The sequence below is a fragment of the Sander vitreus genome, chromosome 7 (genome assembly GCF_031162955.1).
Source record: "Sander vitreus isolate 19-12246 chromosome 7, sanVit1, whole genome shotgun sequence".
NCBI classification, from domain to species: Eukaryota; Metazoa; Chordata; class Actinopteri; order Perciformes; family Percidae; genus Sander; species Sander vitreus.
The window spans coordinates 12,034,947-12,570,004 of record NC_135861.1 but is presented as its reverse complement, the minus strand read 5'-3'; the positions used below and the strand labels follow the sequence as shown (position 1 = coordinate 12,570,004).

The 535,058-nt window shown below is 40.0% G+C and overlaps 30 protein-coding genes and 1 long non-coding RNA gene across 52 annotated transcripts; 17 read left to right on the top strand and 14 right to left on the bottom strand.

Annotated features, from left to right (window-relative positions):
• The first annotated feature begins 3,934 nt into the window (after window positions 1-3,934).
• Window positions 3,935-8,410, top strand: tprg1l (tumor protein p63 regulated 1-like). The gene is made up of 6 exons (XM_078254675.1): window positions 3,935-4,298; window positions 4,532-4,623; window positions 5,003-5,053; window positions 5,164-5,289; window positions 5,775-5,928; window positions 6,574-8,410. Exons 1-6 carry the CDS (start codon window positions 4,071-4,073, stop codon window positions 6,766-6,768), a joined length of 846 nt encoding a protein of 281 aa, XP_078110801.1. The 5' UTR covers window positions 3,935-4,070; the 3' UTR covers window positions 6,769-8,410.
• A 250-nt stretch (window positions 8,411-8,660) lies between these two features.
• wrap73 (WD repeat containing, antisense to TP73) lies at window positions 8,661-24,004 on the bottom strand. The gene is made up of 13 exons (XM_078254674.1): window positions 23,918-24,004; window positions 23,174-23,261; window positions 22,839-22,991; window positions 20,566-20,682; window positions 13,496-13,568; window positions 12,204-12,307; window positions 11,752-11,838; window positions 11,059-11,193; window positions 10,393-10,470; window positions 10,213-10,315; window positions 9,980-10,105; window positions 9,584-9,775; window positions 8,661-9,167 (listed from the first exon to the last, which is right to left on the bottom strand). The coding sequence occupies exons 2-13, from the start codon at window positions 23,240-23,242 to the stop codon at window positions 9,055-9,057; spliced, it is 1,350 nt and encodes a 449-aa protein (XP_078110800.1). The 5' UTR covers window positions 23,243-23,261; window positions 23,918-24,004; the 3' UTR covers window positions 8,661-9,054.
• A 7,620-nt stretch (window positions 24,005-31,624) lies between these two features.
• Window positions 31,625-50,080, top strand: tp73 (tumor protein p73). The gene is made up of 12 exons (XM_078254671.1): window positions 31,625-31,906; window positions 32,887-33,135; window positions 42,647-42,833; window positions 43,123-43,238; window positions 43,876-43,985; window positions 44,461-44,603; window positions 44,829-44,917; window positions 45,176-45,303; window positions 45,653-45,807; window positions 45,995-46,127; window positions 47,487-47,580; window positions 47,989-50,080. The coding sequence occupies exons 1-12, from the start codon at window positions 31,886-31,888 to the stop codon at window positions 48,388-48,390; spliced, it is 1,827 nt and encodes a 608-aa protein (XP_078110797.1). The 5' UTR covers window positions 31,625-31,885; the 3' UTR covers window positions 48,391-50,080.
• Window positions 50,081-51,079: 999 nt separating this feature from the next.
• rer1 (retention in endoplasmic reticulum sorting receptor 1) lies at window positions 51,080-61,405 on the top strand. 2 transcript variants are annotated; one of them, XM_078254673.1, is made up of 8 exons: window positions 51,080-51,187; window positions 53,266-53,347; window positions 54,929-55,033; window positions 55,480-55,576; window positions 56,301-56,379; window positions 57,834-57,969; window positions 59,412-59,466; window positions 60,889-61,405. In XM_078254673.1, exons 2-8 carry the CDS (start codon window positions 53,267-53,269, stop codon window positions 60,897-60,899), a joined length of 564 nt encoding a protein of 187 aa, XP_078110799.1. In that variant the 5' UTR covers window positions 51,080-51,187; window position 53,266; the 3' UTR covers window positions 60,900-61,405. The 2 variants fall into 2 exon arrangements, with proteins under 2 accessions (XP_078110799.1, XP_078110798.1); XM_078254672.1 differs by having other exon boundaries at window positions 59,412-61,405.
• Window positions 61,406-67,410: 6,005 nt separating this feature from the next.
• On the top strand, window positions 67,411-71,624 carry tas1r2.2 (taste receptor, type 1, member 2, tandem duplicate 2). The gene is given in 8 exon segments (XM_078253935.1): window positions 67,411-67,589; window positions 67,878-68,172; window positions 68,330-68,377; window positions 68,379-68,417; window positions 68,420-69,061; window positions 69,693-69,899; window positions 70,173-70,293; window positions 70,696-71,624. Coding segments are annotated over 8 exon segments (2,460 nt in total).
• An 11,196-nt stretch (window positions 71,625-82,820) lies between these two features.
• On the top strand, window positions 82,821-83,968 carry her3 (hairy-related 3). The gene is made up of 4 exons (XM_078254943.1): window positions 82,821-82,874; window positions 83,000-83,095; window positions 83,236-83,317; window positions 83,487-83,968. The coding sequence occupies exons 1-4, from the start codon at window positions 82,821-82,823 to the stop codon at window positions 83,966-83,968; spliced, it is 714 nt and encodes a 237-aa protein (XP_078111069.1).
• Window positions 83,969-88,051: 4,083 nt separating this feature from the next.
• gpr153 (G protein-coupled receptor 153) lies at window positions 88,052-124,689 on the bottom strand. Its single transcript, XM_078254670.1, has 6 exons — window positions 124,179-124,689; window positions 109,220-109,850; window positions 105,173-105,602; window positions 96,825-97,014; window positions 93,351-93,535; window positions 88,052-91,179 (listed from the first exon to the last, which is right to left on the bottom strand). Exons 2-6 carry the CDS (start codon window positions 109,591-109,593, stop codon window positions 90,340-90,342), a joined length of 2,019 nt encoding a protein of 672 aa, XP_078110796.1. The 5' UTR covers window positions 109,594-109,850; window positions 124,179-124,689; the 3' UTR covers window positions 88,052-90,339.
• Window positions 124,690-128,735: 4,046 nt separating this feature from the next.
• acot7 (acyl-CoA thioesterase 7) lies at window positions 128,736-200,032 on the bottom strand. Of its 4 annotated transcripts, none has more exons than XM_078254666.1 (10): window positions 199,703-200,032; window positions 189,598-189,715; window positions 187,090-187,246; window positions 176,186-176,277; window positions 175,456-175,570; window positions 174,627-174,641; window positions 174,370-174,456; window positions 158,271-158,387; window positions 148,068-148,252; window positions 128,736-129,237 (listed from the first exon to the last, which is right to left on the bottom strand). In XM_078254666.1, the coding sequence occupies exons 1-10, from the start codon at window positions 199,750-199,752 to the stop codon at window positions 129,139-129,141; spliced, it is 1,035 nt and encodes a 344-aa protein (XP_078110792.1). In that variant the 5' UTR covers window positions 199,753-200,032; the 3' UTR covers window positions 128,736-129,138. The 4 variants fall into 4 exon arrangements, with proteins under 4 accessions (XP_078110792.1, XP_078110789.1, XP_078110793.1 ...); XM_078254663.1 differs by lacking the exon at window positions 199,703-200,032 and adding an exon at window positions 191,836-192,023; XM_078254667.1 differs by lacking the exon at window positions 174,627-174,641 and having other exon boundaries at window positions 199,703-200,029.
• A 1,007-nt stretch (window positions 200,033-201,039) lies between these two features.
• Window positions 201,040-202,016, bottom strand: LOC144520720 (transcription factor HES-2-like). The gene is made up of 4 exons (XM_078254668.1): window positions 201,884-202,016; window positions 201,685-201,780; window positions 201,490-201,571; window positions 201,040-201,377 (listed from the first exon to the last, which is right to left on the bottom strand). Exons 1-4 carry the CDS (start codon window positions 201,971-201,973, stop codon window positions 201,040-201,042), a joined length of 606 nt encoding a protein of 201 aa, XP_078110794.1. The 5' UTR covers window positions 201,974-202,016.
• A 10,460-nt stretch (window positions 202,017-212,476) lies between these two features.
• LOC144520267 (transcription factor HES-2-like) lies at window positions 212,477-213,816 on the bottom strand. Its single transcript, XM_078253934.1, has 3 exons — window positions 213,696-213,816; window positions 213,404-213,587; window positions 212,477-213,295 (listed from the first exon to the last, which is right to left on the bottom strand). The coding sequence occupies exons 1-3, from the start codon at window positions 213,783-213,785 to the stop codon at window positions 212,958-212,960; spliced, it is 612 nt and encodes a 203-aa protein (XP_078110060.1). The 5' UTR covers window positions 213,786-213,816; the 3' UTR covers window positions 212,477-212,957.
• An 8,393-nt stretch (window positions 213,817-222,209) lies between these two features.
• On the top strand, window positions 222,210-223,902 carry LOC144520398 (uncharacterized). The gene is made up of 3 exons (XR_013502211.1): window positions 222,210-222,297; window positions 222,916-223,015; window positions 223,818-223,902. It is a non-coding gene; the product is annotated as an uncharacterized LOC144520398 (long non-coding RNA).
• Window positions 223,903-228,504: 4,602 nt separating this feature from the next.
• Window positions 228,505-278,498, top strand: espn (espin). Its single transcript, XM_078254662.1, has 13 exons — window positions 228,505-229,326; window positions 232,903-233,096; window positions 242,740-242,926; window positions 243,238-243,420; window positions 244,793-244,924; window positions 246,619-246,874; window positions 247,441-247,727; window positions 252,895-253,053; window positions 255,637-255,877; window positions 260,410-260,555; window positions 260,896-261,270; window positions 269,668-269,747; window positions 276,149-278,498. Exons 1-13 carry the CDS (start codon window positions 229,027-229,029, stop codon window positions 276,294-276,296), a joined length of 2,688 nt encoding a protein of 895 aa, XP_078110788.1. The 5' UTR covers window positions 228,505-229,026; the 3' UTR covers window positions 276,297-278,498.
• A 992-nt stretch (window positions 278,499-279,490) lies between these two features.
• Window positions 279,491-295,319, top strand: arhgef16 (Rho guanine nucleotide exchange factor (GEF) 16). Its single transcript, XM_078254656.1, has 15 exons — window positions 279,491-279,675; window positions 280,772-281,405; window positions 281,984-282,035; window positions 283,011-283,174; window positions 283,647-283,703; window positions 286,542-286,702; window positions 287,820-287,972; window positions 288,062-288,191; window positions 289,029-289,103; window positions 289,226-289,318; window positions 289,479-289,630; window positions 291,897-292,079; window positions 292,712-292,782; window positions 293,828-293,929; window positions 294,071-295,319. Exons 2-15 carry the CDS (start codon window positions 280,839-280,841, stop codon window positions 294,208-294,210), a joined length of 2,100 nt encoding a protein of 699 aa, XP_078110782.1. The 5' UTR covers window positions 279,491-279,675; window positions 280,772-280,838; the 3' UTR covers window positions 294,211-295,319.
• Window positions 294,988-299,936, bottom strand: ybx1 (Y box binding protein 1). Of its 4 annotated transcripts, none has more exons than XM_078254657.1 (8): window positions 299,665-299,936; window positions 297,766-297,829; window positions 297,486-297,519; window positions 297,308-297,397; window positions 296,865-297,218; window positions 296,405-296,502; window positions 295,763-296,049; window positions 294,988-295,336 (listed from the first exon to the last, which is right to left on the bottom strand). In XM_078254657.1, exons 1-7 carry the CDS (start codon window positions 299,768-299,770, stop codon window positions 295,809-295,811), a joined length of 987 nt encoding a protein of 328 aa, XP_078110783.1. In that variant the 5' UTR covers window positions 299,771-299,936; the 3' UTR covers window positions 294,988-295,336; window positions 295,763-295,808. The 4 variants fall into 4 exon arrangements, with proteins under 4 accessions (XP_078110783.1, XP_078110784.1, XP_078110786.1 ...); XM_078254658.1 differs by having other exon boundaries at window positions 296,417-296,502; XM_078254660.1 differs by having other exon boundaries at window positions 296,928-297,218.
• Window positions 299,937-302,069: 2,133 nt separating this feature from the next.
• On the bottom strand, window positions 302,070-319,521 carry ppih (peptidylprolyl isomerase H (cyclophilin H)). Its single transcript, XM_078254655.1, has 9 exons — window positions 319,333-319,521; window positions 307,913-307,977; window positions 307,768-307,791; window positions 306,572-306,616; window positions 304,469-304,511; window positions 304,170-304,262; window positions 303,852-303,939; window positions 303,706-303,746; window positions 302,070-302,477 (listed from the first exon to the last, which is right to left on the bottom strand). Exons 1-9 carry the CDS (start codon window positions 319,396-319,398, stop codon window positions 302,409-302,411), a joined length of 534 nt encoding a protein of 177 aa, XP_078110781.1. The 5' UTR covers window positions 319,399-319,521; the 3' UTR covers window positions 302,070-302,408.
• On the top strand, window positions 308,354-314,535 carry LOC144520714 (putative G-protein coupled receptor 160). The gene is made up of 3 exons (XM_078254654.1): window positions 308,354-308,444; window positions 309,208-309,487; window positions 311,538-314,535. The coding sequence occupies exon 3, from the start codon at window positions 311,589-311,591 to the stop codon at window positions 312,687-312,689; it is 1,101 nt and encodes a 366-aa protein (XP_078110780.1). The 5' UTR covers window positions 308,354-308,444; window positions 309,208-309,487; window positions 311,538-311,588; the 3' UTR covers window positions 312,690-314,535.
• A 791-nt stretch (window positions 319,522-320,312) lies between the features above and the next one.
• taf10 (TAF10 RNA polymerase II, TATA box binding protein (TBP)-associated factor) lies at window positions 320,313-325,098 on the bottom strand. Its single transcript, XM_078254653.1, has 5 exons — window positions 324,696-325,098; window positions 324,187-324,344; window positions 321,316-321,380; window positions 320,971-321,085; window positions 320,313-320,639 (listed from the first exon to the last, which is right to left on the bottom strand). Exons 1-5 carry the CDS (start codon window positions 324,826-324,828, stop codon window positions 320,550-320,552), a joined length of 561 nt encoding a protein of 186 aa, XP_078110779.1. The 5' UTR covers window positions 324,829-325,098; the 3' UTR covers window positions 320,313-320,549.
• A 1,854-nt stretch (window positions 325,099-326,952) lies between these two features.
• LOC144520712 (putative oxidoreductase YteT) lies at window positions 326,953-332,671 on the top strand. Of its 2 annotated transcripts, none has more exons than XM_078254652.1 (14): window positions 326,953-327,145; window positions 327,483-327,584; window positions 327,979-328,063; window positions 328,189-328,262; window positions 328,338-328,397; window positions 328,723-328,830; window positions 329,090-329,146; window positions 329,316-329,446; window positions 330,149-330,203; window positions 330,654-330,746; window positions 330,900-331,034; window positions 331,224-331,325; window positions 331,646-331,807; window positions 332,129-332,671. In XM_078254652.1, the coding sequence occupies exons 2-14, from the start codon at window positions 327,492-327,494 to the stop codon at window positions 332,255-332,257; spliced, it is 1,284 nt and encodes a 427-aa protein (XP_078110778.1). In that variant the 5' UTR covers window positions 326,953-327,145; window positions 327,483-327,491; the 3' UTR covers window positions 332,258-332,671. The 2 variants fall into 2 exon arrangements, with proteins under 2 accessions (XP_078110778.1, XP_078110776.1); XM_078254650.1 differs by having other exon boundaries at window positions 327,476-327,584.
• Window positions 332,672-333,070: 399 nt separating this feature from the next.
• LOC144520711 (outer dynein arm-docking complex subunit 1-like) lies at window positions 333,071-339,875 on the bottom strand. The gene is made up of 14 exons (XM_078254649.1): window positions 339,827-339,875; window positions 339,453-339,552; window positions 338,821-339,010; window positions 338,593-338,718; window positions 338,349-338,462; window positions 337,421-337,488; window positions 336,815-336,990; window positions 335,407-335,529; window positions 335,237-335,319; window positions 334,723-334,891; window positions 334,007-334,185; window positions 333,669-333,763; window positions 333,414-333,501; window positions 333,071-333,097 (listed from the first exon to the last, which is right to left on the bottom strand). The coding sequence occupies exons 1-14, from the start codon at window positions 339,873-339,875 to the stop codon at window positions 333,071-333,073; spliced, it is 1,587 nt and encodes a 528-aa protein (XP_078110775.1).
• A 7,580-nt stretch (window positions 339,876-347,455) lies between these two features.
• errfi1b (ERBB receptor feedback inhibitor 1b) lies at window positions 347,456-357,621 on the top strand. Its single transcript, XM_078254648.1, has 4 exons — window positions 347,456-347,626; window positions 353,575-353,727; window positions 354,426-354,508; window positions 355,530-357,621. The coding sequence occupies exons 2-4, from the start codon at window positions 353,681-353,683 to the stop codon at window positions 356,513-356,515; spliced, it is 1,116 nt and encodes a 371-aa protein (XP_078110774.1). The 5' UTR covers window positions 347,456-347,626; window positions 353,575-353,680; the 3' UTR covers window positions 356,516-357,621.
• Window positions 357,622-358,262: 641 nt separating this feature from the next.
• Window positions 358,263-368,118, bottom strand: emc1 (ER membrane protein complex subunit 1). Its single transcript, XM_078254647.1, has 22 exons — window positions 367,977-368,118; window positions 367,369-367,496; window positions 367,185-367,250; window positions 367,004-367,097; window positions 366,789-366,917; window positions 366,398-366,524; window positions 366,121-366,270; window positions 365,787-365,954; window positions 365,475-365,546; window positions 365,124-365,222; window positions 364,888-364,984; window positions 364,065-364,181; window positions 363,071-363,270; window positions 362,716-362,865; window positions 362,187-362,348; window positions 361,923-362,042; window positions 361,350-361,487; window positions 360,563-360,736; window positions 360,114-360,324; window positions 359,906-359,990; window positions 359,672-359,801; window positions 358,263-359,220 (listed from the first exon to the last, which is right to left on the bottom strand). The coding sequence occupies exons 1-22, from the start codon at window positions 368,066-368,068 to the stop codon at window positions 359,041-359,043; spliced, it is 2,889 nt and encodes a 962-aa protein (XP_078110773.1). The 5' UTR covers window positions 368,069-368,118; the 3' UTR covers window positions 358,263-359,040.
• A 1,661-nt stretch (window positions 368,119-369,779) lies between these two features.
• Window positions 369,780-434,303, top strand: ubr4 (ubiquitin protein ligase E3 component n-recognin 4). Of its 11 annotated transcripts, none has more exons than XM_078254636.1 (106): window positions 369,780-370,070; window positions 373,952-374,049; window positions 374,158-374,261; window positions 374,522-374,651; window positions 374,995-375,140; window positions 375,383-375,482; window positions 375,870-376,011; window positions 376,214-376,338; window positions 376,637-376,761; window positions 377,099-377,158; window positions 377,293-377,483; window positions 377,766-377,865; window positions 379,311-379,463; window positions 379,895-380,012; window positions 381,265-381,306; window positions 385,634-385,821; window positions 385,982-386,138; window positions 386,289-386,374; window positions 386,518-386,687; window positions 386,873-387,152; window positions 387,663-387,795; window positions 388,714-388,793; window positions 388,894-389,022; window positions 389,416-389,598; window positions 389,927-390,049; window positions 390,142-390,371; window positions 390,928-391,046; window positions 391,158-391,255; window positions 391,751-391,908; window positions 392,038-392,244; window positions 392,491-392,592; window positions 392,680-392,780; window positions 393,159-393,546; window positions 393,747-393,810; window positions 393,981-394,172; window positions 394,694-394,764; window positions 397,072-397,264; window positions 397,921-398,154; window positions 398,311-398,481; window positions 398,612-398,794; window positions 399,204-399,362; window positions 399,666-399,818; window positions 400,012-400,239; window positions 400,505-400,662; window positions 400,768-400,942; window positions 401,331-401,532; window positions 402,327-402,490; window positions 402,955-403,171; window positions 404,769-404,985; window positions 405,681-405,713; window positions 406,000-406,063; window positions 406,198-406,332; window positions 406,935-407,109; window positions 407,316-407,447; window positions 407,687-407,808; window positions 408,310-408,421; window positions 408,696-408,823; window positions 409,199-409,376; window positions 411,122-411,226; window positions 411,680-411,835; window positions 412,342-412,510; window positions 412,762-412,966; window positions 413,040-413,153; window positions 413,404-413,637; window positions 413,722-413,871; window positions 413,974-414,201; window positions 414,463-414,541; window positions 414,652-414,888; window positions 415,053-415,221; window positions 416,369-416,513; window positions 416,946-417,031; window positions 417,136-417,223; window positions 419,119-419,312; window positions 419,478-419,717; window positions 419,826-419,964; window positions 420,138-420,263; window positions 420,628-420,756; window positions 420,846-421,195; window positions 421,726-421,816; window positions 421,991-422,075; window positions 423,051-423,178; window positions 423,418-423,547; window positions 423,672-423,832; window positions 424,053-424,162; window positions 424,507-424,648; window positions 424,978-425,059; window positions 425,274-425,447; window positions 426,795-426,916; window positions 427,025-427,222; window positions 427,385-427,465; window positions 427,621-427,708; window positions 427,893-428,020; window positions 428,473-428,580; window positions 428,762-428,878; window positions 429,013-429,203; window positions 429,441-429,614; window positions 429,733-429,832; window positions 430,007-430,225; window positions 430,398-430,511; window positions 430,711-430,853; window positions 430,979-431,104; window positions 431,229-431,423; window positions 431,793-432,017; window positions 432,367-432,457; window positions 432,843-433,005; window positions 433,246-434,303. In XM_078254636.1, the coding sequence occupies exons 1-106, from the start codon at window positions 369,946-369,948 to the stop codon at window positions 433,308-433,310; spliced, it is 15,645 nt and encodes a 5,214-aa protein (XP_078110762.1). In that variant the 5' UTR covers window positions 369,780-369,945; the 3' UTR covers window positions 433,311-434,303. The 11 variants fall into 11 exon arrangements, with proteins under 11 accessions (XP_078110762.1, XP_078110763.1, XP_078110769.1 ...); XM_078254637.1 differs by having other exon boundaries at window positions 369,781-370,070; window positions 379,326-379,463; window positions 408,696-408,826; XM_078254643.1 differs by having other exon boundaries at window positions 369,781-370,070; window positions 397,072-397,219; window positions 408,696-408,826.
• Window positions 434,304-438,601: 4,298 nt separating this feature from the next.
• LOC144520266 (transcription factor HES-5-like) lies at window positions 438,602-439,309 on the top strand. The gene is made up of 2 exons (XM_078253933.1): window positions 438,602-438,766; window positions 438,881-439,309. Exons 1-2 carry the CDS (start codon window positions 438,602-438,604, stop codon window positions 439,307-439,309), a joined length of 594 nt encoding a protein of 197 aa, XP_078110059.1.
• Window positions 439,310-443,899: 4,590 nt separating this feature from the next.
• her12 (hairy-related 12) lies at window positions 443,900-444,504 on the top strand. The gene is made up of 2 exons (XM_078253932.1): window positions 443,900-443,968; window positions 444,082-444,504. The coding sequence occupies exons 1-2, from the start codon at window positions 443,900-443,902 to the stop codon at window positions 444,502-444,504; spliced, it is 492 nt and encodes a 163-aa protein (XP_078110058.1).
• Window positions 444,505-446,710: 2,206 nt separating this feature from the next.
• On the bottom strand, window positions 446,711-447,319 carry LOC144520264 (transcription factor HES-5-like). Its single transcript, XM_078253931.1, is given in 3 exon segments — window positions 446,711-446,776; window positions 446,778-447,149; window positions 447,263-447,319. Coding segments are annotated over 3 exon segments (495 nt in total).
• Window positions 447,320-450,054: 2,735 nt separating this feature from the next.
• tas1r1 (taste receptor, type 1, member 1) lies at window positions 450,055-453,641 on the bottom strand. The gene is made up of 6 exons (XM_078253860.1): window positions 453,451-453,641; window positions 452,958-453,279; window positions 452,071-452,838; window positions 451,759-451,977; window positions 451,277-451,397; window positions 450,055-450,980 (listed from the first exon to the last, which is right to left on the bottom strand). The coding sequence occupies exons 1-6, from the start codon at window positions 453,639-453,641 to the stop codon at window positions 450,055-450,057; spliced, it is 2,547 nt and encodes an 848-aa protein (XP_078109986.1).
• A 5,804-nt stretch (window positions 453,642-459,445) lies between these two features.
• On the top strand, window positions 459,446-470,120 carry rprd1b (regulation of nuclear pre-mRNA domain containing 1B). 2 transcript variants are annotated; one of them, XM_078254634.1, is made up of 7 exons: window positions 459,446-460,148; window positions 461,069-461,198; window positions 461,899-462,032; window positions 466,222-466,334; window positions 466,525-466,651; window positions 467,203-467,378; window positions 468,467-470,120. In XM_078254634.1, exons 1-7 carry the CDS (start codon window positions 459,998-460,000, stop codon window positions 468,614-468,616), a joined length of 981 nt encoding a protein of 326 aa, XP_078110760.1. In that variant the 5' UTR covers window positions 459,446-459,997; the 3' UTR covers window positions 468,617-470,120. The 2 variants fall into 2 exon arrangements, with proteins under 2 accessions (XP_078110760.1, XP_078110759.1); XM_078254633.1 differs by having other exon boundaries at window positions 461,069-461,201.
• Window positions 470,121-473,558: 3,438 nt separating this feature from the next.
• LOC144520190 (kelch-like protein 10) lies at window positions 473,559-479,268 on the top strand. Its single transcript, XM_078253859.1, has 4 exons — window positions 473,559-473,993; window positions 474,898-475,515; window positions 475,629-475,778; window positions 478,933-479,268. The coding sequence occupies exons 1-4, from the start codon at window positions 473,574-473,576 to the stop codon at window positions 479,266-479,268; spliced, it is 1,524 nt and encodes a 507-aa protein (XP_078109985.1). The 5' UTR covers window positions 473,559-473,573.
• Window positions 479,269-487,105: 7,837 nt separating this feature from the next.
• Window positions 487,106-489,728, top strand: LOC144520189 (kelch-like protein 10). Its single transcript, XM_078253858.1, is given in 6 exon segments — window positions 487,106-487,224; window positions 487,866-488,352; window positions 488,952-489,258; window positions 489,261-489,311; window positions 489,314-489,402; window positions 489,516-489,728. Coding segments are annotated over 6 exon segments (1,266 nt in total).
• A 1,974-nt stretch (window positions 489,729-491,702) lies between these two features.
• On the bottom strand, window positions 491,703-502,544 carry LOC144520706 (protein-glutamine gamma-glutamyltransferase 2-like). The gene is made up of 15 exons (XM_078254631.1): window positions 502,253-502,544; window positions 501,295-501,480; window positions 500,900-501,133; window positions 500,534-500,652; window positions 500,100-500,228; window positions 498,256-498,424; window positions 497,622-497,754; window positions 497,367-497,470; window positions 496,555-496,643; window positions 495,729-495,888; window positions 495,009-495,097; window positions 493,970-494,153; window positions 493,670-493,830; window positions 493,228-493,364; window positions 491,703-492,762 (listed from the first exon to the last, which is right to left on the bottom strand). Exons 1-15 carry the CDS (start codon window positions 502,260-502,262, stop codon window positions 492,615-492,617), a joined length of 2,052 nt encoding a protein of 683 aa, XP_078110757.1. The 5' UTR covers window positions 502,263-502,544; the 3' UTR covers window positions 491,703-492,614.
• Window positions 502,545-502,724: 180 nt separating this feature from the next.
• On the bottom strand, window positions 502,725-534,723 carry LOC144520705 (pleckstrin homology domain-containing family G member 4B-like). Of its 3 annotated transcripts, none has more exons than XM_078254628.1 (25): window positions 534,428-534,723; window positions 524,570-524,767; window positions 522,090-524,361; window positions 521,765-521,968; window positions 520,309-520,429; window positions 520,039-520,132; window positions 519,506-519,592; window positions 518,019-518,138; window positions 517,812-517,910; window positions 517,435-517,586; window positions 516,727-516,865; window positions 515,824-515,946; window positions 515,532-515,729; window positions 514,491-515,197; window positions 513,958-514,404; window positions 511,752-512,001; window positions 511,206-511,295; window positions 508,790-509,116; window positions 508,518-508,688; window positions 508,164-508,341; window positions 507,935-508,051; window positions 506,334-506,612; window positions 505,966-506,201; window positions 505,596-505,654; window positions 502,725-505,329 (listed from the first exon to the last, which is right to left on the bottom strand). In XM_078254628.1, exons 1-24 carry the CDS (start codon window positions 534,428-534,430, stop codon window positions 505,616-505,618), a joined length of 6,651 nt encoding a protein of 2,216 aa, XP_078110754.1. In that variant the 5' UTR covers window positions 534,431-534,723; the 3' UTR covers window positions 502,725-505,329; window positions 505,596-505,615. The 3 variants fall into 3 exon arrangements, with proteins under 3 accessions (XP_078110754.1, XP_078110756.1, XP_078110755.1); XM_078254630.1 differs by having other exon boundaries at window positions 516,748-516,865; XM_078254629.1 differs by having other exon boundaries at window positions 518,019-518,135.
• Window positions 534,724-535,058: the final 335 nt, after the last annotated feature.

Below are 535,058 nucleotides of genomic sequence, written 5' to 3'. Positions count from 1 at the left end.
CAAAATTGGTTCCTATTGCTATTACCTCCCTCACTACCTCACATACTACTGTACCTTCATTATATTCATATCATGTAATTTTGACATGTTAATATGCAATATTGATCAATATATACATATGCCTTATAGCTGTTGCTTCAGCGTGTCCACTTCGGTCTTTTGCAGCTCCAGTTCTCTCAGCTTAGCTGCCTGTACTGTGAAAAAGAAATTCAATGATAAGACATATTCTTTGCAAACATCATCTCTGTCGTTTGTGTATGAACTTATAACATGTTATTATTAAAAATAAAAACCTGTTACAAAGCAGAGGTTAATTTTGCTATTACTACCTTACCTTCCTTCTCTCTCTGTTAGTGTCTCATCTCCACCCTCTGTTCAGCCAACGAGGCACTCATCTCTCTCAGCACAGCATGGATGTCTTGTGTGCAGGTCTGTTGGTGGTCAGAGGCATTCGTTGGTTCTCTTCCCTGGGCTCTAGCTTGCTTTCCATGTGGAATAATTTCATTGTCAGACTCTGTCTGAAGCTGAGCCGTGGACAGAGAGCAGATCAGCAGCAACAGTAGAAAACACATTGTCATCTCCATCATTCTCTGCAGTCTATTCAGTTCTACTTTAGTTTCTGTGTTAATCTCAGCCTTAAATAGTGTTTTGTGCTGATCAATCATTACCAGAAATGTTCATCAGAAACACGTGCAGGAGATCTTTTGATAACAATTAATACTTGGAGCATGTCATCTAGAAAACACTGAAAACACAGCACGCAAACATGAATGATTTATCAGTAACTGTACTGTATGTTGGAATGTAACTCCCAATCCAACAACAACCAGTTTACTAAAATTCAAAAAGTGTATTTTAATATCTATTCTCACTGTGTAATTTTAAGAGTTGCAATTACATTTTAATTACTACAATGCGGAGTATCAAAATTTTAAATAAATTGTCTTAAATCACCTACAATAACAATAAAACAATAACACAAGAACATCCACTGGCACTGGTGGCTGTCATGTGTGCAGTTTATGTGATCTTCACTACTGGAAGGTTAGCTACTTAACCTTAGACAGACAAATAGTAATCAATGCATACTCTGTATATGTGAGCATTACACATAGCAGTATAAAAAACCCAACCATTGCAATAAAGTTAAAAAGCATTTTCGTGTGACTTAATGGAACCAACTTATATTGGTTAAGTATAAAAGATAATTTGCAATCTTGCACCACAACCTCTTAAACAGTTCGTAACACAAGCTTCCACCAGGGGAGCCTGTTGTGTTAAATTCCCCCCCGTTCATTTCCTTCCATCTGACTGGGGGTGGTAAGGGGATGTCCAAGATTTAAAAATATGTAGAACCCTAAACAATTCTCAGTTTACAAATTAGGACCTTGGATACTATGTGATAACCCAAAGCAACACACCCATTTCCCAGTCAGAACTTTAGCAATAATGTGCGTGTCTTGGTTAGGAGGTGCCCATGGACAGGACGGAGAAATTACACCACTCGCAACAAATTTGGCGGCCACCTCTTGTAAGTGCATCATAACGGGCTTAGCATCTCCTGTGTCTGTTTTATTTGGGTCAAATGAGTCCTGCCAAGGTCAGTCTCACCCTGACTAAACTCAGAGATGTCTCTGGTTGTACGCCCCTGGAGAGAAGCCCTTGTCCTTCACCCCAAACTGGCTCATAAGTGTGTCAACTGTCCTCACTGTCCTCACAATGCTCTACCTCATCCTACACCATGATGTCAGTGAATAGTGTGCCCACTTTCATGCCACCTTTAAAAGTAAGAGCATTATTAGATTGATGACTCGTACTGGCAGTATGCTCTGCTAAACTCTGCAAACCACTCTAAAACAGCGCAGTATTTAGAGAGGAAGGTGGAGGGTTTCAACACTTTGTGGCTTATTAGCTAAACAGGTAGCCTTCTCAGCTGTATTGCTGCCCTCTGGTGATAAGGTCCTGGAACCCTATCATGAACACACAAGCTGGTCTTAAACATGTCACTAAATACTGGAAATTCTACAGCTCCAAGAAAGATCCAAGGACCCAAAGACAACCCAACTGCCCATGTCCTATTTGTTTTAGGTGGGTTTACTGATGCTGTTTTAGTAATATGGACTACACATACAGTAGGTTAACATAATGAATAATCACAAGGTTGGCGGTTCGAGCCGCGGCCCCTCCTGTCCGCATGTCGAAGTGTCCTTGAGCAAGGCACTGAACCACAAATTGCTCATGATTGGCGGGCTAGCGCCTTGCAGCTCCGCCACCATCAGTGTATGAATGTGTGTGTGAATGAATGAAGACAAATTGTAAAGTGCTTTAAGGTAGGAAGGTGCTATATAAATGGAGTCCATTTACCATTTAATGTGTCAGTTTCATGACAACAATTCAGTTCAAGATTTTTGAATGTGGTAATGACCATGATTTGTTTTAATGGGGACACTGATTGCGATAAACAGCAAATATAGAAAAGGCCAAATCTGAAATTAAAATGCATGCTTGTTCACATACATAGAGTGCAATACAAGCTTATAATAAATGAGAAGACTCAAAGTGTGTTTTTGTGTGTGTGTGTGTGTGTGTGTGTGTGTGTGTGTGTGTGTGTGTGTGTTTGTTAATTTGTTTTATTAGGGATGTCTTATACATACTGATTGTAAGTTGTAACTCAATACGTTAATGTATTAGATATAAAAGCCAGGGGACACACACTTACTGCCACACTTCACTTAAAGAACAGCAAAGAGGCAGACTGCTAGCTTTGGGGACCACGTCATCAAAGGAGGAAGAGCTGAAATTAAAATATTTGAATACACAGGCAAAACTAAATTAAAAGGAAAATATTACATTCAATGAGAACTTGAGCTGAAGAAGACAAATCTGGTGGACATGAAAAGAAGCAACCAAGTTATTATGGAGAAAGAATTTGCTTAATGTTTACCTGACAAAGTTATTTTGTATCACTTTTTCACATTGTGAATGTTTTAACTATTTGAGTTTGAAAAATCAGCATTAGGATATGCTATGTTCATCTTATATTACATGTTTTCTTTTTGTCAATAAATCCCATGAAAGACTAAAATCAAGAAGTAATCGATTGAATTACCAAGCATTGTCTCTGTAGCCAAAGCCTGGCTTATTCTTCTGTGCTCCACTGTTGTCCAAAAACTACACATCACATGAAGGACACTAGGCAGCAGGACAAGCTGGTGAAAAGGGCCGGCTCAGTGCTGGGCAGGAGGCTGGACTCACTGGACTCACATCAGGCTCTACAACGCTTCAGCCAAAAGAGGGGGCTCATGACCAAGGCTGCTGGTTGCCTCTCTCCACATCCACTACCCTTACCTTACCCACTGGACTGTGCAACAATCCTTCAAAGGACTATGTGTGGTATTCATTATTGACATCTTTTATCTTTTTATCTTAGCAATAATCTTCATTGGCACCTTTTATATCTTTGTTTATTTGTTCCATTTTTATTTTATATATTGACTTTGCTAAGTGTTTGCCTTCCTATCTATCTATCTATCTATCTATCTATCTTTTCTTACATGTATCTTTGCTCACCTCATGAGAAAAGAATTATACATGGATAGAGTCGTCAAGAACGTTATTTATCTGCCAAATGTTAGCATTAAGATAACAAACAAACTATTATTGGATAACCCTTCAGTCCTAAAGCTTAAAGTGGATAGCAGCCAATAAAAACAATAAAGCAGACTGAGGGTGTGGTGTTCAAATATGGAGACATCATAATCACATAATAACGGGTTAATATGATGCGTGAAATCAAATTGACAGCCGACTTTATATTATTTAGTCATCAAAGAACTGATAATTATGAAAAGTGGGCTCATCCGCTCTAAACACCTGTTTCTGTAATGACCTCGGTTAAAGCATTATGTCCCTTTAAGAGGAAGGAAATCAAAGGGGGAAGTGAAGCAAGCAAGAGGACACTACTTCCTCGTAGCCCTAAATCAAAACAACATTCTTGCGCAATGGGCGAGTCTGCATCTTCGAAAGGGCATCGTCTAATCTAACACCTGGCGCACATTGTTTGTTGCACCATGCTTCAGCTGAACGACACGATGGAGCCGGACAGTCCGGGCGCTGCGATTCTCCACCCTGCAGAGACCGAGGAGGGGGTCGAGGTTGCCTTCACGCCACCGGAGGCCGGGCGAAGCCTCGGACACGGAGCCTCCGTGGCCTGCTGTCCCCCGTTACAAACGCTGACGCCTTTTCATGTGCATAACCCCACAATGCAAGCGAAAGTGAAGGACTATTTCGTGTTCAGGGTAAGTGAATCGGCAGCAAGCCCGCTCCGTTTTTAATAAGACTAAATGCGTAGCCTATGTCTCTTCAAATACACTCGTGCTCTTATAAATGGTCGTGTTTATTTACCACAATTACCTTAACTTACTACGCTTAAGTAGCAGTGCTTTACAGTGCATTGTCAAAGCTACATCAGCACATCACAGGGATGAATGGGTGATGCTGATGCATGACGGTTGTGTGATGCTGATCTCAGCCAGGTACCATTGAGCAGGCTGTGAGCGACATCAGGACTGTGGCACTCCCTTCTGAGGATGGAGAGGTGCTCAGCGTCTGGCTGCTAGCTGAGTAAGTATCCCAGCAGCATGCATCGGTTTAATTTATCATCAGCCTGGAATATGAGGCGACTGTTTGGATGAGCTGCTGTGTGCACTTCAGGGTTGAATATATTTAATACATACGGATACATCAGCAGATTTGTTAAAGCTTCAGACTAAATGTTTGTTAGCATTAGCGGTTTGATTTTAGGCTCTTGTTTTCCATCTAGTTGCACATCCATATAATTATGCCTTTAAAGAGTTCATCGTTTTTCCTCCTCATACTATACATTTAAAACAATTTAACCACACAACTCAGTAAACAACAATTTAGGCCTGGTTTCAAATTGTGCTTCATAACTGTCAAAAAGCAGATGGCATATTTGTTAGTTTTGTGTTTGTTCTTGCAGAATTGACCACTGGAACAATGAGAGGGAGAGGCTTGTGCTTATAACTGATAGGCAAGTCAAAATGTTGATTTTGGGTACCCATAAGTTTGAGGAAATATACCACATAACATACATTTGACATTGTTTGCTGCCACAATCTGACACCTTTTGTCCGTGCGCAGGTCACTGCTGGTGTGCAAGTACGACTTCATCAACCTGTTGTGTCAGCAGGTCGTCAGGATCTCTCTCAACGCTGTAGACACCATCTCAGTGGGCGAGTTCGAGTTCCCACCCAAATCCCTTAACAAGTACGCCAGCATGTTTTAGTCTGCCAACATTTACACTAAGTATGTTAAAGCCAGCGTTAAATATGGGACTCCAGACAGCCATGCATGTGGCATGAGAAATCATTCAAATATTGCAGCTGAGACTTTGTTGTTGCTTAGTTGTAAAAAGTAATAAGTTCTCTACAGACAGTTCATGTTCTGTATTGTTGGTTGTATTATTGTCATTTATGTTGTTAAGTAAGTAATAATTAGCTTGATTTATTTTTACATGTACAGTATATAAATATTTACAAAATTCTGTACAGGAAAGTAAAATAAATGAGATGAAAATAAAGAAATGGAATGGAAAATGAAAAAACGATATCCGATTTAAAAAAAAAAAAAAAAGGGCTTTCTCTGTAAACATCTGTGGCTCTGCTTGGTGGCATTGCTTTGGTGTGCTACTAGCACATGTAGCTGTCTGTCTAAAAGTCACACTGCTACTACACTGTTGTGTTTTCTTACAGGAGAGAAGGCTACGGGATTCGTGTTCAGTGGGACAAACGTCCTCGGGCCTCGTTCTTAAACCGCTGGAACCCCTGGTCTACAGACATGCCCTACGCCACCCTCACAGAGCACCCCATGGCCCACGCTGATGAGAAGGTGGCCTCTCTCTGCCAGGTATAATCCTTTAACTATAATTATAATAAGACTAAACATGCATTTTGAGTCATCGTCTAATATTCTTTTACATTTTAAAACCTTCTGAGGATTTAAATTTTGAAATGTAGAAAAGGTTTTGTGGTTGGCCTTTTGCTTATTTCACAAGACAAACAATGGGGACGACTGGTACAGCAGTTTGTTCATGCAAAATAGGCAGCAAGAAACACTCAAGCAGTCACAGTCCAACTGAAAACAAAAGACTGATTGCTGCCTGAAAAAGAAAAGTTATCCCTTGAGAGAAAGCCAGTTATTTATAGAACTTTAAACAGTGTATTCATAACTTTGTGTTATGTTTATGTCTTTTTGGCAAGGCAACAACAGTACATGGAGCAATATCCTGGGGATATGACTGCATTTTCTTCTTCAGAGCCATTAGCATTGCTACATAGAATAAATGGAGCAAGTTCATTTCAGCTGTAAAGTCTGAGTCCTATCCATTATTCCACACTTGAGAGCAGCTCCAGGATGTGTTGCTTGCATTCTAGACATTGAGTGTTTATATAGATATAAATTGTATACTATGCTGAAAAAACAAAAAAAAACATGATTAATTGGAAAAAGGGGTGTTTTGGTTTCATGTTCTTTTTTCTTTTATTTGCCAAGATGGACAACTTCAGGACCCAGCTGGTGCAGGCAGTGAAGAAAGCCTATAAGGAGCACCCCATTCCCGGTCGGGCTAACGGTGTCCTGATACTGGAGAGACCCCTGCTCATCGAGACCTATCTGGGCATCATGTCCTTCATCAACAATGAGGCCAAGTTGGGCTACTCCATAACCCGTGGCAAGATCGGCTTCTAAAATCCACAGTTTCTTTCAAATTACAACAGAGTTCAACCCATGTGTCTGTGTTACACTGCGCTGTCTGAGGGAAGCAGTCGCTTGCGTAATGCGCAACCTGTGTGTGTAAGTTGAGCCCATGAGATGTCCACACCTCCTTAAGTTGGTGTTACAGACAAGTGGTCAGTCTACCTATGTAGGTAAATGAAGCGCAGCACTGCATGGACGTCATTTTTTTTGTCCGTTTTTAGCACCCCCAGTCCCTTTCCTTCAAAGAGCCGCTCGCAGATCTGCCATACCCATGTGGGCCCGCAGGAGTGTATGCCCATGTGACATAAGTTGGAGAGAAAGGACACAGCACTTGCATCCATTCATCACCTCTGTACTTATTCTAGACTGAGCTTCTTCTACTCTCATGCGCCTTGTTTAACCACTGATTGAGAGACTGTCAAAACTAATGTAAAGTTTAGATTTTGGTAGAAGAACTTAAACATTAGGATTGTTATTTAAGGGTTAAGGATGTGCTTTGTTTGGGCTTGTTTCTGCAGCCAAACAGGCCACCCAGAGGAGAGCAGTGAAACATAAGCCAAAAATATGTTCCAGATTTGCTACAAATATATATATAATATGGTTTGAAATGAAGGATTGCATTATTCAGATCACATGGCCATAGGGTAGCTTCACAGAATATCAGCTGATGGATTGAGTTTAACAGTCATGTCACATGCTTATTGTAATAAATGATACTAATAGGGAAACTGTTCCAGGATCTGCACTGCTATACAGAAAAGCCCTGGGCTCAGGTATGTTACTTGTGGAAAATAACAGCTGGAATATTTCTTTAGCATCCATGAAACTTGTTCAGTGGAGATGATGAATTACATGTTGTGACCTCCCTCTCTTATTGGCCAATGTTGTGCTCTCCATGCTTACATTCGCCTATATATGTCTTTGCTCAGAGTAGGGAGCTCATGTACCACTTGGAGAGCTGCATTAGCTACTATAGCTAAAATGTTCTTGTATGTTACAGATGTTTAATGCAACATGAACTTGTAAACCATGTCTTAATGCTTGCTTGTAAGTTGCCTTAAATGTCCTGCATTTGTTTTAAGCACACATTTGCACTCAGCTGCATTAAACTGCAGTGGGAATAATGGTTGGGTTACAAAATGAAATCCATGCAGACATAGCTTGGAGTCAGTTCATTAACCACATACTGTATGTATCTTGTGAACAGGATTGAGGTGTTTTTTTCCCCCCTAAACTGCATCCTACAATACATTGTTTTGCTATCAAAAAGGTAACAGGCCATATTTTCATGCTCAACAATGCCAATGAATAATTGTGTCCCAAAATCCCTTTTTCTGGCTTTGTGCATGCTCCCTGCACGTTGAGGTTGCATGACAGATGTTTTTTAAGGAATATTCTAAATGGATTTGTAATACAAATTAGGTTTTATTTATCTGCTGTTATTTTTTGCAATAAACTCATGAAGGGTCCTAGAAAAAATATATTTCATTGCCAGTTATGAAGTATTTCATTTAATGATTTTAAAAGAGATGAACTTGTTATTACAAACATGTGAAGGCTTACTTTTTGTTCTGTTATATTTGTAGCACAGTGGCCACAATGGAGAATAATAAATGCCTACATGTTCTTGTCAGATGCTTGGCTTTGGTCATTGTTGAGAAGTGCATTTACATTATGTTCGTACTTTAAGGAATGGCAAACAAAGTGATTAAGTTACAGTGGCTGTACAATTCAAGCTTTGTAACAGGGACATCATACAGACAGATGATGTCTAAAGGCCAAGTAATACGGTCCTCATATATTTAGTACTGCCTGGGCTAAGTACACAAACTCGTGATAAACTGAAAGATTTAGATGCCACATTTTAATAACTTGCCTTAAGCTGCATTATTTATGACAAAATTTATTCAAAATAATTACACAATTTCAAAAAAGTAAAACATACAAAATAATTTAAAAAGTACAGTGAAATCTGTAAAACTTTGTAAACCTCTATCTTCTCACAGTGCTTGAAACTAGGTCTTCGGTATGCATTTGGTTATTAAAAAAAGTGATATTTATCCATTTTGTCTCTCAGGAGACAAGTTTTCCATACATTTTTAACTTAGGAACATCCCAGTTACCTGCACTGAGGGCTCTAAAAACTTGGCGAGCAGCTACAGTTACAGAATTTGAGGAGTGTTCCCACTAGTCTTCGTCATCACCTTAACACATTTCCGGCCAAGTGTGCATGATTAAATAATCCAGTTATTCTCGAGACCTGTGTTTTTGTATGTTTTACTTGTCCTCCTGGTCAGTGTCCATGTAGCACAAACACAGCTGGTCCTTCCCGAGCAGGATCAGAGTGTCTCCACTGCAGTGCCAGTTTAGTGACTGGACCTGGAAACCACCTGGCAGGATGGAGAGGGGCAAGTGTGATCACTACGTATCTACACATACACAAAATAAGTATAATATAAATAAATCACTGTGCATCTTAAGAATCCACATTCAACATTCAGTTTGTAAACCCTAAAAAAAGTTGTATTGACTCTGACTTTGTGCAATGATAATTGCAATTTAATTTTTTAGATGTCTATTTGGATTTTACTGGGATCAAGCCAATGTTGTTGGTCTTAAAAACTGAATCAGTGAACTCTTGCTGCCAACATGCAGAAGTTGGCTTGGGCAGCTTGGTTAGGGTAAGACATTAGAGAGAGAGAGACATCAGAGCACACTGGCCCTTTTCTACATTAGAGAACATCATAATGGAACCGTGTATTTCAGCTGCTTGGCAGTTTCCACTCTTAGTGTCTGAGTTTGTTACCTTCAGTGGGGACCTGGACAGAAACGCAGCCTGCCGGAGACCAGAGATAGAGTTTTGTGTTGCCTGTACATAGTGCCAGCCGGGGGCGTCGGGGGTCCCACTGAAAGCAACGGACGGCCGATGTCTGCTCAAGCACAGCCAGCAGGCTCATCTTCTGCATGTCCCACACCCAGACAACACTGGCCATGTTGTCTACGGTCAGAGAAACACAGATACACACTCAAAGCCGCTCTCAGTTTATAGAGCATTACAGCAAAAGTAACACTAAAGTTGATGTTTATGACCAAAATGGGAAACGTATATATATATATATATATATATATATATATATATATATATAACACAGTTCTCTTGGGTTCACACTTAAGGTACAGGTGAAAAGCTGTGAAGTCTTACCGTTTTTGGTGGCTAAATAGCGACTGTCTGAGCTGAATGCCAAAGTAGAGACACCAATCTTGGGGTTGGCTCGGTCTGGGTCTGGTTTGACTACAGGAACTTGGACTGGCGGTGGGCAGATCTCATCTGGTGTAGGCAACCACAACAAATGTGATTAGACAAAGTTGGTTACTTAACCTTAGTAGTTCGAATGAAATACTGCTTTTAGAATATTTTTTAAAAAGAGGACATACATTTGCTCTGGGTGTTGAATAGGGTGGTGCCGATTGTGATGTTGTGTAGCGATAGGTCATCACTGCCTACAGCTGGCCTTTTCTCCACTTCCTTATACACTACCTTGAAACACAACAAACAGTTAATACTTGAACTGCAATGCCTTCGAAGACTCATCATGAAGGATGGAAAATACTCACTGCTTTTGTGTTGTTGATGGTTGCTATGTGCTCAAACTGTGCGATTTTCTTCCACGTGATATGATTGAGGATGCGCACCTGACATGGAGGGTAATTAAGTCTTGTCATTTACTTTGTACTGATATTGATAATATAACAAATAATAGTCCAGATATAAACACGTTTGACACTTTACGTTTATACAATTTTTTATTTGCAGAAATGAATAAATCCATTTCTTAAAGAGGAACTCCACCGATTGTACACATCAAAGTCCGTTAACAGACTGCAGCACAACTGCATGTGAAAATAGTTCTATAAAGCCTTTTGTGCCTCACGATGGAGCTGCGCAAAGTCTGAAAGATTGCCTCAAGTGATGTCAATTGAGTCAGCATTGGTTGGGGCTGAAGATTAGAAGTTTGAAAACTCCTCATCTCTGCTTGAGGCTTGCGACTCCAGGCTACATTAGCTGCTACTAACACAACACCCCTGAATCGCTGACTGAACTGTCGCTGGCCGGTCGAGTTGCATTGTGGGTAATATAGGTGACAATATTAAGTGCAATGCCAAATCAGTGGAGTGCTCTTTTGAGCTTTACAGTGATTACTCATAGTTATTAGTCAAGCTTTAATGTAATATCGTATATCTCAATGTCATCAGCTATCATTTTTTAAGGGTTGTCCATACTTTTTCATCATAGCTGCCAATGGCCAGGAACTGGCTGCTGGGGCTCCAGGTCACAGACTTAACACCCAGCGACCACTCATAGGCACTGTAGGTTGACAGCAACCGGCCATCCAAAGAATACAGCAACACCTTGTACTGTGGAGGTGATACACACAGATGAATACGCACATATCTGAAGCTGCATGTGGGAGCTTTAGGGTATCTTGTATTTGACTTTTTTCATCAAACCAGTCCCTTTATACAGTATATGTTACTGTTTCATATCTCTTCAGATTCTTGTACTGCTGTGTAACGTGTGAATTTCCCCTCAAGAGATCAACAGCCTCATCTTATTTTACTTTCTATTTAAGCTGATGCAAGGACACGTGTACTTATTTATATATTATATGATATCAAATGACCAAACAGGCCTCAAAAGTCAAACTGTTAAAAATGTGGTTGTCTACTTTAATGATGGACCTTGAGTGCACTCCTACATTGGCGTTTTCATCTCTAAACTGACCATTCTTAGCCAGCAGCTTCAGTTTCTGTGTCTACGGGTGAAATATTAAACTGTAGATTGTTTTTTTTTAATCAAACCTTATGGTGATCCACTAGAGCAGAAAGATACAGTTCCTGCTCAACAGAGTTGCAGGGTAGTTAATTTAAGCTATTCTCTTTTAAAATCTTAAGTCTGTAAGACAAATGACTCACCTCCAGACAGCTATCCCACACTGCCAGCACACAGCCATTGGGAGACCACTCCAACCCTGCCAGGTCCTGTGTTTCAGTCTCGAAATGCTGTGACAGAGATAAATTAAATGAAATTAATTTACACTACACATTTACAGAAAATCGATAATTTTGATGTTGTCAAGCGATGAAAGTTTATACTCCATCTTGGTCAATGACATTTCAAATTATTAATATTTGAAGTATATGTGGCAGTGAAGCTTTTAAACTACGATGTAAATCATTACTGTAATGCAAATCATGTTTGAGATGCTTTACCAAACTCTATTCCTACCGTCACAGGCGGATACTCTACAACTTTAAGGTCACCTACATTTAGATGTCTTCTACTGTTGCTTAGCTTACCTACCAGTAAATGTCAAACATATAATCATGGTCATAAAACTCAAGTACAATTTTAAAGTCCTACTTACCCTGAGTAAATGCCAGTCGTCACACACAAATACACTGACATAGTCTTTGCAGTCACGGCGTTCAGCCAGGGCCATATAGCAGCCATCTCTGCTGAAATCTATGCCTGTGAGTGAAAGATTATGAGAGAAAGCTTTAATTACACCAGTTATGGCATATAATCACAAGTTTGATAAAGATCTTACAAGGACACCGTAATAGACAGTAAAACACTAACTAGAAATCAACCTAAAAGACATTTAGTAAAGTTTATTAAGTACAAGTTATCAAACAATCATAACAGTTTTATAATATAAAATCGAAAAATACATTGTCTACTTTTTGCGTGCAAAACAGCAGAAATTTGTCTTTGGTTTGCATGTTTAAAGACTGCTATTAAAAAGGGTACATTACAACACATCATATCACATCCAGACTGGACAGAGTCACATAAAAACTCAATACACAATAGAAGCTACATTAAAAAGGAGCACCAGGTACTCGATGGTGAGGACTAAATTAAGTTTAAATAAATAGATATGAAGTGCTGTCTGCTGAGTTAGCAAGATGGCTTCAACATGTGGCTGTCCTTACTGATATTTTATGGCAACAGGAACAAAGACATTTCTATAAATATGTTTCTTTGATTTAAGGGATGGCTGTGGTTGTGTAAGATTTTTCCACTTAAGCGTTGCCATATCTAGTTTTTGGCCACTTTATTCAGCACTCATAAAGGTTGATTCCTCAGGGAGGTTTAGTTACAGTAGCAGCAAAGAATAAATAAATACAATGACATGATAAAAAACATTTTCAACTTTGATCAAAGCCATCTTTATATATTGGCTGGAGAAAAAAAGCCAATTATCTATTCTGATAACTGAATATGTAATCTCGTGGTTCCCTGTTTACCTTATCCAATGTAATTATCTAATACTATGGCACCATCAGGTCAGCGGTATGTAACTATCATGGCCATTTTTGTAGGACGTTTCTGAGGATATACGGGTCGCAGAGGGACATAGTATTGCATGCGGGAAATGGGAAGAGTCATGGGCAATCATTTTTCCCCAAGCTGCTGACAGGCCTGTTATGAAGAGAATGCCCCATTTACTGAAGCGGGGCACAGCTGTCAGCAAAGAGGACCATAGTTTGGCCTCGTACCCAGGGTCACGCCACAAGGTAAAGAACGGCATGTGATTCATGGGGCATGCTGAGGCACTCAGACCACTGGCCCTGCCACCAGGTACTCCTGGTAATACATATACACTCATAAGCCACGTCAAAATAAATAAAACAATATCATTCTCATACTGACCCTTCTGACATGCTTTGGGATACTTGATGTAAGACACAGCTTTGGTGCACAGGGACCAGACGGTGACTCTCAGCTGTCAAGGCACCAGAGGAAAGAGGGGGAAAAAAATAATCACTGGGGATTATCTCACAAGTGAAAGTATGACATGCACACCATACTGCCTGGCAGCGTAAAGGGAAAATATACATACATACATAAGTTAGAGCCTGAGAAAAACTGGACTTTAGAGGCAGACACATATGTATTGATGATTGAGAGTTAAAAAAAAATATCTGGTGACAATATATCAACCAATATTAACTTTTTAACAGACACATAACACAAACAAACATTTTGATAAATTATCCTTTAACTATAAACTATAATACTATACAAAGAATTGTGACAAAGATGTGTACATAGTGTGGGACATTTTACAGTTAAAAATTAAGTTTTCAGTGATCTCTAGTGGACAATTTAGGAACAGTGTTGCCATTACACAAACATCTTTGAGATTTTTGTCTAAAACTTCTTGTTTCTTATCAGCCAACTTCCACAATGATAGTGACATCTGTGATAAGCTAATATGGGTACAGTATGGGCTATTCTGATAATTCAGTAGGGTTCTACACATGTAAAAAAGAAAACAACAACCTGGTTTTACAAGCCACTTTGAGAAAACGACATGACCATTTGGACCAGACTTGCTCTCTACAAGACTTTAGTCTATATGAGATCAATTACTTAATAATTTAAGTAAGATGATCTTAACTGAGGCTATGATCTAATAAGTGTTGTGTATGGCGACTGGGTGTCAACAGCAACCTAATAAGAGCTCAATCAACCAGGCCACTAGCATAATGAGGCCTCTAAGTGCTCCTTTGCACCCAAACACTTGTCCATCAGCCAGGCAGATCCAGACTACAGTCCAGGCTAGCATGGTCCATGATGCCCTTTAACGGCTGTGGACAGAGTGCCTTATGTCTTTGAAGAGGTCTATGATAAATCTCCGCGAGGAACATTAGACACTGACATGGTATCAGTCTATCACTATATGGATGGCCCTGGCCTATAGAGCCCTGAGTGTGTGGAGTGTATTTCCACAGGGAATAACCACATATGTTTAAGGTTTGCAGTCACTGACAGGGATCGGAAGGGATTATACAGATTAAATTAGGACTTGAGCAATTATTAAATTAACAGATCCAAACAACATCAACACATAGCAAGAAAAAAGGACCAGTCCATTTAGTACCCAAGATGTAATGTTAGACAAGTGTGGCAAATTAACAGTGAGTTGCATAGCCAGCACGTTGTGTACATTCCCACAAATGAGAAGCAGTGCCAAATAAGTCAAGTAAATAATAATAAAACTATCTGGCCACATGTCGGCATAACAAAAGAGACCACGCGTTAATGTTTAGTTTTAACAACAGTCACTCAAATACCAGCCAGTCTCACTTCAACAAGACTGATGCCAACACAAGCAGGTGGCACTCAGCCAACAATGCAGCATATTTGGACTCAAGGACCAGTATGATATGTGGTATCTTGCCCTTCAAAAAACAAAGGCGCACATGACATGTTTTTGGGACACTGTTGTGTGATCTGTACTACTGTACAGTTGCCTGGGTGTTAAGGTGTTCAGAGAAAGCTGCAACCCAACTAGGGATGTTCAATAAATCATGTTTCTATCGTCATCGCGATATCAACTAGAGCAATAAACACATTGCGAACACTTGTTCAGTTCAATGTTAAAAGAATGTTGGAAATCATTTTCATTCAGTTTCTATAATTCGACAAGCAATTTGTTTTTGTATTTTAGTAGTGTACTAAAAGCCACAGAAAGGCAGAATCTTTTCACATTTTAATATCCGTTTATTGCAAGTAATATCGTTATTGCGATATTCAACGTTATTGCATATTTTCCTCATATCGTACAGCCCTAAACCACACTGTTAACAGGAGTTACAGTCCACAAAAACATTGTAGTTAAATACAGATATATATGGCACATAATATACATCTGCATTCATTTTCTACAGGTCACTGAGTTGTTAACAGTTTTGAAGTTTGACATACAGTAGTTCAATAACCGGCGGCTGCTTTCCTGATGCTGCACAACAAAGTCATGTCTCGTTTGGTTCACTACTGTCTTAAACACAACCTATAACAGTAGTAGACTACTGTAATTACAATCCATATATCAAGGGCATGCAAGAACAACACTGCAACATTAAGGGTGTTAAATGCATGGTACTTATACCTTACTTTACAGCTTACAGTAAGCCAGTATTAAGTGGGTGGATAAAGCCCTGTCTGATCATGCTTTGAATGTTTAGGACATTAAAATGTTGAACTAGTTATGTACACGAGCCAAGAAGATTGTTAAACACATTCCCTTTCTCAAAGTCGCCTCAACAGAAAACTTATCCTATCCTACTAAATTTACAATTTTAGCCAGTATGTCATCCTTAAAACCGATGTCTGCACACACACTATACTATCATACTCTACTGTTGAATACTGAGTATTCTTCTGCAATTCAAGCTTGTAACAGAGAACAATATCTTGTACTTCTTTGCACCATCGCAGCTAGATATTCTGGAAAGAACCCTGTATACACACAAATAAATAGCAATAATAAATTATTCTTCAGAAAATATTTTCGCAATTAAAATTGAAGCCTTCCTTTAATGCTGTATTTTACATTTGAGAATGTGCAGAGCTAAAACTACTTAACTGACAAGGCTTTCATCATAGTGTCCAGACAGACATTTGAACTGGGTAAAGCCCGTCACCTAACTGGGCTGAAGTGTCGACCCTCCTGTTTGGTCAAGACATCCAGCTGTGTAGACCCTGTAATAACATCTCACTGCACACTTCCTGGACATCCCCTCAGACATGGTGCCATGGCAACCAAAATCAACATTGCTGAAACAGACTTACAATTCTTAGATGCCTTGAACCCACCACATAGGGGATGCACAGAGATCAAGACCCGAAAGGCAGTGTAACTTTAAACTGGGTGGAGGAAGGGTAGCATGAAGAAAATAGGTGGGAAATGCTTTTCCATGTGGGGTGGTATGCAATAGGATATTTAGTTGGTAAAGTTACACTTTAGTTTGAGTATTCTCACCAAAGGTGAGCAGCAGCTTGGGGATGGGGGCTAGGGACTTGAGGGTGGCGTGAAAAGTCAAAACTCCACTACAACAGCTGCTGCTTATCCATCAGAGATGCACAACTTCACGTCTGTAGCGGGGTTAGCATAACTGGTACTGGTGATCAGTACAGGCTGTAATTACAGACAAGTAGATTTTATTATTGTTTTGATCATTACATGTGCAAGGAATCCCCATTAGGAAATGGTTCCTATGGTTCCTTTACATACTGGTGGTTGTGAAGGTTTTCCAAAAAGGGATTATTTCATAATGTGTGAAGCCCTTTGAGACTGTAACTGTAATTAAGAGCTGCACCAATAAACTTTGCTTGACATGTTATGACAGATGTTTTTAAGACACTGCCAAATGGGACATTTGCAGCCAATTTGTACCATCACATCCACTTAGTATCTATTTGTAAGTATTCATAAAAAGAAAACCACAGAATTGGGGAACATTTCCAACAGGACAGCCTGTGGCCAACATGATAACTATGATCAGTTGTAGACTAAATTTACAGACTGGATCAGCCATTCTTGTTGCGCACCTATGTGGGTGAGAGAGAATGGGCGAGTGCATTTGATGGCATATAGGCCTATCTGTCAGCAGAGGATTAGACTGCCTGCATTCCACATCGGACGCCATCTCAAACCAATATAGCCTAATTCTCCTGTTACAGCCTCATGATTCTACCAAGGAACTGGAGCCTCTCGCAGCCCACACATAGGTATGGGTGAGCTATTGTCCCATGTTGAAGTGCAGCAGCTGCCTACGTTTGCAGTTTATCCGGTAGCGCCGTTGCCAACAATGCTACACGTTAGCAAGGCTCCAGCAGTACTGGCCAAGAATGCTAATGCTAATCCGATCCCAACAATGTAAAAACCATTAGAGAAGTCAAGCTTAATGATGTCCTTGGCTGGAGTTTTTCCACCCTCAGTTTATCACCCCTCAGCTGGTAAAGGTGGATTAACATGGATGTGTGAGTGGCATTTAGTAAGGTCCTAAGATAAATGATGGGAATTCAAATACGAGACAAGTTGCGTGAAGTCTCACAATACACAGGCTAGGTTTCAGCAATGAGACTTTCTATTAAATCTGTGACATGGCACGATCTCATATATGAAACCAGCAGTTTTGTATTATGTCTGCCTAAAACACATTGTAGTTCTACCTTTGAGCCTTTCTAGCTGTATAGAAAAGAGGTCCTTACCTGTAGTATGTAGAGCTGCAATCCTGTTAGCACTAGAGCCACAATATGCTTTATAATTCTCATACAGTTACAATGTCAGTGGTGAGCTAATAAATGATGGTGCACCTGCAAATCAGAAAGATCTAGAAATATTCTGTTTGGGTTTTAAAAGAAAACATACAGCCAGCTAAGCAGATTTACTGACAGACACAGACAAACACACAGTGGCACGATCCACACCATAGGCAGCTGTCCCTAAACAAGTTAATATAGCAGGCTGTTTATGAGTGGGGCTGAAATTCAAACCTGACACCAACACCCGTCTGGCACAGCCTTAATGAAATGTTGGGCTGGGGTGAAGGTAAGTTCAGTTAGCCCATTGGCAATGCGGTGTGCCTACTTTGCCTCGGTTAACTGAGTTTTTCAACCTCAACTACTAAAGTATGCTCAGTAACCATTAGCAGTACTTAACTTCCTGCTCATATTTAGCTGGGTGATAAGGGCATTGAGTAACACGTTTTTAAATTCACAACAGCACAGGTGAGAGGATGTTGTGACCATGAAAAAAGTACAAGAATAAGGAATAATAAGGCGATAATATTGTGTCAGGGCTTGCCATCTGCCTTCTCAGAGCTCTTGACCAGAAACATTGACTTGTGTGCGGTTAAATTAAGTATCATAGTCTGACCTTTGCATATCACTTTCCAGTGATAGAACCAGTACAGGATTACCCATCTCAAGAAACAAATGGCTGCCTCGAAGGTTGAAAAAAACAAACATCTAAAGAACACTGGTATAGGGCTGTAATTATTATAATTATTTTCATTATCGACTAATCTACGTATTTTCTCTATTAATCGCTTTCTCTGTAAAAAGGTCAGAAAAATATTTTCTAAAGCCCAAAATCATCAAACTGTTTGCTTTGACCGACATTCCGACTCCAAACTCACTATTGAACAAAGACATGCCTGACAGACCAGAATAGTCAATTATTTTTCCGTTGATTGACTAACCGTTTCAAGAAAGGAATGACGTAAGCAGTTCAAAGTGGTTATGATGAGTCATTTGACAGATACGTTTAAATAATAAATACTTTTGATATTGATCTTCGAACTTGCCTATTCGTGTGCTCAAACATAAGATAAGTACAAGTCACGCTCAGACTTTCTCAGACCTAAGCGATTCTGTTCTATGCAGATGCTATATCTTCTTAGGGAAAGAGCCTCAATTCCTTTCCATCCTATTCCTTTTTTTGTTGAAGATGCAGACAGACACAAAGCAGACATGCCACAGACACTTGCACTCCCTGCACCCTTCTCCAGACCAGACACAGTTGTGTGTTGGGCCACAACACCTGTCAAATGATTCCTGGAGTCAGGTTCAGCATGACAAGACGCAGCCCACCATGGTGCCCCCATCATATTCCACATGGCCCGAGGGTAGCTGCTATAGCTTCTCACCCCTTACAACACATGCTTACTATAAAAAGTGAATTTAAACCAAGAGTCAAGAGGCATAGAATAGAACTAAACACATCTTTATTAGTCTGGGTTTCATTCTGCAGACAGTTATAAACAAACAATCTCCTGAATCTTTTCCTTCATAAGCCTGTTTTTGGCAGGAGCAATGAGTGACAGTGCCTTTTACATGACATGGAAGTATTTAAAGTAATGAAATTAAGTATTTCTGGAGGTAAATATATTTAGGTGTACCCTTATACAGGAGGGTCAATATTATTGTATGAAAGAATTTCCACTAGTCACACCCGCTACTGAGGAATGACTCGAATATACTGAAAAAAAAACCGATGTGCCACATAATTCTAAAGGTCACCATTAACAAAACCCCAATATTTCCATCCATGCCTATATCGATTTACTGGCCGATATTAGCTTATCACAGATATATTGATGTAAAGAAACGCAGTAGAAAAAATTAAACGCTGTAATATCTGCATCAGCTGCAGTATCAGTCTCTGTATAAAACATTAATTCATTCATTCATTCATTGATTGCTGATACACTGACATGAGGGTCAGAAACGCTACCAGCCAAGTCAAGTTCAACCTCAAATACCCACTGCATAACCTTGTTTAATTTGGCCCTCATACTCATTAAACAGCTGCCACATACTAAGAAGTGTAATTTCCTCAAAACTTTGGTTTCGTTGTGTGAAAATAATCTCCAAAATGAGCTCATTTTCATCCTTTGCTTGTTTCAATGTGTGACCTGTGATTGTATGTCACTGCATTGAAACAACTACAGTTTTCACTAAATGTAAGAAACATGAACAAACAAAACCTATGGAGCTATGGCTGGCTGATTAAATCACTTAAAACCTCCTTAAAAATTGTACTGACTTTTTGTTTTAGACTGCCTGCTTTCATCTCACTGCATTTTAATTATTTTTTTTCCTTCACTGTTGTTAAACTGAGAACATCATTAATAGGACTGGCTGCCAAAGAAAATACCAGACCTACATCGGAAGGGTACATACACATTGCATCCATGTTCCAGAGGTACTTGAGACCCATGTATGACAGGACACTAACAGGAAGGGAGCTATGAAATCAGGCTGAATACATGCAGCAGGTGGGGGGCTGTAGGGGCGGTCAAGACAGGCTCTGGTGTCTGGCTATTTTCAGGTCCCCGTTCCTTGCGGGACAGCAACAGTTGAAACCAGACAAGCATAAACACACTTCTGTGGGCATGAACGAATGCACGCACCAACTTCACACTTACGTGGAACTCAGTGGTGTTGAGAATGTGACGTCCGTCTGGACTCCAGCGCGAGGAGACTAGTCCTATTGAGCCCTCATCAATCTTACAGTGCCAGTCCGGCTGCTCCAGAGACCACACCTGAAGAGAAAGCCAGAGTGACAGAAGGACAGCAATCAGCCATAACTGATGACATCCCTCACACACATCTTTTATCTCCCTAAATTTGATTTCAAACAGCAAGAAACACTTGAGCATCAGAAACCATGAAAGACTGGCGCTGGATACCGCTGCAAAGGTAAGCTACTTGCCCTGTGTTGCACATAAAACTGACATTACACTAGCATGCAGAACTTCTTCAACTGCAAAAACAAGGCTAATTATTACAAGCTGTCTGCTGATTAGGATGCAAGTTTAAAAAAAAAAAAAAGTATGGACATAAATTCAAAAGTAGCATGCATTTCCCTATTTTCCATTAACATGAATAAATCATCAACAGAAAATGTTTATATTTTTGAGCCTTCTCAAATAAAAAAGGAGCTGGTGTAATGAGTTTAAAAAGAGAAATAAACTGCATGGTTCATCAAATGACATGTCTTTGTATTCAGGAAAATATGTAAAAAGAATGATAAGTGACACTGTTAAAGAAAGGTTCATGATGCCTTTCTTGTTGTGTTTAATGGGGAATTTTATTTAAAACAGCAGCTTCTGGGTGTGGATTTCTGGTGTACATTACTTCATATCTTATATGTTGTCTACATGTTTAATCAATGTAAATGTTGAAACACTATTTACCAATAGGACTATTTAACTAGTGCACACACTAAAGTACCCTGTGAAATTCATTCAAATAAAAGTATATCCATGACGTTCCACTTCCGGGATTGCTCCGTTGCTGTCGGAAATTCCGCCGGATTTCACTCTTTTCAGCTGGATGTCCATTACCTTCTGTTTTGTTTGCTTTGGAATTTTAAACTCTGGTCGATTTCTGAGAACTGCTCCTCAGATCTCTGCAGGGTAAATCCAGACTGCTAGCTAGACTATCTGTCCAATCTGAGTTTTCTGTTGCACAACTAAAACAACCTTTGAACGTAAACGTTCCACCAAAACAAGTTCCTTCCCGAGGCTATTCTGCAGCGGCACCGTGGCTTTTCCTGGTGCTTATTAGTTTAATGAAATGCCAATAAACCAGAGCAGGTTTTTCTCCCATCCCAGAAGGTTGTGTTTTTTTTTTTGTTTTTTTTAAATAGAAAATGTAAATTGAAATTGTTCAAAAAACTAAATTAAAGAGACAAAAACAATAGATGTAAAAGCTTCTAGAGTGGATACATTGTGATTTTTAAAACCCAAATCTACAGTGCTGTAAAGTACTGTTAACATTAAATGGTGCTTTACAGAATAACACATAATCAACAGTTTAACCACTTCTGAAATAAGAACAACCCTCATGTAAAAGGACAGTATTTAAGTGAAACTAAAACTCGAAACACTACCAGTGAAGACAACAAATATTTGTTTGGACGAGGTAGTAGTATTATTTTCTCCGTATGAACAATGGCCTTTTAGTAGTTTATGCAATAAAGTCTGTGCAAACTAAATCCAAACAGCACCTAAGAAGGCCTCAGACAAAACTTTAGCTGAAAAAATGATTGATTTCACTGCCACAAAACAAATCACACAGATACATTCCAATCCTGTGGTCTAGGTTAAAGTGTCTTGATACTTTAAAATATATTTTAATAACATAGCTTTTCCATCCTCTCTCTTCATTGTCTCAAAAATGTTATTTTATTATCTCACATAGAACCATTCGCATAGGTCTAAACAAATGTTTTAAACCATTTAAAATGTCACTTTTGTTGTCAAAATGTGATTGTACGATAGAAATCTAGTTTTGCTTGGGCAAACTATATGATAAAGTTTTTTAAGACTGCGACAAACCATTTTAGTTGCTGATTTATTAGATTGCTTAGTTTATTGTTCAATCCAAGTGTCAAAAATGAATAGCAAATGGCTACCATAAGCTACTGGAGCCTAAGGAGATGACTTCATATTACTTACATTGTCTGACCAAAGGTCAAACTATTCCACTTATGGTGATACTCTATAGATAAAGACAAGATTACATTAAACATGCTCTGTCAGTGTCACATAAAAAACAATTAAATCATATCTCTACTAACAGTATAAATCTAGCAGAGTAGGATTGACTGCAACCTATCAGGTGACTGACCACCAGTATTTACACTACATGTTGAGTCACAGACTCACATTACTGTCCTCTTTTGATAGCCTACCTGTACCAGTCCTCTCTTGTACATAGCACAAAGGATAAAGAGAGAGTCAGATGACCAGTCCATGTGAGATATCTGGTCCAGGCAGGTGTAGAGCTGCAGGATCTGCAGGGTGCTCACATCTCGCACCACCAGCCTGTACTGCACACAGGTAGCCTGACAAGTAGGGTCAAAGAGACAAGTCAGAAAGACCTCTAACACACTGCACTGTTATCCATGTGTAAGTAGCAACCTAATCATGGGAATTACAATCAGAGTTAGAATGATTATGTCTACTGCACTACACTACAAAACTACACATTAACAAATATTATTTTGAAACCACTAAACCAACTTACCAAATATTTCCCATCTGGGGAAACTTTGCAGAGTTGGTTGGATTGCTTGAATACCTCAGAGAAATTCATCTGACAATCACAACAGTTCCTACACAAGGACAAAAAAAAAAAACAGTTATCACGAAATTTATAAAACTTAAAAACAAATCACAGTTGAGTTTCTTCAAACCTTTAACTGCATGAGAGATGGACAGTTTTGACTGACAGCCTACTCAAATCTGGTGTAGTTTCCAAATGCTAACACATGATGGCGCCATAAGTCCAGTAAATAAAAACGCTCAATACAGTTAGCATACACACATGATACACAGACAAAGAAACAGTTCTTCTCTCATGCAAGAAGAGTCACATGTGGAAAGCACTGCGCAGTGCGTAAAAACAGATTAAGTCCATTTCAAACAGAACCTCAGCAGAAAGAGCTGAGCTTCAGGTAGCCATGTTAGCTAACGTTAGCTGGTTCACATTTAACAAAAGTAACGTTAGCTAAAGTAAAATAAAGCCACACATAAACCAAGTCTAAATCGCGAATTCATTGCCATTTTATCGTCTTGCTATCCATATACTTTAAATAATGTAAAAGGCAATAGATGGAGAGAAGAACACTAGCTTACATGCTAACGGTAAAGTAGCTCTTAGTTGACACTGGACTCATTCAACACTAACGTTAGCATAAACCACTTACGCTACTAGCAATTTAGCAGGTAGCAAATCTTCACTATCTTCACCCTCAATAGTAAAACTTACCTTTAACGGCAATGGTGTTGGTTTCGTCGATTAGATAAGAGACGCGAAAGTAATTTAGAAAAGTTTGTTTCTTCGCATGATTGTCTTCGGGGCACAGACTGACTGTTGCTGCTAGTTTGTTTGTATGAGCCGATGACGGCAAACCGGTGCTGTCCAATCAGCATGCGGCTGCTGTGTTTTGCCTTCTGGGAAATGTAGTTCATTATTGTGTTTTCTTTTTTTTTGCTGCGTGTAGACCATATAGGCCCCTATGTCAACGTGTGCGTGTGTATGTGCGCGTGTGTACCAATTTAATATAGTCGTATGTAGGCGACAATAATTTGTTTGCATTATAGGCTAATAATCTTGGGATTTTGTTGGCAAAAAGATTTGGAATAGTTTTTATTATTTTTCCTAACCTCCTCGCGTTTTATTAACTTTCACCATTAATCGTTTCATAGTCTGTGAATTAGGCCTATGCTTTATTCACACCCTGTCTTTTAGTGCAATATAGCCTACAGGAAATGTAGGCTAATTACCTTTATATCCCCCACCAGCTGGAAAAGGTTTCCCGCTTATGTGCGCCCAAACCGCGCTACCGCCTCCCTTCTTCTCCCAGCGCAAAAAAACTCTTCACCTCCTCCTCGGTCTCCCTCAGCAAAGCTCACACTTCCCTGAACAGCATGCATATCAGTTTTCCTCCTGTTTCTTCGCAGTTAATTCTGTTTCTCCGAAAAGTCAATCATCTCCAACCGCTGTTATCATAGACTACTGTAAAGTCGGTCGATTTTTAGTTATTTTTGTTGTTGCTGTTTGTTTATGGAGGGTCACTCTCTTGGCATGTTCGATAATAAACAGGCAGGTGCTCGGCGCAACATAATTCTTGGGTATTTGGATTGGAGTAATAATAACCTTCAGGTACGTTGATTTATTTTAATGCCCTACAGTCGGAATAGTGATTTAAATAGGCTATTTGTCATATTTGTTTTTTGTTTATTAGCAGGCCTGCAGTTTGTCGGTATTTCTTGCTTTGCAAAATGTGACAAATTCATTGAAAAACGAGGTTGTTGACAAAAAAGCCCTAGCTGTCTTAACAATTTGCTAAGGCTGAATACAAGTGTCCTAATTTAAAATATTGTTTGTTATTTTGTTGATGTGATTTTACAGCTGTGGTTTGTGTAGCTAAGGGTCTGCGTTATGGAGGCTATTATCAGGACAGTAAGCTAAAATAGGTCAAAAATCTATTGTCTAAACAAAATTAAAAAAAGATGTAGCCTACTCCTTACAAAGAATTTCCATAGTATATGCACCATGCAATAAGTGTAATAAGCCTACTATCTCCATTTCGATTTTAATTTTTTTTGTATTAGGCTATATTTGTATGAAAAAAAAATCAAAAGCTCAGTATCATTCTTCTGTTTGTTAAATACCATTCATAAAAGGCTGACACAGATATATTAACTTAGCTATAATATTACTTTAGTTTTTGTATGTATGCTATTGGTTGTATTTCAAAAGGCTAAATAAATGCTAGATAACGAGCAACACAATTACTCATCAAAAACAACAACCTCGTCCTTTGAAACCTCATATAAAATATTTCACTGTGGAGGATCGAATCTAAAACAATTTTTAAATTAATTTCTTCTCAGTTGGGACTGTGTATTTTCTTACATAAATGGCCCTTGGGAAAGCAGTGTGTGTGTGTGTGTGTGTGTGTGTGTGTGTGTGTGTGTGTGTGTGTGTGTGTGTGTGTGTGTGTGTGTGTGTGTGTGTGTGTGTGTGTGTTGTCATGGGTGCCGTAACCCGGGAGGGGAGACACAAAGTAGCTCGACAGGTGAATATCAGTGAAGCGATATGTCAAACTTAAAAGATGGTGTGACATTAGGAACCAGCAGAGGCCGTGCTTTACAGAAATAACACAGGCGTGTAGGCTGCTTTGTGTATGTTAAAAGAGCAACAAAACAAAACAAAATAGTGTTAAAAAATTAAAAGAAAAATAGGCCTATATATTTCTTGTCAATGCATGGCATTTAATCAAATACTTTAACGCGTATCAATAATTGGATTTATAAGGCATATGATACAATAATATAAGTTGTTTCTCTAAGTGGAAACATGTATTATTTCCTCACCCTTATTGAGACAAGGCAAACCAAACGTTCTGAAAGGCATGTGTATGTAGGCTAGTCTATTATAGATCGGTAGGCTATACTTCGGTTATTATATAAATCTAAGCCTTGTAAAACAGAATTGTGATTATTTCAGGTACAGGGTAAGAGGTGCAGACTAAGTGAAAAAGTCGTCTGTGTCCAGGTGGAATCCCAATTAAGATGCTCAAAGCGCGGAGCGCTCTGAGGCCAACCCGCTGTCAACCTTCTGCTCGTCCAGCAGTGACGCTTTGTCAGATCCCCTGCGCGAACACTCGAGCTGCTCTGGGATCTGACGAGGCGGCACTGAGGGACGAGCTGGGAATGGAAGCTGGTTTCTGCGGCGGCAGCCACCTCGAGAACAGCGGGAACCGGCAGCCACACAGTTACGGCGGAGCTCCGCAGTCCTAAATGATATGCATAGGCCTATCTGCGAACGTGTGCGTGCTGCAGGCCTCTTTAACATGTAGGCTATAGGCCTATATATGTTCCATCTTAGTTTTTTTGTCATTCAATTGGAATAGGCTATGTGAGATGAATCAACACTTTATTAGACGAATTTATTAGACGAGTATCAGTTGTGTGACAGCCTAATAGCCACAAGATCAGCTTGAAGAACAAAACAGCCTTTGCTCAACATGACATCATGTTTACTGAGCTGCATATCTTCAATCGATTCAGACCAAAGTGAAAAGACCCCTGTTACATGAATGTAGAAATGAGGTAACTGTATAGAAATGGAAGTAGGCTATTTGCTATTTAAACGAAGGTCACTTTGACTCAACAATTCATTCACACATAGGATATACTGTATAGCCTGCCTGCAGCCAAATTACAGTCAATGATTCCAGAGGAAGGATTTGTATTTATGATGATCTGTTGCTGCGTGCATCTTTAAAGCCATGCATGCACCTTTGCCACACTTTTTCTTGTGCAGTCCTTCAGATAGGTTACTAAGGAGATATGACGCTGCTGTGGGTGCGCAACTGTGAATAGGCTACACTTTGGTACGAACAAATATGCTCGACAGAATTTTGTTTTGACTGTGATTATTGACACATCAAACTGGAGACTATACCTCCCTTAAGCTTTACGCGGTATAGCCTACGTGCAGTAGCCTACACTTGATTTTCTATGTATGGTTTTAACTTATGACAAACACGGATTTATTTGACAACTCCAATTCGGCTATTTTGACTCAAACCATCGCAAAGGCCCGGATGTCGCAGGTACATTTCTAAACTTTCACGATAATGTCTTTTTATCATCAGCTCTGTCAAAATAAGACACCAAGTTTTCTGTCACGTTGAAGTTGGGATTATTCTGCAAAGTGCGTAGACCTCAACCAGGCGACTTGATGCTATCTGCTATAGCTCCACTTGCTATTTGCTTCGGAAGCTCCATAATGCCTGAACATATTTTAAGGGTGCAGTGGAGGCTGTGATATTTTGAGACAGAAGCGGAGGTGATGCTCAGACAACCCCTCGGAGTGAGACGGTGATGAGGCAGGCAGGTCTGGGCACGCCCAGGCCTCCTGACACCCTGCCACCTCACTGGGACTACATTGGTGTGATCACACCTGGATGAATTGGTTTGCGTGTGTGTGTGTGTGTGTGTGTGTGTGTGTGTGTGTGTGTGTATGTGTCCTGATAAAAATGATCATCTAGTAGTTCCACTTGTTTAAAATTCTGTTTTACTACAGGCTGTTACTATTTAATTCATTCTATTTTTCATTCTAAATAATTTGATGTTTGTGTGATTCCTGTGTATGTGCTTTGCAGAGTGATCTGCCCCTCACCAGACTACCCATCCTCTAAGATGTCCCAGTCCGCAGTTACTGAAGAAGGAGGCACCTTTGAGCACCTGTGGAGTTCCCTGTGAGTGTCAACAACACCTACTTACGATTGTTTTACTTTCTGTCAAATTAACCCATTTTCCAAATTGCATAATGGTTTTATTAAAAATGTGAATTGCATCACTCATCATTTGAAACAGAAAAAAAGATTAAGGATTCCCTTTATCTAACCTTTTATTTGCCCTTCCTTTAAAACTATTCTTATAACTTAAAAAGTAATTATTGTTCGGTGGTCTGTTTCTTTGCACATCAGGTACATTGTCATGTGACACACTTGTGCTATGTTCATTTTTTGAAAGCTCATCCCTCTTAGATCAACTTGTATTCATGGTGTCGCGTGTTCACAGGGAGCCAGACAGCACCTACTTTGAGCTCCCCCCAGGCAGCCGGCCAGGTGAGCGCCCAGTGCCTTCTACCAGCATCACAGGGAGCCACCACAGCGCTGCCGAGGTCTCCATGGACGTCTACCAAATGAGGGACATCAACGACAACGTAATGGTAAGAACATTAGCTACTATTGCAGTTCAGTTTGTACCTTCGTGGTCACTCTTTTGCCTTTGCTTTCAAGAAGCTACAGCTTATTTCTGTTATCTGAAGGGCATTTTCCTCAGATCTGATGGTTTCTTTGCGAGCTCTCTCACTCACACACACACACATACATATACACACATATTACGTATAGCACATACACATTACACATACAGCACACACACACACACATTTTTGTTGTATCCTTTGACTTTTTCCCTCCAGCGTTGAGTAGATTCCCTCCTATGTGGTTTCCCTCTTCTCTGCAGCCTTTTCCCTCTCTCTATCTCCCTGCTGAGCGGCCTGTAGGGACTGTGGGGTGGTGTGTGTGTGTGTGTGTGTGTGTGTGTGTGTGTGTGTGTGTGTGTGTGTGTGTGTATGTGTGTGTGTGTGTGTGTATGTGTATATGTGTGTGTTGGGAGAAGGCTAATTAAAACCCCAAGCCAGGACCCCTTGCTGCTCCACTGAGCCATCTGTAGGCTGGAGGTTGTCTGTGCACATTAACAAGCACACATGTTTGCAGATACACCTGCACATTTTTGTTCCTAGATGGAAACTTCATTTCTGCAGAAAGTATGCCAACTTTTTATGAATGAAGACAAACATCCCAGTTTTTAGCTTGAACGCTATGACTTTCTCAAAATAAATTTAATAGCATGTTTTTGAGAATGTAATTTTTTTTTGCAGAATCACACTGATATGCACAGTTCATCTTGTCTCTGTCTTACAAACATTAATTCAGAAGTCACTCTCAAACGTGCTTTCCCTTCTGATCTGGAATATTGGGATCTAATCTTTAAGTGGACAAGCCTGAACCTGCCTGGCCGGTTAATGAATAGTCATGACAGAAATATAGGGGCGGAGCACTGTTGTTAGGCACCTATTCAAGGCAAGTTGAGAAGGCCCAGTTGGGCAAGGAAAACAAGTGGAGGAGAAGAGAGGCAGGATGTCTCCTGTATCCTCCATCATGTCACACGCCACAGAGGTGCCAGCTGGATGCGGAAAGCTTGACTCTCACAGCCACACTTGACCATAGCAGACTTTTAGTCCTCTGAGTGCCGGGTCACAAAGACATCGTAGCAACACCCCATCTTGTCTTTCAGGAGCCTTACGATGCTGTGTGGCATGGTAAGTGGACCAGAGAAAATTGTTTATGTTCTGGCATTTTCAGGCCTTTTTGTCAATGTTTGAAAAGTGTGTGTCTTACTGGTATGATAGTGGAGATAGTTTGTGTTATGGAGTTTAGAGGTTCTAGTATTATTTTGGTTCAGAGTCACTGTTTCCAAATGGGTGGTCATCAAACAGATGAGAGAGTGAATCTGTATATGCCTATGACTCATCATGCTGTTTAAGAGTGAGTTCATATTTGAAAATCAAGCCTGTCATCTTGTGTTTTTTTTATATATGCATATGTGGCACACATGGTTACTTGAATCTGAACTAGTGTGCTTATTATAATACAATTAGATATGTATGCTGGTACAATGGGGCTAGTTTGATTACCATTACATTACCAGGCGGGATTCATTTTTAAAGGTTGTCATGAAGGTGGACCTTTTGAGAATTAATGGCATATCCTGTTCCTGCACAATATTCCCAACAGGGGGCAACCTTCTTACACATCACTCCACGTTTTACCTCCTCTCATCCTTACCTCTGTTCAATGTAGCTGGCGTCATTTAGACGTGCTGCAGTTTTCAATGCCATGCCATTTATGTAGCCTGACTTCACTTTGGTCATGTTGTTTCCTTGTTTCAACAGGGCCATTATGACAACATGTGAGTCTGTGTTGTTAACTGATTAATGAGTAGCTGTAAACAAAGGCCATTAGCAGGGTGGTACTCTCCTTATATTCAGCCCATAATACTTCACTCATTTTGAAAAGTGAGGGTTGTTGTGGCTGGCTTATCTATGTTTCTAAATGTTGTGAGCCTTTAAAGCTCGGCTTTGAGTGGCAGATACCAGGATGGCTGCCCTTAGGGGACATGATACTGTTGAGATGGGAAGCTTAAACACTAACTCACACAGTGAACACACACACACTTGCTCACACATTGGCGGTGGAGGTTTTAGCTCTGTTTCAACTTGTTGCAGATCGAGTTTAGGTATTAAGACCAAGCACACCTGTGGATGCATGAGTCTGTTGGAGAGTGTGTGCGTGCGTTTGCATGTGTGTGTGTGTGTGTTTTTTATTGTTGATGCATACACCCGGGCTTACCTTGTGCCCGTAAAGCCCCTTTGACAATACTTGTTAGAGAAGGATTTCAAAGGTAGTAAACAGTCAGATATTGAAGGGAGGACATATTGACTACCGTATTTAATATATCTTTCACAATAAAACAAACATCAGGGCACATCAGCCCAAATACTAATTTTCACATTTTTCATTAAGTTGAACATATTTGTATCGCACCAAATTCTATAGCGGCCCTATTTTCCACATTAAAGACAATCAAGACATTAAAGACACTTGATTAAGGCTGCCAATAACAATTTGTTTCTTCATCGATTCATTTGACAATTAACTTCTTAATTCATCTACAGATTGTATTGTCTTCAAAGTATCAATAAATATTTTTTAAAAAGCCATGCATCTTCAAATTAATTTTTGAATCCAAACCAACACTCTCAAGAATTCTCACATTTGAAAACCAGTGAAAGTCAAGTTAGTTGTTTTGAACCCAACTGTTCCCTATATGATGTGTTGTGCTGCATGTACCTGAGTTAGAGTATAGATTCAAACATCCACGTATCAGTGCATTCTCATTTAACCTACACAGTTTGCATTAAGTCGAGGACAGTGACCTGTCCCTTTTTGTCCCTTTGTGTTAGTCGTCAGTGTTGTTAAAAACACAAAGCTGAGCTGAGGTGAAGTGATGCAGTTTGCTTCAGGTTGGGGTCTGACCCCTGAACTCTTTCTCATTCTTTAATGTGTTTTCCTTCCTGCCGCTCTCTCCTCTCCCCTCTCTCTCTCTCTCTCTCTCCTCTCTCTCCTCTCTCTCCCCCTCTCTCTGTTCCACTCTCCGTCAGACCAGACAGTGTTTACTTAGTGCAGGCCTTCACAATGTGTTTTGGAGCAAGTGTGTACATGCACCCCGGCATTGCTGTCTATGTCCGGGCTTGCCATAATTAGAACGTTGTACCACTTTTTTTTGGGTTCCCATCCCTCTTTCCCTCTCTCCGTTTCTCCCCTCTTCTCAGTCTATCATTTCTCTCTCTCCACACCAGTCCTCACCTTTCTCCCTGTCCTGGCTGTACATGCGAATGTGTGTGTGTGTGTGTGTGTGTGTGTGTGTGTGTGTGTGTGTGTGTGTGTGTGTTTGTGTGGTGTGTCCACTGATGCACACGACACTTGATCTCTCAGGTTAGGCTATGGTCCTGCTTCACTCTCTTTGCTTTGCTGTGTTTGGATGTTTCTGACTGAAGAGTTGACAAATGAGACTAAAGCACTAGAAGATGTACTACGTGAAAAAGAAGGTAAAAAATTATTTGTTTTCTTCTGCTCATAGGGGAATTTTGCGTGTATGAGTAGCTATTGCAGTGTGGGCATGCCATCAGTGTCATCTACTTAACACACGTATGTAAGTACAGGCAGCAGGGATAAATCTTGGGGTAATTTTTTTAAATCAATGATTTAGGTGGTTTGTGTTCTCATATTTTTACGTGTATGTTGGTTTGTTGACTCTGAATCAACTGGTTGGATAATAGATCAGTGTTGTTCAAAGAAAGTCTGATAGTGATGAGTATGGGCAGGAAGACTCAGTGCTGTAGTTGGCTGTTTGTGCTCTTTGACTTTTCTGTGTTTTTGTTCAAGTAGTGTAACAGGGAATCAACAAATGAACATGGATGATCCAAAAAATAGTAATTACAGCAGCCCCAAAGCAGTTTTCCCTCTACGGTAGCATCTAAGTTTGTGTTCAACTATACTGCATATGGGCCTCACAGAGTGCGTTAATTTTAATAAGTGTGTCAGCATACCCACGTCAGTTCAACAAATCTTCCCTCTTTCAAAACACAGCGGAGAGAACAAGAGGACAATGGCAGGCAATTAGGCAGATTAAACTTGTGTTTTACAACTTGTCTCATATAGCCCCAAGGAGGCTACTGGGAGGACCTCACTGCAACCGCCACTCACTTACACTCACACAAGCACATCAGTTTGTGTCTCTGCAATCGTCTTGATTTTGTCACCAAATCTTTATTTTTGTTATTTTTCATGTATAAATCACACAAAAAGTGCTCAGCGTTGATCTTGGACACCTACCTAGGCAGTTACACATGCACCCGTCCCACACACATGCAGCGTCACACTCACACTACTCCCTGTAATCCGACCTCCCTTTAAGCTTCCAAGCCCCTGTCTCTCCGGCACCTCGTATACCTGTGACCTCCCTCCTTCTCTCCTCCCTCCCTCCCACTTCGCCTCCCTCATCTCTTCCCTCTTCTTTTCTTCCCAGTCCCAATACAACTTGCTGAGCAGCAGCATGGAGAGCTTGGGGAGCCGCGCGACGTCCGCCAGCCCCTACAGCTCCGAGAACGCCTCCTCGTCGGCCGTGCCCACCCCCTCACCCTATTCCCAGCCCAACTCCACCTTTGAGGGCCTGTCGCCTGCCCCGGCCATCCCCTCCAACACCGACTACCCTGGACTGCACAACTTCCAGGTGTCCTTCCAGCAGTCTAGCACTGCCAAGTCTGCCACATGGACAGTGAGTACACATACTTTCTTGGCTTTGGCATGCAGTGTGTGTGTGTGTGTGTGTGTGTGTGTGTGTGTGTGTGTGTGTGTGTGTGCGTGCGGCTCTCCGTCTTTTCCTTTCTTTCTGTCTTACTGAGTAACTATTGTGCACATACATAAACATCCACACAAATACATTATTCCACACACACTCACTCAAGCCAGCACCATGTGCAGGCGTGTCACGTGCAAGAGAAAGTAGTCATTCAGTGATTCATCATGTCTTCTAATCACCTCTAGCAGTCCAATCTAATGTGATGAATGCAACAGGGAAAGTTTCATACATGGTCGAGAACGTTTTTGTCCTGTATGTGTTTGTTTGTCTTTTAGACAATTCAAGCACTTAATCTATTATAAGAAAACAATGTTTGTAAGAAAAATGTATCAATAGACAATTTATCATAAAGCACAAGGTTCAGTATTAATTTGAGAAGTTAATAACAGTTTCCTCTACAGTGTCACTCAATGTCTTTTATATGAGTTTATGTACAATGAGTGTAATGTAAGTCTAGGAATTGTGGCATCACTTATTGCTACACTATATAAGATCAATGCAGTAATATTACATTGTAAAAAATTATGTATTATTACAATAATAATACAAATATTTGGAAAGGCTAAATAGTATGTAGTATGTATGTCAGTTTTATTCCCTATATGATTCTGTGGTTATTCCATGGTGATTTTTGTATGAGTTGCTGAAAGTCAACATCTTTTGCATCATTTGTTTTGAACTTTTGGGACATGCTTCTTACTTACAGGGCTTCCACATGTTGAAAACAATATTATTTTATAGTTTTGCAACAGGGACAATATTATACATCTAGATTGTATTGCTAATTTAATAAAACATAAATGTAAAATATGATTTTTTTTTATGCTACTGCTCTTGCCACCAATACATGGTAGTAGCAGTAGCATCACTACTACTGAGAGGATACATTTTATGGGGTACAAGAATAAACATTAAAAATTCAGAAATTAGGGCAAGACATCACCAAACCACATAACTACCTTGTGATGTGATGGTGGTGAGAGGTGAAATAGGAGCTGTGTAATTTGTCATGACCCGATGAGAATTCTCCCGCTAGAGAGGTGTCACTGCCGACTGTCACACCGACTGTCTGACCTCCCTGAAACAAGAGGACCAAGAAACAAACTGCACTTCCTCCACTCAGTGTGTGTGTGTGCGTCTTCATGTGTCTGTGAGCGTTCAGGCCTGTGAATGTCTTTGTGATCGACTGAGGGGCTCCTCCGAGGCTGTGTGTGCTGAGAGTAACCATGCGTGGTGGGCTCCTTTACTGAGCCTTCATTGATGTAAGAGGATCTCCCTCTGGACATTAGAGCGGTGGTCTTTGACCTGCTGCTTTTCTTTCTCTGTCTCTTTCTTCCTCCGGTTTTAACACACACTCATGGCTGTCACCTCTGGCGCCTAAAGTTTCGTCCTTCCCCTTTCCTGAAATATGTCTATCATCTCCTTTCCCTCACTTCCATTCTCTGACTCAGGTCTTTCTCACGGCCAAACTACATCGACAGAAACCAAGAATTATTAGCTTGTTTTACCTGAGAAATTACTGCAAAGAAATGAAACCCAGAAATATGTCAGAAACCTGTTCCAACATGTTTGGTTAAACTACTCTGCCCTTTAAATTAAACCTGCCTTACTCTCCCTGACATCCCATTGGTTTACAGTTTGGAATATTCTTAATAACTTGATTAAGGAAATACATCAAATCAAAGCCTGATAATGCCCTATTTTTTTTACTTTGAAATGAAGGGAGCCTGCCAACAGTTCAGTTTCTTTACTCGCTACTCCATCCTGAAGTCCCATTTACCCCTTTTCAATGAAATAAACTTGTCCTGTCGACTTTGGTTTGCACGGATAATAGTTTGAAAATGATCCAAGTTTTATGAACGAAGAAGAAGGCTTTGAAGTCACCTGCCTGAACAATTCAAGTCATAGCAGGAGTTTTTCACTGGCACACGACTTAAGATACAGATGATGACGCAGCAGAAAAAGGATTGTGAGGAAGCCTGTGATTATTCAGGTTCCTCTGCTGCCATTAAACAGGAGGGATTAGAATGAGAGAGAGACTGGGTTATTGCGCATAGCTTTTATGAAGTTTACTGTAATGCTTTGTTTTTATCTTGCACACCTGATTATAAGATTGGCAAAGTATCAGATATATTTAAGTGTTATTATACCAAAGAGTTTTAATGTGTGAAATGATGCAGTATGATCATGTCTGATCCTGTACGATATGATACCATTGATCGCCTTACAGATGTTACATATACCTGTAGTAAAACAGTACATTTGTAATTGTTTCCTTTAAAAATTAAAGCATGCAGGAGTTCATCCATGATTCACAGAAGAAGAAAAAAACAAGTATACATCTACAGTATATAGTTTAAGGCTCACATCATGTTGGCGAGTCGTTTTAGAAGTGTATATTTTGAAAAGAAGAGATTACGCTCAAGCCTCTCGGAATGAATACGTTACTGCTAATGGGAGGGGATTTCCCAAAAAAGACACAAGGGGTGCATGGGGATTTGTGTGTGTCTAATGTGCATGCACATGTGGGTGTGTTTGCAAAAGTCAGTGCAAGGCCCATGTTTGAACATGCTTAACAAAAAGATGGCTATGTGGCCCAGACTGAGTCACCTTGTTTAAATGTTAACAGTCTCCGGGTTTCTTGCTGATTTCTTGTGGCCTCAGGCAGTGGGAATGCCGAATGCCATAGGGGCACATTGACTATAATCAGTTACCTTGCCACACTCATCCCCACCTCTCTGTCTACCACTAAGAGCAGGTGGCATGCGGTGCTTTGGAACATTATGAGAAATGCAGCTGCCTATTGCATTTCTTGTTAAATCCCCTCCTTTTGTCAACTGAATGATTGACGGGAGGTTTTTGGTTGCATATAACCATTAGAAAGGAGAAAAGAAACCAGGAGAAGTGATTGGAACAATCCTTTTTTCCCTCATCTATCATAATGTTTCCACATACAGTAAGTCTATTCAAGCCCATGTTAAGCTAGTCTGGTAATTCTCCAGGCCCCCTCCTGTCTCATCAAGACACTGTGCATTATTGATAATAGCTCTGAAACTCTGCTGCTTTCTTGCCTCTTGAAGATGATTCCTTGGCTACGACGCAGGCAAGCGTCACCATGGCTGGAAATGAGATCTAACACCTCAGCCTTGTCAAATAATAAGACCTCTTTCCGTATACTCAGACTTCAAGTTGTGTGTGTGTGTGTGTGTGTGTGTGTGTGTGTGTGTGTGTGTGTGTGTGTGTGTGTGTGTGTGTGTGTACAGTATGTGTCAGGAGTGGGAGGGGGTGTGATGCTGTGAGTGCGGGCTCGAGCATGCACTGCAAGGCGGCTTGTCAGAATCTGTTTTTCCCAGCTATTAGCCTCTCTCAGTTAGGACACAGGTCCCAACACGCCCTGCATAGAGCGTCTTTCCCTTCCTTTCCCAATGCATCATCTGCGTCCACATCACCATTGGCCTTCTAAGCATCCGATCTGGGAAAACACACTAAGGAAGATTTTTCACATACTTTACGGTGCTCAAATATGTTTCACAAATGTAGTTCATAATTGTTTGAGTTTGTGTGATTCAGATCGATTTGTACTACAAATGCAATGGATTTTTAAAGTTACCCTGTAGATGAAGGAGTTCTTAAAGAAAACATCCTCCAGGATTGATATAATTCCTGTTCGACTGTGTACATTGTCCAGTATCAACATTGGTCAGGAAATGTTCTGGACTGTGGGATGCCATCAATAATGTTAATTATTTGGTCTATTCTTCTGTGTGTCCCTTAACACATTGTAACACTGCATGTATGCCATCCTGTCTAGAAGACTTTTACAATCTTCATGAACTGTGCCAGTGTTGTAAATGCATCTTTGACCAATATGAACACAAAAAAAAAAAAAACTTGCCAGTGAAATTTCTAATTTATTGCTATGAGGCAAAACTGTTAGGTTTGCATGACTCATCAATTATTTCAGGGTTAGATCTTTAACTACAGAGAACCAAGTTTAAATAATAGCAGTCTCATTTTATCTTTCCTTATTTACTTCAAAAGTCTCATAGAGATAAAAAGTAATTTAATAGCAATTACCGTGACGAAAGTGTGGGAGAATCTCTAATTTTCTATATTGATTGGAATCCAATATAGTTACAGACATATAGAAATCCAGCTTATGCTGTGTAGATGTGTACGGCATGCATAATGTATGTTTGCTGTGTGTGTGTGTGTGTGTGTGTGTGTGTGTGTGTGTGTGTGTGTGTGTGTGTGTGTGTGTGTGTGTGTGTGTGTGTTTATATGTGTCAATGTATTCAATATTTGGACAGTTAAGCGAATTTGCAGCGGGCAAGCTGTTGCTTGTGACGGTCTGGCAATTATCACCTTGTCTTTAGGAGCCTGTCAGGACCTGCCTCTACTGGTCCACCGCATGGATGGATGGATGGATGGATGGATGGATGGATGGATGGATGGATGGATGGATGGATGGATGGATGGATGGATGGATGGATGGATGGATGGATGGATGGATGGATGGATGGATGGATGGATGGATGGATGAATGGATGGATGGACGGACGGACGACGGACGGACGGATGGATAGATGGACGGACGGACGGATGGATGGATGGATGGATCCATAAAGCTTAATACAGTAGTTCTTTGGAAAGCTTGTTTTTACAGGACATAGTCTGTTCAGTGTGGTTTACCTGATATTCCATAAAATAAAATAAAACATTTAATTGAAAATCTCCCTTAGAGATAGGGTGAGAAGCTCAGTCATCCGTGAGGAGCCAGTTGAGGTGGTTCGGGCATCTGGTAAGGATGCCCCCTGGGCGCCTCCCTAGGGAGGTGTTCCAGGCACGTCCGGCTGGGAGGAGGCCTCGGGGAAGACCCAGGACTAGGTAGAGGGATTATATCTCCAACCTGGCCTGGGAACGCCTCGGGATCCCCCAGTCGGAGCTGGTTAATGTGGCTCGGGAAAGGAAAGTTTGGGGTCCCCTGCTGGAGCTGCTACCCCTGCGACCCGATACCGGATAAGCAGATGAAGATGGATGGATGAAAATTGGTGCAAATTTAGACAGCTGGCCATCGTCATGTATTCCAATCTTTTTTTCCCCTCCCTTTCCGAATTTCTTCTACTCACTCACCTTGAAGATTTTGACAAAGTAAATAATCTCTTTAGCCTTTATTCGTGTTTGTTCTCTCTCTCCATCTATTTCTCCTTCCTCTCTATCCCTTCATCCTTCTCTATGTCCTGAAACGAAGCCCAGTTTATCCATCACTCAACATCTCTTGTCCGTACCAGAACTTACACATTAGATAATGTATTTTTACTCATGCTGCACTTCACATGACAATGACACCTGGAGCTGGATTTACAGATTAGTGTGTGTGTATGTGTATGTGTGTGCATGCCTATGTGTTGTTGGTGCATGTGCACACTGGTCTGTGTGGTGGACGAGTTGAGACGTCTCCCATGGCATCTGTAAAGTAATTTATTTTTTCATGAACTCTACGATGTTCAAAAACGATATCACCAAATGCTATTCCCCACTGATCCCACAACTTATCAAAACAACTCTTTTTTGTGTGGATAAAGAACTTTTTTTGCAATGGTCCCTTTCACAGTAATTTTGGGCCAAGAGGATTTTAGAGTGGAGGTGGAATTTCAAATCATGATTTACCTCCTGTCAGAATGATTAGATGCCTTCTAAAACATTCAACCTCATTTTCTATGTTACTCTTTTCAAATGCTAAAGGAGTTATTATTCTTTCTGTTGTGAGAATGCTGGAAAGCAACCCATTGGTCATCAGTTTTTGACATGTGAAAGTCCCTCAGTCTGTAACTAAAGAAGTCTGTCTGGCTTTTGCATCTCAGACAAATTATTTATTCATGGTATGGACGGGCTGTTGAGACTTGTCAGGTGAAGCTAGGAGGGAACAGGTACTGTAATGTTGCACAGGTATTTCCATTGGAAGGGCTCATGGCTAAGGGCGGCGTGTGTGTTTGTGTGTGTGTGTGTGTGTGTGTGTGTGTGTGTGTGTGTGGCTGTCTGGTGTCTGGGAGAGTCAAATCAGAGTCTGGGTCATCAGTGGGACATTTAAAGATTTAAATTTGAAGAATTTAACTGATCTCTATGCAATTGAAAAATCTTAAATCTCTTGAATCCTGGACATTACAAGTAGCGGTAAGGTAAGAGAGGCAAAGAGAAGCATCAATCCAGGAGTCCAGTCAAAAAAGTAATTTGTAATAAATATACAAGAATGATCTTAAGTGGGGAAGAGATAGGTTTGGAAATCAAAGGCAAGAAAAAGTCTTTTTTTTGAAATGTCAATGATGAGAAGACAAATATAGGGGAAAGCATGATGTGACTGGTCGGTTAAAGTGCTCGAGCACGATTTTGGGAAATGGCAAGGCTCTTCCTGCCTCCTGAAGGCCTACTTCTTTCAAACTCCAGTCCACACTGCCAGTTTGTAATACAGGCTTTCTGTAAAGTCTCAAGTCTCTTATTTTTTTAACTTTGGAAAGCCCCCTCCAGAGCCACAGAAGACTTAATAACTATTTTACCAGATTAAGTAGTCCTCCTTGTGATGAGTAAACTGAATTTTTGGTGGAGTGCCCCTTTAGGAAAGGTAAAGATAGTAGAAGATTGATGCTTCCAAAATAACATGTTAGCATATGTTGTGTATTTTCTGAAAATGATTGATAATTGATGAATGATACTTGTATACACGTTTTTTTGTTTATCTCTGCCTTTTCTCACCTATCAAATACCACAAGGCAAAATGCTATTCAAATTCCATATGCACATTGAGCTGTACTGTATTTCTGCCATAGGGTGCGCTGTTGTATATAGGCCCATTGTAGCAAGTCCACACAGGACAACTGTCTTCTCCGTTTTTTTCCCTGGAAGGTCTCAATTTTATTTCCACAGGGAGGATTTTTGAGATTTGTTGATTGTGTTGGGGCATGTTAAGGCTTCTCCATCCTTCTCGTCTTTGGATGCATCTGTACTTACAGTTACAGACATAGTACATAAGCATATGCATGTTTGTGTGTGTGTGTGTGTGTGTGTGTGTGTGTGTGTGTGTGTGTGTGTGTGTGTGTGTGTGTGTGTGTGTGTGTGTAAATGCTCGTAAACAGGAATCAGTGAAGACTTGGCTTTAGCACAGCACAGCATATTGCCATTGAACTTTACACTTTAACTGAGTAGCAAAAGTCTGCTGGATAATAATCATTTATTCATTCTAATAACACAGTAATTACCTTAACTACACAGACGTAAATGTACTGCTGACTGTTTTACAGTCCTCATGTATTTTCCCTTTCCTCTTCCTTTTATACTCCCCTTTTCTCAAATGACACACTTTGTTCTCCAGTCATAATTTTAAGTGACACTGTAACTACAGTGTCCTGTGGTCACAACCCACAATTCTATCAATATATTATCACCTAGCTATTTATTTGTCCACCTTCTTATTTTCAAATTATTCAAAATACTTTTTTGATAGATGACTTGGCTCAAAACCACGTGTTATTTCAATTTGAAATAACAATTCCACCTCCTGAGACATTGTTTTTGCCATGATGTCAGTGGTAGCACAGCCTTTGAGATTAACCCTCCCACCTTTTTTCCCCTCCTTAGGTTAATCCATAGCTACTTCTTGAGAGCATTCCCATGAAACAGAAAAGACACAAGCCTCAGTTTATGTGTCTTTCAGTTTATTTTGCAGTAGGTTGTTTGGAAAATATAAATGTGAAGGCATCAATTGATTTGATTTGCTCGATCGGGCTGATTCTTTATTTATGTTCATGTCCTAAAGTGTAAATTGGAAGTTCAAATTAAAAGAGAAAGAAACATTTCCTGCAGTTGGACATGCACAGTTTGTTGGACAAAGCATTAGAGGCAGACAGCTCTTTCATTGTATTGTTGTACGCCATATACAGTGGTGCAACTACCCAGTGTCAGAGGGGTATGCAGCGACAATTTTGGCACACCCCCTTTAATAATAAATAATAAAGGGCTTTAAATAATAAAGGTTTATTTTAAAGTATATCAGCGACGTTAACGGCTGCATGGTTGGCAACCAAATTGTGACAATTGGCAACCTAATCATCACCCCTGGTTGATTTGAGTGATGAGTGGCTTTCCATCTCTGTCTGCACTATTTCTTCCCCCAAAAAGGACACAGTGAATAGCTTGGTCAACAGAACTTCAAACCATACTGGTTTAGTTTTAGTGTGGTCTAACTAATAGAACTCCTACCTGATGTCATCACTGGTCTCATCTCTACTTGATGCCATCGCCGACCTCATGTCTGTCTCATTCACTCCTTGCCTGTGTTCTTCTCCACTAAGACATATTGTCACAACAAACATTATGTAATATATTTTTCATTAGTTTTTCCATATCAATAATATTAAGAAATGAATCTGTTGGTATCAAGTGGCTCCCCCTACACTTCCACCTAATGTTAGACCTACCTGTTGCCTTCCCCTGCCTTTCCTGATCTACCATCCTCACACCTACATGAAATGAACTCACTGTTAAATATAGCAGCCTAAATTCAATTCTTAAATCAGCCTAGTGATGGCATCAGATAAGACAACTATTATGTAGTAAGGTTGTGCTGCTGTTGAAATTACATTCACATTTTGTATTTTAAATATTTATATATTTTTTCATATTTATTTATTTTTCTTCTTGTCATTTATTGTGCATGCTACCTTATATTTACCAGTTGTTATTTGACCTTAAGAAAATTGAGATATGTCATGCATGGGATTGGTACCATAGGGTTTAACCAAAATCTAAATGTATGTATCAGCAACATTGGTTTGCATTAAGTTAGCAAACACTAGCCAGTCTGTTAACATGGATATTTGCAAGCCTCCAAGTTTGGTAGCAAATCTATGCATGATTCCATGGTAAACCAGAGTTATTGCATTAGTTATGTTTTCCAGATTCTTGTCATTTATTGTACATGCTACCTTATATTTATCAGTTTTCAGCTCAGCAACCTTGGTTTTGCATATTCTAAGCTAGCTGTAAACCCCCATTTGTAGCCCCAACAGCTAGCTGTTTTGCTTTGCTCTTTTTCCATAGATGGCAACTTACTACTCGTACGCTCGTACCTGCTCACTCAGCGCTCACAGCGCCCACCCCCTCCCCACTCCCCCTCCCCCCTATGACTTCTATGTCAACATTCTATGATGGAATCTTATGAGACAGGGCGCCTACTCTAGCCTGTTAGTCCTCTTAAATGTTATATAATAACATTGAGGCAATGCAGAAATGATTTAGAAACGCACAACAGCAGTTACATATAGAATATGCGCCGCATATAGTGCATACCCACTTTTTGCGCCACTGGCCATATATCAACCCAGACCACTGACTCAAGCTTCTCTTTTCTTGTGTGTGTTCTTTCCCCACCCAGTACTCTCCCTTGCTGAAAAAGCTCTACTGTCAGATTGCCAAGACCTGTCCAATCCAAATCAAGCTGTCCTCCTCTCCTCCTCATGGCAGCATTATCAGAGCCATGCCCGTCTACAAGAAGGCAGAGCACGTCACAGAAGTGGTCAAACGTTGCCCCAACCACGAACTAGGACGGGACTTCAATGATGGTATGATCAACAAGCCCTTTGACCCTAACTGACTGCACTTGGACATTTTATACTTTTACCCCAAAAAATACTTATAATATCCTCAAATAAGATTATTTTGTTGCTGGGTGAAACATTCTGGGTTATGAAGTCAATGACTGTGAAGAGGATAAGATACATCATTCATTAATCACAATATTTTGTGCATTTATCAATTAATAAACAAGACTGGCTAGTAGCCTATGTGTGACGCTTTGACTTAGATCAACCAACTGTGTCCTCACCCGTTCTTCCATCATTCTCTCCATAGGTCAAGCAGCCCCGGCAAGTCACTTGATCCGAGTGGAGGGGAATAACCTCTGTCAGTACTTGGATGATCCTGTCACTGGCCGGCAGAGTGTCTTCTTGCCGTATGAGTCTCCCCAGGTTGGTGGTTCATCAGCTACTGTGTATAATAGAGACACACAATGCTTTGTATTAGGTACCTTAGTAAACATCAGAAAATAAGGTCTACAGGGTTATGGGATATTTATTTTCATGAAGTATACTCATGAGGTGAATCCTTGTTGGTTTCCATTATACCAGTTAAAAAGGGGGGGTTGGCTGATAGTGAATAATAGCACACATAGAGAAAGCCTTGAAAAATGAAATGTGGTTGTGAGATGTAGATTTGTATTTTGTACATTCAGCCCAAATGTTGTTCAAGACACACAATGGATCTCGTCGAGCTTATACCAAAGAATAAGTCAATTTTGTCTATAAATAAAGATGCTGGGCATGTCTTAACAAGCACAAGAGTGAGAAATCATCATGTCTGTGATTGCACCTGAGGAAATTAATGAAAAGTAAGATTGTTTGTCTCACATCAAAGTGCACAACAACACTGCCCTCTGGTGGTGGATTGCCATATTTACTGGGAAACGGGAGGTTTGGCTTGTGTGCAGATGTGCAGATTGGAACCATATGAACCACATCAATTTCTTGATAAGTGTCAGAGACTAAACCAACAAGTAGACCAACAAAACATCCACTTATTGGTGGGATTCACTCTTTTGTGTTTCAGGTGGGGACTGAGTTTACCACCATCCTGTATAACTTCATGTGCAACAGCAGCTGTGTGGGCGGCATGAACAGGAGACCTATCCTCATCATCATCACTTTGGAAACCAGGGAGTAAGTCAACAATTCACAATTCATAGACAGTTCAAACCGGGTTCTTCTCTTTAATCTAACAAGAAATGATCAGCTCTTTGTCATGTGCTGTATTTTGATTCTTTCTGGTACTGGGTACTCAGATTTTATGAATTTACAAATGTTTTCTACATACCGGCAAAAGATACAGGACGAAACCCCTCAGACCAACCCACAGTTCAATGGGAAGGGCAGGACACACTACATTATACACATCAGTTTGTATGCACTTCTATTACTACATTTATTATTTAGTACCATTTACCACGATAATTTTTTAGCAGTATTATTGTAGCTATAGAGTATAGTGTGAGAATATTCAGATCCACCAAGCTGAAGTAAAACGGATATAGTGAAATAGTAACGACATACTTGGACTTAGAACTTTAGAGAACATACATTTTCTCAATAAACATCACTTGATGGTTATATTCTCTATCCCTAATCGTCTCTGCAGTGGTCAAGTGTTGGGTAGAAGGTCGTTTGAAGGTCGGATATGTGCGTGTCCTGGCCGAGACCGCAAAGCAGACGAGGACCACTTCAGGGAACAACAGGCCCTGAATGAGAGTGTGGCCAAAAATGGCAGTGCCAATAAGCGCAGTGAGTTGAATTAAAGTGAATGACACATTCATGTTAACCACACATTTAAATAGTTAAGTGACTTTTCATATGTTTTGATGCTTATATTCCTGTCTGGCTGTTGATTTACATTCAACAATAAACCACTGACCAAAATGGTGCAAGATAACTTGGTCCTCAAAAAGAATAAGATTGTGAAATGTGTTAGCAACCTTTTCATCATAATTCTGTTTCTTTCGTCTGCAGACTTCAAACAGAGTCCGCCAAATATTCCCAGTCCAAATATTAACATGAGGAAGAGGCGGCATGGAGAAGAAGAGATTTACTATATTCCTGTAAGTGCCTTTCACACACTTACCATTTTAGTGTTAACAGCGTAATATCGACATAAGATAGAGATGATTTAGACTTAATGATATTTTGGCCCTTTAAATTGTCGAAATCATTCATGTGGCAGTATGTGGAAATATTTATGCTGTGACTACAAAAGAGTCAAATAGCATTGTATCCAACACTGAAAACAAATGCACCGTTTTTTAAGACTCACCAGTCATTATCCCCTGTGTTATTGTATACGTTGTGTTTGTGTTTAGGTTCGTGGTCGGGAGAACTTTGAGCTGCTGATGAAGATTAAAGACAGTTTGGAGCTGGTGGAGCTTGTGCCGCAGCCACTGGTGGACTCCTACAGACAGCAAACACAGCAGCAGCTTCTGCAGAGACCGTAAGTCACTCCAACACTAATATATGCACAAGCACACGTACAGCTGCTAGTACAAATACATGCTGTAGGCAACATAGAGGTGTGTCTGAAAAGATTTGATCGATTTAAACACTTGCACATAAAAAGCTACATAAAAAACACACACACACACACACACACACACACACACACACACAGATGTCTTAATTAATTATTTTTTTTTAAAGATATAAACTCCAAATAGAATCACAAAAAGCCAAATTTAAAGGCTTGTTGACTTCATCACACTGTTGTGAAGTGTTTTCACATTCACTAACACACAGACACGCACATTCCTCTAACCTCAGCCATGTTCTCATCTTTTCTTTAGGAACCATATAGCATCCCCCTCCTCTTACTCTCCACTATCCAACATGAACAAGCTTCATGCCCACGGAGGCCTCAACAAAGTGCCCTCAGTCAACCAGCTGGTGGGGCAGCAGCCCCAGCAACATCACACTGCCCCCACCTCCATAGCTCATATGGGTGAGTATATATATGTGTGATTCAAATAAAATCTGATGTACTCAACTCACGTTTCAAACAAATTTGTTATAAAGTTTGATCGAAAAATATGAATGCCAAGAGAGCCTATTTATGCCATTACAGTTCTCAGTTCTTTGTGCTATTCTGCTGCTCGTTATTTCATTGAACAACCCTCCCTTTCTCACAGGCTCAAACATGCTCAACAGCCACCACATGCAGGGAAATGGTGATATGAATGGTGGCCACAGCAGTCAGACTATAGTGTCTGCCTCCCACTGCAGTCCGCCCCCTCCGTATAACCCTGACCCCAGCCTTGTCAGGTACCTCACCCTCCAATGACACTCCTTGTTTATCCTCCTGTAAAGGGCCAGCAGACAATCAGATGCACCTGTTGGGTTAAGCAAGTTTGTTTGGCTATGTTCGTACAAATTTGGCCAAACAGGTTTTTGGAAAAGTTCCTAATTTGCAGCAAAATGTGCTAGATCTAGATGGAACTGTGTTATGCAGTCAGTTTGATTTGATTATGGCTACTTTGTAAAGGCTTGCAATACATCACAAATCTCCTCGCAACCATGGCTGGTGCTATAATGAAGGTCCACTGGAGAATTGGCTGCATGGAAGTCATGTTTAGAAATAATTGGACAAAATCTGGAGAAAGTTAATTCAGTAATGTTTTAAGTAAAAGTGTGTATTGGTACGTTTGGTTCCAAACATTTGGCCACTTCGATATAAAAACTGCCCTGTCCCCAGTAGTATGAGATATGGCTAAAAGTGTATGTCAAAACAATGGGTGCTCTTGCCTAAGCTAGCTCCTAATCAGATGTTGACGAGCTCCCATTCAAAAACAGCACATTAATCATGTCTATTTACTCAGCTCATACAGCCAAGCTGCTCAAGAGTTGTAGACCTCCACTATGTCTGCCAGAGGATTTGTTAAGCCACCCAAAAGCCCAAACTGTGTGTCATACACTTAGATCTAAAATCATTCACACTGTCACTGTGTATACAGCCATCCTTTGCAATGCACTACAGCAAATTTTCTTCAAAAGAAATTTCCACTGTTTAGTTGTTGTTTAATTTAAAACAGTTTTTTTCCATGTTTTTTCTAAGATAATGTGTCAATGTAGTCGTTTTAATACTAAGATTTTGCTTTTGCAATTCTAACATTTTTGATACAACAGACTTTGTCCACCTTTTCGGTTTCTAGATTGTTGTTTATTGTACAGTTAAAATGCACAGTTAGCTTCTTTTTCCGATTACACTGTATGTTGCCAAAACGTTAACGTTTCGTGTATTTATAATAAAGGTTCTTCATCAAAGCAAGAATGGCCTTATGAATCATTAATATAAATGCATGTTTATGGTTTTACTTCCACTGCATCTATCAAGATGTATAGATTCTGTAAACTTGAGGCTAGATCTGTGCCCTACTTCTTTCACTCAGTTTTGAACTAAACTAATAATAGCTTGATCAGTGACGTAACATAACAGAATGAGGTGCTTTTCTATTCAGTTCTGTCTAAATATGAATGCTGTTAGGATATTCTTTATTCTACTCAAGCACAACTGCCCTTGTAATGAGTTTTAATAAAGTTGATTGTTATATTATAGTCCTACTTTTAGCTTTGTAGCTTTGGTCTAATGGCAGTCTAAGCAGCCCTGCTTTTCTCCCCTGACAGTTTTCTGACCAGTCTGGGCTGTCAGAACTTCATTGAGTACTTCACTTCGCAAGGCCTCCAGTCTGTCTACCATCTCCAGACTCTCTCCATGGAGGTAACCACTCCGTTCCTGCACTCACCATCTCACAGTGAAAATAACAAAACAATTCTGTTTAAAGGGCTTCATAGAAAACAAAGAAAAAGGGGGGGGAAACAGTAAAGGAATGAACAAACAACAGTGAACTTAAAACAGTAATAAAAAAAAAAAATTAAAAAAAAGTAGAAATGTCCCAGAGAAAGGTTTTTGAAAAGCCTTTGCCTTGACTTACTAAAGGTACCCTGTGGAGTTTTTGACCACTAATGATGATGTAGAGCAATGTTTTAAAGAGCAGGCCTCATTTTTTTTGTCTCTATAAGCAAACACATGAGGATGCACATGCACTCATGTCCTTTTCCTACTTTGATCATAGTTTTCTTCTACATTCTTATACTCCTCCATTGTTTAACTTTGTGCTGTCACCAGGATTTAGGTGCACTGAAGATACCGGAGCAGTTCCGCCTTGCCATCTGGCGAGGTCTGCAGGACATGAAACAAGTTGCTCCCCTCCAACTGCCTGCCTCCACTCATCACCATGACTATCACGGCCAGCCGCTTCTTCGCTCCAGCAGCAACATGACTGCCTCTGCAATGGCAGCCATTGGGGCTGCCAGTGGGGAACTGCAACGTCAGCGCGTCATGGAGGCTGTGCACTTTCGTGTCCGCCACACCATCACCATCCCTAACAGGTCAGGTGTCGTTGGGACGTCAGGGATGACAGGAGCTACTGATGAGTGGGCTGACTTTGGATTCGACATGCCCGACTGCAAGCTGTCACGTAGCAAGCACTCCATCAAGGAGGAGTTCATGGAAAGTGATGTTCATTGAGCCTGAAGAGAATGTTTTGGACTGTTTTACCAATATTATGGTCAGCATCAGCCTATTTAAGTAAAGGCATATGGATAGGGTCTTTAAATGTGTTTTTAGGTGTTGCTGTCAAATTTCAGTTAGTGATATTGCAGAGAATCAATATCCATTTTGATTGTGGGACATACCAGTGTGTTAATGCACTTTAATGTGCAGTCCTTATTTAGTGCTTGAACAATTTTTATACCCAGAAGATTGAACATGAGATGACACAAACGGACTTCATAAGTGTAAATAGCAAATACCACTGTGGTAATAGCATTGTCAAGGCAATGCTAGACACATATGGTCTTGACGACTTTTTGGAACTCTGCTAAGTGCATGTTAATAAATGTATTTTTTTTCTGGAAAACAGCATGTTTATTGGATGTCATGTGCAATAATACTTAGCACATTTTGCCCTTACTGCATCCAGTTACATTTATAGTGAATATAAAATGTAGCAATTTTACAATCACACAAATATCACAGACTTATCACCATTTCACAACTTGCTACTTTCAATTGTGTGTTTGAATACAAAAAAAATAGTTCGCAGCTGACTTATTTATTGTTCTGACAAGTTTACTTGTACAACTGTATATACTGTATCTTGTAAATGTTTTGGACTAGACGTGGTTGAAAAGGGGTATTTAGATTCAAAATGTATCTCCTGTTTGAACCAAATGTAAAGAATTGAATGGTAAATCTGGTAAAAACTCACAGCTATGGGAACACATAATCATGTATATTTTTAATGGCTATGATAATGTGATGACCTCTAGTTCAGTATACCCTTATCCTTTCATTGTTAAATTTTGTTTAATGGGATTTGGTATTAATAGTGTGTATTAATGAAAACTAATGGAAATCACTGTCAACACGTAATATTAGAAATTAGACATTGCATCCATTACTTTTTTTATCAAGTCATAAGAAATACTGTAATTCTTGTATAGACACACATTGCAAAATAGTTGAGAGACAAACAAAGAAACGATCAAATACAGTATTATATTTAAATAACAGGGATTTAATCAGAATTAAGAATAGCATCCCTGTTTACCGACATACTAGGCAAGACCTTAACATTTTGTAAGCCTTCTCTGTGTATATTTGAAAAACCTTGCAGGGCAAGGTCCTCATATATTGAGTATAGCTAGTTGTGTACCTAGGCTATGCATCTTCATGGCACTTGTTTGTGGATATTTAATAGCAACATTCCAGTTTTATTTTTAGATTGCCATCCAGCATGGTGCAATTCTGGTAAGGGTGTCAAATTTGTTTGTAGTTACTACTTCACTTTGTACCATGATAAGAATTTGTACCTGATTTGCATCCATTTGCTTTACAAAGGCCTTCTCACTTACCCACTAACCACAGACTGGTCAACAACAACAAAAAGAGCACTTTAATGCTGTAAAAGTAAAACAATTAAGGATTATTTGTGCTTATGATACGTATTATGCATTACCACAATGTGAATAGAAAAAGTGCTTGTTTTAATATCCCTGGTAAAAAATTTGTTAACAGTTTTGTAAAAATTACAAAAGTACATGTGTACCTATATAACTATTGCTGTTCATCTGTGTCCAAGTTCAGTGTTTTTCTCCCTTAAAATCATCAATATTAAAATAGTTGCCTTCCTTTAATGTAGAGATGGGCGGATGAAGCTCCGAAGCTTGTTTCACTGTGTGCATTGTACATTGTCTATGGTCAGCGCTTGTATCAAATGAAGAATACCACGTGACTGATGACGTCTTTGCCTTTAAACGTCACTCGTGTTTCGGAAAGCCCTTCATTTCATTTGACTGTTTTGAAAGTTTTACTGCTAAACTATGTAACTATGTTAAATATAATAACCTGTAAATATGATGATTTACACTAAAGACATAATCATAAGTAGCCTAGGCTATGATAACGAATATCATTATACAATCACATCACATTGAGATTCAAATGAAATGTTACATAAATATCAACCATGAAGTTAAAACACACATGTAAGGTTTTGGTGTCAGTAAAATGCATAGGCTTGTTGGATAGTGCGTTCATAAAATAATGAATTAATTAATGCATTCAATAATGAAATCAATAATTTACTGTAACATATTACACAATAGCCTACCATCTACATTTAATTCAGCACTTCTGATCCAAAGTATTACAGACTGAATAATAACACGCAGGCTTGTTGAACCTTTATTGCACACGAGACTTAACTAATTCAAATCAGAGATAGTGCTTCGGTTCGGCCTATCTTGAAGTGCTGCGTTTTGCAAACCAACAGATGCCACTGTGTTTGCTGTGTTTGGTTTGAAGCCCCAAAGCTTCAAATCCTTTTCGGCACAAATAGAAATAAAGCCCCAAAGTTACATTCAGCTTCATTCGCCCATCACTAACTTTAATGTATCTCTTTATCAAACTTAAAAAATGTTTAAGACTAATTACTGGCCTGAGTATTTAAATGGACATTTAAGTAAATCGCCAATGGGTAACGTCATAGCATAAATGTAGGCAGCATATATATTACTGTTCGTTCATCGGCCATGGGCGGAAGTCTTTAATCTTGAAATTGAATTTAATGTTTTCGGCATGGATGTATTAAGAGAACGGTTTTCGGGCATTCGGGGCATGGATGTATTCGGGGCTCTGCTATCCTGCCTGCCATCAACTCGAATCCTCGCGGAAGTACTGACGTGTTCACACCAGTTTGCACGAGAAGTGGCTAGTGTAGCTAGCTAGGTAGAGCCGGGTAGTGACACAGCGGCCGTATCAGGTAAGAAAGGACATTTTCAAGTAGGACTATTTTCAATGTAATTACAAACAAAACCAAGATACGCAGACATGTAACAGTTATTGAAACCAAGAAACACATTTCAAAACGACCGTATAATTCAGTGAGTACAGATGTGATTACTAGAGAATGGTTTCATTTGTAACTGGGCTAGCTGACTAGCTGTGGAATCGTTGGCAACGTAGTACCGTATCTCCGGAAGTGAGTTGTCAGATAATTGCATTCCTTGCTGGTATTTGTAGTTCAACGTTTTTCTGATGAACGTAAATTGCAATGGAAAGCGAGCGATTCATGGACCACATTTTGTTTTGCCATACTTTAATAGGCGCTACGCTGCAGTTGTGGGAAATGTAGTTACATAAATTAGTTTAAGGGCCGATAAAGGCCTTTAATAAGCTTTACTAAAACTACATAACCCATACACGCGGCTATTTGGGCCAAAGGGCAATGTACATTAGATGGCAAGCTAGTTAGCTATTTGTAAGGCTAATGCGAGGAACTTTAAAATAATACCACTGACGACACGTTTGTGACATGATCACTGCATGATTAGTTTCGATCGTATTCATGTTATGGTTTTCCCAGAAAGCTTGTTGTTAAAATATGACTTATTAGCTGCCCTCCTGACTGCCTAAGCCTGTTAGCTAGCTAGCTAGTTATGCAGCTAACGTTAGCTATAACCACGAACAGCTCTACGCGATCTTGCCTTTTTTAGCTAGCTAACGTTCATGTCAAAATGAGTCATTAAAAGGCCCTGTAATCGCTCCGGCAACACAGTGCAATTTGGTAATCAAATCTCTGAAACATAACCCTAAACTACAATGTTAGAGGTAGGCAATCAGCTAACCTTACCTAGAAAATACATGATCCACTCGTTACGATGTCAATGGATCTCTGAAAAGTCCAGAGTAAAAGCAGCCAAAATATGTCGCCGTTGGTTAGATGTAAGTTACACAAATCGTTACTTAGCTTTAACAGAGCGACTACTAGATTTTGTTTTTCAGTGCCATATACCATGTCCGTAATATACACGGAAATCATTCTGATCTCCTCATGCACTGCTCATGTGTACCTGTCAGACAGCTGCCAATCTGGACTCACTCACAGTTGTAAGAGTACACCACAGAGACCGTCACCAGATTCTGCTCTTCACAGCTTCAAACGGCTGGTTCTTTATAAAGCTGATCACACATTTCAGTTTCAGTGGGCACGTCGCCTTCTCAACTAGTCTTACTGGATGGGTTATTTGACAGTGCCTTCAGTAAAAATCAGTCACACTGTTTATTTAGAATAAGCAACACACCTACTGTACTGGTGTATACAGACAGAAATATCCATCCCTATTGTTTCATCTTTTCTTGAAAGCACTTTCAGCAGACCAGATGTTTATTATTATGCTTATTATTAGCACTAGATCTTTATTACCAACACTCCAACTTTATGGTATTAATGACCCGTAACTGCCATAATCCCTTCCAAATTTACAGGCACTCTTGGGATTATTGCTTGAAAAGGCCTCGCAGGAGTGTAGATTATTGTAACACCATAAAGTATAGTATATTTTCAAAGAATATAAAAAAAATTGATGAAAGTTATTAGTTTCATTTCTTCTTAATTTTCATTGTTGAAGCACACACTATTTGTTTCAGACGTTACAGTTCGAAGGTCTAGTGTACACATTTCCAATTTATGAGAGTCTTGTTCAAGTCGTATCCCAAATCCAGGGAAAATGGGTACTTAAAAAAAACTACATGTCACTCTTACCCCTATTTAGACGTCAAACATCACTAAAAGAGATGATAAACAACAAGTGAAGTGAATCGTGACGTGTGCCTTGTCTCTTCACAAAAACTATGTAGGCTGGAAACAGTTTCACTTTGCTGTCTTAGAAACTTGATTGGAATTCCAGCCAATGTACAGGAGTGGAAGATTCTAGACTTGTGCATGCTAGATAATGGTATTGCCCACTGCAGCTTATGAAGTCTGTTTCAGTCAGACTATCCAAGTAGCCTGTATTCATGCAGCACTAATCAAAATGTTGTTTTCATCTTCACGGGCAGAATGTCAGAAGGGGACAGTGTTGGGGAGTCAATCCATGGGAAATCATCTGTAGTCGCTGCCTTTTTCACACGGATTGGACAGGTAACGTGTCTATTACTCAGATCACACATGTATTATTTAGGAATTAGGGATTACATGATCTAATACTCTGTCCTAAACACTGAATTTCATATGTCATTACCATTAAGCAACCAGTATATTTACCTTGCTAAATGTTAACTGGGTGTCAATTAAACTGCTGGTGATTAAAGTAACTTGTATAGAATAAATTAGTTAGGCCAGTGGCATTTGATTTTCAGAAATCCTCTGCACTGGATGTTACAGGACCAGTGCTACTGTACCTGTTTTCCCCCAAAATATCACACTTGCAAACATAGGCTTATCTTTAGGTTTAACATGTCTCCTGCATGATTTGCAGATAAGCAGGACAGTATTCTGGTGTAGTACTTTTTAATGCTTCAGTTTATTTCCAATCACATTTTCTTCCTTTGTAGTTTTAAAAAATCACTCAGTAGTAGTACTCCTCAATCTTTATACTCAGCAATGGTCTGAAAAAGTGTTATCAGTGAATTCTGACTGTGTGGTAAGATAGCCATAACTTTGTCCAATTGTGTTGGTCAGTCAGCTAGAGAAAGACATGAGTTTATAAAGGATACTTACATTAAAATATAGTCCTATACAGTAAGTATAAATTAGGGCAATTGTAGTCATGGGATGCTCAGTTAAAGCAACATTGCGTAATATTTGTATTTTTTGCGATTTGGCACCCATACAGTTTCAAAGTGTAATTCACTTGTACACCGCTGTTGTAAATATAGACAGCTGTACACATGCATGTGTCACGATTGCGTTACTTATTATCAAAAACTAGGAAGTTGACAACTATGATAACACAACCAAACACTGCAAAACACAAGACATAGCAAGCCAGCTAAAATGACTTACGTTCAAAGTTCAACAGCAAGATGGCCAGTTCGCCGTCTGTCTTGCAACAATTTATTTCGCGAAACTCTTACCAACAACTAAAAACCAGTCCGAGTTGTCAGGCTGCAGCTCGGTCACTCTCATTTTCTCTTTTTAGCTTCCTCAGTGTTCTCTCTTTAATCTCCTAGCCTCTGTCATGATGTCTGTAGCAGCTGGTGAACCCGTTCCCGGTCGCCCAGCTCCGGTTCTGGCACAACACCGCTGTCGCCACATTCATTCATTCCTCCCCATGCCTGAAAACCTCCTCCGAGCGGTCCAACACTCTTGTGCTAGCGATGTAAACACCAACACTCCCCTGGTGCTTCGAGCTCCCAGTCGTGGCAGCACACCTAACTAGCTGACGGTAGCTATACAGTTAGCAGCACTTAGCGTTTAGCAGTACTTTGGCAACAAGTAAAGCCTTCTGTCCATCAGAAATCTCGGAGTGGGAATGACAGAGGTGCCATTTTCCCTTTTACAAGTCAGAGTAGCATCAAAATAAGTTTGAAGTTGTTATTTCAAGGTAAAAAAAAAGTTAGATAATGTTGCTTTAATGTCCAAATATACTGTGTCTGAAAGTAACAGTGTTTTTCAAAGGCTGCGCACTGTTTTATCTAAGGTTGTGTCTTAGATCGTCAGTGCTATTATCTACCTCTGATGGCTACATTTTGTTTCCTTTTTTTGTATTTTTTTTAACAGGTCTATCAGTCATGGCTAGACAAGTCAACACCATTCTATGCAGTGCGATGGGCAAGCACTCTACTACTTACTGCTGTCTACATGATCAGAGTGTACATACTACAGGTAATTGTTTGTCAGTTTTCCCCCCCATTTTTACTCTCTTGTTCTGTGAAAGTTAGCAAATGTAACCCATGAGCCATGTAATAAAAGCAACAACATTACAACATGATCACTTGCCCCTGCAATGTCCAAGTTTTTTGAGGCTGTCAGAGTTAAAGACATTCATTCACCTCTCCTAATTATTTAACTAGTAGTTTTGGGCTGTTGTATTGGATTGCATTATATTTAAGGCTCATTGGTTTTGTTTTTGTGCTGATTTTCACCAAAGGTGAAAGGTTGACTTAGGCAGCACTACAAGAGACAGTGACATTACATCTTTTTTGTTTTGTTTCTCACCTGTCTGTGTGATATGTGTGTTGTCATTTTTTACTAACAAAGGTGCATATTCATGTTTACTGGCTGCCCAGAAAGCTTTTTAATGTGGCGATGTTCCTTATGTTGCTTTTCAGGGTTGGTATATAGTAACATACGCTTTGGGAATCTACCATCTCAACCTGTTCATTGCTTTTCTATCGCCAAAAGTGGATCCTTCACTGCTTGATGAAGGCAAGTTGACTCAATTAAGTCTGATCAATTTTTTTGTAAGGTGTTCATGTTGTCTACTTGGCAGGTTACCTCTCTGGCTGATACCTGCCTGTTCATGTAGGGTTTTTAACTAGCCTTGCATTATGTTCAATATCAAAGAGTACTAAGAATGCTTTCCCATACACAACCCAGGTATGCATCACTTGTTAATTGTTACAAAAGCTTTATTAGTATACACTATATAGTCATCCAAACAAAACAGAATACTATTGCAGATCGATACATTTCAGGATGATGTTGAAATTCTTTTCATTCATTCAAGTGTTTTTTATTGGAAGTGTGTAACACTTTTTAACTCTTAACACGGAGATGGATGGAGCCAAACAAAATAAGAGCACTGCAAGGAAATAAAATGTCATAGTGCCAGCCACACTGTTGATTAGCAAGTGATCTCTCTGAAGTAGAGTGCAAACACATCAGTTACTGCTTAGTTCCAAAAACTATTCCTCTTTTGTGGCCTCAAATATCTTTTCCTCTATAAATTGTAGTTGTTATAGAGATTCAGACCAGTCTCGGTTCCACAGTAATTGGGTTTTTTTCAAGAAAATAAAATATAAACACAATTGTACTTCAAATAGTGTTTATGTTTTAACATAACACATTATTAGTCTCAATGCTGAGTCGTGATTGAAGATTTCACCTTTTTATTAACTATTAATCACCATGTAACCTATCTCTCCTGCAGATGAGGGCCCAGCCCTTCCTACCAAGCAGAACGAGGAGTTCCGCCCTTTCATCAGGAGGTTGCCTGAATTCAAATTCTGGTGAGTCCAGCTCATGGCCAGGCCATCTATAATTGTCATCCACAAAGTGATTGCAAATTATATTCTTTAGAATTACCCGTGTGGGCAAAAACTTAAGATTTTAATTGCATTAAAATGCATCAAAATATGCATTAAATATAATATATAAATTAATGGTCTTAAATGTTCTTTGGCAACTGAATATATTAGACGTGGGTTAATGCCCTTCAAGGCGGAGGACAGTTGCCTCCAAGGGAGGCCTCCCCGTTGTCCATTAATTCCTGATAATGGACACCTCGTCGGGGATTAACCCTTACTCAAATGACGTGTGTGACCGCAGTTTAAGTCATGCAGAGCTCATTTGTAAAAGATGAAACCAACGATATTGGAGTGAATTAATCTGTGTATTTGCTTGTGACCCTATGTGATCGTATATCCTCATCTCGACTTATTCTCTACTTCATCCCTGTCATCTATAGATCAAGCCTAAAGTATTACCCCTCTCCAGAGACATTACATATAAAAACTTATTGGACTCTTGTAAGCCTGGCTTGACAAACTTTCACCTTGACAGTTAACATCTTTGAGCAGTTTCAGCCATTATTTAAAAAAAAAAAAGCACCAAAGGAAAATCGGAAGCGCCAAAACGTCTGATTTTTAGCAGCCAGCCCCTCTCTCATCCACAGCTGCTATATTTTACACATGTGGCTGGCGCTGATTAGCCAGCTAAGCTGCATTGTTTTGACTGGACCTGAACGCTCCACTGTGAATCTAGCGTCACTCAAAATGTCCTGGGGTAGGACACCCCAGACAAAGGCCCATTCTGAGCCAGGAAAAACTCTGCAAGCTACTTCACGACGTTACTTAACTGCGTCTTTTGTTGTTGTTTTGATTGAGAGACCCCTAGCGGCAGAAAACTTAATATTGTGTGTTGCAGTCCACATTCCTCTAATTTCTACTATTTACAGTTTGTGTTACACCTTGCCTGACTTCCATGTGTTCATGCAAACTCTGTGTCCTCTTGTGTATTAAAGCAGGAAGAGAGAAAATTGGTTTTGCATAATTCATACAACTGGCATTTGCCTAGTGTATGAAAGGATAATCTCCCTTTTCCATATGGATTAAATAAATGTCTGTGTTGTTTTTAAAATTGTGAGATAACTAATAGTACTGGATAGTTCTCCTTAATTTTTAAGAAAATAAGATACATTAGAAAACATTAAGATATTGGGTTTAGTTAACAGCATTTTGTTTGTATTGAAGAGTTGTTTGTATAAATAGTTTTTCACTTATGCTCTCCTGCATTTTCCAATATGGATTTATTAATTGTATTAACTCATACAGTACATCTAGTCTAGGCAAACACAACACATTTTAAATTGCTGTGGGTTTGATTTGTGGATGTTGATTCATGCTTCCTCAGTGTCATAAATGTGGTTACATGGTTTTACCGGAGTATGTTATTTTCTTGCCAGGCATTCGGCGACAAAAGGCATCGTCATCGCCATGATTTGCACATTTTTTGAAGCCTTCAATGTGCCAGTGTTCTGGCCTATACTTGTAATGTACTTCATCATGCTCTTCTGCATCACCATGAAGAGGCAGATCAAGGTAAAAAGTATACATTGACTGATGCATGCACTGCATACATTGACACTGCAGCTGTACTAGAGTGTAATGCAAACATTGCAGTTTATCCAAAAAGTATTATTTGGATTACACAGGCAATGAATTGCTTGTGACAAATGCAAAAGTCGAGAAGCAAATCTTTACATAATGCACTATGAACGTGAGCTGTATAGAATGTCAGGAGCACCAGGCTATAATGCAGTACATAAAATAAAGTAGAGGTGACTCAGCAACCCTCTGACAAAGCTTTTACCAAAACTAAACACCATTCACAAAGGTCATGTGTTCTAAAAGGGATATTTTGTTTGACTGCATTATATTGTACAGGTGTTTCTGTTATGTTCAGCCTTGATATGCAGTGCATTTGTTTAATATTGACTATCTAAATACCGTTTTTTTCAACCTGGATCCTATTTTCCTATGTTTTTGTGTGTAAGTGACAGGAACAACAATCTTTAAAATTGGTCCAGTATTAAACGTGAACGCTGTAACCGGCAGCCACAGACCGGGCTGCAATGTAACCCTATGGGGCAAATGTGCATCGTCAATTTGGTCCACTAAAAGTGCTTTATTTTGCCACTGAAAGGCTCAGATTATTATTTTATACTTAGAAGTGTCTGACAACATTATGGAAAGAATCCTTACAGAGAGAGGCCTTTTAAAAACCTCTTTGAGACCTTTCTGTTTAACCAGAAACAGCTCTGAGGTCGCTAGCACTAAACCCACCAGACTCCATTAAAAAAAAAAAAGAATACTTTTAGCGTTTATAGAGCCAACATATTTTCACATGCAAATCAGTAACTGTGTTAATTTCAACCAAAACTAAAGTTGTGATGGTTAGAAAATTGGAAAGACGACCCAAAACGGCTTTTCATAGTTTTATTTTGTTTCTGTCGACTTTGAATTATGTGTATTTTATGATGATAAAATTACTGTTTATTTACATGGAGTCTGGTGGCTTTAGCGAACGCAATTTCGCGGATGTTTTCATGTTTTAAAAAAAAAAAAGGATCTAACTCTTTAACAGAAAGGTTGACCTCCTTAGAAATCCTTTCCATAATGTCGGCAGACACTTAGAATATTAATCTGAGCCTGGCAACGGCAAAACAAGCTGCACAATTGCCCTATTAACTTAAATTGTAGCTTGGTTCGCTGCTGCTGACTGCAGCGTTCTCGCTTAATACTGGACCAGTGTCAAAGATTGTTGTTCCCATCAGTCACTTATACACAAAAACATAGGAAAATATGGTTCAGGTTGAAAAAAACGGTACACTTTAAGCGCAAATTCTTTCTTCTTTTTTTTTGATAAAACAGCAATCACTGTGCTACTCCATCTCATGGGAATTGTTGATAAAAAAATGTTTAAGCAAATCCTTGAAATACATGTTGCTAATTCTCCTCTTTTTCTTCCCCACCTTCTCTAGCATATGGTCAAGTACAGATACCTACCCTTCACACATGGGAAGAGAACATACAAAGGCAAGGACGACACAGGGAAAACTTTTGCTAGTTAAAATCTCTCCCTTCCCCTCTTCGTTTTAAATTAATCGGTCACAGCTAGTGGGGAATGACAAGGGTCAGAGATTTATTTTCTTTTTGTAAGCTGGAAAGTAACATGAAAACATAACATGAAAAATACAACTTTTGATCCATGGTTCAGTGTTGAGGATATGAGCAGCATGGATCAAATAAGTCTAGTCTATTAAGGGGTAGGATTTTTTTTTCCTTTTTTTTTTTTTTTTGAGGACCCCGATCCTCATTTTAGGATTGGTCTGCATTTGTTCAGTAGTTTGGAGACTAAGTGCTGCCTTTTGCCTTTTTAACCCCATGGGGTAAGTATAAAGTCACCAAGAAAGATCCACACTGAAAAAAAGTTGCTGTGAAATTTGTGATTTTTTTTTGTTTATTTTTTCAATGATGGTGATTCCAGTACATCTCCTTCTCCCAAGTTAAATACATCTGCCAACTTTTGATGAATATATTGGCACCTACTTTTTGTAACAAGTTAAATATTGAAAGTCAATAGTGTAAAATTAACAACATGATTAGATGTGTAAGATGAAATCTGAAAGAAAACGCAACGGTCTCCGAGTTGAATCATTTCATTTTTTGTGATAAAAGTGTGCGACTGCTCTGGCTCACAAGTGTCTCAGGCAGTTGGCCTTTGTACTAAATGCAGACACTGTGAAATTAGTCGTATTTCACTTGAATATGCATTCATGACTATAAAAAATGAATCTCTTAAAATAATTGACACTCAGCCGAAATATTTTTTATCTATCTTGAATTGGCAACTAATGCAATTCTGTGTATTACCCGATTCTCACTAGCATAGCCAGTGGAGCAAGCATCAATATGAATGATTAACAGTGAATTTTCAGCCATCAACCACATCACTGAATGCATAATTCAACGCGAGTGTCACTAATCCCAACCTATTTAGTCTCCTGTAGCTTGTAGTCTACCTTTTTGAATCACTTCTTTTTACTTTTGCGCCTTTGTAGAGTTTAACAGATGGGATACTTTGTCGTTAAGCAACCCTATAAACCAAATTATTTAGCATTATTTAGGGGGCATTGAAATGGCAAGTCAATGAATTTATTTTATGTTGGTTCTTTTACACCATGATGTGCATAATTCTAATTATACTTGTCTTCAAAATGCACAACCAGTAATCAAGTCCAATTCATAACAAGGTCTAATCTGAAATAATAGTCATGCAATTACACGTTTATCCTGATGACCCCGATTTTCCCTTTGAAACATTTACCCATCTGGGTTTCAAAGCCTGGGGTCCATTCGATTTATGTAGACTAGCTGTTGTTATAATCTGTTTACTTTGAAAAACGTTATGATAAATATAGTCATTCCAAGCAAACTTTTGTTCTCTTTCTTTTGCAGAGGACACATAAGAAAACAGAGATTGAGAGCTTTTATTATAACAAATGGATGAAGTGGGTGGTGATCGTAACTTTCTTTTCTATAAACCTTTTTTTTTTTTTCCTCTCCATTTTTATCAGACTGCTGGGGATTATCTGTCATTACTAAACTTTGATCAGCACTGTAAGGGATCAATACATTTTCCTGTAAAAAGTTTGTGTTTCAAAGGGTTGTCTGGAGGATTTGTATGTGTGTATATATATATATTTTAAAATATGACATTTTTTTGAGATTATTTTTATTTTTTTCTTCCAACCACCATACTGTTTCCAAGTGTTTAAATCCATTTCAGTTGAAATTGATGAAAGCAGAACTGGTTAATTGGGTTCTAGATTCGATGAATTAAATGTTTGTCATGGATTGCATGTTATTGTTTTCTTGTGCTACAGTTATAAAACAAAAACTTGATTTTATTAACTTAAGTGTAATTTTTTTCACTCCAAATGCTATTAAAGAGGCTGTGTCCCTTCAAACAGTGCATATGTGTCTCAGTCTCAAATTTTGTAGATTCCTGGAAGAGAGTTAAAGGACAAACTATTAACACACTATACACTACACTTATATTATTTACAGAAGTACTCCATTAAATACAGTTTATAATTCTATCTAATCATCTTCCACACTTAATAAACTAGATTGGTAATAAGGAATTCAAGAAAAAGACAGTGAAACTAATATGAATACAATTTAAAAGAATAAATGTGCAACATATAAACGGACGGTATTCATTTGTGCTAGCTAATATTTTGAGGGGCCAGACAAAGAATGGTTCAAAAATCCTATGAAAAATCGAGGAAGGGATGAAGTGACCCTGCCCGGAGGAAGCCCGGGGCCCCCGTCTGGAGCCAGGCCCAGATGGAGGGCTCGCCAGCGAGCGCCTGGTGGCCGGGTTTGCCACGGAGCCCGGTCGGGCACAGCCCGAAAAAGCTACGTGGCGGACATCCCTCCATCCCATGGGCCCACCACCTGTGGGAGGAACCGCTGGGGTCGGGTGCGCTGCCACATGGGTGGCAGTGAAGGTCAGGGGCCTCGACGGACCAGACCCGGGCAGCAGAGGCTGGCTCTGGGGACGTGGAATGTCACCTCTCTGTGGGGGGAAGGAGCCGGAACTTGTGCGGGAGGTGGAGCGCTACCGGTTAGATCTGGTGGGGCTTACCTCTACGCACAGTCTTGGTTCTGGAACCATACTCCTGGATAGGGGTTGGACTCTTTTCTTCTCCGGAGTTGCCCAGGGTGTGAGGCGCCGGGCGGGTGTGGGGATACTCACAAGCCCCCCGGGCTGAGCGCCGCTACGTTGGAGTTTAACCCGGTGGACGAGAGGGTCGCTCCCCACGCCTGCGGGTTGTGGGGGGGGGGAAAAACTCTGACTGTTGTTTGTGCATATGCACCAAACAAGAGTTCAGAGTATTCGGCCTTCTTGGAGACCTTGAGTGGAGTCCTGCATGGGGCTCCAGTCGGGGACTCCATAGTTCTGCTGGGGGGACTTCAACGCGCACGTGGGTAATGATGGAGACACATGGAGAGGCGTGATTGGGAGGAACGGCCTCCCTGATCTAAACCAGAGTGGTTGTTTGTTGTTGGACTTCTGTGCTAGTCATGGATTGTCTATAACGAACACCATGTTCGAACATAGGGATGCTCATAAGTGTACTTGGTACCAGAGCACCCTAGGCCAAAGGTCAATGATCGATTTTATAATCGCTTTCATCTGATCTGAGGCCATATGTTTTGGACACTCGGGTGAAGAGAGGGGCAGAGCTGTCAACCGATCACCATCTGGTGGTGAGTTGGGTCAGGGGGTGGGGGAAGACTCTGACAGACCTGGTAAGCCCAAACGGGTAGTGCGGGTAAATTGGGAACGTCTGGAGGAGGCCCCTGTCCGACAGACTTTCAACTCACACCTCCGGGCGGAGCTTTTCGTGCATCCCTGTGGAGGCTGGGGGGCATTGAACCCGAGTGGACAATGTTCAAAGTTTCCATTGCTGAAGCTGCGGTGAGGAGCTGTGGTCTTAGGGTCTTAGGTGCCTCAAGGGGCGGTAACCCACGAACACCGTGGTGGACACCGGTGGTCAGGGAAGCCGTCCGACTGAAGAAGGAGTCTTTCCGGGATATGTTATCCCAGACGACTCCGGAGGCAGCTGCAAGGTACCGAAGGGCCTCGAAGGGCTGCAGCCTCTGCCGTGAAAGAGGCAAAGCAGCGTGTGTGGGAGAAGTTCGGAGAAGACATGGAGAAGGACTTTCGGTCGGCACCAAGGTACTTCTGAAAACCGTCGCCACCTCAGGAGGGGGGAAGGGAACCATCCAAGCTGTGTACAGTAAGGATGGGACGCTGTTGACCTCAACTGAGGAGGTAATAGGGCGGTGGAAGGAGCACTTTGAGGAACTCCTAACCGACTAATACGCCTCTATGGTAGAGGCAGAGCTGGAGGATGAGGGGGGATTGGCATCAATTTCCTGGTGGAGGCTGCTGAGGTAGTTAAACAACTCCACAGTGGCAAAGCCCCCAGGAATTGATGAGATCCGTCCCAGAAATGCTTAAAGCTCTGGGTGTGGAGGGGTTGTCTTGGTTGACACGCCTCTTCAACATTGCGTGGAAGTCTGGGACGGTGCCTAAGGAGTGGCAGACCGGGGTGGTGGTTCCCTTTAAAAAAGGGGGGACCAGAGGGTGTGTGCCACTACAGGGGTATCACACTTCTCAGCCTCCCGGTAAAGTCTACTCCAAGGTGCTGGAAAGGAGGGTTCGGTCGATAGTCGAATCTCAGGTTGAAGAGGAACAATGCGGATTCCGCCCTGGTCGTGGAACAACGGACCAGATCTTTACTCGCAAGGATCCTGGAGGGAGCCTGGGAGTATGCCCAACCAGTCTACATGTGTTTTGTGGATCTGGAGAAGGGCGTATGACCGGGTGCCCCGGGAGATACTGTGGGAGGTGCTGCGGGAGTACAGGGGTGAGGGGGTCCCTTCTCAGGGCCATCCAATCTCTGTACGACCAAAGCGAGAGCTGTGTCCGGGTTCTCGGCAGTAAGTCGGACTCGCTTTCAGGTGAGAGTTGGCCTCCGCCAGGGCTGCGCTTTGTCACCAATCCTGTTTGTAGTATTTATGGACAGGATATCGAGGCGTAGTCGGGGTGGAGAGGGGTTGCAGTTCGGTGGGCTGGGGATCTCATCGCTGCTTTTTTGCAGATGATGTGGTCCTGATGGCATCATCGGCCTGTGACCTTCAGCACTCACTGGATCGGTTCGCAGCCGAGTGTGAAGCGGCTGGGATGAGGATCAGCACCTCTAAATCGGAGGCCATGGTTCTCAGCAGGAAACCGATGGAGTGCCTTCTCCAGGTAGGGAATGAGTCCTTACCCCAAGTGAAGGAGTTCAAGTACCTTGGGGGTCTTGTTCGCGAGTGAGGGGACAATGGAGCGGGAGATTGGTCGGAGAATCGGCACAGCAGGTGCGGTATTACATTCAATTTATCGCACCGCTAGACGAAAAGAGAGCTGAGCCAGAAGGCAAAGCTCTCAATCTACCGGTCAGTTTTTTGTTCCTACCTCACCTATGGTCATGAAGGCTGGGTCATGACCGAAAGAACAAGATCCAGGGTACAAGCGGCCGAAATGGGTTTCTCAGGAGGGTAGCTGGCGTCTCCTTAGAGATAGGGTGAGAAGCTCAGTTATCCGTGAGGAGCTCGGAGTAGAGCCGCTGCTCCTTTGCGCCGAAAGGAGCCAGTTGAGGTGGTTCGGGCATCTGGTAAGGATGCCCCTGGGCGCCTCCCTAGGGAGGTGTTCCAGGCACGTCCCAGCTGGGAGGAGGCCTCGGGGAGACCCAGGACTAGGTGGAGGGATTATATCTCTAACCTGGCCTGGGAACGCTCGGATCCCCCAGTCGGAGCTGGTTAATGTGGCCCGGGAAAGGGAAGTTTGGGGTCCCCTGCTGAGCTGCTACCCCCGCGACCCGACCCCCGGATAAGCGGATGAAGATGGATGGATGGATAATATTTTGCTGTCTTAATATCTAACTTTCCATGTTGCTGTTTTCTGCATGCACTCATCACATCAGGGAGACAAGTACAACTTCTCCTTAATTGCTCTAAAACCACTCAATGGCACCATAAGCCTTACTTCTTAAAGGCATACTATGTAACTTTTCCCTCTTCGGTCCCCCTACAGGTTGTGTCATTGGAACTACAGCTCGCGCGTCCTGCCGCTTCAGTCCCCCCCTACAGGTTGGCTTATTGAACTACAACCGCACGAGCTGTAGTTCCAATGAGACAACCTGTAGGGGGACCGAAGAGGGGAAAGTTACATAGTATGTAACTACTGTATGTAACAATATGTAACTTTAAAACCTGTGCTGCTATCATAGACACTATATAAACTGGACCAACAGATCCCGTTGCTCTGGACGGAGACCAGTGAAGGATATTAGAAGCACTTTTCCGGTGAGCGCTGAGCGTTACTGCGCAGCCTCCAACTGAGAGAGACGATGTAAATGTGATGTGAGCAACCTGTCTGAAAGTTGTAAGTCTTCTGGTAGCTGTGCCAAGAGAAATCTCAATCATTCCCAATCTTGCAGAGATGGAGAGCGTAGGTATATGTAAGGAGATAACATAGGCACAGGCTAATTATTGCTAACTAAAATGCTAGATAACATTAGTAATTAAACTTAAACTGCTAATGTGAGTTGAAACTGCCTGCGAGCTTCTCCTGTACTATACGGTAATTACTCTACTATGTGACAGTAAGTTGCTTGGTTATGACACAGTCGTTAGCCTATTTTTACAAAAAACGCCTGCTACGGAGCCATAACGTGAGATACAAGGTAATGGAGCCTTTTATACATTGTCGTGTTTATTTAGAAATAAACAATGGACAAATAAAGTCTTTAAACGCTTCAGATGTAAAGTTATTTGCTGTCAAAGTGACGTCAAAATGAATGGCAGTCAACGGAATGCTAGCGGCGGGTGAGTGCTTGTTAGCGTCACAATGGCGCCATAGGATCTACGGGTTGTTGACAGACGCTTACCTCCTTGGCTGCTATGGAGGACTATAAACTTAAAAAAAAAAAAAAATAACACCAAATGTTCTAACAGAGGGAACAAAGTGTCTCCCATAAATGTTATATATATTTCTCATTTTTATACTTGGCACGTTGGCAAGTTTATTTGGCAGAAATGAGAAACATTAAAGTCATTAAACTTGCTTGCTCATAATGCTTGGTAAACCCTGTGTTGCATTCAGAACGTATTCAGACCCCTATGCTTTTTTCACATTATGTTGCAGCTATATGCTGAAATTGTTCCAATTCATCCCCCCCATTTTTTTTCTTTACCTTTATTTATTATTTAAGGTGCACTGAGAGGAAGCCTCTCTTTTGCAGGAACTTCCTAGTACAGCAAGCAACAAGCTGCCCAGTACAACCACGGTCTGATCTGCTGGCTGCTGAGCAGCTCCACCGCAGTGTTTTGGGTTAATGGCCTTGCTAGAGGACACCTCAGTGGTGGTAATGAGGGAGGGACAAGGGACTGCGTCGACGTGGCTACCTTGTGATTGACAAGGCGCTACCACAGCCGTCTGTTTTCATCTTAGAACTTTGACCCTTTCACAGTATGTTTTCAGTCAAGCTAATTGTAACATTGTGGTCGCCTAAAATGTCTAATTCAGCATTCAGTGGATGTACCTTGCTAACCAAGCTAGTGCTAACATTAGCTGGTAACTTAACATTTAGCTTAGCACTCCGCCAACTCCTCCCTTGGCTCCAAAAAACAAGATGATAATCCCCAGTGGGAAAATTACAATTACACTCTGTTTTGTTAGACAAACTACACACAGGCCTGAAATACAGACACATGCTTAGGTTCTATATATGCACAAATGGACAGATGTCACAGTGAGGGTGCTGCGACTGCTGGACGGGCACCCTGAGAAGTCGGGGGGTTCGGTGCCTTGTTCAAGACCACGTACGGGGACTTGAACTAGCGACCCTCCGGTTCCCAATCTAACTCCCTATGGACTGAGCTACTGCCACCCCAAACTTTTTTTTATTTGTCACATACAATCGTACAGTACAATGTAGTGAACTTCAATCTCAGCATTCAACCCATCCTAAGAATTAGGAACAGTGGAAAGCCACACAGTTTCCGGGGAGCAACTTGGGGTTTTAGTGTCATGCTCAAGAACGTGGCCGGAGAAGGCCCGGATCAAACCGCCAATCTTGTTGTTAAGGGGCGAACCTCTCTACCTCTGAGCCACAGCAACCCCCCCTACTTAGTAAGACTTCTACAATCCTGTTTTTACTTTGTCATTATGGGGTATTGACTTGAAAAAGTGAAGGTCTGAATACTTTCTGAATGCATTGTACATCACAAGGATGGTAGGGATAGTTGAGATGATTTTTGCATACTGATTTGTGTATTCTCATTCAACCATTTCTTACATCTCATGCACTCACAAGTTCACAGTACACTTCAGGTTGGTAAACGCCAACTACAACAATGAAACATTTTCTGGTTTCTCTGTGTCTCCTGGAAACATTTCTACATGCCTTGGCTCCATGTGTCCCAGTCTCAGAGTTTCAGCTGGAAGGAGATAATTTGTTAGGTGGACTTTTTGATATTCATTATGATGATGACCCTGTTTATCATGACAGACCAGAAGCCATCGACTGCTCCAGGTGAGTCTTAAAGTAAAGCTTCTGAAGTTGAAATTAATAAAGAATGGCCGGTGTAACAGATGACAGATTTTACATACAAAAGGGTTTGCCTCAAACTTCCGGTCAATGGATATAGCTAGTAGCACATTTCTCCCAAAACCAAGCTGAGTAATTGCTATATTATCTAAGTTTGTCGTTGGTGCATGAAATCTCCTAAGATATTCATGTCTGTACAGACTTCACAAACAGTAATCCTTGATCAGTGAAACTAATTCTCTCACACTCTCACTGCCCTTCCTCTGTCCACAGTAAATCCCTGATACCTTCAAGTTATCGGAGGTTTCAGTTGATGAGATTCTCTGTAGAGGAAATCAATAACTCGACCAACCTCCTGCCAAATGTATCTCTCGGCTATGAGATATTTGACTACTGCTCTGATACACAAGCTTTCCCAGGCATTTTCAACCTCATATCAGACAACTTGATCCAACCTGGGGGTGAACCACACAGGAATCGGTCCAAAATGATAGCAGTGGTCGGAGCTTCTACAAGCACACATTCCCTGACTGTAGCCCCACTCTTCATGATGGATCTCATTCCTATGGTTAAGTTGCAAACTATTGTATTTTAACATATTGTTACCAAATATATTAAGAAATAAGAACATTTTAATATAAATTACGAACAAATTAAAACAGCTTTGAAATTTTGAGAATTTATCATTGAAAATATTGACAATTTCTCTATTATTCTTTTAACAGGTCAGTTATTCCGCTTCTAGTTCTGTCTTGTCAAGAAAACAGAATTTCCCCGTCTTTCCTACGGACAGTGCATCCCAATAAAGACGGATAATAATAGAAGTGATTGTTAACATTCTTCAGCACTACAACTGGCGCTGGGTTGCGTTCCTTTACATTGATGATGATTATGGAAAAGATGGACAGGAATTGTTCATAAAGAGGATTAAGGACACTGAGATCTGCCTGGCGTACACCAAAGGCCTCAATCAATATACAGATTACTCCCAAATATTCGAACAGATAGAGGCACAGAGGATTGGTATCATTATTGTCTTTGCTGCAGAATGGACTGCTGAACGTCTCATTAAGTCAGCAATACAACTAAATGTCACCAACAAAGTGTGGCTAGCAGGGGATTCATGGTCCTTAAATAACAAGCTCCCCAAGGAGAAAGGAATAAAAAATACTGGAACTATAATTGGGGTTTCTGAGATAGCACTGACAATACCTGGTTTCAGTGATTTTATTTATTCTTCCAGAAGCCTGACTCATTGTGAAAATGCAGAACAAAATATGTTTTGTAATCAGGCGTGCAACTGCAGCAGCCTGAGTGTAGAAGATGTCATCGCTGCTGACCCATCTTTTAATGTTCCTGTTTATACTGCTGTATATGCCATCGCTCATGCCTTACACAATGCCTTGCAATGTGGAGCTAGCAGATGTAATCGCAATATTACAGTGTACCCACACTCGGTAAGCAAACCAATTTAAGAATGTATTTAATTTATTCTCACCATCTGATTGGACATTGATGTTAAGTTAATCTTACGGATGAGATTTGATAGTGAACAGTCATAACACAAAATACTAGTCTGTTTGTTATTATATATGAGAGATGTAAACAAGTCTTTAAATCTTCAGAATACAATCCAAACTGATTTTGTACGGCTTCCATGTTTAAATATCAGCAATGTTTCGGTCTCAAAGAGTTCTTTGGCTTCGTCTTTGTGAGATGTTTTAATGTCATTAGATCTCTCTGATTGTGAAACGTTTCTGTATCAGATTTAATTTACTGTGACCTATCAGCACAATGTGCATGTTTTGTCTGATTTCTGCCTTCAGTATTGTGTTGGTTAATCCTGCACCTGGATGTGCATGCTATATACTCTTATTACCTTGTAAACATTTCCTTGGTATCAAAATCTCAGACAAGAAATTTCAGAGATAGTAGAGATACATACAATCTAATAAAAACCTCTAAAGGGGGCATCACACTGAAGTTCCTCCCTCCACAGGAATATTTCTAAAAACCTATTTAATCAACACCTCATAATGTTCATTGTGAACACATGCAAATAATCTGAACTTTGTGTACCCACATCAGGTTCTAGCAGAGCTGAAGAAGTCAAACTTCACAATTTTAAACCAGAGTATTCCGTTTGATGAGAATGGTGACCCCAACTACGGATCCTTTTCTATAGTTTTCTGGAACCAAAGTGGTGATGCAGAGGTGATCGGCTTTAATCAGTTACACCCACCGTTCCATTTCTTCATCAATGACAGCAAAATCCAGTGGTACACAGAGGGAGAAGTAAGTTGTTTTTTTTCTACCAAGAGTTTATACGCTATGTGTTGATATGTTTATTTAGTATTAGCTGTGACAGGGGTAAAGACAATATCAGAAACATCAACAGATGGTTATTGTGCATGGTGTAATTCTAGGGATGTAATATTCAATGCTGATTACATATTACAAACTATGTTAAAACATGTAAAAAGCTGTATGGGCCTAAATACACTTAGGTCTGTTCTCTTTCCTGCGCTTACATTTTTTACTTTTCTGCTAAATAATTGTCTTGTACAGGTGCCTACTTTACAGTGTTCCCCAGAATGTCGTAGAGGATATGCAAAAAAGTATAATGGAATCCACAAATGCTGCTTCGATTGTGAAATGTGTCCAAATGGAACTTATGTCAACAGCACAGGTACATTATTATACATCAGAGGAAGAAAATGAGTAAAAGCAGTGTTGGGAGCTAATTTCAGACTGTTAAGCTTTTTTATGGCTAAGAGGGTTTAACGGTCATTTCATGTTCATTGGACATAGTTATATAGGCAACCATGTTCACTCTGAACAGTGCATACAACAAATAAACTAGAGCAATATATTATTTAGATTATTACAATTACCTCTATGGTATATCACTGTAAACTGTAAAGCAAGTTTGACATGAAGTAAAAGCTCATTTTAGGAGAACATACAGTATCACAGATGAAATGTCTAACACTGCTTCCTAAACTGTTTGATCTCTCTTCACCCATGGAGGATTTTTTCTAAAGTAAACTTTAACTTTATTGACAGTCTATCCTTCTCTCCTGTAAAACAGAGGATCCCTACAAGTGCATCAACTGTAAGGAGACAGAATGGTCAGCAGCAGGAAGTACATCATGCAATCTGCGGGTGGTGGAGTACATCCCATTCACAGACAGTGGGGCTATACTGATCATGGTCGGGGCCTCGGCCTTGGTGGGCCTCACATTAGCCATGTCTGTTCTCTTTGCTATCAACTACAACACACCTGTTGTCAGATCTGCTGGGGGACCAATGTGCTTCCTGATTTTAGGCTGCCTCAGCCTGTGTAGTCTTAGTATATTCTTTTACTTTGGTAAGCCAACAATTTCCTTTTGTATCTTAAGATTCTTACCGTTTCTCTTGTTCTACACTGTTTGTCTAGCATGTTTTGTTGTGCGCTCTTTTCAAATTGTTTGCATTTTCAAAATGGCCGCCAAGTTCCCCAAGCTCCACAGTTGGTGGATGAAATATCATGGACAATGGCTGGTCATCACTGTGGCATTTGTTACTCAGGCACTCTTTCTTCTTATTGGCTATACTTATTTCACCCCCAAGCCCTATGATGACATTTCTTGGTACCCAGACAAAATCATACTTGGTTGTGATATTAATCTCAAAGCATCCTCTGGTTCTGTGGGTTTACTCTTGTGTTTGTGCTCCCTTTGCTTTATTTTCTCCTACATGGGAAAAGACCTCCCAAAAAATTACAATGAGGCCAAAGCAATAACCTTCTGCCTGCTCCTACTGATCCTCACCTGGATCATGTTTGCCACTGTATACATTCTGTACCGTGGCAAGTACATCCAAACTCTTAACGCTCTGGCAGTTCTCTCCAGTCTCTATTCCTTTCTGTTGTGGTATTTCCTCCCAAAATGCTACATCATAATTTTTCAACCCCAAAAAAACACACAGGAGTACTTCCAAGGTCTCATTCAGAATTATACCAAAACAATCAGCCAGTAGCAGCTTCTAGTGTGCGTCTCTACAGGCAGAAAAATGGCCTCAGGCGTGAACAGGGCTGGACCTGGGGTAAAAAGTCAGCCCTGGACCTTTGAGACCCAGACCAGCCCAACACAATCAGCCGGACACCAACCGTCCTTGCACTCCCCTTCAACACATGTACATACCAACAGGGTTCAACATTAGCACCATTTACCAGCCAAATGCTGGTAAATGGTGCAAGTGGCTGGTAGATTTGCTTGACCCGCCAGCCAAAAAAAGTAAAATTTTAAAATTCACTAGCCATTTGGTTGGTGGACAAAAAGTTAATTTTGAACCCTGCATTCCAGCCCCTAATACTCTCACTTAGCTGAGTGGTAAGTAAAATAGTATGATAATGTACTCACTTTCAGCTAGCTGTCGGCAATTGGTAGAGTTAGTTTCGCTGCCGTTGGGAGCGGGACTTAAATGCTAAATGCATATGGTAGGATGGATGGAAGTGGGTCATAGTGGGATGTGATTTCCCAGTGTTCAGCTGAGAGACAAACGAGTGGGCCAATCATGTGATCTCTCTCCTCTCTCCTCTCTGTGGGCTGGTCGGTCAAAGACCAAGGATGTGAATGGCCAGTGTTCACATGAAAGACACACAAGTGGGCCAATGATTTGATCTCTCTTTTCTTTACGGGCCGATCAAAAACATAAAAGTATTCGACCGGAGTGCAGCCTATTCAGCCCGATTCAGCCCACACAAATAGACCAGCCCACCGGGAAATCTCCCGGTACTCCCGATGGCCAATCCATGCCTGAATACTTGCAATGCAGCATTTTGTAAAAACTCTTAATCCTCTTAAACTCTTACAATAACAATAAAGATATTCTAGTCTATTAAATAAATAGGAATGTATATTTGTCTTTTTGACTTTTTTTTTAAGGGTTGTCAGCTAATCTTTTTCAGATACAGATGTTTTTTTATGAGGAATCTATTGGCAACAACAACAACAACCTTGAAATATGTTAAAAACAATAGAAACAATAAAATAGTCTAACAAGAGGCACATGTAGTCTATCTTCAGAGATGGTTGCAACATACAGTCCTAAACAGAAGACTTTGCTAAATATTCTAAGTAGCCTTTATATGGCTGATATCTGTAGTCAGGGAAACCGAGGACAATTGTAAAATAAATTATATTTTCCTTCATAACTCACAGACTTCTAGAAATACACTAGTCCTCTTTTGATATAAGAAACATATGTGCACTAATTAATGAGAACCATAAAATCTTGTATTTTATCTGCTTTTATATTTTTAACTGTTTTTAACTGCTCTTTAATGTTTAGTTTCTTATACTGCACTGTAACTTTTATTCTTGTATTTTATTCTCGTTTTTATGTAAAGCACTTTGAATTGCCCGGTTGCTGAAATGTGCGATACAAATAAAGCTGCCTTGCCTTCCCTTGCCTTCCCTTCTTGCTAGACTTTTCTTTCCTTGCTTGACCAGCATTTTAATCATCCATGCTAAAATTCTAAATTAAGTACATGTAGCCTACATTGATAATTCAGTGATAATGTAATCCTACCTATTTTATAGCTTATGACAATGCAAGTACTTTATTTGTCTCCTTGTGGAAATTCATTTTTAAGTTGAATTTCAACCCATATGTATGTGTGTGATGATTTCTTTGTTGTTAACATATGGCATTTAGTGACAATCTACTTAAGTTAATTCTGTTAAGGCCCTGTAATTCAGATATGTCCATGTACATGTACATGTACAGTTAGTACTACAGTTGTGTAACAGTAAGGTGATTCAATAAAAACAAACAAATGGAATGTGTGTTTTTCTTTGTTCAAGTTTTTTTGAGGTTGCTGTAATGCCAATCTCACCACATGATGGCACCACTTCACAATGATGCTGTCTACAGGCCAGATTACAGTTCCACCATATACTTGTATGACTTCTTTTTCCTCTAATGTCAGTTTTCATCAAAGTCAAAGCCTGATAATGAACATACTGTTACATTTTTCACCCATTCAGTGCGATCATTAAGCCATATTCTCTATGGGGACATTGCCTTAAAAATTAGACTGTGATATTAGAAACTGGATGATGTGAATTAAGTTTAATGGTAAAATCAGCTCTAACAATACTAAGTAAAAAAAAAACGATTTGATTGAGATTAAAGTTAGAGTGGGGGTGGAGAGTGCAATATGTTTGCAAAATGATTTTTTTGTACAGATTTTTAACAGATTAAGAGTGTATTCATTCTGTGTACACCATTTTGTTGAAATATAAATTCAACATTTGATTCATACTGAAGTAATACACTGGAGTAATAAATAACGCTGTTCAGTATTGTATGCTATAGCATGTTTGTTTTTGTCCATGTCAGTTTATTTCTGTACCCTTATAGACAGTTTAAGTCTTAATGAAAGTATGAAGTGATGATTAACTTCCTTTCCAGGTTTGATGCATGTCGTTATCTGTGTTTATTGCCTCTGTTTCCACTGTTTGAATCGATTTTTTTCTCAGTTAATGTTTGTGTAAATTAAAAATGATCTCTGTGCCTGCATGCTGCACTTCCACCTCTATAATCACAGGTAATGCTGGCTGTGACAGGTAGGCTACCATTTGGTAGAAGCACCTTCATTCAGAAATAGTTTAATGAAAGCATATATCTGGAGCAGGTTACCTCAGTGGGAACCATTTATGGGTCCACCTGCAGTTACCAATTTTTCCTATTCACTGCCAACCTTCTTGCTCAGTCTTGGAACTACATTGGTTCGGACCCAAGTGATGCGTCAGCAACGCTGCTGACTGTCGACCAATTTCTGCCTCCATTTGAAAGTCAAAGTTTCACGCTGTGATGCTCAGTAAGGATGGGGTGCCCCACAAAGTGAAACGGAAAGAGCCTTGCCGCGGGGGGTATGGGGCCATTCCAGAGGGTAAATTGCCATTTTGTTGTGGCTATTCAGTTTTCTGGCAAGGAGAAGGGGAGGATGGACCGTGAAACTAGGAACGAATTGGTAAATAGTGCCACTTAGCATGGCATATGGCGCGTTTGGAGAGCTGAACGCTGACACCAACAAATTGACGATTTCATACCAATTTTAGAGTTACATTCGCCACACACGTTGTCACCCAGAATTTCAGCGTATTGATCCACACTAATCCTATCGGGAGATGTTCAAGATGTGTGTAGCCTGTTACAATGTCAGCCTGGTTAAAATAACCACATTTAAAGATGAGGGGTTGATATAGTTTAAAATTAAAATTAGTCTAAATATTGAAAACGACTATATCTAAATTGCCGAGACTTACACAAATGCAAAATGTTTGTATTCTATAACGACTAACATGCCTTGATTATTATTATTTATTTATTTTATTTGTTATTTTGTTCAAGTCGATGGAGGCAGCGTTTCTGCAGGGACGCATATTTCTGTTTTACAAAATATAGAGCGAGGATAATCGGAGGAACGCCCCATGGCTTTTCACTTGTACCTTTCAATTTTCCACTTTGGTCAGAGAAAGGGAAACCCCTGGGAAAAACTTGACCAGCAACGGGTCCTTCCTTTTGCGAAAAAAAAGAGCAAAAAACAAAATGCACTTTAAGTGAAGGCCATTTGCGTTTGGTGGCCATATGGGATTTCCCTTTAAAATTGTATTTTTTCAATGAATACACTACAAGTCCCTCGCCCCTCAGGGATGCTGCTGTTGAGAGATCTAGCTTCCCATTTGCCTAAACTTTAGCCATAGCCCAACTTCCGCAGTTAATTATGCTGAGAATGAGTCGCAATTTATTTGAAAGACCACTATACATTGTTGGTCCTGTCTGTGAGGATATCGATGTGATTATTAACAAAGTTAATAGTTAATGACCAAGTGAGTTTATGTTTGAGTGGACTTGAAAATCGACTCACTGTCAACACAGTCGGGCCCCTTTCAGCAATGACAATTAGTTGGAGTTCATTTTTAGTCCGTGTGCTGTTCAAAACTAACGGTGGGTTTGATCTACAGAGGCTGATGTTGTGCGTAAAGAGATGGATCTCATATTTGTAGCCTACTTCATACTCATTAACCCATCAAACTGAAACTAAAATGCCGTCACGCGGACTACATTTAGACAACTTTTTAAGTACACAGTAAACATTAATATTGCAAACAAGTAATTTAGGAAGATGACCGTGTCGATCTACCAGGAGTGTGAGTCTGAGGTCCTGAAGTAAGATAATACACCGAAAAAACTAAATAATTACCTCTGAGGTTTGTTTTTTGATTTGTTTTTTTTTATCTCAAACCAAACGCTTAATTTCCGCGTTGGTCATATGCCTGGTAACTGTTGTTTTACGCACGGTTAAATACAGTGCGCTTAAGGGTGCTTGGCTATTCTTATTCAAATCTTGCTCAAGTGGTTCAGAGTAAATGGCAGATGTTTTGCAATTCAAGGCGCATCCATACCCATGCGCTTTAGTGTTTAACAATGGCGCACCCCTTTTGTTAGGCACTTGTGTCTTTCAGTTTAGAGCTCGACAAAGGCTTCATCCTCCAGCGAGTTATAAAGTTACTTTCCAGTCAGTTCATTTCGGTCCTTGAGAAAACCTTAAGCGATGTTAATGTGCACCCCAGTTCTTTTCATGCGGTAACCCCGGCACAAACGGGCAAAGAGCGCCCATTGTATTCCCAAACCAAAGTAAGAAGTCTTTAAATAACCCGAGGACCAGTCTATAGAAATTCATGATGCCGTTTCTATTTGATGTTTGATCAGAGCTTCGTCAACAGGTCCGTCGCGTGGCTTTTCAGGAAATCCTGTATGTATTTCTAATATTTTTCCAGTGCACCTGACGATGTACCTGCTCTTTTTACTGCGACCTTGTTACTTACAATGAGCGTTTTGGTCACACCACTACTGCCTCGGGTCCATCTGAATGGAGGCGGTACATCGATTTGCTCCGCTCATGGTGCGCCAAATGTTGGGCCTGTATTTGCATATTTTAACAGCGCTCCTCTATGACATGCAGACATGGTAGCCTATTGCATACATTTACAATATACCGATGAAATGGATTACAAGATTGGTCATTTTTAAATGATGTTCCGCAAAATAAAATGACTTGCAGTTTACAACACAGGTATTACATGTTTAAATGCCTGATACCATCAGAATGCATAGCTAGTATAAACATGCATGTTGCTCAAACATAGTTTTCTTTGTAATCTCTTGTTATTCGTAAACATACAATCTACATAATGTAGCCTAAATGGAAGGTGTCGATCATCTTTGCATGTCTGCATATTATACCGTTTGTTATAGGCCTAACAATTGGCTTGCAAATGTCTCAGTTTCCCTCAAATAGTTTATTGCAGTAATTGCATAATTGCTTCACTAATTGTTGTTAACAAGTTCCCCAATAGTCCAATTATTACAGGAGCATTGTCAGGTCCCCGCCGGCAGGCATCCATGACAAAGGTCCGATAGGGTTAATGAATAACCTGGGGCTGAAAAGTGGAGCAAGAGCCCTTTTTAAAACAAACACTTAACTTGTCATTTAATGGCACTTGCATTATTATGTCTACTTGGGACACAAGTTTCTCGTTCGTCATTCTTATGGATAGATGATGACATTATACGACTTTTGAGAGAAGTGAGGTGCTATTAGAGGGAAACAGTTTTAAAGCCTGACTGCATTCCTTCACTGTAGACCCCAGAGAGCCAACACTAATTGAAATTATACCGAATAATCAGCGGTGAAATCTCTACTCTATGGCACAGAATGACAAGACAGGCGACTGTTGTGATGCCACGACTCCTAAAATTACCGCTTCACGGTCTTGTGTTAAAACCAAGCGTGAAAACGCAGATAACGTAGCGTCCAGAGAGGACAAAAGACACCTGAAAGCTCACTTACACCAGAGCACCTCGGGCAAATTTCATACCGATTAAATGCTTTAGTAAATAACACCACAATTGTGGCCCGCGAGTTGTCGGTACATGTAACGCAATTAGTGTCTTCTGACACGCCTGACATGCCTGTGCTTCGATTGCAGTCTGTTTTAATCATGACTTCATGGTCAATTAATCCAGTCTTAACTATTGAAGAAATCTATCGATTTTAGAACTAGGCCTATGTTATGCAATGTAATAAACAAAAATATCCTACTATTGTTTCAGCATACAGATTACGCAGTTTGAGCAACAGCATGGAAATAACGGCTATGGGGCCTTGGTGGCAATCAACATTTTAATCTGCCAATTTAAAGCTTTTAATGAAATAGTTCACATGTAACAGCATATTGTACAGGACGTCTACTTTATCTTGTCAAAACGGAATGAAGAGAACAGTATGTTGGTTAACTTTAGAAGTGGAGGGAATCTTTTGATGCCCACACGTTTGTGGTCACAAAGCAGACCAAAAGAAAAGATCAATGGCGCACTACTATAAACTGGCCTCTTTTCATGCGCGTTCTTCACAGACTGAATACAAATGCCCCTCCTTTACCCGGGTCATTTTAACACACGCATTGTAACTGTGTTTTTGGAAGGTGCTATAAATAAAGGTTATTATTGTGTACCGGATCAGGAAAGAAGACTTCGGCAATGGTTTTCTCAGCGTTTTCGCGTGTCTTTCCAAACGCACCATCTAAACTTACTTTCTGTCTTTATTTCTGGAAATACTCAAGCAAAAATCACACATCTATAGAGTGAATTATACAATGAACACATTTACCCTCACCATTAGTGCTAAAGCCGAGCATTCCTTAAGTGGGTGTCTAGCCTATAATGTTAGCTTTAATGCACCCCCATTTAGTATGTTTCAGATGGTCTGTGTGTGTGAGCACAAGATGCGCAGTGGACTGCAGTGAGCCTATAGTCAATACATTGTTTCAGCTCGTATAACTTTCCCAAGCCTTCGCCCCTTTCAGGGAGTAGTGTGGAAAATCGGGAGGCGAGAGACCGAGGACAAGGGGCGGCCCGCGATTCTCCTCGGTGCCTCACCGCGCCTGGTATGAAGACAAAAACTGGCGACGCACAATAGTCGAAGAATTCCTAAGTAACATATCGCAAAATGTTATGCTTTTCGTCATTACATGTTTGGTGTTTGATGTAGGCTATATAAACAAAAGCGTAACTGCCCATGTTGCCTGAAAAAAAGTAGGTTTAGCTGTTGTAGGCTAATAACATTTTGCAGGTGTAACACTTTCACTACAAGCGGCCACCAGAAAATCTAAATGTTGTGGGTGACACGCTGGGAATTACCACGGTGCTGCCTTCGACTGGTGGCGTGAAACTCACATTTAAAAGATTGAATAAAGGAGTCAATAGTACCCACACCGTGCTCACCGAGCAGAACCATTATGATTACCCATTATGTTTAAGATTTTTACGCTTCTCCTTAGCTTTTTGCCCCACACGTTGTTTCTTGAATATTTGCACTTAATGTATCCATTGCGCAGTAGGCTATACGCTACTGCATCTACCTAGATTTGTGGTCTGTGTATGTTTTGTGTTTAACCGACCTCGAAATAATCCCAATAGCTAGATAGTTATAAATAGACAGACAGAGTACTTTAGGCCTATCCCAACGGGAAGTACAGTTTTTATGCACTGTGATATCTGACTATTCCTCTGCAGTCTGCAGGGCCTGCATTGGTTATCAGACTTTTGTTAATTGACTAAAATTAACTGAAGAAGCAAATTCAGGAGTAATTCCAGGTGACGATTTGTTATAAATTACAAGCACGGATAAAAATTGCAAAACATTCAGTAATTTAAAATGCATATTTAAAACAGCATAACATTCTTCACTTCACGCCATCTGTGCTTCGGAGAAGCGCGGTCACGCCATCTACGCTTAAATATATATTGCGCGTCTACACGAGGTTGCGTGGTAGGCTCAAGGTGTATGCGCTTGGTGTCGGCAGACTTTTAAAAGATATTCATAATAAAATAAATAAAATAAAATTGTTTTCTGCAAACTCCACCAGATTCTTGTTCTACATCTCACAGACTACCACTGTGGTGATTTTCATGTTGCTTTACTGTTTTATTATTTATTAATTGCCTGCCAAAGTACTATACTCTATACCTGGCTATAAAGCAATATTTAATAAATTCATCAAAATTTCAAATCAAATTGTTTTCTGCAAACTCCACCAGATTCTTGTTCTTCATCTCACAAACTACCACTGTGGTGATTTTCATGTTGTTCTACTGTTTTATTATTTAATAATTGCCTGCCAAAGTCCTATATTGGAGGTGCCATAACAAGACTTTGGTCCATAGTTCCAGGCAATGACTGACATATTTGAGTACAGTGCATCACTTAATACACTCATACTGAAAATCAAACAATTTTACTGTATAATGTTGGAGATTTTTGGTTTTATTTAAAGTTAGAGGAAAGATACAACAACACTCCGTTGGAACATATTTGTGTCTCAGATGAAATGATTTAACCTTCTAAATAAGAATTTCTCTCAAGATCATCCAGATTCTCTTTCATCACACTGCCAACGACTTGAATTTGGGAAGTAGAATTTATATTTTCAATCACTATATAGCTGGTGTGATCCTCTTTGGGAAGAGAGAAGTGGTCAGAAGGAACAGTTTATCCAGGGTAAGTAGTCTTTTTTGTCGTGTCGACGTACAGATGTTTGATTGTTTCAATGTTAGCTGATAAAACATGTTTGTGTGACTGTGTGTACAATATGAAAAAGCAGATACAATTTAATAAATCAGTTTTTTTTAAATAAAAACATTTTAAAATGTAAATTTTTGGATGTGTTACAGACCAACTTTGACAACTACGAAGCAATAGTGTCTTTTGTGAACGTACACAATGTACACTGGAAGTTTCTGGTAAGTATTGACTTTGTTAGTATTTATTATGAATTTTTTTCATGAGGTTGGGAATGATTTGTGAATAATACTTAATGTGTTTCCTGTGTTTTCAGTACATCAGTACAGCAACAAGCTGCGTGTGTTTGGTTGATCCAGCACGCAGCTCCACAGAGCTGACAGACTCCAGCCATGCTGGAAAAAGATTGAAGTATGCAATTACAGTTTTTTTTTTCCTGACTAGATTTAATCCATTCCCTCATCAAGTTATGTCACAATATTAGTCAAGGTAGTAAAAGGAACATTAGTATAGACACAATGGTCAGTAACAGACTAACAATAATTGGCCGCTGGTCATAAAACACAGTTAAGTAAGTTAATAAGAGTGTCATTGTTTCTTTTTGTGAGTATGACAATGATCTGACTGTATCATGTGCTATAGCCTTGACAGTGACTGGATGCCAACCTCAGGGAATATGTTGTTAACATGTCTTAACCGTTTTGTGACACATAATGCTGTTGATTTTTTATATTTTATACACATTGTATGTGTGTGTCTAAGTGCATATAGAACATTATTAATCTCATAAATAATTTTCACACAGTGAGTACTTCAAAATGAGGAGGACCTCCCTTGGCAGGACTGACTGGGTTGACATTAAATGGAAAAGGAGGTGTTATGCAACACCCAGTGCAGCAAGATGGAAATAGCTGTGGGGTACTTGTCATCATGGTAAGATTAATATTGCAATATATTACCAGATTTTTGAATGATCTCCATTAATTCAGCATTTTGGATTTAATTCTGTTTTCTAGAATTTACAATCCCAAATTTTTTTTATCAAAAGTACATCACATATTGTGTCTTTGTTTAGATGGCAAAGGCAGTCATGGAGGCCTTTCCCAAAATTCCAAAAATGGAATTTGGTACATCAAAGAGAGAGATGGCACAGCAGCGTTAACATTTTGCTCTGGAAATACTTAAAGCCTCAGGTGGGTGAGACCTTTTCATAGTTATTATGTGATATTGTAGTACTACAGATCTAAAATAATCTTTTGTATATTAGTGTTTGACACAGAGAGCAACTGTGCCATGTGCGCAACAACAAAACCACCCAGCCACGGACCTTCCATCACTGACTGGGTAAGTTATTGTATGAGTCTTTTAATTTTTAGTTTTTATTGTGCATTTTTTTTGAAAATAAAAAGATAGATGACAGGAAGCAAAGGTTAGAAAAATGGACAATGACATGCAACAAAGGTCTATGGTCAGAATCATTTCAGGGATGGTGTAGTTCACCCACCATGGCGTCCTCTGAATGTCTTTGTATGTCTTTTTAAGTAAAAGTGGTTATATATTTCCTTTTACAGATTCAGTGTGACAGCTGTTCCCGGTGGTTCCATGCCCAGTGCCTACAGATGGACACAGCACAGCTTGATGCTGTGAAGACAGGTCATTGGGATTGCTGTCTGTGTCGGAAATTATGCCACATACAGTATGTGCTGTGTCATAAGCTAACAGTGTTGTAAATACAGTGCATGTGTCTTGATTTACGGAGCAACGTTTTTTGTATAGCACCTACAGTTTTCAGGAATGTAGTGTGAATGTACTTTAAAAATTCTCAAAACTTGTACAGTAAAAATGTTTAATTTTCACTGTGTGTGTTGTCAGATATGTCCTTAACTCAAATATGTCAGTCATTGCCTGAAACTATGGACCAAAGTCTTGTAATGGCACCTCCAGTTTCATATTTTTACTCATTTTACAGCAGCTGAATGGGACTTTGCTTCCAAAAATTTCCAAAATGATATAGTAACATTGTTTGATTTTCAGTATGAGTGTATTAAGTGATGCACTGTACTCAACTATGTCATTGCCTGGAACTATGGACCAAAGTCTTGTTATGGCACCTCCAATATAGGACTTTGGCAGGCAATTATTAAATAAAACAGTAGAACAACATGAAAATCACCACAGTGGTAGTCTGTGAGATGAAGAACAAGAATCTGGTGGAGTTTGCAGAAAACAATTTGATTTTATTTATTTTATTATGAATATTTTTTTAAAAGTCTGCCGACACCAAGCGCATACACCTTGGGCCTACCACGCAACCTCGTGTAGACGCGCAATATATTTTTAAGCGTAGATGGCGTGACCGCGCTTCTCCGAAGCACAGATGGCGTGACCGCAGTGTCTCCTTTGGTTGGCTGTCAAATGACGCCAGTGTTTTACTCATTTGAGCGCAAGAGACAGGCGGGACTGTTTGCATTGAGATGTTAAGTGGGTGTCTCTATATAAATCCCCTCAGAGTCAACTCCTTCATTCGTGCGCCAAAGAGAGAAAGAGATTAACTTCAAGGAAACCAGAAAAGGACTAACAGAATGGTGGCGACGACAGACTGCGTAGACAAGTCCAAACCCATCGCTGGAAACAGGGTGTGTGGAATAACTTATTAAGAGGAACAGAATGTAGGGGTAGAACACTATATACCAGAATTACTGAAGTATGTTGTATGCAATATTCATTTTACCCGCTTTTTCTTTTTTCTTTTTTTTTACAGGTATCCAAACCACTCATGGAAAAGAAACGAAGAGCTCGCATAAACAAGTGTTTGGACCAGTTAAAATCTCTTCTGGAGAGCTACTACAGCAGTAGTGTAAGTATGCAGGGTGTAACTTTAGAATTTCAAACAGTTTTTTTGTATATACTTCGGACCAGTTATTGCAACGCATGCTTAAGTAATTATAATAATTATTAGAAAATTGCTGTATTGTAATCTATTTTCTCTTTTCTCAGATTCGAAAGCGCAAACTGGAAAAGGCCGACATCTTGGAGCTTACTGTGAAACATCTAAGGAACCTCCAAAAGATCCAGAGTTGTAAGTTATAGGCCTAACCTCACGCTTACACACCGTCAATATTCAAATAAGATACTCGGTGGATTTAAGATTATTTTATGGATACATCAGATCAGCTTTAGGCTACGCACAATTGTATGCATAGTGTATGTGTGTTTCTTACCTTACGATGTCTTTCAATTGCTTTCAGGCACTGCCGCTGCTTCCGAGTTCTCTGATTATCAAACTGGTTTTCGCAGTTGCATGGCCAACGTCAACCAGTATTTGCTGATGGCCGACAACTTGAACGGGAGCGACAGCTGGATGTTATCGCAGCTTTCCAGTAAACTCTGTCGCTCTCGGGGACGAGAGGAAGTCTTCAGCACCATGGACAGCAGCCGGGGCCAAGCAGCCGAGACACAGGATGAGGTGCGGATACTTCTTCCATCGGCAGCTGGGCCTGAGGAAAGAAAAACGGCCAAATCTAAAACTCTGAAACCGCTTAGTGCAAGCACGTCTCCTTGTTTACCGAGCGAAGACGCACGACAGTCATCTAGAACCAAACAGACTGTCCCTGTTGCGGCACCCACACAAAGTACTCATGAACAAAGTTTTAGTAACAAGAGACGTCCCCCTGTAAGTTACAGGAATGAAGTTGCAAAACCTCAGCACAATGTCTGGCGGCCTTGGTAAAGCTGTAGATATCCTAAATCATAGCTTGGTTGAATGTTTATTATTGCACTGTATAGATTACAATATGCTATTATAGGTTCTACTGTATATGTTTTATTTTCTTAATAAAATTGACGAAAGAAAGAACGTGTCATGTCTGTTATAGAACCTTAACCTTCCACGGAACGTTTACAACATGGGGCAGATTTATAGCCAGTGATGGCTTATCTCTACAGTCAAATGTTGATTTTTCGATGTCATATTGGTAAAAACAGAGATGGCGAGTGAAAACATGATGGATAGGGGTACCTGTTATATTAGTTAAATTAAAAGAAAATGATAAGCCGCCTCATAGTGCATTTTTCTTTTGTGTATGGTCAAAGTAGATGTGCGGGCACGGAATTAAAATGTATCTTACATTTATCAATTTGTGTTAAACATTTGATAAATTCATTAGGCCTATATAAACATTGAGGTTGTGGTTTCTTCATTTGTCTTTCTTGCAATACATCGCTTTTTCCACAATAAAGGGTAAGGTTAATAAGGGTACAAATCATATAAGTAATGCTTAACTAATGCATAACTCATGATGATTTAATGCATTGCAGGATATACAGGATGTACCATTAATTCCTGTTTATCATCATTTAGAAATTATCAAGACACTATGACTTTGTGATTAGTTTCCTCTAGATAATAATGCTAATTCACAGTTACTTCATACATTAATTTATATGAGACCAAATTAGTTGGATTCCAGTCACATAAAACTTTTAGACCCATTTGCTCAGCCTTTCTGAAAGCAGTACATATTTTCTAGAAATATTAAGCTTTTTTCCAGTGCATTTGTCTCTTGGCACCTCTTTGGTTTTAGTACATCATTCCCCACCGTGCTACACTCGCACTTCTTTCAACAACAAACAAATACACTAATAACTAATACTAATATGTATAATAATAGCATGTCACTAAGTCTGATTAAAAAAAATCATAATGTTTCTATCATTTACTTTGACCATAAAAAAATAAATAAAGATGCCCTAGTTGTTTAAGGCTCAAAAGGCAGCTGCCATTTTTCATTTTCAAACTTATCTGTTTTTGTTTCATTATTATTACTATTATAATCGCCATTATGATTATTTGCTTGTTGGAGTGTACCGCTTTCGAGAATTATCCACTTAAACCAAAATCTTCTAGCAGGTACCATTGACAAATTAGAGCAGAATGGCCTAGAAAAAAGCTTAATATTTCTGTTGTGCTTTCATAGAGGCATTAGTTAAGCATTACTTAAGTATATGAATTGTAGCCTGTCCTTAACAGAAAGTGTAACCGAAATAAGAAACATGGAGTTAACATATAGGAAGAAAAACAATATCCAGGATAGTGGGGGTTGACTGTCATTTCTTCCATTCTTCTCCGGTTTCACGCATAAGTACCGAAACAGTGTCGGGCAAATCAGATGCTTGTCGAGCAGCACAACAATTTTCTGCTACAGGGTGCTAATTACACGCCATGCCTTCTTCTCCCTCTCCTCTGGAGATGGTGAAACGCCGTAGGCTAGACTATAAGAGGAAAGAAAACATGTGAACGTGAATGTAATTGAAATTCCTTCTCGGAAATGAAATGAAATCTCTGTCAGTTTAATTGTTTCTAGCTTTTCTGAAATGTAATTTAGAATAGCTCTACACCGGGTCCACATCAGCGCATTCTTACGTTACGTTGGCTGCTTGCTGCACTGACCCAATTCATACATGTTTCTGTCATCATTCATCTTCCTGTGCATGTCAAACAGGTTTAATGTCGATTGAACGAGGCTTACTTAAGAAGGACATGACAAATTGGTATACGAAGGAAAACTCTGATAAACCATAACTGACTTTTATATTTTCATTGTAGGCCTAGTAGTTTTTTATATAGGCTACTGAAGTAGTATTTGTATGTAGTGTTATAGTTTTTGGTGTATAGGCCTATAGGCTACTGAATAGGATAGGCTATAACATGTTGCACTACACTGATTACAATTAGGCTTTTGGGCTATAAGCCATATGTGCAACTTGCAAACCTGTCTTATCAGTCAGCTCTGTTAAAGTCCCCTATAGTTTTCTTCCGCTGCCTTGGCAGGGACGTCATAAACTGTCTCTCCATTCTTAAGGAGCAGCGCTGGAAAGGATGGCACCTTACAGCGAGGAGAATCTCTGAAACGCCCACAGCTCTTTCAGATGGTACATGCTGAAAAGACAGCCGGCTGCCCAGTGAACAAGCGGTGCTCCTTTCCAGTACGATGGACAAAAAAAACAAAAAACAATGCCTGGTTCAAGGATTTTTAACCCGCAAAACACCAACTAAACTTCAAACCCCCTTATATTTGTTATTCCAGCTTGTTGTTTGGTCTGATCGGCTTATAAACCCTGTTTGTAAATCTTAATAGGCTACTCTCTTCCCACAAAGTCAAAGCTACCCTTTTGATGAGACCAACAGAGGCCCATGTCACAAGAAGTTTGTTTTATCCAAGAAAGGAAATGCCACGTGACTTCCACACTGAATGCCCTAAAACTTTTCTAAGAATGTATATGAACTCTTCTCAGCATTGTTGAAGTACCGTTTGGTTTGCCACTATAATAGCGACCCACATTAGAGCTGAGAAGCGAAGGAAAGGAGATAATAAGTAATTAGCATTAGACTGGGTCCAGTCAGGCGCTCTTGACAGAGCAGACGTGGATGAAGTGCGCTGCAGACCCCTCCGTCCCCTGCTCATTTTGCTGGTAAATATGTCCTTGCTGTGACAGGTCAGGTTCAGCACAACAGCTGAATATTCTCTCATACAGTGGTATCACTTGATGACTTGTGCGATTAAAACATACATTATGTGACTCACCCAAAGACTCATAATTAAGCGTGAACCTTATACAATATGGTTCCAGGCTGTTTTCAGCCAGACCTACAGCACACCGTGGAATTACCTTTTGCCTCGTAAAAAGAGCCGTGTCCTGCCATGCTCACTGATGCGGGCAACTCGGGACAACAGACAACGCCGAACTCTCCACAAAGCTTTAAAGCAGGGACTGCGTTACAGAATCAGCTGATTAGAGACAGAAGATAACACAGTGCTCTTAGTTTTAGGTAATGCACTCTGTGTAGGTCAAAAGTTGACACAGAGAGCTTAAATAAGCTTGAGAAAATGTCGGTATAAGACTTCAAACAGAGCTTGGTAGACAGCCTATAGTAATAGACCTTTTCCACAGCAGACATGTTGACATGTCATAGTAGGAAAAGCACAGGTGTATTCAAAACCATTCGTGATGGCTGCATTCCACTTAGGAGAGGTCCTGGTATTGTGCATGCTGACTCACTGAAATAGCTTACTGGGACACTTGATGGAACTGAGCCATCGTTAAGGTTATCAATTTCAGCTGTGCTTTTCCTACTATGACAAGTCAAAATGTCTGCTGTGGAAAAAGGTCCATTACTTGTGAAAAAATAGAGGAATAGTTATCCGAATAGCTTACAGCAAGTGAAAGGAATAAAGGTTGGAAAAGTCGGAGGTGTTAACATGACATTTATTTTTATGCAACTTTTGTGTTTAGGAATTGTATAGGAAGCTTAATAATTGGAAATGCAAATTGGAGAGAAATCAGAACAGATTGCCTTATGGTTTATTATACCATTTTTGACTTTCAATTGTTCAAAGGCAAATGCAGAAAATTTGCAGCTCCAGCTAAATTTAGTATTCTCAACCAATCAACCAATATTTACTGTAGATATGTTTATAGATTTGTTTTTGGCCATATCCTACTGAAAGCAGGGTACTGCCAAAATGAGCAAACTGTAAATGAGTAACTGTAACAATAATCTCATATCATTGTAAAGGACAACACACCTTAGGTCTTCTTTTGGGGACCTACCAGGGCTTGCACTTGTATGTGGCCATGGTGACAAGTAGACAAATGTTATACTTCATTATGTCCAATGCTCAAACTCCTTGGTGTAAAAATCAGCATATGCCAAAAAGAAAGAAATCTCTCAAATAGATGCATACTTTTGCTCCACAACAAGCATAGTGAATAAAGAGCAACGGTGGCTAAATTCTAAAAACACACTCCGAAGCAATATCTTGTGAATTTAATCAGTTGTATCTTTTTAACAAAGTCATCATCAGAACAAGAAAATCATAACATTTCACATCATTCATTTTCGAGTCATAAATCTTTGAATATGTTACAAAACTATTTTTTAATATTGTAAACACAACAAAATGCAAAAGTCTATGACATAGCAAAGTCTGACAGGGGAATGTAATGTTATGCTTCCAAAGTAAGATACATTTCACCAAAAAAAATATAATTCAGTCCAAATGAATAGGCTGCAATGAGTAAGAGGTACACCAATAAATCCGAATTCAAACTAAACATTTAAATGACCACAGATGGGTGAAAAAATATATGCCAAACACATGCAACTTCATTACTTGAAAGATAATAGCAAAACGGTTTCACAGCTAATAAGGCTGTCAAAGGGGACATTTGTCCCCATGTTGGCCTTATACTCATAATCATTTCTGTGATAAATTAAACCTAATGTCCAAATACATTCATGTTAGCAGGTACTGTCCAGCTCTGTAGAGGTCTCCCTTTTTTTAGTCAGCAAATTGTCACATTTGGTAAATATAATAAGTTGTTCATTAATTTAAAAAAGGGGCGTTGTAAAGTCAGCTGCATTTTAAAGTTAACTGAAGTGTCCATTTTGAGTGAGGGTGCTAAGTTAGAATTTCTTAAAAATGATGTGGCATTATTTAACGGATAATTTAGTTTTCTTTGTCCTTGACCTTTTTATACTTTGCTATGATGGGAAATAATAATATTCTCTCTCCAAATATATATGTATAGAAATGTGAATAAATCTAAACTCCCAAGGCACCCCTTACCGAGGCTTTGGGGATGCTTCCATTTAATGCACATTACTTCATCGGGCTAAGATAAATCAGGTGTTAAAAAAGTCACTTCACACTCAAAAAAACTCCCAGAATAGAACCATTAGCAGTCTTGGTGCATGTTATGAAATAACATATCAAATGTAATGTCAGCTTTTAAAAAAGAAAATTACTATAAATGGTTTATTTGCAATTTTACTCTATTTCCATTCTATTAACAATGTTTCTAATTTGTGCTAACATCTTTGTGGGTTTAGGTACTACACCAGCATTTAAGTTATACCACATCTAGTCAGCTTGAACGCTGCAATTATTCAACTTTAGGACAGAGGTTAGAGGTTTCTGCTTAGAGAGCTATTTAAAAAAAAAAAAAAAAAAAATCATAATTTGTGCTTTTTAACACATTACTGAAAACAAATAAGAGGTGAAGTCAGGCTGACATGCTCAGTTGATGGGGACAAAGCACCATTTCCAGCTGTATTGGTCTCATGTAAATATGCAACGTGATGAGCAAATATTGTGCCTGATTATCGCCAAAGTTAACACAAACATTGGAATAATAAGAATTGGGAGTAAATGGTCTAACCAAAGGTCTGATTAAACAAAACAAAAAAACACCAAAACCATAAATCCAATATCTTTCATATATACATGACATGTCAATCTTTTTTACAAACTGACTTCACATTTTCATTAAGAATTTAGGGGTCTTCACATTATATCTCAATATCTCACACAGTAACTGTAAAACTATTAGGCATTAAAGAATTTGGGATTACCACTCCGTTTACTTCAACATAGGGTGCTTGAAAAAAAAGGTTTAATGTGTTGTGAATAACAATGTTAATAGAAAGGTTGTACATCATGATCAAAATTTTAAAAAGGCATGTAGACTATAATGTGTCATGTCCTTAAGTCAATCTAAAGGTACATCGGCAGTAATCAAGAAAGTTTGGTTTGAAAGCAAATGTGTCCATACGACAAAACACACAGCCATTACAGGCAAAATAAAATACAAGTTGAGTTCAACTTCTTCAGTGCAAAAAGAAAGATGGAAAGAAAAAAAACACCACCCCTACAACTACCTCCTTCAATTCTTTGAGCAGTTAAGAAGCAACATTGATCAGCAAAAACAAGGAGTGGGAATGTTCACGCCATTTAAAAAAAAAGTCCTCAGTGGATATTTTGTGATGTGAAAAGCTGAATAACAGGACCACCCAAACTTTTCACCGGCCTGCATATGAAACCAACAATAGGCCCATTCAGAAATGTCCAAAGCTCCCAAGGCCATTAAGCATAACAGATATTTAGTGGTGGTAGATATAGTAAAACAGAATAGTGGCACAAGTAAAAAGGACAAATAATCCAGTAGGTCACTTTCCCATAACCACCAATATTCCAGTGGTTTTCATCATGATAATAACTGCAGTAATAATGTTGATATTAACAAGGGAAAACTTTGCTTTTAGGTGGTGGAGCCGACAGAATCAGAGGGAAAGGTGATGTATCCTGAGGACGATGCAGAGGGTGTCCTTACAAAACTGTTTGTGCTTCCTTTACTCTCGCCCTTGCTCAGGTGCTTCTGATGCCCCCAGTCAGCTCTAGCTCCAGCCCTGGCTTCACTACCTGTCCTGGGCCTACAGGCAGAGTGCCCTGGAGTCTGCTGGCTGCGCCCAGGTGAGCCCACTTCACACTGCTGTTTCCCCTCTTGCTCCCGACAGCCTTTACCAGAGCCACACGCCCCAGGGCTCTGCTTTCCAGCAGGTCTGTCTGGTTTGGGGGAAGCCTCGGGTGTGTTGCACCGACTGCTGCTCCTTTTGTGTTCCGAGAGTCGCCTGAGCGCTTGAGGCTCCCGCTCAAAGTCTGTGAGCGGGAAGTGAGGAAGGATGACCGTGTGCTGTTCATACACATCGGGGATAAGTGAGATGGTGGATGCGCGCCGTGGGCTCTTCCTGGGGCTCGGCAGCGGCGTCTCATCTATAAAGTTGATCACCTCGTCGCGGCTAAAACACTGCAGTTCGTCCTCATAGTGCTCCCCACCACAAACCACGCGTGGCAGGTGCTTGAGGGAGTGCATACTTTCCTCAGAGCGTCGCCGCCTTCGATGTGGGTGATGGGGATGGTGGCTCTCCTCGTGGTAGGAGACCAGGCTGTTCCTGCGCCTCTCGCGGCGCGGCAAGGTGGAGCTGTAGTGGGCAGTCACTATTATGTCCTCGGTGGAGCTCCATCGGTGAAGGTATGAGGGGATCCGGTCGCTGGTCCACATGTCGGTTTCGTCGTGGGAGAATCTTCTTGTAGGGGGCACCTGGACGCAACACACAGACCAAACCCTTCAGTGTATAAATAACCATTCATTCACCTACAGCAACACAGAACCAGTAAGCATTGTGGCACTGCTCATTCAATAAGTTGGGCTTTATAACATCATTATTATCAATACACCTACATTATCAATTCAAAGGATTTTACATGTAGGATTCTTCATGGTAATGTGGCTGTCAATGCCCTTTATGATAGTGCACTGCAATTTTAGTAACACTGACTTGCAGGGGTCTAGTCCCAATAAACTGTTTTGTGTAAATATTTAGGTTAATGATGACATATAGCTCAGTGATCTTTTTCATGTTAGTCTCAGAATTCAATCTATTTTTGGTACCCTGATTCAGCTGTAGTGTAATATCCTACATGCAGCACATATAAGTTGTTTGCACAAGATGGTAAGTGCAATTTTAACTTAAGTTTTTCAAATAAATTCCCTAAGACATGCATGGACATTTTAACATACTAACATGGTTATAAATGAACTATTAGTCACCTCCATTATTATGCAAAAGGGGATGGTTCCTACATGTTATACTCACATTCCATTCTGTTCTGACAACTATGCAAGAGAGAGAGGGTTTGTCAAGGTGACGTCAAGAGCCACAAGATTGATATCAGTCTGCCCCCCTGTGGTGGGTTTTAGTAAATACAGAGAAATGAGACAGCAGACGATACAGTAGCATTGAGTGTTAGGTGGGAGGGCTGAACAGCAGAGGGCAGCACAAGCATAAGAATGAATTAAGATGCAGGATGAAGAGAGACATAGACTCACAAGCCAATAAAGCCAAAGAGACTTTATTATGCAATCAAACCACTTGAGAAGTGCCATAGCAATTCTCAAATGGAGGTGCTATTGATAATGATTTGAAGGGTTTTGTTGATTCATGGTCTAATTGGGCCATAACCCTTCTAACAGTGACAGAAATAATGTGACTGTATCACAGTTTAGCAAGTCGTCCTGTAACAGAAATATAAAATGCACCTAATTTGTTTCACCATCTCTCATATACAGCAAGGAATTACACAGCTAAATATTACTTTACAATCAAATTAATCTGTCATATGACGAGGTGTATTGGACACAAAAACAATGGATGGAGTAATGATTTGGTCTGATGAAATGATAGCTACTGTATACATCTCTGTTTCAAGGCTTTGTTAAAAGTCAATTTGAATATTGGATAGAGATCCAATCCTGTAGGATCACTGGTCTTTGAAGTGTCCATTATATTGTTGGAATGTTACCAATTCTTTATTCATTTATTTTTTTTAATATTTTCAATAAGCAAATTTGTCCAAGTTAATGTGGACAGCTTCAGCTGTAGGCTGTACTGAGAAAACTGAAGCCCTTGTTAAATTGTTTCTGACAAAGATGACACAGTGTTAAGATGCTTTGTAAAAGGTAATATTGTGTGGGTTGCAATTAGTTGATTCTAAAGTTACATATCCTCGCCACAGCCTTCCAGGCCAAGTCAAACAAAATGTTCATCATCATCACTGCTTTAATCAATAATTTCATGAATATTGATCCAAAATCGGATTCTGGGCCAGAACTTGGAGTTTACAGAGTTAGTCAGAACTGGAGCCAAATCAGAAAATAAGGTTTTGTTCAATTGCCCTAGAAGGCTGCATATTAGAACTAACACTTTGGTGTTAATGCAGGCTGAAAATGAACATTTGAAAGCTCTGCATCTGACCGGGATGGATGCCGGATCCAATGGACACAATGCTTTTGGGTAGAACATGAGCAAATGTTTAGGTGTGCTTTCATGAAACCTTGATGGACTTCTGAAATGTAGAAGGTAACTCAGTTACTAAACTCTTACCCTCTTACAAAATAAAAATGTATTCAAATGTAGGTCCATGGCTAGGACACAATGTGGATAAATTAAGCACATCTAACATGTTGATGGGACTGCCGATGGTCATATTTACCAAACATTAGTCAGCCAGAGTGTATTTTTGATTCACATAAAAAAAAGACATAAAAATCTGTGGCATATCTGGGAAAGATAGCAAAATGTCTAATGATTCCAGAAAATTCAAGCAAGTTACTGTAAAGGCCCACAAGGCCATTTCATCATGCACAGTGTCATTTTGAAATAGTTCAATTGATCAAGTAAAAGAAATGAAGAAAATCAATAAAAAGTATACCTGCAAATACTGCATTTTATCTTCCTGTTGTTCCCTCAATGGATACCCCTGCGGGACCCCCCTTTCTAAGGTTGAGAACTCATACTTGGCATTACGGTCTACCGTCACGATTTCAGGCGCCGAGCTATAGTCATATGGTCTGTCATATATTAAGTCGCCATGAATTCCTCCATCTTGGCTGTTTTCTGCAAAGTGCAGAAAAGCACGAGCGTCAGGATTAGAGAGCAACGAACTCAATACACAATACAGACAGACAGACAGACGAATAAATAGGAGAGACAAGTTCAGTTGTTCTCCGATTTGTTGACTTAGCCTACGGGTCTGCTCTGGAATGTGAGGTTTAGATTAAAAAAAAGATTTTAAGAGGGCTTAAGAGGGCTGTTCTGAATTCAGAAACAATGCCAAATAGTTGCATAAAGAATCTTTGAAGGTACAGGGCTTACACTCTGAGTAAAATCATACAATGTGTTCTTAGTTCTTAAATACCCATCGTCCAAGATTATTTCCCCAATTATTGCATTCATGTTCATTATAAATCAATTGGAGATGGGTGTGTAAAATGCTGATACTGAGGAAAATGTTGGCCAAAAAGATGAAAAATGAAAGTAGCTATTTGCACAGGCAGCTTTGCATGCAAGTCAGTAGCTTTGGGAAATCAGGAAACAATCCTCATACATACAACTGTGATGAGTTATACATGGCAAGCCCTCTGGAAAAAAAGCAGAGAACTGGCAGTGTTAATTATCACACAGAATATGGCCTGCCCTGTGTTATTTTATGGCTCGTGCAGGACAATGAGCAGATATCAGGGAGGATGTCGAGAGGGAGAGGATCAAAAGGTTCGAAGGGTTAGAAACAGGAGAGAAGGGGTTCAGGTCGTGTTGAGTTTAAACAGTGCCAATAGAAAAAAAAAGACAGATTGTTCATACTGTCATCAGTTTGCATGAATTACGGAGATCCGGTCATGGACCCAGTCCTCAAGCCTTTCTATGATTATCATGTGACCTAATTCTGGGACCAAATGTTTTTGAAGTGTCTGTGATTCTTTGGTGGAATGTTAAATGTTTAGCTCACTTGGAATACATGTATGTCTTTGATGAAATACACATCTTGGACCATTATCTCTCTTTTCTTTTCTTATCTATTTAAGTGCAATTTAATTCAGACTTCTGCCTTAAAATATAAACTATTTTTCTCTTTAAGTCAATATAACCTGACCAGTATGTGGGAGTCCACATCTCACAAAGAAAAAGAAATTAAAACAAAACAAAAATAAACATATACTGTATATAAAAAATAATTAATTTTATATTTATTTCAGTTGTGTTTGCAGATTTTTTTTTTTTTGAGTGTATCCCTTTGTGACTTGAGGGAAATATGACCATAATAATGACATGAAAGTGCTTATCAGCTTTACTGCAATTGTTCCTGTTTCATTCTGGATCCTAACAAATAAATGGGGAACCATTTATTTTATCATCCTCTCATGCCAGGACATTTTAGAGGAAGATTGCCCAGTTCAAATGCATTGGAGTGAAAAAGAAAAAAGTGCTGCAAGGTAAATATGTCCTTTGTCCAGCAATATTTTGTTTGTAAAGTACACACCACATACAAAAACACAGAAAAATATACTTTGGTACAGAAAGTTGCGTTAAACAGACACTTGTCACTTCATTTTCATCTCCTGACAACAAAGGTCACACGATAGGTCACATGATAACATTTGACCACTGCTTTCAGACTTCAAACTACAACAAAATATAAAGTAATACTGACTATTCAAAAGAAACTAAATATGTATAACTCATGATTGCTATTGTGAAAAGGTCATAACCACTCCATAATATTTAACCAAATGTTTAAATTGTACCTCTAAATAGGCTAAATAGGCTGTGAATGTAAGAGATTTAGTTACTTTTGTAATTATTTATTGTCATTTTTTAATATTATTTTAATAGTTCAGGGTAGAAATGTTTCCATATTCCCTAAAAAGGGGTAAATGCATACAACCAAATCACTTCGAAAAGATGCATTTCCCATATTTAAAATGACCAATTCCAATATTTACAGATTTGTAGCAATGTTCTAGGTATACAATATATTGGGGTTACGCTGTGTCATACCTTGAAGCCAGTTCAGATCAAAGGTTGGGGACAAGCTAGGATCACTTAGACTAACACAGATGGTTTAATATTTTCATAACAATTAATATGTATCATTTTTATTTCTAGAGTCTGGTTTAACTTGATTGATCCAACCAAAAATAGATGGCAGTGACATAGTTTAATATTTAGAACACCAAGCAAGCAGTCACAGAGGATGAGGATGTGAAGCTGCTGGTAATCATGGATGCGCCAGAGTGAAGGAGCAATTTGAACCTGCATTATGAGGTAGAAACCAGGAATATATTATCTTCCTTCAAAATCTATCATTTGGGAATGTAATGCTGACTCTCAGTGTCAAAACATTTAGAGGAACTCTCTCAAACCAAAACTCTGACCAAACTAGAGCCATAATTGTGTATAATGTGCTGTGTTGTAATTGGCTACAGAAATGTAACCCTGCCGCTGACATACAAGCGCTAAAACGAAGTGTGGAGATAAGTCTGGCTGTGAAAGACTAAATCCTGTGATTTGATGGCATCAGTTATCTTCCCACACACACACACACACACACACACACACACACACAAAAGCTGATATACAGTAGTGCACCTTTCTTCTGCAACATTCTGAAAAGTGTGTTTTTCTTGTCACAAATCTTTGATGTTAACTGGCTGTTAACTGGCTCCAGTATTTTTTCACGTTTATTATCATGACTACTGGATTCTCAGTTATAATTACCAATTGCTAATGCATAAATGTGATTCAAAGAAATTCACTTCTGAGGATGTAAATCACAAAGGTGACACCACACTGTACCTCAAGGACGAGAGGTGGACATTTCTATCAACCATTAGGCCATAAACTAAAGCTCTCTGAGCTAGATGTTAACCTCTGTTCCCTTTCTGCAATATTGCTGCCTTCAATTTCCCCAATACAACTCCTCCATGGGCTATGAGACAAAACTGTTTAGGTTGATAAATCACATTGGTCACTGGAATTCCTATGGCCAAAGACAGTCCAATCAACACAAACAACTCTCTGTGTCCAAACCCTGAATTCAGTCATGCCTTGTTTAAAGCGTTCACTTGGAATTTATAAACTTGAGCAAATTATCTTTATTTCAAAGCATCTATGAATTTGAAACGCTGCAAAAATATATCAAATTATCTTTTGGAACCACCTTTGAGATTTCAGTTTGTGCATGGCCTCAGAGAGCATTTAACAGCACAAACACTACTCTTTAGAGCTTTTACTAGTCTTCACTGAGCTGTCTTAGGTAATAGAAATCATCGTCCATATGCTCATCATCAGGTGAAAGGAGGGGAAAAAAGGAGGTAGGACAGGCGGGAGACTTCTGACAGTGTCTTACCCTCATCCACGTCATCGTTGGACATGATGGCGACGCACTTCTCCCACACCATGCGGATGTCAGCCCGATAACGGTCACAAGCCCAGAGGAACATGGGCAGCAGGATGGACTGGGCAATGGAGCACCATAGCACACACAACACCATCCAGTTGTAGGAGCGGTCAAACTTCAGACTGGCAAAGCTCACCACCTGGGCAGAGTAAGTAAGCAAAATGGTTAGAAAAACATAATCAGCTATTATACTGTATGGAAAAGACTGCTGCTTACTATGTTAAATTCCATAGTCTTATTTAAATCCATTCAGCGATATTCATAGCACTATTAATACACGGATTAGGTGGACAGGTCAGTACAAAGCAGAATAGATCTAGTATTCATTACCTCCGCCAAGGAGGTTGTGTTTTCCGTTTGGTTTGTCTGTTGGTTTGTTTGTCTGTCAGCAGGATAATGGAAAAAAACTATTGTCCAGATTTTTATTAAACTTGGAAGGGTGTAGGATGGGCCAAGAAAGCACCCATTCAATTCTGGAGTGGATCGTAATTTCGGGGCGGATACACAAATTATTTTTCACTTTTGTTGATATTGCGAAAGAGGGCATTTGTGCTGCATTCATGTGTTGGAATAGTTGGAAAAATGAGTTCCCGACTTGAAAAATTCACACTGCATTAAAATTGTGAGACAGGGCAAGCCCTGGCGGAGGCAAGTGCCCTTCTAGTTTAATCTGGAACACAGTTAATATATTGATACATGCACTACTGTATACTTCTGCAGTTGCACTGGGGTTCCAGGTGTAAATGGGTGTATTTATTAACAAAACTCAAATCATACATGCAAACAATAATGTACTATCATGGAGTGGTGACTTGAGGGTGTTAGACACAGTATCATTGATTAGATTAAATTAGCAAAGTGAGCGAGTGCAGCTACATCACTTAGTTCAACTTGACTTCCTTGAATGGGTACTACACTTATTTTTTACAGTCTATTATACTACTTCAACAGTCAAATGTAACAGTTTAAACTCCAAAACTCCAAACCGCATCATAGCAAAGTTTTGTACAATATCATAAACTTATGGGCTAGACACAGTGTAACTACCTACTACTGCTACTGTATTTAGGGTATCAAATAACTCAAGTCACTTTTAGAATATGAAGATCCAGATGACAGAACCTGCATTACAGTATCTATTCTGAATTTTATGTTGTTGTTCAGTGAAAGATCTGCCGTGAGAAGTGTCCAAGTTAAAACTCTTAAGAGCTACACGCTCTGTTTTCTAGTATTGAACCTATAGTACTCTCAGCAGGCGAAGGTTGCTGAGTGTCCATTGAACAATTAATCAATTATCAAAACAGTAGGCAGATGTTTTTCTGCCGATTGACTAATTGGTTAATTGACCAATCATTTCAGCCCTTACTTGTGCTGCCATTTAAAGCAAGCTGAGTTCAAAGTATGATCAAATGTAGATGTAACGTATAGTCACATCACGACTGAACACTGACTATGTAACAACTGTACAAAGAATCCTATAAGGAGGTTTTGTCTGTGTTTTTTTAACATTCATCAGAAACTGGTTCTGATGCATTCAGGACACTTGGATTTTGAATGAAAGTAGGTGCATTTAATAATGTTATTTATTCATTTTATCTCTGCGTTCACACACTGAAACGCTTCTTGGTGTAGGGAAAAGTGACCTTGGCTAGGGCATGACCTCTTTTAACAACAAACAGAGCGAATAGGAGTTATCTCCCTCAGTGAAGCAACAGAGTGCATTATCTGATCATTAAAGTAGATAGGTTCAGAGTCTAATCCTCATGTCTAAAGCATCGGGCCAAGACACTGATCAGATTGATTGATTGAGGCGTTACCTCCTCTGGTCATACCTTGAACTCGAGCACCAGCCACACAGCAGCAGCATAACTACGTGACTTAATGAAGTTTTAAAGTCTCAACCTGACATTGATCTTGTTTCTCTACTGAGCTGACCAAAAAACTGCCTGGTAAACCAAAGACCAAAGTGGAGACAACAGAAGTCACTGTAGGTAAACAGGTTATTTTTTCTATCAGAACACATCACCTTCTCATATTAACACACATTCAGCCAGAGAGCATAACAGTAATAATAAAACACTAATTCTGGAATCAGGAAATGTCATTAACGCTGTACAAAGCATCAGGAGTCTGATATTTTTCACGGATGAGTACTTATTTTGTTCTTAGCTTATGAGTGGTGGAGTTCACATCAGTGTACCACACTGTGTTTTAACCCCTAAATATACTCTTACAGCCCATCAATTGATAACAGGATATTTAATTAAGTGACATACAATGACTTGTATGAACTTTACTACACAACTATTTCAAGGGGGAATGATGTAACTGCTTCAGTTATATAATGAGTCTTGGTGTTGCATAAGTGTAATATCTTAGATAAACAAATATATGGAAGCCAATGTTTCTTAAATATAACATCTCATGACGTCTTTCAATTTGTATATAAAAATGTTGGGAACAGGGGCAATTCTAGGATCAGACATTTAGGGCGGCTCAGCCCCTAAACAGAATGTGACACAGATACAGTGCCTTGCAAAAGTGTTAACCCCTCTCTGCTAAATCAGTAATTTTATTAGCCGATAATCTCTGAGCTAGCCACTAAACAACAACATCAGCGTTTTTTGACACTATTAACACTAAACCTGACACTTTATAAGTCACAGTAATAATGACCAATTTGACACAATGTTCCAACATTCAGCAATTTTTGTTGCTTATGTTTCAATTTGGGTTCTAATCTACACCATGAAATTACGAACTTCTTCTCTGGGGACTACCAACGTTAAACTTCACAACCGCACTCATGTGCTCCCCCTGACAGATTAGATAGAGACTCAACCAAAGGCGGGAGTCTGGCACAACCCCCTCCGATTGGCCAAAACTACATTTCGGTTAACCCTTTCCTTGACTGGGTTACAGGTGCATAGTATCGGCGACAGACACACAGGATATTAAACCTGTTTCAATCCCTTTGAACCTGTAACTGTTTGTCCTCTGTCACTAACAGAAGTTCGCAAACTCTAACTTGAAGCACTAATATTGATTTAAAAAAAAAAAAAAAAAAATGCTCATAAAAATAATTCTGTTTATGTTTTGTTTGTTAGCATCTATAATACGGTGATACTATTCTGTTCTGTTCATGTATCTATATGTCAGTATTTCTCTGTCTAACTGGATACATTTGTATTTGTGCTACAGCTTTCCATGCATTTAAATAGCTCATTACATCAGGTCATAAAGACAGCTAGCACAACTTTTGTTGTTTCTGTCACTGCACTGGAAATAGGATCTTTCATCAGTCATATTCTACCCTCTCTGTTATGCACACACAAACAAACATAATAAGATGTTGTAAAAGACTTTTCAAATCAACTTCCAGCTCATGAAGCAACAAGAATGCGGTGTTCCCTCTGATCCTGAACTCAAACTTCTCAGTATAGAGGTGTGATGTTGGTAAACCTTACAAGAAAACATGACAAACACTAATTAAGCAGCACACAATAACAGCAGAGGCATTATACAAATAAATGGTGGCATTTCCAGTATTCGTTTTTCATCATACACTAATTTCAAATTCACTAATTAATTAAAAAGCATTTCCCAGTGTTCAGATTCTTTTTGAACAACAAACAGCAGCTGTGGGGCCTGAAGACCTGTAAGCTCATCATTGCTGAGTAATTTCTCTTACCAGCAAATATTTAATACCGGTAATTGAGTTCCTTTTGGCTTTATACCTTTAATCACATTCTTTTTTTCGTGCGAACTCTGACTGCTGCCATCTCTGCAAAATTCCATGGACCCTACATGTTCCTTGTTGCAGAGCAAGTAATTTTAGGCAAAGTAGCAAAAATTGCAGCAGATTTGTATAATTCTACAGAAAACAGGAAGTATGACTTTACATACATACATAAGGAACATAAAAAAGATTATTCTAGCTTGAGGTCTTTAAGAGAAAGTGTTAAAACAATGTAGGCTCGCATTGCCAGCTCATCCACAGCGCTGCGAGGAGGGTCTGGCTAGTCCACGCAGCATTCCGGGGTGGGAGAAAAACATGCTCTGGTTTATTGGAATTTCTTTAAACCAATCACACTCGTCCTGGGCGGCGCTAATCGCAGGACGCATTAGCGGTGCCTTTGCAAAAAAGCCTCGGGAAGGAACTTGTTTTGGTGGAACGTGTACGTTCAAAGGTTGTTTTAGTCCTGCAACAGAAAACTCAGATTGGACAGATAGTCTATCTAGCTGTCTGGATTTACCCTGCAGAGACCTGAGGAGCAATTAACCATAGTCCTCAGAAATCGACCAGAGTTTAGATTGCCAACACAAAGAAAGTGGAAGGTGAGGGACATGAGGGACATCCGGCGGATCCTCCGGCAGCACCGGAAAAATCCCCTAAATGAATCGTCGTCGATATAGACTAAAAACAATGAAAACAACATGATGTTGCTTGTGAATTATTTTTTTAATTATGAGTATTTAGAATCTCCTGCACTGCTGTTTTCATCCGCACAACACAATACTAAGACATATTGATTTAAGTCGTCGTTGTGCAATGTTATTATAACTCATATGGCCACATTTCATGGAGGTTTGTTATTGGTCAGTGCTGGAATTGAAACAAATAATGACAACCGTGCAATCAAGAACAAAAAAACATATTTACCCTATGATTATGTGGCAAAGTACTAGTTATACGGGTGGTGATGGTGCAGTGGATATGACACATGCCTTTGGTGCGGGAGATCCGGGCTCAATTCCCACTGTGATACATCAACCAATGTGTCCATGTGACACTTAACCCCTAGTTGCTCCAGAGGCGTGCGACTTCTGATATAATTGTAATTGCTTTGGATAAAAGCATCAGCAGATTTCAACATCAAAGGCTTGTGCAGATAGTGGTAACTTTGTGCAGAATTATTTTGGCTTGCCTCAGGTGTACAACACTTAATTAAAAAAAGGTTTGTCCAATGTAAAAAAAATGAGTACTAACAGATGGCTTGTACAAATGATAACAGAACTGAGGCAATGCATTATATATATATATATATATATATATATATATATATAAACGGATGTGTTGCAGTGATACCATATACAAGTCAAATCACATCTAATGAAACCTCTACCATTAAAATAGACACTTGCAGTAAAAGAATTCAGACTGTAATCAGTGTCTTGAAAATGAGCAGAGGGTACTTACTTTAACAAAAAACTAAATCCGTCAAAGTACATTTTCTTTATGAAAAATATGGCTCTACCATGGTGACTTGCTTTTAAGTTGACAGGGTGGCTGGTTTGGCTGCATCACAAGCAATAGGCCTTGAGCCTTCCACAAGCACTCAAGTCGGCATAGACAACCAATGAATTGACTTGTTTAAAAATAAATGAGAACCTGAGGGTGGAATTTGCAAACCAAATGGTGACACACTGAAACAGAGCTTATTCGCCCACTGATAATGCACTTGAAGGTTTAGTTTCCCTAGGAAATACAGGGGAGTTAGTCTCCGTTTTTAAAGCCTGGAGTTCCCTAAAAGACAACAGAGGGAAGATGATTACAGAGCTTAACTGTGACCTGTACCTGGGACACCTGGAATAGGTCTGTGACCCACACACAGGCCGGGATCAATTACACTGTTGGAGATCTTTTGAATTGTGTTGTGTTGGCAACATATTCTTCTTTTCATTATTATCATTGCTATTACTATTGTTATTATTATAAACAGCATTCAATGAGAACCCCTTACCTCCTCCAATAGACTGTATATAAAGACACACAGTAAGCCCAACCCCAGATGAGCTGAAACATTTAAATTCATGTAAATAATAAAACAGTATGATATGGTTACAGGAGCTACAGTGGATAAACTGTACTCTCAAACCATTTCAGCTTAATGTTTAATTTCTTTATTTTTTCTTTAAAAAAAAATCTTTATTTAATCAGGTATTACCATTGAGATGGAGATCTCATTTTCCAGAGAGACCCAAGTACATAAAAATTGTAACAATAGTAATGTACAATGTAAATTGTTATAGTTACAAAGATATAATAAAAACATAATAAATACTATGTAATAGTATCTAAGTAATATAATACAATAAGTACATTAAAACAAGTGAAAAACAGTCACAGCTAAACTCAATCAATGTTTTGACTAGATTTCTGAATTGACCACTTGGAACCACAGTATCAAGCTTTAAAATGCAATTCATTAATTCCAAATGTATGGTGCATAGAATCTAAAAGCAAGCGTTCCCAGATCAATGTTAGTTCTGGGAACCTGCAGCACTAGCCATGCCCGCTGTCAGGAGGGGAGTGGGGGGTTCAAAAGGTACAGATGACCCCGGCCCATGCAAAGGAGTTGGTTGGATGAAGGGCTGAATTTGGAAAATGTTGTCCCCCTGTCCATAATTCCTGATGGCGGGCCTGGCACTAGCCAATCCTTTGTTTTGACCCTGTTCACCATCTCTCTCTCCAGTGCTAACTCAATTAACCTTCCTCACCCGAAGCAAACTATCTGAGTGACGATGAGGTCACAAAAATGGCTGCCATCAGCCATATCTCTCTGTGTTTCTTTCCACACACACACACCATCTGAAAGACTACCATTAAAATACTGTAGATGCAAGTTCTTACTGCGAGTAGCTGTTAGTCATTATCGTAACACAAGCTGCGTGTATATGTGTACTGTACAAACAGTACTTCATATGAATCGATTTTGTCAGGTTTAAATCTACACTAGAAAGTGCTCAGGACTTTTTGCGGGCTATAATTGTCTCATTGTTCAACACATCACAGACACTGAAGGTTTTATTTTCCTATTATATTTTTATTATCTGGATTATAATATTTATGTATTATATTTATAAAATGTAAATTGTATTGGCAAATATAAAAATGCATTTATAGTTTTCTTGCGTCAAATGAAACAAGCAAATAGATGTTTCTTTTGTTTGGAAAAGAATATACAGTTGCAACTTGGGAAGAAACTGAACAAAGTATTTTACTATGCAGAAGACAAAAAAAATTTTGATCCAAATGGCAGAAGAGACTTTAAGAGTTCTGGAAATACCCTCCAAATGGGCAGGCAGTGTTGTTTAACGGCCTTCTGGGTTTTTTGAAAGATCATGGGGGATTAGCGTTTTAGAAAAACAGATGCTTAGCTCTGTGAATATAATGTCATGATAAGACATGAGAGGCGCAATCTGGGGCTACGTAAAGTCTAGAGATTTTACACAACACTGATGAATGCAGTGAGAGCACACACACTCAGTCACAACTGATCCAGAAGTCCAACATCTGCAAGTGAAGTTTGACGTGTTGGCCAATTTGATGGAGCCCATGGTAATACACAAATGCCATTATTTGGAATATTTTATACATCAGCCAGACCTTTTAACTGGTTGGTTCTTAGTAGTGGTGGTACAGTTCACAAAATCCACGGTTCGGGTCGTATCACGGTTTTTCTTTTAATCTTTAACACTCCAGAAATATACTTCAGCATATGATATATAGCTAAAATTAGCATATTGAATGCATGTTGCACAATACATGCATACAATGGCAGTTCTATCTATTGTTTTATTTCCGCTGTCATCATAGGTAACATGAAATCCAAAATGTTCCCACACACCAGACTATATATACGACGCTGGCGCATCCTCCAACTCCGGGCAGCCTTCCTTATCTCTCCCAGTTACCATTTCTGCATGTGACATGACCTGCAGCACTCCACACTCCACCTGAGGAGCGGTCGGCTCTGCGCCTCTCAAAATCTGACGAAAATCTTTTAAACTGACCTTTGTCGATCAAAAAAAAAACAGAAATGTTTTCAGAAACACTTTTCGGTGAACTATTTTCGTAAAATACGAGATCATATTCAGAACGAGACGCCATTAGAGTCTGTTTTGAAATTCGGGAGCAGCAAGAACCACGTGACGCGTTCGTCCAATCAGCTGCCATGTGTTGCGTTTGTCACGCTCATCCCCCTCGTCGTTTCCAGTAAGTGTTTTAACATAGGTGTCGAAAGTGGGCACTACGGCAGTAAGTGGTTAGTGCACATTAACAGTGTACTGACGAACCGTGCGACGCACACACGCTCCGAACCGAGAAATGCGAACCGAGACATGCGAACCGAGACATGCGAACCGAGACATGCGAACCGAGACATGCGAACCGAGACATGCGAACCGAGACATGCGAACCGAGCGGTTCGGATGTTTTTTCATGAACTGTACCACCCCTAGTTCTTAGAGCAGCTCTATCATTAACTGGAATCATGTTTAGGCAGTGTACTCACCAGTATGGGGAAGCCAGTCAGGAAATCGTAGATAAAGACGATTCCACTGATCAGGTAGGTGATCTGCAGTGACGTCTTGAGCGGCTCCGATCCATCGATGGATGATCTGCGCTTCCCCTGGGCATCCTCCACCACTATGGTGGGGACGTTGAACTTGTTCTTGTCAGCCTTGTGGCCTGCCTGAATGGAGAAGGTCTGGAAGAGAGCGATGCCGATGCAGATCACACCCATGGCTACGCTGCCACCGATCAGCAGCAGAAAGCACACACCGAAGCCAAGACCAATCTCCGTCACAATGAATCGGCAGTCAGAGGTGTAGAAGCGATCGATGGTGTCGTGCCAACCAACTGCTGGAAGCGTGGACAGGATGAAGGAGACCATCCAGATGCCCATCACTGTGTGCACTGCCTGCTTCTTGGTGTTACTCAACCTGGAAGCAGAACCACAGATTTTAGCATGAATTAAGTTGAACTAGCCCGGGAAAACCCTGACAAACTTCCGGCAAATTTGAGATTTGCTCTGCAAGTCAGTCCAATTTCCAATTTTTCCAAATCGAGGCACCAATCACAACCGTTGAGGCGGGCTTTACACGATGTCGATAGCACAGCGACAGCAAGTAGCTTTTTGTTGTGTTGAAGGACTATCCAATTGCGCCCAGAGGCATTTGAGCGGCGTCCGTTGGTGATGCCCCTTTGGAAATGGGCTGTGAATGAAGCTTGCCCAGACCCACTTTCAGTTACAACTGAGAAGGGTCTGGTGTCAACCACGCTAAAGTTGAACTGCTGTCAGGCCTTAAAATGGGCTGTGGCATTTTTTCTGCTGTGTATGTCCTGTAACTCATAAGAGTGTTAAACCTGTGGACCCTGACTCGGATACTAGTTGATCTGAAATGTCACGATAATACTTCTGCTAGGAACAATAATACAAACTGTGCAGGTGCTTGGACCACAGATACTGAAAGTATATGTTTAAAACCAAACTTCAAAAATGAAAGCTTTAAACGAGTGAAACCTATAAAAAGGGACAAAATTAGGAGATTGTGAAAGGTTGGCCCCTAACAGTATTCATAGCACCAACTCACACCACTCATCTGTGTGTGAACTCACAGTATGTGGCATTAAATAATTCAAACCTTCACATCAGATCTGCACATGGGACATATAAGCTGAAAAAGCACTATCCCACATATTCATCACTTAGATAAACTGGAGTTAAATGGAGGAAAAATTAATGTTTTGCTGAAAGATTGCTTTTCACGACCCTCGGTCTATTTGTCAGCTAGGTCTATTTCAGCACGAAGTGATTTCCATTTCCTCTCACCTCCAAGTAATTTTTACAGTCGAGCAATTTGCTGAATGTGTTTGTGTCCTCTGGCTGTGTGGCACTTTTCAAGGTTTGGAACAGCATATATGTACATCTAAATATATGGCAGACAGTTACTGGTGTTCTCATTTCCAATAATTGAGGAAAGACTTTGCTATCCTACCAAAACATTTGCACTAAAGTTGTGTTAAGGTGTGTTAAGGCATCAGCCACAAATCATACAGAGGCCAAAACATTTTTTTTTAGCTTGTAGAAAACGTACATAAAGTCTATAAATTGGCTTTTGAAAAAAACAAAATTCTCACTTAGGTCCAGCATCTATAAATTGGCATCCATTAAAAGTGGATATAATAATGGACTAATGAAGGGACATGTAGACAATTTGCATAAATCTACCTCTGCTGATTCATTTGTGTTGAGAAGGAACACAGTAAATTCTCTGTGTGTCCGTCAGTTGTCCAGAAAGAGTTTGGGCAAGAAACCCAATCTGTCTCCCTTAAAAGAGCCAAAGCACATGTCGCCTATCCTCTTCTTCCTCTCAATAAAATCCTCTGGAGGAGCACTGGCTAGATATAAAATTCATCTAGTTACAAATATTTGTAACTAGTAATGTATTAGCTTCCATGCACTGACACTATGAGTGGCCCAGAGGGGGCAGGAGTAGCCTCTATATTTGCACTATGGCTTTGTCCAAAGACAAGTAGGGCTTGTTGTCACTGTGAGTAATTATGCTAGCCTTTCCTGAATGTGCCTGGGGTATGTATGATGGGGACATTACGTCACCAAGCTGCTTGAATCTATTACCAGAGAGAGTGTTGCGATGGAAAAAAGCTCCTAAAAGATAGTGAGCGCAGGATGATGAGAGCAGCTGCCGAGGTACAAGGTTGGAATTCATAATTCAGGCCTTCGGTGTGTGTTAACGTCAGAGACAAGGCAGCCATGCTACCTCAGCAGGGCAAACATGGAACGATTTAAATGAAAGATGAACAGCAATTACACGGTGCATCACCTGGGCTATCGGTCCACCATATCATTGTTAAAAGTGACTTGGAAACAAGAAGAGGAGCTGTGGAGAGGAAAGGCAATGTTTCCAAACAGGAGATGAGGGAGAATATTGTCAGATGAGTGAGAACAGATGATGGAGATAAAAGCATTTGAGTAAAGCCTGATATCTCTGTGTGGGCATCAGCAAATAATGACAGCTGCACAAGCAATATTCTAGATAGCAAGATTGAGCATTGATTTAAAAGGAAGTTTGCATATCTTATTTGAACGTCTGCTTATCTGCAGAATTGGCCAAACTGACTATAGGCTGTGCATCTGCAGGTCTGATGCCACAGGAAGTAAAATCACTTTGTTTTTCAGCAGAGGAGGAAGAGCAAGGCAACAGAATACTGATCTTCACCACATGTACCACAGCACTAGTTTCTGCACCATTTCAATAACGCTTATAGTAGCTTGTTTGTATTGTGCAAAAATGAATTTCATGTGCTTGGCCTGTATTTGCCACAGTATCTGCTCTACAAATGCATTCATGTGCAAGTGATTGTTCTGCACCTGATGAGCAGAATATATCTATGAATAACAAAGCCAAGACCTCTGAGGTGTGCTTCAAATCATCAAACAGTAGCCAAAAGCACTGGATCCTAAAGGAAGACAAGAATGGCTGCTTCTTAATAATCATCAGAACAGGTTATGTTAAAGCAGCACTTGTGCATTCCTGAACACAGACAGAAATAGCATCAAAATCTTGTTTCAAAGAAAGCAGCAATGTTCAGAACATCTGATTACGTGTCAACAGCAGATGTCTTGGGAGTCTAACAAGACCAAAATGGTGTTACTGCAGCAGGGTTCTGGCTGTTAATGGGAGGTGAACCTGGTCTTTTATTATTCAGTGTTACTTCGTAATATCACTTGTTGTGAGGAGCCAGATGAAGCTGGATGCTAGAGCAGGCGGATGCTCAGTCTAGAGGGTTTTACATGGTGTTACCCCAAATAACTGCAAACAGTAGATGTGTTGGCAGGAGAGACGTCTCACCTGATGCAGAGCATCCCTCTCAAAAACTGAGGTAAACAGGCTGACAGGTGACACTAATCTAAACTGCGGCCCCATCCCATTTAAGGGATCTGCTCAGAAATGCAGCGAGGGCACCAAAATGTGTCGCTTAAAATGTCAGAATGTTGTCTTTCAAGGTGGCTTTGGCAGATGTGTGTTGCAGTCTTGCAGGGGGATATAATTTAAAATGTCTTTGTACAATTTCTATTGCTACAAATTTCGGAAAAATGCATGATTGAATGTAAAAAAAGACAAAGTACTGTAACCTATCAGAATCTATGAAAAAAAAAAGGTATCTACAGTATCTAGATTAGTAAAACACATTGATTTTAAACATTGAACCTCTGTAATTAATAAAGTGTGTCTTCTTCTTCTAGGCAGGATATTGTTTCAGGAAAGATTAGTTTTTATGCTGTGAGCACCACAAACAAAATCCCATTCACCTCTACTGTAATGGGCCGAAGCCAGAAATCTCAGAGACATATCTCAAAACCTGAATATAGGCATTGTGGTATGATACCTGTGTAGATACTGCAATATATACATTTGTAATTTGGGTGAAATTACCCTTTGAAAATGCTCCCACCTAAATTAAGAGTGTAATCTGAACAGGCAAAAACAGAACAATTACATTTTTATTTTATGAACAACAGACTCAAGTGTCTTACCTGTAGTTCACAGGCCAACGCACCATCCACATGCGGTGATAAGAGAGCGAGGTGACGGAGAAGCAAGTAACCAACGTGAGAGTGTAAAAGGTGGAGACAAACATCTTGCACAGACCCTCGTTCCACTCGTAGTTGGAGTGCTGACGGCGCAGCGTTATGACACAGTACATGGTGATGGGGATGGCCATGTTGAGGATGTGCGTGCCTGCCAGGGTGCAGATGAGGAACTCCAGCGGCTTCCACTTTTTCTGCTTGGCACTGACGCTAAGGATGCTCCAAGTGTTGGCCAGGATGGACACGCCCGAGCAGACCAGCCAAGCCAGCGTGTTGGCGTTGATCACATCATCCTTCATGGTGGGTACCTCATCCACCATGTTGGAGCGAGTCAGGGCGGAACCTGGGGGGCCGCAAGGAACTGTTGGCAAGAGCAGGTACACCCGAGGAGAAGGAGGAGGTGGTGATGGGCAGGAGGGGATGCAGGACGTTGGGCAAGGCAGGCATCCTATCTGGGTGGGCGTGCACTCTCCATGGGATGGCCACAGCAGGGTAAGGACATGGTAGTGGTGCGACACAGTGAGATGTTAGAGGGGGAGGGTGAAAGGGTCGGGCCAGTTCCCTTACAAGCCTGTGGCTGGAGAGGGGGAAGAGAAAGCACACAGTGATCAGAGACAGTGGATGTAAAGAAAATTATATAAGGCAGTCCATTTCAAAATAATCCTTCATTATACAAAACCGTCATCCTAGTGAACTACAGTAATAGGGTAATGTTAATTACAACAGTTTAACTATTGCTGTTATTATTGAAAGCTATCAATTTCATGTGACTAAGACAGAACAGTAATCAGTCAGCAGAGCTGCTACGAAATATCAGAAATAATTAAATGCAAACCTATACGATGCTCCTGAAAAAAAACAGTTAGTGCTGCTGAAACAATTAGTCAACCAATCCAGTAGTCCATCAAAGAAATTAAGTGACAAGAATTTTAACAATCAATTCATTATTTGTCATTCATTCAAGCAAAAAACACAAAACATCCAGCTTCTTAATTGTGAAGATTTTCTGCTTTTAGATCAAGGTAAACTGAATATCTTTTGAGAGTTTTGGACAGACAAAACAAGAAAGACTTCACATTGGGCTTTTCAAAATTGTGATGCGTATTTTTATTTTTGACAATTTATAGACTAAATAACTATTCTAAATAATCAACATATTAATCCGTAAAGACGGTGACTCAACAACTTATGCAATCCTGTAACAAGGAGTCAAAAGAACACATACAAAAAAAATAGCTTGCTACAGTTTTGGTCAGTTTGTATGGGTCATTTTCAGCATAACTCAGCTTCAGCCAGAGAATAATCAGAAGAGGATGACTTTGGTTCCCCCACTGTGGAGTGAAAAATGCTTGGCACAGCTGGTGCGTGTTGTCACATCTATTTCCTGTCTTTTGGCTTGTCCAAACACTGATGTGCTGTGGGCAAGGCCCCTAAGAGGGGACACTGGAAATGACAAGAACCCTGTCATCATCACCCTGCTCTCATTTCCACTGATCTAATCCTCCTCTCTCACTCTTCTCTCCAATGGCACCCTAAACATCCCTCAGCCAATCAGATCCAGTAGTGCTAATACAGAAGGTTATGAAGCAGCATCTATGCGCTCCTCAGGACCTGTGTAACCATATGAATTAGGAGGTGGTCCTGCAAACACATCATGAAATATTTTGCTGGCTCAAAAAGAAGCTGCATATTCACGCAGAAGTGCCTAAACTGTAGTGACTTAACCGTTTGGTCAGGGGAGAACAACAAGTAACACTTACAAAGTCTCACTTCTGTTCCAAGCAAAATGTGGCACAGTTTGGTAGGAGTTCAATAATGAGACTACATCAACACACCTACTACTGGAAATGATGCCAAAATTACATCTGACAGGCAGCCGTGTCTCATTCTTGGAAAGCCAAGAATAACTGAATGAATGGAAGGCAAACCACAGTCTGGACTGACCCTTATTATTATTATAGAATATTTATCTCATTCGTCTGTGTTCCTAGCTTCCAATAACATCATACAACGTAATACCATCATACTTAGCTCAAGTTAAAGGGACTTAATGTGGATTTGTTGTGATCTCCCTGCTGCTAAAAAAAATTAACTGTTTAATAAAAATGCTACTCTAGTCGTTCAATTATGATACTGTAGTGTGAACCTAGACAAACCAAACACAAAAATAGATTTAAAAAAAGTGAATAAAGCAACATTTCACTATGGAGATCAAAGACAACACACTATTAAAAAGTGTTATACACCTTAAACCAGGCTGGGATATAAAAAGAATGATTCATAGGCTTAATCTAGGAATCCCCGGGTGGTTGGGATGGACTGTTGACTGTAGACTGAAAACTCACATGAGTCAAACACTAAACATAGTAACAGTGTCAAAATACTGGAAAATACGTTAAATATGTTGTTTTTAGGAGCAACAAAGAGAGATGCAGGAATGCCATCTTTGTCAAACTAGTACCATAGAGTAAACACAAGTTCTTTAGACTCCAGTGAAGGAACAGAAGGGTTCCCTAATGAGGAGTTAAATTTGGTCATAGTGAGAACGAGAATAGACCAAACAGTTACGCAGTTGAGAAGTATATGTGCGACTCTCAGGCAGTCCCAGTTCAATGCATTTTCAGGTATTAGACCCAGAGTGGATCACTAGCTCCCTCACAGCCTTCAGTGTTATTTCACAAAACATAATTTCACCTTCTCATATAGCTCACAGACAGCTGCTGCCAGAATTACAGCACCTGAATTCCCTCTGTTGATTATCCCACACCTCCTCTCCATCTTCCCCACAGTGAAAATGTGCTTTACTGTGTCACCCTGACCCTTTTCTGTTAATGCATTTACTGTATATCTTCTGTATAGGTAACTGTTAAGTGAATTTGTGAAATAAATTCACTCAGCTCCATGGGTGATCAGAAAAGCACAGCTGAAATAAACACTGAATGTTACCAACCCCTTTAACACTTTTTCCATTAAACTCTTTCACGTCAGTATTGTAAAACGTGGAAACTGGGAATACGTATAGTCTAGTGGCTGCAGGTATATACAAGTAGTCATCACATGACTAGCTGTGTGTGAAAGGGGTCGCTCACAGTGATGAACTCACAGAGAATTATCACCGGGTTTTGTAGTTCCTCTCTAGCAATACGGGCTTTATAGCAACTTTCAGCTCATTGTTTTGGTCTTCCAGCCCGCAATTCTTCTGTTTTGGTTCACTGTCAATGCTCTCATAGTGTTACTTATAGCAGTTCAGTGAAAAAAAACTTTAAAAACCAGTGGCGGAAAGTACATCTACTCAAGTACTGTACTTAATCGGCATTGGCTCGGCGCGCCGTGCACACACTCGAGGGTGATGATGTGTGAGATGTTCAAAAACGTAAGACGAGAGGCTCGCTGATGCGTGCACAGTGGCCACAGAGGTAAGCCAAACACCAGTCATCTAACTAAAAATAACAAACATTTCAATAACCGTGAAGGAATTGTCCCAACAATGTGCTTCATTACCAAAATATTTGCACAGTATACCAAAACAATTCCCTTTTCTATTCATCCAGCTTTGTTTGTAATGTACTAACGTAGGCAGAGAGCAGTGGAAAAGGTACTCTTAACCCTTCTGCTTGGGCGACTCATGAGGCTCAAGAGGGACAATAGGAGCTTTCAATTAATACAAGAAATTGAAATTAGGTCTAACAAGGTTATTCCAGGATGTTTACAAGCAACTGGGGCTTTTCTACCTCTGGGAACAGCTGGAGGTACCATGGAAACCGTTCAAACAAACAACACATGGATGGTATTTTTAACTGGTCAAATTTGATGCATCTTTTGCCCCTTTGTCATCGTGATTGTTCCAGCCTTTATGTAGAGTCAACATGATTCTCCAGCATCTTACCAGTTCTGTTGATACACATTAATGCTAGTTGAAATTCTTCATTCTGACAAAAATTTAATTAAGACAGCCTGTCTCCCCAAGCAGCACTAACCAGGCCAAATCATGCAAGAACAGTTGATTAAAATGCACCTAAACCCATGTGCTGTGCTACACAGTTAATTTAGTCTACAATGGGAGTTAACTCCGCAATACAATCCGAAATAACACACCAGACTAGACTACAAAATTGGATTCAGAGAATCTTATTTAACATCCAATTTTGAGTGTCAAATTTAAACTTCACCACATTCCACTCGAGTAATTTGGATGAAAAAAAAGCAAGAAAAGCTGGCAACTGAAACAGAAACCTAGTGACACATACTAATCAAATATAATACTAACACAAATTAAATCAACCCTATCACCAGACGCAAACGTTGATATTGCAAGATCCTGCAAAACCCTGGATTACGTTCATTGACGTTTTTTTACATTCAATGCCAACGTTTTTTTTTTTTTAATATTGCTTTCTACAATATCTCGGGCATGGCAACAGTGGTATGGTTGTGGTTAGGTAAATCATGAATAACGCTAGTAAAAAGGCAAAGGTTTAAGGACTTGATGCACAATATTTTTGACAATTATGTCTGGCTGATTGTAACTCCCACCCAAATGTCAGCAGGTCAATTTGTGTAGTTTAATTTGTCAGTTTAAGGTTTTAGAGAGACAATCTTACTCTTAACATTTGTGAGCTTTAATACAAGTCTCCAGGCTTAAAGCCAAACAGCTCATTGAATAGTGTGTTACAACAGTTGCAGCAGCTTTTAGTGTGAAAAAGAGCACATAGTGTAAATACTCGCTGTAACAGCTAAGGAGATTTTGTTTAGACTCAGGTTGACACTAAAGAGTTTCTCATTACTAGTCTTGCATCGCCAGAGCTATCTCCACAGCGCTGTAGCTCATTACTAACCCTTATTAGAAACCCTTCAAAGCATATGTAGCGCAAACGCTCTGTTGTTTAACTGCTTGTTTGGTTTAACTGAAGGTTTCTGGATTATAATCAACTGCTCATTTGCATTTTCTCTCCATTTTTCTCTTCACTTTCTCCCTTCATTACCGTATTCTAAGCTGACTTTACCACAAGTAAAAAAAAAAACGGTTTAACTCTGATGCCATGAACTGGAAATGCAAGAACTTTGTTAAAATCCGGGTGGAAATCAGGTTAAACTAATGTACTCTGGTATTTTTCAATTAAAACTGTAAAAAAATTGAAAACAATGACGCTTAATTACAGAAATTACACAAACTATATTGCTGGGCACAACAAGATACAGTACTTTTATTCAGTAATTCAAATATGTTAATAACAGCTTTAAGGAAGTATTGCTGTAATAGCAATTATGTATGAGTAGCACTAAGAGTATACAGTTGAAGTAGTAGTAGTAGTAGTAGTAGTAGTTGTTGTTGTAGGAGTATTAGTGGTAGTAACAGGAACAGCAGTAGTTATAGTGCTAGTTGTAGCACTGGTTTTATTCTAACGCTTGACTAATGGGCTTTCTAACCATAGTGGAACTAACAGCTCCATCACCCACAATCCCCTGGGCCTCTAAGCCAAATCTGTCCTCTACACAGGGGAAATCTGCACAGGCTGTATAGACTTTCTCTCTTCAACACCGAGATGTTGAATGTTAACAGAGTGGCACAGATTCATTGAGGTGTTGATACAAGGTAGATTAGGAAACAGAAATGTGTCATGGTATAGCTTTAAATGCGTTTTAATAATTACTCATTTTGTACTTTCCCTGGCCTAAATCAACTGTTTCCATCCAAACATGAAAAATCATCTTAGAGCAAAAGTACAGTAAATAATTTATATTTTGACCTGATGAAACGATCAGCCGTGGAACAAGATATAATGGATTTCTTAAACTTCTGCCATCAAACAATGCTTGTTTCTTTTTCTATTATAACTATGACAACAACAGAGCTAAAGACTTTGTCCCAAAAAAAAAAAATCAGGTTATATTAAATCTTCGCTTACAATTCTAAATGACGGAAATGATGCATTTGGGTGCAAGCTGTGATGGCAAAGGTAAATTTTTTTTAAAGTGCTTTAGTTCCTAACAAGTGTACCACTAATGTTTTCACGGTTTTACAATATAGTGAGATAAATTGCTGAGATTAACTTTTGCAAAATTATGTCTCGGAGTAGCATATCAAATAGCAATTATATAGGTAAACAAACAAAACTTGTTAAAAAATATAGTACATAGTTTCAATATGCATTTCTTTTTTCATATTTAGGCACAGCATAAGTCATTCACTATAATGTATCTGTCAATGTAAACAAAAGAGCCAACAGCGTGCTTGTACAAAACCATTTACAAAGCTGTACGCTGAAAACTGCTGCGTAGGGAACTGTGCTTTTTCGTCTCCTGGATGACTATTTTATCACTTTGCACATTTTGCTCAAAAAAGGGACCAAACACTTTTTTCGTTCTTCATCTCAAACTATAATCAGCTGAGATACAGAGAGGAAATGTGCCTAGACATATTTTGGCAGGCATAGAAACAGATTTATTGGTTGAAACAATGCCTAAATGGATGACAGTGTGTCTGAATGAGATCAGACCAATAACTACATGGAACCCTGCTCCAAGGAACATGATGATTTTCAAGGCTCTAATGCTCATCAGCACAATGTTGGTCAGTGTGTTGGGTGTGGTACAGAGTGAAAGCTGGTGTTCATGTGTAATGCTGACATCGCTCAGCTTCAAATTGGCAGGAGCTAGAGTGGATGGAGGAAGTGGACCTCTCTTATAAGCTCCCTGCTGACAGGTGTAATGCATGGGGTCTTATTGCCTGACCAGCAACTCATCCCTGGAGCTGACAGAGAGGAAAATACTCTGTCCTGGGAGGCTGCACAGCTTTCCCCAGAGCATGGCCTCAGTGTTTAATATTACATATCTTCTGCTTACAGATGACAGGTGCTTTACTTTGAAGGTTAAGTCAGTGGGTACGGTTTTCTACAGCAGCAGCAGCTGCACGCGGCTTCACATTTACACAGTTACAAACACTCAATGCTAGGAAGCTGTCCAGTGCAAGTATAGTCCTCTACAGCTTTGAGGGTTAAGTGCCTTATACAGGGAATGTCAGGGAAGACCATTCATTACCCTCTCCCACTTAAAAGCAATTACAAAACATCTAAAATATCGAATACACTGCGGTCTGATTTATAGTTAAATGAATTCCGTTTCTCGTCTCTAAACATATTTTCTCTGGCTGTAATCAGTTCCCTTTGTTTACTGCTCTGTAATGTTATTTTCTGTTTATGTTTCTAAATCATGAAAGTTTGTACTCAGCAGCTAAAGGTGATCCTAATAAATGAATAAACATGATCCATAGTTTATAACAGGCAACTTTCTGGTCACAAACCCACATCTGTGTTACTCTTACTGCATGTTAAAATGTTGATCAGGTAATCATTATACCCATGATCAGAACATGTAGCCTGATTTACTATAAGCCAACATCTGAAGTCTTCGGTATACTTTAATTTGCATAATTCTAAGAAAGTTCCAAGTTAAGGTCTGATTGTAGCTGACTTTGTTTCTTGTATATGTGTATCTTGGTGGCGATTTTAAGAAGCAACAAACGAGAGAGGAACATGCTTTGTGGCGAGTGTGCTTGGTTGCCAGGCGTCTTGGTTGCCTCAGCCCTGACTGCTGGTCCCAGGTCCCATCAGCACTGCCAAATAGAGCTGAATGGCGAACCAGTGGGCAACATTTCAAATGTCACTTCAGATACTTCAGACATCACATGGTTTTTTCACCGTTCAGGTATTTACTGCAGTTGAGTGAATATCAGCCACCTTGGCCTAATGTCGTACCAGAAAAAAAAGCAGGCTGCTGCATGCATGTGGGGTAGTTGATGAATGCCATCAATTATCTTTGGGTATTGGTTTAATGGAAATTTCACAAGGTTATTAAATATTATATTTATAATAATATAATTATGTGTATGAAATATAATACAAAACCTTGCCACCATTTCATCAGATATTTACAGTTCGCACGGTCACCCACAAAGTGCTGGTGAAGAGCTCTCCTTCATCCTGTGAGGGATTACAATGGCCTTCGGAGGCCAAAACACTATCAATCTTACTCATCTTTAGTGAGCACTCATTATCTAGTTATCAATGAGAGTCCAGGAGAGGTTCCTCCTTGGGTGACAAATGATCAGCAGGATCGGCTTTCGCCCACTGTCCTGCAGAAATAAGATACCTCTGACAACGAAGGTGATTAACCTCTTTAAGACGCAGGAGGCTGACAATTTGACCTCTTTAGAACCGTTGGTTTAACTTTTTAAGACAGATGTATTCCTGGAATAAAGGAAGACTAGATGCCTTTGGATTTTTCCAAATTACTCAACAGTGCTATTTTGTCCCAAACACACAGTCAAAAAAGGATTGTTTGTTTGTTTGTTGTTCCCACTTGTGATCTGTTGAGTCGTCATTTCCAGGAGTGCCTTCCTACTGTATGGCCTCATACATCATGTCTACCTACTTCATTATAATTTATGTTAAGCGTAGTATTACAAACTATAAAAAGCAGCGGGTATCGACCAACTTTCAAGCAAAAATATGGCCTTCCCACTTTGGTCAAAATCCTTCAGACTTCTTTCATATACATGAGAGCTAGAGGGCTTATTGTGTCACCAATACCTGACATGTCCTTATCATAACTTCATAAGATCAGCCATTGGTAAACCCCCACCACATTAGGCACTCTGCTCCACTGTACTGGAACCAGGCTAGATCTCTTGTTGTGTATGTTGCATAGCAACTTCATAAGTCGTAAAGAAAATGTCAGCAGAAAACAAACTTTGGATCACACTAAATGCATGTTTCCCTTATATATTTATAAAATAACATTTTATTGTGAAATAGTGACTCACACCATACTAACCGTGCGTTCATGGACATCGGAAAAACGTTTTTCCGAGTGAAAACGTCATCATTCACGTCCCTTCCTGTGGGAATTAGAGGCGGGAAACTCGGGCCAGATTTTGCTAACCGAGTTTCCCAGTTGGTGACGCGTTGTTGACAACTGAAGTTTGATGTAGGCGACGTTCACTGAACATATTTCAATGACAATAAACTTATTTATTGTGGACAAACGCCTCTGCTGAGAAACATACACAGACATAACATGTTTCAAATTATTCATAAATAGGCCTATGTATAAAAAAACACCTTATCCGTGTCCTTTCCCGTTTGTTGTCCTGCAGATAACACAAACACCTGACAATGTGCTGTTTGTATGCTCGCATAGAAAACAGCAGCAAATTATTGTGGCCTCCATGTTTTCACCAGGTTTTCACACACCTGATGCTCTAGGCTACGGCCAACAGTTGGTGGCAGTCATGCAACAAGTTGTTATGCCAAACGCCAATATAACAGAAGAAGAAGAACACGCATCCCGACCATCCTAACCATGTGAACGCCGTTAGTCGGAAAAACAACGTAATCACGGGGGCGGTCCCTGTCTTTCCGAGGTGGCATAAACGCGCCATAAAGCATTAAACTGGCACTGCTGACCTGGTCTCCAAGCACTCCTCGTGTATCATTTCTTAAATCGAGCTCATGTAACTCTTGCTGAGGACTTACAAAAATATCCTAAAGTGTTAATTACAGGATAATGGCACATTAAATGCCCCTACATTTCCCAAGATCCCCTTGAGTCAGCTGCTTTACAGTAATGACATCATCATTAGGCGACCTTACTGAGCGGAGTGATTTTGACACAGCCCTTTGTCAACCGGGACCAAAACCAGGAAACAACCATTTCTACTGGGGTACAGCGTTTACTTCTTGTGGTAAATGGACAAAAAAGTACTTTACAGTTCAGTATGATTCTCATTCCAAAAATTATGTTCGACATCAATTTACAGTCACATGTTGTGCTGTTTTTGAAGGTTTTCTACATTATATGCATTCCAATACAACATGATGTACATTTTATTAACTTCATCTGCATCATTTGCTGGTTTGTGTGGTTATCTACAGTAGATATCAAATCACTAGAATAGTTTTATTAAGTATGCTGAACTGGAGGTTTGTTTGCCCAAACCAGCCTCATTGAAAGAAGAATACTTCAGCTACTTCTTTAAGTCTATTAACAGCCTGTCTACTTTTCAATGGGTAAAACACTCATATTTAACATGATGAAAAAAAAATAAAAGCTAATCCATTTTCCCAGAGATTTCTGTCCACATCAGTATTCTGCTCCAGCCTATTTAGGGCAACAAAAGGCCAATGTTCAGTTTGCAGTAGCTGGTATATTTTCAACTATGACTGAAACATTGTCTTGGAAGACCAGTTTATTTGATGGCGCTCTGAATTTTGATGGGAGATGACAATGTGCATTCCATATACTGTATAATGATCTTCCTGTGGTAAGTAACTCTGCTTAGCTTCTGTCATTGTAAAGTATCCACTTACAGCATGTGACACCAGACAGCACTCATACTCAAGGACTGAAACAATAACAATAACATGTTGTGAGCAAATGCCCCTTCCGTTTAATCACAGCATTTCACTAATGCACAGCAGGGAGGCAGAGTGAGTTGGCAGCCTGCTCTCCGACCAGAGGACCCTGATTCAAGACCCTGTGTCAGCCACAGAAGTCTCTAAATGGAAACACGATCAGCTACAGCCATCAGAAATGAATAAGCTCCATCTGACCTTGACCTCTGACCTTCCTGTAAAGAGAGGTAAGCTAAGACAATTTCTGTATTGAATCGATATCCGCCTGCTGGAGATTCTACATCAAACCGCCAAATTATTCAATGCTAGGAAACCTCCCTGATCAATGTGCCAATGGGTTCACTATTGAAAAAGTCTCCCTAGCATAGCATGAAAAATTGTCAAGTACAAAAAGCAATACGTTTAGTCAGTTGTCTTTTTTAACTCATTCTTGAATCACACATTTTAGTATTGTTTTAGTATTGATTTTGAAACCAAGATATATTAAAATACTTTAAACAACAGCCCATTATTTGAGAATGGGAAGGTGATGAAAGCATCCATGAGTCATTAATGAATCGGGTTTGATTAGGCGAGAACTTCCTATGAGCAGAACTACTACAAGGCTGCAAACACTGATTCAAGCACATGTCACACTGGTGTAACATGAATTAAACATATCAAATAGCACTAGATTAAGTAGCACTGATTAAATAGCCATCAAATAATAACAATATCATTATGCTCTGACGTACTTTTACAAGGAACCATAACCATTAATAAAGAAATCTAAAACTCCAGCTCTAATTGGCTTTTGCAGTGCAGTTAAATTTAGTGTGTTGTGGTCTTCCATCAAGACATCCTCAATGGCCATTTTCTTCCACAGTTAGAACTAGGGCTGCACCATATTTTGTTTCATCGTCTACATCGCGATGTGCGCATGCGCGATAGTAACATCGCAGGACGTTGCGATGTTGACGCTACAACTTCTTTGCTACTTGATAAAAAAGTAAACTTTCACCGTTCTCCTTTTCCATGATTGTTACCAGCCGACCCTTCCCCTTTAAGACAGGTGGTCATGTGACGTAACGTTAGTCGGACGGGGGAGGGGGGGTTTGTTATGGGAAGTGAGGCTCTCCCGTGTGTAGAAAAGTACCGTAAGCGGCAGCTGCTGCTGACAGTGATGCACATGCTTCTCCATGGGTAGTGAAGTTACAGTAGTCAGTGTTTTATGTTCGCTGCAAAGACAAACTAAATCACGACATATCCCGGCCATTTTTCACCGCAGAAAGCTGCTACTAGTCAGGCTAAAGCTAACATAGTTAGCCTAAAGAAAAAAGGCGTCTGTCCCAATTAACGTTATGGTTCGGAGCTGCGACGCTGGAAACGTAACACTAATCTACAACAGCAGTCTGTGTCTGATATAACGTGATTTACACTGATTTAAATGCTCTTGGATACACAGTCTGTTGCAAGAGTGTGACATACAGGCTCTGCATGCACAGCAAACCAATCATGATCAATTTTAATCAATTTATCAAACAACCAAAGCAGGCCCCGCTAGTCGACCACAACCTGACATTTAGAGGAAGCAACATGCATTATTAATATTCACTTTAGCCTGGATTGATATTATATGAATACAATGATGTCATGTCAGTCAACCAGTGTATTTCTTCCTAATTTCCCTCTCCAAAATCACTTCAGAAGAGTAATCACAGCGCTTACTTGCTTTGGTTTTTGTAAAGCATTAAAGTTCAACAAAGACTGGTTCACATAAGAAAATTTCCTTTTTCATTTTTATTTTCTTTGTAGATGCACTCCCCTACAAAATCATCCCAGTAGTTGAGAATGATTTAGTATTTCTAAATGGGGCTATTTATGTCCTCTTGTAAAAAGCTCTTGTGTCTTTTTTTCATATCGCAATATATATCGCAGGGAAAAAAAATATCGCAATGTAAGTTTTTTTCAATATCGTGCAGGCCTAGTTAGAACATTTAAAACCTATATTGCAGCTCATTAAAAGACACTCTCAAACCGGTTTTAATTTGCTGGTCTATTAAAAAGCCAACTAAGTTCATACTACTTTGCTTGCATTTGACATAGAAAGTGCCTATTTTTCGTTGAGCCTGCGAGAATGCATTAAAAAAACTACTATTGCAACCAAGCTTGGCATAATTTTCTTAAATACTGTGTGCAGTAATTAGAAAACAAGCTCCCAGCACTGATTTGTCATAACTTCTGTGATTTCCATAATTCCCTTCCTGCACTTGATTTTCCAGTAACAGAAAGCTGTAGTAAATATGGAAGATTACCAGCCGTACTGGTGCAATCAGTGTCAATTAGATGCTAACCTACTCACAGATTTAGTAATAGGGAAAAGGTATTAAAAGGTCACAAGCCAAAATCCAACATGCTATTTGATGTTACTGAGGCACACTGTAAGTGCTTTTCTTTGCTGGGTGTCCAGCTTGTCACAGAGTAAGTAGTTGAATTTTCCATCACAAATGCAACCCTAGAGTCTCTCTCCTGTTTATGTTAAGCTACCTCTAGTCTATATCCTTGACGTTCCACTTCCCTTCCGGGATTGCTCCGTTGCCACCGGAAAATCAGCTGGATTTCACTCATTTCGGCCGGATATCCTTTGCCTTGGACTTCCTTTGTGTTGGCATTTTAAACTCCGATTGATTTATGAGGATACGGTTAACCTTTTCTCAGATCTCTGCAAGGTAAATCCAGACAGCTAGCAAGACTATCTGTCCAATCTGAGTTTTCTGTTGCATGACTAAAACAACTTTTAAACGTACACGTTCCACCGAAACAAGTTCCTTCCGAGCCTATTTTGCAGCGGCACTGCGGCTTTTGATGATTGTGATTGGTTTAAAGAAATGCCAATAAACCAGAGCACGTTTTCCTCCCATCCCCGAATGCTATGTGGAGTAGCCAGACCCTCCTCCAGCGCACTTTGGAGCAGGGTCTGGCAAAGCTAGACTAAGCTACCTCCAGCTATGACTGTAGCTGGATCACTGAGCACCATATGGCAGACGGTGTAGAGTTAGTATCGTAAACAGGCATTGAATTTAAGTAAATTAAGGTGGTAGATTATTTATTAATGAATTTTTTATTTTTTTGTTAATACTCTTCTCATCGTCATTCATGCCACATTACCATATGATGCTGTCTAAGGGAAGGCAGACTCAATGTTGAGTAAAAAAAGGAGAAGAGTGTGAACACTGGCTAACGCGGTCACAAAATGATGGAGCCAAACGTGTGACAAACAAAATGTCACAAATGTCCCGTGAAACGCTGAGATCTGTTGTGAGGCTTTGTGGTGTAGCAGCAATTGTCACATGTAGGCTACGGCACTTTCTCTGAGCAGTGAAGGTGATCATTGGCTTGCATGGCCACTTTCTGACCTGCGACTGCATGTAATCTACTCTCTCGTCTACTTCTGCTGTGACTTTTCTAATGGGAAACATTAAAATAATTCAGGATCAACTGCTCATTCTTTGCCTTTTGTCATCATTATCATGGGCTACAGTAAAGTGTTGACACCATATATAAATTAACTTGACTTCACTCTCTCTAAAAGCTAAGATATAACTCTCTAATCTTACTTCACTTGTAATCAAGTCAGGAGTTCTTGTCAAGAATTAGTACAAATGTAGCTGATAAAGATAATCATGTTGCATTTCTTTGTTGAAAAAATAGGATTATGCATAGTAAAAAAAAAGTGATTGGTTGGAAGTATATGGGTAAATCTTTTGGCCTAGTGTGGGAGTTGTAAATCAGTATCAGTTATGGCTGGTTAAGTCCATCATCACTGTGAGCGATCCTGTCATGGCAGGTGTCAATATGTGCCTATACTCACACTTTATTCCAAATTTAAAAAGTGGAGGTGTAAAGCTGTGCTAAGGTTGTGCTCAACACAGTGCAGAAATTGCCTGCAGAAATTAGCATGTCCCTCTTGTATGATAAGCTTTGTGATTGCAGGATATACAACTTGTGTCAGAATCTGCCTATGGTCAATGTAAGTACACGATCTGGGTTCTCTGTTCCAATTACTGGTGCTGGTACTGCTTTTCCTGGCTAGTAGTAACACAGTGTTAACTCGGTATCTAATCTTGGTAATTTCTAATCCCACATCAAGCAGCTCTACCCCACAGATGTATTGTAAAACACGCTACTCACTCAGTTACAGACAGTAGGCTATGTTGTAGGCTATTTGTAATTCAATATTTCCATTAGGTCACTTCCTCATCCGCACTGGTCTGCCACGCAATTTGATTATAATGCAATCTCCAAAGTAGGTCAGATTTGCACGGCAGGTCCACAGGAATGTTACGTTTTCATTCAAATATGTTCATTTATTTTTTTCTTTCATCAGTTGAGCTGCTCGTGCTGCAGGATACCACCTGTTTGGATGAAGCCTCGTCGTTGTCTTCCACCTATCAAAATGAGCCATAATCACTGACATTATTAGCTATAAATCAGCTGTGTGAGTCTCATCTTACCTTTCACAAGACGTTTCAGGCTCCTAACGGACTCATTCTTTAGGGGCATGAACGCACTCGTTGAGTCACACCAGTTCAGGTCCGTTAAAGTGGCTTCCTCGCGTTTACATCCCCAAACTGAACAGTGAGTGTCGACAGCATCAAGTTAAAGGAATGACCTGCGAAATGAAGGATGAGCCCTGAAACACCACATCACCACAGCTGTAGCCTACTCCTCTTGTATCTTGTTGCCCTCTTTGTCACATTGACGGAAGAAAAACAAGACAAATTATGAACGAGTTGTTGGTTAAATATGTCAGCTTCTTCACCACGAAGCCGACCACACGAGGGCTAAAAGAGCGGTTAATTTTTTTTAGGTAAAAGACGATTGTCTTTTAGTATTTTCCGACACTGGCGAGGCGTGCGACGTATGAGGCATGATTGCTGCGCGCTCCCGACAGCACAGGCTCGTGCGCGGGTCAGACGCTCCGTGGCCGTGGGAGTGAACCGCAATAAGAAATAATTCATGGAAAAGAGGTCGGCATTTTGACAGAGCGAAAACTGCTTCTGCATGTTGCACATTTGCTTTGAATATTAACAAGTCATTTCATTCCTGCAACCTCTGAATGAACAAGAAGGCGTAGGCCTATTTTTCATTAAATGTCTCATTTGAATGTTAAGCTGGAAACCAGAGAAAATAAGAGATGGCTATTGTAGCCTATTGTAGCTAGCTATAAGTCTGAACCTAATTTGCCATAACATCCATTTTTATTATTCAAACATTTTTTAAAAGAACGTCTGCATTGAACCTCATATCGTTCTTTTCACGTTATTCATGTTCCTTTATATGGGCCCTTTTCATTGACATTATAAGACTTGTTATGTAAGACTCCTTCCCTGAATCATTCTGTAAGAGCGGCTTTATTCCCTCGGGGCCTGGATTGTACACAGTGAGAAAACTAATAGGCCCTACATGAGAGAAGAGACACAGTGTGCCCCTGGTACCTTGGTTTCTGCCACTATTATAAGGTTTATTTTCATTTTAATTTATTTGGTGGATGGAGCAGCGCAAGCTCTCCCTGCTTCCCATTAAAACAGACAGAGACACACACACACACACACACACACACACACACACACACACACACACACACACACACACACACACACACACACATCACATAGCTGCAGTAGCTAACACAGCCAGGCTGTACAGTACTGAAGAGCCACTAAAAAGAAAAGCTCCACCAGATACTGAGGTAGGGTGGGAAATGTCCCTTGAGCTTCACTGCTGATCCAGTCAATAACTACCTAAAGCTACACTGCAGCCTCAAGGTTTACATTTGTCTTATTACAGTATTCACATAATGGGAATGCAACAGAAGTAACACATTCTGTCTAAATAAATGCTGTAGAGTTGCCCTGTTTGCCCACATTAATTGCACAGGCACACTGGAAGGTAAGTTAAACCCTGAAACCTTTCAGAAACTATTTTTAGGATTACAGTATGTCTTGCTATCAGCTAGGGATTTAAAATCTTTGAAACTGCAAATATTTTTTTTAACAATGTCGTTCTTTAGCCACACAGTTATGAAATTTTTTTCACCAACTTCATTGGTGAGATTTAAAAAAAAAAAAACCTTCAGACAGGCTTTAAATTAAGTCCATAGTTAAGTTCCGTTTTCTAAACCATATTTTGGGTGAGACAAATGCCAGTTAGTGTGAAGAGAAAGCCAAAACAAAGATGTATTTTTAGATTTAGCTGTGTGAAAACAGTTTCCTGTGTCTTCCATAACACCATAACCGAACTTTAAACCTCTTGCCCTTTCCTGCAAGATTCCAGTTTTGTGGGCAATGGTAACATTGTAAACATGACCCAGGTTATAATAGTTCAAATGATTTTCGATGAAGCTTGTGTAACAAAATGAGTAGAGATTTCTTCTTGGGTATGACGGTGTGTTGATAAAGACAAGTGGTAGGTGGGTTAGCTTGTTGTGGATGATTTATTTTTGTACCTTAGATTTAAATAGGTCCATCAACAACTAGACATGACAGGAGAGTTTGTTAAAAGAATCAGATTGTCCATCTCTGGCCTCTCCTGTGTGATGCTAGGTGACCTGGAAGTAAAAAGTAACAGAAGGCATTCCCGCCCACTGGCACCGGGCTGCCCCCACTCCTAACGTCAGCTCCACTATCACACATCACATCACAGACACAGACACACGCACACACACACACACACACACACACACACACACACACACACACACACACACACACACACACACACACACACAGCAGCTCTTTAATTCTTGAATGTCCTGCTGATATGCTCCCTAACAATCTACTTTTCCATGTCATCTCAGCCCTTCCACCTCTCTGTGTGAAGGAGTATGTGTGCCTTAGTAAGTAAGAGGTAGCCTTATTTAGTTGTACTCCCAGTATGGTCCCCTGTGACCGACAAAAAGGGAGGTTCCAAGCCAGACAAAGTACACCCCATCACCTACTCCTCTGCAGGGAAAGCCCTTCTGGCTCCAAGCCCAGATAACAGAGCAGGGCTGAATGTAGGTCTCGGAACTCTGCTCTGTGAAGATGTTCCAGGAACCACAAACATATTTTTTACAAAGAAAAGAAGGAAACATTGAGTTGTTTACCGTTTACTGTGTGAGGCTGATGTCTTTCAGCATCTGCAACTTCTGCCAACAAACAGAAGTGTTGCCTCATACAATTATTGACAGACTTATTTTCACGAGTGACCTTGAAGTATAATGTGCACACGGTTTAGGTATCTGTCTTGTCTCATGTGTGGCAGTTAAGTCCCTGCTGTCAGAATATGACTGACGACGGAGACGTTCCCGAGCTGAGGAGAAAAGAAAACGCAAAGCGGGTCACTCTGTAATAAAAGCTGAGAGTTTTCGCCTCGCTTCATCACTTATCGTTCCTTCAGAGTCCTTAATGTTTTTTCTCCTGCACCAGAGGATCATTCATCTTCTAAGTAGCCTTGTCAGTCTCTCTACACTGGGATACAGCAGTGAGGTGGCTGCTAGTCCCCTAATTTAGATGTGAAGAGGAAACATGAGATCAGATTTTTGCCTTCATTTCATTATTCTCTGATGGAAAAAAGAAGTTTGACATGCAGCTTCCTCTGGTAACTGGTAAACTGTAGCATATATTATAAACTTAGGACAATGCTAAGTTTTTGGCAAGCACAAACATTATTTACACGTGAGACTTGAATTATTGACAACAAATTTGAGAAACATTTATTTCTGATAATGTCATCTCTTCCATTTTAAGTCTGTTCTTCCACATTAGTAACCATGGTTACCATATTGTGTCTCTATGTATTATAGCCAGCTGCTACCAGCTGAAATGGCTGAAGACAGTAATGAACATTGTTGTGAATGATGAGGAATTAGATGCTTTCTTAACAAGGACAGTCAAGCATGCCTGTGCTGATGTTGTGCATTAGGCAGATGCTTTTCAATAAGCTCATATTTCCCAGAAGTCTTGTCTTGCCATCTGAGATGGATTCTATCTACTTAGATTGTGTTTTCCCTCCTCTCCCTCCCTGTGTTCTTCTTCTCCCACAAGATGCCTCAACTTCACTTGGCTTAAAAATAGATATATCCCCCTGGTGCAGCTTGAGCGTAACTTTATTTTCATGGGGGAAATGAAAAGCACACATACTGTGCTGGAGGGACTGAGGCAAAAACAATAACCTTCATGATCCAATGACAAATCCGTTTTTGTCTGTGTAGGAAAAAACGTACGAGGAGGAACAAAGGTCCAAACAAAAAGGCATTTTGCTGAGGTTTAGACCTGTGTGGCTCACTGTGCTTCATAGAGCTCACTCACTGGGCTTTAATCTTTGAATTTCACTTTGGTTTTGATCTTAAATTAGTCCTTGCCATCTGTTGCACAGGATTGCAGCCCACCTACTCCTCCAGAAGTCTAAAAGTGTTTTGAATACCCAAATGAAAAACCAATGCTGCTAAATATTTGAACAGGAGTTTTTATGGCAGGTTAATAATCACAGCCTTACAGCCATATGGATATTGATTTCTCACTGGCTGCTGCTGACCTCGATTCATCTTTCTGATCTTTCTTTGTGCACACATGCACACACCCAGGAGATATGCAAAGAGAATGATTCAAATACTGACACATTCCTTTCTAGTTCTATAAGTCCTCACATCTCATGTGGAGACAAAGGGAGTGAGACAGGGAGAAGGCTGGGGGAGACAGAGGACAAATAGAGTGAATGAGAGGAGGAAGAAAATGACATTGCAAGAGAATGGAAATGGACGAGGACATGACGATTAGCAGGAGAGGATAAGCAAACACTGGAGTCAGAGTGTGACAGACAGGCAGCAGAGGAGAGGAGGGCAGGGGAGGGGGAAGGGCAGGCGTGGGAGAGATGAGAGTTGAGTCAAAGCCCCCGAGCTCTGCTGATTTCTCTGTGAAAGACACAGTGCTAAAAAGATGGATAGCATGTGCCCTCTCTGCCAAGGCATGCCCAAGACAATGACATCATCGTCACCAAACCAGCAAGGACACGAGGCCAGAGCCCCAGACTCACGCTTGGATCGTTTATTCAATATTATTCACTCACTTATTCATCATATTCCTTGCGCTATCGCTTTGCACTGACACCGATCATAAATAGTCTTCAAAAATCTTCCTTAAAATAAAATAGTACTCTTACTTCTACAGTCAGACTGTCATTTTGCACAGACATCATGAACAGGCTTCATAAATCAATAAAAATATCCACAAAATAAAAATATGTACTCTTAATCTTTAAATACAGATACAGCCATATATGAACGCTTTGGTGCGTAGCACAGGAAACAAAATCATCACAGGTTCAGCTTATAATTACAGAACAGGAGAGGGTATTTATCTCCTTCATACTGTATGTGTTGTGTGAGGTTGATATACTGTTGTTGCAGGCGTTTAACTGTGGTGAGCAGTGGCGTCACTGCTGGCGCTCCTTATTTGCGAGTCTCTTTGCTTTATTCTGGAGGTAACGTGCTTTGCCCTCCTCAAAACGTCTCTGCTCCTCCTCTCCTTCAATCTGAAGAAAACACACAGAAAAGACAGACACATTCATCATTTACACATATTGTGCACTGGAATGTTTTCCCTGCTGTTATTACATCAATCGTGGGCATGAAGCTCTGATCTAATTTGCCACTCTGTGCTGTTATAATTGACATTCATCTTCTTAATGTAATACAGAATGAATAACTGAAACTTGGAAGAGGCTCTGTATTAGAGAATGAAAAAGTAAAATGCATCTAAGTAAAGTTAGGCTAGGGCTGGGCGATATGGAGAAAATGAAATATTACGATATTTTTGACCAAACACCTCGATGTCGATATTGCAACAACATTGTAAGGTTGACAATTGGTGCTTTCACAAAATATCTTCACACTTAGATTTTAGATAAATAACCATCATAATGTGTATATAATGACTAAGCGGTTAAAGGCAAATAATAGAACAGCTAGAACAGTCTGGTAAATTCAGAAAATGACATCACTTTACTGTAATGCAGCCTTTGAAACCAGGAAAAGACTAAACTTACCATGTAATGATATTACAATTCTTCAAAATCTAAGACGATATCTAGTCTCATATCACGATATCGATATAATATTGCCCAGCCCTAAGTTAAACAAAACCATGTGAGGTGATTTGAAGACATTTGCAGGACATCAACACATTTGAAATTCCTTACACAGCATGCTTTTCAGGCATTTCAATTACATGTAAACAGCACAGAGCATCGTGAATGTGTGTCATCTACAGCTAATTTTATAGTTCTGCAACGCTGGCAGCAAGGCCCAAGGATTGTGATGAGTCTGTCCATGAGTCCAGTTCTTTGGCCATGAAATATAACATTATTAGCACAGCTAACAGATGCATTAAATTTAATGTGAATTTTACAGTAAAGTTACCTTAAAGGATAATTACTATGGTTTTTGGTGCCTGTTGGCTTTTCATCTAATACCACCAACAGGTAAAAATGGTAAAAATGTTGCTCCATGACAAACTAATGTATAGATTTCCATGAAAATGGATGTGTATATTACAACCAGCTGAATGAATCCTAATGTTTTCAGCTGTACCAGTGCACTGTACTGTAGCACCATCCTCTACTTCCATAACATGGTGTTATAGACATATGCTCACCCAGTTTTAGCATACCAAATATAAAATATATTGGTATTACAATCTTTAATAGCACCATCACACCCAGGGATTCTGGGAAGACCTCCTCGATGCTATCACTTTCTGCCAGTGAAGAACACATTCTCTTGCTGCTGATTTGTGGGAGGAAGCACTTGCTAGCCTGCACAGTTTAATTAGACTGCCTGGCAACCTCGTGGCTTGAACAACAATACCACCACCAGTGACATGGTCAATAATTTGGTGCTGCCCACATTCCCACTCCCTCATCTGCACACTGTTCTAAGGAAGCAGGAGAGTGTGTTGTATGTTCTTGTATGTAAAACTGTACAAGTAAATAATAGCATTATGTTCAGATGGAGGCTCTTTGCTGTGCACATGCACACACCAAGGGGTCTCATTTATAAAACTGTGCTAGGATCCTTACTAAAAGTGTACGTATGGCCAAAAGCCAAAAATGGCGTAGGCCAAAAAACATTCAGATTTATAAAACCGTGCGTACACACATCTGTAAGCAATGTTCCCTTTATAAATCACAGATTACCCACAAGTGTGCGTACATGAATCAGCCTCTTATCCCACCTTGTACACGCCCATTTTTAACCATAAATAGTCAATGCAAAGCACCTCATGAATACTGATCAGTATGTCAGTGACCCTGGCAGTTGTTCTTTCGTTACACCGAATCATGATGACTGGCGGAGGAAAAGCAAAACACTTCTCAGACGTTCAGGAATTGCTGCAAATTGAATTATAATTTTGGCCTGTTCTCGCACAGTGTAGGGAAACCTGATCTATAGACCACCTATATTAATAATACGTCCAAAACGGCAGGCATTACGGCACTCGGGGACAGCTTCGATATACCAGACCTAGATTTTACAGAACAATATATTATATCCAAACAAGCCTTAGTGATAAAGTTGAAGATTATATATAATATTTGTTTTTTTAATAAAACACCTAGCTGTCTGACATTTCCTTCTGGAAACAGCCGGTTTCCCCCAGAGTGGCGTGGACCTGTATTTGGACCAGGATGGCACGGTTCCGGCGCGTTGCCCTCTCTATTGGACCCAATTCAGTACATAGATCCAAGAGCACAGCTTTAGGGAATCTAAATCGGCATATTAGCCAGTCATCGTCATGGTCCCTGAAGTCTCTTTCTCTCCTGATTCTTGCATTACCGTAGTCCTCCTGCAGGGCCAGCAGTGCCATCATGCAGCATTACGCACGGGTTCACCGCAGTTTTTATATGTTTACAACAAATAGTGATTGTTAACACCTTGCCAAAATCACAGCATCAACTAGTGGTATCCCCCACCCCGAGATACAATTTTAAGACGAAAGAAAGTGTAACAGGCAAACACACTTTTCTTCATGCAGGTTTTGTCACAAACAGTATTAAAGTTCGGACCAATAACGAGGACATTAAGTGTAACGATTGCGCGAGAGCTTAACGGCTGTATTTTCAGACTTTGACATTTGATGATATACGCACAGTTTTAAAGACAGATATTCCGTTATTTACACTGTGTTCTGCCGTTATCTAATGCTAGGGTATTTGATGCTATCCTGTATTCCATGCAGTTGGGCCATCTCCTCCTCCTGCGTTCCTAGCGGACAATGTGACGGTGAGACAGCGCCGATTAAACATTAAGAACACATTTTAATTTAAGATTTGAGTTTGAGGTGTTCATGGAACAATCATATCAATCAGTACAATCACAAATAACACTGCTGATTTAATCTTCATGGTAACGTGGATGATATGGAGTGAAAAAATGTGTGTGAGGCATCAATACTTGAAAATATTAAATTGGTATTCCCGCATGTATTTTCTGTAGTCTGATATCAGTTCACCACCTCACCATCTGCGTCGCCAATTCCCATTCCCCAAAAATATGCATACGCCTGGGTCAGATTTTGCGTGGAGGATCGCACATTCTGCCGTCAAGTTTTTTTTTTTTTATAAATCACAACCTTTGCGTGGGAAGTGGCGTACGCACATTTTCAGCCACGTTTTGTGCATACGCCACGTTTATAAATGAGACCCCTGGTGTTTGGCAGATTCAAAAGCACCTGCCACTCAGCAGCATTCTGGGTGCAAAGCTGACAGATGGCACCATAACATTATGGAGAGAGCAGGGTGGTAACAGAAATGACAAAACACCACGCCAGGGACAAGCCCAGGGGTGGGGTCTCAAATGTAATGAGACTATTAAAATAGTGACGCTGAGTTAAAAACGCAACACCGGTGGGAATATTTCCATTCAATTTCAATTAAATTTTATTTATAGTATCAAATCATTACGAGTTATCTCAAGACACTTTACAGACAGAGTAGTTCTAGACCACACTCTATAATTTACCAAGACCCAACAATTCCAATAATTCCCCCAAGAGCAAGCATTTAGTGCAACAGTGGCGAGGAAAAAACTTCCTTTTAGGCAGAAACCTTGGACAGACCCAGGCTCTTGGTGGGCGGTTGTCTGACGGTGCCGGTTGGGGGTACGATGAACAGTGGCAATTATAGTCACAATTAAGATAATGGAACTATGACTAGAAACAGTAGTTGTAATAGTTCATGACATAGCAGGGCACTGCATATTTATCTCTGTAGAGCAGGTTCAGGAGCATACAGCTGTAGTATTGGTGTGTTTGTTGTATGCTGGTTATATAACAGTCAACATACTGCTCACTCAATTTTGCTTTTGCCATTCGACTGAAAGTAATGGACAATTCCAGTTCATTGACTTTCAAAAAAGAAAAAAAGAGAAAAACCAAGTTTCTGCGTAGTTCCAGCATTTTCAAACATTTACATAAACAGAAATGCTGGAATCTATTTTTACAAAACTTTCCTTGTTTAAACTCAGTAAACATGAACACAATCAGGAGCTGAGTCTTGTTCTAGTGTGTGACAGTTACTGATTGTGTTGTCACAGCAAATTCATGGATATTAAATTGAATAATAAATAGTGTATGTGTAGGCCTTCCACATACTATGAGGAATATAAATGTCGCTCTCTGTTCATATAAAATGCTAACAATGTTATTCAAGAAGCATATTTACAAGATGTATTTTTCCTATGTCATCACTACACAAAAAAGCAAGCGTTTTCATTTTAAATGGTTAACAATTGTTGCCTGTGTCCATGTTGGAAGGCAGACAGCTACACAAATAAAGCCTCTATGATTATTGTAATATCTTTTGAGTTGTCCGGTCTCTAATTAGACTATGAAATATTAGGATATTAGTTAACATCTCCAAATGGACTGCAAGGGGAAAAATGTGCAGGGAGCCGGTCATTACAGTATTATTGAAACAAGCCCAGACAAGGTGATTTGGTTGTGGTTTATAAATAATCTACTTAAGCACAGTCACTGTGGGTACCAAAAAAACCCATCATTTAACACAACACACTGGTTTAAAATGATTTCATTATAAGCCCAAAATAGTTTAGAGGGACTGCAGCCCTGTAACCGCAGCCAATCAAAACAAAAATGTTAAGACGGTAAGACGACTTCCAGTAGAATCAGTAAAATTATGATTGTTTATGATTGTCTCTCTGGAGTATCCAAAGATAAACAGCTATTTGATACAAGGTTGGTGAAGAGTGAACATTTACCACTGTGTGTGTGTGTGTTTACATGACGCTTCAGGGGCAGCATTGATACAAAGCCCAACACAGCCACAAAGAGATGTGACCCAAATATATATTCAAACAAATATATTTGGAAGTGCTTCGTATATTTATCAACAATGTCTTTAGGCTGTTTGTACCTTTTATTCTAATTGCTTTGCTCTTTTAAACCACTTCTCTCTCTCTCTCTCTCTCTCTCTCTCTCTCTCTCTCTCTCTCTCTCGCCCCTGAGGACTTCACCATTATTTAATTACACCTTTAAAGCCATAGTCAGCTACAGCTTGAGATGGTTTAATGATCATGCCAATTAAAAGGAGCTGTACACCTGAGTACTGCTAATGAAGAATGACAGTTAATAATAATATGACGTCCTCTAAAGTTTCTGTCCAAAGCTAAGGAAACATGATTCTGGCAGGAGAAATGTGAGACTGACTTTAGAGAAATTAGTGAGCACTGCTGACTATAGTAGCTACATGCTAACCGCAGTAAAAGATGTCATCTTGGCTGCCAATTTGTTAAATTCTCCCCAATTTTGGGTCGCATTATTGATGAAACATGTCCGATTGGGTAGTATTTGATTCAGAAGCCTTTATCTGTGATTTTTGATGGTAGAAAGTGCGGCTTCATTCCATTACAATCTAACGATAGCCTAGTGCTAAATATTGAGTAGCTGCATGCTAACGCGAGATAGCTGTAACCTTGGCGGCCAATGCTGGTAATTTCTCCCCAATTTTGGGTCACTTTACTGCTGGTACATGTCCGGTTGTGTTGTATTTGGTTTAGAAGCCTTCAAAGGTGATTTTTCACAGTACAAAGTCCTGCTATATACTCCGTTGCAGTAGCTCCAGCTTCAACTAATGAAACAACAGCGGAGGCTGTGGCGGAGCAGAGTGCAGATTCCAGGAAACACTCTGGCAGAGCAGACTGGGCTTTTTTGGGAGGGAGGCTTACACAGAGACAGTATACACACAAAATGCAAGTATTATCCTGAAAATGCTATATAAAAGTTGCTCTTTAAGCACAATACAAAGCAAATGTTTCTTTTAATATTTGTTAATATTGCTTAGGTTTTAAAATAGCTTCTTAACTCTTTCACAGTAATGGTAGGAGATGATGTTCAAAGTGAACAATAACACATTTCTACTTCATTGTCTATGTGTGCACATTATTTGTCCTGCTTATATTTTGTGTGCATTCCTGCTAGGCTGCACGTATGGGTGCATGTTTATGCTCATGCGAATCACATTTGCATAACTCAATGACACAATTCAATGCTTGGCTCAAAATGTTCTTTTGGTGTCCCCACGTAATTGGTATTCCCACAGTGGCTCCAGTCTAATAACTGTGATTATGCAGGATCATCAACTACTACTGGTGACTCTCTGATGCAGACATGATCAACCCTGCAAAAAGCAGTCATGCTTGTTTAATAGTGTCTTCAACTTGAATGTCTCCAATCGTATTGCTTTTTACATTTCAGGCAGCAAGTAAATTCATGTGCAATTACTGTGCATTTATTGTGCAGTATGTCTTTGAAATCAACATGATTGTATGTGTAACAGTTCAAACATGGCAAGAATGATGGCCCACATTGTGTAAAACAAAATGGCTCCTCTTTGAGCAACATTGGCCTCTGCAGCCATGTTAGTGGCTCTGTGAGGCTTTTAACTAAATGCTAACATAAGCATGCTAATTTTCTCTAAATTATAATGCTTAAATGTGGATTTATAATGCTTTGTATTGGTCCAATTAAAATTTTTAACTGATGATGGCGCTGGATGAAAAGCTAAAGGATCAACAACGTTATGAATATCTGAACCAAATTCCATGTCAATCCATTGTATAGTTATTGAGACATTTCCCTCAAAACCCCACATGTGAAATGGACACAAGATCATTGAAGTAATTAGGACCCATCACATGGGAAGCGTGGATGTCTGAACCTAATTTCATGTCAACACATTTAATAGTTGTTGAGATATTTTCGTCAGGACCAAAGTGAACCGACGTCCCTTGAGACACTAGCATAGCTAATAAAAAATACAATTGTTACAATGCAAAAAAAGAAATAAATCAATGGTGATCTGCAATAGATCACACTGGAACACAATTAATTTATAATGCCGTCCACTGTGAACCAAACAAAAAGTCAGACCTCTGAGCCTTGGCTGAGCGTGTCAAACAGCCAAGAAAAACAGCGGTTTCACCTGGCGTGCTGATCGTCCATTAGGTGGACAGTTGAATGGAGTGTGACAAATTGTGTAAACTTGAAACGGGGACAAGGCTTGTAAAAGGGACTGCTCGGACAATGTCAGCAAAATGTCAGAGGGGTTCCTTTGTGTTGGCACAAGCTGTTATTAGAGTGGGCACGGGGCATCAGTGGCACTGCAAAATGCCAGTGTCTCAAAAGTAGCACTAAGCTGTAAGTAAGTAAAAGCCATCTGGGCCGGCATGAGTCTGGATACCAGCCTATGTCTATGTGCGACAGGGAGAGATTTATATCCATCCATCCATCTTTGTCCGCTTATCCGGTATTGGGTCACGGGGGTAGCAGCTCCAGCAGGGGACCCCAAACTTCCCTTTCCCGAGCCACATCAACCAGCTCTGACTGGGGGATCCCGAGGCATTCCCAGGCCAGGTTGGAGATATAATCCCTCCACCTAGTTGTGGGTCTTCCCTGAGGCCTCCTCCCAGCTGGACGTGCCTGGAACACCTCCCTGCCCAGGGGGCATCCTTACCAGATGCCCCGAACCACCTGAACTGGCTCCTTTCGACGCAAAGGAGAAGGGGCTCTACTCCGAGCTCCTCATGGATGACTGTGCTTCTCACCCTATCTCTAAGGGAGACACCAGCCACCCTCCTGAGGAAACCCATTTTGGCCGCTTGTACCCTGGATCTTGTTCTTTCGGTCATGACCCAGCCTTCATGACCATAGGTTAGGGTAGGAACGAAAACTGACCGGTAGATTGAGAACTTTGCCTTCTGGCTCAGCTCTCTTTTCGTCACAACGGTGCAATAAATTGAATGTAATACCGCACCCGCTACGCCGATTCTCCGACCAATCTCCTGCTCCATTGTCCCCTCACTCCCGAACAAGACTTCAAGGTATTTAAACTCCTTCACTTGGGGTAAGGACTCATTCCCTACCTGAAGAAGGCACTCCATCAGTTTCCTGCTGAGAACCATGGCCTCAGATTTAGAGGTGCTGATCCTCATCCCAGCTGCTTCACACTCGGCTGCGAACCGATCCAGTGAGTGCTGAAGGTCACAGGCCGATGATGCCATCAGGACCACATCATCTGCAAAAAGCAGCGATGAGATCCCCAGCCCACCGAACTGCAACCCCTCTCCACCCCGACTACGCCTCGATATCCTGTCCATAAATACTACAAACAGGATTGGTGACAAAGCGCAGCCCTGGCGGAGGCCAACTCTCACCTGAAACGAGTCCGACTTACTGCCGAGAACCCGGACACAGCTCTCGCTTTGGTCGTACAGAGATTGGATGGCCCTGAGAAGGGACCCCCCTCACCCCATACTCCCGCAGCACCTCCCACAGTATCTCCCGGGGGACCCGGTCATACGCCTTCTCCAGATCCACAAAAGCACATGTAGACCGGTTGGGCATACTCCCAGGCTCCCTCCAGGATCCTTGCGAGAGTAAAGATCTGGTCCGTTGTTCCACGACCAGGACGGAATCCGCATTGTTCCTCTTCAACCCTGAGGTTTCGACTATCGGCCGAAACCCTCCTTTCCAGCACCTTGGAGTAGACTTTACCGGGGAGGCTGAGAAGTGTGATACCCCTGTAATTGGCACACACCCTCTGGTCCCCCCTTTTTTGAAAACAGGGGAACCACCACCCCGGTCTGCCACTCCTTAGGCACCGTCCCAGACTTCCACGCAATGTTGAAGAGGCGTGTCAACCAAGACAACCCCTCCACACCCAGAGCTTTAAGCATTTCTGGACGGATCTCATCAATCCCTGGGGCTTTGCCACTGTGGAGTTGTTTAACTACCTCAGCAACTTCCACCAGGGAAATTGACGACAATCCCCCCATCATCCTCCAGCTCTGCCTCTACCATAGAGGGCGTATTAGTCTGGATTTAGGAGTTCCTCAAAGTGCTCCTTCCACCGCCCTATTACCTCCTCAGTTGAGGTCAACAGCGTCCCATCCTTACTGTACACAGCTTGGATGGTTCCCCGCTTCCCCCCTCCTGAGGTGGCGAACGGTTTTCCAGAAGCACCTTGGTGCCGACCGAAAGTCCTTCTCCATGTCTTCTCCGAACTTCTCCCACACCCGCTGCTTTGCCTCTTTCACGGCAGAGGCTGCAGCCCTTCGGGCCCTTCGGTACCTTGCAACTGCCTCCGGAGTCCTCTGGGATAACATATCCCGGAAAGACTCCTTCTTCAGTCGGACGGCTTCCCTGACCACCGGTGTCCACCACGGTGTTCGTGGGTTACCGCCCCTTGAGGCACCTAAGACCCTAAGACCACAGCTCCCCGCCGCAGCTTCAGCAATGGAAACTTTGAACATTGTCCACTCAGGGTTCAATGCCCCCCAGCCTCCACAGGGATGCACGAAAAGCTCCGCCGGAGGTGTGAGTTGAAAGTCTGTCGGACAGGGGCCTCCTCCAGACGTTCCCAATTTACCCGCACTACCCGTTTGGGCTTACCAGGTCTGTCCAGAGTCTTCCCCCCACCCCCCTGACCCAACTCACCACCAGATGGTGATCGGTTGACAGCTCCGCCCCTCTCTTCACCCGAGTGTCCAAAACATACGGCCTCAGATCAGATGAAACGATTATAAAATCGATCATTGACCTTTGGCCTAGGGTGCTCTGGTACCAAGTACACTTATGAGCATCCCTATGTTCGAACATGGTGTTTGTTATAGACAATCCATGACTAGCACAGAAGTCCAACAACAGACAGCCACTCTGGTTTAGATCAGGGAGGCCGTTCCTCCCAATCACGCCTCTCCATGTATCTCCATCATTGCCCACGTGCGCGTTGAAGTCCCCCAGCAGAACTATGGAGTACCCCGTTGGAGCCCCATACAGGACTCCATTCAAGGTCTCCGAGAAGGCTGAATACTCCGAACTCTTGTTGGGTGCATATGCACAAACAACAGTCAGAGTTCCCCCTCCCCCTCCCCCCACAACCTGCAGGCGTAGGGAGGCGACCCTCTCATCCGCCAGGGTAAACTCCAACGTAGCGGTGCTCAGCCGGGGGCTTGTGAGTATCCCCACACCCGACCGGCGCCTCACACTCTGGGCAACTCCGGAGAAGAAAAGAGTCCAACCAGGAGTATGGTTCCAGAACCGAGACTGTGCGTAGAGGTAAGCCCCACCAGATCCAACTGGTAGCGCTCCACCTCCCGCACAAGTTCCGGCTCCTTCCCCCACAGAGAGGTGACATTCCACGTCCCCAGAGCCAGCCTCTGCCGCCCGGGTCTGGTCCGTCGAGGCCCCTGACCTTCACCGCCACCCATGTGGCAGCGCACCCGACCCCAGCGGTTCCTCCCACAGGTGGTGGGCCCATAGGATTTATATAATTAATATAAATCCATCCTAATATTGTCTTAATGTTCATATAACTGTTTACTGTGTTCTGTCTGAATATTTGGACAAATTGTATGTTGATGCTTTGGCAACATTGCTATTGAAACATGTTAATGCCAATAAAGCCCCTTTGAACTGAACTGAGAGTGAGAGAGACAGAGACAGAGAGAGATACACAGAGAGAGACCCTCATACACAAAGCGTGACATTTTAGACAATGCTAAAAGGTGTTTCATTTGTGGACATAAAACATATCCTTTTAAATATGCCACGCTGGCTTTTCCTGAATGCTAAAAGTACCCCTGTCCATGGATCCATCTTTTAGTCATGATTAATATTTTATGCTGACAGTTTTTTCAGCTACAATAGGTTGTAATCATTGTTATATGTGAATTGGCGTATTCAGTTTTTTTTTTTTTCAGACAACATATTGTATGACATGTAAATTAAAGCAAAATAAGCCTTTCTCAAATGAGTCTGAGCTGTTAAATGCAATATTTGAGGAAAAAAAAGATATTCACTGAACTAAATCACCTTGCTAAAGCAAGTTTAATGTCCGAAGTAGATTTTCAGAAATGGATGGACCGCAATCATAACCTGAAAATACTAATTCAACAGTGTATACATTTCTTTTGTATGCTTTGGGAAATGTTTGGCAGTAATTTAAGGAATAAATCATTTGCTGGGCTAAAACACAACAACATACTTTAAGCTATAGTTTTTGCTTAAAGACTTCAAATTACAAATAATACTTAAGAAATTTAGAAGAACTCTGTTTCCGGCTCCTTCTCTGGCACTGCTGAGGGTCATTATAGGACATGTAGGTCAATTTAAAACAGACCTAGAAGATAGATAGATAATAAAAAAAAAAAAGATTAACAGCACTTCTCCTGTTTTGTCTGAATAGGTGAAAGTTACAGTGTTTGCTCTATGAATGTGCATATTGAAACTTATACCAACATTGACTGAGACCTGGCTGTAGTTTCGTTGTGGCTATGCATATAGAACATTAGAAGCTTCTATGCATATTCATGAATAAGGTATAAACAAAAACGCCTAATATTCATAATTAACCTCCGTCCAGATGCATAGACTGGCGCGCAATGAGAACAAACGTCGGTATGTTCTGTGTGTTGTGCCTTGAATTACCACAGAGTCAGAAATATTTGCAACTCTGGCACAAGTGTACCCGTTAACCCATTGCTCATTGTCTTGAATGGGAGGCATCTAAAAATAAATCACTGCATCACTTCATGTGGACTACATGCGGTTGCCATGACAACCAGGCTTGTTTTCGTGTCACGGGAGGCCAGCTGAGTCTCTGCCAGTTAGGAGATGGAAGAGAATGAAGGAGGAAGAGATGAAGAAAAGAGGGTAAAAGCGGGATGGAGGGAAAAATGAAGAGGCAGAAGGAGTGAGAGATGAAGGGAGAGATGGAAAAGAAAAAGGCAAGAAGGAGAGATATGATGAAACATTGATCAAGGAGAGGAAAGCAAGATGTAAGAAGGACCTTCAACCTTCTGTATGTTCACCAAAAATAAAATGAGTTGATATCTCTCCAAGCCATGTAATAACTCTATATATCTTAACCTTTGTGCCTCTGTAGAAGGATTGCTCAATGTGCACACAGTTTTGAGCAACAACAACCTTTTCATTCATACGGTAACACACATCCACAGTAACACCAAATCCTTTTACCACCAGCTGGTATTCAGTATGCACTGGCCACTGGCTGAGGATTCACAGTGCTGACCTTCTGATAATAAGCCAGTTTTTCTAACCTTGAGGCGATCGTTACCCCATTAAAATGATCAGAACATTTGCTGGTCAAAGGTGCTTCCAGGCATTTTCAATCATTTCTATTCTGGCCCAGTGCGCACATTTATTATTTCAGTACTTTTCAAGGGTACTGCTGCAGAGGGGCGAGGCATCCCCCCCGATTTCCTCCCTTTTGCTCATGCTGTCCTCTTTCCCCACTTCAGCATTACCCAAAGTGTGCTACGTTGGTAACAGCCCATCTACAACCCTACACACACACACACACACACACACACACACACACACACACACACACAAGCTCTCTCTCTCTCTCACACACAGAGTCCCTTACCCCCTACTGAGCTAAAACGGGAAAATCTAAAAATAGTAAATGCAGACAGCTCACTGAAGAGAAAGCGAGGATAAGAGAATAGGGGGAAAAGCACCTGCAGTCAAAAATAGGAGAAGCTGTCCTTTCGATCAGGCTATTTATAGAACACAACTGGAGCAAAATCTTCCATGAAAATTTCATTAGCGAAGGTTTGACAGGCATTTTGTGGCATTTATGTTTTTTATGTTTCAGTTGAACAGGATTCAGTGAAAGAAAGATAGGACAATATAAATACTTTAAAAAAGAGACTCAACCTGATCATTATTTTAAAAATAATGTCTTAAAGTGCAACTATAAACTACAGGTGATCAATATTAAGGTTTCAAAGTCACAGTGCACCTGTGCAAAGAATAAGCACCTGGTGACAAATAGTAGAAAAACAAAGAGATGTTTGTTTGTTTTATAAGGCATGAGGATTTTTAAGATGATATGAAGGAGAGGAATGGGATGCTCTGTATAAGGAAGATCAGGCAGCATGGATGGAATAGTTAGGCACTTTGGGAAATAAGACTATTTTTAATTCTTGCCAAGAGTAAAATGAGAAGATGGTGCAACTTTCATGTCTGTACTGAATGACTCTAATTCTTCCTAACCCTCCACACTGACGTCTCTCACCTAGAGCAGAGGAACGCGTATGTGAGAATGCTGTTCATGGACTATAGTTCAGCATTCAACACCATTGTGCACTCCAAGCTTGTCATCAAGCTCAGAGACCTAGGGCTCAACACCGCATTCTGTGATTGGATCCTGAACTTCCTGACATGCAGACCCCAGGCTATGCGGATGGACTCCATCACATCCTCCACCCTGACTCTCAGCACTGGTGCCCCTCAGGGCTGTGTGTTCAGCCCCCTCATGTACTCCCTGTTCACGGACGACTGCGTGGCCACACACAGCTCCAACACCATCATTAAGTTCACTGACTACATGACTGTCATCGGCCTGATCACCGATGGCGATGACACGGCCTACGAGACAGCTTGTCTTGGTGCCAAGACAACAACCTCCCTCTCAACGTCAGTCATTAAGGAGCTGATTGTGGACTAGAAGAAGCGACAGAGAGAGGGACACACCCCCATCTCCATATATTTATTGGATGAGCATTGTTGGAGCTTCCTGAGAACTAAGATTTTCATTGCACTACTTCTGTTATTGTTGTGCACATTACTCATAAAGAACCTTGAACAGTAAATATGAAGCTACAGCCAGCAGCCATGGTTAGCTTAGCTTATCAAACAGGATGGAAACAGCTGGCCTGGCTCTGTCCAAAGGTAACAAAATCCGAATACCAGCATCGCTAAAGCTCACTAATGAACCCGTTATATCTTCTTTGTTTAATCCAAACAGAAACTGGTAACCCTTCCTTTTACAGCCTCCTAATTATCAAGTATTTACCTTAATTTAAGTTAAGTTAATACGTTAATTACGTGGTAATAATATTATATTATTCGGTAAATACCACTGATGATAAGTAGGTAATTATAGAGAAACTACAGCTGAAGTACAAGGTAAAACCTCAAGTATTACTCGTCAATTCAACAAAGTACCATGTAGTTCTGACCGATTTAGGATGGTAATAACTCAGATAAAATTGTGTACTTCCTTAGAAATTGACAACTAATCCTTAGAAATACCCCCTCAATTACCCAGCAACAAATTCTAATTTCAAATTTAGTTATCCAGGATTTATTTTTTAACAGCCTGAGTTTTATTGTGTGTTTCTATGAATTTAGATAGTACTTTCCAATTAATTACTTAGTTTCATAAAATTGTTGTTCATTCGAAAATAGGAAACATTACATCAGTACTTACCTGGTAACACCCACTGGGTGGACAGTTTATCTCTTGGGTAATCATGATACAACATCTTCATAAGTACTGGGTATGTTCTTGTAGATGTGTTCACAATTTGCTCAGTATGTAAGTGGAAACAGGACTGTAAAAGGAAGCCTTGTTTGTTTCCAGGATATAACCAAACAAATGGTAATAGATTACTCCCTTTGTTTGTTCAGTCAACACCAACTCGTACCATATAGGTTCCACAACATTACTATGACAAACATGAATATTTACCGATTAAATAAGTTGAAACTGGACTGTAAAAGGAAGTCTTGTTTGTTCTATACTTGGTAACATATTTAATGAGTAAATAAATAAGTTATATTATTTAATGAGTAAATATTTTTTAAAGTTATTTTGTGGAACCTATATAGTACAAGTTGGTGGTAAAGGGTTACCCAAAAACTGAAGTGTAAAAATGTAAAATTTTGGTTTTACAGAAACAAAAATCTGGTATCACAACAGCCACATGTATAAATGCTATTTGATAAGACTATGTCGAACAATAGATGGTGGTAGAGGCCCCAGGTAAAATTAAAATAGAACAGGGAGGTCAAATGTTTGTCGCACTTAGTTCAACTCTACATTACTTGGCTTACTAGGCTAATTAATGTCATCATTGCGTTTCCATCCCTCACAGTCCCATCTCCAGGTGTTAATTGGATTGACGTGTTAAACCTTATTTCGTGCATGCGATGCGTGTCTTTTATACACCAAGGGATTGACATTTATGAATAGGTTTACTACCATCAATAGAGTTTGGATGGGCTCCCTTGTTTTGAGTCAATCTCATCCCATGTTTAAGCCCTCAGTAAATAGTGATAAAGCCAAAGATAGCCCTGATTGAGCCTCGTACTCCCTTCTCTCGCTCATATAAATAAACACACACGCATTTGTGCTCAGTGATCTGTTCAAGCACGTGCACCTCCACACGCTAAGCCCACTCTGTCACAAACAGACATACATACATTAGAGCTTTGTCTTTGTTTTACACACAAACACATACAGTCTGTCTATATTGTACAGCTATCCAACATTTTCATGCACACACGTCTCTATTTCTGTCCTTGTTTATTTGACATGCTACATCAGAGCCCTGGCAGCCCTGCCTCAAATTAGATTTCCATTTATAGTGTTGATGATGAATTATTAAAATCACCAGGACATTTCTTTTTTGAGCTTCCCTTTTCATGAAATTGAGGTGAACAGAGAAATTACAATGACTCTAATCATCGCTGCAATTCCCTGGTATTAAAACAAAGGCTTGTGCGAGATAGAAAACCAGGTAATGAATGCATGGAGGAAGGCAGACAATGGAGCAAACCAAACGTGGGCTTTTGTGAAATGGAAATGGGAAGACTGATGGGCGCTTTTAAAAGGCCGACCAGCGGAGACGTACACAATCAAAGCACATTTCCGGAGAGAAGCCTGTTGTTAAATAGTCGTGTCATAGTGTTAAAGGCTGATGCTGCACCTTTAAGACTGTGTGAATGTTTATGGTAAGAGGGTTCAATGTAGCACTTGGCAACAGTGCCAAGTTTGGCTTTCTTCCTGCAAATTTCTTATAACACTTCAAACATGTCAGGACATGCTGTTTGGTACGGTGGCCGACAGGGGCAAACGCACTGCAACTTTATGAAACACAAGCAAATAGACAACACACAAGAAAATTAAGAAAACATCTTCATTAATTTGACAACACACATTTAGCAAAACGCACTGCAAATACACACAACACAACCAATTACACAAACACGCTGCAGATATAGAAACGATAAGATAACAAAAAGAAAAGCACATAAACCCCGAAAACAAATGCAACAAAAAAAAAACCAATGCATCCAGTTTACATTCGAGCTCTAAGTGGAACAGCAGGAGCATGCAGGTTAACCCAGAAAACAGCTTTGTAACCGAAAGTTATTTAAATAATTGCTGCTTTGAATGCATTTTTCCTGGCTTATTCAGTACTCTGCACATACTTAAAGTTTAATGATTAGCCTAGGTGCAAACTCTCAGAATTTTGTACAAGTGTGTGCACTCGAGAGAATGATGACCTGGTGTTGATCCGTTAAATATCACTGGAGCTGCCCACTCAGCCCATGCCATTGATAGGGACTGTGCTAGACTAAAAATCAAAGTCAATGCTATTATTACCAAATTTATCAGAAACTGGTTGACGGAAATGTTACCAGGTCTGGAATAATGGAAATAGGCGCCTCTAACATTTAAGGGCAGGAAGACTATTATTCTAATTTATTTAACGTCCTTCAGCCAAACAAGAAATTCAACATCAAACAGAATATGAATATTTGAGTCCCAAAATATGGATTGATAATCTTTATCATAAATATGAATGTTAATCAATTTAATGTTAAAACAATTTGCAATCAATTTGATCCTTTCTTTCGTGCTTTGAACATGATTTGAATGGCTCCTCTGTTGTTTAAATCCCACTCGCTGACAAGCTGACTTTATCGTGCAGAATAGTTGGATGAGTTTTAAAGGGATCATCACAGAGACAATCAGGGTGTGTGGATGGTGCCAGGAAATAATTTAAATGTGCTGAGTTGAACAGATGGCCTGTGCGTACAGTGTTCGCATATAAACAGTGTCTGGATCATGGCGTTCTGCCGAGCCTGAACAAACAGCAGGTGTCTCTCTCCTGTCTGCAGGTAAAAATGCACACTTTACATTCTGACATTAACTGCTGGGTCAGCCAGAAAAAGATGTCCAGGGACGTTGTAGATATATTAGCATTCAGTCCTCAGTGCTTAAGGCTTATGTGCAGACACAGCAAAGACGTTAATACAATGAAAAGACACTGATGTGCCAAATTGCCAAATAAAGGACAATGTCTCTCATGCTGTGAGCTTTTCAAAAGTCACAGGTGTCACTGACTGAAGGTTTATGACTATCAGGACAAAAGCAGAGAAACAGAAGATGAAATTACTGAATAAAAAGTGAAGAGATAACAGAGTCTGTGACCATTAAATTGGGATGTGATGAGGGATCTGCCACTTGGATTTGCGGAAAGTATATTATATATGTCATCATGTCTTTTATTCAGTAAGTTGTGCAAGGGCAAGTTTCCAATTATCAGCGCCCACAAAACTGAAAAGGGTGTACAGACTGTAAATGCATCAGCAGAACCAAATCCATGGCCTGATTTGTTCACCATACAAAATTGAGGGACTAAGAAACCAAACTTCTAAATAAATCTGTGTAAGGTACACCACCATACTTAGTGGACACACCAAACAATCTATGTTTAACTCTCAATCTGTATAAGACCTGTGTAAATTTAATATATGTGGATATAACAAATGTCATCGGGATCTCATCGCTGCTTTTTGGAGATGATGTGGTCCTGATGGCAACATCGGTCCTTTACCTTCAGCACTCACTGTATCGATTCGCAGCCGAGCGTGAAGCGGCTGGGTAGGGAATGAGTCCTGACCCTAAGTGAAGGAGTTCAAGTACATTGGGGTCTTGTTCGCGAGTGAGGGGACAATGGAGCAGGAGATTGGCCGGAGAATCGGTGCAGCGGGGAGGTATTACATTCACTGTATCGCACCGTTGTGACGAAAAGAGAGCTGAGCTAAAAGGCAAAGCTCTCAATCTACAGGTCAATTTTCGATCCTACCCTCACCTATGGTCATAAAGGCTGGGTCATGACTGAAAGAACAAGATCCAGGGTACAAGCGGCCAAAATGGGTTTCCTTAGTACGGTGGCTGGAGTCTCCCTTAGAGATAGGGTGAGAAGCTCAGTGATCCGTGAGGAACTCGGAGTAGAGCTGCTGCGTGGTGGTTTGGGCATCTAGTAAAGATGGCCCCTGGGCGCCTCCTTAGGGAGGTTTATCAGGCACGTCCAGCTGGGAGAAGGCCTCAGGGAAGACCCAGGACTAGGTGGAGAGATTATATCTCCCTTATATTTCCCCTGCTGGAGCTGCTGCCCCCACAACACGACCCTGGAATTGTAGATGACGATGGATGGATGGATGGATAACAAGTCATCCAAACCATACAATGACATATGTCATTTGTTCCTACCCTCTAATACAACCCATAGGAGAGTTTCATAAATAAGCGTCCCTAGCGCTGGCAGGCAATACAACCTATAGGAGTGTTTTCTGTCCTCATTCCTAAACGCAACGGTTGCGGTTTTAAACATGTTATTAACGTTGTGAAAGGGCTGCAGTTTGGTTAGGTTTAGACAAAACTACTTTCTGAAGTTTCTAAAAAAATGGTTTGCTAGCAAAAATGGCATTTGCTACGATACTTTACTTCCGTGTGTACGGACATGACATACATATATACGACCATCCTGCATCCTTACGCAGAGTTTGCCCTACTCATTTCCGGGTTCTCCTTCTCAATATTAACTTTTCCTGCTACAGATTTCCCACTGTGGTCAAAAAGCACAGGGGAGACCCTTTGTTTCTCTCACTATGCCTCTAGAGTCTGTACTCGCTCCGAAGCTAATCACCGCCACTCTCTCACTATTAATGAATGGTACCAACCTTAAGAGCAGGGACAGGCAGAGGCTTGTTGTCCTTGTCCAGGGAGATGAAGGTGAAGAAGGCAGAGACAGCGCGATATTTCTGTTTCTTTGCCTCAATCAGTGAGGAAGCATCTACCAACACTTCAATTTCCATAGACTTGTCACTGACGAATGTGAGCCGCCCTGTCACTGTCACCACACAGCCTTGGGGAGATGAGGAAAAAGAGGAGAAAAATATGTTTGACGTATATACAGTATGTTTGACGCTCATACAGTATACTATTTTGTAGTAGTATGCTGCCATAAAGACATTTTCATTTCAGTAAGGACATTCCTTTAATTTTAACTTAATATAATTTCCCAAGAGCACTTTAATGGTTTAAAATGGTTATGTTTTATTCAAGCGATTCTGTCCTTCAGCCACCCATAGAAACTTTATCTTTTTTTAAATTTTACAAGAGTGTTAAAAAACCCAGAAATATTGCATTGCATCTAACTCAAACCAAAATGATTGAAGGTTTAAATCACCTGAAAACTTTGAGTGAACACAATTAAAATTACTAAAATTGAACTAAGGACCATCATGTAAACATAGAACACAAACCGGACATGAAATAAGCTGGGATATTGATATAGTCAGCGGAGGAAAATGTAGGATCTGCTCTTGCATCTACTTCACATTGTTGCATCATGAACCTCTTAAAATCTGTCTTGCCGAGAAGGTCAGCAGAGTGAAGCAGGCTGATGATCTCCAACTGGAAGAATTTAAGGAACTACAGCCAATCAAACTCTCCGACAGCAAGATTTTCAGCTGAATACAAAGTCGGACTGTTAAAAATATAGCTTGCTTTTGTTTTTGTAAGACAGAAAAGTTAGAAAACAAAAATAAAGTTGCATTTTAGTTAACATTGTTTTAAAGATGTTAATGTTTACAACCACATATTAAGAGTACAGATCATGTTCACTGCTACAGAGCATTTGCTACCTTTTTTAAAAATTAGTGCTCTTCTCCTTTTGTCACTGCAGGGATGTGAAAAAAAACAGTCAACTAATAGGACTGGGCATGGCTGATGTGTTTCTTTATTCTATTTGATGTGTCTGTACTGTATTATTGCTGCTGTTGCCATAGCAACGAGGATAGGTGTTATCCCTGCAGCCTGAGACAGATCTCGGATCTATGACTGAAACATTCAAAGTCTTTGATAATAAAAGATGTATGGAAAATGATGTATGGAAAAGTATATTAATGATAAGTATATTCTGCAAACTATTTGTAATCGAATTAGACTTTAAAATGTGGTAATGTTTAGTGATTACTCGTGCAGGCAATTGATAGTTTGAAGATGTTGTAAAAAACAAAGACGCCAACATTGACTGTTCAAATGATTAAAGCAAACTATGTTTACATTTTCCTGACAAGAGACCTCTTGATCGTGCAAATAATGGATGTAGCCTACTCTGTCAGTAGCCAGGCAGAAGTACTGCCACAAAAGAGAGGATGATGGAGTTAATGGTTGGGTGTAGAAAGTGTGCGACTTTAACACCAGAGATCATGGTTTGTTTCTAGTCTCCTAGCAAGCGTTCATCATAACACCAATGCTATGTGTAACCTAAACCATGACCACAATCCCTCTATAACCTTAACCAAGTGGTTTTCATTTTGTCTAGACTTAACCAGGCCTTAACCATATGACAACAGATCAGAAAATGCTCATAAGTTGATTTTGTAACACTTTGTCGTTTAAGTAGGACTTGAAGTTTGAGTATGATTTTAAGAGATATGGAAGTGTTTACAAGACATGGGCCAATATAATTAATTAGGTTTAAATCATCTGTGTGGAGCCTACTGGAGGAAATGTGGAGAACTATCTGCAAACTACTTTCTTGTTCTTGGTCGTTCATTGCTGCGTTTGTAAGATCATTTTTGCTAAATGTAAATCTAATTCTCAATAATTACTCAAAATCCTCAGTCATGTTTTAACACATACTTCAATGAAGTGTGAGGTGGAAATCCCTAAATATTAGCAAATGTAACACCTACTGTTACTAAATTTGTGTTGCTGCCCTTGGCTACTGATCTTAAAACATGTTCAACAGACTTCCTTTGACACCTTTTCAAAATCAAAGTGTGAGAATACTTCTGGCCATTCGCTTAAACAGGAAAAGAAAGTTTGGCTCTCTTTTGTCCAACCTCCTTTTGCCAAATAGAATGCAACTATGAAAAAAAAGTATGTCTGTAAACAGTCTTTACTGTCAATTATTGTGTGTGATGTCATCCCAGTGTAAAGGCTATGGGTCAGGCTGGCAGGGCCAGAGAAGGAGATATTGTTGCGAACATGCAGTGGGCCGCACAACACAGAGGCAAACAAGGAAGAGAGAAATATAATACATTTTTGGAATTAATATGCACCTAGTGACCAACTTTTATTGAAATAAAAAGGCCTTATCTTGGAGTCTATGGGCTAGATTCATCAAGCCGTTTGCGCCTGATTCCAGGCCGTTAATTGTTCACAAAGACTGACTTAAAGGAGAATTCCGGCCAATTTTTACATTAATCTTGATTGCTATAAATATGCGTGTACTTTCGTTTGAAAAAAACCCGACCCGAATCGGTGCAGGCAACACGGAGTAGCTGCAGCTACGTGTACAAGCTTCCACTGAGCTTAAACGTTAGTTGTCGGGGCAGGTTTTAGAGTGCCTTTGTGCCTCTTAACAGACACAAAATGCAATTAAAATGTCTGTGCAACATGAACAGGGCCCTTAAGTGACAACAAGATGCGTTTTCAGCTCAGACACCTACCCTGTCTCGATTCTGCTGGTAGCTAGCTCGCCCTGTTAGTTGGTAGCTGTTAGCTGCCGTCCGTGATAAGTGCGTTTAGCCAAAATATCATGCAGCAGTTCCGTGTGTATTTGTACCTCATCCATTTTGTGTGTAATCGATCTGGTGTTGTTGAGTAGGAGGCTTGGCAGTGTCGATCGGTGTGGTAGTTCCCTTAGCCGCGCTAGCAGGCCCGATATATTTACAAAGAGTGTGCCTCTATTCTGCGGGGGAAATTCTCAGCCTCTTAAAAGCAGGTCTAAACCAGTAAGTGCGTTTTCCTGTGTAAAAATGTACCTTATTCAATGGCAGCAGTGATCCGAGCAAGGCAAAGGCATAGGCCAAGACGGCGAGTAGACAGGATTTATGCCTCTTTTCCAATTAAGCGAACCAGAAATCATCCGACGTTACAGATTAAGCAGCCATGTAATAATTAAATTACTGGACGAAATCAAAGATGACCTGAAACCTCTCACTCAGCGTTCACATTCCATCCCAGCACACGTTAAACTCCTGGCAACATTACCAATATTGGCATCAGGTTTGGTTTGGTTTGGTTTATTTTGGATTTAACAAACAACATAATCCAAAATGATAGCATGTTAAAGAGTAAACACTTATTTCCAACATGGTCCTTGGTGTTAAAACATGCAACACATCAGGAAGACCAATTTCAGGTCAAAGACAACATATAATACAGATCATACAAGATTTAAAAGCATTCCAAAATCAGAGAATCATAAATCACATAAAATAATCAGTCTACTCTAATTAAACAATATTAGCTACTCTATTCCATAAAAAAACCTTAACCTTGTGTCTAAAAGCCCCTGTGGTATTTACACTTTTGAGGGAAAGCGGCAGATTATTCCACAATGTTATACCATAAAAAAAAAGAACTTCTAGCTGCTTTGTTGGCACTTTACAAGAACAAACACTGGCCCTAGTGTTGTGATTATGCTGTGTATGAACCATTTTTATATGGGAATGTAGATATTTGGGAGCAGAACCATTTATGACATTATATATATATGATTCAACTTTAACTGCTCCACTCTAACATGTACTGGCAGCAACCCTACCCTTTTAAAAGCATCTCTACCAATATGAGTCCGGGGGGGTGCATTTAACAGGTAGCGGATAACATTATTTTGCATCACTTGCAGTCTGTTTTTAAGTTTAACTGATAATCCACAGTACCAAGCAGAACATGCATAATCGAAATGACATTGAATCGATGATACAACCAGTAATTTCTTGATGGAATAATCTAGATGCCTTGTCCTGCGATCAGGATCGGTCATTGCATCAGCCGTGGGAATATGGCAGCCTTCACTCAGCCACATACTCACCCAGGTACTCAACGCATTACTAATTTAAGCTTGCGCTTTCTTTTTCCCATAGGAAGATCCATGATAGATCCATGCGGGCCCATTCTTTGCTCTTTTAGAGGCACGCTAATTACGCTAGGGGGCGGAGTATGCGCTGATTGCCTGATGGGTGTCAGGTTTGATAAATACTACGCAAAATGAGGAAGCATAGCGTGCACCGAACTCGCATAAACAGACACAGTGTAAACTGCGCTAGTGTTAGTAAATCTACCTCTATGTGTCCAATTCTTATGATACTGTACCTCTTTGACTCTGCAAAACATTGTTTTTATTAAGGCTGAACAATATATCGTTTTTTGGTTTTTTTTATCGTTATATATACATATAGAACATACAATACACATATTGCAAAAGGCTGTGACATATCAACACTAAGATATTTTATGGTAGAAAACTGCACTTTAAATATTAAAAATAATTTTTAGTGGTGCCTTTTGTATTCAATTCAATGTTCAATTTGTGTAATAAAAAAATGTATTTCCTTTTATTTGTTTAAAACTCAACAAGCAACTTGTTGTACTAATGCAGAATACTGAAAGCAGCAGAAATGCAGAACTGAGTACACTTTAGTATCTGTTTATTTATCACAAGCAATATTGTTATCACTATATTCAGCAACGTTATCCCATATTGCGTATTGTCCTCATATCGTGCAGCCCTAGTTTTTATCACCTTCAACAGCGACAACTTTTCGATTTTTTCCACAATGCCACTACCAGTCTAAATATGTGGCAGAAACAGGCCCCATTAAGGTTTGTATATTTTTTTGAATTATAAAGTTACTATATCTGTCATTGCCCAATTCCTAGACATGACTCTCTCATGCTTTGGGACTGAGGTTCTGGTGGAAAATATGACAGCTCTAAATTACATTTTTCTAGTGAGTGATAAAACAAACTGGTAACTAACTTTATTCTTACCCCTCTTATCAAATAGGTGTGAAGAAATGACCATTACCATTATCAGAGATATTAAACGCTAAGAGATTTGAGAAATAACATCAAGGTGATAATGAATATTCCACTGAGTGAAGAATTGTAAAAAGGTGATTAAGTGCAATGATCGAATAGGAAATCAGGATGAGGTACAGCAAAGTAATTGTTCCATTCATTTCCATGCAGCACATGAAAGTATTTCTTCTCTCGCTGTTTGTTGAGTGTTTTTACATGTTACCGCCAGCAGCGGGTCCAGTCTCATTCAGGTAAACTATCTCTGGCACAGATGTATTAGGCTCAGTGAAGCATGCTCTGCTCAATGACAAACAAAAGATGATGCCTTGATGAGACTGAGGGATTAATAATTGATGTATGCAGAGGGTAGATCTTGGACTTGTGCAGCATTGAAGGTCAGCCAACCTGAAAAATTGGCAGAGTCCCACCTCTGAAGAGCTGTTTGATACAGCTAATCTGCTGTGAGGAGAGTCCATGCCAGGGTCTCGTGTTGTACGCTCTAAGCTGGGGTTGTAATGCCTTTGAGCTATAGATTTGCTATTTTAGTTACAGCCTGCGATTTCTACCACAATAGGTGAAAAGTGAAAACATTTCTCAGCTTGTGAAAACAAAAAGAAATCTACTCTACTCATCTTGTTAGTTGTCCTACATTTTTTCTCTATTCACAGAGACCTTCCTGGAAATTGTTTGCATTAGCAAGTGGCCAAAGAAGGGAAGAAGGCATCACAGCTGAAATAACAGCACAAATCACATGCTCTCTCTCCAGTCTGTCCTTCTTTCCTACTAATTTGGAATACCTACAGTATTTTCCTAATCGGTTTATGTTGTACCTGTACTAGGACTGCAATATGAGGAAACTATGCAATAGGCTATAACGTTGTTGAATACGGCGATAACGATATAACTTGTGTTAAACGGATGTTGGATATTTGATTTCGGCTGACACAGAAACTCTCTGGGTGTCTTTTGCGGTGTGTGGCAGCCTTTCGTGATGTGTTTGGTGCACCAGTTGATATTTTGACGACGATAAAAAATATATAAATAAATAAATAACACAATATATTATGCAGCCCTAACTTCTACTATAATTTATTTTGGTCTGAAAGGGTTTTATGTTGAAATGTTAACTTTATGTTAGTACCCTACCTGTATTTACTCTTTCTGTTTGTTTGTTTTGGTTTATACTTGTAACCTTTATGTATATATTTTGTTAGTTTGATCACTAGGAAAGTGTTTATTTAAAATGTGTCTGAATAACATATAATGGATGGGCCGTGTAAGCGGCCAGACACAAAAATAAACAATTTATTAACTCATTCAGTCAATCATTTCTTCATTCATTCACCAGCACAAATAACATGATCATGCATGATCAATTCAATTATAAATCAATGAACAAGAACATCATTGTAATTTATTCAATACTGACACTGGTTCCTTTATTTAATTCTCTCACCTTTAGCATTCCATTTCCTCTCCCTGAAATCTTCTTTCAACATTCACCTTTTGAAGTTTTATGCCTTTCTTCTCATTCTTTGTACCACTGAGCATTTAGCTGTAATGGATAATGGAGAAGAGCACTGACTGTGGTACCTCAATGGCCAGCACCTCACTGACACTATTCTCATTGCCAAATAATGCACATTATTGTTCAATGCTTTAGTAATTTTCACAAAGTCTGTGTTTAGAGGGGTTGGAAAATGAAACGCTTTTCTGTGTAGGCGCAGAACAAGAAAAGACAAGTGACTCACAAACTGTGACATGAGTGCAGCCATTTTCTAATGTTTGAACATAGCGTCTCAGCTCCCCTCAGGCTGGAGTTAGACACTAAGGTTAACTATTCATACTTCTTTGCAAATGAAAACCAATCCATTCATGGATGGAATATGATAGGAAAACACATCAGTAAATAACAAAAACAAATACAACACATTAATTAAAGGAGCAGTGTGTAGGATTTACTGGGATCTAGCAGTGAGGTTGCAGATTGCAACCAACTAAATCACCCCTCCCTTTCCAAGCGTGTGAGAAAACTACGGTGGCCTTTAGGTAACGTTAAAATGTGAAATAATCCTCTCTAGAGTGTGTGTGTGTGTGTTTAGTTTGTCTGTTCTGGGCCACTGTAGAAACATGGCAGTGCAACATGGCAGGCTCTGTGGAGGACCCGCTCCCTATGAAGATATGAAGGACTCATTCTAAGCTAACGAAAACACGATTCTTAGTTTCAGGTGATCATACACTAATGGAAACATAATTATGAATATTATATTTGAATACTGCCAATATATCCCCCCTGAAACTTACACAATGCTTAAACTAAATGCAAATTTTTTAATCATAGTTTTTGCATACATTCATAGCAGATGCAATTACTTTCTAAATTGTTTTTAAATGTGTCAATTAATTATTCAATCAATTAACCCCTTCTCTAATTATTACTGTTAGCACGTAGCCTAAACTCTGCTTTATTTTTATCCGTAGTTTAAACTCAGGTCTTCTGTGTTATCTTCTCTCTGATGATAATTGTTTACATTGTAAACCTGCTCTGCAGTTATATTTCTACTGCTGGACCCAATGAGAATGAAAATCTGTACAATTAGTTAAGTGGACTGTTGAAGCTTGACACACTGGGTCCTTCAAAAATGTATAAACAAATCATCTGAACATCCTCTACATGACGCATGTACAGACAGACCTCGGTCTGTTTAATGTTCTCGGTCTTAGCTTCCCATCTCGCTGTATTTAATGTTCATTATGTCTGTGTCTGCTGGTGTGTGGACCTAACCCTAACCCTAACCCTCATCAGTCTACCTGGTCTCCTTGCATCCAGCTGGCTTTTACTACATATCAATGGAGTAATAGTAGCTAATTATCATGGTTATGTGCTTTTTGCCTGCGTTTGGCTTCTCAGGCTGATCCTACCATCTTAGCCAGAATTGGTAAAGCCCAACCAAACCATATACCCTCCACTTTGACATCTATAGTCTTAAATATCTAAATGGTAGAGATTATGATGGCAGTATCCTCCCTGTGAGGAAATCATGCAAAGGGCTAAGTTTAGGACCCAATAATTAATATTAATATACTCATGATAACATTAGGACATCCGCTGTCAGTGGACAACTGTCTTTCATTGATTTCTCCATGTGTTATTGTTAAATGTTGGTGCCAAATGATTCATTTAGAAATGGGTCTTTCTGCTCTTTAATTGTGAGGGACTGGCTTTAGAAAATAATTAAAAGAAAAACATACCATAAAATGAAAAAATAGATTCAAAGGTGCAGCCTACAATGCCAGTAACTATTTTAGGATGTTTTTTTTTTATGTGATCCTTGATCATTCTTTTCCTAAGCACACCTTTTTAGTTTTCTGTCTGACCACCTTTCCTTCCCAAGTGGGAACGCTACTGGTGACATAACACCTAAGTCACTGTGGAAGTCAGGGGAAATCATGTCACCACCACCTAAACTCAGAGGACAGACGGAGGCAGCAACTGGAGCGACTAGAAACAGCTAATAGAAGAGGACATGGATCTCAACCAATCTGTACTGTTCAGTTTTCTGGTCCTGAAAACCAGGAAGATGTGTTTAAAATTGTTTAATGTTCAAACATGCCCTCTCTCACATCCTTCTCAGCCACTAACTCTTTACTCAGGCCTCCTTGAAAAAACGCTTTTGGGTTGAGTAAATTACCATGCTTGAATAAAATCAGCTGTATTTTAAAATACATGTACTGTAAATGACTAACAGCTGATCTGGCACACTTGTGCTGAGCTGTGAAGTATATAAACTTTTCTTTCCACTTTATATTTCAACAATGGGGAGAGATGTAGCTGGTGTTAACATCATATCCTGGGATAATCATAACATCTGAACGTTAGCACTGGATGTCTGGATGACATTGTCTCCAGCACATGAACAGATAAAACAGATGCTGAGCCGAGAAACAATGAAACCCATAAATGTTATACACGGTTCTACACCACTTTGAAAGCCACTTTTGACATATTTAGATTCCATCAAATGACGAATGAACAAACTAGTAACAATATTTTCATTATAAATGAAGTTTTCTGGCCATCACTCTTTGTGTCTAAATGCTGTGTGCCCTGACATTTTCTCTCAATAACTTTACTCTTTAATAATCATTATTTAAAAGCATTTCAATCTGACTGATGGGTACATATAACAAAGTAGGTCCACTAGGCCAGCTAGACGACCTAATAAGATAATTCAGCAGTAAAATATTCAATTATTAATATTATGAATGTACAACATGTCAAATTCTAACATTCCCCTTGTTCTGATCTAGTTTGTCTGTGGGTGTGTATCTGTAGGAGAGTTCCTTCTTGGATTTATGTACTTTATCTTTGCAACTGTCCTGCCAACACTTTAGATTGTCCAAACTGTGCTGCCAATAAAACCTTTAACCCAGCGTTTAACTTTCAGAATGGAAAAGCAGTATAAATGATATCACCATTGTGAGGGGACACTTTGTTCCCATCAAGATGGAAAGGCTAAGTGGATAATGGTGTTGTCAAAATCCTTAAATGGATTTTATAATAAGAGGCTTACAATTTTTATCCATATGGAAATCTCGACTTCATAGACTGAGAGTTGTTGAGGTAAATAGAGTATACATGATTTCTCAATTTAACAGTGAGGAAACAGCTCAGAGACAAAGCTTGGTAATGGAAAATAGATAAATCATAACAATGGTGTGTTTTTCCAGATGTAGCGGCAGCCCTACAAAACACAACTGGTCTTGATTAGCAACACTGTGACAGTTGTTAACATTGGCTAGCCCAATTTAAAACAGAACTGTCTGAGGCTTAATTTATAGACTGCTGAGTGTTTCCACTTTTTCATGTATTTTTTATTTATTTTTTTTCATTAATGGGCGAGAGGCAAAAGTTAAAGAAAAGCAGCATCATGAAACTTCCTGCAGTACATGTTTTGAAAAGGTAGCCTATATACATATATATATACATATCCGTCAACCTGTGGATATTTTTATGTTTCAGTGACTTAAAGCTCTGAGTGTATTCTCCATGTCATCCTCACCTTTGTGGATCTTGCGATGGAAGTTGATGGCTTCCACAGAGGCAGTGACAATGTTGGTGTTGCAGTGTCGAAAAGCAACAATGCCGGCGACCTCATCCATCAGCTTCATGGTCACACCTGATCCAGACACACATACAGTTTGACTTTTGAAAGATATACAGTGGATTCATACCGGAACATTAATAGACATTTTAGTAACACTTTCTATGCATGTCTTGTAATGGAAAATCACATATGTGGTTATTAACATTTCTGATTATTGACTTATTTTTAGTTTTTAGCTGCGTGAACTCTTTACCCCTGTTTTGATATATGGACCCTGATAGCCTAACTTTATGTTCTTCTGTTTATCTAAAGTGCAGAGACTGGCTTTTCTCTACCTCCCTTTTCTGTCCCAGACTTGGAGGTTAGATGTCAGGTCAGGGCTGATAGTCAGAAGGGCTAGTAATTCACCCCCTCCCTCTTACTGTCAGCTTGTCAGGGCTGTTAATTTCATACCCTCCCCAATGCTGTCAGCTTGTTAGAGGGTTACTAAGCAAGTGAGTCTCCAAGACTCTTTGTTCAATCTTTCAGACTCTTATGATGAACTGAACCTTCTTTGCGCAACGAATAAATACTTAAAAGACTTTGTTCACCGAATTGTTATTTCGGGGTCCTTGATGTGAAAAGAGTTTGAGAACCACTGCTCTACAACACCGCAGACAACGAGAGATTCATCTTGGAGGTTGAAAAACATAATACATCACCAGAAAAAAGAATGCATGGAGTTTAATTGCAGGAGTGCTTGAAGTGGAAGGTAGATACTAGCTTAATAAACACATGATTGTTCTGTAAAGTACTTGTAGAGACAATAAAATCTGCGAGTCGGGCAGCAATACGCTCCGCTTTTGAGTTGCTCCCGGTGTGGTCAACAATTTAAGTTCACCTTTTTTAAATAAGCATAAACAGCCTGTTGGTACACTGTTAACAAAATAAAGTAAATATGGATAACTGGACAGCAATTGTTATTTATTTCTCCAAAGAGACTGTCCTCACCAGAACATCAACAGCATTGGTCTTTAAAATTACACTTTCCTTAAAAGCGACCTCTTGCAGTTGTGAAAATGATAACAATCTTCTCTAGGTAGCAAAGACTGAAGTAGCATGGCATTGCTATACCTGCAAAGAAAGTCTAAGGAGGTGGTTGGTGTGTTGTGCATACAACGTGTGTGACTTTGAAACAAGAGCCAGACACTGGTTTCTTTTAAAGGAATAGTTTGACATTTTGGCAAATACATTTAAATGACACATTGTGGTTTCACAGGGGTTTAGTACTGGACCCACGTTTCGCCCAGTAACGTCCTGATAGATTTGTGTCAATGTGGGGTAGCCAGACATCCAAGAGAGTTTCCAGGAAGTTACTGTTCCTGGCCAAGATATCATCCACCACATTAAAATGATATCCATTTTTTTTTAATTTTCTTATATATCGCATAAAAGAAAATAACCGTATTTCCCAAAATGTCGAACTATTCCTTTAACCATGAGGGTGATCTTTTCCTTTTAAAGATCCTAAACATAACCAGTCCTTCACCATATTGTAGGTAGCAGGTCACAAAACACTCATAAGGTTTTTGGAACAATCAATCTGTCAAGTGCTCACCTTTCAGAATGTAAAAGCAGTATACTTTAAAATAAGAGACTTGTCCATATAGAAATCTTGATCAACCCCAGACTGAGAGTCTGTGTGGCAAATACAGTATAAATAATTTCTCACTTTAACAGTGAGGATACAGCTCAGAGACAAAGCTATGTAATGGAAAATAGTTAAATCGTAACAATTATGTGTTTTTCCAGATGTAGCGGCAGCCCTATGAAAACAACTGGTCTTGATTAGCAGCAGTGTGACAGTTGGGTAACATTGGCTAGCCCAATGTAACACAATCCTGTCTGAGGTTGAAGTATATATTTGGTTTTTAGAGAGTGCAGTTCATTAATGGGCAAGAGGCAAAAGTTAAAGAAAAGCAGCATCATAAAAAACTTCCTGCAGCCTATTACCAACACTGCAGTACATGTTTTGGAGAGGTACATTAAAATATCTACAGGCTGGAGGATATGTAACTGTCAGTGTCACAGAGATGATTAGATGCTTGTGTTTGTTGTCTGTGACCAATATGTTTAGCCTTAACTTGACAAAAAGTACTTTTTTCATGTACAATGAGCGTTGAACTAGATTATGCCCCAGCAGAGGTCTGAGAAGGGGGACTGAACCAGTGCCTCAACACATCGCCTTCATCTGAAGAAAACGTACTGATTGTTGACATCACACATGCTGCAAGTTATTAAAAGCTTTATTTATGACCGTGTGCTCTAGATCTGACGGTTGTTTGATAATTTATACTCTGCCATGAACACTTATTACTAGAAACACTTACCAGCCACCTTTCAAACTGACAGGAGGTGAGTATTTGACACTAAAATGATACATTTTGGGTGAAGTATCACTTTTAAGATGTGATATCACATCAAATAATTCATCCTTAAAATGTTTACAGAGCACTTGTGCCAATTCCCGCACTAAAAGCTTGGAAATGATTTGAAGAGCAAGAAAGCACTTTAAGCAGGAACTCCAATTTACAGATTACAGCTTGAAAGCCATTGTTTCCCTCACAAAGTGGACACAGAGGTATTCACACAAATCTACATCTGCATTTCTCTGTGTGCCACACATACGGCCATGTCAGCTGGTGTCATTTGTGAAGGAAACAGTTGTTTGTGGATTTCTCACATCTTGTATGGAGTGGGTGGGTTAGAGGAGGAGGGTGGCATATGTTTCTAACGTATGCTCATTTTAAGATATTCAGACCACTACACTTCACTACACACTCCTGTTGCCCCAATCGTCCCCTCTGAGTTGCGTTTTGTATCTCTCAGGCCTCAGAAAATGCTTGCTGATGGCTGGTTTGGCTCCAAAAGGCTTCAACCATCTGCACTGTATGACAGCCAAACGTGTGGGAGTACAAACAGAATGTGCTGCTTGCTCCTAAATGCAGCATTCACTGTAAAAGTGGGCCTGCTGAGTTGATTAAGAATTGAACATGCCTTTACTTTGACATCCTTTCATCCCAAATTGCATCACTTCCATTTAATTTTTGGCGCTAATACTGATATGTACAGTACAAAGGTTTACTTTTTCTGCTTTTTTCCACACTTTGTTTTTCTGGATTATGGTACTCATGTAAAGTATTATTGTCCTACCGGTATTTTAGTCAATGCAGCTGTATGTGTAACTCAGCCAAGTGTAGTTTGTAGTAACGTACAGGTGCCAATATGGCAGTAGCTATATTGGATGTAACACGGGTCTCATTTAGTGCTAGCAGAGAATGACGGGCTCTGGTGCTATTTCGGACTTTTCAACAACAACACGATAAGAGTTTTAAAGTATGCGGAGGAAAACTCGGGTGAAAAAGCTGCGAGACATTTCGACATTGACCCCAGGAGAATCCAAAACTGGAAGAAACAGAAGGATGAGCTGACAAGATTAGCCGACAAGAGCAGAGCACAGCTAGCTGGAGGTGGGAGGAAAAAGGTTAGCCTGGAGCTAGAAACAAATAGCTACCGTCTGTAACGTTCATCAGCCGAACCGGTACTTTTAAAACGATTCCGATTCCTAAACCGATTCTTGAAAAACTGAAAAATGACATAAAAAAAAGGCTCTTTTATGGAGTTTTTTTTTAAATTGAAAATTATTTAAATTTAACAATATATTAATGTTTTAAAGTACTTAAATATATAACAAGTAAACCTAAGTCACCTAACACATAACTTCAATAATTTAACAAATAACAGTTACACTAGTAACAAGTAACAACAAAATAAATGTTGAGTTGGTATGCCAACCAGCTTCAAACTTCAGCAGTTCTTTTGCAGAAAAATGACCATATTTGCCTTCTCTGGCAAGATACTACACCTCAACTGAGTTATGGCATGTCCTGCACAGGAGAAAACTCTCAGATGGTGTCCAAGAGGCCTGGACACACAGGTAGGAGTTTGAAATGGCAGACAATTTGGGGAGGCTGTCCCGCCTCCCCCACCACCAGGCTACAGGGTCTTGTCCTGAACGATAGACTAGCAGAGCAAGTGTAATACGTTTACTAGCGATCACGTGCAGTAAATGGATAATATGCCTTTACGTCCGTTTTGGTGAGCCCAAAGGGAAAATATGGCATTTTAAAAGTAGCCTACATTTACGATAGCTAGCTAACAGTAGACTACAGAGAAAATGTGATATTTTTATATAGTTTCAGAGGCAGTAGAGTGCATGTCCGAGAATAGCGCGGACACGTGCTTCACACCGCGAGCGGGCACATGCGCCAAAGAAAAAAGAGTCTGTCGCTGTCCGGAGCGACAGAGGGAAAATATTTCAGTCGGAACCGAAATGAGGAACTGAAATTTGCGTTCTAATCCGGTCCGAATACTACCCTTTGCGTAGGAAACGGATCCATAGTGGAACTGGGTTTCGGTACCCAACCCTACTACTATATGCTATTATTGTAATCTAACAGCAATACCGTAGTACCCGGTACATTTACAGGGTTCAAACTGACACAATGGTGGTGTTAGATTCATTCTGACCCAAATTGCTTTGTCGCCCTTCTGGCTGTTGTTGTATATGGTGATATTTTTGCAAATGTTTCTTAAAAAATGAATGATCTCTGTCCACTATAGCTTTTAATTTAAAACAGTTTATTTAAAACAATTAAACTTATCAAACAGATGGAATTAGAAATAAAGGCCTGCCGCTAACAAAAGCCTGCTTCACATAAAAGCCTTGTACCTTCTGCAGTTCAGGTAAATAAAGGACCCGGTTTTTACAGTATGTGGTTAAACTCGGGCCAGGCATTGTGAAATTAACAGATATTTTGCTCCATCACATGAAAGGGTCTATCATCTTTAACTCAAACCCTGTTGATCGGGGATCTATAAGGGAAAGTAACACCGCGATGACGGCTGATGTATTGTAATGATTAATTTATGTGTGAATGCCAGTGTTGTGTTTCGTTGATCGGGGAAGTAGAACCATTAAAAACACTCTCTGATAAAGGCTGATGCTGTGGCCACAGTTCAGAAAGGTGACAACAACATGTCAGGCTTAAATGGTGTGTGGGCAAGGTAATATATCACTTCCTTCCTTAAGGCAGTTGCGAAGCATTTTCGCAACCCACAAAACCCATCTTGATTTTTTTATTTATTTATTTTTTAATCCATCTCCGCTATGTTGTGAAAATTGATGGGATCTCACCTAAGATTTAAAATGTCCCCTTGGTACAAGGCGAAGCAGGCTGCTGCTACTCAAAGCCTTGAGTGGTCGTGTCTGAGCATGTAACACTTAATGGAGATGGATCATGACGTGACAAAATGATGAAATTGAATGTGATTGTAGAATAACGCTAAACTGAACAATAAAAAAAGAATTCAAAAAACTGTAAAGCGGCGATAATAGAAGAAGAAGAAGAAGAGGAAGAAGACGACATTGGACCCTTAACTTTACTGTTTTGGTTCACTCTCATCGCTCTCATCAACATTGTTTTTAGCCACAGCAGGCAGCTGTTTTCAGAGGAAAAAATTATAAAAACCCACTCACGGCAGACAGACAAAGTTAGCAGCTAGCTGATGAACATAGTGGAACATTTAGCATCCAAAGAGCCAGATATTTCCCTTAGACCAGGGGTCATCAACTACATTTTTCCAAGGGCCAGAATGTTTCTAAGCAGACACTCCGGGGGCCGGACTTACAAATAAAGAAAATAAAATTAATTTATACCTAATACGCCTATTCTTGTTTTTTTTTTTTTTACATGTATTAGTGTGAGCAAACTCCTAAAAAACATGGAAACTCCATAATGATAACTAGCTCTTTAACTAGAAAAAGATCTCAGACTAGGAGGCAGTTCACTGAGGAGTGATGGTTAAAGTCTGTGATTATGGAAACATGGTTGTAGTATGCAGCGTCCTGATTGGTGGAAAATGCTTGCAGAAAGAAATGGCTGTTGTCAGGTAATGGTGAATGATGAATGGACTGATAAGCAGGCTATGCATTCCTCACGTATGCCCCATTGGCAATGAAACGATGCTGTTGCAAAATAATACAACCAGCATCATCATCAACAATGAAGAACGCGAACATAATGATCGCGTCATTCACGTGCATATTAAGTGGCCACATGCGTCTGTTGTGGTCTTATAATACATCCATAGGTTTACCGCTCCAGCGGAGAGGATGGCTCGTTCAGCCAGCAGTTAAATTTATAAGAATTGGTCCACATTTCAAGATTCCCAGCAAACTCAGATAAACAGTTAGACTACAAACAGATAGCTTTTGTTTTAGCTTGTTTGTAAAAATTCGCTATTTGCAGAGTAGAGCTGTGTTCACGTAAAACAGTGCGGTGGACAAGAGTGGACTGAGCAGACAGAGCAGATTGAAATATCGCTTTCTACATGTTTATGCCTGTCTACACAGGTGAGTGCATTGATAAGTATTGACTTTTCACTCACAAAGGTTTTATTGTAGCCTAATTACAGTAACGAGACTAGTGTGAGTTGATCTGCCATTGGTAATCCTCTTTGTATCGTTCCCAGTCAGGTACTGCATGTTTTACCGCACACACATCTCGGCTCAGCTGTGTGTGTGGAGCACGGGCATCGCTGTACAGAATCCCGGCATGTGAATAGAGATGCAAATACAGGGGCTGGGTTTGTGCTCTACCTGTGTAATGTTACCTGCTGTAAATGCTGTAAATGCTAAATAACAGAACGCATTTTTTCCTCTTCACATTTTCTGAATTCATGATTATTCTGCGGGCCAGACTAAACGCTTTGGCGGGCCGGATGTGGCCCGCGGGCCGCCAGTTGACGTTGGCTGCCTTAGGAGTTGGTGGATACCAAAACAGAGCTAAAAGAAAGTTAATATTGGATTTACATTCGCCTGGTGGACAGACACACAACTCCAAATGAATGATAATGTTTCTCTGTATCTGTTGGATGTGTAAATACGCAACTGTTTGCTAACAAGTTCTCCATGTCAAATTTAAAGGTGAAATATCAATGCTGTGTGGTTTAAAGAGGACTAAAATACATTTTGAGACCATTAATCTAGTCTTGAATATGTACTTACATTTTTATGTTGTAGTGGTAACTCCAAAAGTAAATGTTTACTGAGGCATGAATTCCAACTTACTGCCGGTCTAGCACTGATGGTCTTGCACACCATTATAATAAAGTTGGCTTCCCTATTGCTACTGTTAAATTTAACCGTCTCCTTCTCATGGGACTGACATGGTCCAGTACCTTCCCTCAACTCTGGAACCTCTCCCATAAATAATCTATTTTACTACTGCTCCTATTAAGTGCATACCAGTCTAGTCTTATTTTATATAAAGTAATAAAATAGGAACAATTACAAATAAAATCTACAAGTAACATTCAGAATACAATAACTGAGCCAAATAAGCTGCCATAAACAATACAGTATATCGCTGTTGGCTTTTTTACACAAATATCACTGTTTGGTATGGCTATGGTAGCAGCAGACAGGCAGGATAAGCTCTGATAATATTAATCCTGAAACAAAGTGACCCTGCATTTTTTAGATTTCATCTCATCTGATATTCCATTTGCTAATATTGAATGGTAAAAATTTGATTATATTTTTTTGTTTCTCTGTAACAGAATTATGGCTCTTATCAGAATGAAATGATCTTTAGGAGGTCATTCGGGGTAAATAAAGGATTCATAAGGGATGGAGAGAAGGCCCCACTCACATGCTATGAAGTGAATGCTAATGTGCTATAAATGGCTAGACTGGAAAAGTCACAAATATCATTTTGTGACATGAAACAAACTCTGTAACTTTGTAAGAAAAGAATAAACAGAATGTACGGAGGACTTGGTTATTTGTGGAAAGGACTTTAAGACTGAGAATGGGCTCCCATGGTCTTGTTCCCTGGCTCCCTGGTGTTAGCAGCTCTCCAGATGCTTTGTGAAAACAAGGCTCGTGGGTATGGGGGGATAATTACCCCAGTTTGCTCATGTTCTTCACTTTACCACACTCCCTTAGAGACTTCCCACGGCCTAAAAGTAGCTATGAGTAGTTAAAAGCTGCGAGTTTGGTTGAAAACACTGTTGTATAGCTAGAGTTAGTTCTGTTGGCATAGCTCAGAGGCAATTACCCACATTAACTAATAAAGGTCTTCATTATCTAAATTGTTGGAATTTTAGTTGTTTATTTTTTCTTACCATACAATTGTCACATTGTGGGGGAAAGCTTCAGCAATTCCCCAAAATGGTTCATTAGCATTCCTTAATTTCAGAAAGGAATATTAATTAATGAATTAGTATATAACTAATTCATTTCATTAAGCTGTTTATGTGATGCATTGTTGTCTGAATTCTAGATTAGTGTACAGATCTTCATGCATCTCAGCTTTGGTTTAAGTCCCAAATCATGGCATTATTTTCTTTTCAAAACTTCCTCTCGTTGTTGTCGTTAGTTCAGTCTGCCTCTGACCTTGCCTTGCATCCTTATATACTTCCCCCACGTTGCATGTGCCATATTGCATCATGTAGGACACATAATTTATTTCTACCAAAGCTCCAAAGAAAGCGTTGGTTTGTGTACATTTCATAAAAGAATTATGAGATTGTATTGGGTATTTAATTTATCTGGTGCACTAAAAAACTGTAACTAAAATGGTAAGCCAAATCAAGTGGAGGACAGCGCTGTCCTTGAGTACCAAAGATGCTTGTCTTTATTAATCACTTCCATAAGTGGAACTGTTAATGCAACTGATGCAAAAAGCTATCTCCTTGTACAGTCAATGTAAAAGGTTAAAGTGAGGCTCAACGTAAGACTGCAAATGAGGACAAGTGAGGCCAAGACAGCCCTGGGCCTGGCGTTACACATTCACAGGGTGACATGGCACACTATGACTCTCCCTTTGCCGTAGGGTGGGAACACAAAAGGCAGAGTCGGGGGGTGGGGGGATGGTGTGTGTGAAGAGGAAAGACAGCTCACTCCAAATGGGGAAAAAAGGGCAATTAGTAACCAAGTCCCTAGTGCAGCCCAGTTTGCCACGGGCCAGAATACCTCTGTGATCAGATTCCTTCTGACGATTTCCCCAAATCTTCGTACACAAAGCTGGCCATCGGCAACAGGCATGAGAACAATGAAGGGGGTCTTCCGGGCAGCTCTTGTCGCCCATCAACTCTGTTGCCTAACTTCAAGCCCTTTTAATTAGGACCAGCTCAGCACACTATGCAGGGCACCCACTGGTGAAAGTGTGAGACCGAGAGATATTGACAGCAAAGCATGTGTGACCTCTGCCTCTCTCACATATTCTCTCACCACTTCCTAAACTTACTCCTTCCATCTTTGTATGTCTACTTCTTCCCACTCTTATTTGTTCTTGCCCTCTGCCTTTACCCACCACTGACAATTCCCCATCTCTTTCTCTCCTTCTCATCCCCTCCCCAACAAGTGCTTTAATCATGGACAGTATCAAACGGCTCAAACTGCCTCCTAATGAGCTGTTACTATAGAAACAGCTCCTGTTAACATTACTGCCACGCAGGAACCCGACCACATCCTCTTAGGGACTGTTCGTTATTTATTTAAGGTGCCACCGGAGGAGTTTTGGGATCTTCAGACAAAAAAGACTTGACCCTCCCTTCACCAGCAATACATTTTCTATGACCCTCCAAAACGATTGGTAAAAGAGGCATGACCCTCCCCAACAACTTATTGATGCCTTATGTACTGGTTTGTGCTTCCTGCATGGAACGCAATAGACAGACGGCGGCGGAATGTCCCAACACTTAAATTCAACTAAACTGTAACAGTGAACAATCAGTGTTCGACCTACACTCTGTTGAGATGCCTCTCCAAATGCAGAAATGAAGCACAATCACACCATAAAATGTTAAGACACATTAAGAAAAAAGATCCGTATTTTGCCGTAATCCAATGACACGAAAAAAACAAACTAATCCACAGCGATCAGTAGATCCACTTCGCCGTTTAAACAAAGTGAAACATATAAAAGTCCTAATCTACACAAAAGCCGCAATCAATAAGTAAGCTGAAATCAAATGTACATGGCATTTAGGAAACCTTTATTGCAAAGTTGGCACGGCAAGATGTCCAGACATAGTGCAACAGTAATTTTCGTTTTTTGTGTCCTGCTGCTCCCATCGTCAGCCAGGTAATATTTTTTTTACTAAAGCAGTATATGAAATCAGATGTATTACTTACCACTGTTTTGTGTTATTTAAAATATTTACAAACTATCTGGTCATGCCAGACATAATTATTCCACTCATTTTTTAAACAATGCAATTACCCGTTTTAGCCACCAGGGGGGCAGTTGCCCTGCCCCCCAGCAAACTCATGGGTCAGACCCATCTGGTAGCGAAGGGGGGCCGAGACTGAGAGCTACATGGAAAAATATGCACCAAACAAGCCACTTTGAAATTTTGCTGTTTTCATGAATACAAAAGTTAGGTTTAATGATTGTGGTGGCAATGTGGCCAATAGTTTGTTTTTCAAGCATGCTGACATTTGTGGATATTGTGTATTTATGTTGTTTTGGTTTTGTGATTCTGTGTGATTTGGCTGCTGTAATTTGCAATTTGCAATTTCCCTTTGCGATTAATGAGGTACTCTATCTATATTTCAATATACTATTGCTCTGGATGTCCCAATATCTAAAGACTCTTCTCCCGAGTCTCGACAAAGCTCCACCAGTGCAACTGATTCTGTATTTTATTTTTGAATCAATGTTGGTTTTGGAGGAGAGAAGGCTAGATGTAGAGGTAGTGGAAGCAATCCCCACACACACACACACACACACACACACACACACACACTTCTCACAAAAGGTCGATCACACAAGCTCCAGTAGACATATCTCTGTCTCAGGCAGAGCATAGATCAGGGCAGAGGCCAGATAATATAGAGCCACAGTGATGCATGTGTTCCTGTGCTCAGGCAGTCCCTGACTCAACTTTGTCTCACACACACACACACACACACACACACACACACACACACAATGTGAAACAAAGTGTGCACACAGATAGAGATAAAATGCAAACATAAATTGGTGACATTCAAACACACTACACAACTGTGGCCGGGGCGCTCAGTTGGTAGAGCAGGCGCACATATACTGAGAGGTTTATGCCTCGACGCAGAGGTCTAGGGTTCGAATCCGACCTGTGACGATTTCCTGCATGTCTTCCCCTTCTCTCTCCCCTTTCTCACCTAGCTGTCGTGTCAAAAAAAATAAAAGGCCAAAAAATAATCTTAAAAAAAAAAAAACACACACACACTACACAAACACTAGTGAATGATTATTTGTGCACAGATGAAAAAAAACTATTTGCTTTAATCAGACTACAGTGGTGGTCCACCTGTGGCAATCAACTGCTGTTTCCATGGAAACAGGTGGTACGCTTCTTTAGAACATGAAGGAAAAAGGAGAGCAAGCGGGGAGAAAGGAAGAGAGAGCATGAAATAATGAGGAGAGGTGGGCAGACGATAAAGACTAAGCAACAACAACAACAAAAAAGATGGAGAAAGATAACAATGAGTTAATGGGCATCATGGTGGATTCGAGTTGAAGTTTCTGATCCTCTGATCTTTTCCATCATTTAGACAATTTCCATGCTTTTTGTTCGGCAAGTTGGTTACTTTCATTAGGTGTCGACCATTTGAGGAGCAACTGTACAGTCGCCTTGACCCCTCAACATCTGGCATCGCAAAACATTTGGGGTAGTTATTAGAAATGTGTTTAACACAGTTAGAAGGCTATTCTCCTTTGCTACTGCCAAGCACCTTCCACAAGGTGCATTTTGTATTCAATGATAAATGTTGACTTTACAAATGTAATTCATTTCCCTCAAACATTAAAACAAATCACCACAACATATATCTTCTACCTTACCTTGGTGGTATCGAGTTGTGCATTTAGTTTGGGTTTTGTGTGACCAGCAGTTCGTGAGATAACTGAAGGCAAGGCAAGGTAGTTTTATTTCTATAGCACATTTCAGCAACAAGACAATTGAAAGTGCTTACATAAAACATTAAAGAGCAGTTAAAAACAGTTAAAAATATAAATCAGATAAAATACGAGAATAAAAGTTACAGTGCAGTATAAGAAATGAACACTTATTTAAAAAAAGGCAGCATAAAAAACAAAGGTCTTCAGCCTAAGAATTGTAACTGTACCTCAACTTCTGCTGCCACCGCAGCACATGGGGATGAGATCAATTGATTGTGCTGCTCAAACCATTGAAAAATGACATTTAAAAATATCAAATTGTGATTCCAGAAATGTTCAGTAAGTCTGGATCATCCAAAGACCTCACTGTAAATATTTTTCACAGGGACTATTTCTTTAGTAGAAAGTTGTTCCAATGAACTTTCTCCAAAACCTTGGCAAACTATCTGCACAGTGTCATACCACCAGAGGTAAGTGAAAAAATGTGGTTTTCTGTGATTAACAGGGTGTAAAATAAATGAGGAATGTGACGCCAATGTCAAGTCATTCCTGACCAAATAGATGGTATTACTTTGACACAATTGTATTAGCCCGCATTAGCTTCAGTGACATACTGTAATTGTCAAATCTCTGGCTGGATGGATGACACATTTTGGCTCTGCTATTACAATCTGCTCTCAGGATTCGACACTGGAATATTTAATACGACGTAAACAGATGGTGTTTTTTTTTTAGATTATTTTTTATTATTATTTTTTCATTTTAGGCCTTTATTTGTATAGGACATACCCAGGCGCCCAAACAGATGGTGTTTTATGAAGAAAAATGCAGTAGTTATGAATTGTTTGCAAGTTGCATATGCATCCACAGTGCCTGTTTACAATATGAACACACATGCATGTCTGTTCCTGAAAGTTCATGTGCTTTATGTCTCCTTAGGCTCAAGCTATTTTCCACACCACAAAAGGGGTGAATGGCCTGGTGTTGCCATGTAGAAGTCAGTTTGCTTTTCTCCAATAAGAGTATAGAGAGTAGGGGGAGCAAGACAGAGTAAGACACAGTAAGACAGAAAGTGAGCTTGAGCATCCTGACCTGACTCGGTTATGTAAACAAAATAAGTGTAGTGGAAGCAGCAGCAGCGAACAACAGGGAATGGCATATACAGAGAGAGGGCGGTGTGTGTGTGTGTGTGTGTGTGTGTGTGTGTGTGTGTGTGTGTGTGTGTGTGTGTGTGTTTGTGTGTGTGTGTGTATTCTAAATGACCTGCATGCTTGTTCCACATTTGTTTTTTAATTGGACAGATTTCTCAGCGAGCTCGCCAAATTAAAAAGGCAACCATGACACGAGCAACACTTATCTGTCCCGCCCTGCTCCCTCCTCCTCCCATCCTGCTGTCCTGTCCTGTTCTCATCGCCTCTTTTTCTCAGTCAACGTCTCTTGTCTGTTTTGTTCTATCTGGTGTCTCTCTGATGGCCTCTTTACATAGCTGACCTCAATAGAAATGGCAGTATGAGGCAGGAATATCCTGCCAGAAACAATATACCTCGACCGATAAAAAGCATCTGTTCTGTGCTGATAAAATGCTGCATTTGTTACAGATGTAGCCAGAATGGTTTCCAGCGAGGGTTTGCTTTTTTATGTTGTTCAGGACATCAGATAAACCAGGTTTTGGGTTACGGGTGGCTAAACCATCAAATCTAGACACACACTCATTTAATTAGTTGTTTATCTTGCTTTTAATCTTAGTTTCTTCTTTGACTTTTCAAACTTCTTCTTTTTTTGAGGAATCTGGATCAAATCCAGGGGCGTGGGGGGGAGAAACAACAAAAAGACTACAGGAAGCTTCTTGCTTGCAAAAAGTGAAAATATTAATCAAGGATTCTGATGTGCATACAGTGTTTCAATTGAAGGGCTCTTGTAAACCAATGCAGAGGAAATATGTTTACTTTTTGCAAGCAAGGAGCCTTTTTTTATTTAACCTTTATTTATTCAGGGAAGGTTCACTGAGAGACAGCCTCCTTTTTTCAGGAACACCCTGATCACATTCACACAGTTATACATTCATACCTGGAAGCTGCCCAGTACAACCATAGTCTGCTCTGCTGGCCACTGAGGCGGTTGGAGGTTAAGGGCCATGCTCAAGGGCACCTCAGTGGTGGTAATGAGGGAGGGACAAGCGCTGCTCTTTCACTTTCCCCACCCAGATTTTGATCCTGTCGGTCTGGGGATTGAACCGACGGCCTCCCGGTCACAACTTGCGTCTCTAACCTTTAGGCCACCGCTGCCCCAAACGCCTTTTTTGAAAGCACCATCCAAATAATAAAAATATTTGTTCTACTTAAATATGATTGAATAGCCCAGTCAGAAAATTTAACAAAGTCAAAAGATGAGTCATAGAGGGGCACCTTAAGCCTCTGAGTCGTCTAGCTTGTCAGCAAAGCACAGAATTGGAAAAGGCATCAGCACCAAAAACTCCCTGTGACAAAGACCTTCTATTTCCACTTTGTTATTCTAGTTGTCTTTTTCCTGCTTCGTCCTCTGGTCTTCACCATTACAGCCATGCATATAACTGCAACAGAGTGCTGTCAATGTATATAACAACCCAAGCACTTATTTTAAAAATGCAACAGTGCAAACATACACACAAATATAGAACACTCACTACAACCCCAAGTATTCACACTCACTCCCAAAAAACGTTGAGACATTTCTGAACCAAACAATCATTCACTCATCCATTCACTTAGGAGAACATAAGTGCTAAAAGCCACACAATTCTTTCTCAAGGACGTTTCACTTTGGATTAAATTCAACAGTATTTCTTCCTCTGTGCCTCCGCTATGTTGCCACAGTACACACTGTACCAAGGTATAGTCTAATGCCACAGGCTATAAAACTGGAAGGAACCTTGTCTGAAATTCATAAGTAATAAATAATGTAGATACTGTAAACACATGAACGTGTGCTGCATACTGTAGATATGAGTCTGTGAATGATAAATGTTTGATCACTTCTTTCCTTCCTTACTTGTTTCTTTACTCATTGCATTCTATATTTTGTTGTCTCAACTTCTATGTGTATGTATATATATATATATATATATATATATATATAAATATATATATATATATATATCCTTCTGCCCCACCCTCTGAGTATTTCAACATCTCACTACATGCTCTCCGCTGTAGGTGTCCCCATTTCCATATCATACTGAGGATGTGGATGGTCTTTCCCTGCCTTGAATACTAAACAGTGTAATGTTGTTCAACACTACAAAATAATTGCTTAACCGCCGATTGAGGATTCCTCATTTTCCTCAGCAACATGTTACGGACAGACTCTGGAACTGACTCTGCAACGTTTTGGCATAAAGACAGAAAGTCAACTGTTCACCTAACATTGGAAGTTCTATATATATATATTCATTATGCATATACATATACTACATGCATGTTTACATTCAGCTTATTCATTTGCAATTACTGTCTTCCAAACATTTATCCTACCTTGTTATATTTTATCCCTATATTTTAACTTGCACTATTTTATGTCTTATGTATTACATTCTCATTTTGTTTTTTAAAAATCCTTGATTATGCGGCACGTTTTCTTAGAAAATGCGATGAAATATGCGGGATATTTATGCAATTTTATGTGGGAACTTGCAAAAATTGCGGGAACTTGCAAAAACTGCGGTTTCATCACGGCTTAATCACAGGGTTTGCAGCTTTCCGATGATGTTCACGTCACGTAATCACGTCACTTCATAACGTTCCCATGGCAACAGGGGAAAATGGCTGCTCTTGTGTGAAGTAATCGCAACATTTTTCAAATGCTAACATATATGTGACTTTTTTGCAACGAAAATGCAGGGATTTTGAAATCATGCAAGCCCCGCATATTTTGCGCAGAAATCGGCAATTTATGCGGCGAAAGTGCGGCGTATTTGAAAAAATGTGATCGCGTTTTTCTGGAGGGACTGATAAATAACTTGAAACTTGAAACTAATGAGCTGCTCAACCTACAATCTGGCAATTAAAAGAAGGAGTTGGACTCACCACCATGAACGTTGTTGTGTAGTGTGCAGTCAGAAGGGGCCACCAAATGGATCAGGCTGGACTGGCTGAAACCAACTGTGTGTTGTTCTGCAAACACACAAACACACACAACAAATGAAATGTGAAAAAGAAGAAAAAACTTGCTAGTTTGTATTTTGTCCAAGCAAACCAACACAGACATAAACTACATGCTTTTGTATGCTGCCCTGCCAAAGTCACTGTGCTGACATGCAGTCTGCGAAAGCAATTTAACATACCTTTTGGTGAATCATCTGCGGTTGAGTGAGCATGACAAATTTACAGAATTAGTTATTAATCTTACTATCACGATGATTGAAATCATTTACAGAGCAAATGTGTGCCTTTAATCAACTTAACTGTAAATTAGAAGTTCTTTCTCGAGTGTCCAATGTACAGTATGTATCGTAATGTTTAATGGAAGACAGGGTAGCAACAGTGCACCATAGTACATTAATTACTGAAAGCACACAAGGGATTCTTCACCTACTTTATAGCCTGTTCACATTATATTACCTCAGTATTTAGCAATTATACATCAATCTAAATAACTGTTTCTGACAGCCCACACCAACTGTTCAGACATATTAAACAATTATCAGAGCAAGCTAAAATAAAATGTCTTACACTGAAGAAAATATTTGCTTTTGACATCATGCTGCAGTACGTTATAACAGCACTGAGTTGCAAAAGGCACAGCGATGGAAATATTGACACAGAACACGGTGTCCTGTATTATTTGGACCTGAATGTTCTCCTGTTCCTACAACCACTAAACCTACTTAAATTCCTGCACATTGATTGAACAAAAAAAAAAGATATTAATTCAGGCTGAAATAGGTCTGTGCAGTGCCTCTGATTTAAGTGGAGCTGTTACAGAAGTTGCAGGTTAAATCACAGTGACCCTTTTGACGACAATGTTAGCATCAATCATAACAGACATAAGTGAATTTCAGCTGAACGTCTTTCTATCCACGTGGGAGCAAGAACATTATGTACACCTTCTGTTGTACAGTATGTTAACTGCATGTTAGGATTTGGTTTGAGGCATTTAGTGTAGGATATTACCTGGGTTGGGTGGAAGTGGCACCACTTCGTCAATCCTCGCTTTGGTTTCCAGCCTCTCCAGCTTCTGAGCCTCGTAGCGCTTTCTGCCCTGCTCCTCTTCTTCTGCAGTGGCATACTACCGATACAGCATATACAGTATAAACATGTGCACAGGTGGACACACCCACTCAAAAACCTGTCTCTGCGTGGAGTAATGCAGGTAAAGTTTATGACATTGACATTTAAAGCTATAGTGCGTAGTTTCTGCCACCCCCATGAGGAATTCAAAGTAATGACAATAAAACTGTTGGCATGTCCACATGATACAAGCCTTCCATGACCGCGCACCCCCCCCCCCCCCCCCCCCCCCACCCAACGCAGTTGCTAGTAGCCAAGGAGGACATAGAGGATTAAAAAAAACATGATGGACTCTTCAGAAGAGGTAATTATCTTCACTCGAGTTTCTGCACGGGAAAGTCACCGGACGCCCCAATCTTCTGAACATTGCCATACTGAGAAATACAGAGAGAGTTGTGTGGAGCTGATAGTCTTAATTAGCTTTGTAGCAACTCATTGAGCAATGCTGGAATGTTACGGATGTTCATTAATATCAAAATGTTACGCACTAAAGCTTTAAGAAAAACAAGACAAGTGAAATGGACTTTTCACACAGATAGAGACAGAGAGAAGCTGACAAGTGAAATGCCAAACTTCGGTCCATGAAGGTCAGAGCAACCAAGTTTCCATGTACCTTGATGGGCGGAACATCCATGATCTTTTCGACATTCGCCAGAGAGCAGGGGACGTACCACAGCGCTGCCTTGTTGGCCAGCTTTTTGGCACCTGCAGTCACAGAGAGAAGGCTGAATTATTGTACAGAGGGAAATGTCAGTTTGGAATTTTACAGCTTTCTTCCACCAAATACAACGGACACAATCTACTCTGAGTTTTGTGACTGGTTAACCAATAAGCAACACATTTTGACACGCTTTTAAATAAAACAATAGAGCAAACCATTTTGAAATAGCTGTTGTCAAAACAGACATTTTTAATAACACCCCACTAAAAGCCCATCCAGTTTTCTTTTACAAATCCAGTGGTGCTGCCTGAAGATTCGTCTGTCTTCTGCAGACAAAGGAGCAGAAAACAAATGAGGTATTTGTTCAAAGACAATCATTCATGTCTATTCAGAACACAAGCTTACATTCACTGAATGCAGTCCCTTGGTTAGTGCAAGGTTTAGCATAATCCCTGAATCCTGAACTTTCTGCATTGTCATGTTGTAATTATAATATGGATGAAATAATACTGCAACTCACTCATAATATTCGTCTTTACAAAACATACAGATGCACGTAGTTTTTGTTTGTGAGGTGTTGTCTTGTGTGACGATTGAAAAGGATGATGATGTAGGGTGAAAATATGTGTCAACTGAAAAATTCCCTAAAATCTGACACCGTTATCATTTCAACGTCTATCTTTTAGTCTAAAAAGGGCCATGTTCTTTACCCAAACCTCATTTGGACTGAGTAAGTATATAAAAAACACTTTTTTTATACTGTAGGTCTAAGCTAATCTTTGGGGCAAAGTGACCAGCTATTAGTGATAAGAAAGTTCCTCAGGTCAGTAAATAATGTTCATTATTCAAGTATGTTTTTATATTAGTAGTAGTTTAACTTATTTAACTTTATTTTTTGTCTTGAATATCTTGGGAAAATTTAGAAATAAGTGCTGACACTTTAACATTTTATCCCTTAGATTTCCTCTCTTGCGAATCCCTAAATAAACCATCTTCATCATCAATGAGGGAAGCACACGAGGGAAGTAAATGTCACGTTATTTTTAATCTATTGATACGTGTTCAAGGGCACGTTTTTCTTGTTTTTTTACGTGGTGGCCAGCACGAAAATGTGAAGTAATGTATTTCAATGGGAAGCATGTGCCACAGCACGAAAATGGTAGGGAGTAGTATAAAGAGCCGAAAATCTGTCACACAACAGGATTTTCACCCGGGCGAGCGGGGATCGCGTCCGGCGTGTGGCGTTTTGTTTCCCGTAGTCTTCCTAATCACAACCGTCCCGTTATTGTCGCGCGTCCCCCGTGGCCGTCTCCCGGCGTGTGAGGCGCCCTTTCCCCGTAGGGTTTTTCCTAAACCCAACTTCCGCCATCCCGTTATTGTCGCGCGGCCGCTTCCCGGCCATCTCGCGGCCGCTTCCCGGCATATGGGGCGTCCTTTTCGGCAGTCTCCAGGCCGTCTCCCGCCTGCGGCTGCCTCCCAACATATGAAACGTGCCCGTGAACACGTAAAAATAACGTGACATTTACACGTAAAAAACAAGAAAAACGTGCCCATGAACACGTATCAATAGATTAAAAATAATGTGACATTTACACGAACTGCCGTGAGACTGGGTTGAAGCACACGTGCACCTGTCTTCCTGAGGATAGATATATGGTCTGGTATTTCCCTATGCCTCCATACAGTACATGCCACGTTTTGGTGGTTGGAGGCATTAGCTCTGCCTTCCCACAGAAAGCTAAGAACCAAAAGATCTGAGGACAAAACTCATGGAAATCATATCTCATAGCAAACCAGCGGAGAGTTTGCAATAGCGATATCTTTTCTATTCTGCTTACAATTTTTCCTCTTAATTCGTTAACAGAGAGAGAGAGAGATGGGCTATTTTGAGGTTGTGTTGTTATGGCACACAAGGGAGGCACACAGAATAAAGACAGCACAGGGTCAGCAGATTCAGATGAAATCACTCGTCTTATAGTGAAAAGGCTAGTACTTGTGGCTGCAGCAGAAGTTTTTTTAATTGTTGCTTTGCCCATATTTCATCTATCCTTGTGCTAAATAAAAATAGGACAACTCATAAATAAATACAAATCGTAATGAAAATGAAGAATTGGGACATTATTACTGTGTGCACTTTGATCAATGGTAAACCAGGCAGAGACTTTGCAGAAGGAGATGTAAAGTTAAGGGAAGAGAGTGGGAGCAGAGGCTTATGGCAGGCTATTCTTGGGGAATAACATTTGCATCTTACACCCGAGTTAAAACCGTGCAGACAGCCGGGCCGTGTTGCCATGCCGACCACACTTCTTTCCTCCTCCTCTCATTGGCTCCTGCCCTTGCCAGCAACCAGGAAGTTGCCCACAGGAGAAAGGCATATTTACATATTCTTGACTCAACCAAGACTGAGTGACTCCAGTCTGTTATTAGCTCCTGCTGGACCTTTTAAGTCAACTGTGTTTAGGATGGAGGGAGGGAGAGGAAAAGTGAGAGAGGGAAACCATTCCCAGTCCAACTGACGACCTTTTTGACCAGAATGTAACCAGGGAACTGGCTTTGAATTTTAAATCCCTCTGCATCAAATTGAGACAATGTCAATGTATGACCATGTCATTGCCTGGACTGCAAGTTCACAGTGTGTGTACTAAAACAGCACATATTACTCCCCATTATGCGTGCAGTATAATGCACGTTGTAAAGGGAAAAGCAAATTGAGTCAGACCATAGTCATAACATAACATGCACTTTGTTACTGTAGAATATTTATCTTGATTCATTTTGCTTGTATTGTAAAATGCCTGTAGAAACATTTGATCGACACTGAGATTATTGTATGTGTTTCTTTGTGATTACAGAGAACTGAATTCAGTCACGAAGGAGAGGTTTCAGCTAGCAGGGGGGGGACAGCTGGCTTACTTAGTTTGCATTAATGAATTAGTGAATCGGAAGGTTTTGGCTGCATCCACCCTTAACACAAGCTCCACAAATCTGCTCACTCAAGTTTCCACAGTTTATGGCACATTGACTATGTGCATGTTTTTCAAGTTCATCTAGTGGTAGCTTTAGAACGATGAATGTAAACGGGCACTCTGGCAGCTATGGTGACAGCTGAAACAAATGGCACCTGGCAGTGGTGGTACTTTCTTTTTAATTGATGGTGTATTGGTGCAGCAGTGCATTGAGTGCATATACGTGCAAGAAGACAACTGCCTGTGAGCGGCAGGATATTACACAGGAGACAATCCAACTACGGGAGTATAATGTCAGCAAACAGAAAGCACTTTAGCATAAGCAGTAATAAAATATACTGATGTAAGCGTAGCAACAATGGAAACTACAGTGTTTTTGCACTGCTGCACAACAAATCAAATTAATCAGACAGTCTGCGTTTACCCGACTCTCAGCTTTCAACTTTCAGCTTATTATGGGAAAAAAATCCAGCAAATCAGGTTGTCACTACAAAACAAATTGCACCAGTAGCTTTTGTCGAGCAGCCATAGACATAGGCAGACTGTGCTTTTATTTTAACTGCATGATAGACAGCAGAATTCCCAAACACTATGCTCTGTCATATTTAATTATAAATCAGAGCATTTTTGGGTACTGATTTGAGTGTTCACATGGGTGCTTAAGTGTGGGAAACGTCCCTCCAGCACTACTTATGATCATCCAATCCCTTTTACTCTAAGTTTAATGCATCAATCATTACTTCATACGATTTTGGAAATTTCCAAAATGCACATTTTCTTGTGCACAATGCACAAGACTTTAAACAGTCCTGAATTCCAGTCTGCACTACCCTAAGATTGTTAATCTATTATCTTGTTGTTCCTTTCCTTCTCTTTTTTCCTCTATCTTCACAATGTCTTTCCCTTTCCATCCACTTTGCCCTCATCCATTTCTTTCACCTCAAGCAGATTCACTTGATTTATCGCTGTCTTCTACCCGTTCACACCTCCGCTCTGCCTCTTGACTCTTGCCTACTACCTTTCAATCTTCCTCTGAGCAGAAAAAAAACCTGTTTTCTTTTCTCCTTTCTGGACACCATGTTCCAGGCTCAGAGACAGTGCAGCGAGGACCGTTTTTAGTGCTTGATCCCCATGATCAAACCCAAACATTTTCCATTGTGCTGAGCCAAGGCTCCATAACTTTTATTTGCACTACAGGCCCACTGTGGGATGTTACAGCCTGATAGGAATAGATGAAATCATTCCAGGAGTAGAGTTTTTGGAGAGAAAAGGAATATCCAATACTCATTTTGAGCATTAAGCTGGGCTGCATTGAGTGATTTTACATAAACAGAATTTTCTGTTGTACTCAATGACCTTTAATCAGTTGCAGTGTTGTCTGTCTTGTGACAGACCTCAGTTATGCCCTCAGGAACTTCTGTGCTCCAAAAGTCAAACCAGCCTCATTTGTAATTGCTAAAGGTCTTACAGTATTTTATTTTATCTTTTATTCAATGTTTAAATTTAGATTTGATAGATTTTACATTATACAAATTACACATCTTATTTATCCTGCTGTGGGTGTTAATGACTGGACAATTGAATGATAAAAAAGCATGAATAATTGTGTTCAATGAGCTGCAGAGCTTAATCTAAATCTAAAACAATTAGGGCTGTCAAAATAACGCGTTAATTTCGATTAATGTATCTGAGAACAAATAACGCGTTAAGAAAAATAACGCAGATTAATCCATTCCATATTGACGTTTGACCCAGAGCCATTCTAGCCACCACTGGACTGTAAAATGAAGGAGGGAGACGAGTATGCGCTGCCTGGATTATTAATTGGAACATTTACTTGTAAAAATCCTCTTCCTGCCAACCCTGGCTACCGAAATCTGGTGCCACTGATATGTCTGCACGTCTCTCTGATGCTCTGAAACACAAACACCGCTGCACATGACGCTAGTTAACACCATACTCGACAGAAGCTAACGTTAGCCTACCGCTAGCTAGTAGCTGGATTAAACACGGTTAAAATGCTGACAGCTAACGCTAAACGGTGTAAAGTTTGACTGTGTTTTACTGTAGAGGATTCAACACCGGTATGTAACAATCTGCAGCTGCCGTCGGAGAAACAACACAGACGGTGCGTTCAATGAAACTGGTAAACTACAGCGTCGTGGTGCATTTGAAGTTATTGTAAATGTCCTTTTTCCATCTGATGGTTCAACAGCAATTTATTACTGAAATTAGTTATTATTATTGTTATACATTATTATTAAATCATTTCATTTTGATCATATGGCCTTAACAATAAACAAGCCGTTCTTTAATGTCACCAACTGTTGTTTAGTACCCTTTTTTTTTCTTTTCTTTTTTTACTTTCTTAAAAAGTATCGGTTCAGGCACCGTTAATTATGTATGCAATTAATTTCGATTAATTAATCACAGAGTATGTAATTAATTAGATTACATTTTTTAATCGACTGACAGCCCTAAAAACAATATTTGTGTTAATACAATACAATAATGTGTGTGTGTGTGTGTGTGTGTGTGTGTGTGTGTGTGTGTGTGTGTATCCCTCGTTTAGTACATGCAGTTGTGTGATCCACCAAGAACATGGCAGGAACTGTCATGCTTATTTTAAGCCTCATCCCACAATGCATTACTCTCAACTCTGTCTATGCATGCATGTGTGTTTGTAGAGGGGGCACGATCTGTGTATGCTGTGTTTATGCAGATGTGTGCCTGAGTGTACATGCAATACAAGCATCATTACCTTTGCAGGAATTTTGTGTACAAGTGTGTTTGTTCCAAGGGTGGCTGTGCACAAACACGTGTGTATTCACACATGAATGTTCAGTGTTTTTTCTTTGTGTGGCCATTTTACATCTGCAGCTCTTGTGCGCGTGTGCCAAAGCCCTATTGTGTGTGCATGCTGTTCTCTAACGTGGATCCATGTATGTATGTAGGATCTGCGCGTGTGTGTGTGTGTGTGTGTGTGTGTTTGTAGTTTTAGAGGCATGTATGTGTATTTTCATGCATTTTTGTACATACAGGGGTAAATGCAAATCTGTGTGCCAATGTGTGTGGGTCTGTGTGTGAGTGTGCATGTGTGTATGCTAGTGTGCATGTGCAATCCCCCAGCGGGGACAATCATCACGGCTCGTGCCCACAGTAGGCAGCCTTCCCCTGGGGGGCCGTGACTGAGGCCTGCCTGACGAGATGCTGCCTGACTGACTGTGGAACCTGTGTGCTTGCCTCCTCCCCCAACACACACACAGACACACACACACGTGAAATAAAGATGAATGCATTAATACAAAGATGCATGCACACAGAGTGTATCTACATAGTGTCGCAGTATACAAGGAGCATGCACGTTTATATATACACAAAGTTGCAAAAACATGCATGGCTGCACAAACACAGACCCTCTAATGTAAACAAAGGTGCATAAACAATATTAACATAAACCACAAGTCTACAACCAAGCAGTATAATGTCTTCTTCCTGTCCAAGCCATCCATTAATCTTTTGCCTGAGAAAAGATCTGGCCAAACCGTGTAAAACCCAGTCCTGCCTCAGTATGAGACTTCTTTTAGAAAGTAAAGAAGTGTGTCTGTTCAGTATGTGACTGTGTGGGTGTGAGAATGTGTAGGTGTGTTACTTTTTCTATGCAGAATGTGTCAGCATGTGCATATCAGACTCTGTATGCACGTAGGTCATCTCTACACAACCGCATGTGTGTGTCAGTATGTGTCGGGTACGTGCGTGCGTCGGGTCGGAGCATGTGTGCAGGTACATCCACTTGGCGTCCATGTCTGACTAGGCTACAGTGTGTGAGGCCTGACGCTAAGCCGACATGACAGAAGCAAATAATGTCTGCTCCCGTTATCTTCTCTTCCCCCTCGGCCCCGCAGGAACCTTTTAAAGGGCCAAACACTGATGAAATCACACACACATATCTTTGCACACGCATGCATGTATGCAGTACAGATGCACCCACTATGCATATACATACTGTGTCACACATGCACACCACCCAAACACACATTCACTGAATTATGCATCTAAATGCAAGGCGTAGAGAGAAACACACATCTAACGTAACATTTCTCAGTTATTAACATATAAATCTACCTTCGAAAACCCAAACATGTACACAAACGTGCTCAACCATTTATTTACACAACCCTACATAATGTGAATAGGAATGCATAATTCGTCTGAGGTATGGATAAAAATTAATTCATAAAAACACACAGACATCCATCCATAAGTTTATAAGGATAGCAGCTGTGTCAACTCAAATGCACACACCCATACATACAACCTACTTCCTATAATTATGACCTAATATAGCACCAAGTAGCAGCCTCTCCTCTGATTCTCCTCTTAATGTCAAAGTTGCCTGTATTTCTGATTTGAGGACATGAACTTATCTGCTCACTCTACACAGTACTGGAAAATATTCTTTATATTCTAATTAATTTCCCTACATTGGGATATATATTTAATATGTGTTGTACTTTTTCCATCCATCCATCTTCATCCGCTTATCCGGGGTCGGGTCGCGGGGGTAGCAGCTCCAGCAGGGGACCCCAAACTTCCCTTTCCCTTTTTTTTTAACTTTTTGTCTTTGTTAAATATGAATCAGGGTGACAGCAGAGTTCGTATTTATAATTTAAGCAGATGTTGAGCATTGGCTATCAAGTGACCTGCATCTGTTTCTATTCTATTTTATCACAGAATAATCTACAACCCTTTGTGATCATAAAATGCTAGTATGGTGAGAATGTTAAAATGTTTCTATGTGTATGTATCTAAAAGTGCAAATATATTTTACAAGACAAGGTTTACAAGGCTGACTCTGTTTATAACATTGTTTTTGTCCAATATATGAATAAATAGAATATAGGAAGAAACACTGGATCACTGCACTAAATCATAAATCCCGTATTGTGCATCAAACCAAACGATGAGTGTATTCTGTTCATCAGCTCTCTTTCTGATCTCCCCACTTCAGGGTCCTTCCTGACAGGGCATGTAGAGTAGCGGGCTGTCCGTGCGGATGCCTGTATGTATGTACGTTGCTCCCTACCTGTCATCTCATATCTTTGCCTCCGCCTCCGTCAACCTACTTCCAGCCCAGCAACCAGCCAACCAACCAGTACAAGCCCGTTGCTAGGGCAACGGCTGTCTAGGGGATACTTCTTTTGTTTCTCACACCTCCTTTCCTTCATCCTTCTTTCTCTTTCTTACTCTCACTCTCTTTCTTCCGCTTTTATTCCCTCTGATAATTTTTTACCCATCAATATGTGTCTGCCTCTCTCCTCACATCTGTCTTTATGTCTCACTCCCTCATTCTGTCTCCTTCTCTGTCTCTTACACTCTTGAAGATGGACAGGTTGCTCTGATGCCTTAGTGCTGCCTAAATACAAATTCATAAAAACATATTATTCTTAATATCCTATGCTACTGAAACTCATTCAAATCAGCATTGCCATGATATATTGTGCGTGAGTGTCTATACATAGGTGTAGTCATCTTCTCTACCACTTTTACATGAATTCAAGCAGTTACAGTTTGGTCAGCACATTGCATGTGGTTGTTACAGACAGTCTGTGCATCACTGTTGCCACTGGCATTTAAAGGTTCAGAGATAACGCTAGGTCAGCCCAATGTGATCCTCACTGCGTCTTTACTCATAGGGACTCTGGGGTGTGTGTGTGTGTGTGTGTGTGTGTGTGTGTGTGTGTGTGTGTGTGTGTGTGTGTGTGTGTGTCCTACAGTATGTGTGCGCATGCTTTTAATGTGTACATAGCACACATTAAATGTGCACATATGTTAATAATTAATAAGAATTTCAGACTGCTTCACTTGGCAAACATTCTAAAACTGGAAATCAACATGGCTCTTAGTTTCTATTCCCCCGTCACAGCACTGTAATGCAGCGCCTCATGAAACAGGTGTTTCATCTTTCATGCTTTTCAGGACTGTGTTACTTATTGTGTGCTGCCCTCTACAGGTCAAACAGCAGAACAGCACAGTGAAGTCTTTCCTTTTGTGCAAAGTGAAATACTGTATCCAGCATTTGGACAACTTAGACTTTAGACTTTTCAACAACGAAAATCTGACCAATAATACAACAAATAGTGACGGAAATAGATTAAAGATTCCACCGTAGCTTCACAGCATTTAAGAAAATAACTTTTCCAGCCCACATATAGCCAAATTCATGGTACTGAATGATGTAAATGATGTGCATTAGAGTGAAATGCAATACTCTACAATCTGCAGCCAAAATGATTCTGATTAACACATGTAATACAATTTACTAAGTAACTACAGGTGAACGCAGCATTTTGCAGGATCAGATCAGTCTCTGTACACAGATGAGTGGCAAAGCACTGGTGCAAATAATGATATATAATAATAATAATAATAATAATAATAATAATAATAATAATAATAATAATAATAATAATAATAATAATAATAATAATAATAATAATAATAATAGATTTTGGTCTGAGGACAGTGGGATTAAGAAATGAATCTACCCTGATTAGTGTAAATAAATATACTTCACAGGCAAATATTGAAAAAGCAGGGGTGTGGGGCTTCAGTTTTAGTTTCATGATTTCGGTATTGTGCATGCTCTCTGTCACACTGTCATGACTTACTGGGACACTTGTATTCATTAATGTTATTACTGATAACACCTGTGCTTATCAGTGTCTTCTGTACAGTCACTCATAAAATGGTAATTACAAAGAATTGCTTTCAGCTGTGTGATTTAGAAATACTACTGAAACAATATACTATAGAGTGCATGTTTTATGGACACCTGGTAGACAAGTGAATAGGGAAATTAAATCATCTTAATTATTAAAAATGTAAATGATATTATAGAATATTTTGCCCCAACAATAATAACTATGTTTCATTAGAATCTACTGCAGTATGAAACATATGTCAAATATACTAGCTGAAATTAAAACTGCAATACATCAATGTTTCTGTGACTATAAGTGACTGAACATTTCACATGTCTCACTCGCTTACAGTATTGATAAACTGACTGCATATCTATATACATGGTAGCAATTAATTTACTTCTTGAGTCTGTCAGACAATTATTAACGCAGTTAAATAAAAATGAATACACCTTTTAAATGTAATTATTACATTAGTTTACTGCTTATAATCGTGCTGTCTTCGTAAAATCTTAGAGGGTGAAAGATTTGAACTTTTAGAAGTTATTCAAATGATCTGAGCTGCAGAAATCTGCTCTTATATTGAATTATATGGCCTTAAATATATGTGAGACCAAGTGTGGAGCAGGTCAAGTTAAACATAATACAGTCTATGGTCAAACCTCAGATACAGTATACTTATTGACATGGAGGAGATTTCTACAGGACACAGAGGCTGGGTTTGGACTGAACCACATGTGCATTTTAAACTGCATCTTTTGAAGACACAGCAACAGGGTTTAAGAGACCACGTGATTTTGCTCCAGACATATTTAAACATGTTAAATCTTAAACTGCAGCTAAGTTAATAACAACATGACAATAACAATAGCAACAGTCCCCATGTCTCCTGTTTTTGTTTTTGTTTTTGCAGTGGGTGTGGGTGAGTGAGAATGAGGCTAAAGGTGAATGCTGCTGTGTAGGTAAGGCGGCAGGTTCACACAAAATCATCATCATATTCTAACCAGAGGTGTAGCAGCATTATGAATATTACTTCTATGAATAAAGGCCGAATTTTAATAATTTAGCAGAGCATGAAATTTCAGTTCATTACCCATTTAAACATATTATCAGTTAACAGTTAAAGAAATGTCTGAACTTTACTATGTGGTATGTGCCTGTTGTAAAAGTATTAAATGCTAGTCACCTGTGAGGAGGTTCTCAGCAATGACTTTGACCTGCACCTCCAGTGAGTGCTTAGAGGTGTAAGTGATCTCAGCGGTTACATGGGCAACCTCGCCAATGAACATGGGGAACAGGAACTCTGTCTTCTCCACACGAACCAGAGCTGCCAAACAACGGTCCTAGAGTGGAGAAACAAAGCAAACCTACAACTTTTACAAATATCATACATACTTTCACAACAGTAAAGGTCCAATATGTAATATATTTACTGTAATAAATCCAAAAATGACCCCAATGCGTCATCAGATATTAAGGAAACATGCTAAGTTGAAATACTATCTTTTCTGACAACAATGCTAATACCAGTATTTTCTCCTTTTGAAATTTCTGTTCCGTGACGGAATATCTGTTTGGTTTTGGCCTGTGTGTTGTTCGACAGCCAGGCCAGGTTGCCAGATATACCTGTAAAAACGTAAACCAGCGAGCTACAGCTGTAACGTTAGTACAGTCATGAAACAAACATTCTAAAACTGGAACAGGATAGGAATGGGATCAACGGAGATATATTCTAACCGACCAAAAAAAAAACTGGTAGCTATGTTTCTAACAGTTGCGTGACCAGAGACGTAACAAACCCCAGGTAAATATTGGAGATGTATTTGAAAGATAGCTTATATAGCTAGAGTACCCGAGTTGGTTACTCGCAAAAACAAATTGAGACACAGCCAGTAAAGTGATCCAACTGGTCCTGGCTAATGGGTGCCATGTCATTTCTCCGACGCTCCACTGTTCCGACCTCTCAATAACCTGAAAAATTTCCTTTGGTCCTACAGCCCACTAGTCCCAACCCCATTTGTACAGGTCCTATCCCCTGACCAATCGAATCGGCTATCCTAACCTTAACCACTCGATCGACTCCAATCGAGCTGCTTCGTAGGGCGGGTCTTGGCGTGGCCATAGTGGGATTCGTAATTTCGCCACCAGCGGGACGTCGGACTAGTGGGCTGTAGGACCAAAGGGAATTTTTCGGGGAATTGAGAGGTCGGAACAATGGAGCGTCGGAGAAATGGGTAGTCCCCGGCTAACGCCGCCATGCTAACCCTGCTAACTACTAACGTTACCGGAGGACCAGGCTAACGGGCCACAGCTGTTTACAACGTGTAGCCCGTTCAGCAGCCGTAGCTGACACCTATAAGTTATTTTAAGCCAAGACAGGGAGGCTGTAAATCGGGAAGAGAGGACCGTGAGTTTGCAGTGTGTTTAGCGATTGTTGCCGTAATTCTAAGCCAATAAAGTGTGTTCAGTCGGGTGGAGAGGACGGCAAGGTTGTGTTAATTTTAGCGGTTCATACCGTAATTCTGAACATCTCATATGATGGTATTAGTGTGAGGGAGGCTGTCAAGAAATCTGTGATTTTTCTGTTTACATTTGTGCTGTCTTATTATCAGCTTCTCAGTCATCCAAAATGCACTGACCTGTATGTATGAAAGGTGCTAAACTGTACAAATAAAGTTTGATAGATTGATTGATTGTGATGGTACCACCGACTGGAAGCTTTTATCTTCATATAGTACCATGATATAACCACTAAACATAAAGTATAGAAATGGAATTAGATATAAAAACACTAGAGATAATTTTGCATTTATAAATGCTGTACAGTATAGTGTAAAATAATGGAGTTAGCTTAAAAGCTAAAAGCTATTTCTGAATTTAATTTAACTTTGTTTTAGATGATTTCAAGAATATATCACCTGTTTTTATTCACTTATACAATAAAATGTAAATGCCTGTTGTGTCCATAAATGTGTTTTACTTAATATTTTATCTGAAGAGCAGAATATGATCACATTGCTGTAGTAGGTCAGATAACAATCGAAATGACGCAAGTCAAAGCCAGTTAAAGTTCAACAGGTGAAAAGTAAAACAAAGACAGTGAGGAGAAAACAAATATGGGTGAGGCAATACTGAGTAAAAACAATATGAATGCAGGTTGAAAATAGGAGAATTAAATGTATTTATATACTGAGATTTAAATGTGATATACGGTTACTAAACAAGGTGAACTATGTGGAATGTTGTAATTTGGACAGTGAACTACTGGACAAACTGTGTTAATAAACATTTTATGTTCTCTTAAGCAGTGGTTAAGCGAATGGAAGGACACTTATGATGGCGTCGAGGATTCCCCCGGGAGCAAGTGCTGACGGGAAGTGAATGAGGGCATGTTGACCCACTAAGAACCGCAGCCGCGGTTTTGGGCCCATGAAGGCTTCATGGGGCCACTGAGCAACTCTCAGGACCCTCGCCCTATGTAGATATGAAGCTAACAAAAACACAACAATTCTTAGCTTCAGGTGATTATAGACTAATGAAAACATAATTATGAACATTTTATTCAGTTTTTGCCAATAGATCCCTCTACATCCTACAAACTGCTCCTTTAAGGAGAGAAGTCCTGCTATCTTTATTTACCCACAGTACAATAAAACAGATTAGGTTATGTTCTGATACAGTTGCTCTCTCTTACCCCGTTCTGTGTGTTGCAGTGTCGCGTGCCAATGATGCATCCAGCTTCCTCGATCATCTTGAGGATCATGCCGCCATGGACATTGCCCACAATGTTGGCATCGTCTGGCCGCATGAGCCTGCAGTCAAGAGAAGAATAGTTAGCGTGACTGTGGATCTGATGGTAGGATTACAACATGTGGTTTTTGGCATCCTGTTTGTAAATACTATCAATCAATAAATGTGAAAACTGACCAGCCGTGCAAACTGATAATTTCACCTTTGACCTATTTTTATTTTTTTTATTTTAAAAAGAACGTAGGATTGAAGGGACACTAGCAGCTAACAAAACCCCTCATATTCACAAACATGCATTAAATTGAAATCGGACACAAGTGTTAGCTTTGTAAGACCTTGGAGTAGCTGTAATATAAGTGGCGTTACAAAATTCAAACTGTAAATATACTCTAGTTATGCCGGCAGCTGGCAGCCGGCCAACTCCGCCCGAGCCCCGGTAGTCCAGTAACCCAGAAACGGTGACTTTGCCCTGGATATGGAGCCCAGTCCGACACGTCTTACCAAATTTGCAATTAGTCACCAATTTTCGTAAAACGGCCCATATTTGAGCTTTATATAGTTGATTTTTCGCGTAAAAAAGTCTCAGAAGTGAATTTTATAACGAAATAGCAGACAAACAATGTATAACGTTGCAGTGTCTGTAATATAAGACCTGCTGTCTCGTCTCCAATGCATGTGTATGTGGATCGCTCACCAATCTGCGCGCAGCTCATCTATTCATGAGCATACCATATTTGGAAAAAAAGCTCTTTTCCAAATAGAGCCATATTCACAGGGTAGGGAAGGGCCCACAGAATAGCACTTGGGCAAGTTTCAGCCCAACCAATTAGTTACATACCCTATTAGGAGACCTAAAAGAACAGTGTGAAATACCCTATATAATCATTCTATCACCCCTTTAACAAAATGTGCCTAGGCGGTGTGTTTTCAGTTTAAGTCACTGAGCATCTACTAACTGCATTTCAGTGACCTGACATATTTAGTACCGGTATTTATTCAGTTAAATCAGGCTGGTATTTACTTGAAGCTGGATTAATGTATGACAGATTATTTGTTGATACTTTATCTAAAAGAGAAGGAAATAATCAGACATGTGTGTTGACAGAAGGATAGGAGAACAATCTAGGAACATAGCTGCTGTGATGTGCTTCTAGGTAGAGTTAAAAGGACTTCTATTGAGCAAAACATGTCTACATGTTTTGACTCCAGCCTTTTCTCTCCATGTCTATCTGATGACTACATACAGTAACTGACAGTGCAGCATTCCGTCATGTAGATCAGCTGTTTCCAATTCTTTCGTGTGGGTTGAAATAGTCTTACCAGTTATGATCTAATCTGCTTACATACCCCGAGGTCACCAACACACCAGGTATGCACCGTTGCACTGAGATCTGACTAATCATGGGAATCAAAAAGTAAAGTTTTACAGGACTGTGTGCGCAATACACAGCAAGAAGATCCCTATCTTGAAGGTGATTGTTCTTACTAATAGAGTTGGTTGTGCAATAGTCTTCTTTAATGTTTTGTTTATAGTTACAACAACTTTAACTACTGATGCCATTTTGAAAATAAGTATTGTTCCTTGTTTTTATGAATGACATAGACTTCCTCTATGTCAGAGGAAATGGGTGGGGAATTTTACAACTGCAACATTTGCATTTTACTGGCGTCAAGACCCGAGCAGCAGCACTACTTGACATTGTAGTATTACACATAATGGCCAGGAAATAAATTAATATCTACTACTTCGCAACTGTGATAGAATCTTCTGTTGAGAAACGTAGACATAGCAGGGAGGTGCTGATTTACCTTTCTGTTTATCATATCTATGATGTCATATGAGGCTGTAGTATATATTGAAATGATATTCTCATATCATCATATTAAAATGTATTTACATATATGAAGCAAAAAATGTTATAAACAGTTTATACTATTGCAATCTTATCAACAGCAGCACAAGCTGAAACCTTAAAACTGACCAGAGTTCAGTCAACACTTCTCTCATAGTCTGAACAATTAACAAGCTTAACAAAGGTAGTATTTAGTATTAGTAGTTTCTTAATATTCCTGTGATGGCTTCAAAAACAGCTAATTTGTGTGTGTGTGTGTGTGTGTGTGTGTGTGTGTGTGTGTGTGTGTGTGTGTGTGTGTGTGTGTGTGTGTGTCAGAGATGAACTACCTGCTGAGCTGATATTCAGAGCCCTGCTGAGCTCCTGCCTCCCCACCTTCCCTGACATCTCTGCTGACCGGCTGACTGTGACTGGCCTGGCATTTCTCCACTTCATCGGCTGCCTTGCTGCTCCAAGGCCGAAAGCAACGCATCTTTGCACTCTGACTGACTCCTTGGTCCATTTCCCTTTTGTATAATCTCTACATTCACATTTTGACTCCCACTTAGGCGTCACAACTGGTCAAACTGGATCTCAACACAACCACTGACGCACACATTGGCAACAGTTGAACAATAGAATGTCATCATCCCACCTAGGTTTGCGTAGAACAGCTGACAGCAGGGGCGTAGCACAAAATTCTGGGCCCTGGGCCCCTCCACGCATCCGCAGCTATTTATTCTAGCATCTTTTTGGGCCCTCCTCACATGAGGGCCCTGGGCACTCAGTCCCCTTTTCCCACCCAGTCCGACGCCCCTGGCTGACAGGCAGAGTAAGAAAAGGTTTAGTGACATATCTGGCAAGAGTCCCAGGCACAGTTTAAAAAAGTGTTGTTTTTTTGTTGGAATGTACTTTTTTTCAATAACTGTGTGCCTAATTGCTTCAGTCATTAAAACATGTCTAATAGGGGTGGTACGGTTCATGAAAAAACATCCGAACCGCATGTCTCGGTTCGGAGCGTGTGTGCGTCGCACGGTTCGTCAGTACACTGTTAATGTGCACTAACCACTTACTGTCGTAGTGCCCACTTTCGACACCTACAGTCATATGAAAAACTTAGGACACCCATGCTAAAGTTGACTAAAAAGAGGAATAAAAAAATCATCTTTTGGAAATTGATCTTAATGCCTTAATTTAAAAAAATGAGGAAAAATCCAACCATTAAGGACACCGATTTTGTTTGTGAATGAATAATGTATCGTAAATAAATAAATGTTCTTTCTTAAAATACAGGGGGCATAAGTAAGTACACTCCTATGTTAAATTCCCATAGAGGCAGGCAGATTTTTATTTTTAAAGGCCAGTTATTTCATGGATCCAGGATACTATGCATCTTGATAAAGTTCCCTTGGCCTTTGGAATTAAAATAGCCCCACATCATCACATACCCTTCACCATACCTAGAGATTGGCATGGTTTTATGTCGGTTAGCCTAATAGCTGGTTTGATTTGCATTGAGAGATGATTTTATGGAAAGTACCCCAAGTTCAGTCTGTTTTTTTGATCGACAAAGGTCAGTTTAAAAGATTTTCATCAGATTTTGAGAGGCGAAGAGCCAACTGCTCCTCAGGTGGAGTGTGGAGTGCTGCAGGTCATGTCACATGCAGAAATGGTAACTGGGAGAGATAAGGAAGGCTGCCCGGAGTTGGAGGATGCGCCAGCGTCGTATATAGTCTGGTGTGTGGGAACATTTTGGATTTCATGTTACCTATGATGACAGCGGAAATAAAACAATAGCTAGAACTGCCAATGTGTGCATGTATTGTGCAACATGCATTCAATATGCTAATTTTAGCTATATATCATATGATGAAGTATATTTCTGGAGTGTTAAAGATTAAAAGAAAAAATAACAAGAACAGAACCGAAAACCGCGACCCTAAAACCGTTATACGAACAGAACCGTGGATTTTGTGAACCGTACCACCCCTAATGTCTACATGATATTTTCTTCAACAATAGCTAAGAAATCCAGAATTAGAACAGTAACATTCAAGATCAAGATCACAAGACCTGTCTTTCAAATCTAGGTATAGGTTTTAGAAATATCCAGGAAAAACAAACAAGCTAACAGGGGCAAAGGCTATGCCACACCTAAAGCCACTGATAATGATTTTAAAGAAGGGGAACAGAAAGAATAAAACTGTTGCAATGGTGTTTCCAGAATTGATTAAGGTGAAAGTCTATGCCAGGATTGAAAGCGTAAACATTTTAAAGTCTCTCTGCCCTTTAATCCTTTTCACATATACATTCCCTTCCAAAATAATGGATCAATTCGATTACATACAGTGTGTAATAGCGCAGCAATAGCCCTTTACAACGTCCATGTTAATCTCACAGGAGCACTATGTCAACAATTCCTCACACTATATGTCATGTTTTGTAATGCACCGACAACCTAAAGTAATTTATCACTGAGGTATGAGGCCTTGTCTCGGTGGTTAAAAGAACCCAGTAATGTATATTTATATGAATATCACATATCTAGAATATACAGATTTTATATACAAGTCATGGTGTGCAGACTTTTCAGTTGCCAATACGTATCAGTTTTTAAAGTTGTAACACCCACACACCACACCTAAATTATGTCTGCGTTTTATTTATTTATTTATTCATGGCTTAGAAATATGTCAGACAAGGCATACTACTGCCATTAACAACTACATAGATATAATCACTATCTTCTCACTGCTTGCTGAAGCAAACACAAAACACCTACCGCTTACCTGTGGTGAGTAGAATAGAGGCAAAAACTGTGAATTAGCTTCAGAAAAGCATATCTTGGCATCATTTCTGTCCTGAGGCAAAGCACAAAGAAGTGACTGGGGTGAAGGGGATTTCATATCACACGTTTGAGCCAGACAATCTTACATTACCAGGTAAGACAGGTATTCATCAAACACTCACAACCATACAAATTTAAAGCAAAAACCACAATCCTGTGCATGTTTGCACAGACAGATACACACCAGTTGATTATCTGTTACTTAAACCAAAGGTTGAATTTTCAAAAGACATTAGTATTAACAAAAGCAGCCTGAGGAAAATTTCCATTATAGACATTTAGCTGAGCAAGCAATAGCAGTGTAAACTTAAACCTGAACTACCACATTAATAAGAAAGCAATAGTGGCCTAGTGCCAGGGTCACAGACGACAATATTCCTGTAATCCAAGGTGAGCAGAAAAGAGTTAAGCAGTCTGAGTTTTTTTTAGAGTAACTATAGTGAACAACGAATAAAGCAGGTTACAGTCAAGAACCTTTTAGTTGAGTTAAGGTTAATTCAAAGACAAGGCTAGGTCCAATTGTTTCCAAATCTACTGTAAAACTAACAAGGATGGGATTTCTCAGGGCTCAGCGATAATAAATCCTGTCTATTTACAGTGCAATGGGTCTGTACTCTTCATCACAAGCGATGAAAACAGAAATTTTGTATGATCCTGAAAACATAGGACAAAAATGCATCTCTGAAATTTTTCTGGATTGGAAAAAAGGAAAGTGAACAGGATGTAATAAAAAAAAGTCAGAGATGGTGGACTTGAGAGACAACATTCAAGTTTGCAGCCCAGGAAGAGGTGAAATAATTACATGAAAAGAGGGCAAATTACATTTGACTCTGATGCAAGATTCCTCTTAAAAAGAGAAGACAAGAAGTGAGTTGTTTTTTCGGGAGAGGTCGAGGCATTGTATCACTGGGACTTCTAGTGAAGAAGAGTCTAAACAGAACCAATATACGTGGAAAGTCTGTGTATCCCAGGCAGGCTTAAGTGGTAGGAAGTTAGAATTTGAGGTCAGTAGCTAAAGGCAGCCAAAAGAAAGAGTGTGGTAGGGGAGAGAGATAGAGAGGCTACAAATAAAGCAGGCTGCAGTATTTTTGGAAATATTGCAGGTGCATTAGGAATGTTTTTGGAGGAAGTCCAGAAAGTGGATCACCGGCAATATGCTCAGCAAAGTCCCAGGTAAGAAACGTTTTAATTTTGACTCAGGAATGCAGAGTGCCGAAAAAGGGCAAATGCACACTGGATATAACAACAAAGTAACATCTCATAAAATAATCCTAGGACACCTTGACCATCAAACAGCTGTAGTTAATGTCCAGTGAAACAGTTCCTGTTTTTGCTCTAGAGATGACTTCTCCATCTGCTGGCATCATGCTGCATCATCACACAAATATGAAACTAAACACTAAACAAACTGTTGCGACAATGTCGCACATCAGTCATTTCAAGGCCTGAACAGGTAAATCACAAAGTCAACTAAGCCAGAATCAACTGATCAGCCTCATATTCCAACTCTTTACAACACAATAAAGCAGCTTCTCTCATTGTGAATTACATACAGTGTGTTCTGCAGGCTGTAAGTAACTGCCTTCAGGTAAAAACTGACCAAAATACTGTTTTGCTTTTAAGGTATGTTTACACAACAGACACCTTTGTCAAACTCTTATCAGTAACATGGATATTATGACAGGTGGATATTTCCATTGTTCATTATATTTGGGTTGAACAGTCTATGTTCTGAAAAATTGTATCGCTTAATTGCAATAAAGCTTTAAAACCTAAGAAACTCCATGACACGTTTGTGGGAATTTCTTAAAGCTACATTGTGTAAGAATGTCTCCCATCTAGCGGTGAAATTGTATATGACAACCAACTGAATATTACTTTCTAGCCCCTCCCATTCCGATCGCGTCCTACGGTGGCCGAACCCAAAATTAGCTCTTAGTTTCTCCATCGTTTACACGCAGCTGTTCTAGCCACTCCAATATTAACTTTGGTCTTGTTGCTTTGCCTGTCGCATTGTCGTTTTAATTCTCTTTTTCGCTTCCCTGGGGAGTAATCTCACCCCTGGCATTCGTCACGGTGCGGGGTGCCACTGAGTGTAAAAGGGCGAAATGCGGAGGCATTTCCCTCTTTGACTAATGTATTTTAAAGATGGAGGCGCAACGTGCCAACCGTCTTTCGAGCGACTCGCTCGTATGTATTCTGAATGATTCTAAATGGCAGATTCTACACTTACGAGAATGTTTTGATTAGTTGGTGGAAGTAATTACACATGTATGAGCACATATTTGTGAAAGAACAAAGGGATTTTTGCTAAGAATCAATTCAAAAAATCACACAATGTAGGTTTAAAGTGCTCATATTATACTCATTTTCAGGTTCATAATTTTATTTAGAGGTTATATCAGAATAGGTTTACATGGTTTAATTTTCAAAAAACACCATATTTTTGTTGTACTGCATATTGCTGCATCTCCTCTTTTCACCCTGTGTGTTGAGCTCTCTGTTTTAGCTACAGAGTGAGACATCTCACTTCTGTTCCATCATTGTTGGGAGTCGTACATGCGCAGTAGCTAGGTAAGGACTGCTAGCTAATCAGAAGCAGAAGGCGTGCCATGCTAGCAGCTAGGCGAGCATTATAACGTGTGTTACAAAGTGACGCACGTTCGTCACGGAAGTAAAGGCTGGACTACAATAGAGCTGTTTGGAGCAGTTTGTGAACAGTGTTTTCTCTGGAAGATGGTAAGTCCCTTTGGGTGGACTTTTCTTTTTTTCACTTTGTAAACCTATAACGTGCACAAAAATATATATATAACACAATAAAGGAAAAGGAAAAAGCCAAAAAGCATAATATGAGCACTTTAAGGGGTAATTGAAGGGACTATGTGATTTTACTACCATTGACTGCTTGTAACAAAGGAAAAAATCCTGCACTCTGCTCTTGCTATAGCATCACCGTTTATTTACAGAAAAATAAAGTTTCGGTCCCTCCAGACCTTCATCAAGAGTTTAAACGACAAACACGACCGGGCTTAACTACATTTCGCCCCTTCCATCCTGTGTCCCCAGGTGTGGGACAATAGACAATCACTCTTCAATAGGAGTATCTCTCAATCAACACACGTGTCACTTGTGCAACATTTCACATTCATACAGGCAATCAGTATCTTAATTCAATTATAATATTACATACAACAATTTCATATCCATTTCAGAATTTTACAGTGACTCCAAATTGTTTTAACGTGTTTCCACTTAAACTCTAAAAATACTTGGATTCATGTTTCCATGTGCGCTAATACATACAGTATATCCATTCCGTAATCAGGAAATTTGGTGGAAGAACCCTATGATATGGCCCCGGTAAAATCAAGGAATGAACCGTTAGAAAAGAATTCCTCACAGAAAAAGAAACATTCACTCATGTTAAGCACAACTTATATCCCAAACAGCTATGTGTTGGGTTCCATTATAAAAAAAAACATTGGCATATATTGTCATCAGATCCTACAATATCTGAGGATCTAAGAGAACCACCCTTGATAGTGTTGTAAATGAAGTTGCAGCACTGCATTGCCGATGTGTGGAAAAGGAACTTCGTTGACACTGTTCTTGATTATGAAAGGTTTATTACATCAAGGATTTCAGCATCATGACGGATCCTGCAGAACCCGGAGAGTACAAAGCCAATATGCAGTCTGTCTTGCTGCAGCAAGGACATGGCTTATAAGGGGTACGTTTAGGTAACATGTTAGATAAAGTAAATAGATGTGAGTTGGCAAGTAAAGGTCTGAGTCCCTTTGAGGTCAGAGTCTTTTTGGGGGGCTCCAACACTACACATAAAATCATTGATCCCACTCAGCCCCCAATCACAGAATCACATAAAACATCCTCTTCAACACATCACTCCACTGAGAGGAAAATTATTAAACTTACTTCACTAACACAGTGCTTATTATGTCTCAGCACATTTGAGCTGTATACAAACTTTAACCTTATAGGCTCTTCAGATACTACAATAGTTCATCGTAGAGGACGTGATCTCAGAGATAGCCTTGTACATGCAGATATTAAAATGGAGAAAAAAGAACCTATTCTGGGTGGATGCTATAAATGCAGAGGATGTGCCCAATATAACAACATAGTCAAATACAGCCACTTCACCCATCCACATACTGGAAAAGCACCTGAATAAAGATATTATCACATGTAATACCATGTAATTTACATGAATTTTTGGATGTGCGAGTTGTTTCTTCAAAAACATTCACTACCATTGAGTGCAAAATACGATGACAGACTCAAGAGTACAATCTACTTTTAAGATCTCTGCTGAAGTCAGCCTTTACTATAACCAAATCACTACATGAAGTGAGTCAGTGAGTTGTGTCTTATCATACGTGTCTTAAATCTCAGGTTGAAAATGTCCTCTTTCTTTTCGAACATGCACCAAAGCAGCGAGTGTGTCAAAATGTGCTGCTAGTAGCTACATGAACCAAGCTTTCAATGAGGAACTGGGCATATATACTGTATATTAATGACTTCTCACAGAAAAAAAAAATGTTGCTGCTGTTTTGGAAGAATTTAAAGCTATGGGGCAAACTGTGTGTGTCATAACAACACTACAACCTTTATTGTAGAGTGGTTTTCACCTGAATTGACAGGGATTATTTCTGAAGCAGCTGAGTACATACAGAGCTGTTGTACTGTGACCTATGACTGTGACAGAGCTATATGGCCCCACCTACGGGCAGGCACAAGTACAACATACTCTGCATGCTGCTGGGAATTAAACCGATTCATCGCAAAGGTATTTCAATAGTTAGTCATTACCACTGTATCACACACAGCTGCTTTTAGTGTTCTTCGTCTGCTTATTATCTTATTAAATAATCAAGGATCAACTACACGCGATTTAACCACACACTCCAGACACAAACTATTTAGCCTACAATAGCAAAATGATTCAAGTCTACACGGTATGAAATTAAACTTTTATTGGAGCTTCGGTAAAACGATGGCGACCTTATGTGTCCTTGGTAGTTTTAGAGCTTGTTCTACCGGTGCTAACCGCGCTAAGGTCATCACATAGGCCTACGAAATAAATGGTCTTCACTTCTGCCGAGGACGCAGGCTAAATAACCTGAAAACACAACGTTTGATTTATCATAGTCCAGACAAGATTGAACATTGTCGACCACCCGGCAGAGCACAGCACGTCACTGTGTTTACCAGGACACGAAGCGGATTATCATCCTGTAAGAAATGACACCGGTAGCCGCGCTGTTCTCGTCCTTTGTCGGTCAGCAGCACGTTATTAGCATGTGAAGGTTGCGAGCACATGTGTTAAAGTGTCGTATCAAACGTCATACCTGCATATTTGGAGGGGGGATGCTGCCTCGGGCGCCTGCGGTACCGACATGCTGCTGCTGCTGCTGCTGTTGCTGTTGATGATGATGAAGATGATGGAGGAGGAGGTCCCGCGTGTGTTGGTCTCGTGTTGCAGCGCGATTCCTGTGTGGTGTGAAAGGAAACCAGACTCCCCTGGTGTCCGTCAGCTGCTCTGTCTGGTCTCTTTGAGAAAAGGCTCATCTGTAAAGTACTATGCAAAGAGTTTGTTTTGTACAATGTAGCTCTTTTGTGGATTTAGAGATGACGTAAACCAAACGATAGCCGTTTAGCTTCTATGCAGCCGGTGTCTTTCAAAGAGCTAAATGGGAAAGACAAGATTGCACAACGGAAATCGAAACCATAACCATGTCAATACCCATAGCCGCCGGAGGAGGGCGGCAGAGACCGCATTGACTCGAAGCTCAACAACGCAGAGGGAGTATTCAAGTTGCATGTTGCATTAAACAGATTGGTATAAGGAAACATTACATCATGTTTGAGTCTGGAGACGCTTTAGTTTTTATGATCCTATTGTTGGAAGGAGGCAGCCTCGAAAACATTTTTTTCTGCTGCCTTTCAATGTTTTTGCTTTTTTGTCCCTGTAATTGTAATGCAAGTCATAATTCAGTTTATCATTTTGTGTGAAGTGTTCCAACCATAGGCCTGTTAAATAACGTTTTCTTTCCATTTTCCATAGTATGGCCATCATATAATCTTTCGTGGCTGTGCGTTAAAGATTCGTAATCACGCATGGGTAAAGACTAATAGTCTGGAAAATTCTGACAAAAGGATCATAAAGTAACACAACACTTTACCACGACATCGTAGTTTTATTTGTGGTTATATAACATATATACTACATTTGCTGTAAATGGCAAAATAAAACATCCCAACAGAGATACTTACAACGACACATTATATGTCTACAGAGTTCATCTGCACAGACTCAGGACTCTGAAGTCTATGGTGCAAATTTATACAGACTGACCCTTTGGGTCTTACAGGGCTGTTTCAATGGCCCTTAATCACTTAGTCCGCAAAGAGGACTAAATATTTAACGTATACATACATGCAGATTTAAAAAAAAATACGACTGTCTAAACTTGTCAACTCATACAGGACAACAGACTCGTGCGCAAAACGTAAGTATATAATACTCAACCAATTCGATTTAACGATGAATTCTGGCTTTTCATCAACGGAAGCGAGGCGGTGAATCACTTTGTATATGTACAAATGATGCTATCTCAACATGCTGCCTACATATAAAATACTTTACAGTCTTTTCGCAGGTTTTTGGAGGAGCAGGCCGCTTTAACTACCAAGGTCTCCACATGGCAGCGCTGACAGCCTGCGGGCTGGACTGCGCTTGGCTGGGAGCCACTGCGCCGCCGCTGCTGCGGGACTGGCTCTCCAGTCTGGAGCTGAAGCTGGATTTGAGGCTCAGGAGTCTCTGTTGGATCTGAGGGAGAGTCCTGGAGCTCTGAGCGCAGCAGTTCAGGCAGGTTGGGGTGATGGTGACGGTAGCGGACGTGGACTGCTGGACGAATTCGTTCACCCGCTGACAAGCGTCTTGGTCCAGGCTCGTTTTGGGAAGCAGAGTGGAGACGCGCTGGAGGCAGGCTTTGTAGCCTTCCTTGTAACTGCCTGCGGAATCTGAAAAGACAATGGCATGTTAGTTTCGCATTTCAAAAATGACGAGACTGCATTTCATATATATATTTATAAATAAAAGTGAAGCAGTAAATCAAGCAGAAGCATAACTTACTTTTCGTGGGGGGAATGTCGCTGAGGAACCTCACAGTCATTTCCAGGATGTCGGCTTTCTCAAGCTTGGAGTAGCGAGTCTTCTGGAGAAAAAAATAAAAAGCAAATGTTAAACATATGAGCCTAAACGTTGCTTCGAATTAAGTATATCTGAAAAGTGTTTTCTGTATGTATTTAAATGGATATAATAACTCACATCTCTGCCTGTGAGGGGAAGGATGAGGTTTTTCAAATGGTTCAGGCTGTCGTTGATACGGGCGCGCCTTCTTTTTTCCATCAAAGGTTTCATTGTCTGGAAAGAACACATCATATTTAGCATTCATTCATTACATTAAGTGCAAATCATCAGAGAAAATGTTTCAGATAATGAAGCAGAATTCAGTGACTTCGCTTACCTTTCGGAGCTCAAGAGCCTCTTTTTTTTTGGCCACAGTTACCCTTGGAGGAAAAGACTGGATAGCTTCACAAGTCATGTTTGGAGACATTTTCAGTTTCGCCTTTGTGCCAGAGCAGTGTCCAAAACAGAAGTCGGTGAAGATGTGTCTCTAACGGCCAAGGGCTGCGGTATATATGCAGGTCCATGGCGTCGGTTAACGTGCGTCACGGGTACGCCCCCAAGCCAACACGAAACGATTTGGACTATCCACGTATTCAATGAAAACAACACAAAACTATTAAATTTAGTAAGATAACCATCTGTTTTCCACTCTAATCCATGCGTAACAACTGCAGTGCGTGTCTGCGTTGTGATCCATAGGCCAAATAAAACAAAATCTGCGTCAACAAGCTGAAGAAATGTGTGCGTAAAGATGCTTGATGTTTGGACGCACCGAATGATCATTCATCAAATATCAATTCAACAAACTCTACAATTTATATCATATTATATAGTACACAATACGGTTCATTATTTCACATGTAGTAGATGGAATAGGTTATTCGTAAAATACAAAATATATAGGCCATATACTTACTGATGCGTAATTACGCACTGCTCATATGTGGCTGGGAACCAAACATAGGCTATATGGCATTCATTTATTTTGAGATCTAACAATGGAACATAACAGATTTCATTGAATATATATATATATTTTCACCACATCAACAATTTCTAAGTTTGCATTATTGAGATTTGTTTGCCTGCTGAATTTAATTTTGCTATTCCAAGCTGAGGTTTTACTGTATTTTATTGTGTGCAATTTGCCCAAGTTTGATTACATATCCTTTACATTACATATCCTTTTAAAATAAATATGCAGACTTAGAACAACAGGGTGCAATACATACATTGCTGGCATAGGGGTCAGGCTTGCGTGTATGAAAACGTGTCCACAGAGATACAGACTCTTACTACAATCTCATACCCAAGCCACGCTACTTTCAAATAACATCTGCTCTAAGATTTTGACAACAATAGTTTTGCATATAACGTTTTATGCTGTTTCTGCCCGGGGGAGGGGGTCTCTACCTGTAGGGTGTGTATCCCGATGCTACCAACGCCTCACGCAAGGCGGTGGGGGCTGAAAAACAGAGGGTGCGCATTGAGGGACTATATAGGCTACTATAATCACAATAGCCACCGCGAAATATAAAATAAACCGCTCACTGTTTTTAACTTAATAGGTGTTGTAAATATTTAGACTATTTCCTTGTGGACTGGTATTTATTACCAAAGACCATTGTGTCATGCGAGATATGAGTCAAACTTTGAATTACAGATTTTAAATAAAAACTGGAGAAACATTAAAACCGAATACCACTGCACTCAGGGGAACCACGCGCGCAGCACGCGCCACGGTGACCAGATGGCTGTCTGTTACCGACCCTTCAACCCCCCCCCCCCCACCCGAACCCTTCACCTCCATCAACCGACCCCACCCCCCATACACTCCTCCTGCACCACACCAGCATTCTGAACAGCCAATCTCCCTGTCCCACCATGAATCTGTCCATATCTCATCCATGCGCACCCCCCCCAACACACACACACACACACACACACACACACACACACACACACACACACACACACACACACACACACTGCATTGCATATACTCAAGAACTTTTTCTATGAATTTTACACGCATGACACATGATCTCCACGCAGTTTTGGCGTGGGTGCCCCATCTGCATGCTTCTTATGGGTCCATGTTGTTGTCTAACTGAAACAAAACCATTATCGCCCCCCTCTTTGGAAACTCTGTTGCAATTGTCTCCATCAGCTTGACTCCTGGATTTTTTAGCGTCCAAGCTATCATGAAATGCTTGTTTATCAATATTCTATGGTGATGAGGAAACATAAAGCTCAATCTGTTGGTGGCGGTAAAGATGCTGGTCTGGAAGAGCAGATTGCATGACTCTGTGGACAAGGAGGTTCTTCTTTAAAGAGTAGTACGTTAAATATAATAGTTCACACTGGAAAGCGCACATTGAAAACCATGAAGCTTTTATTCAAAAAAGGTGACAGCTTCCTAAAAACAGAAGCAGAATTACAAATACAAAATTGTAAAATATCTTAAAGCAATCATGCAAAGGCAAACAACTATGCAAAGCGATTTATATTTCACAGACTAGCGATACATATATATATACATATATATATATATATACATATATACATATATATATATATATATATATATATATATATATATTAGGTATTTGTCTTATTAACTTTAAATAGTTTCCCACCTGCAATTCTCATTCAGTTTAATGTTTACATTTTTATGGCGCAATGGGATATGAATGTTTACTACATGGAGTTGGGGCGATATAGCTTATATATTTTCGGAGTGTTTCCAAAACTTATAATAAGGTCTAAAATAAATAGTCTACACAGTCGTAAAGTGAAGGCCACCATCGTGTAGACATGGTTGTGCTGCTTCAACAAAGCCAAGCCCTGAAACTGAGAGGCACACTTGCTGCACGCGCCCCTCACCGCCCCGCTGGGATGGAGGGATGATGGGGGTTGGGGGGAGGTACACTTCTCCGTTTTGCTCTTACAGTTAGAGTCCTCCTTTGTCTTTTCAAGCAAATTTGGCGTCGGTAACCCATCTGTGCAGGCCGGATAACAGGAAGCCTTTGTCTGAAAATGTTCTGACAACTTCATGGGAATTAGAGTCACATGCGGGCTGTGGGATGGGGGTGAAACAGCGAGACGACGGGACTCCACCTGACTTTTTCTTCAGCGTGATGTGAGCAGAGAGAAAACAGTGCTTTTCCTGTGTCTCAAACAATGGAGAACCCCATATCGAGCTATAAACGAACTCCACATGTGACCATCAAGATGTGTTTCAAATACCAAAATGAAAGAGAATGTGTTGGAAAAAAAGTTTATTCTTTATTCTTGTCGATATGTAATAAAAGCAATCTCACCTCAGTCAGCCCACCGCTTGGGAGTAAAATAGGTCAAATTAGGAAAATATTCCAAATATAGCGAGATGAAACGTTAATGTGACCACGTGTTTTAGGTGATTCATATTTACAATGGTCTTCCCTTTATGTGACAGAGAAGTCAAAGTTATCACGTTTGTCTTAGTGCACAATCTTGATTGCATCTGAAGATTTTGTTCCTCCCTGATATTGTAAGTTTTTGTTCTGCTCTAAAAACAAAGAATAGAATTAGGCCTAAATTATTTTAGTGTTTATTTTTCATTACTTCATTACTTTGTTCTATCAAAATGAAAACGAAATGAAAATTTTGATTTACCACAAAACTGGAAATAAATTAGTCTGCTTCCCTCATCCATTGAACAAAGCCTCCAATCCTTTGTGTCAGAAGGGTTTCTTGTTAACAGCAACAAACTGTGGTTTTACTTGTGTCAGTCTGTAAGAGTGCAGAGCATCAGACTAGATGTCACTCATCCAATCTTTTAACAAATACGGTTTTAAATGGAGTAAAGGGAACATGATGCATGTTTAAAATGGATACATTGATTGAACATTGCAACATGGACATTTTTTAATCTATGTAAAAGAGAATTCATTTTCTCCAATATGCTGTAACTTAAGTTGGTCTTTGCTTCTTTCTACCAGTTAGACATGGTGGCGTCCCACCTTAAACCTGTTACCACTGATCAGAATCAAACAATATCATGTGATAACAAAACAGGCAAATAGTCATCCAAGTGCAACCCAGCCACTTTAGCATTGCACTTAAGGCTGTGGTGCGGAGTACATGGCCCAGGGAAAACACAAGACTTTCAATCAGGAAATGCATGTTGTGTCCCTGGAAGTACTCCTTAAGGGGACCGACGTTTTAATCCAAAGCACAATCTTTTTTCTAATCTTAACTAGTCGTTTTGGAACCTAAACTCAACTGTCGCCACCGCATGACGATCACCTTTTGTCGGCTAAACTTAGTGGCAACGGCCGCTAAAACGACCGGGACCTCGCAGTGCCCTGTACCTGGCTCACAGTAAAAAGAATGTCTGCTAAATTTAAAGGTGCAATATGTAATATACTGCATTGGTAACACTTAACAATAAGGTACACAAAAATGTAGGTAGTTACCGAGGAACAAATGAGGAATGTATGAGGCACGAATGGTTAGTTAATAAGTAGTTACTGACTGACTGTGATTCAAGCACTAATGATTAGTTACTGGTAAACAGATACATAGTTAATGAGTAGTTACTCATTAACTAATGCTTCACTAATGCTTCACTAATCATTTGTTAATAATTAACCACTCAGTATGATGTATAACTATCTCCAGGTAAGCACAATCATTCAGGAAGTTAATGCTTAACTAAGCATTAACTGTCATTGGTACTGAGTGGTTGGACTGCAACTATTTTAAACGCTAGCTGTCAGTATTACATATTGCACCTTTAACTGTATAGACTGCTTAACTGTCATGTGACTGGCCGTCACCTGACCGGCCAGGCGATCACTGTAGTTTCATAGGATATCATATGAATTGTTTAAACCCGAGGGGGTAAGCGAGCATCCTATGGGGAGATTCTGAGGCTAACAAGCCATCACCTTTCGCCAGTATTCTATTGACTCCCATTAATTTTGGCGTCACTTTGACAGTGAATAACTTTACATCTGAAGCGTTTAAAGACTCTATTTGTCCATTGTTTATTTCTAAAGAAACACGATAATGTATAAAAGGCTACATTACCTTGTAAAAATAGCCTAACGATTGTGTCATAACCACGCGACTTTCTGTCGCACAGTAGAGAAATTACCATATAGTCAGGAGGAGCTTGCAGGTAATCGGGGTGGGGGGGGCGTGGAGGCATACAGTCAAGGGAGAAGCCCATAGAGAGTCAATAAAAGTATCGGAACAAAATATTTCAGCGTTTTGATGGATTGGAAATACGGTATGTGGCAAGTGAATTCATATGAAGTAACATTTATCCACGAACAACTAGACTATTTTAAAGCTACATGGTGTAAGAATTTCTCCCATCTAGTGGTGAAATTGTATATGACAACCAACTGAATATTACTTTCTAGCCCCTCCCATTCCGAGCGCATTTGGTTGTATTATTCCAAGAAGTATGACTTCATCCGTGAGTGTTCCAGCGTAATAATAGTTTTACGTTATTTTGGTACCATTTCATTGATAACATCAGCTATCAGGTTCCCAAACATATGCAAGCTAATGTTAGTAAAGTATCAGTGCTATGTTATTCTGTATATTGTACGAGATTAATAGTGTAAGGCAATGTTTACAGCATAGGAGAGAAGCAACGGAGGTTTGTGTTTTTAATATATTTCTCTGAGCAGTATGAACAATGTCAATGAAACCGAAATTAGCTCTTAGTATCGCCATCATTTACACGCAGCTGTTCTAGCTGTAGCTAGTCTGTGTTACAACTGCATATGACGTGAGTTGTCTGCCAGGGAAATAACGACACATATGATTACATTTATGTTACAAGGTACACAATCCTTTTTCATCATTGACGCGAGGAAAAGTATCCTAGACTTCGTTCTAGCGTTATGCACAACCATGCTATAGTTAGGCAGAATTACCTTTTGAGAAGAAAGCAAGCAACTTCAGCGTCCCTTTTTAAAATCCTCGCTCCTTATGAGCTCTTTCCATCTTGGAAAAGCCACTCCAATATTAACTTTAGTATTGCTGCTTTGCCTATTGCGTTGTCGTTTTCATTCACTTTTTAACTTCCTTGACAACTACGTTACATGTCCTAGAGAATAGGCATGATACTCCATCTTCAACAGGCTTTCAAATGTGCCGGCAGTGAGTCGCAAGTAATCTTCTCCCCTTCCTTGGCATTCGTCACGGTGCCACTGAGTGTAAAAACACAAAATTCAGAGGTATGTCCCTCTTTGGCTAATGTATTTTAAAGATGGAGGCGCAACATGACTGCCGCCATTCGAATGACTCGCTCATATGTATTCTGAATGATTCTAAATGGCAGATTCTACGCGTACGAGAATACTTTGATTAGTTGGTGGAAGTAATTACACATGAATGAGCACATATTTGTGAAAGAACAAAGTTTTTTTTGTTAAGAATCAACTCAAAAAATTACACAATGGAGCTTTAAGAAAAGTATATGTTGTTAAATAATGAAGTAGGGGTAACGAGGTATACCTATATTCAGGGGGGATGTGGAAATTGTACAGCCAATGGAAAAAAACTATCTCAATCTCCGTCTCCGCAAGATTGGGAATGATTGAGATTTCTCTTGGCACAGCTACCAGAAGACTTACAAATTTCACAGGTTGCTCACGTCACATCTACATCGTCAAGCTAAGTTTGAGGCTGCGCAGTACGCTCAGCCATAGGGTTAGGGTTAATTGACTTCACTGGTCTCCGTCGAAGTCTATGGCGTCGCTGTGTCCATTTCTTTTACTGTCTATGTTTAAACCCCACACCTCTAGTTTGAAACCCAGGATTTCTCTAAAAAATCTTCAAGTCTCATGTCCAAGCAAAGACAACCCTGATGACATCAGGGTCATTTTTTCTAAATTTGGAAAACTTCCTCCTGAGCAGAGATGACATTATACAGCTGTTTTGTCAAATAAACTGAACTTGATGTGTAAAGTTTAGTTCACTCAATTTTACTGTATGTAAATAAACCATGTCGCTAGACAAGAACCTCAATATCGGACAATTTGAAAAACGTTTTCATATATACTATATAAGAAGAAGACTTTCACACCTTCACTTGCTACATAAAGGGCACACTGCTTGCTGCAGTGGCACCGAACATTGGTATTGGACGTAAATAAGGTGCAGATTTGTCATATATAAACGTAATTCGTCTGGCTAAACTACAGATACATTGTAGGATAGGAAGGGGAAAAAAAAGCTCTGTGTTTTTTGCATTTCTTTAAGGCGCTAAGCTCTGGATGCAACGATGGTGGTTTTGCAAAATAGTCTTGGGAAAGAACTTGTTTTGATTTAACATTTGCACCCCGCAAAATAAAACGCTACATAAAATATGTTCTCTGAATGGTAAATCTATACCATCATTTACAGAAAGAACTAAGCAGGCCTGCCTTATTGCATGATCCATATTTTTTTTAAACTTGCCATTTTCAGTGTGTAACTTGTTACTTGCATATAGAAAGAGAGAGAAAACACTTTTCTCTCTGTTCAGTATTGTGTCGATGAATTTTACAAACACACGCTCTGAGGTTCATTTTGTATGATAGGTTTGGATGGACCTAACTGGCTTCACACAGACTCACCCACTGATAAACAATGATCTGCATATTTTTGCAATTTTGTTGTTTCAAGTAAGGCTGGGAATTAAGCTGTTTACTCTCCAGGAACTTCTTTCTGTTCCTAAGGTGAGTACTGAGCAATGAAAAAGAGCCTTTGTGTCTGTTGGAGCATTCTTCAATCAGACATAGCTTTTAAATCCATTATCTTTGAATTGAAGGCAAGCCAATCCAGTCAGTGTTCATGAACTTTTTATGTGTTTGGAATATTATATTGTGATCATCAGTGTCACCTATTTTATAGGAACAAGGATCATTTACAACTTGAAATGTTCACATATTTTCCAAGTTATAAAACCTTACTCTCATGCTCATATGCAAATTGCAGCAGTCTGAAACAAATCAAATGTACAACATTCCCTCTTTGTGTTAGTATCCCTCCACTACAGCTCAGCCAACACAGTCGAGAAACACTGTCTGGAACCACGAAGGAGGCATTTCATATGTAAGAGACTGTAACTTTAGGGGATACCCACTGTTAAGACTGCTGAAGCCCATTAGCCTCGGCTCACACTTCAATTGAGGTTGCACAAAGAATAGATCTCTTATTGAGCAGTCGGTTGCTCCAGTACCACCACTCCAATATTTGTCCATAAACCTAACAAGAGAAGCTAAAACTCATCCAATATTTACCAACCTGAAAGGGATGTGGATTAAAGTCGCCAGGATGTTTAAGTTTGACCCTTTTTTGAATGTATGCTCTAGTAGCTGGTTGAATCCAAAATTACGCTTTAACAAATCCCCCATTTGGTGGAAGGATTGGATTGAGAGGTGCATTGTTACTCTGGGCGATCTTTATTACAACAATACTATGAAATCCTTTGATGACCTGGTACAACAATTTAGTAATCCCCAAGTCACAATTCTATAGAGACATGGTTTTGGGGATTTTTAAACCCAACATAATAATTTCCTAAAACAGCTGGGTTCCTAGAAGAGATATTAAGGTACTATAGTCAAGGATTCAAGGCTTCTGTGTATTACTCCATGTTGATTCAGACAGCAGGGGACGGGGCCATACTAGCTCTTAAGAGCATATGGGAGAGGGACCTAAGTCTGACACTGGAGGAGGATGAGTGGATAAAGATATGTACAAACATAAAAATCATGTCAAGGGATGCAAGAGTATGTTTAATACAATTTAAATAATGCATCGCTTTAATTGGACCCTGTTTAGATTAGGTATGATCGCAAATCCAAACTGCTGGCGATGTAAATCTGAAGAGGGTCATCTTTTACATGTCTTATGGTCCTGTGACAAAGTGCAAGAATTTTGGACATGGAATAATAATAATAATAATAATATAAGACATTTGGAAAATTAGAATTCTATGACAAAAAATTGGGCAAATATTTATCATTCTATGAAGGAAGAAAAGAGACTGTAAATTGAAATAATTCCTCGAGAGACGCATCTATGGTATTTTGTTTTGGTCATTTATTTTTACTTGTGTGCATGAGGTATGTTATTTAATAATCATACCTTGTATTTGTTATTGTTGGTAGGTTAATTTAGTTTCTTCCTAACATGCACAAGACATCTTATATGGGGACTATATTTATGTGTAACCAAGGCAAATTTGTTTGTGGTAATGTGTTTTGTATTTGTATTTGTATGAATGCTGTCTTCAAAAAAAATAAAAAACTGTATAGATAAAAGAATAGATCTCTTCACGGTCTCTATGGACAGCAGGAATAACAGTGACTTATTACTGACCATTTCCCACGGAATAAGATTTTATGTATGTTTCCTACCTACCTCATAGGGAGCCACTGGTTTCATCATTTCATCACCAGTTGAGTCTGACAGTCAACCTGGAGAGACATAACATGTGCTTGAGATACATCAGGTAATCTATTAGGGAATATTTACTCACTGTTGTTGATCCATTCAACAATTTTTCAAGATCCAAGATTCATGACTCGTCTGCCTAAAGACAGAAAATCATGTTGTGAAAAGGATCTTCTGAATTTGTTTGTTGCATTTTAAGTACTATGGTAAAAATTCAGGATGTTGGGACCTTTGAATGCACCAACTAGCGGTTTACAAAAAAATCCCTGCTATTGTAATATCGTGTTGAATAAATATTAGGGTACCTGTCTCAAACGTGTTTTAATTCTCTATAAGATGATTTCCATACCTTTTTTTATAAAACTAATGGCTGCCTAAAAGCTAAAAAGCCTAATTCCATGTTATTCTTCCCGTCCTATCACAACATTGTTCTGTGTCACATTGAACAAAACATATGAACACGTTGTAAGACGCCTGTTAATGCATTATATATCTGCATTACCGTCAGAGAGTTGCTATAAGCCGCCATACTGCTTTATTGTGGCTTATAACAAAGTCATATGGAGGTATACATTTAAAAATAATGCTAATAAAGAACTGGTCATTATCATTCTTCCCATGTTCAATAAAATGTTTAAAGTATTATGAATATGATATATTCATAGTGGCTGGAGAGTGTACTTAGTTTGCACAGTGCACAGCTCATATTCTGCTACATTGAAACTACTTTGATGTTGAACAGACAGTACACCACTGTTTTCTACTAGACAAAATACACTGTCTCTTCACCGATAGAGGCTTTTTAAGTAAAGTCTAGAAACCAAAAAAACTGGTTTGAGCAAAAGCAACTGCAATAAGACATATCTACTGGCTGTATGGCCATATACTATATGCTAGTATAAAGAACAAACACATGGGGAAAAGAAGTAGTTATTTCCAATATCATTTATCAAAAGTGTTAAGTTCAGGATAGCCATCTACAGATATCCGAAAAACAACCTTATGGTAATGGGTTATTATACTGTGAGACATAAAATAGTCTGCCCACAAGTTTCACTATGAACTGATGACAAGAGGATGCCGAGTAAAATTTCATTAGGAAATGTTACATATTGTAAAATTACTGAGAAACAAGTGTTTTTATTTCTTTTCTTTGGGGGTGGGTGGACGTCAAATCTGTCATTGTAATTCACAACTGCAGTCATCTCAGTGTGTGTCCCATCACACAACCATCAGTCCAACTTTTTTCCCACCAATTTGGCGGCAACTAAAGAGGAGCCTCACATCTGCAACAATAGAGCAGCTGCTCATCAGCATCAATGGGCTCAGGCTGACCTGTGGCTTTATGCGTTTGCGCGCCTTTTTCATTCCTTTCATAAGACTGAGATTCCTCTTACTAAGACGTCTGGGTTTAATGATACATTTGAGATCCTTGGAAAGCCACAAAAATCAAAGATCAAACAACACAAGCATATTCGGGAAATGCACATTTATTGAAAGGTTTTTGTCAATGACAAAACATTACAAGTGTCACAAAACATTTGAAGAGTCATACAACATTGTTTTTCCTTAGGCTACATAACGTCAGTGAATACTATATAATCCTATTTAACACATAGTGTTTACAGACTATTCTTTTGCACAGACCAAAATACTTTTAAGTCCATATCGTGCAAACCTCCAACAAAATAACCCTTGGGGTTTTACAAAAGTGTTGTCTACAACCCATATCTTTGAAACCCCAAAGAAGATTGCATTTAAAAAAGCTCATAGACTTCCGTTTCTTTAAGATCTGTGCTCGTTTGCTCTCTGGCATGAAACTGTAAATGAGCCAAATGCTGAGTTAAATTATTGTACAGCAACTCCAACAATTCTTAATCGCTAAGACTACGGTCATTGGAATACAAATAGCATAAATAACATCATAAAATAAATAACACGCATGAGATAAATGTCCATCTAATCTACCAAGGTCTCCACATGGCAGCGCTGACAGCCTGCGGGCTGGACTGCGCTTGGCTGGGAGCCACTGCGCCGCCGCTGCTGCGGGACTGGCTCTCCAGTCTGGAGCTGAAGCTGGATTTGAGGCTCAGGAGTCTCTGTTGGATCTGAGGGAGAGTCCTGGAGCTCTGAGCGCAGCAGTTCAGGCAGGTTGGGGTGATGGTGACGGTAGCGGACGTGGACTGCTGGACGAATTCGTTCACCCGCTGACAAGCGTCTTGGTCCAGGCTCGTTTTGGGAAGCAGAGTGGAGACGCGCTGGAGGCAGGCTTTGTAGCCTTCTCTGTAACTCTCTGCGGAATCTGGAGGGAAAACAGATTTGATCAGTGGCTTGAATTTCACGTGTAGCCTATAATCTCAGATAAGATAGTTTGTGCAATGCATATCGTAGTTCAGGAGATGATGCGTACCTTTGACTGGAGTGGAAGGAAGGTCTCTGAGGAAACGGACGGTCATTTCCAGAATGTCAGCTTTCTCCAGCTTGGAGTAGCGTGCGTTGTCTTTGCCAACCAGAGGAAGAATCAGGCTTTTCAAATGACTGAGACTGTCGTTGATACGAGCACGTCTTTTCTTCTCCAGCAAGGGTTTAAGAGTCTAGAAGAAATCATGAAAAACGGTTATTCAGCTGCACTTTTAAAAGAGTCAAATGAGAGAACATTTCCAGTAACATAAAGAGATTTACGGTTTCTCTCTTTCCCTTACCTTTCTCAATTCGTTGGCTTGTTTTCTCTGGGCCACGGTGGACCTGGCAGGGAGAAGCTGGTTGGCCTCAGTAGTGATGCTGGGACTCATTTTGTTTTCAGCTTGTTGCTGTGTTTTTTGAGGGGAGATACTTGCGCTTGGAGCGGCTGAGCTGAAGTGTGCCGCAGAGCTGGAGAGCCTCCTATTTATGTGGGTCCGGCGCGTCAGAGGGGAGGGAACACAAGCCATTGTGCTGGGGGTTTGACACAGGGGGGCGATGCCTTTGGGAGATGAGCGGAGAATGTCTGGACCATCTGGTCCCGTTGGGACCCTGCGTCTAGCGCTGGTATGCGGAGGTTCGTGATGATGTTGCGCTTTATTGCGTGTAAAATATAAAGCTTTAACGTTCATCCAAGATCCAATTGCGCATACAAGCCATATAACGATGATGTTTTTCGAACATAGAGGTTATACCACATAGCTGCTTTCTGGAAATTTTCTACAGGAGTTGCATCTTTATTCGCCTGGCTGTGTTATTAAATTGACAATCTTTATTATCCTGTTTATTTTTGTATAGAAACGTCCCCACAAATGATAGGCCAAATAAGATCATTTTAGTTTAATGGCATACCTGAAAGTTGCACTGCTATAAATGAACAATTAAAAGTTAGATCAAAATAATAATTAAAACACATACATTCAGTTTATTTATGCTTATGTACTCGATTTGCTAACCCGCCACAATAAACGAAACACAGAACCAGATGAGTGATTTTGAGGTGACAGGAGTAATCTATTCCTACAATTAATGAACCAGATACCCAAGCCACGCTATGTATGGATTAACATCTGCTTGTGGACCCTCAGCAGCTTGTTTCCAATATCAACAACACGGTGTTTACCTGGAGGATTGGGGGAGGGGACTGAGTGACGTGACAACCTGCAACACAAGCAGAGAGCGGAGTGCGTGCATCTGCGGAGTAGGGACGTAGTATATGAATATACAAAGGAGTCATGCAGTACACAAGTCTGTTCTAACACTGCATGAATAACACGGTGAGGAAAGGGCATTTAATTCAGTACAAAACTGGACCTGTTTTGAAGTGATAGTCCATTAAAAACACTAGACACAATATTAAATATACTATTGTAGATATTTTAAACTGAAAGTAAACTGATTTTATTTCAACATCTTCTAAGACTTTCAGTCAATCTCTGCTGCTGACCATCAAACCAAACACAGTGCAGTGAGCTGCCAGTAGGATTCACGCGTTCGGCACGCGCCACAACCGCGCAACAGATGGGAACCCCCCCCTTCTTTTCATCTTCCATCTCTAGGCTACAGACTACACACCACCCCCTCCTCTGTTTCCCACCGTTGCACCACTCTGCTCCCATCAGCATCCCTGCTCCTGTTCTTGTGCCCCCTCACCATCAATGTGCTCCAACTAGATTTTTTGTCTTTTTTGGAGTGGGGGAGGTTTGGGTCCCAGCACATAGACACAATGGCGGAGTTATATACATTATTACAAATCAGATCAAGTAAAAAAAAAACACTGCACAACAAGAAGCTAAAAGGACGTCCTAAAACGATAAGTTCACAGAAAAGACACCAAATAAAACTAAATATGTTTGATATGGCAAATACCGGCTTTACGCACAACCATTACGCACAGAATTGTTTACAGAAGCATTTCCAACCTCAAGGCTTAAGGCAATAATAAAGAGCGGGAACATGCCTAACACACTGAAATATCAATTACATTACAGTTGATTTATTTACATCTGGAAACATATGTAGTTCAACAAGCTCATATCATTTTGGTAAAGATAGCGCTGCTCTTCGGGTGCAAGCTGTCCTGCTGTAGCTTGAGGGCTTTTATCCCTCTGTTTTTTTTGTTTTTTTTAAAGCATTATAGATGCGCAGTTTTGCACGCGTCCTGCCCCATGGGGCCCCAAATAACTGCCATCAAGTCCAGTCTGGGAACGGGCACTTCGAGATAAAACTAAAAAAGTGCATGAGAGGCTTCGGTTGGGACCCTTTTTGTCCTTGTTTCGGCGTGGGTATCCATCTGTGCAAGCTGAGAGCACAGTGACCCTTTGTTGAAGGAAGTACAGAATATAGTGGACTTTTCCAGCAACTGTATAGGACAGTGATATGATTAGCTGCTTTGTTTTCTTGGTTTCTTTCGTTAAACTAGGCTACTGAATTCAATACCCGACTATTTGTCAAATTTAAGTAAAATAAAGGAAAACTAGGAACACGTTTTATGACATATTAAGGATTATTAAGAAACATTGCAAGTAGGCCTATAACAACATCACCAACCGTTATAATCTGGAGCAAAAGGTAAAATTGTATTATATGTATTCCCAGAAAACATCTAAAATCTTAATCCTTGAGTTAAAGAAAACAATTCTGATGAGTGATAATTTGATAGAATACACGGCATGAGACTGACACGAGCCAGAACGACCAGACAGATGGAGCCTGCGCAGGTTTATTGATGCGTGAAACCAAAAGCATCGACGGACTCTGCTTTGCTGAAGGCGATCGTCTCCATCGCGGCTATGGAGGCTTCCAGACTTCTAGGTTTTCCAGCCTTCAAGTCGTGACTGTAGCTGAAAGGATGTCCGGCATCCCAAGCCAAAATCTACGCCAACATTATCCGCATCATACTGAAGCATCTGTACAGACTGCTGGCTGCTGTTTGAGTACAGCATTGAGACACACATGACAAGTTTGATTGAACTTCCAGTTTGTGATCACACCCCACTTGATTTAAACTAAATGTGATTTAAAAATGTTCTTTTTTTTTTTTTTTACCATAAAACACTTCATCTATAGCAGGGTTTGTATCCTAAAATATTCAGATAAAACCGTCATGTGTTAGCTACAATGTAGACTTCGTATGCGTAAAGACTGATAGCCTATAACTGTTATAACTGAAATGCTAAAAGTGGTTAGAACATGTATAATTTCAAATTGGCTCCATGTTAAAATGGTGTGAGGTGTAGTGTGTTTTATCTGCAGCTCCCCAATTATCACTTCTGTTTTCTTGTAAATAACGAGGATAGAATAAGACAATTTATAAACATCTTCTGTTTCCCTTGTTATCCCTGAACCAGATTTTAAGTGAGATATTTTATTTCTATGTCAATTTCTTGAAATGTGTCTATTTAATGAAAGACATTTGATTTGATGGTCTGACTCAAAATGTCAGACCTTTGCATTTGTCATTTTCTAAGGGGAACCAATGAGAAATGTAGTTTTGCATGTTTTATAGTGGGGGGAAAACAGTACAGTATTTCATTGTAACTAACAGTCAAAACCTAAATCATTGGTACTAATGAATGATTCAGAAATACATTTAGGTGCAGAAATAATCATACTGAGATTGATGTTTGAAAGCCAGTTTTATACAATAATACAAAAATATAAAAAGCAACTGGCTCCGTATTATTAAACATTTAAGTTGAGCAAGGTAATACAATGAAATATTTGTAGAAATGCAATTATTGAATGAAGCATGAAGGCTTTAACTGTCATTATTCCTTAAGCCACTCTAAAGTGGGCTAGACATTCTGCTGTGTTTTATGGCAAGTCTTACATCACAGACATACAGCAGTGTGAGGGGTAGACCGAGCGGTTAGAGGAAAGGTCACAGTGAATAGCTGTGTCATTAGCCTCGTTTTGTTTTACCAAAAGTAAGGTATGAGTGATAAAACAATTAGGAATTTTGATATTGGACGAGAGGGACACACTCAAGCCAACACATTCTCTCTCATTACTGCCTGTGTGGTGCAGTGTGACCTATAATGTAACTGATTTCAGAAGGAAAAAGCACTGGAGCACACTGATTTGTAGACTCAATATTGTTTCAATAGTACTGTGTCGACACTACAATCCAACATTTCAACATATTTTTCCCTGTAATGTTTGCTGTTCTGGTTCTGAGAAGCACCTGATTCAGCTGCACATTGGTGAAGATGCGCCGAGAACCCCTTTTCACCTGATAACACACACTGCTGATGCGATGCTGGGCCAATGCCTGGACTGTTAGCCGGACTGGTGGTTTTTCTGTAAGGCTGTTGCACCAATGAGTTCATCACTATTCACTCATTTGGTTGTAATTATTTTTTTCTAGCTGCAGCAATCCAAAACAAATCAAACAGCCAAATTCAGACTGTTGGCATAATGGTTTCCTCACAAATGATCCTTTAGCCTATAGGGCTTAAAAACATTACAGTTTTCTTTCAGTATCTCTCTCCACTTAGTTTGTTGAACTGGCAGCAACAGAAATGGCTGTGTTTCTATTCAAGCTGCTTGGGCAGGGAATTCCTAATTAGATGGATTGTATTTCTACCAGAAAAGTGATCTTAACTGACTATTCCAGCTCCAATATCAATAGTGTCCCCTCCCACTCTACAGCAACATGAAGCTAGCCTGTGCGATTCTGCCACCAGTTTTGCCTTGGCTCTGCACATCTCTCTACATTTGGATAGCATGTCATCATGTGCTTCCAGCTCACAGTGTAAAGCTACTTTAAGACCATTTCCAGTATGATTGTGTAGCTGTTATGTTGGGTTTTGACAAGTACCAAGACAAAGACCATGTGGAGAATTCAACTAAACAACCATTCCCTTCCTTTCCCTTTATAATCTCTAGCAAACCTTTATTATTAAATATTGAAGGGCGTGAAATTTCTGATGAGTCACTGAGCAATAAGATGTTCACCATGTAGCTATGAGATACTGGGTTTGGATTCAGCCCTTAAATATGTCTTTTTTTTATTTATTTTTTTAAAAACACTTCTGTAGCAAATGTTTGGGGCTTAAAGCTACAGTGACTAACTTCTTTCGTAGCTGTTAATCGTATCTCAGTCTTTATCAGCAGATTGAGTTTGCTTTGATAATCGCCATGAGATGCGAGCTTCAAAAAAAGCTGACAAGTTGAACTTGAGTCATGATTTATTTTTTTCCAAAGAGGAGGTCCAAAAAGTGAAAAGGCTTCCTGGGAAAACCAGGATACCAAAGAAAACTTCACGAACAGTTGCCTCTCCTTCATTAACACAACAGAAAGCAACATGAAACATGGTGTGATTTAAGGGATCTTCAAGATACTGTTTAAGGGCATACACACTTTTATCTGGCTGTTTCTTTAAGGGCCTCATCTGTGGCTTTGCGTCTCTGATTAAGAGGAGTCAGGTGTGGGTGACTGGTGGACACTTTTGCTCCATGTGGTGGAGCTGAAAGCTGTCTGTGGTGCTAAGTACTTGCTCGAAAGTCACCCATTCAGGCCCGACACTACATGTTGGTCTTAATGTAGTAATTCCTCTCTACCACTGAAAAAAGGTCAGGATAACAAACATTTTTGTGTTTAGATTCCCAAAATGACATCTTACTTACATGAAAATGTGCACAAGATGTGTGCCAATGAAATAGAGAAGGGATTTCTATGTACGTACTTTATCCTGAGAGGAACTAACTAACGTCTGCTAGAATGAATGAACCGTCCAACACCAAGACACCAGCTCTAGACGTTATTGAAAGGGACATCAGTTAAGATGGGTGCAATAGGAAACAAACAAAAACATCCATCTTCATAAAGTCTTACTTTGGTCATGCACCTTTATTGTATCCTAAGTGACATTCAACAAGCGCAACAAAGTGGTAATAACTGTTTTGGCACCATTAAAAGTAAATGGAGCTTACACTCAGTGTTCACTTTAGGTACACCTATGCAATCTAATGCAACAGCTCTGCCATGAATTCTACTTTTACGAAAGGTGAACATTCTTCTTTATGTTTAGTACTGAGCATTACATTGAAAGGTGTTTATAATATTTTGCCCCCCTCATGTGTAAACTGGAAATGTGTAAGCTTTGTAAAAGTATAGTCCATGGCAGGGCTGTTGTATTGGATTGCATTAGATTGTACAGGTGTACCTAACAAAGTGGCTCTTAGACCAATGTTACTGCTTTTTTGGTAGCTGTCGGATTTGTTTCAATATTTAAGATTTTTAATCGCAATATCCCACTAGCTTCAGCTGTAAACAATGATATAGGCATATTGAAAGTAGAGATGCTCTTTGTGTGGCTTCAGAGGGGGTGAAGGAAGTTAAGAGGGACATCTAAATATATAAAAATGTATATTTTTCAGTAAGTAAATTAAATAACGAAATGTTTTGCACAGCCCCGTTTCGTATCATTTGTCAAATCATTGATGAGACACCTTTCTCCCTGTAAAAGGAAGACCTATCAACATATGCCAAGACGCTTCCCACGCCTAAACCAACGCTAGTTTCATAAAGCGTCTACCGCAGCAGTGACGAAAACCCAAACTTGTTTTCTCCTGCACCAAGTCCATCTGACGTCACTGATTCTGTCCCAAAGTCTGCGTCAGCATCCCCAGCGCTCGTGTGCTAAATGAGACGGTAACAAAAGATTGTGATAAATGAGTGTTCTCTGAATAAAACTTCAAGCTGCCCAAATTACGCAGAAAATATGACATCCTCATAAATATGGTTTATAGCCTAGGCCTTTGACTTAAGTTAGGCCTATTTAAAATCTTAGATATAATTCCAAGAGTCTAAAAAGATCTTATTATGGTGTCAAATGATTTCAGCTGCCTCATATCTTGTGTTGTCTTCCCTTCAACCTTGAAAAAAAGCACTTTTTTTTCTGACATTTGTGACGCCTTTTTTTCACAATTTGTTTTTGCTTTTTCCAACGTTTTAAATTTTTAAATTTTTCTTCTACACATTTTCAGTGCTTATTTCTACGTCCAATATTTTCTGATATAAAACAAAAATGTAAAACGGGCCAATGTGACCCGAAGTCAACACAATGCCATGATTTCCTCAAACGTGCGCTCTGCGGGGATATTCGTTTTTTAAGGATAGGCCTATAATATCTTGCTTTTGAAGATATGGTACAAAACACGAGTAGAAACTGGGTAAAAATCCTGCTTAAACATGAAAAAACAGAAAACATATGCAGTAAAACACCGACGTAGATAGAAATATAAATTTTGAAGGACAGACTACGTATGGTTGGATTATGGTTCTCTAAAATACTATGAAAGATAAAGACTGCAGAGGTTTTGGAGATGACATGCAAATACTGTACTTTATATCTTCACAGAAGCTTTTAGAAGCCTCCGTCCATGATAGCCACACTGTCCCCCGTTGAAAATGAAGTAGGCTTTATTACAATGCAAGCATCGAGCCTGGCGTCGTTTTCAGAAAAGCATTTTTGTACATTGCATACATCGGAGGGATGGCTCAGACATGATTTGAATATCCAACCAAGCCTAACAAAGCCGAAAGCCAAGCTGTAAGGCACAGCACACATCTGGTGGCGCACATTTGTTTTGCTTTTCAAAGTTAACAAAGGTAAACTTATAGCGTCGCATAGGCTTCTCCACCAATAGCAGTCGTTTCCAGCTCTGACAGGCTTGCCGTCATGTCTTTGCTTGTCATGCACCTCAATGTGTGCTTCACAGACAGCCAGCAGTCTGACACTCTATTGATGTTCAAGGAACAGACGTGAATGGTAAAATAGAGACGCTATAGGCTAAAACCTCAACAACAAAACAACAAAATAGCTGTTTATTTCTTCATCTTTTCGTAAATAATAGGAGGATATTAGGGATTTAAGCAGCCCCAGCTACAGGCCAGGTAGGCTATTGACAGGCAGGACAGGCGGCTTGTTGGCGGGTTTTTTGAATATTGGATATCTGATTGAGGGGGATCCATTGTGTTGCCATATCAGGGGCACGAGAACAGCACGAGCCAGGCGAACAATGGCAGCAGATGGCTTTCCTGCTCAGATGAACTATTTTGAAGTGTACAGAGACACAGCGACCATTAAGAGTTGTCTTAATGGTCGCTTTGGAAATTAAAGAATGGGAGGTTAATCACGAAAATACATTTACATTAAGATATTCTATATTGAAGCAATGTCCAATATATAAGAACAGTATTCTCAAAGCGGTTTAGGCTATTATATGTTACAAAATATGAAATGTTAATTACTCGTTTCAATGCTGTAACTGCTCAACAATGGAATTAAATTAGAACAAAGGGTTAACATTTGGCCAAATACAAAGAGATGGTGTTAAACATGTAGGCCTATTCATAAGATGGATGTATGCTTATCTCAGCCTTCCTGGATTTATTTGGAACAGTTACACAAGATTTTTTTTTTTTTAAATTATATTTTAAATTTGAAAAATAACCTGGCAACAACAAATAAGCAATTCAATTGCTTTCCGTTTGGCCTAGCTACTCTTGCAGTGAGACTCAGCTTGCAAATAGTCCAAAATTAGTTTATAAGAACAAAACAATGAATATAGAATTTAAAATATTGGCTTTTTGTAAAATTGTCTAGCTGTTGCATGGTCCTGCACAGTCCTTGCAGTGCATCTGAGCCAAGCTATGAGAGGGCGTGGCCTGTACGAGGTGTCCGCCCACAGAGAAACGCGTCTCTGTCATTTGGTCCCAAACCTCGTGTAGTAAAAGGGCGCTCAATACAACTGCAGTCTTCAACCAGCAACGACCTGCACGCACCGCTGCGTGTGCTTCAAATAATGAGAAGAGGGGCAACGCAGTCACACCCTGGTATGTTTTATTTTTATTTTTTAAAACGTAACCTAATATTTATACCGATTTGCATTATGAATATGTCACTTAGGCCTATGTGTAGTATATATATAAGACTATAAGAAGATATATAAGAAGTCTCAATTTGCTGTTGTATGTAGGATACATCTTTATACATTTATACGTGAAATAGTTTGTGTCTATATTTGATGTAACGCTGTCTGAGCTTGAATAATGACATTTGTGAAACACGTTGAAAATTAGGTCCAAAACGTGTTTTACTGTAACACGTGACTGTGAATGTTTGGATTAGATTGTATAGTATTAAGACATGAATATAATCTGCTTTTATATTTACATTTCCTGTATGGGGTACAGCTATTCTGACTGCAGTGTATGATGTAGGCTGTTAGGCTAGTTGTGTGGTGTACAGTAGGCTACAGTCAAATAGCCTACCTATGGACCTACTACCTTATCAAATAAAATCAACTGAGACAGAGAGAAACCATTTACTTCACCACATTGCCAGTCAATTACATCACAGCAGAGTGCTCCAAAACTTGTTTGACTTTTGTCTATAGACGCTGCATTGTTCAAACACCTGTCTTGTCAAATCACTTGTGTTGTTTCTGTCAGTTGCTAATGAGCCTGAGTGTGAGAAAGTCTGACCATAGAGATTCTCACTGCAACTCACGGATGACTGGGTCCCTGTGGGAGGAGACATCAAGCCTGCATGGTGAGTTTAAGCGGACAGAAGACATCTAACTTATGTTGAGAAGGGACTAGATTAACTTTAGGATAAGATACTGCCCAAATAATCACTTGTTACTTTATAAACTTAGCATGTTTATTCCTGCGTTTGTTATAGTGCTGTTGGATACACTAAAAGTAAAATAACCACGCACAATAAGTTACCATAACTGTAGGTTATACAGAAAATGCGTCTATCTTTTGTTGTTGTTTACATCAGTCTGAATGGTGTATGAAAAAGTCATCTTATGTAAATCTTAAAATTGAAAACAACGTCAACACTTAATTGCAATTGTTAAAATGAGTTTATTAAATGTTTCAGCAAGGAACATGATAGGTTCAGATACTATTAAAGGTCTCATTTGTTCATGGCCTGATATAGCTAGAAATTGAGGCTTTTAGAATTTTAATGTTTGTTAAGATTTAGGGTTTGGAGTGAAAAAAGGAATCCAAATCACTCCAAATCATTGTACATAAATGTACAAAGTGAACTCACAGTTTAGACAGTACATAAACAGTAGGTCAGCATTTCAGAAAGCATCTTATAGGCTACTTACTACAATAAAGCTGCAGTGTTCAATTACTGTTTTTACCAACATTCATGAAGCGTTTGACTTAAAAGTGTTTTTTACGTGCTCACATCTCAAATGTAGGCCGATGACAAATTTAAATATCAAACGTATTACATTCAGATTGGCATATGTATAGATATCAACTTCTTAATACTTCACAAGACACTGATTTAAGATGTTTTCCTGATGTTGTACATTTCATCCAATTTATTTCAGCTCCAGCTAAGCCAATCCAAAAGACTGCAATAAAGAAAGAAATGTTAAGGGAAAGATGCAGTTTGTGGATGGGAGTATGGGAAAGGATAAATAAAGTAATTTCCTCTCTTTGTGTGTTTAATCTTCTTTGAGTTGCTTAATAAAGTTGATTTTGTCTGGTCTCCTTTTTTATAAACATATAGGCTACCCTCTGGTAGGCCTATGTGGATTTTATTCTTTGTATTATTAAGTAAATATGTAGCTGATGCATTATTAGTTTTTTAGATCATGAATCTCTGTAGTTCAACATAGACTAAAGGCATCCTCCCTGCACGCGCCCATGGTTTACTCAAGCGAAAGCAATTACTGTAGGGCACGCGCCAACCAGCTGGGCCGTTGCAGATGGGCGCGAGGAGCTGCTATACTACAATACTTATAATATATCAGATAAGGGTTTATTGCCACCGAAAGTTACACCTAAGTGTAATTTTCCTTGGTGAATGGTGCATACATACATACACATACATATTAAACATATATAAGAAATAAACAATACAGAAACAAATGTATAGCGCCTACAAAATAGCTATTTATAGGCTAAATAAGTTATATATAATAAATATATATATATATAGGCTATATAGCCTATATATATATATATATACTTTTGTCATAACCTTGTTCGGAAGGTGGTTTTAAAACGGGGATGTCTAACAAATAGAGAATGAAGAAAAAAAACATGAGCTATTTTATATCATCGACTCAAATCAGTAATTTCAAACTCGAACTCAAATGTAGTGGTCTTTATCGAGACTTGTCTTCTCATAAAGATGGTTCTGGGTCAGCCATGAAAGTGTTAATTCATTATTTTCAACAGTTTTAATGCTCAAATTTAGAAGAACAGTCGTAAATTGTTCACTTGTATCGGCGACTTCGGTGTTTTTCTCTGGGTTGTACTGCTTTAATGTTTTTTGTGGCCATTTACCGTTGCAAACAGGCAGTGGGTTACGTTATCAGCAGCATGAACTTGAGCAGAATATGTCCTAATTTGAATGTTCCCGCGCCGCAGCAGATGTGACCATACAATAGATGGGGCCCACGCGCTGAATAATTGAGTCCAATTTAAATAACTGTCGCACGTCTGACGCGTGCAAGAAATATCCCAGCTTTCCCAGGCTTTGAAGGAAAACCGTTGGCAGCTCCCTTCCAGTTCAATAGGGATTTAGCCTCTCATTGCTTGAAGTTGTGGGAGCGTCTTTAACGAAGCCTGGGAAAAGACTCCAGATCACCCTTCTTTATAGAGCTGCTGAGCTACAGCTGCACCAAAGACGTGTTCTGCTTTTATGTCTGGACCTCATTTAGCCTAGCAAATAAATAGCCTACTTTCACAGTAGGCTATCACCTAGCCGTTAATCAAAACCCCATTTCATTCAAAAATAGGCTTTTCAAATCGAAAAATCACTAATTCAAATCAATTCACTATATTGGTAATAAACTCAGTTGTATCACTGCTTTCAGGGACAACAAACAAGTGATAGTATGTCTATATGAAAACTAATATATCCCACCATATAGAATGCCTAATATGGTATTGTTATCATTTATTAATAATAATATTCAGCACTTCAAAACAAAGTGCTTTGGTTAAACATGAAAGAAAAAAACATTTCAGGACTGCTAGGACATAAAATCAGATAATCACAAATTAAAATGGAAATAAAAGACCCAAAATAGAAAGGAAAACATTAAATATAAGACCTTTTTGAAATAAAATGATGTTCTCGCATTAATAAAAAGTTATTTAAAATTTGTCACACAAAGAAGTCTCACACTTGTAGGCCTGTATCTCCTTCTTTTTTTAATCTGCAAGCATAATTCCTGTTACATAATATAGGCCTAGGCTACGTATTGTAGGCTATGATGGCATTGATGTAGTGCCCCCCTGAATCGAGAGTTATTATTATCCATTTCCTTTAGGGAGTTATCAGTCGCTCGTGGGAATTTACCCTCTCCTCCCCCAAATTGGCGCGTGGTGTCTATGACAGTTGGACCGGTGCAACAGATGGCCGGAGAAGCACGCGCCGAGCACGAGTCTCGCCCTTAACCCCGTCACCCCCCCTTCTCCGCAGCAAACCCACCACATCAAGCAGAAACCGCTTAAGCGCAAAAATCAATCAACCTAATCTGACAGTGATGAGGAAGAAAGTGCGGAACCTGGTGTGAGGACGTACATGTTTTCTTATTATGAGGTTAGCTCACAAATCATTCCATAAAAAAATATAAGAACACGTCAAATATATTAACCTATAAACAAGAATAAACACGAGTAGGATATACTGGCTTGAGTTTAAATAGACCTCGTATTTACACAGTGCGTAAATAGAAGCCTCTTAAGCAGTAAAACATTGGTCGATTTGGATTAAAGGGTAGCCTACGTTCAGTTGTTTTTATCATTAGTCGTCACTCGTATATATTGAATGTCCTAACGTGTGTTACATAGCTACAGTGACTTAGAGAAGCCAATACAAAATGATGACTTGATACTTGGACACCTCCGCAGGTGCAGCTATACCTTGGTGGATATGAAGCTTTCCTGCCACCGTTTGGTGATTAAAAGTATTACAGTTCATCAGGTCAGATTCATTCTTAGAGAAGCCAATACAAAATGATGACTTGATACCTGGACACCTCCGCAGGTGCAGCTATACCTTGGTGGATATGAAGCTTTCCTACCACCGTTTGGTGATTAAAAGTATTACAGTTCATCAGGTCAGATTCATGGAAATACGGGCATTTACTGTATCCATCAAGCCTACTTTCTTCATCATTCAAGACAAGGTCAAACCAAACTAGATCATAATATGTGTGGTTTATTTTAACAGCTTGCATTTATGAACTGCAATGGACTTACAGGCGTCAGTTGAGTAGGCTAATTCGACTGGGAAAGTGAGTCATTTCTCTTACAGTATACACACATCCAGTGGTGGAATATAGTCATCCATCCTTTACCTAAGAAAAAGTAAAATTCTAAAAAGAGTACAATTTGTGTTATGACTAAAATGTACTTATAAGTATCAAAAGTAAAAGTAATCATCATAAAAAAGTTCCATTCAGTGTTATTACGTATTTATCCATTAGCCTACATTATTGGATTATTGTTACGGACCATTTAACGTGTAAGCAGCATTTTCCTGTTGGTGGAGCTCATTTGAACTACTGTTAGGCACTGTAGGCTAGTCTAAAATAAATCATTATATTTTAGATCATGCGTTTTATAAAACCTAAATCTGGAAAGTACTAACGTCATATTAAAGTAGTGGAGTAAAAATCTTTCTCTATAGAGTAGGCTATAGTAGTAGCAAAAAATGGAGATTCTTTGTACCTCAAAATAATACTTAATTACAGCAGGCTACTTGAGTAAATGTAATTAGTTACTTTCCACCACTACACACATCACAACAAATCAGTGCATTAACAATATATAATATGTTCATGATCACCTATTCTTCTACAAGTAGTAATTTGTTCCACACTTTTTGTATTTGTATGCATCAATTATGCATGCACAGTTAGGCCTACATAAAGACCTGAGGTTCTTTGTGACCACAACCATTTTGCAAAACAAACACTAAACTTTGACTAGTAGGCTAGTTAAGAATAAACATCTTCAATTGTGATATAGACATGGCTTTGTAAATTAGCTAAGAGAACAATGTTGGTTTATATTCTAGCTACAAAAGAAGGTGGTATAAGAGGTTAGCTGTGTTGATCAAACTGTTATGGGCTATAGGGTTAGCCCACCGGCGGATGGTCTCGCAGCATCCGCTGCCACACCACCAGGCTCAGGGAATGCTTCATCCCACAGGCCATAAGACTTTAGAACTCTTGAGCTCTGAGGTCATCAACCGTCACTTTATCTTTATATACTTTTACGTAAGAACTGTTTACACCTCTGTGAGTGTGAGTGTGTGTGTGTGTGTGTGTGTGTGTGTGTGTGTGTGTGTGTGTGTGTGTGTGTGTCCTATGTACCCTAATATAGTTAGTTTATTAATTGTATAGGTTATATCACTTCATATATATTTCATTTGTTTGTATTTTAGCCCTAAGACTTTAATTGCCAATGTATGTTAGCCTATTGTTGTGCATATGACTAAAGAACCCTCAACATATTAGCTACATAGCCTACAGAACTTCTACAATCCCTCAGTAAACAGACAAATTCCTCAACAGAAGTGCAACACATTTTCATAAGCTCAGTTTTACAAAAGGCCACCAGATGGACCTCTACTGTGTACAAACTGTGTCCAGTGATGCTGTTTTTACTGCCATATGTAAAATTAAAGGCATACTATGTAACTTTTCCCTCTTCGGTCCCCCTACAGGTTGTCTCATTGGAACTACAGCTCGCGCGGTTGTAGTTCCAATGAGACAACCTAGGCCTAGGGGGACCGAAGAGGGAAAAGTTACATAGTATGCCTTTAATGCCGGTGAGGCCGCATGCAAAAAAGACTGGGCGTGTGTGCAAAAAGTCCATTGCTGAATAGTTTTTAGCCATGGACCTATACTTGACTGATAACCACCACAACAGTTGTTTCTCTGTCAGGTTATAGTTTTATAGCCTTTTCGTACTGCCCCTTTAACTTCTGAGCCGATTTCCAGAAAGCAACAACCTGTAACCGGCTCAGCGATCCTCCCCCCGATGGATTATTTAACAGGCGCTGAGTCCCATATGTCGCCATCTGCTATAGGAAGAAAAACACTGCGGAATATTCTCTGAGGCACATGATACACGTTAACAAAACAGGCTAAATAAACACATTAAACAAAAATAGATAACTGGAAAACATAAACCTAACTTGTGCAACAGGTGTTCAGCATCCTGCGGGCGTCAGGGAGGAAAGGAGCGGATAACTGAGCGAGCCACATCGTCGGGCAAAACATAGAAAGCAGGTTAGTTTATCGCTCAGATAAAGAATAATGGACTGAGTTGTATTTCAACATGTAAAAATATATCGCATATTAAAATGTGTATGAACTGAAACGGATCTCTCTTTTGACCAATTGGCTCTGGGAGGATGTGGAGCGATAACTGAATTTTCCCACAAAACTATCCGGGTGACTGAGATGATCTGAAGCTTTGCAAAATACAATGCTGACCCAATTAGCAAGGTGAAACGATCGGGCTCAACGGAGGCAACCAAAGGAAGGAGTCGTCCAACCTGCAGCAACGATGACGGTGGAGAGGGACAGGACGCTGCTCGCAGCAAGGCAAGGGGACGTGCAGAGTCTGAAAGTGCAATTAGCGCAAAAAACGCTCACCAGCGACGTCAAGGATGTGCTTGGGGCTTCACCGGTCCACCATGCAGCCCGTGCCGGGAAACTAACCTGCCTGCGTTTCCTGGTGGAGGAGGCAGGGCTGCCGGGTAACTGCCTGGCTAATAACGGGGCAAGCCCGGCGCATGACGCAGCAGCCACCGGCAACCTGGCCTGCTTACAGTGGCTGCTGACACAGGGTGGATGTCGGTCAGAGGTGAGTGACTTGAGCTTTAGTTGTACACGTTGAGTGTAGCAGACCTTGAGCAGTTGATATGGGGTGCCTACAACAAAGTTTTCTAACAGACTTGGAAATGAAAAAGCTTTACAGTGCGTTTTTGTGTTGCTGTTCAGGTGGTCTGTTGGGCCAATAAAATATGGTTTAAACCTAATCATGACACTGTGAATTCACTCATAGTCCCCAATGTTCTGTAAAACCACAATCCTGTTATCTTAAGTGGTGATCAGTTATCGGTTTGGTGATAACAAAAGATAACTTTATTCAAGCTGGCAGCTGCCTGCAAAAAACGCACCAATAACAGATTTAGCATCAAGACTTTAAGAGACATCAGAACATGGTGACCTTACAGAAACCTGACTGAATGCTTTTTTTCTTACTGTTCTGATAACATATTAAAAGGCAGCATATGCTAACACTCTGAGGAATAGAAAATAAAGAAGTCAAATTCAACTCACAGCACATGTAAAATCCTGTCAACTGGTAGGCATTGGAACATTTTGTTTTTTGTCTTTTGTTGTAGATCCAGTTTAAATCTGACTATGCTGCACTGCCTCATGTTTCCATGGTAATGAAGTATAAAACAACTGGATTGTAAAAAATTATATCCTTTATGCAGTACATACATTAACTCACAAAGGGCACATACAGTATATAAATACATAATGTCTGTGTAGTTTGATATGATAGTGGGGGAGATATTTGGTAGGGAGTAAGCATGGGCCAGTTACCGGTTTCAAGGTATACCGCGGTTTGAAAAAGTCACGGTTTCAAAACCACTAAACTTTCTGTCATACCCTTCCTAAGGTATGAGCTGTTTTTTATGAGTCTTCAAGGACGAAAAGTGCATTTTAGAAACTAGTCTTCCTGCCAGTGTGCAGTATGTTTAAAAATAAAATACATTGTGTTCAATTTTACCCAGACATTTAAAAAATAATACATTTTAAAGCTGTAATTGCGATACCGCAATACCGTGAAACCATGATATTTTTGCTGAAGGTTATCATACCGTCAGAATCGTATACCGGCCCATGCCTAGTAGGGAGTATAGTTAAATCTTCATGATTTAACCTTATGAGCCCTTATGACTCAAGTACCTCATTTCCATGTCTCGGCTGGAAGTAAAATGCAAAGTATTCACATCAGGGAAGGAATGCAGCAGGCACTTTGGAGGAGTCTTAATAAAAGCTGTAACACAGTTGAACTTTGGTGTTCTGTGAAGTGAACCATCCTGCACCACTAACTCTACTATATGTGCATATATTTGACAGTGTTTATAACCATTATAGTCTGGTGTGCCTCTAATTCTAGTATTTTTCTATACATTGGTTCTCTTTAGTAACACAATATCATCATCCAGGTGATATGTGAAAGTTATGTTCACTTTTTCATAAAAGCATGAAATGTGGTACACTTGTACAGATTGGGGCCCGGAATATTTTCAGCAATGGAGCCATTGCAAAAACGTCTTATTGCGGCCATTTTACTTTCCGCTAAAACCAAATTATGTATTTTGCATCATATCTTCTGAACCAAACATGATAACACATAATGTCTACCCCTATGTCTTGATGGTCAATGATTACAATTATACCGTATACAACATCATAAACTGCAGTTGAATGGAAAAACATCTTTTCTTTTCTTTTTTTTCTTTTTTGGTTTAAAACTGAAAAAAGACATGATGATTCTGTTTATTCTTTCATTGGTTTAAAAGAAAAACCAAACTATAAAAACGTACATAGATCCTGCGGGACTTGATTGCGCTCTGTCTCTATTATAATATATTATTATTATAATCCTTCACCATCAAGACGTAGGGATAGACATCCCCTATTATGTGTTATTGTGTTTGGTTCAGGAGATATGATGCAAATAGCCTTCATATTTAGGTTAGTAAAATGGCCACCATGGCCGCCACGAGGCTTTTGCGATGGCTACATTTGTAAAATATTCAGGGATCCAGCCTGAACAAGTGTACCACATTTCATGCTTTTATGAAAAAGTGAACATATCGAACAAGAGTGCCAGCAAATTGAAATTCTTATACTGTAATACAAGGCAGTTTGACTCCAAAATAAAAAAACTCCTCGTCTCAGCACTCATTCAAAGTTATTTTGACTATGCATGCTCAGCATGGTACAGTGGTCTGACCATGAAAATGAAAAACAAGATGCAGATTATGCAAAATAATATGATCCGCTTCATACTGTCTAAACCTTCTAGGTATCATGTGGGAATAAATGAGTTTAAGAGGGTTGAGTTCTTGCCTGTTAAGCTTAGGGTTGAACAACCTAAACTCAATCATATGTACAGTATTATTAATGGTGTAGCCCCAAAGTATTTGGGATTTCAGATTTTGATGGTGCACACTCAACATGCCCATGAGACTAGGGCCAGTGTCCGTTCATGTAAGGTGCCATGTGTGAATAGTGAAGCAAGAAAATCCTTTTTTTATACAGGAATTATTTTATGGAATAGTCTTCCACTTCATATCAAAATGGCAGTAATGAAAAGGGATTTTAGATATAAAGTTAGGGTCTACTTATGGAATAAAATAGATAATTAGGGGAAAATAAAATCTAGACTGGGGACAGGGTAATTTATTGCTTTGTAGCTCATGGTGTTTTATCTGGTATTTTGATGTGTAGTTTTTTATTTTTGTTATTGTTTTAACCTCAGAAGGACTGTATGTGTTTGCATGTGTTGTATGTCCTGTTCTCTTACATCAGGGACCATGTTGGAAAAAAGTGTTTCTCGCTTTTACACGTTATCCCTTGGATACCCCATCCCCCCCCCCTGTTGTCTTTCTATATCCATAAATAAACCAAACCAAACCAAAAATGTAATCTACTTGATGGGTTATCAATGCTAGCTTTTGCTTTCACCATTGTGTTACTGCACTCTGATCCCGATTTTATCTGATGTTAATAATGTGCATTTGAGGCCCTCGCTGCCTTCAATGATACACATCTATCCACCGAGTATGCAAATACTATTTTCCTTGTTAGCTATTGGTCCATCTCTTGACACAGAGAATAAGTTATGTAAAGAAAAAAAGGTTTGAAGGAAGATGGAAGCCGTGTTGTTTGAGTCAGGTTTGGATAAGAGAGTTGCAAAAGCTATGATCTGTGTTCCTTCTAGACCATTTATTGTTAAATAATCACTTTAGTCATGACAGGTATTTGGCTTTAATATCTGGGACCTTTCAGATTCTCTTTTCTTTTTCTGGTTCAGCTGATTATACTGTAGGTTTGAGTGCAAATGTCCGTCTATGCTGCACAGAAATGCAGCGTTAGAAACTCAAGTTTTCTCATGAAGAATGATGTGTGTGTAATATTTTCACAAACTAGGTAAGCGTTTATACACAAGCTAAGCAAGGATTTATTTCCTTGCTCAAAAATGCCTGCTACTAAATCACAGCATAAAGAGCTTTGAGCATTGAACAGAATTAACCAGCAGAATCATTCAAACCTACTGTATATTAAAAATAAATGAAATATAATTTCAGAATCCCCATATTTCAGCTCTATTTGTCTTTTGTTTGACTGACAGGACAGGGACAGTTCTGGTGCCACCGTTCTGCACCTTGCATCCCGCTTCAGTCACCATGAGATCACTGACTGGCTGTTAAAGAGTTGCGAGGTGGACCCGGGGGCCTCCACCGATACCGGCGCCATACCCGTTCACTATGCTGCTGCCAAGGGAGACCTGCCCTCTCTCCGACTGTTGCTGGGGCACAGCCCAAAGTAAGAGCGAAACGGTTTTGTCCCTGCAGCGGTCTGTAAGCTCTGTGTTAAAACGTGATTTGTCAGTGTGATTTATAAGTTGTTGATTTGTTCTCGCTGTTGTCTAATAGTGATTTTATTTGGTAACTTGTAGGATTTAAGATCTTTGGTGCAGGGAAAGCAGATGCCTTCGTTTAGAACACTATCTCTAAAAGCAGGCTGTCATTGACATACAGTACTTTACACAAATTATAAAAGATGTTATCTGTGTGATATTTAGTAATACACAAGAACGGTATTTTAACTTTCTGATGGCGAGCATCCATATAACCGATCAGTGCTAAATGTGTCGATCTCTAGAAGTTACTTTTAATCATCACCTTTCTATTATTCCCATCCTCTGTGTTTAGTTCTTGTTCCGCCTATGAAAGACATTTTAATACATGTTACTGAAATTTTAAAATCTGGGGACAGTCATGTTAACTGTTTAACATATATGACACAGTTAGGATAAACATCCCAAATCAATATAAAAGTACATTATTTATATAACATATACAGTGGGATATAAAGCTAAACACCCTTACCTAATCCACCAGACATCTACTACTCTCTCTTTCTTTGACCTGATACCCTTCAACACCTCCTTCGAATTTGATTTTAAAAGAGCCTTTAGGCTATGGCAACTTTTGGATTTTTGTAGGCTCTAGTCAGTTTTCTTCAACTGTTTGTAACTGAAACAGGTTACAGTAGATCCACTGTTCATATTTCAGACTGCTTGCACTGTGGCAGTCCGACATTGATAATTTATCTACCAGATTTCAAAAGGACAACAAGTCAACTCTTAATTCCTTTCAGATGCTTACCAAACAAATGAGGACTGATAAAAAAACAGCTGGAGTTTTGGTCAGTAGATCGGCTTTGGGCTCATACTGTAGGTAGTATTTACAGCACTAACTGGCACTGGTAAGAAGCAATCTAAACCTTACTTTTTTGATACCTGTAGAGCAATCAAAATACTTTGTGTTCATATCACATTTAGAAATACTGCACGCTACCATAGCCCCGTGTGCTGCTTATGTAACACATCTATAATAATTTCAATAATGTTGACACAAGTCTGCATCAGAGCCATGTCAACAATCAAATAAGTGTTTGTGATCTTATATTTTTGTTACCAACCTGCACCGTCAATTGCACAATTAGGCCCAATGTAAGGCAGCCAATTATTTTCTCTTTTAATCAATTATTTAATAGAAAAATAAAAAATGCCTATCACAATACCCACAGCACAAGTGACATCATTAAATGTCTTGTTATGAACCCAAACAGTTTAAACCCAAACATATTCAAATTACTATAAATACTATAATGCAAGACCAAGAAAAGCAGCAAATTCCCACATTTGAGAACCAGAACCATCATCAAGTGTTTAAAAGGAATCTGCAACTATTTTGTTAACTGATTCATCGTTTTATCGACTGCTATAGTAAGAAGTGTTTGTGTGTGCACGTGATGTGTGTGACTCCCCCTTGATGAATATCATCCCTAATCAGTTCAGTGTCAGACCCACCAGTGCCCTGTAGAGATAGCGCCCTCCCATATAGCCCATTACATCTAGAAGGACACGGGTGAGGCGCTGTCTTTTCTGGGAAGCAGCACTGAGCACATGACAGGATGAGCACAAACCAACACCACAGTCACTTTCTAAACAGCAACCAGGTCACTTGCAGGTAATATCTACTATAAAAAAAAAAAGAAAAAAAAAAAAGGAGGCAAGTATTCACAGGGATTTGTGTCGGACATTGCCAAGTAGGTAAGTGGGATAATTATCTGTTAATTAGAGCCAGACCAACACTTAAGGTGCTGGCACACCAAGCAGACGGCAAAGAACTAGTGGAAGGCCGACTGGGCGTCGCTTCACGTCTCCTCACATTGCCTGTGTCAAAAAATTGCACTTGAACAGACAGCAAAGACTACAGTCGACGGCCAACTAGCACGTACGTTCTGCGCCTGTGTGAGAGGAAATAACTCTCCATGCCAGCAGGATCTATTTGTCAGTCAAAAAGGGAAAACTGGATATATAAACCGTTGCTATGATATATACAACAAAACAGCTTTTGCCCTTCTGACACCAGGAGTTGGCTAACCAGATTGTCCATCTCCTGGACTGTCATCCTTTCTCTCTGCAAAAAGTTTCCCTGCGGTGGGGAAGTGGGAGACCAAGAAGCTTGCTGTGGCCACTGGCTAGTTAGCTAGCTAATGTCACACAACATTCCTTTATGCTACACTGGTTACAAAAAATTAGTCGAACAAAGTTGTGCGTCCTCTCAGTCGTTTTCTTGCTTTCCTCACTACCGCTTTTCTTCTCATTACTAGTTCCCTTATATATTCATTAAGCTCAATAGTAGGGGTGGTACAGTTCACAAAACCCACGGCTCGGTTCGTATCACGGTTTTAGGGTCACGGTTTTCGGTTCGGTGCGGTTTTTGTTATTTTTTCTTTTAATCTTTAACACTCCAGAAATATACTTCAGCATATGATATATAGCTTAATTATCCACAATGTAGGATACAGTATTAAATAATTATATAGTTATATCATGTAATCATGCACAAACTGAATTTGACTTGACTTTAAGCACATTATTGGGACCATCTCTGAGGAAAGCTAGCTGAGATGTTGATACAGCAAGAGGGAAGACATTGATGATTTCAACATGCTTTTCATTTAGGCTATTTGGCAAAAAAAGGAGAATGTGTATTGCCATCTACAGGAACTTACGTTCCTTTTTAGCACATGAAGATTGAAATATTACAGAATATCAATTGAAATAACTTGCATTTATCAAACTGCCAACTTCAGTGTAGCTCTTACAAAAATGTATCCTTTAAAAGAAAAAGAGAGGAACTCTTAAAGCTCTGTCTTTTGAATAAGTCAGAATACGTTAAACATAAAAACAGTTTACATTGTTAGTTAATTTCCTATCCTGGCCTGGGCTGGGACACACAGTCATGCGGTTTGATAAAGTACTTATTGGACTTATCATTGCACTTACAATAACGAGCGTAGCTGTCAGGTCCTCCTGTATATGTCTCATCTCCGTTTTTTCCTGCATCCACCGTGTGTGTGTGTGTGTGTGTGTGTGTGTGTGTGTGTGTGTGTGTGTGTGCGCGCGACAGGATCTAAACTGCAGCAGCTTTGGCGTCTTTAGAGTGAAAAAACGTTACAGTACATTTATGTTAAAATGTATGCACGGTCTTTAGCTGTACGTTTTGTTGGTAACTTATCCACACCTCTTCTTTCGCACGAAAGGGAAACACACTGTCTGAGGTCACATACGGGCACCTGACGGGCACGAGGCTACATTGCGCATGCGTCGAACCGTGCGGCACACACACGCTCCGAACCGAGACAAGCGGACCGAGCGGTTCAGATGTTTTTTCATGAACCGTACCACCCCTACTCAATAGCCAATCAGATGGATTCCTCTCACCAGCATCTTTCAACATGTTGAAAGATGCTGGTGAGAGGAATCGCTCGCGATGGACGCTCACCGTTGGACCAACGGCCGACAATCTCCTTGGTGTGTCAGCACCTTTACAGTCACTGGAGTAAACAAAGTAAACACTGTGAGAGAAGGTGTTAGCTTTTTTTCCTCTAAAGAAACAGTTCTTCATCTTTTATGAAAAGATCCATGTTGTGACATTAGTTTATGTCCAATTGTGATTGATATTTGTTACATACATACGTATGCATTTAACTGACACATATGGGGAGTGTACAAGTAGGGTCCAGTGACTTGCTCAGTGGCTTCTCAGTAGTGTGGCTGTAGATTGTTTTTTCCCTACAGAGTGGTAAACAATGCTTTTTAAACTTAAATTAGTCATTTTTATGTTAGTGATATTAAAGTGAATTACGCGAACAGGTCCATCTGGGTAACGTTAAGTAGGCAATATTGGTACCTTGTTTGGTTTGTTTTTCAGTTTAGCATTATTGATAGCAACAACTGTCTGGTTGTAAAAGAATAAAAAAGGAAAATATAGCGATAACTGTTGAGCTAATGGATGTTCTCTCTGCAGGTGTCTACTTCCGCTATCAGCAATGATCACTAACTGCTGCCATAAACAAATAGAAATGTAATTCATTTACAACATGGCTGTTGAACTGCTTTGACTTTGATGACCTGAGCAGGATGAGCAGCTTGTCCAGACTCCAGGCACTAACCTTGTGCTCTGCACTTCCAATATTGTGTGGTTGCACCCCAGACAGGTGCATAGGTGCTGAAAATTTAATGAGCCTCAGGGACATGGTAGCTCCCTGATAGCTGGGCCCCATTCACTCTTCTCCACCACCACTCCCACTGTTGCTGTTTACCACCATCTCCACGGCGACGCACAGTAGCACCGAACCAGCGATAAGATAATGAGGAAAACAAATCGGTTTGAATAGATGGGCTGCTTTCTAGTAACTCGCCTCAGGCATTGTTCAAAATTGAACTTTGCAGGAGAGAGATAGCATTCTTGTTTCAAGGTTTATTACAAGCTGCTAATTTGTATCAGTGAGTTTTAAGAGGTAATTAGATGGCTCAGGGTTTGTTCTGCTTGAAAAATCACAAGGCCAACATGACCCCCTATCTGTTACATCATCACTTTAGTAACTGGCAGCCTAAAATGTCCAAAACGTGATGAAAGGCCAGTGCTTGTAGGATCCACTGAGTTCATTGCATGTTTTTTTATTTTTATTTTTTATTGTATAGTTATTATTTTAGGATAAAAGTATTACGAGTGAAACACGACGAACACGTTTTCTTTTAAATGACAAGTGCCCAGGTCAGAAGTCCTCCGTAAAGTATAGACAGGCCTCAGGGGAGAGGTCTTACCATGAAATGGCTGCAGCATTCAGCTGTCTGCAATGTTGTACTCATTAAGCAATCACAATCTTGTTTGTGTTACAATTGGCAATTGGCATGTATTTTAGTGTTTGTTAGATTTTCTAAGCTACATCTGAATTGGTAGCTGTGCTGCTGTGCCTCTGCTGATAGCCTCGGTACACAAAGGAGTAAATGAATGAACGAGAGAGAGAGAGAGAGAGAGAGAGAGAGAGAGAGAGAGAGAGAGAGAGAGATAACAGACAGGTTATGTAATCAATTAGTGTAGATTAAGATCTTTGGCCAAGCCATAAATCCAACATGCAGTTGAAAAGGGTATTCACGGGTGGGATACTCTGCTAATTCATATATAGACTTATTTAGTCTTATTATACTATATTATATATACTTTTCTTGTTGACAGAACAGCTGCTGAAACAGGAGTACTGTATAACTCAAATGGATCATACAGTCGAGCATAAAATGACTTTAGTAGCATTCCATTCCTTAACCTTCAAAGAAAGGAAAAGTTCCAAAAGAAGGCAGTTCATCCTGTATCCAAGTATCTGATATAGTAGCAAGGCACATATTCAATGCTAGCATAGATAAGAAAAGACAGTATGAAGATTAATAAAGATGACAAAATTAAGTGATAAAGATGGCTGTTAAACACAGAGTATTTTCTAAGGATACGACTACACTCTTGCTTCTTTTCTGAAGGTAATTTGTGTTGGTAAGATTAGAAGAAACTTAGTATGAGCCTCTAATGTCAGCCAGATGCTTATTGTGTGTCCATGTAGCAGCTCACAAAGAGGTTCAATGTTGTCAAGCTATGACTTGTTAGTTCTTAAGTTAGTTGGCAGTCAGCATTACATTTAGACATGGAGAATAAGGGGGTCAGTAGAGTTTTTTTACTCAGCAAATTGATTTTCTTCAGCACTAATCTTCTTAATAACTTCTTGGTACAAGTTGGATAAAAAAAAAAAATGCAATGTAACGTGCCACATTTCGAACAGAGGGCCCACAGTATTACAACTGTAGACTTTGTAAGACTATTGTTTTCAAGTTATAATAATAATATCTTTATCAGACTCACACGTAGGTTCATAGCAAGACATATATAAAATAAATAAATATAAAAATATACATACATACAAAATACAAAACATCTGTCATTTTAAGAATTTGTGTGCAAGCTGTAATGCCAGCGTTTTCTGAGTTTAGATGAGAATTGAAAGCAGCTCTTCCTCGGACTTGTTAGAGACTCTATGATCCTATTTTCTGACTCATCCAAACGACACATAAATGTATACATTAATTGCCTCAATAGTGCCTCACATGTAAAAGCACCAGCATTTAAAAACAATTGGCTGGCACTATGCCATCTGGATGCCTCATCGCATCATTATATGCCACAGTGAGTCTGCGCAGATTACTTTTCCTGTAGCTCCACCAGAGACAATTGCAGAACACGTACTAAACTTGCGAAACTTGTTAAAACCTTAGATGTGCGATTCTTAATGTTAAGGATTACATGCTCTTCTACAGGTTTAAGACCTCATTAGACAAACTGGCAATATGCATTGGTATTGAGCTGAACACAAGGCCATTTCATCTAGTTTTGATTATGTGTAGCACCAGTGGGAATCATACCCTAATCCCCTGAACTGTTCTACTCATGTAGGACCACATTAAATGTCCCTGTGTGTCTCTACATGTTTGTTGTCTGTGTTTTAACGTTATTGTCTTTGTGTAATTTTTGGGCTCTGCTGTTAACAGTTGTAACCTCTAAAAGATTTAGATAAGAGCTGCATATTATTTAATCACTACATTCCCATGATGAAATATGTCACATCTTTCAAAATGTCATACACAATAAACTTGGGTTAAAGAGCATAGATTCTCCCACAACATTATTCATTATTTAGACAGGAAAAACCACTGAGAAGCTAACAAGCCTCCATCAGACAAGAAGACCATTAGTGTGACATCAATTACTCTGCTAGTAATAAAGACAGCCTTGGTCTTTGTTACCGTGTACAGGGGGGGAAGGGAGGGGGCAGTGTACAGACAATTACTGGGTAAAAAAACTCATTGGAGCTGAACTGGAAATATATCAAATGTCTGCTACTGCTAAGTGTTTTTTTTCCCCTTTGAGTGACAAAGTGACTGACGAGGTAGCGCCCCTTGTGCCACTTGCTAGCTCCATCGTCACACAAGGCTAACCTCTTTCTGAGCTTTTTGAAATCCACACCTGTTCTCCAAAAGCACTTCTTTAGTAGAGTGTTCAACCCTCTTCACTTTGGAGAGTGACAAAGGCAGCGTGTGCTTTTGTTAGAATCGTATCGGTCTTAACTTGAATACACTCAACGTTGTCACTCTCACAAAGTTTGTGGTTAGGATTAATGACAAATGTATACTTGTCTCTTATACAGGCCCAAGTGAGCAGGTGAACGTCAGCCCACTTTGGTTACACTTATCAATTATTAACAGGTCTGCCCACTTCCTGATGACCGAACTGTTGATTACTTCCCCTACTTACTTCTTTACTTACTTACTTACTTACTTATTTTTGAAATATTTAAAGTGTGCTTGTTTTTACTTTTCCTCTCTATCATCCAGACTTCAATTGTGTATTCTAACATTTTTCCTGCAAGACAAGACACATTCTTGCTCAGAATAGGACCTAAATAATCATAAGCAGATACAACCTTTCATGTTAAGATTTGGACCAGAACATGTTGTCATCCACGTTATTTTAATGCAAGGTCTTTTGTCACCAGAGTTTTGGCCTTGAGCCACATCCTTTACTAACGAAAGTTTGGCAGGGTCATGTTTGTGTCTACAAGATCGACCCCTCCACTTAAGCCCTGCCTCTCACTTCCCTCACCTTCTACGCTCCTCTTTACCTACTCAGTCTGTCTTATCCACTGGCAAACCTTCGTTAAGCACAAAGCAAGTCAGGCAAAGCCAGTGGAGTGCTAATCCTCTTAGGAGACTCATTGCTCATTTGTCAGGGTCCAAATAAAGCACACCCTTATGGGATTTAGTGAGAAAGCATTCACTCCCTGACCTCTCACTGTGGCTGAAAAGATCTGGGACGTGGAGGGATACAGGCATTGGATGGGCTTTTGCATTGGAGATGGAGCTAAGGACCTTTGGAAATCTGGGAGCGGGATTTGGTTCAGCGTCACTGCTGTCTGCTCTCAAAATAGCCATATGTTGACATTGACAGCGGGATGGTTTCCTGTCAGTTACCTGTGTCCTTCAGACTACACTGACACATCCAACCAAATGAATGTGTTTCTGTGATCAGACACCTGAAATAGTATAAACAATGATTTGATAACAGTGTCTGAAGAGCACACCATTTGTGTATGGGGTAATTATAAGTAGATATTTTAAATGAATTGATCTGAGTTAGACAAGCTGCCATTACTGCAGTGGTACCTCACTAGAAAATCTGCACACAGCACTGTAATATATGTAAAAGTTTTCCCTTTCAAGCAGTTTTGCTGAAAACTCTTCCCAGCAGATCATGTAGAACCGGTTATATGTTGAAAATATAGATATCAAATTAAAATAAAATAAAATGTAGTTATTTTAAAAAACTTAGTACGTATTTTTAACTTTTCAACAAAATTTAGTCCAGTTTTAAAAGACTGCAGATGTCTTTTCTGGACTGTGCTGTTATCAGCTGCTCCAACAACAAACTGAGACTTTGGGGGAAAAAACGAAAAGTAAAAGCTACAAGAATGCTCCATGAAATTAATTTTTACATTCATAAATCTCCATTATCATTATTTATTCAGGTTTACGAGCCAATGGTGGGTTGCCACCCCACTTATCTCTTGCTAACTTGGTACTACGTTTCCTGGCCGTAGGTCCACTTTACAATATCATGTGTTTTTTCCCTCCACCTAGTCCTGGGTCTTCTTCCTCGGGGAAGACCCAGGACTAGGTGGAGGGATTGTATCACCAACCTGGCCTGGGAACGCCTTGAGATCCCCCAGTCTGGTGCTGGTTAATGTGGCTCGGGAAAGGGAAGTTTGGGGTCCCCTGCTGGAGCTGCTACCCCCGCGACCCGATACTGGATAAGCGGACGAAGATGGATGGATGTGTTTTTTCCAGTCTTGGTCTCAATGTAGAGTTTTACTGTCTCGTGGTTAAAATTGCAAGAATCGAAGCCTGGTAAAACAGAATCTTTTGAATTTTGAATAAGGAATTAACTGGGTCATTTTCACAGCAAGCACAAACTACTTAAGAATGAAGTGACATAAGTTAGTGAATGTGACTTTCTAGGCACAACAACAGAGGCAAACTGGTGCTTGGTGCATGGTTTTGCATTCAATTTAAATGTTGCATTGTCATTTAAAACCAAGGCTCTCCTCTTTAGTTTATTTGGCCTGAAAAGATTGCTGTAAATAATCCATGCATCCATTCATTTTACTTAAAATATATATGCTATATGTACAAATAACATTTATTTTATTCAGACTTAATTTGCATCTGTATTAACTTACAAAATAGTATGTGAGACAACAATGTGTGTGGCCAGTCATGAACGTTTGTACCCCGTATATCATAAAGCCGAAATTCCAAGGGGTTGCATTTAAAATCCACAATTTTAAGTACGTGGGTGTCAGTAGATGTTATGGATGCAGAGAATAGGTGTAAGTAACTCTTCTTTCATTCCAGTTTAGTGATGAAGGATGAAGAGGCTGCAACATACAACTTCCATTATAGCTATTTTGTTTCCATGTGTCTTCATTTTACGGTTTAATTTTCCTACAGCGTTGTCAACTCCCAAACTAAGAATGGTGCCACGCCGCTCTACCTGGCCTGCCAGGAGGGTCATTTGGAGGTCGTCCAGTACCTGGTCAAGGATTGTGGGGCAGATCCGAGCATCAGAGCCAATGACGGGATGACACCTCTGCATGCTGCTGCCCAGATGGGCCACAACACTGTCATCGTCTGGCTGGTATGTTGGGATGTCAGGACACTACAGAACAAATCTTGTGTACAAATATAGTACATGGATTTATTCCTTGATCCACATCCCTTTCTTAATACAGTTAATGCAGTTTCATATTCAGAATTACACTTTGTTAACACCAAAAGAACTTTCTTGCATCATGTTTAAAAAATGTGTCATGACCATGTTTTTAATAGACTGTGAAGGCAAAGTTTTTCTAACTTATTCCCCAAAAGCAGCTTTCATTAATTCCTAATGTTTTAGAAGATGACTTGATGAGATGAGAATAACTTGTATCATTATCCTCCGTCCTTTAGATGAATTGCATAGAGATCGGCCTGACAGACAGGGACAGTGACGGGGCCACGGCCATGCACTTTGCAGCCAGTCGTGGCCATGCAAAGGTGCTCAGCTGGCTGCTGCTGCACGGCGGAGAGATTGTCACTGACAACTGGGGAGGGAGCCCGCTTCACGACGCTGCAGAGAACGGTGAACTGGAGGTGTGTTTTGTTTTTTACTTCTATAGTGCTCTATATAGCCTTATAAATTACAATGGTATGTAAACAATATTCATATAATTCATGTAGGAGCATTATGAGTATCGCTGCTCACATATCCATACCGACTTTCACATTTAACCATCTGTTTTGAATGAATGGCCTCTAGCTTATGGTTTTGCCACCACTCCATTACCGTATACTTTGACTAACGTTTTGTTATGTCAAGTATGGTCAGTCTGCTTTTTCAGCACAAGCTTGATGTATTAAACATGGAGAAAATTGAATTTTTTGTCTGACATTTGCACTGCATAAGAAGAGTTTGAAATTGAACTTAAAGGAAACTGACCCAAACCCTGACTTACAGGGTACTGGCCCAAGTTTTGGCCTGGAGAGAACATTATTAAGAAGCTAACTGAGAAACAAGTCAACATTTTATTTTATTATTATTTTTTTTTTTAACCATTATTTATCCAGGTAAGTCGATTGAGAACAATTTCTCATTTGCAATGACGACCTGTCATATTCACACAGTTCCACATTCATACCTGGAAGCTACCCAGTACAACCACAGTCTGATCTGCTGGACACTGAGCAGCTCCACTGGAGTGGTTGGAGGTGAAGGGCCTTGCTCAAGGGCACCTCCCGGTCACAAGCTCACGTCTCTAACCTCTAGGCCACCACTCCCCCCTATGGCAACACAAAGCTTTCTCTGAGAACAAGCAGCTTAGTCTGGCTTCCACTTGGCACTTGGCATGGGGGGTTTCAAAACAGATGCTTTAAACTATTCCAAGTTTGTTTTGATTACCAGAAATGCTTTGTATTAACAAAGTGGAAGGTTTCCCCCATCATTTAGAAACAAAGCATATCAACCCTAAACTAAGTATTCTGATTTTATGAAGCATATTTCATTTCCTGTTACCTATATCAGTGATTATATTATTTATGAGCAACACTGTGTACATTGGTCTATAAAATAGATTGTCAGTTACTAATCAGGTCATATTCTGCATCCACCTAGTGAGGATCTTATAACTAATTCATATGTAGTTATGGATATTTTTAGATTAATAACTGTAAATATAACAAATTGTTTTACAATATTGTTATCTTGTATACTTGGTAAAGTGCTGTATTGTAGTGTAAATTTGCAAAAACTAGAATTTCTGTCAACACTGGTCTACATCCGAGTTGTGTAATTATTCAGCCAATACAGTTTCAGACAGTTTCCGCAGAACTAATCACCTGCCAGGTTTTTGTGCAAGTTAGATTTACTCTAACTGATTTAAGCCCTGTAGTCACTTTGACTGACACTGTCATCTTATTCATATCTGACTTTTACCACTTTCTCCGTTTCTCTCATGTCACTCTCCAGTGCTGTCAGATCCTTGTGGTCAATGGGGTGGACTTGGGCATCAGGGACCAGGACGGCTTCACAGCAGCAGACCTGGCTGAATACAACGGCCACTCCCAGTGTGCCAAGTATCTGCGCACTGTGGAGAACATGGTAAGAGACACAGCTGTGCATCCTGACCAATTCTAACCTTCCTGTGGACAGGGCCAACCCTAGCAGGATATTACCAGTGAGGATCAAAGCATTTTAATTTACACAAACTTTAAATCCCATCTAAGAAATAAACCTTAAGTAAGAAGAAACATTAGGTGTACGTAGGTAGTTCATTCTATCTTGATCAAATCATTGGCTGCCCCTTAAAATACTTTCATTTTATATCTTATAATATTCACATTAACAACAATACAACATTTAATTATTTTTACATCATAAACAATATCTAAAACTCTACTGATTGGATTTTCCTAAAACTTGACTGAAGGATGTGCTACTTGCTCTTTAACACCAACTGCAGCCCTTCAGGTCAGTGGTTCCCAACCTAGGGGCTGGGACCCCAAATGTCGCGCTGGACAAATCTGAGGAGGTTACAAGATGACTAAAGAGATAAATCAAAGAAATAAAGAAAGAAATATATTTCCACTGTTTTTGTGATATCTGGATATGTTCATCTTTGTCAAGCCAAATATCCAATTGAAACTATCCAAGAAGCAAAATCACTCTTTGGGTGAACTGTTCATAATTATCTGTGTGCAGATAGTTTGTAATTTACGCCCACACTAGGGACATAACCGAGGGACGGGGTCATAAATAGACTTCCAGGTTTGGAACCACAGCTTTAGTTGCTTCACTTTTTTGTTGAATGTCTCAGACACTGCTGGTTAGGTTCTCATCTAACTTGGGACATATGTCTTATTAATTTGTTTTTTGCATTTTGGTACACTAATTGGTCTAATGGGAACTCAAAACAAGAAAACATACAGCATTTCTTCAAGACCTAGGCATGTGAACTGTTGCCTTGTTTGTTCTATCAACAGCACCAATACCCAACTTCCACTTCAATCCGGCTCTGTATGAAATGCTCTGCAGTTGAAATTGAGTTATAATGTCTAGTGTCTACATATTCCACGACCAAACTATGGTCCAAATTCTGTGTTGTATTAGTCAAACATTTGATTTTTTTTATATTCTAATGATGATTAATAATTCAAATTCTTCCTTAGTTGGTCCCCCAGAGCCAAAACGCAACCTTGGAAAACAAGATTGTCGCTGCGCCAACATGTCCCTTGACTGACATCAGTTTTTCTCTGCTAATTACCAGAGCTAGTAACACTTGATTAACAGTGGACACCACAGCTTCAACCCACTGATATCCCCAAGTGGCCAGAGGAATAATAACTCTTCCACACTGAACTCTCTTTGGTGTGTGGGAAACATATTTCCTCCCTCTTGTATTCTTCCCATTAGGGACATGCAGCCAACTGAATCCTGCGCTGTGGGAAAAGCAGCAGGCCCCAGAGCCTTTTTGATCAGCTGTGAGAAGTTTCATTAGTGTGCAGTAATTAAACTCATAATGCTGTTCTCCTCATGTTAAGCATCAGGGACTGAGAGGAAGTGAGATTTAAGAACTGATGAACGTATCCGTTGTGTAATGACACTGTATCCTTTTAAATCTATTTAATCTAATTACATTTACCAGACATATTTCAATAATTACCAATTACTTAAGAATTAATTCATAAATTAATGGTTTTGTTGTTTTTACTACTGTGGAAATCATATCCACATCTTGGGCAATTCAACAAACCGATATAATGACGCTTGTATTCATGAAGTTCATCCTCTGACAGAGTGTGGAGCACCGTGTTTTGTCTCGGGACCCCTCAATGGACCTCGAGTACAAGCAGCCGGACTCGGGCCTCTCGTCCCCAAACACCACCATGCCCCCTGCCAACCAGGCTGCACACTTTGACAACAGTTCACCATCCAGCTCCCTGTCCAACTATGACTCAGCCAACTCCAGCCAGTCCAGCACTGGCGAGAAAAGGAGCAGCTTAACATTGCCACGAGGCCTGCCCGCTCAGCTGAACACAGTCGCACACACAGGTCTGCAACGCATGTAGTAAAAATGTAAAACATTTTACACTTTACACTAGAATTGTGTTTTATACAGGTAAACCAACAAGGTGACTAGAATATATTTAATATAAATTAATTCCCAATAATGTCCCATGCTGTTTCTAAAGGGAAATATCAAATGATGACAAGCCCAACAGTCAAATGTATTTCTTACCAGCTAATAATCAGAATGTTACTGTAGGTGACACAGGCTTTGCTGTCTTTAGTCATTTAGCCATACATTCTCGACTGCTGTTACTTGCACATGCCAAATGTAGCATCTTAGCAATTGGGAACCCTCACCTGTTTACTGAAGCTAACATCATGCAGCAGTTTGCTTCCTTTTGGTTTATGTCACAGGTGCATGGTACACTGGTGCTGCACCCTAGTGGTCTGTGTGCAGATAAGTTTGTTTTGGATGGGGTGGACCGATATTAGAGTAACTCATGTTTCTCATTCAACATATGAATGGTATTAAGATAAGCAAGCAGAGTAAATGTTGAGAGGGTTTCTTAATGCTTTGTTTTGTTAATTGAACCATGTCTTTGTTACAGGTGCATCAGAGTCAGCCATTTCAGACATGCAGGCGTATATGGACTTGCTAAACCCAGACATTGGCTCTGACATACCCAAGAAGAATGAGATACCTGCTGAAGCAGACTCCAAGCCCCCACCGCCACCACCAACCTATCCACCCCCGCCTCCTCCACAGTCTCCACCGGTGCCCCCTCCACCCCCGAGCTTCCCAGCACCACGGCACCCTCAGGAGCCGACGTCAGCTGAGTTCCTGAAGGTGAAAAGCAACTTACGGCACGTGGACAGCGACACCGGCAAGACAGAGGTAAGGACAGAGACAGTAAGCTCCTGCTTGAGCTCAAAAGTAGAAGCCGTTTCAAGTCGAGCCTCAGAGCTGTGCAAAGATGTCCTCATCTAGAGGGACATCTACTGATAATTACATGTTTAATTGGATCGTTGTTTGTGCTTGTCCATCAAACTGTTTCATTGTGCATAAATAGTAAGTAGGGTGTCACCCTTTGACTTATTTATAGTATAAAGACAAGCAAACAGTGTAGTAGTGTGTTTCTTATATGGTATGATGCCTGCACATGGCAGTATATATACTACGTTAGGTAATTGTTGCTCAAACATGCATAGATATTCCAAGTTTTGGGAAAAATATTGAAAAATGTTTTGCTGAGTCTGTCACATGATGAGTGATATGGAACAATCCTAAAGGAGCAGAAGGATCGGGGTGTTTGGGATAAATTGGCCATTAGCTGCCATTTTCCCTTGTGTCTAATCAGTTGGGCTATTGCTCCAGTTGGGCTATTGCTCTTGTGTAACAATGCACCTTGTCTGGGTGCCTACAATGATGTTATTGTGTTAGCATGGCTAACAAGGCTAACAAAGATGCTCATTACCGTGGCAGGCCTGACACACACAATGGTTGTTGTGATTGGTTTGGTCGTAATTCCACTAATTAATCTGGCTACAGATCACTCAAAAGTGTGTTTAAAAAGCGGACAAGGAGCAGCAATTAAAATTGGCATCAACATTAGTTTCAGTGCTGCTTTTGGTGGTTCAGTGCTGCTTTGAAGTACATTAAAACTGGTTGTGAAGTTTTTCTAGTTGAGTTGTTCAGAGAACACTGTAATAGTTATAACAAAACAAATTCAAGAGATCACTTTCACCTCATGAAGAATTTATTACCTGGTTGTTGCCATAAGTTCCAGTGAGATAGCAGGAAACAAGTCTCTGTCCAGTCTTATAAACAAAGTTGCTTCAGTTTAAACCAAACACCACAAATGTGAGATATATATTTTTGCATATTTTTCAAATAATCATTGTTTTAGTATTTATTTAACAGAAGCAAAATAGTGTTTGAAATAATGTTTTCTTGTTGCATAGTAATTTGTAGTAACATCTCAAAACCAGTCTGATTAAAAAGGTTGTCAGTGCTGTATTGTTTCATCTTAAATGCTGCAGAACCAGCTGATATGCTGGATATATCAATTGCTCAGACAGAGGCTGTGTGGATAGATCTGCTATGCAAAGTCAGTTGTTGTTAGCTGTTATAATGTCCACACAGATAGCAATAGTGTCCTGTCTCCCGGGTTAGCTCTGTGCGTGTTTGTGTGTGCACGCATGTGCCATTAGCCATATGGGGGAGGGTTTTTAATTAGTGCCACCCCCTCTCCTCTCTGTACCCAGCTGACCAGCCTGGGCCTCACCCTAATTAACAATTTAACAAAAGCCAGTGCTCAGATCACATGCACACATGCATGCACACACGCAAACATTCACAATTAAGATCAGTGTCTACCATATACATTGGGAAAAACAATGTACCTTGGGCGCCATAGTGACAGGGAACAGTAACCTCATCCAGGTATACAGCCGATCAGATGGACCAATCTCGCAACATGTAGCTGTATTACAGCTTGGTGTGTAGAAAAGATATTAAGAAAACTACTAATATTGTTGAACCATTTGCAAGTAAAGGAAATTTCAGGCTTTTCTTTTTAAAAGTTTTTTTTTTTTTTTTTTTTACTATATAGGCTTTCTCTGCTGCTGTTGCTTTTCTTCCTCATTTGTCTGTATTTGCTTTGACTGAAGTCAAATGTTTCTTGTGAAGCAGCCAAACAAATGCCTGCTTTGCCGCTCACGTTTTATATTTCGTAAACCTACTTTAGTCCCTTCATAAAACTTGGACTTTGAGATCTCATCTGCGATTAGGCTATTTTCAGATGCTAATTCAGGGCAGTCAACGCTACAATATTCTAATAATCCTAAAGCCTGATAGATTTCCATGGTGAGGGCAGCACCTAGGCCATTGTGTTTTGTAAAAGAGGCACTGGGGTGGGGTAGGGGAGTGGTTGGTTTGCAGGCTGTTGGTGACATCATTGCCACTGCTGTGGTCGGCACAATAGGTTATTGATGAGGCTTCTGGGTAAAGTGACAGAGCAGGTAGAGTGACAGGCATAGCACTGAGCAGAGAGGAGGTTACACTGGATTTGGTAACAGCTACTCTGTGCTCCACTGTGGATGAGGCTCTATCCAGACTGTGGGAAAGCTGTAGGAGAGGACTCATAGCGCTAAGGTAAGGTGTTAAGAGGAGTAAGAGAGCTTTGTTTTTTTACCAGGCAAAAGTGATGTCATGTAGAAGTTTGTGCTGCAGATACAGAAAATATATTATGAGTTTCTTTGTGTATTTTGGCTAATCTCCAGGTGCTGTAGCTGTTTGAGCTGCTATATGGTTGAAAAATGAATATGCTGCATCTTGTCATGTTTTAATTGTGTACTTTCCTTAGTGTGCAAACATTTTAATAATTTTAAAATGGCACCAACAGCCTACCTGTGTATGACCGTTCATTATCTGAGGCTTTTGCAAAACTACATGCAGATGTGCTGGACCATTTCAAACCACAGCCAGGCTAAACAACCTTTGATAATGCATACAAATACATTACTGTAAAAACAAATATATTACAATGACTTGTTGCTGACAGACAGAGCTGTATAATGGGGAGAAAGGCAGCTAAAATGCTTTGTACATTTGCTTTTGTTGACCCATGTCCCTGGAGGATGACAATTAAACCATCTGTAGTGCTCCCCTGCTCACATTACCCTCCCAGCTGATGAGTGATCAGCGACCATTTCTTTGACAGCAGACAGGAGTCAACAACACTAAACAGGCTTATAAGAACTCAGAACATGACACCACAATTGAGGAGAGGTCAGTGGTCAGCCATCTATTATTTCCGCTTACGTTAACATTGGACATCTGCTTGACGTCTGAGGCTGATGACTGGATTTTGTGAGAGGGCATGGTGTCGGTAAGCATTAAAATGTAAATGAACGCAAGTCTAATGCTGATCTCTGGATTTGAAAGGCAAAGTAACTATACATTTTGCAATGATGACTAAGGCATGCTTGTAGTTAACAGCTTTGAATGTTAATTTAAAAAAAAAAATGGAGTGAAAAGGGGCTGCCTCTTTCATATTTGCACACCATTTTTGTGATATACTGTTGGAAAAAAGTAATGCCTAGAAAAAGATTTAATGCAAAGTTTTTTGAGCCAAGAACTACATGCAAATGCAAGGCTTTTGCATTAGGAAAATGTATCCACAGATAGACCTGAAGGCTTCTTCATGTTAGTTATTACGTCATCAAAATGCAAGGTGAGCTTATATACTGCTAATATCTGGTTACATACAGTCTCACACATATATTCTCATAGCAGCATACAGTTAAAACTCTCAGACTGACAGGAGTTTGATATCCTGCCTTTACAGGTCCAGTTGCATGAGATAAATGTCAGAGCAGAGAGTGAGAGTGCTCATCTGAAAGGGCCAAGTTAAGTGACCCTCTGACCCTGCTCTGTGGACAGAAGGATCGTTATTACATTGGTGCATAAGCCGCATGTGAACTCTTATGTTCTGTGGCCCCGCAGTCTACAATAAACAATGCTAATGTTTTACTAGAACTGAACTAAAGCCTTGTTAAGTTATTCAAATACTGCTGCTTTGGTCACACGAGAGAGGTGATCTGGGAACAAATGCTACTAAGTATGTCCTACAGTGTGTTGTCCCACAAATTATATAGCACGGTTTAGCCATAGTAAAACCATTTCCTGCCATTCACCACCCAGTAATGCAAAAAAAAAAATTCTGTTTGTCAACCAAAGATGAATGACGATGGCAACAGTGGTGGAATGTAACCAAGTACATTTACTCAAGTAATGTACTTAACTACAAATTTGAGGTACTTGTACTTTACTTGAGTGTTTTCTTTCCATGCCACGTTCTACTTCTACTCCACCACATTTCAGAGAGAAATATTGTAGTTTTTACTCCACTACATTAATCTGACAGCTTTAGTTACTAGTTACTTTACAAATTAGGATTTTTCCACACAAAACACACGTAGTTAATAAAATACAATGTTATATTATAAATTAAATTACCCAACGATATAATGGCCTACAAGTACAACTGAAATGATTAGCTGATTAAACACAGAACAGTTTGGATCGTTTCCAGTTTCTAAAATGTGAGGATGTTTACTTTTACTTTTAATACTTTAAGTACATTTTCCTGATGATATATACTTTTACTTAAGTAACATTTTCAATGCAGGACTTTTACTTGTAACAGAGTATTTTTACAGTGTGGTATTAGTACTTTAACTAAAGTAAAGGATCTGTATACTTCTTCCACCACTGGTTGGCAACTATAATTTTAGAACCATCGTTTTCATTACGTTTAATTTCTTTGACTTTTCTTTTTTAGGAATGAATACAAGATACATTGTATATTACTATACAAAATGTAACTACTACGTTTTGCAAAGTAAATTTTCCAAATACCCTATTTCATCTTACATTTCCTGTAATGAAATTTACTAGCCTTGTCTTTTGTAGCTAACTTCACTTCGGGCTGCAAATAAGGATTATTTTCAGTACTGATTAATATGACGATTGTTTTCTTGATTATTTTATCTATTTATTTTTTATATAAAAAGGTGATGTTTTGTCCAATCAACAGTCCAAAACTCAAATATATTCAGTTTATTATCATATAACAAATTTCGCTAAATCCTCACATTTAAGGAGTTTAAACCAGGGAATGTTTGGTTAACATCAAAACTTCAATCAGCTAGTGGCTGGGTTGGTTCAGTAGGTAGAGCAGGCGCACACATACTGAGAGGTTTATGCCTCGACACAGAGGTCCAAGGTTCGACTCTGACTTGTGACAATTACCTGCATGTCTTCCCCCTTTCTCACCTAGTTGTCCTTTAAAAAATTAAAGGTGGAAAAGCCCAAAATAATAATCTTAAAAAAGAAAAAAACATCAATCAACTAATGGATTAATAGACGTTCATGTCTAAATGGGCTGAAGTTTAATTTATCATATCTGGGCTAATAAAAACTTCATTTTGAAAAACTAAATCTAATGAGTAGGTTAAACCAAACATTTTTCTCACAAATTTTGTCATCTGTTAAACAGCTGACTCCTGGAGAAAACCACAACAAACTGCGGCGTGTGGATTCAAACAGGAGGTCAAGGAGCTTCAGCAAGCAGCCCAGCACTGGGGACTACTACAAGGCCTTGGGCAGCGACACAGCCGAGCCCCGAGGGAGCAAAGGCATGGCACCCAACGAGGAGGTAAGCCACATCTTGGCTGTTTTTTGACATCAATATGTGTAGAAAGGTTACCACAACAGAGGGTCTGTATTTTTCTGCGTCCACCCTCATTACCATAAACCAACAAGCACTGACCTGATGACTGAAAGGAAAATGCCACCCTTCTTTAAAAGTTGTAAATGGTAAGTGGTTTATTATATTACTCATGGTGGTTAATGAAAAGCCATGTTGAGACCACATGGTTTACTTTTTATAGGAAATTTGCTGCAATTTTATTGATGTGTATTATACTAATGAAATGCATTTTGGTGATGATGTACACTGTTTACTGCCAGTCATCTGACCTCCACTAGGAATTAATCTTTTAAATGTAGTTCACCTAACAAACCTAATTGTCATGTTCTTTTGATAAGGTGCAGATTTGTTCATCAGGGCAGCAGCTCATTTCAGACAATACTTGACATTGTAAAGATTTTTTTAAGATCAATTAATAACATGGATTGCAATGTACTTTAGCATGCATTGCTACAGTGTTTGTAAAATTGAATAACAATAGTATATTGGCTGTAACTCTAATGGATACTGGTATAGGGTTTGTAAAAGGTTAATATACTGTGCCCTGGTTGTACTGTTTGGGGTTGTGTGGGCTCCTTATAAGGTCAGGGTGAGGTTTAGCTGATTGATGTTGTGTTGGCATTAGGTTACCACAATGACTGCACTATTTGCCTGTGCGTTACACCACTCAGCAGGTTGCATAGTCTTGTGTCCTCCTGAGCTTTTGTTTGCCATCTGATGCAAACTTTTCCCTCATTTCCATTGCCTTGAGTCTCCACCCTGCTGTGTAAACTATTCAAGGACATACAATAGAAACAAACTCAGGACAATTCCAGACAAGAGATCACTTACAGGAAGTCACCAATGACCAGGGATCAATACCGATGAATCTCGTATTTATACTTCAATTTTTCTATGGCCAAGAATCCGTTAGCTTGTTTTAGTGACAGCTTGTGAAATCCTTAGGATTTGTTTATATTTGTATTATTGCATGCTAGTTATTTTCTCTTTTAAAGGAGGTTAATCTTAAGTCTTTAAGATCACATTAAACAAATTTGTTTAAAAACGTAAAAGGTATTTGTTCATGTTGCGAGTTGTATGTTTGTATTTTGTTAAAAAAAAAAATAATAATAAATACAAAAGATTATTTTAACCCTGACATTCAGGTTTTATGTGTGGAAAACATTCACATTTTCTCAGTGATTACCTGATAAGCACAAATGCTGTATTTTCTAGTATTTCCTTTGATTCAAATTTCAAAATATGTAAAAAAAAAATGCACCTTGTCATTTGTAAACATTTTGATAAGGCTTCTAACGACTAATGTATTGCTGATTACTTTGGGTGTTTTGGCTCAAATAGCCATACAAACTGAAACAGAGTCCTGGTCACAAACCACCTGTTGCCACATATCTGCACAGGCAGCTCAATGAATAGAGTCTGTTAGAATCTCATCTATGTCCCTGGAGAGGTGTTCTTATAATCTCATGAGTATCAGTAGTGGGGGCGTTCTGGGTGATACAGGGTACAATCCACATTGAACCAATTAAAGTCTCAGTGGGGCCTCTCCTGGTCTCAGAGGCACCCTAGCAGATGGGCCGGCTAATCAACAGGAGCAACGGCACGTGCTGCCAAGAACCATCTGGAACCCCACTCCCTCCCTTGTCCCCCCAACTCTCTGGGGGGGTTTGAAAAGTAAAGAGGGCAACAATGATGAGCACGCGTCTGGAGAACTAAGGAAGGGCGGGTCGAGTTAAATGTCACGGTCAATTAACTTGCTTCCAAAAGAGTTATGGCACGCTTTCAGAGCGTCAGACACGTGCAAGCTGGGGGGAGCAGGGCGTGGGGGTTAAAGCACTATCACTTGCAGTGACAGATGGCATCTTCCCTCAGAGTTTCCCCTAGAGATTAGGTCATATTAGCTCTGTTATTAGCAACAGGGTGTTTATGAGTTGATTAAGAATGGCATGAAGCAGAGGGAGGACACATCTAATAGGTCTGCATACATCTGTCACTGCCAACAGTCTTTATGAAAGAATGTAATGCTCACTTAGCTCAGCAGGAGTTTCAACTGGCATGCCTTTGAAAGCAGGGAAAACAAATTCACAGTCATGGTTTCCTGTTTAATTGATTATTTTTTAATTATTAAATAAAACTTTAATTTTGGTTTATCTTTCATCAGTCAAAAGGTATTTTAAAGAAGCAGGTGTTAATTGTTTAATGTCTTTATGATTTGTTAACAGAATTAAACATGTAAACACATAACAGCTGGCAAATGGAGCGCAAAATCACAGTGATTACTGGAGGCATAAAAAAAAAAAGCTTTGGGATTTTAATTATCAAAGTTGTTAATTGTTAGTTGTTAAAGTTGTAAAATGATTAAGTGGTGTTTAAATTTAATTGGACAATATCACTTTATGGGCCACGTGTCACATCACTGTTATCAGTGACCAGATATTGGCTAAGAGAGTACAACAATGCGGTTGCTTGGAGAAAATGAATGGGTATGACTGAATAATTGTGCCCCGTCCCTCCCTTGTCTCTGATCAGGGCTCTGTGTTATTGGAGGAGCCTACCGACAGCCCTGCCCACAGCTCAGAGAATGGCACCACAGAAGAATCAGTTGCACCCCCACCTCCTCCTCCTCCACCTCCGCCTCCTCTTCCCTCAAGCAACCCGACGCCAACCCCCCCTCCGCCTCCTCCATTGCCCCCGGAGACGCCAACCACCCAGAATTACTCTGCCAGTAACACCTCCACCAACCAGCGACGCCTATCTTCCTCATCAGGAAGTGAGTGTCCCTTAACTTTTTTTTCTCTCTTTTTCTCCATACTTTAATTTTTCTCTCCATTTCCTACGTATTTCTGGCACTAAAAATACAACACATTTCTGGTGAAATGTACGCTTATATAAATAATTGTACAATTATTGATAGAATGCAGAGCCCCTGGTATTAATGGGCACAATGTAATCTCACTGGGTAAAGATAAATTGAGTCTGACCCTAGCATCCTAAATAACAGATTATAAATTATTGATGTAGGGCTACCATTACCCTGAAAACTGGTTTAGTGTTCATCCATTTCCGTAAGTGCCTCGGGCTGCCCTGGATGCAGCAGTCTGACAGTGTACACGTTGATCTGTCTATGAGTCTCTAAAAAATGTTTTGGGATTGGAAAAAAAAAAAGTCCAATGTCTTTCTCCAAAATATAGTTACTAATATAGTAAGTCCTGGAATGTCACCTAACAAGCTTTGAAAATTGAGATGTTGTTGAATTTAATTAGGCCTAATAAAATGTGGACTCCTTGTCAAAGTTTAACCAAAATTTCCCCAAGGAGATGAATGAAGTATCTATCTGTTCCAGATCATATACCTATTTCTCAGAAAGTGGTAATAGTAAGAATGTCTCAGAAAGATCTAATTAGTAATAAACCACAAGACACAATTAAGTAATAAACTATATAACAAATAACACACTTTGAAGCAAATTAAACACAATGCACTATCATAGCGAAGAAATCCACATGATTTTACCCAGCCTGTTAAGCACTTTCAACGCTTGAACCTTGAGAAGATGAGGAAAAACATTCCAAAGTAACAATTATTTGTCAAAACAATTGGATATATTAATCATGTTGAAGTTCATGTTTTACCCCCAATTAACCACTTAATGTACATTTCTGTTTACATGTTCCTTATTTCATCGGCTCCATCTCCACCTGTTTCCTCTCTGTTTTTGTTTGTTTTCCTCTGTTTTTGCCTGCCATGGTCTGTCCTCACTGCTGCTCTGTCAAGGTGGGGATATGTCTTCCTCTCAAAGACTGATGAAGAGTAAGTACAGACTGCGAACCAGAGAGTCTTTCAACTAAATCAGTTTACTCATCGTACACAAATCCAATTTGGGGTGCACAATAGGCCTTTGCACTTTCCTTCTTATCATAAAAAAAAAAAAAAAAATCTTTTTTAGAAAGAAAAAAAGACATCACATCAATTATAAAGGAAATTGTATATTTTAATTTACTTAAAGCCCTTTGTTCAGAATAAATAGAAGAAGTAGACAGGCTGAGATCCACCATGGTCAGACAGAAAAAAGAACACCTGTGTCACCAATTGTGTCACCCTATAGACGACAAGAAAAAAAAAAACATTACCGGGTAACAAAGTAAGGATCAGAAATGTATCAACAACCCATCTGATTTCTCAAAACAGTGGCTGACCTGTTTTTTCTTACATTTTTTACAACATTAAAAAATGACCATCTTTCCAGGGGACCATCACTAAATGTTTGAGTTAATTTAAAGTAAGCAATTAAGCTTTTTATTCTCGACAATATTATTCTCACCTCAATACAATAACTCAAAATTGATATTTTTGTATGTATTGATTTTTGAGAATGTACAGCATTTTATAAAGAAGGAATACTAATTATACCAAACTATTTTTCCCATAACAACTACTAACTACTAATTGCTCCATTTAGGCATCTTAACGTTTAGTTCATAAAATATCCAATTTTCTTACTAATTATGCTCCACCTGCTGCCTAATGGTAGGATACCAATAAAATACTTACAGCTAAAGGGCAGTGTGTGCTTACTAATGTCATGACTTGTGCTTTAGTGATAAATCAGGTAATAAACAGGCAGTTAGGTGGCCATAAAATTAAACTCCACCAACACATCTTAGGGCTTAAGATGAATTTACAACTTAAATGGTCATTGTGGCGACGGCAATAAACCAGGTAGTGGATTGAAAATGCTGCTGCAGCAATGAGATAGACATTCTCTATTGTTTTCTATTGATCAACACAGGGAAGAGGATTATACTTTTTATATTGTACAGGACGCATCTTTATCTGAAGTGCTAAGGAGCAGTGTGTGCCTCTTCATAATGTGATTTGTTGTCTTAAATCAGGTAATAAACAGGCAGTAAGGTGGTCATAAAATGAAAAGCCACCAACACATCTGAGAGCTCAAGATGAATTTACAGCTCAGATGCTCAATGTGACCACGGCAACAAACCAGGTGGCTGTAGACCTTTTAGAAGTTTCTTATTGTTTTCTATTGATTAACAGGACGGAGAGGATTTTACTTTTTACATTACAGGACCCATCTTTATCTGAAGTGCTTTGTGACAGCACAACTATTAACAGATGCATCAGCTTGACTTAAAATGTCTAACCCAGATTAGAAAATCTTTTGTGCTGTGATGTCTATCATGAGGGCTATTTGTCAAATGTTCCCTACCTGTCACAGCTCCACCCTCCTTTACATTCACCCTGGCAGACCTGCCAAGTCCACACCCCCGAGCCTAAACAGAATTTAGCTAACACATACACACAACCTTTGACGCACAAATACTACAATGTATTCAAATAGAAGTACCGCAACTTCAGCCCAGTGTAATTTTTTGCCTTTTACACATCTGATTGTGGAAAATCAAGCATTTCTGGAGCTCTGCAATGAAGATTTGTGAGGGGAAATGAATGAAGGTAGGCTGCATATATTGCCAAAATTAGAAATCTTTTTTTACTGATACAGTTACATTTTAAATAAGAATATTTTTAGAAAAGTTTGGTAGCGTTCATTGCACCTGGCAATGAAGATCTATTGAACAATATATCTGCGACAGTAAACTAACCCTAAAGAGCTGTCACATGTTGTCGTTAAAGTGTGTCAGGGTTCAGTAGCCGTTTCCTTTTCAGAAATCAGAAATGTTTTACAGGCCACAGTTAGAGTGTGTAACTGCACATTGTATAAGAGTCGGGGGTGTCAGTCACCAGTCTCTTAATTTTCTTTTTTCTAGTAAATGTGAGGTGAGACCGTATGCATGTCAAGAATGCGTGTATGATTTAATTGTGTCATTTAATTGTGTCATTTAATTGTCAGGTTTGCTGCAGTAAGGATTGGTCTGGTAGGGTGGACTAACAAGCTGGGGATTGAAGGGTGACTGTGTGTGCGTGCGTCCATGTGTGCGTGTTAATTCCTGGCTGGCTTGCCAATGGCTCGCTGTCACTTCCAGTTACTGGTGATTCCTTTAGATTTCCCCCAACTGTGATGATGGGTCTTTAATAGAAAGCTGCTCTCTCCTCCCAAAGTGAGAGAGACAGAGAGAGGGAGAGCAAGGGAGAGTGAGGAGGGTGTCAGGCTAGCGAGGCTGTGTCCAGCTAGACCATTGTGGTCGCCTCAACAGGGAACATTTTTTTTCATTCCCCAAGTAGAAAATGAGCGATCAATGAGGGACTAAGGATTTTCTATTTATTGGAGGTTTACATTCACTAAAACAGGTGAGGTAGATGTTGGCTCTTAGTGTGTTTGGGCCAACTTATGTGAAATGTAAATGTTTTAAAATAATTATGTTTAGCTGCTATAATAGTTGTACATTCCATTATCACAATTGATCAGAGCATTTTCTAGCCACATCTTAAACATTTGTTGCATAGATACAATTAAATAGCTACCCTGTTATTTTTCCTCTCAAATATATTTGTATTTGGTTAATCATGTGTTCATTTTACAGCTTTGAAATATTGAATTTTTGAAAACCTAAATGTGGCCTCACATGTAAGCTACTTCAACGTTGCCTGGACTTTCTTCCATTTCGTCTGTCCTTAAAGAGTTGTAATTGCATTCCCAACAGAGGTCGTATTTGAAGTCTGTCTGAATTTGTTGCATTGTTCCCCATATAAGCAGATTAGGGGCCATGGAAGCTGAATGCATGAATTTTACCATAGACCTATTTTTTAAAAAGTTAAAAGTTCAGCAGTAGCTTAGCTGTGTATGGGTCAGGTGACAGAGATTGTGTGCCCCCTCTCTTTTGGTTCACTGTAGTGAAATAATTTTGAATTGCTCCTACCCATCTAATCCCGGCTCACTGCAACAGTTGCCTTTGTGCTGTATTTTTATTGGTTAATTTGAAATGTCTTTGAAATGTATTCACTGGAGTTTGGTAGCTGGAAAGAAAATTCAATAATCCAAATTGTGTTTCAGAGAGACATGTCTTAAGAAAACCCTGAACTCCAAGAGATTTAAAAGGCAAATGCTAATCGACGTAAACACATCTAAAAAAGAAACTTATTTAGCTTATCCTTGAGAGACAGTGGCTTAGTACAGCATAATGGCCTCCCAACACTGTGCAACATGCTCCCAAGTCAGCATTGTTACCTGCCTGATCGGATGAAATATTTAACACTGAAATGCCACCCAACCCTTCTCTCCCTCCCTCTTCTTCAGTGTCTCTCTCTCTCACTCTCTCCGTTTCTCTCTCCATCTATTCTGTCTTTACTACTTGGTTTCACTTTTCTGATCCATCCTTTTGTCTGCAGGCACAAAATCTTTCAACATGATGTCCCCCACTGGCGACAACTCGGAGCTGCTGGCAGAGATCAAAGCAGGAAAGAGCCTCAAGCCAACACCTCAAAGTAAAGGCTACACCACTGTCTTTTCCAGCAGCGGACCCACAGGCAACAATGTAGGTCCACAGCCTTCCACCACTACTGACTACAAATGCAGAATTGGTCATTTTAGAAATTCAGCCACAGCGATTGCAGTCACTCTTGTCTTTATTCTTAATCAAGTCCCAGTAAATGTAAAGACACACTGACTTAAATGAATCCGCAAAATTATCTAAACCCAATAACATAAGCGACGTGCATCGTGTGACACATTAACTTTACACAAAAATGCCTAATACGGCTTTCTAGCTGTATGTTTCTTATGATTTTGTGGTTACAGGTTTAAAAAAATCCAATGGTTACCAGTTTTTCACACCCCATGTTCTCCTGTCCATTGGTGTCTTTATTTTTATCTAGGAAAACACAGCATCTCCACCAGAGACCCGCACATCTAGCCCACCAGCCAAGCCGTCATCCCCTCCACCATCCAATACGTCTGTCACCTCTCCACCCATTACCCCTAGTCCCAGCCCCAGTCCCACGGGCTCCGGATCTGCCAGGACCATGTCAACCTCTTTGAGCTACGAGAAACTGTCCTCCAACTCTGTGATCAATGGGAATGGAGCCAGCACGGCAGGAGCAGAGTCAGGGCGGAAGATGAGCCTTGCAGATGCGGAGGCGCTAGTGCCCACTCATGACGAACAGGGAAAAGCAATCCCTGAATGGAAGAGGCAGGTGATGGTGCGAAAGCTTCAGGTCAAGATGCAAGAGGAGGAGGAGCACAAGCGCAAGGTAGGCTAATGTTGCAAAGCTTTAGAAAGATCTAGAAGTGTTATTGTGTCTTAGCTATCCCATTTGTGGTCCAGTAAATTGAAATTGCTCTGTAACCTTGATTACATATGGCTTCAGTTTGAAATATTTAACAACACAAAGGGGATAGCTGGTGCTTGGATTTGAGTGTGGATTTTTGTGTTTTTGAACGATAAGGTTGTATGAATGTGATATTAGTATTCGTGCATGACATAAGTTGGCTGTCTTTTTGACTCAAACAGTGAAGGTAAAACATCCAATGGGAATCAAGACTACAAGTTTATTTAGCATCTATACCTTCTTGATAGCTGAAGGAGAGCGTTCATGTATTGTCAAATGAGCTGCAGTAAGGGACTTGATCACTTTGAGCCTTTTTGCAGTTTAATTGCTGTCACCTGCCTTATACTTCATAATTCACTTATACTTCAGACCACATAATATGGCCAAAGTGATTCACATGGGTGAACCGAACTTGTTTCACAAATATTTGATTATTTGGCTTTAGAATGAAATTACATCTACTAATCTAATAGTCACTGCAGTGTGACTATATGTATTTAGTCAAGGTATTAATTAGTAATTCATACTGTAGCAATTTTAACACTTGTTAGGACTCTATGCAATATGTGATTGATTGATTGATTAAATTTGACTGGTTAATAATATATTTTAATCAAGGATTGCAATCTTATACACTTAAATGATCCAGCAGATAGAAATATGTCTCTAATGTCCTTTAGTGATGGTGAAATGTAATATTTTGTTTATTTGTTGAGATGCAGGGGCATCACTAGAATGTCTAACTGGCTGTTGGGCCTAAAAGTAGTAAACTAAGCCGAACATAAAGTATTTTAGTGATATTTTTTTCCCTGTAAATAACACATTGAAAGATAACTTATTAGTAATTGCATAAAACAGCATTGGACCTAACTAGTTTTAAATGTAGACAACCATGTGCTCACTAATTTAACTTTTAAATAATTGTTTGTTTCTTTATTCATCTCTCTGCATGTTTCTTTTTTCATTTACAGTCTTTATTAATAGAATGATACTCTTTGGGGTGCCGTGACTTGAATACTTGGCTACAATGCCCATCACAACATTAACACACTTGACTAATGGATTCTCAGTGTGGGCTGGTGTTTGGTGATTGGAATTTGGAGTTTTGCGGCTTCAAGTTGTTACATGCTGATTCAGTGGTGTGATGTCGAGCCTATTCACACTACAGGTCAACCAGTAATAATAACAAAAATACAAAATACTGTGGTTTTTGTTTGTTTTGTTTTTGGAGGAAGATCATGATATGTTAAAGAGTAACTCTATACCAAGTCTCTTAATCAGAAAAATCTTTGTTGCACTGACCTCTTTGGGTTGACAGTTTCAACTCTGCTGCACCTTGAACCACGTCCAGTGTGGTTTCCTATCACTGTTGGGTGTGGACTGTTGCACTGGTGCCAGAACCCAACAGTGATGTAACATAGAATTATAGTGCAGTATTACATCATATTTTGGTTGCAGACAGATGAAAAACTCTGGATGGCAGTAAAAGCATAATATTTAGCAGTTGTGTAGTTACGTTTTAAACTTTCCAAGAACATAAAACACCTGACTCATAAAAATGGGTGAGAGAAAGAGGGATTGATAGATGTAAAAGATATGCAGTCAAGTGCCTAAAAAGAACAAATGTAGAAATGGTGTAAACCTCTAACACATATATATATATATATATATATATATATATATATATATATATATATATATATATATATATATATAGTTAAAAAAGGACAAATCTGTCTCTGTTCTCTTTTACTCAAAATCAAAGTAGAAAGCCATGTGCTTGTAATGAGGCAGTGCCATTGCACCACTAAATCCATGTAAATCCTGTGTGTCAAGATGGATTTGCACTGAAGTGTGTGTTCACACCAGGAACATCGAGCTGAAGGAACCCCCCCTTTCCTTTTTTTCCTTGTCTTTTGGTCTCCTTTGACCTCTGATTTAGTTTGCGGCAAGCGGACACTACCAGCCTCAGGAATGGCACTACTCCCACATCCACAATGCCATTTTGGGCCCATTTGGGGAACTGATGACAGAGGATGACCTAAACCGTATTGAGAAGCAAATTGAGAACCTGCAGGTCATGCACAAGGTATCAGAAGTCGAGAAGGAGCTGGAAAAACTAGAGCAGGAGCTTCACCAACTCCTACCAGTTTCTGCTGCCCTCAATCAAGGGCACTTCTCAGTCAATCCAAAGCAGGTACAGGGCCAAGCTGAAGATCTTCCAGCCTGGTGCAGCAAAATTTCTACCCTGCTCAAGAGTATGGCCATTCTTCTTGCCACCCTGGGGGGAAAAGAGATTGACATCTTGGATCTAATATGCCCTGGATATTCTCAACTAGAGGAAAGGAATGTAAGCACAGGTCAGTCTGAACCAGCAGAATCCGTTGGCACTGGCTTTATTGGACGATCTCAGTCCTTCTCAACAAGAGAAGATGTGGAGAAAGAGATAAAGCAGTGTGGAGTTTCAGTAAAGAACCTCAAGGCCAATTATGAAATTCAGAATCAGCAGTCTGCAGATAACAATGCAAATAGGGTGTACAAACGCAAGAGGTCACTCCCTGTGGTAAGTGAGTCTAGTTATTGTCCAGAGACCATCTGTGAGGATGATGTCCCTTGTTCCTCTGCTGAGGTCCTTCAGTCCAATACCAATGGAGATTTACCTTCAGTGGAAAAATCAGCCTCACCACTTGTTGAAGAGCCAATTATAATCGCATCTCATGCTCCTCACACATATGCGCCATCTGAGGTGATGGTTCCAACTAACATTGAACAGTTCAATCAGGTTCTTTCTGTAGACCCCATTTTAAATAATGATCAACTAACAAGAAGCTTGGAGGTTCAGACAGATCTCAGCTATGTCCAGGAATGCATTGAAATGAGGAAAGAAAGAATTGTCTTCCTGTTCCTTGAACACTGGCGAAAGTACACTATCTCTGAATCTTATCGGTCTAAACATACTGGCAGGAGAGAAGATCATTTAGACGTAGGCTGGGAGGACTACAACCAATTTAGTGCACAGATTGGAGGGGAGATGCAGAGTGAAGACTACAAACTCTTCCTTTTCATGAAGTCAAAGCATGTAGTAGGGAATCTGATTGGCCACTGGAGGACAATCATGAGTCAAGTGCCCACACGCCAGATCCGCAGGCTGAGTCGCGCCCAGATGATCTACTGGCCAGAGCACTTCTTGCCACACATCAATGGGTCTCCTGTGAGCTACGAAAGCCTAACCCTTGACCTCTTTATGCTTGGATACTTCCAGTTGCTAGAAATGAACATGTCTCGCAGTGAGCGCAAATTCCGCCACCTTTTATGCTACGAGATGTTTGATCGTCTTGGCAGCCATAAATGGGAGATCATAAGGCAGTTTCACAAGGAGGTGATGGAGGAAATTGAGAGAGGGGAGCGAGACTGGGTGGATGGTTTTGAAGACATAAAACTCAAATATTTTGGAGATTCAAATGATGGAGGAGGTGTGATGACAGCTTCTTTATATTGCATGTCTCCTGACATGTCCATTATGCAGGAGTCACTCCCGCCCCCACCTCCGCATCCTCCACCTCCTCCACCACCTACCCATCCTGCACCGCCACCTCCAAATGTGCAGTCTGCTCCACCTGCACCATCACCACAACCTTCTCCACCAGCCTCACAATCAAATGTTTCTCCATCATCATCACCTGCTGCATCCCAGGATGCCATATCTGACAATTGCCAGTGCGTGGAGCAGGGAACCCTGAAGAACGTATTGGAGGAAAATACTCAAGGGGACGTAAAAACTAGTGAGCAGACGTCATCAAATGAGTCAGTTGTTTCTAATGGGATAGGTTCAGAGCAGGACCATATGCAGAGCTTGACAACAGAAACTGTACAACACACTGAAGCAAAAGCTGAGACTCTGCAGGACACAACAGATAGCTCAGGACCAGATCTAGTAAAAGATGTTCCACCTGTTTCTGTTAAAATCATAGAGGAACCTCATGTTGATAAACCTTCAGCCAGAGATGAACATAATGACGACTCAATTAAAGTTATCTATGAGCTAAAAGAGTTTAGCAATGAGGAGATCATCAGATACATTGACCGAAGCTTTGCTTTTTGGAAAGAGAAGGAAGCTGAGCTTTTTGATATCTAACAACTATGTGGAATAAGGGTCCACTAAAAGTCCAGTTTACCTGTATAACCAGCGAGGAAATGCATAAAGAGCAGGATCAGGGAAACTAGCCTGCAAAGTGGAGTATGCTGAGAAAAGAAACTAATCTGGTGTGATAGCTTTTAGGCCATGTCACATAAGGGACTTAACTGCAGCAAAGAGCATCCACTTATCTGTACTGACTTTACCATTTGCATATGCTGAAGTGGATGAAAATAAAGCCTGTGATGTCAGACACACAAATTTGCTAAAACCACTTAATTTTGAATTGTGTTGAACCAAGACCTTTTTTATTCTAGTATGATTGATTGCCATGGCATGCTTCTAGGAAAGTTTTTAAAGGAAAAGATTTGCCATAAAAGTCATGTAGTGTATTCAGGTCATCTTTGTAATGGACATAACTGGTAAAACTCTGCACACTTTGTTTGTATTGATTACTCAGTGATTCACAACGTATGAAAGACAAGGGAGTCACTTCAAAATCAAACTCCAAAGAGTATATGGTTAGACTAAGGCCACTAAAAATAAAATTCCATTCATGCTTGACCCAGTGAGGAAGTACCCATTCATGCTTGACCCAGTGAGGAAAAAAAACAACATTACAATCATTTTTAGGGGTTTTTGTTATTTGAATCAGAGGAAAACAAACAAGGTCTCCAGTGGGTTTGCAAGAGTTTGCTTTGTGGTTCACAAATGCCCCTTATTTAAGTCTGTGACCTCATGCTGTTGTTCATAAAATGTGTGCCTTCAGTATACAGTAGATTAAATAGATTAACAGGTATGGGAAATGCCTGGAGAGACAGATTAGAGATTTTTCATTAGTAATTCAGAACTCAAAAATTGCTAATTTCTATCAGCAAATGAAAGTATTCAAATGACAAAGCTATTATCATCTAAATGAAACATAAAATTGAGTAAGTGAAGTTCCATGAAGTCAATTCCATCTTTTTGTTACTCTATTTATAATTTGAGTGGATCTGAAATATTTTTCAAACTTTCTATAAATGAAATGCATGTTCCTTTATTATATGGTTTCTACATTGCTGTTAGAAATAAAGTTTGACATTTTTGTGATTACATGATTTCAGTAGTTCTTTTTAAAAAAAGACAACTTTAACTGTTGGGGTTACTCAACTGATACACATGGCCAACAGAACATTTCAAATATTTGAATAGAAATCAGGCCAAATGAATAAATTTTAAATAATCACACTGATAAACGTACCGATGAAAGAACCACTGTCTTTGTCTAACATCAAACTCTCAAATGTGTAATCCTCCGCTGCGACGCATGTAGCAGCAAAGAACCACACTATTCTCATAGAGTCCCTTCTGCAGCATCAAGATTACCTTCAAATAACCCTCTTAGCAGCACCACCCGCTGTCATGCTATCCATGGCTTATAGGAACCATAAGGAGGTTACAAAGAATCTTGATCAACTCACAGCCCAAAAGGGATGGCAGTCAGCTGGTAAACTTAAAAACATGATTGTTCATTGTTAACTCGCGATAAATCACAAATGAATTGCACATTTTCTATCTGTTCTATATGTACTTCAAAAGGGATATCTTTTAATTTATCCAATTACCACTTTTAAGTGGTATTTGACACTTGATATACTCCTGTGGTAACTCAATTCACATCGACAGTACATGCAAGTCTTGCCCTGAAAGGGCTTTTAAACTGAATTTGCCATTTAAAAGCATTTATCCCATTTCTGCTCAAGGAGGTTTGTTTGTTTCTTTTTTTCGGGTCTTGAGCTGCTTTTTAATGATCATTGATTTAGTTAAAACTGTAAGTAATAAAGTATGTTACTCAGAATGGAAAGTCTCTCTTTAGATTAAGTGTGTGGCTCTTAAAAGAGCCTCTTATTGCCTCTTGTGATTATTTGTGCTGTGCAGGGTTCTTCAGAGCGTACACCACACCCATGGCTGCTACCTCTCGTTATTTGTGACAGCCCTAATATAGGTTTGTTTTAATGTAAGGCCCACTTCCACAGAATGTATCCAGACTATCAAGAGGTTTATGTATTACATCGGGAAAACAGAAAAGATTTTACTAAATATAAAACTATGTAGTACAAAACTAACAGGTTGTGTAACTTTTTATAGTTGATTCAGGTAGAGGTCAGGTCAGGCAAGAAATAAACACCCCATTCTAGCCTGTATCTGCATCAAGACTCAATTTGACTCGCACTTCCAAATTCATGACCCACTACGACCCACTAGCACAAAATACAGGTATTCAATAAGCTATTCCTTTACCATCTTTAGCAGCAATAACCATACACAAATTGCCACCAACCAGCTCATGATTTCTCTAATATTAAAATAATAAAGCATTTGCCTTACCTTTAAGTAGATATCATAGTCAACTTGTCTTTTACTAATATTAGCCAGATTAATGTGGTTTATAAACGTGAATTCAGAATTTCCCACTCAGAGGAACACAACAATTCAGAATAATCCAGAATGCTGTACAGGCACAATCACAAGTCATACAAGTTTTACCTGAAACATTAGGAATTTTGAGAAACTTGCTCAATCACAAACTTTTAGCTGGCTTTTATGAACTGTTTTAAAGTTTACCAAACTCAAGTACATCTGTGATATGTGGATGAGCAGCAAGCAGTATTCTTATTCCAGTAGCAATACAACCCACATTTGACCATGTAAATGACCAGTGCAAAGCAGCACCGTTAATCAGCACTTCTTAGCATATCCAGCAGCTATTGTTTTTTCTTTTTTATTTCTTGCTTGGTTATTCCCAGGGGAATCATTAAACATTTACTGTGTAGATAATCTTACCTGGAATGTTTTCCAGGGCAAGTGAAATGCTTTAGTCAGAGGATCTTGTCAGGCAAAGATGAGAAATCCAAGATGGCTGCCCTGTTTCTCTTCACCTCCAATTACAGCCTGAAAGAGAGAAAAGGATCCAGTTACCGTTTGTGTGCTGTCACTGAGAACGTCCTGTAAAACAATGTCCTATCCATTTAAAAGACTTCAATGTATTCTAAAAACAAGAGAAGTGTAGCTATTGTGTGTGTGTGTGTGTGTGTGTGTGTGTGTGTGTGTGTGTGTGTGTGTGTGTGTGTGTGTGTGTGTGTGTGTGTGTGTGTGTGCTCTATTTTCTGTTATAAGTGCATACATCAGTTTACACAGTACGCTATATGCTCTATATACACTCTTCCATTAAGGCCATTTGTCAAAAATGTGACATATGAGAATGTGTATATTGGACTAATAGGTTGGACTAACGTTTCATTAGTTTTTATTTGTGAAGTGTTTCTCTGCCCTCTCCAGCATTTTGAGGCTTTATGTGATACTGCAAGCATGAAACACATCAATAAAACCTTTGATTAATTTCATTTTGGTTTTCAAAGTACTACACCCACCTAGAAACTCCAGCTAACTCCAGCTTTCAGTAAGCAGGTTTGAATTAATAACTTTGCTGAGTAAGACCCTGGAAATGCCAAAAAAAACTGCAACATGGATTGATGTAAGTATTTAAAAACTAAAATGAGTGTTTAATGACTTTGTTTCACACATGTGAATTGTTTGATGCAATACAAAACTGTGGGACACCATTTATTTCATTGAACATCAATTAAATTGTGTTTAATGTGATTTGAATACATTTTGTTTTAATAATATTAGCTGTATCACCCAGACCTAACTGGCAGCATGAAGTTAGGTGAATGTGATTAATGGGAATTTCCCCATTGTGGGATTAATAAAGGATCTTGAACCTTGAAGGGCTTGAATGTGTCCCCATAGATTGATAGGACTGATGATGACTGACCCTGTGACAGTACAGAACACTGATCCAATCTTTAGCCACATGCTGATGATGGTGTGGTGCAATTGTGGTAAAGTAGAGAAGAGTTACTGAGACAATGTATGTGAAGCTGATGCTGGTCAAGTATTTAGCATAGTTAGATCCTTAAATAATAAAAGACTCTTGGTCGATTTTTCCATTCCTTACCCTCACCAAATATACATTATATTATTCTTGTTTGAAAGGCAACTTAAATTTTACTTGACTTAGTATATCTGAGGGTGGTTTTTTCACCACCCTCATAAGGTCATGCAAAGCAGGATAGAAGGCTGTTGTTAGTTAAAATCCCTACTGACTGCTATTGGCCCCAATCTCTGTCCCTCCACAGGTTGAAGAGGAAGCTGCACGCTTGGCCTCGATGCCGGCCTGGAGGAGAGACATGATGAAGAAGAAAATGGATGATGAGAGGTTGGTAACAAAGCTGTTTTGCTCTGCACATCTGCTTTTCATTTTTTTCTCATACCATATTTATCATACCCTGGGCCAGTATGGGGAGAGTGTGCTCATGTGTTCACACATGATATTATGTTTGTGTTTGGGTGTCTCTTCACCAAGATAACCTTGGAAATAGGGACAGGAAGTTCTTGCCAAAATTGACCATACTTTGTAATATAATTGTTTTTTCCAATTTTCAAACATGTACTCTGGGGCCACGTTATTCGGTAGACTAAGCCGAGGTACCGTACCAGTGAGGATTTTCTCTTGCCAGCAGTTGAGCCTGAATCTTTCAAGGAAATAACAGGCTGGAAATGATCCAGAGATTTTAGTCATCATGCGCTGATGTAATAGCATCACACAGTTCCTGCTGAGTTTTATTAATGCTGCGTCATCCTAAGATTGAGATCTGGAAGCTGTACATTATGCTGAAGTTAGTCTATATCCTCAACGTTTCACTTCCGGGATTGCTCTGGTGCAGCAGGAAATTCCGCCGGATGCATTTCTTTTCGCCAATGTCCGTTTCCGCTTTCTTTGTGTTGGAATTTTAAACTCCGGTGGATTTATGAGGACTATGGTTAACTGCTCCTCAGATCTCTTCATGGTAAATTGAGGCAGCTAGCTCAGCAGCGTGTGGAGGATGGTCTGGCAAAGCAAGACAATGCTGAAGTAAACCTAACATGCCTGAGACGCATCTTGAGATGCTGTACAGCTGTACACTGTACAGTATGTTCAAAGACATACAGTTTAATGCCTCTTAACCATTGGAATGTAATGCAACTCAAGCAGTTACTGAAGCTGTGGTTTGAACAGTTTACTGAGGCACAGATCGTTTGTACACAGAACGTTCTCCTACTGTAAAGTGGCCAGTGTCTGTCTATTTTGAAATCTAGAGTACTTGCACTAGGGGCTAAGTGTTAGATCTAATCAAAACTGTTGCTTTAACTGCCGTATGTAGGTTTGGTCTACAGTATTGGATGGCCTCAAGATGGTTGAATTATGAGGACAGAATGTTCGATACATCTTCTTGCTTTTATCTCGTTTTTAATATGTATCTGTCTGGAAGAAAAGATGACAAATTTGTTGTTACAACCTTATATATATTTCTGTGCCTTTATCTGTCTCTACAGTGTTGTATAAAACCTTTGTTGATCTAACCACATCAACCGTCATCTCCACTTAACATTAATTATGTAATATTCGCTTTTTTATTTTGTCATAGGCAAGTCTTTTAATAACATCCTACTTGCTTAAACTGTTGTTGCTGTTGAGATATTTACACATTTTTTCTTGTGCTTATGTCCTCCTGATGTGACAGGGAACAAAAGAGGTAAGAACACTTTACTTGTTCCACATAGTAATGTTTAAATAACATTGAATTTCTTGTCAAATGTGTTAAATGACTAGAAAAAAAGTCTCCAGAATTTCAAAATTTCATTAGACACTGAATTTAAAGATCAAGACTTCCATCTAGTGGCAAACAATGGCCACGTTATGTCCTATGGGGGTGGGAGCATTACAGTTAAAATCACACAGGGTTTTGAAGATTAATCAAAACTGACACAGGGGCAAACAACTCTTGGCCCTATGTTTACTAATTATTTCCTTAACTAAAGAAGACGCCAAACACTAACTAGCTAAGCCCGTGTTAAAAACTAAAATGGAAAAAAGAGCATTAAGAAAGCGGTGTGGCAGTGACATATAACTTAATATTAGTCATAAAACGTAACATTATGTTTTGTTGTTGTAACGTTTGGCTAGCCCTACTAAGGAATGAGGCAGACATGGTTTCTTACACTAAAGTATACATAGAAGAATAAGGACAAACTCAGTTCTATTTTGTATAGGCTTCGCCCTCTAAGCCACGCTATGGGTTTATCCCTTTGCGCATGCGCAGTCGTGAAGATTTTCTTTCCCGCCTTTGCGTACTGCTCGGGCTTCAACTACGTCCGCAAATACTGTATATAAACAGAGCGGACCCGTTGCTCTGCTCCCACTTTTTCTTCAAGCTAGCAGTATGAAGACAAGCTCTACTTCCAGCGGTGTTGGCGCCGCTTACGCCTCCTGCCAGTTCTGCATCCGTCTGCCATCTAAAGAGCTTAACCGGCGTGCGGAAGCTTTTCTGGAGTGTCAGGCTCTCACCCCCAACGCCTCCTGCCAGTTCTGCATCCGCCTGCCATCTAAAGAGCTTAACCGGCAGGCGGAAGCTTTTCTGGAGCGTCAGGCTAGCGGGGAAGGGGATGGCAGCTGGGCAGACAGACGGCAATCTGTCAACACCCTGGATCCGCCGGAGGAAGGCTTTGTCGACGAGCACGAGTCCGCTGGCTCGATTCCCTCGGGATCATGGGCTCCACCGTCCAACGCTAAGACTCTCTTTTTGGATCTGCCGGAGATCATCAAAAAGGACCAGAGAGGCATAGCGCTCCCGGTTGAGCTTCCAGCCCCCGCTCACGGCCTCTTGAGCGGGGATGTTTACGCTCAGGAGCCGCCCTCCTCATGGGCTCCACTCTGGCCGCGCTTCACGGAGCTTCGGCCGTTTGTGGAAGAGGCGCTCTCCCAGCCCGGGAAACTGAAGGCTCCCGTCTTTTGCTATGCCCTGTTTACTCGGGTTCAAGGCAACACAGAAGCGAACTTCCCTTCGGTCCCCCCCCCCTGCTTCCGAAGGCCACTTCTTTCGGCCACCAGAAGCCTACACCTCCTTCGCCCCAGGATCAGGTATGTGCTCAGGTCACTGACCGGTCACACCAGTGTGCGGCCCAGGGTCTTGCGGCACAGAACAATATAGCTTTGCTAGCCTCCGCCGTCTCCGCCATGGCCTTTACTCCAGGAGCTCTTCCGCCGGAGCTAGCCACGGAGCTTGGCAAAGCTATGATCGCAATCCTCACCCTGACCACGGCGGCGTTGTCCAGAGTCATGGCATGGCAGACTGTGGCCCAGCGAAACATCTGGCTCCACATGACACAGCTACCCACTGACATCAGATGCGAGCTTCAGTACGGCCCCATAGCTCCTGATGGACTATTTGGGCCCCGCCTACAGACACTTCCCATTTGCACCGAGTGCAGCGACTGCCGGCCCCACATGACCGGCAGGCTTCACGGAGCCGGGGGACCATGAAGGCGCCCCCCACCTGGTCTAACGCACCCCCCAAGCCACCCAACAAACAGCGGCGTCGGGGCGCGGGTAACGTCTGTCCCCATACAGTTGAGAGCTGGAAACACGCTGCTCACGGAGCTTCACCGCTCTCTCACTATGCAGACAGCAGGAGCAAACGCCCACCCGCTACAATTAGCGCCGCTCAGTTATCCTCCTCCCCCCGGCTATGCCAGCGGGATGAGGACGACGATGACCCGCCACCCTTTCGACAGGGCCCTACCATGGGCGGGACGGGCTCTGCGCTTCTTGCTAGCCATGTCTGTGAACAACACACAGACATGCGCGCGCCCGCTCTCAGAGCACAGCGCGGCATGGATCAGGCTGACACACATGGACTCGTGGATGTCAAAACTGATATCGCGGGGCTACACACTCCAGTTCGCCTCCCCCCCGCCTCCCTTTGCGGGCGTGTTGGAGACAACTGTGGGATCCCAGGCAGAATCAGACGCCATGACGTCAGAACTACGGGAACTGCTGTCAAAAGGAGCAATTTCCCGCGTTCCTCCGGGGGAGGAGAACGAGGGATTTAACTCCCGCTACTTTCTCGCTCCAAAAAAGTCAGGCGGGTTACACCCCATTCTCGATCTGTCCCAGTTCAACCGGTGCGTCATGGAGCATCCATTCTACATGCTGACTATCAAACATGTGTTGGAATGCGTGCGCCACCAAGAATGGTTTACATCTGTGGTTCTGAAAGACCAGTTAGTCTATGTTCCAATTGTGGGCTCTGGGTCGCAAGTGGCATTGACTACATCAGCTTCGCCCTAACCCATAGCGTGGGTTAGAGGGCGAAGCCTATACGAAATAGAACGATAGTTACGTTATTGTAACTCCAGATTCCATGAGTATAGGCGTAGCCCTCTAAGATCCGGGCCACCTGCTCCAGTTACATTAGCTGAAGAAAAAGCTTATGTTGGGAGCAGAGCAACGGGTCCGCTCTGTTTATATACAGTATTTGCGGACGTAGTTGAAGCCCAAGCAGTACGCAAGGGCGGGAAAGAAAATCTTCACGACTGCGCATGCACAAAGGGATAAACCCATAGCGTGGCTTAGAGGGCTACGCCTATACTCATATAATCTGGAGTTACAATAACGTAACTATCGTTATATTTGTTGTCACAGATAAGCTAAAAGACATTATCGCAGGGCTCATGCTAACGCCATAAACTAACTTTAGCTAAAGGTCCACCACAAGACCACCCACACTCACCTGTCAATTTGAGCCCTAAAACACTCCTCATTGTAGTTAAGTAGCCTAAGTAATGGCAAATATGACTATATTAAAAAAAGCTACTGATGCAAACCGAATGCTTAGCTAACATTGCCGTGTTTTTAGTAGCTACATTAGGACAGTTAGCCAGCCAAAGCAATATTTTACAAAACTTCTTAGCTAAAACTTTCTTTTCTAGGCTAGAATATGATGCGTAAATATCTCTTTCACTCTGTTCCTCCCTCTCTCTCATGGGCTAAAATATAAATGTCCTAAGTCATATTAACTTCTACTGCTCGCTTTTAATGCAAAGTGTACAACTGTGTCTCATTGAATGGTTTCAGTTAAGAGCAGTAGTTCAGAAATGTATATTTTTAGACTATCATTCAGTCTGTCCGCTAGCCTATTATCTGCCACGCTTTTTCTCGCGTTTCTTTTATTTATTTATTTTTTATAGAGGACGAGTTTCCTTCTCTACATATTATATGCCTTGCTCCCTTGTATATATGGACATAGAAAATAAAGACACTGAAGAAATTGGACTCTAAAATCTAGAAACTATAAAGATAATTAAGTGATAAATCCCATGCAAGATAATTAAGTGATAAATCCCATGCAAGATAATTAAGTGATAAATCCCATGCACACTGTAAACATGAATGGAACAGAGTATATTCATCAGTTATTTCCCCCCCTGCAAAATATAAGGTCAAAAACCATTGAGGTGTCCTCTCCCTGTTGTTACATGAATGAACAGTAGCCTACATCACTAGATAGTTACTGGTCCAGTAAACTAAGACTATAATTTGGGAGGATTGTACAATTAGGATATGTTCTTTAAATTGTACAGTCCTCCCAAATTATAGTCCCAGTTTACTGGACAACACAAGTTGTGTGCTAAGAATGCCAAATACAATGCACATGGAAGCTGAACAAACATGATCCTTTATTGTTAAAGAATTAAAAAAAAATTAATCAACTAAAATAATTCAAGGTGCATTGGTCAACTATAGAAACACACATGTACATCATTGTCTGTATTGCCCTTAGTAACAGACTTCATTTAAAACACATTTGAAATTGTATCAGCCTTTTCTAATTATCTCAACAACTGTCATAATATATTCATCAAACTTCTAACAACAATATGAACAGCAGTCTTCATACAGCAATATAACAGTAACAATGACAGTCACATGAATAATTATAAAAAAAAAAAAAGAATGGTCACAACTTTAAATAATAACAGTAAGCTACTTAAATGAACAGCAATATGCACCTGTTGTATTTTAATCCAGGCTGATAACAATAGTGTAAAACCACTGATGGGTGATCAGAAAAGGCTCCAGGATTAAATAAATCCTGGCTGTTAGCCTGGTCGCGAGCAGGCTAGCTGCACAGAATAAATCTCCATGGTGATTTATGTGCCTCCGCTTTCGTGAAACCGAGTCAAGGCTAAATTCATCCAGGATAACGGGGAAATCCCGGCTTAATCCCTTATCTTGGGTTTGTGAAACAGGCCCCTCAGGCAAAAAGAGTCATAATATTTCCAGTTCTCAGTTTGTGGTTTTGAACAACTGGACTGGCCTGCAGGGGGCCCTGACCTCAACCCCACCATTAACTATAAGCCAGGCTTTATCACTCAACATCAGTGACTGACCTTAATGCTCTTGTGGCTATAGGGGAGCAAATGGCCAAAGTTTTGGATGAGACGTTGATGTTGACACACTTTTGGCCATGTAGTGTAAAAATAAATGAAAAGACTAATGACTAAAAAGAGACACATTAGAGAATCAAACTACAGTACTAACAATATCTATATTGTAACTAACCTTCTGTGTTTGTGTATATTATGTTGTATTATATAGAGATTTAATATGAGATTGTTTTATTAGAAGGTCTTTTAACAAATTCCCTTTTAAGAAAACCTTATAAAAGCTCCCTGTACAATTCTAACTTCTATTTTGTTTCTGGCCCTTTTCCCACCTTTTTTCATGGATGCATTTAGAAAAGTGGAGCAGCAGGCCAAACAGGCCAAGGAGATGGAGGAGAAGACAGAGCTGGAGCGACTACGGACCCTGGGCTATGACGAGACCAAGCTGGCTCCCTGGCAGCGACAGATCATTCTTAAGAAAGGGGATATAGCCAAACAGTGAAATGGGCCATCTCCACATCCTCTGCCCCACAACACTCCCCACCCTCACACACCCACCCCAAGGCCTTCACTGATCCTCCACTCAGCACTGTACACTGGACAGTGGGGAAGAGCCTGTCTCCTCTAAACCCTGTCTCACCTTTCGACCTCAAAAACAGGACCATGCTGTGGTTGCTGCTGTCCACACCGGCTTTGAGGCTTAGCTTGGGTGGCGTGACCCGCCACCTCCCATTGAAAGTCTCATGGACACAAACTCTTGGTCTTTTAGTGCTAACAATAGCTGTGACATGCAATGATTCTCCTCGCTTAAGACATTTGCTATAAATGCATGTGTCCTTACTTAAATTAAGATTATCTGTAGAATCCATCTACTTGCTTTCCTGCAAATCAATAAAAGCTATTTAAGCTTTACTCAAACAAAGAGATTTGTGATAGATGGAAAGGGGATACTAAGCATTTTTGCCATGTGGAAAAAGCCTGTCATTGCATGTCTATTTTCCCTTCATTAGACACATTCACCATTATGTAACGAATGGAAAAGTAGCTGACAGTTGTGTCATCTGATGGCATGGACATACTCAGCAAAGGCTTAATTAACCCTTGAGCAGCTAATGCATTCTGTATGTAGACAATACCACATCTTTATCATGTTATATACTTAGTCATGACAGTTTTGTATCAAGCACATAGAAGCACTTTCTAAATGGCTTCATTTTACTGGCAGAGTTGTAATCCTAACACTGCTCAAACTGATCTGTTTCTTTAGAAAAGCGTGTTGTCATTTCTCTGTGGATTTGGAATATTGATGTATATCATATTTTAAACAATGTAAAGATTATGTAGCTGTGCAAATTGAATTTTACTAATTATCAATGGAGAAACAGCTGCAATGCTCCAATTACATTTTTCTATATGTGACCTAAATGTTAAGCTATTGTGATAATGAATGTGAAATGTTGCGTGCATGTGTTGCATAATGTGTATGAGCAGGCTATGTATTATTAAGCACATTTGACCCCAGGACCCTTGATTTTTAGTAAAACACAAAAGAATAACAAATACACATACATGTGAGTACAATCCTGCTAGGTTTCTATTTTAACATTGACTAACAGCCCCTTTTTTTTTTTAAACAACTAAAAACATGCACATGTGAAGATCAGGATCTTACACCAGATGTCTCATCTGCACACTGAATATTGCAAAAGTAGAGAAAAGACATCAGTTTGTCCAGTGTCCTGTACCAGCCTTCGTCCCACTAACCTGGAGGATAAATCTTTGATGAGCAGATCTGCTTACAGAATACCGAGTGCTCTCTGTCTGCCAGAAACAGCCATGACATCAAAAATGTACTGTTCCTTAGATCATGCCAGCATAATCTGCAGCTCTCCTGCTAGTGTGAAGAGTCCAGTTTTCAATACTCAATACTTCTTTGGGCCAAAGAAATAAATAAGATGAACAAGACTTACAATGTACTATATAGTTCTCATCAGGTGTTCTCATTCAGGCAGATGCATACACAACAGAACTGACACAAATGCCAGGTTGATAATCATACAGCTGCATTTATAATCAGTTACTTTCAGTTCCAGATTTTCAAGCATTACTAGGATTCAGGATATTGAATGTGTTTGGCAGAACTGAGGAGACACATTTGAAATGTGACATTTAAGAGCAACTGAACCTCACAATTATGCAGGATATCTCTACCTGAGCGTGGCACACAAGTATTCCCACATGATGGAAAATATTCTCTATGTTTACTACATTTATGTTGGATGTACATTTTTGCAGATGTAGGGTATCAAGCGTACACAGCATGTCATCCTGAAAGACATGGTCCTGGTTGGGGAATCATTTGGAAATATTGTAATTAACTTTCATCAGATGCCATATGATGTTGAAATTGAAAATGATGTGAACGTCATTGCCATTTGATTTTCGATATATATTTAAACTGTGTATATAGTGACCCTCTCTGATTGTTGTCATTTCATTGTTTCCATATTGCATTACATTACATGTCTCAGCCTTGCTTGAATAGAATGTTGGCTAACTCGTGTAATTATTCAGACTGTTGAAAATGAAGACAATAAATCTTTAATCACCAAACAATGTTCAGAGTGTGCTTGTGTTGCCTCCAACAGAAACACATGTACAATAAAAATCCAATAGACTAGTGCAACAATAAAAAGCCCTTGAATAAATGCTACCTTACAATGTTCCGTTTTTGTTGAGGTTGATTAACCTGGAGTCATTTTTTAGGCTTTTGTTTGTGTTGCTGTATTGGACTGAGTTATAGAGGGATGTTTATGCTTTGAGAAAACTGACATACAGGGTTTTAACTCCAATATCAGGAACATACTGCTGAAACAAAAAGTAGGGTAGATTTAAAATGTATAGGTAATTACAACCAAAATACCACCAATGACAAAATCCTTATAATAATAATGTTTGGTAAAAATGGTAATATGCAATAAAAAAAAAATGAATAAAATAAAATAATTCAGACTCCATGTTTTTATTTTACATTTGGGAGTACAATTTCCTTGTGCCACACTTTTTACATTTATTTACTGGTTAGGCCTACTGTTTTCGAAGAATCCTTATAATAAGAAATCTCAAACCAAAAATCTCTGAAATGTGGAGAAGATTTTGAAATGTTTGATTTTTGTACGTGGGCCTATATCAATGTACCATGTATTCTCTTTTTTTCATTCTTTATTGAAAAACAAGTTCAATGACACATACCATGTATTCTCTACATGCGTACAGCGTAAATAAATCAGTGACGAGGCAGTTAAGTGCCCCCTGTTGATCACTAGAAGGCGCCAACGAGCTATTTGTTGCCAATCAGGCATGTCACTAGACAGAAATAACATCAGAAAGAAAGAAACAGTAGAAATTCGATGGAAGATCAAAAAAGGAGAACATTTTATATTCGTGAATGGCAAAATGATTATAACTATATGGGAGGGTCCAACACAAACTCTACCTGACATTTGAAATTCATTTGATTGAAAGATGGCTTTATTTATGTTGCCAAGCCGGATTGTGAAGTAGTCCATCGTCACAGAAACAGCAGCTAAACTTTTTCTGTAAAAAGCTTGCTTCCGTAGCTGCAAGCCTGCTTCAATCTAATTTGGCATTTTTCGGTAATTGATTGACGCCTCACCTGTGGTGACGTAAGCAGCACGGCTTAATGGGCGCCTGCAAACAGAAGAGGAAGTGAGTGAGAAATATGTGACAGAGGGGAGCGGAGGACTACATCTACTGCTAAAGTTGCACTTCTCAACGAACCGGACAGCCCGAGAATCGCCGGACTGAGTTGTCATATTATTTAATAGGAAGGCTGGTGTTTGAAAGGTCACCTCACGCAGGTAAGGCAGCTGTTGAACTGCTCAAAGTTTCGGTGTTTGCTGAACTGCGTTTCCCCTCGCTGTTATGAACCATGGGAATGGGAGGCAGTCAGACATTTTTGCTACCACCCTAATCCGGCTTTTAGACAGCGGAGTTGTTGGAAATTTAGACTGCGACTAAATAGATTAAATATTGCTGTAGGTTTATAATCAGTATGCTATGTCTTTTAAACGCGGAGTTAAAGCTGTTTTTATTGTCTGTTATGAATGTAATTGTAATACTCAATATAATGACATGTTTATAAGAGTTAGACCTGCATAATAACTCTTTGCATAGGGCAGGCTTGGAGTATCGATCAGAGACAAGGTGTGAATTAGTTTTCTTGTAGTTTCTGTGGCGCACAGATTTGCTGGAGCACGTCTCTCTGTGTGATTTATGTGCGGGCAATTGCAGTGTAGGAGTGAGCTGTGAGTTACGGGTTGATCGAGGCCCTTGATATGAGTTTGAGGACTGACACAACTGGCTGCTGCTCCGTCCAACAGTGTGGAATCGGATCAATGGTTGGGCTCCCTTCTTCGATGGGAAGAGATCTGGGAGCTAGGGCTGTGCAATTAATCGAAATTGTAATCTCGATTACGATTTCAGCTCCTAATGATCACAAAAACGTAAAAAAAAGTAAAAAGATTATTTTGCTCATTACGTTTTGCAAGTAGAATGCTTATTGTCTTGTGTTCTGAATGGGAATAGTATTTAGGGGATTTTCAGAGTTCTAAGTGATTTCACTCTTGATTTGTTTAACTTTTTAAAAAAAACTTTTTTAAGTTCAATAATTGCAACATCTTTCCAAAAGTCAATGAGTAATCATGTTAAATAATCGTGATTTCAGTATTGACCAAAATAATTGTGATCATGATTTATTTCCATAATCGAGCAGCCCTGGGAGCCCCATTTTAGGTCACTCGTGGTATTTTAGGGTCATCCAGACAAGAGACACTCATACCCCTGCTTTTTCCCCCATGTCTCCATTTAAGGTGCTAGTTTATAGATGTTCCCTGTCTGTAGTTTGAACTTCTCCTGGTTATGCATGTAAAAACTGTAATTTCCCCTCTTCTTCAGACTCCTTCAATGTTGTAAGTACTGAAGAGCTCAGTAGACCGTGTGGAGGTGACGGTGGGAGGACGCCATGGCCAACAGCCAGTCAGACAGCTGCATGGGTGACCAGGCCCCTCTGGTTCTAGTGAGCCGCTTCTCCACAGAACTCCATATATCTGAGCCTGGCGATGATTGCTGCCAGTCCCAAAGCACCCCCACACCCCAATCTGAAACACCCACGCCCCAGGAAGATGTAGTGCAAAGGCTGGTGGTGCCTCAGCCAGTGGTTTTGAGCACCCAGAGTCCTGCAGCGCGGAAGGTTGGCACCCAACAGCTCATACCCAAGTACTTAGCCGGCCGGCCTAAAAACCGCCACCACACCACAGTGGTGACGTTCCCAGTGGGACTGGAAAACTCCACCAGTGTTACCCGGAGCCGTCACTCAACCCAGGGGCCAGATTTGTCCTGGGAGGATTATGACAGTGATGGAGACGGCTTTTCTTTGAGGAGGAACCGCAGGAACAAGTCATACAGAGCTGCTGTGACAAGCCTGGACATTGAAGCCATGGCATCGGAACAAGGGCCTGCAGCCACACTGAAACCGGTCATAGAGGACAGAGCAGCCAGTCCTGGTCGATCTCACAGCACTGGACGCAAGGTACATACGCCAAGGGGTTGGGGGCCAAAGGGCAGTATTGTACTTTGTCCATTTATCATAAACTCATAGTTGATTAAATGGAATTTGTATTGTAGAAAGATAATTGTATCCACTTATCTGTTGGATTTTAGGAGTGTTACATTTTCATTAACCAGTTGCTACTATCCGTAGCAACTGGTTAATGAAAGTGTCACTTTTGATGCCAGTTATGTCCTACAGATGAAAACAGAGCCTAGCTGATGCAGTTTTGTTTTTCTAATAACCTCATAGGCCAAAGCCAGCATGGCCAATAACATTGGGTGACCTCTATCAAATTCTCATTTAGTCATAGTGATGATGCTATGTTTCCACAACTGTTTCCTATCTTCCAGACCAGTACCAGTGTTGAGGAAGTCCCCATAGTTTTTTTTTTACCAGAGTGTATTTTAAAACTCTTCATTTAAGGATCGAAGAAAGAGGCAGTGCTGAAGAGAGAATTACTTTTTGGAGAAAAAAAAAAAGCTCTAATAAAAACTGAGTATTACTGAGGCACATGCATTTCGTGTTAAACTTAGGCTGCACTGCTGTCTCCCTTCTAGCGATTCCTGGGGAGAAAGAGGAACCAGAACCAACATGGGTCCTTCAAAGATGGTATGTTCACTGATGTGTCACCCGGTCCACTTCTCTAAATTTGGCAACAGTACTACAAATAGATGGGAAATAACTGTTTATTTTATTTTTTATTGGGTTGCAAAGCAATTATGTGTTGAAGAATTTCTCTATGGAAATGTAAAAAAAAAAAAACTGAACTTGGTTTGTCGGTGCAATAAAGTCTGTGTCGAGAGAGAAGATCCCTTGAGGCAACAGGAGAGAACAGAACAGGAAATCATTCACTCTCTGAACGATCCCAGAATGCTAAATGTCAGATTGTTGAGTCTTGAGTGTTGACATTTGATGTCCTGTACCTTCAGACACTGCCACATCTCCAGTTTTAATGTGAGTAATTTCCAAGTAATAATTATGCAGACTTGAGATGCTTTAATTAATTGAAGAGTTGTTTGTCGACTTTTAGAGCTGATATCTCACTGGGGCTGCCTTTCAAAAATGGAAGATGCAAGAGCGGTCATCTTAGGAAAACATTTAATTTCTTTCTAAATATTATAATCAGCTTTCACCTGCACATTTAACTGAGAATCAAACCTGTGACCTTTCACTAACTGAATGGTCTCTGTATCATTTCAGTAACGATACACTGCAGGCATAAACCTGCATTTAAATCTAACTCCTTATCAGCATTTTTTTAAACGGATGCATTCTCACCTCCCTTATGGCTTAGCCTTATGTTATTATGCTGACACATACCAACTCTGATTTTGCCCTTCATTTTTTACACTTTACTAACTACAATTAACTTCTTTCAATACATCTGACAGATTTATAGGTGAAAACCTCAGAATCCTACATACATAAGCTTGTTGTGAGAGACACATTTCACTGTGCTTTTGAAGAATTTGCAGTGTTTTCCGGCTTTTATAGTCATGAATATTGTCTGTGAATCCAAATTCCAAAATGCACGCTGAGACACTGGATTGAAACTTAAGTGGTGTTTGTTGATGCGATCCTCAGCTACACCGTGCCTCTACCAGGAGATCCGTGAGCGAGGGCTGCACTCCACCAACCAGGATGAGCTGCTGGACGACTTTGTGGTGGTGGAGCCTCCCGTGGAGGACCAGGGCATCGTAGTGAAGAGCTACCGGCCGGCACAACTCACCTGGAGCCAGCTGCCACAGGTAAACCTCTAACTGCACTGACATACAAAGTAAGCATTGAGAGAGAGAGAAAAAACAGTGTGAAGTCGAATTCTGCAAATGTGTTTAAATTGATAACGTAATGGAGTTATAATTATACAAGTGTACTAAAACATAATTCCATCTCAGTCATCACTTCCTTTGACAGAAAACACTGACAGCCAATTTCCTTCTTGCTCTAATCCTTCAGCTGAATTTTTCATTGTGTTCAAAAGGTTGCAATGTAAAAGCTTACAGTCTTTCTTACATGTTTCGCTGCTACATAAACTACCACGCTCCATGACCCTTTGTGGAAATGCTGGCTACTTTTGGTCTAGATGTGAGAATATCCACTGAGCTGGAGGCTGGAGTCGTTGACATTTAATTGTGACCAATTTTAAAAACAAGCTCCATTTTAAATATACAGCAGAACGTGGAGCTTAACATAATTTTTTTCTTTATATCTTTTACAAAGGTGAGGGACACCGGTATCCTGACATTGGTCTCACCTCAGGAGAGAAAGAGACAAGAGGTAAGTGCATGCGCGTGTGCAGGTATGCATGCCAAGTATGCCTAGAAAGAAATGTCCCAGGGGAATAATGTGCTACAGGAAGCAGGACAGCTCTGATGTCACACAATTGCAGACCATGTTTCAATACTAAAATAAACCTCAATAAAAACGCCACTAAAAACTACACTCAGCATTTTGCATTAGCATCCAGCAGTCACACAGGGAGATAAACCTATAATATAAGCAGAGATACCAACTTTTTTCATAGACGGTAGACTTGATACATTAGAATGAGATGCAACCATAAGACATTTCAAGTTAGTGGTAATGGCAACATTATGATATTTCAGCAACAAATGTACAGTTTAAGAAACCCAAACTTTACAACAAACTTTAAGCAGCATTGTTTGGTTTCTGTTTACATATTTGTTGTTTCTGTATTTATGCCACTGAGTTGCAGAGGAAAATCAGCCATAGCATGCGATTACCATAAAGACGGTTACTGGAATAATAAAAACCTCGAGCAGTAATCATTAATAGTAATTATCAAAGATGTACTCCAGCGATTTAGTGTTGCACTTCCCATAATATTGGGGACTTAGAAGTAACAAACTAAAAAATGAAGATGTAGCGGAGGCCAAGATACACTGACTTTTAGTCCCTGCTATTGGTCAAGCTCTAAAAACACAGGATCCTACATTTCATATCTCAAAAGCATCTTTCAGTAGACCTCACCTACCTCTTTAATGCCCACTCCTTTAATCGACACACATATAGATATACAGGCTACCTGTTACAAATTCAGACCCAAGCCAAGATACTCCTGATTACATCTTCAGGGAAATTAAGTGTGTCTTAAAAATATACTTTAAACTACACACATTTTCATCCCACACCTGCCAACATTGTCTGGCAACAAGTTTGAAGAACTCATTCTTCCCCGTTTCCACCTGGTATTAAAATCCGATCTGAGTGATCGGATCACAAGTGGACCGCTCTAAGTTCAGATGAAAACAGTCTCAGGACGCATTGAGATCAAAGACACGTAACAACAAAGCCGTTATATTTCATTACAAAATAACTCAAATTGAACATCACTATATTGACTAAGACCAAAACCTAATGGTTTCGGTCTGTGAAACCGATGTGATAGTGTAACACGATCTGAGGGTGGTTTTCCTCTTTTGTAATGTGTCTCTACTAGCAATCTTACAACAGATATTGTGTCAATACCAAAGGTCTTTCCTGTGTGCACTAGTAGACGCTGAATAAAGCCACACCCTGCCAGTGTGATCACACTTAGTCCATCTGCTGAGCAGGTACTTGTCTCGCTCTTTTGTACTTTTAGTCCCTTTCATGGGTTTAGTTTAGTGCTCGAGCAATGTGCTTCAGATTTGCATCCATGATGACAACTTTAATGCTTCTTTTTGGGGACATTAAGACATTTAGCTAAAGTTTAGGGCTAAATGAGATTAACTAAACGTACTGCTTTTCAAGTGGACATGCTGTAATATCAGGAAGATGTGAGCAGTGAAAAAGGGTTGCTCCACATTAGCTCATACAAAGCAGCGCTTTACCAGGTTCACCAGGCAGACTATTATTTACTATTCTTTAGTGATGATTTGAGCGTTTAGTCTGAAACATCAATGTTGGATGAGAGATTTTCAGGAAGTAGTGTTCTTAAGTTAGCCTTTGGTCCTGTCTGAGCCACTTCACCTGACAGGATGTGAAGGGGTGTGTAAGAGGTATCATCGCCACCTGATGGCTTACCTAAGATCCTGACCACAAACGGTAGAGGCTAACTGTCATACAGTAAAAAAAATACTTTGAACACTGCTACAAATAATGGATAAGTCTAAAACATCACCAGTTAATGTGTGCTTTTCATGTCACTCAGTATTAAATCCTAGATTCACAATTTTACTCCAATATTAAACATGTAGGGAGAAGTTTTTCATATAATAATAATAATAATAATAATAATAATAGGGGATAGCAGAGATGCAGAATTATCCACCAACAGCAGCCTCAATAGACCAGAATGCATTGCAGTCACAGCACAAGTTTTATTTTGTCTGTTGCACTTTATTGATGTTGAAGGACTTTACTTTACATTACTGCTTTGCTCTGTTCCTCTCTGAGTAAACCCTACATTTAAGTGCAGAAAGTAGAGGCCATTCATCTGGATGTTGTTAAAGGAAATTCTGAGAAATGTAGGAAATCACCAAATTACCCAGATGTAGTCTCGCTTTGCCATACCATCCACACGCTGCGGAGCGGAGGAGGGTCTGGCTACTCCACACAGCATTCCAGGATAGGAGAAAAACGTGCTCTGGTTTAATGGCATTTCTTTAAACCAATCACAATTGTCATGGGCGGCTCTAAGCTCTGCACGGAGCCGCTGTAAAATAGTTGTGGAGGAGAAAACTCAGACTAAACATATAGTCTAGCTAGCTTTTTCAATTTACCATGCAGAAATCTGAGGAGCAGTCAACCACAGTCATCATAAATCCACCAGAGTTTAAAATTCCAACACAAAGAAAGCGGAAGGAAACGGACATGCATGCATCCAGTGGAATTTCCTGCGGCACCGGAGCAATCCCGGAAGTGGAACGTCGAGGATATAGACTAACCCAGAGGTGAAATAGCAGGTTGAAGAAAAGTGGGTTTCCCTAAAATAAAGTAAATTTAAAAACCTTCATTAAAAAAATAACAGACTATCATATCAGAGAACAGTAAGAGAGCACCACAGTGTTTTTTTTTCTAAGTTAAAGCTGAAAAGAAAGTACAGTACATGTTGCAAATGTGAGTTGCTCCTTCACATGCACACTTATTTGGGTTTGTGTGTTCATTTGACAGGCCATTTTTGAGATCATCACATCAGAGCATTCGTACCTGCACAGCCTGGGCATCCTGGTGCGTCACTTCAGGAGTAGTGAAGCTCTGAGGAAAACAATGACAGCCACAGAGCACCACCACCTCTTCTCCAACATCTCTGTCATTCACCAAGTCAGCAAACGGTGCGTACATGCGTGCGTGTGCGTGTGTGAGCTAGTTGTGGGGGAGGTTCAGCGTCTCATACCAAAAAAAATAAAGGATCCGATGATGCTTTCAGTGTGTGATGCAGTGTAATGGACTGATTATCTGAATACAGTATCAAAAGATTTTAAAAGAGGCTGAATTGAGTTTTGTCATAGAGTTAACGTGATTTGGTTCCAAGCAGAAAATGGATTGAGTTAAAGTTTCAGGTGGAGTATTTTCCCTTAGCATGTCTTTAGTAACCTGCAGGTTCCATCAACATGTTAAAACACGCTAGCCAAACTGGTTCTGCTGCCTAGCTGCTCTGTATTCCCGGGCTTTGAGATGATAATGTGCTTGAAAGCAGCCTGTGTTGCTCTGTACAATACTGTATACATTGTTTTGAATAAAAATGGATCCAGTTTTAGCAGCAAGACAAGAAGTGACCTTCTATCTTTGATCATCTTGTTCTCTATTTCCAAGTAAAACAGGATCTGTGAAACTAGAAGGCAGAAGGTGCCTCAGTTGTTTGTTTTCGGCTCAAAAATGGCTTCTTCCGGTGACACAGCAGTTACAAACATTACTTAATATTAAAACAAACACTACTTAAGTTTAAGAGGGACACCAGAATGTAAACACTCTAATACAGTATGTATACTTGACCGACTTGATTTTGACAGATAAAACCTTATAACCCCCAAGGTAGCAATTTATTGTATATTCATATTAGATTGTAATTTTGATTGATGGACTAATATTTTTATTTACGTGTCATGCCACTAAGTGGCCCATCCCACACGGAATTACATGACACAAATACAACTGTAGTTAATTCCACAGCTTCCAGTCCAATGTCCACATATAACATTCTCCACTTTGCACAAAACAAATAAAACATGTTACAGCAGCCACAACACAATAGTGTAACCCATAAATTGTAACTAGAACCAAACACTTCATACACTATGTGCTTGTCTGAGAATGTTACAAACTACGGTTACTACTAATTAAAAGTGAAAGTGTGTCCTGCTCAGGTAATTAGTCCGTGGGCGGAAAAACACAGTCCTTTCACTTCTTTACTAACTCTCGCTTTCTCTCTCGCTCTCTCTCCATTTTCAGGTTTTTTGAGGACCTTGAACGGCGTCACCATGACAACCCAGTGATCCGGGACATTAGCGATATTGTTCAGAATCACGCTGCCCACCACTTTGAGCCCTACATTGTCTACTGCTCCAACGAGACCTTCCAGCAGAGGACGCTGCAGAAGCTGCTGTGAGCAGCAGAACAAACCGTAACAAGATGAGTTTCTGCAGTAACATGGCAGCACAAGCTAAACTTCCCTCTTTCTTTCCGTCTTTTAGGACCAGTAACGCTGCGTTCAAAGAGGCCCTGAAACAGATTGAAGGAAGCTGTGAATGCGGAGGCCTGCCCATGATCTCTTTCCTCATCCTTCCCATGCAGCGAGTCACCAGACTGCCACTGCTGCTGGATGTCAGTTCAACATTTACTTTCGTATATGGACGACTCATTGGAAAACACATAGCAGCTGAAAATAGGAGCCTGAGGGCCGCTTTATCTGTTTTTTTCCTTCCTTTTTCCGCTTTTTTAAAGTAGAACGCTCATTAATCCACATTTCTGTAAATGTGCCAGAGTTAGCCAGCCAGCTAATTTTCTACTGTAGTCCTTTTGTTGAGATGTTTTGAGACCAGAAAACAGCAAGACGGGTTAACATTTACTGACAGAAGACAACAAGACAGCAACAGCAACAAAATAAGCATTCTCAAGACGCCATGCAGAGCAACAGGAAGCAGCAAGACAGTAGTGCATTAATACATCAACAGTATCCACATTCAGTACACGTAGCCATGCAAGCAACAAGACACAGCCAAGCAGCACTTATTGTAGCCATTTTCTTGATATGTGCAAACACGCAAAGCAGTTATAATCAGAGACATGGAGGAAAATCAACAATTAAGTATGCATTCACCACATTATCTGCATGTTATTCATAAAACTATTTTTTTTATTTTATTTATAAAAGCTTGTAAAGATGCACATGCATCAAAATCTAAAAGCATCAACACTTGTGTACCATAGAGACACATTTTAGGGGGGTGAGAAAGGTAAACATAAAACCATATGTTTATAGACCCAACTATAACTTTGCATATATGTGCATTTACACTAGAGTTAAAAAATAAGTTAATGATTTAGGAACTCCAGATTCGGCTTTGTGGCATGTACTGTGGTGCAGAAGGTTGTTTTGTCTACTGAAGTACATAATTGGTACTGTAAAAGTTTCATACCTTTTTTGTTCTCTCCTCACAGACGATTAGCCAGAAAACTCAAGACACGACAGCAGAGCACTTTGCTGCTGTTTGGGCGCTGCACGCCATCAGCAAGGTAGAGATATTAAGAAGGCACGCTTCAGCCCTACATTTCTTACTTGACAGTGACCTATGAGGTCAATGTGTTTTTAAGGTTGTGATTATCATTATGTTGTTGTGATTGTATTATTTCAACAGTTGGTCAATAGCTGCAATGATGGAGCTCGGCGAATGGAGAGGACAGAGCAGATGTACACCATCCAGAAACAGATGGATTTTGGTAAAATTAAGGCAAGTTTTTGTTTGTTGTTGACTATGGGTGTAAATATACTGTAAAAAGCAAGGAACATAATGTAACTTGGATAAAGCTTTGGACTGATTCCCCTCATGTAGTAATGATGCAGCAGATTCACTTTACTAACCTGGACTGATAACTCTTGTGTCCTCACAGCCATTTCCTCTGGTGTCGTCGTCGCGGTGGCTGAAGAAGCGTGGTGAGCTAGCCTTCGGCACTGAAGAGCTGAGCATCTGGAGGGCTTTCAGCAACAGGAGCTACTACCTGTTTCTCTTCAATGATGTACTGATCGTCACCAAGAAGAAGAGGTCAGTAGGACTAAAAAACAGTTTATGAATATTATTCACATAGTCTAAAATAATGTTTTGTGGGAAAAGGTTTTTACAAATCTGACGTAACTGACAATTTCATATGAATTCACGTAAATATCTGTAGATATTCTCCGGTATGTCAACATAATCGCAATGATTAAAAGGATCAAAAATACATATTTTTCCCTGTAGCACTATTTTAGCCTGGTCTTACCAGACTCTCATACATTTCATTTGTACAGAGTCTGGCCACTCTCCATTGACAAGTGTTAACTTCCTTGAAGGCGGGTACTCTGTTGAAATTTAAAACTATTGGATCTGCCCAGAGCCACTCTGGATCTGCCATAAACTAACGTTTGTTAGTAAGCGTCGGCTTAGCATCGCTAGCGTTCGCCTTAGCCACTCCTTCACCACTAACGGAGCGAGCTGGAAAATCTAACTTTTCCCGAACCCCGTGAGGAGGAGGGCCACAACATCATGGCCACCAACACAACTCGGCAAAGGTTGTTCTTGCTCGGGCTTTAACTTCTGGATATTCGGCAGCGTTGCCACAACGGACCGAATGGCTTTGCTCGCATCTTTCTCCACCGCCATTACAGAACTACAACTCAAACTAGCGCACAACATCAACGTCATCGTTCGCTGATTGGACCGGTTAAGATTTGGCCGGAGAAAACCCAAGAATATACCCAGACTACCCAGACGTAGTACTGAAGGAAAATGAAAATTGAGCAGAAGTACGTAGGAGGGCGGAGCTAGTGCTATTTATCAATCTAGATTGTTTTGGTGGGAGTTACCAAGTGTTGGAGATATCAGCTGTAGAGGTGTCTGCCTTCGGCACTCGGCTTGTGGTGCTCAAATTGCCAAAAAATACATTTTGAAAAGCTCACCAGCAGTGTCTCTTTCCAGAAATCATGACCTGGTTGTGAGCAGTTTCATGGAGGAACTATTTTCTTTCTACCTACTACAACCGCCAATCCTATCACTGCTCAGAAGGAAGCGTACTCATTGATGAGAGGCTTGTGACAGCGTGAGATGTAAAAATGAATGGCATCTTCATCGGCTGAGCTGTAGCTTTAGCTAGCTCAGGTGAGCTTGCAGTAGCTACAGCTAAGCTGAGGAAGACTGGCCTCTCCTCCATGAGTATGCTTCCTGCTGCGCAGTGATGCGGTTGGCAGGTGTAGTTCGGTGGAAAGAAATTAGTTCCTCCATGAAACTGCTCACAATCAAGTCTGTGGATTATCTTGAGTAACCGGGTCATGATTTCTGGAAAGAGACATTGCTGTTGAGTTTTTCAAATGTAGTTTTTGGTGCTTTAAACGGCACAAGCGGAGTGTCATCTAGTTCCATTATATTGGAGAGAGGGCAGACATCTCTACGGCCGATATCTCCAACACTAGGCAACTCGCACCTAAACAATCTAGAATCTAGATTGACGATTTTGGGGTGAACTGTCCCTTTTAACATCAAATCTAATAAGATCACTTAAGATGCATTCAGCCTCCTGTAATATCCTGTTGAAGAGTAGTGCATTAGAAACAAAGACACCAGAGCAGGAAGCTAATGTATTTAACCTCTGCACATGATGCATTGTGAATTTCCAAATGAAAAGCTTCTTTAACAGATCAAATCGCTCTCACTTTAGATAATGAAAGAAACGAGTCGTGCATCTGATAAAATGGGGGCTGCTATAGATGTCAAACTTCAGAACTACAACCCGATTTTGAAGCATTTTATGAGCTTTGTGGGCTATTCCTGGTAGCTCATGTGGACACTGAGTAGGTCCAGCTGCTAGCAGGCAGGGAACATGAGAAACAGAGTGAAATGAGGAGAGGAAGGGGACAGAGAAAGGAGAGAGCATGGATGTGGTGCGTGCATACTTGAGATTCTTTAACCTTGCATTCAGCGTGTCAGCTCAACAGACTAAAGATATCTGTTTTGAGTTAGGGAGAAACCAAACAATGTCAACACAGAGGAAGGAGCTGCCCACAACACTGGAGTCATTTCAGGGTTGTTAAGTTGACACTGGGACCCAGTCTTCAGGTCATAATATATAGGAAATGCTATTAGCAGATAGTAAAGGAATGTGGTTTGAATGTATCAATAGTACACACATAGACAGTAAAATAGTAGCTGGGTTTAGCTATACTATGTGTAAAAATTGTCATTTAAAATGATATTATTTCTGTGAATGCTCCTGCACAATTTGATTAAAGATATCCTGTAAAAAGAAAATATGAGTAAAAACTATTTGTTTATCCAGTGAAGAGAGCTTTGTGGTGATGGACTACGCTACTCTGGAAAATGTGGAGGTTGGGGAGGATGCAGAAGGACGGACATCTTCGCCTCCCAAAAACAGCCCCAGCTACTATCATTCCTTCAGGCTGCTGATGAGCAGGAACAGCGATGGGAAAGCAGAGCAGATGACCCTGGTGGCTGAGTCCAGGTACCGCAGCTTTCCGCTCCCGTCAGCCATAAACTGTACATTACATATATAGTTGTTATTCCTTAAGTGGGGATTTATATTTAAAAACACAAGGTTTAAGTATATATCAGTATTATTATATTAATTTAATCTGGAGGGAGGGACACTTGGATCTTTTTGCTGAACATCTGACCCCTTCCTGTCAACTACTGGTTCATACATAAATGCAAACACAGTCTTGCTACCACTGAATATTGATGGTTACGGTGTCCTTTAGGAAACTTGGTCTTGTGCTTTATTCCAAATCACATTCAATTGTAAGACGTGTAGGGTTTTTTGACACGGCTAAAGAGAGGAGACCGTCACAGGTTGGCCGTGGTGCTGCAGCATGGCTAGGGGCAGCTATACCCTGCTGTGAGGCTGTAGTGGAACCTCATGCCGTCATGGCTCATGGAAAAAAAACCTACTGTAAACCAAATAAGGTGTTTGCGTGTGGCTCCCTCTACTGACAGAAGTTTTAATGGCAACCTAAAATACTCCCATGCATGAAGTCCACTCACAAGAAACAGACTTGTGTGTTATCACATGTACAATATTCACAACACTGGCTTTGGAGTCATCTTTAACAGTGCTTGTTTGTTTCTGTTGCCAAGGGAGGACAGGGCACGTTGGATAGTTGCTCTTACAGAACACAAGCAGGCAGGAGTTTCCCCTTGTAAAAATGGTAAGTAAGCATGCTTTATTTACCAAGGGAGTCACTCTTTGAGTTAACTCTGATACTGACCAGTTTTCAGTGTCTACGTGTAATCTTTAAAAGTGGCCCTTAATGACAAATCTGTTCTCTTAGCTTTCATGTGTAAATTATTCATTTGTCATGGGAAGCAGTGTGCTGCACAGAAAACAGATGGTTTGCATTCATTTTCCATTTTAAATGCAATCTTATTCACACACATATCAAAGCTGCATAGGTTTTCCCTTCTTTATTTTAAACTATTTTCTAACATTTTATTGGATCTATGTGAATTCTGACTTTGGGTTTACAATTTTACAATTATTTAAAATACATTTAAAGAACATAATTTGTATGTAACCGCATTTGACGCGCCAAATGCAGCAAATGGAGAAAAAAAAAAAAAAAAAACATTCTAGTACAGCACCTCTCACCCTGTGTATATACTGTAAATGAAACAGATGTAGGCCTCTGTGATCCTACTGTGTGTGCCAAATGTGCCTTGGACATGCACTGAACAACTTTCAAAGCAAGACACAGATGTGGAGCAATCATTGAGTTTCATGTGCATTAGGCTATAGTGTACTATAGGTCTATAGGCGGAAGAACATGACAGTATTTTGAAAAATCATATTTAAAGACATGATAATGTTCATACAAATACACAGCCTTATAATCCTCTATTAATGGCATATTTAAAACAAAACCATCACATAGGCAACACTCACAGTGGCTGTTTGTGTAATGGCATTAGTTTTAAGAGTGAGTGTATGCTCTGCATGATATTTGATATCGTTATGAAAGGGTGTGCCTTTCCAGGGGAATATGACACATTCCAGGAAGTAATGTGATGTGCTCTGTAGATATTCAGCAGTGAATACAGGGTGTTTTTTCAGTACTGACAACAGGGTTCTTAATTCACCAATAACCACATACAAATTGCTAAAAAAAAATAAAAAAAAAATTCAAATACAAGAAAATATACTCTATAAAATCTTTGGTTTTATGAATCACATTTCATTATGGGAATGTGTTTCAGGTCTGCCACAGTATGAGGCCACCAAAGCCTACATGCCAAAGGAGCCGGATGAGTTGGGGCTGCAACAGGCTGAGCTTGTCATCCTGCTGCAGAAAGAGGAAGGTGAGGTCCCTTTATGTGTGCACTTAGCTCCGTCACTACCTGTAATACATCAAAACCAGACTTCCATGCTCAAATGAGCCACCTCCTACAATTCATATAAAGAATGCATAAAAGGTCCCTTAAACTGTCTGCTCTTCCTAGCCTGGTGGTATGGGGAGAGAATGCGAGATGGAGAGAGGGGCTGGTTTCCTGCTACCTGTGTCACAGAGATCACCAACCCCACAGCCATGGAGAACAATGTGCAACGCATGAGGCGCCTGCGCAAAGAGACCAATGTTTGAGGGACTCTCAGGATGTACAAATTAAACACCTCCCAGTAGATTGGTGACTCTCATAATGTTCAGTTTTTGTTGACAGCGTTGCAAGAATTGCCATTTATGCTGTCCTGGTATCCCAGTGGTCCAAGATGAATACAAGGTGGCCATAAAGTTGCATACAACTAGTGTCCATGTTTTGGTATTCTACCATCAGACTGTCCAAACAATTATTTTAAAACCGGTTGGATTAATACTTAAATCTCAACCAAAAACTGTATATGGGTGTTTTTGTCCACCTTCTACATGTGCAGCCAATAAAGAACAGGACTTACTGGCCAACCGTGGACATCTTTACTTGTACAGTACTACCCTGTTATGTCCTTGTTGGTGTGAATGTAAATTTAAACTTAATTGCTATAGTAAACAATGAGCCTCAGATGCAGTCTAGGACTGCTAGAGTAGGACACTAGTTTTAGAAGTTGCATGTATAATAGTGCTAAATGTTGGTTGCATTTCTTGTTAGATCACATTAGTGTAATTTCAAGATGTGAAGGGTTCTTTGTTATACTGGTGTAAAGAAAATGACCACAAAATGTTTCAAAGTTTTGGCAAGACATTTACCATTATGCCATTTTTGACAGTTAATGAATTTGGTTGATTAAAAATCTTATTGCATCATAGAAAGTTGGATTTGTCTAAATATATTCATATTTGAAATGAAAACTTTACTGTATGTTACTCTAAAAAATGCAATTTGTCTTTGCATACTTGAAATATAAAAATAAAGCCAACACGACAATATTCCTGGTTTCTGGACTTTTTATTTGAGCTTGCATTTTGTTAAAATGTTTGAATACATAAAAAGTTATTTAAAAATGTCAAACTGACCAGATATCAAATTCCATTTTTTCTTTAAAAACCATTTGGTGTAAAAACTTAGGACATATTTAGAAAAACATTTGTTGTTTCCCCAAAACGTTTTTGTAGCTGTCACATAAAAAGAATGGAGAAAAAAAAAACAAGTCTGCATAGATTCTGCAGGCAATCGGTGGTAATCTTGTCAAATGCATGGTGCAAGCTTGTGACGATCTTCAAGTCAAATTTTTATTGCTCAGATCTTGTTTGATGTTTCATCTTGTTGACAAAAAAACTGTGAAAAGAAAATTTGCAAATGAGTCAATTGTTCAATCTGTATGCTGCATTTTCAATCATTTGAGTTTAGTCATGTAGCATGCGGCACCATGAGTTGCCTGAATGTGCATCACCAGATAGCAGAAAAAGAATCCAAAGCTGCTGCCCTTATGGAGAAGAGACAATAGCGAGGGCTCTATGGTGCCAGACAGTTTGCTTTATCAAATCCACTGCATTACCTCATGCTTTGGATCATCCACTACAGAGCCTAAGGAGTGCAAATAACAAGCTAGCCAGCCTCATTTAGCTGGCTTAGCCATTACATTTTAATGTAATAAGTTTCCTTGTAATTACTGTTGGCTCTCTCTGAATCCAGATTTATGTGAAGCTTAATGGAAATGATCAAGAGGGACTCAGATCAGCCACCACGTGGCTATAGACTCACCCGGACGATGGTAAAAGATGGTAGGTGCCGGTGGGCAGGTTCTTTCCTACTCAGCCCCACCCTGCTGAGCCTCGGGAGCGGACGTTTTCTCTGCAGTTGGGTCACCTCCTGCCTTGGCCTCCTTGGTTTCCTGGCCAGGTTTGCCTCCAGTCTGTGGGCGTCTGCGACGGTAGTTGAAGTTACGGCGGTAGCGCCGCTGGCGGGGCTGTTGGTTCTGACCACCTTCGCCGCCCTGATTCTCCTTGTCCTCCTCGCCGTCCCGCACCGGTCTGGGACGGGGTGGACCCCTGGAATGAACAAGCAAAAAGCAAGGGGCCATATACAATCACAAATTACATAGTGACCAAGAAGTGGTGATATCATGCAAAGAATACATCCACTAAAACGAGATGCAGTTTTTAAGTCACAAGACCATTGCTACTAAAAAGATGTACATAAGCAAAATTTGAATGCACAGCTGCAATTTGAGGTTAGGCTGCAATAAAAGGAGAGGTTCTCTGGCCAAAACAGGTAGCATTTATTTATTCAGGTTCGTTTAAGAGGTTAATTTAAGTTGGTGGACTCGAGGCTAAAATTCAGACAGCCCAGTGCTTTTACTCTCCCATTGTTGCGGCCCTGCGTCAATGAAGCCAACATGCAAACCTTGGATTGAACCTTGGTCGGAAGCCTCTGTAGTAGCTCTGCCTCGCTGGTTTGTTGCCCTGGTCAGGACCTCCCTGGCTCTCGTCACCCTCGCCTCCCTGAAAGCAAATAGATCAAACAACTGACACGTCGCTTTTTCCAAAGCAAACACATAGGCAATCAAACTTTAGAACATTTGTCACATAGTGTACAGTCCTTGTAATTGAAACTGGCGAGCTTGCCATTTAATGTTGAGGCTGATAGAAGAGCAACATCAGGTAGCTCCAATATAGCTGAGATTAGGAACCTATTTGAGTCAATATGCAAAATACTGGCCGGACCCCCGATACACCAAGATCTTTTGTTCGCAACCACGTGAGTGTTGAAAGGAGAGGGTGTCGTGTATGACATCAACATATCATGGGTCCCGACTGGGACTGCTGGGTGCCTGCTTCAAGATAGAAGCCCTGTGACGGCGTACCTCAGTCATCTCTCCACGTGGTGCGTTGGTGTACGGGGGCCGGCGGCCGTAGCGTCTACGTACAAAGTATGGCGGGTAGCGCCGTCTTCCGGGGTAAGTGGGCCTTCGCTGCTGTTGTGGCGCATCTCCTTCAGGGGCACTTTCTCCCCCATCTCGGCTGCTTTTGTCACGACCTCCGCTGCCTCCGCTGCTTGGCTCACCCTCTCCGTCACTCTGGTAGTTCTCTGGATATTCTCCACCACGGGGAGGGCCCCTTCTTCTGGGATAGCGCCTATAGCGGTTCCTGTCAGCTGCGTACTTACTTCCTTGGACTGCAATGCCTCCTGGGCCAGTGACATTTGCCGCCTCTGCTCCCTTTAAATAAAAAAGGATGTGTATTTTTTAATAGCTGCAAACTAAAATCAGAACTTTGGACCTGAATTACCAACCAAAGCACATCTTACCTTCTCTCCCTCAACTACATCAAACTCCACAGTTTCTCCATCTCCAACACTGCGAAGGTATTTCCTCGGGTTGTTCTTTTTGATGGCTGTCTAAAATCATGAATAGTGCATATGTGAGATTTTTTTTTTTGTTCATCATAATTTAAAAATAAAGAAAATAACACTACCTTCAACTTACCTGGTGTACAAAAACGTCCTCTTTCGTATCATTCCTAAAAATAAAAAATAAACCCTGTTATTTCTAGATAGCAGTACGTTGCTGAGCCACAGAATGCAACAATGTATCTGCAAACAGATTGCAATTCTTGTAAGTACTGTGTGTAACAACAGCATACAGCAGACAAATCGTCTGGTCAGCTTTGTAAGCAAATCAAAGCCATAATAGGATTGGGAATGTTCCTTCACACAGATGATATTAGGGTCTTTAGGAAACGGGATGGGGGGTGGAGTCCACTTACCTATTGATAAAACCATATCCATTCCTGACGTTGAACCATTTGACTGTACCCAAGACTTTTGTTGCTGCAATGACACAATAAAACAAAATCATTAACCAAGTTTAAACTTGAGCCTTTTCAAAGTTACACTGATAAGATAACATACTGAGTGAGTATAGCTGAAAAGCTTTCAACCAGCTTGTCCATGTTTAACAAGACCTTTATCACGAGAAACAGTAAGGGAATCAAATAAGGACAGATGATGAAAAACTAACCATGGCCAGATAATGTGGAAGTTATATTTAACTCCCAACTGTCACTCTGTGCCAGCTGCACTTGGTGTGAGGTATGAACCAGGAGCATTATGACCCAGTAATGACTGTGATTTCTCATGCAGAACTCAAGATTTCATATCAAATTATCAGTGCCTCTGTCTTACAGAGCTCCTGTAGTATGGCATATCAAAGACGGATCTAGTAATAATATACTACTACGACGCTGTGGTCACTGACATTTTGAGCCGCACTGCTCAGTACTTGAACATTCACACGTGGTAAAGTCGCACCCGGATACGTTAGCAAGCAGCGATCACAGCTGGCTTGTTAGCATAGTAGCTAACGGGGTCTCAACCATGTGGTTGGATTAAAGCCAGCAAGCGGAAACTACCATAGCACATTAGATAGCATAGCTATATTAAGACCAAACCTTATGCAAAAATAAAAAATGAAATGTGTCGTTGTTGTAATATTTTTCATCGAACAAATAACTAGATAGATAGCTAGATTGCGAAAGAAATCCGTGGAATCATTCGGCGGACATTTTGGATTGCCCCTTCAGCCATGTAAATAGCTACCCTAGCTTCGTTAGCAAACGAGCTACCATTGCTGTTAAGTGGCTAGGCCCTTCATTTTGAGTAAAATCCGACAACCATTGACAGTTGTATTCGGATTGATGTAGCTATATACCAACCTTGCTATGATCGTTTTGACAACTATATTGGGCACGAGTCTGTGGAGGTGTTTCGACTATTTTTGGAAGGAAAAAAAACTACTAAAGCGGAACCAACACCTTTCGTGTGAACAAAGAGACGACCCGCAGCTAACGTTAGCTTGTTTTCCACGATAGTAGTCGTGGCCGGCTAAGTGAGCGCTATGAAATAACGTCGTGTTCCACCGTGACGTGTGGTTAAACTGTTAAAACGTTATAGGTAACGTTCTAACGTCTCGACGTCAACTAATATTGTCGAATTACTTAAAGATGTGTGAAGAGTGGCACTAACGTTACCGTAGAAACACGAATCCCGAGGCAATCCCAGCGATCGTGCATGTGACGGAAAGTCGGCAACATGGTATTTTTGCGGCGGCTTTCGGAAGGTAGCTAGTAGGCCGATGAACAGGAGAGATTATCCGGTTGAAATGGAAGGATTAGCTACATTTGCCAATCATATATTCTGATTGGAAGCAATTCTCGCTTGGAGAAACAGTTCATAGTTAACAACTGATATGAAACAATTTACCAGGCAGTTAGTTGTAAAGCTAGCTATGATGACCCATATTCCAACTGACATTTTGAAATGTGTGTTGCTAACGTCTGGACTAGCTAGCTAAACGTTTCGCTTCTTGGAAGCAAAGGGATATTTATTTCACCCGTCAATACCAAATTTAAACAGTAATATCACCAGTTATACATAAGCGACAGGAATGTCAGACAGTTAACGTTGCTATTAGCAGAAGTAACCTTTATTTGGTTATCTGTCAATTTCAAATAACGTTAACGTTGTTCTAAGCAAGTTAGCGGCATTATCAGATTCAATATGAGAACGTTATTCAACGGTTAACTAGCGTTTGTAACCGCCGCTTTTGCGCAAAACCACGTTAGCTAGCTAGCTAACTACTGTTAGCTCATTTCCAGTAGTCTTACCGATGACCTTCTTATCCCCCGCGGAAGATGCGGCTGCCGGGCTGGATGGGCTCTCCACATCGTCAGCAGGCTGCGGCGGTTGTTGTGTCTCGGCCTCGCTGCTCATGGTTACTCCTGGTTGGTATTGGCTTCTGCCGGCGGCGGCTCTCTGCTGTGTTTCCCGGTGCTAGATGGTAACCTGGGCCGGCGGTGGTGGGGGCTGCTGCCTTCGGGCTCTCTGCTTTCCTCTTTCCGCTCCCGTTGCCGATCGAACTGGGCAGAATGAGATACTGAGCCGGGGAATGTTCCTGGTCGGGGGTCCGCCCAACTCGTCTTCGAATTGGCTGGAATCTGTAGCGAAACATAAAACGCGTTCCTATTGGCTGAGACAACTGCCTATTTCGGTTGAGGGAAGAGTTTGCTAAAAATGATTGGCTAAAAGAGAAAGGTACCTGTCCATCCTCACCGCCCCATAGTGATGTCAAAGCCAGACAGATAACCGTGACGCTTGAATTCAATTTTATATAAGGTATCGGTACATTAACCTTTATGACAAAAACGTGAACGCACACAGTTATATTTTAAAGAATAATATTCTGTAGCCCCTCAGTAAGATATTGATGTAATTGATTATGTATCACAGGCAACGTAATGTTTTATATTTAATTTACTTTTTTCATACATCATTGGATTGATATGTATTGTTTTCGGTCTGTTCACAATGTTTAATGTAGACTAATAATATAAACCCGTGACACTTTTGGACTGTCTGCTTGGCTGTGTCTTCATTTAACGTATTTTAACAAAATGTACAGATAGACTACAGCAAAACATGGTAGCTAGAATTATTATACCATTCCTGCATTAAACGGCGCCATACATTGTGTGGCCATACACACAGCACGACTTTAATATTATCTTTATTTCATGTTCAGTCGCCTTGAAACTTGAAACTATTTTCATTTTGGTCTCACAAACCTTGGAATATAATTGTCATTTTGTAAATGGGCTTGCCTGAGGTTGAATGAAGAATGATTTGTATGGCTGACATCACTAATAACGAAATGCCTTTAGACATTGCACACTGTCTGTAGCCCCCTGTGCACCGAGTGCAGCCCTGTGGAAATGTAGCCTATTGAGGGACCACTTACCGAATGTTAACGAAGGATTAGGAAAGCCTCGATATTTTATTTAGGCCTACATAACATGATGTAAATGTTATATTTATCATTTTTACTGCATTGTCAGTTGCTAGTGTCTCTTAAACATACATTGGAAGATTAGGAGAGAGCTAATTTGAGGGTGCTGTAGGCCTATAGAACATAATTATTCTCACCAGCATACAGTACACAGCCTGTCAACAGAACTGGACGGGGAGGACGTTTAAAATGTATTCTGTCTTACTTTTCTGTACATTATTCTTAGATACATTTCTTAAATGTTATGATGATGTAATAATACTATTTGCTTCTTCTCTCATATTACCCTGGCCAATAAACTGGTTAAATGCAGAGCGCAGAGCTGACAAGACAACCCCCACCGCAGCCCCCCTATTGTCATGTTAATGCTCCACTGGCACTGTTTATGAGCACTGGCTGATGTGGGAAGAGCTCGCTGTTTAATGGCTGAGCCCCGTTCTCCCACACAAAGATGGGCTTTATCATTGACCTCAGAAGAGATCCCCCCCAAAGAAAAAAATCTTTTGTGCCAAGGGAACGAGGTCCAAGGCCGTAGAGGTAGAGTGTGGATGGGGGAGGGGGTCTGATGGTTTGGATTTGTATGGATGGCTGGGATAAGAAGAGGTAACCATAAGTTCAGCAGAGGATTGCTTGGCACTTGGGTTTGTGCCTTTCACCATAGTGTTTCCTTCCTTTGCTTCATGGCGATGAAGTTGATTGTATTACCCAGAATCAAGTCAGAGTCCAAATTTATATCTCTGCACAACTCAACAAACATGAAGAGGGGGAAATAATCTCATAAACGCTGCCATATTACACTTGGTATAGTGTTCTTCTAAAGTAGTATTAAATGCAGAGTTGAAATCAGAGCGATTTCAAAACATTGGTATGCAACTATAGTTTTTTAAATAGGCATTAAAATGGATAAAATGATAGATTAAAATATGAAAATAAAATGGGCCTGACAGACCGCAGATTTTTGTAACTCACTTGTTCTACTCACTACTCATTCCTACCGTTAGTATTGTAATACATACATATTTTTTGGAAAGCTGGTAGCAATTAAAATCGCTTGTTACTACAGTGAACTTAAAGTCAAAACTAATTACACATTCATACTTTAAATAGTATATCATTTTTTACTACTTCTTACTTAATATTGGAAATATAACAACCAACGATTAAAAGTCTGATGCCATTTACAAATGTAAACAGCTTTTTTCAAACAAAAAAAATCTCCTCCAAAGATTTATAAAAATGTAAAACAATTTATTGATCATTAATGATACACAGTGGGACTGAAATAGGAATGAGAATGTTTCACATGACAAGCAATTCTTTCTCCAGGCTTCAAAAGGTCACATTTTCTCATTTGTCTATAACAGGATACACAAATTGTCTCCATTTGGACTCAGAAAATCAACAACAGTGTTGAACATGAAGTTTTGCTAAATTAATTTGAAAACAGACCAAAATGATGTACTGCTGAACTTTATAGGAGAAGGCATCCATACAGGAAAAAATATTAATATGTATCATGTATACAGAGGTTGAATAGTTCTTGCATGGTGTTGTGAGAAAAATGGATTACATCTCTCCACACTGTGCAATGAGGATGGGGAGCTTGGGCTTGTTGTTGGGTCCAGTAGGAACATTCTGTTGACAGGAAGGAGCACAAATGTAATCAGATCAGATTAATAATAAGCAAGATTAATGTACTGCAAGTGTCAATGATTGGGTTTCAGTCACAGGCTGAATGCCTGCTTTGAAATATCTACAGTCGTGTGAAAAAAATAAGACACCCATGCTAAAGTTGACTAAAAAGAGGAATAAAAAAAAATCATCTTTTGGAAATTGATCTTAATGCCTTAATTAAAAAAATGAGGAAAAATCCAATCTGTAAGGACACCGATTTTGTTTGTGAATGAATAATGTATCGTAAATAAATAAATGTTCTTCCTTAAAATACAGGGGGCATAAGTAAGTACACCCCTATGTTAAATTCCCATAGAGGCAGGCAGATTTGTTTGCCTTATTTTTAAAGGCCAGTTATTTCATGGATCCAGGATACTATGCATCCTGATAAAGTTCCCTTGGCCTTTGCAATTAAAATAGCCCCACATCATCACATCTCCTTCACCATACCTAGAGATTGGTATGGTTTTATTTCAGTTAGCCTAATAGCTGGTTTGATCTGCATTGAGAGATGATTTTATGGAAAGTACCCCATGCCAATCTCTAGGTATGGTGAAGGGTATGTGATGATGTGGGGCTATTTTACTTCCAAAGGCCAAGGGAACTTTATCAGGATGCATAGTATCCTGGATCCATGAAATAACTGGCCTTTAAAAATAAAAATCTGCATGCCTCTATGGGAATTTAACATAGGGGTGTACTTACTTATGCCCCCTGTATTTGAAGGAAGAACATTTATTTATTTACGAAAGTCGGTGTCCTTAAAGATTAGATTTTTCCTCATTTTTTTAATTAAGGCATTAAGATCAATTTGCAAAAGATGATTTTTTTATTCTTCCTCTTTTTAGTCAACTTTAGCGTGGGTGTCCTAATTTTTTCACATGACTGTATGTCTGAAGTTTTAAAACGTTAAACTGTGGAGATGAAAATGTTCAGGACAGTGAACGTTAAAAAGGAAAGACAAGCATTTAACAAATATTGTAAAATACGTACGTAGTTCTAATTTGAGAAATGAGTGAAAATAATTTGGGGAAGTTACGAGTCAGTACACAAAGTAGTCACTTTAAACATGTTGGACAATTGTTCATCACCCAGTGGTGAGTGACATATTCATATTTTCATCAATATATGCGTCTGTCACAATTCTAACCATTGACACCAAAATATTAATATTACAATAGGTTTTTACCTCAATTTTTCTCATGATCAGCAAACCATCGACCACTTTTCCTGAAACAGTAGTGAACAAGACAGTTTAACTCTGGCACATAGACAAATGTAAGTAGCACTCTAAATGAAATATGAATGCACAATAAATATCATAGCCTTACTCACCAAAAACGACATGCTTTCCATCTAACCAGTCACATTTAACGCAGGTAATGAAAAACTGACAACCATTTGTCCCTGGCCCACTGTTTGCCTGAGTAAGACAAACATAAAGAAAGAATGGCAGTTTTAAAAATCTGTTTATCTATATTGGTTAGGGTCAATCCACTTTGAGTGGATTAATCAAATCTTAATTAACTTGTTATTTTATACAGTACAATATAGGATATACATTTTTTTTTTGCAGGAATTACCAAACCTGAATGAAGCTAAAGAAAAAGAGACCCTTTCCTGATCTAAGCATTGAGCTACATACATACATACCATGGCCAGAAGACCAGGCGCACTGTGCTTCATTTTGAAGTTTTCATCTGCAAATGGACCTCTGTAAATGCTGCAGATCCCAGTTCCATCCCCCTTCACAAAGAGACAAAAACAGTACATGACAGGGCTCACAAAGTAGAAAGTGTGCTGTAATTCACAACAAGACCACCAGCGACCACCAGAGATTACTGTTGCTTTCCATACTTCTCCACTTAAATTTGCATTTCACCTTTTTATCAATTCAGGTGAGGTTTAGCACTCAAAGAAAGCACTTTTTGCTTTTTCATGCATGTACTTACATTTACAAAGTCCCCTCCTTGTATCATAAAGTCTTTGATCACCCTGCCAATTAACAATAAAAACATCAGTACAGTCAAATTTGCTAAGGTAATACAAAAAGCAGATTTTGGCAGGTAGTATGACTGGCAAGACATGCTGATACAGTGCCAATAAAAAGTATTTACATTTTTCTGTTGATTACATGTTGTAAAACAAAAAAACAGTTTTTGTCAACACTATAGTTCCTATAAAACACTGCAAGTTAATTTAATCCAGGACTTTTCAATTGCATAGAGATCAGTTCAATTCTTCAAATTTAAATCTTTAAATGTCCCAGACTCTGATTTGACTCTCACGGACAGACGGACAGACGGACAGACAGACAGACAGACAGACAGACAGACAGACAGACAGACAGACAGACAGACAGACACACACACACACTTTAAAGCTACAGTTGGCAGCTTTTATAAAATAATTTATAATAATTTAAAATATTTGCTCAAACTGTCAATATATCCTGACAGTAGTACATTAATCAGATCATGTATGAGAAATCACACCCTCTGTCTCCTCCTGGTGCATGGTCCTAATGGCATAAGAGAGCAACTAATCAGAGCAGAGGTAGTCTATATCCACAACGTTCCACTTCCACTTTCTTTGGAGTTGGAATTTTAAACTCTGGTCGATTTATGAGGACTATGGTTAACTGCTCCTCAGATCTCTGCAGGGTAAATTGAGACAGCTAGCTAGACTTTCTGTCCAATCTGAGTTTTCTGTTGCACGACTAAAACAACTATTTATTTTTTAAGATCATTTTTTGGGGCATTTTCGGCCTATATTTTGACGGAACAGCTGAAAACATAAAAGGGGAGAGAGAGGGGGGAACGACATGCAGCAAAGGGCCACAGGTCGGAGTAGAACCCGGGCCCGCTGCGCTGAGGAGTAAACCTCTAAGCTAAGAGTAACCAACTGAGCTATCCGGGCGCCCACGACTTAAACAACTTTTGAATGTACACGTTCCACCAAAAAAAGTTCCTTCCCGAGGCTATTTTGCAGCGGCTCCGTGTTGAGCTTAGCACGCCACAAGACAATTGTGGTTTAAAGAAATGCCAATAAACCAGAGCACGTTTCTTTCCCATCCCGGAATGCTGTGTGGACTAGCCAGACACTCCTCCCCAGCGCTTTGGAGAAGGGTCTGGCAAAGCGAGACTAGAGAAGAGGAGTGTCGAACGCAGTGTCAATGACTGCTCGTGAACTCCGATCAAACTTTCAAACTAGGCAGTACTGACCAAATATGAATCAAGATTGAGTTTGGGCTTTGCGTGATTCTAGCCCAAAATGTCTTCAGAAAAATATTTTAGTGTACTGTTTAGCTGTAAAATGAGGTATAGTTTTGGCTCAACTTGGTCACAAAGTCTCATTTTATTTATATTTGATCAGCGCTGCCTAGTTTGACAGTTTGATCGCAAGCAGTCATTGACACTGCGTTGGAAACTTGCCATTAGGAGCACCAGGAGGAGACAGAGGAAAATTACGTTTTCACAGAGATTATCTGTTTCATGTGCTACAGTCAGGATACAGTGACAGTTTGAGCAAATATGACAAAATGTTATTTTTTTTAAATAAAATGTACCTACAGAACCTTTAATGTATGTATTCTAGATGATATGAATGAACACTATATAAAACATAACATACTACCCTTAAAGGTGTAGTTTAATATGATTGTAGGCACTTTGATGCTACCGATGGGATTTGCTGTAATAGACCCTCATGAGCCAACATTAGGTGCCTATCCTGGATTTCAAAAGGTCAGCGCAACTAGAATCACTTTCATTTCAAAAACAAACTTTGAATGGCTCATCCAAGTTCTATTATTTCATTGTGGGTCCAGTTCATAATTATGAGTAACTATGCGTCTAGAACTATAAATATTAAGACATAAACAGTCTGAATGCCAGGGCTGACTGTGGTTACACACAAATCTGTTCCAGGAGACAACGAGGTTAAACAACAACTCTAAAAGCCATGTGTGGGTTTCTACTTAAAATAATAAAAACATATTAATAATCCAAGTATATTGTGAGCTATAAAAAAAATCAAGCCGCCACGTTGTTTACCTGTGGAATGTGCAACCTTTGAAACCAATAGGGACTCCATCCTTTCTGTAAGAAGTTTGAGAACAAAATGAAGTTGGCAGTAAAGACAATCATGCTGTACTATACTACAAGATTTTACTTCTGTGATCAGGGTTTAGAAATTGAGCTTCTCACAGCAGGTTATGGAACAGTTTGTACTGACACTCAAGGTGCTAGCTATGACACATCATCTTGAAAGAATGCAGAGCATCTGGACAGTGAGAGGACTGTTTTTCTTAGTGCACATATGCATTTTAATTTAACAGATATGACCAACTTATCTTGATTTGTATTTTTTTAAATTCAAGGAGACACAGCTCCAAGTAATGATCTTTCCTTTCATCCTGCTGTGCTCCTGCCACAGCAATACTTTCCCTGTCCTGGCTTTTTGTCATGCACATGCACCCATATAAATACCCTTTAGAGACCTGATAAAACATATATGTGGCCAAATAATCAGGTTTCTTGCGGTTTCTCCTTAGCCCTTATTCTGAGGGAAACAGGTTTCCTCACTTTCATGTGAAGTCGTGTTTGTGTACCATCAAAGATTCGCCCTTTCGCTGCCTTAAGGCGCTAACGCACAGAGCCGATTATCGGCCGTCAGGCAGTCTGGCGAGGTCGGTGACTCGAGTCTGTTCGGTGTGTCCCATGCCGTCGTCCGTCGGAGGAGCCGTCGGCCTTCATTTGGGCCGACCCGACATGTTCAGTCGGAGACAGGGCAGTCGGGGCTCACCCGGAAATGGCGAGCGGATGAGCCTCTCAAAATCTGACGAAAATCTTTTAAACTGACCTTTGTCGATCTGAAGCAACTGTATGGCCTATTTCTCGCTTAAAATGTTTTCAGAAACACGTTTCGGTGAACTACTTTAGTACAATATGAGATCGTATTCTAAACAAGACGCCATGACAGCCTGGCTGTGAATTTCCGGAGAAAAAAGACCCACGTGACGCGTTCATCCTATCAGCTGCCGGTGTTCATTTTCTGGGAAACAATACAGAGAAGCGCCGCCTGCTGCTATGGAGACGTATTACGTTCCACGCACGCGCAGAGCCTACGCTCAAGTCGGCGTCGCCTCAGTGTGTTTTGAGGCATTTTTTTGGACCTCGACCCGACTGATCAGTCCAACTGCCTTTTCTGCCGACGGTCGGCCGTCTGGTGGGTGTGTAACCTCTCTTACCTGAACTCTCCAGTGCAGAACTGCCTGTAACAGATAATAAGAGTGTAAGTAACATCTTCGTTGTTGACATACTGTATATACCTGGGATCTCGCTTTTCTCTCAAACTTTTCAAAACAGCCCATGTGATGCAGACTCTCTCCTTACCGGAAATTCTCTGCCGTCTTTGGAACCACATCGGCAAACAGCTCGATCTTCATCCGTCCGACATCCTGACAAACAGTTGAGAAAACTTTGGGTAAACATACAAAACAAAGAGATAATATGAAAGACAGAAACATATACAACTTAAAAGATTGGACAAACAGTTTGGCCTCACAGAGCAGGGAAGTGAGATCCGATCACAAGTGGTCACTCAAGATGCATTTTTGGAGCCAGGTGTAAACACACTTATTTAGAGCTGTCCACTTGTGATTAATTCACTCAGATCCGATTTTATTATCAAGTGAAAATGGGGCCTGTATCCAGATGGCCTCATCTGGACTAACAAGTTAGTGCACTAAGAGACATTGAATAACTGTTATAGGATATATCCTCTTTGTGTGTGAGAACAAACATTGTGCTGTTGTCAAAAGAGCACTTTTGTCCCTGTGACATCACTGCACAACTCTCGCTTCGGTCAACGCAGACGCCACAGTAAACAATCAGCCATTAGTTCTCCTGTCAAAAACAACAGCAGGTAAAACAGCCTAACCCTTGTCTACATTTTAATGAATGCATTTGTTGAACTACTTTTGTAGTGATGCTGGAATAAGGGTGTCAAATTTAAAATGATTTCTAAAGATCACTTTGGATTTCTTTAAAGGCAGGGTTAAAAAGCTAGCAAGACTTGAAAGTAGTATCTCCTTCTGTCTAACCCCTTCCCCAACACTGTAGAGAAGATGATAAGAATGCACTGAACTGATTTAGTTACAAGGCCAAGGGTTTCTACTTAACTATCATGTTCAAGAGTACAAACTCCATGAACACTGCGACAGCAACATCTACCACACCTTCTTTAACTCCCCTGCAGCTACCTCATACCTAGAAGGCCATGCGTAGAAGGCGACACATTTTTAGGCAAATGATATTGTAAAAATAAATAATTATATTTCTGATGAAATATGAAGATGATATGGTTTTACTCATTGAGGAATTATTGCATTCCTTTTAACTTGTACTCCTAAGCTACTGCATTTAAGTATTTCTGCATACATAAAATAAACTGACTGTGTTACATTTAAAAGCTTTTGTGGTATGGTGGGTGTGGTATAACAGCTGTTTTTGTTACAGTCAGGTTAGGCAAGTATTTCTAGGAAGGGCTCTTACATTCCACATGTGATTATGTTTCCTTGTAAACTAAAACTAATTGTAGTTTGTATAGATCCGGTGTAGGTCTGGTGCAGGTGAACAAAACTAGCCACAGGGTGTGGTTCCAACTAACAATTTGCTTATATTTCCAGTCTGGGTTACCTGTTACAGGAAATTCAAATCGGCATAACAAGAGGCAGCCACCTTTGGGGAATATGCAAGGGAAAACAAGCACGCTTCCTTGGAAATGCAGAAGGTGTGTCCCATCATTTGTCTGCATTGAAAATAGGAAGATGGACCTGTAGGCTAAAAAGAGCTGCCTCAAAGAGAACTGCTGCACCTAACATACACCTCAGAAACAAGCGATGATAAAAGTTGCAGGGCCTCTGACAGGATATCTACAGGAACTCAATGAACTAGGACAAACCTGAGGTACAGATGGCTTCGGGTCACACCGTTTTATTTTCTATTTATTTTACTTGTTGAGTTAATGCTACATTTACTATTTAAATGGCAGAAAGTGTGTGTGTGTGTGTGTGTGTGTGTGTGTGTGTGTGTGTGTGTGTGTGTGTGTGTGAGAGAGAGAATTAATACTATTGCTGTCTTAACAAGGTCTTAACATGAAAACGATAACTATAGTGTGTATCAAAACTGCAGTGATAGAAGTCAATATTAATGTATTTTGCAGGGGGGGGGGGAAGGAACTAATAAAAAAGCATGTGTAATTGTTGGTAACCAGTCAAGCCTTGACGATTTATTACTGTCAGACTGGTTTTGGATTTTTCTGCTTAGGCAGAAATGTAGAAACCAAATATGGAGGTGTGTTTGACAACATTATGGAAAGGAACTTTAGACCTTTTTGTTAAAGAGTAAGTTCCCTTTTGTTTAAAGCTATAGTGCATAGTTTCTGTCTGCCCCATGAGGAATTCTAAGTAATGACAACAATTCTGTCGGTGAATTAAGGGTTTATCGTATTTCAACCAACCCAGAGGTATGATTGTTGGAACAGTCGAAAGACAAACCAAGGCGTTTTTGATTTTATTTAGTCTCTGTTGACTTTTAAGGAAGTGTGTTTTACAATGATAAAATTACTGTTCATTTAAATAGAGTCTACTAGGTTTGGCAAAAGCAATTTCGGGGCTGTTTCATGTTAAACAAAAAGGCGCTTACTCTTTAACAAAAAGGTCAACCTTTGTAAGGATCCTTTCCATAATGTTGTCTGACACTATAGAATAATAATCTGAGCACGTCAGTGGCAAAACAAGCACTTTTAGTGGACGTTAATTAAGTCCACTAAAGGTGTCCGCACAAGGTGTGCAATTGCTCATTAAAATTACACTGCAGCTTGTTTTCCTGCTGCCTACTGCAGCGGCCTTGCTTAATACTGAACCAACTGCAAAAATAGTTGATTCCATCAGTCACTTAAAAAAAGAGCAGAGACACTATTTAATGCAGCAAAGGTCATTATATTTAGTAAGACTGTTATAAAAGCTGTCTAGAGCTGCAAAGATTAATCGATTATTTGTCAACTATTAAATCAAATCGGCAACTATGTTAATAATTACTCGGTTTGAGTAATTCTTTTATGAAAAGAAAAGTTAAAATTCTGTGATTCCAGCTTCTTAAAATGTGAAAATGTTCCAGTTTCTTGATGCCTCTGTGACAGTATACTGAATATATTTGAGTTGTGGACAAAAGACATTTGAGGACATCATATTGGGACATTTTATAGACCAGACCACTAATTGATTAATCGAGAAAATTATCGACAGATTAATCAACAATGACAATAATTGTTCGTTGCAACCCTAAAGCGGTTATCTAAATCAGTGGTTCCCAACCTGGGGTCCGGGCACCCCTTAGGGGGGCGGCAAAGATCACAGGAGGTGCGCAAGTCTTTATCTGGTTTGAGGTTGAGGTAAAAAAAAAAATTTGCACGTTAAACAAATTAGGATAATACACTAGAATATATAATGAATACAAAAGTCTGTATAAAAACTATATATTTTTGTTCTCGCTTAAAATTGTAGGCAGGCTTCTTAGTAGGCCAAAGCTCCGGGACCTCTTAACCTGGGACCCTTGCTGTCATCAGGTCAGCTGCTAGCTGCTATCATCCTCATTTGTCCTGCCGCCACGGCATCACTATTTTATGAATGAAACATGGCGGAGAAACGTAAAAGTGCTGAAAACTGCTCTATATCAAAAAATAAAGTAAGGCTCTATCTCGAGAGTAACCTCAACTTCGGTTTCAGGGGGGGCTCAGCTTTTCTTAGACATGAGTAGGGGGGGGCGCCAAGGAAAAAAGGTTGGGAACCACTGATCTAAATGATTATGAGATTAGAAAACGCTGGTACCTACTCAACCATCTTTGGCTACTTCATGTGTGACCAGCCAAAGGTGGACTCATGCATCCACATTATTAATTGCAGTCTGTCATTTGTGTAGCCAAAGTTTCTAACCAATATTATCTTGTCTATCACAGGATTTCCTGCATCATCTTGATTCTGAACTGAGCACTGTTGCAATAACAGGAATGCTGCCCAAGTCAGTAGCGTGTCTGGAAACTAGCTATACCGTCAAAATGCTGGCAGAATTCAAGCAATGGGATGTGGCGTCTGGCTGTCATACAGACAACACTTACATGTATCTGATACTTGTGCTTTTCAAGTTGGGAATGGACGCAATGGTCCTTTACTTATGCTACCGGAAGCGGAATACCTCCTTTTTAAGCATGTGCAGCCTGTCCATTATCTTGGCTGATTTGGTGATGGTGTTTTTTATAGCAAGCATATTTTTTCTTGGGCCTGAAAGGTATCTTGCGTCACTCTGCTTCTTCTTGTCCAATGCCTCAGCGACATATGGAGCACTGCCGCTGCCCATTATGTGTCTAGGTTTATTGGATTACTGTTTAGAAGATACCTCCCTTGGCAACCAGAGCGCCTTGTGCAAATTCCTAAGGAATGTGGTTTTGACATTGCTGGTGTGGATGCTAGCTGTTATTAACCCCTTTGGTTCTGTCAACTCTGATCTGATAGAAGTGGATTATAAGAAAGGGATAACGTTTATAGTGTGTGAATTAGAGGAGTCTACACTGCTTACCTACATGATTGTGGGGCTTTTCACAGTGGTAATTTGTATAATGCTGCCCTTTTGGTCAAAGATTCCCCAGTGGATGGAAAAGGCGGTGAGGTTATCTGATGTGAGCAAAGAACGAGTCAACCCGAGCAAGATGTTGTTTACCTCAACCAACTGCACAGAGACAAAAATTGGCGAGGAGAATTACCTGGAGGAGACAATCCAACCGTGCCCACCTCTGTGGGCAAGCCTTACACTGAGCTTTGGTACATTTTGGATGCCTTATCTCACTGTGACTGTGGCCTGTCTGATCTTTGGCTTTGACGTTCCTGCCTACATCGCTGTTAACGTTTTGTGGTTGGAGTGCACCAACAGTTTGCTGATGGGTTTGGTGTTCTGGACAAAGAGCAATAGGCAAGAACCATACAGCCAGCTTCCAGAAAACGTGTGCTTGTGGCACATTTACTGGCATTTGAGCAAAGGAACAGGACAGCAGCAACTCCCTATAGCTGTGTTTAACCCATCAGAAGGGAAGAGAAAAACTCTTCTCGATGTGTAATAGAAAAAGAGGCCAACAATACACCTGTTACATCGCAGACAGCAAGTGAAAACCATGATACCAGAAATCAAATAAAGACTTAGCATTTGTGAAGTTCACCTGTTTATTTATTCTGTGTTAGATGCTTATGTAGGTTTGTAATACAGCCCTTTTCTAAAAGATAATTTTAGACTTGAGGGAAATGCTACATGACTCATTACTTATATCTATTCCCTTTTGACTTTTACAGGGTTTTTTTAAGATTATTTTTTGGCATTTTAGGCCAATTGGATAGGACAGCTAAGACATGAAAGTGGCGAGAGAGGGGGAATGACATGCAGCAAAGGGCTGCGGGTCGGAATTGAACCCGCGGCCACTGCGTCGAGGACTGGGCCTCTGTACATGGGCGCGCTCTCTGCCAGGTGAGCTAAATAACTGTTAATTTCTTATACTGCATTGTAACTTTTATTTTCGTATTTTATCTATACTGTTTTTAATTTTTTAATCATTTTTAACTGCTCTTTAATGTTTTATGTAAAGCACTCTGAATTGCCCTGTTGCTGAAATGTGCTATACAAATATTTGTCTTGCCTTACCCAGGCGCCCACCCCTTTCGACTTTCTGTCCCAAACTGGTATAAATTCTTCTCAATAAATATCGCTAAACACTCTGTCATTTTTCTTTCACTGAACCATGTATTTTTCTACCCTTTGTTTAAAAGCATAAATTACACATCAGTTATGATGTGTAATTTATATATATCTATTTAAAGCGGTTCAAAGTTTATTCTTGGCCTTAATGATGATCATGCGATATAATTGAAAGCTTATGGAACTGCTGTTTACAAGGTCAGGAATGAACTTTGAACCTCTGCTGTTATTCCATGGACGAAAACTCCTAGAAGTGCTCAGAATTTTGAACATCTACAGTTCCATGACAACTGGACAAACTCCTGCTGATGAAAATAAAGTTATGATTGTTATGATGATCAACCTAGAGAGATTTCTCAATTAGTCAGAATTAAGTAACTTGGATTTATAACTTGTTAGCCTGTATTAAAAGGCCCTGAGAACTTATTTTCTCAATCAGCTTCTTTCTTACTATGAGCAATGGGATCCTACATGAACAATGTTTTCTGTCAGTTACAACAGTTTGGGTTATTTTTGTCGGTGCTATTTTCTCTGTGCTCTTTAAGTGAGAGGGGCTCAATTGGGGAAAAAAAGGTGACATCCCATAATTGCATACACCAATCCATCAATATCTGATTCAAAATCAGAGGGCTATTTCACAAAACCAAGATAAGGGATTAAGCCAGGATTTACCAGTTATCCTGGATTAATTTTGTCTTGACTTGGTTTTACAAAAGCAGAGGCACCTAAGTTACCATGGAGATTTATTCTGTACAGCTAGCCTGCTCCCGACCAGGCTAACAGCCAGGATTTATTAATCCTGGAGCCTTTTCTGATCACTCAGCAGTGCTTTTACCTTGTTGTTGTACATTGTTATCAGCCTGCATTAAAATACAACAGGTGCGTATTGCTGTTCAGTTAACTACTGTTATTATTTAAAGTTGTGACCATTATTTTTTATAATTATTAATGTGACATTGTTACTGTTATATTGCTGTACGAAGACTGCTGTTCATATTGTTGTTAGAAGTTTGATGAATATATTATGACAGTTGTTGAGATAATTAGAAAAGGCTGATTTCAATTTCAAATGTGTTTTAAATGAAGTCTGTTACTAAGGGCAATACATACAATGATGTACATGTGTGTTTCTATAGTGGACCAATGCACCTTGAATTATTTTAGTTGATTCTTTTTTTTAATTCTTTAACAATAAAGGATCATGTTTGTTCAGCTTCCATGTGCATTGTATTTGGCATTCTTAGCACACAACTTGTGTTGTCCAGTAAACTGGGACTATAATTTGGGAGGATTGTACAAGTTTAAGAACATACAGTGGTGCTCATGAATTTATGAACCCATGCTAAAGTTGACTAAAAAGAGGAATAAAAAAATTCATCTTTTGGAAATTAATCTTAACGCCTTAATTAAAAAAATTAGACAAATCCAACCTTTAAAGGACACTAATTTTCTTTGTGAATGAATAATGTATCACAAATAAATAAATGTTCTTCCTTAAAATACAGGGGGCATAAGTATACACACCCCTATGTTAAATTCCCATAGAGGCAGGCAGATTTTTATTTTTAAAGGCCAGTTATTTCATGGATCCAGGATACTATGCATCCTGATAAAGTTCCCTTGGCCTTTGGAAGTAAAATAGCCCCACATCATCACATACCCTTCACCATAGAGTTTGGCATGGGGTACTTTCCATAAAATCATCTCTCAATGCAAATCAAACCAGCTATTAGGCTAATGGAAATAAAACTGGCTATTAACGTGACAACAGGGAGAGGACACCTCAATGGTTTCTGACCTTATATTTTGCTGGGGGGGAAATAACTGATGAATATGTTCCATTCATGTTTACAGTGTGCATGGGATTTATCACTTAATTATCTTTATAGTTTCTAGATTTTAGAGTCCAATTTCTTCAGTGTCTTTATTTTCTATGTCCATATATACGAGGGAGCAAAGCATACAGGTGCTGGTCATATAATTAGAATATCATGAAAAAGTTGATTTATTTCAGTAATTCCATTCAAAAAGTGAAACTTGTATAATGTATACATTCATTCTACACAGACTGATATATTTCAAGTGTTTATTTTTTACTTTTGATGATTATAACTGACAACCCCAAATTCAGTATCTCAGAAAATTAGAATATTGTGACAAGGTTGAATATTGAAGACACCTGGTGCCACACGCTAATCAGCTAATTAACTCAAAACACCTGCAAAGGCCTTTAAATGGTCCCTCAGTCTAGTTCTGTAGGCTACACAATCATGGGGAAGACTGCTGACTTGACAGCTGTCCAAAAGACGACCATTGACATCTTGCACAAGGAGGGCAAGACACAAAAGGTCATTGCTAAAGAGGCTGGCTGTTCACAGAGCTCTGTGTCCAAGCACATTAATAGAGAGGCGAAGGGAAGGAAAAGATGTGGTAGAAAAAAGTGTACAAGCAATAGGGATAACCGCACCCTGGAGAGGACTGTGAAACAAAACCCGTTCAAAAATGTGGGGGAGATTCACAAAGAGTGGACTGCAGCTGGAGTAACTGCTTCAAGAACCACCACGCACAGACGCATGCAAGACATTCAGCTGTCGCATTCCTTGTGTCAAGCCACTCCTGAACAAGACACAGCATCAGAAGCGTCTCGCCTGGGCTAAAGACAAAAAGGACTGGACTGCTGCTGAGTGGTCCAAAGTTATGTTCTCTGATGAAAGGAAATTGTGCATTTCCTTTGGAAATCAAGGTCCCAGAGTCTGGAGAAAGAGAGGAGAGGCACAGAATCCACGTTGCTTGAAGTCCAGTGTAAAGTTTCCACAGTCATCGGAGCAACCTGGGCTCTCATAACACCTGAGCAGTGCCACAGACTGATCGACTCCATGCCACGCCGCACTGCTGCAGTAATTCAGGCAAAAGGAGCCCCAACTAAGTATTGAGTGCTGTACATGCTCATACTTTTCATGTTCATACTTTTCAGTTGGCCAACATTTCTAAAAATCCTTTTTTGTATTGGTCTTAAGTAATCTAATTTTCGGAGATACTGAATTTGGGATTTTCATTAGTTGTCAGTTATAATCATCACAAAAGAAATGAAATATATTACTCTGTGTGTGATGAATGAATATAATATACAAATTTCACTTTTTGAATGGAATTACTGACATAAATCAACTTTTCATGAACTCTAATTATATGACCAGCACCTGTATAACATGTAGAGAAGGAAACTCGGCGTCTGTTAAATAATAAAAAATAAAAAAAAGCGTGGCAAATAATAGGCTAGCGGACCGACTGAATGATCTATCTAAAAATATACATTTATGAACTACTGCTCTTAACTGAAACCATTCAATGAGTCACTTGTCATTTGCAAAAATGAACAGTTGTACACTTTGCATTAAAAGCGAGCAGTAGAAGTTAATATGGTGTGTGTGTGTGTGTATATATTGTATGGACTTAGGTAATTTTATATTTTAGCCCATGAGCGAGAGAGGGAGGAACAGAGTGAAAGAGATATTTACGCATCATATTCTAGCGTTGTAGAAAATTGGTCTTCATGGTAAATTTCCTGAGTAACATTATCTTCTGCTTACTTTTAAGGCAAAGAGTACAACTGTTAATTTGTGCAAATGATTAGTAGCCTAATCCTTGAATGGAATGATTATGACGGTTTTAATTCAGAGCAGTGGTCAGTTAATGTATATATTTAGGCTACTTACGCATTCAGTCGGTCCGCGATCGTCTGCCACGCCTTCTCTCGCTGTTTCATTACAGCAACCGTGTTTCTTTTTTATATATATATACACAAATAATGTGTTTCACGTTATCATACTTCCATAAGAAGCTGCTGCTCACTCTATGTAAGTATGTACAATGCGTATTCTCCATTTTGGCATCAGTAAATCTGTGATCGACCTTGCGGCCTGTTAAAGAAAGCCGTGAACGCGCATCTATCCAAATTACTTCATCCTGGCTTGACCTAGTCGCTACTCCTCAGCCTGCCTTGGCCTTCGTGAAACGCACCAAGCCAGGATGCACAGATTAGACTAGGTCAAACCTTGCTTTATCAGTTATCCTGGATTCATAAATTCTGCTTTTGTGAAACAGCCCCTGGGTGACAAATGTGGGGTTGTTTGCTCATGTTGTGATGCCATCACTGTCGATCAAATCAGATCAGATCACACCCACACAGTCCGGATGAAGCAGATTAGCTACATTTATTAATGTAATACACTTAATAGATTATAGCTATGGATGTCCTTCAGAACTTGGAACTTTTGTATCTTTTTTTTTTAAGTCATGAATGTTTCAGGATATAGAGAAGTACTAACTCTGATTAAAACCAAGTTTTTAGTGTCAATATGAGAGTAAGTTTTAAAAAGGGTTTGTCGTAGGGGACTGGGGGGGAAGTGACATGCTGTTTTAACTATGCTTTGTTCACTTTGGCCTATGTTGTATGTCATTTATTGTTAAACTTTAAATAAAAAAAAGTTGAAAGACTTCAAGAGTCAAAGGGGTCTTGCAGGCCGAAGATGGACTCACTTGCGAGTTTTGGTGGTGGGCAAACCAGGTTTGCCGATTTGAATTTGAAAAAGAACCAAGTATCCACAAAAATCCTCACACTGCCCATATTAACTCACAGAATAAAAGCATGTGCTGCAAACATTCACTGACATTCACATTTCTTCACTGATTTTCACAGACTATTTTTTTAAATAACAAAAAAAAAAAGGACCATTTGTGCGGATATTCTCAAGGCAAAGCAAGTAATACATTTTCACTGCAGAGGTCTGATTATTACACCTTAACAAGGTGCTATTTTTCGACAGAGCGCCACAACACCGCATCAGAGGAAGACTATCACCAAACATGAGCAGAAGTCAAGGTAGAGTACCCAATAGAGGAAGTGAATCTAAAAACTACTGTTGCTTTTATAGGGCAGCATACGGCAGCATAAATGGTAGAAAATTAGACAGTAGTGTGTGGTTTTAGTAATAACAGATGCAGGTATTGTGAAGCACGCTGTCTGCTGCTGCCAATGTGTTTTGGAGATTAAAGTGTCACCTGCCCAAAGCGAATATCAATAACTAAAGATTAAAGTCTAAATATTCTGAAACAAATACAAATCATAATCAAGCTACAAAGCCACTTTTTATTTAAAAATGGTTTCATATGCATTCCACCTTTTTGGCCAATAGTAGGAGGATACATGGTACTCTGAAAGGGCTACAGTCGTATGCTACAATGCTACATGCACGTAAAGAGTAACTTCGGGTTTCTTTAACTTGGACTCGACTTTCCTGGGGGGTTTTTTTTGTAAGTGACTGATGTGAATAAACAATCTTTGAAATCGATCCAGTATTAAAGCAAAACAAGCTGCAATGTAATGTTAATGGGCAACTGCGCAACTCCACAAAATGTGCTGTTTTTACCAATGACATGCTCAGATTATTGTTCCAAGTGTTTGACACCATTATGCAAAGGATGAAATAAAAAAGGAACAAAAATACAGGCTTTACTAATAATTATGTGTATAGGCATATACCAGCAACAATAATGAAAAACAAATCCTCCGATTTATCATAAAAAAAAAAAACGTGAGCTGCTTAATTAGAAATAGTAATCTGTTTAGCCATATATTTTTACAAACTTGTTTGTTTTGTGACATCTAAGCAGCAGCAGTCATTCCACCACCCTTCTTTAATAAACAAAAAAAACAGTCACTCCACCAGCACCACCTGCTTGTCCCCTGTAGCCACCTTGACCAACTAACGTTATAAGACGCTTAACGTTACCAGAATATAAACCGTGAGAGAAATGCAGAATCTGCACGTGTGTGTGTGTGTGTGTGTGTGTATCAGATGTGTATTAAAAGGAAGACGTGTTAATACCACAAACGTAGTTGACTGGATCCCAACTTTTAACGAAAACACGACATTATAGTGACGAGATATGTTAACGTTAACGTTAGTTAGCTGGGAAGTACAGTCGGTGTTAGCTAAACTCTTTCTACTAACCTGCCCTCCGATGGTTATGTCGAAGAAGACAATCGGGTTGTTGGGATTTGTTGATTGCACAGACATTGTGATAGCCTCCTCGCACTTTAAGACTAAATAAAATGCTATTATTTGCCAGATAACACGCGAATCATTTGAATGTCCAGCATATGCGCAGTTACAACCTACGGTGGCTAGGGAGAGACATGTTACGGCTCGCAGTTGGGGACAAAACACTGCCAACGCGAGAAAGCGCGATAGTATAGGCTTAGATAAATCCACCAGTGCAGTCTAGTTGTAACGTCACTTTAATAGTTTAGATGTAGAAAAACAACAAACATGAACTGTAATAGGTAACGTAACTTCGTGAGTACTTGTGCTATAACACTTACGGTATAGAGCCAGTACTTTATTGCAGAAGAACTTCATTATTCCCTCTTGGGGATATTCAATTAGTAGTAGAATTCAACAGTAGAATACCTACATCTGTCCATAAATCCCATTCAAAAACGTTTACTCCTGTTGACAGGACAGTTAATCTGCACAATTAATAATAGTAATCTGGTTTAACAGAATGCTCTCTCTATAGCAATTAAAAAAATGTTAATCTTAAAATAACCTTTCAAATTATCCTTTTTTTTTTTTTTTTTTTTAGATAATGTTTTGGGCATTTTAGCCTTTAATAGACAGGACAGCTGTAGACAGGAAAGGGGGGAGAGAGGGGGGAAGACATGCAGCAAATGGCCACAGGTCAGACTTGAACCCTAAGCCGCTGTGTCAAGGACTGAGACTCTGCATATGGGCGCCCGCTCTACCAGGTGTTCTACCCAGGCGCCCCAAATGATCCTTTCAAATAAGTAACCAATGTTTATGGAGTAAATTTAAAAAGCTGCATTTTACTTTTGCACATTAAGATTTTTAAACAAGTCTTAAGTCTGCAGAATGTCAAAGAATAGCACTTTCACTTGTTGGACAGATTTAACATGGATCTCACAGACATCAAGGTTTGGAAAGGGTTTTATTTTCACAATAAAACGTAATTATACAATTTAACATAAATCAAAGGTGGCTCCACGAAAACAAAACAAATGACAAAGTGACTAGAAAGATTTGTCAAAGCTGTACTAAAGCACCGTGATAAAAAAAACAAAAACAATTAGCAACAAAAAGGTGTTAGACAAATGGGTCAGCAGAGAGATAAAACTAGCAAAAGCAAAAAGCCTTAAAGAAAGAAATGTCTATGTAAAGTAATATGGTTTCTTCACATTGACGCCATATTCAGTGAGGGCAGGAGTCAGGTCCTCCATTGTCAGAGTGTACTTCTTATCCTATATATAAAGAAGAAGAAAAACACACAAAACCATTAACTATCTAGAACAACATGATCAGAGCACATACAAACTACATCTGTCACCATCTTCTAACAACACCCCTTTTCTCCCCCTCACATACAGCAAGCAAGCAAAATGTATTTATTTTAAGCACAGATTGTAAACGGTGTAAAGAAGATTTATTTAGGCAGGTAAAAAGAAAATTACAATAATACATACTTAGTGAGATAAAAGCATGTATTAGCAACTCAATTTCATTAAAAACTGTCAAATATTGTTTGGAAGTATTACATTTAAAGCACATGTTAAAAATGAGAGAAACACTTACCTTTGTCTTACTCCTTGAGCTTCCTGAGGCAGTGCCCTTCATTTTACAGTACTGCAGCGCATCATTGGCAATGTCTGAGATAAACTTCTGAGAAGCAAGGGAAATCAGACGAATTCTAAAGAAATGAAAAAGGAAATCATTGTTGTAGTTTTTAACATAGTCTGTATATATATATATATATATATATATATATATATATATATATATATATATATATATAAAATTTAAAAAGCTAAATAGAATGATGAACGGGTTTCTTTTACATTCACGCAATCATCAGTATCAGGCAGACACACTCACACTGAAGCTTGCCTATACTTCATAGTCAGTCATTGTTGCACTTACATTCTTGGATCAGAAGCCTCAAAGCCAGCCCGGTTGAGGTAATAGCCAGTCACTGCATCGGGAATCTTAAGAAAAAAAATTAGCAGACTTCAACTTCTGGTCAAGATTCACATAGCCTACTTTTACTGCACTACTGACACTTATTTGTAAAAAAATAAAAAAAAATAAAGAATTAGACATAAAGTAAAAATGATTATAGTATATCTGTCATTCAGTGATGATCATCCAAATGAACTGTTTGCACCAAGGCAAATTATTCAGCAGTGCTGCTTTATGGCAATATTAGATTCACAGGATTTTTGCATCAATGGGATTGAGTTCCTTGCTTTTAAGCCAAAAACAGACATACTGTGCACATCTCAATATTTTATATATAAATATTTTTGATATATTTTCGAAAGTGGCTACACAGTCGTGTGTGTCCAGGGAGTACAGCAAGGGACTCAAAACACTGCACGGGGGTGCTCCAGTGTTAAAGATGAGAGTGGAAGTGGTGTATACCCCAACAATCACCACCTGCTTTCCACAGTGAGGTGTTTATTATTATTATTATTATTATAAAGGGACTGTTCGTTATATATTTCAGGGGCCACCAGAGGAGTTTTGGGACCTTTAGTCAAAATAGACCTGACCCTCCCTTCACCAGAAATAAATTTTGGATGACCCTCCAAAATAATATTGAAAAAAGGGATGACCCTCCCCAACAATTTATTGATGCCTTCTGTACTGGTTTGCACTTGGCAAAGATGTACAGATGCCCATTGTTTTTTTTACAGCCATGACTTATGTGACTTAACCTCTGCATTCTCATCTGACACATCCCACTCCTCTGTTATGGTGTGGTGGCCATTTCAGTAGATTTACTCACTAACATTGTGGTGGAAACACAATAAGCATGGAAACTAAAAGCACACTTCCTGCAGTACTGCATTACTTCAAATACTAAGTTACTCCTCTAGTACACTAGTATTCACATGAAATAAAATAATAAAACATTGAGACCATTCAACAAAGCACACTGGGTAATAAGACATTCAACACTGGTTGCTATGGACTCGTCACTAGGCTTCCTCAGTCATTGTATATTTTAGCATATAGGTAAAGCTGCCAAAGCTGAACATTATCCAAAACTCCATTTCTCAGACAAGCGTCAATTTGGGAGCTTGCATACTACCACTCCTTCCTTCCCAAATGCCTTGAAAAGGCTTTCGTTTGCACAATTTCACAAATTAATCACCGGGACCGAAAGGATATTTGAGTCAAGTATGGCTGCAGCCTGGAGACCTCCCGTCTCATGCACTCCTAGCTTGGTGCTGTCCGCAAGCTTCGACTTTTCAAAATAGAAGCTTGCGTCTAGTCCGCTATGTTTTCGTACAGTGTTTTGGATGTTTTTGAACTAAACAGTACGGCAATCATGCTAATGAATACAATTATTAGTTTTCTTTTCTTAGTTACAACACGATGGAGCTAGCAAAGCAGTTTTGTGTTTACATGTGCGGGCGGGATTTATTCAGTTTGGGAAATCCCACGGTCTCTAAAGCTACAGTTCAAATCAAGGGGGTAAGGGTCTGTCAAACAACCCGTACTTCCTATGGCGCCATTTTGATGCTAACAAGCCATCACCTCCCGTTAGCATTCCATTGACTGCCATTCATTTTGACGTCACTTTGACAGCGAATAACTTCTGAAGCGTTTAAAGACTATTTGTCCATTGTTTATTTCTAAAAAAACACGACAATGTATAAAAAGGCTCCATTACCTTGTATCTCACGTTATGGCTCCATAGCAGACATTTTTGTAAAAACAGGCTAACGATTGTTTCATAACCACGCGACTTACTTTTGCATAGTAGAGGAATTACCGTATAGTACAGGAGAAGCTCGCAGGCAGTTTTGACTTACATTAGCTGTTTAAGTTTAATTACTAATGTTAACTAGCATTTTAGTTAGCAATAATTAGCCTGTGTCCATGTTATCTCCTAACATATACCTACGCTCTCCGTCTCTGCAAGATTGGGAATGATTGAGATTTCTTGAAGACTTACAACTTTCAGACAGGTTGCTCACGTCATATTTACATCGTGTCTTTCAGTTGGAGGCTGCGTAGTAACGCTCAACGGAAAAGTGTTTCTAATATCCTTCACTGGTCTCCGTCCAGAGCAATGGGATCTGTTGGTCCATTTTATATATTGTCCATGGCTCAAATTGTCTGGCTGACTAAACAAGGAGGGACCCATCTGCTAGCGATAGGGGCCGAGACTGAGAGAGCTACATGGAGCTACATGGATGAATATGCACCAAACAAGCCACTTTGAAATGTTGCTGTTTTCATGAGTACAAACGTTGGGTGACCCTCTCCCCTAGACAAAAAGAATTTGGATGACCCTCCCATCAACAAAGAATAAAAAGACATGACCCTCCCCTATATTCCTCCGGTGGTCCATTCCATAAATACCGAACGGTCCCTTAAGATTATTTATTTTTTGGCATTTTAGAACAGCTTAGACATGAAAGGGGATAGAGAGGGGGAATGACATGCAGCAAAGATAGGTCGGAACAAAACCTGTGGCTGCTGCGGCAAAGACTGAGCCTCTGTACATGGGCGCACGCTCTACCAGGTGAGTTAGCCAAGCACACCACGTGAGGTGTTTAATCCCAGGTCCTTGAGTTTAGTGACGAGTCTGGAGAGAACTATGGTATTCGACGCTGAACTTTAGTCAATCAACAGCAATCTCACATAGCTTCCTTACTTTTCCATGTGAGATAGGGTGGTGTGGAGGATGTGTGCTATGGTTTAATTTGTTGTCTTTCTGATAACGTGTCTATCTGTGAACGCAGCTTATAGTAAACTGACTGACAAAACTGTACTTACTGTGGGAGTGTACTCTTCCAGCTGCATAAGAAAATCTGCCAGTGGCATGGTGGAGAGGGCAGGCTTTACATCTCCATTGGTGATGCCACCAGGAACATAGACACCGTTGGAGACAGACGAGTCTGCTGATGGCGTCACCATGGCCGCTGAGGCTGAAGCTGTAATACAAGGGTTTTGTATGTATTTACTTTGAATTAAAGAAACAAAAGTGTACCTATCTTGTGCATTTCACAAACAATGAGATGTTACAGTTTGTACTTCTAGTATGTTGTTTAGCAGTACTGTATTGCCTAAAGAAAGTCCAAACCCTGTTTGCAGTTTAGTGTTGCAAACAAATCCAAGTCCACGCATGATGATGCATGACAAATGCATGACGTACTTGCATATATATTGTGACAGGCAAAACAATCATCCATCTTCAGTAGAAATAAACTAGTTATTCTATGTTGAACGAAGTGTTGAGCACCACAACATGCACAATAACATTAGTAAAAGTCACATAACGTTACCATTACTCGTGACCGAAGGGATGCTGCTGACGTTGGTTGTTGCATTATCGTTTGCGATACAATTACTTGAAGTTGAAGACGTCGATGATGACACTCCAGTTGTGACAGACTGATTAACGTTGTCAATATTCATGTTAACGTTAGCTAACGCGCTAACCTTGGCTAGCTAGCACAGAAAAAAATGTCCAAATATGCCCAAAAGCACGATCCCGTGCGAAATAGCTCTAAGACTAGTTCTCTACAAAACACTGTGTTATGAAGTACAGCTATTTTTGTAACTTTGAGGATGTTTAAAATCACAGAATCAGGCGCTAGCTAGCATCAGAAACATTTGTAGCTACCTGGCAGCAGAAAGCTAACCTCAGCTCACGCTGCGCTGCAGACTGCATGATATATAATCGCGTCATGTGACCCATGCTGTTCGTGTGGTTCGGATCTGACGAAAGTGGCCGAAGATTCCCGAAGACCCTCTAAAAACATGTAAGTCGTTTGGAGAGCGTTCAAGTCTAACTTGCTACAGAGGGGTACATATACAGGTCCCAGAGTTAATAACCTTATCTGTTAAAGATAAAGCACATTCTAATCTTATCTAGTATCTACTTCTTATCTAGTGGCCCATTACACCCAAAAGTAAAAAAAAACTAATAATAAGATAATTAATAAAAATGAATCCAACAGCTGCGGGGGCGACGACTCTCCAGTATTTTGAATTTGTACTGCACTAACACTAGCTGTCAGTATTACATATTGCACCTTTAATAAAAGGTTTAAATTTGAAGTGGACCCTTGTACATTCTGTGGTGAGAATGAAGAAACCTTAGAACACAATGGTTTTGATGTCCTTTGTCCCAAAGATTTTGGTGTGATATAAGAAATTGGTTATTACTGAAGATTAATAACATTCCAACATTTGATATCTCTCACATTCTCCTTTATGTGGATAATTTAAATACATCTGGTTCTGACATCCTAAATATTGTTCTACTTTTGGGTAAATATCATCTTCACGGTAGCAAATTGAGAAATAGTTAACCCTCATATAATTGGTTTATAAATTACTTTTTTTCTATTCAATGAGAAATATGCAGTCCAGCAGGATTGCAAAAAGGATAAGTTTAGATTTTTCTAATGTATTGTTGTTCTGAACTTGGTCTCAAGTTTGGAACATAATGTCTTTGCTTCTTCTTTTGAAGATGTTAATGTCTTGGTGTTTTTATTATTGAGTTTATTTTTCAGATAGTTCATTTAATTTGTACATAAAGCCCCCCCTAGTCCTTTTTATTTTGGTTATTACTTATTTTTATTTATCTGTTTCCTTGTCTTCTTCAAGGCTGAATATTATATTGTTGTGTGTATTTGATTGAATGTACATCATCTACAAGACATTGAATGCTTATGTAAGTTCTTCAATGTTCAATACAAATAAAAAATAAAAAGTAACTTCCTTTGTCATTTTTTTTTGCATTATCTATAAAGTCTAGGCCTATAGACTTTGATTTAGTTATGTCATCAGCCATCTAGGAAACGTTATAGCTCACAGGTAATAGAGATTTGTAGCGTTACATAAACCCATTTACACATTATCGGCTAACTGGTCATTGTGATAAGTGAACCTAAATTTGTTTAACACCTCTGTTATTATTAAACATGAGACAAAATAGGCCTACATAAGAAAAAGAATAACACTGAAGATGTAGCTAAAATGTTGCCTTCGGGTGCTGTCGGAAATTTGCAATAACATCGTAACAACGTCCATTTTATTTCTATGAATGTTTATATGGTTTTGTATGGTGATTCATTGGGTTGGCCTGCCTTGTTAACTAAATGACAAAAGACCCTCTTTGAACGGAGCATTCTTTTTTGGATAGCGAAGATCAGATTGTTTCAGAGTCTGGCTAATATATATTTTTATATCTATGATCGCACCACCACGCGTTAATTACATTACTGACTGACGACTAGGCCATATATGACTGCTGTGACAAATGTGACATCGACGCAACCATAGACTGTATAATATGTAGGCTAAGGGGAAGATTCTTTAAACAACAACTCCAGCCGCGCAAAGTACTTCCAGTTCCCTATATGGATGACTGATAATCTCCAGGTGTGTGAGTTCTATACTGGGGTGTATTATTCCCGTAACATGTTTCGATTTTCAAACAAGGAAACAACAGTTTACGAGGGACAGTGAAGGGCCTCGTGCACATTGCACACTGTAGGGGGCGTTACGCCACTTTGTGAGTGCTTTGCGGTTGGCTTTTTGTTCGAAGAAGTAAACCTCCCCTGCTGCTGCTGTAGAGTCAACCAAACGCTCACTGGACTACACTGGATGTAGTCTCATGACTAAATTAGACCAACGCGGAAGACAGACAGAAGGTTTTGACAGCTGTATGGAACCATATAGACTGTACAAGTAATATATACAGTCATTGTATGGGACAAAACAGGTACTGAGCCAAACAGCCATGTCATAAACTGATCAATATTCATTACCAGAAACAATGTTTTTAATGAGCTACCGGTAACTATCTACTTTCCTATAATATGTTAGTTACCGCTTTTTGAAAGATACAGATGTGTTTAAATTGTTAATGTAGCCCATCTTCAAATGATGGCTAATTAACTAAACGTAGCCTAGTGAATAATAACCCAAGTAGGCCTATGGTATGTCCCTGACAGGCACTGTAGACTGTATCAACCTCTGACTGATGATTGACAGGTGTTTATTACCTTAGGCATTGTGCAGGTGCGTCTACAAGCTTTGGTTTGTGTTCAAGTTTACAGGGTGCCAGAATGACTTCTCCTGTCCGTGTCATCGTGGTGGGAGCTGGCAGTCGAGGGGAGATCTACTCCCAGTATGCATCTGTCCACCCTGATCGCGTTAAGGTCAGGAGAGGTTGCCCTGCAGCCTGGTCTTAATTGTCAACAAGGAGGCGATAAGTAGTTGTGGATTGTGTTCTTATTTGACTGAATTGCTAATGATAAAATCTCTGTGAACCAAATTATGAGATCATTGACAAGATAGAAACATGTAAAGTATAATAGAAAGGTTTATGTCACGGTACAAGTAGATCCTCAAATCCATGTTTTCTGTAACAAGATAGGTTCATTTTGATCATAATGGTTTAAAAAAAAAAAAAAAATGCAGGACTTTTACCCTTATTTTTTCCTGCTGTATTTCTAAATAGCTTTTTTTTCCACCACTGCCCAGGTATTAAGTTGTAATGTTTAACAGAGCACTCGTTACGTCCAGTTCATTAACTCAACTTCACCATTTCAGGTTGTTGGAGTAGCTGATCCAAGGAAATTTGCTCGCACTAAACTTCAACAACAACACAAAATTGTAGATGAAAACATATTTGAAGGTAAGCACTTAAACAACAACACAAAATAGTAGATGAAAACATATGAAACAAAGAAAAAAAATGCAGTGCATTGTTTATATCTGTCTTGTACTAAATGATTGAATGCTCTTTTTTTTTCAAACTAGACTGGCACAGTATAGTTGAAAGAGAGAGGTTTGCAAATGCAGTGCTAATTTGTACTCCAGACCGCCTTCATAAGGTAAATATACATATTCTATATATATGTGGAACTCTTTTAAAAAAAAGAAGTTTTAAACTAGTTTGTGTTCCGTAGGAACCTGCGGTGGCCTTTGCAAAGAAGGGATACCACATTCTGCTGGAGAAACCAATGGCAGTGAGTGTTTAGTAAATAAACATAAACCATCTTAACATAGAGCATAACTTTAATCTTCATTCGGGTGTTAATGATCCTACATATTGATTTTTTACAGTAATTTGTTTCTTGTTAGTTTGTTATTCTGTATTTTGATTAAAAAAAAAATCCTTTCATTTCAGATTACAGTATATTTCTTTCAAGTACATTGCAAACTTCAGAAAAGAAACAATTTTGTGTTAGTATCTGAAATATGAAAACATTTTCTCTCGCTTTTCCTTTCTATGATTGCATTTGTGTGACACTCATGCCTGCCTTGCACGCCAATGTGTTCACATGACTCTAGACAACTGTTGAAGACTGCATGGCGATTGTGGAGGCTTGCACTCAGAGTGGCGTGATGCTATCAGTGGGTCATGTTCTTCGGTATGATCCCGTCATCCACAAGATAAAGGTGAACATTTTCTGTCACACTTTCTGTGAAAACAGTTTTCTTCACCAGGCACAGGTCACAGTTTTGACACATGTAAAATGTTGTACCTTAAAAAAAGAAACCTGTAATTTGAGTTTTAATAAGCTGTAGTGAAGTAGGGTGCAGCATATTTTGGTTGTTTCAATTACAGAACATAAACTATTTCTCACACTGAGGCAAGCGGTGAAGAAAATCACAAAATCCAAATTTGGGTTTTACCTTGATTTGTTTTTCCTTCTAGGAGCTGATAGATGCTGGAGTCATAGGTGATGTGATGCACATTCAGCACTTTGAGCCGGTACGAATTTGAATAGAATAGAAATAAAGACAAACATCCTCAGGGCTCTTCATTAAACCCATTAATTAAACAGTAAAAGTATTTCTGCTTTTAGCACGTTTTTTTTTTAATTTATTTTTAAATTAAGGCATACCTGTTACAGATTAGACTTGTCAACCTCTTGTTCCAGGTTGGGTTTTACCACTTTGCTCACTCATTTGTTCGGGGGAACTGGAGGAATGAAGCAGAGAGCTCTTTTTCTCTTTTGGCTAAATCGTGCCATGACGTCGACCTAATACATCACTGGGCTGGAGAGCGCAGGTAAACCATCAGGCAACCGGCAATGATCAACGCCCATAGACTGTATAATATTAATGGACAAAGCATCCGGTTCGGCGAAGTACTGCAAATGCAGTAGTGCCTTAAACCTGCATTCTATCTGAATTCCAGCAGGGGGCGACACGTGCGGTTGCAAAAGGAGGTCGGTTTTTGTAGAAGTCAAGAAAGTGACCCACTTCTCACTTGATTTTCTCAGTAAACATTTGCATAATGAGTTTATGGTCTCAATCGCTAGTTTTAAGTCTTCTGCAACACAGAATGATGTTCATTTTTTGAATTATGGTCTCGTTGATTTTAAAATCGGCGATAAAGCAGGGGGTGTTTTATGATGTGATTGCCAGTGAAAGTGTGTAACGTAACGTAGAGTGTAAGGGCTCCCCCCTCACTCCTCCCTCTCGTCTAAAATCGTCACATCTGCAACCAGGATGGCTGCGCCCGTAACGGCAAACTCGACGACTCATAGCAGATTTCCACAAACCAATGGGTGACGTCACACATGCTCTGTCCATTAATATTATACAGTCTATGTCAACTCCAAGCTTATCTGAGGTTCAAAAGTAAGATGCAGTTAACGCTTTTGTCAGACCACAGTCTCTGTGTTTTCAGGTGGACAAGGTTGTTTTCTGTGAGGTAGTTCTGTTTTTCCTAAGAGTAATCATTAACTTTCCTGTTATTACTTGACAGGTGTGTGAAAGTGTCATCATTTGGATCTGTCAGCCACTTCGGAAAAGAAAACAAGGTCTGTGGTCTCTTCATAGCCTAATCACTATCGTAACGGAAACTAGAAGGACACTCGCAATGTTAACGAAAGTGAAAAACAATTTGTGTATCCTCCCCGTGACTCGGATCCATTTCAAAATGTAATGAGTTCTTCCTTGGCCCATGCAACACCCTTCCACCACATTTCTTGAAAATCGGGCCAGGAATTTTTGCCATAATCCTGCTGACAAACAAACAGACCAAAAATATAACCACCTTGGCAGAGGTAACCAGTAGCCACTGCAGAAAAAACTATTTTTGTGACAGCAGATAATATTACAACACTTAAATCCCTTTCAACTTTGCAAAGTTGTGTGTTTGTATCATTAAGATGTATTATATCCATGACAGTTCTCTGCATTATTGAAAACAGAAATGTCTATACTAAACATGAATATGAAATGAAATGTGACTTTGCTCGTTATGTCAGCCAACAGGTGCTGGAAATCGCTGCCTGGATTGTTCAGTAGAAAAAAACTGTCCATACTCGGCATGCAAAATCTACCTGGATAGAGTGAAACAGGTTAACATTTCAACCAATTATCTATTATACTTTACCATCTGCGAACATAATACTTTACTTGCTGTAAATGATTTTATATTTACTGTATGTATGTATGTATGTATGTATGTATGTATGTATGTATGTATGTATGTGTGTATGCATGTGCGCTAGGGTCACACTGGCTGGCCTGTATCAGTCATATGTCCGAGCTCGTTCCCAGACATCGAGTCAGTAACTGAGGTCCTGAGGACTGGACCATATGGCCGCTGTGTCTACGAGTGTGACAATGATGTCTGCAGTAACCAGGTCAGAAAACACTGCAACACACGTTAAGACATGGCTCTTAATCTCCATGGCGCAACATACTGTGCTATTCCTCTGTAACCCATTAAGCTTCATTGCTGCTTAAATAAAACTTCATCATTTCAGCTGATATTTTCAGACTGCTGCTAATTCCCTAATGTCTCGTCCTGTTTATCTGTTCTGTTGGCCTAGGTTGTTAACATGGAGTTTGAAGGGGGTCTGACGGCAGCCTTTTCCATGGTGGCGTTCACAGAGGAGCTATGCAAGCGAAAAACAACCATCTATGGCAGCAAGGTAGGAAGTGGAAGGAATGTGCATTGCAAAAAAGGAAAGGGAAAGAAATGCTAAAACTGAAGATAAAAGAAATGCTACCAAGAAAGGAAGCCAGCAGGAAAAATATACAGCCAAGTAATTCTACCTAAAAAAAAAAGAAAGTGTTTATACGTTGTCGACAGAAAGGGGTGAAAAAATCAAATAGTAGTGTTCCTACTGTATCATGGTTTGATCAAACAAAATCCTATTGTGATATACTGTATGTTGCCTTGCTCTAACTCTGCTTCTGAGATGGATGCTTCAGTTAAATACAGCCTATATAATGAACTGTGTCTTCACAGGGGGAGCTGTCATGTGACAGCCATGAGGTACGCGTGTTTGACTTTCTGACCCAAAGATCCACAAAGCACACGGCACGCAATGACGCCCCCAGGCAGTTTGGCATGAGTGGACATGGAGGAGCAGACTACCACCTGATGGATGCCTTTGTTTCTGCTGTGGCAGTAAGTGCTTATAAATACTTTAATTTTATTTTGTCAATGTATAGTTTCCTGTTTTATTTTCCCCTTGGCCAACTCCAGAATAAACTAAATTAGTTGTTGAACAGCGTTGATTTATTTGAATCTTTGCCTTATATTGACAGTTGACCTGTACTTGCAGTTGTTTGGCCAGATTAAGAACAGATTAAGAATATTCCCTGTATTTACATTGTTGTACCTGTGGATAAGGTACCAATACTAATTTCATGTATAGGACTTGGAAACACTGACTGTGATGGTTGATTAGCTGTGTGTGTGTGTGTGTGTGTGTGTGTGTGTGTGCAGAAAAACGATCCATCCCTGATCCGTGCGGGTCCTAAGGAGACGCTGCTGAGCCATTTGCTGGTGTTTGAAGCTGAGCGTTCGCGACTGGAGAGCAGGGTGGTATACTGTGGTGACACTGGCCAGAGCTAGACACGACTGAAAAACACAATGACATTAAACCGATCTCACCTTAAAAATCAAACACTATAATGAAATGGATAATGAAACTCCTATTGCTTCTACTATCAACTGAACTGAGGGCAAAATTGTGTAATGAGGCTGATTGTTTAGTTCATATTGCTCAGGGAAATGTGTGTGTGTGTCTGTAAAGTTAAAGTTAAAATTAGAAGTACTATGATGCCAAGAACTTGATCATTGTTGTTAAGCAAAATTAATGCTTTTTGATCGAGTAGTGTCCATGTAAAATATTCTCATAATTTCTAGAAAAACGTGGACATCTGTGTAATTTAAATTGTTTGCTCTTAATGTCATCCCACACACAATATGAGTTTTCCCACCTGTGTCAGTGTGCAGAATATATTTCAGGATATTCATGAATGCTGACCAGTTTGTTGAGTTTATCTGTCACTCTGAGAAGCTTCTTGAAATGCTCAGGGGTTAAATATAAAAAAACTAACTACAACTGAGCTATAGAGAGAAAACATTAAATAACTTAAATACATTTATTGAATTACAATTGAATTAAGTAAGTACCTCTGGCTGTGAACAAATGCACATTAATATACTATGTACATACTGTAAATATACCACTAGTTCTCACATTTTTTGTTATTCCCTGTTGAATAACTGACACATTGAAGCTACACATGCCCATCTAAACATTCATAGAACATAATAAAGCTTTTAGAAAATGTAAAAGCTCAGCAGAGACTTGTTTCCAGTGGCTCAGTGTGCAGTAGCTTATGGCAGCTCCAAGGAGCATCATCTACTGTAAACATCAGTTCAGTCTGTCTTCTTTTTCCTCTGAATCTGAGGGATACATAATAAAGAAACATTTTTTTTGTAATGTCTGCCAGGGCATATAGTAAATCTCATGAAATTAGCTGCAGTGGGGGGGGGGGGCGCCGGAGTTATAACGGTTATATTTATTTAAATATAAATAAATAATGCATGGTTCGGCTGCGCTGCTAGCAAAGCATGGACAAATTTGTGGAAGGACTTCTGGGTAAACGTAAGGCAGATGATGAAGCTACGCCAACACCACAACTACCAAAACAAAAGCAAGAAAACTGTACATATTTTTAAGAAATTTGAAGAAATTGAAAATCTTTTCAGTTATACTCACCTTCGTATTGACCAGTTTCAGGAGATCATGTCTACTCACTGGCTCCTTTGCAACCAGCAGCAGTGACTCCACCATGTCTGGGTCATCACTGAGGCATCACAGAGATTGCAAATTCATATGTGCAGCTTTTTCAAGTGTACAAGAGGATGATTGGTATTGCTAGACGTCTGCCTGTGACTTTTTATTCTATATCATTGATCTTTGAGTGTCATGTCTGATACCTGCACACTTAAAAAAGATTAAAAAAACACCTACGCAGGTGCAGGGGTCGCAGAAGCAGTGGTGAAGTTTACAGCTGGGGGGGTCATTCCCAGGAGCTGCCCAGCAATGGCACTGAGGCTGTCAATGTCCTGGAGGTGAGAAAGTATATTAATATGCTGTAGCAGCAACTGGCATTTTAAAAAGTTTCTAGGCTCCCATGTTCCATTTTTCTTTTCACAAATATGAGGTTGCTAAAAGACCCCGATGGTTTTTGGAATTTCAGAAAACTCGGATCTCAATACGCAGAGGCCTGAAGCTTCATCTGGTTTGTACTGGTTGTTGTGACAGTATTTTGAATCTCTATCCTGACAAGGCGTTTCATATCCACATACCCACTGGTCGAGGTTCTGCTGGAAGTGGAGAAAGGACTGCAGAGTGAGAAGCTCATTGACTCTGTTCTCCGCCCTTCTCAGGTACTCTACGATGTTTTCATCCTGGACTCCATCAGAGGAGCCCAGCTGGTCGCAGATCTCAGAGCTGTCATAGCTGATCTGAAGCAATGATTTAACACCTAGTAAAAGTAGTTGTGAGATATCAAAGAGTTACAATATTTCTACAAGACTGATGATATTCCGTTTATCTTCCACTAGTAGATGGAACCTGTATTGTCTACCACGTTACTGTACTTGTCTATACTTAATTATTTTTAAACGGGGACAAATCAAATTGAAAGGCAGGTGAAATCTGGCTGTTTTTACTGCTCACCTGCAAACATACTTATCTGCTAGAACATCATTTCCCTAAATTTGATGTAAATTACATTAAATTTACAAAGCAACAAATATTCCAGCAGTGTTCATTTTTAATTGTGCAGTCTGCATGCTGCTTCTTTCAGGGGTTCTACGATAGAATAAGACAATATACTTTTTAAGTAAGTGTTGCATTGGGACTAGAAATTAACATAGTATATATACTATTTATATATGACAATGTGCGTTTTCGAGTGAGAAAATACAGATAAAAAATGCTAAACTATCATACAATTTGCCATGATTCTGTTGCTCCCATTCAAAAGGATAATATTATGCAGGGGTGCCCTATGCTGTACCTTCTTTGAGCCGATCTAGGAGCTTTTCAGTAAACTCAACACGCTGTTGATAAACTGCCAGCTGTTGCTCGATTGCCTCTCGCTTGATGGAAACTTTCATCTGAAGAGCCTGATGCTGCTCCTGCTGCCGCTGCTCCTCAGCCGCAAAGATCTCTCTCTCATTGCAAAGCTTTCAGTTCGAGACATAATGGAAGACACAACCAAAATTACATTTTCCTTCGTCCTTTATCTCTCTATCTCTCTCTCACACACACACACACACACACACACACACATTTGTTTCACTATCTTTGTGGGGACCCGTCATTGACATAATGCATTCCCTAGCCCCTCACCCTAACCATAACCTAATTCTAACCCTAATCCTAAAACCAAGTCTTAACCCTCAAACAGCCATTTAACCTTGTGGGGTCCAGTATTTTGGGCCCCACAAGGCTGTGCAGACCCCACAAGTATACTGTATTCCCGGTTTTGGACCCCATGAATATAGTTAAACAAGAACACACACACACACCTGAGAAATCTGCCTTTGAATGGTCTCTGCTTCATTGTGCTGATAGTTGACAAATTTCAGGAAAGTGTAGTTCTGCTCCTCCACTAATGGAAATATATCACAACACATGTTGATTGCTGACAAAATGCACAACTTCCATTGCCTCAGTAATTTTTTTAATGGGGACTTACTTTGTATAAAGTTCCTGACAAGTTTGTCCAGGTCACTTTCCTCTGTCTCTGTGAGGATCTTTTTGATAGCATCCTCAAAATCTTCCGGTCCCAATTCCTTAGACTCCAATTGCTTGCGCTTCACTGAGGGGACAAATGTGAAACTGAAGTGAAACTCATACACCACAAGGTCCTTACTTTATCTATCATAACCAATGGGAAAATCTTGCACAAGAGTTGCTGTATATAAGAAATGACGTACAGCCCTTTTTTTTGTGTGGAAAATTAGTCTTGGGTTACATAACTTCCCACAGGGACTTGTATTGATAAACGTCTCCTTATCCAGTTTATTACATACCGTTAGTATACGCTAGTGGGAAGGCATCAAAAATCTTGAGATACCCCTACTGGAGGTAGAACAAAGCGTAAAAATATTTTTCTTATTCTTCTCCTCAATGCATCAAGATCTTCACTTTCTGTTTATTCACGCCTGTAGAGTAACCCCTGCCCACTCTCACACCAGATTTAGGATCAATCAGAATTTGCATTACGAAATTATTTGAGTTCAGTTGTATCAGCTCCCATTCAACCTTTTATGCATGGCGTGTGTCACAATATCTGTCAGTTTAACCACTTTTGCAGTAAAATATATATTTTTTAAGAATCTAGTTCATATGTGGGAGACCTAAGAGAATAAGACAAATGTTGTGCTTTGTTCTGCCTAAGGTAGGGGTATCTCTAAAAACTAAAGCACTTTTAGGGGTCTTCACTCTAGCCTATTACTAAAGGCATGTATTATTTAAAATGGCACATTGTTTTTAAATTAGATACAGTACAATGCATAAACCGGTGCTAAAAAAGACTGAAATCACATAAGCATAGTTAGTCTATACTGCAGTAATATTGTAATGTAAAATATCAACAATTAATTGTATGTGTGTGTTCAAAAATGTGCGCTCTCAGAAGAATAAAAGATAGCAATAGAATAACCTTCTCGTTTTGTCCTTTGTCAAGCAGTAACATCTTTTAAACACAAGGTGTCACTAGTTCATTTGATTAGATGTCAACACAAAAAACGGGCCTGCAGTGACAGTGGTCTGATGTGTTAAACAGTCTGTGCTTCAGGACTAAAAAAATCTCAAAATGCCGTGGAATATCAGAGCAATAATGATGAAGCTTATAATGACCTGCGGAAAAGGCTGGCAAGAACTGTCCACAACAACTACTTGCTGAGTAGCTTTGGCATAGCAGCCTTTGACATAGTGGCACACTCTAAGGGAACAGCAGGATGATTGAACTTTGTACACTCAGATTGCTGAAACTAAAAAGAATATCAAATAATAATATCCTTTCAAATTTGTGACATGAGTAGTTCACAGGAAAGGTGCCACAACTAATTTTGTGTTCAAAGCATGAGATTTACAGTCACCTTTTTTGTGGTCTGTGTCCTGGTTGTTGCGTGCAATAGCCTTAATGCCTAGGAAAACCTCAAATTTGCAGTAATGAGACATTCCCCGTTTCAAGTTGCTCCTCTCTTTGATGTACTGAGCCACATCTTTAGCATTCTGGTCCACCAGCATCCTCTGTCTTTCATGGCTCTTCACACTAGGTGTAGCCATAGACATACAACAAATTGGACAGTTATCCATAGTGGACGTACTTTATCTTCATAAATCTAAGCTGTTACCCAGGGGGGAAACATATTGGTAAAAGCTAAGCAGACACATGCAAGTGTGCCTCAAATGTATAACTTTAGCAAATGAAGTCTGCTCTGATGCATTTGTTGTGTGTTATCACTTAATGATGTTCCTCTATTAGATATTAAGAAATGTAAGTAAGGTTGACAATCTCAGTAAGCATGCTCAGCTGAATGAGCAACTGCTTCTTTGTAAGCATGTAATTCACTGTCAAAACAAATCCATATTCCTTGCTGTGCCTGATGAGTAAACAAATGAATATGTACTCCAACCTAACAATTGTGCACAATGGGTCACAATAAATGGGCCTAGATTTAGAGTGCTGCAGAACGGTTTACCTGGCATTGAAGGCTTCAGTGCATTTCGTCATGAGGTTACAAATATCCTTGCGAATTGCATGCAGCTCCTGAATGAGATAATACAGTTAACTGTCAACATTCTCTAAATATTACCCCTTTAATACCCCTTCACTCACCCAATCCCACATCAAAACATCTCCACTATCAACAGCCAAGTTTTGTCTGGCACAATTCCCAAACATCTCCAGCTTTGTGAATGGTGTTAAATCTTCTGTTGTAAAGTGATTTAATTAAATGTAATAGAAATAATTCTGTCATTTCAACAAGACCTAAAAGTAAGAGGGATGGAAGCATCATTCTGGAATCTCAATCAATCTGGCCTGAGGGTACAAGCTCCTCCTAAGCCTCTCAGTGCTGGCCTGGTGTATCCGGTACCTTATTTCCGACCTCAACATGGAGAAAGGGCCCGGGTGGTTTGTACTGTATATTTAATGACTCTCCTAGCCTTATTCTTGCAGCGCCCGTTAACGTCCTTTAGGCAGGGAAGGGCGCCATTTATTGTATGTTCAGCCTAACGAAACCACTCCTTGCAGGGCCTTGCGGTCCTGTTCGGTGCCGTTTCCATACCAGGCAGTGATGTTCCCCGTCAGGACGCTCTCAATGATGCAGGAAGAAATTCCTCAGTATGTGAGGGGATACCTGGAATTTCCTCAGGCGTCTCATGTAGACAGTCTCTGCCTTGCCTTTCTCACCACTGAGTCAGTATGCAGCACCCAGGTCAGACCCTCAGTGATGTGGGCACCAAGGTACTTACAGCTGTCCGGCCTCTCCACAGAGGACCCATTGATATTAAGGGCGGGCATAGTTCCTTCCCTGCTTCTGCCCAAAGTCCACTATCATCCCTATAGTCTTGCTGACATTCATGAGTAGGTTTATTTACGAACTCACTGATGTTAAGTGAATGTACCTTTTCCAGCCGAGTTTGAACATGTAGGAACTGTTTCTTCTCAACCTGCAGTATCTTGAGCTCCTCCCTCAACTCGCTATTCCTGGTCATTGTCGTATTGAAGCATTTGAGACCCTAGAATAGAAACATACCTACATTTTTGTTTGTGTTTACTAGTAGTAGTTAGACTAAGGCTAACAAAAATTCTAATAATAAATAATTATTAATAATTTATGGTGAAATGAATTATCTGTGTACCACTAACCCTATGCAGTTTGTTTTCTATTAAGTAGGTGGTTTTTAGTAAGTTGCTCTTATCAGATTTCATACTGTGATGTGTAGTTCCCCCGCCAGTCTTCTGTCCTGCCAACTTCCTCTCCCATTTTAAAATCTGAAAAGAAAAGCACACAAGTAGGGTCAACTGTGTTAAGAAAAGCAAGAGAAATTCACTGTACTGCATTCTGTGAATGGTCTATGGGAAAACACACTACACCTGATCTTTCAAAGATGCCACTTTGCCTTTTTCTGCTTCCAGCTCTTCATATATTCCGTCTCCACAGGCCAACTTGGCAGTAAGGTCTTGAACAACACTAGTATCAGTCCAACGACTGGAACAACTCTGAGAGGCTCTGAGACTGAGTAAAAGCTCTTCACGTTCATCCTGGAGCCTCTGGATCTCCCGTCTGATTACACAGAAACAGAAACACATAAATACACACAATGTTTGGACAAAACTTGTGAAACTTACAGAGGACATAAGGTGTTATGTCTCAGTCAAACATGAAAACATAAAACAGATGCCTTTAAAAGTCACATAAGTCTAATTATTTTGAGTATTAGCCGTTGTTTTTACTCCCTACTCTTACTACCTAGGATTTACAAGGCATCCTAGACTGGCATAGTTTGCTAAAAAAGATACTTCCGATTTGGGTTTCTGGCCCAAAACTTTGTATATATGCCTTCCCCTTCAATCTAATCTGTAGTTCTGATTAACTGTTTATTCAATGACTAAAAACACACTGAATTTAAAAATGATGGTATTTAGCATGGACTCATAACATAATTGAATATCTGTAAAATGTTACTGGAGCTGACAAGAATTGGTAGATAAAGGAGGCCACTTACTTGTCTCTGAAGAGGAGGCCTTGGGTTTTCTCAGTATATGCCCGCTTGGCTCCCTCTGATCTACGATGATGCAGCTGCAGTTTGTTCAGCTCGGTTTCAGCTGCATTAAAAAAAAAAAAGTCACATCTCACAACTAAGTGATTTTCTATTATTGGTGTGAGAGATACCTAACAGTTGGCTAGTCAGATTTTTGTAAATTAAGCAAATTATTAATATGTGAAACATTGCACTAGCGTTAAGTAACATGTTTGTATCACAAAAAGTCAGCTATAGCTAGTTATGTGTCTTATTGGTTCGGACTGTAGCGTTAGTGTCACAAAGTCACAAGATGTAGCTAGCTAGCTAAATAAATAGCGGCATTAACAGTTACTTACAAAAATCCACAAATAATTGACTTCTGACAGCAGATGATCGACGACTCATAATGAATTACGTTATGATCCCCCTTGAGTCTGGTGATAACAATTAAGTTACCAGATTGTTAACTTCTTGAACATGGTGACAGTAACGTTAGCTAGCTAGCTACAAAGTGAAAATTGCAACTAACGTTAGCGTAACTAAATTGTAACTAACGTTAGCCTAGCTAACCATTGGTTGTTAAATGCTAAGCGATAAAAAAAAAAACTAGCGTCAGTTAGTTCTAGTCAACATTAGCCAAACTGAGATAAGGTTAGCTAGCTAGCAATCGTTAATTTATATTAACTAGCTAACCGAATTAGCATTATTTAGTTAGTTAGCTAGCTAGCTAACTAACTAAATAAGGTTAAAACAAGTTCGAGCGATTTAGATAGAAATCAAGATGTATCAAGATATGCTTATTTGCCGTCTATCTTGGGTAGCTAGCTAGCTAAGTATACTACCAACTTTAATTAGATTAGCTAACGTGCAGCAAACAACAAAAAGTAACGGACCAGGCAATCTGATAGGTCAACTAGACATTTAGAACATGCTTGTCAACATTGTAAATTTGAATCAAAACAAGTTTTAGATTCAGTTTATATGTTTGTAGTCATGAAAATAAATCACGTACCACAGTGGTGTTAGTGTTATTAACGTTATAACGTTTATTGGAAATGTTTGGATCATATCAGCTGTTCCGGTGACACGGTGGCAGTTCATATATGTTATATCTAACGGTTGTACTTAACATAGCATACATAACGTTACAGTATGCTATGCTATGTTAAGTACAACCGTCAGCCTTTACTTTGAGACTCATCTAGCTAACGTTACACGGCTGTGGAACGTTCTTAAAAATAAAATGGCTGAGACGTTCGCAGTTAACGTTAGCTAGGCTAGTTACATCGTCAGAGACTAAATAAATGAAATACAATAAAATAAATAAATGAAATTAATAATAAATGAAATTAAATACCATTTTGTAGCTAGGATTACAAAGTATTACAAATATGATGCGAGTTTAACGGAAATCACCGGCAGTAGATAAAACAGCCACAGTGTCTTTATTGACCATTGATCAGGGACAGGTCATTGTGCTTATGGCTATCATTGCTCAAGTGGGCTTCAGATACAAATAGCCTATTGAGCTTTTTGAGTGACTGGAGTGCATGTCATCTGAAGCAGATGATGCCTGCAGTATATCTTTCCAGAAGCATCTGTTGCTTATTGTTTTTGCCATCAGTTTTATTGTAATACTATGTAAAGAAAAGAAAGTAAAGCCGAACAGGTAATTCACAGTTCTCTAAATACTGTATTACTTACATCGTACCACACTCAGGTAACAGCTCTACAATTTTATCAGGAAATCACATTCCACCATGGAGGGAGGTGACCTTAATTACCCTCAGAACACAATTACAGCACATCATTCTTGGACCTTGCAACACATCCAGGATGACTAATTCAGGAGTGTGTCCCAGAGTCCATACTGCCAGATGGATCACGTTGTGTTGATAGTTGGACTGACATAGCTATAAGACTAACTGTGAAAGAAGGGTGTGTAAGTAAATCTGAAGAAATGACGAAATAATTGAATCACAGTAAAACTTTGACCTGTTGCCAGGATGGGATTACAACAGTGGTGTACATAGGCACTCCTTCAGGCAAAGCTTCATTTTCCATTTGACGTAATCTGCTTGGTAATTCTTTGAGTGGTTTCTGAACAAACCAAAAGCATATAGTTTATGAAACCTAAATTAATTAATTAATTAATTAATTAATTAATTAATTAATTCTGTCTAAATGTTTATGTCTAAAGTAATAAAGATCAACCTGGAGGAGTTCCCTTATCCTGTTTCTATGAAGACGTTTGGTCCTCACAAGTACAGATCAGACACACACACACACACACACACACACACACACACACACACAATATGCCAGATAGACTGGCGTCGTGCTCTTGGAAACAAGTTTGCAAACTGAGTCAGCAGCTGCATTTTTGAATGACTCAACCACTCCACCACAGAGCCCTTTCGTTTCTCAGAGCTCTGCCCTCAAGCCTCCCTCACACACAGGCACGTACTGCCTACGTTTAAGCAGCGCCTTACCTCACCACAGCATCGCTTACTCCCACTTTACTAGGAAGCAGCTGAAAGAGCCAATAGCAATATAGAAATATTTCCCAAAGAGGTCATTCAACTAAAACGTAATAGTATTGGAAAGGTTATATAAAGATTTATTTTATGTTTTATTTGATATGCTGAATCTGTTTCTCACTGTATCTTTAATTTCACTTTTTAGCTAGAAGATCTATTTTTTCCCAGTAATGATATCTGGTGGCATGCTGTGGCGAGTGTCATGTTGCCAGGAAGAGCCTCCTACATCTGCTTTGACTTTTCTCGGACTCTACCTGTTTTCATGCAGTAATATCTGCTGGAGGGCTATTATAATGTCACACTGCGTTATTCTCCATTACAAGACAGGCATCTTTGAAAAAGGAAGTGGCGGAGGAAAGCAGAGAAGAGAGCAGTAAACTGTAAAACATGGTGTAGTCTGGCTCTGTTGGTGACTCAACAGGAAATGATGGAGTAAGTAAGGTGAGAGAAGAAAAGGGAGGATGGTGGTAGTAAGAGGAGAGATAGAGTGAGGAAAAAAGGAAGCTTGACTTCATGCCTCAGAACTCTGAGCTATGTTGTGGGAAAGGCACACTAAAAGACCATAGATCATACCATGGTTTTCTGAGGAAATCTGTAGGGCATGAAAACACAGACGGCAACGTCATTTCTCTCCCCCCGCCCCCCCACCCTACTCTGCACAATAGAGTCATGATGTGCACGTACACAGAGTAAATAATCAGCAGTCCAATAACAATATCACTAAACTTGACTATTTTCTGTTGCCCTCCTGAAAGGTGACCCTGTATCTCATGTGGTGATTCAAAAAAGACTGACCAGAACAAGTTGTGAACACAAGCAAATATTGACAGTGTCTTTCTGTCACAACTGTTTACCCAGAATGACAACTCAGTATGTCCATGTCCTGATGAGCAGATGAGACCTGATGATAGTGCTAAAAAATATATTCTTTTTTTATTTAGAGAGTTGCTACTGAGGAGGGACATAATATAATAAATAAATACTAATAATAATAGTAATGAATTTTATTTATAAAGCGCTTTTCACGACACTCAAAGACACTTTACAGAGTTTTAAAAAAAAGAAATACACACAATAAAAATACACACACATTAATTACACATTAAAAGCAACTCTAAAAAGGTGAGTTTTGACTTGTGATTTGAACATGGAGAGATCATTGCAGTAGCAGATGTGTTTAATGGAGAGCGCTCCAGAGGGACGGGGCAGCTATGGAGAAGGCTCTGTCCCCCTGTCTCTGTCTGTGCTTGGTCCTGAGTGTTGGGGACAGGAGGTTGGCATTAGAGAAGCGGAGGCTGCAGGAAGGAGTGTGGTGGTGAAGCAGGTCAGTGAGATGGGAGGGGGCCTGGTTATGGAGGGCTTTGTGAGTGAGTAGAAGGACGTTGAATTGTATCTGTTGTGGGACAGGGAGCCAGTAGAGATTCTGGAGGACAGGGATGATGTGGTCACAGGAGCGTGAATGGGTGAGCTGACGAGCAGCAGAGTTCTGGATGTACTGGAGTTTATTTAGGACTTTGGATAATGTACCATAAATAATGCTATTGCAGTAGTCAATTCTGGATGTGATGAAGGCATGGACCTTCTTTAGGTTAAAAAAAAGGGGGTCCTGGTGATTTGATTGATGTGGTGTTCGAAGGAGAAGATGCTGTTGAAAAGAACTCCGAGGTTGCGGATGTGTGGGCAGGGAGAGAGAGTGGAGTTATTGATGGTGAGGCAGAAGTCATTGAAAAAGTCTAATCGCTTGCCCATATTTTGTTTCTAACGTTTCTTTGTATTGTCTTTGAAAAGCCTTTTTTCTCCCTCCATCCTCACTCATTTCAACTGAAACTCTTAATGAACTGGAGATCAACTTCACAGGGCTGCGGAAGGCCTCCCACTGGGCCTGCGGACTCTCTGCCCACATTGAGGACTGAAAACTTGGGTAGGGAAGCTGCCCAGGCCTCCAGTGCTGTAGCATCATCAGTAAAGAATTGCTCTTTTCATGCTCAAATCTGTGCTTTTCATTGAAGCTGTCCCCATGAAATCAGATGTCATAGAGTTTAAATCACTTTAATCCTTGCCACTTCCTCTCACTGACTCCGTTTTGTCTGTCTCTGTAGGTACCCTGGGGGGAAAAAAGTATTTTGCTTTCTTATCTTTTACAGGGACAGCACCACTACACATAAAGCTGTGTGTTTGTATATTGTGTGTTTTCCACCTCTGATCCATTGATTTGCTTGTAGCTACATTTTATTCACAGGAAACATAAGCGGCCTATAATGCTATTTGTTTAATTTGTATCAATCAATTGGCATCAGAATAAATTCCACAGAAAGTGTTTTCTTTTGGCCATTAGTGCAGTTCCTGAGATACCCAACAATCAAAGGCAGCACAAACATCACTCTTCAGCCGTCCTCCTCTTGCTCCTGGTGGCTGTTGGTTCTTTGATAACTGAGCGGTCTCCTCACAGGATGAGGTCAAAGGCCACGATGCGAAGCCCACTCAGACATTTGAGGAGCCATACTTTCTACTACATACCATACTTTCTGGCAGTCTACTATGAAATAAAAACATCAAACATGACTTACATGTCAGGCTGAAGGAAGTGGTGGGTGGTAACAAAGAGGTGGAATTTATATTTTTCATTAGAATTTCTCTCTGGTTACAACATCAACAATTTCTCTACACATTTACAACATCATTCCAGAGTTCCATGGAAATGCCCATTATTTCAGCTCTGATGCGCAATTACAGAGTTTACTCAAAAACACATTTAACGGATACACATTTTAACTTCTTACACATTAGCAGCTATAACTGAGGCATTGTGACCTAATCATCTATTTTAAATGTTTCCATCTAATAAGCATTACTGTCTTATTAAGTCTTTTTATTTGTTACAACCTCTAACATTGATTCACAGGAACAACGATTAAAAGGAATGTAAAACTCAAACATAAGACCAGTCGACAGTGACTTTGAAAACAGCAGTAGGCTTGTCTGTCTGCAGTCTGTAACGGGGCTCTAATTACTATTACATGTTTGTACACAGCTGGTTCCTCTATAAGAGAATTCCCTGTGTCACCATGTCAGCACATCAACCTACACAAATGTATTTACCATAGAACACGTATGTTAACACCTACTTACTTCATTTCCTATTCCAGCTTGAGACACTGTTAAATAAGTAGTGGGCAGACATTTATCTTCTGAGATATTTCTCATTTCAGGGCTTATCTGCTTTTCACTGATCTGCTCTACCAATCCAGTTTGATATTTCCGAAATTATTATCGTTGTTTTTTAATCACTGTTGATTCCTGATTCAACCTTGATGTTTATTGTCCTAAATGGAATTGAGCTCATAAAAAAAAACATCAACAGGGCCTTGATTTCTGTCCAGCTTTGATTAACCATCTTTAATTTTGCAGCAGCATGAGGGAGTTCCTTCAGACCAATCCATCACATCTTTGAAAAAAGCAAAAGAAGGAGGGGGGTTACAGATGTGGGAGGTGGGCTTCTGACTGCACTGACAGCTGTGAGGGACGGAGGTCTCTCAGAGCAGGAAATGACTTGACCTCCCCTGTGGGAGACTGGCCCACCCCGACAACAACCCCCACAGCTTTGAGCATCCTGTGGGTCGTCACAAGCGCCCACAGAGAGAAAATCTGCTTGTCCAGGCGGCATACATTTGGATGGTGCTGTGTCACCGTTATCAACAAAACAGAACAAATCACTAAGACCTTTAAAGGGATTGAGAATATTAAGATGTATTTGCACCATTCCTCTTCAAAGACAAAGCCTAACATTTGTTTATTGCAGCGTGACAACTGATAGCAGTCTCATTTCTTAATGTCACACTGGAATCACATGTGATACAAGTTACTTTATTGCCCAACAGGAAGTTGATCAAACAGCTTATTTGCTAAAAAGTATGAGTATCCCTTTAAGCAAACAAATGACGTTATAGGAAGAGAGACAGTCAAGGATTGCAACAATAGAAGCACATCACCTGTGGTGTATTTATTTTGTGGGTTCATGATTTACAGTAGGCATATACTGTAGGTATAAGGCACTCCTTAATCCATATATGACCCTATATGGATTTTATTGGAGTAATATGACAGTGGGAAGATTTAACAATAAAACAGAAGAAGGGGAGGTTACAGGGTATTTTGGCATCTCTCTTACACGTTTATCAAGTGTTTTGTTTTTATTCAGCACTTAATAAAAAGATAATTTGGCAGTCTGGAGGAAGACTGTAGGCTCAGTGTGGTCTGGACGCTGTGGTAAAAACAAGAATGGCCTGCACTCACTTCCCTGTTATTTTCTAGTAAATGGCCTCCTGTATTGTCCTTCTGCCTCTCTCAGCGTGGGTGAAGACAAACACAGACATTGAACTCCTATGTGACATCCAGGCTTCAAAAAAAGTCCTCATCCACCACAACTGGGCTGCCATCTTGTACTTGTTCTTCTCTATCAGTCCTATAGCCTATTGTACTCATGCCAAAGGCCACCCACACACTCTCTGACTCCCACACAAGTCAGACCAAAATTGTGTACTGCCTTATGAAGGGCAATTTCCCATAAACTCATCACACAAGGCAGATAAAATGATTATTATGGACATCTCTATGCATAAATAATCTCAGATTAAATCAAATGCTAAGAGTACTCGATAATATTGCATTTTTATATTTTTGTTAGAGTTGGAGCCATCATTGATTTCAATATTTCCCCCCTAATATTACTGGGAGTCAGGACACACTGACAGCTGCACCTGGAGGGAGTTTCTGTGTGAGTAGTTTATGGGCTTATTCCGTATTTTTTAACTGAATATCGACCAGGCTGACAACTTATTTTCTGGTTTACAGTGGTGGAGGACACAGTCAGATCCTTTAGGCTAAATACTCAAGGCAAAACCCTGGATAAAAGCAAAAGTACAAAAATAGTAGCAGCAAATGAAAGGCCTACCATTAAATTTTTTTGATGGTAATTATTGCTGATGTATTAATGTAGCCTACAAGCAGCATTTTAATGCTGCAGTTGGTTAAAAAAGCTGATTTGAACTTACCCTATGTAGGCTACTGCTTGGTAGGCTACTTTAATTAAGAACAATGCACCACATAGCCAACTATCATGTGTTTTGTTTGTTAAATTTAAATCTGCAAAGTAGGCTATAAGTCCGTTAAATGTAGTAGATGGAATACAAACTAAATAGGCCTTCAATATTTCCCTCCGTAAATAAGTGGAGTTGAAATAATGTGAATATTGAAGTAGTAAGCTTTTTTTTTTTTTTTTCACCACTGCAGGTTACACCATAAACTAGACTACTTTCCTAATGGTGTTTAGTTTTTCCTAATGGTTTTTATTTTCTAGGGGGATTTTTTTCCTTTTAAGGCGGATTTGGGTGGAGTTAACAGTAACGTGCTCTGGGCGCTGGATGCTTTTATAAGGAGATGTGGAAACCCACGTCACGCTGACAAAACGAGTTTCACCTCCCGGTGTTGTTGTCAGAGGAGGGATGTTGCACATGGTTTAGTTTTGACAGGGAGACAGGGAGCTTTTCTGACATTGGACAGGAACAGGTCGGCCGACTCGACTTTACGTGATGGACACCAATTGTCTGCGTTTTCATGGTAGGACTTGTTTTTATTATGTTAGTTAGGCTATTTGATAAGAACTGTGCTTTAAATCAACTTAAACTAAGCGACCAGGAGCAGAGTTTGATGTAAACGAGAGCCTGCCTATTTAGCTAGAATCATAGGCCTGCTTACAAAGCTACACTTGATTGTAGACTATTCCTCGCGCGGATCTTAACGTGAAATGTAAAACGAATCGGGAGACGCGGCCTTTGGTCCAACGTTAGGATACTGTAACGTTTGTTGTTTCTTTTCAAGTCGCTTTTCTTAAACTGTGTTGACTAATTTAGCTCGTCTGTTTGGGTTATTTGTCTGTGAGCAGCGGGGCAGGCTGCTCTCTTTACCCGCTGTAGAGTAAGTTGATGTCCGCGTAGACCAGTGAAGTCCCATCGAGGCGGGATGGGTGAGTCTGGGACTGCTCGGCCCATCCCTGGTCAGCCGCTAGTGGACGCTAAAGTCAATGCCAAAATAGAGGAGGTGTGTGGAGTTTGGTCCAATTTAAAATAAAAAATAATTCTATCTATCTGTCTATCTATCTATCTATCTATCTATCTATCTATCTATCTATCTAGGCTACATGTATCTACAGAATATCTTATTTATCTGTATCAGGTTATATCTAGGCCTACATGTAGCATATATATATATATATATATATATATATATATATATATATATATATATATATATATATATATATATACCCATTTAATGAAACTACAAAATATGATTTCAAATGAACTGAAACATGTAGTAGCCTAGTGTTACCCTAGTTAAATAAACAACTCTAAAATGTAAATAAAATCTTATAAACTTAGGCAAATATTGAACATTGTTAACAGTATTGAATTATAGTTTTAAATTGTTGCTTCGGCTATGGCTTTTTTTCAAGATTATTTTTTGGGGCTTTTCTGTCTTTAACGGACAGGACAGCTAGGTGAGAAAGTGGGGGGCGGGGGGAAGACATGCAGGAAATCGTCACAGGTCGGACTCGAACCCTGGACTTCTGCGTCGAGGAATAAACCTCTATGTAAATGTGCGCCTCCTCTACCAACTGAGCCGACCCGGAGGCCACATGTAATTTTTCTTTATACAGGTCATCACATTTGAAAGCTATAAATTAATTTGCTAGAGGAAATACTTTTCTACCACCACCACCACCTATTGAATCATCTTCAAACCAAATATGGCTCTTAGTAATTTAAACAGTGTTGAAATGATTCATATTCTTACAAACTGACCGTTATTGTGTAGACTACACTACAGTTCATGCATTAAATGTGCCAATCCCAAACCCTAATGATTCACCAGCATCAGTCCAACAGTCAAATTAAGCCTAGATTCAAAGATTCAAGATTGGAAACTTTTTATTTTTCATATGCTCATACAATACTATGTGCAGTGAAATAGTCATGATTGCGCTAACAAAGCTAGTGTGTAATAAATAATAATAATTACAATAACAGTAAAAAATAGTAAGAGTAAAAAAGAATAAGAGTAGAATTATAAATATAAAGTATTAAAAAAAAGGTGTTATATAGTTGCTAAAGTGTAGGCCTATATTGTGTGTGGCATATAATGGCCAGGTGGGTGTAATTTTTCCAGTATATAAAAATATAGATGAACAGATTGAATTCCCACACACTTTTTCACAGCACTAAGTTATAATAATATTTTGGTCATGGACCTAGAATATAAAAATATAAAATGTACCTACAGCAATCTGCAATGTATTTTCTCGTCAGATGAAAATTGTGTCTTCCCACAAACTGCCCCTGCCCACTCCCCCCCTCATGCCATTGGAAACCAATACTTGTAGAGTAGTAGACACATCATTCAACTATACTATAGTTATTATAAAACTTTATGAAAGGCCAAGTCACATATTTACATTTTAGATTGTTTATTATTACTGCTTTAATGCTGTTCAATTGTTTTGTTGCTGCCTGTTATTTCTGTGTTCCTTTAATTGTAAAGTGCACTGAGACCATGTTTAATGGTGATTTTACACTTTAAATAACATTTGATTGATTGATTGATTGATATATTAACCTTTAATGACAACACTTGTCTATTTAGATTATTTGGTTAAAGAAACCATCATCTAGGCTGCAAATACTGGTGTTGAGAAATTTAATTTAGTGTTGTAGCCTGCTAATGTTGTGGTGGAAACATTTACAATTAAGGCATTTAGTAAGAGTTCTGTCCAGCCACTAAGCTGTGAGCGTTACTTGGCCAGCAGAATTAACAGCAAGTTGTAATCAGGTGATGTAAAGCACATAGGCCTACTTTATGCCAGCATCATAATTAAATCATCTGTAAAGGTCCAGTGAATGGCTTATTGCCTGAAATAAAAATGAGGCGGGGACAGCCAAGGACAACACATCAAGGCTCCTGCATGAGATAAACAAACTGTTTTTCCGCCTCTGGCTTCTTCTTTCAACGGTGCCAGTACACACAATCCTCCTGCAGGGAATTTGTGGCACAGACACATACCTCGGCAATGTCTGCTTGTCTCCATGGCGTATCTTCAGTCCTAACCTCATGGGAGAGTTCACTTGTATTTTCAGGCTTGCTTTACTGCGCAACAAAGTGACACAAAGCCCCATTCATGCCTGAGAGTGGCTCCATTCAGGGACACTGAGTACTTGCCGGTAGAATTCATAATTGTTCAGCGTCTTCCATCTCCGAGGATCACTGGCGGAAATGACGCCACAGTCGGTTGTTTTAAGGATGACATAAATATTCAAATAAGACGCATTGGTCACTGTTGTGTTTGTGGTGGGTTTTGTGCTGCATTATGCATGCTCTGCATTGTTTGCCTCCCACATAGACTGTAGACCTATGAGTAACATGAAACAAAGCTAGACTTTGAAGAATGAGATTGCAGTGTGATAGTAAAATTGAGATCTTGCATTGCCATCCGGGCGAGTAGGAGAGGTGTGTTACTAATTAGTGGTTTGCAGGTGAATTTCTGCATGGTTCAATTCTATGGACGGGAATGCAAATTTATAGTGTATTTTCCGTTAGTGTTTACATTTTATTTTGAAATGTAGCTGTTTACTGTAGATGATTACAGGCATGGGAACCATTTTATTATATGAGCATGAAGCATTCGTCAGTTTTTCACAAAGTAAAGTAGTTCATTTGACTATTATAAAAACAGTTGCATTTGCACAATAAATATTTATTTAAAAGCTAGATGAGGCACATTCAAGTTTGAACAGTAATGTGGGTAATTCAACTGTCAAATTAAAGTTACTCAGAGCTACTGCATTGCTATTCATATTTGAAGAGTCAAGGGCGCAAGGTAATAAGCAGCATCCCTGCTAGAAGCTGGAAGGGAATGAGTACTTTGCTTGTGGACTGTGCCACAGGGTAGAGGCCCGCTGACACAGGGGCTTCACTCAGTTTTAAACCCCTTCAGTTGTCAAATGACTGCGGACTAGGGATGACATTTTTGACGGCCTCAATATATATGAAAACTCACAAAAATTGGCGCCCACATAAACACCTGGGAGCATTGCGAGGTTGTACAGCGATTTTGCCCATACCTGTACGCGGACTCCATAGCGCCCCCTTATGGGTTGAAGGCCTTAACTTGGATATAGTTGCTCCGATATTCACCAGATTTAATACACATATTGCTCTAATCATTGCGGACATATTTGCCGATAACCTTAATACCATTTTTAATTATGCATTTGTCATGTGTTTTACATTCTTTCGAACTCGTCCTAGGCCGTGATTTCAATCTTCTTTAATCTTTGCAGGTAGTATTTGTTGACCCTCGAGGACCCTCGTGACAAAAATGTATCAAAAGAATTTTGATAGCTAAAGTTATGGAGGACCAACTTCCTGTAGGTGGGTGTGGAAACAGGAACGGTTGTATCTTGCCAACGGCTATTCCGATGGACACAAAACTAAAGACAGTTGTTCCTCATGTGCCAATGAGGGAGTGTGCCAAATATGGCGTGAATCGGCCTTTATATGGCGCTGTTTTCATTTTTTTATAATTAATTAGCAAGTTCGCTTTGAGCGAAACCTACTTTTTTTTAACTCCTCCTAGAGCGTGAGTCCCATCTGCACAAAAATGTGCAGGTAGACACGGTGGACCGTCATGACAAAAATGTATCAAAAGAATTTTGATAGCTAACACAATGCGCAAGTTACAGAGGACCAACTTCCTGTAGGGGGCTGTCGAAACAGGAAGTTGCGTATCTTACCAAGATTTATTCCGATTGACACCAAACATGACACAGTTGTTTCGCATAGGGGCTTGAGCATCCATGCCAAATTTAGAGTGAATCGGCCATTAGATGGCGCTGTTAGAATTTCTTTTTTTAATTAGCCACATCGCGATATATGGGAAACATACTTTATCTGACTCGTCAATGGAATGCTAACGTCGGGTGATCGCTTTGTAGCATCAAAATGGCGCCATAGGAGGTTCGAGCTCTGAAGCGAAGCTTACGCCCTTGGTTGGTCCATTATATATAAGTCAATAATCATTCTGCACTCCGTTTCCGGGTTAGCACTCTACCAATCAGATGGGTCATTTGAGTCCGACTGCCGGCAGTGCCCGCCCCGCCGATTGTACATGTCAAATCGGCCAAAATGAAGGCTGACGGCCCCTCCAACGGACGACGGCACGGAACACACCGAACAGACTTGAGTCACTGACCTCGGCAGACTGTCCGACGGCCGATTATCGGCTTTGTGTGTCTGGACCTTAAGGATGACCATCACCTGACCCAGAATACATGTGTTCATCTCCACGCAAAAGGGATATCAGTTGATATTCATGTAAGATCAGGAGGCAGGAAGCAGCCATCATGTATGTAGTTAAATGTTAGAATGGCGAGCATTGGAATCAAGCAACGTGGTGTTTGTATGTACATGTATGCATGTAGCATATTAATTAAACGATAGCATGTCATTCTTTGACTCAGTAGCTTTTTAAACTGAATACACAACAAAACATTTTTTTCATTACTCTACAGACAGTGACATATTTCATGGCACAATACCTAAGATCCCTTTTTTAGTCTCTAGAAAACCTTTACACAGACATGTATTATTATTATACGTGTGTCTCGGTTGTGGTGGAGTTTGTCATGCAGCATCACTGGAATGCTGCACAATTAGCCCCTGTTGTAAGGGCGGATACTGCAGGGTTTCATGGTCACAGAGAGAAAGGAGGGTGGGGAGTGCTGCTACCCTCCCACATCTGACCCAGAGGTTGTGTAATAGCCTGCTCATCAGACAAATGGCTTTAAGCTGGAACCACAAAGAGATACACATGGCAGCTGCCAGAGCAGACTGAAGTAATTTACTGGGCTTTTGTTGTGACTGTTGTTTGAGGCTCACCAAAAACGATGCAGAAATGTTTCCGCGTAGAGCAGTTTCAGAAATCTAAGTTATTTACTGTACCTACTAATCTAAATCTCTTGCCTTCTAGTCTCACAAAATGCTTTTTATATACTCAGTTACTCAATGTTTCCTTGAAAGCTGCGCTTGAGTGAGTAATGTCCGGACAGAGTAACAGGTAGAATGTAGGTGTGTAATGAGCCGTGCTGTGTTAGAATAGAAAGATATAGATATATAGGTGATATATGTGTTTGTTTTAAACCTCTAAGTATTTGTTCTGGAGTAGCTATCTTGACCTTTGACCCGCCTGGTAGGATGAGTATGTGCAGCTGGTTGTGCTCCAGATGTGCACTGTTTATATGCCCTGTTTATGGCCATTTCACACTGATGAAGGTGTGACTGGAACAAATGAACTGAGTGATGTAAGGCAAAAGCCAAATGTAGAAAATTGTGTCTTGTTTTTTTGTGTTTAAAGCCTGATTCTGACACACCTGCTACAACAATATGTGAATGTACAAGTTGTTACTCAAGGAAAAATAGCTCCTGACACTTAGTTTTCTGTTTGTCTCCAACAGCTTTCTGCTGGTTAGAGTGAAGCTGTGATGGGTTTGATGGAGCTGACTTGTGTTCAGATACCAAACAGACCTTTGTGCTTTTTATCAACACAATTTCTGCCACAACATGGCTGGGAGTCAGAATAACTCCTGGGGACAACATGACCTGAACAGGTACGCAAACACCACTCTTTTATGGAAAGAAACCAAATGTAAATGAGGATCAGTTATTATCACATAGTGTGACAATACAAACACTACTTTAACTTTGAAAATACAATATCAGGAGTTTAATTCTGGCAATATTCATATTAAATACTCTACCAACAATGGATTTTAATCATTTTAACACTTTACATTATTTCCAGTGTTCATTCTCTGATTGTTTCCATCTGTCTGATCTGAATCCATCATATACTTTGATAATGTCAATTTTATTTAAATAGCCCCAAATCACAAATTTACCCTTATAATTTATACAACATACAACGCCTTCTACCCTTAGCCCTTTGACATTGGATAAGGAAAGACTGAAAAAATATTTAACGGGAAAAATCTCAGCAAGCGCAAAATCTTTGGATGGACAGACATGCAATTCATGTTGTACATACAGAGTAGAGTAGACAGTTTTAGCAATAGTAAAAGATAGGTAGATTTGGTAAATAAAGAGCACAAATACGTGAAGAATATGGCTCCGAGAAGACATCGGGCAACCTGCAATGCTGTTCAATAATGTAAAGACATAAAGGAGAACAGAACCTATGTTCTGTTGAAGCATGTGTCATGCTTGTTATTTCACATATTTAATGACTTACTCATAATAGGTTATGTGTAGGAATGATTTACATTTCTCAACCTCTCTTGCTTTACAGAGAGCGCTTTGGCCTGAGTACTGACATGGAACAAAACCTGACAGAGCTTCAACAACAGCAAGGAATAGCCAAGGAATTTAATTGTGAGTCTTTTACATGTTTCCTTTTTTATACATATAAGTTCTTATAAAGTGATATTACTACAGATCGACAATTGTTTACAACTAGCACCGGTTCAATTGACTTGGATGCATGTGACACTTGAGATGGTTTAAATGCTTTGTGTATTTGACAGAATCTCAGTTAATCTCAGTCTAATGACTATTATAATATTAATATTCATCTGTAATAAAATGGTAATTGCAGGAATGTTTTTTGAAAATGAGTTGCTACTATAACCTGGGTGAGTTACATTAGAATTAACCTTGAGATAGAAAGGAACATGTCAAACACACAGACATGATTATCGTGTATCTGCAAACTTTTAAATAAACAAAACAAAACATTGATAACTTTTTTTTTCATTTCTACATTCTGAAATCTGTCTTGGTTTGACAAACGAGTTCAAACCCTGTTTGACTAATAAAACAGCATGTTGACAGGGTTAACGTGAGTTTGTCATCACTGGACTGAGCTGTGTAGCAGAGGACAGAGTGGGGTGAAGGAGGAGGGGAAGCTATTGCTCCCTGGCCACCAGCTGTTCCTGCAGTCTGGGGCACGTCGGATGTTTCCACAGAGAAGGTTATGGGAAGCTCCGTTAAGATTATGGCCTGCCCCGCAGATAATGGCGATTCCTGTGTTAATCAGGGTGTTGTGGCTGATGTTTGACGAAGAGGGTGATAGGTTAAGCGGCTGTTTTCAACATGTTTTTCTCCTGTTTCCTGTATGATACTGTCAGCAAAACAGGAGTTTTTTTTTCGAGTAGGCAGCCCACTCCCCTTGGTATTTTCTCCCTCCTACACCATCACTACACTCTAGTTAAAAAAATGTTCTCATTGGAAGTTGTTTTCCATGTTTCTTCCTCTGAGAATTGTTTCTGCACTGAAGGAAACAACAGTGATAGCAAAACCTTGTATAATGAAGCAGCGGCTTCTTGGTGTACAGTTCAATTTAGGATTTCATGAAGCCAGTTGTCTAATACCTGATTGTTTTCCCCCTTCCGAGGCAACATCTCCCAGTCTCCTTTCTACTCTGATACTTACCGGCAAGCGTCTGACAGCATACTGCGGCCCAATGAGGGAGACCAGGTAGTCCCTTCTTCTCAGAGATGGACAGTGTTTGGGGGCCACCAGAGAGAAGTCAAACCCCTGCCGCCTCTGCCTGACCCTGAGGAGCTCATGTCTGATGAGGCAGCCGATAGTGAGGTGGAGTTTTTTACCAGCGACAGACAACGCCTTTTGCCCAAAAGCTGCCCTAAGGCCATGTGCAGGGGCATGAATAGAGACTGTGGCCAAGTGAATTACGCCTACCAGGAGAGCTTGTTGCAGGCTGGTGGTGCTGGGACTGGCTCCATGGCTTTCTCTTGGCCAGGCAGAGAGGACAGACCATCAGGGAGAGGAAGTGGGTTTTGGGCACTAGCTCTCCAGAGAGAAGACCACCAGCATGTGGTGTCAGCTGTCAGGGATACTGTGTGTAGCAAACAGCCAGACCAACACCAATCATCCAGACTCCAGTTTCCCTGCTCAGGCCCTGCTTCCCAGCCTCTCCACATCAGCAGCACAACCTGCCCCACTGACAAGCCCCTAATCCCTCCTCGTATCCCCATCCTACAAAAACGTCCCGCTCTCTTAAGGACTGTGAGCGCCAGCCAGGAAGACAAGCCTCCCAAAATTCCTCCAAGGATCCCCTTAGTCCCACCCTGCCCACCACGTACCCCGAGCCCCAAAAGCCTTCCAATTTATATCAATGGTGTGATGCCTGCCACACAGAGTTTCGCTGCTAACCCAAAATATGTGAGTAAGGCATTACAGAGACAGCAGTGTGAAAGGGCGCCACCTGCAGCTCAGTTTTCTCCCTGCATTGTTCCAATTTTGAAGGATGGCAGACAGGCCAGCGCCACGCACTACATCCTCCTGCCGCCGGGCCTACCGACGTACTCAGACAGACGAGAAAGACTCCTGAGTGAACCGGCCAGGACGGGAAACATCTGAAACTTGATGAGTACAAAACTGTGACTGACATCAATAACAATATGATACACTATTGAACAGAGTGTGTGAAAACATTTACATGCTACACTCACATGTATAATGTCATATTGGTGTTATTTTCAATGACTGATGTATTTCAAGACCACTTATGTCACACAACACTGTGAGGTGTGAGGTCTCCTTTTCTAACTGAACATTTTACCGGTCAGTATTTTAGCATCATAACATTCCAGTATTTTCACTAATAGTGGAGAAATATTTATATAACCATTTTCAATTTTGGTTTACTCAGATACTGCAGTTTTCTCACAGAGATAATGTCTTATCACTCATTCATTCTGACAGACATATACTATTACTAATACTATATTTCTTACGAGAGAGCAAATAATTACTGTATGTACAAGCTGGGCTTGTACCAAACTGTTCATTCCATGTGTTTTATGACAATGCTGCTTGAAATCTTAAGTATGATGTATTGATAGATTTAATGTTTTGCTGAATCATTCTCCCAATAAGAGTAACAATGAACAATGTGGCCAATATAAGAACAACACAACACAACCAAAACATGCTTTGAACTACAGTGAACCTGAACACTTCACCTGATAAGACACTTCTTATTCCCGTGCCTTTTGCAGGCGAGTGCACTTCATTTTCATTACACAGCTTTCCCTGACAAAAATGTTTTTCAGGTTTAAGGTTTATATACACAGGAGTAAAAGAAAGCCTTAATTTTCAGTATTGGGCAGTTGATAAACTTTTAATCATTATGATGAATTGTTGTCATTATGTATGTGTATTTAGCTCAAACAATGTCTGAGTATATATATATATATATTCAGAAAAGTACAGCTTGGGCCTTTAATGATTCTTTATTTGTGTGTGGGCATGAAAATCATGTTACGTTTATACTGTTAAGGTATAGACCCCCCCTCCTCGGTTTACAACCTTTGTTACATCAACAGATTGGAAGTTCTCATGAAGATTCTGTCAACAAAGGCTGTTTGTAAGTTAACATAATGTTTGTGTCAAAAGTAAATCATTGTAAAATTGTTTTTAATCTATTTATAAAAAATCTAAAATAAAATAACTTATTCATTCTATGATAGACTCAATGTCTTTTCTGCACCAGAACTATATGTACCAATGGTAAGCTTTTTTCTATTTTTTTTTGGGGGGTTTGGTCTGTATAGCCAACATTCTCAGGACACTTGAAATATTTTATGTTTTTGACATTCAATCCTTTTGAAACTACAGCCTTCTTTTGAAAATACAACAAAAACATATCTCCTCTTTATTTTTCCAGTGTTATTGTCCCTTAAATCTCTGAAGAAAATGTCAGAGAAACTTTAATAATATAATGTACTAAATGTGATCCACTATAAATGTGTCCTACTGCTATGAGATAAAACATGTCTTAATGGAGACAACATGAAATGAGTGAATCAGCATTTACTTCTACAATTAACGTATCAATAACGTTACTGGCCAACTGAAAAGGGTTAGGGCTTTTAGCCAATTTTACTGGTTTATATATCAAATACATTTCTGGAAATGTATTACAACATACAGTAACTACATGTTAACACATCCTTACAGTAATTCTGCACCTAGATTACTTACATTAATAAACATTAAATATACCAGGTTTACTTAATTTAAATGTCTAACCATAATCGAGCATTTGTTCCAAAAACACATTTTTGCTCTCTCTGAAAACAGAAAATAAACACTTAAACTGGAGTTCTGAGACAAGAAGAAATTTTAATGGAGCATCAACCGTAGCCGACAGTGGATCAAAACTGCTCACGCGTATGAGCTGCAGGATGATTGATGTACAGAAAATAGAGGCTACTGATCGGTCATTTTCCTTTGTTAAGCGTGTGATGGTGACAACAGTGTGACAGTGCTATTGGTGGGAGAGTGTTTAGGAAAGCATAAATGACCATTTATAGTCCCTTCTGCATGATCTTCTCACACTTCATACAGTTCTTCATCTGGGTATCACCATGATTCAGCAGGCTAAAAGTATCAAATCATGCTCACGTCTGTTGCATGTCTTCTGTATCTCCTTTCGCAAACCTCATTTATTATCACTCTCCATTAGAGTATTAAGAGTATCTAATGAAGAATAAATGCCTCAAACTATTTTTGGAAGAAACTAACATTGCTTAAGTATCTAACTTGGGAATTTCCAAACTCCACAATTTATTAAATCCAAATCTGTATTATTCATTTGGAATTAGTTCTGTGTTAAACATTTAATCAAAATGACATTGCACAAAAAACTGTTATTTTACTATGAAATAATTCCTTGTGCTTGCAAAATAAGTTAAAAAAACAACAACACATAAAACCTCTTCTAATCCCTCCTTTCACCCCCACCCCTGCAGTTCCTTATGGGCCTTATTGATCTTTGGCCTGTGTTCTTCTACAGGCATGGCCTCAGCCGTCTCATCTCCTCGGTCTGAGGTCCTTCGTGCAGCCTCTAGGCTGTAAGAGTTTGGATTTTGACCAATCCTTTACCGCCAGGCCCGGTTAAGCAGTTTGACTTCTGCCAGGCGTTTGCTGATCATGGTGGCAAAGAAAAGGGCGAGGAGAACGCTACTGATCAGCATGTAGTCATAGTCGTCTTTAAGTACGTCAAACTGCTTTGAGGGATAGACGCGTGTCTGGTAGATGTCGAGACCATATGCCACCACCTACAAAGGAAAAAGGTAACATTGTCATATTTGATTTACCTGTATGTTTTGGATGGATTTTAATTTGTATGGCTATGTAAAACTTCTATTTACTACTCAGTATTGTGTCAATATAAATCTCTGCTCTGGGTGTTCAAAACTAATAATAAATACACAAATATTATATTTTCTTCACTGGAATGACTTCATTTTGCTGAAGTTATAATGCCAGTGGTTGTTTATCCCGTGACTTTAAATGGTGAGCAAATATCATGCTATACTGCCACTGGCAGATTTTAGAAGACAAAACACTCCAAATGGAAAATTAGGAAGTTAAATTGTGACACATAGGTGCAGTTCAAGAATAAATACTTTCCACGACATTCTGGTAAAACAACAATTGCTAAAACAAGAAATGCATACCTTGGTAATCATCACATATGTTTCTCAGTATTGTTAAAGAAAGACTCACCAGACAGGTCGACTCCAGTCCAGAGGGGGCAGTGTAAATTCCTCGCACTCTTGATACAGTCTGATTGTAGTTGATGAACCACTCTGTACGGATCAGCAGCTCTGGTGCGTACGGTATCAGGTTCTCTTCCCTGGAGATCAAGTGAACAAGTTAGACAAAGAGACAGGAATAAAATAAAAGAAAAAAAAAAAAGTCAATGAAATATTTTAAACCAAGCCTGACAAGAGGACGCACCGGCTTTGCTCCGTTACTATTTCTGGCCTCCGAGGGTCAAGGAACATCTTGGGTAAAGACAAAATCCCTCCAGATGGCAAGCCAACTGTGACAAAGAAAACCCAAATTCACATATTAAAAAAAAAGGCTGAACAATGTTGAAAAGAAGGTGGGTAACTCAAACAGTAATGCACTGCAGCCCATAAGACTGGACCTCGCTAAAACTTACTGAGCAGATGGCGGCTGGTGATGCCCTTCTCAGTCAGTGTGGCCTCCATGGTAGAAATGGAGGAGGGGAAAATGTAAGACTGCTGAAGCACCTGAGGAGCGTGTGGCCGATCCAGCGAGCTGAACACGGTGCTGTTGTAGAGCTCCATCCCTTCATACAGTTCAATTACAGAGAACTCGTTCCTGCGAGACTTGGTGCTCCAGTATTCGTACTGCGGGGTCAAACATAGGCGTGGGACACATTCAGATCACCTGTGTTCCCCTTCAACATTTGTCTATTAACATATTCAGTGTTTGATTACAGTGTGGGTGCTGATTCATTCGTTTTTTTAATTTTTTATTTTACAGCTGCAGTGAGCAAACAGTATTCTTACGGTAACCAAGCAAAAAGAAACAAAACAATATAAAAACATATTTTTATGATAGCCTTTAGCTGTCAATAATACTCACCACCACCCAGTTTTCAGAGTGCACAACATGCACCGGTCCTCTGGCCTTTCTCTGAACAGCCTCGTGGATGATGCGACCCGTCACGCCATCAATCAGGAGGATCCCGACAAAGCTTCGCTCCTGATGCAAGTCTGTGCTCTCAAGCACCACGGCCAGGAGATTTGGGTTCAGGTACTGCAAGAAATTAGATGAAACACAATTCAGCATCTTAATCAAAGTTTTAAAATACACATTTTATGCATGAATGAAGATGGACAGATAACTGGATATTCTTGGTCCCCAATGGATGATTTTGGTTTTTCTCTAATGCAAACCTTATTTTTTCAAGAGTGGGAGAGACACCAGTATGTTGTTTGTTATGTCACACACATTTGTATTCTGGGGTGTAAAAAACATTATAGTCTCCAGAATCCTTGACAGGGCTTACATACAGAATATGATGCATTTTCATAGATCACACAGGAACTACACAGTAGGGAGTGTAAGAGTCCTATAAGAAATACAAAAAACAGGGTTTATTCATATTTAGAGTCAGTTGGTGGAGAGGAAATTCACTGGCACAGTGACATGTGGTAAAGTATTCTTTGGAAAGACGAGTTTTCAGCCTCCAACAGAAGCCGAGGAGTGACTGTGTTTCTGACTGAAGTGGGAAGGGGAGAGAGAGAGAGAAGTCTAGACAACATTGACCAAATCCAGCACCAATAAGAGCAATGACATAACTTTCAAACTCTCTCAACACTCCTTCCAAACCACAGCGTTAGTACGCTTTCAGGGGAAGTTATCATACCTTATATAGAACACTACGGTCTCCCATTACTCTGCCCTGGGAGTGTACATGCTCATTGGGCCTTTTGCCTTTGACTGAGACAATCCTCTGGACCTCGGTTGGGACGACAACCTCCCAGATCAGCTCGGTCGACAAGTCCTGAACGCACAAAACATCCAGATTAATTATTTTGTTTATTAGTCAACTGTGATTTAAGTATTATTTCATGGTAGCTCACTGTGAGAGAGGGAACAATAAAACAGACCTCTGGCTGTAATGTTCATTCTCAGAATATTTTTACAATGATTATGTCCATTTGCTTGTATAGTGCTCCTTTGATAGCCCTAAAACTGAGACTCTCAGTCAAATACATTCTTGATCTATTAAGCATTTGTTATGCAAGAATATTTGAGCATTCATGATCATATTTTCATTCATGAAACATAGTGAAATTGTCACTGCAATTATAAACAATAGAAATATGAGAACCAAAAGCTGAAGACTGGTGGTGGCTCGGCTAAAACTTGTCAAAAACCCTGGAGCCCTAATGTGCAAAGAACGTTGAAATAATTTGGCAAAAGAAGGTTCACTTGCAGTTCGTAGCCTGTAGCCAGAGAGTCTTCCCTGGCTGGAGTCAATAAGATAAAAGAATATGGATGAGGCCATCTCCTGGAGCTGCTGTAGTACATTCTTTGTAGAGGGAAAAGCAGACACCTGTGGAAAAATAATAGATGGATACATATTTTACAAATTGAGTGTTGGCCTGATGCACGTGGATACACAAGATGTGTGTCTGTATCTCTAGTAGTCAATGCAGAATGCTGATCTGGTGGGTGAGGTTTACAGTTTGCCACTGACCTTGTACTGGTCATCAACAAGAAGTAAGACCTTTGCATAATCCTGGTCCATGAGAGGCAGCATGAGTGACTGAAGTATTGGCTGAGGCAGGGCAGGTGGGCTGATGTGACTCTTTTTCCCAAAAATGGGATTAAACACATGGAGTGTGGCCAGGCCTGTGTCCTAAAGAAGAAGAAAAATAATTTGAACAAAAACATATACAAAATGACAAAAAATAAATACACACCACTTGTGCAGTTACACCAATGTTTCCTTTCAAGTACTGGTAACTGCAGAAGAAAAAAAAAAAAAAAGTATTTAGCTGTTGCGATGCGTACTGTACTGTATAAGGCATGCTCAGTCGAAATTTTAAGTTTTCTCTCTTGAAGTAACTCTACACTAACTCTATGCGAGGTACAAAAATAAGCAATTGATCTGCTGATTTCACAATAAAGTCATTTGCTTTATTTATGTTTGCATGGCCCACAAAATAATAACATTGACTCCCACCCTGAATCTCTTTAACCACACAGCTCTTGTTATGAGATACCTTGTCTTTGATGAGCAGTGTGCACTGTGGCGGATGAGGGAAGTGTGCAGTGGTCCGTTGCACCATTAGTTTAAAAGCTGGATTAAATGGGATGTTGTTCAGGTAGTGCCTCCATAAAATGCTGCCGGTCTTGCTGTCAATCCCAAAGAGCTTAACAAAAACAAGCAAAGGAAAAAAAAGTTTCATAGCTGCCTGATGAAGTCTAATTATTAGTGTTTCATTTCACTTTAGGCCTGCCTGACCATAGACAAAATAAACAGAAACTGGTGCAAACCACAAATGTGCAGCACAGCTCATCCCTCTTGAAACACTAGCTAAGAGTAACTCCACGAGAGGGTAAGCTTTGGTCTCGTACCTTCCCAGATGCAGTAACCATAACCATCATCTTCTGCAGGTTGAACTCGTCTCTGGAGAGGTTCTCAATGGTCACATCATTTTTGACTTGACTGCGAGGCTTCCGTGCATCGTAGAAAAGCTTCCAGAGGTGAGCAATCCAAGCTTGCAGCAAAATAAGCTGAGAGGAGAGCCTCTTAAGCACCATGGACATCAGGCCGTCTAGACAAATTACAGAGAGAGCACACAGATGCTGCTTAATGACTTTCACTGGATTGAGAATCACAACTTGGACCCTGTGGTATTGCAGGCAAAGCACAGGTGTACCTTCAACAATAATTGGGTATGTACATCACTGTATGTGTAAAAACTAGAATAATATAAAAGGAATACTTGTTTAGCAGCTTATATGACCAAAAGTGAAATCAAGTAATAGAATGAAAGGCTCAGTGGATATGACTAGGGAGTTTTAGTCGACAACAGGAGATCCTAACCTTAAATGAATCAAGGTTATATGAGGAAAAAAGCAGAGAAGGGGGTTACCTTGTATGGCTGAATCCAAGCGAAGCAATAAAAACAGAACAAAGACAAAAGAAAGTGAAGCAGATAGCAACCAAGTGAACACACCCAAGAAAAACTGTTTTTTACCAGGCCACCAAGCCTGTTGCAATCTACAAAATAACAAAACTACATCTTTGATGATTTAAAACAGGTGCTGAGCAGTTGAAGTAAGAAGAAAATGTAGAGCAACAATTCAGTGGACTTAAACATTAGGTCATTAGTTTTTAGAGGAAACTCTAAAAAAGGATAAACCAAGCTTGACAAAATATTCTAAGATTAGGAATTGCACAGCTGCCTTAAGTTTCTACGACATGCACGAAAATTAAAGAACTACCAGGACGGAGTGAAAACTGAAAATACTAAAAAAATACTAAATATTAAGCCACAGATTAGATTAGTACTTAAAGTTAGAAAATTAGGAGAAAAACATTAAGGGATTCTGGTTTGACATTTACCAGCCTTTTTGCCAAACTCCCCCTCCAGCTCTGCCTGTGTTCCTGTGAGAGGCAGATCCACCATTTCCATTGTCACCACATCTGACAGGGCCTCCTCTCTCGTCCACATTACACGCCCTGGAAAACAAGACTCATTTATGTCCTGTAATCATTCATTCCACTTTACACACCCTGTGACAGTATGCAATTTGTGTTAATGCTTTCCGTGAATTACAACATGAAATATTTCTCCCCCCTCCCTTGTGCTTGGGGAAAAGACAAGCGTGTGTGTGTGTGTGTGTATGTGTGTACATTATGAAAACTGACAGCCTGTTTGTGCTCCACACAGTGGTCGGATGTTGGCAGCATTTTTATGATGATTTAGAAGTGGAATATACCCAAATGTTATCATGAGGCAAATCGTGGCTCACCAGTCTTTTTGCACTTGGAAAAAAGTACTGGCTCTCAACAGTAAACACAATGAGGGACACGCTTTACATAAATCAAAAGTTTCAAGCCATTTCACCCGTTGGCTATAAATCCCATGTGATTCATTGAAGACACCCGTCTTCAGGCTTCCATTTTCATGCATAATGAAAAGCAAAAGGTCAAGGGGTGTGTTTTTTTTGGGATCTGGTCAAATAAAATTCCCGAACAAAGGTCTGCTTATTTTATTACGATGACCAGGAATTTAAAATGTTTGGACGTTGGTGCCCCTCGGTGGTAGAATCGAAAATCACACCATGGCAGACAGGAGTGCATGCAAATACCTCAGATAACATTAATCAGCGCAGACTGACAATCCAACACTACCAAAGCTTCCCGTATCCTGTGCCATCCATACCTGGCTGCTGTATGAAAGTGAGTGTGTGGTCTTCAGTCTGCACCATGACCCTGTAGCCAACAGAGTCGTCTTTCTTGAGGAATGCTTGTACATATAGCTGGAAGAATAAAAGAATAAAAATTGTGTTATATTATAGAGTAATTATAAAATAAATGTGAAGCCTTGGTCAAGTCCTTCACATCAAAGGCCAGATATCAAACGTGCTGGAGAATCACTTGGAAGAAATTTAGACTCACCTTCTCTGGTTTCCCACCATTAGGATCCAAATTGAAAATCAGTGTTGTGTCTAGAAGTCTGCGTCCAGTTTCTCCACTAAAGAGGTTAATACTGCAAGCCTATAGGGAAGAAAACAGATAAGCATATGAAGCATACCTAATGCTTCTCATCTTGAGGATAACGTTTTATCAGTTTATTAAAATCCTCGTGTGCATCACACATCAAGCACACAACGAGACAACGAAGACTGTACTAAATCTGCTGCTATACACTGTAGTTTTCAAAGAGAGCATGATGGCAAACCACACAATTAAGGTAATTAAATAAGTTTGAATGCATGTCATTAATATAATGATTTCACATTAACTCACAGTTTTATTCTTGGGCGACATGACAGCAGCAACAGTCTTCTCTCCAGTGGTAGCAAATGAAACCAGCATGGCCTATGAATCAAGAGAAATAAGTCATCAACAACAACAATTGTAATATCTTCGTATGAGACACTGAGATTTACACCTTCTTAAATAATAAAGATAGAAGAAGAAACCCACAAACTGTTGGATATTTACGCAAGAAAGTCAAGTCACATTTACATTGTAGGCATGTAACTAAAGCTTTTATCCAGAGTGACTTACTGTACAATAATTGCAATATTAGAATAAAATTTAGGTACAGTTACGTACAGGCTTGAAATCCCTCAGTGTAACTATGTGACCATTGTTGAGCTGGAGAAGCAGGTGGTGTTCAGGCCCAAGCTGAAGGAGAAACTCCGACAGTGGCGGGCGAGCTGGGTTGGGCTGAGTGGACACCAGTACTGGCTGGAAACCAGGCGTGACTTCGAGTCCCAGCGACTAAAAGAAGATACATGGAAGCATACTGTAAAAACAATGGGAAAAATGCATTCACACAGAGAAAATTAGGTAGGTAAGGAGAGGAAAATGGAAACCTACCAACACCAGAGCATAAGACATTTTATAAAATAAAAAGGTTTTGATTTTATTCTGGTGGGTAGAGTACCTGCAGGAAGATCTGTGTCATCTGGGACTGCAGGTGCAAGTCAAGCATGTACAGGGATACTGTTGCAGAGTCCACGCACGTCAACACCCCCTGGTCGATCACTGAACAGCTGGCCTGTATGTTGGACAGCCATGGAGCTTCGACTGAGATCTGAGAACAACATGAGCGAAGAAGTAAGAAATGTGGAATTCAGTTAATATGTTGCAACACTACAATTTCACTTCAAAAATTCAAAAAGTTATTGCATTTATATACTGCCACTATACATCTGGATTACCTGCTTGATTATCTCTCCATCCTCCAAACTGTAAGCAACAATTGCAATGTGGGAATGGGGGACAACCCCCAGTGCATACACTTCACCATTACCGCCAGAATACACAGCCTGGTAATCCACGGTTTCACTGTTGAGATAAAAAGGCAGAGAGTTATATAATTTTTATAATGCCAACCTTGTTGGTAAACACAAATAATTTGTGCCTTTATGTATCGGACATTTCTGCTGCTTAAATACGACAGTTTCTATTTTCTGCGTCCGGTTAATGCTTTCTTGATCTTTAATTTCAGGGGAGATGTTTCATTAACAAAGACAGGCTTACTTATACTTAAAGTTTATAAACAAAAATCGATTTTCAATGTTGTTGACATACAAAAACCCGTCCACTTGCCTTTCTGGTAGGTTCTCTATCCATTTCTGATGACCATTAGAAAGGTAATGGAGAGAGATGATCGTTTTCTTCAAAACAGCCACGTGTTTCACTGTGTCTTGCTGTCCAACTAAACATGCCGACTGGAAACTGAAATGTATAACAAAGGCAGTTAACGTCTGATTAAAATAAAGAGCATTTTATACTTAACAACCACAAATCAAGGAAGTGATCACCTGCCAGAGTCCAGCACAATCTCCCAGTTCAAACCACCAATATTTATCTCCCAGGAGCGCAGTAGGCGGCCATTACCAACCACCAGCACCGCATCTAGGTAAAAAGAACAGTTTTATGAGTTATCTGCTTTCAAGAGAGGAACTAAAAGCTCTTTAAGCTTAACTGCAATAACAAAATCACCTTGTCCATGTTGCAGAAGAGCGTCAATGTTTCCCTCTGGCCCAGTCTTATCCACATGCCGCCAGACTGTAACAGACATTGAATAAATACTAATATAACAGCACAAAGCATGTCAACTGAGAGGCGGATCATCTTCTGTACATGGCCCTTTAGAACTTTCTATTACAAAAAAAAAAATACTCACAGAGTTCTCCAGTCCTGGTATTGAGTGAAGCAAACACATTGTTCTCTGTTGCCACAAGCACCTTTTTGGATGACTGCACATGTGAGTCGAAGTGGGAAAAGCGAACCTTGCCAACATATTGCTGCCTCCTGTGAATCACAAGACAGAACACCAGCTGTCAGAATGTCAACAGCCTAGTTTATAACTATAGCTGAACCAATGCTTGTACCCCTGCAAGGATCAAACCCTAGTGTTATGAGAAACAGCTCAAATTTAAAACAAGAAAATATTGTTGTAAGGTTACAATGGTTATTGTCAGGTTGGTTCAAATGCTTCCCCAATGCCTAGAAATCAATTCCAATCACATTTACTAAATCTCATTGAACTAGAAATTTGATTTCCTGAAGGCAAATCCAAAATAGTGAACAAGCCAACGGCATCTGCAGTAAGCTAGTGCTTGAATTATTATTATTTGTAATATCCTTTAGGCCTGTTCTCTCACACAAAGTCCACTCCAAACACACCGGGTCGCAGCTAGTGGCTGTGACAGGTGTTAGCATTAGCGTTTCCAAACTAAAATAAGGCTCTAAATAGCACACATATTTGATCGTTCTCTAGATTCCTCTTACCAGTCAAATTTCCCTACTTGATCCTCAAACACAGCCTCGACAGTGCTGTATAACATGATACATTTCAGACACAACCAAATTAGCTTTGCCATTGCAGCAGTAGCTTTAGCTTGCTCTTCAAGAGAAGGAGGAAGTCGGAAGTTGACTTGCTTCCTTCTAGTCTTGTGACTGAGAGGTGCTGCCCCCTACAGGGTAGAAAGGCATACAGCTTCAATACATGTATTGAAGTGATCACAAGCAATAGTTCAACAAAAATATGGTGTTTTTTTGAAAATTAAACCATGTAAACCTATTCTGATATAACCTCTAAATCCAATTATGAACCTGAAAATGAGCATAATATAAGAACTTTAAAAATGTTTAACTTTCATCTGGCCACACAAATTTAAATAACGTAAAATAACGTAGTGATAATTACATGTTATAAATCAAATACCTTTTTGACCAATCTCTTTTATACAGACACAAATTCGGCTTTAAAATTTTAATTTGACTTATGGTGCACATTATTAATGTTAGAATGAATTGCAGAAACACTTGTGTACGAAAGGTTAAAAGATGATGTCTACAAAAAAGTATTTGTGTATAAAAATGATTTTGAGATTTCACAGTAAAAGAAACAAAACAGACCGCAAGATTGAAAAATACAAAAATGGTGTCCCTTCAGCTAAACTAACTCCCCTCAGAGTTTAGAAATAAAATTCTGAGCCTCTATAATATACTCAAAAATTTAAATTCTGAGCCTCTAGTTACATTTTACACTTTCTTCCTAATCTAAATGCCATTTGTTTACGCTGTAAGAAACCAAAAAAATTAAAGAGAGCAAACTTTGTTACTTGGTTGCTGCTTTTATGCAAAAGTTACCTTTCTGACACTAAAGCTGCACTAAAAGTACTGTGAATCATTCTTAGCTTACATTGTATTGGACCAGTATTAATACCTCAGTTTTCTGCTAAACACACACACAATATTAATTTACAAGAATGTTAAAATATCCATGGTTGTAAATATATTTTTCAATAATCAAACAATTAAATAATAAATGAAAAAACACTAATGGGAACAACGCAATCTAAAAGAGTAAATATTACAAACAAGTGAACTGTATGGGGTATTTGTATTGTTTGTATGGAAAAAAATGTAATGGTAATAAAGGCCTTGTTTTATTTTTATGTACAGATCAGATTGGGTTCGTTACTATATGAAAGAAATTTTCTAAAATGTATGAGATATTTCAAATGAATATTTTTGAATATTCAAAATAATGACTTATTGTTTTGAGATCTAAGCCTTAAGCAATGTTCTCATTATTTTGAGATACTTAGTGATCATTTGGAGAAATCTTCTCATTATTTTGAGAAACTATGTCCATATTTTGAGAAAGTTTCTTATTATAATGATTTACAGGATTTTTATTTTTCAAGATTCCCAGACTTAAATTCATTTAAATTCAAGATTAAAGATCCATTAGGCTATTATTCCCACAACGGGGAAACACACAAAAGTAAGGGATAGGAGGAAAAGTACAAACAATGAATAAATATGAAAGAGAATCAATAGTAAAATGTATTTACAGTAGGCTATTGCAGTATTGCACAGTCACATTATTATTGCACGGTTTATTAGTCCAAGTGTGTGTGTGTGTGTGTGTGTGTGTGTGTGTGTGTGTGTGTGTGTGTGTGTGTGTGTGTGTGTGTGTGTGTGTGTGTGTGTGCGCGCGTGTGTGCGTGTGTGTTTTGTCCCTGTGGTCTACTGGAGCAGTGCTGATTGTCTGGCAGCAGCAGGAAATACCTGTATTATTAGCCCTCATTAACCCTGGGATGAAAAACTGTTTTCTTGGAGGCATTCGGAGTAGATTTTGTGATGAAATTATGTTGGCCTGACTGTAGTCAGATTGTGAGCGCCCCCTGTGATTTGCTGTCACAGTTTCTTCTTCCAGTAGCTAGTTAGTTTTCTATGGGATTTCAAGATGGCGTCGAGTGGAGGAGATGGGGAACACGAATGGACAGCGGCAGTACGGCCGCTTTTATCAGCTTCGTACACCGCTTTTGAAACGAAGGAGCTACCTCAGCTCATTGGGTCTATAATCAACAGGTAACCGGTTACATGTCAATACATTGCGTGTCTCTATTTGCTCAAATACTAGCCGTGTCCACCCATGAGTGAGCTGGCTAGCTAAGTTGCTAACTTAGCATGTTTGATTAACGTTGAGTTCGATGGGAAACGTTAGCCGTTTAACTAATGTTAGCGGCTAACAAGCTTCTTGAGCTTAACTTGTAACGTTACTGCTACTGACGTTAGCTAACATACTCAAAATGCTATTTAGCTTACACTGGCTGGTAATTCATTAACTTTTTAAAACCAGGCTCTACTTGTTACTGATTGACGTTTATCTTTAATGTGACATTGCTGTGCAATCGTCAATCGGCGTCGCAGTGTAACGTTTAGAAAATATGCATCATCATTAGCTAGCTAGCTAGCTAACACAAACATTAGCCAGCAAGCTAACGTTACCCGAGGGCCTTTCAGACGGACTATGTATCGTCACGTTAAAATGGCAAAGCCATAGTCATATTTAACGTTAACTACGTCCGCTAACTAGCAAGAGTTGGCTAAATGTGATCCAGTCTACTCTGGTCATATCAACAGACAATGTATACATTAAAGTTAACTCAGTTTGACGTTATCTGCTGTGTGTCTGTGGTTGGACTGGAAGTAGGCGGGGACCTTCTTGCACTCTCCACTCATTTTTGATGAGGTGGTGATGGGTCGCTTTGTAATTAAATGAAGATTGAGAACAATCCGCCACGGTTGTGCTACAAGGAAGCTGGTGCAATGCCTGTAACGCAGGGGGAACTTGTCTTTAGAGACGAGTGTTATGACCAGGCATTATAAAACTACGTAACGTTTAGCTAGCTAGTATATGAACATTTCGGCTTACAAACCACCAATCCACACTATCACAATGGAGTTGCAGTACCTGACGTTACACCTTAGTCAGTTTGTCACTTGACACTTTTTCAGTGGTGACATCAGCTGATCAGCTGAGCGATGTTTATTGGTTTCATTTTCCGAAGAAACGACCCCCCCTAAAAAATATGTAAGCAGTAATACTGTCAGTTTTGTTTTCAAATGAAACGTCTAATGGGGCTTGTATACACGTCTGTATGACTATTCTGATGCTCACTCATTAGCTACAGTATCAAATCTAAAGCATTTTCTGCTCATGCGAGTGTTTTCAACTTCGTGAGCATGAGAGTTGGATTGTGCCGAATGAGTGCTGCAAGAGTAGTTTGACATTTAACAGAATTGTTGGTTTTGGGGTTGACCGCATCATGGGTGCTGTTCAGCAACACATTTCACTGATGTGTGCGATTAGGAGAACTGTAGACTGTATGATGATGAAAACTGAAAAGCAAAAGTGCAGGTCTTTCTTATTATTAAGAATTATTATTTACCATATTCCCAATTTTAAAGCAACAGCAGAAACACTTTTCGCTAATATATACAAAATAAGATGGAATCACCCTGGTAATGTGCAGCTTAGAGAATAAGCAAATTGTGTGTTTGGTTGTATTGGTTATTGTGCATACTTTAGATTAGCATATTTTCGTAGTGTGGCAAGAAAGATGGTGTAGGTCACTGCTGAGGTGAGGTCTATCAGCAGAAACATTAAATCAGAGCTGTGTGTTTCCATGTGTTTTTAAGACACCAAATATGCTAAGCTTAACTGCATAATTAAACTGTTTTTCCCTGGTGGCAAACAGCAAGTAGCCAAAGAGCACATCGGTCATTTCTGATCTGACATTTTAGAAAAGACTGCATAAACAGTGAGTGTGCTCAAAGGCATTGCTTTTGCCTGAGGGAGATGCACGATGTCATGTCACTATACAGCCAGGGTCAGTTGTGTTTTCTTGTTATTTATGTGAAAATACATTTATCAACATTCATTAATGACAATCTACTATGGTTTGTGAAATGCATACAGGTTGTGCCTACTGCCTATTCAGTAGTATTTTTCAGTTAGTTCAGTTAGCAACCACAAAAAAAAAGGCAACAGGCACAAACATCTAAACCAAACATAATGCCCCATCATTTCACGTATTATTTGTGCAGTGTTAATTATGACATTTGCAAGTATATTTATTAGGGGTGTTGAAATTAATCATTGCATCCATGCATAGCGATGCGGACATGGGGCCCGTTTCAGAAAGCAGGTTTAGTAAAACTCTGAATTTGTTAACCCTGAGATGAGGGGAAACTCTGGGTTTTCCGTTTCAGAAAGAGAGGTAACTTAACCTCAGAGTCAGTTACTATGGTAACTGAGCCTGTGAACCTAACCTGGTCGGGAGCAGGTTTTCTTCAATAAACCTTGAGTTTCTATCAGCCTCCTCCCTCTGACACAGCGCTCTTTCATTTCCTCATTCATTCATTCATTCAGTCTGTATCAGGCGCATTGTAGTGCTGTTCTGTCATCTGCATGAATAAAAAAACGTGTTGGTTTATTAACTATGTTAGGCAGATTGTAAAAGTTTTTTCGAACATGGCATGTCCTTTTGTGGATGATCCCGTTGATGAACAAGCTGTATTACTTCGCAGTGATTTAAACGTATGTCAGGAGATGATATTGAGGCCCGACTAGATGTATTTTCATTTCCAGATAACTACCTATTTGAGAGGTATCATTTTTCTTCACAGTCAATCAGATATGTAGCCTACATAACCTTATCCGTCCTCATAACACTAACGTCACCCATCGTGGACATGCTCTTACATTCAAGCACATTCTTTGTGGTGCATTATGTTTTTTGCAAATGGCAGTTTTCTTTACAACATTGGTGATGCGGAGCATATTAGTAAAGCCACCGTATGCAGAGCCGTCAGGAAAGTGTGAGAGCCATTAAAAAGAAATAAATGATTATACATTTTAATTCTGTTAATGACATGGTGCTGCAACCTAAGAATGGGATTAGTAGTAGTTTACTTTTTCGCCCGCAGGATTGCACCTAAATGAAATTATAGGTGTAGCCTACTACCATTCCAGTTTTCACAAGTAGTATTATAGGTTACCTGTGATTAAATATGAAATGAATACACTATATTAGAGCTTATGCATTGACTCGAGCAGCAATTTTCTCCCACACCAATTCTCGCTATTTTGTAGCAGCAGCCGTGTTGCTTTTTTTTAAAGAAAATATATATTCAAACTCGCTGTATGTGCGCTGAGTAGTTCCAGAGGGGTAAAGTATGCCGACCGATTTGTTTGTGGTTGTTGCCATGGTGAATCGTAGTATCATGGCTCCATTCATGCTGCCTTTTTAATAGTGGTGGTGCACACGCTTAACTCTTAGTCAACCTACTCTGAGTTGATTGAACCAACTCAAATCAGCTGTTCTGGAACCGAAAACTCAGAGTTTCCCATCTCAGGGTAAATCAACTCAGAGTTCAGGGTTAGACTCAGAGTTTGTTAAACCTCCTTCCTGAAACGGGCCCCTGGACGATTCTGCATTGATGCAGTGACAGACCATAATCGATTATAGCCTAATAATGTTGCTTGTTGATTTTCCTGTCACTGCTTTTATTTAGTTTTTGTCGTCTGCTGCGTTTTGCTACATTCAGGAAGATTATTTTTTAAGAGCAGGTACAATTAAAAAGAGGAGTTCATACATATTTGACTGCTTGAATTTGTTGGTGAAAACCATGTGTAGTACTTTATAATAATATTGAGGAGGTGATGTAGAGCTGGGCAATATATCGATATTATATCGATATCGTGATATGAGACTAGATATTGTCTTAGATTTTGGATATCGTAATATGGCATAAGTGTTGTCTTTTCCTGGTTTCAAAGGCTGCATTACAGTAAAGTTATGTCATTTTTTGAACTTACCAGACTGTTAACTGTTCTATTATTTGCCTTCACCCACTAAATTCATATTTGACCGTGTTTAATGAGCAATTCCATTCATTTGCAGTGAATCAGACATCCTTCACCATGACAAACAGTATGAGCCTTTCTACTCATCATTCGTGGCACTCTCTGCACACTACATCACCACAGTATGTGGGCAAAGTATGTATCTTTCATTTTCAAAATGCTACTGCTATTAATCCAAAACATTTAAATGTTACAGGTTGTGTTTCTTCCAACCAGCAATTTATTTTTGATCTGTCTCTCTAGTACCGAGAAATCAGCTGCTGTCGGTTGCTGCAGCGTGCAAAGTATTGATTGAATTCTCACTGCTGCGCTTGGAGAACCCAGATGAGGCATGTGCGGTATCACAGGTGAGAGAAACAAACTGCATGGGGGAATGTAATGTAGGACTGCATTCAACTGAACATTTTTGGTCAGTTTTAAGGAGAAAGGACCAGCCACAGATAAAATGTAGCAACGCTTTTTCTGTCAGCCACTTTGTTTTTGATTATTTAAAATATATATTAACTTGCATTTTCTGGTGATGTCAGTTTTCTGTTGAAAAGGACATGATTTACTGTATAAACACACAAGTTAAATGTAATAATGAATACTGTTTATTTTTCTTCAGAAACACCTGATTCTTCTAATAAAAGGTCTTTGCATTGGCTGCAGCAGACTAGATCGCACAGAAATCATTACTTTCACTGCTATGATGAAATCTGCCAAGTTGCCTCAAACCGTCAAGACCCTTTCAGATGGTAAGTGTGCCTTAAGGGAGGGAGCCGAGTTAAACAATACTTTGCGGATTAAGCACTACTAGTAGAAAACATTTTCATTTATTTAAAAAAAAGAACAAACAGTCATTAAAAACTGGGAAATTGGCCCCACTGAGGCATTTTGGACTGGGAACTTATACATTGGTATTTATTTTCTTAGTTCATTAGTTTCCTATATTGACTGGTGTAGAGAATGTTCAGTGATATTGTTGGTATTTATACATACTGGGGCTGAAACATTGACAGAATAATCCCACAGAAAAAAATCCCACAGCTTTGGTATGTGACTGATAAAAAAATGTGTCCTTCTTTGTTCATTTAATAGTGGAAGATCAGAAGGAGTTGCCCAGTGCTGTGAACCCAGAACTTCGACAAAAAGAAGTACAAATGAACTTCTTTAATCAACTGACTTCAGTTTTTAACCCTGACCTTACCACCATCTTGGCCTCCCCGTCAGCAGCACACATGCAGGCAAGTGTTACAGACCAGCCCTCCAGCTGCTGTAGTTGACAGCTTAAGTTAACCACAGCAATGTGTTTAATTTTCTTCTTGTAAATGTTTTTTTTTACTGAAAATAAACATACTTTTAACCTGTAATATAATTTGCCTCATACAATACAACTAAAATTGTCATACGGTTGTAATGAATCATCGTGGTTATGCTTTTTCTTTTTTATTTTTATTTTATTTTTTTTTAATCTCTCCAACTACAGGCTGAGAGTGATTGCGATGACCAAACCACAGATCAAGCCATTCAGGCCAAAATGAAAAATGCCTTTGTCTCTCAGAATGTGTCAAGCTTACAGGAACTTGGTGAGTTGTTGTTGCTTTGTTGTAGGACCTTTTTGGTTTAACACTAAGTTTACAGTTATACCATAACTTGATTTAAAAGTTTTGTACTGAAACAAACACATTTGAAATCTTTGCTTTTGGCAAAGTCTGATACCTTAGAAAGTCCCCATTAATTGATATGAATGAACAATGCTGCGGATTTTATATATTTCAGTAAAACTACTTTTTTTTTTTTTTTTCTTCCAATACAGACAATTTGGAATTTTAGGGCCTCTGATCTTTTCATGCCAAATGATTTACTTTTTCAATTTTCTTTTGTTCTTTTCTTATTAGAGCTAATATATATATATATATATACACACATATACACATATATATATTTTTTTTGTTCTTAATTTGTATTTCCAGGTGGGTCTGAGAAGTTGCTACGTGTGTGCCTCAACCTGCCCTACTTTCTGCGCTACATCAACCGTTTCCAGGATGCTGTATCAGCCAACTCTTTCTTTATCATGCCTGCTACAGTGGCTGATGCCACTGCTGTCCGCAATGGGTAATTTATCTATTTATGTATGTTTGAGGTTAAAATGTTCTAATGTCGAATTTTATAGAATATATATTGTTATATTATGATTTGTTTTAAAGGGGCAATATAATCTGTAAGTTTCTGCATGTGTATGCAATTACTAGTGTTTAAGTTTTTTTTTTTCTCTCAAACATTCAGTTAACTTTCTATACTTAAAACCCGTACCCAGATTTCATTCACTGGTGATAGACGTAACCATGGCTTTGGACACACTTTCCCTGCCTGTACTGGAGCCCCTGACACCAGGGAGATTACTGGATATGACCGTGCTGGCTTTGAGCTGTCTCTATGCTGGTAGGTGAAAACTCTCTGTAGGTAAATTATTATACTGTCCAGTTATTCAGACTACTATAATCTCAAACAAACAACGAGGAATTGTAGACGGGATGGCGATACCAGTTTTGTTTTACAAACAATAGACCATGAAGCAGTGCAGCAATACGACATGTACTTGAATGTACTAGCACCAGCTGGAACAACCACTACTACTATTATTTCCCCTGTTTAATCAACAACTGCATGTTATAGTATTGTTGGTAAATGTAAACTTTTTTTTTTTTTTTTTTTTTTTTTACTATTTTTACCCCTTTAGGTGTGAGTGTTGCCACTTGCATGGCCATTCTGCAGGTAGGTAGCGGCTTGCAGCTTCGCTCCGCCTCCACCGGGACTAAAGAGGAGGACTATGAAAATGACGCAGCCACAATTGTCCAGAAATGTGTGAGTAAAACATTCTCAATGTACGCATTGCTCACATTAGTTATGAGACATAATCTGGTGCTACATTAAAACTTTATTCACTAACTTGTATGTTGCTACTCAAGTTTTTAAGGCCAGAGGCTACGTGTACTGACTTCAAATGATGAAAACATTTGTGGGGAGATATATTTGTGTTCTGACAGGGTCTATGTAGAGGTTATCATATATTTTGGCATTGAATCATATCTCTCCTTGTGGTTTATTGTTATCCCTAATGACTGCCTTGCCAGCATGCATACCTTAACAAGATACAGCCAATTTAAAATCGTAACAAGTACAAACTTTGTGTTGGCAACAGCTGGAGATCTATGAAATGATTGGACAAGCCATCAGCAACTCCCGCAGAGCTGGAGGAGAGGTCAGTACTAGGTTTGAATGCTAAACTAGAATAGTAAAATAATTTGATTAACTTACACTGTGCCCCTTTACTGCTTTTGAAAGTAAAGTTAAAATAAATTCTTGGTTATTCTTTTTTTAATTTGTGTACTACAGCATTATCAGAACTTCCAGCTGCTTGGAGCCTGGTGCCTTTTAAACAGCCTGTACCTGATTCTTAACCTGAGCCCCACTGCCCTGGCTGATAAAGGGAAAGAGAAGGATCCCCTGGCTGCCCTGCGTGTCCGTGATATTGCTGCTCGCACCAAGGATGGTGCAGGATCGCCTAAACTTGGTCCTGGCAAAGGGTAATTTCCAATGAATATGAAGTCAGTCAATATAATGTTTCTAGTATCACATTGGCTCAGTTATGCAGTTTTTGTTTTCAATATACAGTACATGGTGTGGACAGTGATTACTGCAATGAAATCTCTGAAATCTTGTCCAGCATGTCTATTATAAATCGCAAAGCAAGAACTGCATATTTCGAATACATTGTCTTTATTTTATTGTTACATTTAGAAGAAAAAAATGTCACTCTTAAAAAAGGGATTCATGTGCATTCATTTTTGTTGTTGTTTTTCCTTAAGACACCAAGGGTTTGGTGTTTTGTCCGTTATCCTGGCAAACCACGCCATCAAACTTTTGACTTCGCTTTTCCAGGATCTACAAGTTGAGGCTCTGCACCGAGTAAGTGAAGCAACAAACAAATTACACTTAATATCTGTTAGGTACATTTCCATGGTGTACATGTGTCTTATTGTTGTACTTGTGTCCAGCATCACATATCGCAGCATATATGCGCAAGTCATTGTAGCAATTGCAAATTAAAAATGCAAATGGTCAACCTGTTGTTTGAAGAACCAAAATACTTCCTATGTCTACATGACTTCTCATTCTGTATGGCTTCTCCGTTGTTTTGGCCATATCATGTCCCATGTTTTACTGTTAACATAAGCAAACTCACAGGTTTGCAATCTAGTCAAACTTTATTTGACTAATTCCAGTCTTGATTTATTTAGCTCTATACAATTCGATTTAAAATAAAAAATAATTCAGTCATTGTTGTTTAACTTGATGTTAATGTATTTTTAAAATAGGGCTGTCAAAATTAGTTTTTTTTTTCTTTTAATTTGGTCCCTTGCGCTTGTCCGTAGTTTGGGATATCAGGAAGCAAGCACCGCGCTGCACTCACTGGAGATTTCTCTCAGTAATCACACTTCGGGGTCACAGCACATTATTTTGACTCTCAGTTGGAATTTTGGTCGCATGCTTTAACTGTTATGAAGATTGGGGAGAGGCCTATCGCCAATTTCTGCAGGTAGCCAGACAGTGGACATTGGAAATAATGCCAGCACGCTGACCACTGATAGCGCACGCAACATGATTGCAGCAGCCAGGCAACTCCCGTTGGAGCATAAGCCTTGCGTCGCACATAGCCTCCACCGAGCCATCACAGTTCCTTTCACACACACATTTTTTTTAATAACCACGTTTTGATCCCACTCAGTAGAAGGGGATTTGTTTTGTGAGCCTTTATTTTCACACGTGAGGTTAAACATAATTACATTGTTACATTTAGCTGACCAATGTACTGGTACAATGTGTCTGTTGCTGTAATGCACAACGGTCCATTGTTTTGTGTGAGCTGCTTAAATAAATGGGATGTTTAGTTAACCTTTACAAATGTAAAGTGGGACACTACATTATGTTAGTATTACCAAGTAATGTTACATTCACGTCAATGTGCCCATCTGTTGTTGCTTGATGGGCTTGAGTTTGCCATATTATGCTCTCAGAATATTTTTTGAGCATACAGTACATTTGAGGTTATTCTGGAGAATATTCTAGACAATATTTGTCATTGCTTTGGATTGTTGCAATAATAATAAACATTTGCATAAAGCTTCCATGGTAATAAGAGCATTAAAAACTTGAAAAATGTCCCCTTTAAAGTACATTTAGAACAGAAAATGTGCGATTAATTGCAAGTTAACTATGGACAATAATGAGATTTAATTAAATATTTTAATTGATTGGCAGCCCTAGTTTAAAATAATAATAAAAGAGGATCTAAACATGCAAGATGAACCTGAAACAAACCGATGCAAAAGGAACCTTCTATTCCTTGAAAGCCATGTTTCCTGCAGGGTTGGGCGAGTGATGGGCCTCCAGCTGAGCTCAACATCATGGCACAGAGCACTTCCATCCAGAGGGTCCAAAGGCTCATTGACTCAGTGCCCCTGACCAATCTACTCTTCACCCTTCTCTCCACTTCCTACAAAAAGGTTCAATCATTATCTATTTACATAACTGTAATTTGCATGTTGCAAGTTATGTTTATTCATTTTACCATCGCAAATAGAAAAGTGCTTATGTTGCTTTTGGGAAACCAGACAAAGATACAGTCCATCTGTCAGCTGCTTGCAAAGGGAAAACCTCCCTATTTTATTAGTGCAATGTAACATAACACAAAAGGTAACATAATTTAGACAGACATAGATGCAACAAAATATACATGGAGACAAAACATACAAAATGTTGTGATGATGGAACAAATGAGAAATGTTTTGGCAGCTGTTTTGCTGTTTTTTTTAATTCATCTGCATACTGCTTTGTTAATAAAATTGGTGTCTGATTTGAAAAGAGTGTGAAATGTAATCAAAAAATGTAAAACTGTGTTCATCAATAATGCTGTTCTTGTTTTTGCTTGCATCAGGCTTGTGTTCTCCAACGCCAGAGGAAGGGCTCAGTCAGCAGTGATGCCAGCGCTTCCACAGATTCAAACACCTACTATGAGGATGATTTCAGCAGTACAGAGGAGGATAGCAGTCAAGGTACTTAATCATTCTGAATTTAAGCAATTACATCCTCACTTTAGAAAGCCTCCTTAAAGTTGAAAGTTCATGCTAGAGTATGCACTCACTTAGCACCTTTTTAGGTTTGCAAAACAAGAAAAGAAATGTTGTCTAGACATCATTTTTATTTAAATCCTGGCACAGATGATTCAAGAAACAATGCACGTATCGTTCTGCACAGCATTGTCAATATAGGAACAACAAATGGATTGGAGAATTAAGCATTTTATTCAAACGGAGCAGAGGGCTTAGGATTGACATGAGAGGGAAAAGGCAGCTGAAGTATTTAACTACACCATTCTTATTAAATAATATGAATTTGAGATTACATATTTAAAAATGCAGTGCAGCAAAATGGGTTTCCAACAAAAAGAAGATGGGGATGTTGCAGTATAAAGTGAAATACAAACTTGTTACACTGTGTGAAAAGTGATTATTTAGTTAAAATTGGCACCTTTTATTTAGTAGTAATCAATAATGCAAGGGTTACAAACTGTTTATAGATCCAAAGATGTCTCATTATCAATGTTGAAAATGTTAGGGATGCACAATATATCAAAGTGAGAAAATTGTTATTGTTCAGATAATGGAATTTCAGCCGATAATTAAGTCCGATGTCAAGACGGCACTCGAAACCTGGTTCTGAATGGTGATTTTTGCCTCTCTGTCTTTCTCTCCTCTGCTCTCTGTTGAGCTGCCTGTTTACATGAGGGCGGGGCTAAGCTCCCCTCACACACACAAAGCTGACGGCAGAACAGAGAGGATCTCTAATAAATGTGATGTAGAAAAAAAACTGTTAGGAAGAATAACATGTCTATGTACCTTTTTTTCTTTTCTTTTTAAATTAAGGTATGATCTGGGCATCGTGTAACCGTAGGTGTGATGGAGGCACACTTTTGCACTCATCACTTAAAAGTAAACTTGTCCAACAAAATTGGCCAACAAGCCAATATTGGCTTTTGTGTAATGCCTTCAAGGTATACCTCAGATTTCTCTTAATGACAGTGTGCAGGTGCAGATGCAGAGTCATGTTTGTGTTTGATCTCTGAGCTAGTGTCAGTGCTGAGCTGTATCAGTGAAGCAGTGAAAAAGGGGTGCTGTCAGTGGATCAGTCAGTCAGGTTATGGCAGCAGTGAGAAGGGTAAACACATACATGCACACAGTAATGTCATTTATGTTTCTGTCCCTTCACACAATGTGACAGTGTAGTTGACAGTGTCTACTATTTCAGCAGAGAGAAGACAGGAGAAGACAAGTGCAGCTTGTGTCTCAGGTCAGCAGTTTTCTGTCCTCAGGTCAAAGACTTGGTGTCCACTTCACTGTCCTAGATTCATTTTGTTATTGTATGTCCTGCAATTTGAGCTCTGAGCTGTTGCCCTAATAGCTTAGAAAATGACAGAGCCACAGATGAAGAGCCTTTAGCAAAACAGCGCCTAGTTTGAAAGTTGCTTTCCACTGAAATTGACATGTCAATGACATTGTATCGTCAAAGAGATTCATCTGTGGCTCAGTGTGGTTCAAAGGATAATACCAGCAGTGTTGACATGTGGGCGCTCATTGTTTTTACAAGCATTAAAAACCTTAGATTAGAGCTGGGTGATGAATGGAAAAGTTACTGATACCGACAGTTACAGTAACTGACCGACTAAATTTCGCTCCTAGCATGTTGAGTAAAAGTTTGTCCGAGATACTTTCAAGAGCGGTGTCCTAAAAACACAACATCACCCTTTTGGTCATCCAGTCTGTGCCCCTGCCTCGTCCTGCCATAATTTAATGCCGACTTGTAGTTGTCAGACAGATCAAAGTTAACTTTACATTTAATAATTTATCAATACGGAGTTAAATATTTAAAATGATTGTGATATAGATTTTGTGGTAATATTACCTAGCCCTATCGCAGATCTTATTGGTTTTTTTATTTGATCATCATATTCTTCCTACTTGTCATAGCATTACTCTAAATGTCCCAAGTACAAAAATAATGTAGGACCCATGTCAAAACAGTGGTATCATTTTTGAATACGATAAATTCAAGTATGCTTTTAAACTATGGGCTTAAACACACTATGCTACTTCTTGCTGTCACCTGAAACGTTTTGTATGTTGCATGCAGATGTGAATATTAACTTAAAGGACAAATCATGCGCAAAATGAACCTAGGGGTTAATTACATATGTGTACCGAGTCGACCGTTCTCTGGGATTTCTTTTCATGCTAATCGAATGTGACCAGTTTCAAACCGCTAATTAGCTTATAGCGCTAGTTGTCGGGGAAGAGGGTTAAGTAAAAAGAAATCACTATTTCTATACTGCTAACAAGGCTCAAAATAGTACCACACTTGGGAAAGCAGTCACGACCAGTCCAACGGCGAACGCCGTGCAACCAGTAACCAGTAACATAGCTCAAGCACGGCGTTCGTCGTTCGACTGGTTGTGATTGCTTTCCCAACATGGCGCCAGCATATATACATGAACGGTACTGTCTTTCTAAACTATCTTTTTAATAAACCGTCTGTACACTTACATAGTCCTCAATGCTTCGGTTTGCATGTAGGGACCCTCATTATGCTACTGTGGAAGTGTTGTGCTATTTTGAGCCTCGTTAGTGGTATAGAAATAGCGATTTCTTGTTACTTTACCCTCTGTCTAGCGTTATAAGATAATTAGCGGTTTGCGATGAAACTGGTCACATTCAATTAGCATGAAAACATATCCCAGAGAACGGTCGACTCGGTACACATACAGTATTATATTAGTTATTAACCCCTAGGTTCATTTTGCGCTGGATTTGTTCTTCAAAGTGATGTACTTTTAACAATTGAAAGTTGTTTCTTGTTTTTGAATTAATCTTTAGATACTTCAACTGGGTACATCTGCTTTTTAAGTGTAGTGTTGCTAAAATACATGTAATTGATTCATAGCTACTGAAATAGGTATCCTAGTGGGGCCACCACTCTGAAGGATAGATGCGAGAATTCAGTGTTTTGCCAGTCAGGTGCCAACCGAAAGCAGAGACTTGGTGGACCAACCTCTGGCTATAAGAACTATATTTTAGAATGCAACCTGTGGTGGGGAAGGAGCTAGTGAGGGAGGTCGAGTGATAAACTAGATGTAGTTCCACCTGTACACACACAGAACCAGTTCTGGGACAAAACCCAGGATAGTGGCGATACTTGTTTATTTACTGGAGTTGGCCAGGGTGAGAGCTTTGAGTGGGTGTGGCTTTATAGTGATATATTTAGATCTGCCGACATGTTTTACTCTCAGATGAAGAGAGGAGCAGAGCTACCATCTAAGTTGGATCAGGGGGCAGGTGAGGTTGCCAGACAGATGCTGTAAATCCAGTTGTGTTTGTGTGGGTGAACTAAGAACGTCCTGCAAAGGCCCCTGTCTGCCAGGTCTTAAAATCCCACCTCCAAAGGAGTTATTCCTGTGTTCCACTGGAGGTTGGGGTCATAAAATCAAAGTGGGCCATGATGAAATTTTCCATATCTGTGGGGCAGCTCTGAGTTATGGCTAGAAGGTAGTTGAAACCTTTTTTGACGGTAAACCAAAGAGCCGGACAGGGAAGCCGTCAAACTGAAGAAAGAGGGCTTTTGGCCCTCAAAGATTTAGATGCTTTCTTTTCATAGATAAGATAAGAAGCCTTTATTGTTATTATATTACAATGAAATTGCGAGTGCCCCTCCCAGCGATGCTTAAAAGAAACTATATTGCACACAACCATTTATAAATATATAAAGGTGTGTAGATTAAGGGTCTGGATGGCCTTTGGAAAGTCTGGTGGGTTGTGTTCTTTTTTTTCACTATTTGTACTTTTCCAATTATCACAAAACAATCGTATTCTCTATTTTACAAATAACGATAGAAAAACAATCCCAACAAGAGAGAGACAAAGGCAGACCAAACCCAAACTCAACCTGACAGACTTGTCGGTGGTTTGTGTTCTGATGGATCTGAGAGATTGTGGCCAGGGGGAGAAAGGTCTTTTTAACAATTTTTTTTTGTGCGGTGTTGATGACCCTCTGCAGTGCTTTTTTGTCTGCTACTGAGCAGCCACCATACCACACTGTGAGGCAGTATGTTATGATGCTCTCTGTTGCAGAGTGGTAGAAGGCTGCCAGCAGCTTTACACACAAGTTGATTCTCCTCAGAACTTGCAGGACAGCAGCTGTGGTGTTGGTAGAACAGAAGAGGTTGTCTGATATGTGGATTCCAAGGAATTTAAAACTGCGAACTCGTTCTACACAGTCTCCATTTATGAATATGGGAGTGGGGTCAGCTCTGCACTTCCTGAAGTCTAGGATGACTTCTTTTTTTTTTGTATTTAGTGTCAGGTTGTTGTTGGAACACCACACCGACAGTTTCTGGCCCTCGCCTCGATAGGTGGACTCATCCTCCTGAGATGAGTCCCTCCGCTGTCGTGTCATCTGCAAATTTAATAACAGAGTTGGAGGCATGGATTGGTGGGCAATCGTGTATAAAGTGAATACAGTAGTGGGCTCAGCACACAGCCTTGTGAGGAGCCAGTGCTGAGTGTGAGGCTGGAGGAGAGGTGGGGGCCAAGCTTGACAGACTGGGGGCCGTTTGTGAGGCTCTTAAATAAGAAAATTTATATTTAAATTCCAGTATTCATTACATATATCCATTTTTTTTTTCCAGAGTTAATTTAGTTCTCATTGCTGAAGGTAACAGACTGAATATTAATTTGGTAAAATAGTTTTTTGCATAAGTTCAGAGCAAATAAAGGGATTTACAATAAATAGTCAAATAAATGGAATCGCATTAGAATGTTGTTTTAGTGACTGTCATAATTTCCATACTGCTTCGAAGATTGTATTACACCAAGATATTAGTTAATCTAGTGCTTAAAATGTCAAGAGCTCGCAAAATTGAAACATCATATTTTAACTTGATATAAAATGGCTATTTGTTGTAGCTGATGCATGTGTAGAGAGTTGCACGTTTCGCATCAAGTGTCAACCTGAATAGCATCGTCCGTCTCATCGTTGCCAATAGCATGTATGAACAAAGGCAGCTATGAACTCAACATTGCATGCTATTTAAATTCTCATATTTTAATGGAATTTATGAAAAGAACCCAACGTTTGATTCATTCTTAATACGTTTTTATTTGAATGTCAAAAATTTTAGGATTCTGTTGGAGCTACCCAAATCTGAAAACGTATAGTGCCCATAATAGCAGGTTACCTGAGGAAGGATATTGTCATTATCATTTCACTACCTGTTTTAATGGCAAGTGTATTGGAGAAAAGGGGAAAGTAAATGCAATAAATGGGCTTTCCCTTGTTGTCAGTGATAACGCTTACAAGTCGATGTCTTCTCAGATGAAAAATTCCATATTCTTTTTTTAAGTGGGTATTCACCAACAGGATGTCACCCTTTGTTTACTTTTTACTGCAATCTTTGGCTCTTGTCCACCGCCTGCACAGTGTCGTAGGTGTCATGAACTAGTTTGAAGCTTTTTACATTTTGCCTCCTGATCACACCACTACCACTTCACAAATATCTTGTAAGTCTTGGGACGTTTCTCACCTCCACTCTGAGAAATTCATATCAATGATTTGTCTTTCTCTGCAGATGATGACAGTGAACCCATCTTGGGGCTTTGGTTTGAAGAGACAATTTCACCCACCAAAGACAAAGTCGCTCCCCCCCCCCCCCCCCCCCCCCCACCTCTGGAGACCTCTCCCAGACTGAAGAGCCCCAGCAAGCAGAATCCAAGTGAGAATGGCAACATTTTAGCTGGCCGCAAAGACCCAGAACTGGTGAGGACTGACAACATGCAGAATAATGCTCCAACATAAAGTTTGGCGTAAACGCCACATGTATTTATTTCTTATGCTAGCGTCATTATGTCTGTACTAACAGCTTAGGAAAGTTTTTTTTCAGTTTTAATGTGACAACTTTTATTATTTGTTCCTATAGTTCCTCAGTTTAGCTTCCAGCATTCTGAACTTCATCACCACAGCAATGCTCAAGTCCAGGAACAACTTCATCCGCAACTACCTGAGTGTGTCTCTTACGGAGCAGCACATGGCTACACTAGCCAGCATCATCAAAGACGTGGACAAAGATGTCAAAGGTACGCTGGAAAAATGACTGCTTATTAAAATTATTTTAAAACTTTACCCTAATTTCTTTTTGTTGGCTTGGTAGCTAATGAAGGTTGTAGCCCTTAATTGGTAGACAACAATGCATGCCTAATAGGATTAATTCATTTTTTTCTTTTCAGGCTCCTCAGATGAAGTGTTTTCTTTAGCTCTGTATCACTTCAACCACACACTGGTAACATCAGATCTTCCATCCCCGGCCCTGCAGGTAAGAATCATTTTTTTGTTATGCCTGTATGTTGTTCATCAGCACCAAAAATCTCTGTGAGCAACTTATATTAACGAGCCTATTATTTATGAATTGTTTATTCAATGTCACAAACGTATCATTGTATCTTTTGTAATTCCCAGAGCACCCTTCTTCAGCAGTTAGGTGTTGCGCCCTTTTCAGAGGGTCCCTGGCCTCTGTACATTCACCCTCAGTCACTATCCGTGCTCTCCAGACTTCTTCTCATATGGCAGCACAAAGCAAGTGTGCAAGGGGAGCCAGATGTACCCGAGTGTATGAAGGTCTGGGAAAGGTATGACAACCATTGCAAATCTCATCTGGCTCATTTGTACAATGGACTGGTTTAAATTGTCCCTTGATGTTGCCACCCTAACACATTGGATATCCGTTAGTTACAGACTGTTGTACGCTTTGACTGAAAATAATGGCAGTATTTGTTTTATTAGTTTTTCCACCTTTCTTCTCCTTCTCCAATAGATTTTTGGGAACTTTGAAGCAGCACACTATCCAGAGTTCTGTGCCTGGAGAAGACGACCTTAATGTAGAGCACCTCCAGCTCCTGTTGCTCCTTTTCCACAATCTGTCAGAACGTGGTCGGCGGTCAGTCCTGACCCTGGTCACCCAAGCCATCACTGAAGTGGCTCAGAGCAAAGAGTCGCAGCTGAAGGCAGTGCCCCTCAACCTGGCCCGCCTTTGTCTGGTTTTTGACTACCTGCTGCGCCACTACTCCAAGGCACCCTTGTACCTTTTTGAACAGGTTTGAACTGCTTTTTTTTTTTTTTTTTTATTTATTTATTTATTTTTTATAAATGGTGCTTGTTTTGTCCTGATGCTAAATTGTGCATATTAGGTGTAGTTCTATTTAATTTGTATATTTGTTACTTTATTTTTTACCTTTCAACTAAAATACAGTCCAGCAAATGCATTAATTTAATAATTCACCAATCCATAGCAACCTTAAAGATCCCATCCTGAATATCACATAAGGCTCTTTTTGGGTATAAGAATATCTTCACTTTTCCAGTGAGTTCCTTTTGGAATAGCTATTTGCTTGCACACCTTCATAATACCACATAGTTTTTTTTGTTTTTTTGTTATTTTGATAAAATTGCCCCACCTATAGGAGTAACATGACAGCCAAACAAAGTGGTAGTATAAATCATTATTCTAATGCTGAATCTTTGAACAAATGTGTGTGTGTGTGTGTGTGTGTAGCACTGTGATGAAAGGATATTTAGCTTATCTCTATCATGAATATTATTTATAGGTGCAGTATAACCTCCTGACCCCACCATCCACCGGGCCGAGTTCTGTTCAGGAAGGTGGCAAACGCAGTGGGCTCCCACTTTACTATGGATTCAAAGAGGTGGAGGAGAACTGGGCCAAACACTGTTCAGCAGGTAGGACCTATGAAGAAAAAGACAGGAAAATAGGCGCACAAATTAACTAGTTGATTGGACTGTCTTTTTTTTTTTTTTTTTAAGCATAAACAAAGATTATCTGTGCACAGGTTGTCTAATCGCCATCTAACTCACTGGTGGTTGTTTCAAGTAGGGGTGTAACGATACATCGATCTGGATTCAATCCTCGTTTAAGATGCACCTTTATTTATAATTCCCACTTTGTATTTATTCTTTGTTATTAAAACGAGTTGTTTTCAATTTAAATTTTTGGAAGAGCTTAGTAATGAAATTGTCAGATCATATTTTAGTTGCTTTTTGTAAATGCATACAAATGTAACTGATTGGCTAAAGTCTTGTATTGGTCGCAAGCCCCTGAATGGAATGGAATCGAAATGGTATCGTGGCAGACTTTGTGATATCAGTAAATATTGTATCGTTGTCCAAAGAATCAATATATCGTATCATGGTAAAATGTGTGCTTTACACCCCTAATTCCAATTATTCACATTGGTGGCGTTGATATCTCAAGTTACGTCTTATTTCAGTGCTTATTTCCTCTCAAGCCATTTACTGAAGTTTATTGAGTGTAGTTTGAGTCTTATAAAACCTTTATCCCGTGCCATTATGTTGAACTAACTGGGTAACTATTACTGTTCCTGCGTCTGCCATCGTTGGCTGAACAATGTTGTTTGTGCAAGGTATGGGGAAGATAAAGACCAAAATTAAACAAGAAAGTGGAAGTTAAAACAAGAGTTTAATGAGCAAAAATTAAAAGAATTCTATAGAACCTCAGCAACTTTCACAAAGGTATTTTATTTAGTCTGTGTTCTTGTCTTATTTGTAAAGACAACGTGGCAATGGTGGTACTAGATGAGAAAATAATATTCTATTTTCATGCATTTCATCCTTTCTTAGATTCAAATGTTCAGCCCAAATTCTACTGTGTTCTGTCCCCTGAGGCATCTGAAGATGATATTACCAGACTGGACAGCAAGGTGAGACTTTGACCTCTAATAGATGAATTAATAGGTAAATAAGAGAGAAAAATGCTCACTGTATTAAAACATAACTTTTTTTGTTTTGTTTTTGTGGTAGGTCTTTCCAAAGCTGTTCAATGGAGCAGTTAAATATGATGAACTGTATGCATGGCTCATCTCACTTCTGGTGGCAGGCTCTCAGTTTGACACAGCAAGAAGACAGGAGAACAAGCCAGTCACTCCTATGGTGAGAACACACCTCATGAACTGTGGAAAAAGGGTAAACAAGGCCTTGATGCCGGTGACATCACAGGATGGCTCAAACTGCAGTAAGCACCTGTTACCTGCAGTGCTTTAAGATACCAGCTCTTTGGGGCTCCACCTTTTTAATTAGCATTCACTTACAATATTTGAAATTGAGTCAGTGCAGTTGCTTACCTCCATGACCAAGTCTGCTCTTCCTTAATGTGCTTCAAATAAAAGCCTTCCAGTTGTTTTTTTGATTTTGAAAGCCTTTTAATGTGAAGCATCACCAGGAAGTGTTAAGTTTTAATAGTAACTTAAAAACAACAGCCTTCAACCCTGACATCACCTGAGTGCGGATTAGAAAATGGTTAATGTTTTTTGTCACCCTGCACAGGAGGCATGCTCCCTTCAGTACTACTTCCTGATACTGTGGAGGATCCTGGGTGTTTTACCACCCTCAAAAGCCTACATGGAGCAGCTAAAGACCGGCTGCACCGATCCCAGTGAGAGTGACATCCTGCACACACTGCGATGGTCCTCACGTCTCCGGGTGTCTACCTACGTAAATTGGATCAAGGTCTGTTCACACCCGAAATCCTACAGAATTCTAATTAGCATGATAGATGCCAAAAAAATAAAAGAATTACTTCGAAAATATTACATTTGACTTTGTTTTGCAAATCTAATCATCACTTTACTCAATCTACTCATAATTGTTTTACATATTCAAACAAATCTGTTGACGTTGGATGCTGCTGATTAGCATTAAGAAAATGACTGACGACTTGATTTCTGATTTACACAATGTACTGTACTGTGTCCTTAATCCTGTAATGTAATACATTAAGTCCTTTTTCATTATGGTTTATTTTGATGTATGACTATGCCCATGTCATCACTAACAGGAACACTTGGTGAAGCAGGGAATGAAAGCAGACCAAGCAGCCTCTCTGGTTGAGATGACGGTTGCTAAGTGCAGCACCGTTAAATACGACGTGGAGCTAGCAGAGGAGTACATTGCTAGACAGGTAATGATTAAAACGTAATCATGTAGACCTTTTGTATTGAAAGTAAGTTTTGAGCACAACTGTCACTCTTTGATGACTTGTTTTGGTTGCAGATTTCCACCTTCTCCAGTGTAGACCCGAACGCCATCCTTCCACTTGATCAGTTACCCTCTCTACAAGCCATCTATACACTGGATGCAGTCATCTCTAAAGTGCAGGTTTCCCTCGATGAGCATTTGTCCAAGGTTGCCATTGAGGCAGACACCCACAAGTCATCTGAGGTCACAAAGAACCTACTGCCTGCCACACTACAGCTTGCTGATGTTTACACAGCATTTACAAGGTGAGAAAGGGATCATTCTAACTTCTGCACTTAGCTTAACACTGAACATTAGACAAGCTTGTCTAGGTCATGCATTAGGATGAGCGAGTTGGGATATAAAGATATGATTGAAATAACTGCAGGGTTTATTTAAATATTTATTTTATATATATCTTCTGGATAAAGCCGATACATGCTTGACAGTTGTGTCCCCGTTTTTGTGTGCATCTCATCCCTGACTTGATGCCTTAAGGGTTTTAAAAACGGAGACATTAAAACTACAGAGGACAGGACATTTTTTATTTTATTTCATCACTTCCTTTACTGTAGAGCTTTCATGATGACATTTTGCAAAGTGAACGGCAGTCTATTGCATGCACTAGGCCAAACAGTATTTTCCAAGAGATAAAGCCAAAAAGTAAATAAGGGTGTGTTAAGGTGTTTGTTTTACATTCATTTTACATTCACCTGTTGGTGTTTACCTGTAAACTTCAAACCTAAAAAAATAAGGCTTAAGCTGTAAATGATGAATCTGTTTATCCTAATAAAAGTATTAAACCAAACTTGTCATGACCAGGTCTTACTTACTAATGAACATCCCAGACGAAGGGGAGAACAAGCTCACAGGTGCCAAGCTCCAAGGTTATGCTGCAGTTCTGTCTATTGGCTCCACCCGCTGCAAGGCCAACCTGCTGGGTATGTGAAATAATTACTCAAGAACAAAGTTGTGAAACGGTTCATTCACTTTGACAACTTTTTTGTACACTCACAGTTTTAACCTGAACTTTTTTTACTGAAACTTCACAGGTCATAGTATTATGCAGAACCTACCATCGGCTGTACAGACAATATGTGAGACTTGGAACGGCATCCACACCAATGAATTCCCCAACATTGGCTCATGGGTACGAGGATAAAGTTGTTGCTTATGGTTCGGTTTGACTCTGTCCCTCTTTCTAAGCACTTTTATAAAGATCTAATCACCATTTAGTGTTTTTATTTTTTTTTCCTACTCCAATCCTCAAGATAAAGTCAAAATTGTACATCCTAACACGCTGCTGACTCTGGCTAAGCTGTGTTCAGAACAACTACAGTTTTTGTTGATGTGGTTTTGTTGGTCTCTACGCAGCCTTTAGCAGATTTTCAATGTCTTTTTATTTCTTTTAAGTCATTGTTATTTCTTTTATATGTATGTTACTTTTTTAAACTTCCAATTTTAAACATAACCAATGAATTATGTATCTAAAATGTCTACCTTAAAGCATTTCATAAACAAAGATATATCTAATATAATTATAAAAAAAAACTTAAGGTATAGTTTTTACCCATAATGACATGTCATTAAAAAAATCATTGTACCAGCAAATATGAGACCAATAAGTCATGTTTTTCTTTCTCAGCGAAATGCATTTGCCAATGATACCATTCCATCAGAGAGCTACATCAGTGCCATCCAAGCAGCTCACCTGGGCACATTGAGTTGTCAGTCCTTGCCTCTGGCCTCTTCTCTTAAACACATCCTACTCTCTTTGGTTCGCCTCACTGGCGACCTCATTGTGTAAGTGCTTGTCCAATCCTATTTAAAATCTGAGTCGTTTAACATATAACAACAAGTATGTGAGAAGTCAAATGTATTCATGAAAACCTGAAAACGTCAGTTAATATTGCTGCTTATTTGTCTCCTCAGCACAGAGGAGCTGAATCCTTCACAGGTTGTGCGCACTTTGCTGCCCCTCCTCCTGGAGAGCAGCACAGAGAGTGTGGCTGAGATCAGCAGCACCTCACTGGAGCGCATCCTCGGCCCATCAGAGTCAGACGCCTTCCTAGCCCGCATCTACGAGCGTTTGGTCACCGGGTGTTACAACATCATTGCCAATCACTCAGACCCCAACAGGTATGCCATGTGTGACATGATAAATCATTTAACCTACATTAAAAATATATTTGTTATTAACATCAAAACACTGTGTGGTGTGAAACAGGTGTTTGTAGTGTTGAACCCACAGAGAATAACGCCCCACTGTGCAGATCTGAACAGCTTTTAGCCTATTTTAGAATATTGTCTTTGTTTACTTGCCTGCACATTTATGTTTGGTTGAGTCTTACTGCTCTTATCAATCTTTGATCTCTAATTTTTTAGTGGTTTGGATGAGTCTGTCCTTGAGGAATGCCTTCAGTACCTTGAAAAGCAGCTTGAGAGCAGTCAAGTCCGTAAGGCCATGGAAGAGTTCTTTTCATTCAGGTATTTACTCAACTGATGACACAGGCTGCATTATTGCACATTTATACTGCTACCTTGCTTATTTTGTGCTCCTTTTTTTTTTTCCAGTGGTGAGCTCGTCCAGATTATGATGGCAACAGCCAACAAAAGTTTATCAGAAAAGTTCTGCAACAGGGTGCTGAAATTCTTCACCAAGCTTTTCCAGCTCAGTAAGTCTACTGTTCATTTCAATCAAGAAAAGCTATCAAAAGGCTTAGGTATGCTTAAAATGGACTGATTCGTACGAATTATTCTCTGACCGCATGTAATGGCAACACTGTTAAGTGGCTATATTTGAAGGCAGAGTGAAAAGCCTGTTGTCAGAGAGGTGCGTTTGACAAAAATACTTTGTCGCCTCTGCACACCAGGCCTATTCTGATGTCGGAAAGGTGTGGGGGAGGGGTTTCAGACACTGTCCGATGGCCAACAAACACTTTGTTTGAAGCATACTGACATCTTTTATAAAATCAAATATGAAAACTTAAAAACTACAGATTCATCAGATTGTTCAATAAGCCTAAATCTAATGGTGATGTTGTCGTTCCCAGCGGAGAAGAGCCCAAACCCCAGCCTGTTGTGTCTGTGTGGCTCTCTGGCCCAGCTGGCCTGTGTGGAGCCATCTCGTCTGCAGTCCTGGCTGACTCGAATGACGGCCACCCCGCCAAAGGACTCTGAGCAGCTGGAAGTAGTGCAAGAAAACCGACAGCTCCTGCAGGTGCTAACCACTCATATTGTGCGTGACAACAGCCAGGTGGGCGAAGGAGTGTGCACTGTCCTCCTCAGCACACTCATTCCCATGGCAACAGACATGCTGGCCAATGGTGATGGAACAGGCTTTCCTGAACTCATGGTCATCATGGCAACACTTGCCAGCGCAGGACAGGGGGCCGGTCACCTGCAACTGCACAGGGCAGCTATCGACTGGCTGACCAGATGGTAAGAATTTTCACAGACATGCTGTTGCCTTATTAAATTTACATCAGGCAAGATTTATTTTTAGCATCAGTACGAGGGCTAAAGTCACCAGAACATTGCTTGGTAAAAAGACTCAAATTACCAATAGCCAATATCAAACAGCAATAAAATATTAAATGTATGAATATTCATTTTAAAATTAGTCAAATTTTTCTCTGCAGCAAAAAGTATTTAACACAGAAGAACGTCGTGGAAAAAGTGAGCACAAACATATCCCAAGGAAAGGTAAGTTTCTATATTAGTATAATTCACCAGTTTATAGAAGTGCCTTATTTTGACTTCATCCAGGTGTAATTCCATTTTAAACACTGGCATTAGCATTTCTGAAGGGAGTTATTAGCATTTTTAACCATTAACTGTCAAGTAATTCATATGCGCCTGTTCCTTGATTTCAGCACGCCAGCATGCTGGAATGCTCATGCCACATCATCTCCTACCTGGCTGATGTGATGAATGCCTTGCGGCAAAGCAGTGGCCAAGGCACCTCAGCACTGCTGATGGAGGGAGAAGAGAAGGCCATGGAAGTGGACTCGGACTGGGTGGAGGAACTTGCAGTAGAGGAGGATGATTCCCAAGCAGAGGACTCTGTGAGATCTCATCCCTTTGTCTCCTTTTCTGTCAATCATCTTGAAACAGGGCCATGTTTTGTAAATATGCAGTATTTAGACCTAAACATGAAATGCTATGGAATTGTTGATGTGAACACTACTGCCGATTACATTATGTATGTCATCTCTTAAGTTTTTTAACTAAACAGAAAAGCCAAATTATTATACAAAAAATCCTTCTGACCAATCTCAGGAATATAGAAAAACAACAAAATGTTGCTCCAAACCCGGTGTAAACCACTTGCCCCAGAAAGTGTTGTTTTCCTTCTGCAGGTTGACTTAGAAGTAAAATACCTCTGGTTGAGGTGCATGTCTCCAAGTCCACCTCACACACTGTCCAGTAGAACAAAGATAACATATCATTTTATTAAAAATATAAAGTTTTACTTTCACACTAATTTCCCAAGGCAATGTTGACCATTGTCTTTATCCAGATGCCAGGAATTCTGCTTGGGCTAAATAGAACAATACATTTTAACATGTTTGTCATTGTTTGACAGGATGAGGACTCCCTTTGCAACAAACTCTGCACCTTCACTATTACTCAGAAGGAGTTCATGAACCAGCACTGGTAAAGAGAAGTTTATTGTTCCCTGTGATTTTAGCTTTATTCTTGAATGAAACCAGGGGTTGTTTCTGTCTTTTGATCTTTTCTTTGTCTTTTTTCTTTAACCTTTATTTATACATGTAATCTCATTGAGACACAGGATCTCCATTTTAAGAGACACCTGTTTCTTGAACAAGTTAATAGACTTTTTAGCAGGTCATAGGTCTTTTGGTACAAACTACAAGGCTGTTGCACCTGAAAATAGATACAGGTGCTGGTCATATAATTAGAATATCATGAAAAAGTTGATTTATTTCAGTAATTCCATTCAAAAAGACTGATATATTTCAAGTGTTTATTTCTTTTACTTTTGATGATTATAACTGACAACTAATGGAAAACCCCAAATTCAGTATCTCAGAAAATTAGAATATTGTGACATGGTTGAATATTGAAGACACCTGGTGCCACACTCTAATCAGCTAATTAACTCAAAACACCTGCAAAGGCCTTTAAATGGTCCCTCAGTCTAGTTCTGTAGGCTACACAATCATGGGGAAGACTGCAGACTTGACAGCTGTCCAAAAGACGACCATTGACATCTTGCACAAGGAGGGCAAGACACAAAAGGTCATTGCTAAAGAGGCTGGCTGTGCACAGAGCTCTGTGTCCAAGCACATTAATAGAGAGGCGAAGGGAAGGAAAAGATGTGGTAGAAAAAAAGTGTACAAGCAATAGGGATAACCGCACCCTGGAGAGGATTGTGAAACAAAACCCGTTCAAAAATGTGGGGGAGATTCACAAAGAGTGGACTGCAGCTGGAGTAACTGCTTCAAGAACCACCACGCACAGACGTATGCAAGACATTCAGCTGTCGCATTCCTTGTGTCAAGCCACTCCTGAACAAGACACAGCGTCAGAAGCGTCTCCCCTGGGCTAAAGACAAAAAGGACTGGACTGCTGCTGAGTGGTCCAAAGTTATGTTCTCTGATGAAAGGAAATTGTGCATTTCCTTTGGAAATCAAGGTCCCAGAGTCTGGAGGAAGAGAGGAGAGACACAGAATCCACGTTGCTTGAAGTCCAGTGTAAAGTTTCCACAGTCAGTGATGGTTTGGGGTGCCATGTCATCTGCTGGTGTTGGTCCACTGTGTTTTCTGAGGTCCAGGGTCAACGCAGCCATCTACCAGGAAGTTTTAGAGCACTTCATGCTTCCTGCTGCTGACCAACTTTATGGAGATGCAGATTTAATTTTCCAACAGGACGTGGCACCTGCACACAGTGCCAAAGCTACCAGTACCTGGTTTAAGGACCATGGTATCCCTGTTCTTAATTGGCCAGCAAACTCGCCTGTCCTTAACCCTAAAGAAAATCTATGGGGTATTGTGAAGAGGAAGCTGTGATGCGCCAGACCCAACAATGCAGAAGAGCTGAAGGCCACTATCAGAGCAACCTGGGCTCTCATAACACCTGAGCAGTGCCACAGACTGATCGACTCCATGCCACGCCGCACTGCTGGAGTAATTCAGGCAAAAGGAGCCCCAACTAAGTATTGAGTGCTGTACATGCTCATACTTTTCATGTTCATACTTTTCAGTTGGCCAACATTTCTAAAAATCCTTTTTTGTATTGGTCTATAAGTAATATTCTAATTTTCGGAGATACTGAATTTGGGATTTTCATTAGTTGTCAGTTATAATCATCGCAATTAAAAGAAATGAAGATTTTAAATATATCACTCTGTGTGTAATGAATATAATATACAAATTTGACTTTTTGAATGGAATTACTGACATAAATCAACTTTTTCATGATATTCTAATTATATGACCAGTACCTGCATGTCTCCCATGAACCCTTTCATAATTTATAATATAGAGGGCTATAAAGATCCTACATACAATAGATTTATATGAATCAGAAGAGTTATTGGCATTTATTAAAAACCATGGAAACAGGACAACTTCACACCATTGACATTGCAAAGAAACAATACACACAATTATGTTCATTTGTTTGGAAATTAACAGATTATCATTGTGTCTGGTTGCTGATAGTGATGTTGACTCCACTGACAATACTGATTAAACTGCTTAGTTTTGATTTCTTAACACTAACGTACCTTAATGCAACAAAAGATTTGTAGTCTTAACTAAAGCGTATAGCAGCATCTTGAAGGTTTTTATGTGCATTCTGTCATGCACATACACAAATGAGATTTAGATATTCGTTTGTTGAAATGCCTTAATGTCGAAATATGCAGGTGACATTTTGTCATGACAAAATAGTTTATGTACTATACATAGTCTTGTCCTGTTCATTTTTATTCTGCAGGTACCACTGTCACACCTGTAAGATGGTGGATGGGGTAGGTGTGTGCACAGTGTGCGCCAAGGTCTGTCACAAAGACCATGAGATCTCCTATGCCAAATATGGCTCTTTCTTCTGTGACTGCGGTGCCAAAGAGGATGGCAGCTGCCAGGTGAGACCGAATACCTCAGGTCATCATGGAAAGAGAACAACAGCGGTAACTTTGGCTTGCAAGTCATTCCCCCATTGACTTCCATCCAGTCATTTCATTTGGTCAGGGTTATAGCTAGCCCACACACGTGGCCAGAAAGAGAGAGAAATCATGTCTGTTAACATTTTGTTTACTGAAAATTCCAGCTTTCCTAGTTAATCATAAATAATTTACTTTTGAATGTGCATGTGATAAACAAACCATCAACTACATTTTACCTTCTGTTTACTGTTAATTAAATTGTTAATTTAATTTGAAGTACAATAGATCTTTTGCATTATTTCTTTGTTTGCAATGTTTGCTTCTTTTGTGTCAGTCTTGTAATAGCAGTAGCTCATAATAGTTTAAAAAAATATAGTGAATGTATATGGTATTGGCATGCAGCAAATTCTAATTATCAATAGTGATATCAGGAATCTTGACAATCCATGATTTTTGTTTACCTTTTGGAGGCAGTTTAGATAGTGTACATCCATCCAACCAGCACCATCTCTCTGACCTTCCTTTTGACTAACTATATACTCCACAATGTGGAGGAGCTAGTAAAGTGAAGACAAAAGCAGGTTATCCGAATTGTAGAGAAGTTAAACAAATATGATTGTATATGCATGCACATAATGTTGCTGTTCTCACTGCTCTACTTTGTGTTCTACCATCCACAGGCCTTGGTCAAACGCAGCCCCAGCAGCGGCATGGGCTCCACCCTGAAAGAGTCTTCTGCCTTCCAGAGTGAGCTGCGTATGCCTGACAGTGCTATCCGCCACCAGAATGCCTCACCCTCAGACAAGGGCAAGGTCACCATCTGTGATGGCAAACCTGGTGATGAAGACAAACCTAAGAAGAGCAGTGTGTGCAAGAGCATTGAGGGCTGCCAGGAAGAGCTGGTATCACAAGTGGTGAGAGAAAATATGTTTTATCTATTCTGAGTCTCTGTCTATCATATGTTTTTTTTGCTGAAGACTTAAAGGACTTGCACTCCCTTTAAAGCAGAGGTATTTTACATGCACTGTACATTGTGTGACTCAAGCTTTTGGCTTATTTCTCCACAACAGATGGGATCATCCACTGCAGCAGTCATACTAGAGATGCTCATGTTTCTCATGGAAGCCATCCAGACCAACTTCCAGCAGGCATCGGCAGTGGGAAGCAGCAGCCGGGCTCAGCAAGCACTCAATGAACTGCATACTCAGGACAAAACTGTGGAGATGACTGACCAGTTAATGGTATGAAGACCTGTTTAATTTAGAGTGGATAGAAAAACCACTTGGTTTCTTCAATTGATTTCTGTAAATCCTATCAGAAACTTCATTGTATGTAATAATATGTATGTAAATTGCTGCGCTTTTGTCTCAGGTGCCCACACTTGGCTCTCAGGAAGGGGCTTTTGAGAATGTGAGGATGAACTACAGTGGTGACCAGGGACAAACTATACGCCAACTCATTAGTGCACATGTCTTGCGTCGTGTTGCCATGTGTGTCCTGTCTTCACCCCACGGCCGCCGCCAGCACCTTGCAGTCAGCCATGAAAAGGGCAAGGTAAGCTTCACAAACCAGTAGGCTGAATCCTGTGATAATGATATTATTATAAAAATATAATTTAAAAAAAATTATTTCTGTGGGGATTGTGATATACCTTAATGAGTTACGTATGAAATGGTAATTCTACATGGTTGAAATACCTGTTAAATTATAGCAGACATCCTTAATCAACATATCATTCTTGACATTAAAAACAATGTCTGCTGTCAACATATTAATATTGTCATTTGATATATTTTAATATAAATTTAAATTAAAGTTGCTTTTCGGCTGTTATTTTTATTTTTTTATTACGTTATATGTTATTGCTTTTGTTATAATTGTCTAAATCAGCCATCACCAGTTTGCAGTCTTCTTTGTCCGAACACCCAATAACCCCAGTTTCTCTCCATCTCCCTCTTTACAGATAACAGTTCTGCAGCTGTCCACTCTCCTAAAACAGGCTGACTCGAGCAAGAGAAAGCTAACACTGACCCGACTGGCCTCTGCTCCAGTCCCTTTCACTGTCCTCAGTCTCACAGGCAACCCTTGTAATGAGGATTACCTGGCTGTGTGTGGCCTGAAGGTCAGAAAGCCCGCTTCTTCTAAATTTAAGATTGTTCTGTTTTGGGTGTGTTTTCTAATCCCATGTGTGCAAATAAACCTATTAAAATGAAAATACTAGACAACAATGTAGATATTTTTGCTTGTGAGAAAAGACCACTACCAAGTTACCCTAGATCATAATCATGGTAGAATTCAGAGTAGCTGTTGATGCTTATAGCATGCCAAGTAGCTTTAGAAGCACTTTTTATATGAATTGCTGCTATATACTGTAGGAATTTGGTATTTGACTGTTCTGTCTTTGTCGTTCTTTCATTTTTCCAAGGATTGCCATGTACTAACTTTCAGCAGCACCGGCTCTGTGTCAGACCATTTGGTGTTGCACCCACAACTAGCAACTGGCAACTTCATCATCAAAGCTATTTGGTTACCAGGCTCACAGACTGAACTTGCTATCATCACTGCTGACTTTGTCAAGGTATGTATACAGACAAGACATTTTGTATGTACCCTTTAATAAGAGTATTGAGCTATTATTGGTGAGCTGATTTAAATTATCTGTTTTCACACTCGCAGGTACTAAACGTGCAACTATGATTATTCAGCTTTTTGCATGGTAAAAACGCTTAATAATACTGTTTTTTTATTCATTTGTCACTCTTGCCAAACAGATTTATGACTTATCAGCAGATGCCCTGAGTCCTATGTACTACTTCCTGCTCCCAAGTTCCAAGATCCGTGATGCTACCTTCCTGTTCAATGAAGAGGGTAAAAACATCATCGTCATCATGTCTTCAGCAGGTTACATGTACACCCAGCTCATGGATGAATCTAGCAGTGCCCAACATGGCCCTTTCTATGTCACAAATGTATTGGAGATAAACCACGAAGACTTAAAGGTAAGCAGGATATATACTTAGGCAATGGAATTATTCCCACAGAATTGTGTGATGTTGTACAAAATGTTATCACATAAACAGGAAAATGTATGATTGTTTATTAAAAGAGTTTACACTATCGCGAGCTCTACAGTGGATTCCTGCTTTTATTTTTTGGAACATTTGATTAAATGTTTGCGCAACACTATAAATCAGTTTGGGGTTTCTTGAAAATGCTGAATGGCAGAAAGCAATAATGAGGTAAATTCTTTCTGTGTGACTCCAGGATAGCAACGGGCAGGTAGCCGGCGGTGGTGTGTCTGTCTATTACTCCCATGTGCTTCAGATGCTTTTCTTCAGCTACAGCCAGGGAAAGTCTTTTGCTGCCACAGTGAGCCGCAGCACCACTGAAGTGCAAAGGCTCTTCCCCATCAACATCAAAGGGTAACAATTCTGCCACAGTATATACAGTCTCTGGGAAATGTAATGGGTACCTGGACGAGCTAACTATGTCTCTATCTCTCTCTCTTGCCCCCCTTCCTTCTTTAGCTCTAATGGCGGCAGCAGTAAGGTTTCGCCTGCTCTGTGCCAATGGTCTGAGGTCATGAACCACCCAGGCCTGGTGTGTTGTGTGCAGCAGACAACAGGCATACCGCTTGTCATCATGGTCAAGCCAGACACCTTCCTCATCCAAGAGATTAAAACTCTGCCAGCCAAAGCCAAGGTAAGGGCCACTTACTGTACTGATGTGGAACAGTCATTAACTGTGAAAATAGAATAGGACGTAATAAATAGAACTTCTGCAATCCGAAACACTGACGTATAAAATTGACAAAGGAAGACCCCCGTTAAAAGGAAAATGGTAAAAAGGGCACGCATGCAATACAAAGTTATGATAAAGACTTTTTTATATATATACTACATACTATCTAATATCAATACATGTAATACAGGGAATAAGTAACACTTACAAAACATGATAATTAAGCCAGTAATTTCAGCAGTAATTGTGGAATTATGTACATGTTTCCCTATGAAAAGTATCACTTGTTCATTTCAACTTCATTGCCATTTTTTAAGGTTAACATGAATTATATTTCTTTTTTCCCCAGATTCAAGATATGGTAGCTATCCGACACACAGCCAGTAATGAGCAACAGCGTACAACCATGATTCTTCTCTGTGAAGACGGAAGCCTGCGAATCTACATGGCCAATGTTGACAACACCTCTTACTGGCTCCAGCCATCGCTGCAGCCCAGCTGTGGCATCAGTATCATGAAGCCGGTCCGCAAGCGCAAAGCTGCTGCTACTAGTGAGTGGAGTAAAGTGCAATTATTTTTTTAATCACCAAAAATGAAAGCAAATGGATCCCAACATACAGTAACTGATAAACACACACAACTCTGAGCATACAAGTGTGATCACCATACCTAGACAATAGCTGGTTATTTGCCAAAATGCCTGGTTAAAGTGGCTATATGTAACTTTCAGTTTGTGTTGATTCTAGCGGCCACTTTGAACAAAAGCAGGAGTGTTTTTACCACACCTGCTGTCGTAAAGGTCTTTTCTTTCCGTTGCTTTATTGCCCACCGTATGTTACTGAGTTAGCGTTACCAGGACGTCATATAGTTGTGATGAATATTTTGCTCTGACAGAAAATCATTAATTTACAATAAGAGAATATGTATCGGATGTATCGTTGCATTTCAGGTGTTGCATACGGTACCTTAGCCTACTTTAGATGTATCGTGAGCTAAACCGGGTATCACTGTCACTGTAATTTAATCTAGGCTACTGGCATACAACCACGTTGCACTTTGTAAAGTTATTTTATGAATTAAATAGACATAAAATAATATATAAATTATATTAAAATACAATTAAGCCTATATAAACAAATCTCCTGCTACCTTTTACCTGGCTGGATACAATAACACAGGTGATACACCGAAATCTGTAACGCTTCATAATGTTTGCTCTGTAGTGCCGTCTAACTGCCGCAAATCATTTTGTGACTGCGGGAAAAATCAGACATTCTTACGTACATAGCATATGCCGTGTGTCTGGTAAAATGTTAGAATTATAATGCAAGGATTTTACTTTCAGCTACCCGTACCTCCAGTCAGGTGACGTTTCCAGTGGATTTCTTTGAACACAACCAGCAGCTGACAGAGGTGGAGTTTGGTGGCAATGACTTGCTGCAGGTCTACAATGGACAGCAGATTAAACACAGGCTTAACTCCACTGGGATGTATGTGGCCAACACAAAGGTAGGGACATTTTAATAAAATTATTCTCTGTTAGAAAAGGTGCGTTTTTATTTTTGTAATACATTTTTACAAATTTGCCAACTGTTCTGGCGTAACAACTGTTTGTACACACTAGTGTAAATAGTCTCACTTATTTGAATCTTCTAGTATAGGTTCAGAAGTACTTAAACACTCTGTTGTACTGTATATGTGTATACATATGTAATCAACACGTCATCTGCCAGCACTAATTGTGCGATTTAACATACACTGGCTACGCTGAGTAATCAAGTATTAGCATGCATCTAAACTAAAAAGATAATGGGACACATTAACCTGGACTTCACAATGGACCTTTTTTGCTAAAACATCCTGAGGCCGTACATACTTACCATGTTTATACTGTAGTTGTACTGTTTTACTATCAGACAAATGATCGTAAACCACAACAAATGAATGTCGTGATTCTGGTTGTTTCCTTCTAGCCTGGGGGATTCACTGTGGAAACAGTCAACAACAACAGTTCGATGGTGATGACGGGCATGCGGGTGCAGGTGGGCACTCAAGCCATTGAGAGGGCTCCTTCCTATGTGGAGGTCTTTGGACGCACCATGCAGATAAACCTGACGAGAGCCCGCTGGTTTGACTTTCCCTTCACCAGAGAGGAGGCCCTGCAGGCGGACAAGAAGCTGTCCATCTTTAGTAAGAGCAAAAGTGTGCGATGATGACTATTGGCGCTTACCCACTGCTAGTACCAGCTCGGCTCGGCCGCGGTGCCCCGTCCTCCAGTTTCCATTGCAGATTTAATACCGCCTCATGCATGAGGCGATCGTGGCTGGTCGTCATAGCGACGCCGCAGGAAACTGCCGCGACACACACACAGAACGTCGAAGGTGTGTTGTTTTTGATTCTCGGCATGTGGCTGTTTCAATTTTGTTTCAAAAGAAACTGGAGGCAGCAATAAAAACACTGCGGGCTAAACTGTTTAAAAATGGCGGGTTTGTTCAAGACACCCTGTCTGTCGCTAGCAATGATGACGCAGTGATTAGTGACGATTCTCTCCGACCAATCAGTAGTGTGCAGGTTTTCAAGTCACCTTTTGGTATCCCCTCAGCTTGCTTGGAACCTCGACGGAGGTGATACTAAAAAAAGTACCTGTTGGCAGGTACCAGGGACTTTTTTTCATAATGGAAACCCAAAAAAGGCGAGAGGCGAGTTGAGCAGGTACCATGTAATGGAAAAACGCCATATATGTGGCTCCTTGTTGTTGATAACATCACCTCTATTTATATCCATTTATGTGGATTACCTTTTACTTCAGGAATCATTTTAGTCGTTTTTGTAGCTTCTTGATGCAAGTTACAGGATTCAACTAAAAAAGTGACACTAAAAGCCCACCATACTGTGACTGTTGAATGTGAATGAATCACAAATCTGTGTTCGTATCCATCCAACCTTTTGATACCAAGATTCCTATGAGTATTTTACTGCTAAATAAAAACAGCGGAAGTAAAATGTTAGCTTATTTATTGGTCCAAAATAACCAATCTCGGTCTCTGAACTTGCAAAACAATTAAAGTGCTCATATTATGCTTTTTGGCTTGTTCCCTTTCCTTTATAGTGTTATATATCTTTTTTTGTGCATGTAATAGGTTTACAAAGTGAAAAAGCCCAAAGTCCACCCCAAAGGGACTTACCATCTCCAACAGAAAACACTGTTCACAAACTGCTCCAAACAGCTCTATTTAGTCCAGCCTTTACTTCGTGACGAACGTGCATCACTTTGTAACACATGTTACAATGCTCACCTAGCTGCTAGTGTGGCACGCCCTCATACTCTGCTTCCAATTAGCTTGTAGTGCTTATCTATGTACTGCGCATGTGCGACTTCCAAAAAAGATGGAACAGAAGTGTGATGCCTCACTCTGTAGATAAAACAGAGAGCTCAACACACAGGGTGAAAAGAGGAGCTGCAGCAACAACAAAAATATGGTGTTTTTTTTTTTAAGTTAAACCATGTAAACCTATTCTGGTCCAACCTCTAAATACAGTTATGAACCTGAAAATGAGCATAATATGAGCACTTTAAATAATTAATGAGCTTAATGCAATAGCTAACCTCTAAGCAACAACATGGTGAGTGAGAGTATAAGCAAAGTTAAAATGAACAGCTCAGAGCAAAATAAGGATATTTATTTTGCTCTGACCTGTTCCTTTTAACTTGGATCTCATGGAATTTGCTGCAGACGGTTTAGAAACCATCTTCTGATGCAGTTTCATCTTCCTGTTCTTTTTAAAGTTGGAGCATCTGTTGACCCAGCTGGAGTCACCATGCTTGATTCAATCAAGATCTACGGTAAAACCAAGGAGCAGTTTGGCTGGCCTGAGGATCCACCAGAGGACTTCTCCTCTGCCTCGGTTAACAATGTCTGCAGTCCCAACCTCAACCAGGGCAATGGCACCTCTGATGGAGACATAGCCACTCCAACCACCACCAGCGGCACTGTGCTAGAAAGGTATGAGCTTTCCTCTTCAGGGTTCATAAGGTCAACACAAGTTGTTGGCATTTACCCTTCTCAACCCCCGGTAGTTTAGTTAACCACACTAATGATCTGATGAGATAGTGTGACCATTTCTTTGACTTTCAAATGCCCTAGTTTGTCACTTTTATACTTTTAAACTATCTTTTATCTACACCGTCAGATTGTGCCATACTGTTATGTCTATCCTTTTTATTCCTGTGGTTATTATTGTTTTATGATTGGATTTTTATATGGTTTTTCCTTAATGATAAAATACATTGATTTGACAGGTATTTATTTGGTTGGCTCAGCTAAAACATTCCTGTGGTTATTTTATTATTAATAAACAGTTTCTCGATTGGTTTTGCAGAAAATGAACTATAATAATATTAATAAATGTTGTGATTTAAAAAAATAAATATATGAATACTGTGATACATGTAATAGATTTTATCCATATTGCCCGCTCCTCCTAGCATATCTTTACGCTTCATGAGTCCAGCTGTGTAGTCTTAACAATGAGGGTTTGTTCTCTGAAGAGTATGTAGTGCATGGCTATCATGATGTCATCTTTTCTTGCATGCTTCTCTTTTGTTCAATGAATCATTTAATTTCACTTGTTTCTTTCTGTGATCCTCACACTATATTTTTTGTTCTTTTTCTTTTGCTCCCAAAAATACAATAAAAAGTTGTGAAACTGAGTCCTTATCAACCTTGGACCGGTTAGTAACTGCCCTTTCTCTGCTTGTTTGTATGGTTTTGTGCATGTGTGCCAGGTTGTGTCCATGCCTAAGACTGTGAACATGCCATGCACCATCTCCACACAACAACAACAACAACAACATTATTCTTTTCCTGAAAACATTTATTCTTGCATTCAGTGTTGTTTTGGCATTTAGATCAGCACAGACTGCAATAGGCTGTGAATTGCTTTTTTTCTCTTTTGATTAGTTGATTTAAAGCAAAATGTGCAGTAGGAGCAGGGTTGATCTTCTTTCTTAATTTCAGGTTGGTAGTCAGCTCCCTTGAGGCTTTGGAAAGCTGCTTTGCAGTAGGTTCCTCCAGTGAAAAGGTAAACCGATTTCACATCTTTTTCTTTGTTGCCTTTAAAAGTAAAACCACGCGTGAATGAACAATCCTGTGTTAAACTTGCAGTTGCTTGTCTTTATGGAGCATTGTTGACTGCATGTTTTTAACTCTGTGTAGGAGAAGAATAAGGCTGCAGCACTGGAGTTGGCCACTCTACTCCTGTCCATGCCGACCCCGGCAGGTGTGCAGCAGCAGACCAAGGGACTTCTTGCCAGCCTGCACACCAGTCGAACTGCCTACCACAACCACAAGGTAAAAACAATCCCACGTGGTAGAATAGACTAAAGCATAGCATTTATTTTTCCAAAATCATTTATATACTGTACAAATAACACTGATTATCAATAAAATGTTGTTTAAAAGTAGTCAAATCATTTAATCAGGTCAAATTACTATGAGTGAAAGATTACATGTGACATACAGTCATTTTAAGTGAGGAAGAGACAATCAGTGAGCCAGGGAAAATGGTGAACCACATCACAAATTTGTATAGGTGACATTGATGAACCTTGAATTCTTTTTACATCAAGGAACCACAGTGGACATAAGTATTGAACAGTTGACCCTGTTTGGAGGAAATAAGCCAACATGGTTGTTTGGACATTTTACCTGAATAGTGTGCTATACAGCAGTGCAGAATAGTCTATCAGTGCTTGTTCATTATTAATCAACGGTTATTATTTTTAAATGTATAACTTACAGAGCAGTTTGTTCAGAAACTGCACCCACAGAATAATAATAGAAACTGAATTCTAAGCGATCAATTACTTTTAGGTGTTACATCTTTGGCTCATCCTATATGTAACTTATGAAGAACTAATGCAACACGTATCTGCCTCCCTCCCTCTTATCAGGACCAGTCCTTGCTGAGTAACGCAGTGCAGTGTCTGAATAGTTGCAGCCGTGAGGGGAGGGAGCTCGACCCTGATGTTTTCCAGAGGCTCGTGATCACTGCCCGCTCCATTGCAATCATGAGACCCAACAACTTGGTGCATTTCACAGAAACAAAGTCATTACACCACGACTCTGGTAAGAGGCTATTCTGCTGGTGACGAATGTTGCCCAAGGCTAGGGAATAGCAATGTATGTGTAAATGATTTATATGATTAACCGATAATGTCAAAAGAAGTTCTCTTGAACGACTGCTGTTTAGGATCACGTTCTAAGTGGCTTGGAGCTAAATATCAGAAAAGTTTCAGATACAACGTATTCATGTTCTTTTCTTCTTAACATAGAAATGACAGAGGATGGGCAAAAACATGTGGATGGTGAAAGTTGTAATTTCATCGCGCAGCTGATGAATAACTTCTGGAAGCTCCATGCCCTAAAACCAAAGAACGCCTTTCTTGCTCCTGCTTGCCTGCCTGGTAAGTTCAAACTCTGGGACCCCAAAAGTACATTGACTCAGTGTGAAATATATGTAGATAAACTTGATGAATAATGTGATGGTGAACATGTGCTCCACTCACATTTCAATGTTTTGTAGAACATTCACACATAATGGTTACTGTCTAGAAGTACTAATTTGATACATGTACATTTGATGTACACCTCATTGAAAAACAGGCTCCCAGTATGTCAAAGTTTTTCTTCTCCTCTATCTAAGGCCTAACTCATGTGGAAGCAACAGTAAATGCCTTGGTGGACATCATCCATGCATACTGCACATGTGAACTGGATTACATCAATGTTGCCTCCAAAATCTACATGCAAATGTTACTGTGCCCAGTAAGTATAGTACTTCTATTAGAATTAAAATTCAATTGGCATTCAAGAAACCATAAGAAATGATCATGAGATATAAAATCGCTATGACTAACAAATAATCATGGTATTTGACAAACTCAGGAAAAAAAAAAAAGTACCATATCTGTTTCCATTGTAACATTCTAACTGCTATCTTTTTTAATACATTTGTTTATTTAAGGCCATTCATAATCGGGAATCAGAATATTACTTGACAAAGTTATAATCTCACAGGATTGTTTATCGGTGTTTTAAGCCCCCAACGTCTACTTCCAGGCAGTGCTGCCTGGAAGGCACAAGGATTAGGTTATGGTTATGGTTAGGGTTAGGTGCCTTGAAGTCAACGGTCGCAGTGCTGCCTGGAAGGAGACGTTGGGGGCTTAAAACATCATCGAACATTAGGATTGGAACTGTTACATGGACTACTGTAGTTAAAGGCAGTATAGACAGACTGTAACCGTTCTGGATTCCATCTCATTTCAGGACACATCTGTGAGCTTTGCTTGTAAGCAGGCTCTGATCAGAGTGCTTCGACCAAGAAACAAACGGCGACATGTGACCCTTCCATCTCCCCCACGCTCCAACACACCTATGGGTAAGTTTTCAGTTGTTTTTTTTTATACAAAGCTTCTATGTATAATATGTTACTTGTGATTTTGTGGAGTTTGGGTATTACAAGTTATGATTTAGTTAGGGATTGGTATTACAAGGCATTAGGACAATTACATTTGAAAAGCTTTTGAGCATACACCTTCGATGCCTGCTATGTGTCGTAAAACAATGTCTAAACAAATAATTGAAACCACCGTTGAGGCTCCAATGACCACAAGTTGATTCAGTTCTGTAAAGCTTATCATTTCTTTCATTAGGAGACAAGGATGATGATGACGACGACGATGCAGATGACAAAATGCAGTCTTCAGTGCTGACTGGAGGAGAAGAGGGTAGACAGGAGAGTCAGGAGCAGAGTGAAGTGGACCATGGCGACTTTGAGATGGTGGTGAGAGAGGCCAATGAAGTCTGTGGGTTATATTTGACATCACTCCTTTATTGTTAACATTGTGGGAGGAAACTGGCACGTGTTGACAGTTGTTTTCAGCTGTCAAAGATATCTAATATAATTGAATTGTTTCCCTTTTCCAAGTACAGCATTGTTCACACATGGTCCAGACCATTAATAAACTTACCCTACAAAGCAAAATGGAATCGCTGATCAAGATTCTTGTTATTTCCCTGGCATAGGAGTTCAATTTCAAATATAAATAAAAGCTGTCCACTATGTGGCGCATGAAAATATGCACAATATATACACAATTATAAATCATGCATGTTGGAGAAATAAATAACACCTTTTGTTTTTCTCTCTCTTCAGTCAGAGTCCATGGTCCTGGAGACATCAGATAATGTCAACAATGGAAATCCATCTCCTCTGGAGGCTCTGCTGGCTGGAGCGGAGGGTTTCCCCCCCATGCTGGACATTCCTCCTGATGCAGATGATGAAACTATGGTAGAGCTGGCCATTGCTCTCAGCCTTCAGCAGGATCAACAAGGTAAGTAGCCAGAAAATACAAAATAAAGCAATAATTTTGTGGTAACTCAGACTACCTGGGAGGCACTGAGCAGTTGATGGCAATTAGCCAGATATAATACCACCAAGACAATTAAAGGGGTGATAGAATGATTATATAGGGTTTTTCACACTGTTCCTTAAGGTCTCCTAATAGGGTATGTAACATTGGTTGGGCTGAAAATTGCCCGAATGCTATTTTATTAGGCCCTTAACTACCCTGTGAATATGGCTCTATTTGGAACAAGAGCTTTTCTTCCAAATATGGTACGCTCATGAATATTTAGATGAGCGGCGCGCTGATTGGTTAGAGCGAACCCCATAGAAACACATTGGAGACGAGACAGCAGGTCTCATATTTCAGACACTGCAAAGTTATACATTGTTTGTCAGGCTATTTCGTTATTAAATTCACTTCTGAGACTTTTTTAAGCGAGAAATCAACTATATAAAGCTCAAATATGGGCCGTTGTTCGAAAATTGATGGCTAATTGCAAATTTAGTAAGACGTGTTGGACTTCAGGAGCTCCACACAGTCTGACGAGAAAGCGGCAACCTCCATACCCAGTAAAAGTCACCGTTTCTCGGTTACTGGACGACCGGGGCTCGGGGCTCCGCGGAGCTCCAGAGCTGCAAGCTAGGCTATGTGTCCCATTTAATCCTATGAAAAGATTGTTGCTACTCTTTCGGCATAACTTTCGTATATTTACAGTTTGAATTTCGTCACGCCACTTACATAACATCTACCCCAAGGTCTTATAAAGCTAACAATGGTGTCCGATTTGAATTTATTGAATTTTTGTGAACATTAGGGGTTTCGTTAGCTGCGACTGTCCCTCCAATCCTATGTTTACAGATCGCGGCTAGTTAGCTTCACTTTCGGCATAATTAAAGTATATTTACAGTTTGAATTTCGTCACGCCACTTATATAACATCTACCCCAAGGTCTTATAAAGCTAACTATGGTGTCCGATTTCAATTTAATGCATTTTTGTGAACATTAGCTAGGGATTTCGTTAGCTGCTACTGTCCCTGCTAGCCTATGCAAATGTTGGGGCGTGACAAAGACCAGGAGTTGAGATGTTGAAGTCAACTTTTAGCTTTGTTGAGATTCGCCCGTTTTCAGCGGCAGTTTCAAAATGTGAGATTTGCATAGTAAAGGGGTATCAACGGGATTTTGAGCTTCTATGTATGTCCTATTTACCTACCGAACTGTCGTTATTCAACTATGACCAGGTAAAATCGGTTTTGCATTCTATCACCCCTTTAAAGGCCCTGAACACCCACACAGGTGTTTCTAGTTAATGTGGCTGATTGGATCTTTTCCAGGACTGTGTGGGTGTGGTTAGACTGAGTGATTGACATCTTCCTGAGTCAACTGTTAGTGTTGTTGCACGTGTTAGGGCGGGACAAATGACACCTTTATCATCCTTATTGGTACAAAGAATTTGTGACCTAATAAGTTCCCATCAAAGCTCTGGCCCACCTTCAACTTGAACAGAGTCTAATCAGCCAGGATAACTGAAAACACCTGTGTGGCTGAACACATCATTGTGAGTTTCCTATAGCTGTAACATGCACTGTAACTTGCAGGCATTGAAATGCTCTTGCAACTAAATAAAAGCACAGTTTGGACATTAGTTAACCTGAATTGTCATGAACATAAATTATCAGATTTTTCTGAAGATGAATATTTCAGGTGAGTTATGTATGTGTAACATTTTTAGGCAGTAGCAGTAGTGCCCTTGGCCTTCAGAGCCTTGGCCTGTCTGGCCAGGCCCCAAGCTCCTCTTCACTGGATGCTGGCACCCTTTCAGACACCACCGCATCAGGTAACAAAACTACCTATGTGATAATGTATGATTGATATATATATATATATATATATATATAGTTAAGAAATTTAAAAGAAGACATTCAACTTTTTTCCTCTTGGCTACAATTTTGAATTAAAGTTGCCAAAATCTGTATGTGTTTGTGACCACTGATAATATTCCACCTTGAGGCTTATAACCTAATCTGTGGCACATCGTGTGGTCTTAGTTCAGTATTTTAAAATTCAAGGAGTTCATCATCTTTTTAGTCTTGTCACCTTTGCTCAAGTAGGTAGTAATTATATATAATAATGCCCATAATAGGTTCAACAGAAGAAATAACAAAAACAGTGACAGTTTGTGAGTAAGTGTTTTGAATGTACTGCATGCTTTGTTACACTGTCGGTGCACAAGTATAAACTAAAAATCATGTATCCTGGCCCAATGACTGCCCTGTATTTACTGTTTCAGCTATTGCTATGATTTCAGCCCCGGCATCAGATGATGAGGGCAGCACAGCTGCCACTGATGGCTCCACTCTGCGGACCTCCCCAGCCGAGCATGGCGGCAGTGTGGGCTCAGAGAGTGGAGGCTCTGCAATCGACTCTGTAGCAGGGGAGCACAGCGGTGAGCAATTTCAGAACACAACCAAATGCGAGACACTTTTTTTAATTTTTTTTATTTTTTTATGCCAGTCTGATATTCAACATGTTATATATGTATGTCTGAAAATAAATCGTATCTAAAAACCATATCAGATATCACTGTATACGTTTTTTACAGACTTTTCAGACAGGTGTTTGAAGAAGTACTAAACCTACACTTTCTTTTTTTTTTTTTTTTTAGCTGTTGATAAATTATGATGGCAATCTACAGTATTTCTTAAGTTACAGATCATCATTCATGGTACCTTGTCCAACATTCCCTTCCCCCACACCTCAGTTTAAAGTTATAACCTCAAATTAAGGTTTTCATAACCTTTCATGCCACTCAGTCCTTTTCAGGTGTCTGTCATTTTTAAGAAGCCCATATCACTTATTCATTTAAAAAATGAAACCTTAACACTTTTATATTTTATATTGCCATGTTTCCAGTTCGCTTAGTTGCATTTGTTCATGCATGTGTGTGTACAGTGTCAGGACGCAGTAGTGCATATGGGGACACAACAGTGGAAGGCCACCCTGCGGGTCCAGGCAGCGTGAGCTCCAGCACTGGGGCTATCAGTACCACCACAGCCCAACAGGAAGGCGAAGGCTCAGAGGGAGAAGGAGAGACCGAGGGAGACATCCACACAAGCAACAGGTCAGACATCCCAAATGCGAGAATAAGTTGATATTAAGTTGGATGGCTCAAGTTTAAGCTCTGTTAAGACCCTACCTCTCCAGAATCCACGGCCACTACCATGACCATGGGGAGGAAAGAGATTTGGGATACATTTGCTTTTGGGGAGCAGTAGGTTGTCTTCATTGAAAAAATACCACATTACGCTCAAAATGGTCTTCTCAGTTGTAGAAGTAAAATGTTTTATTTTTTTATTTTGTGTTTCTTGTCAGGCTACACATGGTTCGTCTTATGCTACTGGAGCGCTTGCTTCAGCATCTTTCTCAGCTCCACAACGTAGGTGGAGTCCAAGCCATCCCTTACATGCAGGTTATCCTCATGTTGACTTCTGATCTGGATGGCGAGGATGAAAAGGATAAGGGTGCCTTGGATGACCTACTAGCACAGCTTATTGCTGAGCTTTGCATGTACAAGAAGGTAACCACAGATTCCTTGTGATGAATCGGGCTTAATGTGTCATTGTTTTACTTAATTTGTTATTCCTCTGTAGGACGTTTCCAAGAAGAATGAGCGTAGCTCCATCAATGAAGTTCACCTAGTCATCATGAGACTGCTCAGCGTCTTCATGTCTCGAACCAAGTCTGGCTCCAAATCCTCTTCTGAGGTACATCCTCTTTCTTTTCTTAGGGCAATTCTCAATGATTTCACCATATTTCACTGAAGTCTAACATATTAAATGTCTAATACAGTAATGGGTGGGTGGTAAGTTAAGAGGGAGGCACACCTGATGGAATTCTGCACTATACTGCGTGAACTTTTCTAGTTTTCTATCTGACTGAATTTCTTCATGGACAGCTTTTACTTCTTCATGAGCACTTGAAACTAAGTTTCTTGTACATTGTACTACATGGCAGGTGCACCCTCTTTCTCTCTTCCAGTCATCCTCGCTTATTTCGAACGCCACAGCGACTGCCTTGCTCAGCCTGGGTGCTATTGACTACTGTCTCCACGTGCTCAAATCGCTCTTGGAGTTCTGGAAGAGCCAACAGGGTGAAGAAGAGCCTGCCACCACCAGCCAGCTCCTCCGCCCACACACAGCCTCCTCTCCCCCAGACATGAGCCCTTTCTTCCTGCGCCAATATGTCAAGGTATCAGATCTTTATTTTTAAAACTTGAAAAGGTGATTATTGTACAAGGATAATGTGAACTTACTGAGTTGCTCCTCCCATTAGGGACATGCTGCTGATGTGTTTGAAGCCTACTCTCAGCTGTTGACTGAAATGGTGCTTCGGCTGCCATATCAGATCAAGAAGATTGCTGACACCAACCCACGTATCCCACCTCCTGTCTTTGACCATTCCTGGTTCTACTATCTGTCTGAAGTAAGCAATTGAGTGTATTATTCATGTGATTTTCCTTTTCAACATCTGTCCACACAAAAGGCATAAATACAACCCTTAATTCTGTCTCAAATTTCTCTTCAGTATCTGATGATTCAACAGACACCATTCGTCAGGAGGCAAGTCAGAAAGCTGTTGCTGTTTATCTGCGGCTCAAAGGAAAAATATCGTCAGCTGCGTGATCTGCACACTCTTGACTCCCATGTTCGCAGCATCAAGAAGCTCCTGGAGGAGCAGGGCATCTTCCTCCGGGCTGGTGTGGTCACAGCCACGTCTGGGTCAGCTCTGCAGTATGACACACTCATCAATCTAGTGAGTGTCCTCCGAACAGCCATTAAGACCACTCATACAGAACTTCTTTTGTATGCTTTTATTGGCTATTAATTATGTTTTTTTTCATGCTCCATTGTTTTTGTCTTAGTAAGCTAACATATTCTGTGCATATATTCCATAGCCTCCATTTACTTAACTTTTGTTAATATTCAATTTTTAAGTTTTTGTGCTCTGAAGCTACTGCCAGCTACTAGTATTGAACTTTCTGTGCTTAAGTGTAACTTGCTTCTCTTGGTACAGATGGAACATCTAAAAGCTTGTGCTGAAATTGCCACTCAGAGGACGATCAACTGGCAGAAGTTCTGCATGAAGGACGACTGTAAGTTGGTTCAGATCAGCTTTCGGAACTTGGAACAAACATCTAAGGCCATTAGGTTTAACATAGTTTGTGTCTCTTTTCCCTCTTATCTGTTTCTCTTCTCTATCCAGCTGTGTTGTACTTCCTGCTCCAGGTCAGCTTCCTAGTGGATGAGGGTGTTTCCCCAGTACTTTTGCAACTGCTCTCCTGTGCCCTTTGTGGCAGTAAGGTGCTGGCCAGCTCCTCCTCTTCATCATTCTCAGGAGGAGGATCGAGTAGTGCTGGACAGGCAGGAGCTTCTCAGTCCTCTCAGAGCAAGTCCTCCAGTAAAAAGAGCAAAAAGGAGGACAGGGAAAAAGACAAAGAGGGTGAGACAAGACACAGACTTTCTCATACTTGATTTTAGTTCTTCTTGTTTCGATGACACACATTGAATGCTTAACAGTGAACCTGAACAGGATATATGGTTATCAAAAAAGGATAGTAGGAGCTAGTGTCTTGACTGTGTTGTGTCTTTTCGGACTGACCACAGGTGATGGAGTTGGCAGCCAGGAGGATCAGCTGTGTATGGCTCTGGTCAGTCAGCTTAACAAGTTTGCAGACAAGGAGACACTGATCCAGTTCTTGCGTTGCTTCCTGCTGGAGTCAAACTCATCTGCTGTGCGCTGGCAAGCCCACTGCTTGGCACTTCATATCTACAGGTACTACAGATATCTAACACAGTGGGACATAGACAGGTTAGTTTAGTCCAAAACTCTAACCCAAAGCGTGTCTAGTTTACACAAGACAGCCTCTTTAAAGGTATAATATGAAGTGCTTTCCTCAAAAAACAATGTATAGAATTATACATATATATTATTATAAGTAATAGTAATAAGTAATACCTCTCAATCATCACTTATGACCCAGTAGAAGTGCGTAGTGGCTTTGCCCCTCCCGTCTCATATCAACGCACAAGTCTAACTGAGACACACACACACACACACACACACAAAAACAGACAAAAAAACTGCATTAGCTCATAATCCGAGAATGTGGCACCTTCCCGCGGAGGTGTGGGTTTATTTGTAGAGATGTTCGGATACCGGTATCGGCTCCGATACTGCCTAAAGCGCTGGTATCTGTAAATATTGAGGTTTATTCACTGATCCGATACCACGTAATAAAGCCCTAAAGAAAATCTAAGTTAAAGTAGTTTATTTATGTTCTTTTTCCGTTATAACTGACTGTCAAACTGGATAATAAAAGAAACTTCTGTGGCGTTCATTGTTTGTTCATGTTTCACAAAGAGTTTAACCTGAGCCAGGCTGACAACAAAGATAGAAATCACATCCATAAAGGGATGGATAGTATACAGTTGTTAAAACATAATAAAATATATGACACGCTGGTATCGGATTGGTACTCGGTATCGGCCGATACGCAAGTTCAGGTATCAGAATCGGTATCGGGAAGCAAAAAATGGTATATGGCCGTCTCTAGTTATTTGTGCTTTAGAAAATAACCCCCATGCAACAAGTTTTATTCCTGCTTTGCACAGCGCTACCTCTCTTCATTCTCTGTCTACCGCGCTTGACCCCCCCTGCGTCCTCTCTGGTTGTTGAGTCGAGAAGGAGTGGCCAACTTTGAACACTGTGTTTACAAACTATAAGCGATACTCACTACATATTTTACCTTTTTAAATGCTTCCTTTTAAATTTAGACTGCCTCAACCCCTTTTTAAACTAATGTGATTGAACATAATGTTGCAGCACCCATGAACAAACAATGGAAAGAATGTGGAAATTAAATCATTAATACATTATTAAATGGTGAAATGCCATCTTTGACATGTATATCTCTCTCCAGGAACTCCAGTAAATCTCAGCAGGAGCTGCTGCTGGAACTGACTTGGGCCATCTGGCCTGAGCTGCCTGCATATGGTCGCAAAGCTGCCCAGTTTGTTGACCTGCTTGGATACTTCTCACTCAAAACCCCTCAGACAGAAAAAAAGGTTGGTTTGAAGGCCTCACAGGCTATGGTTGTACTGGTTTTAGTATAGTAATTGTCATAAAATCTGACTTTGGAACAATATTTTATTAGTGTTTGTACTTTGCCTGGGAATGTAATTTATGAGCTGTGTGTGTGAGAGAGAGATTTAAGTCCTTCCTTGGATATGTAGTCCCTTCCTATTCGTCTTATAGATCGTTTGGCTGCGCTTTAATGTAGTTTGGCCGTCTTGCTTAAAATACAGGGATAATTGGACACAGGAATGCCCAGACCTTTCAATTAATAAATTAGTTGGACTGTGTCCAAAATATATCACTCAGAGCTCTTATCCTGGATGATTAAGCCTTTTTATCATTCAGCACAACATAGCTATGGCAATGATACTGCTGCAAAGTCTCTATAAAATAATGTTCATTGTTTCTTTATTTTATTACAGCTAAAGGAGTATTCCCAGAAAGCTGTGGAAATCCTGAGGGCACAGAACCATATCCTGACAAATCACCCTAACTCCAACATCTACACGTATGTCTACACAAACATGCTACATTGTCACAAGGATAATGCAATTTCAAGTAATGACATATCAAAAACATAAAAATGTAATGATTTGATGTTTCCTCCTGCAGCACTCTGTCTGGATTGGTCGAGTTTGATGGATTTTTTCTGGAGAGTGACCCCTGCTTGGTGTGCAACAATCCAGAAGTACCCTTTTCAGTATGTGCAACACAACTTCACTAAATGGACACAATCTCTAGCCATTAAAGCAACACTAAAGAACTTTTCCTGCTTCAGTCCCCCTACAGGTTGGAAGCGGAATTGTCCATTACATTACATTGTCCAGTTCATTCGACCTATTGACCCTTTACACGTCACGCTCCACTCGCACGAATTATGAACGCCATGACGGACGGCGGAAGAGCTATGCTGTAGATGGACAGCAAGCTAAACTTGTACGTTTTTGTTTGTGGTCTCACATTCGCAATCTGCAGAGTAATCCTCGCCAACACAAGCATGTGTATGTATTGCCTTTCTGTTTTAAATGAGTGATAAATAAAATTATCCTCAACCAGCTAGCTGCCGTGCTAACCAGCTGTCCTGCTAACAGGTCCAACCCGATGATGACCCACATAACTAGCTAACATTGGTTATTCACTGACCTAGCTACATAGCCAAAAAAGAAATCCGTTCCCTTGATCATTTAACTTAACACATACAAAAAATATCGGTTAAATTAAAGATGACATGGCACTGAAACTAGCTTCAAAAACGAGTTAAATGCGGGTCTGCGGAGCTCCTACCCCAGCTAGCTGACGAGCTAGCTGCAGCTAGCTTTGGACTGCTCGCTAGCTGCTGCCCATCGCGTCGTAATATCCACCGGTCAAATCTAAACATAGGCTACACAGCGAATATAATCACAGATAAGAAGATGGCTAGATGTTACAATTATGTGTGGTTACTACTGATCATATACACTCCGTGATTTACTGCATGGATTAACGTGTGATAGATAATTAATGACTGTACTTCCCAGAGCTGGGATGTGTTCAGGCATCCATTAGCTAGGTAGTTGCATTGGCACACCCAGTGAACAACGGTATGTGGGTAGCCACGACCGACCATGTCCTCTAAAAACATGGGCTACGTGTTATATAAATCTTAAGTAAAGAATAGATGTTAATACAAAATAAATCCTAGATGTCTTATCTTTGCCATTATGAGGTACCTCCTCCCCGCCGTTAGCGTAGCATCGCGTACCTGTAACCCAGCCAGCTACAAAGAACTGGTAAGCATCCAGACTTTTAAAAGCTTTGAGATCAGCACCAGTATATGGGGATACCCCGTTTACCACAAAGTGGTACAGATCGGTGGCAGACTCGGTGATTTAATAAGGTCCGTGAAAACGGAGGGAGAATGAATTAAGGGTCGGTATCCAATCCTGCTATCTTCAACTTCTCAAAATACTGCTCTATGTGAGCACCTACCAGATGCCCTACCTCGAACGATAACGGCACAACAACTTGTTGTTCAATAGAAGAAGCCATATGAAGCCAGAAATACAGTTTATTAAGTGTTATGTATTTCAAACTGATTGAAACTATGAAATTTTCCACTCGTCTACTACTGTTTAGCCTGTGCTCCGCCGTCCGTCATGGCGCCATCACGTGGTCGTGTGACGTTTGCAAAGGGTGAAAAGATCCTCTACCCGATCTGGCAAACTTGCACAATGTAATGGACAATTCCGCTTCCAACCTGTAGGGGGACCGAAGAGGGAAAAGTTCTTTAAGTAGACCAGACATTTAGCTAATAGAATTCTAGTGTAAGTTTTTACACACTTGTAAGTTTGTACGGCTTTTGCATTGGTTAAGGTTAGTTAAACTATGGTGTAACATACAACTGTGGCTAATACAAGCTGCGACAGGCTTAGGATGCTCACCTGTATATATACTATTGTTATTTATAAACAAACCATGGCAAAACTACGAATATGCAGACAGAAAAAGGACAAGTCACAAGAACACTAGCCATAGTGTCTTTGTAAGACCCTACTGGCATTAACCGTCTATTATTGTTTTAAACATCGTCTTATGTGTCCTCTGTTTGTCCTGCAGAATATAAAACTGTCATCTATAAAAGTGGACACCCGCTACACCACCACACAGCAGGTTGTCAAGCTTATTGGCAGCCACACCATCAGCAAAGTCACCGTTAAGATCGGTGACCTCAAACGCACCAAAATGGTCCGCACCATCAACCTTTACTACAACAACAGGACTGTACAGGCTATCGTGGAACTGAAGAACAAGTACGTTTTAACAAAGAGTTCCTTACTTTTCACTAATTATGTCTTCATAAGTTATTTATAAATGAACTTTTAAGATACAAAGATTACATAGTGGCCACTTGCCACAATTTCACTCTTTCACTTGACCATATAAAGTAAAAGTTCTGTCTTTCTGTCTGTTTTAAGGCCCGCTCGTTGGCACAAAGCCAAGAAAGTTCAGCTGACCCCAGGACAAACGGAGGTGAAGATTGACCTTCCTTTACCCATTGTCGCATCCAACCTGATGATCGAGTTCTCAGATTTTTATGAGAACTACCAGGCCTCCACCGAAACCCTCCAGTGTCCACGCTGCAGTGCCTCTGTGCCAGCCAACCCTGGGGTGTGTGGCAACTGCGGTGAGAACGTGTATCAGTGCCACAAGTGCAGGTGAGCAGCAGGTTTCCTCTGCAGGTCTGAAAAGGTTGGGGAATGTGTGGAAATGTTTGGAGACGTTTAAGTTAATTGTATTTTAAATTTGTGGTGGTTGTCTATTAGGTCTATCAACTACGATGAAAAAGACCCCTTCCTGTGCAATGCCTGTGGTTTCTGCAAATATGCCAGATTTGACTTCATGCTATATGCTAAACCTTGCTGTGCTGTGGATCCCATTGAGAATGAAGAAGACAGGAAAAAGGTAAGCAGGCACTCGTGTGAAAAGGAAAGGAGACAAAAAGGGGCTTGCCATTTCAAATAATTAGCTTGCATGGCAAATCATAAGTTTTGTCCACATGTTTTTCTGAGTTAGGCAAATCTGCTTCACTTCTTCATGCCGCATCTCTTAATATTGAATGTATTATTTTCCTGCAGGCTGTGACCAACATCAATACCCTGCTGGACAAAGCTGACCGGGTTTACCATCAGCTGATGGGCCACCGGCCCCAGTTGGAGAGCCTCCTGTCTAAAGTCAATGAGGCAGCACCAGAGAAACCACAGGTCAGTCACAAAATGGGCCTTAACAGTTCTTTTTTTTGTCTAATACTAATGTTGGATAAGAAATTAAGGCATGATTAATGTGAAGGAGGCCACTTTGAACACATTTGCTATTAATTGAAATGTATGCAAAGCACAGTTTTTTATTATTTGGATCTGGATTATATTGATTTGGTCTTTCCAAAATCTATTTTCAGCATATGTGACTCTCTGAAATACTTGATTGCAGTTAACTAACAGTATTGGCATGGCAGTAATACATCATGTCCTTTTCATAAATCCCTCTCTAGCAGAACTGCCAACGTTTAAAGTGTTATTTCTACAGTTTTATCTCATGATATTTTTTCTTTTCCTCTGTTGCACTCAGGATGACACTGGAGCAGGTGCAGGACTTGGTACCTCCTCTGCTAATGTGAACAGATACATTCAGCAGCTGGCTCAAGAGTACAGCGGAGATTGCAAGACGTCATTTGATGAACTTTCCAAGATTATACAGGTTAGAGAGGAACTGAGTTAATTTCCCTAGAAACTGCATTAGTGTTTTCCCTGCTCACATATAACTCTGGCCTCTCTCTTTGTTTACAGAAAGTGCTTGCATCTCGTAAAGAGCTTCTGGAGTATGATCTACAGCAGAGAGAGGCTGCCACCAAGTCATCCCGCAGCAGCAGCAGCCACCAGCCCACCATCACCGCCAGTCAGTACCGTGCCCTCTCTGTGCTGGGCTGCGGCCACACCTCCTCAAACAAGTGCTATGGCTGTGCCTCAGCTGTCACGGGTCACTGCATCACACTGCTTCGCGCACTGGCCACAAACCCAGCCCTCCGGCAGATCCTGGTCCTCCAGGGTCTCATCCGTGAACTGTTTGAGTATAACTTGCGGCGAGGTACAGCAGCCATGAGGGAGGAGGTGCGCCAATTGGTCTGTCTCCTCACCAGGTATGTCCCTCCCCCATCTTGTTAAAAAAAAAATTGATAGATTTCCATAACATAAATTTAGTGGGTAAAGCGTGGCACTCAACACGGTCAGAATTATGGGCATTCAATTCCACTGGGGCCACACACGCTCACCAAAAATTGATATATCCCCATAATAATGTTGTACAGAGGGTACTGACCAAAAGGGTTCCCTGAGGGAGGGAAACAAGTCAACCCCCTAACTGCCTTCCACGTCAGTAGGTGCAGTTTAGATTGAGGTGGAGAGACCGTGCAGGGTCTTTATAGCCTAAAGGGAAGGCGGGGCTTCCTATACCTATGTTGTACCTCATTTTCCTCCCTCAGGGAACATTGGTCATATGCATAACCCCCAGGCACTAATGCTTGATAAGGTGTTGGAATGACAGCATATATTGTACATCTAGATTTATCTTTTCATATATACACATTTAACTGTGCATATATACAGTGTATTGCAGTGATGATTAAATATCATTCTGTCTCTTGTTTCCTTTCGTATTATCCTGCTTTAGAGATCATCCAGAGGCCACCCAACAGATGAATGACCTCATTATTGCCAAGGTGTCTGCTGCCCTCAAAGGCCACTGGGCCAATCCTGACCTGGTATGTCCTATTACATGTCCTACTAGAAGCTGAAGGAATGAAGTAAAACAAACATTGAGATTCTGTTGTTGAAATAAATGTTTTTTGTTGGAAAATTACATTTTTGTTTAAAACAACAAATCTCCTGGATTTAGCAGATTTTTTTAATGAAGGTTATGTCTTTGTTGTTAATAGGTCAGTAATCTGCAGTATGAAATGCTGCTGCTGACAGACTCCATTTCAAAAGAGGGAGGATGCTGGGAGTTACGGTTGCGTTGTGGTAAGCCTAATTTCCTAACCTGATCAATTCAAAGGCTGTAGGTGTATTTTTATTTATTTTTTAGATCTGTCAGCATGTGGGGATTAGTTTAATGGGGAATAGCTTATGCATTAGTCTGATTTACTTTTTCAGATTCCTGACTTTGGTCTTCAGACCCTTTTTGTGTATTGTTGCAATTCTGTGTTCTTCTGTGAACGATATTGGTCCAGTTAATAAACAATATGATGCATCACAATACGTACTATACATCAATCTACCATAGACCTGGTCGGCATTACTGGGAACGCCCACTAAAACGTCATTTCTGTTTATGCATTGAGGGAAAACAAACTATTCAAATTAATAAGGGTCGACCTTGTTAGCGGTTGATCTTTACTCTTTCTCATATTTATGATTGTTTTTTGCTTGGTACAATGCCGTGTGGCATTGTGTGCCTTAAATTACTTTTTAAAAATCCTGATCTTAAGTTTTATATACTGCCAAATAGACAGACGGTGCCCGTGTTGTCTTGCTGCAGTTTTAAAAAATTAAGCTCAGGTCTGATGGGGCTTTTCAGTAACCCTCCAACGACAACTCTGGCCATTCCGTTGGGTCGTTTGTCCAGTCACTTATACTGTAGGGACAATCCGACCCAATACGGCTCAGTTTTAGTTTTTATGCATCTTGCTCTGTCAAGCGACAAAAGTGCTTTTGAGTAGACCATACTGGATTAACGCTATATTATCCGGTCAGGGGGCAAGGATTGTTTTCCCCCATGGCGACTCCGCGCCAATCCACGCCCCCAGCTATGACGAGTCACCGACCAAGTGTATTCTATACTCTGCCCTAATACTACTGTTGTGGCTTGAATTAACACTTGGATCTACCCCTTAAGATTTGACAGTGTCATGTTTTCATTTAGCTATCACACAGACGTCGTTATGACGTTGCATTTTAGGTCTTTGTCTGATAGCATTGTAATTTTTGTCCTTGTAGCCCTCAGTCTGTTCCTCATGTCGGTGAATATAAAGACGCCTGTAGTGGTGGAGAACATTACTCTCATGTGCCTGAGAATCCTGCAAAAGTTGATCAAGCCCCCTGCTCCCACGAGCAAGAAGAACAAGGTAAATATGCCATAACCATTCAGCTACTGCTTTCATGGTTTTCCTTTGCCCTTTAGAGAGTTGTAAGTGGCAATGGTGCAAGCTGTAATCTAGAACCACTGACTAATTATACGTTCTATATTTAATTTCAAAAACACCAGCTTGGGAAATGTAAGAATTGCATATGCAGTGTCTGCCATTTTCTACTTGGTTGAATCATGTTCCCTTACGCAACAGTATATGTTTGCCTCCGGTTATAGGATGCTGCTATTGAGTCCCTAACCACAGTCAGGCCCTACAGTAATGAAATCCATGCCCAGGCCCAACTCTGGCTCAAGAAGGACCCCAAAGCATCTTATGAGGCCTGGAAAAAGTGTCTCCCAGCAAGATGTAAGTACTGTCTGAACAAATATGCATTATATCAGTGTAGCAAGATGGTTCTTATTGTTTTTCAGTGAAATAATAAAAACCCACGATAAGGTTTTCACTGTTGAGTTTATCTTGATAACCACAGGCCAGGAAACTGTGTCAAAGCCTCAGGGGAAGACTGAGTTGCGAAGGCAGTACCTGTTGGAGAAGTATGTTTGGAAGTGGAAGCAGTTCATGAGGTCCAAAAAAGGTGAAGGCCTCTTCCCTCGCCTGCTCAAACTGAGCCACAACAACTGGCTGCGACAGGTACAGTTTTTTTTTATTTATTTATTTTTTTTCATGAATACAGTTTTGTTGTATTATACATGTTCTGTTTGTTGTTAGTGTCAGAAGTGCATATATTTTGTTAGAAATCAAATAATAATCATTTTGAAATGATAATACTGTCATATGGCTTGTTATTTAACAAACTTGTTAAAGCAACTTGTTCAATTAAAATTGTTGACAAAAGTTATTTTTGATGCAGGTCCTTTTTACACCTGCCACTCAGGCAGCCAGACAGGCAGCTTGCACTATTGTGGAAGCCCTTACCACAATCCCCAGCCGCAAGCAACAAGTCCTGGACCTGCTCACCAGGTATGAGCCTCAAACAGAAAATCTGCAAGTCAAACAAACGTCACATTATGTGGTATTTAGATTTTCATAAACTGTCATTAGATCACAAAGATTTCCTCATTACTAAAATAATATACAGTATGTTAGTGCATGTACTCTTTGTTACCTTAGTGAATATGTTACCAATAACAGAAAAATATTGTTCCAAAAATTGTAATGCAGCCGACGTATGAAAACTGTTAAAAATAATCAACTAATATCAAGAAAAGTAAATGTAGTGTGGAGACTCAAAGTAGGTTTGAGCGCTTAGAGCCCAACTGTAGACCTGACTTGGTGTAAAATGACTCTTACTGTGTGTCTGTCAGCTATCTGGATGAGTTGAGTGTAGCTGGAGAGTGTGCGGTGGAGTACCTGGGTCTGTACCAGAAGTTGATCAAGCCAACACACTGGAAGGTTTACTTGGCAGCCCGTGGAGTCCTGCCCTACATCGGTAACCTGATCACCAAGGTAATGGTTAAAATAATATAATATTTATAGAATATATAGTACTATTTAGTATATGTAGATAAACTCACTGTTTTTCATAGAATATCTGTACGTGCCACTGGCTTTCTTGATTACAATATTTAGGTGCAGTAAATTGTGTAAATTAATGAAAATCTGAGCTTTAATTTCATGAACATAACATTGTGCTTTTTGTACTTTGCATCATATTTCAAAAAAGGTGGTACTCATGCTGTTAAATATGGCAGTAGAGGTATCCATATGTTTATATCATACTTGATGTCAATATAGCAAATGTAACTGGATCTTTCTCTGTTTAATTGCTTGTTCAGGAAATCGCCAACCTGCTGTCTCTGGAGGAGGCGACACTGAGCACAGACTTACAGCAAGGCTATGCCCTCAAGAGCTTGACTGGTACGTTAGTTTTGGTCCTGTTTTTCTGACCATGAAATTAGACATGACAAGGTACTGTAGGGTTTCAATGAGACTTTTAGCACCATTTCAGAATAAATGATACAGATGTTTTTTTTATTTTTTATTTTTATTTTTTTATTACCACAGATAAATGTTGTTCCCATGCCTTTTCTTGAATATTTTAATGATATGAATGTTTTCGGTGCCACTGCAGGATTGCTTTCTTCTTTCGTCGAGGTGGAGTCCATTAAGCGGCATTTCAAAAGTAGGCTGGTCGGCACGGTGCTCAACGGCTACCTGTGTCTGAGGAAACTGGTGGTGCAGCGCACTAAGCTCATCGATGAGACTCAGGACATGCTGCTCGAGATGCTGGAGGACATGACAACAGGTCTGCCCTGACTCAAACAAAAAAAACAACAGACATGATTATCTAACCGTGTTTAATTAATTAATTGTTGTGGTTCCACTGCTGCATTTTGTTGTGTGTTTCTAGCAATTTTTTGTGTCTATATTAACATAAAAGATTAAAAGTCCAATCACAATTAAAGCTGCAAGCAGCGATGAACGGGCCCTCACCCCTCCCGGCACGTCAGGAGTACTAGCGGGACGCCGGTTTATGCAGCAGTAGATTTTCTAACCATCCGACCCTGCGCACAAGAGTTAAACATTATTTGCTGGGTAGATTGCATGGCACTGGAAATGATGTATTGCACATTTTCCAACACTTCCTCGGTCCATGTATAAACACTAAAGCTTTGCAGTTTGGCATTGTGAAAGTCTTGACATGCTGACCTAATTTGAGAAGGAGCTGTTGTTTTAAAAAGTTCCTTACCTGTAAAGGGCCAAAAATGGTGTGTGGTGGTCACATGACCAGTGAAATCGTCTTTCTTCGCAATTTTGGGTTACATTAGTTGGAGGATTATAACAAATTTGAAATGAATCCCATAAACACCCTAGAAGGAGTTTGGAAATATTTGAATAAAATACATGAAAAACGCATAAAATTGAAAATGTACTTGATAATCGGAGCAACTTTGTCAAAATTAGGGCCTTCCATGTATTAGGGGGTCGCTATGGAGCCCGCTAAACAGGCATGGACCGAATCGCTGTATAATCTCGCAATACTCTCAGGTGAGGGCCATCAAAAGTGTTCAAATGCTAAAAGTAATTGGGGGGCCGCTAGATCTGACGTGCCGTGTCCAAGCCCAATTGCGATATCGATCAATATACTTACTAGTTTGAACATTGGTGCAAAGGTTTGTCAGTGTTTGTGCATCCCAAAGTCCTCAAACGTGTTCGTAATTGAAAATGAATGCACAAAATCCAAGCTGGGTGACTTACTGTCTGGCTTAAACATTTTTTTTAAAAGTATATATGTTCCTAAAGATGAGATCAATGTTCCTGCCATATTTCCTGAACGTCAAAGGAACTTCATCCCAACCCTGGCGTTTGGGAGTGCAATGGAGCCTGCAGAACTTTGTGTGCCTTTTTATTGTGAGATTTCAAGCATCCCAAGTTCCTCAAAAATGCGATTGCGCAGCAGAAAAATAATATAATCCTTTCAAAAACAATAGATTCCTTGCACGTTTGTGCTCAGGCCCTAATTAGGAAGAGATTTGGTTAGGTCTTTAATTACTGCTTCCATATCCAAATAAATCTTCTACTGTTTCCTACGGATGAAGAACTCATGTGTTAAGAAACCTTAACATTATAAATCTTGTTGTGCTGTTCATAGGTACTGAGTCTGAAACCAAAGCATTCATGGCAGTGTGCATAGAGACAGCAAAGCGGTACAACCTGGACGACTACAGGACACCTGTGTTCATTTTTGAGAGACTGTGCAGCATCATCTATCCTGTGAGTTACCTTTTTACTCTGGTGCATTTCAATTAGAAACGTCCTACTGAAAAATGCTTACTGAATTGGTCTTCATCTGGGGCTTTTATTTTCATCCTTTGTGTTTAGGAGGAGAATGAGGTGACAGAGTTCTTTGTGACACTGGAAAAGGATCCTCAGCAGGAGGACTTCCTGCAGGGCCGCATGCCAGGAAACCCCTACAGCAGCAACGAGCCCGGCATTGGCCCTCTAATGAGGGACATCAAGAACAAAATCTGCCAAGACTGCGACCTGGTGGCACTTCTTGAAGACGACAGTGGCATGGAGGTAAAATGTATACTTTAAGCTGCCCTTTCTATTCCCTGCATATTTAAAACACAATTTCTTGTTTTGGTGCTAGCTTGCATTAAACTCTTAGCAGTTTCTCATTGAATTCTAAAAGCTGAGCTGTTGCAAGAGACTTATTTAATGCAACCCTGTTTTCCTCAGCTTCTGGTAAACAACAAAATCATTAGCCTGGATCTGTCAGTGGCAGAGGTCTATAAGAAGGTCTGGTGCCCTACAAATGAGGTAAGAGTCTTAGTGAGTTTGACAGTGAATGGTTGACCCTTTTTAAGAGCGTTTTGATTTGTGCAAATTGTCATTAAATGCTTACAGTAAGCAGTATAGCAGTGTAATAATGCAATTACTATTAGTCATGGAGCCTGCTGGCTTTTTCCCCCAAGGGTGAGCCAATGAGAATCATCTATCGAATGAGAGGTCTGCTGGGAGATGCCACTGAGGAGTTCATAGAGTCACTGGACTCAACCACAGGTTAGAGTAATAGTATTTTGTCCTAAATATCACATATATTAGTGATGCTTACCAATGCGTAAGCAGTTAGCCTCAAGGACCTGCTCTTTGCCTTCACAAGTATTCAATCCCTTCTGAAAGAGGAGTAGAAAACATGAATGTGCAATGTCTCATCACAATTGAGTTTAACCTGACCTTATTACAGATGAGGAGGAGGATGATGAGGAGGTGTACAAGATGGCAGGAGTCATGGCACAGTGTGGCGGACTGGAGTGTATGCTCAACCGGCTTTCTGGAATCAAAGATTTTAAACAAGGAAGACATCTGCTCACTGTAAGCCCTTTACAATAAGACTGTAATCTTTGTTCGCTGACCTTCAAAATATACTGCAACACGTTTGGAAATTTAATCGTCTGCCTACATGAAAAATAAAATGAGTTGTAACAGATTCCAACAGAATAATGTGATTTGAAAGTCTGAAATTATCATTCAGCCCAATCAGCATTTCTCTCCTGCAGTCTAACACAGGTTATTTTAACATTGTAACCCTTTGCTCTGTACTAAGCAGAGCATGGCTATTAATACTGACAATAAAACTACTGTAAAAAAAAAAAAAGTTTATCCATCCAGAATTCCTTTCTCCTTTAAAATGTATTGACATCATAAAGAATAAATATAACACAAAGTGTTGTGTTATATGCAGTTGTAGCTATCTCTTGTGCAGTTGTCATGAATACCAACAGCAAAGCTGCAGAGTGACAAGTATACATTTGTCTCACTCACAGGTTTTGCTGAAGTTGTTCAGTTATTGTGGGAAGGTGAAGATCAACAGGCAGCAGCTGGTCAAACCAGAGATGAACACACTCAACGTCATGCTGGGAACTCTAAACCTGGTGAGTGTTTCAGTGACTATGTAACTGTTGTGTAGTCTGATTAGTGGGCGGGACGGTGATTCAGATACAGTTCAATTAATCAAATTCAAATTGTAGTGCAATCTTAACCAGCCTTTCATAATACAGTTTATTAGTTACTATAAGTGCTTGAGAGAACTGTTTTAATGTCCTTTTCCCTCAGGCTTTAGTGGCAGAACAGGAGAGTAAGGACAGTGGTGGAGCCTCCATAGCGGAGCAAGTTCTGAGCATAATGGAGATCATTCTGGACGAAGCCAACGCTGAGATTTCAGAGGACAAGGTGAGCATCTAAAGCAGATTCACCCTTTTTGAGTAAAGAAAAAAACGTTTGACACCATAATAATATCAAAGAGAGGAAATACGTTATGCTTGTGACTTGTTTGATTCAAACAGGGACTGGTTTGTCTTTTGCAGGGTAACCTGCTGCTGACAGGAGACAAAGATCAGCTGGTCATGTTGTTAGACCAGATCAACACCCCGTTTGTGCGCTCCAACCCCAGCGTGCTGCAGGGTCTGCTGCGCATCATCCCGTACCTGTCCTTCGGTGAACTGGAGAAGATGAGGATCTTGGTGGAACGCTTCAAACCATGTTGCAGCTTTGACAAGTGGGCATCAGCTTTCACTTAAAAAATACACACATATTTCGAGTTTTTAAAATGAATCCTGTTCAGGACTTTAAAGCTTTAGTGTGTAACTTTGTGACATTAATGAACGTCCGTTACATTCAAGCCATTGCCACGAGTTGCTACAAAGCTAATTAAGACTATCAGCTCCACACAAGGTGTGTTTGGGTATTACAGTTTTTGACAAAGTAGAACTGATCCCTGGCTTTGTTTTCTAAGGTACGACGAGGAGCACAGTGCAGATGACAAAGTGTTTTTGGATTGCTTCTGTAAAATCGCTTCTGGAATCAAAAATAACAGCAATGGCCATCAGCTGAAAGATCTTATTCTCCAGAAAGGAATCACACAGAGTGCACTGGACTACATGAAGAAACATATCCCCAATGCCAAAAAGTAGGTCTTCCCTCATCTTCATTTGCCCAAAGAGTCTTATCAAGACTTTTTGATGTAATTAAATATATGTGCTTGATTGTTTAAACCATTCTCTTCTTGTTCTGCACTCTCTCATTAGTCTGGATGCTGATGTCTGGAAGAAGTTCCTCTCCAGACCAGCTCTACCCTTCATTCTCAGATTGCTCCGTGGTTTGGCTACCCAACATCCCCCCACACAGGTACTAAATATTATGAATGTTCCATTGTAAACAGTTCCCATGTATGGAGGAGTAATTGGATAAACCATTTAAACCCATTAGACCCAGCACGCAAACTTAGAATCAACAATACCTTTGTAAACAAACACACCTACCTACCTAACATGACTGGATGTCATCTTGTCTTCTGTTCAGGTGCTGATAGGCACAGATTCAATAACCAACTTGCACAAGCTGGAGCAGGTATCCAGTGACGAAGGCATCGGCACGCTGGCTGAAAACCTTCTGGAGGCGCTGAGGGAGCACAGTGATGTCAACCTGAAGATTGATGCAGCCCGCAGAGAGACCAGATCTGAAAAGAAACGGATGGCGATGGCCATGAGACAGAAGGCCCTGGGAACACTGGGCATGACGGTACACTTTACCTCTTGTATCTAACTTCCCTTTTTTTTCCCTCCATTTTCTTTTTCTTTACTTTGTTTAAATGGTAATAATGTGTATCTCTACCACTGTCACTTTGTTTCATTTACACATCCCAGTGTTGTTGATTTTTGTTTAATGTGTGGTTTATGTGTTTGCCTTTCAGACCAATGAGAAGGGTCAGGTGGTGACCAAGACCTCACTGTTAAAGCAAATGGAGGAACTGATAGAGGAGCCGGGCTTGACCTGCTGTATCTGTAGAGAAGGTTACAAGTTCCAGGTACACATCCAGGATTATGAAAATTGCACTCTTTTAGTTTGGATTAAATTATTTTACGTATCAGCTGCCACTTATAGTAGTTGTAGGCAGATACAATGATGTAACAGCATTCTGACTCACTGAGTAGGACATGGCAATCTCTTGTTTACTGAATCAAGGTGTTTTGAATTAACCCTTCGGTCTTTCTCTTTTATCCTAGCCAACCAAAGTCCTGGGTATTTACACTTTCACGAAGCGTGTGGCCTTGGAGGATTTTGAAAACAAGCCTCGGAAGCAGCAGGGCTACAGCACTGTGTCGCACTTTAACATAGTCCATTATGACTGCCATCTGGCAGCTGTCAGGTAGCAACAAACACCATAATGTACCTGCTGATGTTTAGAGTCCACTGTACAAATGTTCTGCTGTAAACTCACTTTTCATTTGTTCTAATCTGATGTTTTTTCATTTTTCCATTTCCCCGGGGCAGGCTGGCTCGTGGGCGAGAGGAGTGGGAGAGTGCTGCTCTCCAGAACGCCAACACCAAGTGTAATGGGCTGCTTCCTGTGTGGGGGCCACATGTGCCAGAATCAGCCTTTGCTACATGCTTAGCCAGGTAAAATCATGCACACACACACACACACACACACACACACACACACACACACACACACGGTAAAACATTCCTTCGTGTGGCACACAGTAAATCATTCCCAACTGGATTTCTCTCTGGCACACAGGCACAACACATATCTGCAGGAGTGCACGGGCCAGCGGGAGCCAACGTACCAACTGAACATCCATGACACCAAACTGCTGTTCCTCCGCTTTGCTACCGAACAATCATTCAGTGTGGACACAGGCGGAGGAGGGCGAGAGAGCAACATCCACCTCATCCCCTACATTATCCACACTGTGCTCTACGTCCTCAACACGTATGTACCTTTTTGATTTAAAAACGTACAGTATCGGGGCGGCCTCTAGCTCACCCAGTAAGAGCGTTTGCCCCATGTTGGCTGAGTCCTGCAGCGGCGCAGGGTTCGGATCCGACCTGCTGCCTTTTGCTGCGTGTCATCCCCCATCTCTCTCCCACTTTCATTTCTATCCACTTTCAAATAAAGGGAAAAAGCCCAAAAAATTCATCTTAAAAAAAAAAATGTACAGTATCTGACCACAGAAATTACTCGTCACACATTCAATCTGTACCAATGCCCAGATGCTAGATGACACAAACCCAACATTCAGCTGGTATAGTTCATGTATTTCCCTCGTCTCACTTTGCTTTGGAAACTCTGTCACTGCAGTACAAGGGCTACGTCCCGGGAGGAGAAGAACCTGCAGAGTTTCCAGGAGCAGCCATGTGAGAAATGGGTGGAGAGCTCATACGAGGTTGAAGGGCCGCACTATTTCACCATCTTGGCCATGCACATCTTGCCGCCTGAACGCTGGAGGAGTTCACGTTTATACTTCCTACGAAGACTCCTGGTCAACGCACACGCCCGCAAGGTCTCGGCAGTCTGCACCAACAAGTATGACACCCCTTTTTTTTTTTTTTTTTTCCCTCTTTATTTTAAAACTGACGCATGGTTGATGCAGCATTTTTGTCCATATTAGCTAAATCCCTTCACTTTGGATCAAGTTGCGATTTGGGAAGCATGAAATGATCATTTTGCTCCCATGGGGTTTAAGGATGGCCGCCAACGGCAATAATGAAGCCTGTTTCAAGCATTTCTGATATACCAGTGTTGTGTGAAGCACATCGGAGTTAAGAAAACCATACTGGATGCTGTGTACTGTATTTTGGATTATCATATCAAACAAAAAATACAATATATCTTGAAAAACGTTCCTACATTCATCATCTCTTTTTATTATCAGACTCACAGATAAAGTACCAAAGGAATATGCAGTCTATCGCTCGCCTCTTCTCTTCTGGGGCCTGGTGGATCTCGTCTACGACATGTTCAGGGTAAATGTGCATGGTGATGCCACAAACATCATTCAGATGATATTCTACTATGTATGTTGTTTGTTGTTGGCATGCGTTGATCGATTGGGCCCTGATCAGTGTTGGTCATATCTTTGTAAAAGTTTGTGTTTAAAAATAAATCAAAGTTAACGCCTAAAGAAAGGCGTAATGAACAGTGACAGCATAAAACAGAGCTGAAGGTTGACACGGCCAACAGAAACCTCCTTTTAATATAGTCAAGTGAAGTTTGAGACCTCTTTTCTTTGACATTAGTAGTACTGACATCATGTATGATAAAACATGTATTTCCACACTAAAACTACAGTGACTAAACTCACTGCTTCCCCCCCCCCAACTTCTCTTTTTCATCTCTTTGGCCGTACAGAAAGTACCCACCAGCAACACAGAGGGGGGCTGGTCCTTCTCGCTGGCAGAATATGTCCGTCACAACGACATGCCCATCTACGAGTCCTCAGAGCGCGTGCTCAGGGCCTTCCAGGATGAACTCATGCCCGCCGAGTCCTTGTCAGAATTCTGTGATGTTGTAGGTCAGTATACATACACACCTGATTAACTTTATAGCTGCCCAATTATCAAAATTCAAATGATAGAAAGATTATACTCGAAAATCTGAATTAATTTGGGAGAAGGGACAAATCTGCAACGAGCCAACTGGCTGAACTGGAATGGTCTCTGATGCAGCTTTACTTCCTTTCATTTGTGACGTATATGTTCTCAGCTGTGACGTGAATGTTATTAAGAAGCTTGACTTCATGTTTTTCTTCCAGGTCTCCTTGCTGAAATTGCAGACCCAGACCTCTTCCTGCAGGATTTGTTGAACTCTTTGCCCTAATGGTCAACCTCAACCCACACCCCTCCAACACACAACAGCCCTGCAAATAAAGTTGGGACACCTACCAACTGAAAAAACAGATTTTCTCTTTTTACACACTGACACATGCCGAGTACACACACAGATTATACACCATGCCTCTTACTCACTTCCCTCCCCCATATGACCTCTTCAAATTAACTAGAAGCAGAAACTATCTGTTGTCTAAAAATCATCCACCTATGGCAACATCTCTGTAATGTTTAACACAAAAACACAATGGCGTTAAAGGGTAAAGGGGAACACTAAAATAGAATTTACGCTTTGCCCCTCTGATTCAGTCTACAGTTGATGACTGAGTTTCTCGCCAAGCTTGAGACAAGAGATCTGGGACTCTGACATTTTGTGTATTACTGCCAGAATGGCGAGCTGAGAGAATTTAATGTTTAAAAAATAAACGATAGTTGTTCGGTTGATGGGAGTAACTCGTGAATTCTGTTTTAGGTTGAAAACTTTTTCGGCTTTCAAACCCCTCCCCCTCCTCCCCTAATACTGGGGTGCAATGTTAAGGTAACAAAAAATGTTTGGGGATTTGACCCACTGCGTGTTAAGAGTGCTATTTGATTTTATCTTGTTTTCCCTTTTTTGTTTGTTTGGTTGAAGTTTGTTTTTGGTCAGATGTTTTAAAATGGCATTAGGTCTCACCGTCACGTGGTTGCTGACCTGTCCTTTTCTCCGGGGCTCTTGCTGTTGGGTCTTCATGTAGGTTCGAACTGGAAATTGAGTGATGGACAGAAAAAAATGTTTTTTTTTCTTTAGTATGTGTAAGGTTTCTTTTATCAACCTCAAAAGCAAAATGGGGGGGAAAAGAACGAATAGTTTTTTATTTTTTTCCATAAAGCTATGCCTTTGTGACAAAGTGAACTTTGGACTTGTGAAAGATTCCATTTGTTGCAATGAAATATCAGACATGTCTAAATTAATAATAAAACAGACCTACATTATATCCTTTAACACTTTTTTCTTTGACTATTTATTTTGTTATGTTTAATTTCTTCCCCAGCAGTTTCTTTATTTCTCGGGGCAACACTTCTGTGTCAATCCCCAGAATAGATTTCTGGAAAGCAAAGTGCCGCTGAGTTTTATCTTCAGCGATTGATTTTCAACATGCAGACCGTTACTTTGCCGTCCTTGTCCTCAAGCTAAATGCATGGTGTGAAGTACACCCAGTTTGTTAGTTTGCCTATTCCCGCTGCTACAATGTTAAACTGTTGCTGAATGTCTGCTTTTTGAATTTAGCATATGATTAATAAAGCTGTAATAATTCCAAATCAGATCCAGGGTAACCTCTTCTGTCCCAGCTGCTGTTTACACAAATTTGCTGCTCTACAGACAGCATATTTGTTTTCAACTCGGCAAAGGCCTTTTTCACTGACTTTTTAACATGTCCACACACTGTTACTGAATTGTTTTTATTTTATATGTACCAATAACAGACTGGCCCTCATAATATCCTTGCATATTATTGTACTTTTTCCACTATCTGAGAGGCAATCAGGCTGGTGTTGGGTCTACTAGAGACTACATGAAGGCAAACTATAAAAGGCCACCAGAGGGCGATATTCATTAAGACAGTGATAATGTGAGATATGGAAATTGTAACCCCCCTATTTCCTACTCCATGTGAATCAAATGCACTCCAATAATAGTCAAACAACGCATTAAGTTTACATTTTAAAATGGCTATTCAATATAATCATTTTTAATAGGAAATCATTTTTGAATCAAACAATGTGAGGAAAACAATATCACTTTATTCTCAACTTGCATATGAACGTGCACACTCGGTGACATTTTATACTTAACTAAAAATAACCACTCAACACAATGCAAAAACATTTACAAAACAAAGTATGCATTGGCATACACATTTCCCCTTTTATACAAAGGAATATAGCTTTAGTTTAACAACCTCAACAACATGGTCTTCAGGTGACCCGTTTCAATGAGTACTAAGGCTTGAGGCATAAAATGCACATTTTAAGGCCAATTTCTGAATCATTAAGATCACAGGGTATATGGTATAAATCTCCCATCTTTTCCACATTTTCCACAAACTGAAGTAAAAACACCCAAGAGAACACAAGAATTAAAGTCCTTTTTCATCTAAAGAATGTTTTCTATTTGGAGCTTCTTAACAATGTTCAGTACTATGAAGCTTGTAGACACAGTCCCACACATCCCATCTCATGTCCTCTTTATGTGTGTCCACCTCTTACTGGCAGCACAGCGGTGTCACGTCCTCAGCAGGTGAGGGGAACAGCCGCATGGCGTCTCTGGAGGATTTGGTGTAGCCGTTATGGAAAATCAAGGCCTTCTTTACTGTGAAGAAGGAGACCGTCTTGTCCCACACATCAGAGCTGGATACCCCAGTGTTGAGTTGGCTCTCCAGTGCTGAGCGGAGCCTTAGTGCTCTGTCTGTGCATTTCCTCTCCAAAACCATCACCTTACACTTGCTGAGGAGGAAAAAAAGGAGAAACCTCAGATTAATGCTGGATACCCAGACAAAACACCAGTTGAAATTTTGCTTACGGAATCCACAAGTGTAACAAGGCTTGGTTGACCCAATTTACAAAACTGGAACATTTTCTCTGTTACCACAAGCGGCATCAAGCTTGTTGCAAGTTTTTTTTTTGTTCTCCATGTATGATACCTCTGCTGTTGCCCTAACACAAAGGAGGTGAATTGAGTTTTGTTTGTGGTGCTCCCAGCATTGAAAAATTACAAAACTTATCTTTCTAGAATTAGTGTCCCTGTTACTCTGGATAGTCCACATGCCTTTTTGTGAACAGTTTTCATTGGTAATACTCCCTGTTGTTAGTGTGATCTGAGCACTGAAATTCACCTCCATTGTCTTGGAGTGGAGGCAGAAATCTCAGAAACTGGGCAAATAAAAACAAATCTGCAATAGAGGTAAGTGGGTGAACTGAGCCTTTAACGGATCACTTTGATCATCTGCCCCAAAAAAGTCAACAGACACTTCCATTCAATATTGGTGTGTTATTCGTGAGTCAAATTCCTGTATCAAGTGGCAGTCATGGCCCTGATAACCTAACAAAACTCCACTAGTGAAAACAGACCCCATAGTGACCTTGAATGAGACAAAAGTTCCAGGAAAAGAAATGAGTCAAATGAACTTCTTCAGATGAGTTTTCTCCATTTCAGCTTACGTTGTGTGCTGATCCCTCATGGTGAATATGCGTCAAATGGTGTCCAGTCAGTCCAGGCCTGTGTCAGCTACAAGAGGCGTTCAGAGTTATGATTTTACCCACCACGACCGCCCTCCTTTATATACTTATACCAACTTTCCCATCGATTTAATGTGATGCTGGTTCTCACAGTGTTTGGCCAATCACAAAGCAGTGTTATGACAATAGGATGTGAATGAATTAGTTGAATTCATGGGGTACAATGGCCCCAATCCAAACAAACAGGTGGGTGGGGCCCTTCGCTGGCCTCTTGTCGCTCAGCTGATATGCCACAACGAGGGAGATATCCTTGTCATTGTATCGACTGGGATATGTGGTGGGAATGTGGAGGTAAAATGTCAGCCTGATGACGTCCTACATGGAGAAGAAGTTTGTCCATTTGACAACATGGTGGACAAATATGTTCAGTCTAAACCTGAATGGCGTTAGACCTGCGCTTCCACTTTTTATGTAGAAATGTAGACAAAGTTGTGCCTTTTTAAAGGTCTGCAATATGTAAAATCATCACAGGATTAATCACAACTGACAATAATATAGTTTCTCAGGTTGTTTTTACTTGTTGCAGTTGTGTCCTCAATGTGTGTTTTTTATTTCATGCAACTTAGAATTTTTAGGCCCAAACTGTGAAAACACTCTCTCACGCACACATGCACACTCCGTCCCTTTTCTTCTCATTTAACTTTCTGTCTCTATTTCAGCCTCTCCAATTCTCACGGTGAGCGTCTCCCATGCTTGATTGGCTGACAATAGCGTACGATCCGTCCAGATGGTGTGCCTGGAAGCACTGTGTTCCTGGGTGTGTGTGTTGGGAGGGGGGTTGGTCACTCAATCTTTGTTCGATGGGGCACACTTCCTTTGTGCAGCCGGCCTCAGTGTCATTAACACTGAAGTGTGGGAAGCCTGGGACCACAGCGGCTCCCACGTTCCACACAGGCAGGAAGGGAGCGTGTGACTGAGACGTGGCCAGCGGCAGGCAGTTCAGCCAGCTGTGTGTGTGTGTGTGTGTGTGTGTGTGTGTGGGAGGGAAAGTGAATGAGAGTGTGGCTGTCTGTATAAGTATGTGAGGGTTTTAACTGATGTGTGAACATGTGCTGGGAGTGTGGAGACTGTTAGGATGTTTACAGTTGAAGCAGTTTCCTTCTCTAACGCTTCAAATGATGTTCACCTGCAATCAAATTGAAAAGGACAGACTGAATTTCAAAAGCATGACCACTGTGTCCTTTTAACAGAAGTGTCAGAACTGATTTGTCAGTGACACATATTTAGAATGAGAGCATCTGTAACAGAAATAATGCCTTTTGCACAGGAAAACAGCAGGCTATGATAGTTAGAAGTTAAACCAGGAAGTTAGATCTCTAAAATTCACCTGACATCACCTCGTCCACTCCAAACCAGTGAGAAGAGATCAGACAAAACAAAAATACAGAAACTTAACATGCGGAAGAAGAATGAATGTCGCTCTATTAAAACTGTGTGTGGGCCAAAAATCACACAGAAAGAGTCCATACATTCTCTTTTCCTTATCAAGTAGTTTTTATTTGAGTCCTAAAACTTGCAGAGAAGCTCTTTTGTTCATTCATCTCTGAGACGTCTCAACTGTTGCACAGCTCCATGAGGAAAGTCTGCTGTGTCAAACTGGTGGAAGTGGCTGCATGTTGGCCCTTTTCTAATGGTTGGCCCTCTGTAACACCCACGTGTGCCTGGTGGCAGAGGCACTTTGTGCTCAATTACGTGGCGGTTGAGATGACATGAGACAGCGGCGTGCTTCCCTCTGGGGTCACCACTTTCCCATATCAACACAAGCACTGGGTCAGTCTCCCAGCTACACCCCCTCCTCCCTCCCCCCCACCCCACCCCACCCCGGGCTCTTTCTCTCGCAGTCTATTCCTCCACCTGCTCCCCGGAGACACACTCATTGTCCCCACGGCTATAAACACTTCATTGAGCATGTGGCTGCCCTGCGTTCCTCAAAGCCCTTCCCAGCGCTCTCATTGGCTGGTGGACTGTGAGAAACTCCAACAAGCCCAAGACCCACACATTCATATGGAGATTTGGGTGTATAAATACAGGGCAGAGGCAGAGAAGACGGCAGCTCAGATTCAACTGGCTCTTCGCACCGAGCAGGAACGCTCTAACTCTACAGCAATGGCGCCCACTGTTTTTGGACAAGCAAGCTATCCTAAGGAACACCTGACTCCTGCTCACAAGGTAAATTAGATTTCTGTAAAGTCACTTTATAACTCCCTTATTGAATAGCATTCATATAATATGAAAAGGTTTGATTTTATATTCTAAATTATTTTTTTTTCCTCCTTTCTCCAGTTGAGAAAGCCAATGGTGGAGAAACTGCGCAGAGACCGCATCAACACCAGCATCGAGCAGCTGAAATCCCTGCTGGGTCCTGAGTTCCTCAGGCAGCAACCCGACTCTAAGCAAGAGAAGGCAGACATATTGGAGATGGCCGTGTCCTATCTGAGATGCTGGCAGCAGCAGAAGCAGCAGCATCAGACCAGCGCGACCTCTGGCCTGATGATGGGCAGCGACGGCTACTCCCGCTGCTTGCAGGAGGCCGTCAGCTTCCTCTCCCACTGTGAGGTCCAGACTCAGGCCCACCGACGGCTGCTCAGCCACTTCCAGGGCTTGCAGGGGTCCAGCCACAGTCCCTGCACCCTCTCCCCTCCTGGCTCTCCACTCCATCAGGTCAGCTCCAGCAAGGGTCAGGCCAGCAGTGCTCTGTGGAGGCCCTGGTAGGATGGAGGCAGCATCACCTTCACACAGAGAGAAAGAGAACTACGTCTGTGAACGTCATGGACAGAAAGTTGAAGACTTACTGAAGTCTGTTTTATATTGTTGAGTGTTTTACTAGTGTAAGAGGGCACAACGTACCAGTATTCCTTTGGAAGGACTGAAATGATTCAGGTTTTACTGAACATGTACACCATGTGTATGCACAATATACAATTTAAAGTGGTTACTCTGAGATTGTGTTAAATGTTCCTCTGGGGAAAGACAACTTTTGTTTGTTTGTTTTGCAAACGTCACTGAATGATCTTGTTGTAACACCCACATTGGGTTGAAACTATTCAAGTGTCTGAGACACTGTTTGATTTCTGTGTTTAAACTACTGTCTATCTTTGGTACTGAGTATCACTGACTGACATTTCATCAGCTTGTTGTTGATGAATCAACAACATCCCATAAATGGATCCCATGGATCCTCTTTTACTGTAAATCTTATTATGATTATACTTGATTATGACTATGTGTAACCATTTTTTGGCGTACTGTATATGTGAAGGAGTGTTGTACCTGTTAACTGTTCAGTTGTAATGTTCATGATAGATGTTTTTTCATCTTCAAGTGAATATCTTTTATAAAGGCACTGTATATCAATCTTCACTGAAATAATCTGTTAAATTGCTTCCTTGAGAAGTTTGCCTTTGAACTTGAAAAATAAATGGAAAACTTCACATGAAGTTTTGCAAACAGAAACAATAGTAGTGTCTTTACTTTTCTCAGTGCTGACTGAGTGTCAGAGGACAACGTACATATAAAAACATACATTAGAACTGAAGTTTGTGTGTTAGTGCCGACATTAAGTCTTGAATGATTGAATGAATAATCAATGAATGTATGTAGGAGCGCACAAAGAGTTTGTGTTCTGGTCAAGGTTTTGGCAATAACTCCATTAAGGACCACACGCTTATATCAAGTCACACCAGAGAGTTTATCAGCACAGCATTCAACTAACATCACCTTCACTACTGTGCCTTGCTCAACAACATATAAATCAAGGTTTGATTCCTCTTCTTGGATAATACTAAAAAATGTGCTACATCATCAGGTATTCATAATTTACTCTAACTCTGCACATTGACTTTTTTGCCATGTAGGCCCCATACTTCCGTGTGTTCATATTTTAACAGTGTACACACTTTGCATTGTATGTTTTGAAGAATTATTTCAAGAATTGGAGAAAGCCCAAATTCTTCAGTACACTTGTGCAAAGGAGAATACAGCAAATGAAACATAATCATTTCTACAGGTATTGAGTGGTTTCTTATTAGGAGCTGAACATGAGCTGCATTTAAAATAATAGTCTTACTATAATTAATTGACGTAAATGTGTGTTCTGGCGTACAGTGATTTGCTTGCAGTGCAGATTATTCATTTTTAGTGCAAAATATTGTAATGACCTGATTTGAATACAAATGAGTTGAAAACACCTCAGAAATATGATTAATGCTATTCAGGTAAAGTTTTTACTTCACTGACTTGTATCTTACTATTTGCCCCAGTATTTCCCACAGGGATCATTAAAGTGTCCTCTTATTTGAGCTTACTGGTGCACAGGTGTTCAAAAAATGGAAAAACTGGGGGTACACCCCCACATGTCACCCACTTGTGTTGTGGTGATCGTGGCACGCTGTCTCCTGCTTGAATTATGTCTCAAGTGCCACAAAAGTCTTTCACAACTATTTGTGTGTGCAAAAGTTATGGAGAATGTGGCATGCCTGGGACTTTCTCAGGGTCTAGTTGGCCAGGCCAGATGGTCTGGCTGAAGCTGCCTCCCCTCCCTCTTCAACAGGAGATCAAACGCCGTAGCTAATGTGATGTGTAACAAGACACACTTCTATTGTTCCCGTCTCAGGGCCAGTGAATAGGCACAGAGTGTGGGAAACGAGAGATATCACACTCACAGAGAGATGGCTGACGGGAAGCCTCTCTGCGCCGCCGCAGGTCTGAGCGATGGGCGAGACTTTATGGCAGGAATTCAGAGCTCTCAGGCTGCTGGTGGGAGGGGAACTCGTCTTCACACACACTTGTAGACAAAGACCCCCAGCAGCCGCATAGTGCACACTAACTTTCAGAGGATGCACAAATTCACACAAACATGTCTACAATGAAATCAATGGAGGGGACAGATAATAAAGCCAAACATGGACGTGACTTGACAGTTTCTGTGCTTTTAATGCTGCAATGATGAGAGCTACAGACACAAATTAAGAGAGAGATGTTTACTTACATATGGCTAAATATGCAACTGAAGATCAAGAAAACAAGTACTAGACATTTAAAGCACCAAATGTGACACCAAAAATATCAACAGGTCACAAACCTGCTCAGAAGAGTACAGGAGGAAAGTAACTACGTACTATAAGTACATTTACTCAAGTGCCGGTGTAGCTTATGATTGCAAGGTGCTGGTTCCTCATTTAAATATTTGTATTATTTGGTTTTCTATTTCAAGTTTGTTTTCCTTCTCATTGTCTTTTGCAGACTGTTTCAAATCAGTAAAGCACTTTGAAATACCTTCCATTTCATTTATTACACAGCTGTAGTTACAGGTTTTACATATTTGTATGGTGTAGTATTTCTGTTTCTGGCATTTCTACTTGGACTTATTGAAAACTTCTTTTCAGCATTGTAGATGGGTGTCTGAAACGTTAAATTAAAAGAGTCAACACAGACTATGGGCAGACAGACTGCTCTGTGCCAGGCAGTGAAGCCAGTTGACTAGATTTTCCCCAGATGGACTGAGACACAGAGTTTCTGTTTGTCCTGCAACAAAAGATCAATTAACATTCCTAGTGGAGCGTTGAGGAACGGCATGGCTTTTGTAGCTCATTTACCCTGATGTTGGGGACTTGTGGGAAACTAGGGAGACGGGGCTTCACATCTGGGGCCAGCCAGTGATGGGGGCCCTCAGAGGCACACTGCCAACCTGCTCATAATGCTATGAACTTGACACTAATTTGACACAGGGTCTGCAGTCCCACAGAGGACATTAGACAAGAGCTTATGATGAAAGGTTGCCTACAGTTTTTCAGCAGAACTCAGTGACTAATACGTGACTAAAAACAACAATAATCCAAATGTGATTTGTTTCACCTAATAAAACATTCAGTACAGTGTCTAAATAAAAATCCTCACAAAACATGAAACTAAATTAATTAAATATTCATAACTTGAAGTGAAAGTTCCTTTTAAAAATATTTAATGCAAATTTTGTTTTAAAAATCAATTATTCAACTAATCATTTTGCCAACAGTCTCTATGAGGGATGCACTCATGTTACAGGTGTCACATCTCCTGCCATTAATCTGTGTTTAGGCCACTTAGGAGTACATTTTGGTTAAGTAATAGGCCTGTAAAGTCTCATGAATAAAATCGTATTCATGACTTGTTTCCAGGCCCATGTAGACCTACATATAATATATATTATAATAATATATTTTCAATTATTAGAAATTAAATGTGTTTTCTGCCATGGCTTCTTTCTCTCTGAGTGTGATGTATTTAATATGAAAACATTACGTCAGTTTAGTCTTTCTGCATGAACTCAGATGAAAAACTGGTTAAAATGCGCCCCCGTCCTTGTTTTTTTTTTCTTAACGAGGGCAACAACAAACTACAGTAAATCAAAAAGTCATGCTGTGCACACGAGATCATTTGTTGCCCTAATCGCACCTCCGCCCAGCACGCGGTCTTCGACTCGCGCCGCCGAGAACGTGCGCCACTTGCCTGCTTTCACACGCGAGTCAGCAGCAGCCTTTGATCAGAGTCTCTCTTCAGATTATTGCAGTCTTTCTTCACACATTACTGCTGTGGGAAACCGGCGTTTTCGAGAGTAAAGGTGAAATGTAACGTTAAGCAGCGCATAGCTGGAAAAGCAACAGTTGGGAAATTAAATGTTTCATCTGCATCCAATTGACGTCACTCTGTGGAGTTGGTGACCTCACTACTCTTTTACTTTATCTTCCTTATTTTAAACGTCATTTAGCCTAACTCCCGGTGACCCTGTGACCAAAGAAGGGAGTCACCTGTTCTTCTGAAAACAAAATTTTTATGTGTCCAAATACTCCTGTCTGCTACCAAAATGCTTTTTGGAGGAAGGGAAGCTTTCTTTGAAGAGAAAATGAAAGCCTTCAGCTTATATTGTTTTATTGCAGTGAAGCATTTGGTCCTTAATTGCAGTTACCCCCCTTTGAAGACGCTCACTTTTGTGCGCATCACTTCTCCTTATTTTACATCTAAAAAATATAATTTGGACCTTCAGTCCATGATTAAATCTCAGATGACCGCTTGATAACATGTTAATTACCTGTTGCTTATCTTGGGAAACATGCCTCGCACAGATACATGCTCTCTGAGTTATTGACATGTCTCCCATTGTTGTGCTGGGAGTCCCACTGGTCAGAGTGTGGGAACCCCAGCCCTGCCTGGCCACATGGCTTTGTTATGCTAATGTCTCAGTATAAAATGAGGAGCAGCCCCTCCAGGGACATCAGAGCTAAACACTGCAGTCCATAAGAAGCAGCTAACTTCACCTGCACAGACATGGCTCCCTGTTCCACCAACTACTCCTCTATTCACCACATCAGGATCTCTGAGAAAGACAACATCAAAGTGAGTACTGGAGGGGATTTGAAGGGTTTTGCAACAGCTTGTAAAGTATGAATGTGTGATTGTTTATTACTGATTTGAATCATGAACTTACCTACCTGTCTCTTCTTTCCCAGTTGAGAAAACCTGCTGTGGAGAAAATGCGCAGAGATCGCATCAACAGCTGCATCGAACAACTCAAGATCATTCTGGAGAAGGAGTTCCACAAGCAGGAGCCCAACTCCAAGCTGGAGAAAGCCGACATCCTGGAGATGACTGTGAGCTTCCTGAGGCAGCAGCTGCAGACGGGCCTCTGTCAGAGCGATTACAACCAAGGCTACTCTGACTGCTGGAGGGACTCTGTACACCTACTGTCTGCTGGATCCAATGCAGAGGCCTCTGTCACTCCTCTGCAGGTCCTCCAGCAGCAGGAGCAGCAGCTCCATCAGACCCAGAGAGCCAGCAGCTACTCCCCAGTCTGCTCCCTCCTCAGACCCACCACGCTGCAGGACAGCAGCAGCAGCAGCAGCAGCAGAGGCCCTGTGTGGAGGCCTTGGTAGAGACTCTCTAAGACCTGAGGGGACTTTCCCTCTCTATGTAGGAAATATATTTCCAGCCTGCTCACTCATGGTGGGTTTAATTATTGTCTCATCACATTGATGGACAAGTAGTAAAAGCAAAGGCTCTCACTTATTGGAAGGTTGTACTGCTTTGACTTTGATTCACATTTGATGTTTGCTTTTCCGTTGAGTTTAAAGCTGGAAGTTGATTTTGAGTGATAATGGTTTTGTCAAATTTTGTGAAATGACTGTTTACTCCAGTGGAGTTTATCTTTGGACCGCTTGAAGTAACAGTATCTGCCATACTGTGTTACACTGACAGCTGCTGTTGAGAATATTTCTCTTGTGTTTTTGAATTATCTATGCCAAATTGTATGTGAGGATGAGGATCATGAGGATGATGATAATGGTGTGTGTGTTTGTGCATTTGTGCAAATGGATGTACATATTAACATTTTAGTTGATATTGCTGTTTTGCTATCACATTTAGGCACTTAAAATGCATTTCTAAGATTTGTATGACAATTAACAATAAAAAGATACAATCATTAAAAAAACACTGATTCCAGATTGTTTATTTTAATGAACCAAGCGTAAATATTTGTATTGTTATTTGAGAATTACATAAACCTGTCACATTAATAATGCCTTTCCATTTTTGGCCAATTTTCATTATGAACCTTTTTTTAAAACTGTCAGTTTCACGTGATGTTTGGCCTAGGAAGCAAGAGATATCAGAATGTTTCCACATACATAATACTCAGATTAAACGTCATGCTTTGACTTAAAATACTGATATAGCAGTGGCATTTGTTTTTGGGGTTGATGGGGCAAAAGTGTCCAGTGCCCCCATAATATTAAGCCTCGACCCTCCTGTGGCCTCCCTAACTGTGACAAATATATTTTCATACATTTTTAACCCTACCTTTATCCCCAAATAGAGGATATTATTCATGTGCAGTAATAAATAAAATAAAATGTAGTTTAAAACTGAATGAGCATTCTTGTGTTTATTGTTATATGTTTATCGTTAGTCTTTTGTAGAACCAAATCTATGGAGGGTTGGTATTAAGTAACACTTGTGCTTTATATATTTAGTCACCCTAAAATCGCATGTGGCCCCAGCCTGGCCCCTCCATTTGAAATGGTCTAGAACCACCACTGTAATATAAACATTCCCGCCTTTGATTCAAGCCTTATATATAAGGAAACATGACAGCATTTATTTGAATAGTACAAACTGTATTAAATACAGAGCTCATCCCACGGAAATTGTAAAACATGTTTATGCATTGAAACACAAGCAAAGTTTTGAGTGGCCTTGTGTACAAATAATATATTTGACTAAAAACTAAAAAAGTATCAGTTGGAATTTATAGATTTATACATGGCAATATGAATTGTATCTGCATTTCCCAAAGATCTCCCAGATGGCACTGCTTGGAAAAAGCATCCAATAACACATGAATCACATCAGATGAAAAACACACACGCACACACGCACACACACACACACACACACACACACACACACACACACACACACACACACACACACACACACACACACACACACACACACACACTAACTAATGCCTAAAAGACATGTTGTTTTTTGACAGCATACAGACTACATTCACATTAATAGATCAAAACAAAATAAATTTGAAAAATTAAATTTGGATTTCAATAAAATACTGTATGTTTTCTTTAAATTTTAAAAGAAACACTTGCAAGCATGTGTTTCACTTTTAAATCCTATTTCCAAGACACAGCATTGACTTACAATACAGTGCATTACAAAATAATACACAAGCAAAGCATACACAAGTGACCTGCATTTAGTCAAATACTTTCTTCCTTTATTAAAGGCAAATAAGTCACAGCAGTTATGTTCAGTAAACCACTCTAATAATTTGACATACATTTTAAACTTCAGAACAAGTTTACATATTTTTAGTTACATAAAGGAACAAACACTGATAACAACCTCACTGTGAGGCATGAGGATATACTGTGATATCATTTCACTGAAAGAAGCAGTGTTGCACGTGTGCTGAATGATCTCCAGTGTGTGAATCCTTCTTACGTATCTTCTCATCAATATGATGAAACACTAAAAACACTCAGTGACCACATGAGTGAGCAGGCTGGAAATATATTTCCTACATAGTGAGGAAAAGTCCCCTCAGGTCTTAGAGAGTCTCTACCAAGGCCTCCACACGGGGCTTCTGCTGCTGCTGCTGCTGCTGCTGCTGCTGCTGCTGCTGTCCCTGCAGCGTGGTGGGTCTGAGGGGGGAGCAGACTGGGGAGTAGCTGCTGGCTCTCTGGGTCTGATGGAGCTGCTGCTCCTGCTGCTGGAGGACCTGCAGAGGAGTGACAGAAGCCTCTGCATTGGATCCAGCAGACAGTAGGTGTACAGAGTCACTCCAGCAGTGAGAATAGCTTTGGTTGTAATCGCTCTGACAGAGGCCCGTCTGCAGTTGCTGCCTCAGGAAGCTCACAGTCATCTCCAGGATGTCGGCTTTCTCCAGCTTGGAGTTGGGCTCCTGCTTGTGGAACTCCTTCTCCAGAATGATCTTGAGTTGTTCGATGCAGCTGTTGATGCGATCTCTGCGCATTTTCTCCACAGCAGGTTTTCTCAACTGGGAAAGAAGAGACAGGTAGGTAAGCTCATGATTCAAATCGGTAATAAACAATCACACATTCATACTTTACAAGCTGTTGCAAAACCCTTCAAATCCCCTCCAGTACTCACTTTGATGTTGTCTTTCTCAGAGATCCTGATGTGGTGAACAGTAGAGCAGGGAGCCATGTCTGTGCAGGTGATGTTAGCAGCTCCTTCAGGATGACACTGTAAGCTCTGACCTCTCTGGAGGAGCCGCTCTTCATTTTATAGTGAGTCATTAGCATAACAAAGCCATGTGGCTCAGGCAGGGCTGGGGTTTGTAACAAATGGGGACACACATCAATAACTTAGAGGTGAAGCAATCACAGGCTGACCAGTAGAGATAAAAACCATTCCCAAGATATATATCAAGACTGAGAATGATGTGCTGTCAGTCTCTGATCAGGCTGTTGCTTATCTCACACTCCAGTTACACAGGGGAACACAGGCAATATCTCCTGATGTGCTCCCAGGGAATAATTAAACAGAATTGAATGCATTGGTGGCATCAGGGGAAAAGGGATTGGAAGTAAGCATGGTATTATTGATGTAATGCTAGTGTGGAACTAAGATATTTCTTCAACTTTGTATTATACTAGTTTGGAATTTCTATATAGGTCTTATATAATAGGTCTCCTTTGCCAAAAGTAAAAAAAAAACCACATAATTATCTTTTATGGCCACAGTTACGTACAAATGAAGTTTCATTACACATGAGATGATTTTACATAAACTAATAATGGTGTGAGGACTTTAATTGATGAATGCATTATTACTGAAATAAGCAACAAATTCCATGCTACTGAACCTGCAGTCTTAATGGCATCTAGACTGTGATTTGTTCTTCAGTTTTTTTGTTTGTATCATGGGACATCTTGGTTGTCCTATTGTAGTCTTTTGGAGAAAAAGATGAAACACGTGTTTTATATATTGTGTTATGATGAATAATACTTGCAATGGATCAGAAAGCTTGTGAAATAAAACTCCTGAGATCTTCCCCACAGCACATTGCTCTGGTCCTTGGTGTGCTGACAATAAAACTCCTGCTTGTTCACCCATGGCACACTTCTATTGTTGACTGAGGGTATTAATCCGTGAGGGGACAGAGAGACTGTGGGAAAACCAAGCTCAGACTCTACTCACACATCTACTGGTCAATGGCGCTGACCTCCCAGCCACAAAAGGCCTTTTTATCTCTCCTCTCAAACAACAGCCAACAGCACTCTGCAGTGTGTGTGTGTGTGTGTGTGTGTGTGTGTGTGAAGACCAATTGTGCATTTATTTGATATGCAATGAGATGTTACGATATGGTGCAATACTAAAACTTTTCTTTTTGTGACCAGCTGCCACTTGTTGTCAGATCCTTGGAAATATGATCATATCACTTGTTTTGTTGACCGAAGCCGACATTTATAAACTAGAAAAGCTTTACAGGTCACTTAACAAGATAAAAAATCTCAAAAACAACAAAAACAGACAAGACATACACTTGTTAATCAAGAATTGATTTTATAGATACTAGTGAGGCTTTTGTCCTAGTATTTTCAGTTTTGAATATTCTGGAAACAAGTGAAACTTCCTCAGAAACATGAAATGGTCTCACACTAGTGGCAATTTTATTCAGTTTTTCTTTTCCCAGAAAAATGACATTTCAACCATCAGTATTAGTGGGACAGTCCCTACAACAGCTGCTAAGGGCACAGTTGATTTCCTCCAACAGCACACACATGTCCATTCAGTTAGTTTCACTACTTATAAAATGTAATAATTAATGGTGGAAGCCGACTGCCAGCTTGATTTTTTTCTGTCCTCTGTGTTAAAGGGATGTAAACTGTATCTTTCATTTAGTGTTTGGTTTATGAATCAATGCAAGGAAATCAGAGTCTAAGTTTTAGAAATATTAAATAAGGATGATTCTGACACAGCAGACATTTTGACATGGTACAGTAGGAAAAGTACAGGTGAAAACGATAAAATGAATGATGGCTGAATTCTATTTTGTTGCTTAAGTGTCTGGGTCCTTTATTTGTGCATGATGGCTCATTCAGTGTGTTTACATACACACTAATATCCTTATTCTCTCAGAGTCGTATCCTGGTTTGATATGATGTTTACATGGAACATGAGAAACCTGGTTATTCATATTCCTGTATGATCATAACAGTATCCAGGTGTCTGGTTATCTTTGTGCAGTTTGTGTCTTAATTACTCACCATCTCAGACACTATATTATGTAGCAACAAAAACCTGCGACAGTGTCCTGATTTCCATCGGTGTACTCCAGCTAGTGTATCCAGCTCAAAACCAGTTTAGGGGTTATCCTGTTTTCTGAAATCAGGATATGATGTTAACATGTGCAACTCAGAACTAGGATACAGAACATCTGATCATAACCAAAATGTGCATGTAAAAACACTTACTGTCATGCATAGGGGATGGGCCACCTTGGTAGAACAGAGTCAAACTTAATGTTATTCATTACACCTTTGTTTCTTTCTGCTATGACAAGTCAAAATGTCTGCAGTGGAAAAAGCTTATTGACTCCTACTTTTTAATTTGCTTGTCGGTTATATCACACAGTGCTGTATGAAGGGACCTGGATTCAGCTGAATAAGAAATGACTGGAGCTATAACTAGTAATTAAATGACTAATGTATTAGGCTATAGTGATTAAATCATGAACGTAGAAAGACAGAGACAAAGATAACTATAATTTAGTTATTTTCTTTTCCCCTACTGAGACCAATCTAGTAAAAATATATGTACACATACAATTAACTTTTTAAACATAAAAGTGACACCTTATTTCTATTATTGTACCTGCTATTCCTGCATGATACAATACATCAACTAATTCTCACCAACTGAAATAATTACAACCTTTATGGTTTACTCATGGTATACATTTGAATACAGTTCTGGAAATGGGCAGTGGTGTTCATTTGCGGCCTCAGGACAATAATATAAATTTTGGGCATGAAGTAGCCCGCCAGGAAGGCCAGGACGCTGAAGAGTATGGCGAACACGTTTGCAGCCATTGTGAATGGGCCTCTGCTGATGAGGTAGATGGTGAAGAAGCTCATCCAGGAGACCATGTACACCATGAGGCTAAAGGTCACACACTTGGCCTCGTTGTAGTTGGCTGGCAGGTCTTTGCCCATGTAGCTGAAAGAGAAGCAGAGGATGCTGAGCACTGATACATAAGCGAGCTCGAGGCCTGCACCAGGTGAGAGTGTGTTACTGCACTCCAACACAATGCTGTCCTTGTAAAAGTTGAGATCTTGGGACGGCTGGGGACTGTTGACGGCCACACGGAGCACAGAAATGAGCAAGATGGTAATGGACAGCAGGAAAATGGTAAACTCTGGCCCGTGTTTTTTGGCCCACTTGTCATAGGCTGGCGGCAGCTTGGATGCAAATTTAAAAATGCAGACGACCTGGAGGGAGCGCACAGTGATGCAGGCCAGGCACACAGTGAAGCTAAAGATGAATAGAGGCTGCTTGAGGATGCAAGCCAGAGGAGATGGCTGGCCAAAATGGCACAAAGAGCTCATGGCAGCGGCAGTCAGGGCTGCCAGCATCAGGAGGCAGGTGCGGCCTCCAGCAGATTTGGCCACGGGAGTGTTCAGGTTGAGCAGGAGGATTATTGCGGAGCTGGAGGTCATGAGAAGACAGGTGGCCAGAAAGAAGAGCAGGGCGATGGAGAGGGGGGCGTCCCAGGCGAGCAGCAGGACGGTCCTGTTCAGACACTGCTCGCTTTTCGGGGGAGCCCACTCCTCCGGGAGACACGGCTGGCATGTAGTGGATTCTGAGGAAGAGAGACAGCATAGATGTAAAAGCTAGGCTATTTCACATTTAACATTGTTGAGTCATCAAGAGAAAATGTTGCCTTTTTTTTAGGCATTTGTGACATGTTTAGGCACAGCGCCCCTTTTCAAAAAGGAGGCTTGCATCCCTTTAGCGCCTGCATCAGGACATAGTATGAGTACTTAGCGCAACCTGCTGGTCAACCTCACACAACAGCTGAAAAATAGTGTGTTGGAGTGATGGTCATTTTCAAACACCTCTTACTTAGAATAGTTTTCTGGTGTGTCTTTATGTTACCACTTATATTGAGAAATGTAGCAGAGGGGCAGGCCTGGCAGTCGAAGCAGCATGTGTGTTGCCCTGTCAGCAGCTTCTTGTGGCCTCTCAGGCAAGGTGGAGAGCAGATGGACAGGGGCACCTATAAACACAACCGACAGTGTTAAAAAAAGAAAATATATAACGTTAATTTAATTGGATAGAATTAACATTTTCATTTGCAGTGTCTGATTATTATTATTACTGTTGGAATATTTCCCTTTCAAAATACATTGAGTAGGCAGCTGAATAAACAATTTATTTCAGTCAGGGTAATTGTGCTCAGGTCTCTTTGAAATCAGGACAATTCTTCTTACATTTTCATAATTTTATAATTTTATAAACCCTTTGGCAGATTTTCACTAATGGTTGCACCATATTTGCACAATATTAGATCCGAAACTAAAGAGGTTTTAAGCTTTTCACACAAACACTTTACTCCAAGATACTTCAATAGGTCGTACTGGTTTTGGATTTCCTGTGTTGTGCCACTTAATTTGATCAGCATCCACTGTGAGTGTAATGGGATTTGGGCTGAAGGAGCCCACCACTCTGACTGACCAGTCAGTCCCCCTCCAAACCCAGGAAACAATGTCATATCCTGTGGGCGGGTCACCATTCACGTCGAAGTACACAGAGGTGTTGTGCAGGGAGAATCGCACCTCCTTAAGCCACGGGAGCAGCTGAGGTTGAGAGGAAGAAGGAAACATCAGTGCCTAACAAACAAAGTGGTTCTAAGAGATTTTCTTCTTTGCAAAAAGTTTATATCTGCTCACCTCCCATGGATACACCCTCCTCCTTTGGCACTCTCCAGAATCACAACCAAGTGCTTGGTGCAGAGCATGAGCTACAGCATACACTGCTGTATACACATTATAGGAGGAGGTGATGTCATATTCCTCCAGAGAAAACTTCTTCCTGGCGAGGCTGTACAGGTCAGTGCTCTGTAGACAGTCATTGTCTGGGCTCATGGTAACATTGGAGAATTGTGTGTCACTGTGTTGCATTGAAGCCTTAACTACCTTTCTCTCAAACTCCTCAAAACCAAATATGGCTGCGGATTTGATGGCTACGCCAACCACAGTGCCGATGGTGTGGATCCCAGGTATCCCTGATATGAGAGTAGCCACTGACCAGTCCTCTGACCCAATCCACACCTTACCTGTCACGTTCCGCTCAATGACAAACGGGAAAAAGGCCTTGAGTTTTGACTTGCTGGAGAATACCACAATAGTGTTGACTTTGGTCGTCAGTATGCTTTCCACCATGTTCCTCATGATCTGGATTGTGTCATTGCTGTACGAGGGGATGATTCCTTGGTAGGCAATGCAGATGCCATAGTCTGGTGCTTGCTGGGACAGACTCTGCATGCCCTGCAGGCCATAGTCATTGTCACTGCCTAAGAGAGCGATCCAGGTCCAGTTGAAACGGATCAGAAGCTGAATCATAGCTGCCACCTGGTTCTTGTCGCTGGGGATTGTGCGGAGAAAGGCTGGATAGATGAACTTGTTGCTCAGCATTTCATTTGATGCTTCATAAGAGATCTAAAATGACGCAAGAGCATGTGAGAAATGATTCTGCATTCTATGGAAGCCTTTTCATGTCATGTGAAATAAGCAGTAATTCAAGGGCTATGATTTAAACTTTCCAGGTAAGTACTTACTTGTGGTACAAGATAGGCCCCGAGGAAAGCAGCGGGGGTGAAAGATGTGCTGCTGCTGTCTGGCCCAATCACAGCCACTGCCGTTTGACTGTTGTTGTAGTTTGGCTCTCCCTCTGTCTCAGGTGTAGAGGGGCTTTGATACTGCTGCTTCAGCAGGTCCAGTGTGGCCAGGACACTGGCTGGTATAGAGCAGATGTCGTAAAGCTGGTAGCCCAGCTTCACCCCTGGTAAAAGAGGCTGCGGTCCGGTGCTGTTGTTGATTTCTTCCACAGCAAATCTCATGGCTTGCAATAGGTGAAATCCATGTTTGTTGGGTGTACCTCTAGAAAAGGTAACATGTAAAAGGGGAATTAATAATATGAATTAAGACATATGAAGTAAAACTCTAGACTATAAAGAGAAATAACAATATTTTGGTTGATTTTACAGCCAGACCACCAGTGAGATACATTTGATCAGTGGAGTTGGAAGTTAACTGTGTAGTTTAACTCACTCATTGCATGGACCCAATGCAGGCAAAGCAGCACTTGGTCCCTTTGTGTAGTGAAGAGGAAAGAGTCCAGCGATGGAGAAGTTGCCCTGCAGCTGCATCCCCTGTCCCTTAGAGATGTAATCCAGTTCCCCATCAGCGAACTGCAGCATCAGACAGCCTAAGGAAAGAAACACAGCACCAGACAGATCCATACTTCACCTCCACCTCACACACACACACACACACACACTGCTGCTGTGGAAGCATGTGGAAGCTCAGTGAGGTTTGCAAAACGAATCTAGGCCTGTTTCTGAAAGTGTGGATTGATAGAGGGAGGGATCAGAGGATCACATTTGCATCTTTCCGGGGATTGTTGCTTAAGTGAAGAGTATTTGCATGTCAGATTTGTTTGTGTTCCATTCATTAAAGCTGCTGGGCCATAGCATCAGCCCTACAACCCCAAAACACTGTCACTAAGTGATGAAGTTCCACCATTGGTCAGAAGAGTGTAATGACGTCAGTGTTGGTGTTTCCCCATTAGCCATTGTCCTTTCATTTCATTTTATTGGTGTGACACAGGCTTTTACCTCGCCCATCAATCCGCTGAATAACTTCCTCAATGCATGGTGGATGATGTTGTTGTTGCTGTTGTTGTTGTTGCTGCCACAAATTTCAACCGCAGGCTTAGCAGCATGGGCAGAGTATGCTATATGCAGATGAACGGCACACCAATGTGTCTGCATACGCTTGTCTGCCAGCTGCTCTCTGTCGCTCTCTTATTGGATACAAATGAATGTGTGAAACAAGTAGGCATATGTTATAAAAAATAAAAAACAATCACAAACAGCAGTGATACTCGGCTATTTCTAAATAAATATGGTGGGTGGTCATGTTTTTTTTAAGATCATTTTTTGGGCTTTTCCGCCTTTAATTTGACAGAACAGCTAGGTGAGAAAGGGGGAAGACATGCAGGAAATGGTCACAGGTTGGATTTGAACGCTGGACCTTTGCATCAAGGAATAAACCTCTCTGTATATGTGCACCTGCTCTACCCACTGAGTCAACCCGGCCACGTGGGTGGGCATGTTTTGATATCTCATCATGTAAAAAAAAAAAAAGGTCTGTCTTTCACAAACAGAGGAAGCAGTGGTAAAATCAAATGTGACTCCAGATTCCCTCGCCATTAGTCTTTTCCATATTAGACATTTTCACTTTTCATAACAGGTAAAGCACAGGTGTAATTGATTGACTGATTAAAAATATCAAATTAAAAATGACTGAATTACATTTAGCTGAGCTAGTTTCAGGGTCCTGGTATAGTGTGTGCTGCCTCACTAGTACAGCTTACTAGGACACTTAAAGGCAGGGTTGGTAATGTTGAAAAGATTGCAAGATTTGAAAGTATCATGTCCTCAGGGCTCCGTCCCACACAGACATGCACGAGCACTGCTGCCTCGCTGCTTTAAAGAAAGGACCCCAATTTTACTTCATGTATCATTCACCGGTATAAGCAACATTTAATATTATGAATTAATGAATATCTTTATTTCGATTTATCTTAAAAAACATATAAATATAAAATGAATGCATTGAGCTCAGGCTCGTACACATAGGGGTAGAGTACACGCAGTGGGGCAAGCAGACATTTCATTGGGTCTTTCGTAACAGGCCGTGAGTGGTGGGTGTTTTCATAGGATTACAGCAGTATGACGGAACTTTTTCGCTTCTTTTTTCAGAGCCCATAAGTTATTTTTTGCTGTCGGGGTGTAAATACAATTTCAAACAATATATAAAAAAGAGTGTATATTGAAAATAGTTACCAACCCTGCCTTAAATAGAAGTGAGTCATTGTTTTCCAAGAGAATGCCACTTTTCAAGCCCCTGGAGGGGGCTTCTCCTTCACATTCCCTTGCAATTTATATATTGTATCTTCTTTATTCATTTCTACATGTGTAAATAAAGACATAACAAAAAATCACATCTGCTTTTCCTGCTATGACAAGTCAAAATGTTTGCTGTGAAAAAGGTCTGTTGTCCATGCTGACTCACTGGCAAGGTTTACTGGGAAACTAGAAAGGAACATTAATGTCATTAGTTAATAATTAGTGTTTTTGTTGATAATTTACTGTAAAATGTCCTCCAGGAAAAGGTTTGTGCAGGTGTAGCTGAATTTGCATTTTGGTTGACATTTGAGGTTCATTTTGTTAAACACACCTGTTGTACTAACATACAATTTGCCTGATACTCACCTGCGTGCAGGACCCAAACCCATTGCTTTGACAGGAATATTGTGCATTTTGTCAACCACAGCATTATGGAGGCAAATAGACATGTAAATGTACAAGTCAGTACAAACACACAGATTTGAGTTCAAATATTTGCATTGTTAAGCTTTCCTGAAAAATAAAAAGTACTTGGTGACTGCTTTTATGATCATTTCTATGAAAACATGCAAGTCAGGCATCTGATTTTAAATTAAATTTTCAGAAAGAGACTTTCAGAAAGTTTTCTCAAACAGTGTCAGATTACCTGTACACATCTTTCTAATGAGAAATAGATGAAATCAGTAACATGTTACAGTGATTGGTTTAATAGTAAAGCAGGAGATTTCTTAGTCCTCCAATTGTCAGGATCTATTATTTATTAAAAGAGGGAATCATTATAATTATAATGTTTCTACAATTTGTTGTTGAGGATTTTAAAGTAATTGAAGAATAATGTTCAGTCATGGTGAACGCTCTTATGGGCAGTCTAAGTGTGCTGCTGACAATTTCTGCTCTAGGTAAATCTCACAATTTAAAACACAAGCAGCTGAAGACTCTGCTGTTCAAGCAGGCCTTTACTTAGTCGAGGGGCTTTTATGGCTGTTTGTATTTGTATTTCAATTTGCTTGTATTGTGACTTCTTGTGTTGTATTGCATTTTATTGTGAAGCACTTTGTGAATTTTATCTGTGAAAGGTGCTATACAAATAAACTTTACTTACTCACTTACAATTTAAGAGCAAATAATGAACAAATGCATCATAGTTTCAGGTTCATCAATCAAAAATATAATTTATCATCAGTGTCAAGTTATATCTAATTATTTAAATAATCAATTCATTACTTTGTTTAGGGTTAATGTAACAATACAGCATTCAGGTACAGTATGATGAAAAAAGTTAAAATAAAAGTTTAAACAAACCATTATATTATTAATTAAGAAGAAGAAAAAGTAACCAAAAGAATGAACAAACTAAATTCTAGCTTCTAATTCATAAATCAAGCTACTGTATTGATATATCCATGAACTATATGTATATATATAATATATATATATATATATATATATATATATATATATATATTTCATTATAGTATCTAACTTATATATATTTCATCAAATACAAAGTAACTTTAATCTGTTTTTGCAGCGTTTTTTTATTAAACAATCAACAAACATTTCTTTCAGCAGCTATATCATTATTGTGCAAATAATGGTATAGCCTGCACATTCAATTGGAGTACATAAATAAGTAATATAATAATTTAAAATGAATGAATATTTGATAATAATAGTAAAGAAAAATAAGTGAATGGAAAATAAATAATGGTTGCAATTGAGTAAACTGAAAAAAAAAATATTTATATTAAGGGAGACTTAAATTGAATTGAATTATTATGCTATTATATAACATCATTGCTCTTTGTGTGTGATATATGCACAATAAGAATATGAAATTTACAATAAAACACATTTCATTTGAGCTAAAATATCTTTCCTTTTTAATTTTAACAGAATTCCCAGTTTTATTGAAAACATTGCTGTATATCAATCACAAAACCAGTTGAGACCTGCTTCTGGCTCAGTGTTAAAGAATGTGCATTTATTATCAACATAATATTCCAGCAACTATATAATTTGGTACAGTACAGAAATATGCATAACAAGGAAAATGAATAAAACAAAATAACATGGCACACATAAGGCTTACTTAATAATAAGGCTTACTTAATAATCAGGCATAATATTGAAGTTTGCATAATGTTTTTATTTATTTTAATAATATTTTTTATTACAGGTTTTAAATGTGATGGGGTTTGAGTTCAGGTTCAAGTTCAAAGTTTTGTTGCCATACGCACAGTAAGGAAACATGTTTCTCTGTACAATGAAATTCTTCCTGTGCGGTCCACAGAACAATGTAAAATCTACAATATATACTACCAATATACAAAATAAAAATAAAACAATTTTAAAAGGCAGCATGTGAAAAATAAAGCAATAATAATAATAATAATAATAATAATAATAATAATAACAATAATAATATGTAACAATACAGTAACAGTAACACAGTGCAAATGTAAATAGTGCAACATTAAGAATGTAACAGTTATGAGTATAAACTCCTATCTGCTGTTTGGAGTCTGATGGCAGCAGGAAAGAAATAGTTCTTTAGTCTGGAGAATACCCTTATACATATGCATGCTTATATGCAGGGGTACAGAGTTGTATATTTCCATCCCTGGGTACAGGCAGAGCCTCTCAAATTATCTGGTAGAGGGTACATGTAGTATTGATGTACAGTGGGGAGAACAAGTATTTGATACACTGCCAATTTTGCAGGTTTTCCCACTTACAAAGCATGTAGAAGTCTGTAATTTTTATCATAGGTACTCTTCAACTGTGAGTGACAGAATCTAAAACAAAAATCCAGAAAATCACATTGTAGGATTTTTAAGTAATTCATTTGCATTTTATTGCATGACATAAGTATTTGATACATCAGAAAAGCAGAACTTAATATTTGGTACAGAAACCTTTGTTTGCAATTACAGAGATCATACGTTTCCTGTAGTTCTTGACCAGGTTTACACACACTGCAGCAGGGATTTTGGCCCACTCCTTCTTACAGACCTTCAGGTTTCGGGGCTGTCGCTGGGCAATACGGACTTTCAGCTCCCTCCAAAGATTGTCTATTGGGTTCTGGTCTGGAGACTGGCTAGGCCACTCCAGGACCTTGAGATGCTTCTTACGGAGCCATTCCTTAGTTGCCCTGGCTGTGTGTTTCGGGTCGTTGTCATGCTGGAAGACCCAGCCACGACCCAGCTTCAATGCTCTTACTGAGGGAAGGAAGTTGTTGGCCAAGATCTCGCGATACATGCCTGGACATGTGCTGGCTTAAGCAGGGGGACCTTGTGTGCGCTGCAGGATTTTAATCCATGACGGCGTAGTATGTTACTAATGGTTTTCTTTGAGACTGTGGTCCCAGCTCTCTTCAGGTCATTGACCAGGTCCTGCCGTGTAGTTCTGGGCTGATCCCTCTCCTTCCTCATGATCATTAATGCCCCACGAGGTGAGATCTTGCATGGAGCCCCAGATCGAGGGAGATTGACCGTCATCTTGAACTTCTTCCATTTTCTAATTATTGCGCCAACAGTTGTTGCCTTCTCACCAAGCTGCTTGCCTATTGTCCTGTAGCCCATCCCAGCCTTGTGCAGGTCTACAATTGTATCCCTGATGTCTTTACACAGCTCTCTGGTCTTGGCCATTGTGGAGAGGTTGGAGTCTGTTTGATTGAGAGTGTGGACAGGTGTCTTTTATACAGGTAACAAGTTCAAACAGGTGCAGTTAATACAGGTAATGAGTGGAGAACAGGAGGGCTTCTTAAAGAAAAACTAACAGGTCTGTGAGAGCCAGAATTCTTACTGGTTGGGAGGTGATCAAATACTTATGTCATGCAATAAAATGCAAATTAATTATTTAAAAATCATACAATTTGATTTTCTGGATTTTTGTTTTAGATTCCGTCTCTCACGGTTGAAGTGTACCTATGATAAAAATTACAGACCTCTACATGCTTTGTAAGTAGGAAAACCTGCAAAAATCGGCAGTGTATCAAATACTTGTTCTCCCCACTGTATAATACACGAGTAGGCATACACTATGGATGTATTAAGAGGCCTCCACAGGGTACAGGGGCTGGCTGTCCATGGGGTGCCAGGCTCTGCCTGCGTCACTGCTGTGCGACGCACATGTCGAGGTGAAAGTGCAAGCTGCCATTTTTTCGAAGGAATCTTGAATCCTATTCCTGATTAGACAAGCAAAGACAAACTGTGAATCTCACCGTCACTCTTTAGCAGTTTAGTTTAATCTGTTTGCGTACTAAAGACATACTCTGCACGAATATTACAGAAGCTCGGTTTATTTTAACCCGGGTTAAAGCGCACAGGCTTAGCCCAGGGCTGCACTGGGCTGCTTAGCTAGGCTAGCTAACGTTAGCTGTGGCTGTAAACAAACACTACAGACAGCGAGGAAACAGCAGCTGATAAACGAGCTCGCACTTTTCAGGTTTGTTCAGTAGATGTGGTCGATAATTCCGTTAGAGAACGAGCTAACGTAACGTTAAGACGTAACGTTAGGTGGAGCGGGCGGCAGGAGGCAGTTTGATGCTGCGTGTCTGCAGGTTAGCGACACAACTTCAGTTTTGATGACATTGCGAGTTTCTCCAAACTAGGTCGGAGCTCAGTTTCTTTAGAACGGGTCGGGGTCAGTCGGGTCACGGGGAAACACACACTTATACCGGCATGTCGTCCTTCTCCGAGTCGGCCCTGGAGAAGAAGCTGACGGAGCTGAGCAGCTCGCAGCAGAGCGTCCAGACTCTCTCTCTGTGGATCATCCACCACCGCAAACACTCGGGCCTCATCGTCAAAGTGTGGCACAGAGAGCTGAAAAAAGGTGAGAACTGTCAGTGCTGATTGTTGCTGCAACGTATATTGATATATGTTGTTGATTTTGTGCGACAAAACACAATATTGGTAACGTGAAAGTTGAGGTAATGTATCAATGTGCCAGGATATCTACTACAACTTGTAGTTAACAGCAGTGGTGGAGAAATATATCCTTAAGTAAAACTAATACCACACTGTGAAAATAATCAACTACAATCTAAAGTCCTGCATTCAAAACCTTACTTAAGTAATTCAGTAAGTACTATCAGCAATATGTGTTAAGTATCAAAAGTTAAAGTACTCATTGTGCAGTAAAATGTTCCCTGTCAGTGTTTTGCTAATACATATGATGTTTCTGGATGCATATTACTTTTGCATTAATGTGTATGTTGCATCAGACTGCTGTAGATGTTTAAGGTTATCCTCATTTTAACTCTTCTGTTGGATAGTTTAATCTACAGCAATGCATCATATTCTACAAGATAAGAAAAGGGCACCATAAAACGCAACACATCACATTTAGTTAAAAACGGGTCATGTTGACATGTCTTGGTATTATTGATGGTGTATTCTGTTTGAATGGCTGACCAGATCTGAGATAGGTGACGATTCAGATGTGTTGAACCTAGCTAGATCAGGATGGAGAGCATACACCAGAAACCTGTTGCTTTTTTAGTAAAGAGGCATGACTTCCTCTAAAAAACTGTTCCTCCACTATGACTATTGCTATAATGACAAAACATACTGGAAAATAAGTTGCTTAAGTACAGTACACAGGTAGGTTTAAGAAAACTAATACAATAATACATTAAACTTAATTGCAAACTAATTTAGCGTGCATTGTCCATCACTTTTGACAATATAGTGTAAAAGTGTTTTTTTCTTTTTAAAATCTTGAAAATATCATGATTTTATGTGACCCTCCAGCTAAAAGCTCCAGGAAGCTGACATTCCTGTATCTGGCCAACGATGTCATCCAGAACAGCAAGAAGAAAGGACCCGAGTTTACCAAAGACTTTGAGACTGTCCTCGTCGATGCCTGCTCCCATGTTGCCAGGTAGTTGTGATGTGACCACTCTATGCTTTCAGACTGCTACAAATAAGTGTGTGTGTTGCTTGCTGCTTTTTGAGAAATAGTTAATTATCTTAATGTAGTCCTACTTAAGGCTGTTTTATGCTTCTGCGTCGAATCGAAGGCGTAACCCCGCACACCCCTCTGCGTCGGCGCGAACCCCCCTGACGGGGTTATCCGTTTGTAAAGTTTTTATATGTAAGTAACGTTTAGAAATTAGCACTTCGCCAGCAAGCAGTACTTTGTGGGCAGTTGTGCTAAAGTTTGCTTGCTAACATAAACTGGCTGGCAGACACCTCGCAAATAACCTCAGACCGGTGTAGCTACGGCCGTAGCTACGGCGTGGAGCTGACGCAGAAGCATAAAACAGCCTTTAGAAACCTGCCTCTACAGCTAAAGGTTGTTGTAGTTTTTCCTTTTTGTTTACTACAAATAATTCTACAAATGGGACTTAGGTGTCTCTCAAACTAAAATGGGCTAAAGCAATAGGCTACGGGTAAATATAACACATTTGGTCCAGTTGTCTGGCAACAAAACACTGTTTCACGACACCCAAGTTGTTGGGAGGAATTTGCTACGTTTTCTTGAAACACCGTTTTTTCTATGTTTTGAAGTGTAAAAATTATCTTTTTAATCAATCTTCTCTCCTTCTACTACTGTACTCTACTGTCCCACCTTCCTGCAGTGAAGCAGATGAGGGCTGTAAAAAGCACATGGAGAGACTGCTGAACATCTGGAAAGAGAGAGCCCTCTACAGAGGAGACTTCATTCAGCAGCTCAAACTAGCCATAGAAGACTCTAACAGCCCCAGGCCTTCAGGTTAGATGACTTAGGTCATTTGTTTGTTACATCATTACATTTATATGTACAGTATTTGTCATTGGGTGTGTGATACCACACAATTTGGTTTTGATCTGATGCCAAGTAAAATCAGGAACAGGATCACTAATACTGATACTTTTTTATTATTAAAAGCAGCTAATGGAATAAGCATGTAGGGAATTAATAGGCTGCTTTGAAATATATTTTAATTACCACTATAAAGTATCAGTAGTACTGATACTTAAAGTACTCATATTATGCTCATTTTCAGGTTCATAATTGTATTTAGAGATTATATAAAAATAGGTTTACATGGTTTAATTTTCAAAAAACACCATATTTTTGTTGTATTACACATTGCTACATCTCCTCTTTTCACCCTGTGTGTTGAGCTCTCTGTTTTATCTACAGAGTGAGACATCTCACTTCTGTTCCATCTTTATTGGGAGTCGCACATGTGCAGTAGCTAGGTAAGGACAACCAGCCAGTCAGAAGTATGAGGGCGTGCCATGCTAGCACCTAGGCGAGCAGTATAACGAGTGTTACAAAGTGACGCACGTTTGTCACGGAAGTAAAGGCTGGACTACAATAGAGCTGTTTGGAGCAGTTTGTGAACAGTGTTTTCTGTTGGAGATGGTAAGTCCCTTTGGGGTGGACTTTGGGCTTTTTCACTTTGTAAACCTATAACATGCACAAAAAAGATATACAACACAATAAAGGACAGGGGAAAAGCCAAAAAGCATAATATGAGCACTTTAAGGTATTGATCCGCTAACCCCTAGTATTTGTTGCTTCAAACCTTTTATACTGATCCATAACACACATTGTAGCAGAAAAATCCTTGAAAATGTAATGGTGTTAGTTTACATATTGTGGGACACTTTGACAGTCCTAACGATTCCCCTTTTGTTAGAGGTGGAATTGCGTGTTGATTCCATCCATCTTCATCCGCTTATCCGGGGTCGGGTCGCGGGGGTAGCAGCTCCAGCAGGGGACCCCAAACTTCCCTTTCCCGGGCCACATTAACCAGCTCCGACTGGGGGATCCCGAGGCGTTCCCAGGCCAGGTTAGAGATATAATCCCTCCACCTAGTCCTGGGTCTCCCCCGAGGCCTCCTCCCAGCTGGACGTGCCTGGAACACCTCCCTAGGGAGGCGCCCAGGGGGCATCCTTACCAGATGCCCGAACCACCTCAACTGGCTCCTTTCGACGCAAAGGAGCAGCGGCTCTACTCCGAGCTCCTCACGGATAACTGAGCTTCTCACCCTATCTCTAAGGGAGACGCCAGCTACCCTCCTGAGGAAACCCATTTCGGCCGCTTGTACCCTGGATCTTGTTCTTTCGGTCATGACCCAGCCTTCATGACCATAGGTGAGGGTAGGAACAAAAACTGACCGGTAGATTGAGAGCTTTGCCTTCTGGCTCAGCTCTCTTTTCGTCACAACGGTGCGATAAATTGAATGTAATACCGCACCTGCTGTGCCGATTCTCCGACCAATCTCCCGCTCCATTGTCCCCTCACTCGCGAACAAGACCCCAAGGTACTTGAACTCCTTCACTTGGGGTAAGGACTCATTCCCTACCTGGAGAAGGCACTCCATCGGTTTCCTGCTGAGAACCATGGCCTCCGATTTAGAGGTGCTGATCCTCATCCCAGCCGCTTCACACTCGGCTGCGAACCGATCCAGTGAGTGCTGAAGGTCACAGGCCGATGATGCCATCAGGACCACATCATCTGCAAAAAGCAGCGATGAGATCCCCAGCCCACCGAACTGCAACCCCTCTCCACCCCGACTACGCCTCGATATCCTGTCCATAAATACTACAAACAGGATTGGTGACAAAGCGCAGCCCTGGCGGAGGCCAACTCTCACCTGAAAGCGAGTCCGACTTACTGCCGAGACAGCCGGATTGGATGGCCCTGAGAAGGGACCCCTCACCCCGTACTCCCGCAGCACCTCCACAGTATCTCCCGGGGCACCCGGTCATACGCCTTCTCCAGATCCACAAAACACATGTAGACTGGTTGGGCATACTCCCAGGCTCCCTCCAGGATCCTTGCGAGAGTAAAGATCTGGTCCGTTGTTCCACGACCAGGACGGAATCCGCATTGTTCCTCTTCAACCTGAGATTCGACTATCGACCGAACCCTCCTTTCCAGCACCTTGGAGTAGACTTGGAGGGGGGACCACCACCACGGTCTGCCACTCCTTAGGCACCGTCCCAGACTTCCACGCAATGTTGAAGAGGTGTGTCAACCAAGACAACCCCTCCACACCCAGAGCTTTAAGCATTTCTGGACGGATCTCATCAATTCCTGGGGCTTTGCCACTGTGGAGTTGTTTAACTACCTCAGCATCCACCACCAGGGAAATTGATGCCAATCCCCCCTCATCCTCCAGCTCTGCCTCTACCATAGAGGGCGTATTAGTCGGATTTAGGAGTTCCTCAAAGTGCTCCTTCCACCGCCCTATTACCTCCTCAGTTGAGGTCAACAGCGTCCCATCCTTACTGTACACAGCTTGGATGGTTCCCTGCTTCCCCCTCCTGAGGTGGCGAACGGTTTTCCAGAAGTACCTTGGTGCCGACCGAAAGTCCTTCTCCATGTCTTCTCCGAACTTCTCCCACACACGCTGCTTTGCCTCTTTCACGGCAGAGGCTGCAGCCCTTCGGGACCGCCGGTACCTTGCAACTGCCTCCGGAGTCGTCTGGGATAACATATCCCGGAAAGACTCCTTCTTCAGTCGGACGGCTTCCCTGACCACGGTGTCCACCACGGTGTTCGTGGGTTACCGCCCCTTGAGGCACCTTAGACCCTAAGACCACAGCTCCTCACCGCAGCTTCAGCAATGGAAACTTTGAACATTGTCCACTCGGGTTCAATGCCCCCCCAGCCTCCACAGGGATGCACGAAAAGCTCCGCCCGGAGGGTGTGAATTGAAAGTCTGTCGGACAGGGGCCTCCTCCAGGCGTTCCCAATTTACCCGCACTACCCGTTTGGGCTTACCAGGTCTGTCCAGAGTCTTCCCCCACCCCTGACCCAATTCACCACCAGATGGTGATCGGTTGACAACTCCGCCCCTCTCTTCACCCAGTGTCCAAAACATATGGCCTCAGATCAGATGAAGCGATTATAAAATCGATCATTGACCTTTGGCCTAGGGTGCTCTGGTACCAAGTACACTTATGAGCATCCCTATGTTCGAACATGGTGTTCGTTATAGACAATCCATGACTAGCACAGAAGTCCAACAACAAACAACCACTCTGGTTTAGATCAGGGAGGCCGTTCCTCCCAATCACGCCTCTCCATGTGTCTCCATCATTACCCACGTGCGCGTTGAAGTCCCCCCCCAGCAGAACTATGGAGTCCCCGACTGGAGCCCCATGCAGGACTCCACTCAAGGTCTCCAAGAAGGCCGAATACTCTGAACTCTTGTTTGGTGCATATGCACAAACAACAGTCAGAGTTTCCCCCCCCACAACCCGCAGGCGTAGGGAGGCGACCCTCTCGTCCACCGGGTTAAACTCCAACGTAGTGGCGCTCAGCCGGGGGCTTGTGAGTATCCCCACACCCGCCCGGCGCCTCACACCCTGGGCAACTCCGGAGAAGAAAAGAGTCCAACCCCTATCCAGGAGTATGGTTCCAGAACCAAGACTGTGCGTAGAGGTAAGCCCCACCAGATCTAACCGGTAGCGCTCCACCTCCAGCACAAGTTCCGGCTCCTTCCCCCACAGAGAGGTGACATTCCACGTCCCCAGAGCCAGCCTCTGCTGCCCGGGTCTGGTCCGTCAAGGCCCCTGACCTTCACTGCCACCCATGTGGCAGCGCACCCGACCCCAGCGGTTCCTCCCACAGGTGGTGGGCCCATGGGATGCGTGTTGATTACTTAATTTAAAAATAGCTCAATGGTGACGTAACTGCCATTTTACTATAACTTTCCCTCTGCTTCTGGCAAAATTTCAGAATAACCTAAACGCTAAATCAAGTGGAATAGCTTTTCACACTCAAAAGATCATAAACAAAGGCAAACAATTGCATTTAATTATTGGTGTTTTGAAGAGGCCAATTTGTTTTATGCTGTTGTCTCATATATAGTATAATATGTAGGTTAAACTACATCATTTAGTGATATTGATAATATGTGGTGATTTTTCTGTTTTGGTCTCCAAACTTGACTTTGCAGAAGAGAAGAAGGCTGTGAAACGCAGCTATCAGAAGATCCAGGAAGAAGATGAAGATGACGACTACAGAAACCACGCCTCCCCTCACAACTCGGACATCTCTGCAACTCAACTGGTAGGAGGCCTTTACGCTGCTTTTGTTGTTCTTCTCGCTCTCGTTTCTCACCCTTCCTTCCTACCTTCTTATTCTTTGACAGAAAGTTAGTTTTATAAGTCTTACCTACTGCACCTTCAACCTCCTCTTTGACTCATGTTAACTTTCTCCCTCTATTCTCTTTAAACACACTCTTGACACACACTTTCAGACAGAGGAGCTGGTGAAGGCCCTACAGGACTTGGAGAATGCTGCATCAGGTGACGCAGCAGTTCGTCAGAAGATTGCCTCGCTGCCGCAGGAAGTACAGGACGTTTCCCTGCTGGAGAAAATCAGTGGTAAGATCTGAGAGCTCAGCTTATTCTCAGCATGGATTTGCAGTATTCTTTTTTCCACGTTATTAAAACATGCTAAATTGTATTCATTTTATTCATTTTTTATATTTTAAAATTCCTTACATAGCCTCTTGTTCTCATGCAATTTCCGCATCATTAAAATCAGATGTATAGATAATGCAATAACAAAAGTAATATGATAAGGCTCTGAAAAAATAAACAAATTCACACACAAGCAATAGAAAGTCAAATAAGTTGAGCTGGGATGAACCTTAAATAAAACAATGCATACAGTGTTGAAAGTAAAATATAAACAATTAAGAATTGTTAAACAGGTGTTGCTCGCAATTAGCTTCTTACAGATAGTAATTTTATTCCATTTACACAGCAATATCCTATACGTGATGTTAGAAAATATACACTACTAAATAAAATAAAAAAGAAATAAATATTGAGACAAAATATACCATCGTAAAAAGAGCCCTGTATATAAAGAAAATGAAAATAAATGGCATATTCTGTGACCTTAACGACCCACTTTGGCACCAATCTAGACAAGGAGGCGGCAGACAAGCTTTCGAAGACGGTGGATGAAGCGTGTTTGCTGCTTGCGGAGTACAACGGCCGACTGGCTGCAGAGCTGGAGGATCGCAGGCAGCTGGCCCGCATGCTGACTGAATACATCGGCAGCCAAAAGGAGGCGCTCATGGAGAGAGAGAAGAAACTAGAGGCAAGGCACCGCATACACAAACACAGCAGTCGACAGCATGCCGAGAACTGAAACAAAGATCTGTTTGTTTTAAAGTTTCTCCTCGGCTAATTAATGATGAGTGTCCAGTCACTTTTGAAATAAATATAACAGAGCACTTTCATTTCCTGAAAGAAACCCCATTTAAAGGTGTTTTTAATTAACTGTCCTTCTGTTGAGAAGTCAGCACTCTGGTGGTAATCAGACAGTCGACTGTGTTATTAAAATGGCAAAGATCTGAATGCAGTCAAATCTTAGTTTTTTTTAAAATCTTGACACACAATACAAAATGGACTGTGCAATCCTCATGCAGCTTGTATTTGAATGTACAACTCCTTACTTGTCAGCACTGTCAAACAGCGTTTAGCATAGATTTGTCAGAATGTGTGACCGCCCAGCTTGTCAGAGCCAATGTGATCATGGAATGGAAACACAAGTGAACCGTCAACCTGATTTAATTATTAATTTAATAAATTAGGTCTAGTTACAATTTTTTTACTTTTGGCCATGATTACATTTTGTAATATTGTTGTACTCGCCAGTAATTGCTGACATCTGAAAACTTGGTAACATCACTGAAGTCAGACTGGGCAAGAAACACGAGCAGTCAGAACAAAAATCATAACTAAAAACTGTGTAACACCCACCACAGTTTATAGACTTCCTGGGTCACCTTTTACCTTCTTTTGAAATCAGGGATTATTGCTGACATTTCCGGTGCATCCACTTTTTAATCTCCAAATAAAGTGGTTGAGTGTATCACCTTGTTTGAAACTTCTCTGATCATATGACTGCTTGTATTAACATACATGTTTTCAGGTTTCAGAAATGACTTTGAGCACAGTATAATAATAACAACTCATAGACATGATGGCCAAAGTAAATAAGACCCGAGTTGTACTGCACCTTAATTATCTTTTAAAGCCACATTCTGTCACCAAAATGTGTTTCAAACTTGTCAGAAAGCTGCAGTTACAAGGTATTTTGAAGGAATATTGCGATAACTGTAATTTGTAAATGAGTAATCATCTTTAGCTAACACCTGTGCTCTGTCGTCGTTTCCTCTGCAGGAATATAAGCAGAAACTGGCGAGGGTGACCCAAGTTAGGAAAGAGCTAAAGTCCCACATCCAGAGTCTCCCTGACCTCTCTCTCCTGCCCAACGTGACCGGGGGTCTGGCCCCGCTCCCGTCAGCCGGAGACCTCTTCTCTACCGACTGAGAGGTCTTTGCCCAGACAACCTAGCCAGATGCCCCTCTCCACCCAAACCCAGCCCCGTGTTTGATTAACAGAAAACTTCCAGCTTTGTCACCAGCCCGAGGACACATGTGGTCAAACCTCTCCCGGCAGCAAGCTCACCTGCTAACTGCTAACCAAACCTGCAGGACAAGAGGGAGGAAGGGACATTTAAAACAAGGTTTGGTGAAATCAAAATGCTTTGCAGAGGAGAACGGAGACTCTGTCAGCCTGGATTTTTCCAGCACTTGCTCGATTCCACTCCACCAGCTTGGAACGACTTTGTTTCCCATTTGTTTTTATTATTTTTTTAATGCTGGAAATGTCAGTAATCTAAGAAGAGGGGCGGGGTAAAGAAGCAAAACTTAGACAGACATGAATGTTTGCTGTCAGGACGGGTCTTTCTGTGTGGTATATTGTGGATTCAGTAAGCAAAGGTGGGCCGTTTGCTCTCACAATTCTCAGAGATTGTGACTACACTGTGAAGAGGATTTACCATTCATTAGTTTTATTTTTTGCTTTTCAGTTGGTGGCTTTTTGTTGACCCATTAGGCGGTTTTGATGTGTTTGTAAAATTAGAGAAGATATCAAATTAGGTTCAGTGTATGTTGCTTTTTGGTTGCTTCATGAAACAACATGGTCAACAGCTGCTAGTCAGCACTCACCTTTCAGTAACACTTCATAGAGATGGTGATTAAATTTTGTCCTCATAGTTAAAATCAAAAGATATGATCTGGAGTTTGTGTCCCCATTTGCAAGTGTTTTTCTCATTTACAGACTAAAACTTTGAATTGCAAAGTTCCTGTTTGTTTTCACACATTCTTTTGAACAGATGCTTGAAATATGGTAATTATGTACTAGACAAGGTTTGAGTTTTACAAATAAATCCTGGAAGTTTGAGGAAACAATTCAAAACAATGTTTGCTTTCCAACAAACTACCTGGTTTTTAATTGTATAAAACCTTAACGCTCACTATATCTTCTAAAGCCGCTTACACATGATCCGCGGTAGAATTGTGAGCGCAGCGCAGGTATACGTCTTCATTGCATCTGGAATTGGTTGTGCCATAAAAGGTCAGCGGCAACAAGGTCAAAGTTGAAATACTTTACACACAGCACTCGGCTCCGCCTGGTTGGATAGCACCGCTCTCCCCAAAGGAAAACAATGGAACGCCCAGCGCAGAGTGGTTTTGCTGAACATGTGTAGGCAGCTTTAGAGGGCAAAAAGGTAAGAAATCTAAAAACTAAAGTTTATTAAAGATTATTACGTTTTTAAATTTTTTTTATTAAGTGTGTGTTGAGCTGGACAATATGGAAAAAAAGAAATATCTAGATAAGTTGACCAGACAATGCGTTTTGGTATAAAAACAAACATGGGAAGTAACGTGAAATAGACTGACATCATTTCCAGCTATTCAGGTTTTAAAGAAATTTGTGTTTTAATGATTCACAATATTAACTTCCTACAATATTAAAATTATGAATAATTTATACATATTGCTCAGTCCGACCTCTGTGTAGATGTTTAGTGATGATTTGTTTTTGTACTAAAAGGTAGCAGCAACAAATTCACCTCTGCCCCCCCTACTCAGGTTTTTTTTTTTTTTAATGAGGAGACATACCACATTACAAATCCCTTAATTGAGATATTAAGGTCAGGACGTGACAGTTTTTCCCAAAATCATCTTGGAACAGTTTGTTATGATTTTCTTAACAGTTCTCTGCCAAGGCCAGAACAATATGTATCATTTGTTAAGCTCATACAGTCATGTGAAAAAATTAGGACACCCATGCTAAAGTTGACTAAAAAGAAGAATAAAAAAATCATCTTTTGCGAATTGATCTTAATGCCTCAATTAAAAAAATTAGAAAAATCCAATCTTTAAGGACACCAATTTTGTTTGTGAATGAATAATGTATCGTAAATAAATAAATAAATAAATGTTCTTCCTTAAAATACAGGGGTCATAAGTGAGTACACCCCTATGTTAAATTCCCATAGAGGCAGGCATTTCATGGATCCAGGATACTATGCATCCTGATAAAGTTCCCTTGGCCTTTGGAAGTAAAATAGCCCCACATCATCAAATACCATTCATCATACCTAGAGATTGGCATGGGGTACTTTCCATAAAATCATCTCTCAATGCAAATCAAACCAGCTATTAGGCTAACTGAAATAAAACCATGCCAATCTCTAGGTATGGTGAAGGGGATGTGATGATGTGGGGCTATTTTATGTGGTGTGTGGATGCAATCGTTTCATTGGTGTAGTCGCAGAACAGATTTTTGGGGCGTTTAAATTACCCCTAATGTCAAATAAACTTTCTGTGGCTTCGGATGTAAAGAACAGAGAATAGATTAATTTAGTTTGTCCCATTATTTGGTTCAGTCTTGATTAGAATATAATTTACAGTGAATTAAAGATAAAAAAGTGTCCAATACAACCACTTTGTCAAGAACAGTGGTGGAATGTAACTAAGTAAATTTACTCAAGTACTGTACCCAAGTACAAATTTGACAACATAATCTGAAAGCTTTAGTTACTAGTTACTTTACAAAGGAAAATGTTTGCACACAAAACACATGTAGTTTATAAAATTCTTATAAATGAAACTACCCAACAATATAAAGGCCTATAAGTCGAGCTGAAATCATTCGCCGATTTAACACTTGGTTGACTGACAGAACTGTTTGGATTGTTTCCAGTTTCTAAAATGTGAGGATTTGTCTTCATTGTGTACTTTTACTTTTAATACTTTCATTTTCCTGATGATACAATTTCAATGCAGGACTTTTACTTTCAACAGAGTATTTTTTACAGTGTGGTATTAGTACTTTTACCAGGAAAGGATCTGAATACTTCTTCCGCCACTGGTCAAGAAGGATTTCAGTAACATTTTGACCCAGGTGTGCTTTACTGTAGATATTAGTTAGATCTTTTCTTACCTACTTGCTGTGTGGTATGTTTCTCTCTGCAGAATCATACTGTACTAGCATGACTCTACCAGTAGGAGTAGTGCTTTTCTGTAATGAAAGTGATTCAGTGGATGCCAATAAACTGGAACCATTTGAACATACGTGTATTTTGCATGAAGTCATTATAAAAGGTATATATAATTCAGGCACAACAAAAAAAAACACTGTTAGACCGTTGCTTGTAGGTTTTCTGTCTGTGAAAATATGACTATCTTTAGTTTCTACCCTTTATAAACCTGTTATACAGTATGACATCAAAAAGTGAATACAATAATTGTCCACACTGGGTGACAGTCAGACATATACATTATGCTTGTTCCTAACAGCCACTGTACATGGTGCACACACAGTGACAAACTCAACTATTTTTAGTCAACTATTGTTTAGAGTTGCACCATAACATCTGAAATAAATTCCAGATATCCTGTCCATCAATTTATACACATTTCACTGGAGCTGGGTCTCACATTATCAGTAATAATTTGAGGTCAACACAATAATCATGAAAGATTTTAATGAGGGGAAGAGCTGGCTAACATGCATCAGTAATGATGGACCAATCAGTGGGTGCAGTAGTGTGAATGGTGGTAATATATTTAAAACCTTTTGATAAGTGTTTCAGATCAGCATTGTATGTCTGTGGATTAGCAGCTATACATAACATAGCCATGCCACATCTCGTTCTTTCATTGTGAAATTGAGAAATAAGCCTGTAGTGGTTAGATGTGTTTCAAGGATTACCTATACACAACCAACCACAACTTTTATTTTGATCTACTCAGATGGCTGTGCATAAAGCCGCCTATGATTTTTGAGGCAGAAGGCCGTCCACCAAAAGCCATGGTCAGAGGTTTCTGCCTGTTAAAAGTAATTTTTTTCCTTGTCGCTGTGGCACCAAATGCTTGTTCGTGGGGGGAATTGTTGGGTCTCTGTAAATTAGTGTGGTCTACATCTACTCTACTCTAGACCTAATTGTCCTAAGTGTCCTGAGATAACTTCTGTTGTGATTTGACACTATAAATACAATTTAATTGAATCGATCATAGGCAGCTTTAAATTGTTTATCTATAGAACTTGTGATTGGAACGGTGGGTGCTGTTCATGATAAGATTCTGTGATGTCATAATGAGCCATTCTAGAATCTAGAATCCTCTATGTGGAAGCATAAGTCTTACACACAACTAGAACCACTTGTTGAGAGTCAGGAGAGAAACCTGTACCTAAGTTATAAGGAGTAACAGTCTTCATACTAAAGAGCAAAGATGTCGGTGTATAATCAGCTCCGTCTGGAACAAGAGCTTTGTGACGCGGTGATCAGAGTGGACAATGTTGAATTTCCCACCCACAAAATCATCCTCTGCAACTGCAGCCCGTACTTCAAGTAAGTTAGTTATTGGGTGTAAACAGGGGGATGCTGCTGGATTTAAACTCTTTGAATAAGCAGAAAAACATCAGGATGCTTAGCAGCAAAACAGAGGTTTTTTTTTTTTGTGTACAGGCTACTATTATATGATGATGATGTAATTTTATACACTGATTTACAAATTGTTTTAAATAACATCAGTATTATCCTTTGAGTTAAATTTGTGATTGTAAATACTGCATTTCCAATAACCATGTGTTAATAAATGTTGGTAAATACAACACAGCATTGATCAATATTTACAGGTTCAATTTGTGCATTACTCAAAAAAGAGAAAACCACATTACAAATCACAACCCATCGATTCAGTGGCTGGATGCAGCTTTAAGGCACTTTTTTTTGTTAGTCACATCTGTTCTGAAAAGTCTAATATTGGGGTTTATATGTATTGTATTATTATATGAAGTGTGAAAAAGAAGAAAAAACGCAGACCACTTTATTTTTCAAACCCTTGTTTTCTTCCTGCTTCACAGAGCCCTTTTCACCCACTGGTCAACCCCAGACAGTCGGGTCTTTGACATTTCCAATGTCTCCCCCGACATGATGAAGCTCATCATTGAGTTTGCCTACACTGGCTTTGTTCCTGTGACACAAGACATTATACAAGAGCTTTTTATCGCAGCAGACCGGTTCAATGTAATGGGCATCATACAAGCCTGCTGTGACCTCCTGGAGAAGCAGCTGACCCCACAAAACTGCATTGGCATCTGGTGGTTCACAGACATCTATTACACCCCTGAACTGAACCACAAGGCATTCCTTTACATGCTGAATCACTTTGAGGAGATTGCTGCCACCTCAGAAGAGTTCCTGCAGCTCTCTGCGCAGGAACTTGCTAAAATCATTGCGAATGACCGACTCAATGTGAAGCAGGAGAATACGGTGTTTAGGGCTGTCCTTCGCTGGATCACCTACGCAACTGAGGAACGCAGAGAAAACATCTCTCTGCTTTTGTCCAACGTAAGTGAGGAATGAATAATTACACAGCTGCAACCACATTAACGTTTGATATACATGTTTTACATCTCACTAGTTATATTATAAATACAACAACATGATCAGAGCTGTAGTCAAAACCTCATAATGTCTGCAACACTTCCAAGAACAGGTGTTTTAAGTCAAGGCCAGATGTAAAGAGGCCAAGAAAATTTTTTAATTGAGACCAGGACACATTGAGTCCTATTCTAGACCAGGCAATAAATGGTGTTCTTAATGCAAAATGCTTAATGAGTTAATTAAGATGAAGAGAGATGTAGATATATCTGTGCAAGCTCTATTGTAGGATTCTGATGAATCTAGTAATAGAAGTATGACAAATGTTATGATCAATTTGGGTTTTCTTTTACATTTTGGAAGAATTTAGTAGGCTGGAAAAATGATGTGATGAAAACCAAGACAGATCTGAATCTGAGTTAAACGTGTAAGATGGCAACAACAATCATCTACAACTTTTTGGTTAAATTAATGAATTACAGTAAATAGTGTATGTAAAGGTCAGTCTAAGATGAACAATGTAAAGAACATTAGACTATAATGTGTTTTTAAATAATCTAAAAATCTTTTCAGACTAGATAAAACAGATACTGGATGTTTTTATAGGCAAACATCGATATTTGAGTGTAAAGAAAAATCCAATAACAATATATGCAACTATAATACATGCAGTGCTCTCAGTGGAGAAACTATGTAGGCCTATTTGCAACATTTGGGATTTCTGTAACCTACTGCAATTTCTTGTTACTGAAAGGCCGACATGCTAGTAGGCTACAATATATTTGTGTTAAGCTAAAATCATGTTGAAGTATTAGTTGGGCTCTATTTTAGACAATTTAATTCCAACTTCTGTCCTCATGTCTCTGTGCAGGTCAGGCTGGCTTTAATGAGTCCAGAATACATCACAGACAGTGTGAGCGACAACGAACTGGTGAAGGCAAGTAAAGATTGTCGACCGATTCTCCTGAGGACCCTGGAGGCCATGCTTGACCTGCGAACAAAGGGGTTCTCTGACTCTATTTCCTATAACCCTTTGGCCCGCCCAAGATTGCCCTCTGCCATCCTGTTGGCTGTTGGAGGCTGGTGCGGAGGCAGTCCCACCCATGGTATCGAGGCGTACGATGTCCGTGCTAACCGCTGGGTCAATGTAACAAACAATGAGGAGGCTCCCCGGGCCTACCATGGCACAGTTTTCCTCGATGGATCAGTTTATTGTGTCGGTGGCTTTGACAGTGTAGAGCAGTTCAGCTCTGTGCACAGGTTCAACCTGGGCACGCACACCTGGCAGGAGGTGACACAAATGCATTCGAGTCGCTGCTATGTCAGCGTAACTGTGATGGACGGGTGCATATATGCCATGGGAGGTTATGATGGACATGATCGACTCAGAAGTGCTGAGCGCTATCAGCCCAAAATCAACCAGTGGACTTTAATTGCGCCCATGCACGTACAGAGGAGTGATGCCAGCTGCACAACCCTCCATGGCAAGGTGGGTGGTGTTAAAAAGCAGCTCTGAATAACAGAGATTGGTTAATGCTTTTGAATATTTGTCTTCAGTGGAAGTCTAAAAAGATTACTTATTCCCCCTTTTATTCTCTCCAGGTGTACATTTGCGGTGGCTTCAATGGGAGCGAGTGCCTGTCATCGGCTGAATGTTACGACCCAGAGACCAACCAGTGGACACTGATCGCCTCCATGGCCAGCATGCGCAGTGGAACTGGGGTCATTGCCTATGCAGACCATGTCTTTGCGGTAAGCACATGTCTTAACACTGCTGATACTCACACCACAACACAGAAATACTTTGAGATATCGAGGCATGAAAATATGTTGTTGGCAGAGGTTTTCAAATAGGGCTAAGACCTATATATTAGTTAAACAATGTTGGCCTTTTATTACAAATCAAATCAAACCAGCATTGTACCTCGGATATGTTGGGATGTTCGTCCCTAAAAACATTTACAATGAAGGCAGTGTACAATTTATAAGTCGAGCAACAGGCCATTTATGGCCAACAATTTTGATAGTCGTTTAAGTCTGTGGTTCCCAACCAGGGGATACGTCTGTTATTGCAAGTGGGTACATGGAAAGATTGTGGAGCAGCTCAACTAATTTGAAAAAAGAAATAGAATAAATAGAAATTATGATTTGATTAAATGAAAATATCTGCTGTAATACTACATGTTGCAGTTATGGAAGAGTGCGTGCAAACAAGTAAGCAAGTGAGCACAGAAGTTTTAAACAGGTAGCTTAAAGTAATCAATAAATGGTAGAAATAAATAATTAAAAGTAATGAATAAACAGTTCAAATTATTTGCTTAAAGGTCCAATATGTAATACTGACAGCTAGTGTTTAAAATAGTTACTGCAGTACAAATTCAAAATACTGGAGAGTCGTCTCCCCCGACCCCTCCTCCCCAGACTCGAAGTTCACGTTTGTTGCCAGGCTGATACCGGAGCAGCCACAACAATGTTGCTAGACGCTTGTCTCACATAGCCAGACATTACTCCACAGCACAGCGGAGTAGCTAACGTTAGCACACGCCAGACAGACACACTTCCTCGGCTTAAAATTGCGATAGGAACCGCTAAAAATACCACTACCTTGCCGTCCTGTTCCACCCGACTGAACACACTTTATTGGCTTAGAATTACGGCAACAATCGCTAAACACACTGCAAACTCAAGGTCATCTCTTTCCGATTTACAGCCCTCCTCTCTTGGCTTCAAATAACTCACTGTTGTCGGCTACGGCCGCTGAACAGGCTACACGTTGTAAACAGTTAGCAGGGTTATCATGGCGGCGTTAGCCAGGACCAGTCGGGATCACTTCACTGGCTGTGTCTCAATTGTTTTTGCGAGTAACCAACTTGGGTACTCTAGCTATATAATTCAATGTGAGTAGCTACACAAATGTTGAAATGACATAAAATGCCCGTCCCTAGTAGCTGTGATAAATTAGCCTGAAGCTAATGCTTACCTGTTCAGGAGGAAATTAGCCAACTCTGAGTCCTTTTGGGCTCTAAGCTGTAGGGCTGGGCGTATCGATCTAAATATCGATACCAAGATGAGTATTGGTATCGGATCGATACTGTCGTGATGAGATCGATACTTTTGTTGCAGTTTCTCTCCGAGTTCATGCGAGCAGTCTCTCCAAGTCTGCGCGCAGTGTCTCTCTCTCTCTCTCTCTCTCTCTCTCTCTCTCTCTCTCTCTCTCTCTCTCTCTCTCTCTCTCTCTCTCTCTCTCTCTCTCTCTCTCTCTCTCTCTCTCTCTCTCTGCCCCCTCCCCCTCCCTGCTCTGGCGGAGAGCGGAGAGTCAGAATAGTGAGAGAAGCCCGTGATGATGGCGGAAAGAAAGAGAAACGCTGTGTGGAGTTTATTCACTCCAGCTGATACGGACACTGCCACATATGATGTGTGCAAAAAAGTAATTCGCCACTGTGGTAACACCACCAATTTTCATAAACACAAAGCAGTTCACCCGAGAGAGAACTCCGAGCTGCAAAAAAAGTTGAGGAGGAGGGGGGAGAACCCCAAACCAGACCCCCAACACAGAGACAGAGGTCTTTGGCAGAGCCTTTTCAGCCAAGAAATCAGGAGTATCCAGGTAATCTCCAGCATTAAGCAATGTTGTTCACAGTTATCAGAGAGGCATTTTTAGCAGACTGATAGAACTACTATAATAAATTCAGCCAGTTGAAAAAAATCTTAATTGTTTCACTGGAACTCAAAAATATAAACTTATATTATTTTATTATTTTTATACCGTTACATTGTTTTATATTGTTCTAGTTAGTAAATAAAAACATTTAGATCTTTGTCCTGTGTTTTATCATAATCATAATCAACTAACTAGAGGCAAAATCACAGAATTATTCAATGATCGTGTCGTTACAAGTAAAAAATATCGGTATCGGCGATACTAGCCCTGTATTTACTTGGTATCGGATCGATACCAAAATTGTTATGTCTCTGGTCACGCAACTATTAGAAACATGCCGTTTTTTTTGTCGGGTAAAATCAATCTCCGTTGATCCTGTTCGTTTGTTTGCTGCTTTTATGGCTGTACTAACCTTACAGCTGTAGTGCGCTGGGTTTATGTTTTTACAGGTATATCTGGCAACCCGGCCTGGCTGTCAAACTGGGCAGTTGATAACAACAAACAGGCCAAAACACAAACAGAAATTCCGTCACGGAACGGAAATTTCAAAAGGAGAAAATACTGGCATTAGCATTGTTGTCAGAAAAGATAGTATTTCAACTTAGCATGTTTCCTTAATATTTGATGACGCATTGGGGTCATTTTTGGATTTATTACAGTAAATATATTACATATTGGACCTTTAAAGTAATGGTTAAATGGTTGAAATAGCCAGTTTATTATTCAGTTATGCATAAGCGGTTGAAATAGTTAAAGCTAGTTATAGCTAAAAGTAATTGCACATTCAGCTTCACTCCAAGTAGTAGCCTAATAGTAGTATGATTGCTGATCAAACCAAACCAGCCTAAATATTGACTGTTCGACAAATATGAAAACATTAACCTTATAATGTATAGTGTTATACATTTGGAACATATGTTTGGAATTGATAAAGGGGTACGTGAGTTCATCAGACAGGGCTGTGTGGGGGTACCTCAGACCAAAAAAGTTAGGAACCACTGGTTTAAGTTATTTTTTCAAGTTATGTCCAGTGTGAAGGAGCATTTGAATTTGTCTTCTTGTGCTTTGGGGAAATTGTAATGACCATTATTGACTATTTTCTGATACTTTATAGATCAATTGGCAGGAAAGTTGTCAAATCTAGTTTAAGATTCAGAGTGCTGAGTAGGCTATGAAGTAAGAAACAAAAACAGAAAAAAATAGTAGAAGCAGTCCCGACTTCTTATTTCACCTTTTTTCTTAAAGGTCGGTGGTTTCAATGGAACCAGTCGTCTGCGCACTGCTGAGGCCTACAACCCCCACACTGACACCTGGCACGCTGTGCCCTCCATGCTGGGCTCCCGAAGTAACTTTGGTATTGCAGTGATCGATGACCGTCTCTATGTGGTCGGGGGCTTCAATGGCTTTACCACCATCCCAGACGTTGAGTGCTTTGATGTTGAAGCTGGTGAGTGGTCTGATGTCCGTGACATGGAGATCTCCCGCAGCGCCCTGAGCTGCTGCGTGGTGTATGGACTCCCCAACTTGGCCGAGTATGCTGCCCCTCATCACTCCCTGCACTCCCTGGATGAAGTGGAATGATGAAGATCCACCTCACTATAAGCTGTATTGTTTTGTAAATAAATGTCTTTATGCATGAAATTACAGCAGTGCTTCTGTTACTCCAGTAATAACATTTCATACAATTTTCAGTTTGTGTGACTGAACTTTACGTTATGGGACCACTAACTGGCCCCTGTGACTATTTACCTCCCTGCTGAATGGTGAAAAAGAAACAAAAAACATTTTTCCTTGGAGAAGTGTCAGAATACCACACAAAGAGTCAAAGTGCAGACAAAGTGGGACTTGATACTACTTAACAACAGCATGAACCTTCATGACTCCTGTGTGTATTTCATGTGTGTTACATTCAACACAAACACAACATGGCTCCAGCCAGTGTGAAGTTGACTGATTCACAAAACTCAGTTCAAACAGAGTACTAAACTAATACAGTATTAAATATGTAGGCAATCAATTCAATAACTTAGGGTGTCCTGGTGGCCTCTAAGATGCTGATCACATAATCACAATGTATCTGGTTCAACACTGGCCAGGGACCTTTGTTGCATGTCATACTCAATTTCCCTCCCCTAATATCATCTGTACTGCATACTATTTGGGGCTACTATATACTAAAAATACAAACGAATGAATAAATAATATGACAAACAAGGACTTTCATTTCACCTCAAAAAGGTTTTTATAAAGCCAAATGAAGGAGAGACAGAGCGTTCCTTGCTGCTGCTAAATTGTTGAAAAAATTAGCTAAAAGTAATGCATAAATGGTAGACAAAAATAGCTATAAGTAATGACTAAACAGTTCAAATGATTTTGCATAAGCGGTTTAAACGGTTAGCTAAAAGTACCGACTAGTTAAAATAGTTAGCTAAAAGTAATGGATAAATGGTTGAAACATTCAGGTTCACTCTATGTAGTAGTAGTAGTAGTAGTAGTAGTATGATTGCTGACATAATCAACCTAAATACTGAAAGTTCATATGTATTACAAATTAACAATATCCACTTTTATATAATATACAGAGAATTCTTTAATCTTTTAATTATTTTTTATTTATTTTTTTATTCTATTACCTCATTTACCTCTATTACATTACCTCATTATACTAAGAAACATAGATCTAACCCCAGACTTCTCTTTAATGTTGTAAGTCGCACATGAAGTCCCCCCCCCCTGCTATTAGTGAACCATCAATTGACTAACAATTGAAAATGTAACAGAAACCATTGCCAAAATGAAGAACTCCACCTGCTCTCTTGATATAATCCCTACCCATTTCCTAAAAGAAACCTGTGTCATAACCTGTCCCTTTTTGGTGGATTTATTCAACTCCTCACTCTCATCTGACCTTGTTCCTGATTATTTTTAAAATGGCAGTAGTACAACCTCTCCCTTAAAAAACACACGCTAGACCCTGATACTTACATTACTTTTTGGCCAATCTCAAAACTGCCATTCCTTGCAAAGGTCATAGCAGAGCATAGAATTTCTTTTATGAATGGTAATGGTCTCTTTGAAAAGTTTTAGGGCAGGTTATATGATCTTCTCTTAGCAGCTGACGTCAACACACTGTGTTACTCCTGTTTGATCTGTCGGCAGCTTCCGACACTGTTGGTCATAATATTTTAATTGAATGTATTACAAATTGGGAGGGCATCTCATGTTTGGTTTCAGATTGGTTATATTCTATTGGTAATTATTAGCTTCAGTACCGCTAAAATATGGGGTTTTCATAAGGATCCATTCTTGGGCCCTCTAGATTTAATAAATCAGTAGTTATAAAAATGTGTAAACTGCAGGTAGATGAGCATTATCTGGAAAAAAAAATCACTTTTATTAACTTTACATGGAGCTGAAATGAATGCCGAATTATGTTCGCCAAATGAGTTAGTGTCTGTTTATGAGTTGTAAGAAATCATAAATTATCTTTTAGAAGAACTAGATGTTTACCGGTAAGCTCGGCTTTGTTAAACTTAACAATATGTTAACAGAGGGTTTCCTCTGACAGTAGAAAACAGTTGAAGAGTTTATTTGCCTCGTTGTCAGTCATTTAAAATGTACTGTAAATGAACTTAAACAGACATTTCAGAATTATGTCAGTTCTTCTGATAGATTCATCATGTTTCACAAAGAAGACCTGTTATAAAAATTGCGTGGACATGCTGACTGGTGGTGTTTGGGGATGTCAAACATCGTACACATCCTATTTTAGTTTATTTAACTTAGTTCACAGAAGAGCTGTAAAGGTTATTTATCAGCCAAAATAAAAAGGCTTTCTTTAGGAGTCACACATTAGGATTTAGGAGTATTATCTGTTTAAACCAGATCTGTTGGGCCCGAGGTACCCCCACAGCCCTGTCAGATAAACTCACGTACCCCTTCATCAATTCCCAATGTATGTTCCAAATGTATAACACTGTTCATTATATAAAGGTGGAGTGTTAATTGTTTTGTACTTATTTTGATTGGTTTGGTCAGCAATCGTACTACAACTACCAACACTTGGAGTGAAGCTGAATGTAACCATTTATCATTACCATTACTTTTAGCTAACTATTTCAACTAGTCAGTATGTTTAGTTAACCATTTCAGCCGCATAAGGCCCAGACGCACTGAAAGAGATAACTGACTTGCGTCATTTGACGTGTCTCAATTGATGCGTCTCAACTGATGCTTCTTTGGCACACTGCAGGCATCAGATTTAAAGCGCCAACGCCACAGAACTAGCAGTATTTTAAAAAAGGTCGCTATTTAGGCAAAGGTTTTGTATGTTACAGATACCTCTATCAGTGACTTTCTCCCTTGAGGGACAGGGTTGTAAACCTCGGTCAACCCTGCTGTCACTTTTCAGTATCAACATACTATAGGCTACTATGACATTGTTATCACTTTTTTTTGTCATACTATACTTTGACTTTTTTTGACATACTATACTATGACTTTTTAATGGCTTCTTTCAACATACCATATACTATTACTGTATTCAACATAAGTTATTTGGTGTACATTGGCTCAGTGGTTAACTCTGCAGCCAACCTGCAAACAGCAGGTAGTCACTGCAGACTCTAACCCATGTTTGATACCCAATCCCGGCTGGCCCACTATGACTTTTTTTTAAATACTACACTTTGACTTTTTAATGGCTTTTTTCGACATGCTATGGACCTTTTTCACAGCAGACATTTTGACTTGTCATAGTGGGAAAAGCACAGCTGAAATTGATAACCTTAACGATGGCCCAATTCCATTAAATGTCCCAGTAAGCTATTTCAGTGAGTCAGCATGCTCAGTACCAGGGCCTCTCCTAAGTGGAATGCAGCCATCGTTAATGGTTTTGAATACACCTGTGCTTTTCCTACTATAACATGTCTGACGTGAAAAAGGTCTATACTATGACTTTGTTATCACTTTTTTTGACATACATACTATGACTTTTTCATCACTTTTTCCGACGTGCTATACTATGACTTTTTATCACTTTTTGAAACATACTATACAATGACTTTTTTGATATACTATACTATGACTTTTTTTATGACTTTTTTCGACATACTATACCATGACTTTTTATCACTTTTTGATATACTATACTAGACTTTTTTTATCACTTTCTTCAACATACTAAATTATGACTTTGTTATGACCTTTTTCGACATACTATACTATGACTTTTCTTTGCTATACTATAGGGAGAGCAGGGTAAATTGTCACATGGGTAAGTTGTCACACTGTTCATAACCACCACTAGAGGCTCTATCTCAAAAATCAAATAGCCACTTTGTGTGACTTCTTCTTTTATAGTCAACTTCCTGTTCACATGTGGTCAAGGTCGCTCTAATCTGGGGTTAGCACAATTTTCTTATTTTTCTGCTTAAAAAGTAAAAAATTTGCTTATACATAGCCATATCCATATTTTATTCTGTTTTTCTTATAATAATACACTGCATTTATCTATATTATTTTTTTATTATAATGTTACTGCTACTACATTGCCCATATCTGTACATGTTGTTCATACATTGTTCATATTACATAGACATATTTATTCCACTCTTATAAGGTAATACACTGCACACATTTATATTTAATTTATATTACTCTAAACCACCTTCTGTAAACCAACTGTACACTACTGTCACTGCACTATATTTCTTGTCCTGTCTATACTTGAATATCACATTGCACTTTTCTGCTCTTTTTGCACTTCTGGTTGGACGCAAACTGCATTTTGTTGTCTTTGTACTTGTACTCTGCACAATGACAATAAAGTTGAATCTAATCTAATCTAATCTTTTTCCAGATTCTCTTGGCATGATTGTTTATATTTCCAGTTCTGGTTTGAATTTAAAAATTAAAATCAATATTCACAAATAAGTAGTTGTGTTCTTATTTTTAGATAATCTAGTGTGACAACTCACCCGCGGATGGGGCAAATTGTCACAAGTGCACATTTTCTATTCAACAGTTTACAACTTCGTAATGAGATAAGATATGAAAATGTTATGAATATAACATATGTTCCCAAGACTTCCTTCTTTCATTTGGTATGACATTTATACCATTGTGATATATGGTGCTCAGTAAATGTTAGACAGTGTGAGAAGTGTGACAACATATCCTGCTCTCCCTACTATGATTTTTTTAAAAACATTATATATATTTTAAATTTTTCCACATACTATACTATGACATTTTTATCAAATTTTTTCGACATACTACACTTTGACTTTTTTCGACATACTATACTATGACTTTTTAATGGATTTCTTTGACATGCTATGCTATGACTGATGTGAACATGAATTATTTGGTGGCACAGTGGATAGCACAGCTTTAACAGTGAACCAGGAAGTACCCAGGTTTGATATCCAGTCCGGGCTGGCCCTTGTCATGACACATGACATTTTTTTCGAAATACTACATTTAGATTTTTTTCGACTTGACTTTTTCATCACTTTTAACGACATTCTTTACGATTACTTTTTTATCACTTTTTTCAACATACTATACTATGACTTTGTTATCACTTTTTTCGACATACAATGACTTTTTTCGCTATACTATACTATGATTTTTTTAATTAAACATTCTATACTATGGCTTTTTCGACATACCATATGATGACTTTTTAATGGCTTTTTTTGACATGCTATTCTATGACAATTCCTAACATAAATTCTTTGGTGGCACAATGGATAGCACCACTCCAACAGTAAACCAGCAAGTAGTTACTGCAGACGCAGGTTCCATACCTGTCATGATGTTTTTTTTCGACATACTACACTTAGATTTTTTTCGACATATTATACGATGACTTTTATATCACTTTTTTCGACATTCTATGCGATGACTTTGATATCATTTTTTTTCGACATACTATGACTCTTTTCGACATACTATACTATGATTTTTTTTTTTATATACTACACTGGGATTTTTTTTTACATTCTATACTATGACTTATTCGACATACTTTACTATGACTTTTTCTTTTGTCAATGTTCAATTCCCAGTCTGGGCTGGCCCTTTTCATGACTTTTTTTCGACATACAATACTATGACTTTTTAATTACTTTTTTCAACATAACATACTATGACTGTTAAATGGCTTTTTTTGACATACTACACTATACTATGACTTTGTTATCACTTTTTTTTACGTACCATATTATTTATATATATATTTAATACATTATAGATATTATTCAACATTTCAATGAAATTCCTACAAATTAAAACCATTCCCACTTTTCCAACCAATTATTACTACTTCACCTTCTTCTTACGCAATTATGCCAGCAATCCAATTTAGCTTTAGCAATTTAGCTTTTCAGCATTCACAAGCATTTTCTGCAGGAAATGCATTTTCTAGTGTATTATAAGATCTTTTTACTGTAAATTTGCAGTAATTAACAGGTCACATCTTCATCAGTAAATTACTGTATATTTACAGTATGTATTTGAATCTATTGTTTCCTGTATTTAATGATACTTAAGGAAGTTACTGGTATACTACTAATAATAATAATGATAATACTAATATTGACAAAGAGACAATATTCACTATGCAGATCCTTTTCAAATATGTTTTTAAAAATGTCATAGGTGTAACACAAGCAAAACTAGAACTGAATCAACCTTACCTCCCTGCCTGTTTACTTATCTTTTCTTTGTTTCATTCTTTCAACAGATTGACAATTTTCTATTTAAATTACAGTGCATACAATATTTGGTAACTCAATTTTGTTTTTGTGAGAAATGAACATCAAACTAACTGTTTTTAATTATGCATGTGTGCAGTAATGTGAGCAAAAAACAATTGTTTTTGCTTTGCACTTTCTCATGGCTTGCTTTTGTGCCCCTCTCAGGATTAATGTCAATGCAGGTTCTGAAAAACAAAGTACAACGACAAAATTATTATACGTTTTCATCTATGACTGTGACATATCAAACAAGACCCTCTTCTGTACAGAAGTGGCACAACATATTGAATGTTGACATTTAAATTAGTAGGTATGTATCAATTCACACCAATGATCAAGTTATAAAGAAGAATGTGATGGAAAGTTAATAGTAAGGATATTTGTAGAGGCAGCAGTAATGTTTGTAGTTTCTGTTCTTGTGTCAGAGGACCAGTGGTTATCAAGCTGTGTGGTATGTGTGAAAAAGCTCCTTCCTCTGAATCAATTCAGTGTACATGCCGCATCAGGTTAGTGATGTTAATCCAACACACTTTTTGTCAAATTCAGCTTTGTTTTCAGCAGTTTGTCTGTGTTATAAAGATTACAGATTAGAAAAATAACAGTTTATGTAACATACAGAAATGTCAAAAATAATGGAATCAATCTCTTCTGATTGAGTATGTTCGTGTAACAAACTATCACAAGTCAATTACTTCAAATTTGAGTCTTACAATATGAAAGTGCTTGAATAAGACAATACAACAAGTGTACAATAAACATTTAATAATAGGTATTCCTTTTTGCTGTTTTTATTGTTCTGTATTGTTGACAATTATACATAATTTAGATTCTTGTTTGTATTTTCTAAGGGTGTTGTAGATTGTTTATTTTAGATACTGTAAGACCTGAGATACATATGATAGATGTAAAGTATCTGGCCAACCATGACCTTAACAATAATAAATACTTACTTTGAATTATATATGTATTATTATTTTATTATTTATAAATAATAAATGCTTTGAATAGAATAAAAGGTGTGAAAATGGCAGAAATCCACACCCATACAGTGAGATGGCTTCTTGCAAACTTATAACATTAATTTGACATAGATTTATACTTTTTATTAAGTGTTTAAGCTCAGCATTGCATTCTGGGGTTTTATTTGGTTAATAATTTTTTTTTTTTATCGTAGTTGTTAATCATATGTTTCTGCGTATATGTATAGGTAGGTATGTGAATATATGTTTTGTGCTCTATTTTTGAAGCGTATACATATCTGTACGTTCTGTCTCTTTAAAATAAAATAAAAATTTGATCACAAAAAAAGATCAGCATTGCATGTCTGTGGATTAGTAGCTATACAAAAAATAACCACATCTGTACTGCTTTCAGTGTGAATTTCAGAAATGAACCCTGAAACTAAAATGTGATCTACCCAGATGAAAACCAGTTACTGGGGGTTAATAACACATAGAATAACTATAGAACTTGTGATTGGAACGGCGGGTCCTGTTCATGAGATTCTGTGATGTCATAATGAGCCATTCTAGAATCCAGAATTGTGTTTGTGGAAGCAGAAGTCTTACACACAACTAGAACCACTTGTTGAGAGTCAGGAGAGAAACCTGTACCTAAGTTATAAGGAGTAACAGTCTTCATACTAAAGAGCAAAGATGTCTGTGTATAATCAGCTCCGTCTGGAACAAGAGCTTTGTGACGCGGTGATCAGAGTGGACAATGTTGAATTTCACACGCACAAAATCATCCTCTGCAACTGCAGCCCGTACTTCAAGTAAGTTAGTTATTGGGTGTAAACAGGGGGAGGCTGCTGGATTCAAACTCTTTGAATAAGCAGCATGCTTAGCAGCAAAGCAGAGTTAAACACTGCAACATCCCAATATTAAAAAGTGACACTGACTCATGGAGAAGACATGTAAATGGATGAGCATGTGAAATAACACATTTTAAGATTATTTTTTCTTTCAGATGTGATTTTTTACTGCCAGTCTTTTTGTGTAAACTGTAATATGATGATGATGATGATGATGTAATTGTTTGTGACATTTATACACTGATTTACAAATTGTTTTAAATAACGTCAGTATTATCCTTTGAGTTGAATTTGTGATTGTAAATACTGCATTTCCAATAACCATGTGTAAATAAATGTTGGTAAATACAACACAGCATTGATCAATATTTACAGGTTCAATTTGTGCATTACTCAAAAAAGAGAAAACCACATTACAAATCACAACCCATCGATTCAGTGGCTGGATGCAGCTTTAAGGCACTTTTTTTTGTTAGTCACATCTATTCTGAAAAGTCTAATGTGGGGTTTATATTATAAGATTATCATTCTATGAAGTGTAAAAAATAAGGAAAAACGCAAACTACTTTTTTTCAAACCCTTGTTTTCTTCCTGCTTCACAGAGCCCTTTTCACCCACTGGTCAACCCCAGACAGTCGGGTCTTTGACATTCCCAATGTCTCCCCCGACATGATGAAGCTCATCATTGAGTTTGCCTACACTGGCTTTGTTCCTGTGACACAAGACATTATACAAGAGCTTTTTATCGCAGCAGACTGGTTCAATGTAATGGGCATCATACAAGCCTGCTGTGACCTCCTGGAGAAGCAGCTGACCCCACAAAACTGCATTGGCATCTGGTGGTTCACAGACATCTATTACACCCCTGAACTGAACCACAAGGCATTCCTTTACATGCTGAATCACTTTGAGGAGATTGCTGCCACCTCAGAAGAGTTCCTGCAGCTCTCTGCGCAGGAACTTGCTAAAATCATTGCGAATGACCGACTCAATGTGAAGCAGGAGAATACGGTGTTTAGGGCTGTCCTTCGCTGGATCACCTACGCAACTGAGGAACGCAGAGAAAACATCTCTCTGCTTTTGTCCAACGTAAGTGAGGAATGAATAATTACACAGCTGCAACTACATTAACTTTGATTTGCATCTTTTACATCTTGCTAATGGTGTTATCTTGAATGTAACAACATGATCAGGGCTGTGGTCAAAACTTCCTCATGTCTGCAACACTTCCAAGAACAGGTGTGTTAAGTCAAGGCTAGATGTAAAGAGGTCAAGAAAAAATCCAAACTGAGACCAGGACACATCGAGTCCTATTCTAGACCAGGCAATAAATTCTTGTGTTCTTGTCTTTACAAAAATGCAAAATGCTTAATGAGTTAATTAAGATGAAGAGAGATGTAGATATATCTGTGCAAGCTCTATTGTAGGATTCTGATGAATCTAGTAATAGAAGTTTGAGAAATGTTGTGATTGACTTTGGTTTTTCTTTCTTCTACATTTTGGAAGAATTTGGTAGGCTGTGGTGAGAACCCAGATAGAGCTAAATCTGACAAGAACGGCCTACAACATCAGTGAAGTGGTGTTGACACGGGAGTGAAGGGCTTACAGCCCTGACAATAGATACATACTGGATGTACAGGCCGTTATCGATATTTGAGTGTAAAAGAAATCCTCATGTCTCTGTGCAGGTCAGGCTGGCTTTAATGAGTTCAGAATACATCACAGACAGCGTAAGCAACAACGGACTGGTGAAGGCAAGTAAAGATTGTCTACCGATTCTCCTGAGGACCCTGGAGGCCATGCTTGACCTGCGAACAAAGGAGTTCCCTGACTCTATTTTCTATAACCCTTTGGCCCGCCCACGACTGCCCCCTGCCATTCTCTTGGCCATTGGAGGCTGGAGCGGCAGTAGTCCTACCAATGGTATCGAGGCATACGATGTCCGTGCTAACCGCTGGGTCAATGTAACAAACAATGAGGAGGCTGCATATACGGGTGCATATATGCCATGGGAGGTTATGATGGACATGATCAACTCAGAAGTGCGAGTGCTATCAGCCCAAAATCAACCAGTGGACTTGAATTGCACCTATGCACGTACAGAGGAGTGATGCCAGCTGCACAACCCTCCATGGCAAGGTGGGTGGTGTTAAAGAGCAGCTCTGAATAACAGAGATTGGTTAATGTTTTTGAATATTTGTCTTCAGTGGAAGTCTAAAAAGATTACATATTCCCCCTTTTATTCTCTCCAGGTGTACATTTGCGGTGGCTTCAATGGGAGCGAGTGCCTGTCATCGGCTGAATGTTACGACCCAGAGACCAACCAGTGGACACTGATCGCCTCCATGGCCAGCATGCACAGTGGAACTGGGGTCATTGCCTATGCAGACCATGTCTTTGCGGTAAGCACATGTCTTAACACTGCTGATACTCACACCACAACACAGAAACACTCTGAGACATAGAGGCATGAAAATATGTTATGTCGTAGTTTTAGGTTATGTCAAATAGGGCTAAGACCGATATATTAGTTTGACAATATTGACCTTTCATTACAAATCAAATCAACATTGTACCTCTGATATGTTAAGACGTCCCAAAAACATTTACATTGAAGGCAGTGATGTACTGATGTAACGTAGACTCACTGTATTCTGGACACTTCCGAATACAGTGACGCAGTAAGCACAGTAAAAGTCCTATAAAATATCAATGCTTTGAAAGATAAGCTTGATTGGTTTACCTGTCTCTGGGGGCAGGTCTTACACACACACTAAAGTTTGGGCAAATCATTTGTGCTCATATTGTGCTTTTTGGCTTTTCCCCTTTCCTTTATTGTGTTATCTTTTTGTGCACATTATAGGTTTACAAAGTGAAAAAGCCCAAAGTCCAGCCCAAAGGGACTTACCATCTCCAACAGAAAACACTGTTCATAAAACTGCTCAAAACAGCTCTATTGTAGTCCAGCCTTTACTTACTGACGAACGTGCATCACTTTGTAACACATGTTATAATGCTCGCCTAGCTGCTAGCATGGCACTCCCTCATGCTCTGCAACTGACTAGCTAGCAGTACTTACTGCGCATGTGTGACTCCCAACAAAGATGGAATAGAAGTGAGATGTCTCACTCTGTAGCTAAAACAGAGAGCTCAACACACAGGGTAAAAAGAGGAGCTGCAGCAATGTGCAGTACAACAAAAATATTGTGTTTTCTGAAAATTAAACCACATAAACCTATTCTGGTACAACCTTAGATTAGATTTAGAATACAATTATGAACCTGTAAATGAGCCTAATATGAGCACTTTAAAACACAGTCCGTAGACACGGTGTCCGGATTACCGCAAGGGCTTTATTCCGGACGGCTGGTAATTTCACGTCAGACAAAATGCCTCTGCAAATGTGTTACAGAAAGTTGGTTGGAGAGGGGAAAACATATAAAGAAGTGCAGAAAATTATAGGCTGCTCAGCCAAAATGATTTCAAATGATGAAGATCCACCTCACTATGAGCTGTATTGTTTTGTAAATAAATGTCTCTATGTATCAAATTACAGCAGTGCTTCTGTTATTCCAGTAATAACTGATTTTCAGTTTGTTTGACAGCTTAATGTTAAGGGCTCGCATTGCCACATCTCCACAGCTGTGTCATCTTCTCCAGGCAGACACACTACTACAGTGTTTACATTACAAATACAAAAAAAACATTTCTCCTTGGAGAATAATCAGAATATCACAAAAACAGTCAAAGTGCAGACAAGCAGACAAAGTGAGACTTGATATTACTTAGCAAAAGCGTGATTGTTCATGTCTCCTGTGTGTATTTCACGTGTGTTACATTGTCTTGTGCAAGGCCTGGCCTTTGGAATTTAGTCCATCCAGCCTACATGTATTTGGTTGACTCATGTCAATTGAGGTGTCTTGTGGGGGATACAGCTGGATCATGGAGTGTCAGGGCCCGAGGAGAGACCAGCTTACTGGATTTTTGAGGCGGATAATGATAATATTTAAAAGTAAAAAATATATATTATAATGATAGATCAGCTTGTATTCTCTTTTTATAACATGGACACCAACATTTTAGACAAGGATCTATTAAATTTGGTTAAATTATCAAAGAGTTATGACCAAAATATGCACTTATAGCAGTTATACAACTGTTATAAAGTTAACAAAGAAACAAACAACCTCTGAGAATAAATATCGCATCTGTGAAAGTTGCCACTTTAACTACCGAAAGGGACTCCTGTGTCTTGATGGAAACGTTTGATTTACAGTATTATCGCCAATGCCAACCAAAGCAAAGGTAGAAATAAAAATAAATGGTTATTTTTTTCATATGAACTACTCTACTTGAACTGGAAGCATGCTAGAGAGACAGACAGACAGACAGACAGACAGACAGACAGATAGACAGATAGACAGATAGACAGATAGACAGATAGATAGAGATACTTTATTCATCCCTGCAATGAAATTTGAGTATCCAGCAGCTCACACATAAACACATACATTTCCATACACAACACAACAGTTTCCTATAATAAATGAAATGCAAGAGTTAAAAAACAGGTTAAGAGCAGCATAATTACAGCTATTGCACACAGCCCATCTCTTTCCATGTGAACAAATACACCACAAGACAACAAATTACACCAAGCATCACATTTTTTATTTTGGTAAATTTTATTTAAGCTAAATTTTATTTGAAGTTAGCAAATTTGATCATTTTCTTCATCACCATCAATAAAAAATGTTTTCCTAGAGGTGAGAGGAAGTGCTGCTCCCTTCAACAAATAATTGCTTTACTCACAGCTTTGGCAGCAGTGGCTTTGTCACATTTAAATGTAACCAAATCAAAAGCAGTTCCAGTACCAGTTCCATAGATCACAAGTGGTCACTCAGGACCATTTGGAGACACATTCTACTGCCAGATGAAAACAGGAACATAGTGCTCTCCACTTGTCATCAGATCCCTCAGGACACATGTTAAAACCAGGTCAAAACAGGCCCAAAATGTATACACTATTATAGATCATTCAAGTCAAGTAAATTTGTTTATGATAGTATCTTAATGATATTTATTATTCATTATTAATAATAGTATTGTAGCCTACTACAGAGGGACTGGGATGGTAAGTCAAGAAAAAAAAATATTTTTGTGGATATTATAATAGTATGATACATTCTAATATAATATATGGATAATGGCTAAATCTGGCACATTTACATGTTGGACTCTGTTCTCATGTTGATTAATGTGCGTCGTCCCTTTTAAATAAAGAAATCTAAAAAACAACACAAAACAACAACTAAATAAAAAGCAGTCTGTTGTTAGACTTCTGTACGGGTTCATTCCTTCACAACAACATTGATGGAGCTCTTGATGTTCTTCAGATTGTTGCTGTCAAAGTTCACCAGCAGCACCCTGGAGCCGGCACTGGTTGGACTAAACTTAACCCTGGCCTTGGCTTCCTGTTCAGGGTCCACAGTTCCAATCCTGCAAAAGTCATACACAATACACAATTAGCATCACCAGCCAAAAAAAATCAGAAATGAGTTATCTGTTTTCTGCCATTTCTATTCGTGTTTAAACAGCTCAGGATTTTTGTTTTTTAAATTGTATAAAGGTCATATTAGTTTTTAAAATATTCTTCTTGTACCTGTGATTATGTACATCTCCACAAATCACATAACGGCATCTTATACAGTACTTAGAGCCGTAAGTAACTTTATTTTTTATTTATTTATTTTTTTTTTTAACTGAAATATAAATCATTCTGTGATCTTGGATGCATTTGGGTTTTTGTAAAAACTTTGTGTAAACAACATTTTGTACATCAAACTGCAAATAAACTGTAATGAGAATTGGATGACACAAGAAAAACCATAAAGTATATAGAAATGCTAAAAGAAATAATTGACACGTAAATCCACTTAAACAGTTGGGATGGAGTTGACATACCTCGCTGTTATGGGTTTGCCGTTAGTGAGGCCGACCCCCTCTACGGTGAAGCTGCAGTCCTGCAGCGACTTTGGTAAGGGGTTCCACAAGGTCAGCTCTGCCGTCACAGACTGATTTACTGTGGCTTCTCCCAGCAGCTGCAGAGAGGTGTTCAGATAAATCCATTCATTCATCATTCAATAATATACAGTACAACTAACATATTATTAGAGTTTTATAGGCTATTAAAAAGACAAAAAGTTGAAAGGTTTTACTTAATTTTAAAATGCAAACTGCTGTGCTTTGAGCTCATGTGCTCTGACATCTTACTTAGTACTGTTTCGGTGAGGATGTAAAATAATAGAATAAGAATTTATTCACAATGGGTTTTTCTAAAATGTTACACTAGAGAGCTTTTTTATTGCTCATGAATACATTTCTTTCACCTGTTCATCGCTCATACCTCGATCTCTATATCTGGCTCGTCCAGCACAATGGTCTTCTCAGCCTTATGGTATTCTGCAACCTGCTTGTCAATGGCGATGGCTGACAGCTTGATTAACCTGTCAGAGGTAATCACTGACCCATAACATTCATAATCCAGTCTGAGAAAAAGGCGCCTTTCTGAAAAATAAAATACATAATGATCATACTAAATTAAGTTATTAAAACTATTTCTATGCAATTTAGCACAAGAATGGGATTTGAAGACAGATATAATACTATGGTGGTGTAAAGTGTTTGCACTAATATTGTAGCTAACCTTCTCCAGATGGTACCTCCACTTTGTCTGAAACTAACCCGCAGCTGTTTACTAGTTTTCCATTGTAGCTGACAGCTTCGGCGAAGAACAGGAAGGTGCAGGTCCTTGCCTCCAAGCAGTTATTAGTGAGGATAGTGTACACCTCAAAGTCTGAGCCCACGCTCATGTTTTTAGCCAGTTTGATCTAAAATGAGAATTATAAGATAATTTGTTTAATTAAATGCATGGACTATACAATAATATTAATGCATTTTTTAAATTTTTTTATTATAAGCAGGTAGTTCTTAAGCATGTTGAAAAGGATGATCCTGGGATCTTTGGAATGGATCATGCTGATTAAATTCTTTATGGTCAAATGAATTTCAAAACTAATGCAGCATAGACATGTCAATTAAGGATACATTTCCATCTAACCACCCATCCATTCATCTAGCTACCTGAAGGGGACACTTAATAAAACTTGTTTTCATATTAGGTTACATGCAGTTAGCATCTAACAACCAGATGTGCACTGTATGTCTGTCATACCAATCTTGGTTATTTTCAACTTGTGACTGTTGTTCCTCCTTCTTGCCACAGTTTGCATATATTGACATTCATTTTGATACAGTTCACTTTGACACATTAAATATTGTTTCTGTTCTTCTGACTTATTAACCTGCATTCAAGCAGTGATGGTGTGGCCTATTTGGAGCTGTAATGCTGTCTCGTGCTGCTTTGTAAACTCTGATATCATCGACTATGTTTACATGCACATCATATTCTGGTTTTTGCCCTTATTCCGAAAAAGACGATATTCCGACTAAGCTGTTTACATGACCTGTATCAAATTCGGATTATTGTCATATTAGGAATAATAGTGAAATATTGGTGTGCATGTAAACACACTCATTGTGTCCATTGTCAGAGCTCTTTCATAGCTAGAACTGACCCATCTCTGCAGTAAACTTTTAATTAAGTTACTTCAGAGTTCTTTTCTATGATGTGTTTCTACAGTATTTGCTCTACCACCTGTATTTGTATGAACAGTAAAAAACACCTTGAGAGCGAGTCCCGGCTCTTCTCCTAGTTGCTGTAACTTGTTGTGGTGTTGAGCCTTCTCATACACCCGCCTCTCTTCCTTTGAGCCTGAAAACCATCATGAATCAAGGCAAAGTGCAACAGTCTTGGTTAAGCTCCTGTGTAAAATACAGGTTGTCTCCTTCAAAACTATCATCATAGATTTGATAGACATAGAGCTGTGAAACAAGATAACATATGGGGCGACGCCTATGAGCTAGTTCAGGCAGCCAACTCCAGCTGCACCGCTGTACACACACGTGACATGCCTCATTCCCCGTATCATTTACCAAACATACCCCCTCAATTCGGCAGTCTATTTAAGTTGCACAATTTCCCCATCTCGTCCTTGTCAATGCTACTGCTGCCCTGCACCTGTACCGCTGCCTGCTGTTAGCCCCACCACCACCCCAGCATCCACCTGCAGGCTCCGGCCAGGGGGAAGCTACTTTATCATCACTCCCCAATATCTCATGTAAACCCAAACTGCGGGGAGTGATGTGGTCGGAGTCTGGCCGCCAAACTCAATGTTCTGCTGTTATAATAAACATTTCAAACGTGAGTTGTCTGACTGAACTTTAAATTGTTTTAAAAAAGATTTTAATTGGACAACGTTTTAATCGAAATATTGAAGACGCATTTAGGATCCATTTAAGTGTGTGATTTGGAGTCACGTGTGTGTCTGCGCACTCTGCAGTACCTTCCGGATACTTGTACTGGTGTGTGATGTCGTGTCTCTCATCTGAGCCCACAGCTTTGGTGCTGATGAAGCGTCCAACATAGTTGGAGTCAGTTGAATCTCTGAACTTGACAGTCTCTCCATTTGACAGGCGCACCAAATCCACAACATCTGCATTCACCTGAGTCCACACATGTCATGAGATGACATGAAATAATACTGTTTGACAACACAATCAACAGTCATTAAAACAGGCTTGCCATTTTTGACAAGCACTTGACACAACCTCTAACAGCAGGAAGAAATATTTTTATATACACATATTGTGTGCATAGGTTACATTCCATTTTATGAAAACTCTGAACAAAGTATCTCTCATATGAAGTCATAAATTGTTATTCACTGATTTCCTCTCTGAAGAATGAAGTGGCCCTTACTTCTATCTACTCTTACGTCATATGAATGGAGCAACTGTTGCAAAATGTATATATTCTTGTGTGTCTGTTTTAAACTTTTTGAATTTTTGAACTGAACCCTGTTTTGTGTCACTTTGTTCTCCGAGCTCGTAACTACTTTTAGAATCAACTCACAAAGGTCAAGCCAGTAGATGATAGGATACAAACCACAAGACAATCATGATTATATTGTTTTATAACACATCAAACAGAACACAAAATGAATCAGTCTCTGTTTGGTGTGTTAGCTTGGCACAGGTCTTGTCATTACATAAAACCTCTAACTTGGACCCTCATTGAAAGCATTAATGTGCAGCTTAAATGTAAACTATGTACGTGTGTATGTGTTTCTCTTTAAAATGTTATACTAAAAGGTTCAAACAAAAACTCACCTCAGCAAAAATAAAGGGAGTATCATACTTCTTGGTCAGATCACCTTCCCTGATGGCCTTAAGAGAGGACGGTCCGCAACAGAAAACACCTGACATCATCACATATCCAGAGACAGACAGGGTTTACTTCAGCAGGAGTCCCATATACAATGCCATGCAAGTCATTCAAGTGGTAAAATACAATAAAATAAGCCACTCATGCAAGATATTTTTGGTCACTTTCAGAGAGAATGGGCCGGTTGTTGTTTTACAGTCAGTTTAATACAAAAATGAGGAGTAGCCAAACTATAACACTTAACAGTAACAGAGGTTTACCTAACCACATTTGATAGAAGTGACATGTACAGTAACAGGTCTCCAAAAATGTCAAATCATCTGTGTCAGGTGGATCAGTAAAAACAAAACTGTTGATGATGTTGGTGATGCATGATTTATATATCTCTTTTTTCTTACTGTGTCAAGGAGAACAGCCTCGAGATGAGTCGTGTGCCTAACACAATCGGTCAGGTTGGCCATAACCATACACCAAACCTGTACCTTCTGGCTAAAGCTGAAACTAACCACCATGGTTAAATATTGTGACTTGGCATGCAACTGCTTATGACGCATCTTCGTGGCAGTTTTGATAGAGTTACGGTTAGAGTTATTTCTCATGAAGTGTTAACATTATTTTGTCTTTGTTCTGTAACTGGTCTGCCAAAGCAGCATGGAAACTGTTGGTTCAGTCCTACATGCAGGACATTCTCTTCGAAAACTTTTTGAATGGTTTGGGGAAAACAGGACAACAACCGGACATTAAAATCAATGTTTACCTTCACTTTTCTCCTGTGGGGTTGGGTCACTGGCTTGCCACCCATCAAACTCTGGCCCCAAATCAGGACGAGTCATCCAGCTATCCACCCAAACGTGGAAGTTCCTGGTAAACAGTCAAATAAAAAAACACAACTTCAGAGAAGTAATGGAAGATAACGAGAGAAAGAATAAAAAAAGATGTATTAAAAGTGTGACAGTGTTTATGCATTTAGTGTAGACTATGTGTAACAACCTAATCACTAGCACAGACTCACCATATCGAATCAGCATGAGACATTATTTTTCCATGTTCATCATACAGCTTTTCTATCATCAGGTTGCCGTTGGTATCGTGAGCCGATATGAAGTTAGTAACCACTCGACATGGGATGCCCAGGGCACGGGACACTTGAGGAGGGAGGAGAGCCACATTTCATCACACCAGCTAACTGAAGCACATGCTAGAGATAGCAACTGTCATCAAAGACTTGTGGGGGCTTCAAAGCCATGAGATTAGATTCCAAATTTAGGGTATTGATAAGAAAGGTTGAATTGTGTGGCAGTGGAGGTGGACTAGAGAATGTAACTGGGATTAAACAGATGTGTGTGTTTTAAGAGAGAAATGCAGCAGGTCAGTACTGTTAGTACTGTATCCTTTTAAGAAAATGTTTCTATATTGCCTAAGATGAGTGATGGCATGCAGTTAGCTTATTTAAATGTTTCAAATTAACTTTGAAACATTGCAAAAATGCATTTTCTTTCTGTTAAAATGTCATTATGTCAACATGACATGGGAATATTATCTTTGTAAAACACAATAACTCAGTGCACATCAGCCTGTGCATAGATGATTTTCTGAATCCACAGACTTAAACCAAGACTTTCATGCACTCTCTGCTGTGCTCCAACCTGTGCATGCAAGAGCAGCAAAGACCCAACACTGGCCATAGCAGACGGGGCCACTTTCTGCCCACTGGTGCAAAATGTCCCCGCTGCCGATCCATGTTCCTGGATGAACCCCATCTAAAACCTCTCCCCAATTTCCCACCAGCACACCTCTGTCATCATTACTGTTGATCTGTAGGCACAGACAGAAGAGAGATGAGAGAGACGAGAGAGAGAGAGAGAGAGAGAGAGAGAGAGAGAGAGAGAGAGAGAGAGAGAGTCAGAAGTGAATGGGAGAAAGGGAATCTAAAGGTATAATGCTGAATATTTTCACAATCATTTACATTTCGTCACATTCCATTGTTGAGTGTTCATTTATAAATCAATATGAATAAGGTTTACTTTTCATTTGCTTTTCTAAACTCCAAGTGTTTGCAGGTCTTTCATGGTAAAAGTCTCCTAAATTAACAATTTGGACAGCAACACAGGTTTATTTGGGACAAATACAGTTTACATAAACTAACCTTATCAAGCTCACAGAGGCCTTAAACAAATTTAAGCAAAAAATGTGAATAGAAATACAGCAACATGATAGGGAGAAAACCAGCTTTTGAATATATATTTTTTTCATATCCGATTTTCTCCAGACATCCATCAGTACAAATTGACTACAGTATAAAATGTACATGTGGAAAATATATTTCCCTGATCGATTCAGATGGAAGGGACACAGGGCTGGGCAGACTTAAAGTGCTCATATTATGCTTTTTGGCTTGTTCCTTTTCCTTTATTGTGTTATATATCTTTTTGTGCACGTTATAGGTTTACAAAGTGAAAAAGCCCAAAGTCCACCCCAAAGGCACTTACCATCTCCAACAGAAAACACTGTTCACAAACTGCTCCAAACAGCTCTATTTAGTCCAGCCTTTACTCCTGTGCGTCACTTTGTAACACACGTTATAATGCTCACCTAGCTGCTAGCGTGGCACGCCCTCATACTCTTCTTCTTCTTCTGACTAGCTAGCAGTCCTTACCTAGCTACTGCGCATGTGCGACTCCCAACAAAGATGGAATAGAAGTGAGATGTCTCACTCTGTAGCTAAAACAGAGAGCTCAACACACAGGGTGAAAAGAGGAGCTGCAGCAATGTGTAGTACAACAAAAAAAGTTTTTTTATTAAACAATGTAAACCTATTCTGATGTAACCTCTAAATACAATTATGAACCTGAAAATGAGCATAATATGAGCACTTTAAAATATGTAAATTAGTACAGGTAGATAAGAGCACAGGGTTCTCGAGACAGAAGTGTGAGTTTATAATTAGTGTATACATTTAGGGAGAGAAAGTTAATAATTTCCAGGATTATATAATGTTGGCTTTGCGTGAGTGAATCCTTAATATGTAATATAACCTATATTTAGTGCATGATCCTGTCATGGTTTATCTTGGAACAAGCCTGGTACTGATTTATTGTATAGTGAAAACTACTGGACCAGTAGAAATAGCCCTGGATTTCTCATTCAGGTATTTTGACTTGCCGCAGGAAAAACATGCTGACAGACTTGAATTTATCTAGTTCGCTGCTCTATGCCACCGGCCTGGAATCAGAGTTGCACATAATGTTAAAAACTACTTTTGTTGCAGCATCTTTTGTTATCACAAAAGTTACCCGGGGAAACGAAAAAAGTTTCAAAAAAAGGAGAAGGGTCACCCCTGGTTCCCCCTGCAGAATAATATAACACTCAGAATATAAATGAGCTGACAGAGGGTTTTCTGTTGCACTGTGACCATGGTGATCTCTGCCTGCATTCACAGGCTGGTTAAATAGCATCTACAGGGCATACTTAAGCCTGGACACAGACCTACCATAGCACTCAGCACCCTGGTCACATAGATGGGATTTCTCCTGCCAGAGCAGTCCTTGTCGGCATCAGAGATATATTTCGGGTTTTCATCCAGGATCTTCAGACAGATATCCAGTACTCCTGGTTCAAACTACAGATAGACAAACAGAAGAGACAAAAGGATATTAGTGGAGCAACATGTAAGGATTTGTTTCAGCTATAATTGTATTTGGTTAATGACAATTATTAATTAATTATCAATAATGTCTTATTTGCCGAGTATACTTTATGGAATTAAATCATATAATCGATAGATGTAACTTGATATTAAAATAGTGTCATGTTTATTGCTATTTTTTGTCACAGTGAAGAAGCATTTACAGTAGAGATTATACATTTTTCTGTGTACAGTTTACTGAACTTTATTGAATGGGTAACAATTGACATTATGTGTACCTGTCCAAAGTTCCAGGGTTTCCCTTTGATTCGTTTATATGTTCCTCTGTAGATTTGCCCATATTGTGCTAAAACATACTCCTGCCTCTTCGTCTCACTGCGCATGTAGACAGCATCTCCTGTGAGTCAGTACAGACAGAGCATCAACACATTTAGACCAGCATAGTTGTATTCAATATAACATTTCAAATCTGACAACATATATACAGCTACAGGTGGTTTTTAACTTACATTTAAGTTACGTTGTGCAAATAATGTTAACACAATGGTCATTAAAAAAAAAAGGAAATACAAGCTGCATGTGGAGCACAAAACATAAATAAATCCTCATATACAATTTAGAGATAAAAAACGTAATGTACTCACTGGAGCACCACGCATTAAAAAGCAGGGTGAACTGCCCTAAACTGGTCTTCTGCTCCCCCTGGTCCAGAGTCAGATAATAGACGCCTATGGGGGCATTGGGTGAGGAAGTGATAGATACAGACACTGTGTTTCCAGAGGGATCATTAGTGGCAGATGCGCTCCACTCACTGTCCACTGTGGAGTCACGTAGACCGAAAGAAACCTTTGTGCCTGATTCTGTTCTGGGTGCTGGACCTGAAAAGACAGAGATGGACATGACTATTAAAACTAAATCCAGATTAGAAATTCACAGTCTCATTCGTGCATACATACGGAACTCCCTCCAAATATTTCTTCCTCAAACACATACTGCACATAAACATGTAAATGTAATCACTGAGAAACAAGAAGCTTACCAGTCTCAACGATGAGTGTGAAGCTTTTTTCACTCGGTTTTAACTCCTTGTTGCCAGGTTTCAGATGTAAAAGGATAATGAAGGGCTGTCCCCTTCTTACAATCAAACGCTCCTCTCCATATAGCTCTGTATGATGGCTGCTGCTGTTGCGCATAATGTCAAGATCACAGCGCTCAACATCCAAGCCTGTGTGTAGAGAATGTACATGTATAGTTAAAATATGAGCAATAATCAGGGGTTAGCCAACCAGAGCCTAACCCCTGAATGCTGCTCTTATCTTAACTACACAATACACATGTACATTTTTATTTTTTATCATGACTTTATGTTGATGAGGCTGCTTGCCCTTACTGCACAAATTATGTACACTATTATGACGCTATTATGATGTGTTGTACAACAGGCAGTGTGCAAGTTTGTTGGCTGGCAGCAGTCGGTGCATGTAATATGAGTGTGTCCATGCGGAGTGGTAACATTATGTGTCTTTGTACTGTATGTGTATGTATGCATGTGGTGTTGAATTTCATAAATAGCAGATACAGTTTGTGTATGTGTTCAAGACAAATTTCCTTTGGGACAATAAAATCTAAAATATTTGATCTTATCTTATGGAGACTTCTTACATCAGTTAGAAATTCAACACACGTCAACAACTAAAACTATGAAAATTTGACTTGATGACTTTATCTAAATTTGATCACCCCCAAAGTTTCTCCAGATGATAAATCTCAAGAAATCATTAGCAAGACATTCCTCAACGAATACAGCGTAAAAGTCATTCACCAATTCTGCACATCACATTTTACACTTGACACCCAATCCGATACTGGTTCAAAAAAGTTTAACTCTGTAGTCAAGTATAGAGAGAAACTGTACCTTCAGTTGTAGATAATACACTACTAATAACATTTGAATCTCTTTCCTATAATATGCGACCAAAGGTTTTCTTACTCCTTACCTTGACTCATGTCTGCAGTGAAGTTCTTGTCCCTCGACGTCGGTGTGGAAAGTGACACTTGCACACAGCTGCAGCCTGTGCTTATTGGTTAATGGGTCCCGCAGTGTGACAGGCCTATTTGTAGCATATGAAACCTGTAAGAGACGCCCTTTCTCTTTCATCTTCAATTTGACCCTGGCCTTTCAAGCCATTGTGAAAGATGTCTGCTGGAAACAAAAGCTTTAAAAACTCAAACATTCTGTTACTAAAGTTGGTCCTTAGTCAGCAAATTACCAGTGAGGGACAATTTTTAAATCTTGTGTGTGTAACATAATACAACATATCAACAATCAAACATATCTACATGTCCCTAATATCTACTTTTTTTAGTGTAAATATAAAAATAAAATCAACAAAAGTTTTGTCATAAATTATTTATGCCATTTTCGGTAGCTGCAACATACTGTAAATGATTATAATGACTCAACATAAACAAAATGTTATAATTTATAATGAATCAAAAACAGATCTATTCAATTTTATAATGTAAAATAGGAAATTCCACATTACACAGTTAAACATTCATATCCAACTTAGCAGTTTTTTCTTTTGCAAGGCAATCAAATACTTCACACAGTTTTCTCAGGTCACATTAAAAGACTTTCACTTTTACATTTTAAAGTGTTGAGGGAAATGAAAATATTGTGTAAATTTAGCGTTGTAACAGAGTGGAACAGAGCATTCACAAAAAAAAGCTCTGCAGACAATATCCCCAACTAGGCCATAGGGCTTAGATTCAATTGAAATTGCTGATGGTGCAATGTGGGTATCGTGACAAAAGTGTTAATGGTCATGATACACACAATACATTGTCTGAAACTTAAGTAACCACCTTCTTCTTTCGTACTTGGCTATTTTCCCTTCTGCATATTTGCAGCAGCTGGACAAGGAAGTAGGCCTAGGTTACTCTATTAGCGATTTATGACTATTTTAAGATGAGGTGAGAACATTTCTCTGCTTGATTTCATTAAAAGTAAAGTTGGGCCCTACTGCTTTGCTGTTGGCTTCACGACTCAGACAGACAAAGAAAAGAGAGAGATTTGCTTTACCCAGCAGCTGCACTGAACTGCAGGTGTCTCGTGCCAGAGAGAAGGCGTAAGAGCGGCGGTGCAGAGAGGATTAAACATAACGTATTTCCATACGTTTACCTTCCAACGCTGGGTTTTTACAGGCAGTTTTGCATGGGTCGCGAAGCCGAGCAGTAGATCGAGGAGGGTTACCACATTCAAACACAAAGTGGATATAATCAGTCGACCTGGGTATAACCCCTCTCGCCGCGCAAGGCATCCTGTCTTACAAAATTTACTGGAGGAAGTTGTACAGTATATAGGTCATGAAACTGAAACACAATATAAAGAACTCAAAACCAGATTTCAACTGCAGGGGTGTTCAGTACCAAACTAAAACATGCACACAGGGAAATAAAAAACTTTTGCAATAAGTGTCTAGATGTCTTTCTGGGAAATTACTGTCTGCGGAATAGGGAAGTGAAACATCATCACATGCTGTATTCTCACATTCTTACAGTCTGTCTGATCAGAGTTCAGAGGGAAGAAACCACACAAAACGAGTCTTATAATGTATCTTAAAAAAAGAACATTAGAGGAAAGACAACCGTACTGACCCCACATTTAAATAAGCAAATAATCGAATGAATGAAGACATTAACTTAACAAAAGAAAAAGCCTAGAGGAAAAAAACAGGGATCTGCCATGTCATAAAAGGTTAGTGGCTTTTAAATCAAATAAACAGGTCGACATTATGACCTCAGTTTTTCAAAATCCTGTCATGATTTGTAGGCTATACTGTACATTTTGCACAGACAATAAAGAAAAATCACAGAACTTACAACAAAATGGCACCTTTCATCAACAACTTATTAAGAAAACAATCCGAAAAATAAATTTCGTAATGGTCATTTTCACGAGAGTGTAGCTGGAACATTGATCAGTATGGAACCATTAGTGGACCCTTAATAACAGTAAGTGGTTTTCGCCTGGAAGCTTGTAGTCATACACTATATCTGTTAGTATATGCAGTAGTTGTGTGATTACAATTTGAAACCCAGTCTTTCATGTTCTTTCTCTCTGTATGATTAAATGCATGGGTTACAGAGTAATTCAAATCCAGATGTGAAACACAAAAGTGGTCTGTCCTTTCTGATAAATTAATAAATACAGGGCTACTGTAAGAATCTCAGAGCCAGACAGATACAAATAGAAATAAATAGATATACCCTTATATATTAATTACTTCTATATTAATTAATACATCATTTTACTTCTCCGTATCTGCACACATATCCACATGCGTCTCCAGTTATGGTCATCAACTTTAAGTTTGGATCTTCAGCTAGCTCTGGGCTAACGGCCAGTGGATAGCTTGCGGACTTGGACTATATCTTGGACTCCATTAAGTTTCCCTTGTCATCTTGTAACCAAAACAATGTAGTCCAGATGTCAAGAGAAAAATGATGTACAATTGTTTCTCAAACAATGCTCTGTCTGCTAAAAAAAGGAGCATGAAACTGAACAATACAGTTGAAGTTGTCTCCCACATGTGTGGTGGTCCTGTGTGTTTGTTCCACACAAGCTGTTGATTTCCATGAAGATAATAAATACAACCTTTTTGATCCCCTGCATATTAATAACTGTAAAGTCTGTACAGCACAGAAGATCCCACAAAATAGTGTGTGTGTGTGTATATATGTGTGTGTGTGTGTGTGTGAGTGTGTGAGTGTACATCTCTCTGTCAACCACATCATCCATGTAGCAGCCTCTTCTTCTTTCTTGCATGGTCATTTACATGTGATATACTGTAAGACAACCATATTTGAATGACTGACACATGATACCAACACACCAAACCTCAATTGCTTCAATAAATCATTAAAAACAAAACCTTGTGACCAGACATAGCTGACTGGCTTGTGACTGTGTAGCCATGTAAAATAACCATGTTCACTCAGATAAACTGTCCGTCTGCAGGGCGGCCAGAAGATCTCCAACAGGACTGAACAGCTTCAGTGGACCAATGATCTGCAACAATATTTAAAGGCACAACTTGTTCTCACAACAGAGGCCATTGATGATGATAATAATAATAATTTTTTTTTTTAAATGTATCATTTAAGTGTTACTGTGTATCCTGTTTAATTATGTTTAACTTTTTAAAGGAAAAACTAACAATCCATATTAGAATTAGAAAAAAAAAAACATATCTTTATTATTATTTTATATATATATATATATATATAATTTTCACATTAACTGTATGTTAATTTAAGAACATTTTACATTCTTACCTCCTGCAGGGAATCCAGGGTTAAACTTCTGTTGATTTTCCGATTATAATGCCATCACTCTGCAATGCAAGATATCAAATAAAATATTAGGCTATACTTCAATAAAATGGCAAAAAAAACAACTCCATAACATGAGTTCTTGATTAATAATACTGATTCATCTGTTTTAGGTATATTGCTGTGCAAAGCCCTCAGTGTGCTTTTCCAGGGACAGAGTTTAGTATTTAGGCTTTCAATTTGACACACATTCAGACCTTTTTCAAACCACCACACCTGCTATCATTAGAGAAACAACAGATGATTGAGTCTTGACCCATTATCATTAGCTCATACATAAAATTCAGGTCATTTTGGTACACCTCAACTGTACCTGAGCATTAGCCAGATGTGGAGGTTTGGGGGCAACACTTGGTTTCTTTCTGCTAATTGCTGGTGAGCCGTCTCTCATCAGACTGGGGGTCCGACAAAGTGGTGGGCGAGGCTTTGAACTCTGGGATACATTCAAGGAGGAGTCGTCCACTACTTCTCCACCAACGGCAGACAGGCAGTTGCGGTCTGAGCTGCTATAGAGGTTGATGCATTCTCCAGATGATTCAGTGCTGTCCACTAAAGCAGAAACAGATACTTGAAACAATGAAAGCAGTGGTGTGCACATTACTTGACACTCTGAGAAAACTGATATACATTCAAAATCCCTAATGGCATCCAAAAAAAAGAAAACATATTTTTCAAACTCACTCAGTGGATGATGACTTTTCCATTGTTCACAGTTAAGATGAAGATGATGAAGATGCTGATTGTTAAGTTCATTTTCAGTCATAGCCTCAGGGGAGGAGCAGACAGCAGGACTGTTCTCCACCCCCTGTGACAGGTTCCCAGGATAACCAGCAGGGGGCAGCGAGCCCCGGCCAGAGGAGGAAGATGATTGGCTGAGGTTGGTGGAGGCGGTGCTGCCAGAGCCAATGGAGTGTGGTCGTGGATATTCTAAGCTCCTGTGTGAACAACAGGCCACAGGAACTGACGACACACGTAGATCGGTGTCATCAATGATAAATTAATGGGCTGGGTCAGTGAGCAGTGAGGGCAAAAGCAGTTATTTCAGAAAAAAATATTAAGTGTTTTTGGATTTTAGTTACTAGTTTTGCTTAGTTAAACACAACAACAAAATGTAAAAGATCTAAAAAAAATTAAAAATATATATATTAAAAAAAATATGTAAAATTCGAAAACAAGGCTAAGAGTCTACAGCCATGCTATCCGCTCTGTGAGGCTGTACACAGCAGTGCTTTAAGCAAAATGCTAACATGCTCACAATATAACCATGCTAATGCTTAGGAAGTATAATGTTTACCATGTTCATCATTTTAGTTTAGCGTGTTAGCATGCTAACATTTGAGCTGAGGCTGATGGGAATTAGTTTTGCGGGTATTTGGTCATAAACATTGAAATATTAACCTGATGATGGTGCTAGATGACAGAGGGGAAGATGAAGGTCTGAATGTATCAAATTTAATGGCAATTGATCCAACAGTTGAGATAGTTCACTACCAAACACAAATGTGAACCACAATGTGCCGCTAGAGGAAAAGTCATGGGATCACCAAATTCAGCAGGATTGATCCCATGAGGACTACAAATGTATGTACCAAATTTTGTGCAAATTCATCCAATACTTGTTGAGATACTATGGCTATGATACTATAATGGCTAAAAACATTGTCAATGTTATTATTTACCAGAAAAAAATCTAATTAATTTCCAAGCAAATCCACAATTCAGGTACTATCCAGACCACCTATTTTATTTATTTTATTTAAATGTATCTTTTAAATAAAAAATAAGGGAATACACATGAAATGTATTATATTGCAAAACACACAATACATGTACAGTACATAACTACAGTAGTCCGGAGAATATAATAGACACTTTCAACCGTTTGAATGATGGCTTACACATTTGCCTTTGTTATTTTCCAAATGGTTTAGATCATTTTTTCTTCAATTTGGGACTCTGTGCAGTTGTGTTTTCTTGCTATAATGAACCATTTTATGAAAGAAGAAGATAAAGTTAGACAAGCCCACATACCTACAATTAATTTGGTAAATAAAATCCTCATTAACTAACAGGAATGATGGGGCCCAAACATGGTCATGTGAGGTCCTGCTGTACCAGATAACATTCAATCCTAACACATACTAAAACCTTTTGATGTATTGTTATTAAAGTGATACTGAACTTAGTTTGCAGTGTAAAATGTTTTCACTTAAATAGCTAGTCTGAAGAAAATATTCTACAGCTCTGTCATAAAGAATTGTTTTGTGTGTGCAGCTCCTTACTTCTCCCTGGCAGAGCGCAGTTCACGGCTCGGTCACAGATGGCAGCATCACTGGGTTGAATGTCCATAAAAGGTTTGCGGCCCATTCCCATGAACACCCTCTCCTGCATACGCAGCTCTGGAATGTATAGTGTATTCACAATCTTTTTTTTTTTTTTAACCTGTAAAGCCTTTTATAAACTGTAAAAGTGCTTTTTAATTAAGATATGTTGTTGTGTTGTTGATGCTACCTCGACTGTGAGCAGCCTGTTCCCACAGAATCTTCTCCAGGTCAGTGGTCCAGGCTTTCTTCAGCTCCATGCTGGAGGCCTTCAGGGTGTAGGTGTCCTCGCTTTTTCTCCTGCGGAACCAGATCTCAAAACACAAGCTGCTCACACTTGAGTTGTGGGTCATCCCGATGTCGCTTGTCTGGGAGAGAACACGCAGACACACACACAGAAATTGCACTGATTGAAATAATCATATGTGGTTAGATGTTTTGGTTTCACTATAGGAGCTTTGCTTCAAAACTACTGGAAAATGCCTGTGTAATAGAATATACTGTATATTATGACAGCTTTTGATAAACAATGATGTGTGCAGACCTTGAATGATTGCTTGTAGACATAAACATCATTGCCAATATCTGTCCTCTTGGTCTTGCTGAAGAGGATGAGATCTTCAAAGAGAAAGATGCGGCGAACACATTTCTTCTTCCTAAAGAAAACTGTGAACTCGTCCTGGCGAATGAGCTGGCCCTGCTCTTTTAAATTTACCTGATAGAGCAGAGAAATGTACGGCAGAGCAGAAAGAAAAAACACTATTAACTTAACTGCTGGATATCAAGTATATTTCAGTTGTCATTCGAATATCTTACATCACACTCCTGGATGGCGTCCATGGTGAGCAAATCGTTGCCGTGGCGCATCTGAAACCGAACCAGGTCTGCAGCAGCTTGGATCTCAGTCCTCTCCCGCTCCTTCTCACTGCTTGTCAGATCAGGCACAAATGAACCCGGGCCACACACACTTTGCGCGCACACACTAGATGCGAGCAGTGTTTCCTGGATCATGTCTTTTGGCCTGTATGAGCCAGCCAGAGCCAGCATGTCCTGTAGAAGGAGGCTGTACTTGCTGATCCTCTGAATAGGCCTCAGCAGGTAGGATGAAAGGTCCATCATGTCCCCCAGCTCCTGCTGCTTCTTCTATGAGGGGAAACAAAGTGGGACTATAAAGCTGGAAAGGTAAAGCATGGCACTAATGCTGTGTTCCAGACACAATTTTTAGCAAATTCACGACAAACCCTTCTAGCTAGCGCTAACGTTGACGTTAGCTAGCGCTAGCTGATACTAGCTATTTCTAGTCGGCGACATATTTTGGGCTTCATTTAATAAACATAACCTGTAGTAGTACACAATTGTATGTGTATTGTTTTGATTACAAATGTGCGGAATTACTTTACGTTGCCTATTTATGTCTATTTATCAGAGATGTTCACAAGTCATTTTTTGCAAGTCCAAGTAAAGTCTCAAGTCTTTGAGCTCGAGTCCAAGTCAAGTCTCAAGTCTTTTGCCATCTGATCTGTCCCTAATACTGTATTGTTAAATCTTATGAGTTCAAAACATGTCCTGTAGCTACCATCCATACAGTACAGTATCAAAATCAGTTGTAGGATAACTTTATGGGGTCTACTTAACACATCCCTCTAGACCTCGGACCTGGTGAAATATTAACCTAAGTCTGTCACATCATATGGATACAACTATAAAGATACAATTTGCATGTTCCCAGCATTAGCACAACACTTTGCGATGGTTAGCTTGTTACCTGTGGTGATATATGCTAAATGTAACGTCTCTTTCACTCAAAAAAATGTCTAATGTCGAAGTGGAAATCAAGAGAAAAGTGGCAGCGCCACACCAGTTACAGAACAACATGCATCTCAGTGTCAGTCCAAATTACGCACAATAAGCAGTATGAACTCACTGATGTAATGCCATTTATTTTCTAAGTGTTAGTAGGCTCAGTGAAACTGAGTCCAGCGCGAGGGAGACCCGACTCAGAGGAGGAGAGGTTAGTGAGGCCAGCGTCTCCACGGCAGGTGACAGTGCGCACGGATCCGCTGTGCCACGCATGGATGAAATAATGAAATAGTAAATAGGACTACAGTTACAGAAATATGTGCAGAATTAAGACAGTCAAGACGGCCCAGTGTTTGGTGGACCAGGTACACCTTGTTCACTTAATAGCCTACAAATCATCCACGGGATCAATTACGCATCACATGATTTTAGCCACCCGACACAGCGTTTGTTCCTGGGGAGATGGATCCGTGTGTCCCGCCTCCTGTGCGCCATAGATTCCTTAGCCTCAGCAACCACTAACTATAAGATACAATTTGCCTGTTCCCAGCATTAGCACAACACGTTGCGATGGTTAGCTTGTTACCTGTGACGATATATGCTAAATGTAACGTCTCTTTTCACATTAGTGTGTGAGTGACTGACCTATTTAGGTGCGTTTTGAGATGCCTGATGAAGTCCGACGTTGTTGATCCGGCATCATTTATCTTGGTGCCACACACTTTGCATGTAGCGGTTTGCTTACTGCCACTGTTTACCAAGTTATTGAAAGCAAAACTAATGAGAAAAGGCACAACTCCAGGAGGATTTGGTGTCGCCATCGGCAATGCATTTTTTGATATGTGAGTGCGCGCACATAGGTGCATGCGTTACGTTGCACATTATGGCTAAGGGCAGGGGACATACAGCTCGTCATACGTTTCCCCATATATGCGCCAATAAAAGAAAACAGAAATACATGAATACATTTTGATTTAAAACGCTATAATTGCATGAAAACAGGTTGTTGACGAGTCTCGAAGCTCGAGTCAAGTCTTTTGGGTCGAGTCGCAAGTCAAGTCTGAAGTCTTTTGGGTCGAGTCCGAGTCAAGTCTGAAGTCAGCTGTTTGTGCGACTTAAGTGCGACTCGAGTCCGAGTTTACGGGTAGTAAGTTACGGGTTTGACTGCCGTTCCAGGGCACTTTCACGGGTAGAAGGTTGTGAAAACACGGGTTACGGGTTGCCTGGAACGCAGCATAACACTTCCAGGGTTCGGGGTGTAATGACTACTGCAGCCAGTTGAAAACGTATCTTTGAACCTACTAAAATGAAAAATTAGGGTGGTGTACAGATAAAATGTCCGAGCTTGCATAGTGTAAATACAAAAGGAAAAGGATGTAAAACATCCCCTCGTATTTTTCAGTTAAGAAAAAGACAGGACACATAAACTGACCTTGAAGATGTCATGGCGACGGTGCAGGATCAGGGCGTCTGACAGAGGTTTGTTCTTGCTGTACAGAGCGTACAGGCCGAAACTCTCCCTCTGTGGAAAGTTAAACCATATTAGAAAATGTACAGTATGTTATTTATAACCCGCCTTTAACACTTAGTAGTCATATATATCTGCAATAATCACATAATAATACTACGCATCATCTATCATTATCATATGACTGAAATCCTGCTACTATACATGTCAACTTCTGGTCTCTTTGCATCTTGAGAAGAAAGGTGGGACTATTTTGTATATTACAATTAGATCAGTTAAAATACAAATTTATCACAGTAAGTTATTTCAATTATACAATAATAAAAATAGAAATAAACACAATTAGATAAAAACTAAGCTAAAACCATTAATATGCTTTATAAATATAATGAACATTACATACAAAAATAATATACTATATATATATATATATATATATATATATATATATATATATATATATATATATATATATATTTATTACAGTTGTACAGTTACTGTGCTACTCACATGTCTGAGAAAGCAGCGCGCCACCATGGCGGGCTCCTTCTGGCAGGCCTCCAGCTCGGGCAGGAAGTAGTGGCTGTGGAAGTCGTAAAGCTTCTCCAGGTTGCCGAAGATGACACCTCGCTTGCCCCTGAGGTCCTGGGGGATGTCTGGTCTGTCCAGCAGGGGGAGGTAGTGGGTCAGGATGTAGCCCAGTGAGCGGACATATTCTCTCTCTGTAAACACCAGCTCCTCCAGGACACGCTGCAGCCTCCTGATAACACAAACAGATAATATATCTATACAGTAGTATTTGTAAATAAGTTATTGCATGTCCTCATCCTTGGAATACCTAATTTGGGAGTTTTTCTGCATCTGTACAAACCAAATAATATTAGGAAAATTGTTTAGGGTGTTTTAGGCTTGATAGTCTTTGCACAGGATCTCTCGCCACCATGTTACTCTTTTCCCCTTTGCTTTGTTTTATTTGCTGAATGATGCTGAGTTATTTATTATTTAATTTCCTGTTGTACTGAAATTGATCTGCACAGGCTCTTTGTCTTTTGAAAACCGCTTGTGATGAAAGGCTATTGACCAATGAACTCAACTAATGTTTAAATTAACACGCCGACTTATTGGGACTTTAGCTTATGCACCGTAACCCTCAGAAATAGATAAGTCCATACATACCCTTCTCATCTCCGTGCGTGTTGTAACTCTGTCCGACGGCCCCACAGGTAGCTTAGCCTAGCACGGATCCTGGAGGTAACCGGTTCCAACTAGCCTACTGCTCCGAATAAGTGACAAAATAACGCCAACATGTTCCTATTTACAGGTTGTGATTTGTATAGTGACAGCGCGTACAAATAACAAGGTCACATGAGACACAGCCATCTTCTAACCGTATATAAACTGGGAACTATATTCTCAGAAAGGCAAAGCATTGCTACTCTCTGCTCGGGGCCTCTCAGGTGTTGCAAGCATATCACTCTGCCCAAGTAGCAGAAGTAGCACTACTTGGGCCAACATGTAAATAGGAACATGTTGGCGTTATTTTGGCACTTATTCGGAGCAGTAGGCTAGATGGAACTGGTTACCTCCAGGATCCGTGCTAGGCTAAGCTACCAGTTGGGCCGTCGGACAGAGTTACAACACGCATGGAGATGAGAAGGGTATGTATGGACTTATCTAACTCTGGGGGTTGCGGTGAATAAGCTAAAGTCCCAATAAGTCGGCATGTTCCTTTAAAGAGTAACTCAATACCAGGCTGAAAAGCAGTGTTTTGCTGCCCTCTCTGGGTGAATATGTCAAGTCTATTTTTAGCTCTGACCATAGCCAGAATCAGTGATGGGTGTTGTCAGAAGTGTGCTTTGTGGCACTTGTAACCACCTCCAACAGTGATGTCAAGGGGTCCTGGAGTACACCTGTACATCACTGCAGTAAGGTGAGAAGATGTACTACTTTTATATTTAGGCAGATGATACAGTGACATGCTGTCATTTTACTGTCTCTACATGCACAGTGATAGAAAAGAAACATGCCAAGTATGGATGGATTATGAGAATGGGCCCCTGGGCACAGACAAGTAAAACACCACCCCCATCCTACATAGCAGCTCTTCTGCTGACAGGTGTTTACATGAAGTGCTTCAGTAAGTTTACTGTAGGCTTACCGTAGCCTATATATAGTTTGCGCGTTTCAGACAGAGGGTGATTACAGGTATATTTAGACAGACAGTATAAGAGAAATAGAGTTTGAGTTTGAACATCAAAGCCTGTAAGCATGTTCTAGTTGAAACCCAAAACACAAGTATGAACCTGAAAATGAGCATGATATGGGAATTTTAAAGGACTCAAAATCAGGAGTTATCAGGAGCAAAACAAGTAATTGGGATATCTCTACTTATGACTGAGCCCAATAATTTTCCAATGTGATGTATATCTCATTATTAGCAGTCACTGTAAACAAAGGGTCTGTGTCTGGTAGGCCTGTTCAAAAATCCACCATGTTGACAAGTAGAAAAAAAAAGTGAGGAGAATCAGAAGAAACAGTACCTGTAGTACTTCAGTGGAAGCTTAGAAACAGTAAAGAGCGAATGAAATCTGATTAAGACTCTTTTAAAGGCATGTCATTTAACTCAGAATATCATCTTGCAAAGCAAATGTTTGATTACATATCTTTTTCTCAATCGGTAATGCAAGCACATTTCACCCACATTTAGTAAACTTACAGGGCATTGCTGGCACTCTCCTGTGGACCTGCCAAACAAAAGGCCCCCTCATATCTCCCGATGGGGAGGCTCGAGTGTTTGCAGCATAAAGTCCCGTTACCCCCTACAGCCCCCCGGTCGCTCATACAGGAGTCTTCTGAGCAGAAGCTCCCGTGGCGAGAGATCTGGAACTTCTGAGCCTCCTGGAGGATCCGACAAGACGGCTGACCATGGTGGGAGCAGGATGACGGGGGTCGAACTTGCTGCTCTGGAGGAGTGAACGACCCCGCCATCGCTACTCCAGTGGTGCACGAGTCCTGACTCACCGACCTCACTCCAAGACCTAGTCCCCATGAAAACCACTGGCAGCCGACAGTGTGGGACTGAGACAGAGCAGCGGCATCTCTCTCACTCCTCGCTCTGCTTGTCTGTCTCCTCCTCGTCTCTCTTTCTGTTCTCCTTGCTGACCTATTATTAAATGATTCGTTTAATAGTGATAATTTCACACAGTGTAAACTATTAAATCAAGTGAGATGAATGGATTAACAAGTTACCTGTGAGGTGACTGTGGAGTGACCTTTGACCCCTGACTGGTTCCAGCATCACTGCGATCCTCAGGTTTGATGTTACAGCAGGCTACAGTTGTTGAGTTAGTGTCGTTGCTGCCCAGGATCGGCCTTCTCTTCCCTAAATCCACCGCTCCCGACACAATGCCCTCCCACTGTGGGTGCAGAGGCCCGGGAGTTGATTGTACCACCAGACTCTGGCCACCGGGGGACGGTGTCTGAACATTAGTGCTTACCACATCAACATAATGAGGTTCACACCAGCTGGTAGAGTCTACCTGTTGGTGGTAAACTTCCTCCACATCCTGCATCCTCTCCTGAAGCTGCTGCCTGGCCTCCTGGCATCTCAGCCAGGCTACGTTCCAGACCCTCATCCCCCTGGAGCCCTGTAGGGCAATGGCCTGGGCCTTCACCTCCTGAAATCTCTCTGGGCTGAACTGGAGGAACCTGTCTTGAAAATTCTGGAGGATGGAGGTGTCATTGCTTGACAGTAAAACATTTGGAGCATGAGGTGTGTGGACATCAAACGGGCAAAGGGATGCAGCGCTCGGTCCAGAGTCTTTGTTTTGATGTTGCGTTGGCTGAGTGTTTGTGTGATTGACAGGTGCTGTAGTCTGGTCATGGTCTTGCATTGTGTGGATTCTGGATTGAGTCTGGTCCAGGTACTCAATGCATTCGCTGGCCAGAGCTGTAGCCTGTTTGGAGATTACAGATGTTTTCTTTTGTCACACATAAGAACAAAAGTGCATGTTCTAATTTACTTTTTATTATCATGCTAATCTACTCAGGCGATTTTTTATTGTATGATGTGTAATATAAAAAGAGAACTCATTCATGCCATATATGTTCTGATAAAGGGTTCACACAGAAAAGCTTCAGCAGATTTGTCCGTTCTTTGGGGGAAGGGATGTCTTTATGGGCTTGGTTCCCAAACTGTAACGATAAATGTTTCTACGGGGTAAGAGCACTAGCTGCATAGTGATCTTGAATACTTGAATTTTGAATGCTGATAAAATATCTGACACCAACCTGCTCACAAAAATCACACACGTTGACCATGATCTGCAGCTCCCTGCCGCATGCCTCTGCCCTGCACAGAAAGTCCTCCAAGCCTGATTTGAAGGTGCAGACTAAAGTCCCAAACGCCTCCGTCTCTGGGTAGGAGAGCCCAATCTGCTGGAGTCGCTCTGCCTCTGACACTAACGTCATGGCGTGGTGCCTTCGGTCCTGGAGGATGAGGGGACGGGGAGAGACAGATTGAGACAGGTGGACAAACAGAGACACACAAATACATGACAGCCACAAGAAAACGTAGACTCACATTAGCTTCAATAAGGAAACGAGTGAAGTTGTTGAGGATCTGCTCCATTTGGTCCCCAGAGTCCTCGACTGATTCAGCCTCCAGCAGATGGCGCTCTCCCTCTACATTAAACCATTGTAGCATCTGCAGGGACAGAAGCAAAACAATATTGTGTTTAGTAGTATGGGCATGGACTTGTGTAACTTCTTTTTAAAGTCCTAATCTAATAATAATAAATAATAAATTATAATATAAGTTTAACTGTGTGTACTGTGTGTTTTACCTTGTTACACTTTCTTAATATAGTATTCTGCTGTAGAGAGTTAGTGGGTGGGAGAGTGTGTGCTTCTTTTATTCACTTTTGTATGTGTTTTTCTTTTTGATTATGTGTCTTAAAAACACAGTTGGCCAATATATATCTCAATTAAAAATATAATGAATAAAGTCCTTCATCACTAACAGGCCTTAAGTGTTATTAGTAAACAACAAATAGCCGACCCAGAGCTAAGAAACTTAACTGTCACAAAAATATGTAATGCGGTATGCAGTGACATAAAACACAGGCAAACATACACATACTGTCACTATTTATTCACATTACTGAACGGTTTCACTTTGTGTTCCCTGATTTATGTGAGAAAAACAACAGATGAATCTAATTTAAACAAAATATTTCATTCATTTTCCATTCAAATGCTAAATCCTGAAATTCAATGAATGACATTTGATCTACTCATCACCATACCCACATGATGACTTGTTATCATTAGATCGCTGGGCCTTCATGAACCCAGAGACTGTAATGTCTTTCATAGTCCCTTAGAACCATTACTGCACTTACCAAACCTAATATATTTTGATATTAGTGCCATTCATCTGAACATCAGTAGGCAGATTTGATGGTCAGCTATTAATAAAATGCACCTGCATTAAGTTTCCCTCCACCTCTCTGAGTTGCAGCAGATACTCCAGGTGTTCCAGTGACATGTTGGACCTCTGCACGAGGATGTGAGCCTGCTCCTCCACGTGGTTGTACAGGCTGCTCACCGAGTCTACTGCATCACTGCATGTAGGAAAAAGACAGACCAAAGGCTTAAGAAAAAAAAATAGTAACAGAGTAAATGAATCACTGGTGTTCTGGAAGAAGAGGATTAGGCAGCATATGCATAACAATAACACAGCTAGGCTTGGAACAACTGGTTTAAGACAGCAAACTGTGGCACAAAAACATTTAACTTTTGCTTTTCAGCTTTTGTACAAAGTCAAGAGTGTTATGGCTACATTTTGATCTCAAAATAGTGCAAATATGATGGTGTGTCGTCATCACAAAGAAAATAGGATATGGAATGTTTGTTTCTACCCTGTGTATCTTAAATCCCCTGCTATTAAATAATGAGTCTGAAAGTGTGCTGCAGCTGCACAATTTACACAATTAATAATTAATCATTTTTGCCACTTATTTTTGGTGTGGTGATTGGTAGGAATATGTTCAGTCTAGTGGTTTATTTTCTAGCAGCTAGAATATTTAATCACAGGATATCAAAGGTCATATAAACAAGTTTACCCCCAAAAAGACTGTAGAACCAATACCTGGGTTGTTGTGTACATGAGCAGGTGAGAGTAGGAGTTTACCTGAGGTCCTCGCAGTGGGGGTATCTGAGGTCACTCTCCTTCCTCAGCCTCGCCAAGATGGCTCCGCCCTCCCTCTGCAGGCTGACCAATCGGCTGTCCTCCAGTACATTCCTCATCAGTGTCCTCTGGTCCGTCATGCACTGCTGCACAGTCTGTTTGACAAAAATACATTTTAAAGATCAGCAAATTATATAATAAATACTTCACATAAACAATTTCCATGTGCATTTGCCAATACTTTTATATAACTACAGAAGTTATTATCCTCATCACACACTGTATTTTCAGTGAAGACAGTTACATAACTGAGGATAAACCCAGCTTTCAAGGCCCAAATAACAACATGAGTAAACAGTCAAAAGACAGCATGAAGGTACCTGTACAGTGTCTGTCCTCTGGGGCTCTTCTAACTCACTAATGGCTCTCAGAAGAAGGCTGGATACCTCGTGAAGATCAGACACAAATGGGAAGAGTTTCTAGAGAATGAAAGATGTGGACATGAGTAAATCATGAGCAGTAAGAAGCAACTATTGCACTACCTGACTGGAGAGAAGAGAGGCAGGTAATGTTTTGATGTGACTCACCTGGTGCAGCTCTATCCAGTCACAGTGGCTGTGAGACAGCGTGCCATCCAGGCGGGCGCTCAGCTGACTCACCTCCGCCAGCTTGAACAAGGCTTTCATCGATGTCACCACTTCAGTCTGCTTTGAGGCAACAAGTGTCAAAGTAACATCAACGCGTTTTCACAGCTACAGAATCAGAAACAGGGAGATTATTGCGTCATTATTCACCACATAGTATCGCATTGCCAGACCTTCCTCCACAGCGCTGCAGAGGAGGGTCTGGCTAGTCCACGCAGCATTCCGGGATGGGAGAAAAACGTACTGTGGTTTATGGGCATTTCTTTAAACCAATCCGAATCGTCTTGGGTGGTGCTAAGCGTCAGACGGAGCCAAGGTGCTGCTGCAAAATAGCCTCAGAAGGGAACTTGTTTTGGTGGAACGTGTACGTTCAAAAGTTGTTTTAGTCGTGCAACAGAAAACTCAGATTGGACAGATAGTCTAGCTAGCTGTCTCGATTTACCCTGCGGAGATCTGAGAAAAAGTTAACCATAGTCCTCAGAAATTGACCAGAGTTTAAAATTCCAACACACAGGAACACCAAAATTGGTGTACATTATTTTTTAGACCACGACAAGTATTTCAATCTATTTGGTTTAACAATTGGTCAATATTTTAGCCTATTAAATGCAAAAATGTCTGATAGTAAATGCATCTGAAGTCCTGTTGTGACTCCTAAAGTTGATGGTCAGGCGATTAGGGTTGGGCATCGAGAACCAATTGCTACTTGGAATCGTTTAAAAAATTACGATTCCATTGGAATCGTTTATTGGAATCGTTTGGAATCGTTTAGAGGATTTGGTTTCAAATCCGATCATCGCTTCCCAATTTAACATGTGTAAGTTTTGGTTTCCGTAGCGGCCAGGCGCTTGTTGTGTTGCAGCCTTGGAGCGCAGTAAGCAGCGCTCTAGTCTGGCTTTATTTTACGTTGAAAAAGCTGTAAAACTGCAATCCACCGTTGACTCAAAATAAAACTTTCCTCTTATTTGTGAAAATAGGCATGTGATCCGTTCCAACTCCACCCCTCAAAGAATCGGAATCGAGAATCGATAAGAACCGGAATCGAAAGGAAGAATCGGAATTGGAATCAGAATCGTTAAAATCTAAATGATGCCCAACCCTACAGGCGATGTTGATATATTTCACTGGAGAAGTGGAAACAAACTCAAAACGTCATATAATTCATCCTCTGGGGACCGTGAATGTCAAATTGTCATGCTAATAAATGTGTTATCAAGATATTTTTAGTCTGGAAAATAATGAGCAAACAAACTAACTGACATTGCCATCCCTATAACCACGCCGCTAGCATGGCTAAAACACCTTGATTAAAGAGATCAATGAAGTTTATAATCCACTCAAATTAATTACCCTTTATAGGAAACCAAACAGAGGTATTTCTCCACCTGTAGTGTCTTATAATAAAGATCGTAAAAAGTGAAAAAGCTGACCTGGATTCCGGGACACCTCTCTGGCCGAAGGCTGCTCTCCTTGTCCACCAGCAGCACGAAACTGTTCACTGCCTGGGGAGTCTGTTCCTGCAACAGTTTACACTCCATAAATCCTACTTAACTATATTCATGCATTCTTTGAGTTACAGCCTTTAATTGATGACCACAAATAAATAGCACAGTCAAAGTACAAGTCAAAAACATATGGGTATCAATGGAAATTAATTTCCTTTTCAGTAAATTGAACTGAGATCAACACTAGAAATTGTATAACACATTAATAAAAGCAAACTTGTATATTATACAATAAATTGCACCTTTGATTACAAATAAGTAAAGGAAAAAATCTTTTGTCACATTACACATAACTCTTAAATAAACCAGAGGACGTCTAGATATGCTGATATACTCAGGAGCTGCTACATTATTCAGCATTGATATTTCACCCAGAATTAATCGCCCGTAAACAGCAGCACTCCAGCCAGGAGTAAACACCCTTACAACAGTTCTACAGAAATGTCTGTGCTTCTTACCTGAAGCGTCATCAAGGCCTTATAGAGCTGCGGTTGAGGATTTGTCTTCCTCGAATCAAAAATGAGTGTCATCCCAGCTTCTCTGATTTCTCTCCTAGATACAGAGATAAAAAAAATAAGATTAAGTACACAACAGTCACCACAATAAAACAGACATTGCCACAATGATGCCAAAACTTCCTTCCATTATGACTTTAAATGTACAGGTTTTTTTCAAGTCTGGTTAATTAATTGTTCCTTAATTAATTCATTGATTTACTGATATGTTACCTGGTGATAGTACGGAAGTAGAGCAGCATCTGGAAGAGCTCCTGGCTTGTTACAGCTGATCTCCATCCTTGGTGGTGTCCATAGAGCTCAACTATTGTCCTGCCGGTCCTGTCTCTGCCACCTGAAGGGGTTAAAGAGAGGAAAGATCAGGGAACATGCTTTTCTCTGTGAGAATTTTAAGTAACCTATTGACCATCTCCAAAAGGGGAGAGCAGAGAGAGTAAAAGCATCCAGTTGATTTCTCTTTTTAATAGATTTATTTTACCGTAAATCCCAGTAGACATCCACCACTGCCTTGCTCATACTGATCCTTGAGGAGGACTACTGTATAACGGAATGAGATGTCTTTCTATTTAAATAGAATTGAATCAAAATACAGAGAGGATTCAGTCAAACTATTAAGTAAAGTTTTCATTAGAATAGTTACTATGTATATTTTGAACTGGATAATTTTTAAAGTACATTTTCCAAAAAGAGCAAAAGGCTCATAAAATGTGCAACAACAGCAAAGGCTTGAAGGACAAAGACAATGCCGGTATGCTATCTGAAATGAGAGAAAATCAAAAGAAAGAAGAGCAAACAGAAAAGATAAATAGAGACAGAGAGGGTCAGAGCTACTCTAAGTCGTGAGTTTTACTGCCATGTCAGAAAAAAAGTGAATGTTCAAGACATGAGAAAAGAAAATGTAATAGTCACAATCAGCCTTAAAAATAATGATAAAATCAATCATGACTCTCACATGCTGATGTACTCTTATCCATTGGCGATACTTCCATGTTACTTTTTTATTAGTGATGTTTTTAATGTAATATCTTACATTAATCAATGAGTTATTTAAAGGTCCCATCGCATGAAAATTTCACTTTATGAGGTTTTATAACATTAATATGCATTCCTCCAGCCTGCCTATGGTCCACCAGTGGCTAGAAATGGCGATATGTGTAAACCGAGCCCTGGGTATCCTGCTCTGCCTTTGAGAATATGAAAGCTCAGATGGGCCAATCTGGAATCTCCTCCTTATGAAGTCATAAGGAGCAAGGTTACCTCCGCTTTCTCTGCTTTGCCCGCCCAGAGAATTTGGCCCACCCATGAGAGAGGGACATCATGGCTTTCAAACGAGCAAAGTGGCAGTTGGTCAAGGTCACACCCCCACTCTCCACCTTGCCCCCCCCTCTCCTCCTCAATAACTACAGACACAGAAATGGCACATACTAAGGAAAGCTCATTGTAGGACTGGCTCTAGTGACTGTAATTCTGCACCAAGGCTGAATTTCGGGAAAGAGACTTCAGATACAGTATTAGGGGACCACTAAGGCCTATATAAAAGCATCCAAAGAGCACCATGTCATGGGACCTTTAATACAAATAACCTTTATGTAATCTCATTTGTATATGTTGTCTTTTTATGCACAGTGAATAACTTGGTTGTTATTTGCTGTGTCTCAGACTAACTTACCTGTGCGAGATGCTACTCCTAAGTAGAGGGGGTGGGCTCTGGGGTCTGGGGATCCCAGGGGAAGGTGGTCAGGTCTGGGACGAGTAGAGGCAGGCTGGGAAATCTTATGTGTCTCTGTTGTTGGAGGTGGATCTGTCTTTAACGGGTTCTTCGTCTGATGGCCATTTCTACTGGTTATGAACGTAGTGCCAGGCTGAGCAGCATCTATAAAAAATTTACACATTTTGCTGTAGGGAGGCTGATTTTCATCTGGTAGTAAACAATAATGAAATTAACCCAATAAAACCTCCATGCTAAAGATCAAATTAGAACAACATTACTGTACCTGGAATGACCATCTTCCTCCTGTTGATCTTGGGTGAAACCAGTCCAAAGGCTGTGCTGTTTTTACATTTGACCACATGCAGCTGGGGCATCTCTGCACAGGAGCCAGTATTTTCTCTTCTCCTGACATTTTGACCTTCAACAATGACCAGAGCACACTTCTCTGAGGTGTCCACCACAGCTGTGGAGAGGGATGAACATCTTCCATCTGACATGGACTCCCGTCTGTTCTGTGGCGCTGAAAGAGACTTAGGAAAGTTTGGACTCGCTCCTGTGGAATTAGTTCGGCTTTGTAGCCGTTCACAAGGCTTGAGGGTCATCGATGAAATTTCAGTGGAAGGAAACTCTCCATGGTGTTTGGCAGAGATGACATCTGACTGATCATTTGAACTTGACAAAGCTCTATTATTGTTTATCCTTGTTCCTGCTGCTATATTTGTCCTGTTCACAATGTGTAAATTGCCACAAGTTTTGGCAGAGTGTGCATCCCTTGGTTCCCTAAATGGCAAAGTGTTCCTTTCAGCTGTTTGTTCTGGTAGCGCACCAATTTTTAAAACATTGTTTCCCCTGTAATCCATACAGGGGGCAGTGTTTGTATCTCCTGTTTTCCAATTTGGAACAGTGTTCCTTTCTCCTGACTCCTTACAGATGGCTCCACTGACAGAGGAAGGAGACTGGTGTTGCATCCCTGAATCAAACCACATTCCTTGAACATTACACCATGGATCCCCTGTTTCAGTCCCTGGTAGTCTGTCATCGCACTGTGATAAATCACCATCCTCCTCCACCACAGCTAACATATTCCCGCTCTCCTTCTCCTTTCCAAAGCTGACAGGGTTTTGTATAGCAGCCTGGTAGGAGTCCCTGTATCGACACCTAAGCTCCTGAGCTCTGGAAGCCTTTCCGCCTTGTCTTCTCCTCATGCACGGGGTACAGGGTTTCTCTGAGAACTGGACAGTGCGGACACACTGAGAAGGTTCAAGGGAGTCAGGGTGAGAGTGATAGGATTGGGAATGGCGGAGAGCTGTTTCCACCGACATGTTGTGCCTTAATGACACAGCAGCCTCTGATCTAGAATGACTTTGTGGTTGTAGTTTTGTAGGTGACTGCACATGTGCTTGTGACTGTGCTTGAGGTGGTATCTGTGTGTTTGGCTGTCTCTGTGTTTGCCCGAATGACTCCATTTCTGCACATGGTTGCATTTGTGCTTGTCTTTGTGGATGTCTTTGCATTTGTGGTTCGATTTGTGTGTGCAATTGCATTTGCACTTCTAATTTCTGTTGTTCTTCAGTTGCTGACTGAGCTCTACTAAAAAGCATATTTGCCTGAAGAATATCAATATATTCCCCTTCTGCAACAGCGTGGCCTGCTGGTCCTCTCCTGCATATATCTTTGTTGTTTGGATCTTTATGTTTATGTGGCCCTATATTTTCAGACACAATAACCCCCTTTCCTGGGGTGCATGTACCTGAAACAGTGCGAGTTTCTGTAGCTGTATTTGGATCTGTCCCAGTAAAGGAGCTGTTCCACGTATTAGGGGACACCCAGCCAATAGGCTTAAGCTCAGTTTCAGTCTCTTTCACTTTGACCAGCCTAGATGAAGAAGCAGCACTAGTATCCACCAGGCAGAGTGACACAGCAATGCCGTGCCTCGCCGGACATATTCTGGTCTCCACAGTGAAGGCAGAGTGTTGTGAAGCAGAAGTTAAAATAGAATTTTGAATGGTTACAGGATACTGTTTTGGTGCAGATTCCTTTGAAGGAGAAAGAGGAAATGAACGATTTGATGCAGAATTCTCAGGAAAATGAGGAAGAGGTGGAGGATGAGGAAGCGGAGTTGGTAAAGGAGGATTTGAAGGAGGAGCAGAGGCCATACTACTCCCAGCACACAGTGGCACATCCACAAAATCAGGCAGGGCCACCCGTTCCCATGGTAACCTCACCACGCCCTGCTCGGTGGTGAGCAGGCATTGGCTGAGAGGCGTTCCATGGCGGCCCTGGTTGATCTCCTCTAACCAGTCACGGCTGAATATACAAGGATAGGAAGTTTCAGGGATCGGGGTCTCCTCCACTACTTCCACTAAAAGCCCCTCCTCTTCCAGGAGGCTGCAGACCACGATGCGAGCTGATTGGTCACAGAATGGTGCCACCTGGAGATAAAAGTCACCAGGCTGAAGTAGCAGGGGGTTGATAGGAGCGAGGTGGATGACAACTTGGTCATGCAAACACAGAGGCCAGCCTTCACACAGGAAAAGTACATCAGAGTACTGAGCCTAAAAGGGGACAAGTACATTGACAGTACAGGGTTTCAGAAATTAGAAGAATGTCAACTTTATTTTTTCTATTTTAATTATGATATTACGTCCAGCAAGAAGATCTTTGAGCAGCTTTGTTCCTTACTAACACGTAGTGAAAGTCTCTTTAAACTCACACATAAGCTTAGCACACCACTGTAGCGTACAGTATAAGACAGTGACTTACACATGCAGCCTGCTGCACGGTGTCTAAGATGTGCTTGGCTGGGACCAGAAAGTCCAGCAGGCATCGCAGGGCATCTCCGTGATAACGACTATCAATGATGTGGAAGAGCTGGCTGAGAAGAGTGGGGGCGGTGGCCTCGAAGGGCGGGTACAGCACCGACAGCAGGTTCTGGATCGAACTTTCCAGAGATTCAAAGTTCTGAAAACACAAGAGAGAGAAAGTAGATGTCCTACTGGTTCATTATTGATCCCCACTACATCAGTTACAAAGCAGGCAGGCCGTGATCTGTGGGTGCTAATAGACGTGCACTACCAACCTAAAAGTTGTCCTTTAGTCAGTAACTACTCCAATCTAAACTTCACACAAGTGATCCAGGAATACCTGCAATGTACCTTTAAACAAATAATTCTAACATAAACTGTCCTGCCACATATTTACATGTTCAACCACTTAGCAATGGAAGATGATATAAAGAAGACACTGTAGTCATTCAACATTTTATCCTCAATTCAAAAAGCAAATGATGATTCACTATTATTACCTGCAGTAAGTAGTTTGCTTTGACAGTGAAATGGCCTTTTTAAATGAAATATTTATGCTGAAACTAACTTTTTTTTTCAGTTAATCGAGTAGTTTACTATTAAAAACTATAAAGAATATAGGTGAAATTGCTCGTTGCAATTTTCAGAAGCCCAAGGAGAAAATGTAAGAAAATTCTCCCATTTGAGAATCTGGAGCCATTCTGCTTGATAAATGACAGGTAACTGATTATTAAAATTTCTGATCAATATTCTGGTAATCGGCCAATCAATTTATTGTGTGTTCTCTATTTAAATTGTGAATTTATCATTTAGGTGAACTACAGAAGTCAACCAACACCATTTACTTAAATCCTCTGTAATGCAGTAATGCTAAACAATAGGAAACTTGGAGTCACTTTTATCTCATTGGCGTCTCTCACAGTAAATTACACAGGCCTTGTCCTCAACCTCAGGACCTGGTGAGAGAATAGTTACACAATCACAAACACTCTGTGTTCATCATTAAACATAAAGCCAGCCAGCCTGACAGGAAACAAATCCAAGAAAACAGTGTGTAATAGCTGGTCTCAAGGCTAGCTAACCTCCTGGTTTATGGTTTCACATTCCCTTTGACCTGAACTCATGGCCCGCAACCCACTTTTAGGCCCTGCTTTATTTAGCATCCTGCAAAGGCCACGGCAGTGGACCTTGGGGGTTAATGTATATACATGCATGACTGAGGCTCCGTTGGGAAATATATGGCATCTGAAAGGGTTGTGTGTGAATGTCGACGCATAGCATGAAATCTTGCTGCCCCTTTTTTTTCGCGATGCATCTTCAGCGTCATTTACTAGATGAGACTACATCAATGTCAATGTAGGAGCAAGGAAATTAGTCTTAGTTTAAAAACCTCCCTGTCAGTGGTGAACCCCAAAAGAGGAAAGGACTGAAGTATGTCTTGGAGGGTGATGGCAAAGGTACAGTTTTTATTTATTTTTGTATTTATGCATATCATGGCTTTGCTGGAGGTGCCATTGTTCTGTACATGTGATACTGTCATATTATTTGCTTTTTGTTTTTCTTGTCTTTTAGCTCTTGTAGTGTTACAGATGTTGGGAGAGAGACTTTGTTGTGGGTTGGGTCAGGGGGAGGGGGGATATGTTAACTGCACTGTACCACATGTGAGTGCAAGAAATCAATAAAAAAAAAGAAAAAGAAAAAGAAAAACCTTCCTGTCTTGAGTATAACGAATCACTTAGGTTATAAAACATTTTGGAAAATATATTTATTCACTTTCTGGTCAGTTAAATTAGAAAATCAAGGAATAACAGTTCCATATCTGTTTGTTAAAATCATTCCACTGAACTCACAGGTTCCCAGCTGTGGCGATGAAGCAAGACAGACATGGATGTAGGGAGATGGAGACAGCTAGGGTGTGATGAATTATGTCACCTCAGACTAACACTCAGTGCCTCTCCAGCTCTGCTATCTGTTGTGCATTTCTTCTCTGTACCTTTGAAAAGGAAGAAATGTAGCACCCTTTGGTCTTCAAAAGGCCTTCAGACTTGCAGGATCTACACTGTATAACAAGCAGACTTTCTCATTGAATTCTCTTTCCTATTCTGTGTATTTTGTCCCTATGTTTGTTGCTTCTGTCTGTTTTCATTTTTTTTCTCTCCAAGGAACAATGGCCATCCACCCTATCTCTGTCTTATCCCCTTACATTACGATCAAAAAATGCTGGGCTCGCAGTCAGTCCGCAGCCCCCACAGTACCAGAAACAACACTGTGACTCAGAGCTTTCTGGTCAGTCCTGCCACACCCCGCTGGGACAAAACACAGTGATGGGTCATCATGATAACATGAAGGAGAAGGAGAAGGAGAAGGAGAATGGTAATGTCGTTGTGAAATGAGAGGAGGAAGATCATGGTGGAAGGCTCAGCAGCACAATATGTAGCCTACTGAAAAGCAAATTCAGTTCACAGCTCATAAAATTAAAATTAAAATTAAATGCTGAATCCAATCCTGAAAGTTAGGAAGGTCTGGGATTCTTGGAAAAGGGTAGCTTGTAAATTGCAGAAATTTAAATGAATGTGACCTGTAAGGGAAATTATACAATAACACATAATCATGTTTAAATGTCTTTATATGTAACAGAAATGTATGCTTTTGTGTTGTGACTAATTGCAGAGTGTGATCTGCTTCTCATGTGAAAATGTTCCCTAGAGAGGTAAAATGTTACTCTTAAATGTTATCAAAAGCGAAGCTGTGGGATTTGCCCTTTAACTTTGAATTAGGCCTAGGGAAGAAAGATAGAAAGAGCTACAAACGGCTATATTCAAAACAGCCTAATATACTAGCAGTATGTACTAATTTGGCCAAAATGTAGCAGGTCATATTCATTCTGCAAACAAAAGCAAAATCTGCAGTATATCAAAAATACCCGGATGTTGTACTGCTTTGGAAAAAATATCCAGTATGCACCAGTCTACCTCGCCTACTATGTCACACAATGCAAAGCGCTGGAACGATCACTACAATAAGTAAGTTAGTAAAATGTATTAATAAAGCGTTTTCACAGATAAACAAGTGAATTGATATGAATTAGCAGCGGTTTGCTATTGTTTACTTCCACTTTCCAAAACTGGAAACTGGCTAAGCCTGGCCTAGCATACTGTAAAATAAATCAATTTAACAGTTTCATACTGCATGACAAACGCAGTTTGTCGGTATAAGGCCTATGTAGTAGGCAGTTTTGAACACAGCCAGTGCCTTTGAGGGTTGTAATGCATGTGGCTGTATGTACGATTACAGAAGCTCATAAAGTAACTCTCAGCCCAATAAGCTCAGAGGTCTATTTGCAAATGATTGAACATTTTCCTCCTAAACATCTTTACTGCATGTGTATTATTATATTATTTCTACTATGTTTGATTATTCTGAATCTGTACTGTGAACATGTAACCTTTGCCTGAACAAACGATTGTCTGTGTCTGGGCAAGTTTGCCTGATTGTTCCCCAGAGTGCTACAAATATAACAGTGGGTTCCTGGGAAAGCGTGTTCTATTCGTGTTAACAGCTTCTCAGCAGTGACAGTAAACTGAGACTAGACATTTGCAACCAAGGAAAGTGCCAGCTATGAGAGTTTGGTTATTAACAATCTGAATGGTTAATGAGGGGAGATTGACCAAAACAGAATACAAGGGATGGGACTGCTCTAGGGTATAAAGGTGGCTTTTCTTAGGTGGGCACTCTACGAACTAACCTTTGTTTTGTGTCCTTTGCTCTAAGCAATAATTGTGACAACAAACGTGTGACAATACTTTAAGAGAACTTAGTCTTGTTCCTCTTTTGTCAAAGTGGAAATTGCAAATTTGCCACAATAGACCTTAAGAAGAAACCTAAACAGGGATGCTGGGTTGGGTCCCCTGGCAACAGTGATAGGACATGTAAATGCTTTCTAGCTTTTGGAGTGCTTACAAAACAAGAGTGAAATTTAGCTTGGAGCGTGTCAACACTGCTGGTAATATGAGTCAGCTGCGAGAAGCAAACCACATCACATCATGTCTGCTTACAGAAATATATACTGTAATGCTGTTTGCAGCATAAATACTTTGTTGCTTGATTTATGTGTGTATTTGTGTGTCTGTCTCCAGTAGGTGGTGTATGAGTGGACTGTATGGACCTGTCTTTCTGCCCGGGCCAGCATACTGTTGCTGCAGATTCACATGGCTCTATATAAACACCCAGATCTCTCTCACTTCGCCACTGAAATAAATGACGACTCACATTACTGTGGATAAGATGTCCCAGTGCGGGAGCTGAGGACAGTTTGAATGTCTCTGTCCAGTATCATTATGAAACAGAAATAGTCTTAACACATTCCTGAAGTCGAGCAGCTTCCTGCCTGGACAAGAGCTAAATATTTAACAATAAAAAAAGAAAGCATGCATAGTGACTTAATACATTCATGTGGGACATTTCTCTCTTGATGAAGTCATTAACTGAGATATTACTTTTTGAAAGTGTGTTTTTTGGTAATTTTCCATTTTTAATTTGATAGTATCTGGCAGAGAGTGACAGGAAATGTGGGGAGAGGGAGAGAGGATGACATGCATTCCAAAATAATTTATTAATTTCAATCCTGGTAAAAAGATATGGATTAACTACATCCTGGGAAGAATGAAAACGTTCACATTGTATTTATAAAAGAGAAACTCAATCCCAAATTAATTGTTTTAAAGAGTTTAGAAATAGAAAAACCGAATACACTGTATTTGGTTCCAGAAATGGCAGTTTTCATGATTGCTACTGTACACTAACTTCCAATGAAGTATCCTCACAAATATTCAGTTTGTGCAATATTATGTATTCAAAATGCCTGAGAAATATGTGAAGCACAATAAGCAAAACTGATGTAATTATTTGGCCAAACTTCAAAGCCTCTACAGACACTGATACTGCTTCTAAATAAGCATGAAAAGAATCCATTTCCTGTGTTTACGTTTGTGGTTTTTCATCTTTAAAAAAACAGCTGACATACACAGATTCCTTACTGGATTAAACAAACTGCTCAAAATGGCTTTCCTGCTGTCACTGAAAAAAGAGCTGGGGACAAACATGGATTTATGTACAGGAAGCAGTTCTTTCATCCCAATTCATTATTACAACTTCTGGAATTATGTATTCCAAACAATCTTGACTTTTCAGGAAGAGAGTAGTAGAGAGTAAACTAGTAGAGTGCTGTTTCTTTTGAACGTGAAGATTAATCGGCTGACTTTTTATCTCATTTTATTCACATTCAGGAGCCTTAAGCCTTACGGCTCAGTTAAACACGCCTACAGTGACACCGTTAATTATTGTCACAAGTCAAAAGGAGTCTTATTCTGTAGCACTTAACACATGGATTTAAATCCTGTAAGGTCAACTCTTTGAAGAAGACATTCGGTCTACTTACATCCTCTGACTTTCCTATGAATTTCTGAGTGTATACATAGGCAGACTTATAAATCCATGTCCATTACCTTCACATTTCACCTGTGTATCTTCCTGCTGTGCCCTTTAGAGGACAAATCAGAGGAGGTATGAGTCCTTAATGTGATTTTTTACCACCTGAGAAATTCTTAAATACTGGTGGATCATTTTTAGATGCTGAGTTAGTGAGGAGTCAAGGTCAGGGGGATGAAGGATGCATTTTGGCCAAATGAAATGCATCAGCTATAAATTCCTGTTGACTCCAGGGGCATTCTTCTGTATCCGACCTCTGCTGGAAAAGTCTCCAGACTAAAACTTCAGCAAGTTTTCCACCTCACCATTCTCAATCTTAGAAATCTCTGCTACGCTGCACACGGGTGTTTGCTTCTGGTCTGTATTTCCCACTTGATTAATACTTCATACTTTAAGAGCCAGTGAACTCCATTTTACAGTATATGGCCATCTTACAAGAGAAGCCGGTTTTAAGCAAAAGAGATTGATGGTGTAATGTGAGTGCAGAATGTTTCTCTATTATTAAGTATTTTAAAACTATTTTGGCAAATTAACTGAAATGCTGAACAAATCTAAATGAAAACTTCGATTTTCTTCTGGCAAATTCCATTGTTTCAAATCCCACTTGTTTTGCAATTTGTGCGATTTTAACACTGTAAGACTTCTGTGCTCTTCTTTTCAGCGGGAAGGATTCCCACGCTAACAACATCATCACAGCAGCCTGATGAACGGCTGTTTTCTGCCTGCTGCTGTGATGAGCCATTCACTGAGAATGACAACTTCTGAATGACAGCAGCTCTCGTGCCCTGACCAGGAAACACCGATAGTGACAGACAATCTTAACTATTTTGTAATTTGGAGGAAAATTCAATTGTGCAGTAAACAGATTAGCACTGACGCAGGAGTGCCTCACACCAGGCATGGTACAAAATGTACCATGATGAAGAGTGCCCTTGTTAAAACAGATAGAGGCCTATCAAAGTTGAGATTCTTTAATGGCGAAGAGAGGCAACATGTCAAAACTATTCATCACATTTTCTGAAGTTTTTCCTTCAGTTGTGAATTACGTGCATCTACAAATCTGTAAATCAAACTTTAAGTATTATTTTAATACTAACAAACTGAGCTAAATAACTAATACGCATCATGAAGGCACTATCTTTACTATGATTTTGTTAATGTTTAAGCCTTTTGTGTCTAAGGACCATTTTCAAAAGGAGATGGTTCATCTCAAGGTATTTACCCTTCAGTGCTTTAAATGCCTATTATTATAAAATATTATAATTTGACATTATAAATAAGCATACATATGATTAAATCATTGAAGCATGTCCTTTAACAATTATATTTTGAATATTCATATATTGGAATCAATTCTTTGGATGTTTAATGCTAGTTTGTTGCCTTATACTGTCAGCCCAAATAGAGTTCTGAGATGAAAATACTTTATGACACACATTATCAGATGTTTTCAGGTTGCCCAAAAACATCTGCTATCTGTTTTGAGCATTTCTTGTGTAAATTATTTACTATTTTTGTGCTATTTACAGCTTGGAAATCTGCAGCATGAAAAGAGAAAAGGAAGCAAATTTCAGCTTTTGTCAAGGTGGGCTTTACTTTTTTGGAGTAAATGGATGTACCTATACAGCGTTGTACCTTTTATAGCCTACTAAAAGCTGCACTTTTAGACTAAAAGGTACAAAGAGAGTCACAAAAGTTGTTTTTCTCTTTATCTGTTCTGTTATCTTTTTCTGAGTGCATCTTGTGGCTCTCTACCTCAACACACCCGGTGACACCTGAGCAAAAGCACAAACCAGATTACACTGAGGTCGCACATAAACACAGGCTGAGTAAAGCTACTGTACATGACCACTGAGGCACCGAGATGGCCAGACGGTATATTTAGTAGCTTCACAGGGATCAGCAAATCGGAGCTTGCGGAAGGCAAACACTAATCATGACGGCCTTGATCAGCAGGACGGTTTGAAGGTGGCTGTAAAGTAGCAGTCAGGAGGCACCAAGGCCTGTGTTTATGTCATCAAAAACACGTCAGGGAATTATAAATGAGCCGAGATTTTAAGCACATCTTTTAACTCATCGTGAGTAAGTTGACATGTCTGCGCTGTGTGTGCATGTGTGTGAGGCATGTTATTATATCAAAGTGTGGCTTAGCTTTCACTGACACACTCATCTCATCTGTAATTAGCTCACAGCTGTGCTTAATGTAACTCATACCGGCAAATTTCATAACAAACTCGAACAGAATAGATCACTTCAATACAGGAAAAACAGGTGAAAACACTCATGCTCACAGTCATGCTAATCAGACCATCATCATCATCACAATACATGACATCAAATCAAATCCTAAAACTGTCCAGACACAGGCTACAGATCAAATCATCAATATCTTACTAATTGGGACTTATGAACATAATATAATATAAAACTTTATCTGATGTTTGAGTGTATTCACATGATGTGCAGCTCTGTACAAACCTTGGCAGGGAAAAGGTCAGTGTATGTTTTGCTCAGAGAGTAAAAATGAACACTTTGCAGTTGTCCACACCCATCAGTAAAGTTGAACACTTTGAGCAGCTGCCTCACAGCTACACCATCTCAGTCAACCCATCAACTCAGTTACTGTTGCTCAAACGTTCTGTATCATCGGACGTGTTGTTGCGTACTCTGAATGCAGATGCCGTCTAGTTCCTAGCCAGAACGACATAAACGAGTGGGTTCCAAAGGCGTGGTGATGATTTGTAGTTTTGCAAACAGAGCTGTTGAGCTAACTGTTGTGTATTTCCATTGAATCACTAGGAGGGGACAAGACGTCTTTCTGCAGAGAGAAAAAGGGTGCTCTGTGGAACCTGGTCAACACAGGAACAAATACCCAAACATTGAGGTCACTTCCAAAACAGGAATAGTCAATGGACTCTGGTTTGAACAACACGGCAAATATGCTGGAAACAGGACGGGAAAATAACAGCCGCACGCGCGCGCGCGCACACGCGCACACACACACACACACACACACACACACACACACACACACACACAGTATCCTGCCAAATCAAACCTACAGGAGAGCTGGGCGGGCATTTTAAAATCCAGCTCCCTATAACATCCTCCCAGTCAGTAAGTGCCAAACAAAATCTACTTTATGTGCAACCAGGCACACCCTCTCTACAACCGAGGTGTGACAACACATACAACACATTCAGCAACTTCCTCATCAGGATATGCAGGCTGATAATCTCAACAGGCAAAAATATAAGAAAGTGCTAAACTTTCCAGATTCAAATCCATAGATCCGACAGCACTGATTTCCAACATAACCTCCCTGATGCCTGTATGACGGTTTCTCCTCCTGCATGACTCACATGCCAGTAAATGGGGATCGAGGAGGCAGGTACAGTGGCTGGTTTGTGAAATCTGCCTTAATGCTCTGTAACCTGAGACCTTCACCTCATGTCAAAACAGCAGCAGCCAGTGTGAGCTACAGTAGCTATGCTTGTACACAGTCAGTGTACATGCATGTTTCAACATAATAGAGTACTTGTTAGGATGTAATAAATAAATGACTGCAGTACTATTTGAAGAAAAGACAGTGTTGTAACTGTCACATCTTACATGAATGAATCATTCATTATGTGTTAAAAGAGGCAAGGTGTGTATTATAAGATGTTTAGGGCTGCTAGTGATGATCATGATTTATTTTAATTAATTAACAATTTAATCTATAAGAAATGTCAGAAAATAGAGGAAAATGTCATTACATTTATTCAGAGGGCAAGTTAATGTGTTCAAATCACTTGTTTTGTCTGATCAGCAGTTACCCAAAGGTATTCAATGTACAAAAGATAAAAAAGAGAAAAGCATATCTTGAATAAGCTAATGTGTCATTTATGCTTCACAGAGGCGTATATGACAGGAATATGATGGATTATGAGTTTAACGCCAGGAAGCTGAAACGCCACTGGACATCCAACACCTCTAGACAGGTTGGTCTTAATAAAAATACAAGCTCAGGATTTGACAGAAGTATGCCAAAACTTTATATTAGCTAAATAAACCAATACCAAGTGTCTAAGAGCTCTGCTTAATCTGTTAGTAACAGCCACTGTATAACAAGTGGAGGAAAGATGTAATTGAACCAATTCTGCAATGTTTCTTAACAACTACACATTTCAGTGAGTAAATGTTAAACTTTGAGATCAGTAAAAAGTTCAATTATGATTCAAGGTTGAGAGATAAAGCAAACAAAAAAGACAAAATCCTGCATGAACAAAGACGGAACAGGATCCAAGTAAAAGCATGTCAAAGCAAATAGAGCAAGTTGTCATATTACCATCTTCCTTTCTGCATGCTGTCATTCCCATTCATCACAACAGCACCGGTGTCTGAAATAATCCATAGCAATCTACAGAGCTGCTGTTCCTGCTCGGTGTCTGCTGACCAAAATGAAATCCATTCTGCCGAGACACTCGTTTGCAGAGTAAGTGAGGACAACCTTAAGCCAGCTGGATGAGCATTTGTCAAGCCCTCAGCTGCGCTGCACTTTGATTTGTTTTCTTCTCCTTCTCTCTCTGTCTGATTTGCTGTGCTCTTTCTGCTTCTTTCTCGGTGTTTGCTCTCGCAGCACCTCAAGTGTTGGCGCTATGTGTGTCTGAGAGGGGCAGCGCGATCAAGGAGAGAGAGAGAGAGAGAGAGAGAGAGAGAGAGAGAGAGAGAGAGAGAGAGAGAGAGAGAGTCACAGTAAATGTAAGTACATGCAAGTGCAAATTCTTAGGTTTTTCTGTGGCACCTTCTTACATTACACACACACACACACACACACACACACACACAGACAGGTTTGTGTGTGTGTGTGTGTGTGTGTGTGTGTGTGTGTGTGTGTGTGTGTGTGTGCGCAGTTTTATTGCTCACATTGTGGGGATGTAAATCTGGTCAAACTGTCACATTATGAAAACAAAAAACTA

Coding starts and splice junctions, on each gene's coding strand:
- LOC144520705 (XM_078254628.1), bottom strand. Junction 521,969..522,089: donor GAGGAAGATGGTCATTCCAG/GTACAGTAATGT, acceptor AATTTTTTATAG/ATGCTGCTCAGCCTGGCACT. Junction 517,911..518,018: donor ACTGGATAGAGCTGCACCAG/GTGAGTCACATC, acceptor TTCATTCTCTAG/AAACTCTTCCCATTTGTGTC.
- her12 (XM_078253932.1), top strand. CDS start 443,900: ATGGCTCCCTGTTCCACCAACTACTCCTCTATTCACCACATCAGGATC. Junction 443,969..444,081: donor CTGAGAAAGACAACATCAAA/GTGAGTACTGGA, acceptor CTTCTTTCCCAG/TTGAGAAAACCTGCTGTGGA.
- LOC144520706 (XM_078254631.1), bottom strand. Junction 494,154..495,008: donor AGCCGGGACTCGCTCTCAAG/GTGTTTTTTACT, acceptor TTCTCATTTTAG/ATCAAACTGGCTAAAAACAT. Junction 493,831..493,969: donor GGAGGTACCATCTGGAGAAG/GTTAGCTACAAT, acceptor TTTATTTTTCAG/AAAGGCGCCTTTTTCTCAGA.
- emc1 (XM_078254647.1), bottom strand. CDS start 368,068: ATGGCAAAGCTAATTTGGTTGTGTCTGAAATGTATCATGTTATACAGC. Junction 367,098..367,184: donor TCTTCTGCAACATGGACAAG/GTGATTTTGTTA, acceptor CTTTTTACCTAG/ATGCGGTGCTGGTGGTTGGT. Junction 365,547..365,786: donor CACTGAGGGATTTCAAGCCT/GTACGTAACTGT, acceptor CTTGATTCATAG/GCCATGCTGGTTTCATTTGC.
- acot7 (XM_078254663.1), bottom strand. CDS start 192,008: ATGGACCAAGGAGTCAGTCAGAGTGCAAAGATGCGTTGCTTTCGGCCT. Junction 187,247..189,597: donor ACTGCAACACACAGAACGGG/GTAAGAGAGAGC, acceptor TCTCCACTCTAG/GACCGTTGTTTGGCAGCTCT. Junction 158,388..174,369: donor ACACAACAACGTTCATGGTG/GTGAGTCCAACT, acceptor TGTCTGGATCAG/GTGTGACCATGAAGCTGATG.
- rprd1b (XM_078254633.1), top strand. CDS start 459,998: ATGTCGTCCTTCTCCGAGTCGGCCCTGGAGAAGAAGCTGACGGAGCTG. Junction 461,202..461,898: donor TGCTCCCATGTTGCCAGGTA/GTTGTGATGTGA, acceptor ACCTTCCTGCAG/TGAAGCAGATGAGGGCTGTA. Junction 466,652..467,202: donor CCTGCTGGAGAAAATCAGTG/GTAAGATCTGAG, acceptor GCACCAATCTAG/ACAAGGAGGCGGCAGACAAG.
- LOC144520711 (XM_078254649.1), bottom strand. CDS start 339,875: ATGAGTCGTCGATCATCTGCTGTCAGAAGTCAATTATTTGTGGATTTT. Junction 337,489..338,348: donor TTCAAACTCGGCTGGAAAAG/GTACATTCACTT, acceptor TATCTCATTCAG/GAGCTGCATGCAATTCGCAA. Junction 334,892..335,236: donor TTCAAAGGCAGATTTCTCAG/GTGTGTGTGTGT, acceptor TCGAACTGAAAG/CTTTGCAATGAGAGAGAGAT.
- tas1r1 (XM_078253860.1), bottom strand. CDS start 453,641: ATGGATCTGTCTGGTGCTGTGTTTCTTTCCTTAGGCTGTCTGATGCTG. Junction 452,839..452,957: donor GGGCCTATCTTGTACCACAA/GTAAGTACTTAC, acceptor GCGTCATTTTAG/ATCTCTTATGAAGCATCAAA. Junction 450,981..451,276: donor TACATTTCTCAATATAAGTG/GTAACATAAAGA, acceptor TCTCTTCCTCAG/AATCCACTACATGCCAGCCG.
- wrap73 (XM_078254674.1), bottom strand. CDS start 23,242: ATGAATTTCTCTGAGGTATTCAAGCAATCCAACCAACTCTGCAAAGTT. Junction 13,569..20,565: donor TCAACACCACTGAGTTCCAC/GTAAGTGTGAAG, acceptor GTGCCTTGACAG/CTGAGAGTCACCGTCTGGTC. Junction 10,471..11,058: donor TTGGCAGCTATGATGAAAAA/GTATGGACAACC, acceptor CCTCCATGTCAG/GTGCGCATCCTCAATCATAT.
- espn (XM_078254662.1), top strand. CDS start 229,027: ATGACGGTGGAGAGGGACAGGACGCTGCTCGCAGCAAGGCAAGGGGAC. Junction 243,421..244,792: donor CAGAGAACGGTGAACTGGAG/GTGTGTTTTGTT, acceptor GTCACTCTCCAG/TGCTGTCAGATCCTTGTGGT. Junction 244,925..246,618: donor TGCGCACTGTGGAGAACATG/GTAAGAGACACA, acceptor ATCCTCTGACAG/AGTGTGGAGCACCGTGTTTT.
- gpr153 (XM_078254670.1), bottom strand. CDS start 109,593: ATGGTGGATGAGGTACCCACCATGAAGGATGATGTGATCAACGCCAAC. Junction 93,536..96,824: donor CAACGATGACGTGGATGAGG/GTAAGACACTGT, acceptor TGCACTTTGCAG/AAAACAGCCAAGATGGAGGA. Junction 91,180..93,350: donor ATAAAATGCAGTATTTGCAG/GTATACTTTTTA, acceptor TGTTGCGTCCAG/GTGCCCCCTACAAGAAGATT.
- LOC144520267 (XM_078253934.1), bottom strand. CDS start 213,785: ATGAGTCCCAGCATCACTACTGAGGCCAACCAGCTTCTCCCTGCCAGG. Junction 213,588..213,695: donor AAGCCAACGAATTGAGAAAG/GTAAGGGAAAGA, acceptor GATTTCTTCTAG/ACTCTTAAACCCTTGCTGGA. Junction 213,296..213,403: donor TCCTTCCACTCCAGTCAAAG/GTACGCATCATC, acceptor TTTTCCCTCCAG/ATTCCGCAGAGAGTTACAGA.
- taf10 (XM_078254653.1), bottom strand. CDS start 324,828: ATGAATATTGACAACGTTAATCAGTCTGTCACAACTGGAGTGTCATCA. Junction 321,086..321,315: donor GAGGCTTCTGATCCAAGAAT/GTAAGTGCAACA, acceptor TCATTTCTTTAG/AATTCGTCTGATTTCCCTTG. Junction 320,640..320,970: donor GCTCAAGGAGTAAGACAAAG/GTAAGTGTTTCT, acceptor CTTTATATATAG/GATAAGAAGTACACTCTGAC.
- tprg1l (XM_078254675.1), top strand. CDS start 4,071: ATGCTTCAGCTGAACGACACGATGGAGCCGGACAGTCCGGGCGCTGCG. Junction 5,054..5,163: donor CTTGTGCTTATAACTGATAG/GCAAGTCAAAAT, acceptor GTCCGTGCGCAG/GTCACTGCTGGTGTGCAAGT. Junction 5,929..6,573: donor AGGTGGCCTCTCTCTGCCAG/GTATAATCCTTT, acceptor TTATTTGCCAAG/ATGGACAACTTCAGGACCCA.
- errfi1b (XM_078254648.1), top strand. CDS start 353,681: ATGGCTGGGAGTCAGAATAACTCCTGGGGACAACATGACCTGAACAG. Junction 353,728..354,425: donor GGACAACATGACCTGAACAG/GTACGCAAACAC, acceptor CTTGCTTTACAG/AGAGCGCTTTGGCCTGAGTA. Junction 354,509..355,529: donor AATAGCCAAGGAATTTAATT/GTGAGTCTTTTA, acceptor CCCCCTTCCGAG/GCAACATCTCCCAGTCTCCT.
- tp73 (XM_078254671.1), top strand. CDS start 31,886: ATGTACTACGTGAAAAAGAAG. Junction 33,136..42,646: donor CCAAGTCTGCCACATGGACA/GTGAGTACACAT, acceptor TTCCCCACCCAG/TACTCTCCCTTGCTGAAAAA. Junction 47,581..47,988: donor TCCAGACTCTCTCCATGGAG/GTAACCACTCCG, acceptor TGCTGTCACCAG/GATTTAGGTGCACTGAAGAT.
- her3 (XM_078254943.1), top strand. CDS start 82,821: ATGGTGGCGACGACAGACTGCGTAGACAAGTCCAAACCCATCGCTGGA. Junction 83,096..83,235: donor AGAGCTACTACAGCAGTAGT/GTAAGTATGCAG, acceptor CTCTTTTCTCAG/ATTCGAAAGCGCAAACTGGA. Junction 83,318..83,486: donor CCTCCAAAAGATCCAGAGTT/GTAAGTTATAGG, acceptor AATTGCTTTCAG/GCACTGCCGCTGCTTCCGAG.
- ppih (XM_078254655.1), bottom strand. CDS start 319,398: ATGTCTGTGCAATCAACAAATCCCAACAACCCGATTGTCTTCTTCGAC. Junction 304,512..306,571: donor AAAGGTTGCACATTCCACAG/GTAAACAACGTG, acceptor GTTAATTGGCAG/GGTGATCAAAGACTTTATGA. Junction 303,940..304,169: donor CGCCTGGTCTTCTGGCCATG/GTATGTATGTAT, acceptor TGTCTTACTCAG/GCAAACAGTGGGCCAGGGAC.
- rer1 (XM_078254672.1), top strand. CDS start 53,267: ATGTCAGAAGGGGACAGTGTTGGGGAGTCAATCCATGGGAAATCATCT. Junction 55,034..55,479: donor TCAGAGTGTACATACTACAG/GTAATTGTTTGT, acceptor GTTGCTTTTCAG/GGTTGGTATATAGTAACATA. Junction 55,577..56,300: donor TCCTTCACTGCTTGATGAAG/GCAAGTTGACTC, acceptor TCTCTCCTGCAG/ATGAGGGCCCAGCCCTTCCT.
- LOC144520190 (XM_078253859.1), top strand. CDS start 473,574: ATGATGAAGCTCATCATTGAGTTTGCCTACACTGGCTTTGTTCCTGTG. Junction 473,994..474,897: donor TCTCTCTGCTTTTGTCCAAC/GTAAGTGAGGAA, acceptor GTCTCTGTGCAG/GTCAGGCTGGCTTTAATGAG. Junction 475,779..478,932: donor ATGCAGACCATGTCTTTGCG/GTAAGCACATGT, acceptor TTTTTCTTAAAG/GTCGGTGGTTTCAATGGAAC.
- LOC144520720 (XM_078254668.1), bottom strand. CDS start 201,973: ATGTCTCCAAACATGACTTGTGAAGCTATCCAGTCTTTTCCTCCAAGG. Junction 201,572..201,684: donor TTCCCCTCACAGGCAGAGAT/GTGAGTTATTAT, acceptor TTTTTTCTCCAG/AAGACTCGCTACTCCAAGCT. Junction 201,378..201,489: donor CGACATTCCCCCCACGAAAA/GTAAGTTATGCT, acceptor TTGTCTTTTCAG/ATTCCGCAGGCAGTTACAAG.
- ybx1 (XM_078254657.1), bottom strand. CDS start 299,770: ATGAGCAGCGAGGCCGAGACACAACAACCGCCGCAGCCTGCTGACGAT. Junction 297,398..297,485: donor AGGACGTTTTTGTACACCAG/GTAAGTTGAAGG, acceptor TCATGATTTTAG/ACAGCCATCAAAAAGAACAA. Junction 296,050..296,404: donor CGACCAAGGTTCAATCCAAG/GTTTGCATGTTG, acceptor TGTTCATTCCAG/GGGTCCACCCCGTCCCAGAC.
- LOC144520266 (XM_078253933.1), top strand. CDS start 438,602: ATGGAGATTTGGGTGTATAAATACAGGGCAGAGGCAGAGAAGACGGCA. Junction 438,767..438,880: donor ACCTGACTCCTGCTCACAAG/GTAAATTAGATT, acceptor TCCTTTCTCCAG/TTGAGAAAGCCAATGGTGGA.
- arhgef16 (XM_078254656.1), top strand. CDS start 280,839: ATGGCCAACAGCCAGTCAGACAGCTGCATGGGTGACCAGGCCCCTCTG. Junction 282,036..283,010: donor ACATGGGTCCTTCAAAGATG/GTATGTTCACTG, acceptor TGCGATCCTCAG/CTACACCGTGCCTCTACCAG. Junction 288,192..289,028: donor GACTGCCACTGCTGCTGGAT/GTCAGTTCAACA, acceptor CTCTCCTCACAG/ACGATTAGCCAGAAAACTCA.
- LOC144520714 (XM_078254654.1), top strand. CDS start 311,589: ATGCTGCCCAAGTCAGTAGCGTGTCTGGAAACTAGCTATACCGTCAAA.
- LOC144520712 (XM_078254650.1), top strand. Junction 328,263..328,337: donor CTCCAGACCGCCTTCATAAG/GTAAATATACAT, acceptor TGTGTTCCGTAG/GAACCTGCGGTGGCCTTTGC. Junction 329,147..329,315: donor ACATTCAGCACTTTGAGCCG/GTACGAATTTGA, acceptor CTCTTGTTCCAG/GTTGGGTTTTACCACTTTGC.
- ubr4 (XM_078254635.1), top strand. CDS start 369,946: ATGGCGTCGAGTGGAGGAGATGGGGAACACGAATGGACAGCGGCAGTA. Junction 392,593..392,679: donor GAAGAGTTCTTTTCATTCAG/GTATTTACTCAA, acceptor TTTTTTTTCCAG/TGGTGAGCTCGTCCAGATTA. Junction 431,105..431,228: donor TTTGCTACATGCTTAGCCAG/GTAAAATCATGC, acceptor TCTGGCACACAG/GCACAACACATATCTGCAGG.